The 576,716-nt window shown below is 41.6% G+C and overlaps 1 protein-coding gene and 3 non-coding genes across 7 annotated transcripts; 2 read left to right on the top strand and 2 right to left on the bottom strand.

The window, feature by feature from the left end:
* Nucleotides 1-152,040: 152,040 nt before the first annotated feature.
* On the bottom strand, nucleotides 152,041-152,112 carry TRNAG-GCC (transfer RNA glycine (anticodon GCC)). The gene has a single exon. It is a non-coding gene; the product is annotated as a tRNA-Gly (tRNA).
* A 120,031-nt stretch (nucleotides 152,113-272,143) lies between these two features.
* On the bottom strand, nucleotides 272,144-575,413 carry LOC135320456 (neuroligin-4, X-linked). 4 transcript variants are annotated; one of them, XM_064483594.1, is made up of 10 exons: nucleotides 575,326-575,413; nucleotides 574,522-574,617; nucleotides 572,674-572,953; nucleotides 541,955-542,122; nucleotides 504,044-504,838; nucleotides 398,071-398,130; nucleotides 394,392-394,544; nucleotides 289,391-289,576; nucleotides 285,736-286,525; nucleotides 272,144-275,866 (listed from the first exon to the last, which is right to left on the bottom strand). In XM_064483594.1, exons 5-10 carry the CDS (start codon nucleotides 504,513-504,515, stop codon nucleotides 275,017-275,019), a joined length of 2,511 nt encoding a protein of 836 aa, XP_064339664.1. In that variant the 5' UTR covers nucleotides 504,516-504,838; nucleotides 541,955-542,122; nucleotides 572,674-572,953; nucleotides 574,522-574,617; nucleotides 575,326-575,413; the 3' UTR covers nucleotides 272,144-275,016. The 4 variants fall into 4 exon arrangements, with proteins under 4 accessions (XP_064339664.1, XP_064339665.1, XP_064339666.1 ...); XM_064483595.1 differs by lacking the exons at nucleotides 574,522-574,617; nucleotides 575,326-575,413 and adding an exon at nucleotides 538,922-539,008 and having other exon boundaries at nucleotides 572,674-573,033; XM_064483596.1 differs by lacking the exons at nucleotides 572,674-572,953; nucleotides 574,522-574,617; nucleotides 575,326-575,413 and adding an exon at nucleotides 571,711-572,501.
* Nucleotides 442,840-442,948, top strand: LOC135320463 (U6 spliceosomal RNA). The gene has a single exon (XR_010379616.1). It is a non-coding gene; the product is annotated as a U6 spliceosomal RNA (small nuclear RNA).
* TRNAT-CGU (transfer RNA threonine (anticodon CGU)) lies at nucleotides 458,452-458,525 on the top strand. Its single transcript has one exon. It is a non-coding gene; the product is annotated as a tRNA-Thr (tRNA).
* Nucleotides 575,414-576,716: the final 1,303 nt, after the last annotated feature.

Raw genomic sequence — 576,716 nt, 5'->3', positions numbered from 1 at the left:
TTCATCCAAATTTCAGACAACACATGCTTACAGATTTAAATTCCAAACTGCAGGAGTTTACGTCCACGCTCAAATTCCAAATGAGACCGACTTACTTACCAATTCATGTCTCAATTCCAATCCTGAGATGCAAAAATTTGGGAGTTTGAGATTTGCAAATGTTAGCCACTACATATAAAAAAAATGGATTAGAAAACAAATTTGTGTCTAGCACAGGAAACTAATTCAATATCTTGTAATGACCTGTAATGAAAAAGAATATGAAAATGAATATATGTATGGATATGCATGACTGGGACAGTGTGCTGTGCACCAGAAATGGACACATGGTAACTGACTGTACTTCAATTAAAAAGAAAAAAAAAAAAAAAAAGACAACAGGATATGATGCCCTTAATCACTTCAAATCAAATAACACTGATGTATTTATTCAATCCTATGCCCACGTGCAAAGGGCACCCATCACCACCTCAGCTCTACTTTTAACAGAAATGCCATTTCAATTCCAAAGTGTAAATAAATCTGACCCCAGGCATGGGTACACTGGTTCATTTCAAATTTAAATGAACACTGGTGTGCTTAGTAACTTACATTCTAATTGGAATATCCTTGTAGCCATGATGGCAGTGACACAATGAGTGGCTCAAATGGTAGACAGCATACACCGTCTTGTGACTGCAGATTCCAATTCACTCGCCAAAATCCAAGGCCCGGTGATAACAATTACCGGTCAACGTATTTGTTCTAATTCCGAATACTCCTGGTATCATCGCCAGTCCAAATTCCCATTAAAATTCCTAAATGAATCAGTAACAAATACTGGTGAGCTCTGAACTAATATTATAAATGGCACTGGTGTCCCTAATAATGTAAGTTTTAACTATTTATTTTTCAGCTAGAATTCCGAATTCCAGAAATCTCACATAATAAGCACTGTACTGTTAGGAGTTTAAATTCCTCATGTACCACGTGTTACTGACTCAAATTTCAATATAAATCCCCAAGTCCAAATACATGACTACTCATGACGCACATTTTATGGGTCCCCTAGCAAGTAACGCTGCTGGAATTACCAGTTCAAGTTTCAAATAAAATTCCAATATACAAATTTCTCCAGTAAGAAGCGTCGTTCCATTTATCACTTCAAATCCCAAATAACACTAGTATATAAATATTTAAATTTCAGATAACAGCAGTTGATTTGTTAGATCGAACTCAAAATAACAGCGGTTTGCTTTAGAAATAATTTTGAAAAAAATTTACTAGCCCATTGATTACCTAAAATTAAAAAGGACTACATTCTATTTATTTGCTCAAACTCTAATTCAAGTGCTGCAAACCAAGAAATTAAAAGTAATTATGAAAAAAAAAACAAACCACTGATGCACTTACGAGTTCAAATTCCAAATAACACTGTTTTATGTTAGTCCCAATTCCAATGATACTTTTAAAATCTGAATAAATCTGATGACAATCGCTGTCTGATGCATGTGTTATTTCAAAGTCTAATTAACACTGGTGTAGATTTCCTTGAAATTTAAATTCATATTCCAAAGAGCAATCATCTGAGGTCCACTTTTGCACATTATTTACAAATACTGTTAGTATATTTACTGATTCGATTGTAACGTAAATGTTAAATTCCAGACAACAGTCTGGAAATTCCAATTGAAATTTCCAGCTGAAATTTTAATATCGAAGTAACATTATTAACACGTGCTGGTACACTTGTTAATTCTACATGCAAACAACCCTTGTTAATTATTAGCTCCAATTGCAATTCAAATTCCATTATCCAAAAAAATCTGATAACACACCCTTATTCATTTACTGGCTCAAATTATAAATAACACCCTTAGACTTCCTGCTTGAAACTCAGCCTGAATCAAATGTAAATGCACATTTCTAAATAACACACCAGTACATTCATTTGCTGAATTTCCTAGTTAAAATTCAAAACCTAAGAGTTCAGGCCACAACAAGGATTGGTGCATGAATTAATTCCAATTCCACATAACATGGGTTTGCTTATCAGCTCCTATGTCAAATCAAATTCCAATATTCAAATATCTCTGTTAAAAAACGCTACCACACTGGTTAATTCAAACCCCAAGAAACCGAAGCACTCATTCAAATTAATTGTCAAATAACGATCGTTTCCCTTTGATTCTCATTCTAGACAACACTGCTCTACCATTAATTCAAATTAGAATTCAACTTCCAAAATCCAAATAACTATTATAGCAAATACTGGCATAGAATTATTTCAAATTCTGTGCAAAGCTGTCATTTTTATGTGTTCAAAAATCTGAAACCAAATATCTCAAAATTTCGTAAGTAAACCAATAGCGGTACATTTAACAGCCGGGATTCCAGACTATGGTGGTTTGTTTCCTGATTCAGATTACAACGCACGCTCAGACTTCCAGATAATACCAATGTTTTCTGGCTTGTTTCCCTAAAAACACAAATGCACTTCATTCTCATTTCAATCCAAGTAGAATTTTACTCCTAATATTATGCACAAGTGCTGGGGCATTTAGGTCAAATAAACCTACTGGCCTTACTTGTTCAAATTCAAATTCAAAACTCAAAGTATCTCCATATTTTGCACTTCCTAGTCTCAAATGCTGTAATATTGGTTGGTATATTAAATTAATTTATTAAAATTATTATTTATTTATTATAAATAAATTTATTAAATTAATTAACCATTGGTTAATACACACATTTACATCAGAAAATGTATGTAACTCTGTTAAGAGACAGGTGCGTGCTTGTACGTTCATATTCAAATAACAAAGGTATGATTGTTCATTCAAATTTTCTTTCAAATTTCTACATCTAAAGAACTCTGCAAATGAACACTGGTGTGCTTATTAATTTAAATGTCAAATTTAAAAACTCTACTGAGTGTAAAAAGATCTAAAAAGTTTGTACTTACCAATATTGCAATGTAATGTTATTGTATTATTAATAATTATACTCATTTCCTTCTCAACTCAAATTCCAAACGCCCAATGACTCCAATAATAAATAGGCTTGTACTTACGATTTGAATCCAAATTTCACATGCAGAAGTCTGGATGTATTATCTGTTCATCATTTTTATTCATAGAAGGTGTTTAATATTACCTGAGGGATCTCTCTCCTGAGAGGAAAGAACACTTAGAGTATAACCAAGACCTTACATTAAGGTTATTTTACTTTAACGTTTGTTTTTAATGAAATTCCAGTCACTCCACTCCTAGGTAAATGTCCAGCGAAGACAAAAACACTAATTCAAAAAGTTACCTGCACCCCGATGTTCCAAGAGCACTGCTTGCAATGGCCAAGACATGGAAACCACCCAAGTGCCCATCAGGAGACAAGTGGATTAATAAGACGTGGTGTATATATATTCATACATATTCATAGATCTATTCATATATAGAATGGAATATTAGCCATAAAAAGAGAATGAGATTTTGCCATTTGCAGCAACATGGATGGACCTAGAGAATATTATACTAAGTGAAATAAACAGACAGAGAAAGACAAATACTGTATGATATCACTTACGCGTGGAATCTAAAAAAATGCAACAAAGTAGTGAATACAACCGGAAAGAAACAGACTCACAGATACAGAGAACAAACCAGTGGTGACCAGTGGGGAGAGGGAAGACACAGGGGCAAGTTAGGGGTCTGAACTTGCGATTTCTTAAGGATGACCTGGGAATAAGAGTAACACCTGCGTCCTAAAGTTGTGACGCTTAAATGAACTAACCGGAGAATTCACTAAAATTTGTGGCACCAAGGAACAACACAGTCCATGAGAGCTACTGGAGGAATTCTTTACAAAAACATTATATACAGATTACAGTGTTTGTCTGTGTTCTATTTTCTGGGGCAATAATATGCCTCATTAAAAAAAAAGTTCTTCTGCATTGTTTTATTACACATAATAATGACCATCCCCCTTTGATTGATATCACATAATATCACATAAATATCATTAGTATATGTAACTCCTTAATAATTAAATAGCTATTTAATTTCTAAATAATGGTAGCAAGGTGATCAAAACAATGTGATCTATACTTATATGTTAAAATGTAATTGCTACACTGACACATCTTTGAAAATGTGTTTCTTAAGGATACAATGATTTTTGGAGTGCTTACTGAGAAGAAAAGCAACTAAAAATAAGCTGTTTCAGCAGCAAGAATTTTGTTTCTGTTAAGAAGGCGTATAAAAAACCGAAACTCTATCTGAAAAGATGAGGATTGACTGTAAGCAGAATAAATATTTTATGACAAAACACATCATAGTTGGAGTTCTTATTTCAGTCCCACACAACAGTAAAAGACACCTTTTTTTCTTTTTTCCCCCACTCGAACTTTGCTGAATTCATTATCACACTTTGGGAAATGCTTTCGAGTTACTGTCATCCCACAAAACTATGTTAAACTTGTTCAACGACACGTTTTATCGCTGCAGTCTCACATTTTCTCTTTCGATAATTCAAGGGAAAGTGCTCTGAAAAGTACACAGTACAACATTGTTAACTCTAGGCTCTATGTGGTACAGTACGTCTCCAGAACTTTTGCATTTTGTATAATGTACGAATGACTGAATGGTTACACCTTTGACCAACATCTCCCCTTTCCCCTAAACCCCCAGCCCCTGGAAACCACCATTCTACTCTCAGATTCTGTGAATCTGACTCTTCCACATTCCTCATTCAAGTGGCATTATGCAGTTTTTGTCCTTCTGTATCTGGCTTATTTGAATAAATTGCTAAGACAACAGATCCCGGGTTAATTGTTCTTAACACAATGGACTACTACTCAGCCATAAAAACCGACAACATAATGCCATTTGCAGCAAAATAGTTGCTCCTGGAGAATGTCATTCTAAGCAAAGTAAGCCAGAAAGAGAAAGAAAAATACCATGAGATCGCTCATATGTGGAATCTAAAAAAAAAAAAAAAAAAAAAAAAAAAAAAAAAAACCTAACAAAAAAAACAAACAAAGCATAAATAGAAAACAAATAGACTCACAGACATAGAATACAAACTTGTGGTTGTCAACGGGGCAGGAGGTGGGAAGAGAGAGACTGGGATTTCAAAATTGTAGAATAGATAAACAAGATTATACTGTATAGCAGAGGGAAATATACACAAGATCTTACGGTAGCTCACAGAGAAAAAAAATGAGACAATGAATATATATATGTTCATGTATAACTGAAGAATTGTGCTCTACACTGGAATTTGACACAACATTGTAAAATGATTATAAATCAATAAAAAATGTTAAAAAAAAAAAAAAAGAACTAGAGGTTATTAATAAAGCCATAAACTGGTGCTTTAAAAAGAAAAAAAAGCCAAAAAACAACAAAATAACAACAACAAAATAATAATAATAATGGAAGGAAATTTTGGAAGGGATGGAAATGTTCATGGCAGTAAATTGTGGACGTAGTTTATATGGGTATGTATTTATCTTCCAACTCATTAATGTGCACAGTTTTTTTTTGCATGTTGATAGTCATATCTCAGTAAAGTGGTTTTTAAAAACAATACGAAAGAAATTCCAACATGTTGAACAGACAGGTTTTAAACAGGCAAAAACCTCTAAATGAATTCTAACATTTCACCTTAATTCTTTAATTATTTAAATTTTCTTGCATGGACCTAAAAAAACCCCGATATTGGTAAAAATGCATCATAAATAAAGAAAAAAACCTTCTCTAAAATATGAGAAAGTAACATTTTTCGCACTGTGTAGATCCTGTAATATCTCTACAGACACACATGTTACTTATATATGAATGCATCCACATTCATTTGTTTATTTGTATTTGTATTTAGATACATTCCGTCAAGAAAACAGGTTTATTTGTATTTAGATACATTCCGCCAAGAAAACATTACCCAGATACAACTGTAACATTAAAATATTTCTACATGCAGTTTAAAAGTCAATCTGATTTGAAAGACAGGGGTTATTTCTTTCCGGTAAGGTCATGAGCTCATCTTTTGAGTGGCCGTTTGGGGCTATAATTTTAAAGACCTATTTTAAAAAAAATGCTGAATCTATGTTTGGAAACAACAAAAAATTTGAAAATCATTGTAAAATAAAGTTACATATCATAATTGAGAAACGTTGACGTCTTATTTGAAAGTCAATCTTGGGTATTTGTAAAGAACTGAAGAATCTGGAGGCTAATTTTATTGACATGTATTTCTAATATGTTTTATTTATTTTATTTTTTAATTCAAGTATAGTCAGTTACAATGAATATGTTTTATGTATTTTAATTTTTTTGCGGGGTGGTAATTAGGGTTGATTGATTGATTGATTGATTGATTGAATGGTGGTACCAGGGGTTGAAGCCAGGACCTCGTGCATGCTAAGCACACACTCTACCACTGAGCTACACCCTCCCCAGTAATATGTTTTACACGTTCCCATGTGCTTCCTTTTAATTTCCGTAATAATGCACGCTCATACTGTATTGTCGTTAAGGCAATTCCTTTATATTGATAAGCAAATTAAGCTAATTTAAAACTAAAATACAACGGAGAGGCTTTTCACTTGATTTCAGTGACTAAAATTAGCTGACCTGATGGTTTATGAAATTATTCTATCTGGAACATTTCCGACTGGGAATCCATACAGACATAATTTTCCTAAGACCAGGGACAGAGTGGTTCCAAGCAGATTCAGAATCTGAGTTATTTTCATAAAGGCTATCTATGTATGGCATTCTTTTTTTTTTCTTTTCCGTCTTTTGGGGAGGTTGCTCACTGGGTTATCAGAGTTGAGGGGAACCAGCACGTTCTGGTGTTTTGTTTTTACCCCTAGCAACTGAGCGGCGCCTGGATCTCAGCAGAACCTTTATAAAGAGTTCTCTCCAAATGCTTTCTTATATGTCATATTGCAGTAGAAAAACTGAATTAAACTCAGTCAAGAGTCAGATTTTGGGGAAAAATTCTTTAAAAAAAGAAGAAGACAATAACAGAGTTTGGTGGATTCATGAAAAGCGTAATTTTAGCAGTTATTTTGATTATATTGAGGGATTAAAAAAATCAATACATATTTTAAAATCAAAGACCTCTTTCTCTACAGGTGGCCATTGCACACTTGGTTTTGTTGATTCCCTGATTCAGAGATCACAGATTTTTATTACATTAGGAGACACTCACAGAGAGGAAGTCACTTGAGTGGTGTGGAGATCAGTATTTAGGTTAATTGTTTTTTAGCCACAAATCCACCCTTTCACCTGTACTGTAACCCTTGGATCCTTATTACAAGTATAAAAAGATAAATAACTCCTTTCTTGGAGACATTCATGTCTGTCTGTCTGTCTACCTATCTATCTATCTATCTACCTACCTACCTACCTACTTATCCAACCATCCATCCATCCATCCATCCATCCATCCATCCATCCATCTATTTGTCTGTCTGTCTGTCTATCTGTCTATCTACCTATCTTTCTATCCATCCACCCACCCAACCATCCATCCATCCATCCTTCCATCCATCCATCCACCCATCCTTCCATCCACCCATTCTATCTATCTATTACCTATCTATCCATTATCTATTTATCTATCTTATCTATTATCTATCTATCAATCATCTATCAGCATTAACTGACAAGCTTCTCACTTGATTTAAATTAATAAACACTTTTGGACAAAAACATACATGTTGCAACTCATCTACCAACACCAGGAAGTGGCATTAAAAGCTGGCCCTTGTCACTGTGAAATCATCCGACTGGTGCTGTCATGGTTCTGGAGCTGGGACCAGCTTTCCGACATCCCTGTGCACGGTCCCTGCTCCTGTTTCCACCTCCACGCCCGGGATGATGGTGGGGTTGTTACTCGTCACGTATTCTTGTGCAGGCTTCCCCGAACTGGCTAGATGGACACCCCTCCCTCCCCTCAGTAACTCTCCCCTTCCTTGACCCTCCACTTTTTCCTACTCCCCAAGCCCCCAGATAGCTACATTTCCTTTTTATGTGCTGTCTTTTGAACAGAAAAATGTGTGCATCCATTGAATCTAAATTATACTTTGTGTGCATCATACTATGTGTGGTCATTGTTCCCTGACTAGTACATCATTTTCATTAAAATTAAAGCTTAAACTTGCTCTAGTCTTCTCCTGCGTCTGTCCTTCTCTCTAACACTTTTCTTTGCTTCATTTTTTTAACCAAACACTCGAAAATCCAATGGCCAAGTTGGATTTTGAACTTGACACAGAACTATGACACAGAACTCCTCAAACAATGAAGACGGGCATTTCTTTCTTTCTCAGGCTTCCATTTCCTTTTGACAGCACATTTATGCTTTAGAAATAAAACTGTAGCAATGGTTAGTAATAAGGATATATTAGGAAGGAAAAAAAAGAACTTTTTTTCCTATCATCTTAATGAAACACACCCCCACATACTAGCTGGCCCCCCTAAGAACTTTTAATCTGTGACCATTGGCTGCATCCCTGGGGCATGAGTTCTCTCTGTATCTCTCTGTAAATTCATGGAACTTTGACACATGATAAATTAATCCCAATCAGGATCAACCCTCTTCAAACTAACGGGTCTGTCTGGGAGCTACAAGGTTACCATTCAAAGCCCAGGAATTAAAGTCATTTATAGTTAGCACCCTCTTAAGATTTTTGGATGGTTCACAGTTCTGCTGGTCTGTTCCTAATTTAGCTCAATACCCGGCTATTATGTAAAACCTCTAAGGAGAGAACAGTGGCTGAGAAAACAGTCATGAATTATGTGCATACTCAGGTGAATAATCCTAGCAGAGCACTGATGAATGGGCCCCTTGCCAGTTTCGATTTCCAATGCTCCTTTTCCTTTCCAAAAGGAGAATAAAACATGTCAGCGAACTTCACTAATTGGCATCATTGCTCCCGGCACTCTGATTCCTGTCTGACTTTAAACAGCTACAGAGTGAATACGGAGTGAAGGGAGGGAGCTGGACTTGCTATTAAATTGTCAAAGAATTGCCCACAGAAGCTTCCCAACCTCTTGCTGTTGTGAATGCAGTGTGTTTTCTTAAGCTTTCTTTCACACAATTCATTGCACGCACCACCTCAAAGTTTGACTCAATTTCCCTGCAGCGACAGTCAAAAAAAAAAAAAAGTTGGAAATAAAAACACATTCTTTTCTTTAACCTACTTGAAATGTATTGTCTTGGTGTGGGAAGGAGGGGATAATGATAAACCCCTCATACTGCAAAATGTATAGCGTTCGGTGATACTTTGCAGTGCAGCCAATACAATTAAGATCCAATTGTTTGGGGGGGGGTGGATGACAGCCAGCTTTTGTTCAAAATACAGTTTATATCAGTACAATCAAATAATGAAGGGTCTCTTCTTCATAACCCAGTGATTCATTTATTCAGGGTGATCAGAGAGTTTTTTGATGGGAGAAACAAAATGTGTGTGTGTGTGTGTGTGTGTGTGTGTATTCATTCTGTTTTGTTTTACCTCCAGTGTAAGGAGGGATTATAGCCCACATGGGTGATTAAATCTTAAAGGCTCAGAGATGTTTCGAGTAGGTCCCTGGTAAAGCCAATATAGTCAATTTCAACTACAAGTGTTTGGACTGAAGCAGTTAATCCTTCAGTATTTCTACAGAATGAACTTATGATCTATTGTCTATCCTAGAATATTTGTGACAGAGAAAGAGGGTCTGTTACCTCTTACCCTGAAATAGCAAGTTCAAAACAGACTCTTCCCAGGTCCACGGGACATATGGCTATTCAAGCTTTGGATCTAGATTCTCAATTGTTAGAAGGACATTTGGAGGACAGAAAGGGCAGCATTGGTCTAACTGCAAGAATGATGGATGGATGAATGAACGAAGGCAAAAATGAAGGGAGTGAAAATCAACACAGTTATACATGTGTTAGGAGGTAACGTTCAACATTGTTCCACAAAGAAAATGAACAGCACAGACACAATGTTGGTTCAGCGTGCAAATGTGCTTTTACCCACTCTGTGTTCCGTGTTCTTGTACTTTGTTTCTTTCCGGAGCGCACATATTTCTCCGCTGAGACGTGTCAGTGCCAACGTGTACTTCCTCAGCCCCACCCTTTTGAAATATGTACGTCAGGGGTTAGATTTCCCTACTGATAATTTTATGGCTCTTCTGTGTGACCAATGGAAGCACTGCTATCAACCTATTTGCGATTCCTCTGTACGGAATCTGCTTTTCTTTCTCCGGTTGAAGTTGGGTTTAACTGGGCTCAAAAAACAATACCCACCTGTCTTAGCTCAGGGCATACTGAGAGGACCCGGGGTTGGGGGAGGCGGGGAATCCTACTTGCAAAGAATGGCTCTTCTGTTGAAGACACAGGCTTCTTTACGACAAGGGTGAGAAGACACTGAGGCTGAAATGGGATCCAGATTGACTTCACAGCATCACACATCTCTTCGGCGAACACCATCCTATGTGTTAGAAGATACCAGGATTTCGCACTGGGATGTGGACTGTTAGCCTTTATGCCTTGAAAAAAAAGCCTTCATCGCTTCAGATCCACAAAGAGCTCACAAACAGCCTGAACTGTGCTGGCAAATACAGTTCTCACCTGGAGCTGACATTCTGGGCACAGGGACCACAATATACTGTTCACGTTTATGAACAGAGCATTTCAGAGCTGATCTGTGGGGGTGGATTTGCAGATGGCTAGGAAAAAAAAATTTATTTTCCAGGATGGTCTCTGCATGGAGATGAGTGAATTTTTCAGAGGCGCTGGATTCTAGGTTCTTCCCTGAGCAAAGGGGACCGTTTCTAACCATTCATCAAACCATTTGCATAAACTGTTTAATTTTAGTGAATGTGGAAATAGACTTATGGTAACACAGGTGTTTTCATCATTCCCCGTACAACCTGGGTTTCAAGGTATCGGGCAGAGCTGTACCCTTTGGGTTAAGACACCTGGAAAAGTTGACTTTTTGGAACCATGTAGATACCCGGACACAGGAAACACAAATTTCACAATAACTGGGGAAGGACGAAAGCAGTAAACGTCATTAATGCAAGGCTTGGGGAGAACACGTCAAAAAGAGAAGAGCATTACTGTGAGTTTTCTGATCAGTGAGGGGGTTAAGGATACCATAGGGCTGACGAAGGGAGTTCCTTCTGATCCCTCTTCACTGATCAAATTCTAAGAACGGAGGAGAAGCTTGAGCTGTTTGGGGTCCCCTTGAGGAAGCCGACACTGCCACGTTGGAGCCACGGTTTAGAAGAGTTTAGGAAAGTCTGGTTGGACAATGTGGGTTTAGCAAGAAAAGTAAGGCTGGGTCATTGAGGGTAAAATTCCTGCCAAAGTGATAGCAGACTGGCTTTGGTCTTTCAGAGACTCAGATTCCAGAACTTCTAACAGACACAATAGAGAGTAAACCTAAAAATCAAAAAAACTTTCCTCTCCTTGCAAAGTCATCATGAAACCGAACAAAAGGCATCGTCTCTCATCCCTGGTTGAAAATGGTATCATTTGAAATTCTGCTTTTATCAGAGATGCCTTCTGGATGCTGCCTTTATAAATATAAATAGGTCCTGACTTCAGTCTGAAAAGAACTATTAGCAGGCGGACCCAGGTCCTAAAATAAGCCGGAATGCTGTGTGAATGAAATAATGTAAAAGTGCAGAATGAAAACGTATTATTATTTTTTCTTTCACTTATTTGACTATCATATCTAAAATTTTTTATGCCAAATGAGCTCAGGAAAGAATAGAATGGATTCACACCTGGTATCTCTAGCAACGTATAAGGAGGCAGATCATTGCATGAAACTGACGTTTTACAGAACTGACTTTGCTTAAAAAAATGCACATTTACTAATATATCAGAGGTAAAACTTACCGTTTGACTAATATGGGTGGCGTGACTAGTTATTAACCTTGAGTAAACAACTGAATGAAAGTAGTGGAAATATACTGACACAGCCGTCTTTGTAAGTGTCCATGTGCTGCGTGTTTACAGCCCAGCAAGCAGAGTATCCTATCCATGCAAAAGTTGGGAAAAAAAGAAAAAAGTAAGACATAAGATGATGCTGTGTAATTTGGGGGAATGTGGGTGTATGGGATAAAATCTTCTTGCCCCCTTAGTAAAAATTTCACTGATTGTGCTCCAAAAGAAGCACATGGAAGACTCATTTTTAACTCTTTGTCATTCTTCATTTTATCTACACTCAATTTTCACAGTGAAGCAGAGGAAATGATGTCCTCCAGTAAACAGATTTTTTTTCCCTTCCATTTTTGAGGCTGGTGTTTATCTGTGTTCTGTCACTGACTAAAGGATCTATTGCCACAGCGTGGAAACAGGAGACCAGGACATGACTTTCACTTCATCGAGCGGATGGAAGAATAATATATTACTAATTATACAGACAGCGTATACTTTTAGCATGAAATGGAACCAGAAATTACAGCTTTACCATCCAATTTAATGAAAACCCAAAGGGGAAAAAAAAGACAAAACCAGATGTTGAAAACGACGGCTTTTAAATTTCTATCATTACCCAGTTGCCCCTGCAAACCGTCATTAGCAATGGCCTTTGCCACGTGAGCAGAAAACCTTCTTTCATGAAATAAGCTGAGCTCTCTGGTGACATGAATCCTGTAAGTCAGACACGACCATCACGCTCGAGCGACCTTCTTTTCCTCCTGGTTCACACAAATCTGTTTGGCACCACTGGCTTGCCTTGCATGCTGAATTTGACATTATTGATATTTATGTTCCCAAAGTACACTCTCATCCCACGCTCACTTAGGTAAGGATGAATTAAATGCGGTGAGGCCCCCAGCAACTAGTTACTACATGCTTTTAAGAAACGGTTATTTTCTTGTGTGTGGTTTGGCCAAATTACCTTCTGATCACTCTTAGTTTGAAAACATCTTTACTAATATATTTAATATAATATGGTAAGGCATTAAGTAAAGTATGTAAAAAGTATGTAAATGTAAATGATCTAAGGACCCTCTAAGGCAATAGAGGGTCCTTAGATCATTTCATAATGAGCAAACAACAGCTATGCCAAGAAAGCTGGAAGAATCAGGACTTGCCTTGTTCTGAATGACTCCCAAGAACCAGCTTGCGCGTGTTACACGAGAAAAGTGGAAATATGCTTGTGCGTGAAATGTTTCACTGAGACATAATCACAAAAAGCAACGGTTTCAACCCCGGGGTGATTTTTGTACATTTGGCATGTCTGGAGACATCTGGCTAAGTCTGGAGACAATTTTTTTTCTTTTTTTTAAATTAAAGTAGAGCTGATTTACAATGTTGTGCGAGTTTCAGGTGGACAGCAGAGTGATGCAGTTATACATATACATGTGTGTATCTATATTGGTTTTTAAGTTTCTTCTCCATTAGAGTTTATTACAAGGTATTGAATACAGTTCCCTGTGCTGTACAGTAAATCCTCGGCGTTTATCTGGGAGACATTTTTTGGTCATCATGAAAACGTTTGGTATTGACACCCAGCAGGGAAGAGACAGAGAATGCTGTTGAACATGCCCAGTAAGGCACGCAAGGATTATCCAGCCTCAAACGTCAAAAGAACTGAGGTTGAAAACCAGCTTTCACAGGAGAGACGCTGTGTGTCTCCCAGTCTGTCTGTCTACCCTAGTGGGTCTCAACTGGTGGTTTAGAAACCCCAGTGGGTCTCAGCTGGTGGTTTAGGAGAGAGGCTGACACCCCTGGCAAAGGCGATATAGAGAAAGTATAGTTTTAGGTACACAGTATCCACGTGCAATTCCTGTGGTCACAATGACGTGTTCTCCAAAGTTGTTACATTCCTTTCTGAGGACCGCCGTGACAAAGGGCCATGAGGTAGGGCACTGAAACAACAGACATTGATCCTCTTACAACCGGAGCCCAGAAGTCCAAGATCAAGGGAAGGTGTAGCTCAGGGGTACAGCACGTGCTTAGCACACACGGGGTCCTGCGTTCAATCCCCAGTACCTCCTCTAAAAATAAACAAATGAATAAACCTAATTACTTCTCCCCCCACCCCCTCAAAAAAAAAACTGGAAAAAAAAAGATAATTGGACAAAAAAAAAAAATAAGAACTATGAATGTCTCTTTGTCCGCATGTCCCCTTTTTATAAGGACACCAGTCATGTTGAATCAGGGGCCCAGCCTACCCCAGTGGGACCTCATCTGAACTAATTGCATCTGCAGTGATCTAGTTTCAAACAGGTTCCCGTGACTGTGTGCGCAATTCCATCAAGCATAGGCTGAGAATCCATCAGTGAACTGTCCTGACCTCATGCATTAAAAAAAAAAAAAAAAAAATTACTGGCCTAAGAGTAATCGTGTTATTTCTAGAAGGAGCACAGGTGGCAGTGACATTATCAAATGTACATCCATTGAAAATGCGAGACTAGGAGACAGAGAAGAAAACCCCTGAGTAGACAGAATATTTCCAGCCTTTCTAGTCTTGCCTATAATTTTAATACAATCAACTGATAAAATTCAGTATCTTCATACTAAGTTACATTTTATTCCCAGAAAAATACAGCCTTCCTAATCCTTTTAACTTGCTTCGGAAAAAAGTCCCCTGGCGATCCCAAGAAACAGAATTCAATTTCAAAAGTAGACGAACGAAGGCAAAAGGAATAATTTGGAACCTGCACAGAAAGCAAAAATGCAAATGCCTCAATCTCCTCCCCGTGGGCTTGGAAACACGATTTTGCGTTGACCTGAGAAACCGTAATTTGTAACTGAAAATTTGTACTTTTCTCCAGGAGACTCAAAAGGAAGTTAAAAGTACATTTGTGCGTACTGTGTGCTACGGAAAGGCCAAGAGGTCAACGGTACCAATAAAAAATCAGTGGTTGTTGAATTTGGTGCAGAATAAAACACACCCACATGCTACAGGGAAAGTCCCAAGGGACTGATGGAACTTGGAGATTACGGAGGAAGGAAAATGTTTAGAGATGCACTTTGACAGAATAAATTTCAATTTGCAAACTCATAAACTGATATAGAGAAGTGGAGTTCAAATGCATATTTAACACTAGCTCGTTTCTGCAAATTTATGTCCGTTTTCTCTTGGAACAGATTTCTCCAACTGGTGTTCGTATTGCTAGGAAAAGGGAACTTCTATCCCGGGAAATGGTAAGAAAAGACACAGGTAAGACGACATATTCGATATAATCTGAAGAAAATCACACATGTTCTCTTTTGGTGAAGCAGAACATATTATTTCAGAGCAGAGAACCTGGTCAAGCTACTCCTGGTATGTATTCACAGTCAAGAAAGATCTTGGAATGGATAAACCTGAGGGAAAATAAATATTTTCTACATTTCTATTCACTTGAATTGAATTTTTATAGGTAGGCTATTTTTTTTAATTAAGTCAATTTTTTTTATTTTGAAATAATTGCAGATTCAAATGTGAAAAATAATAGATATCCATGTAGTCTTTGTTCAATTTCCCCCTAATGGTAACATCTCAGAAAACTCAACGGTGATTTCCCAACCTGGATAATGACGTTAGCCGTCAGGATACAGAGCACTTCCATCACGTTGATAACCAACCCACCTCCCTCCCACCTTCCACTAAAGTCTTAACCCTAGGCCAGCACTGATCTGTTCTCCAAGTCTATAATTCTGCCATTCCTATGGAATCACAGAAAATATAGCTTTTGGGGACTGGCTTTTTTTCACTTAGCAGAATTCCCCAGAGATTTATCCAAGTAGTTACATGTGTCAACTGTTTGTTCCCTTTTCATTACTCAGTAGTATTCCACCAGACAGCCGTACCACATTTTGCTTCACCACTAAAATAACTTTTAAAACATGCATAAAGATTTTAAATGGAGCACAGAATTTAAAATACCAATAGCATTTTATTTATTTTTACTAAAGTAGTGGCCCATGAGTTCTTCTTTGTGTACATGAGCATACTAGGTGTATGAAAGTATGTACAATATAGAATTTTGCATATATAATAGAATAATTTGAAAAAGTCATCTCTTTTATGCTATAAGCTTTAGAAAACTTCCTTCAATATTTTTAGATCACATTACGCTTATAAAGTAACATTTACTAAGAATCACACATTGGAAATTTAAAATGATTTTTTGTGTGTTCAATTTTAATATAAATCCTATCATGAAGGCCTTGCTTAAATTATTCCTCTTTAAGCGCATCTGAGCTTTTGCTTCATCATTTCGTTTTTCTTATAACTATCCTGGAATTTTTTTTACCATTAAAAGAAATGAACATTTTATATGTATGTCAACAACAAGGAATTAAAAGTCTTAACGGTAATAGCAAATAGTTATTAATGTCTCAACGTATCACAAGATTACAAAAATAACTTTACGAATATTATGTGAAACACTTCTCATCACCACTTTGAGGTGGGTAATTTTAATGAGCATGTCCCATCACAGAGGATGAAAGGCGGCAGAAAGACACTGAGCGGGAAGGGTGTAGCTCAGGGGGAGAGCGCGTGCTTAGCACGCACGAGGTTCTGGGTTCAGTCCCCAGGACCTGCACACACACACACACACACACACACACACAGAGACGTTGAGTAAATTGCTAAAATCCACAGGAAGCGGTATTCTCGGGTGGGGCGTGGGGTGTGCTTTTAGGCTGGACATCTGCAGTTCGGCACCCTGCCACCAAACCAATTACATTAAAATTTGGGGGGAGATGGGTTTGTTGGTAAGACTGCCCCAAAGTGTTCCCGGACCACCAGAGAGCCCACATTTCCGCTTACTTAACTATATTCTTGTGTGAGGCCAGGTGCAGACCTCCGATGCCTTTAACAGCCTCGCCTGCGGGCTTGTGTGTCCTGCAAATCAGAACGTGCATTGTAGCAGGATCTGCAGGTCATGTCTCTGTGCATTAGACGCCGAGAAGAAACATTATTCCACACTGTAATTCTTAAGTATCCATCTGATTAGCTGACTCAGCCTTCCTTCCAGAGGAAGAGCTGGTCTCTCCCTGGAGTAAAGGAACCGGATTGCCAGGATTGCCTCTCTCCAATCCGAGAGGCGTACATCCGAGGGACGCGCTTTGATTTGGCCCAGGTCCGGTCAGGGTCTTCAGGTAGCAACAAGGAAATTGACATGTGCTGAGTGGGGACTGAGTTAAGCAACCAGTCTTACCAATGGAAAGGTGTCAAAGGTTGAATTGTGTTCCCCACCCAATTCATATGTTGACATCCTGACCCCCAGGACCTCAGAATGGGGCTGTGTTCGGGGATGGGGCCTTTAAAGAGGTAATTAAGGTAAAATGAGGTCACTAGGGTGGGTCCTGATCCCAGAGGACTGGGGTCATTAAAAGAAGAGGCGATGAGGACCCAGACACACACAGAGGACGCCCACGGGAGGACACAGGGAGGAGACGGCCGTCGACACACCAAGGGGAGAGGGCTCAGGAGACACCAGCCCTGCAGACACCCTGAGCTCAGATCCCAGCCTCCAGGATGGTGAGAGAATTTGTTGTTCAAGCCCCACCTCCGCCAAGTCTATGTTATTTCATTATGGCAGCCCTAGCTGACTCATATAGGTAAAAATAAATCAGAATAAGCTAAGAAAATCTATTTTCTATCACATTTCTATTTCTGATAGCAGTGGCAACAATGTATCAGGTGTCTTTAGAGTTACCAAGATGCTAAAAATATATTTACACCTGAGAAATTATGTATCATTATAGAAAAAAAAAACACACACACACATACCAGAAAAAGAATGGTATGAGTGCCCTAAATATACTTTTCCCTTTTTCCAGATAGAGAAGGAAAGTGCCTCATAACAGTCGTGCAGATGAGGGAAAGTAAATCACTTTAAGATCCACCAAGACAGAGTCATATCCTATTTTCTTAATGTAGAATCATGTTTGTACGGAAAGCTGCCGCCTCCAATGATAGTCATTCATTGTGCAGGAGATAACCCCAGCACCCATTTCCAATTTACATCCACAAAGAATTGCACACGCATAAAATTCTAGGTTACAGGCCACGCTTGGAAAAAAAAAAAAAAAGATGATCTAATATACCATTTTAACATTTTAATGCTTTCGGGCCATCAGCAAGCTGTTTGCTTGTTTGCAAACATTACAATTGATGGCTTATTCTTGTTTGAATAAATAGCAGAGCAGCTGGTACTGAAAAACCATGAGAGCAAAGCATTATATACAATCTTATGATGAGGGAAGCCACACAGAGAAGGGGCGGGGATTTGGGTGGCAAGTTAACAAATTTTAAGGTGCTAAACGCCCATCTTGAGGTATGTAATTAGAGAGAAATCTGTTGATACATATGAATAAAAATGTTACCATTGGACAGTTTCTAGCATGGTACCACAATTATAAAGGCCCACAAAAATTGCTGGTCACAGGGGAGACGTTTTTAGAATGTTTATTTGGTCCCAATGGGTATTTGTAACCTAAAAGAATCGCATGGAAAATGAAAATAAGTAGGTACAACGCCAAGGTTTCACCTAGACAGGCTGAAGGATTCTATTTAATGGCATGACTGTTCATTCTGGAAAGAATCGTGGGGGAGGCGATAAATATTTTTGGGCAGGAAGCAGGCCAGCGTTCCCTCTCTGTCCGCGGGGTGTTAGAAGTGAATCACGTCCCTGCTTGACCATCTCTTTGCTTGTGTGGCCACCAACCTGACTGGGGCTGCATTTGTGACGCTTCATCCAAGAATCACGTCTTCCCCAAACCATGAAGGTTCTGATGTCAAAGTCTGTTCTTAACATTGCTAAGAGGGAAGCAGGGAGCTCTTCCCCCAACCTCAGTCAGTGGAATGATAAAACTGGACTTCGGCTTTCTGTGCCATGTCTTGAGAGATTAACAATATGTTTGAGGTGGGGTTTCCTCTCTGAAAGGGGATTTTAACCTGGGCTATATTCCTCTTAAGCAGGGTTTTGCAAGAGCGCACACAGGACTAACACCCGGTAACTGGAGTAGTCCGGAATACACAGAGTGTGAGATGTTATCTTCACGAAGGAGAGTGAGTGATGGGCACAGGACGGCGTGGTACCCGAGGGGCAAGCACGCGTACCCTACTGGGCTCCAGTGGATCCAGGAGCCCTTCCAGGCACATGGCTGCAGCCCCAGAGGGTGTTTCTCTTAATTTTCTTTGCATCACCTCATTCAATGCTTGTCCTTGAGATGAAGCCTTGTGCTTGGCTTTAGATGATGGAGAGTGACTGCACATTTAGCACAAGGCTACAGGAAGACAGTTTAAAAATCTTCTCATTCCATGCAAGTTTTTCGCCCCTTTCCTGCTTGCCCTTTTCTGTCCCCCTCGAATCTCAAAAGGGAATGAGATCAGTAAGCAGTTTTAACTAAAGCTCCTGACTTATCTCTTGAAAGCACACCAACCTGACGATTGTTTTCCTAGATTAAAAGAAGAATGAAGGATTAAACACTTAAAAGAATTATTAGCTCTCTGCTCCTGACAACCCCCTTAGCGATCCTGCAGGCAGATCACAGGCAAGACGGCCTCTGGAGAGAGAGTCAGCCAGTCTGCACCCAACCTCCTGCCTCCATGACTCACTGACATTCCCCCACCACCCGTCTCTGCCTTTCCCTTTGAAAACTGCTCACGGTGGAGCAGAATCTTTGGGGCTGATCTGTGGGCATGAGTTCGACCTCTCCCCACACCGCCGGCTTTTCTGGTTCAAGCACCTTTCCTTTCTGTTGACACCTGCCTCTCGATTATTGGCTTTCAAGTGACGAGCAGTTGAACCCGAGTTTGGTAACACCCCTTTGTGATTCAGTTAAACTCTTATTCAGATTGCAGAAACTGTGTAACATGCAATTCTATCAAGTGTCTGATATTCTAAATACTCCAGAATTCAGTGAAAATAAATAACAATACTGGATTTATATTTACTTGTGTGATGTGAGCGCAGACCAGAGAGGAGATACATTTCACTCTTTCTTGTCCACAAACAATAATACAGTCTGAATTCTTAGTTATTATTCAGGCACGTCTTGAATGATGGTGGGGGCAGGGCTATTTAATTAGTGACACTATATTATTGTTTCCTATAGTGGCTACTCTTTTACCAAATGACACATCTCTGTTTCCTTTCCACATAGACTAGTTTTGTGTTAGGGAAAAACACAAAGGAGAAAGAAATTGAGATAGTCAGTCAGAGACATACAACTTTAATTTGTGCCATGGTCTGAAATATTCAATTCACTGCAACCAAGTTTTTTTTTCTCCCTCTCTTCACCCTCCTGCCCCCGTGACGTGCTTTGTCTTATTTTACAAAGGCAAGCATTTGAATTTAATTCAAGGAACATTATTTGCAATGCGTACTCTGTCTTCATTCATAACCACAAAGTGCAATCAAAGATCTACGTCTGTTTACAGCATCCATTAATAACAATAGTATCAGTTCAAGTGACTCAGACACTCAGTGTGATTTTTCCTCTGCGTATCTGATACACAGTATTTCTACCGTTAAACACATCGTGTCGAGCGTTACAAGAAAAATGAAGAGAAAGGGACTCGGTGCATTTTATCAAAGCATCCATTTTGACAGGTTAGAGTTTCAGCGTTTTTACATGTACAAAAATTAAATGGCATGTTAGCGCTTTTTGGCGTCTTATCAATTACACCCAATCTTTACCGACAGTATTTTATTTCAGCCAAGCATCCAGATGCACGCCAGAATATGTTAAAGTTCACATAACTAAAAAATCTTACAAATCCCCCCCAAAATGAAATATACTTTGTTATAACTTCTTTTCCTCTCTGATTTGCAAACTTTAGCAAACTGATAGTTTTACACACAAGGTGCAGTTCTGCAAAGGGCTTGGTAGAGACATCATGTTATATAACCTGATGTTAGTTGGTAGATAATGTTGGTCTTGTGGGTAATGAAGCAGAATATCAACCTTTTTATGGCAAAAGAAAACCAAACTGGGCTTCGTCTTTCCATCCAGGAATTCAGAATTCTTTCATCACGCTTCCCACAGAGGCAGCACGGCAAAGCTAAACTGAGGTGGCTTAGGCATCGAGTTAAATGAATGAAACACTACTCAGCCATAAAAAAGAATAAAATTATGCCATTCGCAGCAACGTGGATGGACCTGAAGACGGTCATTCAAAGTGAAGTGCGCCGGAAAGAGAAAGAAAAACGCCATAGGACAACATTCATATGAGGAATCTAACAAATAAGAAGAAGAAGAAGAAGGACAGAAATTAACTAATTATTATTTTGATTTCTTGAATATGTGTAAGCACATCGGACTGTCCTTTATGACTGGATTATCGCATTCTGTCGATCCTTATTTTGTGGTTGCCTTTATTCCTTTGATAACTATGCAAGTTTAAAAGGCTAAAGATTGAATCTGCTCTTAGAAACAGTAGTTAGCACTTATATGAAAACTAACAAAAAATGTGCAGTATACTGTGTATATGTATTTACACGCACTATAATGTGTGTGTGCAGTCAAGCTGTAATAATTCTATGTAATAAAACCGGAAAAAAACAATAAATTTTTAAAAAATCAAGTTAAATGGCCATTATGTGTATGGTTTGGGAAATGATTTCAGTGATGTCCTTTAAATAATAGACAAAAAAGAAAATAATGGACACTGATTCAAATGAAAAACTCTAGGCTCCTCCACCCCACACCGCAAGATCTTGAGTTTCCTAGGACACGTGACAGCGTGGTGACACTAGAAAGGTATGTCCATTTCAAATGAACACACGCACCACACTCTCCCTCCCCTTGAGCAGAACACCGTTCAGGGTGAGCACTCTGCCCTCTTTTAATAATAGAGGCAGCTTCTCTTCTGGCCCCTGCCGTCTCCGGAACATGCCCTTGCTCTGTGCTCTGCGTCTCTTTGGCACCAGAACCCAGAAAGCTAGCTCTTTTTGCTAATTTGATGAGCTTGGTTTTAATTCTGGAATGTAAGGAATCTGCGCCCTCCCCCGTCTGCCCCCACCAACGGCCAGCCTTAACAAAAGGCCAGCGTAACCTCTCACCACGGTTTCCAACCCCATGAATATACATTAAGCATTAAGAAATGATCATTGATTAAAACATAGAAATTATCAACCCATCCACGGCTGTCTCAATGAGCGTGTAAAAACTGTCCACCTGCTGAAACCATGTTCTCTTTCTTGTCCCTCCCTCTCCCTCTTAGGATTGAGGAATAGCTAAGAAAAGAGGGCGTGAAAATGAGGAGGACCCTGGAGGGACTTCCCAAATGGAAAAGCCCCTCTTTGCCCTACACTTCTAGTTTGCAGAAAAGGGCTTTAATCTCCTAGGTCTTCCCTGAATTCGTAAAGAGCCGAATCAATCCATTGCTACTGAGAGAAAGTCAGAGAATGCAGAAATGAAAAGCTGTTGAGCAAGAAATCATGGCCTAAAGAAGAGTTCGGTGCTAAAACAGTCTTTGTTCCTCCTCAAAGGACACATTAACAATACGACAGATACCTTTGAATTGTCCTCCAGAAACTTAAGACCCCAGGTGGAGGATGGTGACCACAAGCACACAGACCTCAGACTGACTGGGATCAAAAGGTTGATGATTAAAGTTTCTGAAACTTCACCCCGTTACTTCACCACCAAGCAAGCAGAAGAAAACCATGCCCCCTGCATTCCTCACCCCAAATGGTGACTTTTAAAGCCCTTCCCTGAGAGCCACCAGGGGGCTTCGGTCTTTTTCAGCAGAAGCCGCCCTTCCTCCGTGCTCGCCCCACGTTGGGCGCCTTGCAAATAAATACTGTAATTTCCTTCACGACGAGCAGGTGTCTGTAGACGGGCCTTGCAGTGCAGTGGGCGAGCAGACTCGAATTTGGTTCGGTCACGCGGCCAGTCCCATTGTGCACACCAACAGATGAAGCCTTTGGGAAATCCTGTGATTCATTACGGAACCAGCAGCAGGGTGTACGGGAAGGTACGTGGTTGTGTTGCAAAGTCAGTGCAGGAAGAAAGGATTTGTCATAAGATGAAGGAGGAAGTGGTAGAAAAAGGTTGCAGGGAAGAGGTGAGCAGCCTCAGTTGGGTTTTGAAGGTCATGACCGTTTCAGACGTCAGAGCGGAGGTGACGGTAACCTAGGTGAGGCGACCCTGTGGACCATGCATTTTTGCAGACTATGGAGGATGAAGATGTGAAAGAGAATTCATATTTTATGGCAAGAGAAGAAAAATTTTAACGAAAAAACTCTCCTCTGCCCTTTGGCGTCCTCTCCCTGCACTGTGTGCGGTCGCACGGACCACGTGTGTCTGCGAATGCATGGACCAAACCCCCCACCATTGGCGGGAGCACCTGCTCAACCCTAAAGAACAATATTCTCCCAGTTCAACAAGACAGCTCCTTAAAGAGAACGTTCCTTCTTGAGCTTGGAAGGGGTCACGTGACCCACCAGGATGACGCTTAGACCTGGATTCTGTAAACTGTCAGCACTATGTCATTTGACGCACGGCCCTCTGTCTCGAAAAACTGATATAGGTGAGTCTTGACTTCTGACAGGTGGAACAGTTCTCAGAGTGTTCTGAGATGCTCTTCCTGGGTTATAATCCTCAAATTTGGCTCCAATAAAATGTTCCATTTCTTTCTTAGATCGACAGGTTAACTTTTTGTCAACAAGGACCTGTAATATTGGATTATGAGGGAGGTGGACGCCTTTATTCCTTGGAAGGCATGAAGATTTTAACCAATCCAGGTATGAGATGGGACACTGAAAGTATCTGAGGCAATTATAATAAAGTGCGTTAGATATTTAGCAACGATATCTAAAAACCATTAAATTCGAATGGGTGTTCCCGGAAGCCCTGATGTGTTTTCCGTGTATCATCTCAGTGGGATTTCATCAACAACAACAAGAAAAATATTTGCATTAGGGAGTATTAATATTCCTATTTGTCCAAGATTTTTAGTTTACTAGCACAGGGGATGCTGGTGTTCAGCTAGACTTCAAAGTCCACTTCTGTTCATGTGGGAGCTGGAACAACTGATCACTGTCCTATGTTTCTGTCTGCCCAGCAAAACCTTGTCTTTCAAGGTTCCCTGAACAGAGGGAAAGTGGATTCAGCCATAAGAGAAGGTCTTGTGATAATCCACAAGGGAAAATGGGAAAAGGAGACAGTATTAGTATTGGAAAGGAAGACATGGATATGAACGTTTCCGATGGCTGGGCAAGAATTGGACACTGACTCGATGCAGATAGAAACATCTCTCAGAACAGCATGTAACTGTTCAGCACAGGGAACTGTATTCAATGGCTTATAATAACCCATCATGGAAAAGAATATGAAAAACAATATATATATATATGTACGTTGTACACCAGAGACTAACGCAACATTGTAAATCAACTAGACTTCAATTTAAAAAAAGGAAAAAAAATCTATAAAATATTTAACATTCCACTCTAAGAGGAGAAAAAAAAGTCTCTCAGAGATAACTTGAGTACTGCTTCCCATGTACACTCCCATCTCATAAAAACAGAAATCATATTCAATATTTGAAGGTCACAGGGTTACCGTTAAATGAAGCATATTAAGTGTGAAAATAAAGTCAATAGTTAAGAGACAGCTGTAATTTTTCATCCAACCTGTCAGTGGTGGAAAGCTGGTGAACACTGGTAGCTGAAAATATTTCTATTAAATAAAGTCGAAGAGAGGATATAGCATTCTTTTGAGCTCTGATTTTTACTTTTATGTGTTTCTTGCTGCTCCCTTGGGAAACACCACCAAATGAACATTAAATATGGCGCATGGAATTTCCACATGAGAAGCACATCAATTCGTGGTGTTGTCTCCAGGGAGAAAGAGAGCTTTCCCGGGATGGCTCAGTGACTTACGAAAGAGTAAACGTGAGCATCGTAGGTTCCTCAAGACTACCTCATCCGTCCTACGAAGATAATTATTTCACAAGTTAAATCCGCATCTGGTCATCCTACTTCTCTGAGGTCAACGAAGTAAAAGACAGGAAGTTAACATACGAATGGCTTGCCCTGTGCCAGAAAATTATTTTTACTACTAATGATTCGACTTCTGTAGAATAATGCTAAGCATTTAGTTTTCACACGAGAAGTCTCAAAGTCACACCGGGAAGCTGGGATCTGAGATCAGGGCGTGAGCAGGGCTGGGGTCTCCTGAGCCCTCTCCCCTTGGTGTGTGGACGGCCGTCTCCTCCTTGTGTCCTCCCGTGGGCGTCCCTCTGTGTGTGTCTGGGTCCTCATCTCTTCTTATAAGGACCCCAGTCCTGTGGGATCAGGACCCACACTAACCACCTATCTTATCTTAATTTCCCAAAGACCACATCTCCCAATACAGTCAGATTCTGAGGTCCCGGAGGGTAAGGACTTCAGTATATGAATTTCTGTGTTGGGGAGGTGGGGTGGGGAGGGTAGCACACAGTTCAGCCCCCTAACAGATACCTGGCTCCATTTTGCAAATCAGAGATGGATTAACAAAAACCCAAATGGCTTTTCAGGAACGGCACAAGAGGAAAATTAATATAGGGTTATTAACTGCAGGTCTGTCTATAAGCCAACGTCCCCATTATTTCTACTCTACGTGCTTAGTCATTTAGACAGTTCATTAATGTCACAACGCTGTTTCACATCATCATGTGATCAACAGTTTGAAGGCAAAACCAAATAAAGGATGATGCGCTGAAATTAGTGTGGGAAGGGGATAAATTGACTGCGTCAACCCTTCTTCTCCTTCAAGACACTGAGTCTATGTTCCATGTCTTCAAGTATGTGCATGCAGAACCTCACATGGCTTTCTTTCTGACTGCTTTTGTCCAGTGTCTGCAACAAAGTGACACTAGCTTGACAGAATGTTTTCAGCAGAGGCCCCTCTTCTATAGGATCTTGAATTGGCTGAAATTTTAAGAGCCCTGAATATTTAGTTGGACGTGCCGTTAACCTCATCTGCCTATTCGTTTTCTCTGTGGGCATTTTCAAGTCGGGTTTCACTATTTTAAAAACTTAACATTCTGCGGGTTGGCCCTTTCACTGAGTTTTGGGGATTAAAATGTGTAATTCTAGGCAAATTTGTAATTTTCACCCAAGTGTTCCGAGATACACACAGATATAGAGAGATATAGAGAGATATAGAGAGTTGTTTGACGTTCTTTTATAATGTTCGTTGTGTATGATATTTTTTGTCTTTTCAGTCTTGTATCTCAGTTTATGCTGCCTTTTTTTCCCCTCTCCTGTAACTTGTCTTCTATTTTCTATTCGTTGTTCTTGGCAGAATTTCGTCAGTGTTTTCTAGACTTGACAAAAAATTCTTTGTTGTAACCCAATGGAATACTACTCAGCCATAAAAATGAATGAAATAATCCCATTTGCAGTAACATGGATGCACCTGGAGATTGTCATACTAAGTGAAGTAAGCCAAACAGAGAAAGACAAATCTCATACGATATCACTTCTATGTGGAATTTTAAAAAATGACACCAATGAACTTATTTACAAAACAGAAACAGACTCACAGACAGAGAAAACAAACTTTTGGTCACCAAAGGGGAAAGGGGGCATGAGGGATAAATTGGGAGTTTGAGATTTGCAGATACAAACTAGTGTATAAATATATAAACAAGAAGGTCCTACTGTACAGCACAGGAAATTATATTCAGTATCTTGTAATAGCCTATAAAGAAGAAGAATATGAAAGGAATATATATACATATATAGATGTGTAAGTGAATCACTATGCTGTACACCAGAAACAGTGTAAACCAACTACACCTCAATTTAAAACAAAATTTTAATCTGTTCATATGAGCAAAAAAATAAACAAACAACGAAGGTGAAATTACTCTGATAAATGAGTAATTTGTCTGCAAACTGAGATAGAAGGAAATGATAAAAGATGGAACTCTGGACCCACAGAAAGGCGTGAGAATGACCAGAAATGCCGCTGTTCAGGTAAATGCACACACTATGTAAATAAACACAGACTTCCTTTAGAACCACGACTAAACAAAGTAAAATATGTTGTCGGGTCTATTTCAACAAAAGCACAAAGAATGATTTGAGGAAGGTAAATGGAAGGTTACTGTTGTGGGCTTCTTATCTGGCACAACAAATTATGGAATTTTTTATGGTTAACTAAGAGTCTAAGAAGGCTATTTTAATCATTGGAATAGCTACTCAAAACAATAGAGATGGCTAAAAATAATGAAAAGTTAAAACAAAAGTACCAACTTTATACTCAAACACCAAAGAATGTGGAAAAGAAAGAAGAAGAAAGAACTAATCAAACAAAGAACATAAATGTCTAGTTGACCCACTGATTCAAAACCATATCAAACATTACAGTGTATGAAAATAGACTTCAGGCTCCAGTTAAAAGACAGATTGTCGGGCTGATAAAAAAAAATTTTAAAAAAAGTTTTTAAAAAGCAAGACCCTGGCATGCACTGTTTATTTTAAAATGTATTGAAATGTGAAGACACAGATTGAAAAAAACATAATCCCACGCAACATAAGGAAGTGATTCTTCCAATTCCCTATAAAGTTGATATAAAGACAAGGACCACTGTCAGAGGTGAAGATGGTTCTTGGGGGAGCGGGGAGGAAGGCGAAATGGATGGGCGGGGAGGCAGGATGATTTTATACGTATATGGACCCAGCTACAGAGCATCCAATGATACAGAGCAAAAGTGACTGAATGATAGGGAGGGAGGGAATGAGAATGAGAAAGAGAGGTTGATACACACCTTACTTGGGATTTTAAGATCCCACTGTTAGAAATGGATAAAACAGGTCAACTTTCATGGGAGAGATTATGTTCAATGTTTGTGATACGCTATCTGTCCAGGTGTTTTTGCCATTTATACTCATTCCCTGCATAAAATTCCAAAGTTCTCCTTTTCAGGGTTCTAATACTGTCTAAAAGAGCCACAGGAATAACATTATCTTTGAAGGTTTGGCAGACTTTTTTTTTCCCTGTAAAATCATCTGGGTAAGCTACTTCTTTTGAGTTGTCGTAGTTTTTATGTTGTTGTTGCTTTTGTTTAAAACCATTTTTTTGTGTGTATGCAGTTTAAAAATATACTGTACCAAGAAAAGGAAAAACAGATTATATGTCATTTTGGATTCATTTTAACCAATGGTATTGTCCATAACTGCTATTTCTTGTAAATGCGTCGTTTGCTTGTCACCAAATTCATTATATTTCTGACTGTTTCCGCAGTCCTCATTTCTTAACGTTCACTTGTGGCTTTTTCCTTTCTGTGTACAGAATTTAATGAGAACGTCCATCTTTTCTCCAAAACCCGTGTTTTGATATTTTTGACACGATCAATAGTATCAACCTCGTAGACAAAGTAGACCTCGTACCTAATAGGTTGGGAGTACGTCTAGTTTTTCTTTTCTGTACCATTTCCCCCCTGTTTTTAATCTTTGTTTTCTCCAGAGTTGGTTTGGCTATGATGATTTTGAGTTTCCTTATCAATTCCCTAATTGATAGTTTTTGACTTAAAGGGTTGGAAGTAGAGGAGAGCTTAGGAAAAGGTTGTAGGACGCTGGACACTTCTCTGGAGGGTAAGTCGCAGGTGTACATGTGCTGTTTTCTAGGTTGAGGCCGTTCTCTCTGTGTTAGGAGTCTGACGCTGTGAACACAGCCTCTAAACACTCAGGGTTCCTGCAACTGCTGTCAGAACTTTCAGCTCTGGAAGGATGTCCTATGCAGTCATGGAAAAATGGAAGAGGTTTCAAGCCAGCTGAATAGTCCAGGGTACAGTGGTCCAGAACATAGAACTCCTGACACATAAGAGGAGAATTATTGTTCCCTTAAATAATAACACAAATGGAAGCTAAGGGCTCAACGGTGTCCACTCATGTGAGCTGTGGTGTCAGACATTCCATCTCTTGAGGCTCCTTTCATCCTAAACGCTACATCACCAAACTGCCCATCTGGCAGAGAAGATGGCTTGGCCGCTAACATGGAACCCTAACCAGTCTGCGAGGCAAGCCAAGAGCACCAACCAGCTGCCTAGAATGATCTCTGCTCCAGTGGACCAGGAGGTACCTACAGCTCGAGCAAATGACAGCCCACGCTTCCCCCAACCAATGAGGAATCGAGGAACCCTTTGATACCCACACACTCAGACACGGTGGCAGATTCAGCAAGTTCCCACCAATGTCATAGACGAATCACGAACCTCCAGCCCTAACAGCATCCTGCAACAAGCGATGGCAGAAACCCCAGAAAGCAAACAATCCTATAATTTAGACAGATAAATATATCCGGCAACTATTCCTGCTATAAGAAGAAAACACAGGACAGCTCAGGAAAGAGCTTCTGCTCTAAAAACCTAGCAGATCTGGGAACCACTGAAATTTAGAAGAAGTCACCAGCCCCTCTGAGCAACAGCAACCCCAGAAATGCGCTCCCGACTTGGGTACAACGGAACCTCCCAGCCCCACAACAAACAGGATGGGTATCTGTCAGCATCATACCCACGGTCCACCCCAGAGGGAACTCATCCATCAGACCTGAGAGGTACTGGGCTGACGAAAGAAAGGTTCACATATTGAGATGCAGGGAGGTCATCTGGCTTACCCTGCGTTAACTTCAGCTTTACACTCACTAGAATATCTTGTCTGTGGTCCATCAAACCTACACTGTACGTCTGCTTTAATTGTTAAAGAAAAGGGGTGCATTGACCAGAATTAAAGATTGTCTTTGTCAAAAATAAAGATTAATTGGTGTCCCTTCCTGGGACTCCATGCTGGTCCTCCTTTGAGAATGTCTCCCTTCCCAGGTGCCAAGGACATGCTGACTTGCTGTGTATGTGCTGATTTGTTGGGTTTTTTGTTTTTGTTTTTTGAAACCTTGAAGGAACGTATCCGTGACTTGCTTGATGTTCTTTGTTGTGACAAGACACAAAACGTTGGGGGAAACCTTGCTTCTCCAGAGCAGTTGCTCAGAGCTCCAGAGAGGCTGTCTCCCGGGCTACAGTCCTCAGTTTGGCTCAAGTAAAACCCTTTTTTTATTCCTATTATAGACTGTTCATTGATTATTTTCAATGACAGGAGCATTGGAGAGATGGCACTGTTTGGACACAGTTGGTATTTCAGACAACAGAATATACCAACTCTTGAGATACAGAAAGAGAGAGGTCAGCGGCCCTTTGGAGTAACCCCTCAAGGGTGCCCCTTTTTGTGGTGAGGCTGAGTCTAAGCTGAGTTTCAGGAGACCGAAAAAACTGTCATCTTCTCCTCCTCTTTGTCTTCCTCCTCCTCCTTCTTCTCATTTATTTTTTTAAGGGGGGAGGTAATTAGGTCTCCTTATTTATTTTTGGAGGACGTATTGGGGAGTGAACCCAGGACCTTGCATATGCTAAGCATGCGCTCTACCATTGAGATAGATAGGTTGGTAGGTATGTAGGTAGGTAGGTAGATAGGTAGGTAGGTAGGTAGGTAGATAGATAGATAGATAGATAGATAGATAGATAGATAGATAGACAGACAGACAGACAGACAGATAGATAGATAATAGATAAGATGGGTGGATGGATAGATAGATTGATAAAGATGGATGGATGAATGCACAGGTAGGTAGAATGGATGGATGGATGGATGGATGGATGGAAAGATAGATAGATAGATAGATAGATAGATAGATAGATAGATAGATAGATAGATAGATAGATAGGTAGATAGGTAGATAGATAGATAGATAGATAGATAGATAATCCTCTTCACCCCACCGAGGAAACATCTCTTAAACCATTTCACAGAACTCATCTGTTACAAAAACTCTCATGAGAACAAAAAAGAGCCCCTCACCTGCCATTTGAAAGCTGCCCAAGAAAGCAGGTTCAGGTGCTGATCCCACCGCAAAACTTAACGCCTTGTCCACCAGCTTGCGGGAAGGTCTGAGCGCCTCTCTTGACTTCCAGTTCTTGGGTGGTGTCGTCTGTTCGACACAACCTTGTCAGAAGAGGAGTTCAGATGCAGAGGGATATGAGACAGACTTTCATAGCTCAGCTCTCTGTGTGTCTGTCTTCACTCAACCTTCAGTCACAGCTCCAGCACCCAGCAAAGATGACAAGAAAGCGGGCAGTGGCTGCAGGAGGGGCAAGGATAGGAGAGATCCGGCAGGTGTGCTCATGCAAACTGCGGGTTTCTGATGCCATGAAGGTTGGAGTCCAAGGGCAGCCTTGCAGAGACAAGGAATCAAGGTTTGCAAAGGGACACAGCCTGGGTGGGAGATGGAAGCAAGACTTGAGTTGGAGACATTGGAGGGGAGAAGCCAACGTTTCATGGCTTGCTTCTGTTCCGTTTCCCTTCCACTTGCAGGCAACTGGAGGTCCTGACTGTCCTCCTCATGACCAAGATATAAGCGTATGCAACTGGGTCTGAGCACTGCTGGGGCAGGAAACTGTCTTTGTGGCAGAGGATTCAACCAGGGGTGAACAAGATGCTCATAACCACCCACATGGACCACCACGCAAAACCCACACCCTCACCTCCCAGTCCATCGTAGTGGAAGTAGGATAACTTACACGGGAACCCAAAGCACGCTGAGGAGGTGACATGGACAGCACCTTAAGGAGTTTGTGAATTAACTGAGATTGTAGATCGTAAGCAGCTCAGGTGATTAAAAGGCGTGGGTCGGTCAGTACTTTCCATCATTACAATGATGGAATGGTGCTTACATCTCCACTCCATGATAGACTCAAGGTGAAAACACAAAAGGTCAGACTTGAATGTTGGTGCCAGGAGGTGACACACAACCTCTCTGGGGTGTATCTGCTTTTTTTTTTTTTTTTAATTTTTTATTTTCCTTTTTCTTTTTTTTTACATTTTTTAATTGAGCTATAGTCATTTTGCAATCTTGTGTCAAATTACAGGGTAGAGCACAGTTTTTCAGTTATACATGAACATATATATTCATTGTCACTTTTTTTTTTCTCTGTGAGCTACAACAAGATCTTGTATATATTTCCCTGTGCTATGCAGTATAATCTTGTTTACCTATTCTGCATATGCCTGTCAGTATCTACAAATTTCTAATTCCCAGTCTGTCCCTTCCCACCCCCCGCCCCTTTGGCAACGACGTTTGTATTCTGTCTGAGTCTGTTTCTGTTTGGTATTTATGGTTTTGGTTTTTGTTTGTTTGTTTATTTATTTATTTTTTTAGATTCCACATATGAGCGATCTCAAACAGTATTTTTCTTTCTCTTTCTGGCTTACTTCACTTAGAATGACATTCTCCAGGAGCATCCATGTTGCTGCAAATGGCGTTGTCATTTTTAATGGCTGAGTAGTATCCCATTGTATAAATATACCACCTCTTCTTTATCCAGTCATCTGTCGATGGACATTGAGGCTGTTTCCATGTCTTCGCTATTGTAAATAGTGCTGCTATGAACACTGGGGTGCAGGTGTCATCCTGAAGTAGGGTTCCTTCTGGATATATGCCCAGAAGCGGGATTGCTGGATCATGGGATAAGTCTATTTTTAGTTTTTTGAGGAATCTCCATACTGCTTTCCACAGTGGCTGCACCCTTGTGACCTTATTACCTCCTAAGAGCCCCATCTCCAGATAGGGTCACATTGGAGATTTAGGCTTCAATATACGAATTTTGGATGGGAAACCAACATTCAGTCGATAATAGAGTATTTTTGCAGTTGGTAGGACAAATGAAAGCTAACTGACTGCTGGAAAACACGCTGCTGGGAAACAAGCTGCAGCTAAATTTCCATGAGCTTAAAATATTATATTCACAATTACTTGCTTAAAAATGCTTGCTTTGTTTGAATGTTTTACACACTCAATGACCTGTAAGATGTATTTTGCTAAAGGAAATTTGTGAGGGGCAATCCTGAGATTGACCATAAGTACATGAAGGAAGGCAGCTATTTCCTTAGGGTACAACAATGGACGGTCCTGGAAAGCCAGATCGTCCATTAACAGAACTTGGTTCTGGCATGAAAGCATGCGGTTTAACCCGAGGGAAGTATTTGCTATCTCGAGATGTCCCAGAGGCAGTAACAGGATAGACTTAGAAATTTTGCATCCCCCGAGGAGGGTGACTGTTCCTGGAAGGGATGGGCCTGAAATTAATCAGTTAGCCGGCAAGCAGAACTTCGTGCTTATCCTGTGGAATGTCTAAGGCCCCACCTCTTTGACTGGATTTCTTTCTGAGCTGCGTACTCCTCATAAATATGATGTCGACCAGGCTTTTCGGACTCTGGATGCATGAGATCTTGAGTCCCCTGGTCCCATCTTTGCTCTTTTCTTTGTCTCTTTGTTTCTTAAGTCTTGCGTTGCCCGTCCTCAGACACGGTCCCGAGCTGCGCCGGACGCAGCAATTGACCACAGCGAGTTCCAAGGTATCTATTATTCATGCCATGGACACTGTATTCAAGACGCTTAATACTTGATTATTGGAAACATTTTATCCCACTTTTAATCGCAGACTGAAGTCATTGAACTTCCTTTTGTGATGACAGAAATGACTTGAAGACCTAAGTAGTTTTTATTTACATTGAAACACAAGTATGATATTTCTGACCTTCACTGGAGAAAGTTTCCATAGTCCCAGAGTTTGAGGAATGGGTAGTATTTTTCAGGAAAAAAAAAAAAAAAAAGAGAGAGAGATAGAGAGAGAGACACTGTATAGCGTTGGCATGGGTAATAATGTCAAGGTTGATACTTTGAAATGGATTGAGTTGCTAGGTATTTACAGAAATCTGTTTAGACAAAAAAGACCTTGTGAGGATACAATAGGAAAAAAAAAAAAAGAGGAGAAAACTACAAAATATTCCATTCTAATCAGCATAAAACCTGGCTAAGCCAAGGTCAGAGACAGAGTTGCCAAAACAGCCCAGCTCTGCGTCAGGTACAGAAGATATTTTTGTCTTAACAATGGCAAGCTTTTATGGTAATAGTGACAAAATGAGCCGAATCACATGGCAATGACATCATTAGGAATCAGAGGCTGAGCCAACACGATCTAATATGGGGATGTTCCACTGGAGATTTGGGGGACGCGGTAGAGTAGTACGCACGCACAACGGGTAATCACAAGGGGAGTCACTGGGCACCAGGTAAATGTATAAAAGATACTTGCTAACCTGCTGTCATTTCCCCTCATTCTTCACAAGCGGGGCTTTTTTCATGGAATTCATGGAAGGAGGGCTATAAATCATGGAATTTCAGATCAGTCATGCGCTTCCCGTTCTGAAGCCACCAAGCTTGCCGTGGAAGGGACTTTGCATACGGAGAGAGAAAGAGGAGAGCTCAGTATTTCATGAGCCTAGGCTGAAGGCTGGAGAAGTTATTCAGCCTATTCAATGATGAGTCTCCTTTCCTCTTACTTGGAGGTACCTTGGAGGCTTAAGTCTTACCCAGAGGGCAAAAATATCACTCAAATAAGGTGGAAGGAGTGGATCTTTGTAGACTCGTTTATCTGTACCATGCGTTCTCAACTGGGGAAATATCGCACACAAGGAGACAGTAGTTGGACCTCAGGGGGCATAAGCAACTTACCGTTTCACGTATTAAGCAAAGCACCGTACATAAAAACACAGAGTATGTCTAACATTTCACGGGAGTAGGGGGGAGAAATCAGGAGACAGTATGCGTAAAAATACTCCTCCAGGGAATGAAGATGAAAAACAAACCAACAAACAAAAACCAAGACTGGGATGGACGATGTCGAGAAACGTTTCTACTGAATGAACTGATCACTTGGGTTGGAAGTTCTACATCATGGTCCGTCTCTGTAGCCTGCAGAGAAACATCTGTCTTTCCAAGGGGTTTTAACATCTAAATGGGAAGATGTATGTGAGACACCTAGCAGAGTCACCTATTTGTCATAAGTACTCAAGCAGACGTCCAGGTATGGGTGCTCAGAAGGCTGAGTGCCACGTACCAATGAAAGATTCATGGGACCAGATGAAGACTTCCATGATGGGGCTGACATCAGATTTTATTTTTATTTTTATTTTTAATTTTTACATATACAGATATACATATAGACATATACATACACATACATATATGCACACACACATATATATTTTACCACTGTAAACCCAGTGTCTTAAAAGGTAATGGTGTGCATTAATGACTATTGGTTAAAAGGGTCAAAAAATATTCCGTGAGTGGATAAGGAGCCTCTGCTTAGTCACAGATTCATGGAACCGTGATGCTCAGCCTTCAAACCTCAGCTGTCATGATCCCCACCGAACACTGGAAGACAATCCATTTATGGGGTATTCACACGTCCTTTTCTGTCAACATGAGTCCGAGCCGTCGCTTGGCAATATGCCTGATTTAGACGTCGCGGTGGCCCACGATGAATGAGCTCCAGTCTGTTGGGATTTCCTGAAAGTACGACTATGAAGAAACTCGATGCTGTATTTTGCCCTTTCCTCCTGAATCTGCATGGAGCTGGTTCATACACTCGGGTTATGGTCCACATCTCCTGCTTGACCTGGAGGTGGGGAGCAAAGGTCATTTATGTATCTTTGTGTTCATCATTGGAGAAGTTGATTTTTTTTTTTTGAGGGTAGTCTGTGAATATCCCTCTTACTCAAAATAAATTTGCTTTCCTTGGACTAAGTTTCTCCCTTCCATCTGGTGGCCATGCATCTTCATCCTTGAAGAGGAAAACCACCCATCAGGCAACAGTAGGGACATACGATGAAAAACCTTGGCTGACCTTGACAAGCAGACCACTCTTACCCACAGTGTTATGAATGGGGGGCAAGATTCTCGCATGTTTGGACCATGGCTGGGCTGTCTCTCTTTGTAACGGCAGTTTAGCCTCTATGCAAACTGCTTCAGATCTCCATTATCTATAAAATTTGATCCAATATCCTTAAAAGAGCTTATCATATTCTTAACCAACAATATCCTGCAGCATTTTCAAGCTGTTCCATACATGTTGTCCTGCCAGTAATGTTCAAGTGTCCCACTTGAGCTCCAACCAAAAGCTTTTGAGCGGTTGGGTGTCACGGCCAGTTTCTTACTCTTTCTCTCAGAAACAAGAAAAGCATGTTCCTGGTGGGGTTTGCACCACAGACCGTACCATGTAACACGAATAAACCGTAAGACATCCTTGATTAAGTCCCTCCGTTTTGAGGACTGCTTGTTACTACGCTCTTGTCTAGCAAAATGAATGCACATTACTGAAAATGAAATGAAACGAAATAACACAAAATAATCATTCACGTAGTCCCTCAGGAACGCATCTGCATTTTACTTTTGAATTACATGAGTATCAGCTGAGGACAGATATTTAGAATTTTCCTCTGCTTAGAAAAATGACTGAATTCCTACATGTTTTCCAGAGGCACATGCTGAGGCCAAGACTCTGGGGGCAATGACTTGTCCAGGAAGAACTCCAAGGAGACACAGGAAACTGGGTAGGGGGTGAAGCAGAAGAAGAAAGAGGAAGACACGGTGAAATATTAAATTACAGACAATGTCACAAGGAATCTCTGGCCGTATCCAGGTTTTGTCTATGTTTCTTTTTTCATTTCTTAAATCGAGGTAGAGTCAGTTTACAATGTTGTGTCAATTTCTGGTGCACAGCACAAAGTTTCAGTCATACATGAACATACATATATTCATTTTCATATTCTTTTTCACCAGGAGCTACTACAAGATATTAAATATATTTGCCTGTGCTCTATAGTATAAATCGGTTTATCTATTTTGTATATACCTGTCAGTATCTACAAATCTCCATCTCCCAGTTTATCCCTTCCCACCCCCTTTGCCTCGGCAACCATAAGCTGGTTTACCATGTCTGTGAGTCTGTCTCTGTTTTGTAGATGGGTTCATTTGTATTTTTTTAAGATTCCACATATGAGCGATCTCATATGGCATTTTTCTTTCTTTCTGGCTTACTTCACTTAGAATGACATTCTCCAGGGACATCCTGTTGCTGCAAATGGTGTTATGTTGTTGGTTTTTATGGCTGAATAGTATTCCATTGTATAAATATACGACAGCTTCTTTATCCAGTCAGCTGTCGATGGACATTTAGGCTGTTTCCATGTCTTGGCTATTGTAAATAGTGCCACTATGAACACTGAGGGGCAGGTGTCATTTTGAAGTAGGGCTCCTTCTGGATATATGCCCAGCAGCGGGATTCCTGGGTCATATGGTAAGTCTGTTCCTAGTCTTCTGAGGAATCTCCATACTGTTTTCCACAGTGGCTGCACCAAACTGCATTCCCACCAGCAGTGCAGGAGGGTTCCCTTTTCTCCACAGCCTCTCCAGCATTTGTCGTTTGTGGACTTTTGAATGATGGCCATTCTGGCTGGTGTGAGGTGAAACCTCATTGTACTTTCAGTTTGCGTTTCTCTCCACGTTTCTAACCATTCCATCTACAGACTACATGTGCATAACGAAAAGTGTGAGATGGGAATGCCAAGCAACCCTTGGCTTTTCATTTGTCCTTGGGATTCAGAGACCGGTTGATTCACTGGAAGTCAAGACAATCTGAGAGATGGCGCCTCTCTGGTCCCTGGCTCACTCATGCCCTCTCTGTTCACATCTCATATTGGATGTGGAGGAGAAAGTTTGCAGAATTCTCAGACCACCATCAATGATTTCCTTCCTATCTGTCTCCCACGTGTAATAAGAATTTACAAATTTTCCATTCGAAGTTATGAGAGGATGAATTAGGTTTTGATAACCAGGGACTAATTTGAATCAGAAAATGCAGAAGGTATTTTTGAAGAATATTGTACATTTCATTGCCCTGGATGTCTTTTTTTTTTTTTTTTTCCTAAACACGGTGTGATACTCTTTCAAAAGTGATTCTGATTTCTTTTTGTGAAAGAATAGTTAGCCCAAGTTGATCACAGCACTCTCTGGAATTTTTGTTGATGGATACTGAAGATCTGTCACAATTAAGAGGATTAAACAGATGCAATAAACAGTAATATTTTCACGGGACCCTTTTCCTCAGAGCCGCCAGAAACTCACAACATTGATGTGCTTGAAATTTTGGTAGGTCCTCCGTTGCACAACTTGTAAATGAGAGTCATTTTCCTGTTATGAATTGAATGTCAATGTATTTAAAATGCGTCATTCTGGTTATCAGAATTCATTAATAATGATGCCGCATAAAGCAACAGAAATAGCTGGGTAAGAATTTAGCGTAGCCTTACCCTTGGACTTGAAATCACTGCATCTTGGTTTGCCCAAACTGGTAATGGAAAAAAACAGAAAAGCGTATAATTGCTACAGATGAACAGATTTCCTGTTTCCACAGTTTCTTACAAATATACGACTGACGGTTCTGAATTTAACTTTATGCGTCGGAACATTTGGAAGACTAGGAAATGGAAGCAATTTTCTACCCTCTCTTCCTTATTTTTATAATCAAATTGTCTAAACAGTTCAGAGAACATGTAATCCAGGGTTTAGGGTTATTCACATAATCACATCAATTCTCCAAATTTAAAGGATTGCAAAGACAGTTCCAACTTGAGAGAGAAACAGTTGTGAAATCTTAGGAAAATGAAATAACGAATGAATTGGAAAGCAAAGCACATGGGCTGTGGGTCCGTATTAATCACATCTCTCTCTTTCTAGCAAGACATGTAAACAGTATGCATGAACTCCCCAATCCAGATTACCACGCCGTGTGCGCCTGCATACGTATGTGCGTGCTTCTGCGTGCATGAGCGTTTGTACATAAATCTGGGGAAGAAGGAATGCTTACGAAAATGAGTGTTTGTGTATAAATCAGGGGAAGAAGGAATGCTTACAAAATTACAGAACTGAAAACCATCACTTAAGTAACTTCACTTCATCCAAACAACCAAGCAAGCACCTTAGTCTAACTCAAAGACAATTTCCTTTCTGTTGGTGATTCTTCCTTACAAGTAGTATGTGACACCATCTAGGGATCAATGGAAATCCATTTAAAAGGAAAAAATAAAAACTGTCACATGGGAGGAAACGGGTGTCAGGGTTTCGTGTCGTCTCTTGGGGAGGATGCTGTCTGCATTCCGAAGTTCGTTTTTCCTGAGTGTGATGTCTCAGCGGCGAAGCAAATGGCCCCTGTGTGTGTCCGTCTCACAGGGACGTGGAGATTGTAATCCACATCTCTGCACAGTGTCTTTCAAGTTTACCATCAGGATCCTTGTCCAGGAACCGAATTCTGAGTAAAGAGCTTTTCACGCAAAACTCAAATCGACAAATATTTCTCATTAGTATCTATTTATTCATGCTCTTGTCGCTGTTTTCATGATAAGGTTTCGAACAAAAGGCATGCGCACCTGGTAAGCCTCCACAGGTGGACTGAAACACAGCACCATCATTGCCCGTAGCATTTGAAGGGTTTTTGTAAATGCCTCTGTCGCTTACATAGCTCATAACAGAAATACAGTGTGTCTTCTGCAGGTGAAGTCTGCCTTATTTTGTCCCTGATGGGTTGTCAGAGTGAATCTCATCTGCCACTTGCAACAAATATTCTCGATTTATTGTTTGAATTCCGGAATGTTTCACGTGGACGTTTCTCATTTTGCTTACACATATATGCAAATAAATACATTTATCATTTAGTACATCTATACATCGTATATCTATAGGCACATGCAAATAGACAGGTGTATAGACGCGTGTGCATAACTGGTAATGAACACATATGGTAGTACGAATTGAACGCCCTTTTAGCAAATATTTTAGCATCGTGCCATTGGGTTGTATATAATGAGGCTGTTTCCACGTCTGAACATATGCTTATAGAAGCAGGGTTTAGTTCATGTGATGATAAGAAATTCTATTCACTGCAAAACTTCTCGATAGCAGATGACGCTTGCATGTTTTATCGTTTTAGGTGTCTTCATGCAGAGAATTTTTAAAATCTAGTCATTGCTATACGAGAAGTGGATCTCCTAAGGCGAGCAGTATAAGCTGACAGCTTTGACATGAAGATGCTTCGGTGTTTGGGGGTTTTATTTGGCCATGGGTTGGGGGGATGGGTTTGAGGTCGGACAGAGAAGCAAGTTGTGGGAGGGGCTTAGTGAAGTCAAGAGAAGACAAAGATGAAAAAGGTGAAATTAAAATCACGTGGTTTTTTTAGGCACCCAAACTCTAAACTACACGAAATTAAGACAAAGTAGTCCGCAGCAGTAAATTAGACCTTAGCTAAATGGTTTTGAGTAAAATACTTCAGAAAGAGTATAACTGGAATCATTCCCTTTGGCTTTCTTTGATTCTGACCAATCCATAGTCTTTTTTTTTTTTAAATTGAGTATAGATGATTTACAATGTTGTGTTAGTTTGTGGTGTAGAGCTTACTGACTCAGTTAAACATATATATATATATATGTGTGTGTATATATATATTGCTTTTCAGGTTATTTTTCATTATATGTTATCTTAAGATATTGAATATAGTTCCCTGTGCTAGACAGTAGGACCTTGTTGTTTATCTATTTTGTATACAGTAGTGTGTATCTGTTAATCCCAAACTCCTAATTTATCCCTCTCCTCTTTCCCCTTTGCTGACTACAAGTTGGTTTTCCATCTCTGTGAGTCTGTTTCTGTTTTGTAAATAAGTTCATTTCTATCATTTTCTTTGGATTCCACGTATAACTGATATCATATGATATTCGTCTTTCTCTGTCTGACTTACTTCACTTAGAATGACAATCTCCAGGTCCATCCGTGTTGCTGTAAACAGCATTATTTCATTTTTTATGGCTGAGTAGTATTCCACTGTATAAAGATACTACCTCTTCTTTATTCAGCCATCTGTTGATGGATATTTAGGTCATTTACTCCTCTTTCTCTTCTTCACTCCACCATGACAAGCCCCTAATTCTGTCTCCACTCCTTTATATGGGTACATATATTCAAACTCATACATATATTCATATGGGGTAATTTTACAATATGTGTTTCAAATGAAAAAGACAAGATTCAGAAGCTTGTTCTTTGAGTTACCGCTTGCCAAACACACATACACACATATATAAGCTTTCATTTTTATGATCATGTTGAAATGACTCACAACAGATAAAAACAGGCATTATTTCTGGCACAAAACAGATGGTGGGGACCTTCTGTAGGAGGGGCAATTATTTTTCTGTTGTGCATACTCAAAACCTAACTTTTAAATTTAAGAAATGCAGCTCTGTAACAACTATATATAAAACAGGTAAACAACAAGTTCATACTGTACAGCACAGGGAACTATATTCAATATCCTATAGTACCATACGGTGAAAAAGAACATGAAAACAAATATATGTATGTTCACGTATGACTGAAGCATCACGCTGCACACCAGAAATTGACACAACATTGTAAACTGACTCTACTTCAAAAAAAATTTATATATGTATAAAGAATGCATATCTGCAAAACACTTAAATCATATTTTTCGTGCCGTGATTTTTTTTTTTTTTGGAAATACATCTTTTTCAGTCTTCCTCTAAATGGTAAGCACAGTCACTTGGCATTTCATCTGCCGTGAGCCATTTTAATACTAACATCCTGAACTGTACTTGATATTCAACTCTTATTCCTGATTGCATTATAATTAAGCTTTCCTGCCTGGCACGCTGATGTGATTCACCCACGTGACAAGCCTTTCCTGAAATCAAGAGTCATTACATTAACTTGTTTAGTGAAGCCCTCTCCTGCACCCTTCCTCTTAAAAAAAAGAAAGAAAGAAAGAAAGAAAATAAAGGAGTTGTAAAAGTAATGGAGAAAGGAACATTATCCAGAGTCAATATTGCTTTTTTTTTTTCCCTTCACTGAAATATTGATGCAGTGTTTTGTTTGTAAGCTACAGATGTGTGTCCAGAGAAAATGCCTTGTAATTTTGTATGTCATTGTTGTTTAGAGTCTATGAGGGTTAGATGTAACCATGATGTAACCAAGAGGAGCCAGGGTGAAAATACAGTCAAAGGCTATCCTGTCTTTCAGGAATGAGAAGCTAATTGGCTATGACTTCAATTAAGTAGCCTCCAGTGTCAGTTAAGTCTTTTCTTGTTGGAGAAGAAACATAGTAAAAACTTGTAACACTACAGCTGGCACAAACTGTGAAGATAAGTTCATATAACTTCTTCATTTAACAGAAAAAGGAAACTGTTATTTGAGACCCACAGGATCTTGACAACCAGTTCAAGATCACTTAGCAAATAATTAACTCCAGGAAAATAATCTAAGTGATTCATCTTGTTCTAATGTTTTTTTCTTGCTTCGTGTTGCTTTTGACACAAAGGTGGGACTGATCAGATTATCTGGAGTCATAATAATAATGCCAACCAGTTCTGCTGAGTAATTGCTTCCAGGGCCAAGCCCTGCCCACTGTTTAAGATACTTTATTTTATTTACATTTCTTCAACAATTCTATGAGGCAGATACAATTACTCTCATTTGACAGAAGCAATGACTTGGATAAAGATCAATGATTACCTCCAAAACCCAGAGCTAGAAACTTTTAGAGGATGGAGTAAGGAGAAGATTATTTCATTTGAAAAGTGAGTATTTTTTTTCTGAGCATATATCTGGAAAGACAGAAACTCTAATTTAAAAAGACACATACACCCCAATGTTCACAGCAGCACTATTGACTATAGCCAAGACATGGAAACAACCTAAATGTCCATCGACAGATGACTGGATAAATATGTGGTATCTTTATACAATGGAATACTACTCAGCCATAAAAAAGAATAAAATAATGCCATTTGCACCTACATAGATGGACTTAGAGATTATAACCCTAAGTGAAGTGAGTCAGACAGGCAAAGACAAGTATCATATGAAATCATGTGTATGTGAAATCTAAAATATGACACAAATGAACTTATTTACAAAATGGAAACAGACTCACAGACATAGAAAACAAACCTAGGTTTACCAGGGGTAATGGGGGTGGGCAGGGATAAATTGGGAGTCCAGGATTTGCAGATACCAATTACTATATATAAAGCAGATAAACAACAAGGTCCTACTCTATAGCACAGGGAACTACATTCAAGATCTTATAATAAATACAATGTAAAAGAATCTGAAAAAGAATATATATATGTGTGTATGTGGGTGTGTATAATCACTGCTGTACACAGGAAACACAGCCTTGTAAATCAACTGTACTTCACTTTTTTTTAAAGTGAGTGTTTAATTTTTATGAATTCTATTTTAAAACTTCATAAACTATTCTTCAGATTTTCTGGAGGCAGAAATTTTTTTGTTGTCGCTGTTCTTGTCTTTCCTGCCTAAGAGTTCCCACATTCATCATCCGGCTGTTACTTTTACGCTTCTGCACAAAATAAATGTATGTTATTTTATTCTGGCCCTCAATCTGTTCACTAACGCCTAATGGGATTTTTTTTCCTCCCACTGTAAGTAATTGGTAAATTTTCACATGCATATATACATTCAAGACGCTTGGCTACTGACAAATAATACATCATGATCTTCACACGGGTAAATCTACCATCTCTTCAAAAATTAAAGAGACTCGTTGAACGATCTGACATTTATTCATTCAGAAAATGTTCACAGGGTAATGGCCATACTTCAGTTTGGGACTCTGCAGTGTGGATGGGAAGTATGTTATGATGTAGGCGCGTCCGTGGTTAGTACCACCCTCTTCACGACAGATCTTTATCACCTGACCCTCACGTCTGTAAATAGGGCTTTAAAATCTGACTCATTGTGGACATTTCACTTTCGCAGCCCCCTCCTTAGAGTCCAGTAACAATATTTTTTTTTTCCTCTACGGTTTTAGACATAAGACCAGGGTGCGGTCATCTCAACATTAAGATGCCCATCCAGGTGGGCGGCTTCTCAAGGAGGGCACTGCACATAGATGTGGACTGGGCTCCAGCATGTCACTGGCGGGTAAAAATGAGTCCCTTTGTGAACATGATGTAAGGTTTCACCCTGTCATTTGCCATTAGGAGATCTGACACATTTTTGTGGATGCCTGCCTGGGGCTTTGATGCCGGTGTTCAGAAAGCTGGGTGGCTCCCTTCCCTATCATTTCTTGCTGCCCTGGGGGTACTCAGCCAAAAAGACAGCGTGATCTTTGTTTTCAGCACACAGAGCTGTAGAAAAATGCAGCACTAAAGGATGAAGGGCCGCTGCAATATGAATGCATTCATCTACAGACTTTTCTCGTGTTTCCCTAGGAAGCCAATAACGTTACTTGAAAATCCTGCTGGAACGTACCTTCCCCTGTGCACTGAGCGTTTTCCCCTAACGTCTACTATTATGCCCCTTATTTCAAGGTAAGTGCATCCCTGTGAATAGTTATTACCTCTACCCACAAACCAATTCCTGAATTATTACCTGGAATTACATGCATACAAATTTGTAAGTGAAAGCTACCGAGATTTTTTTTTTTCCACATATAAAAGCTTCACCTCACTGACCACTAAGGGGAATCCAAAAGCTTTCAATGTTATAGATAGTTTTATATTGATTTATAGACAAATCAATTAACACTGTCCACACCTGTAGTTTACTTTTAATACTTTAGTTACAATCAAAGAGATTGAAATGGACTTTGACAGTGTAAGGGTGTTGGCTAAGATGTAAAATGCAGTAGAGGAAGAAATGAGAACTTTGTACACTGAGGGAAGGCAAGGAGCTGGTACACTGAAAAAGAATGACATTCTGCCATTTGCAACAACGCAGATGGAGTTCGAGAATATTATGCTGAGTGAAGTCAGTCAGATAAAGACAGATGCTGTGTGATATCACTTCCATGTGGAATCTAAGAAGTAAAACAAATGAACATGTACAGCAAAACAGAAGCAGACTCACAGATCTAGAGAACAAACCAGTGGGGAGAGGGAAGGGGGAGGGGGAGGACGGGGGAGAGAATGAAGACCTATAAACCATTAGGTACAAACTACATAAGCTACAAGGACACATTGTACAACACACGGAACATAGCCATTGTTTTGGAATAACTTTAAGTGGAGTGTGAGCTATAAAAAATATTGAATTGGGTTGTATTCCTGAAACTAATACTATATTATAAATTATACTTCAATTTAAAAATGAGAGAGCTGACAGTAAAGAGAAGACTGGAATGAGCTTGGGTTCCTGGGGGTTGCAGAAAGAAACCAGCATGTGCGGATGTCCTGATTTTTTGCTATCAGGACCCCGTGTGCTCCTGGCTTCAATACGTAGATGATGGGCATGTGGTCTGAATCTTAAGGTACCCCAGGTGTGTTGTAACTCATGGCTCATCTGCCCTCAGCTTCACCTGGAATCTTAAGACTCTTCCTGTTCCTCATTCTGCCTCAGATGTCTCCGTTCCTCATTTGAGTGTGCTCCGTGCAGCCCTGCTTCCTAGGACTACATCTCAATAGTAAAAGTCACTTTGGATATGGGCGTGATCGCCCATCAGCAAAGAATGTGTTTAAGTGCAAAGACGCTGAGAAGGAGTTGATTAGGAGATTTCTGGAGACTGCAGAGTGGAGTTTTTGTACTTCCTTATTACATTCCATGTTCGTCTGCTCCGAACATTCTTCTTCCATTCTTTGCCTCAGAATCCCACAGACTCCTAGGAAACAGAATTGAATTGACCCACTTCCTTTCAGATGCCCCTGCATGGACCAATGCCTTGAGCTCTTACAAGGAAAAATATGGGTACATATTGTCTGTCATCATCTCATGGGACCCCAAGAGACGACAGGGGGTGGAAAGCAATTTCTAGAAGATGTGGTGAGCACTGTGACCAACTAAAATGCCCCAATCCAACATAGAAGCAAAGGGTTAGGAGATTCAAAGCACATCCTAACTCATCCCAAATGGGAAATGAAGAGATAGGCAGAGCCATATATTACCCATGCATTATTCACCTCATTTAGTCTTCTGAGTGACAGATTTCACACACAAAAAAAATAGAAAGAATGAATGGGTGTGATTCTCACGCTGTTTGCACAGAGACAGCAGTTGTGATCATAACAGGAGAAGTCTGGGTTGCTGAAACACAAAGTTTCCCACTGGGCGTTCCCTTGAGTCACACTAACATCCCCAAAAGGCGTATATTAGCGCACACACGGTTTTCACCTAATGGTGAAGAGTTACGGACTGTCACGTCGACTGCACAATGCGTAAAACAGAACAATGCATCTGGCAGCACTGTCCATGAGAGGAGACAGAACACACCCCCTGGGGCAGCCTCGGTGGTGACGTTTGCAGACATCTTGGCGGCACTGGGACCACAGTGTTATACATCAAGAGCAATTATCTGTGTAAAGTCTGGAGTTCATTTCCTCTTCGTGCTCCCTGGGACCTGGGACCCTGGCAGGTGCAGAGGCATAGAAGAGGGACCCGCCTTAGACCTGAGTCTTCTAGCGATGGGGAGGTTGCCACGGTGATCGTGTAACAGAGGAACAGAGCGCCCTCTGGGATATTTTCACTCTGCCTTTACGTCCTACCTGCATGGGTGTGGAGAGCATGAGCCAATACTTGGCTGCGTCATTAATTGCATAGTTAATGGACCCCTGTCAATCCAGGGCGAGGCATTTTAATATGTACCTTGCAACATGTCTCTCGTAAATGCTAGTTCAACATTTCAGTGTATAAATGAACCCTCTCAACCTCCGTGACGCTGCCTGGCATTTTGTGTTTCTGTCCCCAGAGACGGGGATGCAGTGTGAACATTCAGCTCTTTACCAGGATTTATGTGAATTGCAAGCCTTTATGCCCCCAAACAATACTGTTTATCGTGCACCAGATGATGTTAGAAAGGTACAGTCAACTCATCTTAAAGACACGTGAAACACTGAGCCCTTTTCTGTTTATTTGCTGGGTATAATCTTTCATAATTCAGTCCAAAAACAAATTTCCATAGTAACATAATATTTTTTTAAAGAGGCACTGACCGATCAGGTTGCAGGTTCTCAGTCATAAGCTGGCAGCTGTCTTTGCGGGAAGCTAAAAATAAACCCCACATTTATGCAAAACATCTCAACATATTCCTTTTTTTTTTTTTTTCACAAAATGTGTTTTGAAATAGATGTTTCAATAACGTTCTTATTATTAAGATCCTTGACATTTATCTTCATGTATTTGATGTGGAACAATTTCATCATACCCCAAAGTATCTACATTTCAAACATTTTGTGGCTCTAATTGCAACACTGACCACCACCAATTTCCATTTTCTGCAGCGTGTAGGGTCTGGTCTCAGACCCATCGTGATGACATTAATATTTCTCACTTTCGCTCTCCTCTTTTTAAAAACGCTCCTCCCCTCATCCTCACGTCCTGTTTTCCAGATTCCAGCCAAGACACTGGGAACATTTGATGTCAGTAGAGCTACCCTTTGTTAAGATCATCTCCCTTTCGATAGGCGAATAGTTGACTTTTAAGTTTCAAATTCCTAAACCAACAGTCTCTAAAGGAGACACGTTGAGAATGTTGACTACCTTGTCATGGAGATATTAAGAACTAAGCATTCTACTCAATCAGGTCCTGTCCTCTGAGTACGTCACTGCCCTTGGAATTGCCTGATTTATGGGTTAGGGATTAAAAAAAATAGTCATCCTCAACAAAACAAAATGCTGAAGCCATTATCATCCAATGAATCCCCTATTACATGGTCGATGATCTATTTGATCTGACAGAGGATGGAGTCCAGGAGCCTTTGGGGAGAACACACACCTAGGATTTTCTGAACGGACGCTCATCATTCCTTGCAGGTTATCATCTCCCGTAGAAAACCTCTCCCACGCTCCTTGCAAACTGGTTTATAATCATACGGGCGAGGGTCCTATGGAGCAGCACAGTGTGGACGTTTTATGGACTTTCCTGGGCACCTCAAACCTCCAGCAGGAATGACCTTTTCCACTGGCATCGGTGTGGATTTGACCTCACTCTGGCCTGAGAAATGGTCACTACGTTTATGTATTTACTCATTTCATCAAAGTAAGCTCACCTCCAGGTCCCATGGCAGGGTTCTAAGGAAACCAAGGATGGATGGGCATCGCTGGGACTTGAATGGGAAACTGCCAGCCCCAAAGGTTAGCGGAGGAAAGTATTGGGGGGTCATTGAGTCTGAAGTATTTGGGGAGGACCCTCCAGTCCTTGTTTGATCTACTGAGGCCCACCAGAGATGTGGCTACGGCGTATATGAGTGTTTCTTAGGTGGAAGTACGATGTGGTGTTGTGGACCCCAGTGGACATCTGACGAGGACTGGGGACACTTTGACTTGCGGGAGAACCACAATACATGGTGGCGCGAACCAGAGTTGCCCCTAAAACTCCCACTGTGCACACGGCAGTCCCTACCCACAACAGAGAAGTGTCCTGCCCCAAATATCAGTAGTGTCAAGGCTGAGAAACTTTGCTCCAAACCCACATATTCCTTCCATGGGAAGAGACGGGACTCTGTGCCTTTGAAACCTTGCTCTGGTCTCAAAGACCAAATGTCTTAATTCCAGCCTCCCTTAATTTAAAAAAAAAAAAAACAAAAAAAACCTGCCTTTTTACTGAATATTCTGCCATCTTCCCTGGCACCTTTGATCAAGCTGTTGATTACCATCTATTTTATGAGAATTTACAGAATCTTCCAATTTCACTTTTTTTCCCCCTGTTCCACAAATTTAGTCATAGCTCCCTTGTCTGGTTCCTGGGGAAACATTTAGACTCTAATAAAATGTTGTTCATCCCCTAGTCTTCTGAGTCCCACCCACGTATTCCACAAGTTTCTCCTCTACCCACCAGAACAAAACACTTCACTTTAACTGTTGACACAATTCTTTATATTTTTTAATTATTTTATCTTGGTGAGGTGGGGCGAGGTAAGTAGGTTTATTTATTTTTAGAGGAGGTACTGGGGATGGAACCCAGGACCTCACAGGTGCTAAGCAGGCGCTCTACCCTCCGCCTTGACACAATCCTCTGACTGGGAAGTCCACGCTGCAAAACGATTTTCAAAGGAAGACTGAATGATACCAAACTGTTAATAGTTGTTTGCATTAAAATCAGTGGTAGGCATCACTTTTTATTCTTCTTATGTATACCTTTCTATGGTTCATAAATGTTTCATTACTAACATTTGACATTCCACAATAAATTAGGTACCCAATTCTCAGTTGTCCTAAGCAATATTTTCTATCTGGAAGGCACAACGTATCCTACATTATTCTCAAACTTAGTTTGTGTGAAGACAGTACTTCTTAAAAATGATATTTCAGTAATAATGCATGTTTTTTTTTAAAACAGCATATGACCCCATTTACATTATGTTTGGCTGGCTTTATTAAAAAAAAAACCAGCAAGATTTCCAGCATCACCGTTTACAACTGCGTTTACTGGCTCCATTCCTAGTCTAATTTCTAATACGACCCTATAGTTCACAGAAACGTTAGCTGTTTGGATGTTGCGCTCCGTGTCTTCAATTATGTGAAATCTAAAACCTTTCTGAAAAAATAATCGTTGTGATTGTGTCACTTTGTTTAGTTCCTCGAAGAAACCTGTGAAACCCTAATTAAATGCTCCTCTCTGTAGTTCGTTTCAATGATCAGAAGCAGATAGATCTGGGAACTTAGAGGATTGAAAACCAAAAGATCAGAAAACCGTTTGAGAGACTCATGGCAAACGAGAGAACTCAGACCAAACTTTGCACTGAAAAATAACTAGAAAAACTAGACAAAATAATTTTTTTAAATGCTACAATAGGTATCGGGTCCTTATCCAGGGCACTTAGTGGTGATTCTCTCCTAATTCTTGAAGAGGCATTTGAGAGGCTGCAAAGTTGAGGAAACATTTCAATGGCCTCATAAATTTGAGGGCGGAAATTGAGTGCAGTGCCCACAGGCACTGGTAAACCTCCCATGCCTTGGATTGAAATTCCTAAAAGCTATACCCTCGGAGTAACTGTGAACTAGAACAAGCCTGGCCAGCAGCACCGGTAAAACCCAGTCAGTCCCATAAAACATGTCCCGGTGACCTCGGATTGGCAGTGCCCGCAGCCACCTAGTGGCCGAAACCGCAACTTCTTTTCTGAATGAAGATAAAATCCTTCCGGACCTAAAATTGATTCATGTTTCTCCATGGCTGAGGTCTGCTGCTCAATTCGAAATGCTTTGGTGCTGGATGAGATGAAAATCAAACCACCAAAAACCAAGAGAAAGAATAGTTAGTAACACAGAGGAATGAGGAGTGAGAATGTTCCCCTCTCTGCAACTGAATTAAAAAGGAAATACAGATAAAATATGTGTGTGTGTGTGTGTGTATTTATATATATGATTTTATTGTAAAGAAGTTTTGAAACCCACAGAAACAAAAGTGGCCAACCTAACATACACATAACTTGGCATTTGAAAAATGCCAAATATGTTTTCATGTCAAGGGTGTGCGGAATACTCACAACATGTACCGTGTTTTGGCTATATGGCAAATTTCAGCAAAACTGAAACGATGTGCAAACTCACAGAATAGATTTACTGGCTGTCGGGAGACTCCTAGCCATCAGTGACCAAATATAATAACAAAATTAAGATGCTTGAAAAATAGGAAAGTGTATTTTTAAATGCTATGGGTCGAAAAGAGATTAAAGGGTATTTTAAATAAATGGTAATGAAAATGTGTTACCTACTTAAGAAAGATGCTCAGAGCAGTGCGTAAATACTTTGTTCTTGTTGCTACGTGTGGATATGTGCCCTTATGTCTAAAAATCCCCCTCTCTCTCTGCACTAAAGACGTCTAACACTTTCCCTCGGAGTTGAGAATGAAACAAAGGAGGCTTTTATCACCACTTCTATTCAGCACTACATAAACATGAGAAAAGACAATCAAAAAGAATGAAAGATGTGAAGATGGAAATACAAAACTGTCATTATCTGCAGATGGCTATGTATATTCAAAAAAATCCAAAATAATTTACACAAGGATGATAAGAATAACTTCCATGGGGCTCCTTGATACGATGTCGATCCATAGATTTTATTAATTTTATCTATAGATCAGCAACTGAAATGTAAAACATTGTATCTATGTATCAAAGTACTGAATACATGTATCTGATTCTAACAAAAGGTGTGAAAGATTTCATGATTTCTATGTTGACTTCTTATACAATGTTATTAAGGTAAATTAGGAAGACAGAAATAATGTATACAGTGTGCATGAAACGTAAAACACAATAAAATAAAAATATCAATGTTACTTCAAGTTGATGTATAGGTTAAATATAACTCTATAAAATACTAGCCAATGACCCTAAAATGTGTGTGACTATCCAGATGATCAAGGAAAGGAAATCTATTCTTAAAGTAGGAAACAAAGTTTGCAAAGTTACTCCACGATCGTTCAAGACACTAGTTTTCTACACAAAGACTATATGGAATTGGCGAAAGATAGAAGAAACAGATCGATATCAGAGATTTATGGCCAAGGGGAAATGGCAGAGCTGTGGGAGAAAGAACTACCTTTTCAAGAAATGGTGCTCGTTTCAACGGACCCCCAAAGAGAAGAAAAGGAAACTTGATCCCCATGCCAGCCCATCCAGAAATATCAAACTCATCAAACGCACATTGATCCTGGGTGTACATGTGAACAGTGACTCAGTATATCTTATACGGTAAAATGGAAGAAAATATCTTCATGAAATTGGCACAAGGAAACATTTCTTAAGCAGGACTGCAATAGCACTCACCGTAAAGAAAATGTGATACATTAAACTATGTGAAAATTAAGAATTTCCACTCATCAATGTTATTATTAAGAAAGTAAAAACAGACACAGAAAGCAAACTATGGTTCCTGCGTGACGGAGGTGCTGTGCTGTACACCAGAAATTGACACAACACTGTAAACTGACTGTACTGTAATAAAAATACTTCAAAGCTGAAAAAAACCCCACAAACTATGGTTACCCAAGGGACACTGGTGGGGGGACAGATAAATTAGGAGTTTGGGATTAACAGATACAAACTACTATACATAAAATAGGTAAACAACAAGGTCCGACCTTATAGCACAGGGAACTATATTCAGTGTCTTGTAACGAGCTACAATGAAAAAGAATATGAAAATACGTGTATATACATATGAATATATACATATAACCGAATCACTTTGCTGTACACTTGAAATTAACATTGTAAATCAACTACACTTCAATAAAACAAACAAAAATTTTTTTAAAAAATGGATAAAAGCCAGCCACACAGTTTGAGAAAAGAGACAGCTTGTTTAGTTAGCTATCTGAATGGATGGATGGATGGATGGATTAATGGATGGATGGGCGGGCAGATGGATAGATGGATGGTTGGATGGATGGGTGGATGGATGAATGGAAGATGGATGGATGGATGGACAGATGCACAGATGGACCAATGGATGGATGGATGGATGGAAGGACAGATGGACAGATGGATGGATGGATGAATGAATGGATGGATGGATGGACGGATGGATGGATGGACGGATGGATGGATGGGCAGATGGATGGATAGATGGGTGGATGGATGGATGGATACACAGATGACGTAGGGACAGATAATGATAGATTAGATGATATGCAATAGATGACAGATAAATGTATAGACTGATAGATGAGACAGAAAGATATAGATAAAATGACACATGAGACAGATCTATAGATAGATAGATGCCAGCTGCCAAGGAAGTACATATATGTACGAACTTCTATTATTGGGGAAAGATGATACCCTTAACTGTGGATCATATAATTGCCCCCAAAGTTTGCTTCCTCATAAGTTTCAAAGGAACAATTCACCTAAGAGTATATGAACCATTAACGAACTACTTAAGTACTTTTAAACATATATCGCAAGTGCAGACAATCACAGAAAAAAACATAACAATATCACTCAATTATTAAAAAATAAAAAAACCAAAGAGCCTTGTAACTAACAGCCTAGGTCAAGAAAGTGAACATTTCTCCGAACCCCGAAGTCTATCACGTGCCAGTTCCCACATCCTCTTAGGCGTTGGATTCCTTCTGGTCAGTATCATGTTTGTGAGATTAATCCACGTTGCTGTGCATCCCACTGGTTTCTGCCTTTTCATTGTGGTCTTGAATTACATGGAGTCTATTAATCTATTTCACTGTGGATGGACCTTCTCCCATTTTGGAGTGGCTATGGATAACACTGCAACATGCAATTTAAAAATATCTCCTCAGGTGCATGTATGCAAGTATCTTGGTGGGACACCGAGCCACAGAATTTCTAGATCACGGGATATGGTAGACAGCACAGTGGATCCCCAAAAACGTTCCTGACCTAATTCCAAACACCTGTGAATATGTTTCCTTACACAGCACATCTCGTCTTTGACTCTGACCTCCCTGCCTTCCTCTTAGAAGGACACGGTGATTACACTGGCCCTCCCAGATAATTCAGGATGGAAAAAAGCCTTACGTTCTTAATCAGACTTTAAAATGTTTGCTCCAACCTATCTGCAAATAACTACAGAAAAGCTATGTGTAGTCTATTTATACATCATTGGAGGGAAATAGTCAATTTTTAATTTTTTTTTGACCCAGGCTTTAGGAGTACTGAGTCTGTAACAAAATAAGAAAGACTAGCATTATTCTTCCCACAGTAGCTGAATTCCAAAGTGGCCATCACGCTGTACTCGACGGAAATCAGCTCTGCCCCTCCGTGTTCCGTCAGCATTCTCGGCTTTGAGGACCTCAGCAGACAAGTGGATGTTCCCCTTAATCATGGTCTGGGGAGAGGCAGTGTGATTTTGCAACCACAGGGATGGAGTTCTTTGCAAGCACACTTCAGAAGAGGCTCTTCTAGTAGCTAAAAAACTGAGGATATCTCAACATCATGGTAGACCCGAAATATTTATAAAACGCAACGCATATCTCTGATATGTGTTCTAATTTTTTAAAAGTTTACTTTTTACAATTGGTAAAAGGATGACAACTTCTATTTGTATTTTCATTGTCTCACACTGAAGTCTTGGAGGGGAAAGTCATTCTTGTCTCAAGGAGCCATGAATGCAAACGTCCACCCAAGTGTGGAATTCTTAAAAGACAAAAAAAAAAAAAACTTCAATGGTTTCCAACTGAAATGGCTTATCAAGTTTAATCAAAGTTATTTATTAGTGTTTTAGATGTATCACTTAGAAAGATTTGCATTGACTAACTATATATCATTTCACTATAAAAATTTGCTGTAAGATATTCCTCTCTAACTACTATATATGAAACAGGTAAACAAGTTTATACGGTACAGCACAGGGAACGATATTCAATATCTTGCAATAATTTATGGTGAAACAAAATATGAAAACGAATATATGGACTTTCATATATGACTGAAGTATTACGCTGTACACCAGAAATTGACACAACATTGTAAACTGACTATATGTCAATAAAAATATATTTCAAAAAAAAAGAGTGAATGTAAAAAGTCACTTAATATGCTTATAACTTTAATACGCCCATTCATATTCTGGTATCTAAAAATCCCTGCAAGTTTTAATTTTAACCTTTGCTTATGTTCATCCAGAAAAATTTCTGTGGGTCCCTCTGGGCAAGGCAGAGAGGTAACTCAGAGTTGCATCATATACTTATGAATTAATTACAGGGTCTTTTCTCAAGAATACTTCCTCCTTAGGGAAACGGTTCTGCACTGATGAATTGCCATGAGTTTGAATATTGTACAAAACATGGGATTTCCCACAATATTTATGTTTTTGCCAGGCAGATCTAGAAAATTCCCCCCTTTATAGATCAAGCAGCATCTATGAGGCTATTTTATTTTCTGAGGTCCAATGATCAAGGTGCCCCTGTTAGAGACTGTGAATTTCAACGTACCCTATTATACTGTCCCGCGGTATAGTTTACCCATGATATCAGAAGATTAAGTGTCCACAATACCCTATGCATCCAGGACCCCTTGACTCAAAACTGAGATCAAACACTGAGGATGGCTCTGATCCTTCCAGAGGAAAATCTTAGAAGCAAAATCTGGAATGATCAAACTGTTTTCAAGTCCTGTAACTGTGTCCGAGAACAGAGTTCAAGGTTGTTTATAGAAATGTTTGTAACGGAAGCAAACGAACAAGCAAACGAAAAACAGTCAACCTTAAAATCTATATCAAGCAAAAATACTTTTTGCACTCAAAACATTAGAAAAAATTGTTTTGGACGTTCAAAAATTTGAAGTACTTTATCACAAGCAGACATGTAGTACAAGAAATCTCAGGCAGAAAGAAAATTACACCAGATGGAAATAAGGATCTAATCAAAGGAATTAAGAATTACATGGATAAATGTACAAGGTTATCTTACATAATGTCTTTAATAGATCATTGGATAGTTGAACCAAAATAAAAATGTAGTTTGTGGTTCACAGCAAATGTAAGACGAAAATGATGAGAACATGGCACAAAAATCAGAAAAGAAGAAACTGAAGTTAAGCATTCAAGAGAAGCAAAATTTTCCAAAGTTCTTACATTATTTAGAAATAATATCACCTGAAGGTAAATTGTGACAAGTCAAAGACTTACACTATAAACACTAAATCAATGATCAACATAATGAAACAAAGAATTATAGCTAATATGATGGCAAATGAGACATCATGGAATCAAAAAATTACTCGGCTGTTGCAAAAGAATGAGGGAAATGAGGGAAAACTGAACAAAGAGTTGATGGGTAAACAGAAAGTAAATATAGCGATGACACATTTATTCCTGACCACATAATAATACTAGTTGTAAATGACATAAATACTCCAACTAAAAGGCAGAGATTCTCAGAACATATATAAAGCAGGACCTAATCTTACTCAGGTCACCACAAGCACGTTAAATATATAGACACAAAGGGTAAGAGCCAAGAGCTGAAAGAACACGTCAGAAGCAAACATTAACCAAAATCGTGCTAAAACATCTGTAGTTATTTGAGATAAAATAGGTTTCAGAGCCAACACGATTGCCCTGGATAGAGAAAGTCATTTTATAATAGTAAAGAGCTCAGTTCATCAAGAGAACGTATGATCACTAAATATTTATGCATATAATAAAAGAACTTCAAAATATGTGAAGAGAAAACTGGTAGAATTGCAAAGAATCAGGTATTTCAATATTCCTCTTTATAATTGATAAAATAGCTGGAAAATCAGTAAATCAACAGAAGTAAGTATATGGAAGTTTTGACCAACACCAAAGTCACTGTCATATGTTTTTAGTTTGTTTTTATGGTAAGACCACAATTTCTGAAACAGATTAATTGAGGTTTAATTGGTATGCATGAAACTGCACGTATTTAAAGCATATAATTTGATGTCAAACCCCCAAATTTACCCATGTCCCTTGGTAATTCCTCTTTAAATCCTACTCACCTGCTTCTAAATGACCTGTGATTCAAGGAGACCCTCACAGGAAGACTACAAATTATTTCAAACTGAATGGTAATAATAATGAAAGCATAATATTCATTTTTGGGGGATACAGGTAAGAAATGATTAAAAGAATACGTACATTTCTCTATACTCTTCCTAGAAAAAACAGTTGATTGTGATCTATCCAACTTTCCATCTTATGAAGGTAGTAAAATAAAGAGCTCTTTTTTATTTTTTTTTTCAAACAAGGGGGAAAGAATTAATCAAGAGGGAACTGACTATGTGTTCACTGTCCATTGAGTCTTGGCAAAATATGTCAAGGAAATGCTGATGTGTGTGGCAGGGTGTCTGCTCACTGCTTATAATTACATGGCAGAATTAAGGCAAAAAAAATCTCCCCAATACTTCATACACACATGCTAAAATATTTACATTCTAACTATGGAGTACTATCATTCCAAGTGAGAAAAAATGACTCATGAAAGACGGAATAGATCTATGTTTTGAAAGTCACCAGGAGATGGGAAAATAAGTAAACAAAATTAACAACAACAAAAAAATCTAGATGAATCAGAAGGAAGAAGAGTTTTGGAACATAAACTTCTCTGATTGGTTTCATTATTTTTATTCTGTATAAGGGGCTGCCTGAGGTTGCAAATTCTTACGATTAATGGACACTGGAAAATACTAAAGGATTCAGTGTGTACTTTTCCTCATTTCCAAATCAACCAATTTTAACATCTATAAAACGTTTATTATCATTTAGCAATAGAAACCATACTTTATTTTTCAGGTGAGTTTGTAGCTGAAAAGTAGTGAAATCAGTTTTTAAAAAGGACACATTCCAATGCAGCATTGGAATCCTCTTCTTCATGGAACTGTTCATAAAATACGTGAAGCACGTAAACACATTATACTTTTTAAATTCAGATGTATCCTGTTGGATGCTTGGGTATTTCTTGATGTGCCCAAGAATGTTTACAAATAGTCAACCTATTGCAAGTCTGTATGTCAAGCCTAACAGTGCCGACTCCAATTATTTATATTACGTCGAATTTTAGATGTCACTTCTGAAATTCTGTGCAGGTCCTTTAAATCCCCAGAAAACCCTGAGACCTTAAGATGCTTTACAGATAACTACAGAAAATAAATGTATTTCCCATGTTATCTTTCCCTAATCTCTAGGCACTGAGTAACGCTGTCTCATCTGGTTATTCCATCCTTATCAAAGGGAACTGTGCTGATAACACATTTTGCTTTGAGAATCCTGTGTGATGAGTGGTCTGGAGCAGGTGGTGATTTGGTTGAGGATCTTGAAGCTGCTCATCTGTCACAGTGACAGCTTGGTGGCCACATCCACAGCAAAGCCACTTCTGTCAGGACAAATCTATTCACAGAGAACTGTGTGCAGAGGAAGCCTGACTGCATCTTGGGAACCTATTTCTGGCGGCATTAATGACGACTTTGGCTTCATTGGAAAGGACTGCTGTCTACACGGCACACCATCCAAAATCAGCTTCCCCATCATTTCCTAGATGATAGACGGGGCTTCAACTTCTTTGGTCATTTTCCTTCGACGGCACATTTTGGGAGCTGAGATTTCAATGGGAATAGTGACCGGTAAGGAATTATGTAAAAAAGATCATTCCAAATAGGAAAAAGGAAAAACACAAAAGGATACCCTCCAAATATAAATAAATATAAAAAAAGAAAATAAATATATAATATAAAATGTATTAAATATAATATATAAATAAAAATGTAATATATAAAGGTATAACAAAAATATATTAAATATATAAATAGATATACATATAAATATAAAAAGAAATGAATATAAAAGGGAAAAGAAATAAATATAAATGTAAATACATATAATATAAAAATATGTTAAATATAATATATATAACATGTATAAATATAAACAAATATAAAAAGAAAATAAATATATATGAAATATATAATATAATGTAAAATGAAATCAATATAATATATAAATATACATATGAATAAATATAAAAAAGAAAATATAAATAAATATAAAAAATAAAAACACAAAAGGATACCCTCCAAATATAAATATAAAAAAGAAAATAAATATATATAATATAAAATGTATTGAATATAACATATAAATAAAAATGTAATATATAAAGGTATAACATAAAAATATATTAAATATAATATATAATATATAAGTAGATACACATATAAATATAAAAAGAAATGAATATAAAAGGGAAAAGAAACAAATATAAATATAAATACATATATAACAATATGTTAAATATAACAATATGTTAAATATAACAATATGTTAAATATAACAATATATAAATATAAATAAATATACAAAGAATAAACATAAATATATATGAAATATATATAATATATAAAATAATATATAATACATAAATATAAGTAAATATAAAATGAAAATAAATATAAAAAACAAATATCACAAAGGGATCACCAAATACGACATATTTTGCGCTTTCTTACCATAAAAGTCCTATCTGATGAAGGTATAAAAATGTCATTAAAAACCGACCACCACACGAGGAAAAGCCAAGTCATCCACTGAGCACCCCCCAAAAACATTCCTCCTGCAGCTCCCAGAGGTAAATACTTAATAACGGGTTCTCATCTGTGTACCGAAGAATATTCGTAAATGAGCACCTCTCTGTGTTAACTGAGCGACTTCGCAATGCGTGGTGAGATACTAATTAGGTGGTTCTACTCTGGCTGGTGGGATGTTGAAGGGGTCCAAGTCTCAGTTCTGTTTTCACGTCTCCTCCCCCGGCTGATTTCCTCTGCAACACGTCTTGTCCCGTGCCCGCACCATCTCCCCGCAGTTGGACACTTGAGAACGTCCTTCCAGACTCTGGACTGCCTGCATGCACAGCCCCCTCGCCCACAGAGTCCAGCCACCTGAGGTTCTGAGAAATCAGAGCGGTACCTTCTCCGCTCAGAAGAACCACTATCACTATTCCAAACCAGTAGTTCACCCACTGGGACTTTGCACTCAGGGAGAAAGCCATCTAAAGAAAAACCCCGCTCACAGAGAAAAAAATGTGACCATGAATACACGTATGTTCATGTATAACTGAAAAATTGTGCTCTACACTGGAATTTGACACAACATTGTAAAATGACTATAACTCAATAAAAAGTTTAAAAAAAAAAGAAAAAGAAAAACTCATGGAACTGCCTGTATTCTTAGAGACTGCCATCTTGTGCAATCTGTTGGCGCATGTCACCAAACTGTTGTCCTGTATGTCTTGTCAATTTTATAGTTGTTTATGGAAGAGCAGCCCCTCCATCCTAGTTGAAAATTGATGTTCTAGCAAATCTGTCTGTTCCGCTTCTTAGGGGGGTGAATGGGGAATATGGTCTTCCCTTCTAGAAACACTGTCGAGGACTTTGTTGGTGCAAACATGCAGGTTCCAAACACCTAAAATATAACATTTGCCGCTTATAATCTACGTTGACATACACGTCAGAGAAGGCAGAGAAGTCAAAGAATCCTTGCGGGGCACAAAACCAGTGAGTCCAAGTTGAAATAAGCATTCATGGGGAGGTGCTACATTTGCTATATTTGAGAAATTCATTTTTTAACTGAAATACAGTTGATTTACAATGTCGTGTTAGTCTCCAGTGTGCAGCACAGTGATTGAGTTATACACATATATTATTTTTCATATTTTTTTTATCATTACAGGTTACTACAAGGTGTTGAATATAGTTCCCTGTGCTATATGGTAGGACCTTTTTGTTTATCTGTTTCATACAGAGTAGTGTGTATCTGTTAATCCCAAATTCCCTGAGAGATGTTTTTTGATCCTGCTATGCTACACATGACATTGTATATCGGTCATGCCCTCAATGTCAGTCATAGCCTCAATTTAGCTACATGGCTTCTTCGGTGTCTTACTTAAACCTTCTAGACCTAAGTCTGCTCTCAACTGGAGTGAATGGTCTACAGTTTCATCTTCTACGCGTATTAGAGATATATTGTCACTTCATTTATTTTCATCACCTTTTATGTGTATCATCTACTCACCATGTAGTTTTTTAAATTCATGTCTTGTGTGTGTTGTTCTTAACCCAAGGTAAGACTCTTACGTTTATAAATTATAATGAGATCTGATCAATACACACACAAAGTCTAGGAACTTCTCACTCTTTTGTGAGGGAATTACTAAAGAATATTCTTTTATAGAAATCCTAGCCACGTGCAATTTTGCCAGTTCAATCAGTATCTTAAGAACTAAAATACACCGTATTTTTAGGATATGCGTATTAGTTATACAAAAACATTTCCAAGATCTCCTGTTTGGGGGGAATCTGGAGCTAAATACTGAAAAACAGGCTTCTGTGTAAGCCATGTTAAAATCTGTAATACACTAATAATATTACTTCATGGAACATGTCAAACTTTTTTGGCCAAAATATTGTTTTTGTTTTAATATTTCAGAAATTGCAGGACATTTGGTTACATGCTGATGCCAAAGCATTCAACCCTGTATTTCTGAGTCATCAAATATTATTACTTATATCATTTAGTAAATATTAATAAATACAAATCATTAATTCTGTATTAATTATTAATAATATAAATGAAATCAATAATATAATATAAGGATATGTTATGTTACGTAGTATATAATATATAATTATATATTATATTACATAGTATAATATAGTATATCTTATATAAAATACAGTATAAAGCATACTATACGATATAATATATAATCATGTTTTATATATTATTATATTATATATTATATAATTATATATAATCATTGTGTCATATGATATAATTATATATAATTATACAATCTATTATATAAAAAATTTCATATAATTGAGATAATATATAATTAAATCTATTTTAACCTTCTATATAAAATTAAAGATATAATTATATATTAATAATATAATAATCTAATATAATAATTATATACTTTAATCATTAATAATGAAGAAAACTGTCTTTAGTCTCATTTATCCCGGACTTAGACAGGTTCCAATTCTTGTAACTTTTAGTTGGGTGATATTTTGATACTTTCTAATTTTCTAATGTAAAGGAGTGTAGAGGCTTGTGCTTGAGAACTATTACTATTTTTTCTTATTTTAGTAATTTTTTTTCAAGCCCATGAGAACCGGTGTGCCCTTATTCTGTCAGTAAATCTATCCTACGGTACGTGCAATTCGTACTAACTGCTTCATAAATATTAAACATGCCGTGCAACGCAGCCCTGTATTCTTCTGTTTGTCATCCAAGTTCAGTCGGAGGCCAGGCTGGATTCTTTCTGGGGACTCCAGCACCATGACTCTTTCTGTCCTTGGCAAACAGGTCAACTCTCGTTTCCCTTACCTGGCATTTGTCTTAACACCTAAGATAAGCCCCTGCCAACGCTGTAATTTCCAGCCTGTGCTAGTGCAGAGGAAGGAGGGAAATCATTTCAGCGAAACAAAAGAGCACAGATTTGAATGACGATGAAAATGTCTTTTATCATCTCTTGCGGGGAGACTTGCTTGCTTATGCAGGAACAACGGAAGAACTCTCACGAAAGGGTCTTAGGAGAACCACCACCCATGTTGGTAACTCGTCACCTGTCAAGGGATTCAACTAAACCCAATTCAGGTCAATTCTACTGCTTGTGAGGGAACTGTAAACCAAGGCAGTTTTGAAAGCAGAACAGGTGGTTTCACACTTAGAAGGAAGTCATATATTTCTAGAACTCGTGAGGAATCCAGAGGAATGCACAGGTGGTGGTGATTATTAAGACAGAAGACAGCTGATAAAATGATGACACCCAGGAAGGTTACAGTGGTCACCTTTTATGTGCTGAGGGGGCAGGTTGCACAGAATGCCTTTTTTGCAGGATGCCCTGCAGAGTGCCTGACCGCTTTCAACACTTGGCAATCAGTCAGGCTGGGCAGGAGGATCTCTTTGTGACCCCCACAACCCCACCTTTTTTCCAGTTTGTTTGGCAACTCATTTTTTTAATAGTTACAGTGTGTCAGTTTGTGGTGCCCGGCATCATGTTTCAGCCATACATAGACATACATAGATTCCTTTCCATGTTCTTCTTCATGATAGGTTACTACAAGATATTGAATAGCGTTCCCTGTGCTACACAGTATAAACTTGTTGTTTATCTATTTTATATATAGTGGTTTGTATCTGCAAATCTCAAACTCCCAGTGTATCCCTTCCCACTTGCCTTCCCCGACCCCAGCCAAAAGTTGACTATGTCTGTGAGTCTGTTTCTGTTTTGTAGATCCATTCATTAGTATCTTCTTTTTCATGTCTTTTTTTAGATTCCACATATGACTGATATCTAACGGTATTTTTCTTTATCTTTCTTGCTTAGCTTTGCTCTAAGTATTCACGGAAAACATCAGGTGTCACCGTTTGAATCTCAGCTGATTTCCCCGACCCCAGCCCCCCGGGCCTTCATCGTAAATGAAACGTTTCTTTCTTCCTTCTCTCATCAAGTGTCACCAAATGAAATGTCACGTTTAAAAGTCATGCGTTCTGTCAATGCACAAAATATTTTATTCCTGTGGACCGTTGAAAGGTTGGAAGGGGCACTTGAGTTTACCTGATCGCATGCAACAGCTTCTGAATTTTAAATCAGTTCAGGATGGCTCAAGACAGAGTAGCTCCACGGATCATCTTCACGGCGCCTGGGCGCTGGGGGAAATGAAAGAGGCTACCGATCAACTAGAGATCCGAGTTTGTAAATTCATGACTACGTCTGGAGGTTATGAAGACGCTGACGAGTACACATACTGAAGACGCCGCCAAGTATTTCCAGAGATACCGTCCCAGTCAACAGGCGGCAGCCACGCTTGCAGACTCAGCCTCCATCACTAATGGAACCGAAATGAACTGCAAATCCATGTGCTTTGGGATTTTTTTTCCCTTTTTTTTCCTTTTTTTTTTTTTTTTGGCACTGAAGCTGTTAGAAATCCTTGGAGATCCAGGGCAGAAGAGATACACCGCGTATTACTGCCAAGTGATAAAAATTAAAATGACGTCAAAATAAAAAACAAGTCAAGTTTCGTGTGTGTTTACAACTGTCAGTGCTTGCCAAGTTGAGGAACAATGAATGACTTTGAACTTTTTTGAAACATTATGCCTAAGCCTGTGTTTTAGAAGAAGAATTTAAATCATTTGGGGGGAAGGAGAGAGCATTTTAGGACAACATGCGTCACGTCCATTCTACCACATCTGAAATTTTAACTTGATTTTCTTTGACACCTCGTGAGTTATCAGACACGTTCACGGGGTTTGTCCTTGACTAATTTACTGCATAATCATAAATATTAGTACAGTTGTATGAACTTGAAAAAAAAAATGTAAGTGACTATGTTAAAGACTATTGTCCCTTAAGGGCGAGAAACTACGCAAGAAAAAGAACTAATTCAATTAGATTTAACGATACATTCGGAGCACGTGAGAAACAGAGTTAATTTATAAACGTGTTTGCACCCAACAGCAAAAAGGCTGAATTCCATTTGTTGACATTTAGTTGAGCACCTACTATGCCCCAAACAGCATAGGTTCCAGAAATGAATGAAGCATGTGACAAATTCCTGCGCATGAAAGTTCATGGGTTCGATCACCATCTGCAACTCAAGACGATTCACGGTCCCTGTGAAACACGTTTAATTACTTTCTGACCGCTTCCAAGTGCCATCTGTATAATGATCACCATTTCCCCCCTTCCTTGTTTTACCAACCATACGGATGTCAAATAGCCCATGTGTCTTTGCGTCTTTTATACCTTCACCACCTTGGCTCACTCTGAAGTTTTAGGGCAGCTGGTGTTTTTCAGCAAGTCTTCACTTGTGGAACATGCTCTCTGCTTCCTTCCAGGGGAGTTTTACTAGCCATGATGGGGATGGGGAAGTCGGGGAGGACCTGAGTCCACCTTTTCTCAAGATACCTTGCACCAAGGAAGAAGAAGCAGGCAACAGCATGGCACACATCCCAAGGCGACTGAACAGGTGTTTGTCCTGACAGGTGGCACGGCCATGGGGACTTGGGACATTTTTAAACATCCCAGTGCAATCACTCAGTTAACATTTGAACACGTATCTTAGACATTCCGCCTTATGAGACACCTATAATGGTGGCGATTCTGAAGGTAACACGGTGCATACAAGTATGAATTCACATTTGTGAGTTTTTGCAAGGCTATTTTTATCCAAAGATTTTATATTACTGGGAAACTTCAGCTTCAAGGTACAGCGGTCCCTCTGTATCCACAAGGGGCGTTGGTTTCAGGACCTCCGGCAATAGCAAAACCTGAGGATGCCCAAATGTCATATAAAAAAAATCATGTAGTCTTTGCACATAACCTGTGCACATTTTCCTATAGACGTAAGTCAGCTTCAGACCGTTATAATACCTAATACAATGTAAATTACCATAAACACAATGTAAATGCTTTGCAAACAGGTGCCAGCATCCTGCAAATTCAAGTTTTGCCTTTCGGAATTTTTTTTTCCCCAAATATTTTTGACCTGCAGTTGGTTGGGTCTGAGGTGCTGAACCCGAGCAAGGACACAGAGGATCAACTGTATATACTCTTAGTACAGTGGGTCTACGTCAGGTGCTCCGTGGAGTGGACAGAACGGGGCTGCCAGGTGGCAGAGCAGCCCACGAAGACCAGGAGTCACGCATGAAATTAATAGACATTTACTGTCTCACTGCCGTAGCAAAAGCAGGAGGCTAAACTGGAGACAGTGCTGACTCTCCCTGCTCCATTTTTCCCCACGGAAACATGCTAGGTGAGGGTCAGAGGGACTGGCATGGACGTGGGAGGTCTCGAGAGGTGGCCTGACTGCCCAGGCAGCCCCAAGCAAAGGGCTCCTGTAGTCTTACAGGCCCAGGTAGGTGCGGGGAAGGAGAGGTGAGGGAGTCAGGATGGAAAAGCGCTGATGCTCAGTCAGGATGGGGGAAGGTTCAAGGACCCCTCTTTCCTCCATAAGGGGGTCTCAGCACAGGTGCCCAGCAGAGCCTCCAAGTTCCCCCCATATGGAGGCACCTGGGCCAGTCATGAAGCTAAGCATGAGTTTGCATGAGAGCAGGGCCAGTCAGCGAGCCCGGGCCTTTGACCTCCACCCTTCAAAGACTGCAAGACAGTGGCCGTGCTGGAAGTCTGGTGTAGGGAAGGCAGTTTCCCCGCCAGGCAAAGACTTTGTACTTGCCTACCGCAGGGGCCTGAAAAGTCAGGCCTGGTTTTTTTGGCCAAGAACCAGACTCCTGCGTCAGAACGCGTCGCAAATCGAAAAAAGGAAATGTGGGTGCAGTATTACAAGCGAGATGGAGTTAAGTCATGACGCTGAAGGTGGTCAGAACACACTTAAGAAACCAGGAGTTAAAAAAGAAAAACACAAGTAGGAATGCTGCATTATATAGGGACTGAAGTGACAGCATTTCAACGGTCCTTGCCACTCAACAGGGAACACACAAGAAAGCAGAAAGAGAAGTAACTGAAAAGAGCTCGAAGAGAATGTCCCAAAAGAAACAGGGCAGGCATCTCCTCTGCTGACCCCAGTTCCAGAAAGTCTAGGGGAGCATGCAGACCTCAACACACAGAATGAGAGTATCTTGTGTGAAGCTGTGTCTGTTTCAAGCAACAAGGCGCCAGGGAAAGAGGAAAAAAAATCTGCCTCCGTTGGACTGAAGGAAATACACAAGGTTTCTCTCCACACGGGGCTGCCTACTGCAGGGTTGTTCACTGTCAGGGAAGACCCTGGAAGCATTTTCAAGCATATGCGTGTCCATAAGCAATTTTCACATGGTTCCCTGACTTGAGAAAAGTGACGATTCCAAGTACACAGACTGCCTTTGAGCAAGTTACAACAAGTAAGGTGAATGTCACGTGGGATGTACGTGTTGGAATGATGGGCTGGCCCATGAACTGGGAGTCGATCCACAGATTGCTTCTCTCACTCCCATGTTAGTTCTTTTCATTTTCAACAGATGGTCGTATGTTTCAGAATAGGTCATCTCAAAATTGGAGACTGACACAATGTACCTCCCCTTCGGTGATCAGTATCTCATGCTAGAAAATTGCATCTTTCTCTGGCAAGAATTGGGCTCTGCGCTCCAAGTCTTTTTATTTGGAAAGGAAAATATTGTGAATTGCATTCAAGATGGAATATACAGGTTAAGTGGACACCGAGTGCCGTGTTCTATTCCGACCCATTAAGGTCTGATGAAATAACTTACTATGCTAAGAGGTATTTACATAAAGTGAATGGGACAGAGTGGATGTATAATGAATTGTCACTTTTTATTATCTCCTGGTGGTGAGTCTTTCCTTAGACCTCATGTTTCATTCCCATGTGAATTTGAGTGGCCCTTCGTAGTAAGAACCTTCTCTCTGCTGGATCTGCCTAACAGCTATCTTCCCACAGCCAATCTGTTTCTCAGTTTTCAACTCAACGAACATCCGAGTTGGTTACTGATATTCAAGGCACCCTTTCTAGCCCAGATTGATAGCAGGTCTCTTCAAAAGACAGACGGACCAGGAAGCGTAATGAGACTCATGGAAGGAGGCTGAACTCAATGTGCAGTGTTACCTTATGCCCGACTGACTAATTATCTAAAACCTCACCACCCCCATTGCTGATTCCACCCCCCAAACCCTGCAGCTCCCAGACTCTCTTCTGGAATCTGCCTTTGATCACAGTCGGCATCAAGCTTTATGAGGTGGACCATCCTTTTTAACTATAGCAATTTTGAAGATATTCTTGGGAGATATAATGGTGGCACATCTAATCACTTTCGGCAAGAAGACATTACGGCACAGAGCTGGGCAAAGCCATTGCAAATAATCACCAAATAGGTTTTCATTGGATTTCGTATCAAACCAACAATTTATTTCTATGAAGTTAAAACTTCAATAGATTTAGGTTAAAAATATTTCCCAAAATAGAGGTTAATGGTGAACGGGCTCAAAATGTTCAAAATAATTATGATCCCGTAAAATAAATCATAAGATAGGCTACGTTCTGGTGTGTTTCCTTAAAAAAAAGTTGTCAATTGCCATATATTATTTATCATTTTTCCATAGTCATATTATAGCAACACATATTCAGTAAATGCTCAATCTGCTTCAACGATATACGTTTTTATTTTCTGTGACTATAATATAGCTCTTCAAAATAAAAATGGAAAACAGAGCATGCAACATGGAGACAGCAATTAAAGTGTGCTGATGATTAATTACTTCTAAATAACTGCAAACAGTTCACTCTTGGGGGCATAAATCTATTTGCGACCGTACACAAAAAAATCTGTCAAAATACGTTTAACAAAAGCCAGTGAAAAGACTATGTGCAAAATCCTTGCCGTGCAATCTGAAATAACGTTCAACGTTGTCTTAACCCAGGTGGAAAAGTTTGGGATCTCCCTAAAATCTGTCGAGATGTCTACCAACTTGGCTCCTAACTGCAAATTTGACTGAATATACACATCTAGTACAATCTATGAAATATAGATAATATTTTTCCGCTTAACATAAATCTTTTTGGAATTTTATATATATATATATATATAATTGAAACAGACTTCGAATAAGAGCCTCATATAATTTAAAACTCAAATATCAAAAGTCTTATATTCAGTAGTCTATTAAAAACTTTGACCTTCCCCATTTTTTTAAATTAGGGATATAAAGTGATTTGTAAGTTATTTTATGTTGTTTACGTTCTCCATAAACACTTACATGATTTTCATCTTTGGATCAATTTCAAATAAGGTTAATTATTTTAATATTCCATTTGTCCATGAAAATATACTGATACCTTAACTGAAGGCAGACTATTTTATAATTTGGCAATGTATAAACTTATACTTGTAAAGATTTATCTTATGAAAACATCATGTGGATGTAAACTACATATTTATATTTTAATTTGCTAATTGCATACATTTCTCCTCCCATTTACAATGATATAAACGTATATTTAATTTTATGTCTAAGAACATTTTTCTTATGAGGTGGTATGATGGAAGTGTGATATTAATGGATATGGAATAGAGACCGTGGGAAAAAAAGTAAATTGACTGTCAACTTCCACTTGAAAATATGCTTTCGAAAGCAGATGGATACATCATGCAATGCCAAGAGCATCTTTTAAAAATGTAAGCTGCGTAATGCCCCCGCAATGGGATACCTGCCTGGAAACGTACGTTTGCTGCTCTGTGTTGATTCCACTAAGATAGTGATTAAAAGTAAGACGCTTAGGAGGGTCATGATTTTAAATGGCCTGATGTTTCTGAGGACACTTAATGTCTCTAAATATACTTGGCTTGTGAATCTCAATGAGATGGCATGACTGAGTTCTAGGAGCGTGCTGTACCACAATTTTCTTTGCTTTTAAATATTTTTGTTGTTGTTGTTAACCTCATGATTATAGTGAAATGTTGTACTGCGGACATCAGCGTATTTCCCAATGAAATGCAAACGTTAACATCACCTCTGTGTTACTAGCTTATGAAGAGATTACAGCATGGAGGAAAAAGGATGCACAAACAACATTAAAATTTTCTCCTATTTGACAGGCTACCATCAAGTCCTCTGTGACAGCTAAGGACGCCCTCACAATTTTATCTGTGCCAAAGACCCGCCTTCCAATTTTCTGTGATTCTTATGTGCATGAAATCTTTCCACGAATACTTGAAGACTGTGTGCAGCAATTCTGATCACATTTTAGCCCACAGTCAAGCTGATTAAAAGCCGTTTTATTTTAACCAATTATACTATTCTACATTGCCCTTCTCTGCAGCTAGTCTATAATTGCTGCTCTTTTATGCAAAGATGTGTTTAGGTCACAGAGTAACTTTCTGAAAGGTCTTAAGCTGATGATATATTTAAGCAATTTTATCTCTGTAGTTTTCATTAACTTCCCACATCTTAACTAAAGAAAAAAAGGAGCAAGAAATGGTTTTGAAGATTTTTTTTTTCCCCATTGGGTTACTGGAATATTTTCAATCACAATGAAATATGTCTTCTGTATGCATGTGTCTAATTTTTTTGGGCAAGAAATGGATCTTTTGAAGGCTAAAAATGCTGGGTCGACAAGGTTATCCTAAGTTTGGTGAAAATATTGAAAACATAACACAAATGGGTGCATTAGAAGAAGGAAGATGCCCAAGTGTATTGAATATACGGATAAGCAGATGTTGAAAAGAGTTGAATCAAAAAAAAGAAAGAAAGAAAGAAGAAAAGAAACAGACTCACAGACATAATAAACATACTACTTAGTTACTAGGGCGGCTGTGAAGGGATAAATTAGGACCTCGAGATTTGCAGATACACACTACTATATATAAGACAGATAAACAACAAGGACCTACTGTACAGCACAGGGAACTATATTCAATATCTTGCAATAACCTACAATGAAAAAATATGAAAACAAATATATGTATACGTGTGACTGAAACATTATGCTGTACACCTAAAATTGACACATTATAAACAGACTATACTTCAATTTAAAAAAAATTTAAAAATAAAATAGAATAAAACTAAGGAAAAAAGTTGAATCAAATCTATGATCATCACTGATTACAATTTAAACAGAAATGTGGTGGATATCTGACGCTGAAAATTAGTGCCTGCACGAGAAAGGGAAGACCAACAGAGATTCTACTGATATTTGGTTCAAGGTAGAGGTGGGTAATCCTATCCTGGTCTTCAAAATTGTTAGTTGAGAACAAATTGGAACAGCAGAGGATCTAAGAACAAGAGACAGTGAAGAATTCAGTTTGACCAATCCTTCCTCAAGAAAATTGATAATCAAGAAAATTCTGCCAAACGAGTTGGCTGTTTTTTCTTGAACAGCTGCTGGGAGGGAAGTCTTACAACTTCCAGGGGTAACCTCTCCATCACTGGGTAAGTCTCACTTGCTCTATGAAATAATCTCTTCCCTCTTACTTCCTCCTGCAGGAGATAAAATTGTGAGGGAAACAATTATTTATATGTAAACGTGACCCCAGTATTGGATAACAGAACCCCATGTCCTCATTTCACCAGACCGAATATCTCTACCTCCTTAGAATATTTCACACTTGAAGTGACTCCGTTTCCTTGCTTTTTCACTCATTCAATGTTCTCTGAATACCTGACCCCAACCCTTCTTCAAAGATGGAACTCAGAACTAAAGGCAGTAACCCAGGTGTCTTTTGACCAATGAGAAGGGAAATACGTTTACGCTCAGAGCATTTCTGGAAGGATGTTTTGGCATCTTTCACTCACCAACCCTGTACAAATACAGTCCGTCAAAGCGTTTCTGCATAACATCACCAAGCCAATTATAAATTAAGCTTCCTTCTACAGCTCTGCTAAAGACGTCTGAATCTAAGTGCAGAATCTCAGTATGTAATTTATCTACATAGCTTGAGAGCTTCTTGATTCTGGCAAACCGTATGATGGCTAATTCCTTCAAATTTCGTGTCATTTTTCAGCTTTCATTATATGTGTTAAACAGTCTTTATCCGGGTCAGTAATAAAGGTGTTGAAGAGGACATAGGGAAGGGCTTTACTCATCAAGCTTCTTTCTTCCCAAAAGAGTCGTCTTCGATGACGTGGTTCCATTAATCACATTATTGTACGCCAATGCTCAATCCATCGCAATTTCGTATCACTGTGCCTTTGGCTGTTACAGTAATTCACTACACTCATTTTCAGTATACCATGATAACCACCGATGTTATATTTTGGCTCTTGTCTAAGGATTTCTCTTCCCTTACTGACCTATTAAATATTTTTTTATCCCCCAAGGTTCCATGCTCACTCCACCGGATGAGCTGTTCCAGTTTCGTGGACTGAATACTCCACTTTCTAGAATGTATCTCTCCCCAATATCCCATAGACAATTTTGAATACAGTTTTCTCCAGAGAGACCCCTGTTCCTCTCTGTGCTGATTCCATTAATGGAAATGTTATGCTGAGAAATGATACGTAGCCATTTGGAATTTACACTCACTTATAGCTTTATGCAAGATGATATAAGGTGGTGGTCATTTTCATAGAATTCTAACACTGTTTTTCAGGGTATAGAAGTCACCACATAATGAATGGCATAGCAATACCACTGGGATTTAGAGATATTTAAGGAACAGGTGCCTATGAGTGTGAGAAAAAGATGCATTAATTTTCAATAGTGATAAAAGTTGGCTTCTTTATGTCTTGAATTGACAAACACAATGAGACATTTTTAGAGTTTTAAGTTTATTTAACAGTAAGTTGGAGAAGATCTATATAAAAGGCATAAAGACATCCATGTGTTTTATTTAAGGATGTAAATAGACACCCCATAATCGTTAAATAACCTGAATCTCAATGGGCATGAGGGATGTAAACTATAGTCGTATTCCAAAGTCCTTAAATTACGAAAAGTTTTACAAAGAGTGGTTATAAAAGCACCTATTGTTCATCTTTCTTTGCAACAACTTTTTTTTTTTTTTTTTTTTCAGTATGAGAGAAGAAAATATTCCGGCCGTGGAGGGCCTGCAATGGCCTGTCATTCACATCGTGTCAAATCAACCACAGAACCGTGCTGTGCATGTGAAACCATTTCTAGACTCTGGTTCTAAAGTGACAAAATCTTTGGATGAAAATTCACAGCTGGGGTAACTGCCGCCTCCCTTATAAATTACAGCCACTGAATCCCACAGTCGTGACTGAATCCCCACAACCAGTGTTGACTAGATGTCACTGCCCAGGTGGGAAGGTGCCGTTTTACTGTGTTAGAGAAACCATCACAAAAAAATTGAGAAAAACTTACAGCTTCCTAAACAGAAATCTTCCTCTTCCTCCTCAAAACGTACAATGCTTCCTAACGTGTAATTTCTCATGTTAAAACATATGGCACTTTTATGGTTCAAGAAAAAACTAAGAGAGTGTTGGATGCGTCTCTCCCATGAGGACGTGGACTTTGAATTTAAGTCTGCACACAATTTAGTAAAAGTGCATTTTTAGCAGGTTTTGTTGAACAAGTATGGCACAATGGAAGCATTGTTTATTGCAGATTCAGAGAGGAAATTTAAGTTCATGAAATACAGTGGAATCCGATGACTATCGGTCAAAATCACTGTGTTTCTGGAGGTAGAGCAGTAGGACTTGGGGCTCACCTTTTCCCACAAACACATCAAAAATATATCCAAATGTGGAACAGTTCTCACAGAAAACCAACTGGAAATTGGCAGCTCTCTTACACAACCAAAGCTGCAAGAAAGATCCCCATGGAACTGAACAGGACAGGGAAAAAAAAAAAAAAAAAGCCATCAGCACAGGAGTGGAGCCTTGGGAGGGATCTATGAAGGAAGGAGAGTGCACACTGGCAGGCCCTCGCCCTGCAAAGCTCCCCCCTGCAGGCTGGGAGTAGCCCTGGGTTAGACAGAGGGGCTGAGGAGCCTGGACTCGAGTGCATGCACGCTGGCTGGCTAGCAATCAGGCTGAAGGAGACCAGCCCCCAAATGCCTGAAATGGGGCTGCTCTTACAGGCAATGGCGAGGTTATGAAACTCAGGCCCTGGGAGAGGACCCCGTCTAGCTGTGCAGAGACTGCCCGGAGGGCCTAGGGTGTGGTCTGGCCAACCTTGGAGCCCACTGTCCAGGCTTGCACAGCGGGGCAGGGCTCAGGCAGCGGGTGGACTCCGTGAGCCTGTGCATGGCAGGGGTGGGGCAGACCTCAGGGCCCATTAACAGCACCTGCACAGTGCGGGCCGGCCCAGAGGTGGGTCCCGCAGCAGCGGACTTTGCCGGTGCACACAACAGACAGTGGGGAGCACCACAGAACCCCATGTCTCCAGCAGACAGCCCCTGGGGAGGAGTATGCAGTGGTTTTTTGTGTTTTTTTTCCCTGGTAGGAGCACTCCGGTTCTACCCAGCCTGGAGCTGGATCTGGGAAGGGCAGGTCCTGGGAGACCCCTACCACAGGCAGCCCAGGTCCTAGGCAGCAGCACAATGGCCCGGCCCCCACCACTAGGTCTGGGGCAAACACTAGGGAGAAATGGACATGACCTTGGGGGTGCCACCTGGGCCTCTCTTCTCCACTGCTCACCTCCTTGGGGACAGACACACACTTAAGGGCAGATGCAGCCCCTCATCAAAGCCGACCCTCAGGGCTTCTACTCCAACAATGGGGGAGCAGACCTGGCCCCTCGCAGGGCTGTGACAGCCATGGAGCAAAGAGGAGGCCCCACCCAACACCCAGTGCAGGCTCTGGTCACCACAACACCCATCGCATCCCTTATCAATGGAATAATGGCCGGGAAAATGTGAGGAGAGACGTGGCAGCCATCCTTAACAAAAACAGCCCTTGCAACAAAAATACTGGACACACACGGTCTACATGGGGGTGCTCCCACATTAAAAGCAGCCCTTCAAGACCACAGTACGTAACTACTACTCCTAAATTTATAGAGACAGAGAAAGTAAGATGAAGAATTGCCCACAAGATCGCGCACTGTGAATCAGCTGCCTCTAAGGAAACACAAATGTCACCTAGATTTGAGTGACATGTCAATCAATATGTTAAAAGAGCAAGATAAATCCTCTGAAAGAATAAATAATGAAGGTGACATCACCAGTCTACTAGACCCCGAGTTCAAAAAGGAGGTTGTAAAAATTCTAAAGGAATTAAGATTACGGATAGAAATCCAGATAAATGTAAGAAGGCACTAGAAACAGTAAGGAGGAACCAATCAAAATTATACAACTCAACTGCTGAGATAAAAACCAATCTAGAAGCAATGAATAGCAGACCATAACACAAAGGAACAAATACGTGATCTGGAAGATAGGATAGTGGAAATCACCCAATCAGAACAGCAGACAGAAAGACAAATGAAAAAAAAAAAAAAAAAAGAAACAAAAAAAAAGGAAAACAATGAAAGCAACATATGAGATTTATGGGACAATGTAAAATGTGCCAATGCATAATAGGGATCCCAGAAGGAAAAGAGAATAAAATGGATTGAAAAGCTACTTTGTCTGCTATGAGTGTTGCTAAGGAATCTAAAGACAGCAAGAGAAAAACAAAGTGTCAGATATAAGGGAACCCCCATAAGGCTATCAGTTCATTTCTTGGAACAAATGTTGAATGCCAGAGGGACTGGCAAGATATATGAAAAGTGTTGAAAGGAAAAACCTAGAACATAAGGTACTCTACCCAGAAAGATTACTATCTTAAGATAGTAAAGATAATAAAACAGAGGAGAGAGAAAGAAACTCTCAAACCAGCAAAAACCAAAAGAATACAGCAATACTAAACCTATTCTAAAATAAATATTGAAAGGTCTTGTCTAAATAGAAAAGAAGCAAGAACCTGTAGGAAAGGGGAAAACAAAATAGGAAAGGCAAATATACAAAAAAGACTGAAGATCACTTCAACAACCAGCACATAGATCAAAAAAAAAAATAGATTAAAAAATTGAAAAATTTATAAAACCAATTATAATTACAATTAACAGCAAAAGGACAAACATGAAGATGTCCTATTTTAGATCAAAAATCACAAAATGTGGGAAAGACGAGTAAAAATAAAATTTAGATCTCTTAGAATGTGTTTGAACTTACATGACAGTCGGACCAAAGCAAGCAGATGTTGTTTTGGGTTAATGAAAACCAAGGTAACCACAGGTCAAAAACATAGAACAGATTCACAAAAACCAAAAAAGAAAGGAACTCAAGTATAATACAAAAGAAAATCATCAAACCACAACAGGAAAAACAAAAAAAGAAATGAACAAAACTATAAAATCAGCTGGAAAAAATGGTTTTCAATGGTTTAAAATGACAATAAATACATATATATGTCAATAGGCTGAATGCCATGACCGAAATACTTAAGAGTGGCAAATTGGACTGAAAAAAAAAAAAAGAGAGAACTTACAATATGCTGCCTAGAAGAGTCTCCCTTTAGGGCAAAAGACACACACAGACTGAAAGTGAGGGGATGGAAAAAGGTATTTCATTCAAATGGAAACAAGAATGCAGGAATGGTAACACTCATGTAGACAGAGTAGCTTTTAAAACAAAGTCCATAAAGAAAGATAAAGAACATTATATAATGGTGAAGCCATCAACACAAAAAGAGGATATTACACTTGTTAACATATATGCACCCAGTATATGAGCACCTAAATATAGGAAACAAATACTAACAGACACAAGGTGAGAAATGGACAGGAATGCAATTATAGTCGGTGACTTTAACACACTACTGACCTCAAGGGACAGATCTTTCAAACAGAAAAACAAAAAACCAAAAACCCAACAACAACAACCCAAAACAATAAGGCAACACAGATCCTTAGTGACACAATAGATCAGTTGGACTTAATGGATATAGACAGGACATTACATTAAAAAAAAAAAATACCCATAAAACAACAGAATACACATTCTTTTCAAGTCCATGAAAAATTCTCTAAGATAGATCACATACTAGGAGGAAAACAAGCCTCACATTTCAGAGGCTAGAAATTATTTCAAGGATCTTTTCTGACCACAACAATATAAAACTAGAACTCAACCACAGAAAGAAAAAAAGGGTGGGGGGGGAGAATCACATGGAGATTAAACATCAAACTACTGGGGAAAAAAAAATCAATGGGCCAATGATGAAGTCAAAGAGGAAATCAGAAAGTACCTCAAGACAAACAATGAAAACACAACTTTAAAAAATCTATGGGATGCAGCTGTAAGAGAGAAGTTTACAGCAACACAGGTCTTCTGCAAAAAACAAAATAATCTCAAGTAAACAACCTAACCTATCCCCTAAAAGAATTAGAAAAAGAAAAGATAGAACCCAACATCAGCAGAAGGAAGGAGACAAATATCAGAGAGCAAAAAATAACAGATTAAAAAAATAGAACATATCGATAAAACTGAGAGCTGGTTTTTTGTAACAATAAACACAATCAATAAACCTGTGGCCAGGCTCACCAAGAAGAAAAGAGGACCAAAATAAAATAAGTGAAAGAGGAAAAAACTGCAGAAATATTAATAATTATAATACTGTGAACAGTTTTAAGCCAACAAACTGGACAACCTGGAAGAAGTGGACAAGTTTCTAGAAACATACAGCCTGCCAAGACTGAGTCAAGAGGAAACAGATAATTTGAACAGACCGCTCACTAGAAGTGAAATAGAATCTGTAAATTAAAAAAAAATAAACAAAAAACCTCCCTGCAAACAAAAGCCCAGGATTGGATAGCTTCACTGGGGAGTTCTACCAAACATAAAAAGAAGAATTATACTGATCTTTCTCAAACTCATCCAAAAAATTGAAGAGGAGGGAACACTCCCAAACTCATCCTAAGATACTGAAACCAGACAAAGACAAGAAAGACAAGACAGACAAGACAGACAGAAAGACAGAAAGAAAGAAAATTACAGCCCAGTTACTGCTGATCCTTAATAAAATATTAGCCAATCAAATCCAACAATACACAAAAAGATCATATACCATGATCAAGTTGGATTAACTCCAGAGTCATAAGGATGGTTCCACAAAAAGTCAAGTGATACACCACATTAACAAAAGAAAAGACAAAAATTACGCGATCATCTCAAGAGATGCAGAAGAAGCATTTGGTAAAATTTAACATCTACTCATGCTAAAAACTCTCACCAAAGAGGGTATAGAGGAAACATAATAAAAACCATTTATGACCAACCCACGGCCAACTTATTATTCAACAGTAGTATAGCAATTTATCAGCCTGGAGGGCAGGCTTGTATTCGGTATGGCCAAAGTAAATTAATATCTCTTAGTTATTAACAGCTTCCATTAAAAATTGAAACAATTCTATCAACATGGAATATAAAATTTTGAGATATTAAGCTAGCAGTTTAATTTCATCCAAATATCATCATCATGTGCAAATGAAACAGATGTTCATAGGACAGAAAGCATGAATGAACTTCTAAGGGCTTAAAACATTAAGAATCAGGTCAACCCTTACACCTAAGTTTTCTCTATTCTGCATCTTCCAAAGCGTATAGTGCATTTCAACATTATCCACATGACTTAGGGAAGAGAATTTTATACACAGCAGGCGTTACTAAATTACTTGCAGCTCTTCAAGTGAGTGAACAATATTGTAGGACTGTCGGGAGAATAATATAATAGCATGTAAAATCCAAGATCGGAGCCACAAAACCCCAGATAAAAACACTGCAATTGTCAACCTTGCAAAATACCACTGTGAGCTTGCAAAAAACAACCCAAAAAAACAAGCCAAGGTTTGCACAGTGGAGATCATAGGAGAATTCTGCCTTATACCAATCCAGTTAAAATCCGAAGTACTCTAAAGATAAAACAACTTGAAAAGTAGACCTTCCTGGACACGTGTGAAGAGATTACATTTATGTTGCTTATAACATTGGCATTTATAAATATATTAGTTTATAACTAAGCTAAACATTTTAGTTTATAACTAAACTAAATATTTTAGTTTATAACTAAGCTAAACATCTGAGTTTATAACTAAGCCAAACATCTGAGTTTATAACTAAGCCAAACATCTGAGTTTATAACTTAACGAACACGTCACTATGTTTAAAGTCGGAGATACATTAGCTGTATTCAACCTCCATCCGATTGCATGAAATCATTTTTTTTCCTTTCTGTTAGCACTCACCTACAAAGCCAGCTGCAGTGTTTCTGGATGACCACAAAAGTGAATCATGAAGCCAAGTATCAATATAGCTGTATATATACTATGTTACATTTATTGTATATATGATATATGATCCATCTGTAACATACAACTCATATACTGTACTATCCCATGTGATACAAGCTCTTAGATAATCTCAAACCATAATTTAATTTTAGGTAAAAGCGGAGTTATAGAATCAATTTTGATATTTTCATAGTATCATAATTACTGGAAAAAAAGGAGTTTCACACAGAGATACAGGGCCTATTTGGATGATCTGGTGAAAAAAGTCTTTTGTGCCCTACGTTGCTGCATTCTTCAACTCATTTAAGTAAATGCTTAAAACCTTCCCCATAGCCCTCTTGGAAAGGTTACCCTACCCATTCAATTTTCCTAAAAGAATTGTAAATCTTCTTTTATGTGAGTAACCTTGGGAAATGAGGCACGCGGAGATTAAGAGAGATACTTGTGTGCAGAGGCATGTGCAGACTGCGATCGGAATACCATTAGAATAAATTGTGAGGACTGCCTGCGCTGGATGCTTTGTGATGTGCGCACCCCCTTCCATACCGATGACTTCACAGCGAACTATGAATTGAAGTTACAGTGGCACCTGGAGGAATCCCCCGTTGTAAGAGAAAGGTCGCATCAAGGGACACCTACATGATAAAGTAAGGAAGAGGATTTTACGGGAGAGTTGAGGGTGAAAAACCCTTTATTGGTTTTCAGTGGCCCAGGTCAAGGGACAAAACCTTCTCCCAGGCAACCACAGATAAGAAAGGTACGAAGGTGTGCTTCTAGGCGAATGCCCTGCCATCCTCACATTTGGAAATAACACACCCTGGAGGTTAGGAAGACAAGCTCCATGACTGAATAATGGTTCTACTCCTTTAGAAATTTATCATTTTTTAACAAACAGAATATTCAGCCTCACAAATGTACACCACGTGCGAGGCACCGTGTTGGATGCTGAAGTGTAACAGTATACATGGAAGGGAGAAATGAGTTACCTCTAAACCTTCCTCTACTTATGGGTTTCCAGGATTCTAAATTGTGATCAAATGCAATGGTAAGGACCGGTCCCTTGTAATCCTTGCAATTAACCCCTTGAGGCAAAGGAAGAGAATGGAAGGCATTAAAAAGGGCAAGAATGTTCTGCTTTCCCCTGTGATGAAGACAGAGTGTCCCACCGATGCAAAGAAGCAGAAAAAGCCAACCACACACACACACAAATCATTTTCTTGAGTCCACCAGAGAGCTGTAGACAAACTTGTATGATAGCAGACAGGGAATTTTCCCAATAAATGGAAGTCTCGAGACATAAGTATTAAATTTTTATCACGCCTAAGAAGTTACCTGTATCAGCTTAAAATGATACACGGTTGTTATCTTCCAGCCTCTGTGGTACAGGAGTCTGAGCACATCACACCTGTGTCATGTGCAACACTGCGATCTGCAGGTTGGTCACGGCTGCGTTTTCTTTTGAAGGTTCTTCTGGGGAAGAACCCATTTCTACATACGTTCACTCAGGTTGTTGGAAGAACTCATTTCCTTATAGGTCTAGAACTTGGGAACTTATGGCTGCTTATTTGTTGAAAGCTAGCCACGGACAAAGAGAGAAGGAGAAAGAGAGAGACGGGGGCGGGGGGAGAGAGGGAGAGAGAGGAGGGGGAGAGAGAAGCTAAGAAAATTCTTGATAAGAATGACACTTTTACAATATAATCAATGGAACATGGAAAATGTAAGAGTTTGTGACTCTATTTCTTAGCAGTCAGCTCCACATTCAGGCAGATAAGAAACATAGATGTAATGAACAGAGGGGCGAATTGATTCCGATCACTTGAATAAAATCTCGATAGATGTAAATGATACAGTTGTTCCAACTGAAAAGCAGAAATCATCAGATTGGATTTAAAACTCGACGTGTACCGTCTACAGAGAATGTACATTAAAGACACATAAAGGTTCGTGGTAGGAAAAAAAAAATATGAGAAAATATTGTATCAAGCAAATGCCAAAGCAAAGCTGAATCAGCCATTTGGAAATCAGAAAATGTGCACTTCAGAGCCAGAAATAATGCCAGGGATAAAGAAGGCTATTACGGGACGATAAAAGGATCAGCTCACCCCAAATATAAAAATCCTCACATTTTTATGCATCAAACGACTGTGCTTCTAAGGCATACAGCAAAATCAGACAGATTGGGAAGAAGAAATAAAGAAATCCAAAATTATAATGGGAGTTTTAAAAACACGGCAGTCTCAGAAAAAAAAAAACAGACAAAAATCTCAGTGTTTCTCTGACAGACCTGAACAAGACTCTGAACCAGTATGAGCTAATTATCACGTACAGACACAACGTTCAATGCAAGAACACGCCCTGTTTGGGAGTACAAATATTCACAGATATAATGGATGTGCTAGACCATACAATGGACATCAGTAGATTTAAAAGACCTACAGTCATGCACGTATGTTTTCTGATGCAGGAGTGGGAAATGTTTCCCTTTTTCCTGCTAGGTTTGTTGGCAGGTCTAAGAATTAAGTGAGCGTGAGATAGGTTAACAGGAGAAAAACAAATATAATTATGTATGTACAAGTCGGTCGATTAAGGCTTATATGTTATCCTGAGCTAAGAAATGGGATAGGGGTCTGGGGGCTTCAAAGGGTGGGGAGGGTGACCCACAGGACGGTAAGAACAACAGATGTTTGGTAATTAGAAGTTTGACCTGCCATGCAGGTAGCTCTTTGAGATAAACATTTCTCTCTGGCAAGAGCCCTTTTTTTCTGGGGTAGGTCCCATGTCTAAATTCTTTTAGGCAGTTAAGGGAGAGAGACGTTTTCCCTAAGCCTCTGGGTCTTGACTGCCTTCGGCTCGAAATAATCCACATGCGAACACAGCGGCGTATTTAGAGAGGCACATTCTGCTCCTTTACTGATTACAATGGTATTTAACTGGAATAAAGCTGGAAACAAAATTTAATTAGAAGTTAGAAACAATATGTCTGAAAAAATTCTAATGACTTGGAATGTTAGGCAGCACATTGCAAAGTAACCCAGGAGTCGAAGATGAATTGAAGAGGTGTTTACAACAGAAGCAAAGAGATGTTTTGAGTTGAATGAGAACGAAAACAAAATACACAAAAATCTGAGTCCCACAATAAAGGCGCTAAAAACAACAACAATGAAAAGAACACAGAATTTGTTCAGATCTTGATTTGTGTTCTATTTAGTAAGACTTTAAAGGAAGAAATGATTACAAAGAAATTTGGGGGATGCAGCTGACGCAGTGTCTGGAGGGAAACTCAAAGCACTGAATGTTGACATTGGCCAACAGTGGAGATTATGGATTAACAATGATAACTTCCAGCAAAACAAGAGGAAGATTGAAATAAAGGGAAGGGCAGAAATCGTGCACTCAAAGAAGAGAAAAAATAGGGAAAAGCATTAGAATGCAGAGCTGTTTTGGTGGAATAAACCACTCCTGTAAATCTCTAGTCAGAGATAAACAGAGAGAGGGACACAGAGCACAGAAATTGCTACTAACAAAAATTAACCAGTGGACACCACTAAAAATAACATGCCCTTACGCCATGGGGTGCTGTGTTCAACGTTATGGCAATACGTTAGATAGCTTTGACAAAATTATCCAGCATATAAACCACCAGTACTCAGTCAGGAAGGGAAACATAACATGCATATACTATAATTATGAAAGAAACTGAATTCCTAGTTTAAAAAGTCCGTCTAATAGAGAAGACTCCAGGCCCAGCTCGCTTCCCTGGTGCATTCCATTAAATATCTCACGTTGGAAGATTGCAAAGCTACCACCGACGATGACAAATAAATAGAAAAGGAGGGAATATGTTTCAGGTTATTCTACGAAGTCTAGATGGATGTGGTTATCAAAAGGGCACAGATATCCTAGGAAAACACATGCACACACCAGTATGCCTCCCGACCACAGATACAGAAGTTGCTCACGTATTGGTAACTATAAATCCAGGCGTGCGTATGTGAATACATCATGATTAAAGAAGGTTTATGCCAGGCATGGGAGAATAGCTTGACTTTAAAATTAAAAAAAACCTACTGGGGAGGGTATAGCTCCAGTAGTAGCGCACATGCTTAGCGTACACGAGGTCCTGGGTTCAACCCCCAGTGCCTCCTCGAAAAATAAATCAGTAAACCTAATTACCTCCCCCCTAAAAAATAAAAAATAAATTAATTAAAAAAATTTTTTTAAACCTAAAAAATTACAATCTATAGATAACTGGAGAAGGCATTTGGAAAATGCAACATCCAATCTGGACAAAAATTCTCAAACTAGGAATACAAGGAGCCTTACTCAACCAAGAAAGAATGTCTAAAAAAATTTACAGATATATATATAATTGATGATTGAATGAAAACATTAGAAAACAAACAAGGATAGCTTCTCTAAGTGGATATGTTGGGGGTTTGGTTCCAGACCACTGCAGTAAAGTGAACATCGCAATAAAGTGAGTCATATGAATTTTTTGGTTCCCCAGTGCAATTAAAAGTAATGTGTGCGCGCCACTGTAGTCTAAGTGTGCAACAGAATCATGTCTAAAAAACAACTTACATACCTTAATTTAAAAATTTTAAAATAATAAAATTAAAAAAATAAAATTAAAAAAATTTCATTGCTAATGTTCATTGCTAATATATATATACACCAACATTCATCTGACAACATAGAGTGGTCACAAACCTTCCATTTGTTTTGTTTTGTTTTTAAATACAGTATGTGAAAAGCACAATGAAGTGAGACACACAAAAAAAAGAGGTATTGGAGGTTTTACTCAGTGTCACGAGCAAGGAAACATGAAAGGAATACAGACAGACTGGAAAGGCAGAACCCTACCTGCCTTGCTTTGCAGATATAACATGATTGTCTGCATAGATAAGGCTAACTGAGTTCAATTAAAATCTTCTACAAATGATGAGTTTATCAATTAAATTGGCTCAAAGCTTCGTACATAAAACCCAGTTGCCTTCGAGGGAGGAATGCTTTCTGTCCTCCCAGGTTCCTCGGCTGGTCTAATTAAATGGACTTAAGACAGCATTAACGGGAGAAAAGCAAATTTGATTTTGTATGTCCAGGAGCTCATAAAATTAGGAGACATAGATAAGTAATCAAAGCAAGCAGCTTTTATACCTTTTAGACAGAGAAGCAATCAATCTGTGAGCAACCGACAAGAGAAAGAAACGGGTTTGGGCTTGGGGTTGTAAATTAGTAAAATGTAACGGTGATTGTTTACACAGCCTCCTAGGCTCTGAATTCCCTGTCTTTGGTGATAAGGATGTCTCTCTTTCTCTAGTACAGACAATGCACCTTTCACCTGTGAAATTCATTTCTTAATTTCTGGGGGACAAAAAAGGGGTCAGAGTGTCCATCTTGCACTGACTGTTTCTTAAATAACTTTAATTCAAAATAATCAATAGGCCAAGAAAGTGTATTTTGGGTCGGCTTGCCCCAAACTCATCACATATATATATATTAAGAATGCATGTTTGGAAATTTAAATTTAAATTAAAACACTTAGCAGTAGCACAAAAACACAAACTATTAAGGCCCGGAGCTAACATAGTATAGGTAAGATTTGTTTTCTGAAATCAAAATATTGATGAGAGAAATCAGACAGCAATCCTGGTGACAAGCCGGCTGTCCTCAAATTGATCTCTGAGTTTAACACAATCCCCAACAACTCACAGCAAAGGTTTTGGACAAACTGACAGCTGTTCCTAAAATTTATACGTGAAAGCAGCGAACCTAGAGTCATCAAAACAATTTAGAAAAATAGGAACACAAACGCTGAAAACTCTTACTACCTGACTCCAAGACTTACTTAAAAGTGCAGGACTGAAGAGAATGGAATATTGACACACAGCTTTGTTGGACCAGATTTGAACATTAAGAAATAGACTCACATAGAGAAATTATTTTTGATACAAGGATCAAAGGCATCAAACTAATTCAATACAGACAATCTTTCAACAATTGGTCCTGGAATAATTGCACATCTGTGTGCATAAAAATATCCCCTCTAACACTTCATGCCTTTCTTGAACCATACTATCAACTAACTTCATATGCATTCGATTAAAATGGAAACCTTAAACTGCTGAGAAAAGGAAATTCAGGAGAAAGTTTTTATGACTTGCGGTAATAAGCACACCGTCTTCTCAAACACATACACAGTCATGAATTGTAAAAGACAAAAATGGACATTTCTCAAAAAAATTTAAAGCTTTTTAAATGACACCGTAAATGAAAGGAAAAGAAAAACCACGCACTGGGGGTAACTATTTGCAAAACATAAAGCCGATAAAGGACTCACAGACAGAGCACTGAAAACATTTTCACAATACGATAATAAGAAAGCATACAATTCTCCTCAAAATTGAGCAACATATCTGGACAGACACTGCACCAAGGTTATTTCCATGGTCAATAAGCAAAAGAAATTCAACATTACAGATTTACAAGTTAATACCCTATGAGCTTACAATGCATATCTATTATCTGCAGGGCTGGGGGGAGGGAACAGTGACATTGCCAAGTGTTGGTGAGAATATGGAATATGGACCCCCTGGAATCATCCTTTATTATAAGGACATTTACAAGGGAAATCGCCATTTGTAAGAGTGTTTCCTTCTCTGAACCAGGATGAGAAGGCTGGTTCTAAATCTCTAGAAACTCTTATTAATGGAGAAGGCAGAAATTAAATCTGCATGAAAACCACACCTTTATTTTTGGTGCTTTTCCTGGTTACCTCCCTTACCTGACTCCCCTCCCCTTAATATCTTTCTTTAGTCTTTAGCTGAAGATGGTATTTAAAGTGATGCCTTGAGCCATTTCAGACTTTTTTACTCGGTTTTCCTGAGTATCTCCTATGTATACAGGAGACATACACGTTATTAAACTTCTATTCTTCTCTCGTTAATCTGTCTTTTATTACAAGGGGGTCTCAGCCAAGAACACAGAGAGTTAGAGGGAAAATTATTTGTTTTTCCTACAGAGGTAGATCATTTCTGTCAAACATTCTTCAGTAATATATAGGAACATACTATTAATCTAAAAAATTATGCTAAGTGAAACTGGCTTAAAAAGCAAACATGGTATGACTTCATTTACGTGACATTTTGGAGAAGGCAAAATTCCAGAAGAGAAAATATTACTAATTGCCAGGGGGCTGGGGTAGAAGGTTTGGGTAAGGAAAATATTTGTGACAGTACTGCTGATTATGTGACCACATATATTAAAATTCTTAGGAAGTCTTCCTTAAAATGAGTGACTTTTACAGTATGTATATTATACTTCAATAAATGTGTACTTAAAACATCTCTCTGAGATGCCTCAGGGTTCCTCTGAAATATCCCAAAGTTAACTCAAGGTCAAAACAATTCCAGTTAGAATTTGGTATTTGGCAAGTTGGTCAAAAATAACACAAATGTTTCAAAACACTTGGTCAAACAGAATCACAGATCACTATGACACAAAACTTACTTAATCCAAGTGACAATAAAGTATTTTAAAAGCCAAATACAGATGACTTGAAGGCAAAGAAACTCACACAATGTGTTGCCAAAAGCAGATCAATATTCTAAAACTTTGTTCTCTTAACAGAGAAACCAAATCCAATCTCACACCAGCACACTCTTGACAAAATCCAATTACCTAATTAAATCTAATCTCATCTTAGCCAGTCCTCACCATGTACCAAACTCTTTACTCAGTGTTCCTCTTCCCCGAACCTTCTACAACTTTCTGTATCCATATTATTTTGTCCTTTATTTTCTTTTCCACTCAAGAACAACCAGTTCGAGGACAAAATGATCCCCCTCCCCTTTTTTCTCCCTTTAGCAAAATGCTTTCCCAGATTCCATGAACCTGAAATTCATTCTGGCATTTCTTTTATAATTCTCAGAATTTACATAAGCATTTAATTTCCTTTAAGCCACTTAAATAGAGCTCATTTACAAATTAATTTTGATAATACCACCCAGAATAAAGAGGTAGCTGTAATGCACACAGGTACACATCTATACAGAGGCCTCACGGTTTTCCTGCTTGAGTTGAAAAGTCCTTGTTTCTTTCTTCAGTCTTAGGGATCCCAGTTGAGTTTAGATAAAAGTTCCCGAGAAGCCAGGTAGGTAATTTACATCTCAAAAGGCACAGGGAAAGAAATGCAAGCTCCTCCTTGAAAACCACCTTCCTTTCACTGCATACGCAACAGCATGTCTTAGAAGGTCAAAAAAGTTCCATCTTGGCCATTTTCAGGGCAAGGTTTCCTTCACTTTCAAAAAGAGCCAATTACTTGCCAATCAATAGCATAGTCATAAAAATAATACACAGCCCTCACTCACATTCATATGCCCCATTTCCACAGGGACTTCAAGTCACCAGGACCCTCTGACAAGGACAGAGCAAGAGCAGGATTCTTCTCCAGGTACACTCACCGCACATTAACCAAGATAAAAGCCAGACCAATTCCAAAAGGCTCATTTGGATAAGAAAGCATCACAAATTTAGTAAACAATCTGACCGTTGCAGGGGGTGGAGGGGAAAGCCGGTGGGAAGGGAGAAATTTGGGAGCTTGAGATTTGCAAATGTTAACCACTACATATAAAAATAGATAAAAACAAATTTCTTCTGTAGAGCACAGGGAATTGTAGCCAATATCTTATAACCTTTAACGAAGAAGAATATGGCAACGAATCTATGTATGTATATGCATGGCTGGGACACTGTGCTGTGCACCAGAAGTTCACACATTGTAACTGACGGTACTTAAGTTTAAAACGAAAAGCTTATACATGAGAAAGTGCATGCCATTTCCCTTCCCTTTTATGAAACAGTTCCAGTGGAATGATGGGGTTATAATTTAGCACCATTAAAGGCCATTGTCCTGCAGGTCCCAAGAAGTAGCGAGCCTAAGGAGTGTTACAACAAAATACCATTTTCTTTCACGCACGGGAGCAGACCTGAAGATCTCTCGATTTTGCAAAATACACCCTAGGGGAGTACAAGATGGAAGTGAGCTCGGATCACCCATAAGTATTCACAACAGGTGTCGTCACACAGCGAGCAAACAGCAAAGCGATGCAATGCAAGAAAACGGCCTTTCAGGGTCACAGTTCCCTAGCCCCCAAAAGGGAGATTTCCCAGCCAATGCCCCGCGAGTCAGAGACGGAGCCAAATGAGCAAGCTTGAGGCCAAAGGCGAGAACCCCAGCCAATGTGCCATCAGGGAAGAAGCCAAACGACCAAGCCTTAGTTCAAACGGGAAAAATCCCAACCAGTGCTCCACGGACGGCGAGTCCAACGCAGCAGGGAAGGGTACCCTGGCGTCCACACACGAGACGTCCCGACCAGCGAACGCAGGCACTGAGACACACAGAGAGATGCAGACAACAAACACGGTCACCCAGAAATTAACACAACATTGCAAATCCACTGTAAACACAACACTGTAAATCCACTATACTTCAATTTTTTTTTAAATGTTTGCACAGACATGAGATCAGATGAGGTACAGTTCAAAAATTCCACTGCCACTCCCAGACAGACGCCTCCAAACGCATTGGCACAGCTCCCAAAAGAGGTGCGAGCCAGCGGGGCTCACTTTGCAAAAGAGAAAGAGGTCAGAGTAGACCGTCCCCAGCTTAGGCACGCTGGGGCAACTTACCCCAAAACAAAGCCGGGGCTGGGCCGGAGCTGTCTCTTCACCCCAAACGGCCTCCTGCCATCAGCGAGGGTCCCTCCGACGTCCTCGGATTAAAGTGAGGTCTGGATGTCCTGGGAAGGGGCTGCCCACGGCTGGGGTCCACCTGGCCAGTGTCCCAAGATTGCTGGTGGCCAAGCAAACCGAGAAGTTGGAGTTTGGAGCAGGAGAAAGGTTTATTGCAGGGCCCAGCGCGGAGAACGGGGAACGGGCAAATTGTGGTCAAACAGCCCAACCGCCCTGGTGGTTTTCAGGGAAGGGGCTAACAGGCAAAACAGGAGGGGGAGGGGGAAGGCTGCGGGGTGTGTGAGTGACCTTCCTCCGACTGGCTGGTGGGGAGGTAACGGGGCGGTCTTCCAGGAATCTCACCGTCAGCCTACCGGTTGCACCCGGTCTGGGGCCCAGGTGCTAGTGCCCAGGCTGGCGGGGGCCTTCGTGCAGAAGCGGGCAGAGACCTGCTGTACGTGCGTCCCCTGAGGGGGAACCAGGGCCCGGCTTTAACCCTGCACTCTTGTTTCTTGACTGGTCCTGCTTTGTTTCCGCGTTCCCTCCCTCCCTCCCTCCCCTAATTAACAACTGTTTGAATCTGCCCTTGGGAACTCAGGGAGGGTCTCGGAGGCTGACGCCGCTTTCCTACAAAGGAAAAGGGGCCCACGTTAAGACTTTTGTACCGGGAAGGCCCGCAGGGTCCGGCTCGGGTTCCAGTTGAACACGACAATGAACGTGCTTTTATCTTTGGTTGGTTTTAGCCATGTCATCTATGTTTTCTTCGTGATTTTGGAGCACTGTGTTAATGGAAGCAGAATGTATTTAATTGGCTGTCACCTTTAAAGTGCAAAATAAAAAAAATCTTATATTTGCACACTATCTTACATTTATCCTGGGAGGTCGGTGGTCACTGGGCTGCACCCCAATAACTTGTAGGTGCCCAGTATCAAGATGGAAGAAAGAGCCCAGAAGCATCAATGGTTTAACAGGAGGAAAGTCCTGGAGCGACACCGCACCGCGTCCGGCAGACGGCGAGCAGGACACGGCCACCACCTTCACTGCTCTGGGGCCGAGGCTACCATTTATAGAGGGAACTGGCTTCAGGATGGCTCATCCGTTACCAGGGGAACCAGGGTGCGGGCAGGGGCCCAGCACGTAGGCAGTTCCTAATTAAGCCTCACAATTAAGAGGATTGGAGACTCGTGTGAGTGAGCACAGACTAGTCCACAGGGGTTGGACGAGACAGCAGAGCAAGACGACACGCATCTTGAACGGCCCAACCCTACGCAGTATTTATCACTGTATCACGATGGGAAAACTGAAATGCCAAGGAAGCAGTTTGTTTCCACCCAGAGCTTCCAGTCAAGCTTCAACCATCCCCGGGTAATCTTAACGCGCTGGGTCCCTTCCAGCCCACCATAGATCGCTCATCCTTGGCCTCTCTGAAAAGGCAGCGTGTCACATGGTGGGACAACGCACCTGTGTTTACAGGCAGGACCCACAGGGGACGGCTCTGAGGATGACTGCCCGCCGCGATTTTCTTGGAGGAAGCAAAAGACACTCAACACCAACGACAGGGATTTCCTGAGGATGAGAAACTAACCAGCCGGAGTCTGGCAAACAGCAAGGTGTTCAGTGGTGGTGAAGTTGTGAAGAGCTCAGATCTTCTCGAGACACTAAAAACACGCTGTAGAATATTGAAACGGGACTTGCCATATTCTGAAATGGGACTTGCCATTTTCTGAAATGGGACTTACTTTCTCAGCACCGCTCGGATGCGTTTCTACAACGCGTTACCCTAAATGCACCGAATGGCAACGATTTTTCACGTGAAAGTCACAGAGGCTGTGTGGTTTTCCTGTTAGGAGGAAGGCAGAAGTCTTTGTGTACTCAATTCCATATATTTTACCTGAAGAAATTATTAGAGCAAACAGCCTTCAGGGAACAGAATGAACACAGCTGCATAGCTGTTGCAAGTATTAAGAAAATGCTATAAAAATCAGTGATAAAGAAAAAAGAAAAGAAAAAAAAAGCAATCGGCGAGAAAGAAGATACAAAAGTCATAAGATACAGGACTTTGCAAAGGCTAGAATAAAGCCGAAAACGGCCGACTACCACACATTGCCGTGTTCTCTGCAGGTTTCCGCACTGTGTGTGGATTCCGTCATGGGAGATCTTTATTTTTTTTTCAGTCCCCATGACGTTTGCACGGTAGACATTTCATAACATCGGTAAAGAAATTAGGAAGGAATGAAGGAAGAATGGAAAGAAAGAAGAGAGGGAGGAAGAAACAAAAGGAGGAAGAAAGGACGGTCAGGGGGACAGCTGGCGTTCATTAGGACCCGAAGGGTTAGTGAAGGAGTCTTGCCTGAAGAAACATTTCCTGCACTCTGGCTGCAAATGCCAGCTGATTTGGCGTTTGAGTGGGGAGGGATGGACAAAGGAGTTGGAAATGCATTGATTTTGCAAGAGGAGGCCATGCTATCTGACCTGATTTTGATGGAAAGGAAAATACCCTAACCCGGTGTTGAAGGGAGTGGGTTTCAAAACCCCGGTCCGAGCATTTTGCGGCAATTGGACGTTGCTGATGACAAGCGCGGTCAGAGGAGAACCTTGGGAGAATCGTGGCAGTGTTCAGACTTAGAGCGCTGTGGAGGATGGAGTGGGTTCGGGGAGAGGGGTTGGGAAGGAAGACACATGAGAAGCCCACTGCGCAGTCAGTTCTGGCATCCTTCCTGTGTATGGCTTCTATTCATGGACATGCCAACGAATGTGAAGTTTTCTACTCAACCTGCCTTCTTAGTTATAGAAAACCCTCATGGAAAGAAGTCCGATTAATTATATCCTTTCTGGAGCTCTGTGTCCACAGAATTGAGATGCTTCGGTGGGGAGGGGTGGGTACAGCTCAGTGGCATGGCACTTGCTTAGCATGCATGAGGTCCTTGGTTCAATCCCCAGTACCTCTATTAAAAGAAAAAGGTTTTTTTTTTTTAAAAAAAAAAAAAAGATATTAAAAATTTTTTAAAAAATTGAGACGCTTCAAATAAGATTGCTTCTAAGAGCCATCGCCCCAAAGTCCTCAGTCTCCCAGAAGGAGAACCTGAGATAGAAATGTTCATGCAAAGAATGACTGAAGATGCACTCTCAGGAGAAGCCACTGAGGGAAGCAGGACAGGGTGGGAGAGATTTGAAGCCAAGAGGTAGTGGCACCTGCAGGCAACCTGATCTGTTACCTGTCGCCGTGGGGAGTGGAGCCCTGATGCCCTGCTTCTGCAACTTGAGCAGAATCACCTGGCCGTGTGGTAAAACACAGCTCGCTGGCTCCAACCGCAGAGTTTCTGATCCACGGGATGCTCCTTGCCCACGGTCTCCTCATTGCAAACCACTGCAGTGGAATGTCACTTCCACCATCATGTTAATTCCACCGGAAGGCAACTCAGGGGCAGAGTCTATTCCGTGCGCCATATTTGTGCAACCCTGGGGTGTGATCCCGTTGCGTTGTTTTCTGTAGACCCATTCATTGTATGTTTGCATGCCTGGGGTGCCAGGTGTATGGGAGCCCTCTGGGGTTGAGTAAAATATTCTCTTTCCTGGTGGTTCACGTTGCTGAAGCGATTGTCTTGCTTTGTTTTTTTAACTCATAAAGTCCCTGGCACCCTGAGAGAATCCCTAAAGGTAACAGGTAGTGGACATTCTGCACAGTCAACAGTGTCAGTGTGGACATGGGCACACGCATCCTGGAACGGAGTGTGTGGCATCCTGCCTTCCCACTGTCCGCGCTGTGGTGTGGTTTTTATTTAGGAAGTGGGGACACGGCTTCGCTTTACTAAGTGTCTTTGCCTGTTTTCCCTCTTGACAGCAGTTGCATGAAGCAGGGAAGTGGCCACAGTCTGCATTTTTCCAGTGACGAAGTGGACAGTCTTCAAGAGGGGCACACGGCTCCTAAGATCCGTAAGGGACAGAGTTTAGCAGCACGGCCGACTCTAAGGGATTCACGCAAGAGGACAGAAAGGTTAAACAGGTAACTTCGGGGGAAACTGCAGATGGAAATGCAAAAGCATCTTTTAGAGCTAAAATGGCCCTTTCTTCCTCCATCTCATCGCTTGTGCCGATGGCTTCTGGAAATCGAGGACACTGGATTCTCATTTTTCTCACTATCATAATGGACTGTTTGAGTACCACCAGTGTTTCGTTGGCATTCTCTGTGGCACTTTATTTCCGTGCTGAATTCTCCAGAAGGACTTCTCAGATATCTTAAGGCTACCCTTGCTTCTCTGAGAACCTGTCTCTGGAAAATGAGTATGTCAGTGGGAAAATAGGACGTCAGTTACCGCAACGTTTCAGGACTGTTTCCACTGTGGTTCTGCACCCTCGCTGCGTTTGGAGAAACTGGCCCAAGGTTGCTCCATGGGAGACCCACACTGCAGAAGTTCACGGGAACGTTGTGAATCAGGACCCAGGAACACCCAGGGGGTGGGTGTGTTGTTTTGTAAGGTAAGTCGAGAGAGGGAGAGACAAGGCAACACTGGGTTCACATCCACGTCGGAAGACTTTCTGTGTGTGCAACTTTCCAGCAAACACACAGGTAATCCCAGCGGAGCAGAAAGACGTCATGGTTACAATCTGTGAAAAGGACAAAACCTGAGCCCAGTGCATACCTAAACATAAAATTATTCTACCTACACTTTAAAAATATCACTTTGCAGCTCTATTTACAATAGCCACGACGTGGAAACAACCTAAATGTCCATCGACAGATGACTGGATAAAGAAGCTGTGGTATATTTACACAATGGAATACTAGTCAGCCATAAAAAAGAATCAAATAATGCCATTTGCAGCAACATGGATGAACCTAGAGATCACCATTCTAAGCATGAAGTAAGGCAGACAGAGAAAGACAAATATATAATCAGCACTTGTAAGTCGAATCTAAAAAAATGGCACAAATGAACTTATTTATAAACAGAAACAGACTCATGGACATAGAAAACAAACTTCTGGTTACCAGGGAGGAAGGGGTTGGGAAAGGATAAAATGGGAGTCGGAGATTTGCAGATACTAACTAATATATATATAAAACAATAAACAATAAGTTCATACTGTACAGCACAGGGAACCATGGTCAGTAACTTATGGTGAAAAAGAATATGAAAATGAATATATGGATGTTCATGTATGACTGAAGCACTGTGCTGCTCACCAGAAATTGACACAACACTGTAAACTGACTCTACTGCAATAAAAAATATATATATATGTAATAAAGGTTATATGACAGTTTGGAAAAACAAACAAAATAATACATAAAATATCACTTTACTGAAGGTCGCTGTGATCTTCTCGTCAGTACGAGCCTGCCGTTCCTCTGGTTTACCTGTGAAAGAGGACACCTGTCTAATGGAAGGAAACACGAAACAGAAGCTTGAAAGCAGGGAGTCGAGATGCTAGCTCTTTAGCAGCTTACGCGTGTGGTTGTGGATGCAGTATTCACCTTTTCTTTAGCTTCCGCATCCTGTGAAAGGAGAAGGGAAAGTATGTGGCTGGAAGTGCTCTCTTAAGGGGAGAAGAGGGGTGTTTGTAAGTAGCTGGTTTGGGGGTATTTATAACAAAAGTTTTCCCCCATTTTCTTCCAAGTGGCATCAGGAAGTCCTGGATGATGGGCAAAGGGGTCTTACTGACACTTCCCATTAAGAACGTTAATTCCATTTCTATTTTTTTAATTAAGTATATATGGTTTACAATGTTGTGTTAGTTTCTGGTGTACAGCATAGTGATTCAGTTATACACATATATATTCTTTTTCATATTCTTTTCTATTATATGTTATTACAAGCTATTGAATATAGTTCCCTGTGCTCTACAGTAAGACCCTGTTGTTTGTCTATCCTATATATATTAGTGTGTACCTGCTAATCCCAAACAGCTAATTTATCCCTTCCCACTCGCTTTCCCGTTTGGTAACCACGAGTTTGTTTTCTCTGCCTGTGAGTCTATTTCTGTTTCATAAATAAACTCATTTGTGTGATACTTTAGATTCCACTTATAAGTGATGTCATATGATATTTTTCTTTCTCTGCCTGGCTTACTTCACTTAGAATGACAATCTCCAGGTCCCTCCATGTTGCTGCAAATGGCATTATTTTCTTCTTTTTTACAGCTGAGTAGTACTCCATTGTATAAATACACCTCAGCTTCTTTATCCAGTCATCTGTTGATGGACATTTAGGTTGCTTCCATGTCTTGACTTGTAAATAGTGCATCTCTGAACACTGGGGTGCATGTATCTTTTCAAATTAGAGTTTCCTCCAGATACATGCCCAGGAGCGGGATTGCTGGGTCATATTGTAAGTCTGTTTTTAGTCTTTTGAGGCATCTCCATACTGTTTTCCACAGTGGCTGCACCAAACTGCATTCCCACCAGCAGTGTAGAAGGGTTCCCCTTTCTCCACAGCCTCTCCAGCATTTGTCGTTTGTAGACTTTTGAATGATGGCCATTCTGACTGGTGTGACTTCTGTGTTTTAACCTCTTTCCTCTCCTCTTTCTCTCCTGCTCCCATCTTTCCTTCTCTTTCAAACAGGCTGTGGTTGACGTACTCTCTTGTCAAGGTCAACGCCGCCTACAGGCTGTCGGGGAGAGGGGATTTCCCCTCTGCTCCCCTTGAGGTCTTGTGTCTGGACTGATCATAACACTGACACAAGACAGAGGACCAGGAGAGAAAGAAAAACACTTTAAATGTGCACGCAGAGGTCTCTTAGAAATGGGACCAAAGAAGAGGACAGAGCAGGCAGCGTTTTATACTTCTTGGACAAAAAAAAAATCCAAAAAAACAATACACTTGTGGGAACTGACAGTGCAGAGACACTTAGGTTTGGGGAGCTTAATTAGCGAAAAATTTAAAACAGAGTTTGGGCTTGGGGTAGTCAATTAAAGGAGTTAACAGTGTTTGCTTATAGAGGCTTCTTGGCCCCGAATTTCCCGTCTCTGAGGGCAAGGGTGTCCTTCGAGCTCCAGACGCAGGGGGTGCATGTTTCATACATGAGATTTATTTCCTGCTTCAGGGAGAGAAAGAGGATGGTCAGAGTGTCCCTTTTATTGGCCGTGTCTTGAATAACTCAAATTCAAAATAGTCAGTATGCCATTGAGATGTACTTTGGGGCAGCCCCCCTCATCCGCCCCAAGAGTACCCAGTAATCCCACTCAGTACAGCTCCTGCCAAAAAAAAGTCTTTCTCACAAAAACGATGCTAACATTCCTTGGTCTCCTTTCTTCTCTCTGCGTTGAAGATTCTTCTCACCGAAGGCCTTAAGCCATTTGCAAGGAAGGCAGATCACTAAATCATCATGTTTCGCAATCACCCCCACTGCCTTGGGGCAGCGTCCTCTGAATGTATTTTTGCTCATATGGTCCCTTCTTCATGGCAACCTGTGCAGTCCTGGGGAGAACTCTGGAAACTCTGGAAACAGGACTGGGCATCCCTTCAGGAGGTCAAGGTGGCCCCAGGGCACATCGTGAAAGTAGACACTGGCTGTGGGTAAAACCAAGCACAATCTTTTCCTCTCGTCCTTGGAAAATTTTCCTAAGGTGTTGATTAAAACCCAGAGAACATCAGTGCAGCAATTAACACAGCACCGGAGCCGTTAATTGGCTGCTTTTGGGGCTGATGAGACCTTCTCTGCTCATGTGCCCTGTATTTCTTATGGTTAAATATCTAGACCACTGATGTGTGGAGAACTGACTAGGGAGACAGCACAACTCAGAGTTCTCTCTGTTTTCAATATCAATGCATTCAATGAGGAATTTGAGATGTGCACGGGGTTTGTGGTAGATAGCAGGGGGCTGCGGGGAGATACAATTTCTTATAGGTAGTCCTGTTTCTGTTGGAGGTGGGGGACAGGAGTGAGGGATCAGAAAAGAGAAAGAAAAACACAGAGGTCACAAAGATGAAGTCATCCTAGACTTGGTGTCTTTAGAAATGCAAGTGATTATTCTCCCTGGCTTCTGAGCTCCTGGAAATAAGAACTCTGCATGTCCAGCTTTATATAAACTGTGCGATTTATCTATCCAAGCCAGCACTCAATGCAAGGACTTTACTTATAACATTTAATTCTGGCCAAAGAGTACATACTTCTACACGCTTGAAACAAACAGTAAATTTTCTTCATCATGGGGGAGTTCAATGCTTATATCATTTGAGACTTTGTTTGAACACAAGGAGGTGTTGGGACTGAAAAATTAAAGTTGAAATTGACGTATCTGAAATGTAGAACACATTTCAATCAAAAAATGCATAGCTTTCATATATCCAGAGGGAACCTTAATTCAAACAGATACATTCACCCCAGTGTTCATAGCAGCACTAGCCAAGATGTGGAAACAAACTAAATGTTCATGGACAGATGACTGGATAAAGAAGCTGTGGTATATTTACACAATGGAATACTATTCGGCCATAAAAAAGAATAAAATAATGCCATTTGCAGCAACGTGGATGGACCTAGAGATTGTCATTCTAAGTGAAGTAAGCCAGAAAGAGAAAGAAAAATACCATATGAGATCCCTCATATGTGGAGTCTCAAAAAAAAATTTATTTACAAAACAGAAACAGACTCACAGACATAGAAAACAAACTTATGGTTACCAGAGGGGGAAGGGAGTGGGAAGGGATAAATTGGGAGCTCAAGATCGGCAGATACTAATATACAGAAAATAGATAAACAACAAGTTCATACTGTACAGCACAGGGAACCATAGTCAGTATCTTGTAGTAACTTATGGTGAAAAAGAATATGGAAATGAATATATATGTGTTCATGTATGACTGAAGTATTGTGCTGTACACCAGAAATTGGCACAACATTGTAAACTGACTAGACTTTAATGAAAATATATTTAAAAAAATTTTTTTTAAAAATAAAAAAATTAGGACAAATATATGAATTATCCAAAGAGAAGGGGAAATGTATAGCTTTGTCTCAGTGGTAACAGCCACAGTTCAGTAGTCTTCCTAAAATACAGAAGACCCTGTAACAAACAAGATAATACTTTTGGTAAAAAAATTCCGTGGATACACATGCAAGTACACACACACACACACACATTTAAGTTGCAAAAGGAGAGATATTGGGCCTCAGCAATGAGAAACGAACACACACATTATCATGGAACCAGTAATCGCCGAGTTTGTGGCTCATTCTAATAAAATGTTGTGCATGACTAGGGCGTTTGTAATTTTAGCTGAGCAATAATGGGACATTTCACCTGGAGAACTACGCTTTCTGAAAATCATCCAGGAACATTTTCAAGCACCCAGGCTTTCAGAATCAAGCTGGATTTTGATCCTGTAATTCCTAAAACATCACCCAATATGCACTTGTGAAGGGAACATATTTTCTGGCAACTCTGAGACATGGTGTCACATATGTTTTGCAGCCACTGAAATTTCCGCAAATATGAATGTTTGCTGAGGATGGCGTTTTCTTTATGTAGGTGTTTTTACCCTGAAACATGCTTTGCTCATTACAGGGTGCCCCTGTAAGCATCGACAGGTGTATAATATGTTCATTAACACAACGACAAAATGCATGTCGATTAAATTAGTTCAGATAGAATAAAAATCTATGGGAAAGACATGAAATTTCCACAGGAGATTCACTCGTTTTTTATTTGAGAGCTAAAATACCAAACCCCTGAAATACTGCAAGGGGACAAGATCTTGTTGGGGCCCATGGCGGGTCACCTCAATATATGCCTCAGTGGAGTAGTGAGTATTTTGAGTTAAAATTACTTGAGAAATGGCCAAAAAAAGAGGGCCACTCTGACCATCCTCTCTGTCTCCCTGAAGCATAAAATCAATCTCCCCTGTGGAAGGTTCCCCCCCTCCCCGCATCTGGAGGTAAAAGGACACCCTGATCCTCAGGGATGGGGAATTTGGGGTGAGAAGCCTGTATAAACGAACCTTGTTGTTTCTTTGATTGACTACCCCATCCCAAATTCTATTTAGGTCCTTCACCAACTAAGCACGCAAAACCTAAGTTTTTGTCCTATCAATGCCTCACACATTTCTTTCTTTGTCTGAAAAGCCACCTGCTTCATCCACTTCTAGGAGGCCTCTGTGTGCACGAATCAAAACGTGTTTCTTTTTCTCCAATTTGTCTACCTTGTGTCATTTTTACTGTTAGTCCAGCCCCAAGGAGGGTAGGGGGGAAATTTCCCCCTCCCTGACACTCCTTTTAGATCAAACATTTGGAAACGTCAGGTGATTATATTTGAAAATTTCAGTATTCACCCACGCCACCATCATCATCATTATCACCACTTCATCATTTATTAAAAAAAAAAATGAACACAGTCTGGGTTCTGAAGACACGTCATAGTGTTTACACCATCACATAGATAGATCATTGCAACGTGGACTAACTGTTGTGAAAAACACCTCGGGGAAAGGGGGGTCTCCCTTCAAATTGATTGGATGTACTTCGGGGGATGTTGACAGTAGATTTCCCTTAGAAAGTGACATTAGTGCTGGGATCTACGTGGAATGACTAAGAGTGAACAAGATGAAGAGAGGGGAGAAGGCAATGGTTTGGGGTGTGCTCAAGACCATTCATCTTTGTCCGGGATGTTTTAAACTTCAGAGAAGGGACCCCTAGTTGCAAAGAGCCCAGGCAGAATGTGGTAGAAAGTGTGTGCAGGACTGCTAAACCAGGAGGAAGAAGACAGATCATCTCTTCTACCCGATTACCAGCTCCTGGAGATGGGAAAGCCCTGTGCAGGTATGGAAGGTTCCAGAAGGAGAGCCCTTACATGGCCCAGCAAAGCGGAAGAGGAATTGTTCTCTGCCAAGATCCCCATGGAGCGTGGGAACATGCAGGTTTCCTGAGCAACACAGAGAGTGTTTAGGATGAATATCTAGAGGTGCAGATGGGAAATCTGCACTGTAAGTAACCTCCCAGGTGACGTCTTCACATTCAATTTGAGCCTCTCTAACTCAGCCCCTGAGAGATGGGGACACACATCAGGCTAAGTGAAAAGTCAGGTTCTGTTTCTCTGGAGACCCCTACTACAATGTTCACCCCATTTTAGGTACTGTTTAGGGCTCTTTTAATTTTCCATTTAGAAAACTTTTCATATCTCTAGATACGAATCTACACCATTTCCTTTATTTCCTTTGAGGAATCTAATGGTACAGGTGTGCCGTGGTGGGTGTAATAACTTTCACAGAGATGGACACTTCACCTGCTTAAAATTCCTAGCTGTAACAAGCAACAAAAATAAAATCTGTCTGCAATGACAATAAAAGCTTTTTGCAATAAAATCTGAGTGTATATCCTGTATTCCACCATAGCCCACAGGAACGTACCGTGAGGTCAGGTCAACGTTTCAAGTCGCTTGTGTGAAAAAGAGTGAAAAGGATGGGAGAAGTTGATTTTCAAAGTACACTTGGTTGAACCCAATACGTAGGAAATAGAACATGTAATCCGTGTAAAGCATCATGAATGAGATACAGTCTTTCTTTCCTACTAAGTCTCTGAAACTCGGTGTGTTTTGGATTTAGGTTCAGAGCACATCTGTGTTTGGAGTGGACAGGTCTGCAGTGTGCATAGAGATGTGTGCCCATCGGCTAACTGAGTGCACCTTGCATGGATCCTTAACATGGATACAACTGCATGACCTCTCCCGTCCGGATGTCGGCTAAGCAGCCTGTCAACTTAGGGCTCATGGTATGTCCTGTTAATTCAAACATTCCACGGACCTCGGGTGGAGTCCTTCCAGGGGATAATCTTGGAGAAAGAATATGGCTGGCTGTGATGAGTAAAAACGTTCCCAGACATAGGAACACAGAACCAACCTAGCACTCCCTCGGACACATGGGCGTCTTACGAGGGCCCACGGCTGTGATCAGGTGCGGGATTTACTGTTCCTGTAGGTGCTAATAAATTGGTCATTAAGATGTTACTAAAAATTTTACCAAGAAAGAACATCCCGGGGTCACAGACTCAGAGGAATCCTAAATGTCTACCACCACCCCCGTCCCCAGAGTTTCCTCAGGTCTCCGATGACCTTCAAGTAGTTTATAGTGAGTACGGCACAAGCCTTCGCGGTCACAGGCTATCCCATCTCATTCTCATCCATGAAGGAGAAACCACCCTTCGGGGGTGCTTCTTTATGGGCAGAAATTAAAAGTTCCTTTACCATGAAGCCATCGGACTTCAAAAGAGCAGAACTAATTAGTTCTCTGAAGAGGGCACCAGGAACATCGGAGGGACCTTATAAAAAAAGCCACCCTATTTCACATCTGCAGATAGTGACATGATTTTACTAAAGAGGATGTCGAGGAGGATATTAAATTTCACCGGCGTTGGAAACACGCTTTTCCTAAGAGCAGACACGCTCTACCTGGATCCTTGAGGAAGCAAGGACTCCATTTATCAAAGGCGAGGCTGGCGGCAAAGCACCTGTGGGCAGACCGTCCGTCCTCAAGCACCAACGTGCTGATGGGGCAGTGCAGCTGTGTGTTCAACGTGGCTACTTCCTGCAACGTCTGTGTACCTGTGGGGACGCTATTCCAGTTTACCTCGCCCATGAATAGTCGGCTCATGGCAGGAACTGCAAGGCAGAGACGTGCGACATAAAGAAGGCAGGTTATCCACATAGGTCAGCCATTCTTGGCAGTAAAGAGTGGTTCTTGGGGAACATGCGGATATGTTGAACTGGGCTTGCAGGCGGGAGTGGGGAGGTGAATAGCCCTGTTATATCAGTTTAAAGGGCAAAAAAAAAAAGTGTGAGGGACAGTTCTACAGATTTGGGGACAGGAAGGGATTCGCTGGTGACGAAGGACTTCCACCATCGGGTTTCCTATGCAGATTTGCCTTGTAAAAGGTGAGCCGTCAAGGACACCAAAATCATTTGATGTATTCTTGACTTTTGTAATTGTTTTCGACTTTATAGAGGAATAATCGACAAATCTACTTGTATATGTTTAAAATGTGCAATGTGAGGACCTGATGTACACGTACACTGTGGAATGATTACTGAGATCAAGATAACTAACGCATTCATCACCACACATAGTTAACTTTGATTTTTTTGGAGGAGGGAGATGAGAACAGTTAACGTCTACTCTCAGCCACTTTCAAGGGTAACTTCTGAGGACCGAACGCACAGCATGGTCACTATAGTTCATAGTAAAGGATTATACAGTTAATCATTTGATTTTGTAAGAAAGTGGAATATCTCATAAAATGCCAATGAATATGTTCTGAATATGAAAATAATACTTTGATACCAGAAAAAATAGCCTCCCAAGGACAAGGATGTAAATGTCCAACAGTTAACAAAATATTTTTATAAGCAAATGGGACCTAATTAAGCTTATAAGCTCTTGCACAGCAAAGGAAACTACAAACAAAATAAAAGGACAACCTATGGAATGGGAGAAAATATTTGCAAATAATGCAACTGACAAGGACTTAAATTCCCAAAGTATAGAAACAGCTCATACAACTAGACAGCAAAAAATAAGCAACCCAAGAAAATAAAAAGAAGGACTAGAAGACCTAAACAGACATTTCTCCAGTGAAGACACAGATGGCCAACAGGCACATGAAAAGATGCTCAACATCGCTAATTATCAGAGAAATGCAAATCAAAACTACAATGATGAATCACCTCCCACCAGTCAGAATGGCCATCATCAAAAAATCCACAAACGATAAATGCTAGTGAAGGTGTGGAGAAAAGGGAGCCCTCCCACACTGTTGATGGGAATGCAGTTTGCTGCAGCCACTATGGAAAACAGTAAGGAGATTCCTTAAAAAATTAAAAATAGACTTACCCTATGATCCAGCAATCCCACTGCTGGGCATATATCCAGAGGGAACCTTAATTCAAAAAGACACCTGCACCCCAATGTTCACAGCAGCACTATTTACAACAGCCAAGACATGGAAACAGCCTAAATGTCCATCAACAAATGACTGGATAAAGAAGTGGTGTGTGTGTATGTATGTATATGTATATGTGTATATATACACACATATATATGGTGTGTACACACATGCACACACTCACAATGGAATATTACTCAGTCACAAAAAAGAACGAAATACTGCCATTTGCATCAACATGGATGGACCTAGAAATTATCATCCTAAGTGAAATAAGTCAGACAGAGAAAGACAAATAGCATATGACATCACTTACATGTGGAATCTAAAATATGACACAAATTATCTTATTTACAAAACAGTAACAGACTCACAGACATAGAAAACAGACATATCGTTACCAGTGGGGATAGGAGGGGAGAGATAAATTAGGAGTTTGGGATTAGCAGATACAAACTGCCATGTATAAAACAGAGAACCAACAGTGTCCAACTGTACAGCACAGGGAACTATATTCCATATCTTGTAATGGCCGATAATGGAAAAGAATCTGAGAAAGAATATATACATGTGTGTACAACTGAATCATTATTCTGTACAACTAACACATTGTAAATCAACTGTACTACAATGAAATGATAAAGACAAAAATATTTTTAGCAAAGAAAATGAAAATTAGAAATGCACACGCTTCAAGCACAGAAGAGCGTTATATAGGTTCAGAATCCAGCGTTAACAAAACTGAAGAGTTTTTTAAGAGAAATAAGGAGGAAGTAAGACGGTAGACTTGTCTTCTTTCTCCCAGATAGCTCTAGCAGATTCCTGTGACTTACGAAATAAAAGATGGATTTCTACGTTCAAAAATCAAAACTGGAAAGTCACATCTCAGCTCACTTAAATAAGCCTTGAGCCCCCTAGAAAAACCCCAACATTGGCAAGTCACTCATTCACTGGTCACATCAAGGCCAAGCAAGTGGTGAATTCAGATGCAATCAACGACAAATCGGTAAAAAAAAAAAAAAAAATTAACGAGGATTTAAGCTGATGTTTACACAGTTTATTTATTTACTTTTTTCTTTTTTAAAGCAATTGCTTGAAAAACTAATAAGGCGTTAAGAAGAGTTAAAGATAACAGAAAAAAAAAAACCCATAAATCTCAACGCAGTCTCAAGTCATGACTGGTCCGTGAATATTAAATTATCTTTTACTTTCATAAACTGTTTTCTAAGTGACTCTCCTGAGAAATGCTTTCATTTTCTGCCCCTCGTTACTCTCTGCTCTTGGAAGTAACCAGATAACAAGGAAATTCTTTCTATTTCACAGGTCTTACTAATTTGTAACGTCTTCTCTTTGTAACATCCAGATAACTTAAATTGTGCTGTGTTAAGTCTCCTCACTGTATCTTAAATTTTTTTATAGAGCACAGCTTGTATGTGAGTCAATGACTTATGTAGACTCCAAACACAGTTGCCTTTTTTGAGACGTTGGCATAATCTGAACTGCAGGAGAAATACATGAGATTTTTTTTCTTCTCCCTTTTACACCTTCAGGCTAGCATTTTTAATTACCAATCTAAGTGTGAATGATGCATTTTAAGTCATTTGTCTGGCAGGCTTTAGAAAAAGGAATGACTTAAAATAGATCCCGGCCCCGGTTTTGGACTCCCAGAGTTACACACACCATTTTCTCTTTTGCAAAGGCTGTGTGTGGAATGTTTCCAGCTGAGCCGTGTCAGCGTGTGTCCTGGGATACACTGTGCCTGGGCTGTGATCATCGGAAGGTGTTAAATTTTGGGAGGGGGGAGGAAATCACATAATTTCTGTGAGCTTCGTGTCTTATCTACAGCAGAGCGATCATGGAAAAGCAGGTTGTTTTCTAAGAAGAGCACATGATTCTACTACGCAGACGTGTTCTCAGTCCTCGGCTCTCAGCTCTTAGTGGTAAAAGTGTGCGAATGTTCAGGATGGGTCTGGAGGGCATCATGTGAATCTGCTTAAAGTCTGGGCCGTTTTTACCTTTCGTGCGTGCATGTTCCCTTTGCCCTCTGCTGGGCTGCACCCTGCAAGCCTTGTGGCTGCCCGGCCTGAAGACAAAGGAAGTGTCGGGGTCAGCGACAGGTGGGACCTCACGCACCTTGAAGGAAGGTCCTGGAGGGACCGTGTGCAGCACACAGTGGGCAGAAGGCGGCACCAACCTTAGGTCTTTCAGAGGGGAGGCGGCTACCATTTATAGGAGGAGTGGGCGTCCAAGCTGGCTCACTGGTTACCAGGGAAACCAGCATCCGGGGCCGAGGGCAAGCACGTAGGTGGTTGCTGCTGAAGCCCATCATTAAGGGGACGGGATACGCGTGTGAATGAAGCAGAGGTGGGTCTGGCTGAGCAGGGGATGGACAGAGAGCAGGAGGACGGACAGCCTGAGTGGCCTGACCATTCCCCTTCCCTTCTCAAATGGAAAAATGGGTCAAACTACACGGTTTGAGTTTCCAAGCCTGTACGCAATCAAACTAGATTATTAAGCAACAATGAAGAACAAGTACAGGGAGGGGAGGGTATAGCATGCATGAGGTCCTGGGTTCAATCCTCAGCACCTCCTCCAAAAATAAGTGACCATAATCACCTCTCCCACACCACCAAGATAAAATAAATAAAACGTAAGAAATAAACAAAGCATAAATAAAGAACCAATGCATATATTTAAAATCTTTTTTAGGGGGAAAGTCCTCATTTTAATCTGAGACGACAAATGTCAAGTCCAATTAGCCTTAATTGGCAACTTAACCTCTTTTTATCAGTTTTTTTTGCAAACACAAATAACAGACAAGCTCAATAACTGAACTCTTCTTAATTAGTGGTTAGGGTTCTAGAATGTCCTTCACTTTTTTTTTTTAAAAAAAGATCATTTTCAAACCGAAGCACTAATTTGACAATGTAAAAGCACGGTACAAACATCCAAATGTCAGGTCTGGATTTTGCTAGAGAGAGCCTAAGATTAAGGAACATTATTTTTTCCCCTTTCCAGATAACTTAATACTTGAAAATATGAATAACTGTATTAGGTCCCACTGACTAGCGGAGAAAGAGAGCATTGCATGGATGAAATAGCTCATTCATGTATCTATTGAGACAGAACTAACGTATCGCATTCCATTAGTTTCAGGTGTCCAGCATAATGACTTGATAATGTATATATTCCAAAACGATCCGCAAAATTTATTTACTTAACATCCATCACTGCACATTTTTTTTCCCCTACTGATGAGAACTTTGAAGATTTACTTTCTTAGCAGCTTTCAAATATAAAACAGTGTCATTAATAGTCACCATGCTGACATTACATCCTCATGACTTATTTATTTTATAACTGGAAGCTTTTAGCCTGTGACCCCCCTTCACCCATTTTGCCCACCCCCAACCCCCCACGTCTGGCAACCACCAGTCTGTTCTCTGTATCTATGATATGAATTTTTTTTTTGTTTTTTTGGCTTGTCTTATAGAGTACACATGTAACTGCGATCATACAGTGTTTTTTTCTGCCTTACTCATTTTGCTTAGCTTAATGCCTAAATGTCCACCCATGTTGTTGCAAATGGTAGGATGTCCTTCTGTTTCGTGGAAGAAGAGTATCTCCATTGTGTGTGTGTGTGTGTGTGTGTGTGTGTATTTTGTCTTCTTTATTCATTCATCCACTGACAGACACTTAGATTGCTTCCATGTCTTGGCAGTTGTAAACAAAGCTGCAATGAACATGGGGGTGTAAACAGGATTTCGACACTGATTTCATTTTCTTGCAGATAACTACCCGGAGGAAGGATTGCTGGATCATATGGTAATTCTATTTTTAATCTTTTGAGGAACCTCCACACTGTTTTCCATAGTGAAATAGCTCATTTTAATTGATGTGTTATCTTATAACCAACAGTCAAATCAGAGATTGACATGCATAAATTCACTGAATCCTCATACCGTTCTGTGATAAGACACCGTGATCCCCATTTCATAGACAAGAAATTCAAGGGCGAGACAGGTGGGTGACTAGCTCTCTTAAATGTCACGATCCAGAGCCTCTTCCCTTGAGATCCCTGGGTTTAACCTCTGCAGCGCACTTTCAAAAACAAATGGAAAACAAAGAGTCTTATGCCGAGTGAAAAAGCTCTACCTCCAATGTTAACAGCCTTGCATGGCTCCCTTAAACGACATTCTTGAAATGACAGACTTACCAAGATGAAGAAGACGTGAGTGGTTGTCAGAGGTGGTGGATAGTGGGGGAATGAAAACATAAAAGGGTAGCGACCAGGGAGATCTTTGTAGTGAGGGGGTAGTTCTCTTATCTTTTTAAACGTTGAAGTAGAGTTGATTTATAATACTGCATTATTTTCAGGTGCACAGCATAGTGATTCAGATATATATATTCTTTTTCATTATAGGTTATTATAAGATATCGAACATAGTTCCCTGTGCAATACAGTAGGACCTTGTTGTTTATCTATTTTATATATAGTTGTTTGTATCTGCTAATCCCAAACTTCTAGTTTATCCCTCCTCACCCCCCTTCCCCTTTGGTAACCATAAGTCATACCATATAATATTTCTCTTTCTCTGTCTGACTGACTTCACTTAGTATGATCATCTCTAGGTCCATCCATGTTGCTTCAAATGGCAAATTTTCCTCCTTTTTTCTGGCTGAGTAGTATTCCATTGTATAAATATACTACATCTTTTTTATTCACTCATCTGTTGATGGGCAAGGAGTTTTACATGTTGATGGTGCTGGAAGTTATAAAAAGTTATGCATGTGATAAAAGTACAGAGCATTACACATGTACACAGATGCACACACACACCCCTACATGCATATAAAACTGAGAAAAACAAAATGAGCTTTGTGGATTGTGTCAATGTCCATTTGCTGGTTGGGATGCTGGACTATGGTGGGTAAGACATCAACTTTGGAAGAAAAAAACCAAAAGCGACTTTCAACCTCAATGGGCTTTGTTTTTCTTTTTTTGCAACTTCCTGTGAATCCGTAATTTTTCAAAATGAAAAAAAAAATTTTTTAAGATTCTACAAATTTTGGCTCATATCAACCCTGCAAGGTCCCTGATGGGTTTTAAGCCAAAGGGACTAAGACGAGGGAGGAAATGTGACAGTAAATCTTATCACTTTTGGATGAAAATAACTCAGTCTTTCATTTACATAGTAATACATTGGTGTTGGAAATTAAACATAGTAATGAAAGATTCCTATCCTCATAAAGTCAGAGTCAAGGTGTGAGTGCAAGGCATACGGAATATTTACATTTACTAGCCATGGAAGATGTCAATTTTGTGCAACAGATATAGTTTATCGTTAAGTAATTCAGAACAAAACAGTCACATCACTCTATATTGGCAGTGCGTACAGAAGTCCCTGGGTATCTGTTGAAGATGGGTTCGAGGCACTGCTGCGGATATCAAAATTTGTAGATGCTCAAAAGTCCCATAGTCGGCCCTTTGCATCCACATCCACGGAGTCAACCAACAGCTGGGTGTGCAACACTGTAGCACGTATATACACGTTTTTGGCTTTTTTTTAAAACCTCACATCTTCTCTAGGACTGGAGCGTCCTGTTTCACTCTTGTAAGGGCCACTGTGATGACCTTAGACCTCCCTGGATCACCCAGGATCACGTCCCATCTCTGGATCCTCAGTGTAATTACACCTGCCAAGTCCCTTTGTCCATGTAAGATGATGTTTTCATAAGTTTGAGGCATTAGGGCCTGGGCATATTTGGGGGGAGGGGCATAACTCAGCTCACTGGAGTACAGTCAGATAAGATAGTAGCAGAAACAGTGAACTTGATGTCACCTTGAGTAACAAAAATTATGGATAAGCACGCCAGGGAAGGATGCTGGCCATCGCCGTGTAGTTAGAGCTATAATGACGGGGGTGGGTAGAGATCTCAGTTTTCTCCTGCTCTACAGCTTTCAAAATACACCTGTATCATTCAGCACCGATATAATTTAACCTCCAGAGAAAAAGGGGACTATCAAGCGTCTAATACAGAAAACGGAGCAATGAAATGTGGTCCCTTCTTACAGAGCATCCTTGACTTGACTTGGAAATGGCTTTCCCGGGGCAACTGTATGAAAGTTTATCGGTGCACAGCTTGCCAGCTCGAGGCAGAGCCCCAGGTGTTGAAGCTGACGCTTCCGTGTTAACAGCCTTTCAGGTAAACTTCTGGGCGTATGATGCTGTGTTTTCACGGAGCATGGAGTGACTCAGAAGACATCAGCGATTTTCTTTTTTTTCTTTTTTTTTGCAATGACTAAATAAAATGTGGCTTTTATTCCAATTCAACATATTGTATAGCTCCCCCATCCTGGCAGTTTCCATGCTCAAAAATCGCCTATCCCAGCCTGAGAGGCAGACATCCAAACACATCACCATAATTCAGTGTGAAGATTGAGGCAGATATAATAAATGACAGACATAAAGCCAGGCAGAATAAATATTCAGCGTTGGCAGACCTCATGAGCCACCCTCTCATGCTGAAGAATTATAACCCATTCACTGTCACTGAGTGGAGATTGATTTAGTTGACTATTGACTCCCACCAACACACAGACACACTTTTTTTTTTTCTGTGACTTTGGCTTTGTCTTGTGTTTTATTTTACCTATTTTTTTTTCCCAAGTAGCCGTGGTGACTACTCCTGAGTGTTTGTGATCTGGAGCTGACGTACGCACAGGCTAACAGTGCTTCTCAAATGTCACATGCCCACAGATGGCTGTTGAAATGCAAATTCTGATTCGACAGTTCTGGGGTGGCGTCTCTTTTTACCGTGCTCCTGAGTGACATCTAACTGGCTGCTATGGAGGAGAAGTAGGTGGCTAGTCAAACTGGAAAGAGACACGTTAAAACTGTGATGCAAGATTTCTCCATAAGATTTCGTGGAGAGGCGTTCTAGGAAGGAAATGAATATTCAAATATTCGGACCTCTAGACAGTGGATAACTTAGGATTTTGAGAGTCCTCACACGATTGTAATGTGGATGATATGCAACCATTCCACTATGAGACAAAAGGAAAAATCAAATTGTCTATCTTGTGCACTATCCGTGCATCCATCTAATCATCTATCCATCTCTCTAGTCATCCATCCTTCCATCTACCCAACGATCCAATTATTTATCCATCTATTCATTCATCTAATCATCTATAAATCTATCCAATCATCTATCCTTCCATCCACCCATCCATCCAGTTATTTATCTATCCATCCAACCAACCATCCATCCACGCATCCATCCAGTTATTTATCCATCCATCTTATCTATCTATCTATCTATCTATCTATCTATCTATCTATCTATCTATCATCCATCTATCCATCCTTCCATCTATCCATCCATCCTATCTATCTATCCATCCATCCATCCAGCCATCCACACATCAATATACACACAAGAGGAAGCAATAGCCCATAAATTATATTCTAAAGAAAAAAAATTAATTTTGTCAAAAAAGTTTGAGAGAGAAAAAGGGAAGTAAGATTCAATGACAACAAAGGTTTTGTTAGAGGAAAAACTTTGGTACTTACCACCCCCCCCCCCCCCGCAAAGAAAGTACTCTTATTACAAGCTGAACAGCCCTTCAAAGCCAAAACACACAGGTGCCTCCCCCCTCACCATTCCTAAAAGAAAGTTAGAGAAAGTGGGTGGCTACCCAGGACTGATGGTGATCACCTGTCAGATGGTTAGCCTTGGAGTCTCAACAGGGAAGGGAACTTAGAAATCAAAGTCCACGTGGTTGGTGACCATGCTTCTCCCAAGTGACGTCTCTGAGTCCCTTGTTCCTGGTCCGCACGGAGGTCCCCAGGACTCTCCCCAGGAAATCTCAGTTCTATTTCCCTCCCTACTTGATAGTAACCACCATGCCAAAAAGAAAAAGAAAAAGAGTTCACGGTTCCACAATTTCCATAATCTCATCTTTTACCTCCAAACATCTTCCCTCTGAATTCCTTTCTGTGTTCTCTGAGCCTTTTCCACGTTTCATGTGTGTTATCATTTCAGTCTCAGTTAGAAATCTAAACACTCAAGCTGGAAGTTTGTGCCTGTTACAGACATAAGTTTAAAATAATCCAGATGACACAAATGGCCAAAATTCGTTAGCCAGCACTTCCTGGAAAAAAAATTAAACTGATCTTATATAAAACCTGACTTAGCCTTGTGCTTTGTACAGAAGTGTTTTAAATATAGAAAGCTCTTACAAAATCTAGGCGCCATCCATCTAGATGCATCTTTTATTTTACGCAAAACACACAGTTGGTTTCCTAAATGCTTTCCAGCAGTTATTATAAACATGAATCACGGGGGCCCTCATCCCCAGCGGGTCTCTCGGATGGAACCACAGGGGCCAAATTCCAGGTGAGCAATCATCTCTGTTGCAAACCGATGTTCCCACCTGAAAATGCTGCGGCATATTTTTCAGACATTTATTTAAAACTCAACATTATCACTTTCACCTGCGCCCCAGGATTGTCTGAGTCTTCTTGCCATGTATATTTAAATGTTAGCTCCAACAGTGATCTTTAGTTACCAGTCTTATTTCTAAAGATTTTTTTTTAATTAATTGAGGAAAAGATTTGACTAGGATCTACCTTTGACACTCAAAATACCCTACAAAATATCAAAGAAGAAAAAAAAATCATACATACATTAGAAAATGAAAAAGTACCCAAAAGAGGTTTGACATTTTCCTTGCCCCAAAATACTGAAATACCTCTTATGTGTTTTCTAATAATAAGTAATGAATCGTTTCCTTCCCATTCTTAGAACAGCCAATGTCCTCTGGGTACGTAAGAGTTTTAAAGATTAACGCATGACTTGCAAACATAAGAGGATGTTTAAACAGAGCTTAATTTTTTTTTAACATTTTTTATTGATTTATAGTCATTTTACGATGTTGTGTCAAATTCCAGTGTTGAGCACAATTTTTCAGTTATACACGAACATGCGTATATTCGCTGTCACTTTCTTTTTTCGCTGTGAGCTACCACAAGATCTTGTATATATTTCCCTGTGCTATACAGTATAATCTTGTTTATCTATTCTACAATTTTGAAATCCCAGTCTGTCCCTTGCCACCTCCCGCCCCCTTGGCAACCACAAGTTTGTATTCTATGTCTATGAGTCTGTTTCTGTTTTGTATTTATGTTTTGTTTGTTTTTTTTTTTTACATACTGAAAAGGTTAATGCGTGTCTTACCAGTATTATTTAAATTGTCCTTTATTCATCCATGTCTACATGCTAAATAAATAAGTATGTTCTCAACTCGTGAACGTTTTTTTCTTTTTTTGTCCTTCACACAGATAAATTTTAGTATATGTTGACCTGAGAAACATGAACACATAAGACAAAGCTGAGCCGTATTATTGGCGTAATATCGGATGTTCAAAACCCAAATGGTTTGTTTAGTTGATTCCCATGACTTCTCTTTTTTGATGCAGACAATAACGTTCACGTGCAGAAGAACTGTTTCTCCCAAACTGTCCACGTCCTCTGCCTTCCTGGGAAATGTTTGCATTGATTCTACCTATGAACATTTTTATCCGATGGGATATTATAAATTTAGAAACATGCCCCTGTTGTATGTTTAGTGGACAATGTAATATATTTTTAACGCATATATAATACATTGTAAATATGTTTTCAAATTCTTACGGGGCATTGCGTTTGGGAGAGTCTTGATTTCGATATTAAAAAGAAAGCCTTGTTAACATCTGCCCTAAGGCTATGAGTTCATGGTCCTTCCTCCTACAAGTGTTTTCCAAGACCGATGACTGTGTCTTAAAATCTCCTTAGAACAGAAAAATAGATCAAGAGAAAACAGAATTTTCTGGGTGTTTTTTTTGTTTGTGTGTTTGCGTTACCCAGATGAATAGATTTATTTTCACTTAGCTCACATTGATCTGTTTTTGGTTAAAGTAAACATTATTTCAGAGTTATCAGGGGACAGTCTCTTTTATTAAAAAGTATTCATTCCACCTGTATGCACTGTTTCTTTTAACTAGAGGCTTTTAATCCAATTTTATGCTGTTCTTGTTGGGGTTGCTAGCCTATTATTACCCAGCAGTTTTGTGATCCATTTTTGCCTTAATCATCTTACAAAAGTTCTTTCATCTGTAACACTGAGATAATGAAAGAATATGCAATGTTACAGATCTTCCTGATATACTTTTGAATAGGAATTTTTACCTTTTGAAAAAGGAAACCAAAACAGGAATAATATTTTTTTTTCCCCAGAACAACACATTTACCTATTTTCAAGTGTTAGCAGAAAGTCATTTTGCATCTCAAATACCACAAACACGTACTTAAATTTCTCTTGAGAACCTCTCCCTATTGTCGTTTCAATTTCATTTGATAGCCAGATAGCACTGATTTTTATGAATCTGTATATCGAAGCGTTCTACCGTACAACAGAAGAGAATTTTTCAAGTATGTGTAACCCTGAAATGCTGGAAATGGTGGAGAAAAAAAGGCATTATGTTTTAAAGTGAAATCCCTTGCTTTGAACTCAGTAACACAACATTTCAGTGACACCTATGACTAAGCCACTCATATTTTACCACACTGACATCCCCTCCTGTTTCAAAACTAAGGATTTCAAACCAATCCCGATTTAGAGGGTTGTTGGAGGGTGCGCTTTGGATTTAGCTGTGAGAGCTTGAAACTGTGGGCCGTTCACAGGCTTCTAAAACTGTAGACGTCTTTCCGTCTGCACTCTGTCATACCTACATCCAATCTCATAGGTGGATCCTTTGGCTCAAACCTTTGAAATACACGGAGAATCAGATCCCCACTTTGGACCACACTCAACAGCCGCCTTCTGAAGGCTGAGCTGCCATTTTCTCCCCCAGGAATTTCTGCATCCTTGTCTCCACCATTGGGCACAACTCTAAGACATTTGCCAACACAGTCAAGTGGATGATAACTGCCTTGCTCAGTAGAGCAGCTCCCCAATGTAGTCAGTGTAACAGATGTAAACATCTGTTGTCCCCTCCCACCCGCCATGTCACACAGAGTCCTCCTCATCTTGGCCTCCTCTTGCCCTCCCTTCCTTCCACCCAGAGGCACCTGGGAGCCACCTGCTTAATCCTGCCTTGGGGTCTCCACACTGGTTGCTCCCCAGAGCTGGGTAGCTCCATCGCTCACTTCTTCCACATCTTTCTTCACGTACTGTGAGGTCCACGATGCCTTCCCTTCCTCCTTTAGACCTTAAGTGAAAACCACAGCCCACACCTGCCACGTGCACCACCCAGCCCCGCCTGGTCTACACCGCCAGCTTCTGTAATAGCACGCGCTCTTCTGTTCCAGTCTTCTGAAGCCATGTTTTTCTTTTCCACTATATTCTTTATTGTCCCTTTTACTAAAATAGAAGACCCCCAAGGGTCAGAATTTTTGTTTTGTTCATCACCAAAGTATCCTCAGCGCCCTGCCTGGGACATTTCTTGACCAGAAAACAGACTTTGAATAAGTAAATAAATGGAAACATGGACACGTGAACACAAGCTTGACAATTTCCCTTCAGCTTGACTCAGTGCCGTATAGTACTCGTAACAGTTATCTGCGAAGGTTTTTTTTGTTGTTGTTTGTTTGTTTTGGCATGTCACCTGGAGACTAACATAGTTATTGCCGTGGATTACATCCCTTGGCTCCATTTTCTTTTTTTCCTCCCCCTTGTTCAGTTTTATCAGGCAGAACTGTTACAGTGTGACTGCTCATGTACATGATGTTGCAAGTAAATACACGTGCACAACATACTGCACATTTTTTTAGTTTACATATATGTACTGTTCATTGTTTCTAAGAACAGATTAGAGCCTTAGCTTTATAAACTTACATATTTGTCAACGGAATAAAGCCAACCACAAAATAAGAATCAACAGAATGCAGTCATCCAATCCTAAGGGACAGTCAAATGCGTCTGCATCAGTTTCTATTCTTATGGAAGAGTTTGGGGCAATTACTCCAGAAGACGGTTTCTGGGGGGGGGGGGGGTCAAGTGACTGAGTCAGATGAATGCATTTTATGAAAGCAACATATTGCTGCAAAGATGGAAGCCTACCAGGAGTTAGGGAAAGGCATCAAACCAAACACTGAAATAACACCCCAAACTGAGTGTTCATTTGAAAGTATCTTTAAAAAAAATCTGCCCAAAATAATTTTTATAAGTTAAATGTAGATGAAAAAAAAAAACAACAACAGTTTTGTGTTTCAGGAAAGATGCAATAAAAACCATCAGGGTTACTCACACCTTGATTATTTACTGAGCACCTACTTCATAGCTGTGTCCTAGGCATAGTGAATTTAAACAGGTATGCATCCCTGTGCATTTTTCTTAAACATCCTTGACGTGGAACACCACCACACCAGGAGCTCGGAAACACTTCTCTGTCTTTGCTGCCCAAGTATTTGCAGCCTTTAATCTGATACTGTTTGCAGAGCACAGAGGCACTCAACAAAGCAGAAGGAAAAATGACACACAATGTAGCACTTGATAAAAATCTGTCAGTGCAGCAAGTGCACGAAGATTTGGAGGAAGGGAACAACTTCTTTGAGATTGTTTCTTCATTATTATTGTTTTGTTCTCTCCCTCTCTCTCTGTTGAGATAGTTTTATGTTTCCAGTTTCAGTTAGTACTGGAATCCACTATACCTCAGGCATATCTTGTATATTCAGGGGTCAGAATTTAAACCATCTGGACATAAGATGGTGTGGAGGAGTGTGATGATACAAACACAGTATAATTGGAATATAAGGCAACTCTGGGAACATCTTCTTTTATCATTTTTATAATTTTTTATAACTCAAAAAATGAGTTTGTTATTTATTTTAGGTAAATGCTCAGATCATTAACTCTCTTGCAATACATGTGTGAACAATATGATCTGTAAAGAAATTAACAGCACAAACTACCTCTCTTACAACAAATTCATGTATCCCCTTTATGCTATGGACCCTAGGATGCTAATTTCCACTGGTGTCACTAACTTAAAATAATAATCAAGATTACAAAAAAGAGGTCAATACAGACTGGATGGATGGTTGTGAAATCAACTGTAGAAAACTCTGAATGTTAACAGGAATAAACCAGAAATATATAACAGCGGCACAAAAATGAGTAAAGGAAGCAGAGACAAAGTTTTAAAGTGGAGATTATTTAAAGAAAAAAGATAATTATTTGAATTGGAGCAATGTTACACTAGATAAAGGTGATATTAGAAACTTAAAATACTATGCTTTTAGTTGATTTTCGAGGTTTGGTATAATTAGGACAATTACTTATAATTTAGTATTTATCATCTATTTTATGCTTTAATATATCTGTATATTATTCTTTACTAATAGTCATACTGGATTAAAAATACTGTATGATATTACAGAAAATGTGTTGTAATAAAAGGCATTCACCTTTGTTCTTAATTTCTTTAAAAAAAATGCAGATTTACAGCCAGTCATTGATTTAATTCTAAGTTGAATAAACCAAAGATAAGATGCATTTTGGAGGCAATAAAAGAAATTCAACTGGGTATTAGATATGAAAGAATTGTTCATAATTATTTACTTTTGGAAATAAGACTAGAAATTACACATTGTTTAGGAAGGATAGTGAAATATTTCGCTATAGAAAACCATTTCATCTTTCATTTGACATCTTCTACCAAAGAGGCATAAGTAAAGCAAATTCAGCAAAATATTAAAAAATTTTAAACCCAGGGAAAGAGCATTTAGTGGTATCACACACTATGCTCTCCATTTCTGTGCATTTGAATGTTTTGAAATTTTTTTAAGTCAAGAAAAGAAATAGTGCAATTAGACAAGAATTCATCATTTAATGTGCATTTAATAAAATGTGCAATCTTTTGTTTACTCATGTTTAACTTTAACTAAAACACATCTTGTCTAAAATGTGTAGTCATGGTTCAAGACCCTTGACCAAATCAAAAGAATTGGTTGTCCTGCTCAAAGGGCTTTGTTGACTTATCTTCACGGGAGAGAAAAGAATCAGACAAGGGCATTAATGCTTGCCCTGGCACAGCTAAGCCTCCGATGTGAACTTCTGGAGTTGCATTTTCAGGGGCTGGTGCCAGTGGGGAAGTGAAAGCACAGACTAACACAACACTGATTCTAGTGAATTTGTCCTTTTACTCTCTAATGCGCACATTAGGGGTGACAAGGAGAAAGTCTTCACTCACTGAGAAGCCAAACCATGAATCCATTCCAGAGGGAAGCATTTCGGTTTAGCGTAGATTCATTACTTTGTCCATTACATGTTCCAAAAAAAATCAGATAGCCCAAAATATGTTCATGTTTGAAAAATACACTGGTTGGATAACATATGCTCTTGAGTTTCTAATACAATAAACAGTCCACAACAGAGCCAGAATGTGGCTTACCAGGTAGATAAGGAAACAGACATTTTCTATCTGATTTTGTGTCATATAGACATTAAATGTGGTTGAAATTCAACAAAGCCAACGACTAGAAAGCATTCTTACTTTTTAAATTATGCCATCAGATTATTTTCAGCTTTGTGATTAATGTCTTTACAGGAAAAAAAAATCAGAAGTGTTCAAAGCATATAATCATACACTTAATAGAAGAAATAATTATCACATACAGAATCATTGATTTTTCCTCATTGGGTGTCTACAAATAGTTTCTATTTATTCAAAGTATAATGACAAATTTACAAGGCTCAATTCCACCATGATATAGAGGTGCTGACTATAAATAAGAAAATAAAATAATTTTCTTAGTTTTGAGAAACTGGGATCTTACCATGAAATGTTATTCAGTGAAGTTTTTGTGAAGCCAAGAATTCCCTTAGGTGAAATGCTGTTTTTAGTGTTGAAAAACCACAGGTGTCTGACATAAAACAGGCGTGATTTTGACAAACCCAGTTCATTTTGAAATACTGTCAGGTCGTATAACTTTTGGAAATGTTAAAAAAAAAAAAAAGCAGAATCACTTTTGAAGTAGATACAGAGAGCATAGGCATCTATTTCTATGACCTTTTAAATACACCAAAGATAGTAACATTTGTATACTGGCTATTCTGTATTGTGGCAACACAGAAGTAGGTACAAATTTAAAGTAGCTGATGTATGCATATAAAAATAACACAAGACCTTTGACGTCCATTGGTATTGATACTGCTATGTTATGTTTAAAATAAAACATGGTGCTTTTGCATTTCTCTACAAAAATGATATTCTTATCCAAATTCATTTAGAAGCTGAGGAGGTGGGAACCATAAATAGATTTCCGTGTTCAAGAACTATACATTCAGAGTGGAAAAAAGTATTATCATATCCACAGATGTAGGAAAAGCAGTTGACAAAAATGCAACACAAAGTCATGATAAAAGCTCTTAGTAAACTAGGAATAAAAGGGAACGTTCTCAATTTGATAAAGACTGCCTATGAAAAACACAGCTAAGTTTTCTCTCTAAGAATACGTCCAAAGCCAGAACGTCCACTCTCACCACTTCTTTCCAACACTGTACTAGAATTCCTTGCTAATGCAATAAGGCAAGAAAAGGAAATAAGAGTTACACAGATTGTGAAGGAAGACATCAAACTGTCTCTGTATGATATTATGTCTCTGATGACATTATGATCACCTATTTAGAAAATCTAAAATAATTGATTAAAAAACCTCCTGCAACTAATAGGTGATTATGGCAAAGTTGTAGGATACAAGATTAATGTACAAAAGTCAATTACTTGTCTACATATCAACAACGAACAAGTGGAATTTGAAATAAATAAAACGCCATTATATTAGCACCCCTCAAAACAAAATACCTTGATATAAATCTATCAAAATATGCACAAGGTCTACATGATGAAAACTACAAAACTCTGACGTGTGAAATCAAAGAAAAACTAAATAAATGAGATAGAGTCCATGGTAACAGCTAGGAAGAATGAATACTGTCAAGGTAGCAGTTCTTCTCAATTTTGCTTACAGATTCAGTGCAATGCCAATCACAGTTCTAGCAAGTTATTTTTTATACAAATAGACAAACTGATTCTAAAGTTTATAGGGAGACGCAAAAGACCCAGAATAGCAAACACAATGTTGAAGGAGAATAAAATTGAAGGACTTAATGCTATCTGACTTCAAGATATATTGTAAAGCTACAGTAATCAAGACAGTGTGGTATTGGCAAAAGAACAGACAAACAGATCAATGGAACAGAATAGAGAGCCCAGTAACAGACACTATAAACACAGTCAACTGATCTTTGGCAAAAAAAAAAAAAAAAAAAAAAAAAAGGCAATACAATGGAACAAAGACAGTCTCTTCAACAAGCTGTGCTGGGACCATTGGACATCCACTTGCAAAAAAAATATAATAAATTTAGATACACACCTGATACCCTTCACAAAAATTACCTCAAAGTGCATAACAGACATAAATGCCAAATGCAAAACTATAAAACTCCTAGGCGATAACAAGGGAGAAAAAACCCAGATGACCTCGGGTAAAGTGATGTCTTTTTAGATACAAGATCAAAGACAAAATTCATGAAAGAAATAAGTGACAAGCTGGACATCATAGAATTAAATAAAAACTTCTACTCTGTGAAAGACAATGTGAAGATGATGAGAAGATAGATCAAAGACTCAGAGAAAATATTTGCAGAAGACACACCGTCTAAAGGACTGTTATCAGAAATATACCAAGGAGTCTTAAAACTCAACAATAAGAAAGCAAACAACCTGATTAAAAAAGGAGCCACAGACCTTCACAGGCATCTCACCAGGGAATATTTAAAGATGGCAATAAAAATATGCACGGATGCTCCAGACCATATGTCATCAGGGAAATGCAAATTAAAATAAAAATAAGAGAACTTGACACATCTGTTGAGAATGGCCAAAATCCAGAAAACTGACAGAATCAAATGTTGGCAAAGATTTGGAGTAACAGAAGGTCTCATAAATTGCTGGTTGGAATAAAACATGGTACGGCCACTTTGGGACACAGTTTGGTGGTTTTCCTATAAATCTAAACATACTCTTACCATAAGATGCAACGATCACACTCCTTGGTGTGTAACCACAGGAGTTGATCACTTATGTACACACAGAAACTTATGCACATGGGTATTTACAGCAGCTTTATTCATAATTGCCAAAACTTGGGGAAAGCCAGGAAGCCCCTTAGTAAGTTATTGGATAAATGAACTGTGCTAGATTCAGCCAATGGAATACTATTTAGTACTCAAAAGAAATGAGCCATAAAAAGACATGGAGGAATCTTAAATGCATATAACTCAGTGAAAGAAGCCTGTCCGAAAAGGCTCCATAATGCAGGATTCCCACTATACGACATGCTGGAGAATGCACAATGATGGACACAGTAAAAAGATCAGTGGTTTCCAGAGGTTCGGAGGGAGGGATAAATTTGCAGGGCACAGAGTTTTTTGTTTTTGTTTTTTTTTAGGACAGTGAACATATTCTGAATGACACTGCAATGATGGATACATATTATGCATGGTCTAAACCCATGGAAGTTACACCACCAGGAGTGATTCCTAAGATAAACTGTGGATTTTGGGTGACGATGATGCATCAGTGTAGGTTCATTCTTGGCAAGAATGCACCACTCTGGTCTGTGATGTTGTTATCAGGGGAGGCTTGAGGTATATGGGAAACCTCTTGTCTCTCTCTCAAATTTTTTTGTAAATCTAAAACTGCTCTAAAAAATAAAGTCTTAAAAAAAAAGAGAAAACTATTCTAGATCAGTAGCAAATGCTGTTTTACTATAAGCATTGCTATAATTTTTGTTTTTATATTTTACATAAAGGTTTGTCAACCTAAAAGCCACTGTCTAAGCCTCTGTCATTATCAATGTACTCTTAGAATCAGAAGGACAATTTTTAAAGCAAATGTAGTATTTAATCTACTCTACCGATTTATAAGAGCCTGCTTTCTCCTATAAGCCCTCCCAGGACCTGAATACACAGTGGTGTGGGAAATAAACATGACTGTCCCTTTGAGAAACTAGCGTATTTGATTAATCACGTAAATGATGTGCCATCTAATGCCAGATTCTAGAAAGTTCTATAATGGACGGAAAGACAGAGTATGAACGTTTCCTTGGTTTTGGTTGATGGTCACAACGTCCTGTAACAGTTCTGGAGGGTGTTCCACACACATGCGCATACACACACATGGTTGGAAGCTGTCTGGACAAGAGGAGAAGGCAAAATCTTGGGGAAATAAGTGAAAAAAGTGATTGGAAGTGATCCTGCACCCTCTCCTGCTTCCTTAGTCTGCCACATGGATGCCACATGCAGTAGTTTGAAGCTTGTTCTTGACTGTAACAGAAAAGCATTGAGGGGGTTTAAACAGAAGAGATCCTCAGATGTTCTGCAGAGAAGAGATCATAGGAGTCAAAATGCAAGACGTATGGATGAGTAAGAAGGCTCTGAGGACGTCCAGGCAGGTTCTGGTGGTCGTGATAGACATGGAATTCAAGGAAGGTTTGCTTTCCACATAGACAGGACACAGTGAGTTAATGTAGTTATTGTGACGTGAGACACCATGAGTCTAAGTATGGACACCTCCGTTTCAGCGACACCTCCCAAAGCTAAGATCTGTCACACGTAAACACAAGCGGTGAGTGGCCTTCAATGTTTCTCGGTTACCATGAATGCAATGGTCTGAACCCAGTGGTGGTTTGCATATCCAAATACAACACATCACATTCTCTCTCCAAGGTCAGAAAAGAACACACAGATTCCTTATTTAATACACACATTTCTTATTCTCCCCCAAGGACAATGTTGAGTCCTGACTTCTGTGTACTTATCAGCTCAAATTCCACATCCTTCCTGCTGACCATAAGCTCACAGAACACAGGAGACTCCTGGTATCTCCAACCTGGCCCCCTATGTGGGTGTCTGAGATTTGTTTGTTGGGCTTCATAGGCGGGGAGTGCAATTCTGTATTGCCTTGATTACCCCTACTTTCCCTCCATAGTCGATGATAAGACTTGCTCCTTCCAGTCAACAGGTAGCTTTTCTGGAAAACCCACATGGCATTTTGAAAACCCACACTGTGTTTCTTAAGCTCTGTCTACCTTTCTACCTAATCCATCACATGCATAAAACATTCTGTCTTCACATCTTGTCTCTGCCACTAGAAATAAACCTCCGTTAAAGCAGTCTCAAAATTTAAATTTATCTTTATGCTCTCAGAACGTTCTGTATTCTCTGGCCCACCCGGGGGAGGTGGAGCTATCCATGAGTAACCTCGATCCTGAATACAGGGAGATATTTAATCTTTCTAATGAGGGAAGCTTAAAAATAAATTTGTGCCATTTGAATATATAAATATTTAGGGAATTAGATGAAATGATCAAATCCTTAATTAAGTAGCATGCATTTGAATGTAATATGAAACAATATCTTAATTTAGAAACACTGCATTCTCTCCTCTATACTTTGTGACATGATTTTATGCACTTTTCAGTGCATTTTCAGAACAAGATCTCCTTCAGCACAAGGATAGCCAAATACCGCACTTCATAAGACACCAAATTCATTTCCTTCTAAGGAATACTTGAGGTCAAGCAGATTTTGCACGATGCCATGATTGGAAGTTTTATTGTAAGGCACGTGTGCCCATTTTTATACCATTAGGACTTCATTTTTCCATTCTATTGATACATGCAGAATCAATCCTACAAATAATGCATTTACTATATGGGTTTTAAAATGGATTTAGAATGTTTAAAAGTCACTTGGATATTTTCATGCCCACAGGAAAAAATGTTAGATTAGTTTATATATATATATATATATGCACACACATATTGATATATATTACTATAAAGTGTTACATTACTACAGAGTGTTCATATACATATACAGTTATGTATTACTATATATTATTAGTATGTATATATTCATTATTAGTAATAACATATGACTATATAAAATTATGTACAGTATACATCCATTAGAAATAACTAATATACATTAATTAGTAATACATACAACTACACACATTAGTAATATATACATATGATATATACTTATATATAACTATATATTAGTAATATATTAGTTATTAGTAATAATGATATATAAAACTATACAATTATACATATTATATACAACTATAAATAATTGGTAATAACTAAAACTTATGAGTTATTAGTACATATTTGAGGCTTATGTGCCTTCTTTAGAGATTGTATGAGTATTCGAAATGAAGTTATTAGGAGATGGTTAATCTATAATAAAGTTGTTAAGAGGTGGTTGTATTAGTTCGCTATTGCTGTGTAACAAATTGGCCCTTTTTCCTTTTCTAGGGGAACCCTGAAAACAATCAGCGAATTACTGAACATCCGTGTGCTGATGCTCCAATTTGTGGATCAAAGACCCATCCCAGGCCAGTTTAGAAAATGACGCTTCTGCCCCGTCCAATCCATCACTGCTCCCCAGAGACCAACTGTTAACTTGACCAGCTCTCTCCCCATTTCATCCCCGTCTGCAACACTTGGTGCAGGAGAGAGAAACCAGGACATGCAAGGTGGTTGTGTTTCCTTTCCCTTGAGTCCCTTCTCCCTTGCTTTAATGGTCTCTCCTCTGGGGAAAACACCCTTCGGCAGCCAAGCCTGCAGCACAGTGAAATCTTCCCTTCGCTGTTGATATCCTTATCGACTTCGGTGCATAGGGATTTTTTTATTCCTCTTATGGAGGCTCACTGTAGAGGCAGTCTGTCTGATGGATTAGTGTTTCACTGACATGGATGCCCCCTCGTATTGGCTTTGGATGTGGAAAAGGTTTGGAACAGGCAGGTCCCACCAGCAGGTGCATGGGAAGTGCGTGGGTGAGTGATGGAACAAAAAAATAGAGGTTCTCTGCTCCTTCAAAAGCAAACACTCCAGTGACTCCACAGTTTTGCTTTAAAGTGATTTTTCTGAATATTGAGACAAACCACGCATTAACTCAAGAAGGAGAACCAGGTACATGGTCTTGTAGTATCTATGCACGGTGACCTACTACCTCAGATGCTTATGACCTTGCCACTGTAGCCTCAGAACCTTCCTTCCTTTGATTTTCCTCCAAAGAGATCTTGTCCATTGTGTTTCAGAGAATCTTTTTTCCCATAAAATCTCCTGTGGTACCACCACGCAGTGGCTCAAAGATGGCCATGTCACATGATGTGAGCCTTTGAAATTTAGACAGAATGGAAGCAAGGGAAACCCAATATTTCTAGACTCTAAATTTCAGTGCCCTTCTTTGTTTGAAGGAAGGATTCATGATATGAATGCCTCAAAGTGTATAAAGAGTCTAAACTTGGGAGCAATCAAGGTGCACAGAGAAGATGGATGGATAAATAAACTGCGGTCCACCCAGACAATGGAATATTGTTCAATCCTTAAGAGAGATGGGCTATCCAGTCATGAAAAGACATGGCGGAACCTTCAATGCATATGACTAACTGAAAGAAGCCAATTTGGAAAGGCTACATGTGGTGTGATTTCAACTCTGTGACATCCTGGGAAAGTTACAATTATGGAGACGTTAAAAAGATCAGGATGGATATATACCATTATACTTGTGTCCAAACTCGCAGCACGTACACCACCGGGAGGGAACCCTCATGGAAGGTAAGGGCTCTGGGTGAGGACGGCGAGTCCATGTCGGTTATCAGTTGTAACAAATATACCACCCTGGGGACGGGGGAGCAGTGGAGAATGGGGGAAGCTATAAATGCACCCCAGGTGGGAATGTATGGGGCATCTCTGTACGTTGCCTTGAATTTTGCTGTGAATCTAAAAGCTGCCCTAAAAGTATGAAGTTCTTTGGGGGGGAAAAAATAGGAGTCTAGGTGGTTCACAACTTTGATCTGAACAGTGTGATATTTGACCATCTTTTCCAGGTCATTCTGCAAGCTAGTGCCACGGGCGATATGTGAATGTGCAGCACTTGAGTGCTGCTCTGAGTCTTGCCGCCAGCGTGGGAATTCGGGGACCTCTGGGTACAAGCTCACTCTGCTGGCCCCTCAGTGGCGGCCAAGCAAAGGTGCCCTAGAGCATCCCCCCATCCAGAGGCAGCCTCCAAGCCCAGGGAGACAGGACGAGATTCGTGCCAGAAGCCAGCACAGCTCCTCATAACATGCACGACATCTCTGGGCGAAGTCAATCAGCAACACTGTCACCCCAGCTACCAATTCCTGTGATTTCTGTCAATCACAGGCTTTGAACACCAATTTAGGCTCAGAGGCAGTAGTTTATAATTAAGTCAAGACCCTAATTTTTTTTTTCACAATTCTCCTTCTCCAACTTAAGAAAACTAGCACATGAAAATGCAAGAGTGTTTGTTTTGTTTTTAGGGTGATTACCTTGACCTTGCTCTGATTGTAGGGGGAAAAAGGTGGACAGGTTGATTCTAGTTAATTATTGAAAAAAAATCTCAAAATTGTTTGCAACATAGGAGGCTTTCCAACCTGGGTTTGAAAACCCAGAAACCAGTAATTTCAAGTAAGAATTCTTGGACAGCATGGCACAGATGTTGTAGGTCAGAAAGAGCTTGCGTGTACAAATATTTGAGGGGGAAATGATGGCAAACTTTGCTGGAATGAAGCTTACATCTTTCTTATCTGAGGATTTTTTCACCAGCTTATATAGATGACATTTATTGTCTCCTGTAGGAAATGTACGTATAATATTCAGCTCTCCTGATTAACCATCTCATAGGACAGTTTTATGTTTTCTGTCCCTGATGCTCTGAGAGTGGCTAACAGTGGTCTATATTCCTCTTTTGATGAAGCCATTAAGATGTAGGAAAAGGGAGATGTTACAGGGTCTTCAGTTTCATTTTGTGGAAAACGCGGAGCCTTGGATACGAGGCTTACTTCTGTGGAGTCTGCTGCCTCAAGATGCCTGGAGACCGTCTCAAAGGGGCACCTGCTCCACATCTGTTAAAACTGGGTCGATAATACTTAGCTTTCTAGGTCAAATGCCTGTGTAAGCTCTGATCCATTTTTTCTGTGTGTCACCTACATAATCTATCAATGGGTCGAGAGGAGAAAGATGTGGGCACTGTGTACACTAATATTAATTTTACCGATTTGGAAGCAAACATGGGAGAACACCGAGAAAGCATTTTGATGGATGAAAGCAGAATGTGATGCACTGTATTGTTTCAGTGATCTCCCCGCCCCTACCCTACGGCACACAGGTGTATTTTCAACCACATTGTTATAAACCGCACCTTGCATTTCTGCTCAAGCCGCCTGGCAGCACTAACAGTGAAACTGGGAGATGCCTTTTTTATATCCAGACTCAGTTCACCTTCCACTCTTGTGACTGGGGGGCTCAACAAGAAGGCTTCTCAGTGATGTAACTTTTGGATGGTAAGTGTTTACAAAGTTACAGTAGCAAGCATCAGGGTACTTACAGTTACACTGAAGAAGCCGTGTCATATGTCACCAACACGTTCTTTCCACTACAGTAACCGCACCATCCTCCACCGGCGGGCGGGTGTGGAAAATTACTTTGAATAAGTCATAAGGTCACATTGCCCACGAGCCTGTGGACATTTAAATTTTGGATATGAAATCCAAAGGAGGAATTTTGGAAAGTGAAGGAAAAAAAAAAAAGAAAACAACTCTTATGTGGTTTTGTGTTCTTGTATGCAGTCTAGTCTTGTAGAATGACGTTGATACGTTCATGCTGACTGTTTCAGTTTACTTCTTTCCGTTGAATTTCAGGTATGCGTTTACGCAGGTCTGATGAAAATTAGATGTAACTGAGGCACCGAGGCAGATACAACAAAATAGAATATGTATGAAATAAGATACGACTGGACACGTTTTCATATGAAAAACATATCTTGTAATCACAATGTGCTAATGATTGCCAAGGTAATCTTTCCCCCGAAATGCAGAGTTACATGGACAATGGCTTCGTGTCATAACTCACTTTAAAGGCATTTCAAAATTATAGTCATCGCATTACTTGTATAAACCTGCCTCTCTTCCTCTCAGAATACGTCACCATCATCCAAATGATCAGACGGAAAAGCGTGTCACCCGAGACTCCTTTCTTTGCTCTGCTGCCACACCGACCCTCCACGGGTCCCCGGTCTATAACATGGGCTCAATTAAAGGTCTGCCGAAGGAACGTGTGTGCCGGTGCGAGCGAAACAGCAGACCCCACGTGCTCTCCCAACCCAGTGACGTGGGGTCGGCGTGACAAATGCTTTGAGGAACGGCCAAGGCTGTAATCACAGGATGGAGAAGCCACAGGACCAAAGGCACAAGAAGAAACAACACAAAGAATTCACAGAAGGAGTCAGGAAGCCCTGGCCACAAGCCTCGTGCACACGGGGATTCCAAACCACGCTGGCTATTTTCTGTCACATTCTATTTGTATTTTTTTTTTAATTGTTCTATCAGTGTCTTTAAATGGAGAATCACCTTTCCAAAAGTTCCAACAGACGTCAAGAGTAGGAACAAAAGAAATCATTCTAAAGGTTAAAAATCAACACACACAGAAATTGTCTAGAGCTCATGGGAGATCTTCAAAAAATAGAAAATTCTTCAGTTGGCTCTTATAATACCCAACACGCGATTCTCGGTTCTGAGTGCGAATCCCGGACACGCCTCTGTGTGTGAACAGAACGCTGTCATCTGTGATTTACCAGGACCCATCCTCTCAAGTTGTTTGATCTTAGCAACTCTAGCAAACAGCTCAGATAGAGCCAGCAGTAGCAATAACACTATTGTTCGTGTCATAACTCACTTCACAGGCATTTCAAAGTTTCCTGCTGAGGATAATCAGATGAGCAAACCCAGTTAAGTAGCTCCAGTCCGTACTGGCCGCCAGGAGGAAAACGACCCCTGAGTCGACCGCACAGGCGCCCTGTGGGATCACAGACACCCTGCTGACTATGGCTTAACCCCCCCGCCCCGTGTCCAATGCGTCGTGGGTTGCCATCAGATACTGACCCAGCCCCAATGTTTGCAAACAAAGCAGGAAAATGCATAAACTTGAGATGATTTGAAGCATCCCTGGTTAGCACATTAATCACCTGTTTTACAATTTTTTGAATACAACATGGCGAAGGTCTATTCCCTCGTAAATTCTGTGTCAAGTCAGCGTCCAAAGTGTTTTCATCGTAAAGGCTTTTCTCTCCTTTCTGTGACCTACGAAAGCATCCCTGATGGACAAAAAAACCACAAAACGGTCCCAAAGAGCAATGTTTTGCCAAAGACACAGTATCCCCTTTAGGACAGAGGTGTCAACGCTTTATGTAATGTGATCAGAGTCACTCCTTTTTGTCCTAAATCCACAGCATCCTAAAAATAAATTACAAACTAGGCTGTCGTATTGAGGCCAAATTCTTTGTTTCCTTTTGGACTGAATATTTGCCTTGGCTACTTGCCTCAGGGCTGGGGTGGGGGTGGGGGACCGGTATTCACAAAGCCAGTGAAGATCTGACACCATTATGTCAAAAGTGAGGGTCGAGAAATTACTTCCTTCTGCCTGCCTGCTTTCCGCTTTTCAACATTTACTTAATTAACATGATTAATCATATTACTTATAAATGATATGCCTGTAATTAATTAGATTTGAATGACCCAGGATGTAAGTGAGCGAGTCATGATGCTTGTGTAGACGTAAGGACGGTTAAGTGTGCACTGCACAGAACTCGAGGGTAAATTTATCCTCAAGGTGTTTTCTCGGTGTCTTAATGCAGGAACAGCACCGTGCATTTGTAGAGGGCTGGAGCTGACCAACTGTGGTTACTGAGTGCCACACCCACCTCTGATGTGGGCAGACCAGTGATCTCTGCACCCAAGAGCCACAGCCTGCCAGCAGGGATTTGGCTAATAACACAGAATGGGACAGACATATTTGAACTCTGGTCCTCAAGTTTCCACTCTTCCAAGCTGGCTTCTGTTTTTTTTTTTTTTAAATAAACTTTCAGTTTTGGAATAATTTTCATATTTGCAGAACAGGTACCGGGCCAGTACAGGGAGTTCCCATTTAGAACCTCCAACCAGCTCCCCCAGTGTTAACATCTGGTAATAACCGTGGTTCTTTGGTCAAAGCTAAGACCCGAAGCTTGGGACCGCACCATGCATGAGACTCCAGTTTTACTGGACTCATGTTTTCTTAAACATTTAACGATGCACCAGGCACCTAGGATATGCCAGGTTGCTACTTGAGGTGTGTTTTCTAGATAAATCGTCAGTTAATCGTCCCAGCATTGGGTGGCTTGCAATTAAGACCCAGGATCCAAAGAAGAGAGGACCATCCAATCAGAAGGATGTATGAACCCTGTATCCCTGGGGTGCTGACAGTTTTAATTGTGAGCAAAATATGTTTGCTGCTGGATCTGTTCCCTTTTCATTCTTGCTCTGACAGAAGCAGATTAGAGATTATATTTAGACCCTCAACCACCAGTAAAGAAACTCACGTACCAAAACTCTCAGCTTCGAGCTGGTTGGATTATTACAGCAAGAAACTAGTACGTGATGTTCATGTGTCCAACTGAAACAAGAATACTTCCTGGGCAATCCCGCTCCTGGGCATATATCCAGAAGGAAGTCTAATTTCAAAAGACACCTGCACCCCAATGTTCATAGCAGCACTATTTACAATAGCCAAAACATGGAAACAGCCTAAATGTCCAATGACAGATGACTGGATAAAGAAGAGGTGGTATATTTATGCAATGGAATACTACTCAGCCATAAAATGACAACATGACGCCATTTGCAGCTACATGGATGCTCCTGGAGAATGTCATTCTAAGTGAAGTAAGCCAGAAAGAGAAAGAAAAATAACATATGAGATCGGTCATATGAGGAATCTAAAAAAAAAAAAAAAAAAAAAAAAAAAGAACATAAAAACAAAACAGAAACAGACTCATAGACATAGAATACAAACTTGTGGTTGCCAAGGGCACGGAGGATGGGATGGGACAGATTGGATTTTCAAAATGTGGAATATGTAAAGAAGATTATACTGTAGAGCACAGGGAAATATGTACAAAATCTTGTGGTAGCTCAAGGCAAAAAAAATGTGACAACGAATATATGTGTGTTCATGTATAACTGAAAAACTGTGCTCTATACTGGAATTTGACACAACATTGTGAAATGACTATTACTCAATAAAAAAATGTTAATAAATAAATAAACCCCTCCACCCAAAAAAGAATACTTTCTGGGTAAACTTTAAGAGACGGTAGAGAGTGACTGAAATCACGGAACAGTTGAAACCATGTCTTTAGACTCTGAACACCTTAGCATAAATAAACACCCACTCAAAGGCTCCCTGGGTAAACCTAACGTAGATGTGGACAGCCATGCTTGGAAGTTGTGTTATAATGAGCAGGGACAGGTTTCGTGAGGGAGTTTTTGTAAATCCTAAACACACCACAAAGATAGCATTCACCGATTACCTCTTCATAGAAAAAAAATCTATTTTATTGAGCTGTATTTTTAAAAGGTGATGTTTCCCGAGGGTTAACAGTTCCACATTTCAAAGACAATGCTGTTTGTTGCTATCCATATGACTTCTCTTCTAACCAGTCTGAGTGGACACTCGTCACAACTCAGGAAGGCAGGCTTTCTGAAGGTCACTGGACAATGTACGCATGGAAATCTATTTAGGGGTAAATCTGTGCACCAGCTCCTAAAATCAACCATTACCGAACCACCAGAAGTGCTGTATTAAATCCCAAGAACGAGCGATTGGTTTAAACTTTAAAATTCATCGTTTTCAGAGTATCAACTTGATCTCTGATGTAACACCATTCCCTAGTTCAGGATTATACATTCAAAACTTCATCTCTTTTTAAGATAGAACAGGATTTGCTCCTCCAATACTTTGTCCACTGCATTAATGTGCTGGGAAAGACTTTGGTTAAAAATATCAGAAGTCTTCTGGAGATGGATTAAGGAAAGCGGAAATGAATGTATTTTAAGGATACACACCCCCCCACAAAACCTGTGATGAAATAGCTGTATTGGTGATTGTTCTTTTCAGTATAAAAGGTTACAAACCAACAAAAGGACCCCTAACATAAAGTTATTTGACAAACAGCTGGACAGCTTTACAGATCTCACCTTAATCCCATTGCCGAAACCAAAGGCTGCGTTTTAACTGTCATTTACTTGGTTTTTGAGTCAGGTCCTAATGCTTTTGCTCTTTTTTTCAAATTTATTATGTTTTTAAAATTATATCGTAGTCCCAGGAGGAACGTTCAATAATGCTTAACGCAGACAAACAACCCAATCCGTGTGACTCAAATATTGGCTTTCATTAACAGCTTTCGAAAGGCTGTGAAAACCGCAACTAAAAAAAAAAATCTGATGTGGCCGTTTATTTTTACCCAGGTAAAATCTTGATTTTTTCTCTTTTTCTTTTTCTTTTTTTTTTTTTTTTTTTTTTTTTTTTTTGCACGTTTATGCATGCTGCTAGCTCCTGGGAAAGGATGACCGCTTTGTAACTCCTAGAGGACAGAGGAGAGAGGAGAGAGATTTTTCTTACTTCCTTGCTGTCACACATTATGGAGAAAAAAGGGCCTTTGCTGGTAACATGCCTGCCTACCTGGGATATCCGCTCTGGTTGATTTTCTCAGTAAATACCCTCCCCCAATGCAACCACAGTTATTTCTTGTTGTCAAAACGCTCCTAAAATACCTCACGCGTTGTCAGCCGCCACTGCAGAGGACTGACGCGTTTTGACAAGCACCTATTTGTTGATTTCAAAATTTACTTTGTGCGTGACAAATACACGTTAAGATATTAGGTCTTCCTGTTCTTTCACTCAGCTCTTCCTCTTTTCCATACGTGTTAATTTTCTGGCTCACGCCAGGGAGCCAGATTGTGGCTTAGTCCCCACGAGAAGTTATGGGTCACATACAGAATCCCATGAGTGGGCAGGAGGCAAAGGCTGGGGTTTCTATCCACTTTCATAGGTGGAAAACCACATCCCACGGGCAGACAAGATACATACAGATATGCAGATCCATGGATACCACACATTTTGAGTGCTCATTAGAATCTGTAAGAAATGACTTTATCATAGACAAGCCTAGATCATCCTGGTTGCAAGAGACTTAGAAAATTTCTCTCCACACATTGTTATTTTCATTAAAAAAATAAAATTGTGCAGTGCCATGATTCATTAACGAGTTGCCTCTGTCATCAAGAAAAATCAGTCAAATTGTCCAGGGACTGGATTTAAACATGATTCAACAGTGGACGAGGGTGGTATAGCTTAGTGGGAGAGTGTGTGCTTAGCATGCACGTGGTCCTAGCTTCAATCCCCAGTACCTCTATTAAATAAATAGATAAATGAATAAATAAACCTAATTACCAAGCCCTTCCAAAAATAAAAAACAAAAAAATTTTTAAAACTAATTCATGTCCAACAGAACCATGAGCTCAGTGGTAGAGCACATGCTTAGCATGCATGAGGTCCTGGGTTCAATCCCCAGTATCTCCATTAAAAAAAAATAATTAAAAAAATAAAATTAATAAACATGATCCAAAAGAACAAACTTCCAATTATAAGATAAATAAATCCTGGGGATGTAATGTGCAGCATGTTGACTGTAGTTAATAATACTGTATTGCACATTGAAAAGTTACTAAGAAAGTAGAACTTGAAAGTTCTCATCACAAGAAAAAAAATTGTAGCTATACGTGGTGATGGATGTTAACTAGACTTACTGTGGTGATCTTTCAGCAATATATACAGCCATGGAATCATGTTGTACACTTGAAACTAATACAATGTTACACGTCAATTATAGCTCAATACCTATAAATAATACGCTAAAAACAGGACAACCTATGTATCCATTTAGTTCATTATTAATTAGAAAAATTGGATGTGTGTAACCACATTATTAAGGCATGGTTTTTTAGTTTATGAAAAATACTCATGAGAAGGTTAAAGGGTTTTTGTTTTAGAAATTTTACTATAGAAGGTACATGAACTGTTACAAAATCAAGCTCAGATTCCAGGGGAAATAAGTGATTCAGGAATACAAAATTACTTCAAATAGTTTAAACAATAGAACCAACTGATATTGCTAATTAACAACTAAGCAGTGTTTAATCAATAGTTTGTTTTCAAATGGATGTATGAACGTGAAAAAAATCAAAATGAAAATTGGGGAAAGTATTATTAGTTTGAATTAAATGCCTTTGGAGGGAAGATGAAAGATGTCTCCTTGGTTTTTTTTTCCCCTTTATAAAAAAGTTTCTCTCTCCACTTGTGATAATTAATCACAAGTGCTTATTATCTGCAATCCACCCTCCCCGACCTACAGCCTCTTTCAAGTTTTTCTCACATTTGGAAATGAATTTTTTTAGGGCTTTTAAGGAGGATGAGTTGTTTAAACATTGCTTTTCTAGTTTTTAAAATTGAAAGGAAAAAATCACTAGTCAAGAATTTCATCACATTCTCTCCTGAGCCAAGATTCCAATTGTATTTCTTGCTTTGGCGTCAACAGCTGAATATTATAAGAAGGGAACTCACAGTGACTCAATGTACTTTATTGGGTAAAAGCAAGGCTGGGATGGTTCGATTTAAAGTTGGTAAGTGAAAACACCAACTGTTTGTCATTGAAGATCTGGTTGGATTAGTAATTAGACGTGAGTGTAGAGTAACGGGTCCAGTTGGCTTTATAAGTTCCAAAGGATCTTAGATGTCTCCATCAAAGAGACATTGGCTCTAAAACATCTATTTATGATCAAAACTCTCCAGAAAGTGTGCATAGAGGGACCATACTTCAATATAACAAAGATCATATATAACAAACCCGCAGTTAACATCATACTCAAGGGTGAAAATCTGAAAGCATCTCCTCTAAGGTCAGGAACGAGACAAGGATACCGACTCACAGCACTTTCATTCAACATAGTTTTGAAAGCCCCAGCCACAGCAATCAGATAAGAAAAAGAAATATAAAAGAAATACAAATTAGAAAAGGCATAAACTGTCACTGTGTGCAGATGACATGATACTGTACACAAAAATATCCTAAAAAGGCCACCAGAAAACTACTAGACCTCATCAATGAATTTGGTAAAGTCGCAGAAGACAAAATTAATATACAGAAACCTGCTGCATTTTTATATGCTAACAACAAAGTGTGAGAAAGAAATTAAAGAAACAATCCCATTTATCATCACATTGAAAAGAATAAAATACCTAGGAATAAGCCTACCTAAGAAGACAAAGGACCTGCACTTCAAAAACTATAAGATACCGATGAAAGAAACTGAAGATGACAGAAACAGATGGAAATATATACCACGTTCTTGGATTGGAAGAATCTACACTGTTAAAATAGCCATGCTACCCAAGACCATCTACAGGTTTAACGCACTATCAAAATACCAATGGCATTTTTCACAGAACTAGAACAAATACTTTTAGGTTTTTTATGGAAATAGAAAATGCCCCAAACAGTGAAAACAATTGTGAGAAAGAATAACAGAGCTATAGGAATCATTTTCCTTAACTTAGACTATACTACAAAGCTAAAGTCATCAAAACAGTATGGTATGGGCACAAAAAACAGACACATAGATCAATGGAACAGGATAGAGACCCCAGAAATAAACCCATGCACTTCTGATCAGTTGATATATGATAAAGGAGGCAAGAATATACAATGGAGAAAAGACTGTCTCTTCAGTAAGTGGTGCTGGGAAAACTGGACAGCTGCATGTGAAAGGATACTGGACAGTTACCTGTAAAAGAATAAAATTAGAACATTCTCTAACACTATGTACAAAAGTAAACTCAAAATGAATTAAAGACCTAAATGTAAGACCGAGTACCATAAACTCCTAGAGGAAAACATAGGCAGAACACTCTTTGACCTAAATCGTAGCACTATTGTTTTTGGATCCCTCTCCTAAAGTAAATAAAAGCAAAAGTAAACAAATAGGAACTAATTAAAACTTAAAGGATTTTGCACAGCAAAGGAAACCGTTGACAGAATGAACAACCTACTGAATGGGAGAAAAAATTAGCAAATGATATGACAGATAAGGGAGTGTATCCAACATATATGAAGAGCTCAGACAATTCAACATAAAAAAATAACCCAATTAAAAATGGGCAGAAGAACTGGATAGACATTTCTGCAAAGAAGAAATGCAGATGGCCAACAGGCACACGAAAAGATGCTCTACATCACTAATCATCATGGAAATGCAAATCAAAAACACACTGAGATATCACCTCACACCTGTCAGAATGACTATAATCAAAGAGACAAGGGGGGAGGGTACAGCTCCTTCCCAGTTGGCAGAGTGCTTGCTTCACATGCACGAGGTCTGGAGTTCAATCACCAGTACCTCCTTTAAAATAATAAGTAAATAAATAAGAACCTAATTACTTCCCCCCAAAATTAATTTGAGGGGATATAGCTCAGTGGTAGAGTGCACGCTTAGGATGCACAAGGTCCTGGATTCAATCCCCAGTACCTCCATTAAAATAAATAAACCTCATTACCTCCCCCTCCAAAAAAACGAAAAAGACAACAAGAAGTACAAATGTTGATGAGAATGTGGAGGAAAGGGAACACTCGTACACTGCTGGTGGGACTGTAAATTGGTGCAGCCACTGCGGAAAATAGAATAGAGATTCCCCCCCCCCCAAAAAAAATAGAACTACCATTTGACCCAGAAATTCCACTCCTGGGTATATATCCAAAAACCCAGAAACTCCGATTTAAAAAGACACATACACCCCAATGTTCTTAGCAGCAGTATTATTTACAATAGCTCAGGCATGGAAGCAACTTGAGTGTCCACCAACAGATGAATGGATAAAGAAAATGTCACACACACACACACACACAGGAATATTACTCAGCCATAAAAAAGAATGAAGTTTTGCGATTTCCAGCAACATAAATGGACTTGGAGGGCATTATGCTAAGTGAAATAAGTCAGAGAAAGACAAATACTGTGTGATCTCACATGTAGAATCTTAAAAAACACAACAAACTAGTGAATGCAAGAAAAAAGAAGCAGACACACAGATCTAGAGAACAAATTAGTGGCTACCAGTGGGGAGAGTGTGGGGGAGGAGGTAATATAAGGCTAGGGGATTAAGGCGTCCAAATTATTAGGTATAAAATAGGCTACAAGAAGGAGGTAATTAAGGTAAAATGAGGTCATAAAATGAGGAAAGGCCACATGAGGACACAGCGAGAAGATGGCCACCTGCAAGCGAAGGTGAGAAGCCTCACCAGAAAGCAACGCTGTCCTCACCATGGTCTGAAATTTCTAGTCCCTGGAAGTGTGAGAAGATCAGTTTCTGTTATTTAAGCCACCTGCTTTGTGGTGCTTTGTTACGGCAGCCTAGCAGACTGATGTGGTTCTGTTATCTTGCTACGTTATGCTACGTTCTACGGTGTGTGCTCTGTTACACTATGTGCTGTAATGCAACGCCCGCCACTTTGCCAACACAGCAACTGAAGTTCAGAGAGATTGAATGATTCCCCTGGAGCCACACAGCTACTAAGCGTTAGTGTGGAAATTCAACTCTAAGCCGTCTAAGGGCAGGTCTGTCCTCTACACACTCTGTCCTGTGGACTTTATCACTTTGGGAAAAATGTTTTAACATCTTAGAGCCGGAATCCCTTTTTATCAGCAAATGAGGGCTCTTATGTAGGGTTAGAGCCCTTTGGCCTATGGTAGATATTTCATAACTGACTAGGGTTATGAGGATATAATAATAGTTATAATAATATGTATACCATAGTTATTATTACATTGTCTTCCAAAGACAATATTTAGGGTCCTATAAAGAGCTGACTGGCACTGAGGGAAACCACCACATCTGTTCCTCTTGGGAACATACTTGGTGAGGTTTTACCGCATGAGACGTTAATCCTTATCTGCTCAGCTTTGGGGTCAGGATAAGCCATGTTCTTCTGAATTAAGCATGGGGTCACAGTCTGAGTCCAACATCTTGTCTTTTACTCCCTGTTCTGAGATGAATGGCATTGTCATCCTTGGTCTACCCTGTTCCACGTCAAAGGAGAGGAAAGTCAGACCATCTTTGGTGACCTCTTCGAATTTTGTAATTATGGCAACTGTCCCGGAAAACCAAGCACACTTACTAGTGTAGACCCAAACTGAAAAGTTTTGTGGTCAGTCAGTCTCTTCTCCCTTTTTTTCATGCCTTGCCTAAATCCAGCCACTGGAAGTCTAAGCCACTGACCATGAACAACACAAACCGACAAAAGAACATGAGCCAAAATACCTCTAAAGCTGTGTTAAATGGAGGTGAGGGAGTTCACTGAGTGTGAGTTGATGTGTACACAGAAAACGTGATGCTCTGGGGAAAGGGTGTCAAATATAAAATGGTGTCATTTTGGTTCACGAATGGAATTCGAGGATCAGGCTTTTCTTAAAAAAAAATACAATTTTTAAATAACTTTAGATAAATATTGTGTGCCCAGAGATCTGTGTAAGGAGTGAAAACTCCCTAAACACTTCAACAATTTCTATTTTAGAGTATGAGTGATGTTCATCCCCATTGACACATGTGACATGTATGATTTTTTGCCACGAACTATATATATGCACGTGTATATAATGTCATGATTTTTCCTTTGATCTGCAGCTATCAATGTCTGCTAATGTGTCTTCTTCTGCAGAGGTCACAACTTGCCTCAATAGTGAGATTTCAGAAAAACTGGGGAAAGAACCAATCACCAAGTGCGCCCACAGAATGAGCAGTCCATTCCATTGCAAGTTACGTGTCCACCATTGTTTCACTCTTGTGGGAATTAAGAGCAGTGTGGACATGGTGATCTGGTTTAACCACTTAGTACGTCATCCATTGAATCTTAGGTCACACATGCAAAAACAGGTGCTTTAGAATGTGACTTCCTGATGAGACAAGGTAAGAAGGAGAGAAAATAGTTCATGACCAATGAAATGGAAAACACTGGACAAATACAACTACGGGCAAATGTTTGGTAGTAGCTGGTTCATTTGGAAAAAACTGAGTTATTAATTATGCTTGCTAAGGAAAAGAAAGTTGGTGCAACCTTTCTCTCTCACCCAAATCAAAGACACATCAGCCAGAATGATGGACCTAGAGTCCTCATGGGTGTTATGGGAATAGTGGCAATGTTTTGTAGGTTACAGCTGGGAAACCCAGGTCCCTGGGATCAAGGTCTTTCTGTGGCATAAAAGTGGTGGGTCCGACCGTTGAGGAATATTAAGCCAATCCCAACAGCATCACGGGACTGCCTTTGCATCCTCAGCAGCGTGAGGCAGAAGCCACTCAGCAGCCTTCCAGCCTCCACAGACGTACGTGCTTGTATTAAACGTCAGTCCCCACGGAGCTTGTCCGTCTCCTCGAACGGTTGGGACTTGATGTTGCCGGTAATGCAACATGACAAGGTCGTGACCTGCCAGAACGAATCAAATCAAATCAAAACATGAAAGATGGTGTTTTATAAACCTGTTTGGGAAAAAAAGACACGCGTCTCTTGAGGAACTCACGGCATGGGGTGTTAATGTTTTTGAGACAGATTTGGAATAAAAAACTAAAAATCATATATGTATATATTGAAGTAGTTTAGTAATATATATTAAATCTATTGTTTAATATATAGTATATATATTACTAAATCTCTCCATATAATCTCTTGCTATATATATTATCTCTATATAAGTAAATCTCTATTATATATATATATATATATATATATATATATATTAAAAAAACTGAATTTCTCTACATAGGGAGAGAGATAAAGAGAAAGAGAGGAAGAAAGTAATTTCTCAACTGCACAAACATATATATATGACCCTTGTTTCATTATTAGGATTCCCGGTTGTAACCCCAAAAGACTTTATAACTTCCAGGACAGAAAGATAGAGGGAAGAAAGAACGCACAGATTAATAAATTAAGAATACACACATGTTAACACATGTGCATATGTGTGTATATATTGTAGGTATATTTGTCACAAATGTGTAGAACAGAATTAAAGATACCAATACACAAATATGTTCGAATGTCTAATACAGTGTTTAAAAACAGAATTGGAAGTTGTGGTTTTCTCCATCCTTAGGAAGGATTTGAAAGGTAGCTCCTTCAATGGGTTACAAGTTCTTATAAGAACCATGACGAATATAGCCAAAACTTGTTTCTGGACACTAAAACCCAGTATCTCTTCAATAGTGCACTTACTGGTTCCCTCCCCCAAAGTCCATATATATTTCAAGTCCTTTTAAAAATTCTACGTTAGGAAATTCTCTTGTAATAAGTAGTGTACCATACAGGGATGTCAGAAACAACAACTAGCCCTAGAGAGTGAATTATGGAGTGTTCTGCGGAGTCATGGTAAATCCTGTGGCCATCAATACACTAGTGCCATCAATACACCACACACACGAAAACAGGAACTCTCCTGGCTGACATAATAAACAATCTATTTGAGCAGCCTTCTCGTCTACCTGGCTCAAGAACCTCTGATCATTCCCCACCTTCCACTTTATTTGGGGCCACCTGAGGTAAAACACCACCAACTATTGACAGCATGCAAGCAAGCACGTTAAGAATTATCCGTGTGAACAGAAAACAAACACTTAAACTGTTTTTTTTTTTTTTTTCATGAGCTGCCCATCCTCTGAAGATTTTAGAATCGTGGGTATTACTGTTTTGCTACCCAAGACATCTACAAGCCGTCGCATGGGCTGCAGATCACAGGCGGTTAATGATGGCTTTAAAAATGTATGTTTGTTAAATGCCGTATGTTACCACTTACACATGGAATCTAAAAATAAAATGAGTCAATGTCACAAAGCAGAAGGAGACTGACAGATACAGAGAGCCCAGTAGTGGTTACCAGTGGGGAGAGGGAAGGGGGCGGGGGAAGGACAGTATAAGTAAGAAGTTCACGTTACTAAGTATAAAATAAACAAGTGGCAAGGATATATTGCACAGCACAGGGAATATAGCCATTCTTTTATAATGGCTTTAAGTTGAGTATCGTCTATAAAAGTATTGAATCACTATGCTGTACACCTGGTACCTCAACTACACTTCAAAAGTGGGCAGTTGTTTGTGCTGAGTCACCGAAATGCAGTGAGAAGGAGGCAGGGGAACAGCAAAAATGGGTGACTTCAAACTAAATTATCTGGTAAGAGCACATTTTCTAGAAGCTACTGCAATTCGAAAGTAGTTTGCAGAAAGAGGCTACCGCTCAGTGTTTGAAAAAGAGCCCGAAAGGACAAATGTATCGCTTGCTGAGCAGGAGGGAGGACGGCTAATAGGTTAAAGCGGGTATGAAGGCAGCAACCTGACGCTCTTCTCCTGTATTTGGGAACTTCTGGCAAACTTTCAACATGGAATCTTTATGGGGTGATTGATGGACACATGGTTTCTGGTGAGAGGCTGGTCACTGGTGGGTTTGCTTTCAGAAGCCCAGGGTTCCATGATTGGGTGGGTGGGTTTCAGAGGTGTCATTCCTGATGCATGGTTAACATGGATGGACTGGGTCACTTTGAAACCGGAGCTGGTGTTTTGTGTGGCTGTGGACAGGGAATAGTCAGTCTTTCTTCCCCCCACTGGATTTGGAATGTTGGACCTCTGCATCCTCAGACAGTTCCCGCGCATGGCTCGCTATGCTCTCACCTGCCTCCTTTCCGCCTCACGTGTTCATCCATCGTCTGCCTTCTTTGTCTACCTAACATTTCCCGTTCATTGTCTGCCTACCTGTAGTTTGATCTTCACAGTTCAATTGGACCTGTGTCATTCCGCTTTCAAATTTTCTCAAAGCACACCAGTTTCCTTCACAAGAATTTCCTGGTCTTCTGCCGACCATTCCAAAGGTAATCATCACACGGTCCTCTACATGAGAATGTAGAGATGTCATAACTGAGAAATACTGTCCAGACTCTTTCTGTGCACGGCTAACCACTTTCCTCTCTAGAAAATGTTTCCCTTGTAATTTGAAGATTATCTGTAGGTTCAAGTGTTCATGGTGTTGCTCAGATGTGAATTTTAATGAGCCTTTTCTTGTCCCCCCAAATCATAGTCATTGGTACCTTTTCAGACCTCAGTTCTTTTGATGGATGTGGATAAAAATCAATGTTTGGGGATAAAACTTTTAAAAGAGGAAGACAAAACTACTTTTAGATACCGACTTTCATTAGGAACAAGACAGATTCCTATGTTTTTCATATTTATTGTCTGTTATGACTCAAGGGAAGCTTGCGGTTTCCCATGTAGAAAACAAATAAAAAAATACATTCAATCCTAAAGCAGAGATGGATAGCTTTTCCCCAATATCCATTCCACTCTTCCTCTTTGGTTAATTAACCACGGCCTCTGTCCAGCCATTGTTACTAGGAGCATAGACTGCCTTGTCCCGGCTCTCCTGGGATTGGGTGTGTCTGTGAGACCACATTCTGGACCACTGGATGCAAAAATGAGTTGTCTGAACAAAATGTAGGAAGCCTTCCTAAAGCAGAGAGCTGTGCCCTTTGCACTAGCCGTTCCTTTTCTAACAGGAGGTTAAACATCTATCTTAGATAATGAAAAGACTTTGGACCTGGGACAAGGCAGAAAAAAAATCTTGATTTCCAATGCTTTCAATGGTCATTCAGATCCCGAGCAATTATCTCCAGGCTGCTGAAACATGATAGACTCTGTTCTTGGATGTTTAAGCCACTCAGTATGTAAGATTTTCTTTTGTTTTTCACTACCAGTCCAAACCCTAAGCAATCCAAATCTACTTTTAAATACAGTTTCTATCTTACTGTGGTAAAACGAATTCTCCTGTGTATTTCTCTTATAAGGGGATTTATTACAGCCTGTGTTCCTATGGTTACACTTGAATAAAACTGGATTGATTAAGACGTAGTCTTCAACATCCACGCAATACCCACATCGCATGATAGAACAAACATAATGCAGATTTACGAAAACAGCATCTTTAGGATGTTTTGGAATCTGAATGTTCCATTATGGGTGATGTATTCTGACAAACAAATTCAGATGAGGCATTTTTCTATCTTCAGAAGCAAAATTCAAACTGTAGGCACACTTTGTAACTTCCTGCTTCTGTAATTGACATTGACTACGACAACTGTTTCAAGTATTTGTCCGCAACGGGTAGGCAAATGTTTGGGATTCCATGCCAGCATCGAATGAGGTATATGCAGTGAGATTTTTGTAAAAAAAAAAAAAAAAAAAAAAAGTCATGGATGCAGTGTTAATCTTATATATATTATGATGATTTCCTTGCATATTCAAGAAGGTTTTTTTTCTAATATATATAAAATAGATAAACAACAAGTTTATACTGTACAGCACAGGGAACTCTATTTAATATCTTATAGTAACTTATGGTGAAAAAGAATATGAAAACAAATATATGTATGTTTCTGTATGAATGAAGCATTGTGCCTTACACTAGAAGTTGACACAATACTGTAAACTGACTAGATTTCAATAAAAATATGTATTAAAAAAATAAAGAATGTTGCTTTTCTCCTGTTGGGTTCAATAATTTAAATCCTATAGATCAACTTGATTTAAGAGTCAGGTTAAAATAAGGACATGTATTTGAGGTCCTTCAACAGATTCTGGGGAAGCTTGAAATGTCTACAGCCCTTTCTCAGAGGCCAGCAGGTGGACACAAACAATACCCAACGTCACAAAGTTTCAGTTAGTGGGGAGAATGCAGTAGCCGCGGAACACAGCACTCCGTAGTGTCTGTGTGGCTTCAGAGAGAGGGTGGAACACAACCACGTCCACAGGAACGAGTCTGCCTCTGTCCAGCACTGAACTTCTCCAGCCAGCTCTTTGTCGTCCAACTGCTGACCACCAGCTACTCTCATCCAAGTCCTTACTGACGCCAACCCAACAGTTCTCATTCCTCCCTTGGTGTTTTGTTCGTTTGTTCACGGAGGATAAGGAATGGGCACCCCCAGGAAAGGGAGGAGAAAGAAAGAGAAAGAAGGACAGATATGGGCGTCGGGGAGTGGGTGCTCAGTGCATAGTCATAGAGTGAATGACTTTGTTAATTAATCAATGATGCAAGGACTGGGTGGCCAATACCCCCTTGATGCTCAATCAGGGGCTACTTTAAGGCATGACCAATGGATTAAAAGTGAGTGTCATTGCAGACGCCTAGTGCAACTTATCAAACTGTACACTGTTTTCCTCCATAAGCTCACCAGGAGGACTCAAGAAAAGCATACATAAGAGGCAAAAATGCCTGTGAAATAGGGCAGATGACCGTACCTTGAAGACTTCAGCAAATTAATGTGTTGGAAATGACATGGATAAATCCCACCTCCTCCAGATGAGGCTAAAGGGGGTAAGGCCAGGAAACAGGACAAGTCCTGGCCCCAAAGAGCAGAAATGTTAGTATTTGGCAGTAGAAGAGACGTCTGAAGGTGGGGTACCAGGTGGGGATCAAGCAGGACTTCCTTGGAAACCTCAGTCTCCCAACCCCCATATTCCATCCCACATGGCTAGAAAAGTCACCCGCTACAGGACATGATCACTGACCCACTGAAAATCATTTCTTTCTGGCGGCAGTGGGCTCCATCCTTCCAAACACCAATGATGGCTAGTGGGCGGGGGTGGAGTTCTACAGAAAACACGGGAATTCAGGGCAAGTCAGTGCACCGAATGCTGAGGAGCTCAGCCCACTCTCCACAGTGGATTCTAAAATTGCTACCAGCAGGGATTAAAACATTTCTCTCTAGGAGAACAGGGAAAATCAAGAGAAAACAGACGCAGATACCAACATTGATGTGTCGCCTTTAAAGACACCTGCCCCCCCAATTTAAGGGTGAGCCCCCGTGTTGGCAAAACCTGTGCAAGCACACAGCTTTCATTTAGCGTTCGTGCCTCCTGTAAATACGTAAGGTCAGTGGAAGACCATCCAGCATCCGAGGTGAATTCGAGGCAGACAGAGGGAACTCTGAGCAGTGGTTCTCAAAGGGTGGTCCGGGCACACCTGGGGGTGAACAAGGTCAAAGGTCTTTTTATGATACTAGGACTTGATTTACTGTTTCCATCTTTTGGTTTTCAGGCGTATACAGTGATGTTTGCTACATGTTACATAGCTTTAGGTACCCGCACACAGTAAACCCAGTGGAGACAGGAGACCCCAGCTGGGTTTGACAAAGCTCGACAGTCAACATACCTATAAGAAAGCAAGACACTTCCTCTCTTCTCCCTACTGTTTTGAAAACATAATTACTTTCAAAGTTATACCTTTTTTTAAAAAAAAAAATAATGCACTTGTTATTTTAAATGGGATGAAGAATTTTTTTTAAAGAATTGCTTTAAAGAATTCTTCATTCTGACTTCTAATGTAGCCAATACCAGTAGTTACAACCCACCTATAAAAAGTAATGTGTGATGCAGGTCGTCAAACACCTGGATGGGAAAGGCGAACTGGCTTCACAGGTGGCTGTTCACATTCACCTCGTCTTGGCTTTTGCATCCTTCCATCTTGTAGGGACACGAAATTTCTCCTACCTGGTAGGGAAGGTGTTGTAAGAGGCTGCCCTTACCTTCAGTCATTTCCTCTGTGTGCGTGTGTGTGTGTGTGTGTGTGTATGTGTGTGTGTGTGTGTGTGTGTATTCACAAGTATATATCCGTATACATACCATATGTATGTTGTATATGGAGATGTATGCATGGGCCCATGGAGAGAGAAGATACATGGATAGATTATAGACTGATGTAGACGAATGAGAGCGTCAGGCCGCCCCCCGCAGGTCTACAAGCCCTGCAGCTGCCCAGCCTCAGGGCCGAGGAAGGACCCGGAGACAGGGACAGAGACATCAATGGTTGAGTGGAAGGAATACCTTAAGCAAGAGGTGCTGGAGGGACCCCCACCGCTTACAGCAATGACAGGCAGGACACGGCCACACTCTTCCCTCCCTGGGGGGAGAAGGAGGCTACCATTTACAGGGGGAGCTGATGTCAGGTTGGCTCACTGGTTACCAGGGAAACCAGCATCCGGGGCAGAGGGCAAGCATGCAGGCGGTCACTGTTGAAGCCCCATCATTAAGAGGACTGGATAGTCGTGGGACAGAAGTAGGGACTGGCCCAGCAGGGGGTGGACAGAGAGCAAGAGGACAGCCACGCTGGGCAGCCTGACCATATGCTCCACCCTACCGACCCTGCACGACCCTTACAGTGTTGGTCCGCCTCTCTCTCGTGGTATCCCTGCGGTTGGGTACGCTGAGCTGGGCTGCAACCAAATACCACAGATGCAACACGGACACTGGCAGGTGAAGAGAATGAAGACCAAGCCGAGTGCTTCTCGGGTCCATCTTTCACTGACGTCCAGGGGATGGAGACAACAGTATCTCGCTGTAGACCCAACAATCAAGCTGGTGTTCCATGGAGGCTACCTGTGTCCCCAACCCTGTCCGTGAACAGATTCCCTCTGCTCAGACTGGGCATGAAATGTGGCATGTTTACCAGGCACAGCCCAGCGAAGCTCAGGACCGTTAAGCAGAACACAAGCCGTAGCAGCATTCTGAGACAGCCCCTCCCCTGCCTGGGCTTTCTGTCCTGGCCTGCAGCACCACGCCCCCCGTCCGCCCTCAGTCCCCACGGCTGGTGCTGGGTGCTGGCGAGGCATCCCCGGGCACCCAGATGCAGCACCAGGACCGAGCGGCCACTTTTAAACTGGACACAGAAGGGGAGGGCATGGCTCAAATCGAAGAGCGCGTGCTTAGCACGCACGAGGTCCCGGGTTCAATCCCCAGTGCCTCCTCTAAAAATAAATAAACCTAATTACTTCCCTCCCCACCAAATATACTAAAATAAAAAATGAATTGCTCATGGTGGTCAGCTGCTGCAGGACCCCACAAGCTAGGGGATGGCCACCCCGGAATCACCCCCGCAACTTTCTGTTCCCCGCCTTTATTTTCTGATGTCATGGGAGTTTCCTTGGCCCCCTGGCTGGCTCATACATTACTGGGCTGCACCCCGCAGGCCTGCAAGGCTTGGAGTTGCCCAGCCTCAAAGCCAGTGAGAGAGCCCAGAGTCAGTGACCGAAGCATCAGTGGTTTAACAGACGGGGAAATTTACATGTCTGAGGCAAGGTCCTGGAGCAGCACCTCACGCACCGCGTGCGGCAGACAGTGACCAGGACGTGGCAACAGTCTTCTCTACTCGGGGGGAGAAGGAGGCTACCATTTATAAGGGGGAGTTGACATCATGTTGGCTCATTCGTTGCCAGGGGGACCCGCAGCTGGGGCAGGGGGCAAGCAGGTAGGCAGTTACTAATTAGTCCCCATCATTAAGAGGATTGGGTAGTCATGTGAGTGATCAGAACTGGTCAAGCAGGGGACGGACAGACAGCAGAACAAGAGGACACCCAACTGGAATGGCCTGACCCTATAGATAGATAGATAAATAGATAGATAGATAGATGATAGATAGATAGATAGATTGATAGATAGATAGATTGATTAGATGAGTGGATGGGTAGATGCATAGATAGATATGACGGATGGATGGATAGATAGGTAGGTAGTAGGTAGTAGGTAGATATATAGATAGATTAGATGAATGGATGGATGGATAGGTAGGTAGGTAGGTAGGTAGGTAGATAGATAGATAGATAGATAGATAGATAGATAGGATGGATGGATAGATAGGTAGGTAGGTAGGCAGGTAGATTGATTAGATGGATGGTTGGATAGATGGATAGATAGATAGCTAGATAGATAGATAGGATGGATAGATAGATAGATTGGATGGATGGATGGGTAGATAGGTAGATAGACAGATGGATGGATGGACGGACAGAGATTAAATATATGATGTGTATTATTCCCAACAGATCCTGTCTTCTCCTCAAAAACTTCTAGATACTTTGGTCCAAATGAATGTATTATAAAAATAACATAGTATGTTTTACAGACCCCCCCACCCCCCACAAAGTGTCTCCCGCATCACCTCATTGGAACCACCGGCTAATTTCTCTTTAACCTGTGACCTGGCTACTGGGGTTCTGATCCCTCACATTTGGAGAAACAGTGGTGAGAATCTAAATTAAACCAGCGTCTCTGTGTCTGAAAGCAGCACGTGGAGGTGACGTGTTCGCTGTCACAGAAGAAATGAACGTTAGCTCGCAATATTGGAGAGTTTCCACTGCCTCAGAGCTCATCAAAACCTTTGTTTTCAAGTGATCTCTTTCGGTATTTCGAAACCCAGTCCTTTGAATCAAACAATGAGTTACCTCCCCGCTTCACCCCGCTCCCTGCCACCGTTTTCCTTACCTTAATTTTTTCCTCTCCAGCTCCCTGAAGGTGAATTCAGATGAGGAAGTAAACACGTTTTCGAGTCAGAAGGCACAAGGTAATTTGAAACGTAGAATGCAGCAGATTCCAAGACGAAGAAATGAATGCCCACACCCAAAGGCACAAAGTAATTATTTTCCAAAGAGTGTGTCTGCTAATCCGTAACTGCCAGATGCACGGGGCTTTAATAAGACAGGTGACCGAGAAGGAATATTAAACAATTCTTTGTACCAACTAAATCGGGCTCGAGCCGACCGCCACACAAGGCGGTGTTCTGCAAACACCACGTAAACAGCTCTTCCCCAGAGCAGAGCCAGGTGGCCTCAACTGGGTGCTAACTCAGTAACACACTTACTGCTTCGCCTGTGTGCCACGGTGCTGCCTGTTTACCTCCAGGGGGGTGGATGAAAGCTGTGAACCGCTGCGAGGAGTCAGGGGCAGACACCCCACAAAGGAGACGAGGGAAAAACAGCCCTCGTGGGGTTGATGGGAAGATAGACAGGAGCAGGGACTGCTGCCTCCTTCTGCCATCTCGTCTCAGAGCAGGACCCTACGAAGCCGTCCCAGGACAGAACCACGCCCCTGCCATGTCCTCCCCACCACGGCCTCTTATCTGTAGAAAAACATTAGCTAAAGAAGAAATGGAATTTGCAGACGTGAGAAGACGCGGAAGCAAAGGAAAGCAGGCAAACGAGACAAAATCATCATAGTCTGGTTATTCAACAAAGTCAGGCAACTTAGTTCCTCCATAAAGGTTACAGATCATATTGTGAGCCACATCCTTTGAGCCGTTTTGCAGACACTGAAAGCCCCAGCAGGTGGAAGATGTCACCTGCATGACCAGGATGTAGACGTGATGTAAGTGCGTAGGTGTTCTAAGCGTGAAGCGAGACTCACGAACTATTTTTAAAACTTTGATAGATTTGGCAACGTGGAACCATACATTTCTGGGTTCCGATATAGCATCTGATGAAGGATGCCACGAATATAGTAAAGCCGAGTTATAAATCCTTGAAAGATGCTGTTAGTATCATAATGTATGTGTAACCCTATTGAAATCATATCAGTTTTAGAGGTCATTCTTATTATCTTGAGAAACAAAACAAGTCATTTTATGATGAAATTTAGACTGCAACCCCATTTCCCCACATAGTTGGTTGAAATTTTTAATTAATTTAAAAACCTTTGTCAATATAAAGTACCCAAAAAAACCCATTTCACATTTATTTTGTGCTTTTTTTTTTTGATTCCTAGTGTCACTGACCATTTGTCGTAAGTTGTTGAGCCATTTACAGTTTTTTCCATGAATACCTTTTTTTTCATATTTTAAAATTAATCTAGCAGTCTGATTGAAATAGTTCAAGTGGTCTGACCCTTCTATTAACTTTTCTTACTCATTGGAAGGACTCTTTCTTCAAATATTGAAATTGGACAATCACCCCTCCTACGTGTTGAAATGATAGAAAAGACCACCATTTCAGTTTGCGTTGTTTTGTTTGCTTATCGTTTCTGGCTTCCGTACGCGCAATCTAGAATTTGACATGTGGACTGGGATATTTGATGTCATGGGTTTTTTTTTTTAAATTGAAGAACATAGTTGATTTGCAAAGTTGTGTTACTTCTGTGCATACAGCAAAGTGATTCAGTTATACACACATGTATAAATCTATTCTTTTCCATTAAAAGTTACTACAAGAAATTGAATAGCGTTCCTTGCGCTCTACAGCAGGACTTGGTTATCTGTTTTATACACAGTAGTGTGTATCTGCTAATCTCGAACTCCAAATTTATCCCTCCTTGCTTCCCCAGTGGTAACCATAGGTTTGTTTTCTATGTCTGTGAGTCTGTTTCTGGTTTGTCAATAAGTTTATTTGTATCATTTTTTAGATTCCACATGTAAATGACAATTATCACGGTTTTATCATTCTCTGTTCTTATGGAAATTTTAGGAAGATTGTTCCACTGTCAAATCTGCAAAATATTAGCCTTCTTTTCTCCTAATAATATTTGTTTTTGTTTTGCTTCTTTTCAGGTTTTTAAGACTTTTAAAATCTTGTGTGTGTAGGTAGTGATCTATGTTTAGTATCACTTAGGCAGCCAAATATCCTAACAAGATTTATGCAAATAACTCATTGATTTAATATAATCTTCTAATGTATGATAAATGCCTTCTTCTCCTGGATCTGCTTTAGATTTAAATTTTTGTTTCTTAGTGCTATATTTTTTCTCTGTGATTTTATCTACTGTTTCTATTACAGTGGTAGAGAAGGACCTCTTAAAGCTGGGGAAGCAGTATTTCCCCCTTATATCTATTTCTCAAACATTTTTTCCTAATTAGCATAGCATAGTTCTCAACCCAAAAATGTGAAACTGACTCTGGTAAATTATGCCAAAATGCCTGTCCATTGGATTGAACCAGATCGCATTCATAGATTAATTCAAGATGGATGGGTATCTTACGCATAGCATTTCAAAGTCGTAAGGAAAAAATAAAGTATCAATTTGAAATACTAGTCCAAAAGCACGTGGTAAGAGTACCTTATTTACACACCCAACATATGATTCCCGGGACCGTGCTGTTTTCTTGAATTATTCTTAAGCCACGGAAGCCATAGAATATTCTGATTAATACACGGTCTCATAAGGGAAGCCAGATTTTGCATGGGCTGGCTCACATCAGACCTAAACCCGTAAGATTTAGTAACAGATCTTGCAAGAAAAGAGCGCTATGCCTTAACTGACTTCTGCAGGCGTTTCATTTCACTTTTCAGTTGAAAACAGCTGGTGTAGCAGGTGGCTGAGTAGGACGCATGCAACGGTGGAAAATATCAACTTTAATTTTTCCTAAATAAAACAAATAATAGGAGATATGACAGATCCCAGCTTCCGTGGTGTAGAGAAACCACTTAAAATGATTGAAAAAGGCATGCTATAATGTAATTCCTTGGCTTTAGAAAGCTGATTTTGTCTTGTTAACAGAATCTGATTCAAAATTAATCAGTATTATTTTTCTCTCCACAACTAAACAAAACTCCATTAATGGCTCATACAGCTTAATAAGTAAAAAACAAATAATCCAATATAAAATGGGCAGAAGACCTAAACAAGCAGTTCTCCAAGGAAGACATACAAATGACCAATAGGCACGTGAAAAAATGCTCAATATCACTAATTATCAGAGAACTGCAAATCAAAACTACGATGAGGTATCACCTCACACCAGTCAGAATGGCCATCATTCAAAAGTCCACAAGTGACAAATGCCGGAGAGGCTGTGGAGAAAAGGGAACCCTCCTACACTGCTGGTGGGAATGCAGTTTGGTGCAGCCACTGTGGAAAACAGTATGGAGATTCCTCAAAAGACTAGGAATAGACTCACCATATGACCCAGGGATTTCACTCCTGGGCTTGTATCCAGAAGGAACCCTACTTCAAAAATCCACCTGCACCCAATGTTCATAGCAGCACTATTTACAATAGCCAAGACATGGAAACAGCCTAAATGCCCATCAACAGATGACTGGATAAAGAAAAGGTGGTATATTTATGCAATGGAATACTATTCAGCCATAAAAATAATAGAATAATGCCATTTGCAGCCACATGGATGGACCTGGAGATTGTTATTCTAAGTGAAGTAAGCCAGGAAGAGAAGGAAAAATACCATATGATATTGCTTATATGTGGAATCTAAAAATAAAAAGGACAAATGAACTTATTTACAAAAGAGAAACAGACTCACAGACATAGAAAACAAACTTATGCTTACCAGGCAGGGAAGGTGGTGGGAGGGGATAAATTGGGAGCTTGAGATTTGCAGATACTAACTACTATATATAAAATAGACAAACAACAAGTTTATAGTGTACAGCACAGGGAACTATATTCAATATCATGTAGCAACTTATGGTTAAAAAATATGAAAACGAATATATGTATGTTCCTATATGACTGAAGTATTTGTGCTGTACAGCAGAAATTGACACAAGATTGTAAACTTCAATTAAAATATATCGGAAAAAACTCCATTAATGGAATAGTATATGTCGAAAGCATGAATGATTTTATTTTATGTGTGGCTGAGAACTAGGTATCCAGATGTTTTTCCTAATCTGCTGCAATTTTATACCCCCGGGAAACAAAAAAGGGTGTGTGTGGGGTAGAGGGGATAAATAATTAAATAGAACTAACACATTTAGGCAATGGTGTGGTTTTCATCTCAAGCAAGGGCTTCATCAATTCCCAGAAAGATACTCGATTTGGTGAGTTTCAAGAGGTAATTTCTTCTGGTCCCCACATTACAAAAATATTTATTTAAAGTCCACACTCACACACACACACTCTCTCTCTCTCTCTCTCTCTCACACACACGAGAAGGAAGCTCACAATTACACTGGGAGTCTTCCAAAATGAGTCTTTCTAGATTGACTATTTCATTTTCAGGTAAATAATATATTATCAATTATTAAGCCTCATTGTGATACAAAGATGGTTAATGAGTATCTTCTGTTTGCTTTTTTTGCTGAAGCATGTGTTTCCTGATGTCGAATTAAAGAAAGTTGGGAGACAGGAAACTCAGTTGGTGGATAATTTTAGAATATACCGTAGCAAAATTTCAGCAAAAGTTAACTTCTTGGCTCAACCCCCTCGTAACTTCTAAAGACCCCCGCATGATAAAGGAACATGTATTTCTGTGCTCAGGTCACTGAGGTCAGAGGGAGTCCAGGGGACCACAGAGCGGGTCTGTTCTTGAGTATTCTGTATCTCTAAGCATTTCAGCATCAGATGCACACTAATATCTCCAGGTCACTTGCCTGCTTGCCATCCGCATAGTTCCCCTCTTGGGGAACCCAGCCCAAGTGTGCTTTCTGTCAACCAACGGGAACGATGGGCTTGGTCTTGGTCTACTGTCAAGGCAACAGTGGTGCCATATGCCGCTGTCTCAGCATCCCGATAAATCTCTTTCCCCTTCCCTTTCTGTTTTGCTCACTCTCATTTCTCTCTTTCTCTCAAAACCCATATTGTCTCTGGATGCTGAGTTTTTTTTTTTTTTTTTTTTTGTCTCCACTTCTCCACCTTTTCTTTGGTCATCGGTCCCTCTGTCCTTTTTTCCACCCCCTTTCCTGGGTCAGCAATGTCATGGCTTTGTGAAGTGCTATTTGTAAAGACGACAAAGATAAATTGAGAAAGATAATACACACATTTATTGTGAAGTCGTCTCCTGGGCCGGGGACGTACAGAAGTCCCATAACGCGTGTAGGGATGCAACCGAATGCTAAAAAGTATTAAGTCAGTTCATTCAGTTGGAAAAACAAGACTGTAACTTCTTACTGACAATGTTGAGAACATACGTCCTTCATTTTCCGACCGACATGTTCTTCACAAGCAAACGCCTTCCTTAAGCTAAGACTGTATCTTTGACGTTTAGTTTTAATGTTTTTGCTTTGTTTTGTATTGGAGGGCGTGGGACGATCTCAGGCAAGAAACTCAGTGACGCTGAAGTGTAAATGTGAACCATTTTAATGGAAACTTCCATACTCTCGTCGCGAAAATTACTGCTTTACCAGATGTAAAGTCTTTTTTTCCAGTAATTATCCATCACACTGACAACTTTCTGAATAAATGCAAGAATGGATTTATAAAATCTCTCTTTGTAATTTTTGTTCTGTTTACAGCGCCCCCGGCACTGATTGGGACCCATCTCAAGGGCACTTCCTCCACGTCTCCCATCCTAGCTCTGTTGTTTTGTGGTTATTTTTGAAACGGTCGCTTTGCTGTTAAACTAGACGATACACTTGTGAGTTACTGATATGACACTTACTGACATCTCGTCTTAGCCTCTTAGGCTTGGCGAGTTTTTAGCGACATCACTGATACGGTTTTGAATACTGGTAAAACTGACAATATATGTGAACCACTGTAGAGAAATACAGAATGACTTCTTATGGATTAGTTTAAAGGCAATATTTTATTTTATTTTATTTTTGTAGGGGGAGGTAATTAGGTTTATTCATTTATATTTAGAGGAAGGAACTGGGGATTGAACCCAGGACCTCGTGCATGGCAGGCATGCACTCTACCACTGAGCTATACCCTCCCCTCAAAGGTTTTTTTTTTTTTTTAAACTCATTTATTTATCTTTGGAGGAGGGACTGGGGATTGAACCCGGGACCTCTTGCACGCTAAGCATGCGCCCTACCACTTGAGCTATACCCTCCCCAAAGGCAATGTTTTAAAGAAAATTATTTTATCCTCCCTGCTGGGTCATAAGGCATGGGTATTCTGTGTGTCTGCCTTCTCTTAGGCCTTTTCAGCTGATGGGGAAGAGTCTTTGTGACAATGACCCAGATGTAAATATTCCTGACCCCTGTCACCAATACCTACCCTACTTTTCATTCCTCTCTCTTGTCTTTTGTGCCAGAGTCACTGGGATATTTTAGGATTATATTAAATTGTGGATGCAAAGCATTAAACATTTTTACACTAATTATCACATATGGCTACTGGAGAAAAGTTACTAGGCAAAAATACACAAAACGACACATACTATAAAAATCACCTTGAATGAGGTGTGGATAACCACTCCTACGGAGCTGTTGTTGGATCTTCTTACATTTCCTGTAACTTTAAACATTCAAGCAAAAATGGGACGTGCCATGCATGTCGTGAGAGTAATTTTTGCTTTCCCTTCAGTGTTGCAAGCTGGGCTGTCCTCTGTTCCCTGACATCATCGTTTTTAATGGCCAAGTTAATCCTGGGTTTGGCGTCCAGGATGTTTCCACCATGTCCTAATGGTTGTACTCAAGGTTGCTACCCAAGTGGTAAACGGACCACTCCTACTGGCTACTCTCTGTGACACCACATAGCTGGAAATCAGAATGCCCTGTAATGCTCACGGGAACACGTGATTTATGAAATCCTCAGCAGAGGAAGCACGAAAGAAGCAGATTAAAGAAGGAATCAAAATCCAAGGTGCGGGATCTGAATTCTGCATCAAGTCCAAACACTACCAAATGATATTTGATTCCCTCAACAATTACGTTCCTAGAAGATTCAATCTCAAGTACACAGTCATCCCTCAGTATTGGTGGAGGATTGGTTCCAGAATCCTCCTCTCAAATGCCAAAATCAGGAGATGTTCAAGTCCCACAGTGGGCTCTCTAAATCCATGGTTCCACATATGTGGATTCAACCAACCACGGATCCTGTACCACTGTGGTATATATTGAAAAAAATCTGAGTGTAAGTGGATTCCTGCATATCAAACCTCTGTTGTTCATGGGTCACCTGTCTGTCTGTCTGTCTATCTAACTGTCTATCTATGTATCTATCTATCTATACACGTATATACACACAAATACATATACGTATTTATAAGTTTTTATGTATATAGTCGTATAAAATATATACGCACTTATATATCTAAATTCTTCTGTATATATTGTATTTAATGTCACCCCAGCCCGAAAAGTCAGAGTGACAATAGGGAACAGTATTTCCTCAACAGCCAAGTTGATATAGTTATTATCTATTACCCTTTTACTATGTGCCAGGCATTTTCTTCCTACGGTAAATAATTTCATTGTCTTTGAGAAGTCACCAAGGTGCCATATTATCATCATTCCTCCTTTTAGAGTCAAGGAGACGGAGGTTGGATCAAAGATACATTTGCCCAGGGCTAGCTGAGTTGCTGATAGCTCGTAATCTGATTTCCAAACCAGCGTTCCTCAGCACAGTCTTGACATTGCGAAAGAAAGAAACACAAGGAAGTAGAGATGCCTTGGAAGTTTCCATTCAATTAAAGTTGCCTCTAAACATTTTTTCACCCTGTGCCACGGTGGCTGATGTACAGCGGCAATCCGCAGTCGAAATGTATCATCAAATGACGTTCTTTACGATATAGAAATAACATACGTAGGATCATTTTATCAGGCAGGTTCCATGAAAGTCACGTGTATTTTGCCTTCCAGGGTACCTACAGGTCATGTTTGGAGATGGTAACCTTCATTTTATTCTCTAGATTTTTTTTTTTTTTTTTTTTTTGCATACGTGACCTGATTTAGGTCAACCTAAATCAAGAGATTCTCTCAAATAATTAGGACTGGCATGCTTTTATTTAAGAATAAATTTTGGATTCATTAAATGACAGGGCAGAGAAAACCACTTTGCTAACTGAACACATGATTCCATGCAAACACATCTGAAATCAAAGGAGATGAAATAGTGTGCAAGGAGAGGAAGTGGCCTCCTTTCTCCAGAACTGTTTTAGAAAGTGTATGAGTTGCACTCTGCAGGAACGCCTGCAGTGAAGCCTTCCTGCCGCCTGGCCGGCCGTCTGCTCCCACTCCCCTGGACTCCCGCCAGTCCTCATCCTGGGCTGTGAATCCGTCCCCCGGCCCCCTCCCCACGGGGCCAGGACAGCTGCGGCAGAGAAAGAACGCTCATCTGTGAAGCCCTTCTGCAGATAAACACTCTTCATTTATGAACGATTTAATTCTTTGATAAAAGCTCACTTTGTTAAGTGGCTTGGCTTTCCAAAAAAACAGCCCACACGGATATTTGCATGAGTCCTTTAAAGACTATCAGACGACATGGGATGGCTATAAAAATATTGTGTCGGGCTTCTGGTAAACCTACGCCCTAACTATTCCTACCGGGGATGGGAAAAGATGGCCCAGCTCTGGGGGTTGAATTAGCTGTGCGGATACGTAAGTCTTCCATGTGGATCCATTTGAATGCAATGTGCATGATGGCATTATTATTATTTCACAACTCGTCAACATGAAGGTTCTTTTCCATTGAAACTAGGAGACTAGTAAGAATGGGTACGCAAAATAGGAACAGTCTAACCCATACACCGAATGGGGTCACTGGAACACGATTTCACTGGAAATGGAGGCTCTGCTGTCTCCTTGTTGCAGTAAGGCAGTTAATATGAAGCCCCGCACGGATCGTGTGCGACCATCTCGTTGGCACCGCATTTACAGTGCCTGTGGGTCTTTTAAGCCTCAGTGATGGCGCTAAGAGCTTCGATATTTCAGTGTAGTGCACGTGCTATGCCAAAGACGAGCGTTCTTGCTCATTGTGTATCTGGAGAGAAAGGGAGGGGGGAGATTGCTAGGAAATGCCAAAGTGATTTTTCCAGTTAAAAGAGAATTCACACCTGATGAGCTGGTTTTTTCTTTTCTTTGGGGAATTGCAAGAGACCAGCAGCAACATAGACCTTAAAATGCAACCAGACATGAAGCAAAATGGGAACGTAAAAAAAAACTAAGAGAGGTCATGAAACAATCACATTCAAAATACACAAAAATGAATCTTTCCAGATCCTCTTTATAACGATACATAGAAAGATGGGACTCCTGTAGAAAACCAGCATGTTTTAAATTAAAAGTAAGAGGTTAAGGGGCAAGATGTGACAGAATCACTGGCCAAAATGAACCAAGATGAGGGGCCTTCTGGAACGGAAGAAAAGACAGCTTTCAAGGAAGTGGATATCGGGAAACAGACAACAGTGATCATGCACAGATGCCAGACAAGCCATTTGAGACCGACTACTTCCCAAGCTTATTGTGTTGAGAATGTTTTCCAGCCATTAGCCAGGGAAAGAGAATCCAGGAAGAGCCCAGAAAGCTTCTCTGAATCTCAGGAGACCAAGGCAGGTAGGGTTCTCGGGAGAGACAACCAGAAAAGAGGTGGTTTCCCGCAGAGAGAAGAATGGAGGTCTGCAGAGAATCCCCCCACATTGTCAGCTGAGTAAATAGCAGTGCTTGTCTGTGAGGAAGCAGCTACTCAAGAGTCTCAAGAATCTCAGAAAAGACATTTTCCCCCTCACCTTTTGTGTTTTATTTTTTTTTTACTAAATATTGCAGTGTATTTTTAAAAAATGAGGCCAAGAGAAATACCAGAAGAGAAGATGAGAAGGAATATTTCCCAGAGATCACCCAGGACTGGGACTGGTTTCTGCTCCAACCTGGAAAAAACCTCGTGGGATACTGGATATGATGCCCAGAAGGGTTCTGCCTCATTAAGTCATAATTAGCCTTTACCTGACAACCACTCTAGTGCAGTCTAACAAATCTTAACAGCAAGAGGTAAAAAAAAAAATCAAACTGTGTCTGCATGATTTAAGTGGGTGTCCCAGAACAAACACCAGTGGTATCTATAGGAATCCAAAAATATTCAGCGTCCAACAAGGTCAAATGCACAGTGTCCAGCATCCAATCGAAAATATTTCATAAGACGTAATCAGTAGACAGAAACCAAGTGTGTTTCTTATATGCTGTCTACAGAGACCAAATCCAGAATGCAGTTTATAAAAAAAAAAATACCTTTGACCATTGCATCAAAAATACAGACTACATAGGGCCAAATTTAACAAAAGATTTTAAAGACCTGTGCATTGTCAACTGAAAAAAAATTCCTGAGAAATATACAATGTTAAGAGTCAGTATTGTTAAGATATTATCTTCAGATCCACCTATATATTCAATGAAGTATCCGTCAAATTCCCATCAGGATTTTGGGTAAAAGAATGATAAGTTGAATTTGAGATGCCTTTGGAGATACAAGAACCTAGCTTGGTTGTGATGACTTTGGAAAAAAAAAAAGAATAAAGTTGAAGAACACACTTGACCTGGTTTCCAGCCGTATTTTAAAGCTACCATAATCAAGACAGGATGCTGTCGCCAACAACACAGACAAATAAATCAGCGGAACAGAACACAGCATCCAGAAATGCACACACACGTATGAACAACTGATTTCTGAAAAGTTGTTCAAAGACTATTGAGTGGGAAAGGACAGTATTTTAAGCAAATGATATTGGAGCAGATATGCAAAAAAAAAAAAAACCCTCAAAATAAAAAAAACCCACATTAATATATGCCTTGCATTAAAAAGTTAACCGAAAATGAACCATAAGCTTGAATTTAAATTTAGATTTGAAGTCTAAATTGACATAGGAAGAACAAATGTGACCGATGGTTAGCCAATGATTTAGACATGACACCAGAATCACACTCCATAAATACATTATAATAGTACCTGGCGTTCAAAAGACACCATTAACAAAATGACACCACAAGACAGGCTGAGAGAAACCATATATATGATAAAGAATTGTAATCAGAATACATAGGGAATTCTCAAAACTGATTAATAGGACACAACCTGAATTTTTTTTAAATGGGCAAAGATTTAAACAGACACTTCAGCAAAGAAGATGATATATGGATAGTAAATAAGCACACGAAAATGTGCCCAATATAGTAGTCATTTGGGGAGTGTGGTTAAAACTAATATGTGATTCCACTACACATCTATTAGAATTGCAAAAATTTTTAAAAATCCTGCCCACAGCAGGTTGGCTGCAGCAACGGGAAGGTTGGCTAAACCAAGCATCATTCGTTGCTGATGGAAATATTCAAGCATGCCACTAACTTGGAAGACACTTTGGCAGTTTCTTATGAAGTTAAACACACCTGTCATATGACCTAGTCTTTTACGTCCGGTATTGACTGTCAGAGAAATCAAAGCACTTGTGCCTACAAACGCTTGCATGTAGATGTTCATAGCTTCGTTATTTGTAGTCATCGGTAACTGGAAACAAGTCAAATCTCTACCGAGGTAAATTCATAAACAAGCTGTTGCAGGCAATGAACTGCTACAGATCATTGTTTGTCTGGGGATGGCTGGGGACTGGGGGCTGGGTTTGGGGGGGGCATAAGGAAGATCTTGAGGGTGATAGTAATGTTGATAATTTTGGTCATAGTGATGATTTCATATATATATACACACATACACACATATATATGAATTTCAACATTATATATATGATGTCCAACATTATATATATTTAGCATTCAACATTATATATATATTCAACTATATGTATATGAATTTCAACATTATATATATGACGTTCAACATTATATATATATTCAGCACTCAACATTATATATATAAAACTATATATATGAATTTCAACATTATATATATGATGTTCAACATTTTATATATTTAGCATTCAACATTATATATATTCAACTATATGTATATGAATTTCAACATTATATATATGATGTCCAACATTATATATATTTAGCATTCAACATTATATATATATTCAACTATATGTATATGAATTTCAACATTATATATATGACGTTCAACATTATATATATATTCAACATTCAACATTATATATATAAAACTATATATATGAATTTCAACATTATATATATGATGTTCAACATTATATATATATTCAACATTCAACATTATATATATTTAGCATTCAACATTATATATATATTCAACTATATGTATATGAATTTCAACATTATATATATGATGTTCAACATTATATATATATATTCAACATTCAACATTATATATAGCCAACACTCACCATTATATATATTAAACTATATATATGAATTTAAACATTATATATATGATGTTCAACATTATATATATTTAACATTCAACATTTTATATATATATTCAACTATATATATGAATTTTAACACTATATATGTGATGTTAAACATTATATATAAAACTTTCAACACTGTATATATACATATTCAACTCTATATATATATGTGAATTTCAACATTAACCAGTTAGTAGACTTTATATACTTGCCTTTATGTCAATTATATCTCAATAAATCTTTCAATATATTGAAGGGCTGGTTGAACTGCATTGAGTTTTGAAGGCTAAATAAACTTTACATTGTAGGATACAATCTACCATGTTGCCGTGTGCTGTATTTTCACCCTACCTCCTCAATATTTCTTTAATTTCTTTACTTCTTTTTAACGGTGTATTCTTCAGATAATAGATCAACCATATTTTTTTGCTCTTTTCTTTTAAGTATTTCTTAAATCTGTAACGATCTGGAAATATCAAATCTGCAAATATTGCTTTTTTTTTTAAGGCGGATCTGAAATAACTATGGGTTAAGGTATTAATAGCTGTTTATATGGGTGCCTGGGTTTTAGGCATTGAAATATTTCATAATTCATGCAGAAGGGAAATAGAAAAATGAATAGTAAAAACGGTTAGGAAGAACACTAGAAACGGGTCTGTTACAACATTATCCTCTGAAAAGCATGTTGAAATTCTGCTGGGAGAAGATACTAAGATATGAAGACCGCACCAAGTACAGTACATGGACAAAATCGTTCAGCAAATTGACCTTCCCTGAGTCTACAGGAGAAAAACAATCCAGTCTTGCTAATAATAAACAGAATCAATTTTTAAAACATGTCACCACACCCCTTCAATTAACTTTATAAAGATTACATTATCTATAGTAACTGCTGTATTTAAAACAGATAAGCACATTTCTTCTGCAGAGCACAGAGAACTATGCCCAGTATCTTGTAGTAACCTCTAATAAAAAAGAATAGGAAAGCGAATATATGTATGTGTATGTATGACGGCAACACGATGCTGTGCACCAGAAATGGGCACGTTGTAAACTGACTGTACCTCAATTTAAAAAAAAAAAAAGATAAAAAATTTTTTAAAAAAGGTTGTATGTCAATTACACCTTAAACAAACGAACAAACAAATAAGATTACATTATCCCTGCCTGGTGTGAGTATTGAGCAATTCTTTCCACCATACTTATGAAATTATAAAGGAGTGTAGATTTGGGGCAAGCAGTGTGTCAGTCTGAATGGGAAGCCAGGACCCTGTTTACGCACTAATCTGGCAGTTCGTTTACTGAGAAGACATACTGAGTACTTCCTCCAAAACACTGAACAACCTGTACGAACATGTTTACGATAGTCCTCACCACGTCAAAGTGTTGCAAATAGCCTAATTCCTGCATGCTCTCACAACAACATATGGGCTAGCAACTGAAACCAAGAAGGGGGATGTTGACAACAGCATGGGGGCCTTACGTACCGTGCTGAGTGAAACCTAAGCGCAGAAAAGTAGACGTGGAAGACAGCAGAACATACTCCAGTCATACAGAGGTTTCTTAAAAAGCTAAAAACAGAGTTATCATATGACCCAGCAATCCCATACCTGGGCATATATCTGGAGAAAACTCCAATCCAAAAAGACACCAGCACCCCAATGTTCACAGCAGCACTATTTACAACAGCCAAGACATGGAAGCAAACTAAGTGTCCACTGATGGATGACTGGATAAAGAAGAGGTGGTATATTTATAGAATGGAATACTACTCAGCCATAAAAAGGAATCAAATAATGCCATTTGCAGCAACATGGATGGACCTACAGATTGTCATTCTAAGCGAAGAAACCCAGAAAGAGAAAGACAAATATTACATGGTATCACTTGTGTGTGGAATCTAAAAAAAAAAAATAGCAGAAACGAACTTATTTACAAAACAGAAACAGACTCACTCAAAGACATAGAAAGCAAACTTGTGGTTACCAAAGGGGAAGGGAGGAAGGGATAAATTGTGAGTTTGGGATTAACAGATACACACTACCATATATAAAATAGATAAACAATAAGGTCCTACTGTATAGCACAAGGAACTATATGCAATATTTTGCAATAACCTATAATGGAAAATAATCTGAAAAATAACTTATATACATATAACTGAATCACTTTGCTGTACACCTGAAACTAACACAGTACTGTAAATCAACCATAGTTCATTTTTAAAAAGCCAAAAAAGAAATATATATACATAAAATGGGTATCAATACATTTATTTTTAAATTTTCTATTATGAGGTTATACTATTTTTTTTACCATGAAAATGAACATATACAAGCAAACATCTTCAAAACCACTGGACAAGGAAATAAACAAAATAGAAGCTAACTCACTGACTGTGTCTTACGGAGGCAAATTGTGCTTCAAAGAGATGCGGAATTACGAGGAAATGGAACCAAATGAACAGGATCAATATTTCCTATGAGAAATATCCATTTTTGAGAAATGACAACCAGACTGTTTTTCTGGATGACTTCAACAAATGAGGCTAAGTTATACCTATCCTGGAAGGAAATACTCAGATCTGAAGCTATTCTCACAGATGATATTGTGCATGGATGTGTTCATGAGGCAGTGACTAACTTCTATATTGCACTGGAGAGAAAGAAAGAGAGAGGAAGGAGGGCTAGAGGGATGAAGGGATGGAGGGAGGGAAGGGAAGGAAGGAAGGGATGGAGGGAGGGAAGGGAAGGAAGGAAGGGATGGAGGGAAGGAAGGAGGTAAGGAAGGGAACGAAGGAAGGAAGGGAAGAAAGGAGGGAAAGAAAGGAAAGAAGGGAAGGAAGGGAGGAAGGAAGGGAAGGGAGGAAGGGAGGAAGGAAGGAATGAAGGAAGGGAAGGAAGGAAGGAAAGAAGGGAAGAAGGAAGGGAAGGGAGGGAGGGACGGAAAGGGAGGAAGGAAGGAAAAAAGGGAAGGAAGGAAGAGAAGGAAGGGAAGGGAGGAAGGAAGGAAGGGAAGCGAGGAAGGAAGGGAAGCAAAGAAGGAAGGGAGGAAGGAAGAAAGGAAAGGAAGGGAAGGGAGGAAGGGGAAGGGAAGGAAGGAAGAGAGATATGAAAGTATAATCTGGGTTTCCACATTTTGAGTCTGCAGGTTCTCAGCTTTGGATTGTATGGTTCATGGAAGCAAAGCAGTGGCTGATAAATCCACAGATGAGACAGTGTCTGTGGAGGCGTGTGTGTGTGTGCGTGTGTGTGCGTGTGTGTGCGTGTGTGTGTGTGTGCGTGTGTGTAGGAGTGAGGGCTGTGGGTGGAGGGGACAGGTGAGGAGGAACATTGGTCATGGAGATTCTGCATCTCAGTTGAAAACAGTGTCCAGAAATCCCATTAAAAACAAAAAGACCCCTCGTCTTCCTCTTATGTCTGTCCTTTGTCAAACCCGTTGAGATCTCAGGTTTGTGTCCCCAAACCCCTCTGCTAAGTTTCTTGAAAATGTCATTTCCAGTATCTCAACAGCCACCATTTCCAGCAACTGTCGTCAGGAACCTGAGCAAGTCACATGGACGGAGGTCAGTATTTTTGAAGACTATGGACGTGAAAGAGACAAGGAGCATGAGAAACACGGAAGACAAAGATGGGCTGATACGCAATTACATTGTAACATCTCATCAATTATCATGCAATTAAAATTCTGGATCAACAGCTTTTCAAAAAAAAAAAGAATATTTAACTAAAACGATGGTAGATAAAAATTCTAAATGGTTGATAATGACTGCTGGGCTAATACACGAAACACATGACAAATTAATTACACATATGACAGCCCCAAAAGCAACCACGCCGTATGCCCAGAAAATCTCCAACGGACCAAGGAGAATATTAAAGGGGAACAAGGTGAGAGGTTTTAAAAAGCGGTTTTGCTAAAAGCATTTCATAATGCCATACATATTTCAACAAGCTATAAACTTCAATGTAAATGTATTAAAAAACATGTCTTGAAAATAATCTTCATTTTGAGTAATATTATAATAATTCATAATATTTGCGGGAACAAGAGGTTCTTTATAGAATTAACTCAATGATTTAACTGAAAGGGGATTTCTAGGGGTACATGGATATTGTCTCTCAGAGTAATTTGTAATTATTTTTTTCTAAATTTTTGTCTCCTTCCTTATTCCCATCTTGCCTGATGGAAAGGCAGTTAAACTTTGTTTGAAAGACTCCCCTTTGTGAATACGTGAAGAGTTGGTTTCTAGGAAAAATAAATGAATTGGGGGCGGGGTAGGGAAGAAAGGATTTCATTCTCAAGGGATGTTAAGAACACGTCAGGAATCTGCCCGTGACTCACTGAGTCTACCCGCCTCGATCTCGAAGGAGTTTGTTGGCTTTTAGATGACTAGCAACTCATCTGAGATGCATGAGAAATGGCCGTTTACCTCTGAAAGATGTCTCCCCTTCTTTGTATGAGATGTGGCAACTTTCCTCGAAAACCAAGTCCACGGAACACACAAATTAAGTTAGTTATGAAATACGAAGTTAGAGCCTAGAAACCAATAACCAGGCTGCTGACCGCCCCAGCTCCCTGCTTTATGGAGGTTTAATAAACGCCTTCCAGGGCCCACTTAATAACACTTTATTGAATTTTACGGGGGAAAAAAAGATAGCCACCGTTTTTCACTCTGCGTTAAACTGACGGAAACAGAAATAATAAGACTTACAATATGATCACGCCACCGCATTTAACTTATCTTGCAAGAAAACGATATCTTTTGAGCGTTTATTTTTGCTGGATTCAAATGACGTCTCTAGAGGTACAGGATGGAGATTTCAAAATTGACTACGGAAAAAACAAACAAAACCTCCAAGGGTGTCCTTTCTCACATAAAGCAAATCTTGCTCTTGGTTTAACTGTGTTCCCCGCTATCTGTTATAAATTGTCGTAATTCTTTAAACATCCCTAGAGAGTAGAATTTGGAAGATGCATTAGAAAATAGGTGTTTTTAACATTAGAAAAGATGTCACAATATTGAAAATTGTGAATGATTTTCCTTTTAGAAACAGAACTCAGCCTCCTTCTCGCTCTTAAAGAGGTACTTTCCGGCGGAAGTGTCTGTAGTGATGGAAATGGTCTGTATCTCAGCCATGCAACATGCCTACCAGCAGCCATCCTTGGTTACCCATGATCAGGGTCTACATTTGTTAGAGAAGAATTAGTTTTCAAAGCATCAGTTCCACACGTGAAATCCCACACATTTCATAGACGCACGTGCGTCTCCATATGCACTGCAAGAAATTCCATGAACGCAGGAGAGTCTTTCTTGAGCTCTCTTTGGTCATAATTTTGAAAGTTTTGGATCTCACCTCAACCACGCCACTTTTAAACAGAATGTGCTCTTCCATTATAAAATATCCAGAGAAAGGATTTCGTGTACATTGTGTGTGTGTGTCTGGCTGTGCATACGTCCCTTACAAGTTAATGAATGCCAGACCTTCATTTGCCAAATATTCATGGGCAACCAACCTGCAGTAGCCTCTGAATTCAGTAAAAGGTCCTCTGTTCTTACATATTTTGTTAAAATTAGTGAGACTTCTTTTTTTTTCACATAAAGACTACCGTTCCATGATGGTCATACTGATGGTCATTAGATCCACCGTTTGGAAGTGAAAGAAAAAAACAAAGATTACTACACAGGACATTCAAAAGAACTATCAAATGACACCACATACCTCGGTGACTTCGCGGGAGTGAGTGGTCTTCGTGTTCTGAGTTGCTTTGGAGAACCAAGGGACCCAGAAAATGGCGCTGATGCTCCACAAGGGTTTGCGACAGCAGCCTCTGGTCACGGGAGAATGAAGCACCAGCGAGTGATGGAGTCAGGAAGAGGCTGGTTGCATCTCACACCCGGGAAAGAGGTCTTGAAGGTCCACCTGTGCAGACAGCCATGCGTCGCATTTTCAGAAGTCATTCCCGTAAATGCGTTTTCCCTTATCTTGAGCCTTTCACTGCCCCTCTGTGCATACATGCTACTGTGCATGTATATTTTCTTATCTTAGATAAAACTGAATCTCCCCAAATAAGCATTATCCTTTATGGATTCTCAGTTCCATGGGACCTCCGAGCTTTTAAATTGAATCGTCTTGTCAACTGACACTAAAAACAATAGCTTTAAACTTTAATGCTCAGAAAGGCTTTATCCCAGGTTATAATGCTGCTGTCGCCACCTGTGTTTGCTATTTTTGTTTGTTTGTTTGTTTGTTTTATTTTGTTTTGCGGGGGTCATTAGGTTTATTCATTTATTTGCTTTTTTAACGGAGGTGCTGGGGATGGAACCCAAGACCTCACACATGCTAAGCACGTGCTCTACCCCTGAGCTACACCCTCCCCCCACATTTGTTCTTTTTGTTAGTCCATTTCTGCTCTTTCCTGCATATTTTCAATGAGATTCTCCAATGAGATAAGCCTCTGGGTTTGACATCGTGTCTGGACACGTATACAGCTTTGTATGAACGGGGAACAAAACAAAGCAGCTTATTTGAAACCTGGGCCAAACAGAGTCTTTATAACAAGGTCTATCGACCCAGAGAAAGAAAGGAATATTATTCTGATCTCATGAGGCCAAAGAAAATGACAAGAAACTTTTCTTCATAAGTTCAGCTTATTGGAATAATGTTACACCTAAGGATAAATTTCCGTATCTTCATCATGGAGGACCCTGTTACCATCTGCTTTGCAAGTGTCCCCCGGAGTCCATGCCAGTGTCTTAGACTCTCTGAGTGGGAGGACAGTCATGGCCATGATTTGGACAATGCTGTGGTATGTTCATAGAAATCTGCCCTGAAATTGAGAGGCTCTAGGATGGAAAAGCAGCTTAGTGAGACATCAGACTAGGCGCAAGGACAGGAGAATAATTTTCAAGCCTATGAATGAACGGGCGTTGGGCGGCAGTAGGAAGATGCTAAGCATGTGTGCGTATCCAAAGTGAAACTTTTATACTGGTTTAAAGACAGATGCATAGACATCGGAAAAATATATACATGCATTAATTGTACACGGCCAGTATAAACGTATACATCAGTGCCGACAGTTCATGATGCTTTTGTGATGTGTTTTCTCGGAGATTACCCATGCAATCACCGCAGCACGGAAGTGAGGCGGGGGATGAATGTGGTTCCTGACGTCTGAGCCACGTGAAGACCAAAAACCACAGGGCTCTGAAGCCCTGATCCAAGCTCTTTCTGCTGGCCCGTGTTGATCGTCTCGCCAGTTAAGGGGTAAGTTGGGGAAAGAAATCAGAGATGGGAAAAGAAAACAAGCTAGACAGGTGGTAAATCAGAGAGGGGAAACTCAAGACAGAGGCTCAACCGCGAGACACAGAGACATGGGAGAAGACAGTGAAAGAGGGAGACATTAAGACGTAGACACAACGGAGGAAACCTAAAAGACATGTTACTAAATGAAAGGAGCCAGTCTGAAAAGGCTAAAAACTGTACGATTCCAACCAAAAGACATTCTGGAAAAGGCACAGCTAGAGAAACAATAAAAAGATCTTGGTTTTCATGGGTCTGGGGAGAGGCAGGGAGGGAGGAATGAACAGATGGAGGACAAGGGATTTTTAGGGCAGTGAAATTATTCTGTATCACACTATAGGGGTGGTTAGATGTCATTATGCATTTGTCAAAGCCCATAGAATGTACAACACCAAGAGTGAACCCTAACATAAACTATGGACTTTGGCTGATAATAATGTGCCCATGTTGGTTCATCGATTGTACCAAATATGCCACACTGATGAGGGAGGCTGAGGGGTAGGGGAGTGTATACGTGTGGGTGGGGAGGGCCATGTGTGAACTCTGTATTTTCTGCTCAATTCTGCTGAGAACCTGCAACTGCTCTGAAAAATAAAAGTCTATTAATCAGAAAAGACATAGACATAAAAACAGACTGTATCAGTTTCCTGTGGCTGCTGTAACAAAGGTTCGCCCACGGGGTAGCTGACGTCGGTGGAAATTTACCGTCTCATGGTTGTGGAGCTGAAGTCTGAAATGCCGGCGCCCACAGGGCCGTGCTCCCTCTCAGAAGCTGGATGGAATCTTTCTTCTCCTCTCGTGTAGCAGCTTTTGGCGTTCCTTGGCTGGCTGCTGCTCACTCTCATCTCTGCCTGCGGCCTCACACCAATTTCGCATCACCAATGTCTGTTTTTTTCTGCATAGAATTCTCCTCTCTGTGCATGTCTATTTCTGTTTCTTCATTTCTCATAAAGACATCCATTATCCAGGGTTAAGAGCCCACTCTAGTCCTGGATGACCTCATCTGAACTTACACCTATGTTTAGTTTTTTTGCAGGAGGGAGGTAACTAGGTTTCCTTATTTATTTATTTGACTGATGGAGGGACTGGGGATTGAACCCAGGACCTCGTGTGTGCTAGGCACGTGCTCTACCACTGAGCTATTACCCTCCGCCTTCAACTTACATCTTAATTACGTCGGCAAAGACTGTATTCCCAAGCAAGTTTACAGCAAAAGGTACCAGTGTGGAGGACACCAACTGTGGTGGTGGTGGTGGTGGTGGTGGTGGTGGTGGTGGTGGAGGGAACAATTCAACAGACAACAGAGACAACACTTTTTTTTTTTTAAGTTTTAGAGATTACGAGAAAGACATACGTGAAGACCCAAGTTTTCTTCACATAGTTAGAACGTAGAAATTCGCACCCACGTTGGAAAGTTGGTGGGGAAAACTCGTAAATCAAATAGAAACAACATCAAACCAAAAAGAAGTACCCTTCTTTCTACTTTGATGGTGAACATTCTTCGTGAAATCATCTTTTAATCTGAGCTACTAGAAGATTTTAAATGATGTGGGTTTCTCTGCATCCCAGTTGTCCCCCTTGGTCTCTCCCATGGGGTATGTCAAGTTAAATGGAGGGCCACCTTCCTACACAAGGCAAGGTGCCTCGCCCACTATCCCCTCCACCCTAGTCCACCTGAAACTGTGATTTTGCACACTTGCCACTGGATAGACAGAAACTTTCCTGCCAGCATTTCGATATCCCATCCATCCAGCTCGGAAATAATATTTACACTCGTCTCCAGCTTACCATGACCACGTCCAAGAAGGCAGAAATTTTACTTTTATGCCCCCAGCCCTTAGGAGGATGATAAATTTAGAATTTATCCCAGCGTAAGATGCGAGGTAAGTGTGGGCAAAAAACAGGGTCTGTGGGCACCCTTGTTAACTTCAAGGATGTAAAAAAAAAGTGAGTCCAGTTAGCGAGAGGTTGTGGATTTTTATTTTTATTTGAAGATCTGAGAAAAGAAGCAAAACACATAAACTAATGAATTTTGCTCAGAAAAAAGTGAAGAAGCAGAAATAATTTTTTAAACATTTTTTATTGAGTTATAGTCATTTTACAATGTTGTGTCAAATTCCCAGAAATAATTTTTTAAAAATCTAAAAAAATATTAAAAAATTTTTTTTAATCTTGAAAAAATGCTCACACTTTTGGGAAAGTTTCTCTCTGCTTTCTAAGGCTTCAAGCACAAGAAGCTAGCTAGATCTTTCTCTCTCCACGTCTGAGGGATTTTGTTTGTATTTTTTTAAAGTAGCGTGACGCCGGCAAAGACAGCGTGACAGTCGCAACAGCGGTTGGTGCTCAAGTGTCCCCGCTCCGTCCCATCCACTCTCATAATCTCTTCTCTGAGGACACTTCACTAACTTTCTGTATTGATCGCTTCTTGAAAATTTCCACTTCAGCAACCACTCCACCAGCAGCAGAACTGATAAGACATTGGAGGGAGAATCAGTTCTGATGACATAAAAACACTCGCCGTACCCAAATCCTTATCTCCTTCTCAATGACAACTTGTGAATGTATGAAGTCTCCCCATAAAAATGCACGGTAGGTCCAGTTCTCAGATAAGCAAACCAAAATGCAGCAGAGAGAAAAGGGGCGGGGGAGGAATGTCAGAAGGCTGACTAAACCACCTGCTCCTGTGGAAACTGAAGTTGAATTTGATACGGAAGAAAGCGAGTGATGTTTGGGACAGTGTTCTCCAACAAGTCCAACAAAGAAAGAAGCAGTATTCTCTTTCTAAGGCATAATCTCGTGTGTAATCATCATTTTATATTGTAGCATTTTGTTTTCTGGATTTCTTCTTGAAGGAAAGGAGGGGAAGGAGGTAACTCATAAAGTTGAGGAAGGAAGGAAGGAAGGGTGAACAATTTTAGAGACGGAAACTAGGGTGGTTTTGTGGAAGTTACTATCATGACAGGGAAGACAGATCTAGAATCTGAAATTAGGTTTTATGTTTGTTTACGCTGCCCAAGTCAAAATTTGGTAAATCAGCAGTAACATTGGGCAAGGGGAAGGGGATACAATCAGAGTTTGGGATTAACGTAAAAACACTACTGTACATAAAACAGATAAACAACAAGGAACTACTGTAGAGCACAGGGAACGATAATCAAAATCTTGTAAAACCTATAATGGAAAAGAATCTGAAAAAGAATATATGTATGTATACATTTATAAGTGAATTACTTTGCTGTACACCTGAAACTAGCACATTGAAAATCAACTCTATGTTGATTTAAAAAATTAAAAATTAAAAAAAGAACAAAAACATTGGGCTACATTAGCCACTGGAAGATGTTCCAAAGAACTCAAAGGAAGTTTAGAAAACTGTTGCTTTTCAAACAATCACTACAGGGGAAAAAAAAAAATGACAGACTGAAATTTACATCCCAGTATATGTTTAACATCCTAAATTTCACAGAGTCACCCATCCTACTGCAGTTTGTCTATTTTAACAAGAATATAAATCAAATGGCAAATATTTGCCAGTGTGTAGATATCACTAACCAAGCACCATCAAAAAGAAAAGCAGGGGGAGGGTGTAGCTCAGTGGTAGAGTGTGTACTTAGCATGCCCGAAGTCCTGGGTTCAACCCCCAGTACCTCCATTAAATCAATCAATCAATCAATAAACCTAATTGCCTCCCTCCAGAAAACTTTTAAAAAGACAAAAAAAAAAAAAAAAAAGGAAAAGCACTGATTCAAAACGTCAAATTCAAGAAGAATGAAAAAGAAAAGTTTTAAACAATGTTTTTATCTTTTGGAAATCAGTCAGTTTTTCATAATTTGAATCTGTGGTGTATAAGACAGGGGAGGTAGCCTCAAAGAACCACCACATGCAAATTCCAAATGGACGCTTTGTCCTTGACAACAAAGAATTTTAAAAACGTATTAAATAAAATGAAAACAAAAGTCACTTCTCCATAAATGAGTTGGGAGCGGTTTTACAGATCAGGATGTTTTTGACATTAATAACGTTTTGTGAGCTGCAGTCCATGACGAGTCTTAAAGATACTAAGTTGCTCACTGGTATCGACCCTTGGGGTGCATCAAATGATTTCAGGTGATTAATCCTCAGCAGTTCAAGGTAGTATGTATTCTCACCTCGTTTAAATCTCCAAGTACAGGTGTGCCCCGCGTCCCGCACGGCAAGGCTGAGTTCAGCAAGAAAGCACGGCCAGAGCCAGGATCATGACAGTTGGGTCACCGTCAGAGTTCTACTGAATCAATCATCCTACAGAACGCCTTTCGCACAAAAGTCCATCTTGTGCACTTCTATTCAAGACGGAGCTCGAAAGTCCTACAGGCGACTCGTTGTCCAATTCTCAGTCAGGAAAGAAGAATCTGATGTTTTTTACTATCAGAATTTATGTCCGGCAGAAAGAGGCAGACCGCCCTTTAAAGGAAGGACAACCTTATTTGAGCTTTTAAGTGAAGACGCAAAACGATCGGTTAGTAATAACCACCTTTCGTCCTTATCATGCGGTGGAATTTACATAATGCTTCCTATGCACTTTCTTTTCCTCTTTCTTAAAAATGTATTTTTATTGCAGTACAGTCAGTTTACAATGTGGTGTCAGTTACTGGTGTGCAGCACAGTGCTTCAGTCTCATAGAACATGCATACATTCATTCTCACATTCTTCTTCACTATAGGTCACTACAAGTACTGAATATGGTTCCCTGTGCTGTACAGTATACACTTTGTTGTTCATCTATTTTATATATATTAGTTAGTATTCTTTCAGTGAAAAAAAGTAAGAGGGTAAGTGTTATGAGTTCAGTTTTATAGAGAAGGAAATACAGCCCCGAACCATTACGCGCCTTGTACAACACCCACCAGCTGGAAACCAGTCAACACAACTAGACCCCGGGTTTTCTTAAATAGTTTTTTTTTTCTACTAACATTTGGCCCTACTAATAAAACAAATTCTCAGGTGTATCTCCCACTTTGCACTAACGTTGTAGGCAGCAGTTCTGGATTTCAGCTCCTGCTTGCTGACCTGCTGGATGACGTTGGGTGAATGTTTCCACTGGCAAGAATTTGTAACTTTGGGATGGTGCCAGGCAGCTGCTGGAAAATGGAGACGTTTGTACTGGCGTGTGAGAACAGGATGTGAATGAGCACTGGAGACAGAACGTATATCCTGGTTTATGGTTTTTCCCCCTCTCTCAAATCATCGCTACCTCTTGGATCCCCCCAAGAACAACAAGTGTGTGGACTGAAAATATTAACAGTATGAGAAAATCACCACGACTGAAAAGGATGGAGAAATGACTTGTGTTCTGGAAGATGTGGGTTTACGACTTCAGGACTTTTCAAAGCATTGAAATAATGAATGTTCTAACCTTAGGAGCTGAAGGTGAGAACTCAAGAAGTTGTAACTATGATCGCCCAACTCATTGCACCATGGGCTGGTGCTCCCAACAGCTTTTTCTAGGAGAGGAATCTCTCTTGCAGAACCGTGGATGAGTTTCATAATGAACTGAGGAAGTTTTCAAGGTCCACACACCTGCATAGCCCCGTTTTCCCATCTGAGGGTGTGTCAGGAGGGTGGCACAGAAGTAACCACACGGGGGAAGAGAAATTGGTGCACTTGAAAAAAAAATACCCAATCCACCCAATTTTTCTTCTTTTTCCCTCAGACTGTGTAAGAATGCCCTCTTGTACTGACTGACCTCACTCCATGCGTGTCCTTTTACAAGAGGACAAACCTCAGAGCCACGTCCCTGAAGGTGAGGGGCTTGAGATATTTATGGGATGAAGCACGGTGGTCTTAGGCAAGAGGAAAGGTGATTGGCGGTACGGGAAAGGTGAGGTCATTGGCGTTCTGCACAGATGTATCTGAATTACATGCTTCTTTGTAGGATGCATGTTTAAAAAAAATGGAGGCATTTAGCATAATCCTCTGACACCAAAAGGTCACTTGTGGGCACGTGCACAGGTCCAGTTTTTGGGTCATTAGTCCCAACCAGTCTTAACTGACTTGAGCTGGAACTGGACACAGCTGACCCCAAGTTCCTAAAAACAACTTGGGCAAACATCGTCATTTTTTGAGCTACGTGCTGCTTGAAGGTCATGCAAGTTGTTGTAGCAACAGTTCAAGTGAGCTGAAACAGTGAAGTCAGGTTACACGCAGATGGGATTTTAAACAAGCTGTAAGACAAACTCAAGAATTTCTGTTAGTTATCCGTTTCCATTAACTCTCTGGGGGCGTGGTTTCAGAGGGGTCCCGAAAATATGTCCTGGAAGTAATTTAAAATACTGTAGAGAAACTAGAAATGCAAAGTTGGCAGGTCATTAATACGAGTGATCGTTTGCAGCCTTGAGAATTGAGGTGTCCAGTAAGGGAGACGGAGTGGAACGGGGTATTAAAAGTAGGGGGAGGCAGAGGTCTACCAAGGAGAGATTGTTTGAGCCACTGGAAGGAAGGAAGGCAGGCTTTACAAACGCAGTCCTAACCAAGGAAGCCATGATATTTCATGGGAGATGGTCAATCATATCAAAAGTCCAAGCGGGAGTGGAGGGGACAAAGATCAAAGGACGTGGCCAGGAAAAAAAAAAAGGAAATCATTGCAGGACTTGAAGAATGCATTTTCGGGAGATAGTAAAAAGAGAGTCTAGGTTGCAACGTTCAAAAATGAGAACGTGATAATGAAGACATGATATCGTGCAAGCTAGGGAAGGACCAGGGCAGCCTGAGATGCAAACGGTATATTCCAAGAGGACAACCTGGTCGCACATGAACCCCAGAGGAGAGACAGAGTGGAGAACACGGAGGTGGATTCCATCCAGTGTCCCAGTGGGGTCGGATAGGACCACAAGGACAAGTTTTGTTGACTTTAGGAGGAAGAACACTTCCCTTTCTCCTTTTCTTTCTTTTTCATGTGTCTTCATTACGATTGCTTTTGAGCAAGGTCACTGGCTCTTTAGATAATGCTTGTGAAGTAACTACTTATTTTGTAACAAATGAAATGTCTTTGACCATAAAAGGAAGAGTCGGTTGCCTAAAATTCTAAATAATGATCTTCAATGTATGAGCCGCCTTATTCTTTGTCTTCTTCGTTTCCTCTCTCTCTGACTAGCAAGCAAGATCTATGCAAGCTGATTTACAGTTTGCCTTGGACCACAATATAGGAATAGTTTTCTTAGAAACAAAGGCCATAGAACAATAGTAATATCAGGGTTTCATTCCCTTACTGTTTGAAAACGCAGTCGCGTCCCAAAGACCTATTCTTTTCCTATTCTTCCTTTTGTTTTGCTCTGACAGTCTCTTGGCCATTTTTCTATTTATTAACACTTCCATCAGAAGGGAGGAAAAGGAGACGAAATTCAAACGTGTCAGTTTGAGACACAGAGTTTCATATTGGGCTCATCACCACCCTAGAGTGCCTAGACAATTCCCGCTCCCCTGGCAGTGTTCAAAGCTGCCAGCCCTACAAAATCTCTGTGTCCCTACAAAACAGCAGAGAATTTCAGCATATGTGCCCCACTCTTCTTATTTTTCTGTCTGATTACTGCATTACACACTTTCTCCAAACAGAGGCTATGAGACAATTGTACCAGGTGGGTTAGACATCAAGGTATTACAGACCATTACTCGCTAACATGAAAACTCCCTTAAGAATATTAAGAAAACACCCTGATTTATTTCAAAGGCTTTAAACTTGAACATTAAGTAATCGTGTAGTCATCTCTCTTTCTTTTGGCCAATAGTGACTGAAAATTCTAAATGGAACAATTAATATAAGCCAGGATAAATGGGTTCTTGCTTTGGATGACCCGTGTTGATTTGATAGCCATTTTATTCCCTACTGAGTTAAAATGTTCAAGAATCCTACACATGTCAGATTTTACAGTCCACCTAGAATTACCCCAACTTAAAACTGACATCTAATATGTGGTCAATTAATATTTGACAACAGAGCCAAGACTACTCAATGGGGAAATGAGAGTCCTTTCAATAAAAGATGTTGAAGAAACTGGATAACCACGTGCAAAAGAGTGACACCACTCAGAAAAATTAACTTGAAATAGGTTAAAACTTAGACGAAAGACCTGAAACCATAAATCTCCTAGAAGAAAACATACGGGAAAAAATTCCTTGACATTTTCTTGGCGATGATTTTTCTGCGTATGACATTAAAAACTTAAGCAACAAAATACAAAATGAACAAGTGGGACTAAACCAAAGTACAGAGCTTCTGCACAGCAAAAGAAATGATCAACACAATGAAAAGACAACCTATGGAATGGCTGATGTCCAAAATATATAAGAAACTCACATAACTCAATAGCAAAAACAAATCATCTGATTAAAAAAATGGGCCAAGGACCTGGTTAGACGTTTTCCCAAAGATATGCAAATAGCCAACAGATACACGCAAGGATGCTGGACCTCATTAACCATCAGGCAAACACAAATCAAAACCACAGTGAGATATCACCTCACACCTTTTAGAATGGCCATCATCAAAAAGATGGGGGATAACATGCTGGCAAGGACGTGGAGAAAAGGGAACCTTTGGGGGGAGGGTACAGCTCAAGTGGTAGAGCACACGCTCAGCATGCACAGGGTCCTGGGTTCAATCCCCAGCACCTCCCCCAAAAGTAAATAAATAAATCGATAAATAATTACCTCCCTCCCCCCACCAAAATAAATAAATAAAAATACAAATAAATACACAAAAATTAAAAAAAGAAAAGGGAACCTTTACGTATTCTTGGTTGGAATATAAGCTGGTACAACCATTATGGAAAACAGAATGGCGGGTCCTCAAAAAGTTAAAAATAGAATTACCTATGGTAGCTCACAGAGAAAACAATGTGACAATGAATATATATGTTCATATGTAACTGAAAAATTGTGCTCTACACTGGAATTTGACACAACATCGTAAAATGATTATAAATCAATAAAAAATTTTAAAAAAAATTGAATTACCATATAATGCAGCAATATCACTTCTGGGCATATAGGCAAAGGATATGAAATCAAGCACTGTCTTGAAGAGATACCTGTATTCCCATGTTTACTGCAGCATTATTTACAATAGCTGATATATATATATATATATATATATATATATAAAACGTTTCATGAATATTAGTCGAAAAGAAAGAATTCATACCTTTCACAAACATGGATGGAACTTGAGGGTATTATGCTAAGTGAAATAAGTCAGACAGAGCAAGACAAATGTTGTATGATCTCACTTATAAGTGGACTCCGAAAAAACAACAAAAACTCATAGAACCAAAGAGTAGAAAGGTGATTTTCACGTGCCAAAAGGTAAAAGAAATGAGGGAGAGCTTGGTCAAAGGGTACAAACTTCCAGTTATAAGAAGAAGAAGGTCCTGAGATCTAATGTAGAGCATGGTTACATACAAACCCAAGGAACATACAGTTTAACGACACTCTATTGAATGGAATACTACTCAGCCATAAAAAGAATAAAATAATGCCTTTTGCAGCAGCATGGATGGACCTAGAGATTGTCATTCTAGGTGAAGTAAGCAAAAAAGAGAAAGAAAAATACCATATGATATCACACACATGTGGAACCTTAAAAAAAAAAAAAAGAACAGAACACTATGAACTCATCTACCAGAATAGAAACAGACTCGCAGACACAGTAAACAATCTTATGGTTACCAGGGAAAGGGGGTGGGAAGGGATACATTTGGGAATTTGAGATTTACAAATGCTAGCCCTTATATATAAAAATACATTTTAAAAAAAGTTTCTTCTATATAGTACAGGGAACCATGTTCAATATCTTGTAATAGCCTTTAATGAAAAAAAATGAAAATGAACATATGTATGTATATGCATGACTGGGACATTGTGCTGTACACCAGAAATGGACACATTGTAACTGGCTGTACTTCAATTTAAAAAAAGCAAACAATACTCTATTGTATACTGGAAAGTTGCTAAGAGTAGATTTTTAAAGTTCTCACCACAAAAAAGGTAATTATGTGATATAAAAGATGTGTATTTAAGCTTATTGTGGTAATCATTTCACAATATGCACACATATCAAATCATCACGTTGTACACCTTAAATGTGCACAATGTTATAACTCAATTGTATCCCAATAAAGTTGGAAAAGATAAAAATGAAATGTCATGAAAATTTAAAGCAGGCATCCAATGCTCTTGTCTGAAATTTTGTTGTGACCCAAATGTGGGATCTCTTAGAGTAGTTAATAAATGGATAAAGCTCAATTTCAAGAATCCTTGCTGTGAATAAGAGTTAAAGTAAAGGGTTTGCTTTCAACCAGTTTATTTTTATACGTTCTTGTTAAATAACAAAGTACAATTGTGCTAAAATTCTGAAAAGCAAACAATTTCCTGAGGGCACCACCTCAATCCCCAGTGCCAGTTAAGTTCCAAGACACTCAGCTGCACCTTTATTGAAAATGCTTTGGCTTGGAGACATTTTCCATTAGTGCTAATATAGGGAATCACACTTCTTCGGTGCAAAGTATTTTCTACAGACATTGTGAAATAGCTGAAGGTTGCTATCTTCCTGGAAACCCACCTTATAAGTGGCCAAATTTATAACTGAGTTTGTCAGAAAAAAAAAGAAAAAGAAAAAGCCGGGTGGCAATACCAAAACGCTTGGCTCAAACAGACAATTTGGATTCATGGAATGAACTATTTCTACTTCAGATTGAACCTCCTCCAAAGAGCTGTATTTGAAACACTCTTGTGTTGTTCTTATAACTGTGTCTATGGTTGGAAACCCCCGTCTAAATCAAATACTGAGTAACTCAAACCTGGAAGAAGAAAGGAAAATGTAACTTCTGGGAAGAGATGGTGTGAGCTCAGCAGAAGAAATAACACGTTAGAACTTGTTATCAAATAGGGCGCTGTTGGTGGGGAAACTTTAAAATCTCGGTTACGCTTTCCACTAAATATCCCTGGCTCCCTCACATTTTTGGAAAACAATACTGTGCCTCGATTCCAAAAATATACACCAGTTCCACCGGTGCAGTTGCTGGCAGAAACCCGGCAATGCTATTCCCCCATACTCAGTTTGCGATACGCCCTACACCTAGTGGGCATGAAATTCTAAGTGGTAACACTTCAGAGACCTCTGGAACCATCAAGAGTTACAGTGAGTCATTTAGTTATTTAATGCAAAAGCCAGTTAATCCTGCCAAGTGCTGGAGATGCTCTGAGAAAGCATTCTAACTACACATCGCATTTTCCAAGCAGAATCCAAAATACAACAGCGGCCACAAATACGTGCACACCGCCTGAGTCAGAGAGGAATTCACAAAGATTAAAATTTTAAAAAGGTAAGTGAGAATAAAAGTTAATAAAAATTCCTAGGGTTGGCTCTTTGGTATAGAAAAAAATACGACAGACAAACCATTCAATAGGATAATTTGAAAAATAGCGAGGTTCAAACGTATAATGTAAGAAATGATCAGAGGAAATCGTAGCTATGAAGGAGGTCAGGGAATCAAATCAACTTGTTTGGTGCAGCCCTTGTAAATGCATTTGAAAATCTGGCTGCAATGAAGGCTTTTTTCCACCTAGAAGAAATAGGAACTGGAGACTGACTAATCACATAATCCCAGAAAGACTCAACTTCATTCCCTGCCTCGCCCACTTTCCCGCACAAAGACATCATTTCCAGATGGCTTCCCAATTTTCTTCTCTGAAAATGAGATTTCCTTGCTACTATTTACCCTGGTTTGGAACATAGAAGAAGGGAAGTAATTCCGAATGTTATTAAGGAGCCAGGAGACAATTGACAAAAATCCAAGAAATAGCAAAACAAGCAACAACCAATTAGTAGAAATATTTTAACCTGGAAAAGAGAATCCAGCTGATATTTAAAGAAAAATTCACTGTGATGACTTGAGATTCATTTCAAGGACAAATACAAATTCGGGTATCAGTCAATTTATTAAACGTATTAATACAACCACAATATATGCGTGATTGCTAAAACTGATGAAAGGCGTTGAATAAAAGTCAACACTCAGTCCCTCTGTTGAAAAGAAAAAAATCCAACACAACACTGTGAATCGACTATCTTTCAATAAAAAAAGAAGAAAAAAACCCCAAATAGAAATAGCTGTATAATATATATAAGGCGTGTATATACAGAATGTTGAGACATATACCATGTTAATACACGTATTATGTGTGGGAGGGACATTGGTTCATTGTACACGCCACCTACACACCTGTTTTCCTGTAATGCCCATATTTTGGCTTAGAATACAGAATGAACTGTAAAGGGAACCAAACTTTGTAAATTTTACATTTTTCTAAGTCTCCAGTCTACTTAAGGAGTTTGGAGTTAAAGTCAAGACGATAATAAATGTGCTGAAGGTTAACACTGCTGCTTCTAAAACTGTGTGGATGAAAAAGTGTGTCATCTGTTATTTACTTTGGAAAGAAGGACCCCATGTTTATGATGGAAATCGCGGACACCACATTATTTCAAACGTTCTGTCTTAAAGATGGACAATGTGTCCCCATTTCCTCCAGTGCCTCTTGATGTACAGAACCACGGGTGATGGTTTTTCTTCTCACCCTCTGGGGCTTGTCACCATGTGTCCTCGAAAGGCAGCGAGGAAGAAAAGCATTAATTAATACCATAGGGAAGTGCTCGCCCCTGCTCAGTAAACTGCAGTAGCCTAGAAAAATGCATCTTTCCGGCAAGACAGTTCCCAATTAAGATGGAACTTTTGTGACCCACCCCCACCCCAAAGTGAAATAGGAATTATAAGGCCAATTATGGTTTAATACCATTGACTCTGAGCCCGTATGAATTCACTGCCACAGAGGTAAAATGACCAGAATTGGATTTGCAACAGAAAAAAAAAAATGGAGTTTACTTTTTGTAGGAGCGAAACACACAACGGAAATATAAACAGAGACATTAACAAGCAAGTGATGGATACGTTTCATCATTGCCCACACTCCCCTATTTTACAAAATGTTCAAAGATGTCAAATGCACACACACACAAAAAAAACAATTCTAAAGACTGAATAATACACCTGGTTCACAGTGATCTATGTTCCTGTCCTAGAATTCCATTATAAAATATTAAGAGATTTTCCATGTAAGGTATAAAATAAGAAATGGAAGCCTGAACAATTTCACGGGGAGGGGAATCAAACTTTCATATAAAGACATGATTCTGAATAAAATATGAATGAAATACATCAGCTTAGATCTCTGCGAGATAAACTCAGCCTTTCACTGAGAAAGGATAAGGCAATATACAACATAAGGAAAAGCTTCTGTACAGTTCTCAAAAACTCAGTTCGATGACTTTTCTCATAGTTTGGCTGAAATGATTAGGAAAAAAATTACAAAGAGGCCCATATCTTAGGAGCTCCCTTTCTTCACAGCTATGCACGTAAAGGAAAGATTTTCGATTTAAAACTAAAAACAGGCAAAGACTTATCAGTTCAGGTCATTCCTGATTTTTTTGCCTACGTTTTAGGGGAAAAAAAAATACGGGTGGGACACCACCGATACGTTATTTATGAAATGAATTGCGTGGACGTACATATTTCAGAGGAACTGAAGGTGTCTCAAACTGACCTCATTTTGAGAGGAATAAAGAACAAAAGAATAAAGTAGGCTTTTTCTCCTTCATATTTTTCTTGGCGGGATCGCGGACTTATTTTGTGGTCATAGAAATGGATATGATAGAATTAACTAAAAGCAATAAAGGCGGCTGGTGAGGCTGAGATGGGTTTTTTTTTTAAAAGAAGAAATTGTAAAATGCATGATGGAAAACAGAAATGAGTTCATTTTGAACCCACTGTGCCTTACCTGGCTATCTTATTATTCAGGAGACTTTCCCACTTACCCAACTGCCCCTTGAATATACTTATATTATTCAATTTATTTAAGAGGATCATGAGGTCATAGGGCGTTCTGAAGGCTATTTTTCCCGAGGTCTATTGGACTCCTGTGAAATCATGTTACTGAAATAACAGTTCTACGAAATTCTCCTGATTTGGGGAGGGGGAGACTGGTCATGTGGGGATGAGATTGACAGAGTCTGTGCATTTGGTCAGAGAGCGCACTGGCCTAATTTGAATAAATTTGACTCAAATAAGAGATGGGCAGGACCACTGACGTGCAGCCTTCACACACAGGTGAGCCTCTGCAGTGCGGTCAGTCTCAACAATCCAGCTCCACAAGGTTCTCTGCCACGTAAATTCTAGAAACAAGTCTGTCCAGCACTGGAAGTGCGGCTTTGAGATAATGGACTTGATTTTTAGCTAATGTGTTAACCCTTGTTTCCTTGCCATCCATCCTGATGGAGTAAAAAGTGGCTCGAGGTTTTCTGGGTTATTGTTTTGAATTGTCAACTTTCTTACTATAAAAATTCATCCTCACTTCCCTTTTGTCCCCCTCTCCCTCTTCTTCACTCCTTCTTTCTCCCTCTGCATAAAGCAGCTATGAGGTAACACCTTCTAACTTACGGTGTTTGACCTCCTGACTGCAGGATGGTCTACTTCTTAGGTTCCGGTCCAGCTCATCCTGCGGGAACTCTTCCTGTATGCCGTGGTTAAAACCCAACAGAGGGACCACAGAGACAGTCCAGTTTGATGTGGCAGCTAGGGGCACGTCACATTATCCAGGGGAAGGAATGGCCAAGAGGTTGAGATACAAGTGTGTCAGATGGGTCTGGAAAAGTCAACCAAGGATATATGACGAAGGTCTTTCTATCTCAAATATTTGTGTTTATTTTTCTTTTGAGCAAGAGAAGAGGAAAAGTTCTATGGAAGGAAGTTCTATGGAAAATGGTTCTATGGAAGGATGAGGTAATCCTGTGCAATGTATGGGGATGCTGTTCAGAAGTGGAGACACTGATGGTGACAAAACCACCTCCTAGACGGTTACCTGCATCCAGGCAAGCGGCTGCAAGGGTTGATGGTAGACTACAGAGACATCTGGTCCAACTGGGAAGGGCCCACTCGTGGTGTGAACTCCCACTCCCCCTCCCCAACTGCTGGCACGATGCAATTTTTGAAGTAAAGAAGGACATGCAATAAACACAATTCTGTGTAGCACACAGAATGGGAAATCACCAAGAGATGAGAAATCACATAAACTTCAGGAAGATGGGACACAGATGGGAGCACACGGAACACTTTAGTAACGCAGGGAAGGTGAGCTCAGAGGATGTCAGGAAGAGGTGGCAGGAGTAGTTGGCGGGGAGGAGGGTGTAGCTCAGCAGTAGAGCGTGTGCTCAGCATGCAAGAGGTCCCGGGTTCAATCCCCAGTACCTCCATCAAAAAAGTAAATGAAACCTCAGGACCTCCAACTCTCCACCCCCCCAAAACCCTCACTAAACTAATAATTTAAAAAACATAAAGAATACGTATATAAAAAAAAAGAAGTAGTTAGGTCATGAGTCTTTTACGAGGCTATCAATGAATTTCTGTTTTGCTGAACCAAATATAACATTTTATGTAAAAATCTCTCTTTTGTAAAATGAATGCTACCATCTAACAATATAAACATTGTAATTTCTATTTAAAAACTGTCCCTTAGAACCCTTCCACATGGTTGGTGAGAATGTAAATTAGTACAGCCACTATGAAAACAGTATGGAGGGCCCCTCAAAAAACTAAAGATAGAGTTATCATATGATCCAGCAATCCCACTCCTGGGCGTGTATCAAGAGAAAACTCTAATTTGGAAAGGCTCACTCACCCCAGTGTTCATAGCAGCACTATTTACTATAGTCAAGACACGGAAGCAACCTAAGTGTCCATTGATAGATGACTGGATAAAGAAGATGTGGTATGTTTACACGATGGAATACTACTCAGCCATGAAAAAGAATAAAATAATGCCATTTGCAGCAACATGAATGGACCTAGATATTATCATACTGTGTGAAGTACATCAGACAAAGTCAGATATCATACAATATCACTTACATGTGGAACCTAAAAAAATCATACAAATAAACTTATTTATAAAAGAGAAACAGTCTCACAGACGTAGAAAACAAACTTCTGGTTCCCGGGAGAAAGGGGGTGGGAAGGGATAAATTGAGAGTTTGGGATTAGCAGGTACTAATATATATAAAATAAATAAGAAATTCATACTCTATAGCACACGGAACTATATTCAATATCTTGCAATAACCTATAATGAAAAAGAATATATATATGGATGTATAACTGCATCACTTTGCTGTACACCTGAAACTAACAGAATATTGTAAATCAACTACACTTCAAATTTTTGTTACCGGGGGGAAAGCAGGGGGTAGAGGAATAAATCAGGAGTTTGAGATTAACAGATACAAACGACTGTACGTAAAATAGATAAACAAGTTTCTACTGTACAGCACAGAACTATATTCAGTATCTTGTAATAACCTATAATGAAAACGAATATGAAAAAGAATATACATGTGTATAACTGAATCACTATGCTGTACACCAGAAGTTCACACAACTTTGTAAACCAACTATACTTCAATAAAAATAAACAGATAAATTGTCCCTTCATGTGCCTAAAGCAGCACAGAATATACTATATTGACGGCCAATTGAAGACAATACTCACGCGTTTTCCTCTCATTCTGACAATTTTTTCCCCACATTTGTTGAGTTTTGCTGCGTATCAATTTGTCCTGCTTGGACTGCTAGAATTTTATTACTATAAATGTGTTAGTTTATATTAATGATTTGTATATAATTCACTTATTCATATAAATAAAATTCCAATATAGAGAATTTTATTTATTTACCTTGTTTTCATAAATGTTATATTTTTGTCATTGGTGGCGTTTGATTATTTTTGTTTTTCATTGTATGAGTTTCTGACACACCCACTTTTTATTTTTTGCTTTATTTTATTTTTTAAAATTTTATTTTATTGAGTTGTAGTCAGTTTACAATGTTGTGTCAATTTCCAGTGTAGAGCACAATGTTTCAGTTATACATGAACATACATACATTCATCCACTCTTTTCACAAATCAAAGGAAATCATTTGAGTTTCAACTAATACGTACACCTGTGTAATCCACCAGGTAAAGGGTATTTGCATCCCCTCGGATCCTTCAAGACAGAGATAAGGTGTGCTATGCTTTCCATCTCACTTAATCCAAAATATCTTCAGCTTCCCCTGTGATTCCTTGTTTGACCCATGGAGAATTCAAAATGGTGTACACCACCATCAAACACCAAGAGATGTTAACAGCTTGTTCATATTTTCACACTCACCACATCCTGAAATATTGTAATATTCTGGGCATATCGCATTGTGTGAAATATAGCCTTGAAATTTATTTCTCCCATTTCCATTCCCTTTTTGAATGATGGCGGCTGGTACAATATTTAAAATTACACGTGTGGCTCAGAGGTCTGGCTCATTTCACACTTCTCTTGAAACAGTCCAGGAAGACGCCATTTACTTTAACACAATTATTAACTACTGTAAGAAAGCTACACCTACCATCTTGCTGTTTGTTTTCAATGTAGCCCCACTGTTTCTTTTACTCTTTGGATTGGGTCTGTTTTAGTATTTTGTTTTCGCTCCATTATTGGCTTTTTTTCTGACTCTTTGCTTATTGATTTAGTTGTTTTTCCTTGATTTACAATATTTTAACTTACCTTTCAAATAAGTTAAGCCATTTAATATATAATGTAAGAACCTCAAATTTTACACACCCAAATTGTCCTCTGTTTTCTTCCTTTCTTTTATTATTATTATATTTTTTTAGGTATAGTCAGTTTACAATGTTGTGCCAATTTCTGGTGTGCAGCACAATGCTTTAGTCATACACGAATATACATATATTCGTTTTCATATTCTTTTCCAACAATAAGCTACTACATGAGATTGAATATAGTCCCCTGTGCTGTACAGTATAAACTTGTTTATCTATTCTGTATACACTTGCCAGTATCTGCAAATTTCGAACTGCCAGTCTGTCCCTTCCCACCGCCCTCACCCCGGCAACCACAAGTTTGTTTTCTATGTCTGAGAGTCTGTTTCTGATATAGCCCTCTTTTTATGTGTACTATTTTTGGCTCAGACTTTCCTCATGTGTATTATATAACAGAATATATTTTTACACTGCTCTGCTTTACACAATAAATTAGATTTAATGAATTGAAAGAGATAAACTTATATCTACCTGTATAATTACCATTTCTAGCGGTCTTCATTCCCTGTGTGGGTGTGTTTCCACTGGTTTTACTTCCCTTCAAGAAAATAGCACCTTCATTAGGATTTCTTGTCACTTACTTTTGCCGAGCTATGAATTTACTCAGCTTTTATGTACCCCCAAATTTTAAATTTGTCTTTGAAGTAACATTTTTTACACATCTAGTCATCTTTTCCATTTCCTCCTTCGTCAGTTTTGGCAGTCTGTGTACTTCTAGGAGTTGGCCCACTTCACGTATGTGATGTAAAGTTTGGCATACAGTTGTTCCTAGTGTTCTCCGGTAATCCGTTTCATTTCTGTAAGTGTGGTAGCAATGCCCACACTTTCAAGTCTGACTTTAGTAATTTGACTCCTCTTTTTTTTTCTTGATCGGTCTAAGTAAACATTTGTTAATTCTGTTGATCTTTTCAAAGAACCAGCTCTTGGGTTCCTCCATTCTGTGTTCTGGTTTTCAATTCTCTATTTTGTTTTCCTCCACTCCAGTTTTTATGATTTCCTTCCGAAGCCCATTTTTAGTAAATATATAATTCTAGATAGACAGGCATGTTATTTTTTTTCCCTTTGAAGACGTTCAGTCCTAAGATAATAAGCAAGAAATGGTTGTGATTTTATACACCATGTTGGAGAATTCCAACGTGCTACTGAAGACACAGTGCTTAGAGTAAACTCAACAACTGCATATGCAGAAAGAAATAATTTTCTGATCTTTAGCTTAAGGACCAATTCCATAGAAGCAACATCCCAGAGTTTGCCACCCTGAGACCAGAATAGCAAGGGACACCCAGAAAAGGCTTAGCAGATCTTAGACGATGCAGGAGAAAGTCTTGATTGATAAAACAAAGCATGATCTGCTTTTTCTGCTGACAATGAATCGGGGAATTGTATCAATTCCTTAAGAGTTAGTTGTAAATAGGATTCTTTTTTTTTTTTTTTTTTTTTTTTTTTTTGGGTCAGAAACATAACTTCGAGTCTGTCCCTTTGGCAGTATGTTACAAAGCTCTATTCAAATTGCCTAGACAATAAAATCTGTACTACTGTTTAAAACAACTTTATTGTTACAATTTACAAAGCTTAAAATCCATCCCATTTTAAGGCTATATGTTTCAATGAGTTTTGGTAAATTTACAGAACTGTGATCATTTACCTGTTTCAAACGAATTCTTTTTATAGCCATCGTAAAGTTCCTTCCAAAAAAAGCCTTCCCAGATTTTTCCAACCACCGGTCCCTTATATAGGGCCGGCTTTGTAAAATAGAGCACACCTGTTGTTGATATTCAACATGGATGAACTAATTAAGTAGTTTTACTACAAGTAGCAGTGGAATAATTGGATTTTTTTTTTCAAGGAACAAGATGAAAACATAAAAGGAATGCAGTATACAGTGATCATGTGATAGCAGACATTTATGGAAGACTTCTTTTGGGGGAGCACGGTCTCACGAGCTGAGAAGGGTGATACTGTAGCTACCAGGCGTCTGCTCTCTTGGAAGGATGGGACAGAGAAACAGGACGGGACCGAGACAGGAAAAGTAGAGAGGGCCCAGGAGAGGCAAAGGGACAAAGGGTGGGGGGAACCGTTGCCTGAATGAGGATACCAAGACCCTCCCTTGGGGGGACGAAGGCACACTTACCAAACACGATGATGCCCAAACAAGAGGTTCAGGTGGCCGCTTCTCATCCACGGGGAAGCTGCATTCAGTGGTCCAGCGGGGGGCCTGGATTCTCTGTCCGGGGTCAGGGCAAAAGGCTCCCGGGGCAGAGTCGCCACAAGAAACATCACCAGCCAGGGTCCCTGGACTCTTTAGTAAGTAGAAACTGATCAGAGGCCAGATGAGAAACTCAGTCAAGGCTTTACCGGGACTCATGCTGCAGCAGGAGGAGCGAGAACAAGAAACAGGTGCCCTCGCTCACTCCCCTGGGAGGGTGGGGCTGGTCCCTTAAATAGGGCAGGGGTGGGGGCGGGCCCAGGGGGCGGGCAGGAGGTGTGGCTTAGGTGGTCTGCCCGCCCCCTTGGTGGTGCGTGTGCAGGGGTGTACGTGGCACCTGCTTTTGCTCCCGGAACCTCAGAAGTGGCAGTTGGGTTTTAGCCTTTTTGCATCTTATTGTTCATAAGATGCAAAAAGGCCAGATGAGAAACTCAGTCAAGGCTTTACTGGGACTCATGCTGGCCTCATTGGCCTCATTCTCATATGGCCTCACTGTTCCTGCCCCAGTTGTGCATGCAGGAAGTTATTTTTAGTCCCTTATAGTTTCTTTGTATCTGTTGCTCAAGGAGACGTTTGCCCAGGTGCAAACACTGCAGCGAAAGGTCCCAGGCCCCAGCCTGTTTCACCTTGTGCTCATTTCTCCCATTTAATCCTCAAAGCGGTAGGATGCTGTAGGAATCTGCCTGTCTTCTCTATCCCCCAGTAACAACAGCTCTGGAAACAGCATCAAGGACTTACAAACTGCAACCTAAAAAAGCTTTAAACAATGAGTTCCCTGCTAATTCCGGGTTCAAAGAATTTTACATCTGGGGGGTGAGGACAAAAATAAACGGGGGGGGGGTGTTTTTGAGTTGCTAGGCTTCTGTACAAGAATGCTGAATTATTACTATTATAAGATCTACCGAATATTATGGGTGTGTCAGTATTTCAGAAAAATGGGCACTTCCCTAAACTTCATGTTTACATGATGTATCATACGGGGCTCACAATGCAACAAAATTTTAGGAATTAAACGCAATGTCTCATGTGTGTAATTTTTGTTTTCCAAACGTGTCATGCGTAAGGTTTGAACGTTAACCAAAAAAAAAAAAAAAAAAAAAGGTGGGGATCACTATGTATTGAATTAAAGGATGCTGTTTTGTCGCAAGCATGTGAGATGCATCAAAAATATCCAAATGGAATAAAATGAAGGTGAAGGGATGGAAGAAGACAAGAGAGAGAGGATATTGCGGTTCTCCTTGGATTGACCTTAGGAGAAGATGGGTGACGCGCACTGCATTGCACAGAAGCTGGGCACGTCACTCCCAAACGTGCATAAAAGTATCCTTCTGTCTTGTGCCCTTCACAGAGGCCACGACTGCAGAAGTCCTTAGGAATCCAGGCGGGGGAAGACACCGCTTGGCATAGCCAAAGGGTTCAGCTAAAAACCCTCAGTGTATTGTAGCCCCCACCCCGCTTCACGGCAAAGTGACACTGCTGCTGAGCGTTTTCAGATTGGGCGGCAGTTCCTCCACTCAAGAAAACTGTTAATAATGACTTTGGTTTCCTAGGTACCTAAGAGTAGAAAAAAGAGGGAGAAGGGTGGACAGGTCATAACCACATTTTCAGGAGCCTAAGGTCGGTGCTTGCGTGGCTCGGTCCAAGAAGGAGTGACCCCCGTTCGGAATGTGTCTCCGGCATCATCTACCAGGAACACTTGCACATCCTGGGCGAGAAGCCCCAACGCGAAGGAACACGTACAGATGCACAGTTATCCCTGGATCCCAACCTCTCGGCCACCCCTCACACTGCGAGCAGGGACCACACTGCTTTGAAGATGCCACTCTTGAAAAATGTGCTCTCGGGCCCTGGTCTGGGGACCAGCTGGGAAGTTAAACCGCACAGTTGTGTACACGTACTAAGCGTCAGATTTCTCACCTGTGCAGTCAGGAGGCATCTGGTGTTGATTTATAAATGAAGGCATGGGCCTCATGTATGCAACTTTTCCTTTTATTTATTTATTTATTTTTTTTTTGGTGGATTTCTGCTCAAGCGTAACCTAAACCTTCGATGTCATTTCCTGGAGTTCACATTCATTGCTTTCCTTGGATCCAACCTGAGATCCTACATGCTGTGAATAGATGAGCATGTCTTAGCTCCCATCTTCTGGAGTATCTCTGCTTCCTCTTGTCCCAAAGAAGACATATATCTACAACACTTCAAACATACATAAATTGTAGCATGCTCCTTAAAAGAATTCATTATCCACAGACTGTATCAGAATTCATTTTCCCGGTTAACCTTAATCCTTATCAACACATCACAGGGATTGGTTCATACTGAAGACCCAATGCAACAATACCATTAAAACTTAATGACAGGACTTTCAAATCATCTTTTTTGGGGAGGAGGGTATAGCACAGTGGTAGTGTTCTCAGCACGCACGAGGTCCTGGGTTCAATCCCCAGTCCCTCCATTATAAAAATAAATAAATAAATAAACCTAATTACCTTCCCCACCCAAAATAAAATAAAAACAAAATCATCTTTTGTAAAACTGTACAATGAAAACATCTCATTTTAATAAGTACAGGAGTTTCATAATCACATTCATAATAGGCATGAATATTGATATCAGAAATTCAAACATAAGTGAAATATATTTTGCACACAAGAAGGCACATTTTGGCTGATTTTTTTAAAGATCATTTATTTTTTTCCGGCCAAGGGTTTTAAAACCTCGTTCCCACCACGTGTCTATGTTTGACGCATTAAAAAGCACCGGGTGACTGTCAAAGAAGCTATTTGTGGTGGCATTGGAAGGGCAGTGGAGAGCAGAAAACTTAAAACGTGAGATGTGACCATGTGGAGGTCTTCCCGGCCCGAGGCATCAGGTTCTCCTCATCACAGGTCTAAGTCAGTATCTTTATGAAATCCAGTCTGCCTGGGAGGACAGGGTCAATTAATGACATACAAGAACTTCACTACTCTGTTCAGATAGCTCAGGCCCACTGATTAATCACTCCTGTCCGGAGCATCCACTGGCTTTGAGGTTGTGCGGGAAAGGGAATGAAAGGAACGAGTCTGGTACGTCTCTACCTGCCGGATCCCAAACGGAGCTGCTTACCTGGGAAGGTGAGATGCAGGTTCATGGACGAAGCAGATGGAAATAAACCTTGGCTCCAAATGCTCTGGCATCGTGAGTTAGTTGCATCCAGCCCCGAGGCAGGCAAGTCTCCTCACCCTGGTTGTCAAATCTCACGTCAGCCTGGCCGAGTTCAGTAAGGCGTTCTGGGGCGTCCAGAGCTGGGAAGGCAGTCAGGGTACCTCCCACTCGATTGTATGCGTTGAATCCCAGGCTGCATCCTTACCAAACACATGCTGACTTGCAGATCTAGCATGGGGTTTGGTTGGGGGTGGGGGCGCTAAGAATGACATAGATCCATTTTCAGTGCCACATTCTACCCAGGACACAGAATACTCCAAACAGCTCCTGGGAAAGCAAGTTCCTCTGTCTGATATTTTCTTTCACGGCTTTCTTGTGTTCTTGTGCTCGTGTATCCATGGTGACATATTAAGTCGCGTGTGACTTTTGGGTTGTTTGCCTTTATATCTGATATAAACCTGAGCAGCTCCTCTCCACCCAAGCTGTCCTGTGCAATTACACAGAATGGGCTGAACTGGACTGGCCTCCAACGTGGGGTTCTGTCCTGATGGGTGCTTCTCGTTAAGACCGTTCTGCAAAGCCAAACTGGATCCTTATCCAAAGAAACCAAGTGTAAGCAAGGCAGTTTTTGGGTGAACATCAGAGAGAAATCTGGATATGAGCAAGTGTTGGATGGCATTAAGAAATGATTGTGAATTTTGTTAGGTGCTGTTTTGGTCTCCTAGGCAAGGCTGTACAAATTCAAACACTCTGCGTGGCTTAAAAAGACAGAAATGTGTTCCCGCACCGTCTGGTGGCCGGAAGTGTGAGGTCACGGTGTTTGCAGGGTCGGTTTCCTCCGGGGATGCTGAAGGGGTACTGGTCGCAGGCCTCTCCCCTAGATTCCCGGCGGCTGCTGGAAAGTCTTGGAGGCCCTTGGCTCCTGGCTTCATCACTCCAATCTCCACCTCTGTCTTCAAAACTTCTGTTCTTGTTTCTCTGGACTCTTTTTTCTGTCTCTCAGAAGGAAGGACACTTTGTCATTGGGCATCCTTACCTATGCTATGGATTTTTAATTTATTTTCTCTTATTTCAGGTACATTACGTTCTTTGGTGACAGTGTAGGACGGATCGGTATAAAAAATGTATCTTTGGTTAAATAATTACAATTTGTTAACTTAAAAAAAACTTGCCAATCCAGGACTATCTCATCTCAAGATCCTTAACTTAATCACCCCTGCAAAGACTCTTTTCCCAAAGAAGTTCACATTTATGGGTTCCAGGTGGACATATCTCTGGAGGACACTATTGTGACAAGTCCAGATGTGACAGGAGCATCATGTTCATTTATAAACTTCCTGTCCGTCAGAGCTGAGTGTTAAAGGGGTGACAGGACAGGACAGGTGCTGTCTGGATCTCGATGGAACAGACTTTGATCAAAGACAAACAAATAAAACAGAAGTAGGGGAATACATAAAGAAGGTTGGCAAATATTTAGTATGGGACATCCAGGATAAGTATGCAGAGATTCATTCTTTTCCCTCCATGTGTTTGAGAGTTTCTATTATAAAAACATTCATATGAAAGCCATCATGAAAAAGTCTACAAATAATAAATGCTGGAGAGGGTGTGGAGAAAAAGGAACCCTTCTACCTTGTTGGTGGGAATGTAAATTGGTGCAGCCATTATGGAAAACAGGATGGAGATTCCTTATAAAACTAAAAGGAGACTTACAATATGATCCAGCAGTCCCGCTCCTGGGATTATATCTGGAGAAAACTCTACTTTGAAAAGATGCATGCACCCCAATGTTCATAGCAGCGCTATTTACCATAGCCAAGACATGGAAACAACCTAAATGTTCATTGACAGATGACTGGATAAAGAAGTTGTGGTGTATTTATACAATGGAATGCTACTCAGCCATAAAAAGGAATAGTTAATGCCATTTGCAGCTACATGGATGGACCTAGAGATCATCATTCTAAGTGAAGTAAGCCAGAAAGAGATAGAATCATACCATAAGATATCACTTATATGTAGAATATTGGGAAAAAAAGACAAATGAACTTATATATAAAACAGAAACAGACCCACAGACATAGAATACAGACTTGTGGATGCATGCACCGCAGTGTTCATGGCAGCACTATTTATAATAGACAAGACATGCAACCAACCTGTATGTCCATCAACACATGACTGGATAAAGAAACTGCAGTATATTTATACAATGGAATACTACTCAGCCATAAAAAAAAGAATAAAATAATGCCATTTGCAGGAACATGGATGGACCTGGAGATCAGCATTCTAAGTGAAGTCAGACAGAGAAAGACAAATATCACATAATATCACTCATATGTGGAATCTAAAAAGAAAGACACAAATGAACTCATTTATAAAACAGAAACCAACTCACAGACACAAAAAACAAACTTATGTTTACCAGGGGGGTAAAAGGTTTGGAAGAGATAAATTGGGAGTTCAAGATTTGCAGATACACACTACTATGTAGAAAATAAATAAACAACATTTTCTACTGTCTAGCACTGGGAACTATATTCCATACCTTGACATAACCTATAATGAAAAAGAATGTGAAAATGAATCTATGCGTGTTCATGTGTGACTGAAGCACTGTGCTGTGCACCAGAAACTGACACAGCGTTGTAAACTGACTAGACTTCAATTTAAAAAAAAAAGTATTAAAGAGTGAGTCAGTTTTCCCAGCTCTGTCCCATGTATACGTGTTATTAAACTTGGTTTGATCTTCTCCTGTTCAAGAAAAAGAACACATAGTAAGGACAAAAATGGTATTAACTGTTCTCACAACCAGCCATGCAAGGATAAAACAAGATAAGTGGAATGATTTGCCTTTATTCCTATGTGACCATATGATATTACACACACCACACACACACGCACACACACATACTTCAGGGCCTGGGGGAGGTATCGTGGGGGAGAGACTACCTAAGGGACACAGGGCTCCCTTTGAGGATGATGAAGACATTTTGGACGTGGCCACTGGTGATGGGGCAAGACGTTATGAACAGACCACATGCCACTGCACTGTACACGCTAAAACGGTAACAGTAATGCCTCACTTTTATGTTGTCTGAATTCACTAAAACCACCTCAGTTTCAGCAGGTAAAGCATGGTAGCATACTTCACTTCCCAACCAGCCCACCCCAAACTTGTCTACCTTTATTCTGTTTCTATTGTCTTTGTGGGTAGAATGCAAGAGCTTTCCTAAAAATTTCCAGTGTGCTCACACACACGCGCATCCCCCGTGAGCTGCAGTGAAAGATATGCGGGCTCAATATACCGCTGAAACCGCAGAGAACGCGGCACCTCCCCATCTCCCCGCCCTGGCCCGCCGCTGACGTGGCCCCGCTCCGAGCGCACCTGCAGGTTTTTATGAGGCAAACTACATCGTGGAGGTGATTACACAAAGCTTCCTTAAAAACCAGGTGTTCTCTCGGCCGCAGGGTGTAAGGACTTCATAACAAGGAGCATATTTCTTCCTACTTCCTACCTAGTGGGTTCAAAAGGAATCAAAGAAAGAAAAAAAAAAAACAGACACTGATAATCTAAATCCTGTTTTGTCTTGCCTCCACCAACTAAAGTTGGGCTGAGACGGGGAGACAAGTGGAGAAAAGTGAAGAAAAGCAAGTATAATTTTTAAAAATTGTGAATCGCTACATTGCATACCTGTAACATACAATACAGTACATCAACTCTACTTCAATTTTAAAATTATGATATTGTAAAATAAATACATAAATAAAAACTAATAAAAGTTATTACACTAGGGGAAAAAAGAATAATACAAGGCACTTCCATAGTCCCTTGGAGGGGGGAAAAACAGGTATCATTGCCAACTGGGTCTTTTTACAGACCGTCGGGGCTGCAGGCTGCAGCCGCTGTCCCAATGTCTTGTCTTTCTGTCTTTACACTTCCTTTTTTCTTTTGTTTTCAAGACAAATACCTTTTTTATTGAAGCGGAGTTGATTTATAATGTTGCGTTAGCTTCAGGTCTACAGCAAAGTGACTCAGTTATGCGTACACTGGTAGCAGTGTGGATGGACCTAGAGATGACCATGCTAAGTGAAGTCAGTCAGACAGAGACAAACAAATATCCTATGATATCACTTACATGTGGACTCTTAAAAAATGATACAAAAGAAGTTACTTACACTCCCTTTCATCTCGTGTGTCAAGGACAGGGTGGTGGCTGACATCCAAGGTTATGGGTAGACTATGACCAGATTGGTATCTGCCCCCCCGTGATGTGGAAGTTGATGGGACATTGGGACTACAATGTTGTCCCAGATGAAGGATGAACATGCATGTTGAGGGCCATGGAAGGCGCATGAGGCTGAGAGTCTTCCATTCACACGGGGAGACACGCCGCCCTCACCTTGCTGCCTGCCTAGAGAGGGCGAGCTGTCTGGCTTCCATCGGTCGGGCTCCTGACTCTTTGGTCTTTCTTGGATTTGGCCAATGGGGAGTCCGGCCAGGAGATCAGAGTGTGGGATGAAGGGAACATGACTGGAGGGTATTCACTCTCCTGGCTTTCTCCCTGTGATGCTTCTGAGGATGGCAGAGTCCCTCATCCTAAAGGCAATTCTTAGCATGATGTTCCCTTCCCCAGAGGACCACCTCCTTTGGGTTCTGGTAATCTCCTTCCCCTTCTCCGGACGGACTTCTGGACAATAAGGTCTCCAGTATTACGAATTCTCACTGCTTCTTTGAAAGTTCCCCTGTAACCAAGCCACTCTTTTTTATATACATTTTTATCTATGTAATTTTTTAAATTAATTAATTTTTAAAATGGAGGTACTGGGGATTGAACCCCGGGCCTCCTGCACGCGAAGCATGTGCTCTACCGCTGAGCTGTACCCTCCTCCCAACCAAGCCACTCTTTTGTATGGAGTCCCAGTGTATAATCAGCGGCATATGGACCCCCCAAAAACGTCACGTTCTAGCCCTAGAACCTGTGAATATGTTATGTTACATTGTGAAATAAACCTTGATGATGCGACTAAAGTTCTGGGTCTTATAACAGGGAGATTTTAATCACAAAAGCCCTTACAAGAGGGAGGTGGGAGGATTAGGGTCAGAGGGGGGAAGGAAAGGTAAAGGAAGAGGTCACAGAATTCCAGGTTTTGAAGACGGAGGAAGGGGCTACCCGCTGGGAATGTGGACAGCGTCTAGAAGCTGGGAGAGAAAAGGGAATGGATTCTTCCTTAGAGCCTGCAAAACCAACACAGCCTTGCCTAAAACTTGACGTTAGCCCACAAAATTCCACTTCTGATTTCTGACCTCCAGGACGGCCACTTCTGACTGTAAGATAATACATTTGTGGATTTCAAGCCACCAAGACTGTGGTCATTTGTTACAGCAGCCAGAGGAAACTCATACACTGTGTAAATACCTCTTTTAAATGATCCTACTTCGAGTGTCAACCATCCTGAGTTGGGACCCTGTACTGACCAGTCACTAATGGATGAAACTAGATGAGACAGAAAGAAAGGGATTCATTTTCCCCCTCACCGCTAGAATGCCGCCATAGGCAGTAAATCATGGAGAACCCCCTTATCTAATGTTCGCTCTTTGCCCTGCAAATTCATCATCCTGTGAGCTGATGGGCACCGTTATGACAGCGTGCACGGCAGAGCCATGGTTGCACGTTGGGCTGTTACTAAGGAGATGCTGACATGGAGGCTGGAGGGGAGTATTTTGGGGTTAAGGCAGAGGGAGTGAGACTCAAGGGAAGGAAAAGGGAAACAGAAGATAGTCTGACAAAGCGTCAGCCAACTCAGCTGGGCTCCGGGGCGTCTGAGACCCTGTGGAGGGGTCTTGGCGGGGAGCGGTGCTGGGACGGTCTGAAGGAGCGTACCTTCTGGGGTTACTGTGTGCGGCTGAGCCAACCATGGAGCTGTTGACAGTGGCAGACAGTAAACAGCACAGAAACACAGTATGTCCCTAAAAAGGGTATCTAAGTGTTGCCACCACAGCCTCTGAAAAAAGACAGTGGCCCTCCAAACTGAATCTACAGCCGTAGCATAATAATGGAGATCATCAAAATGGCAAATGCTCCTACAGCCCTCACTCTATGCGGGGCAATTACTCCAGCTCGAGGAGGTGGATATAACCAGATCCTTCATTTTTACAGATAAGGAAGTGGAGGCCGATAGGTGCTGAATAATGTTTCCAAGATCACAGAGCTAGTGAGACACTCAGGAGAGCTGATTCTAGAGTCAATGGGCTTGACCATTCTGCCCTTCTGTCTCTGGGCTGGAGATCTTTTCGCTCCATCGACAAACCCAAGGGAGGTGTCTTCACGTCATCCCCTTGGCTTTATCTCTTCCAAATATCGGATGGTTCCAGACAAGCAGTAGAGTGGTCAAGGTCTCCATCTCGGGAACCTACTCTTGGCCCTACTTTCTTTTCCCTTCCTTCCTTAAATCTCTCCTTGGTTAATTGCACTCATTCTCAAGACTCCAAAGGGACCAATATTCTGATGATGCCCCGAAATGTCAATGCCTGAAAAAGAAATTTCCACCACCTCCTCGAAGCTGGTCCTCCAGAACTGCCTTATCCACGGAGAGTGGCCCCGCCGGGCACACGGGTGCTCACTTGCCACGATGGATTATTATGGACTTTTCTTTCCCCATCTTCTTACATTCAGATGACCATCAAGTCTCATCAAACCAACTTTCTGCTCCCTTGTATTTTGAGTCTCTTGGCTCATTTCCACCCCTGTGGCTTTGAGGCAGGTTCTCATTAGTCCACCCTGCCTCCCTGGATACTCTTCCTAAACGTGTTCTCTTGCTCAGTGTTTAATCCGCTGAAGTCTTCCCCAAAGCAGCCACACGAACTCAAAAGCCAACTCTGATCATGGGACTCACATGATGGCAAGTACTTCAGCGACCCACCCCCCCCCCCAAAAAATAAATCTTTAACAAGATGCTGTTTCAAGATTTGTCCCCTCCTTTCTTTGTAATCTTGTTCTCTCGTCATTTCTGCCATGTATTTCTTGTACAACCTCACACACATGGCAACCATACCAAACAGTCTGCATATCTTAGAACGAGACCTGTTCTATCTTACCTTGTGCCCGTGCAGGGACGGTGCATAGGAAACACTTGGGGGTCTTGATAAAATGCAGATTCTGACTTGAGAGGTCTGGCATAGATTTGGGACATCTGATTTCTAAGGACCTCCTGAGTGATGCTGACGCTGTGTGCAGGTGGGTTGAACCGTTTCCCCAGAAGAGATGAGCTGAAGTCCCAGCTTTAGTGAATGTGCCCTTATTTGGAAATACGGTCTTGGCACATGTAATCAAGTTAAAGGAGGTTATATTGGGGTAGGGTGGGTCCCATATCCGATGACTAGAGTCCTTCCAAGAAGGGGAAAATTTGGACACAGAAACAGAGACGGAAGGAGGCCATGTGGGGATGAGGGCAGAGATTGGCATGCGGTGTCTGTAAGACACGGAATGCCAAGGGTGCCTGAAATTAGTCGTGGCTAGTGTGGGCAGCTAAGGGTTCTTTCCTAGAGCCTTTGGAGGTGCTTGGCTCTGCCCACACCTTGATTTCAGACTTCTGTTCTCCTGAAAGGCAAGACAATACACGTCTACTGTCTTAAGACACCCAGTTTGTGGGAATTTGTTACCGGAGCCCTAGGGCACGGATGCGAAACTGGCCCCTTGGCCATCCTTTGAGTATCAAGAGTGTACACTTTTCCACCAAGAAGCTGGACTGAGCTTTTTCCTTTAAACCCTCCGCATCTGTGCCCTGGCTCACGGGACGCACCTGAGTGCTGCTTCCAGGAAGGAAAGCACACGCCAGGAAGTGTGTCCAGAGACGCTCGCGGTGATGGCTTTCACGACACTCGGTGCACAGCTTAGCAACTGTCTGCGTACTTCTGGGGTTCACCAGGAGCCTCTTGAAGTCACTGTCCCAGATACTTCCATCTTTAAAAAAATTTTTTTTTTTTAACTGAAGTATAGTTGATTTACAATGTCGTGTGAACTTCTGGTGTACAGCACAGTGATTCAGTTATACACATATATATTCCTTTTCAGATTCTTTTTCCTTCTAGGATGTTACAAGGTCCTGAATACAGTTCCCTGTGTGAAACGTTTCTAGATATTTCCACCTTTTCCCGCACTGTTCCTAGGCCTTCTCACTTAATCAGCTCCCCGAGCCCTTCTGAATAAATGTGTCTAGATCCTCAGGAACAAGCAGGGTTGATTCCCACAAGTACGGAATCGTGCAACTCTTTTCTCTTTTTGCCCTGAAATGGTTAAAGAATCAGGAGGAAAAAAAAAACGTACTGATAAATTATGAAGTCATTGGAGGTCACAGTGTTTTGAATAGCCCGCAAATTACGGGCTTTTAAAACACATTCGAACCCTCTTCTTCCTGCAAGGGTGTGAAAATAGTCCTTGGAGGTTGATCGATACGGCTTTGTTATTTCTAAGAATTCATCAAGCAGTTAGCGAGGTATTTACAAATATATTGCATCACAGGACCCTTACTGCGTACAATAAGTGAGATATCCATTTTCCATGCCTGCAGAGCAGAATGACCATTTGTGAAAGCTACTGCCCTTTGAATATGGCTTCTAATAATCACGTCCATCAATCAGATATGTTTTTTTTAACCTTAATTCATCCATACAGCATTTTAAATGCAAATAAAAAATCACCTTTCCAGTATCTGTGAAAATTCAATCTCATCACGAATGAAAATTTACAGCCGTGGCTCACATTCGTTCATAGAGCAATATCCCCGATGGGTAAACCTCTCCAGCACAGTTAGATGAAGTTCAGCGAGAGCTCTCATCTGCTGTTTTAGGTCAGCCTTGCCGTACTGACCGCTCTTACTCTGGGTGTAGACGGAGGACCACCAGGGGCCTCCCTTGGCCACCACTTACATAGTCTGAGCTCCTGCGGCAGACAAAATAACCTTACTCAGCGGAAGGGACTCTGCAGAGGCGATGAAGGACTTTTGAGAAGGGGAGAGGACCCCGGACCACCTGGGTGGACCCAATGCCATCACAAGCATCTTTATAAGAAGGAAGCAGGGAGGTCAGAGTCACGGAAGGAGCTCTGATGACAAAGCAGATGTCAGGGTGTTGTGCTCTGACGATGAAGTGGGGCCAGGAGCCAAGGATGCGGGCGCCTCCAGAAGCTGGACAAGGTTAAGAACATGGATTCTCCCCGAAAGCCTCCAGGAGGAATGCAGTTCTCTGGACACCTAGATTCTCGCCCAGGGAGGACCCCCCCCCACCCCCATTTCGGACTTCTGGCCTCTTGAATGACAACATGACAAATTCGCGTTGTCTCACCAAGCTGCCTTGTTGGTGGCAATTTCTTAAAAGCAGCCAGAGGAAACTCAGGCAGACCAAACCCCAGGTTGCCTTCGTCTGGACCGTTTCGCTCTCCAGCGCAGGTGCAGAGGGGGACTCAGACGGCGGTGGCATGCACCCCTCCTGAGGTGATACAAGAACATGAAAGAAAACTGTGAACATTGAATTGTACCCTCTGCCTTGCACTCCTGTCTCTCTACGTGGACTCAAAACCCCATCACGGGTGGCTGGGACAACGTGGAGCCGAATTACCGGGCAAAGAAAAACAGACAAACAACACACACGCACAAAGCACGAGACAAGGGCAAGACCGTTCGCTGTATGCTTCTCCCCGGATCTGAAGCCTCAAGCAAGGCGAGGTCCCCTCTTGTCTGATGCCCACTTGGCAGGCATCCTCTTGCGATGGGGAGACGGAGGTCAATTTGTGCCTGTGTCCTGGGTCAGGCGTTTGCAGCAGGTGGCATGAAGACGGATACCCCTTCATTTTAACCCCAGCGGCGTAAGCGCAGCTTGACGCCCGGTCACGCCACCTAAGCCTCTGCCCTACGGCCCCCCTGCACCCCAAGGCCATTCAGTCCCCGGCCCGCGTGCTTGGGTGTAATTACAGCCTTGATGAAGATACAGTATGTTTGGGTCTTTGCTACTGAACGCGATATCATTATCCAGCCACAGAGGGACCACTCTCCCGAGAGCCGGAGGTCAGCGAGCCTCGTGAGTGACTGATCTCCACCCGGCGGGCTGCAGGCGGATATTAAATATCTATGAACCTCCTTGTCGCCAGTGGGTGCTTTCTCATCGCAGGGGGGTTCTGGCTGAGGCTAACGCGCAGGTGGAAACAGCACAGAGGCTGGTTTTCTGCGTGCACACCAAAATAATTTGCAGCAGGGGAAAGTCTTTGTCAGAGATTACCTAGCTCTGCAAAACATATTTTTTTTTTTTAATGAGAAACGATAAATTCTTATAGTCACAGTGTCGACGCATTGCTCCCTTCAGGAAAGTCTGTCCATGGAAAGAAGGCATTGCAGTCAAGTTAGACAGCTTAACAGCCAATCATGGTTCTAAATGATAGGGTCAAATGTTCAGTAGGCAGCGTCCTTTTCTTTTCCCTAAAAGGCTAAACCATCTAAAAAATAATGTGATTCTAAAAATGGGAAGCCTGTATGATAAAGCCTACCTATGAAATAAAATATCTTTTTGGTGTTTTTTTTTTTTTTTTTTTAAATCGCCAAAGGATTTATAGACCACCCTAAAGGAGGGAGGCTGGGGGAAGGAAAACCCGATTTTTATTATGAACTTGGTGTCAGGTCGTTGCACTATCCTGGGCATGTCAACTCCTCCCAAACATATCCTCAATTCTACAATTCTAGTATTCTCATTTTTAAAACAATGGGTTTGAAGTTAACATTGAAGAGTTCTCTTTATGCAGAACTCAATGGGTCCCACACCCCGGACTGAGAAATACATATATTGTGTGGATATATTATATATGGACACGCATATTTATATAACACAGTTTTACATATGATACACACGTGTTTATTTACATGTGAATAATGTATGCATGTCCATGTGTATTATATAAAAGCATAGTCATATATTAAAATTGCATAAATTATTCTCTAATGTCATTGGATCCTTATACCCATGCAAAGTGTAGTCATTCTGTTTTCCCATTTCATGGGTGAGGAAACTGAGGCCCAGAGAGTTGGGTGAACTTTCCAGTGAGACGGAATTGGACGGGACAGGACAGGGATACACACGTAAGATGGCATGGGAGCCGTGTCCTGGTCAGTCAACCTGACCCGCTCTTAGTCTCAGTCCAGAGCTACAGATTCAGACTACGGGGCGGGGCCGGGGTCTACATTTTAGTGCATTTTTACGAGTCATTCCTTACGTGTCCAAAAATCTGAGAATCGCTGCCTTCCCAGTGAACTTGGTTTCAAAGCCACTTACCGCCTACGTTCTAAGGACTTCAGATGTTCAGTGACAATTTTGCGACGATATTCGCAGATCTTTTGGCTAATGACACACGACATTTTTCACATTTAAAAAGTGTGACTCTTAAATCCTCTTAAAATCACCACAGGGAAGATAAACGATAAGAAGCGCATCACAGATTTGCCTTAATCTAGACACAGGGAAGGACATCATTTAACTTCTGTGTCAATTTAGAGTGGAGAACTGATTTTTCATAGATGCAAAGTCACCTGGCATTCCATAGACCCAATATGTCATCAGTAACTGTGTTCCTAGGACTGCCTTAACAAAGTATTATCTACGAGGTGGTGAAAAGAAAGAAAAGAAAACAAAACAAAAGCAAATTTAAAACCCTGGTGTGGGTAGAGCATAGCCCAGTGACAGAGTGCATACTTAGCATGCATGAGGTCCTGTCCAATCCCCAGGACCTCTGTTAAAATTTAAAAAAAAAAAAAAATCCTCATTCCCCTCCCCCAACTAAAAAAAAAAAATGCAAAATCATTTAAAAATAAATTTAAAAAAATAAATTAATTTTAAAACCCCTGAAATAGCGTCTCACAGTTCTGGAGACCAGAAGTCCCAGATCACGGTGCGGGAAGGAAGGCATTCCGTCCAGCAGCTCTAAGGCAAAGACCCTCCTTTGCCTCTTGCGGCTCCTGATGGTACGTGGTAATGCCTGGCACCCCTGGGCTTGCTGCCACATCACCCCAATCTCTGCCTGCACCTTCACATGGCCGTCCTCCCTCTGGGTGACCCCAGCCGAATTTCTCTCCCCTCCTAAGGACACCAGTGACTGGCTGGGGTCCACCCTGCTCCAGGATGGCCTCGCTTATCTCAACTTGACGACCTCCACAAAGACCCTCTTTGCACAGAAGGTCACCTTCACAGGTTCTGGGTGAGCATGAGCTGGGGGAGACACTCTTCAACCCAACAGGTGGACCTTCAAGATGAAAAAGAATACAGAACTTTTGCATAATTTGTACACAGGTTTGGAAAAGAAAAAAAAAAAAAAAAAAGGAGGGTGGCACGTACTTTTGTAGAGGTGAGCATTTGAGAAAACATTGTCCCTGGTTCTAGAGACCTGCTATGTGGTTAACAATAATGTCGCGTACGCTGAAAAAGTTGTCGAGAGAGTCGATCTGCAGCTAAGTGTTCTGATTACAAAAAAAGTCAGGGGATGGGCAGGAGGAGATATTTGGAGATGATGAATGTATACTGCCTTGATTGTGGTAGTGGCTTCCCAGGTCCATGAATATGCCAAAACTTGTCTAATTGTGTATATCACCTATGTGTCTTTTCGGATGCCAGCTACAACCCAATAAAGCCGTTTAAAGCGGAGGGTGTAGCTCAGTGGTAGAGTGCATGCTTAGCATGCACGAGGTCCTGGCTTCCATCCCCACTACCTTCATTAAAAAATAAATCACAAATAATTAAATTTTTAAAAATTAAAAAAAAAACCGCTATTTTTCAAAAAGCAAGAAGAAAATACATGTCCACACAGGTCAGGGTAAATCTAGGATGGATGAGTTAGGAACAAGGGTCACGTGTGTGTGACAGCATCCCTTCAAACAAGCACAAACCACGAACGCGTTTCACGGCCGACTCACTTAGCTGAATGCTTCTTACGTAACCAGGTCTACTGAAGTTTGATAATTCTGCCAGTCGACACAGTTCACTGAAGGAGGATTGAAGAATAGAGCTACATATTCCTGCTTATTGCTTAGTGTCCCTTTGCAAAGCTTTGGAACCTTCCACCTAAATAGATTCGGTGCAATTTGTTTTAACACGGTACCCAGATGCACACTGCCCCAACTGTCTACCTCACAAACGGACTCTCTTAAGTGTGAAATGAAAATGTTCCGTGAACGTCAACCATCGTTCAGGCTCACGACACCTTGTGACGGATGCGACCCTCCCACCGCGAAGCCCGGATTCCTCCCTCATACTGACAATAGAATCATTAATGATTCACTTCTAAGGATGGCTGATAACATCGCTCCCAGTTTTCCAGGAGAAAACGAATTCGACCTAAAGTTAAGTCTATCTGTCATGTGTGACAGTGCTATTTCATTTTGAACCAGGATTCTGTGCGCAGATGTAGTCCTCTGGGATCATGTATTTCCCCCTGATGGGAGCAGGGGACCGTTGTACATGTTGATGGGAGACCTGCAAGTCCATGAAAAAGTGACCAGGAGAACGGTCTGTAACACTGGACACCCCACATCTCTGTCTGGCCCCATACACGTACATCCCTGAGCTGAACTCCGCAGGGATGAGCAGCTTGCATAGGAGATTAGGATCAAAAAGTATCTCCAACTGCAGGTCTGTGAATATTACATGCGCTCCAGAGGCTTCATCCTGGTCAGCTGTTTCAGCAAAGAATGCTTTTGCTCCTAAAGAGGACTGGGCAGATGACTCAATGCCTGAAAGTCAACTGGGAGCCACTGGGAGATGTTCCGAGTCGACACTGGCAGAGACTTGGTAAGGACTCCGTGTGCAGTACACACGCCCACTTCTACAGAAAGAAGGCAGCATCGTGGGGAGAGACCACAGGCTTCTGAAGGCTCACGACCCCGAGGGCAGCCAGTTTCTTAAAAAGAAGTTATAGAATAATTTAGACTCTATGCATTAATCTTACATAATCATGTCTACATTGGCAATGATGCAGGCCTATCGAATGCACTGACCAATGTTGTGAAATAACTTTGTGGTGACTTAAGAGCAAAGGAGATGGCACGTCACCCACTAGGTTTTCCGTCTGCACTCTTCTGCTGACCTCCCTCGTGACTTCGGACAATTTAATTTTTCTGTGCCTCAATTTCCTCACAAATGAAAGGGGGAAGGATGGTTGAACTTTTCTTAGGAGGGCAAATAAATGGTGTCATATATTCTGAATACTTCAAATCACGCCTGCCGTATTTTTAAACGCGTGCACATTCTTGCTTATTATTTTTTTTAAAGAGGAAACTGTCCTGGTGGTAGGTTCCATCATTGGTCAGTTCTTCTCAGGGACAAAAGAAAGTTTGCGTGGAACGGTTAGTTTTTCTCCAGTGGAGTCTCAGAGAATAGCTTTGAGATGTCTAAAGGCAGATAAAAGAGACGGCATTGAACCCAACTGAATGACACCCGTTAGCAATGACTGTTCTCGGATGACACATTTGGAGTCCCTGCTATGATCGAGTAATGGAAACACTTTTCATCATTAAATTTTCATTATGGATCTAGTTCTCCCAAAGGGGGAAGAAAATACCATTACAGAAGAAGAATGCATTATCATTTAGTTATAAAATAAACATCTAAAGACATGATTTGGCGATAAGCTTACAGCAGTTATTAAACATTAAAATTGAAATTAAACAATCAGTTTCTAAATAATGACTATTTCCAAAGAATAGGTTTTTGGTTTGGTTTTTTTCTTTATAATTGTTCTTTTGAGAGAATGATTCAATGGACTCATATTCAATACTTTGTAATGTTTCACTAAGCAAAATAGAACTTCCCCAATGGGTACTTCTGGGACTAAGTTGTTTTGTTTGTCCTCAACACGTTTTTACGAAGGAAAGATATGTCCCGCTTCACTTCCTATTTCAATAACCCTTGAATTTCTATTGCAAATCACATTATACTGAATTTATTCTGGTATTCAGATTTTTGCACACACACACACACAGGTACCCACGAACAAACACTGGCTGTTAAGTTAATTTTTAAACTATATTTGACTTTTACTTTAAATATCCTTTCACTGTTGGCTCTGAAGCGTCTTCAGTGCCCCCTTTCTCTCATCCCCAGAGGGAGCAATCCCGTCACTTGAAACATTTAGCAAAGCGGAAAGAGACAAGGTACCAAAGTTACATAGTTACTTCTGTGGTCTAGGATAGTGCAGATTTTTTATTTCCCTTTGTACATTCCCTGTATTTTAAAAGTATTTCCCCTTTAGCTTAACTTATAAAATTAAAGATACGTTTTTTTCTCCTACAAGCTCTTTCTCCTAATCTGGTAGATACAAGATTTTCGCCCTGTGATGATCATCAGACATTGATTATTTCCCCCACCCCCCCGAATACTTTACAATATTAACTCATACTTCCACAAACAATTGAGAGTGGGTTTTGAGTTAATGATAGGATATCCTGTATCAATTAAAACACTTTAATTTTAGGCGGATCCCCACAATCTGTGCATTTTTTTTTTACCTAAATTCTTCTTTGTCACTCGTTCCATGGCATTTTGCAAAATGTCCTCTCTCTTGCTTTTCCTAGCATGTACCCAGGAATGCCTAACGTGGATACGAGCCATCGTACCAGGAAATGACAAGTCTTAATTAAGCGAAAAATGTCGGTAACGCATACAGCCTTCATTCAGGATACAGCTCCCCGACAGGCATCGCAAAGACTATCTCCTGGAGGTTTATACCGTGAAGTTTCGAGAGAGGGGGAGAGAGAGGGGAGGCGGGGAGGCGTCAGTCACAGTTACAAATACACGGTATATGGTGCTGACATATCTCGGAAGAATTCAGAATATACAGCAAAACAAATTCTTGTGTGGGGAAGAAACAAAACCAAACCTGAGAAAATCAACACAAGTTTTTGCTCACCGCAAACCCCAGCTTCATTTCATGATGTAGGAGCAGGATGACCCCCTATTTCTGCCCGGGGACAGAGAGTGCTTTGGGTTCTGGGGGGCCCCGGGAATCAGCTCTGATTGGAGAAGACAGGATCAGACACTGGCCTCATGCAAACCCTTGGGTGTACCTGGGTTCCAGCAAAGCTTTACAGAAACGGGTCTCGGGGCCACGTGTGGAGTTTCTCAAACTCTGCCCTCGACTCCACCTAAAGAGTGCAAATGTGCTTCTCAGCATTTACGGAACGCCAAGGCTTAAATTAAAAACAAAAAAAAGACAAAGCGCGAAACACGAAATGTGCGACACTTTTCCAGCCCTCCAGGCAGACCCAGACTACCCCCCACCCCTTTCTGCTTCTCCTGCCCGACGTCCGGGGAGAGGGTGCGGGTTCCAGGAGGCTCTGTGCACGAGGGCGCGGAAAGCCATCGTGGCACAGTGGGTCCCGACAGAGAGAACTGGACTCCAAAAAGGAGGCTGTAAGTGCAGGCACAGAAAGAGAAGCCTGGTAGTCATGCCTGCTCTGAATCTGGGAGCAGCTTTAAAAAAAAAAAAAAGTATTAACTTCAGCTCAGAAACGCAGGGAGACTGATCAAGGGAGTTCAAGGATGATGCACCAGCCCAAGAAAACCAGCCCAAGGCCTGAGACTGTCCTTGTTGGCTGCCCCCTGTGGAGCCGCTGTGAAGCCCTGAGGCTCAGGCACCCCTCTTCCTGCAGCCGGTTGACAGCTATCAGCTGATCCAAGGTGAGTGAGGGAAAAGCACAAACATGCAATTACGGAACAGACGAATGACGACCACCCCCAGGGCGTGCCGTCCAGGAACGTACATCCGAAACAGCCCACCCCATCAGAAATCGCCAATAAATAAGTAAGGAAATAAAAGGAAAACCCACAAAAGATGCATTTGAATTGGGATTTCGTACACTGAAATCCGCAATATGGACAATACAACTGGACACCGTTACTTTATGCAATGTCCCGTTGGCAACATCCACTTGGTGCTGCTTTACGACCGGCTGTTCCCCAGGCTCAGGGAAGGCACCACTGCTGAGGAGGTACCCCCAACACTGCAGCGGGGTGGGGGGCGTCCCGTCTAGCAAGGGAAGCAAGGACAGAGGACATGGGTGCAGTCCAGGGTTCTAAGGGAGCAGCCAGATGGGGGAGATGAAGGGAGATTTCGCCGGGGGGGATAAAAAGCCTTTGCTGAGACTTGCCGGCTAACGTCAGAGGAAGAACAAGGGGCAACCAGAGGGTTTCTCAGTGCGAGGGCTCCAATCACGGGGAATGTGACATGAACACAGTGACCAGGCTTGCTTGGCCAAATGGAGATGATAATGAAGAAATGCAAAAGGAGCCATGCCATCAGATTTTGGAGGTTCATCAAAGGTGTTGAAAGCCAGGGTTGAAGGTACAGCATACTGAGCATCAGCGATCGCCCCTAGATAAGAGTCCATGACCTTCTGGGGCATGGTCCATGAGCACCAGAAATACTAAATGGTAAAGACCGAAATCCGTGTACAGTCTGATAATTAAATTCCTCGGTGTGCACTGGAAAATGTCTATGGGACACACCTTAGAAACTTTTTTTTTTTTAAATTGTGTCACGCAACTGTGTAAGTTGCAAAGCCTGGCCTGGATAAGTAGCATGTTTTCAATACTGTTATGCAGTAGAAATGAGTCTACTTCTTAATTACCCAGACAGCAGCTCCCTCCCCGTGGGACCCAGCCCCAAGGTGTGTTAGTGCTAAGGGAGCCTGTGTCATAGGAAGTGGGAGGAAAGAAATCCTAGAAATAGGTCAGGTTTTAAAAATTAAACTTTATCCTATGGTTTAAGGGAAGCTAGACCAGCAAAAAATGAGATCCTAGCCAAAAAAAAAAAAAAAAAAAAAAGAATTGGAAAATGAAGTTTTAGCCTCAGGGGAAATATCACAAAATGACTAATGTAATGGGGGAAAAAAAAACCACACAGAGCTCAGACTGAGAGTGTGAAAAAAGAAGACAAGGAATGGAAATCACGAATCAAAAATGCATGGCGTAGTCTTCAATCATGAATGATCTATAAACACGAAATATGTGAACTGTGTACACGGTTGTTTGGAAAAAAAAGAAAGAAGGAAGAAAAGTCAGGAAGGGGAGGAGGAAATAGGGTGTGCAGGAGAGGCGACTGCATTTGTCAAGACGATTGACAATGGTGGGACCACCATGGATATTTTGGTGGGTCAAGGGAAGGTTTCTTTGATCATCGATGGAAAAGGGCAGTTGCCTCGTGGGGCTTCTGTCAAATGGTTCTGTTAACTGTGATTAAAGATGGTCTTTCCCTTAAGAGCACTGGTCTCAACAAGGAGCACATACATCTCCTTCCCTTTAGAACTGCCTCGTTGTCCCCGCTGAAAACAGTCCAGGTGTATCTGGGAAACGGGATCTTTGGAAGACAGTGTTGCTAAGACAGCATAAACCCAGGCAGAGTGTGGGCGGCTTTGGTCAAGGACAGCCAGAATCTCCTTTGTCTTGTCCATGCTCCTGGTGAATGCGCGGGATGTTGTGCATTCTTCAGCTAACCAGGTGGGAAACATTTGGGAAAACTCGTCCAGGGGTTAGGGCTAAGCCTTCCCACAGCCCGGGGAGGGGGGGGTTAGGAAGACCTGTAAATGATTAATTCCGATGATCAAGTTTTGTGTTTTAAAAATAAGATCCACAGTTTTTCCTTCCAAAAGATCGCTATGGCTTACTTTCCGATTTATCATCTCCGTTTAATTCTGCCTTCTTTTTAATCTTTTTTTTTTTTTTTTTGGATGAGCCTAAAATATTTTTAGCAATTAATCATCATAATTATAGTAGTGATCATTACCCGGTGTTACAGAATAAGGGTACCTGATTACACCAATAAGGATCTTGTACAAATTTCACTCTGCTCTGATTCTGCACCCCAGGCATAAACTATGATTGCAAGTTGTGTGTGTGCGATTTTTAATTTTAGTGTTTGATGCCTTGGGTTGACGCTTATCTTAGACTAGAATCTCTTTGCTCCATTTTCTATTGAAATCTTCATTCTACTTTTCCAATAAAATGCCCACATTCCTAAGAATCTACACTCAGATCCTTTTTTTTTCTTTTTGTGTATCTAGTGTAGAATGTCTATTTTTTATCACTGATTTTTTTTTCAACACATCGTTTTGTATATGTCACCATTATTACACACCAACCCGTCCGGGGCAGGAACCATGCAGAGGCGTGCTCCACTTGCCTGATAACTCAGAACGTTTCACCCAGTAGCTACTTTAACGTTAGATGAACCGAATGGTAACGAATGTAAATTCATCTTGAAAATGTTCATGCATAATCTTAATCTGAGACGATTTTAACGTTTTGGGTCGGAATAGGAAAGAAAACAAAAAGAACACTTTTTTTGAGAGAGAAATGTAACTATTTCCTCATCTAAATGCATAAAGCAAAGATTTAATTATACATTTTTGGAAATACTCATGGGGCAGAGACAAAGCTGGAACTTCCTCAAAAATCACAACAGGGTGGAAATTGACACAACATTGTAAACTGACTGTAACTTCATAAAATAAAATTTTAAAAAAATTACAAGAAGAAAAGGTGGTAAATCAAAGGTATGAATAGAAAAATCATTATTTCATGAAATGAATTCATTTCAAGAACCCTCCCCCCAAAAAACCCCACCTATGTCAGAATTTTTAACACTTTACTCCCTCCTCACTTTATCCGACAGGATTGCCAGCAATGTGGGTTTTCAACAATGGCAGTTTTATTTAGGAATAAGTACCACATTGTGCCAAAAGACAAAATGCACATGATAGAAATAAAAGCAAAAATTAACAAATGGGACCTAATCAAACTCATAAGCTTCTGCACAGCAACAGAAACTATAAACAAAACAAAGAGACAACCTACGGACTGGGAGAAAGTATTTGCAAACGGTGCAACCGACAAGGAGTTAATTTCCAGAATATACCAGCAGCTCATACAACTCAATATCAAAACAACAAATAATCCAATCAAAAAATGAGCAGAAGACCTAAACAGACATTTCTCCAAAGAAGACATACAGATGGCCAACAGGCACATGGAAAGATGCTCAACATGGCTAATTATCAGACAAATGAAAATCAAAACTACAATGAGGTACAACCTCACACCAGTCAGAACGGCCATCATTCAAAAGTCCACAAATGACAAATGCTGGAGAGGCTGTGGAGAAAAGGGAGCCCTCCTGCACTGCTGGTGGGAATGCAGTTTGGTGCAGCCACTGTGGAAAACAGTGCTGAGTTTCCTTAAAAAACTAAAAGTAAACTTACCCTATGATCCAGCAATCCCACTCCTGGGTATATATCCAGAAAAGATGAAAACTGTAATTTGGAAAGACACACGTACCCCAATGTTCATAGCAGCACTGTTTACAACAGCCAAGACATGGGAGCAACCTAAGTGTCCACTGGCAGATGACTGGATAAAGATGTGGTATCTTTATATGATGGAATACTACTCAGCCATAAAAAAGAATGAAATAATGCCATTTGCAGCAACATGGATGGACCTAGAGGGGGTATTATGCTAAGTGAAATAAATCAGACAGAGAAAGACAAATACCGTATGATGTCACTTATATGTGGAATCTAAAAAAAAGACAACTGAACTTATTTACAAAACAGAAACAGACTCACAGACATAGAAAACAAACTTATGGTTACCAAAGGGGAAATTGGAAGGGGAGGGATAAATTAGGAGCTTGGAATTTGCAGATGTGAACTACTGTATATAAAAGAGATAAACAACAAGGTCCTACTGTACAGCACAGGGAACCATATTCAATATCTTAGTAACAACCCTTAATGGAAAAGAATTATATATACATATCAGTTTGCTGTATGCCTGAAACTACCACAGAATTGTAAATCAGCCAAACTTCAATTTAAAACAAGGACAGCAAGAAGGGTGCAGGGAATGAATATCTTTCAAGCCCAATCGAATTTAGTTTCCAAAACAAAAGGGGAGTATCGTAAAGGACTAAAACTTAGCTGGCAATCCTTGAAAGGCACATACTCTTCTAGACGCCCTGAAGACACCCCCTTGAATCTACACATGAAATTTGAGAGAGAAGGATCATTTTCTTCCACTGACTGTCGAATCACTGGGAGAAAAAGATACCCAGCCATTGCCCCAATCCCCCGATCACACAACTAGTAAAGGACTGAGCTTCTGCAAAAAATCCAAGTCTTCTCCCATAGACTCCACTCCCCCGGTCATGCCGAGGTCTAACGAAAGACCTGCCTCAGGCATTGCACTGCTCCGGAGTGATGACGCACAGCGTTGTAATCATGAGACGTAAAACACTTGGTTTCGGTTCATCCCCTCTCCGTGATTTCTCCCTCCCTTCCACCCTTCTTTCCTTTCAGGTTCCCTACTCATGGCTGAGTCACACGTCCCAGTTCCCGATTGCTAACAGAGGATTCATGCCTCAAGTATCTTCACCATGATCCATTTTTTTTTAAAAAACAGCAGAAAATATTTTCTCTCAAGACACACAAATATTATGTAAGCTGTGTCTTCAAGAAATAGCAGGGTTTGTTTTGTTTTTTTTTTTTTCAGGAATGACACAAAATCTTTTTTTTTCCTGGAAAGACACAATTAGATTGAAATCTCCCAGTATGACTTTCTTATCATGGTTCATTCTGAATAAATAAATAGATATGTGTGTGTGTCCTTTTATAGAGAAATATGCTTTTATAAAGATAGATATGACAGATAAAATGTGCTTAAGTTCTAGAATATTGGGATGGTCCACACACAGACACACGGCACATATAAATTCTTCTTGTCGGTGAAATGAACTGAAAAATAAAGATGTAAGAATATGGAGACATATGGGCTGCTTTTCTCAGGCAGATGCAGCAGATTTTCCCTGAACACCATCAAACTCATCGCCGTTGGGGGCAGAGTGGCAGCGGGACGCTCTGTGACTCACTCAGGATGCTCTGTTACTCCGTCTCCCTAATTTCATATCCCACGTCATCATTTACTTACGTACAAAGTGTCTAATTGTCACTAGACGATCTTCATGCGTCAGCGTGTAAATATTGATGACAGAATTCAAAGCAGGCTTTTCTTGTACAGAACTGAGTTTTAGAGATACTTAGTCCCCTCCTCCCGCCACCAATCTTAAATATACGTTCCTTTCGTTCATTATAACAGGTCCTTGCATTTCAAGGGCAGAAGATGGCATTTGAACACATCAGGGAGGGAAAAAAGCGGTGTCTGGCTTGATTCCTGTGCTTTCTGTGTTCATTTACGATGTTTTAGGACAAAGATCTCCTAAATGGGTGTTGGTGGAAATTTAAGGTCTTCCCGCGTGCACGGCCGGGGAATGAACGGAAAAATGGGCTCAAGAGACAGAGGGTGTTATCTGCCTCCTCTAAACATCGATTTAAGACGATCGTTTAAAAAATAATCGAAAACTGATAAATAGCGCGCGGCTAAGGGAGATTTATAATGCTGCACACACTTCATCTTTAAGCCTCCGTCTGAGGGTCCAGGGAGATCAGATAAGGTTTGCGTTCTTCGAGGAATATAAATCGTTTCATGGTTGGCCATTCCCCGGGAATTTCTTAGTCACTGTCAGGGCTCCGCGGTAAGGCCCGGGGTCTGCAGCTAAACATGAGGGAAATGTGCCCTGTGGGTGACAGTCAGAGTGCCCTTCCGATACTAATGACCCCATCCAACAGCGCGTGGATACACATAGCTTCGCCGGCTCTTTGGAATCAAACAACTTCACTTTGCTCAGAGGGAAGTGATTATCCTGTCTGACCTTCCTTCCAAGACGGGGCCGGGCTTCTGGATATTATGCGGCAAGCTGTTCCTCGGGGCCCTTGGGGGCTGCCCTTCAATACATCTCCTGGAAACAGCAGCGATTTTCTAAAAAAAAATTTTTTTTTAGGGTTCCACTTCAGAAGCCTGACATCACGGACCACTCAGACCAGGGCAAAGGAAAGGAAACTCTCCATCTTTTTCATGCGTCTTCTGTTTCTAGGATTTGTAATAGGCCCGGCTTTCAGGAGAAAATTGATAGTGAGCAGTGATTTTGCTCACCAGTAACTTGTGCAAATTTGATTGAAAATGAGATGACGCGTAAGAGAGCGTTGTTACCTGTGGCCCACTCTGGTTCACAGCATCCTTTCCTAACCAAGCCGGAGTATTTGGGAAGATGCTGGCACATCCCTCCTAAGGAGTTATTCACCAAGTTTCCTGAGGATTTGCCCTCGTTCCCCTGAGTCCTACGGAAATATTTCCTCTTGTTCTATTTTTATGTTTTCTGACCCAGCCAATATTAGCATTCCTTAACATGGATGATGGTGGTCTCTGGAGAATTCTGCAACTGCTTGAGAACAGATACAGATTTATATGTGCAGATACAAATATTAGGCAACGCACACATCTGGGGTTAACCACCCACCGTCCATTGCAAACACTGACCGCCTTGTCTGCATCCGTGGTCTCAACTCCCGTGCCCCCAGCCATCCCCCTGGATACAAACATGCCCACATCACTTACCTGAGGCAGAATCACCTCCTCTTCGCCTTTTGCTTCACTAAACCAGGTGTCCTTTCTCAGGCTCAAGAACACACATTCCACGTGGGGCCAGGGTGATGGGTATGGGGCGCAGGGGGTTGCCGAGAGCAATAGCACTGGATTCCGTGAGCTCATATAATTAATCCTCACCCCTCAGAGGACAGGGGAGGAAGTTACAGTCAGGGAGGGTTCCCTAATTTTTCCAGAGTTGCAGGGTTCATGCTGCTCGTAAGAGGGCCAAATCGTGATGCAGGACACCTGCAATTAACATAATGTAATGTGTCAATGATTGCGCAATTACACCAAAAAAAAAAAAAAGCAAAAAAACCCAGGTCCTGAAATCTCATTCCTAGCCTTCCATCTCTGTCTCCATTCAGAGAAATCCTACTGAGCTTCTCACGTGTGCGAGGTATTTAGCCGAGCGCCAGGGAAGAAGAGATGAATCAAACGGAAACTGTCCCTTTACTAAGAGCATCTGGGGAGACAGAAAGTAAGTGACAAATTAAAATGCGGGTTAAGATCTATGGGAGTAGGGGAAACACTGGTTTCAGAGAGGGCGCCCTACTCCTGTACTGCCTTTGTGGACCGGAGGGGGAATTATAATTCATGCCAGCCTACATTTATTGTGATCAGGGCTGTAATCTCATCATGAGGACCCCCCCATCCCACCCTCCTGACTGCACTTAAATGTAATCACCTCCCGACCTCCAAGTATCATCACATGGCGGGGCGGGTGGAGCCTCAACATATGAATTTGGGGCAGACAGAGACATACAGTCCATACCATGCATATAATGTAGGTCTAGATACACTGAATGTATTGATACACAGAAATATAACTATTTTATTCATAATATGTATTTTATACTTAATAAAATAGAAAAATCGGTATTTTATTTATGCACATTAAGTATGCATTTATATGCAACACCTGTGGGTTTACACAGGCATACTCATTGTGTTAAACATGTCTGCATACATTGTATAACGTATATACTTGCATGTGTGCAACGATGAATCGCACTTCATGGTTGCATAGCGCCCCCTGGAATGCAGCTTTCTGGATGAGACAATTCCTTCGTCCCCCTGTATGCTGACGGTTTCCATCCCGCCAAAAGCTGTCAGCCAGAAAGATAAAAAGAGTATTTTTTGCTGGTGCCTGACTTGTTCACAGTCTGCGGCGCAGAAAAGAGCCTTTTCTGCGTTGCCTGGATAGGCGCACGGGTGGACTTCTGGTAGGAAAGGGATGCATGAGGTTAGAGACTGGGACAGACCCGAAATGCGCACTTAAAATAAACCAAGATTTATTTAGGAAGGGCCTGCTGGGTGCCAAGGGATTCCCGTGTTTCACCTTCTTCTATAGATTTTGTACTCTTGGAGATGTTAGTATCCCGGTTGCACGGGTAAGGGAACCGCAGCACAACAGAACTGACGTCAAGCTGGAACTCAAGCATTGAAAAAAGAAAAATAAAAAGACACTAATGAACTTATTTACAAAACAGAAACAGAGTCACAGACATAGAAGACAAACTCAGGGCAGGGGGGAAGTGGGTGGGGAGGGATAAATTGGGAGCTGGAGGTTTGCAAATATTAACTATTATATATGAAATAGATACAAAAACAAATTTCTCCTGTATAGACCTTGGCAGTTGGAGATTCGTAAATAGGAACTACCATATATAAAATAGATTAAAACGTTTCTTCTGTGCAGCACAGGGAACCACATTCACTCTCTTGCAGTAACCCATAGCGGAAACATGAAAAGGAATATATGCATGTGTGTGCATGACTGAAACACAACACTATGCACCAGAAGGCAACACACTGTAACTGACTAGACCTCAATTTAAAAAAACAAAAAAAGAATTAGTTCGTCCAGGCATTACCTGAACGCAGCGTTGCTCGCCACCAACGGACACCACCTTCCCTCCACCTGTGGTTTCCAGCCCGTCTTCCTGAGAGCCTTGAGAGTGCACGGAGGAGGGAGCCCCAGGGACCGGGCAGAACGCCTCTGAATTTCCTGCTGTATGCATTTGGCTTGGTGTACGATTCGGTTGAGAGGAAACGCCCCTGCTACATTACAGTTTGCATCTGGGCTCCACTTCACTGCACCATATTAACATATCAGGGGCACATCCCACATCCACCTGCACGCCGGGTTTCCGTGTCCTTCTAGACTTGTTTGATCTAGGCTCTGTGTCTAATCCAACGGCCTATTTTGCAACTCATGACACTGTTTCCGATCATTAATGTCCCCATTCCATGATTCGTGATCGGTCAATCAAGATATACGGGTCTCCCTTCATTAGGAAAATTAAGGCAGGTTCCCAACTTAAACCATCCAAGGGAAAAGATGCATAGGAAACATTTAACCAAAGAACAAATCTGCCATGAAGGGTTCTGGGGATGTCATATGCTGTTTGTAACTGTCAGAGAGAGACTCGCCGCTAGCCTGCCCTCTCCTTAGAGGGTCTGCTTCCTGAAGTCATGTCTCCAAGCCCTGCTGTCAACGGAAAGGCATCACTGATTTGCTTCTCGTTCTAAAGCAGAAAGTCCTCCTGGGGGTGGCAGGAGAGAAGACACTACGTTTTTTCCGTCTTAATGATGTATTTATTCAGCTCGACTGTAAGAATAATAGTTTAAACACTCTTCCTCGTTTTCCCTAGCCAAGCGGTGTCATGTTAACAAGAAATACTAAATCTAGTGGACGGCTGATTTCCGAGACGCGTCTCTCTCAAAACCGCTAGATAAAAACAACCTTTTCCTCCTTTATAAAAATTCAGTGGTGTTTCCACCACTTCAGCCCTGTGCCCCACCCCCCACTCTGGAAATATTAACGACTTAAAATCCTCCAAAGCAACTATCAACATGTGCACCATGGGGATCAAGATGGATTCTGTGGATAATTGCATTGGAATTGTTGGCTAATTGGACCTCTCTGACGGATTTTCGTTTTATAGAAAAGAGATAGTGCACATTTCTGCAGATCTGTGCTGTCTCATATGAGGTAGGTTTAGAACCCTGGTTTTATTATTGCATACACGTCCTTAAAAGAATTGTTGACACAAAATACAATCCATTCCCACCTTCCCCAACAGCACGTTAAAAAAAAAAAAAAACCAGGAACGCGAACATGACACTTATTAAAACGAAGCAAAGAAAAATGGACTTTTTCCATTAAAAAGAATTTAACAGGAATAATTCAGTTTTACAGTCTTCCGCGAAAGGATTATCGAAATCCTCCCACCGAAATGGAGCTTGAATTGACTGCGGAAAATGTGCACGCTTCGCTCACCGCGAAGTGTATGGATTTAGCACGCGGGCAAATTCGCTCTGTCTTCCTTCTCCCCTCCTTACTGTGATCACCATGCAAGAATGATCAAAGTGTCTCCGAATCGTCACGTTTTGTTAGCCCGTGGACAGAGGTAGGTGGTGTAAGTCACGGTCCCACCTTTTTTTTTTTCCTAGGAGAGTAAGAGGAAGGAAGGGAAGGGGGAAAAAGAGAGACAGAGAAGAGGCAGAAGAAAAGAGGTTAAGAGAGGAAAGAAGGAAAGTCTCCAGAAAAACAGATTTGCAGAGACGCAAACTAGATACACCTGCCCCTTGCTGGCCAGACGTGGCACGATTCGTGTGCCCTGGTTTTGTAAATGAGCTTCTGAGATGCGCTGAACGGTTGACGTGGTACCTACCACTGACTCCACACGCCTAACTCACCTGCCCCTGGAGAAGGGATTTCTTCTGTGTCTGGAAAGCCACATAAGGATACCTTTTTTTAAAAATATATTTCTATTGATGTACAGTCAGTTTACAACACTGTGTCAATTTCTGGTGCACAGCACAATGTTTCAGTCATACATGAACATACATATAATTGCTTTCATATTCTTTTTCACCATAAGTTACTATAAGACATTGAATAGAGTTCCCTGTGCTCTACAGTATAAGCTTGCTGTTTATTTTATATATATTACTTAGTATCTGCAAATCTCAAACTCCCAATTTATCCCTTCCCACTCCTTCCCCCCCTGGTAACCATAAGTTTCTTTTCTATGTCTGTGAATCTGTTTCTGTTTTGTTAATAAGTTCATTTGCTTTTTTTTTTTTTTTTTTTTTTAGATTCCACATATGAGCGATCTCATATGGTGTTTTTCTTTCTCCTTCTGGCTTACTTCACTTAGAAGGACATTCTCCAGGTCCGTCCATGTCACCTAAGGCTATCTTAAAAAAAAAAAAAAAAAAAAAAAAAACCACCTAAAAGCTTTTTGTTGCATAAAGTTCAACTGAACTGCCTTTGCAATCTGGATGGACATGGAAACAGCAATCCGCCTTCCGACTGCGAGAAATGTGCCTGTTTTAAGACGCTCTGGGCAGAGAAAACCAGCCAGGGGCCTCCCCCGCATCGCAAGGTCTCACCGGGGAATCAGCTCTGATTGGCAGCCACCGGTGACCGAGCTGGCTCCCTCTCCATCCCCGCCGTGCACAGGCCTCAGGGAAAGGAGCAGCTGGATCTATCTACGAGGCGATGCTAAATGGTTCTCCCAGGCAACAGGAGCACGGCCCACGATTCAGTAAATAAGATGCAATCTTTCCAGGCTGATGCCCACCTGGAGGCCAGCAGAGTTCTATCCAATTCGGACCATGAGGAATTCTGTTCCTGAGGAGATGATTTTGAACCGAGGACACCTAACTCCCGAAATAACGGCGTGGATTACAATAGTCTATGTTGTGACTCCATCTCCCATTGTTAGAAATGAAATCTCTTTCCCCCAAAATAAAGACACAGCGGTATCAGATCAAACGTGGCAGAGAAAAGGCAGAAATATGGTGGTCGGGGGACAGTGACAAATGAGCGCAGGAGGTTGCTGGGAATTTAGGTGTATGAAGACCTTGCTTGCCGCAGACGTTTCGCGAGGCAGGAGCTGCAGGTGCTGCATGGCTCTTGAAGTAGGAGGTGGCCCTGCATATGAAAGCATGAATGGAAGTGACTTCAGCCTTCATTTACTTTCCTGTTTAAGAGAGATGACTTCTGCCTCGGTGAACTGCATTAGGGGGCTGGGAGCCCACAAGTTAAGGATGCGTTCTGTACCCCGAGACTTCTAAGGCACAATCAAAGCAAAGAAAGGGCTCGGCTCAGACTCTAACACTGATTCCTGGGCGGTCTCTCTGCAAAACCACCGCCCTGGAGTTTTTGAATGGGAAAAAAAACGGGCATGGATTTCAGACCTGTGGATACTCATACGTTCTGAGGTGCGACCATATGCCTCTTGCTGGGGTTTTCAACCCATTTTATGAGAACGCGCACGCACACACACACACACACAGACCTGGTAGTGCATCTATTATATAATATTTGCTCCAATGAATTCTCCTTCTGTCCTGAGACAGACATGTGTCTTTAGAAACAATCTTTGCATACTATTTGAATCCAAGTGGGAAGCGATGCTTAAGGTTGTTACTTATTTGTGGGCAATACTGTGTGTCATTCAGTGTTAGCTGAATCTGTTCTGTGGTCAAGTAGCAAAATTGACAGCTTACGGGCAGGATGTTTTAGAGTCTGCATGGCCCTTGAGCGGTGCGTATGTGCAGAATTATTTTTCAAGCATAGATCGAAGGCACCTCCTCTGTGTCATGAATCAGCCACGAGGCCCTGGGCAAGTTTCTCGAGTCCTTCTAAGTCCCTTATTCTACTGTCCAGGGAAGCTAGGCAGAGAAGAACTAACATGTGTGACATATGTGATGGACTATCTGGCGATAGCGACAATTAAGAAGCAGACGAGGCGGAGGAATATGAAGATATTGAAATGCATCGTTCTCTTGGGCAGAATTTCCTAGAGGCAGCACCTGAGGTCAGTGACTTATTCATAAAGAAAAAAAAAGCTTGTATGGAAGCAACTCATGGGAGCAAGACAGGGCAGGGGAAGAAGCGAAGCAAAATCGTAGCTTCACGTGGACTTGACGTTCATCTTGACCCTACAAGGAGCTTTGGGATGTGAAGGTCCATGTCCTACAAGGCAGAGAACAGCCCCCATAACCAGGAATGACCCAGTCTCCAACGTCAGTAGCTCCAAAGTTGGGAAACCCTGGAAGGACGTTTTTCTGGAGAAGAATGACGTCACGTGATTAGCAGGCGACACTCATGGCAGCTGGTGATTATGCGCAACGACCCATTAAGGAGGCTTTAGATGGGGTGACCACAGAATCCACTAGCGTTCCGGGCAACTGTTCCAGAAGGGGAGCCCTGCTTTCCACTAGCTTCAAATAAATCTCAAGATTGCAATTCCTTCATAGTCATGCACTTAGGTTCTTGCTCCAAGAACAGCTCCCAAAGATTGAAAGTAAACTCATGCTAACCCAGGGTAACCGGAAACTTCGTCTGGCCAAGGACTTGGTCCCGACGGCAAAATTAATGGGAGCGCTGCTGGGAAATTCTGAAGGAGCTGACAGGCCATCAGGAAGTGGCGCCAGCTCACCGGTGGGAGGACGTTTGTTTGCAAGGACTGGATGTTTTGATTCCCCTAGGGGTTCCATTAACATAATTGGAGGCAGAATTTATTCTGTTCTGGTTAAGTGGAATTCAAGGGACTCATGAGATGCTGCCATTCATGGGACATTAATCTTGGAATTCCCAAGAGCCGCGAGGGGACAGGCTTCAATACTCTACAGCACACACTTCTCCAGTGCTCTTGAGGAGAGGGGTCGTGGCTTCCGTCCCTCTGGATGAGGAATGAATCCACAATGTATTTATATGCCTTCAAGTAGTGAGACTGTTCCCCGTTTTTCTTCATGATTGATAAATCAGAACCATGAAAAAATGCAGCAAAGAGTAGCCCTCTGGGAGACACGTTGACAGTGATTTGCCGGAATGCCGTGATGCCTTGGCTCTTTCTTATGTGACTTGGAACATACATAACAGAATGCAGACTAGTACTTTTTTTTTAACATTAAGTTGCGTTCAGGTCCGTTCTCCCTAATAATGTGTCATTTCATTCGTTTCTAAGCCAACACGCTAATTTAAGTAACATAGGTATTAAATACGTAAGGTAAAATATATTAATAAAATACAAAAAAGAATAAAATAATGCCATTTACAGCAACGTGGATGAACCTGAGAGAATCATATTAAGTGAAGGAAGCCAGAAAGAGAAACACAAATACCATATGATATCACTTACATATAGAATCTTAAAAAGAAAATGACACAAATGAAATTATTTAATAAACAGAAACAGACTCACAGACACAGAAAGCAAACTTATGGTTACCAGGGGGAAAGAGGGTGGGGAGAGGGATAAATTGGGAGTTTGGGATTTGCAGACACTAACTACTATATATAAAATCGATAAACAGCAAGGTCCTACTGTAGAGCACAGGGAACTGGATTCAATACATTGTAATAGCCTATAATAAAAAAGAATATGAAACGGAATATATATAGACACATACAAATGAATCACTATGCTGTACATCAGAAATTAACACAACATTGTATATCAACCGTACTTCAATTTTTAAAAAACTAAAAATATACATGAAAGCTAAATTTCCCCCTGCTTCTTAAAAGGAAACATTTTTGCAGAAATCCATCCGTTTTTTTTGAGCAACTAAAATGGGAACTATTCTTGACTCTTGTTCAAGAGGAACAAAGAAATAACTCAGCAGCAGATAGCATAGCCAGCGAGCGGTAGACTCTTCTTATAAACGTATCAATGCAAACCAAGAAAAAAAAATTGCCTCCAATTTTATCATTTTTGAAATGATAAGAATCAGGTGGCTTGTGTCTCTACCCGGATGACCTGGCTTTTCTGAGAAGTCTAGCTGTAACACGTCAAATTATGGTCTGCCATGGCTGCAATCAGCTACCCTGGAGAAATTTCAAAGCAGCAGGGATGCACAAAATGTGATGTCACGGGGTTGCAAAAAAATAATAAGTTAGGAGAATGGGAAGGAGAAGGATCAGGTGTACGTGAAGTTGAAAGACGTGTGTTGAGTACGGGTGAAATTCTGTGAGAAGAACTGAAAAATAAAGCAGGGAATGAGTTGCTAAAGTATTAAGTCTTCCTGGGACAATCAGGATTTTAACAGGTGAATTTTAACTACCTAGCAGCTGAAAATGACTTGTGTTCTCCACTCAAGTTTTGACGTAATCGTATTTCTGGATGGACGTCGGACTTCAGAGGTGTTATTCGGCGTGGCTGGCATTTCAGGGAACACATCAGTGAAGTAAGTAAATGGTCATCCTACCTTTGGTGATGGATCTGGGTCCTGAGTCCCCAGTGACGGGTCTAGAGCTCTGAGACACCAGCACCATAATTAAACCCCTACATCCAAGGGCAACTGTATGCACGTCCTATGAATCTTCCCGGTCTTCAGAATCAGTATGGCGTTAAAACAGTCACCACACCTGTGTATAAAGAGAATAAAATCAGAACAAGAGGCGTCAGTGGGACTCCCTCCTGGCTGGGTGCTGAGCACACCTTCACATGCCGCCGTGCGCCGTCTTGGAATCCCACAGGCACCCCAAACCCCCTGCTGGCTCGTACAGTGCAAAGCTAGCTCTTTTGTGTTTCTCTCTGGCTAAAAATACGCCGTCATAAAATGTACGCATTTGTCATGCATCTCTATGTTGAGTCAGCAGGCTTAAATTTTGTTCTATAAATGTGTCAATAAGTGAATGAATGGTTAAAACAACATACGCGGTGGAGGACCCTTTAAAAAGCTAGGCTCAGGGATGCATTTTCAGATCCTTGCCAGCCCCACGCCTCGGCCACCGACTCACAGCTACCCTTTATGGAACAGCAATCCTGTGCCAAATATGTTGGCTTCATTAGCTCTAATTCTCACAACAGCTCAAAAAAAAAAAAAAAAAAAAAAAAGAGTGTTTAGTCCACTGGGCAAGAATACACAGCTAAGTGCCAGCGTTGGACGTTGAACCCAAGACTATCTGGCTGTTAAACACAGGGGGTTATCATTCATATGCGATTCTCGGGGGAGACAGGGAAAAGCATTGCTATAAAAATATATTGGAGACTCAAATCACCCTCTCCAAAGAGGACGAAACAGCCAGCCAAACGGAAGGAGTCAACGGGCTTTTCCTTTTCTTGCAGCTGCAGCATCTGTTTTCATCAACGTTTCTGTGCCTTATCAGTATGGGTCACACTTTGTGTGGCAAGACTGAAGGACTGTTTAAACGTACAGGTGCGCAAAGCTCCAAATCTCTTTTCTCAACGGCGAAAAGTCATGCCTCCCACGACAACAGTGACAATCAGCTTCCTTCGCCTGTGTTTGTGAAATACTTTGTGCTTCTGCCTCCTAATTTTTTTTTTTTCCCTTCAGTGTATTTCCAGTACAGAGCAGGAAAAAAAAAATTGATAAAGTCTGGGAACACTGCCTGGACTGTTATTAAATTAGCCTTGTCTTGTTCATTGATTTACAACCTGTGGGACTTCAGACTTCCAGAGCATTTGTGTTGAAGTAATAGTCCCAAACTTCCACTCCTGTGTCTGTTTTAAAAAATGCCATCATATTAAAGTGAGATTTCTTTCTGTATTACACATGCTGTAATCACCATGATGGCTCATTTTGCCTCTAAGTAAATTGAAGAATGAACACAGTCCATAATAAACGAAGTTGGAAGTTAAAACCGTGATACCTGAAATGATTCCATTTGTATTTTAAGAGGGTGGTTGTAATTTATTTGCTATTTACCTAATTTTGTCGTAATTCATTTGACTCTCTCATCTCCCCCTTATTTTGTTGGACTTCATTTATCGCCTATTAGAGACACTGGAATCATTAGTAAGTAATTTGCGCCACAGGTAATGATGAGACGTTCATATGCTCCAATAAATTATCTTTATTTCTTCTGAAGTTATACTCAAAGATATATATTATGTGCCAGCAGCCAACAAAGTAAGGAAAAATGCTTTCCTCCAGGAACTCAAAACACAGCTTAGACTGTCTATTGGAGTTTCATGGTAAAAAAACCAACAGCTCAATGGGTTCCGTACCATTTTATTTTTATTTTATTTTATTTATTTTATTTCATTAATTTTATTTTATTTTGTTTATTTTATTTTATTTATATTTTATTTTATTTTATTTTATTTTATTTATTTTATTTCATTAATTTTATTTTATTTTGTTTATTTTATTTATTTTATTTTATTTTATTTATATTTTATTTTATTTTATTTATTTTTTGGTTCCATACCATTGTTAAAGTGTACCATAGTTGTTTTGGTTTTTTCTGACTCATTTTCTTTTTTCTCATTTCTCATTGTACTCTGAGTCCATTAGATTAACATAAATTATACATGTGGTTTAGAGATTTATATAGGACACTGGAGATCTATGTTTATATAATATATATCCTGGAGAGATTCAATACATTTAAAAAAAAATTAAAATTCCATTGATGAATCTGAGTTAGTCTTTATATGCTTGTTTTATTCCCCTTGATTTCCTAGTTTGCAAAGTCACAATCTGGTTCATGATTATTTTGTAAAAATGATCAGCGTGCCTATTTTTAGCGCTGCTGTGAACCCATACATGTGATAAAATTTTAATACACGTAAATTATTACCCTTACTCATCGTTAGCCAGTGGGAACCTACTCAAGTTGGTTCTTGAATTCTTCTGACACCAGCCCAGAAGTCTCGGACAGTTTTGCTTTCCACTAACCACACAACTGATGAAGGGCATTCTTCTTTAGAGATGACTTCCAAGTGAGAAGCTAAGAAAGATGGGCCTGAGGAAACTGTCATCACTTTTCAGCCCCCTTTTGAATGAATGGATCTCGACAATGAGCATCCAGGTCTTCTGAGATCTCCTGAGAGAGAGACAGCCACGCCTTTGGTAGAGCACGGTGGGGAGAACTCAACACCATTAGTGAAGCCTCCTGGCTCAATTCAAGCTAGTTTTAACTCTGATCAAAATCGCAGATCTGGGCACACAGTTCCACCTGATGGGACGCTCTGGGGCCAGCACGGCGTCTCCGACTTCTCCCAAATCGGCTCTCCCCACGCCAACCCATCAGGGGTCAAGGTCCACCACTTGGTGGGGAGTACAACCTTGGGGGTAGACGGTGTTCTGCCATCTCGAGCAGTTCTCAGGAAGGGGTGAAGCTAAGAGCCAACCGCGGTCAACACGTCCAGCGGAGAGGGGCGAGCTTGCCTCTCGGAAGACGTGATCCGTTCATCTGTTCATCCGTTCCACCCATTCCATTCTACCGTTCCGTGCCCAGCCCCGCCAACTCTTTGAGTCTTGTCCTTCATAAAGGTCATTAAATTAAGCTGTTCAAAACAGTGGCCGTATACAATTCTAAATACATATTTTTAAGGCAACTTCACTATTTCATTATATAAACATAGACATTGTCCCCCTCCAAAAAATCTGTATTACATTAAAAAAACCCAAAGGGAAAAGAAAATAATCTTTCTTTATCTACTATCTAGAGATAATGATTCTTTTTTTGTTGTTTTTTTAATAAAATAAATCTCTTTATTTATTTCCTATTGCTTGCTTCGCTGGAGAAGCTTGGTACACAGTCTGTGGTCTCCTTTCTTTCACAGGGACCATTTGTAGCAATGAACGTGTCACCTTCACCTGCGAGATAATGATTCTTTTTTTTTTTTTTTTCATTTTCTACAGTATTTATTAATTTAAATCCTGTAAATAAATTTGTGGAGTTTATCTATTTCTGGTCCTTTCCGAACATATTCTACACATTTTTGAAATGAGCATTTTTTTTTCAATTAATGATATACACAATTTCCCCTTTGCTATTAAATATTATTCTTCATTATCATAACAATTGATGGAATATTTGGATACGATATGATCTATCTAGCTATATCCATGGCTGCATGTTTTTTTTGTTCATTTTTTGTTTTGGTGGGGGGAGATAATTAGGTTTATTTATTTAATAACTTTTTTAATGGAGGTGCTGGGGATTGAACCCAGGACCTCATGCATGCTAAGCATGTGCTCTACCGCTTGAGCTACACCGTCCCTCCTCTTCCTGTCTGTTTAGAAAGCTGAAGTATCCATTTTATAAGCTACGTGGTAGTAAACATTCTCACTGAGAACCTTCACCCTACCTGCATCATTTCCTAAAGAAAAGTCCTAAAATAAATATATCAACTATTTTTTTTTTAAAGGAAAAAAAGTCATGTTGATATTTCTCCCAGAAAGGGCAAGCAACCAAAAAAATTGCAATTCAGCAAATCTCAGCAAACCTGAACTGGGATACATGACACTTGTCTTGAGTCCTACGAAAACAGAAACTTGAAAAATTGTGGTGCTTTAGCAGAGGCACCAAATTTTGATTCTTTTGCATGAAAGCAATATCTATTATTTTATCTTCTTTTCTCATTTCATGGAAGTTGCGAGAAGATTAATCTGTAAAAATGGATGGAAGGTGTTGGCAATCTAACTTTCCTGTGAACATTTAAAAGGTTAAAAACCACTTGCTATGTATGAGTTTGTCTGTAACAGGAAATTAACTGCTCGCGCAATTAAGGGCACCACTTAGAGTTCTCTGCCCGACTTTGAAGTGCTAATAAGACAAAATTACTCAGATCCGGGAAAGAAATTAAGAAATGTAAAATGTTAATTAAATTCAGAAATAAAGGACTCGTAGGAAAACCAATGTGCAGTGGAAATTAAACAAGGGGAAATATATATATATCTCTGTTTAGATAGCAAGGGCAAAGAACCCAAGTGAACTACAGAATTAAAAATATGTCTTTAAAGCTGTTTCGGGTGATTCTGCCCACTTTTAATAATAAATTCAGTGACGGCTTCTGAGAAAATAAAGAAGGCTCCAATTACAATAATTTTGTGGACGTTTCCTTCACAAAACCTAAGTCCTGTCATTGGACCTAATTGAAATGGAAAATCAATTTATTGTAAGATGTCATTGTGGTGCCTCTTTTGGGGGATGGAACTGGGTACTAGGATTGCTGAATAATTCTTGAATTCCTTTCCACAAAGGAGAATCATCATTCAAATTAAACACAAGTTACAGAGACAAACTCTGCTGGATTATCATCTCAAGGAAATGGAACCCATGGGAACAACTCCATACATTTTCCAGGCCAATTTGGGTTTTGGCAAAAATTCAAGGGATTCGGGATCCTCCCAATTTGTCAGCGGGCATCGCAGTGAAATGGCATTTACTGAAGGCTTCTGATAATCACCTGGCCACTCTGTTCTCTTCTAAATCAAACCTGTTTTTAAAGTTCCAGCTGGTTGTTCTTTTTTTTTTTTTTTTCATTAGTGCTTTTAACACATGGTGAGCAGGAAGAGACTGCAGTTACATTTTCCTGCTGCCATATATTTCTGTCAAAAAAAAAACATTATTGAAGAGGAGGTTGGATTATGTTTTTATTTTATTTTTAGCATTTAATAGCGGGGAGGGTCTAGCTCAGGGTTAGAGCGCGTGCCTAGATGCATGAGGTCCTGGGTTCCATCCCCAGAGCCTCCATTAAATAAATAAGTAAATAAACCTAATTGCCTCTCCCCTCCAACAAAAAAGAATTAAAAAAAAATTTAATAAATCTACCAGGATGCACCCCAGCAATGAAGGAGGTGTGTCAACATATATTGGTTAAGCGTTGAGCCTTTTCAGTACACACTCGTTTTGATTTTTACCTCGATGTCATACGTGTTGACGGCCGATTACTATTTAAGTGTTTGTGTGTATCAGGAAATCGTATTTAAAGAAAAAGTACAAAATTTTGTTGTTTCACCTCTTCTTTCCTTCAAGGTCATCAGATAACGTGCACCTGACGACTGAGTCATCCCGCCTCAAGCATTTGTGTTCCTCGTTTATCTCGTCCTGTATTTTCTCCCCCCTCCTTTTTCTTTGCGATGCCAAGCACAGGTATCAGGATGGCTCCGTAGGTAACGGTATGTTCAGCACACCTAGTAATCAAAGCGGAAAAGGATGGTGGTTAATGAGATAGATGGAGCCGGGTCCAAGAAAATATTTCAGGAAAAAAAAAAAAAAGAAAAGAAAAGAGATTTAGGGACTCAATGCTACAAACCTAAGACTCTTATCTTTTATTTCTTTCTCTCTTTCTTTTTTTTTTTTTTTTTTTGGTGCATCTGAGTAACTCTATATCCTGAACACAAATTTGACATCCCAGATGAGTGGGAGGGAAGTGGCAGATTCAGATACATATACAACAAATATATATATATATAATATTTCATGTGTGTTATATTTAATATATACAGCAATAGCAATGTCATCTATATATAACAATCATATCTATATCTATAGCAATACATACACACATATGTTATATGTGTATACATAATATAAACTTATATGTATGTTTGTATATATGTGTGTATAGATTTCATCATGACATCATGATGTGTTTCTTCAGGGAACTATAAATATATAAGCATAATCCTTTTTTAAAAAATTCTCAAATGGTATACCTGCCTTTTCCTATTGAATATCCATTCTATGTTTCCTTTCGTATCTATTTCACAAGGAGCAGCATTTTAAAAATTAAGCATTAAGCATACCTGAGAAAATTAAATTCTCTTCCGAAACAGGTGTATGAGTTCATAGTGAACTCTCTGACGTGACTTCATTTAGTTTAGGAATACCCTGTCTTCTTAAGGATCATGCAGAGATCTGTCAGAGGCAGAAATGGGATGTAGACTGAAGATATTTCCTGTGGATTCATCGGGGCGGACCATCCCGGGACAAACTCTGGAGGGGCAAAGATAATGTGGGCTCATGAAAGCTGTCACTCAGATCATGATGCAGAAACAGAATATTGTATTCTTATTAATTTTTATTGTTTTTTAAAGTGTGTCGTTACTCAAAACATTCATCTAAGGGGATTTTCTGAGAGGAAAAGGTGGAGGTAGGTTCCGGGGTCAAATAAGATTTTCAGATTTGCAATATACATTAGAATATTAAAAATCTTCTGAAATATGCTGCACGGATGGTCCTGGTTTACCTGCAATTTCCACACTTATTGAAATGGAATTTTCTCCTCTGTACTAAATATGCACATACCTGTTCCAGAAATACAGTTAGAAAATGGAAAAATTGCCGAAGTGAGAGTCAAAATAAAGCAGCGTCTTTGTCCTCAGCTTTCACATGTAGATTTATTAAGTCGGCTGGATAAAAGAGTTTCTAAGATTCTTTTCATATTTGAAGATGTATATGTGATGACATTAATTACCTGATTTGACTCAATTACTTTTTTTTTCTTGGAACATAACAATCTCTTCTCCCACTTTATTTATTTTCCATTAGGCAGATTTATTTTTGATAATAGGACATGTTACCTGAAAATAGATGAATATTTCCATATGGCCTTACTTTTCTCCATCTCGGTAAGAACACGATGAAATGCATCCTGGAAAACCCCTTCAGCTGAATTTTGAAATAGATCCATGACTGCCTATTTTTCCAGCTGCAATTTATACATCATGAACACATACATATAGTGTTGAAAAGATGCAACACTTTGAAATCTCCCACCCCTCTGGAAGTTGCCGACATAACGTTATCTTTAGTTTTGAATTTGCTTCTGTTCAGGTAAAAGAAAAATCCTGAGACACTGAAACAGTCTATTTAACTCTCGGGTTTGTAGGAGATTGTGTGAAATTTAAAAAAAAAAAAAAAGTGAGAGGTGGCACTTTTCTGTCCTCATTTATAACATGTCCTGTCAGCCACACGCAAGGTCAGTCATTTCTAAATATCTCACCTGGAAAATGTACATCGGCTGTCACAAACGTAGGCAATGATGCTCAATTTCAAAGTCATCTTAAATGGAAGGAGCGGATGAAGTTGGAATTGCTTCTTACAAAAATGCAGAAAACAAATGGTCTTACCACGTTGTTTATTCCACGGCAAGCAGCTTGATTTAGGTTGGTGACAATAAACATTTTGTAACATGCAACTGAACTGCAAAGCAAGCTAACAATTGTAGTGTTTCTAAAAGGTTTGGGCAAACATTCCAGGACATATATCAGAGGCAGCGCCGCAGTGCAGGAAAGTGTGGATATCGCAGCTCTGCCTGCAAGTGCTCTGCCACCCCATCTAGCAAGACTGACAATCTGATCCCAACGGGTTAAGAGGAGTGGTGATGAAACCAGGATCTCAAAGAGACATCTGCACTCCCATGTCCGTTGCAGCATTATTCACAACAACCAGGATACAGAAACAACCTACGTGTCCATGCATGGATGAATGGATAAAGAAAATGTGAGACAGATAGATGGGTAGGTAGATAGATAGATAGATAGATAGATAGATAGATAGATAGATAGATAATAGAGATGGATGGATGGATAGATAGATGGCTAGATAGATGATAGATAGATAGATAGATAGACAGATAGATAGATAGATAGACAGACAGATAGATAGATGGATAGATAGATGGATAAATGGATAAATGGATGGATGGATGGATAGATGATAGATAGATAGATAGATAGATAGATAGGCAGACAGACAGATAGATGGATAGATAGATGGATAAATGGATAAATGGATGGATAGATGATACATAGATAGATAGATAGATAGATAGATAGGCAGACAGATAGATGGATAGATAGACGGATAAATGGATAAATGGATGGATGGATGGATAGATGATAGATAGATAGATAGATAGATAGATAGATAGATAGACAGATAGACAGATAGGCAGACACTTCAAAGAGAAGTAAATCTTGCTCTTTGTGACAAAGTTGGATCCAGAACTTTAAAAAACACCTGAAATAACACAACATTGTAAATCAACTATACTTCCATTAAAAGAAAAATAAATACATAAAATATGAGCCATTAAAAAAACCAGATTTGACTTAGAAGAGGAAAAAGCGGCAATGTAATTATCAGGAAACCCTCATTCTAAATCATATGTTAACCTCAAGGACATCGGCATCACTAGTGACAGGACTGTCCTTGAAATGGAAACTTGCAAACCACAGAATCGTCTCTGGGGACTAGGCGGGATGTACACTCCATACCAGGGAGACGTCAGAATAAGCCGGGACATCTGGGACGAACGAGGGCATGGAAATGAGGCCGGCAGGGGGACACGCGGAGGGTGTGAATCAGTCAGGAAGGTCGGCTGGTCTGAGGGCGGGCATGGAGCCTGCTAGGTTGCTAGCAATCCGGGCCATGCTTTCTTACCGTTCTCTGTATCCATGCCCTTCTAATAACACATTCTTCCTCTAAGGATGTGGAGTCTGTTGCCTTGTCTCCATCTTAAATCTGCATTACTCCTCGTCACCTCATCGCCCCACAGTCAAGATGTTCATGTGCCGCCATTCTAGACCAGGAATCTCTCAGCCACCCCTCAGCCAGCCTCCAGGAGAAGGGCAGCTGGCCGATGTGCGCCGGCCAAAGCCAGGAGGCCGCCCAGCCCAGCCTAGACCAGAAGCACTAGGCAGGTGAGGCCATTGTAAATGGACAACTCAAATGAGGGCCAACAGAAGGATAATGGTTGATTTTCAACAGCAGTAGGTGAAGAAACAGCACAGACAGGTGTCCGGCCAGGCATGTTTCATCAAACAAGGAATGGTGTTAGGCCATGTCTGGGTTAAAACAAAAGTCTGAAGTATCTGGAATTCAGTGACGAATGGCGGGAGATAGGAGACTGCACCTTACAAGGGACCTCAGTTCGATGTCTGGTCTTGGGGAAAATGACTTTTTCACTTTCACTGTGTCTCAGCCAGGAACATATGGTTTCTATCTGTCCCTAAATAGAGAGGAACAGAGGTACTATAATTCCCAAAAGAGTCTTCTTCAATGGAAAATGCCTAAGACCTTTTATCTTCATTCTACAGTGCATCCTTCAATTTACAAAGTGAAACATGCCACCCGCTGTGGTTATAAAAATGTAATTATTTGAATAATTTAATATGTGAGGTGACAAAGGGATGAATGCTTTCCTAAGGTAGGAACTTTGAATAAAAACTATTAATGCAACTTTATAAGAGACTTGAATAAGCAGGGATTCCAGAGTGGTCTGTGAAATTGAAGTGTCTATTGTGAGAAACTTTAGCCTTTTTCTTCTGCATTGCTACGTCATATAATACGGAGTACAGATAAAAAGATTTCCATCACTGCCTTCCATTGTCAACCCTACATAATGAAATAAATACAAAACACTTCACAGCAGATTCACAGGTATGAAATTATGCATAACTATGTAATCATATATGTGGGTGTCCCACAAAGGGACTCAAAATTTCCCACTAACTCTTTTTATTGAAGTACAGTCAGTTACCACGTGTCCATTTCTGGTGCACAGCACAGTGTCCCAGTCGTGCACATACATACATATATTTGTTTTCATATCCTTTTTCATTAAAGGTTATTACACGATATTGAACATAGTTCCCTGTGCTATACAGAAGAAAGTTTTTAAAAGATCTATTTATACATATATAGTGGCTAATATTTGTAAATCTCAAACTCCCAAATTGATCCCTTCCCACCCGCTTTCCCCGGTAACCATGGATTGTTTACTATGTCTGTGAGTCTGTGTCTTCCCAGTAATTCTTAATATCGGGTCTTAGCTGCACGTGCGTGTCTGGGGCAGGGCAAGAGATTGCTGCATATCCGCAAAGGGGTATTCACAGGACTCACCCGAGTACTACGCAGCCATACTCCAAAGGCAGGAGGATGGGATGCGACCTGAGTCCTCCACTGCATGCCTGGTCCTTATACACCGTGAAGCACCTGCCCTCTGAAGTCTGTCGGAAGAGCCTCAGTCCAGAGAGCGGTCTCTCAGACACAGAAATAGAAAAGCAGGATGAGAGAACAGAGGGACAATCCTTAGCAAACCTGAAAGCAGGGTGCTAGGCAGTAAACAAGAGAGACTTAGAAACAAACAAGCAAACACGAAAGACATGGAATGAAATCAGCCAATGCTCAGATGTCACTGATGCAGAAAAGAAAGCCTGGAGCATGCTCTCAAAATGCTTCAAGCCATCAGAAAATTAAATCCTACCAAAGCTGCTAAACGTTGACGTCATACTGACATAGCCCCACACGCTAGTGGCTTAAAAGGAAGAAAAAAAAAAGGATGGTTTTCCCCCTCCCAAGTAAAAGGTTATATATTTCACATTCTACTAGTCTTTTATATAAAATAAATGATAGGCAAACTAAAGATTATGAGATATGCAAAAAATGAAAAATATGTAACCTATGCTTAAAAGAGAAAATAGTCAATAAAAGCAGACCCACAGATGGTACAGATAGTACAGTTATCAGACAGGCTATTTAAAATAACTAAGATATACAGACAGAAGAACAAAGAGAGAGGTGGGGGGAGATGGTAGGTAGGTAGGTAGGTAGGTAGATAGATAGATAGATAGACAGACAGACAGAATGGATGGATGGATGGATGGATGGATGATTGGATGGATAGATAGATAGATAGATAGATAGATAGATAGATAGATAGATACACACACAGACAGATAGACAGATAAATTGTAGGAACTAATGTAGAAGATGACCAATGAATGAAGTGTCGATACTTTGAGCAAAAATAAACAAATGGGACCTAATTAAACTTGCAAGGTTTTGCACAGCAGTGGAAACCATACTAAAACAAGAAGACAACCTACAGACTACGAGAAGATATTTGCAAACAAGGTGACTGACAAGGGCTTCATTTCCAAAATATACAAACAGCTCATACAGCTCAAAAAAAAAAAAAAAAAAAGCCTATCCAAAAAATACGGACAGGAGACCTAAACAGACGTTTTTCCAAAGAAGCCATACAGGTAATCAACAGACACATGAAAAGATCCTCAATATTGCTAATTATCAAATAAATCAAAACCGCAAGGAGGTATCACCTCACACTGGTCAGAACGGCCATGATTAAAAAGTCAACAAATGATAAATGCTGGACAGGGTGTGGAGAAAAGGCAACCCTCCTACACTGTTGGTGGGAACGTAATTTGGGAGTGTAGCTACTATGGAAAACAGTACAGAACGTCCGTAAAAATAGCCTTACCATATGATCCAGCAATCCCACTCTTGGGCATGTATCTGGAGGGAACTCTAATTCAAAAAGATACATGTACTCCAATATTCATAGCAACACTACTTACAATAGTCAAGACATAGAAGCAACTTAAATGCACACTGACAAATGAATAAGGAAGATGTGGTGTGTATATACAGTGGAATATTACTCAGCCATAAAAAAGAATAAAATAATGACATTTACAGCGATGTGAATGGACGTAGAGATTATTATATGAAGTGAAGTAAGTCAGACAGAGAAAGACGAATATCATATATCACTTATATGTGGAATCTAAAAATATGATACAAATAAACTTATTTACAAGATAGAAACAGACCAACAGACATAGGAGACAAACTTATGGTTACCAGAGGGGAAAGAAGGGGAGGGATAAATTAGGAGTTTGGGATTAGCAGATACAAAGTACCATATATGAAACAGATAAACAACTAGGACCTACTGTGTAGCACAAGGAACTGTATTCAATATTTTGCAATAACCTACAATGGAAAAGAGCCTGAAAAAGTGTGTGTATATATATACACACACACAGACAGACACATATATCTGAATCACCTTTCTGTACACCTGAAACTAATACACTGTTGTAAATAAAACAGACTTCAATAAAAAAGAGTGGGTATTTTGGTAAAGAGATGGAAACTATAAAAAGGCACTAAAAAGAAATACTGGAAATTAAAAACAATAGTATGAAAAATGACCTATTCACTGGAGTCACAACACAGGAGACTGGAATAGCAAAAGAAAACATATATGTACCTTTGCCATAGGCAAGAAGTGTCCAAACTGATCCACAAAAATTTTAAATAAAAGAGTGGAGAAAATACCCAATAGAGCATCTGACATCCGACAGGCAATATCAAGTGTTACAACATACAAGTAATTGGAATTTCAGGAAGGGATGAGGCATGAAAAGGGGCAGATAAACATCTGAAGGTGAAATGGCCGAAAATATTCTAAAGTTGATTAAAAAAAAAAATACATGACCTAAATGAAGCAAGACGCATGACAATCACCAAGCAGAGTAAATACGTAGAAAACTGCACTGGCTACAGCGTAGTCAATTTGATGGAATCAAAGTAAAGATAAAGTGTCAATAAAGACTCATCATACTCTCTTACGGGAAGGATGAAATGGAACATTCCTCCATATACAGGGAAGCCTGGAAGACATGGGAATAAAAACCGCAAATTGCTGAAAGAATTGTTCTCCTGCAGACTTGCAATACAGGAGATGTTAATGATGCAGCTTTAAAATGTAGGAAATATTGCCGTACTCAAAAGGAAAAAAAAAAAAAGGAAAAAATTCATTCACATTTAGTGGCATGGAACAAACAAATATTCAGTAAAAATATGGAAGGCTTGAATGACATGATTGGTAACATTTACCTAAATGACATTTATGTGACAGCATGCCCGGGAATTTAAAAATAATATATTGATTTTCAAGTGCATGTGGATGTTTGCTAAGATTATGTGCTACACTTTAATATAAACCTCAAAAACCATTAAAGGGTTGCAATTGTATTAAGTCTATCCACTGATGAAAAGGATATTAAGTTATATTTCATTAGCAATTAAACAGGTGGGAAATCTCCAAAGCACTCTAACGAAGCCAGAGGTATGTGTGTGTGTTTTGTGTGTGCAGGAGCTAGCAGCATTACCTTGACACCAAAACCTGATAAACACAAAGAGACAGAGAGAAACACAGAATTCAGATATTTGGAAATTAGGAACATAGCTTTTAAAAACCAGAGAATGGCTAAAAAATTATAGAAAATATTAGCATTTGAAGAGGAAACAAACACATATCAACATATGTGTGATACAGCTAAGCTGTGCTTAGGTGAAGGAAAAGTATAAAACCAGAAAACCACAATTCAACATTAAAAAGCTAAAAAAAAAAAGGGCAAAGTAAGTGGAAGAAATCTAATGATCAAACAAATGTAGAAATTAATATTTTAGAAAACATGCAAAATAGAGATATTAACATTGTTAAATGTTGGTTTTTTTCCTGAAAATTTCGTAAAATTGATAAACATCTATGAACGTGATCATAGAAAAAGACAGGAAACACAAATTACTAATGCCAGGAATGGCAAAGGGATAACAGATGTTAAAATGATGATTAGGGCACACCACAAATAACTTTATGGTAATGAATGCAAAAACTTAGATAAAAAGAAACATTTCTTTTAAAAGAACACAACTTACCAAAACTGACATGAGAGAAATAAAATTCAAATAGATATATAACTATCAAATTAGTTTGATACACAGTAATTTAAAAATACCATAAAAAACCCCTTTCAGGCCAGTAGATTGGTAAGTTCTGTAAAATATTTAAAGAAGTTGTTATTCCAATGCTGCATAAACACTTTTGAAAAATAAGAGAAACACTTTCCAGCTTGTCCTAAAATCCAGCATTACCTTGATACCAAAACCTGACAAACACGTTACTAGGTTGGAACAAGACAGAAGAATCAGTTCATAAATACAGAGGCAAGAATGCCCAACAAAATTTTAGGCAATTGAATCCAGCAAAGTAGAAAAAGGTTGTTATATTATGACTTTGAAAAACGAGGAAAAAAAGGAGGATTTACACCATCTGATGTCAAGACGTTCTAGAATATTATTATCAGCATGGTGACACTGTGGTAGTAAGAAAGATAGTATACCACAGGAAAAATAAACCCAAGCATATAAAAAACTTCTTTCAATAAATGATGTTAGAAAAACTGGTAAATTGGAAAAAAGTGAGAACCTGGATTTCTATCTCACAACAGCTAATATTTAACTCTAGATGTGATATATACCTACATTTAAAAGAAATACTCTGTCTCCAGACAGTATGGAGATTCCTCAAAAAACTAAAAATAGATTTACCCTATGATCCAGCAATCCCACTCCTGGACATATATCCAGAGGGAACTCTAATTTGAAAAGATACATGCATCCCAATGTTTACAGCATCACTATTTACAATAGACAAGACATGGAAGCACCTAAATGTCCATCAACAGACGACTGGATAAAGAAGATGTGGTATATTTATACAATGGAATACTACTCAGCCCTAAAAATGAATAGTTAATGGCATTTGCAGCAACATGGATGGACCTAGAGATCATCATTCTAAGTGAAGTAAGCCAGAAAGAGAAAGACAAATACCATATGAGATCTCTTATATGTGGAGTCTTAAAAAAAAAAAGAAAAAGACACTATGAATCCATATATAAAACAGAAGCAGACTCACTCATATAGTAAACAATCTTATGGTTACCAGGGAAAGTGGGTGGGAAGGGATAAATTTGGGAGATTCAGATTTGAAAATGTTAGCCACTATACATAAAAATAGAGTAAAAAAAACAAGTTCTGTATAGCACTGGGAACTATATTCAATATCTTGTAATAACATTTCATGAAAAAGAATATGAAAACAAATATATGTATTTATATGCATGACTGGGACATTGTGCTGTACGCCAGAAATTGACACATTGTAACCGACTGTACTTCAATTTAAAAAAAAAAAAGTAAAGACACCAATGTTCAGGGCAGCACTATTTACAACAGCCAAGACATGGAAACAGCCTAAATGTCCATCGACAGATGACTGGATAAAGAAGATGTGCTATATTTATACAATGGAATACTGCTCAGCCACAAAAAAGAATGAAATAATGCCATTTGGAGCAACATGGATGGACCTGGAGATTGTCATACGAAGTGGAGTAAGTCAGAAAGAGAAAGAAAAATGCCATGTGATATTACTTATATGTAGAATTAACAAAAAAAAAAGGACAGAAATGAACTTATTTACAAAACAGAAACAGACTTACAGACATAGAGAACAAACTATAGTTATCACAGGAATAAAGGGGATGGGAAGGGATAAATTGGGAGTTTGAGATTTGCACCTGCTAGGAAGTGATGGGGATGTTAGTATCTTGATTGTGGTGGTGGTTTCATGGGTTATACATCTATCAAAATTAATCAAATTGTACATCTGAAATATGTGTAATTTACTGTACAAGAATCATAGCACAATACAGGTGTTAAAATATAAAAAAAATAAAAGAAAGATTCTGGAAGAGGATACAGAAGCATTTCACTTTAAACATAGGGTAGCAAGATTTCTTGGACAGGAAAACCACCAACCATAAAAGAACAAATGGAAAAATTATACATCAAACAAAATTAATCATTTCCACTTATCAAAGATACCACTGTGAAAATATTTAGGCTAACCATAGATGAATAAAAATTTTTTATATATACACACACACACACACACACATATACACACACATAAATATATATTTTTATACATATAGATTTATGTATATATGTATACATATAGACTCATGTCCACAATATATAAACATCCCCTGCAAACAAGCAATAAAGGATGAAAAATGCAATTTAATGAGTGAAAGGCTAAAATGTATAATTCACAACTCAATACATAAAATTCCCAATAGCCACATGAAAAATTTCAGCAGTAATTTGCTCAACATTAAATTCAAACCGTATCTACCAGAATAGTCTACATTATAAAGACTGACAGTTTCAAATATTAGTGAAGACTGAGAGTAAGTGGATTTTTCGCACTTGAGGAAGTGCGAAACTGGACAATCTCTTGGGAAAACTATTCAGTAATTTCTTACCAAGTTAAAAGTATATCAAGTCTACAACTGCGCAAGTCCCTAAACATGAAGGACTATATCCACGCAGAGACATGGACACAAACATTTAGAGAGCGTCTAATTGTAACAGCCAAAACCTGGAAACAGTCTAACTGTCCAACATCTGGAGACAAGAGAAACAAAGTTTCTACTTGTTCAAGCCAGCGCTGACATCAAGTAAAAATGATCTATTGACATCCTGTAACACCATGGTAAATCTCAGAAATGTTACACTGAGTTTAAAAAAATAACAAAGTATAGAATGTTACCTAATTAATAATAATAAAAAAAATACAGGGACAACTTTTCCAGGGCAGCAGAAACTGGACAATGGCTGTCTCTGGTGAGGAGTTAATGGATGGAGAATGAACATAAATGGGGACTTTCCAGAGTAATGGAGATGTTCTGTGCACACATCAGGTGGCTGTTACATGAATATATAAGCTGACAAAAAGCATCAAGCAGTACTTAAAAGCGGTGCGTTTCCTTGGCGTTGAAAGATCTCTCAATTAAAATGTGTTTTTTAATCCAGCATTCAATATCTTATAATGAAACATGAAAGAAAATCACCTCTCTCAAACACAAGGGATTGAAAGGCAAAAGAGCAAAAACACTGAAGCAAATGACTTGACAGCGAGGACAAATTCTGTTTAAGAACTAAATGTAAATCGGGCGCAACTCCTATGATGCATCCGAGATTTCAGAATGAGAAGCAGCCCACAGACAGAAAAAAAAAAATCCTGAACCCTACCAATATCTTTGGGGAAGTTTCCATTCTTCATTGGATTCTATTTTTCTTCCAATGATTCATAAAACATACTTTTTAAAATAGGAAAAGGAACACACACACACACACACACACACTTATACACACACACACACACACACACACACACGACCAGAAGAACATCATGCTGTACACCAGAAACTGACACATTGTAACTGACTGTACTTCAATAAAAAAAGATTTATTTTTTAAAAAAGTAATGAAAAGACAAAAAACATACTTTTAAAAAATGGCAATACTTTATTTTTTTAATTTTTTTTTAAATTGAAGTACAGTTAGTTTAGAATGTTGTCTCATACTGTTTCAGTCATACGTACACCAATATTCAAAAATACACTTTTTTTAAATCTATTGGCATGATTTCCTGGGTTTTAGGATTAAGGAACAAAAGAAGGTGATTATGGTCTGTATGGATGGAATTAGTGGGATCGGGTGGGGAAAAAGTTTAGCTCCAGATTCAAGTTCTATTAAACTATATCCCACATTCATTCAAGCAAACTCAGCTTCGTATATCTCATTGTATTCTAATTTGATGCTAAAACAAACTGCAGAATTTCAACGGCTGCCTCAATTTGCAATGACAGCTCTGATGATGTTACTAATCGTTTCTGAGTAAGCTGGGCATTTAGACTCCAGGGAGAATGCAACCCTGACCTGTCTCCAAGCGTAGGCTGTGGCTGATATAAATAACAGACCTGTTTACCAGCGGCAGACAAAAATGGGAACTGCAGCCCCAGTTACAAACGTCAGAGGAAAAGCTACTGAGACAAGAGGCAGGCGGCAACGCACAGATCATTAAGTTAAAAGGGTCTGTCACAATTCTCATCGCACGTGGCTTTGCCGAGGATCTGCAGCCAAGCACTTTAGTCTCATTTAGGAGCCTTGAAAGGTTTCAGATTTAGCATGTATGGACAATTTAAGGAGGGGAAAAAAAAAAAAAAAGAAATCCACCTTCATGCATTTTCATGAAATGAGGAGGCTGAAAAATGAACTGCCACAGATTTAACCCATCGTATCACAGAATTTCACAAATTTAAAATGCACTTGGGAGACCCACAATGTTACATGGTTTCTAAGGAGTTGAAAGCTTTATGACTTTCTGCCAAAGTAATTACAATTATGTAAGATGCCCACCAAATGGAAAGATAATTTCTTTCCCCTAGGCTCTCTCTTGTAGGTGTGGACAAAGAATGGCGCCTAGCCGTATCAGTAAACAAAGGATGTTCCAGCCATCACGCCCTCAGCCACCGCAGCCCACCCCAACTCTGCCCCCCGAGGGCATTCAGGATGGAGAAAAACAGGATCCTGGCCTTAGGCAGCGCAGATGCACATGAAAGGATTGATTTCTATAAGCCCACTCTTGCATCCTCCCATACATAGAAAAGTGCTAAATTCATTAACTTGAGAGGTCTGGTTTTTCTTTAAATAACAGTAATCGTCTGATGTTCTGACTACCCGGTTTTTGTTGCAAGAACTCCTGTATCTCCTGGCTCCTCCTTTACCTCTTCAGCCTGGGTCCCCAGAGCGATCTGAGAGGCCGTTTCTCGGGCTTAAGCCCTTGGTATGACCTGCTAATAAAACATCATTCTCAACTTTTAGACGGTGCATTTTTTTTTCTGTCGACACAGGCAAGATATTCAAATTAGATTGTCCGTTGACCCATGTTGTACATTTCAGTATGTATGACACACTATATGACATTTCATGACATCATGATACATTTCTTGGGTCCCTCTAAAGCATTCATAGCTCACCTCTAACTGTGCCTGAGTACGTGATGTCCTGAACGATTTTTAAGAGAGAAAAAGAAAAATATTTTTGCAGCATCATTAAGAAAATAAACCACCAGATTTTTAAATGCCAGCCTAGTATGTATATATATATATCCTGTCAAATTAGTGGATGAAGCAAACAAAGGAATTTTGATCTGTTCTATTTTCACTGAGATTGACGTTAAGAATGAGCTTTATGCTTCAAATAGTAACATTTAAAATCTTTTCTCCATCTCTCTGCAGGAAGGAATTTATTCATCAATGAACTGTTTCCCCGAAGCCAGTTTTCCAAAATCTAACCATGTTGAAGGCAAACACTTCTATAAAAACTGGGTTAAAATTTAATATCATCTCTAAATATGCCAAGACATTCAAAGAGCTATTTAAAGGAGACTTTCCTAAATTGCGTTGTCAGGCACACTAATCCCACAGGGTTTTGTTTTTTGGGTTTTTTTTTTTTTTTTGATAATGAAATATATGGCATAACACCTGTGAATGAAAAAATGTTGCCTGCCAGAGCCGTAAGCAAAGGCTGTTGTGGCCATTAACACCTCAGCTGCTACCGCAGCTCCCACAGGTGAGCCCTGAGGGGACTCAGGACGGGGACAATCAGGCTGCCTGATGCCAAGATCTTAGCCCCTGAGGCCACCCCCCAAAAGGTGCCCCTGAGGGGACTCAGGACTGGAAAGAACAGGACAGTGGCCCTAGAGAGCTAAGGTGCAGATCAAAGAAAGGACTTCGGGGAGTCCAGATTGTTGCACATTCCCAGACCCAGAAAACCGCTAAATTCACCAACATGAGGTGTCTGCTTTGCTTTAATTAACAGTCACCTTCTGGTGTTACCACTACCTGGTTTTTGTTCCCCAAACTCCTATATATGCTGGCTCCTCCACTGCCTCTTTGGCACAGGCCCTCAGAGCGATCTGAGAGGATGCTTCCCCAGGGCTCAAAGTCCTCAGAACGCCTGCCAAATAATACATGATTCTCAACTTCTAGGTTGTACATTTTTTTTTCAGTCGACACACCTATCAGAGCCCTGTGGAATTGCTGCTTCCACAGATACATTTCAGCAGATGTTAATTTAATGCATTATCTTTTAAAAAATGGGAATCTCGGTAAGATACAATGTTTGCACAAGAGAAGGCACACATCTGAAGTACGCAGCTTCGTGAATTTCGGCAAATATGCGTTCGTGGAAGCATCGAGCAGAGCAAGATAACAAAGCATTTCCATCACCCCAGGAAGGCTCCTCATGTCCACTTTCAAAAAAAAAAAAATTCATCTCTCAACGTAATCGTGGGTGAGTCTCACCTGATCTTGAACTTCCTATCAGTGGAATCACGGTGCAGGCACCCTTTCGTGTCTGGCTTCTTTCATGGCCCAAAATGATGTTGATGGGCATTTAGACTTTCTTCTGGTTTAACGTCACTTATTCTTCGTAACTCAGTGTCACCACCATGGAGATCATCTTTGGTACAGTGTGCTGCTCAGCTCTGAGAGGAATCCATGTGGTTGTCGCCTTTGGACCATCCTGCTAATCCAACCAATTGAAACTGAGTTGCCTGCTCGTATTTGGTTGCAATACTGTGAGAGGTTAGAACGTGGAACCACTCAAGGAAGCAGACACGGCTCCAACGTGGCCCACAGTAAAGTAGAATCCTGCTAACACGACTTAACAACATACGTCTTATCTGCTGGTTGAAGATTCTTCAACGGAACTTGGTGGAGGGTCTAAAATCCCACATCAGCACAAGAAAAGACAGGCTGTCACTCTGGTGCCCAAGAGGAACTGACTGAAGACTCCATCACTGTTGGATCCCACCTAAGATTTCTGCCTAAGAAACATCCAGCTTTAGACATTTTTGTCCTAGCATTCAGAATTGCATATTATTCTTACAACATCTTCATGAACACTAAGGTCATGGAAAATTCTTTCTCCTGGAAATCATTTTCTTTAATGCACAGGCATTGCAGGAAATGCTGGTAACATATCATTCTCACCGTGAATCTTCGCTGGTAGTTCTCTCTTAAGTTCTATTTTTTTTTTCTCCTAAGTTAAGAAAGGCAGCTTGTTCCTCGGAGGATAATTTACTTTTTGAAGGAGGCGTTTTTTAACCTCTGATCCATATAGATGGGCTGAAAATCCCCCAAACTGTGTTATGTGCAAAGGCACCTCTGACCACTTTTCTGCTCAAGGTCAGTCATTTTTGACAGATGCTCATAGGTGTTTGTGGCTCAAAGGATGTTAATAATGGCTGCTTAAATAATATTTCGAGGGGAGGGTGTAGCTCAAGTGGCAGAGCGCATGATTAGCATGCCTGTGGTCCTGGGTTCAATCCCCAGTATCTCCTCCAAAAAATACATAAATAAGTATACCTAATTATCTCCCCCCAAAAAATGTTTTTTAAAAATGATATTTCGTCTAACCTTGCTAATTTCTCAAGAAATGTCAGAAAAAAATAATTTCTTTTAATTTCTTATAACTTAGGGAACCCATTTCCCAGTTCTTAAAATAAAGACCAGTGATTCCTGCTTTCACATGATAGCAGAGATTTTTGCAAAATCAATCTGATAAACCCTTTCAAGGTTCAGACTGTTCCAACAGGAAGTAAAAAATACACAGAAAACAAGAACGTTTGCCCTTTGAACCCATGTAATTGTGCAACCACAGTTTCAGACTTTCTAATTGCGAAGAAGACGTACAAAGTGTGCTCACAATGTAACTTTGTATCGGGACAGGTTAGAAAAAGTCTATTCATAAATATCCTTTTAGGAAAATACAGAATGGTTTCATTAACATTATAATTTTATACTTGGCAAGAGGGGATTAAAATACTTTTCAATTTGATTTTATTCCTGAGAGCTGGTTTACTTTGTCAGTCCACTGATTTAGGATGAAGATGGTTAAATTTCAATCTGGTCTTTGCGAAAATAACAAGTCGGGACATTTGGGGTTGCAAATCTTATTTGGAGAACTGCATCGCTTGAAGCAGAAGTTAAACATGTGAATGTGAATGAATTTATTTTACACAAGTGAAACTTGCACAAAGAATTTCGTATTAACATATGTACAAGCAATTTGCTCTTATTGATCTTGAAGGCTTTATCGACTCTCAAATGTTGAATCACTTATTGGACACATACACACAGATTCTTTTTAAGTAAAAAAAAGTGTAAGAAGTCTTTGATTAAATTCAATCTGGGGTGAAAGATGACAATATTAAAATTGTATTTTTTAATTTCCGGGCAAGAAAAAAAAATGATCTGCAAACAGGTATAATAACCCCAACTTCTTCTGTCACATTAAGTCCCAGGGGAAAAATAGTGAGTTGCTTTAGCTAAAATAAACAGTCCTCACATAGATGTTCCGAAGCATCCCAAATTCTTAAGAAACCTCCTGTAACATTTACTTGGGAGGCGCCAGCTCTCATTTACAACCAAGAGTGAGGAAAAAAAGGATAAGGCATCCCATGTGGGGATAAGGAGCTCCTTCTGATGGAGCTTGAGTCTGTAGCCTGAACCAGCTCCCTTCTTGCACAAACAACTTACGTCTCAGCCATGCCTAACTCCATTCTTGGAAAGAAGTCATTCCCACGGGCTCTTTTTTCCTGGTTAATTCACTGCTCTTCTTCAAAACGCATCGTAGGCTTACATTCTCCATGAGCCATCCCTGAGCCTCTCCACTACCTGACTCCAAGCTTGGTTGGATGACGTTTCTTTGTACTCCCAGAACACCCCAGCTATACCTAAAATTCAGTACTTTCTATCTCATGTTTCAGCTGTTGGTTGGCTCCAAATGTTTCCATGGTGATGACTTGAAGGCAGCCCTGTGTTTTGCATCCTTAGTGCCCAACACAATGGCCATACGCTTAATGTTTTCCACCATGAGTTAAAAGAAAAAAAAGACGAACACTCACATAACTGATATCTTGCTTCACTGAGCGTACTTAATTTCTTTGGAATTTATTTTGTTTTTGGAAAAGCTGTTACTGATCATCAAATCCATATTGATTGACGGTTTGAATTTTACTTGCATCAGTCACTCTTGAAATAAAATGACCCTAATCTGAATTTTTCTTTTGTTACTCAAATTTGATCATTTGAGTTGCAACAAAATCTGAATTGTAGATTAAATGATTTCTTAAAAAAAATACATTAAGCCTTAAAAAGATGCGTGCACCCCAGGGTTCATGGCAGCATTATTTATAATAGACAAGACAAGGAACCAACCTAAATGTCCATCAACAGGTGACTGGATAAAGAAGCTGTGGTATATTTATACAATGGAATACTACTCAGCCATAAAAAAGAATAAAATAATGCCATTTGGAGCAACATGGATGTACCTGAAGATCGTCAATCTAACTGAAGTAAGCCAGAAAGAGAAAGAAAAATACCATACGATGTCACTTATATGTGGAATCTAAAAATAAGAAAACAAACAAACATTTACAAAACAGAAACAGACTCACAGACAGAGAAAATAAACTTATGGTTACTGGGTTGGGGAGGGGATGGGAAGGGATAAATTGGCAGTTCAGGATTTGCAGATACCAACTAGTATATATAAAACAGATAAACAACAAGGTCCTACTGCAGAGCACAGGGAACTATATTCAATATCTTGTAGTAACTTATGTTGAAAAAGAATATGAAAACAAATATATGTATGTTCATGTATGACTGAAGCATTATGCTGTACGCCAGAAAGGATACAACATTGTAAACTAACTGTACTTCAATTAAAAAATGCACAAAAAATATATATTAAGCCTTTAAATTGCTTTCAGGAAAGATCTAACTGTGAATGAATTTTTTTTTTTAAAAAAACAAAAGATTTGAATCAATATTTCACCAAAGAAGATACACAATGTCTCAATTTCTGGTGTACAGCACAATGTGCCAGTCATGCATGTAAATGATCTTTTAAAAACTTATTTTTCTTTCTTTCTTTGCTCTTGGCCCACTCAGTGTGTCTTGTGGTTTCTCATTTTTAAATGAATTTCTCCCTTTGCCTTACTTTCCATTTCATAGACTTGCGTCCTCTGTCAGGTGCTTGGCACTTGAGTTTTCAATTATTGCAAAAATGCTTTCGCTGATCTCTCTGCACTGTGCCTCACTCTCCTTTAGTCCATCTCACAATATACACTCCCTTCTATGTGACATTCCAATGTCTTCATTATAAAATTCCTTCCATTCAAGACTTCCAACTCTCTGGGCTCCACAACATTGTCTCAACTTACAACTCAGATGACATGCAACGCCATTAACGGAGCCCCTACAGACTGGAGTGCCTTTGGCTGAAACAAACATGGCCAATTCAAAAAAGGCTTTGACAGTTAGAACAATGTGTATTATCTCACAAACCATTAGATGTCAAATCAGGGGAGGTCCCAGGCTGACAAATCCAACAACGCTTGCTGAGTCACACACTCCTTCCATCCTTCCGTTCTTCCGTTTGGTCCTCAAGCCAGCTTCTTCCCTTCCCCAAGATGGCAGCCCCGGTCCTTCACGTCATACCACACGTCACAGAAGGCCACGATCCATACACCATACACACAGTCATGTTCAGGAGAGAGGCTATCTCCTCCAGCCTTTACCCAGAAGCCCCCCAGTACAAGTAATTCAACTGTTCACTGGTGGGAACTGGGCACTTTCTCACTCCCCAGGGCATCTCCAGAAAGAGCGGTGGGAACTCTGAATATAGGTCACACCAAGAATAATGATCCTTGGATCAAAGGACAGGGTCTCACGAATGTCTGAGACATGTTAGGGTTGGGTTCATCTCTGAGAAATACCAAAAGTATGACAAATATCTTTCACTTGCCTGTTCAGACCCATTGTCTATTCTGCTCTCTCGCTTCTGGCTAAATTGTATGGATAACATCACGGGTCTCCTGTGAGAGGTGGAAGCCAGGAGGTCATTCCAGTGGAATTCGTGATTCTAAAATGGGTGAGGTGGGCTAGCAATGGTTTTTCAGAAGCTCACATCACAGCTCCGCCGAGCCAGCTCACAACCTTGCTGTTTATTTCTTTCTTTCTCTGGGCTTAGAGATACTGACAGCTCCGCCACTGCTGGCCCCGGGGTTCCTCCACTGACATTTGTGGTTTCACTACCTCCTATAATGTTTTGAAAAGAAATCTCCTAGGACTGTTCCACAAAGAGAAAGGAGACTTCACGACATGATGGAGAACCGACAGTACCCTTCAATTTCCATCTTTAATTAAAGTTTCTTGATCTCAGGTTTTGTGCCATTCCTATTAGACTGTCGAACCAAAACTCTATCTGAAAGCCATGAGTGTGCACATTTTTTAGATGTATGTGCATTTGGGCATTTTTCTAAAAGGCCACCTACTTTTGGTTAAGGAATAACCCTAGAGATAAATATGCTGATTAAGCTCTTAGCCATAGATGGAGTTTGCATATTGTTTCTGAATGTCGAGTACCACGCATGATAAATATTTTAAACTTGTGTACATGTGTTACATAGACTTGACAACTGGGTTGGAGTCAGCTTTACTTAGAAATACTTATTTTTAAAATATTCCTGCTTTGTTGCCTTTAAACGTGAATGAATGTCTTGGTTCTGTATCTCTGAACGTAATTCAGTTTCATTACCCGATTACTTACTATCGCTATACATTTATAAGAAGACTGTTAAAAAGAATTAAGAGCCTCTACTCAGTACAATTAACATTCAATATAAAATACCCATTAGGACACAAAGATTAGAACAAATGTGACAAGAAATAAATGAAAGGTAATAATTGTGCTAGGGTAATTTTCCAGTCAAATAAATTAAGCTGCAATGCTCCGCTTAGGAAACTTAAAAATGCGGACAACTTTCTTTCGTGAGTAAATGAAGATTAACTTTAAGGATTGCTGTAATTAAAAAAAAGACACCAAGTGTATACAATGCAGATTTAAACGTACAACAAAATCTGAATACTACCATTAAGGGAAATCTTATCAAAATGTAGCCAAACAAATGACTTTTGAGGCTTCAGCTACTGTAAACTAACATGCGCATATAACCAGAACATGACTACTTTTTGGACCAAAAAGATCCGAGAACATTTATACAGTTTAAATACTGTCTAAGGACGTGAGTGATGAGTGATTCAGGAGGGCTTGGGGAAAAATCAGGTTTTGAGGGCAAAGGCATGAGGAGTGATTTCAAGGATCTGTTTTGCTCTTTCCTGTATTTTTTACAACATTTTAGGGGACAGCTGAACTGCCGTATTTGACCCAGCTGCGGTTAGACTTGCCGACAGACGTCATGTGACCACTCGGAACTACTTCCACGGTCATTGAATTCTGGGTTCATCGGATGATTATGAAATGGGGTCTTTGAGTCGCTGTTGTGTTGTGTTTAAGTAAAACTTAACTCTTCCCTTTCTCAAGGTAATGTCTGAAATTCTGAGTTCCAGAAAAAAAAGACTCCGGATAAATTAATTTATTAATTTTTCAAGCCTTTGTCCCTCAGACCAAAATTCTGTTGGAGCAGGAAGTACTAGCATCATTTTGGACCGTAGCATTTGGCCAACGCTGCTGAAAGCAAAACACTGGCACTGCCTTCATCTGAACAGCAATTATTCCCCCCACTGGTTAGGTAGTAAATATTTTTGGCTTTATGTGCAAACTACTCAGCTCTGCCATCTTAGCTATGTAAACTGATAAAACTTTATTTGTAAAAGCAGTTGGTAGAGTGGATGTTAGTCTGCATAACCCTTCCCTACTCCTCCTCCAGAGGATGTTAAAAACAATTTTATAATCTCACCATCACTTGTCTTTATAAGGTCTGAAGGTGGAAAGGAGATTGCTCTGTTGATTACAGAGGCTTGAGTCGTACTGACCAGCAAAATGAGTGCAAAGCGTTTCAAAGGAAGTTTTAGAATTTTCTTCCCTGTCCAGGTGGTCTATGCAGACTCTCTCTAATTTCTAAAAAAAGAAAAAAAAAAAAAACCAAAACACAAACAGACACACACAAAAGCAACTCTTTTCAATTCTCACTAAGCTGCATTACAAAATCATTAAGACTTACTTGGAATTCCATTTGGAAAAGCTCCAAGGATGAGTTGCAGAGTCTCAGCGATGAGTAAGAAAAGTTAAGGTTAGTTTACGTACCAGAAAATGTTTCTTTTTCTACCTGGAATCACCTGCCCACCCTTTGGAATTCCTCTCGCTTTTATCTGCTTAACATGTTTAATTACGAATCCTTTTCCCCTTCTCACTAAGGGTTGAGCCAATGACCTGGCTAAGTCGCAGATTAATCAGTCCATCTCGCACCCATCAAATAGGGCTGAACAGGGCGGCAGAGCTGGGACTGACTTAAGTCCACCCCCCAAAGCCAAGCAAACTGGGAGACGCCTGTGAGCTGCAGCTCTGGCAGTAAGCAGTTCAGGGCTCCACTCGAATGCCTTTCGCAGGAGCACAATTGAGATTGCCTGGAGGGAAAAAAAAGGGGCTGTTACTAAAAGCACGCGAGAGATGATTCCAACTTCCACTGAAGTTAGACAGTCCCGTTTTATATGAATTTGAGGGAAAATCAAAGCCTTCACGGGTGCTAGCTTTCCTGAATCAAGCCCTGCCTGTGTCTCCTGGCCATCGATTCATCCACAAGGCATGTCTGGAATGTAAGATTACCCCTATGGGATATTTTTCTCAAGAGTCTATGCATCAAGGTTTGCACATACTAACTACTATATATAAAAGAGATAAACAACAAGGACCTACTGCACAGTACAGGGAACTCTATTCAATATCTTGTAGTAACCTACCATGACACAGAGTATGAAAAGGGATATATGTGTGTTCATGTATGACTGAAGCACGCTGCTGTACACCAGATATTGACACAACACTGTAAACTGACTGTACTTCAATAAAAAAAGGAGTTCTTGTAACCACCAGGAAAATAAAGTTTATTCATCTTTTATATTATGGCCTTTTGAACATAGGAAAAGAAAGGTCTGTTTTTATCCCTTAAAGAATCCCATTTTCTTTGCAGACGATGGTGATAATGATGGTGATGATTATAGTAATAGTGATGGTGAGGATGGTGGTGATAATGATGATGGTGATGATGGTCATGGTGATGATAGTGATGGTGATGATTATGATGGTGATGATGATGGTGATTATAATAACAGTGATGGTGACGATGATGGTGGTGACGATGATGATGGTGATGGTGAGGATGGTGGTGATAATGATGATGATGGTGTTGATAATGATGGTGATGGTGAGGATGGTGGTGATAATGATGATGGTGGTGGTGATAATGATGATGGTGGTGACGATGATGATGGTGATGGTGAGGATGGTGGTGATAATGATGATGATGGTGTTGATAATGATGGTGATGGTGAGGATGGTGGTGATAATGATGATGGTGGTGTTGATAATGATGGTGATGGTGAGGATGGTGGTGATAATGATGATGGTGGTGATGGTGATGATAATGATGGTGATGGTGAGGATAGTGGTGATAATAATGATGGTGGTGTTGATAATGATGGTGATGGTGAGGATGGTGGTGATAATGATGATGGTGGTGATGGTGATGATAATGATGGTGATGGTGATGATTATAGTAATAGTGATGGTGAGGACGGTGGTGATAATGATGATGGTGATGATGGTCATGGTGATGATAGTGATGGTGATGATTATGATGGTGATGATGATGGTGATTATAGTAACAGTGATGGTGAGGATGATGGTGATAATGATGATGGTGGTGACGATGATGATGGTGATGGTGAGGATAGTGGTGATAATGATGATGGTGGTGTTGATAATGATGGTGATGGTGAGGATGGTGGTGATAATGATGATGGTGGTGATGATGGTGGTGATGGTGATGATGATGATGGTGATGATTATAGTAATAGTGATGGTGAGGATGGTGGTGATAATGATGATGGTGGTGAAGATGGTGGTGATGATGATGATTTGGCATGGGAATGTCCATATCTAAGAAGTGGGAGATGAGATAATATGAGTAATAAGTAAAAACCAAAAAAACAAAAAAAACAAAAAAACAACCAAACCCAAGATAATTTAGAAGAAAAGGATTATAATCAATGAAGGAGGGTCCCACACTATTAAATTGCCTGGCGCCCAGGAAAGAGCACTATTTAGAGGGTGACAAAATGAACTGTGCTCTTAATGTGCCTTTTCCTGTGTGTTTGGGCTTCTTGTCTTTCTCAGTGTCATTTACAATCCCCAGATGTGAAAGTCTGTGAACATTTGTATTCCAACCTCAAAACCTTTCTGCTGAGCACGTTTCCATGTGTTCTCAAGCAAACCGCTCATCTGAAGTACAGAATCTCACAGTATTCCTTGAGTGAGTTACCAAGAACTTGAAGAAATTCTCTCTCCCCACCATGTCGATTATCCTCAGGGTTTTGGGTAAGTTGCTTCTCTCTGAGTGGACACTGGGATTGTAACGTCGACTTGAGGACCTAAGAGGACATTAAGCTAGAGTTGAGTTAAATATTTACATTGATAGACACATGCGTGAGGTGAATAGGTTCAAATGACCCCCACTATCTTAGTCCATTCAGGCTGCTGTCACTAAATATCACATTCTAATTGGCTTAAAAACAATATAAACTTATTTCTCCCAGCCTGGAGGCTGGAAGTCCAAGATTAAGGTGCCAGCAGATTTTGTGTCTAGTGAAGACCCTCCTTTCTCCCTGGTTCATAGACAGTCATCTTCTCCCTGTGTCTCCACATGGTGAGAGAGACGAGGGAGTTCCTTGGGGGTCTCCTTCATAAGGGCACTAATCCCATTTATGAGGGCTCCACCCTCATGACCTCATGACCTCTCAGAGGCACCGCCTCCTAAGATCTTTCACACTGGGGTTTTTATCGTGAATTTTGGTGGAACACAAACGTTCAATCAATAGCACCTAAAGCGCAGCCTCATTCCTAGTATTGTAGTCATTTCATTGTACATCAAACGTGGGCCTAATACCCTCTTTGGCAAGGAGGAGGGACATCTGTATAACCTAAGCTGCGAATATGTCCGAAGAAATTGCTTCTTTCTCTGAGAAGGACAATTTCCCTGGACTTTGAGCTGTTCATTTGATGCCTGTTGTATTTTTCAGCATAAGTATCTGATAAGAAAGCAAAATTCTCAGTCACTGGGTTTTTTGATGCCTGGATCAACACCGACTATTTCTTTGTCTAGCTAAAGAGAAAAGTTTCAAGTTTGTCATTTAATCTTCTGTAACTCGCAAGCTTCTACTGAAATTGCTCTAATTCATAGCTATCTTATAATTATGGATTCTATGGTATGTGTTATTTCTGGTTACTTCTCGTTGTTATAAAAATACTTCTGGATTTTTTTTTTTAGAAATCTGCCATAACTTAAGATTAGTGACAATGGCATTAAGGTGATATTAGATATTAAGATGGTATTAAGGTTAATCACTGGATCTAGCTTCTAGGTTCCAACTCAGCCTTTGCATACATATGGAAACTCTTTGGTTGCCATTTCATCATTGGGAAACAAAGGACATTTAAGTCACTCTAAATTCTGGTATTTGAATTAATATTCATCATAGATTTGAATGCAATTTTTCTCCACGGAACTCAAAATGTACTCGTCATGATCATTCATCTTCTTTACACTTTGAAGCCAGAAGCAATAACTAAGTAATGAGAAAACAAATGACCACAGTGAACAGAGCAACAATTTTGGGGTGCTGCCGATGTGAGTATCAATCTCAAATTGGTCATATAACTTTAACGTAGGACGTAGGTCATCTCTCTTAGTACCTATGATCTCAGAAGAATGAAAAAGTTAATAATAGCAGCATGTTAACATTATGAGGATGAGATGTGAAACAGAAGGAATGTTTCTGGCACGTCATCTGTGCCTGTTAAGAAGCTTTTCTTCTTATTACCGAGAGGCTGAAACATTGACCTCATCATGACTCTCCAGTTTACTCTAGTGGAATTTCAGACTTGAAACAAAAATGCACAGCATCACTGTAAACATTTTTTTTTTTAATGTGAAGGAATTTAAGGGTTTTGGAGGACGTCATGGCATCAGTGGTTCCTTGAGTCTGTTTGCTAGAAATATAAACAAAAACCGATTCACTCATTGAAAATCATGAGGAGAAGTTACCGATAATAATTCTTTTTTTTTTTTTCCCTCAACGTGTTGAAGAAAGAATGTTGCATTTCCCTGACTGGTATCTCGTTACACGTGGACTGCGGACAAGTTAGATTATATCATTACACAATCATCAAACCTCCGACCAGACGGTAACAATCGTGGGAAACACTTACTCATCCAGTACATTTCTTTTCCCTGGCAGATGCTTCTGGTCAGTTCAACAGAAGAAGAGTCTACCCTGGGCCAGGCTGGGTAAGGCACTGGGACGAGACATTGTACATGGTGCAACCGAACTCCTAGACAACCAGATAGAGCATTTAGAGCAGAATTGCAACTCACTGGTCATCTCTCATAACCCAGTAGACTTCTTTTACACTTCATTAAAAAAAATGTGGAAACAGTCTACAGGAAAAAAAAACCCACCCCCCTCAGTTTTCTGTGGATGCACCTCAGCTCCCGTGCTCCTGCACAACAATAAGCCACTTTGGATGCTGACATAGAAGAGGACATGTATCGTCTCATTCTCCCCTGCTGAGAGGCACTCTTCATTACATGACTTAGTACAGATGTCCCCTTCTTTTTTTAATTAAAATTTTTTTTTATTGAGTTATAGTCAGTTTACAATGTTGTGTCAATTTCTGGTGTACAGCACAATTTTTAGTCATACATGAACATACATACATTCATTTTCACATTTTTTTTCGCTGTGAGCCACCACAAGATCTTGTATATATCTCCCTGTGCTACACAGTATAATCTTGTTTATCTAGTCTACATGTGCCCGTCAGTATCTGCAAATCTCGAACTCCCAGTCTCTCCCTTCCCACTCCCCTCCCCCTGGCAACCACAAGTTTGTATTCTATGTCTGTGAGTCTGTTTCTGTTTTATATATAAGTTCATTTGCCTTATTATTATTATTCTTTAGATTCCAAATATAAGTAATGTCACATAGGATTTTTCTTTCTCTTTCTAGCTTTCTTCACTTAGAATGACATTTTCCAGGGACATCCATGTTGCTGCAAATGGCATTATTTTATTCTTTTTTATGGCCAAGTAGTATTCCATTGTACAAATATTACCACATCTTCTTTATCCAGTCATCTGTTGATGAACATCTAAGTTATTTCCATGTCTTGGCTATTGCAAATAGTGCTGCTATGAACACTGGGGTGCAGGTGTCTTTTTGAATTAAGGTTCCTTCTGGATATATGCCCAGGAGCAGGATTCCTGGGTCATAAGGTAAGTCTATTCCTAGTCTTTTGAGGAACCTCCACACTGTTTTCCACAGTGGCTGCACCAAACTGCATTCCCACCAGCAGTGTAGGAGGGTTCCCTTTTCTCCACAGCCTCTCCAGCATTTGTCATTTGTGGACTTTTGAATGATGGCCATTCTGGCTGGTGTGTGGTGATGCCTCATGGTAGTTTTGATTTGCATTTCTCTGATAATGAGTGATATTGAGCATTTTTTTTCACGTGCCTATTGATCGTTCATATTTCTTCATTGGTGAATTGCTTGTTTAGGTCTTCTGCCCATTTTTGGATTGGTCGTTGGTTTTTTGAGATGACCCCTTCTAAATAGACGTTTTTAAACTTTAACATTTAAGCAGACTCCAAGTAACTGTACGTGGGCAAGACAGAATGATGCTCATGTTCACTATGTAGGAACGCAGAAGTGGTAACGGGATGCTTACATGGCTATAACTGTTGTGAAATGTTCTCTAATTAAAAGGATGAATGATCACTCTAATAAAATAGCTAAGAAAAGATGTGCCAGGGAATAATGGTGGGACGAGGATTTGAGACAAAGTGTCACCCTAGTACTTATTTTAAAATCACTCAAATTATCTCAGAATTGGGGCATCTGGTTATATTCTTGTTATGGACTCAAACTTCACTGGGAATTTTCCATGGAGAAGAATAAGCAATGTTTCTTTCAAGAGTAGACAGTGGGAAAGTAACACTTCACATTTTCTTGTAGCAATTTGTAAATGTTTTCCTACCCAAATTCACGTAGGCATTCTCTCCTGCATCTTTAGTCATCGTTAAAAATTGGAGGACTTCTTTGTGCTGGCATTATGAATAGTACATCTCATAAAGTGCTGAGTATTTTGAAACAATCACAGTTTATCTGGAAAGGGCAAAGGGCAGAGTCAATCAGTTACTACCTTTCACAGATCGGATTTTGGGTTGTGGCGAGGAGTTTAAAGGAATCGGGCTGATGCTGTAATTCCTGCAGCATTTTTTTTTTTTTTTATGGGGGCCTGGTTAACAGTCTTCAGACTCTGAATTACACGTATGTAGTTTGGAACCCATCATTCTTATACGCTCTTTGATTATATTTTTGGCTTGTGGAGATAGTCTCATAGCAGATACGAGGCTAACAGAAATGAACTGTGGGCATCTTTTGACTCTGTTCACAGCCAGATATTTGATGCCAGAGGGCCGGGGGCAAGCTCCCCGGGGAAGCGCCGTTCTGCAGGAGGCCCTGCTGGTCTCCAAGTATGGGCATTCGCCACTTTGTGTAACGCTGCCTCGTCAAGTGTTGGCTGTTCCAGGGACAGAATGCCACTTTCGGGATTAGCTCATAAAAGACTCTGACTTCTGTCCTGCTGGACCTCTCTCTGTCACCTTCTTGACTTACACACTTTGATGAAAAACACAGCCATACTGGAGATGTTCATGGGGTAAGGAAATTAGGGTGGCCTCTGGCCAATTGTTATGGGCTGAATGTTTGTGTCTCCCCCAGATTCATATATTGAAGCCCTAACTCCCAAAGTGAAGGTATTTGAGGTGGAGCCTTTGGGAAATAATTAGGTTTAGATGAGGCTGGGGCCACCATGATGCGTTACCATCCTTAGAAGAGAGACCAAAGCATTCTCTTTATCTCTCCCCCTCCCTCTCCCCACCTCCTTTCTCTTCCCCTCCCCCTCTCTCCCTCCCCTCCTTCTCTCCCCCTCCATCCCTCTCCCCATCCCCCTCTCTCCCTTCCTCTCCCTCCCTCTCTCCTCCTCCCTCTCCCCCTCTCTCCCCCTCCCTCTCTCCCCCTCCCTTTCTCCCATCCCTCTGTCTGTCCCCCTCCCTCTCTTCCTCCCTCTCCCCCTCCCTCCCCCTCCCCCTCCCTCCTGCTTTCTCTTCCCCTCTCTCTCTCCCCCCCATATCCTCCTCTCTCCCTCCCCCTCCCTCCCCCTCCCTCCCTCTCTCCCCACTCTCCACCAATGCACACAAAGAAGAGGTCATGGAGGCACACCGGGAGATGGCAGCCACCTGCTTGTCAAGACAAGAGGACTGAGAATAAAACCCTACCTTGATGACACCTGAACCTTGGGTTTCCCAGTCTTCAGAACAGTGACAAAAAAGGGCCTGCTCTTTAAGCCCCCACCCCACCCCCATCTATAGGATTTTGTTATGGCAGCCCGAGAAGCCTGTGACACCAGTTGAGACCCTCAGTCCGACAACTCACGAGGAACTGAATTCTGCCTACAGCTTGACTGAGCTTGGCGGTGGCTCCTTCCCCAGTCAAACCTTCAGATGAGGCCTCAGTTACGGCCGCCACTGTGACGTCAGTCTCCCGAGGGACCCCGAGACCGGTGACCCAGCTGAGGCACGCCTGGATTCCCAACTCCCAGAAACTGTGAGATAATAAGTGTGCTGCCTTAAGTCACACATTGGTTGTTATTTGTGACACAGCAAGAGGTGACAACTCACACGGATGCACAGGAGCAGGTGGAGTCCTAGGTTCCAGGGGGGAGGATGAGAGTCACAGATGTTTCGGAAAAACACAGTCTGTCGGAGAATCATCCCAGGCGGTCAGTCAGAACTGGGGAATGGGTTGCAAGAACCAAAACACCTGTGTCATCACTGGCACAACCATTTGAGTTGCCTGTCACTTTCTATTTGATTTCTGTGTCCCTTGGCTCATTATCCACACTCCTGGCAGAAGTGAACCCCTGAGTGGAAGGTACCTTGTTTGCAAAGGCAGCCCTGATGAGGTCCAGTAGTCGCTTGGGTCATTCCCTAGAATCTTTGGTTCTGCTGTTCTTTTTCAAATGTTAGGGGAGAAATCAAGAGAGTTTTGGTGCTGGAAAAAAGTCAATTGGGTCTTTACCACTGGATGTGGAAGACAGGTCACACAGAGGAAGGGGCTAGATGGGGCTGGGTTGGTGTACCTGTCATGATTCCTGGGAAGGACCTACTGTGGAGTGCGAATCAATAATTCACAGTCTTCACTCGATAACATGATTGTTCATTAGGTCTTCTCGACCAACAAGAGGAGTCATTCATTTGCGAGGCTATGAATCAATTCTGGAACCAACTTATGCAAATTGTGATTCTTTTTTTTTTTTTTTTTTTTGCTCCTTTAATCAAAACGTACTCTGGTCGGTGATCAGCACTAAATAAAACATTACATGTCTTCTTCCCTTCCTTTGATGTTCTGAGTCTCTTGTTCATTATCCCAATGACAAGCTCAAAGCAAACTAACTATATGAAAATCGTACAGAACTGAATTTTGACTATAAGTAGGCTTAACTTGGTGTAGCCCGTGAAATGGCAAGGGACACTCTGTTCTCATTTATATTTCAGTGGATCTTTCTGTGGGGACCACAAATGTCATCGCTCGTATTTCACAGGAGGATAAGAAGAAAGGTGAAGGGGGAAAAAGGGCATTTCCTTTCAGCTGTTGCAAAAGGCAGAATGAGGAAAGTTGGTCTTCAGTGTCAGCTCAAATTAGTTAAGCTGGATTTTGTTAAAAAATTGGCATGCAGAAATGTGGTCAAGCTCTAGAACTGTTTGTACCCTTTTGCTATAAAACTACTAGAGGAAAACATAGGCAGAACATTCTATGATATAAATCACATCAATAATTTATTTTTTGGATCCGTCTCCTTAAGCAACAAGGAGTTTTATAGTATCTGGTCTTACATTCAGGTCTTTAATCCAGTTTGAATTTATTTTTGTACATGGTGCTCGAGAATGACCTAACTTCATTCTTTTCCTTGTAGCGGTCTGGTTTTCCCAACACCACTTCTAGAAGAGACTGTCTTTTCTCTACTGTCTATTCTTACCTCCTTTGTCATAGATTACACGACTATCAGTGCACAGGTTTCTTAGGGAGGGAGGACACGACTCCAGAGAAGAAATTAAAATCAGAACAGACATTTGATTTCTTCTCTGGAGCCCTTTCCTCCCTTCATATTGGTAAAAATGCATACTCAGTTTTTTTTTTCCAATGAGTAGACTTATGACTTATTTCATAAGTCCCTCACCCACCCAAGGGCAGGCCCAGGAGTGTCTATGCTCACAACCGAACAGAAGCCATCTTTTGACTGGATAAAGAAGTTGTGGTATATTTATACAGTGGAATACTACTCAGCCACGAAAAAGAATCAAATAATGCCATTTGCAGCAGCATGGATGGACCTGGAGATTCTCATTCCAAGTGAAGTAAGCCAGAAAGAGAAAGAAAAATGCCTTATGAGATCACTTATATGTGGAATCTAAAAAAAAAAAAAAAAGACAAAAAAGACACTATGAACTCATCTACAAAAGAGAAACAGACTCGCAGACATAGTGAACAATCTTATGGTACCAGGGGAAAAGGGGTGGGAGGGGATACATTTGGGAGTTTGACATTTGCAAATGTTAGCCACTATATATAAAAATAGATTTAACAAAAGTTTTCTTTGTATAGCACAGGGAACTATGTTCAATATCTTTAATGAAAGATATATATCGATATATACATATATATATATATATTATCATTATCAATAAACTTTAATGAAAAAGAATTTGAAAACGAATATATGTATACATATGCATGACTGGGACACTGTGCTGTACACCAGAGATTGACACATTGTAACTGACTGTACTTCAATTAAAAATAAAAAAAGAAGCCATCTTTTCTCTTCTATATTATTTCAAGCGAGCCGCTTCCCCTCCCCCAGGGACTACTGCCTTTTTGGCTTTAAACTGATGTCTTCCCAGCCTGCCTTACCCTCCCCACTCACCTTCTGCCCTGTGCCAAGCTTGATGGAGCTTTTTTGATCAAAGCCTCATGTCACCATTCGGTTTAACCTGATAATTTCCCTGTGATTTGACAGAAAGCGATCAATCTCTCCCAGATCCACAAGGTCATAGATCTGGCTTCACCTTTCAATCCACCTACTTCGTCTGCATTCCGGTGGTCCTCCCGGGCTCCCTTCAGTTCTCAGAAAAGTCCTGACCTGCCGGTGACTGCCCTCCTGTCTACACACTTTGTGCCCCCCGCCTCTAAACATTAGCACGATGGGCTCTTCAGCGCCCTGCAGGATTCAGCTCTGATCGGCCGGTCACTGTTTCCTGGGCAGCTCCTGGCCAAGGTGCACCCCCGTGCACCCATTTTATTCCATCGTCCGATCCTGCACCGTGCAAAACACAGTTTGAAACTGCATCTGCTTCCTGGCTCCTGCTGTTTGCTTTCTCAGACCAACGGTAAGCTGTCTTCTGTGTGAGTGCATCCCAGAAGCCAGCAGGAAAGCAGATCCGTAAAAATCACTAAACAAATACCCCTTGGGTACCCCAATTTTAAGAGAGAGAGAGAGGTTTTGGATCCAAATCACTTAGCGATTCAGGATGTGAGTCTCTTCAGCTGTAAAAATAAGGGACCATGAGTGTCAAGCTATTCTGACACAGTAGACAATACTTTCATGGTGCCAGGCAAAAAGCTCAACAGTAAAACATAATTTCCAATGAATTTTGCGATGAAAAATGTTATAGAAACAAGGCTTTAGAGCTAGGACAGAACATGGTCTTCCATATGATGCAAAACCCCTATGTCCCATTGGACGGTTTCACATCACATAATTCACTTCTTTCAAGAACCATTTGACAATGAGATATTTGTGTACATTCCTCTGCTCATCGTTTTGGAATAATTGTCATCTTTTCCTAGAGCCGACTTTATAAGAACCAAATACAATAATAATTCTCCAGTGAGATGTCTCAAATTCCCACTGTAATATTTGGGAGATTGAAAAAAAAAAAAGAAATTCAGAGGCTGTACTGGGAATCCAAGGATATTAAGAAAATCGATGTTCATATCTTCTTGTCAAAAGTTCTATTTTTGCCATTCATGGAGAGTGAAATCTAGGTTGGGTTTTTGCTTCTGTTTCCTCTGGGAGATGGAACAACAACAAAAAAGGGGGGCTTCTTGAGCTGGAAGGGATTCTGCAAAACCCAGAGAATCTTCTTCTTTGAAATAAATTTAAGTGCCATGAGGCTCCGTAGGCAGGATGGTGATGAGCGCCTTACTGGAACGTTTGGGAAGACTGACGGGGACTTCGTCCCCAGGGTTGACTTTCCTGTCGACACAGCCCTGCCTGTATCACACCGGGTACCATCCATCCCTCCCTTTCTCTCCCACCTCACGTTTGCCGTCTCTCCTGACACAGCGCGCCACCTGCTGGACCACCCGCGCGGGTTCACGGAACACCCAGCGTTTATCTGTCATTTCTTTCCCTCTGTTAAAACATTTATTTCTCAGAAAAATGCTGTATGATGTCACTGATATGAGGAATCCAAAAAAAAAAAAAAAAAAAAAGGGACACAAATGAACTATTTTTTATTGATCAGTTAAATGACTGACTTCTTGAGTATGTGTTAAGCCCATTTGACTGTCCTTTATGACTGGATTACCGCGTTCTGTCGATTCTTATTTTGGGGTTGGCTTTATTCCTTTGATAACTATGTCAGTTTAAAAAGTTAAAGCTCTAATCTGTTCTTAGAAACAATGAACGTATATGCAAACTAAGAAAATATGTGCAGTATGTTGTGTATGTGTATTTACATGCAATATAATGTGTATGTGCAAACTGTAATAATTCTACTTAATAAAACTGAGAAAGGAAAAAGAGAAAGAAAAATAAACCTTTACTTCTTTCCTGATTATACTCTCATTACACACACAGGAGAAAAATGGGGTCACCGCAAGATATTTATAATATTCCTCTATTTCTATGACATGATGTATATTATGATGCTGAAGCTGGAGGAGACTCTGAGTCACGCATCTAAGGTCAAATAACAGTGAGTCAGTGTGGGAGCTGGAAACTGGAATCATTGTGGTTTGAGACTGAAGGTTTCTCACCTGCCACAAAATATGTTGTCTCAATAAAGGAAGATGCTCACGGATGAGAGAAACATTGTCTAACGTTCTTCTAAGGACACCTGTCCAAAGGACGCTGGTCAACTTCATAGAAAGAACTTTTCATGGCTCAGCAAAACATTATATGTATAATTTATATTTATAAATATTCGATACTTTATTAATATTTACACATTGACATATATACAACGCCATATTCTTATACATTGACCACCTAAAGTATATATTTTGCTCACACACACACATCCCAGAGTGTGTCTTTGTGTCCATCCTTAGCCAGTTTCTAAATAGTTTCTAAAGCAAGAAGCAGAAGTTGGCCTCTGGTCTTCCCCCAGAGATGGTATAGATGAATACACCCAGCTGGATTGAGAAAAAGTGGCCTCAGTACTATGAACTTTGCATATTTGCGTACGGAATGACTTCTCTGTTGCTGGGACGATGTCGTGGGTCACAGGCATTTGCCCCAGGTGGGTGTCGACTTCCGCCTAACGTGGCACCTGTTCTGTGTCTGACGGACGCCTAACAACATTGTCTCCACTGCTGGTGTCCATGCAACGCTAATGGTAAAAGACCAGCCACGTGGCCCAAGAACCCTCTCTCGTCTCACACGTGCAGGTTTACATCACTTTGAAATGAATGAAGCAGACTGTATGGATCTAAACATCACTCAAGATTTGCAGGTACTCAGTCTTATATATAAAACAGAAAGCCACAGAACTTCCACTGGTTTCAAAAAAAAAAAAAGAAACAGATGCTAAATTAAAAAAAAAAATAAAATGCCTAAAATTCAAAAAAAAAAAAAGATAAACAAGTTCATACTGTAGAGCACAGGGAACTCTATCCAATATCGTGTTGTAACTTTTGGTGAAAAAGAATATGAATGTGAATATACATATGTCCACGTATGGCTGAAGCCTTGTGCCGCACACCGGCAATTGACACAACCTTGGAAACTGACTCCTTCAACATAAATAAATAAATCATTTAATTAATTGAAAAAATTAAAAAAATAAAAATAATTGCAAGAAAAGTAAAGATTTATGTTCAAATCCTGGGTGGAGGTTTTAGAAGACAAAATTGAAAAAAAAAAATACATGATTGGTGTGTTTCAAAACAAAAGTTTGTATGCCCCGGAGATCTTTTGTTCCTCCATCAGCAGTTATGTGTGTGTATATATATATAATATATATATACACACTGCAGATACGTGTGTATGCAAGATACATAGTCTACACTATGTATTATATATATATTTTTAACAGCCTTTATAATATTAGGATAAATATATACATGCATGTGTATATATGTTTTTCATGTCTCAAAATATTGTCTCACAATAGGAGAAGTGAATGTATATAAATTATAAGTGTCTAATATATATTATACTTATTACTACAGATGGATTTATATTAAGACTTCCTAATGATCAAGAAACTTAAGGAAAATTAGTAACTTTTTGTTCCCCAGATTGCCCCAAATCATACATGTCTCAGTACCATCACTTCTCTTTAGCCACCCGTCTCGCGCCCACCCCAGGACATGATGAGGGCTTAAGCATCGTAACAGAGTAAGTGTGTGAGTACGTGCGTGGGGTTTATCCTTGGGGAGGAAATTTTAGTGTCTTCTCTGTACCAAGCACATCTCCTGCCCCTTTAAGATCAGAAGCGGCGTGTCCGAGACACCCCTCACCAGCAAAAAATACCTTTCTCTTTGTTTTATCTCCTCTGGTAAACATCGCTGAGTATTATTTTATAAATCCTCTCTTTTTCCTTTGCCGTGTCTGCACCGTCCCCTAAGGAAGATGAACAAAACATGCTCCTTTATTTCTCATGCACCCCCCCCCACCAGGTCTCAGTCCTGTGCCAGCTGCAAATATGCCTGACAAAAAGGGGACAAAACAAAACACGCATGATGCCCGGTTGTTAAGCAGAGTTCCTAGAAGACGGCACAATGGAGTGACAGCTTTCTTCAGATATTGCCGGGGAACGCATTGGAAAGAGACTCCAATGACCCAGGACCCTTTGAGATTTCAGTGCATTTATCAGAAATTCTCAAATCTGCCATTTCTGCTGCATCTTTTACTGTACCCCGAGATGCAAACACTGTCCCTCCTTAGCAGATAAACATATGGGAATTACGTGACCCGTCCAAGGTCACTTGACCTTCATTTGGCCGGTGGAGGACAAACGTCCAGCCCCCCCTGATTTTGGTCCCTGGGTTCTGGGAGCTTCCCTCTTTTTTTTTTTTTTTTTTAACTAAGTAATAGTCAGTTTACAATGTTGTGTCAATCTCTGGTGTACAGCACAGTTTGTCAGTCATGTACGAACACACATATATCCATTTTCATATTCTTTTTCATTGTACGTTACTACAAGGTATGCAAAGAAGCACGTTGCTTATTTGCTTTGTATATAGTAGTGTGTATCTGCAAATCTGGATCTCCCAGTGTATCTCTTCCCGCCCCCTTCCCCTCTGGTAACCGTGGGTTTATTTTCTATGTCTGTGGGTCTGTTTCATTTTTGTAAATAAGTTCATTTGTCTTTTTTTCCCCCAATATTCCACATATAAGTGATATTATATGGTATTTTTCTTTCTCTTCCCGGCTGCCTTCACGCACTGTGACATGCTCCAGGCTGCTTCCCTCTTACTAGCCACATGCCTTGCAGGTTAACGTAAAGGGCTTCCTTAGCACAAAGCTCTGAGTCTTTCCCTTGGGAGGCTGAGTGTGGATTCCTCCCAGTGGTGATACAGGAAGACGGCTTTTTAAAACAATTTATTTATTTATGTATTATTGTATTATTGTATTATTTAATTATTTTATTGTGGTGGCGAGGGGGACGTAATTCAGTTTATTTATTTTTAGAGGAGGTACAGGGGATTGAACCCAGGACCTCGTGCATGCTAAGCATGCGCTCTACCCCTTGAGCTATACCCTCCCCCCAGGAAGACGGCTTTTGATTTTCTTGTTGATGCATCCCTTGTGATGGCGCACTGATCATAAAAAAAATTGCACGCCCTCAAATTGCTGCCTTTCTTTAGAGTCCTGCCAGGAAGCGTCTGGCCGTGGACTTTTTTCTGCACGTCTGTCTTAACGAAGACAGATGAGACCACGGCCAGGGTGACCACCCAGCCCAAGCAAGAAACACAGCATCTGAGGTCCTCATCTTAGGCGGGAAGGTCGTTCCCCCGATAGCTGAAGGCTCACTAAGACAGCAGTGAGGAGCTGCTGGGAAGGGCCTTTCTTTCCTCTTTTTTCCCCCCGTGTTGGTTCACCACAGATCACACCGTCCCCACCATCCATACGGAAGGGGAGAGGCTAGCCGCTGGTTTAGACTGAAAACACCTGCCGTAAAAAGAGACATTTCTGCACAACCAGATTCTACGGAGAAAACTTATTTCATATCATTTCAACACCCAACCATAACTACTGTATCTTCTTTGTAATAGGCTGGCAACAATACATGTTTCTTTTCTTTTTTTTTCCTAATTAAAGTCTAAGAGATGTTTCTTCTGATCACAAAGTACGTTCCCTTTTCCCTTCCACACACTTCTTTTCGTAAGGCTGTTGACACAAGATGAGCCCCATAAGTTAAAGGTCGTTTCCAATCTGACTCATCCGGCTGGCAGAAGTGGCCTCGCCAGTGCAAACTGGACTTGTTGTTGTAAAGAAGAGTGGGCAGAGCTACCCTCCTTCCCTGTCATTTCGACGCACCCCTGGTCTTACGGACCAGTCATTACAAATTTAGCATAACAGAGAATAGGGTTCGTGACCAACGTAGGCATGTGCCGCACCTAAAACTCCCCCCTGAGGCGGTTCTGTTATGACAGCTCAGAAGGAAGTGCAAAGGTGGATGCTATGTGAAATCGGATGTTGTAGGATGAAGGGAAGGGATGGGAAACAGAGCAGAAACGTAGGTTTAGCTTTTACGAAAATGGAATATTCAGCCAGAAGAATCCTTTTAAGATACTCTAAGGGAAAGAGTGGTACCTGACTTGAAAGGGAAAAGGACCACTGTTGGCCACTTATTTCTGATTTCCACTCTCCCCGCAAGCAGCGTCAGAACTCACGGTAACCCTAGCAAGGCCCTTGGCCATCACGCGACAGGGAGACAGGGCTGCAGGTGAGGGAGGGGTCGGGGAGTCTACGAACACCGAAAACGGTGTCTGAGTCATGAGGAACGTTTGTGCATCTATCTTTGACTCGTGATGTTATAGCAAGGATGGGAGACCCATCAGAATGAGACGCAACCGATGAGGATTGTCATAAAGGAAAACAGACAGCACCTGGAACGGGAAGGTTCAGTCAGCAGTGCTCCCTTTGCAGAACCCCTCCTCTCTCCGCTTTGCCCCATAGCTTCCTCCCTGGCTCACTAGTCTTCCCCCAAATCTTGCACTTGACTTTCTTGCTACTGCCATGGTCCTAGCGCAACATCGTTCAGTCTCTTTGCCCTCATGTATTTCAAACATGCTCACTCTGGGTTCCTTTTCTGCTTTTCTTTTTTAAAATTTTCTTTATTCATTTATTTTTTGATGGGAGGGTAATTAGGTCTATTTATTTATTTTTAGAGGAGGTCCTGGGGATTAAACCCATGTGTGGGGGTGGGGGGAAGGGAGGAATAAACATTTAAAAAGTTTGACTCTCTATTAAGGGAAATAAGATAAATAACTTAAGTCATGCATGGAATTGAATGGTTGTCCCAAATTTTACTGAGCCCGAGACAGTTGCTACAGCGTACAGCTGTATGGACACGTAGCGAGGGGTTGCCCGCCCCCCGCCCCCACCCCCCACCCCCGGGTGAAGAACGGTACCGTGGGCTCCGATCACACACTGTTTATTTGCCACAGGGCTTACCGTGGCCTTTGCTTATATTAACTGTAGGCGGAGTTATATAGTGAAAGTCAATTTCTGATGCTTATTTGTAGAAACATTGCATTTATGTGGCTCCAACATTTCCCTCAACGTAAATGAGCAATAAAGTACATTATGGTATATGAGATGGCAAAATATAAGGTGCCCTGTGACTTTTTGTTATAAACAAGTATTCACACATTTTAGCAATCTTGGCTCCCAAGTGGACACTCCTTCTGTTAAATTATTTTTGCCATAAATGCAAGGGTTCAAAACTCCTTTGAGGACAAAGGTCCACGTGAGATTTAATTTTCATGGACCACAACTGAAGGTCACATTTCCTCCAATTTTGGACACTCAGCACCCGTAAAGATGGCATAATTTGGGGACCATTTCTTCCACATCAGATCAGAGAAGTCAAAATTCTCCACTTCTCTCATTAGCATCCTACTGCAATAATGCTTCCAGGGGCTATTTTGAACAATAAGAGTCATCTACTCTTTTTTTTTTTTTTTTTTAACAGAGGGCATTTTAGTGTGTTTTTCTAGCACACACAGATCCTCCAACCCTCACATGTTTTTGCATACTCTTTGCAAACATGATATAAATTATTTTTATCCTGATCATCCTGATAATGAATTCAAAATATAAAACATTAGCTCCCCACCTTGCATAATTTATTTTATATATATATATATATATAATATATAAAAAATACATATATGCCTGGAAACTAACAAAGAGACATACTTGAAAAGTTACTGCATGCCTTCTTTCTGCTGGTATGTAGGACACACTTAAATGTGATTGAAAAAGTCCATCGACAGATGACTGGATAAAGAAGTTATGGTATATTTATACAATGGAATACTACTCAGCCATAAAAAGGAATAAAATAATGCCAATTGCAGCAACATGGATGGACCTAGAGATTGTTATTCTAAGTGAAGTAAGTCAGAAGGGGAAAGAAAAATACCATATAATGTCACTCATATGCAGAATCTAAAAAAGAAAAAAAAGAGGACATTAATGAACTCATCTACAAAACAGAAACAGATTCGCAGACATAGTGAACAATCTTATGCTTACTGGGGAAAGGAGGTGGGAAGGGATAAATTTGGGAGTTTGAGATTTGCAAATGTTAGCCACTATATACAAAAATACATTAAAAAACAAATTTCTTCAGGGAACTATACTCAATGTCTTGTAATAACCTTTAATGAAGAAGAATATGAAAACGAATATATGTATGTATACGCATGACTGGGACATTGTGCTGTACACCAGAAGTGGACACACTGTAACTGACTGTATTTCAATTAAAAAAAATAAACGTGATTGAAAACAATTTGGAAGAATAGGGTGAAATCTTGTTATGTGATGGTTACTTTCAGGTCTAGAATAAAAAGGTGGCTCAAGGTTGTGAAAGGCGACCACAGATCCTTACAATTTTTTTCTCTTAGAATTGTGCCTGCTCATAGAAATGTGAGTTTCAGATGTAGGGAGAGGCAGAGTGGAAAATATCACACAGCAATAGATGAAAGCTATTCGAGGTGAAATTACACTTCCTAAATGACAAATTCAACAATCAACAAAAGTAGGTTGTTTTGTTTTGTTTTGTTTTGTTTTTAGGACCTGGGATCTGGTTTCAGCCAGGATCTGCATCCTTTTCCAATGGCCAGAGGATGGAAGGAACTTCTAAAACGGATGTGTGGGATTGGTGACGGCATCGCAATCAGATAACAAAGGGTTCTGGGTTTTTTGTTTGTTTGTTTGTTTGTTTTGACATTGCATACATCTAGGGTGTGGGGTTCCTCCTGCAGTGCACGGGGATAGCTCGGGGGGCACTGGGGCTCATGGGGTTATTATAATAGCCACCGACTTTACAAAGTGCGTGCTGAGGCCACACAGGTAGGGGCCAGGCACATGGAATCCTGAGGCTGTGAACAGGATTCTCTCTGCTCTCCCATCATTCAAATGCCATGTCTTTCAAAAGCTGGGTTTTATAAGGCATTTGGTAAGCCTTCCTCTCGCGTGTTATAAATTATTTACAATGTTTCCTCGTGTAACACTACCTCCTTAAGACTCTCCAGTCTCCTTCACTTGCTCTGTATTCAAGTTTCATGCTCTGTATTCACCCACTCAGGTCAGACGTAGGCGTTGTCGGCGTCTTGAAATGTTATTTCAGCAAAAATGAGATAACGAATGTTTAACGACCCAAAACGAGCCTTAACATTGTAAATAAAACAATAGGTTAAAATGATACAATGTGTTTTTAAATAAACGGGCGCTCTGCAAAATCCGATATGCATGTCGCATGGCATCGGAGTGTGAGTACCAGGTGGCTGAGGTTACGTTTCCATGGAAAGAATTAAAAATTTTAAAGCTATCAGTTTTCTCAAAGTGATGGTGACATTTTTTTTTTTCTTTTAGATTTTTCAAAATCCGTCTAGGGGGCTTTTTTTTTTTTTTTTTCTCTCTACTAAACAGGGATAATAGAGAATAGGTGATTCACATTCAAGAGCGAAATGACCGGGTTGCAAACCCTGATTATTTCATTTCCTGAATGCAACTTTGACGGATTCTTTGACTCATCTGTACTTGCGTCCCCATCAGTCAAATGAAAATATGGACACTAGGAGGGTGGTATAAAGATGACATGACTTCATACATCTAACTGACTTAGAACACTGCATTTTGATTACTGTTCGAAAGGTTTAAAATTCAGGTACAGATATCCTTCGAAGAGACAGTGGGTTCAGCTTCAGACGACCGCAATGAAGTGAGTATCACAGCAAAGCAAGTCACATGAATTACTTGGTGTCCCAGTGCATGTAACTGTAGTCTACTGCAGTAGCATTGCAACTAAAAGCACGATGTATATACATTAAATTTAAGCTATTGCTAAAAAAAATGCTAGCCCTCATCTGAGCCTTCAGCGCGTCCCAGCAGTGACGCCAGAGGTCACTCATCACAGATACCGTGAGAACTATGATCATCATAAAAGAGTTTGAAATATTCTGAGAATGACCAAAATGTGACCCGGAGACACGAAGCGGGTAAATGTTGTTGGAAAAACAATGCAAACAGACTTGCCCGACACGGTGTTGCCACAAACCCTCTATTTGTGCAGGAGAACAAGGTACACCTGTAAACGGTCTTTAAATGGTTGACCCAACACTTAAAAACAAAACAAAAAAAACTCTAAGCACTTGTTCTAAGAGTTTCTCTGCAAGGAATGCATATCCTCATCCAATGTTACATATTTTTGCCGTCATTATCATTCGAGAAAAGTAATTTCAGTGTTACCTACACAGTAGCTAAAATCATCCCTAAAACCCAATAATATGGAAAGCCCGAAGATATTTGCTTGAAAGCTGTGTTAATAAATTAATAATGATAATAATGATAATAATATTGGACTGACCTTATCAGTGAAGCACAATGATGCTTATATTTGAAACGAGGCACCATCTGAACTCCTGGTTTTTTTAGGGGACATTTTTTAGGGTTGTGTTTTGGGGTTCCTGAAATGCACCTCCCCACTTGCCTCCTATATCCAGCTCTGTTCTGTGTTGGTCTTCGGGGTGAGGGGTTTAGAATAATTTTCCTCTGGAGCTTTCTCGCAGCGGAGAGCACTGGACATTTTTCTCAGCTTCCAGGAGCTCCCATGTGCTCACGGTCACTTTGCGGGAAGGTAGATAGTAAAAGACCTTCCTCCCTATACCCATTTCTTTAGCAGAAAAACCTTCACGTTTACTCCCTTAGCAGAACCTAGTTTGTTGTTTTGTTTTGTTTTGTTTTTTCTTTTCCTCTCTAATCAGGCACCCCAGAAGGCAGGAGGTGATGAATATGTTTGGAGGAAGTTCTGAGAAAGAAAGAAAGAAAGAAAGAAAGAAAGAAAGAAAGAAAGAAAGAAAGAAAGAAAGAAAGAAAGAAAGAAAGAAAGAAAGAAAGAAAGAAAGAAAGAAAGAAAGAAAGAAAGAAAGAAAGAAAGAAAGAAAGAAAGGAAGAAAGAAAGAAGGAAGGAAGGAAGGAAGGAAGGAAGGAAGGAAGGAAGAAAGGAAGAAAGAAAGAAAGAAAGAAAGAAAGAAAGAAAGAAAGAAAGAAAGAAAGAAAGAAAGAAAGAAAGAAAGAAAGAACAATTCTGCCATGTGACTGCTAGGAACTAGCCTGATAATGGCTAAGCAGGGTGGACACTGCATAAAAATAATTCAAGATAACATCCGATGAAGGCCGTCCTTCAAACAGCTTGGGATAAGGAATAAGGCAGGTCTGCAGTCCCTCAAAACGATTCCACACTCTCTTCACTTCCATGGTTTACTTGCCCACAGCAACTCCAGCCGTGCCCTGCTGCCCTCACTTCCTGGCTAAAAGTTACTGACGTTGATTTATCCCGAGAGCCACCCATCCAGAACAACGTCTTGCTCTGTTCAGCCCTCCTAAAGCCACCCAGTTTAACCCCAAAGTCTTGGCTACTCCGTCTGAACTCCTCACCCAGAGGGCTCACCGTTCTTGCCTGTAAATTACTAAACTCCACCAAGATGTGCTTGCTTATCTCTGATGGTTGCACTTTATGGGTTCTGAAACATGCAGCTGTAAAACTTGTTTCTCCTTTCCTCTCCCTTCGTCTCTCGATGGATTGATCTATCATTTTTTTTCTATCTATCTATCCATCCATCTTTCCATCCATCCATCCATCCATTCAATCTACCTATCAATCGATCCATCCATCCATCCATCCATGCTACCTATCCATCCATCCTATCTATTTATCTATCTATCCATCCTATCTACCGATTTACCTAATCCGTCTCTCTGTCCATCCATCTAATCTATCTATCTATCTATCTATCTATCTATCTATCTATCTATCTATCTATCTATCTATCATCTATCCATCTTTCCATGCATCATCCATCCATCCAATCTGTCTATGTATGTATGTATCCATCCATCCACCCACCCATCTTGTCTGTCTGTCTGTCTATCTATCTATCTTTTTGAATTTATTCCCTCACTCCTATCTCTGTCCCCACCACTGCTGAAAAGATGATAGGAATTAATTTCTCAAGCAGATCACTCTACCTGCCTTCTCAGCTGCTTTCACTGCACCCAGCCCCTCGACCCCACTTCACATCATCCCCACATCTGCTTCTGGAGTGAAGGCTCTGGAATCTGGCTCCCCAAAACCGTCAAGGGGAGTTGGGAACCAGCAAGGTGGGCACCACTGTGCAGACTCCCTCCCACAGCGCGCCTGCCGTGGCAGCGTCTGCCCTGTAGCCCAGGGTCCAGCGCGTTCTTGGAACAGCAACACTCGAGAAGGATGGGTCGCAACCACAAACGTGCTCACACCGCTTTTGTGCCACGTTTCAGCGCCCGCTGCTTGAATTCAGGACAAGCATTGACTTGAGGCATTTTATCCTCAGATGCTGTTCCCCTCATTCCTCACACTGTTTCCTAGTGACACCTTCTATTTTTCAGCCAGGACACACACACACACGCACACAAAAGTCTCGGTCCCCCCAACTTCCTAGGTCTTCTCACTTCAAAGGTGTGGAGTTCTGCCCTCCCCCAAGCATCCACCACCAGTGATTCGTCAGCATGGATCCCCGCCACATACTTGGAGAAACATGGGGTGGGGTAGCATCCTGCAGAGCGCTGCCCCCTCCTGGCGGGTGAGGTTAAAGGGGTGTGTCTACTCCTACGGCACTGGGGGGGGGGGGGCCTCTCCAGCACCTACTGCTGCTTCCCTGGCTGTAATGCCTACTTGCACCTGGGGTTCTGGTCTGGAAAGAGGTTCCTCCTCTTTCATTTCTAACAGCAGCTCCAGGACTTGGTTAACATTCTCATGACTGAACGCACGAGTGTGTACAATCTTCTCAGTCCTTGCGTTATTCAGAAAGGCCAAGAATACATAAAAGAGTGAAAAAAACAGTGACCCACTTCCCTCTACCTAAAATTGAGCCAATTTTAAATCCATGAAAATGGCATTTTCATTAAATAGATATATCTATTTATATACTTATGAGATGTTACTTACATATTTAGTTATTTAAATATCTACATATATATGTAATACACATTTTGTATGCGATACCATGTATGCATGAGAATATATAATAGATAACAATGTTATAAATACATACATATGTGTAATATGTTTATAAATAAATATACAAAATATATATTACATAGTAGATCACATATATGGTATATTATCTATATATTATTTTATATATAAGTGTATATAAATGTTTCACATGGTGAGATAAAAATAGTGTATTATATATTCACATTATCTATATAATTATAAATTCTTGTACTTTATATATTTGAACATCTATTATAATAAAATTATGAATATATAACATATATTTATTAATCTTTATTATTTATATGTAATGTGTATTCTTTATATAGATAGATAGATTATATATATATCCTGTGTGCCTCACATTCAGAAAATGACCTGACTCCAACATGTAAAAAAAATTCAGAGTTCAAATACAGCAGACAGTCACAGTATTGGCTGCTTCCTTTTATCTGACCATTAGCTCATATTGTCATGGCATCCCTGAACTTGAGTTAGACATTTTCACTGCACCCCTTGTGGGCAAAGAGCTTGGGTCCTGAACACGCTATCTTCCTCTGAATCTCAGTTCTGCTGCTGCCCAGCTACTTAACACTTCTGATTCTCAAACTTGTTCAGTTTTAAAACAGAAACCACACAGGTGCCTGCCCCTTGGGGCTGCTGTGAATGTTCTGTGAGATTAGGAAGGACCAGATGCAGGCGAGGACTGGACAGATTAGCCCTCCACGGCACGGCACTAATTCTCCGCCTCTCGAGTCTTACTCAAATAAATGCCTTGCTGTCGAAGATCTACCCAGATAAGGCTCTCTGTTGGAAAGCCGTAAGGCACGAAAACAAACGCAACTCATAACCCAGCAACAACAACAACAAAAAGCATTTGTAGGAGCAATAAACTTAAGGGTTCCATTTTAGGGAACGTCCCCTTGTCACGAATTATACCACGAAAGACACCCTTCTCCCAGGTCAGGCCGGTTGAACATCCCTAACAGTGGCACAAAAACGGTTCACCAGGACACACCATGAGAAACAGATCCATCACCCACTGCATTTCCCCTTCATCACCTACATCAAGGCATCGTTTAGCTTTTAAAACCAAAGAGACGTCTGCAAAACGAAACACAAAGAAAGAAAATCGGCCACCTCCAAAATAAAGAATGGACGCGTAATTATTTGCACAAAGCATTAGAAAATACTGTGATATTTTATTATTAAAAATGCTGCTGAAAAGTTTATACATATGTGTCCAGCCATATATATCTTCTATCATTACTTAAGGCAAAATCAAAAACAAAATCGCAAAATAATAATCCAAGAAACCATTAAACCCTGCGTGCCTGTGAAGGTCAAGAAAAAAAGCCTAGGAAAGATTTTTTTTTGTTTTTTAAACTTATTTTTTTCTCATTTTTTTCCTTTTTTTTTTTTTAATAGATAGCAAGTATATTTTATTCTCATAGAACTCTATGAAGATTCTATAACTTCTTTCCATGTAGAAATAAGATACCATTTAAGGTGTATTAAATTGCTTTTTATCACAATCATCTGTGAAAGCTAAAGTTATTCACTTAACAAGAACTCTTTTTTTTTTCCTTATCCAAATGTCACAAGCCTGATACATTAACTGTGCATATTGCTAGCAGAAGACAATTGGAAATACTAAACAAATACTAGAATTCACATTACAAACATACCAGACCCACACGGGTGCCAAGCATGACTTCCTTTGCAGTTCCATGAGAGCCTGTTTGTCGTAGCTCAGCTGGGGTAACGCAGAGCTTGCGGAAATGGCCTGACAAGAGCTTTAAAAAAAGGGTGAGCAGAAGTCTTACCCGTGACACCGCTAGCTGCAGGAAAAGAAACTGTTGCGTCGCTGTGTGCGAAGTTGGGGCCGTCATGTTTCACCTATGTACAGACAGAGAACCACTCTCCAACTTAAACCAAGATGAGCAACAGAATTGACTGTGTGCATTTGCAAGAACTGTCTTTTCCTAAGGGGCATTTTTCAAACACTCCGATAGATTCCGCTACGGTTTTAGGTTACGGGTTCATGAATCCAAGATCGAACAAAGGGACAAGGAAGTTGGACCATTTTTGTGGAGAATGCCCACCCTGGAAATTTAAGACTGGGTTCTTATGATCCACACCCTCACGCCCAGAGACATTATCTTCAAATATCTTTGGATACCTCCTGGTGTTGCAAAAATTTTTCAAAGACAAAATATAAAGGGACTATCATTATAATTTTCCCTTCCACTTTAGGACACTTTCAAAATAGTCCTTAAGGAAAATTAAAAGGACAATGAGAAAATGACAAAGTGTCAGAGGGACAGACAGATCTCTAGTCCCCATCTCACCAATTTTGAGTGGGCAAATATTTCCGTGTGTCATCTTGACAGTGAAGCTGTCCCTAGCTCCCCGGGAAACCGATGCAAAGCACTTTTCACGTTCTGTCCTTCTGGTCTGTTTTCTGTCTGTCCTACGTATGGATCGGTGACTGACACACAAACCCACAAAAGGTAATAGTTTCAGACAAGCATATGTTTTATCCCATAAATGATAGAAAGAATTAAAAAAAACCCCAAAAAACAAAAACTTCTGCTTACTGATAAATAAGGGGACTTCCTGCTTCAACAGAAAGGAAAGACACATGCCTTCCTTCAGTCTGATTAGCTAAACTGAGCAGGTCCTTCAGCTGCCAAACCCTCCTGCAGCTGCCGGGGAGGACAGAGCTGCATTGACGCAACAGAGCGTGGCACCACCAAACACAAGGTTTCTTTCGCTTTTTTTGGCAGGACCCTGGAGCGGGAAGAAGCAACTCTTCCTAAACCGATTCAAAGAACCAGAACCACAGAACGAGATTTGTATTCTGGGTTTTTTGTTTGTTTGTTTGTTTTTTTCCTGCTGTCACTCTGGATGTGCGTGTTTCTAATTCAACAAGCTTTAAATACGTTCCACATAGGGGATCCACCTTGGGGTTGCAACTTCATGAAGCCTTAACACACACACACACACACAGACAAAATAAAAGTTTTCCTGAAAAAAAAAAAAAACCACAACGGTCTCCTAAGAACGCCGTAGCATGCATTTGTTCGGCCCGTGAGGGGAGACGGCCCAGTGGCACAGACGGTCTGGGTCCGCTGTGGGAAAGCCACCTTCTCCTACAAATGAAACGCAGCAGAAAACCCCAAGTCTTTTTTTTTGAGCACAAGTAATTAAGAAGAAAAATCCTCCTTTGTCCTGGAGGAAACAGAGGCGATATGACTAATGTGTATATATATATATATATTTATGTACATACAGACCACAATGGAAAGCACAAGCTTGCTAACAGCTCTTTCAAAGTGAAAAACACCGATAAAAGCTTTTTGTGTGTTTGTTTGTTTGTTTTCTTCCTCTGTGTGTGTGGGTTTGTTTAAACTCACAGCTATATACATTTTTTTTTTAAATTTTTACAAAGTTTCTTAAATATAGTTCAGGCTGGCAAACCAACTCTTTGCACAGAACTCTATGTATGTAAGTGCATAGTCAGTTCCTTTATTTTAATAATAAAATTCTACTTTTCCTTCTCTCTCGATTACAGCTCCGTATGCTGGGTAAAAGCCCACAGACTCTTTCTTCGCTTAAGTAGAGCCATTCGTTCTATGGCACGTAAAGAACGTTTATTTATTTGTTTTTCGATTGTAATTAAAAAAAAAAAAAAAAACAAAACCCAAAACCGAAACAGTGTGTCCTTGGCTGAGTTACAGAAGTGTCAGCTTCTACGGTCACATTGGAAAGATCCACGTCCTTGAAATGGTGATGTCGTAGTCACACTAACGTTTGCTGGAGTGGCGGCGATCTTAAAGCAGTATTGTAACAGCAATGTATACGTTTCACATTTTGTAGGGTCAGTAGTTGATCTCGTTGTACTGGGATATGTGGATGGGGAGGGTTTTTGCAAGGACATGAGATGCCCTTTTGCCTTTTTTTTTTTGTCCTAAGCCAGTGGCATGAAACACATTCTTTGCTGGGACATGTTGCTACCCTCTTTCCTTCTCTCTTCAATGTTGTTGAGGGGGGGAGCCCGGGGCGGAGGGGAAGGAGACAGCAAAGCTATACTCTAGTGGTCGAATGTCCGTGGGGTAAATTTGTACTGTTTTGCCCTCCACTGAAGGTGTTGAACGTGTGCAAAGGCTGCATCCCCGTCAGGGTGTTGGGAATCATGGTGATGGTGTTTGGTGTCATCAGTGGGATGTCATCCGGGGACCTGCGCAGCGTGAGGGTGTAGTCCGGCGGGCAGGTGAGCCTCAGCGTGTCGTGAGCCTGCAGGGACTCGCACTCGTGGTCATGCTCCAGCTGCTTCATCTGCAGGGACATGATCTCCTCGTTCTGGATGTGGGCGATGTCGTTCGTCGTGTTCCTCTGGGGACTGTTGCGCCTGTGCGTCTCGTGGCGCCTCTTGTCCTTCTTGTAGTAGAGCGCCGCGAAGGCCAAGATGTTGAGGAAAAGCAAGGACGCCCCCACGGCGATGGTGACGCTCAGTTCAGTGGAATAATCCCGTTTGGTTTCGATGAGGACGGTTGTGTCCTCGGGCCCCGTTTTGTGAGGGTCCTTGGAGTGCTTGGGGTTGTTGGCGGGCGTGATTGCTGGGCGTTTGGTCGTGGGCCATATCTTGGCAGGGGACCGCCGAGTTCCATAGGGGAAGGACGTCATGTCCGGAGGAGGAACCTTTGTGGTTGTGGAGACGTACTGGAATATCTCATTCAAGTTGTGCAAGTGTGGCACGAGTTCCAACCAGAAGGCCACTTTCGTGGCTCGGTAGTGGTCCCTCACTCTGGGTTTCAGGCCGATATGCAGATACAGCTGGTCTTTGGGGTTATACTTGGACCAGGCCACTTCCTCAAAGCGATTGGGTTTTGTGTGAATGAACTTGGTGTCCTGAGGAACAGGCTGATTGGGGTCACTGGGGACAGAAGGGAGAAAGAGAAAGAGAAAGGTCACACTCTTCCACATTTCGCAGGTAAATTTTAATAACGTAATATGAAATCACAATCCGTTCCTTTCACACGTTTACCGATATGCACAAAGGGGTGACGAGCTACAAATACATTGTTTTCATCCCAGCGTAGCTACCATTTTGTCATTTCTTTAAAGTCTCCTCTTATCTTTATTTAAAAAAATAACTCCTGATGGCAACATTGCAGCATTTTCATAACATTGCTATATATATATATTTTTTAATGCATCAAATTATCTTCCACCATAAAGAAGGAAAATAAATTGTGTCTTGGAAAATTTTCAGGATTTCAATTTTAACTCCTTTTGAGTCATAAATCTCATCCGGGGGTGATATGCCCACAACGGGGCATCTGGAAATGTCTGGAGATGTTTTTGTTTATTATAGATGAAGGGTGGTGCTAAGAATGGTAGAGTCTAGGGTCCATGCTAAATGTTCTCCAGTGCACAGGACAGCCCCCACTGCACAGCAAAGAAGTATCTGGTCACACATGTCAACAGCACTGGGTTTGAGCAATTCTGATGTAGAGGCTATGGTTCAAAATCTGAGCATTCTCTTTCTTGCTTGGGAATATGTTCTTTGGTAAATAAACAGATATTATGGCTAATAACAACTAAACTACATGTTAAAAATCAAATAAAAACTGGCTTTTGTAATGACTAAATGTTAACCAGTGGAAATAGGCATCACTTGTTTGTATTCTTAAAACGCCTGTATACTTGAAAACCTTTTGAAGACTGAATCTCATAAAGATCAATCCACAGTCTATTAATTGAAGAGGTTTGCTAAGGTAGTGCTTTCCAATAGGCTGAAGTTACGGTCGTTAGAAGAACCACAAAAGAGGCAAGAAATCGAGGGTTTTTATAGATGTCAAGTGTGCTTGGCACGTAAGAATTTCTCCTGATTTACATAAGTGGGCACAGGCAGGGTGAGAACCATCAAAATTGGATATTCTCCATAAAACATGGTACTTGAAACATCTTTGTCTCCAACTCTTTTAAGATAACAAACCACCTCCCCAAAGATACCATATTCTCATTTCTTCTTTTTTTTTAGGCTTGGTAACATGAGGCGTAAGAGAGAGTTCATTGTAAGGTTTCTTTGTTTTGGAAAATTTCAGATTGTGCATGATAAAATGTCACTGAGTGGACAGCACTAAACCCTGAGACATGATGTGCAGACTCGGCTTGCTCAGATTTATTGCTCTGGATGCTCTAACTTCCACCTTGCAGGTAACAACTTCTTGGCAGCATGTTTATGAACCTGCCTCCAGCCACTGCCTGTTTGCTCATATGCCAGATGGCTGGGGGACCGGGAGGTCCTACCGGAAGACCTTAAGTCTACAGACGTCCCCAGACATTGTACAGGAGGCAAACAGCATCCTTGACCAACAGGTGTAACATCTGCTTACAGGAAGGACTTTAGCCCTCAGTCTGAGGCTGTCAGAATCATCTCTGTACCCTGGGCTCTGTACCTCTCCTTGACAGCTGTGAAATCTTGAGCAAATTCTTAAGCCTTTCTTAGTCTAATCTTCGTCATCTATAAAATGGGTAAGAATCATGTGATTAGAAGTAAGTGATGGATTTCAAAACTGTAGAATGGATAAACAAGATTATACTGTACAGCACAGGGAAATATACACAAGATCTTACGGTAGCTCACAGAGAAAAAATGTGACAATGAATATATGTATGTTCATGTATAATTGAAAAATTGTGCTCTACACTGGAATTTGACACAACATTGTAAAATGATTATAAATCAATAAAAATGTTTAAAAAAAAGAAAAGAAGTAAGTGATGAAGCTTAAATAATAACGACAATATTCCTGGCATGTAGTAAGAGCTCAATAAATGGTATTCCTTTCTGCAATGCACAAATTAGAATGCTTAAAAATGGCTAGGGATTGAGGTATGACTGGAAAATTGTCCTGTACACCAGAAATTGACACAACGTTGTAAACTGACTGTAACTCAACTAAGGAAAATAAATTAATTTTAAAAAATGGCTAGGATTTCAAAATGTAGAATAGATAAACACGATTGTACTGTGTAGCACAGGGAAGTATATACAGGATCTTGTGGTGGCTCACAGCGAAAGAGAATGTGACAGTGAATGTATGTATGTGCATGTATAACTGAAACATTGTGCTCTACACTGGAATTTGACACAACATTGTAAAATGACTATAACTCAGTAAAAAAAGTTAAAAAACATAAAAATTAAAAAATAAAAAAATGGCTAGGGAGAGAGGACTACAAATAATATATTGTTTATAGCCACAGTATCTGCCGAATGCTATATATTTTATATAGTATATACTGTAAAATGTGTACTATATACCAGGATATGTTTTACTATATATAGTATATGCTGCATAATAATACACCATATACCACAGTACATACAGTACACTGTACACTATATATAATCTATGCTTCATAACAATATACTACATGCCACAGTATATACAGTGCACTATATACTATACATGGTCTATGCTGCCTGACAACATACTGCATACCACAGTGTATCAGGTACACTGTATACTACACATGGTCTATGTTGCATAATAATATACTGTATACCACAGAATATATGGTATACTATATACTATACATGGTCTATGCTGTATGACAATATACCATATACCACAGTACATACGGTACACTATATACCACACATGGTCTATTTTGCATAATAATACACAGTATACCACAGTATATATGGTACAGTATATACTACACATGGTCTATGTTGTATGACAATATATTGTATACCATAGCATATACAGTACCATATATAATGTATATAGTATATGCTGTATATAAGTACACCATATACCACAGTATATATGGTACACTATATACTACATATGATCTACATTGCATGAAAATTTACTGTATACCACAGTATATATGGTACACTATATACCACACATGGTCTTCGTTGCATGACAATATACTGTATACCACAGTATATACGGTATACTATATACTATATATAGCATATGTGGTAAAAACGTATACTGTGTATACCATAGCATATACAGTACACTATATAATGTATATAGTATATGCTGTATACAAGTACACTGTATACCACAGTATATATGGTACACTATGTACCACACATGGTCTATGCTGCATGACAATATACTGTATGCCACAGTATATATGGTATACTATATACTATACATAGCATATGTGGTAAAAACATATAGTGTGTATACCACAGCATGTATGGTACACTCTATACTGTGTATAGTAAATACTGTATAAAATGTTTTGCATAGTAGAGGACATACTGCATACTATATACTGTATACGTAGAGATGGCTAGATGTGTAATATATAGATATGATGATATAGGTGGGATACCAGACAATGAAATCTTACCATGTAACCAAATACACACTAACTGCTGTGGTTTCAATAAGGAGTGGAAAAAGATTTCAAAAAATATTTTTTTTATTGATTTATAATCATTTTACAATGTTGTGTCAAATTCCAGTGTAGAGCATAATTTTTCAGTTATACATGAACATATAAATTTTTATTCATATTAAAGATATTTTAAAATTTTACTAATATTGAAAATACTTCTAAAAATTTAAAAATATTTGAAAAAGTATATGTCCTGATGCTATGTCTTCATTTATAAACAATAATATTAATAATATACTATCTATAAATATTAAATATTTAATACTTTAAAATAATCTGCGCTTAATTTATTTTTATATTCTTATATGTTTCAGAAAAATGTTGGATTCAATACAGCACCTCATGCTTCTTTTCAGTCTTTGTCATACCTTGTTGAAAAATTCCTATTTAATTGGAAATCTGCCACAGAAAATTCCGTCGTCAATTTTTATTGTTCTAAAAGCAATGAAAGGTAGTGAGGATTCCTACTATTTTCGCAGTGATCTGATTTCACTGAATTGGGTCTTTTAAATGTGTTGACCTTTTATTAAGGAGAAGGCATCTGGGAGAGAGAGTGTCTCTTTGTGTTGGATACGAGGCTTTTTGTGATGGAATGTGGTGTACGTTTGAAAGGTAAGGAAACACATTTATGTTGTTCTCGAAGAACAGAGCAGAGGATTTGGAAAATACAGATAAGTAAGTGTTAGCCTGGTACAGTCTGTCTGTTAAAGTTCTTGGAGATGCACAGATGCACAGTCAGAAGTCGTAAACCAAGACAAACTCACAGAGTTTTTAGCACAGCTCATTTTCCCTTGTCAAAGACCCCAAAGACACTAAGATCTCAGAGGACATCAGTGTCTTGTGTTTTACGCTTTCCTTCGGCGTACGGCGTGTCTCAATTCCCGTGAGTAAAATTAAAGATGATAATGATTAAACAGAATGAAACAGACACATCTTCATTCCCTAGCAAAGGCCTTAATGTATATCTGTATCCATATTTCCCAACACCTAACACACACGTTTTCACCTGGGACATCACCTTGGCAGGGGACAGGTAAATGCATTCCCGAGGCCCCATGGTTCATTCATTTGCAAGAGATACATAACACGACTTCTTTAAAAATACCTCTGCCGTACTCCTTCTGATGGTTGAAGGTTTTCCTCACCCATAAAACAACTTCCCGGTTGCTTAGAGCCGCTAGACCTCTAAGAAGAGACGCACCCATGCACCCAGAATTATGTATTCAGTCCCTCCCATGCAACAGGTAGAGATGTTCATTCACTGAGCTCAAAACACTTCTGGGCAATAAAAGTCACTTTTAAAACCAGAGTTATGCCGTGACTCTTTGTAAGCCATCTTCCCTGTCTGTTTCCTGACTTTTGAAAAGATTTAGCAAAAGCTGAATATACAGTAATTATAGGATACTAGCCAAGACATGGAAGCAGCCTACATGTCCATCAACAGATGACTGGATAAAGAAGATGTGGTATATTTATACAATGGAATACTATTCAGCCATGAAAACCAACAACATAACGCCTTTTGCAACAACATGGATGCTCCTGGAGAATGTCATTCTAAGTGAAGTAAGCCAGAAAGAGAAAGAAAAATACCATATGCGATTGCTCATATGTGGAATCTAAACAAACAAACAAACAAACAAACAAGGCATAAATACAGAATAGAAATAGACTCATAGACATAGAATACAGACTTGTGGTTGCCAAGGGGGTGGGGGGTGGGAAGAGATAGACTGGGATTTCAAAATTGTAGAATAGATAAACAAGATTACACTGTATAGCACAGGGAAATATATACAAGATCTTATGGTAGCTCACAGAGAAAAAAATGTGACAATGAGTGTGTATATGTCCATGAGTGACTGAAAAATTGTGCTGAACACTGGAATTTGACACAACATTGTAAAATGATCATAAATCAATAAAAAAAGTTTAAAAAAAAGGATACTAGCAAAATCAAAAGTCAACATGGCATCTGAAAGCGACCCTACCTACACTGGTATATTTCAACATATTGAGATATACGTTTCTTTTATCACATAATATAAGTTGGCTTATTGGCCAACTGCGCTCCCGTCTCTGAATTCAATAGCTTCTAAAGTCTTTGATCTATAATGCTTATAAACTACTGTTCACTGCCAGATCTTCTGTAGAGACCCTCTTTCTGCACATTTCATCCGCCTCTCCCCACACGGAAACCAAACTGAAATGGTCCTTGATGGATGAGCACCTGATTTCTACTGCCTGCTCAGGACCAACTCCTTCCTGCCCTAGTCCCACAGAGGTTCCATGAGATAAAGAGTTTAAAGCTTTATAATCATTGGTAAACCTTGGAATTAGTTTAAAATTTTTCCCTGACATTACTTCTCATTTATCAAAATTCTCTAAGTAGCCTTATTTGCATCCAGCTACTTAGTATTTTGGCCTTCATTGCTCTTTTGCAGCACCATTTTGGTTTCGTCTGCTCAGCTGGATCATTGAAACAGTCTCCTAGTGACAAAAGCATCTTCCTTTGTTCGCCTTCCCTCCTTCTTTCTTTCCTTCTTTCTTTTCTTCCCTTCCTTCCCTTCTTTCCTCCTTCCTTCCTTCCTTCCTCTTCTTCCCTTCCTTCCCTTCTTTCCTCCTTCCTTCCTTCCTTCCTCCCCTTCATGCCTACCACATGCACCATCCCCACATTACTTTTCTGTGCTCAAAAAAAAAAAAGAAAACCCAAAATTATTTGGCATACCAGATATATATTTAAGCCCAGACGTAATGTTGGAACTCTAAGCTTTGGGTTGTACGAAAAGAAGCCTCAGGGTGCACGCTTCCCTAGCAACATGTCTGGACAATCAGGACCATCAGGGCGCTGTTCACGAGGTGAAGCAGATTTGAATTTCCACCCAGGGGGCACGGAAAATTATGTTCTGTCGCAACGTCATCCTCTCCTCCCAGCCAGATGTCGTGATACACGTACGCAAGATCGTCTTAACAACCAGCCTCCCCTCTCCCTAGTGCTTCCAGGGAGCAGTTGAAGGCACTCAAACACATTCCATCATACTCTGTGGGTCACTGCCTGAGAATGTGTTCTGGAGAACAGAGTCAAGCATCTCACTTCACTCAGTGACATCAGAGACGGTTTATCCTCTGCTGTTCCCTCCCTGGTACCATATTGCCTCACTCTCCTCAGCTGGGGCACCTTAGCAGCCCTCGTAGGGACAAAGAAATCCTCCCCGACACAGGGCTGATCATGTTTAAAAGAAATAGCTTGCAACCATCATCAGCTCAATCTGCTTCCTTGTTTCACTGGATGCCACTGAAATCTGACCTTCCACTCACCGACATTTGAAGTTGCCCTTTGCAACGTATGTTAGAGGGGAAGGGCTGGGTAACTTCCTTGAAGGATGACTTGAGTCATTGCAACGACCTTTCTGATGAGCGGAGAAAACGCACTGCGTTAGTACCCCTGACAGCGATCCCAGCTAGGCTCCACATGGAGCGTGGAAACAAAAATAGCTCCTGCTTGGACCAAGTCCAGGTTCTTCAGTCTGACATCCAAGGTCCTCCCATCAGGGATATCCTGAGATCTCCACCTGCAGTTTTGACTCCAGTTCAGATGACAGCTATACTTCCAAGTCAGTCCTGTTCCTTTCCCATCTGCACTAGTTACTTCAGCATCTTTACGAAATCCTGAAGTATCCTGAACACGTACCCCTGATGGCCACGTGAGTATACTGGGCCAGTGCTTAAGCCCAGGTTATCTTATATCTCCATGTCTAAGTTCCCGCAATGAGGGGTGTGAACCACAGGCAGTAGCAAAGAGATTTTAGGAAACAGAGTTATGGCATTAAAAAGCACTCAACATTGTCAACATTTTCAGTCCTCAGTTAGTCTCCAATAGGTCCTGGGAAATGTATCCATTTAATGCTAGCACCTCCGAACCATCTCATGACATTCATTGATTTCCTGTATCTTTTTCTTTCTCTTGTTTTAAATGATGGGAGAGGCTAGGTCTCGGAGCCTTTGGCAGGAAGAACAGCTAATGAGAATTTAATGGCTTTATTTGGATTTCACAGTTTTTTTCCCCCCCTCAATGGTTCAGTTACATTCATGATGAATGATCCCAGTTTTCCATTTAAGGAAAGCATATAAAGTTGATTTCCAAAACGCACAAGAGAAAAAGAAAGTAGGTGGCTTTAAGCAAAGTGCAGCAACGATGTTGTGTTTTGATGTTAGGGAAAGAAGTTTGGATGGGAATGTGCTGAATGGACATGGCCCTTGTTTGGGGGTATGCCCGTGGGGGTCTTTTTTTAAAAATTTTTTTGATCTTTTTGTGGGGAGGGGTAATTAGGGTTACTTATTTACTTTTGATGGAGGTACTGGGGATTGAACCCAGGACCTTGTGCATGCTAAGCATGCGCTCTACCACTGAGCTACACCCTCCTCCCCCATGGGGGTCTTTTTGCTTGAAGAGAATGCACAGATTTGCAACGGCAGTTCTAGGACACACTGGGCACTGGTCCCACCTTTAAAAGAGGTTATGGGTTGAACTGTTTCTCCCTCAAATTAAGATACGCCGAAGTCCCAATCTCCTAGGACCTCATGGCTTGATCTTACTGGACATAGGGTCATTGGAGATGCAGTCGGTCAAGTTGAGATGAGGTCACACTGCAGTAGGAAAGACTCCTACAGCAATGTGATTGGTGTCCTTATAAGAAGGTGGCCATATCAGGACAGAGATGTGCTGGGAGACCTCCATGAGAGGACAGACGCACAGCTCGGAGAGCTGCCCCTGCAGATCGGGCGAAGCCAAGCACTGCCAGCAAGCCACCAGAAGTTAGGCAGCAGTGGGGAAACATTCCCCTACAGGTTTTAGAGGGAATTCACCTCTACCAACACCTTCATTTCAAACTTCTAGCCTCCAGAAACGGAGAAAGAATTCGTTTCTGTTGTGTTAAGCCGTGTTGTTTTTGATGCTTAGTTACAGTAATGCTAGGAATCTAATAAACCAGGGTACTCAGAAATACTTGCCGTTGCGACCTCGATCACCTTGTCAGAGAAAGAACCTGTGGTGCAAGACAAGCATCTCTCCCGAACGGTGCACGTTCTCCGTCTCCCGCTGCCTTTCTCAGGTAAAACTTGCCAAATCTGACCGTTTTAAATGGTATCCATGCAACAAGCCACGCTTTTCCTAAGACTGCAAAGCTGTGAAACCACTTCCCACCAAGGACTACTGGGAATCGTTGAAAAGAATGATACGTGCTAACCCCCGAAACATGCCCTGTATCCCCACATCCCCACAGCGGAGCCACACAAGGCTGGAGGAACTGCAGGGCCACCGCGGTGTGCGAGCCTGGTTCCACGACCCAGCCACCTACAGAAAGATTTACCATCGCTTCCCGGAGCCCGGGCATCTTCATTTTCAATTCAGTACAAGAAGTTCAAGGTTAATGACAGAAGCACACGCAGGTAGAACAGAATGATACCTCATTAGTTTCCACCATTAGGTTACGAGACATGAGGAAATGAAAAGGATGCTCTGATATTTGGAGCTCTTTAAGATTTTGGGAAGCCTTTTCTCTTACTGTTTGCAGAGAATCTGTGCTGTACAATATCAGTGGACCCTGTTGTATGCATAACTCTTGTATATTTTGTACCACATCAGCCAAAGAGCTTTCTATACATGTATAGGTATACATAAATATATTCCCATGTATAAAATTTACATTTATTAATGAAATAAATTTGCAGAAATAGCTATATCTAAATGAAATAAACATATTTATAAGTATGTTTGTATATGAAATAAATCTCATAACTATAGAGAAATGCTTTATATATATTTTATATATACACACATACATAGGATTTCTCTATAGTTATGAGAAGATGAGTTCTGTGCATACACATATACAGTGTATATATTATACACACAGATAGTATTTCTCTATATTTATTATGAGATTTATTTCATTTCTTGGCTGTGCAGTAAACACAATTTGCCACATAGCACATACATTTTGATAACCCTATTACTTACCAAATGAGACAGGGTCCTATTTAGATTTGAAACTCTGGGATCAACTTTCAGTAGAACAGTGAAACAGATCTGAATCCTACCCCCAGATGGTAGGAAGCAGTCTTTAATATGCATCTAGCACCTTAGTAAAAATCTGGTTTGACAGAAAACAACTTAGGGCTAAGGGGGGAAAAATGAGGTCTCTCTAGACCTGGAGGGAAAAAGACTGTTCTTGTTATTGTGTGTGCAGGTGTGTGCATGTGTGCGTGTGGCTCTGTACTGTGATCTAGCCAGCCGTGCACACAACACTTACATGGAAGAACCAGACGTGCTAGGAGGTGGGCAATAATCTGATGAGGAGAAGAACATACCCGGTTTTGGCGAAGTTCGTCCAGTAGGTCATGACCACCGCACTCAGCATGACGTCGTTCTTGGAGAAGTTGCAGCTGAAGAGCTCCGTAGGGCCAATCATGGGGATCCCGAAGACATAGGGCACTTCGTCGCCGTGGGCTGAGTCCGCCCAGCTGGGCTTCATTTCGCTTTGGCAGTGGTGGTAGAAGGCGTAGAAATAGGTGGGAGAGCCGTACTGGGCGTGCAGGTCCGCGGTGGCCACGGCGGGGGCCACCCACTGGTGGTCTGTAAACAGAGCCACCAGGGTTTTCCTCCGTGTCTCAGGGTTTTCCTTATCTGCCCAGTCCGTGTACATGAACTTGATGGTTTCCCGCAACGTGTCTTTCCCCTCGGGGTAGCCGTAAAGGTTGTCCACAAAGTTGGACACCGAGAAGTCAAAGTCGTTGGGGGTCACGCCGTCTTCGTTGTCCACGATGCCGTCCACGAACTTCAGTCCTTCCCCCTGGTTGACACCCAGCATGATGTCGTAGTTCAGGAACTCCCCCTGTTCCATCAGGATCTGAGGGTCGTCCGGGATGACATCCCCGTCGATCACGGGGCCGAAGGAGATGTGGTACGTGGCCGGGGTGATGGTCTGCTGAATGAGCTCTTTGTATTTCTTGTTCCGAAGGCATTCCACCATGTCCGTGGTATCTAGCATGTTGCAGCCGACTTTATCTGCCAATATCCGAGTGTACTTGGCAGGCTGATAGTTGACCGCCCAGCTGGACAGGGCGGTCCCGCTCTGGATGATGGCCTTCTGGAACAGACCTGCAGGTGCAAAATTGTGGACATGCAAATGAAAAGCCGAAAGAGAGAAAAGCAGCTTTGACTCAGCAAAGAAGGCTCTGATTGTCCCTCGGGCATGTGAATTTCTCGATACAGGAGCATTCAGCCTTCAGCACCTCTTTTTCTCATTTTCGTCTCATTCTCCCTCTCCGCCCCCCACTGGACACCGGTTTTATGGGATGTTCTTACACTACACACACACGCGCACACACAGAGTTTTAAAAAGTGAAACAGCATTTATAGTTTAGCTGAGGAGGTAAAAACATGCGATTGCTTTATCTTTCCTCGATTTAGTGTGATGTTAGCATCTCCATCCCCAGATGTTATAAATAAAACATCTCAGGGCAATCACATCCCCCATTCCCTAAAAATATGCTTCACAGCCGTAAGAGGTCAAAAGCCATTTTGTCTCCCTGGCAAAACCAGGTGCCACTTTCTGATGAGGAAAAAATTAATCACTGAAATCACTTTAGAATATAAAATCCAGAATTTATTTTTTATTTCCACCCTCTCTGTTTTGAAGGTATTAAAATGTGCAATTAAAATAAACTAAATTAGCTATTCCTAAAGAAGTCATCATTTGAATGTCCCACTGAAACTTTTTTTTTTTTAATTAACTTCAACATTGCATCCGCTCAAAGCCCAAGACTTTTGTACAATTTATTTTGCCACATTTTAAACATGTCTCTTTGGTGAGAAAGGTGAAAACTCTGGGGCCGTTTTAGGAGTAAAAATTTAGGAGTAAAATTCTGTGTAGCTTAAAATTTTTCTGTCAGATCAGTCTAGTAGATGGATGTCTGGAAGTAAATAAAAGTCAGATTTTAACTACCCCGGGACAAGACATGATGGCTAGAAAATCGTAGCATCCTCTTCCTTGTCCCTTCCCACCACTTCCTTGAACTCAAGCTTCGGTGCCTCCCGAGTAGCTGGGAGAACCAAGCAGTGAGCTGGAAGTCCAGAAGTTCATGCCCTGTCGACTTCAAGCAATCAAGGATGAAGAGAACTCGACTGCCATCAGGAAGACGTGATTCTAACGAGCAGAGGATTGCCCAAAGGTACACCCGAGATCGAGACTTTACATTCACCTGGCTATGCCCACCACATCATCAAACTCATGTGGGGGCCAATTTCTCAATGTTTCGGATTCTGCTGGAAACACGCAAGTATTGACCTGTGCGTCTGGCTCTAAAGACGACTGTTTCAAAGCAGCTGAAGGAAACAATGTCAGTATTTGATCTATTGAAGACCTTCATAAAATAAAACAATCAGAATTAGAAACATGCTGCTAGAAGTTACATATTTTTTTTCTCTCTCTCTCTCTCTCTCTAACAACAATTTGCCATGATGGAGGTAGCAGTGTATGTGTGTGTGTGTGTATATATATGCTTGTTAGGGAAGGAATATAACTTGTGATAAAATTCAAAAAATTAAAGGAAAAAAATCACCTACAATTCATACTAGAAGAGTTACCTTAATAGTTTAGTATCATTCTTTCCTTGGTTCTCTTTCTCCTATGGGTCTGAGTCATGTAACAGTGGCCAGTATCTGCACATTATACTGATTTCATAATTAAGGAACTCCCCCTGTTTCCTCAGGATCGGAGAGTCGTCTGGAATAGCATCCTTGTCCATGAAAGGACCAGAGGGAATGTGGTACCCGGCCAGGGTGATGGTCTGCTGGGTAAACTGTTTACACTCTGTCTCCCAGGCTCACGCGTACCTTAAGCACAATTCTTAAAATTAACTGTTGTTCCTTTGAGTAAATGCACGTGCCTCTTATAACGGTCTTGTCTTTTTTAGCCTTTTAGCTTTTCATTTCCTTCTTTGCTATGAGAATGCTGCGGTGAACGTCTCCATGAAAACATCTTTTTTTCCCCATGTGTATGTTGACTCCATTAACCTCTGTTGCTCGAAGTGCCATTCCTAAGGCCAACGGTCTGGACTATGTTTGCAATTCTTGATTCTATTGCTAGGTTGCTTTGCAAGAACTTCTCTTTAGAAATGAATTCATATGCAAGGCATTGTCCCACAGCGGAGTCATTTCTGATCTATTGATTTAAGTAATTCACATCCTTCCCCCACTTAGCTGGGGCTGACAGGTGTTCGATCACTCCTGAAGGTGGTCCTGACTGCTTTGTTAATCGACAAACACGACTATATCCACGGAGATGTGGGAACGTCTAGGTATTTCCTGAAATGCTATAGGCATCAATATTACCACAATGATCTGATTTTCTCACTTTTCCCTTTCCTTAAAATAAAGGATGAATACAAACATAAGCCCTGCATTCTGCCTCTCCTCACCCTTACTATGACATCAAGAATCAAGAAGTTCCAAAGACTTGAAGATCATCGTATCTTGCTAACGGAGAATTCAAGGTGCAGAAGGAGTCAGCGACTTCCCCACCATAGTGCAGGAAGCGAGAAAAATAAAATAAGGTGCTGTCACTCGGCATGATTATACTCCCTCCCCCCCCCCTTTTTTTTAGCATGTTTATAGCACTTTAAAGAAAGATACTACAAGACTCTTTAAAGAAAAACAATTGAAACTAAATGGTGAGGAATGTTAACGAGACTGACCCTGGTGACTGTTTGGCAACATACACGTATATCAAATTGTTACGCCTGGAACTAACATAATGTCCCTTGTCAATTATACCTCAGTTTTAAACGTTAGGAAGAAAGCTGACTTATGAGATGAGAACATGGGTACGTGTCATTTGGGGTTTTCTGCAGGGGTTTCCAGAGAGACTTAGGGCAACCCTGATGCACCTTGGGTAAGAACTCCATACGGGTTCATCTCTTGGTCCCAGGGCTTGCCCGCCGACCGTGGGGGTGCTTGTATTACCTTCTGAGTAGTGGGACAAGGTCAAGAGACTAACGCAAGAGGCACCCGCGCCGGAGCCGAAGATGGTGACTCTCTTGGGATCCCCGCCGAAGGCCCCCACGTTCTCCTCAATCCAGCGCAGCGCCTGGATCTGATCCAGGAGCCCGTAGTTCCCTTTGGCCGCCTGGTCACCGGTACTTAAAAACCCTGCAAAAGAGCACAGGATATTTGGGGTTGTCAACTCCAAAAAAGCTCATCAACATTGCTGCTATTTGAAAAGATACTTTGTGGTTGACTTCGTTCATGCTTTCCTTTTTCTCCCGAAGCAACAGTGTAGCAGGTTTTCTGTGGCAGAAAGAATTACGTTGTTTAAATAACAGTTACCACGTTCTTGTTTCTGTGGACGCTATGATGACACGTCTCATCTGTGGGTTCGTATGGGGCTAACGTACAAGGCGAAATGGATCTAAAATATCTACAGTAGGTGATGATACCAGGGACTTACAAATTTTACTAGATTCAACTCATCATTCCTGCGTACGTGTCGGTTCTCCTTGGCAAGATGAAAGACACTCTTACAAGAAGCTTTTCAGGGGAAAAAATGTCTGTGTTGGCATCTGTGCATAAGACTGTGTACAGTGTTTACAAGAACACTATAGATTTTTCCCACTGAGTTCCTTATGCATATTTTAATTTAACTCCTTTTAATGCTTAAATTTCAAAGTGAATTACAGCCATCATGACCTTCCACTCTTAGTTTAGTATGCATCTCTTTTTCTGCATGGAAAAAAATATTACAGTTACATGCAAAAAAAAAAACAAACTTATAATTCTTTAATCTCAGCCAAAAGCCAATGCATATTCAAATCTCCCCAACCGTCCCCAAAATAGCATGAGCTGCTACACTTTATTTTAAAAAGGAGGAGGATTCCGTAAGTTAAGGAATTAGATTGCACTCCAGGCGTCAAATTCTAAATTCCTCCTTCAAAGCTGCAAGTAAGGCCATACGGGTACCTACTTGTAGCAAAGTGCTCAGGTGCAGAGATCTCCCTCCCTGCCTGCTCCGCTCACTCTGCAGGAAGATCTTGACCTGGAAACACCGCTTTCCTCTCACGTTTCAAGTCATTTTGTGGAAGAGACATTCTCGCCGTCAAGAGTCAAAACTATGAATATGTTATAAAGCGTCCTCCAAACTTAAATCATTGTGCAAACTTTCATCCAACTTTATGTCCAAATCTGTCTTGAGTAAGTCTTTTGCTCTCATCTCCAAAATCCCCAGTTAGGATATTTTTGCTTTCGGTACCATTTCTTTATTCCAAAACGTTAGGACGTACACCCATTTCAATGAATGCTTATTAAATAGCCGTGGCCGCCTGCAGCAGCGTTTATACGAAGGCAGAATAAAGCCCCCAAAATCACAGAAATCAGAATGGACGTCTTCACACACATCCCTAACCAAAGGTGACAGCCCTCCCAGGAGCTCTTGGGGAACCAGCTTCTCAAACCTGAAACAAAATCCTAACGGAAAGGGTCTCACATCCGTTAAGGGAACAGGGCTTCCCAGAACTTCACCAAGCACCTGTGGAAAGTGGAATACGGGAGCCAAAGGGGATTAGGAACGAATGGCCTAGTTCAAAGGAAAGCAGCAGGACGGGGTGGTTGTTTGTCATTGTGGTTGCCGTACTGCAGTCATTAGGGCTCACAGCCCTGCAGCCTGAGATGCAACATGACAAGGTTGCACGTTCGGGGCTCATCCCACAAATCGCACCCCGTCTCAAGCTCATGGGGGCGGACGTGAGCTTGGCTGTGACGAGAGGGCAGGTTCAGACATTACCAGGCGCTCCCTTTTTTAATTAGCAATTACTAATTAGTGCTTCATGCCCGGGAAATGTTCCGTGTCCCCTGCATTCATCCCTCTGCGTTCTACACGCTTTTCTGGTAAAATGAATCGCGGCCTGCTTGGGAGAAAAGCCTCTTTCACGCGGCTTTGTGCAGGAAAACGGGCGGATAATGGCCGTTTGGGTGCCGGGTAATCACCCCAAGACAAGCCTCTCTCCCCTCATTAAGGAAAAGAGGTGATTAACGTCTGCAGGCTGCAGGCCCTTTCCGGCGGCGTTTGCTCCGGCCGCCTCCCTCCCTGAGTCTGCTCCCCTGCAGGCGTCTATCAGCCCATCGTTTGCTGCGCAGAAAGGCCTGAGCATTTGCAACGTGTGCTAAATCCACCAGCTTCTATTCAACCAGCGCCCCTCCCTCCCCACAGAAACCTGACTGTCGTCACCTCCCCAAGGGCAGTCTTACTAACATTCGGTGCCCTGGCAAGTCCCACTTCTTGAAAAGATCACACCACTGGAAGGTTTGGTCTTTGGGATTCTGACCTCTTTCCAAAAGTCCCGAGGGAAACAACTCCCCAGGCGCGTCTCTGAAGTTGAGCAAATGAACCTGTTTGGGGTTGTTTTTGAAGCTGGGGTTTCCATAGCATCTGCCCTGGCGTCTTCATGTACTCAAACATCCAGGGGTTATTTCATTTTGTTTTCCTGTTTTTTTTTTTTTTTTTTTAATTTAAATGATCAAGGGCTCCAAGTCCCCATCGCAGGTACAGAAGGAGTGCAAGGCACTGGATTTATTTTCTCTATGAGAGCAAATTCCTTTTCTCTTCTGATGGTCAAAATACAGTGCTTGAGATAATGGAGACATGGGACACATGTGGGGTTTCCCAGCATGGACTGTCGGATCGACATGTGAGCAGCTGATCGATTTGCAGACAGCCACACACTTGTGACCAAAGACAGAGACATCCCTAGAAGTCAGTTTCTCAGATGAGTATATGAGGTTCTTTACATGCCTTAGACGAATTCGTGGAAGCGGCCCCTTGCCTGGCTGACACCAGAGATTTTTCAACAAATGGCTCCTTTCATGGACAGGCATTCTCGGCTCCAAAATCCTCTGAGCATTTCAGCTGATGAAACATTGGTTTTTGAGATTTACTGTCTCTGAAGCGAAGCTTGTAAATCAGTAAGCCTCTGGCCCCCACCCCCAACAATTGAACAATGAAAGACGGACACAAAAGAGAACATTTGAATTCAGACAGATTAGTGACCAGATGGATGCTGGGTTCATTCAAAGCAGTGGAGGGAACAAGACACACACACAAACACACAAACACACTATTTTTGAACATGGTTCATGGAAAAGATGCTGGAAAAACCCAAATCCCATTTCCCCGCCTACATGTTAAATGAAATGAGTATCGTGAACTTTATGTTTGCTCTTCCTATCGCTGTGGAATAGAATGTGGCAGGCTTTTAGGAGACGTAATCATGACCTAAACGCTCCTCGTTGTTTTGCACTACAAGAGCTCAGGCGCACGGCTCCGGGTCACGTGGCTTTGCATCCACTTCAAGGCAACGGCAGGGAATGCAGTGGGCTCACACGTCTTTAATGCCCCAAATGACTGCCCTTCTTTTAGGGGATAATTCATTCCATAAGCACAATGGGCATTTTGGGGGGGGGGTTACCATTAACCAGAAGACAATTACTAAGTGAATATATATATATATATATAAATATCTTTTACATGTTCAGGCTGTGTATGTAGCAGAAACTGGCAGAATTAACTTACGGTTTCAACTGTGTTTCTGAAAGAACTGTACATACGTGTACCTATATCTCCATACGTTTACTTTTGCAGAATGACCTACTTTTTACAAATTTTGTTTCTTCGGGGTGGCGTGAGGATTCGCAACAGATAGCAAATCCCAGCCTTTATTACATCAGAACCCCTCCCTCTTACCTGTATATACATACACGTATCTGTGCACGAGTGTGCGTACGCACGATGTTTAAATTTAATGGAGTAAAAGCAAAAAGGAGATGTTTCAATAAAAATTTGTTCCAGTGAGAAGAGACAGACTTGACTTGAGGTCACACGCATGCAGCCCAGACAGAAATCTGCGTGATGACAATCAGGGCAGAGGTAGAAATACGAAAAGCAGTCAAAAGGGTGGGAGGGACAGAAAACTCTATATTATATTAATGATGGGACTCCCTGCATTATTGTCATTATGGTTTCTTGCAGGATGTTGAATGTCGCTCCCTTTACTACACAGTAGGACCTTGTTGTTTATCTGTTTTGTATATAGTGGTGTGTATCTGCTAATCCCAAAGTCCTAATTTTTCCTTCCCCACCCCCAGCATTTAAAAAAATTTTTAAAATATCTGTTATTTCCTTCTAATTTATAGACTTTTTTTTTTTTTTTTTTTTTTTTTTAGCAATCACACACAGACACACACACACAATATACCAAGTCTCTTTTAAAGTCAGATGCATTTGTGGGACTTCTACGACCCCGTGACCCCACCTTCACATCTCTGGACACGCCCTGCCCGCATCCTTCAGCCGGTGAGTCTACCCCATTGCACATAACTGCCCTGGGGTGTGCCTTGCGTTTCTATATTTTGTTGCCTTTTTATATGCGGTCCCCTCCAGCCAGGATGCCGTACACAGGGCTGCCACGGTCCTGTCATCTGCCTTCCGCCTGTACGTATGGCCTCACGCCAGACCACACTGTTTGTCCGTGGTCCAGCCCCTTAGGCAGGAATCGCCGGCAGACACAGACACAGGCGCCCTGCCCTTCCAGCTCTCGCCCGCTACCCACGCGGGTCCCTTTCCCAGTCGGTCCTCATGCTCTCAGTTCTCTCACGACAGTAAACCGCTCTAAGTGACTTTCTGTTACAGACCTTACCGCCCTATGTGAAGGCTGTCTGCTCGGAGGTCAGCAGCAGGGTGACTGGCTTCTTTGGATTCAGAGTCCGTCAGCCTCGGATGTGAATCCACGGCAAAGGCTCGGGCATGTGACACCAGAGGGCAAAGCCCCACTTTTTGTCAACTGTGGGACTGAGAAGAGTAGGGGTCCCGCAACATAGCTTGCGGAACTAATTGTACAAACACACACAGAAGCACTGTGTTCAAAAACGCTCACCGACCAGAATGACTTCCTTGCAATCAGAAACACTGCTATTGATTTCTGTGTCTTCTGCACCTAGCGAGGAAGGACAGGTGTCCTTCATCAACGGGTCCACAAAGGAACTTGACTCCTGGTCTCTACTTAGAATCTGTCATTTAAAACGATACAGATGATAAAGAAAGTGTGTATGCTCTGTAAGTGCAGAGGGGGTGGTGAATAACTTTGCATGAAGGTGGAACATATTTATTTATTCAGTTTGTTTATTAAGTGTTGACTACTTGCTTAGAGTCTAAACAGAAAGGCAGGACAAAAATACATCACACTTTCAACCACGCTGGGAAAATTAAGGACTTGCTTCTTCATCCAATATTTACTACGTACACACACTGACCCAAGTAATGTGCTCAAAGCTGAGGGACAATGATGCATTATTTGACTGGATTTCTGTAGACATTTTGAAAACCTACATGAAACTTTTTTTTTAAATTATTTGTTGGCTGCAATTTGTCTTCAGTAAGAATACTGTAAAACTTACTAGGATCAAAACTCATACAGTTTGCCATCAAAGTTTACTTATAGGGCATACAGAAGATATAAATTTTGTCCCTCTGTGGTGTTCAGGTCACGATGAATTGCATGTAAGAAAAGCGATGACTTTTACAACTCGATGTTACAAATGATGAAACATAATTTTTCTAATTCCTTTTAAAAGGGGCACACATTCAAAACATGCTGCTCTGTTTAGATACACTCACCTACCCTCAACTGCAAAACTAGAGTGATGGTGGTGGTGTTTCCTGAGACTTACTGTAAGATACTCTCCGTGGGCAGACAACAATTAACCTGGTTTGTTTTAATTTTTCCGTGAGATGATCAGAAACAACACAATCCAAAAATGTGCAGAAGACCTAAACAAGCAATTCTCCAAGAAAGAAATACAAATGATCAATAGGCACATGAAAAAAATGCTCAATATCACTAATTATCAGAGAAATGCAAACCAAAACTATGATGAGGTATCATCTCACATCAGTCAGAATGGCCATCATTCAAAAGTCCAAAAATGACAAATGCTGGAGAGGCCGTGGAGAAAAGGGAACCCTCCTACACTGCTGGTGGGAACATAAATTGGTGCAGCCATTATGGAAAACAGAATGGAGATTCCTCAAAAGACTAGGAATAGACTTACCATATGACCCAGGAATCCCACTCCTGGGCTTGTATCCAGAAGGAACCCTACTTGAAAATGACACCTGCACCCTAGTGTTCACAGCAGCACTATTTACAATAGCCAAGACATGGAAACAGCCTAAATGTCCATCAACAGATGACTGGATAGAGAAGAGGTGGTATATTTATACAACGGAATACTATTCAGCCATAAAAATGATAACATAATGCCATTTGCAGCAACATGGATGTCCCTGGAGAATGTCATTCTAAGTGAAGTAAGCCAGAAAAAGAACGAAAAATACCATATGAGTTCATTCTTACGTGGAATTAAAAAAAAAAAGAACATAAATACAAAACAGAAACAGACTCATAGACATAGAATACAAACTTGTGGTTGCCACGGGGGAGGCGGGTGGGAAGGGACAGACTGGGAGTTCAAAATTTGTAGATACTGACAGGCATATGCAGAATAGACAAACAAGATTATACTGTATAGCACAGGAAAATATATACAAGATCTTGTGGTAGCTCACAGCGAAAAAAAATGTGACAATGAATATATGTATGTTCATGTATAACTGAAAAAGTGTGCTCTACACTGGAATTTGACACCACATTGTAAAATGACTATAACTCAATAAAAAATGTTTAAAAAAAAAGAACAACTGAATGTAATAAAAACCACACATTCTTTTTCAACTCTATCAAAATCCAGGGACGTCTACCAGCTCACATAATCTTTTTTTGTACTCAGAAATAGTCCCGAGCTTTCCAACACTGGTTTTTCTCTGGGAAACTTGCAACATAATTAAGAAGACTGTTTTAATTACAACAAACACTGGGAAGATCTTCTAGGAGATAACACACAGATTAGCAACAAGTGAATGGGGTGATCTGCAAATGAGTGAAAATCCGAAGAGGATGGCTTCAGAACTAGAAAAGGTTACTGAAGAAAGAAGATGGTATTTTCCAGCACTGAGTGTGAGCAAACTGGAAATATATCTTCTGTGCATCACACAGTAAATCTGTCCCTTTGGGTGAATGCTTTGACCAGGCTCCCTGTCTCATCCAGTTCTCAATTATTAAATGGGACGTGTATAATTGTTCTCAGACCAGTGTTTTTGTAAAGTTTTTGCTATTTTTCCTTCCAAAGATGTCAGGGTCCTATGCCCATTGCTCTCGAGTCCCTGTCATCCTCAACCATAATGCATCCTTGGGTTGGATTTTCATTAAAATCATTTTTCTTCTTACAAGACCCCGAATGGTAGCTGATTTCAAAACCCGATGGAAGACACTGGAAGAGGATTCCACCAAGTGCGGGAGATGAGATCGCTGCAAGTCTGTGTTCGCGCAACAGGAGACACACCTGGCTTGTGATCTGTCATAAAATCCCCTTGTCTCCCTCACTGTGCTAAGGTGTATTGTTAGAACCGGCATTGTCATTTTTGTTAACTGTGTCCTCGTGACAGGTGAAGATACAGGCGAGACTTTACTGAGAAATTAGAAGGGCAGGAATTAACGATTCCTCTCTGAGTATAGGGAGGGTGTAGCTCAAGTGGTAGAGCGCATGCTTAGCACACACAAGGTCCTGGGTTCGATCCCCAGTGCCCCCTCTAAAAATAAACAAGTAAACCTAATTACCTCCCCGCCAAAAATTAAAGAATTAATAAAAAAATAAAAGATTCCTCTCTGAAAAAAAAATTAATGTAACAACAAAAAAATTAAATGCATCACATACCAAAACAGTTAAGGGCAAATTCATCCCCCCAAAGAAGATAAGTCTCTGTTTTTAAAGATTAGACATTAATCAACTCTAATTGTGCCAATTCTCTTTTTAAAAAAAATTTGGGGGGGGGGAAGGTAATTAGCTTTGTCTGTTTATCTATCTATCTGTTTATCTGTCTATATGTCTAATCTATGTATATTTCTATCTATCTATCTATCTATCTATCTATCTATCTATCTATGTACCTACCTACCTACCTTTTCATCCACCCAACCACACATCCATCCATCCATCTATCCGTCAGTCCGTCCGTCCATCCATCCATCTAATCAATCTATCAATCTATCTACCTACCTACCTACCTATCCATCCAATCACCCATCTTTATCTATCTATCTATCTATCTATCTATCTATCTATCTATCTATCTATCTATCTATGTACCTACCTACCTACCTTTTCATCCACCCAACCACACATCCATCCATCCATCTATCCGTCAGTCCGTCCGTCCATCCATCCATCTAATCAATCTATCAATCTATCTACCTACCTACCTACCTATCCATCCAATCACCCATCTTTATCTATCTATCTATCTATCTATCTATCTATCTATCTATCTATCTATCTATCTATCTATCTATCAACCTACCTACCTACCTATCTATCTATCTATCTATCATGTATCTATGTTAATGGAGGGACTGGCGATTGAGCCCAGGACCTCGTGCATGCTAAGCACACACTTTACCACCGAGGTATACCTTCCCTCCCCACTAATTGTACCAATTCTCCATGTAACAACTTATATCTCACAAACTTTTGCTTAAACAAAGCAATTCTCCAGAGTCAAAAACGTCTAGTCTCCCATACCCAGACAGCGTGTGGAACACCTCTGGTCCGTTCCGTTTCGGGCATTACCCTTGTGTTAAATTATCGTTAACTTTGCAATGGCCAAAAAGCAAAAGCCAAACAGTCGTTGGAGTCCACTGTGGGGGAAAAGTACCGATTTTAAAATAATGACAATGTAATAAAGATAAAATATTAACAAACACATGGAGTTAGCTGATGGCTCATTCAACAGATCCTTTATGGACATCTGGAATATTCCAGGCACTGGTTGTCCTTACAGTGAAGAGAAAGCCATGAATGGATACACTAGATCTCTGACTGCCTGAACCTTCTATCCTACTGTGTGTAGACTGACAATACACACACAAAAACCAAGTACTGCATGTACTATGAGTTTCCTATTGCTGCTGTAAGAAATTAGCCCCAACCTAGTGGCTTCATACACACCTATTTCTTTTTTTTAATTGAGTTGTAGTCAGTTTACAATGTTGTCTCAATTTCTGGTATACAGCACAACGCTTCAGTCATACATGAATATACATATTTTTCACCATGAGTTACTATAACATCTTGAATATATTTCCCTGTGCTAGACAGTATAAACTTGTTTATCTACTGTATATATACCTGTCAGTATCTGCAAATCTCAGACTCCCAGTCTGTCCCTTCCCACCCCTCTCCCCAATAGCAACCATAACTCTCTATTCTGTCTCTGTGAGTTTGCTTCTGTTTTTTATGTAAGTTCATTTGTCTTCTTTTTTTTTTTTAATTCTACAAATGAGTGATATCATATAGTATTTTTCTTTGTCTTTCTGGCTTACTTCACTTAGAATGACATTTTCCAGGGACATCCATGTTGCTGCAAATGGCATTATGTTGTCATTTTTTATGGCTGAATAGTATTCCATCACACACCTATTTCTTATCTTACAGTTTTGGACATCAGAAGTCTAAAACACTTCTAAAGGGATGTTTCCTTTCTGAACCTTAGTGGAGAACATTTTGTTTGCCTTTCCCAGCTTCTACGAGCCATGGAGACTCCTTGTCTCCTGGACTCACTTCCATCTACCATGCCAGTAGCACAGCATCTTCTCTCCTTCTGAATTCTGCTTTCAACTTCAGCTCCTCTCTGGGTCTGACCCTCCAGCCTCCTTCCTAGGATTTTTTAATTATTACATTGGGCTGACCTGAACACCTGAGGACGCTCTCCCCAACTCAAGATCCTTATCTTTTTTTCATATGAAAAAATATTTACTTATGTTTAGTAAGTCCTCTAAAGACAAAAATACACAATTCCAACACTTACTGAACCATTAATATGGAGCTAGCACTATGATAAGAAGTTTATCCTCAGAAACATCCCACGAAAGATGTATTATTATCTTGATTACTACAAATGAGGACACTAAGATGTAAAGAGGGCCCTAAGTAAGCGACGTTGCTGGAATGTAAGTCTGGCTCTACCAACACCAAATTCTATGTGTTTATCCATTATGTTTTGCTGAGTACAGCAGTTCTGTTTGTAAGGATTTACAGGTTTATTCATTTGAGTTTGGTAGTATGAAGAAAGCTACTCCCTTTGGTTCATGGAATTATATATATATATTTTATCAGACAATAAGACTGTATAACACTTGTTTTGCCGTGTTTCCTTACAAAGGCAAAACCAAGTTTTGGTAACTGCGTTTAGCCTGTTCCCAATTTCCCCTGTAAGACCCTCATCTTAATACATTGCAAAATCCCTCTTCCCGTGTATGGTTGACCAGGAAACCCCTCTTATTAATACACGCCCCCCAGGTTCTGGGGATTAGGATGGGGACATACGTAGGGGACTGTTATTCTGTCTACCCCAGGCTGCGATCCTGGTTGAGTTGGGTACATCATCAACAGTCCTCTGACTACGGCAAACTGAATCCAACCCAGGTGGTTTCTTTGTTTTATTTTTTTTTTTAACTCTGAATGGTGGGCTTCTCCCATTCGACCATCATGCAAGGAAAAGGTCAGTGAAAATCCTTCAGTCAATGACACAAAATAAGGATGCATATGAAAGCACGTCTGTGTTACAAAGCTCCACGTAAGCGTGAGAAGCTATTGTCATCTCTCTGCTGCAAAATACTTGTTAAGGGCTTGGGGGTGATGATGATTACAAATAAAAAGCCAATAGTATATCCTGTTTAATTTACCTTCAGTCAAAGGCACAATCACTACTTTTAAAGCAGGGAGAATTTACCTGAGGGCTGTTGTCTACAAGAGGTGCTTCAAACCATACATAGTAAATTAAAAAGATCTTCTAGTTAAAAAAAGAAATATATATATATATATATATATATAATATATATAATGATTTTAAAAATTTCATTATGTTGCCATTTTTATGGCTGAGTAGTATTCCATTGTATAAATATACCACTACTTCTTTATCCAGTCATCTGTCGATGGACATTTAGGCTGTTTCCATGTCTTGGCTGTTGTGAATAGTGCTGCTGTGAACATTGGGGTGCAGGTGTCATTTTCAAGTAGGGTTCCTTCTGGATACAAGCCCAGGAGTGGGATTCCTGGGTCATATGGTAAGTCTATTCCTAGTCTTTTGAGGAATCTCCATTCTGTTTTCCATAATGGCTGCACCAATTTATGTTCCCACCAGCAGTGTAGGAGGGTTCCCTTTTGTTCACAGCCCTTCCAGCATTTGTCATTTGTGGCCTTTTGAATAATGGCCTTTCTGACTGGTGTGAGGTGATACCTCATTGTAGTTTTCATTTGCATTTCTCAGATAATTAGTGATATTGAGCATTTTTTCATGGGCCTATTGATCATTTGTATTTCTTCCTTGGAGAATTGTTTGTTTAGGTCTTCTGCCCATTTTTTGGATTGTGTTGTTTGTTTTTTCTTATCAAGTCATATGAGCTGTTTATATATTCTGGAGATCAAGCCCAAGATGGATGTCCCTGGAGAATGTCATTCTAAGTGAAGTAAACCAGAAATAGAAAGAAAAATACCATATGATTATCACTCATATGTGGAATCTAAAAAAAAAAAAAAGACAAATGAACTTATATATATAACAGAAACAGACTCACAGACATAGAATACAGACTTGTGGTTGCCAGTTGGGAGGAGGGTGGGAAGGGACAGACTGGAAGTTTGAGATTTGTAGATACTGTCAGGTATATATATAGAATAGATAAACAAGTTTATACTGTATAGCACAGGGAAATATATTCAAGATCTTGTAGTAGTGAAAAAGAATTTGAAAATGAATATATGTACATTCATGTGTGACTGAAGCATTGTGCTGTACACCAGAAACTGACACAACATTGTAAACTGACTATAACTCAATAAAAAAAACCCTCAAAACCAAAAAATAATTTCAAAAGATAATACATAGCATAGAATTATTTCATTATCATCCCATCCATTTCAAAGTTGCCACACCTGACAGCCAAGGGCAGAAAATGCTAAAAATAGGAATTCAGTGGGAACCGTGTTCAGTCCTCTTCCCCGTCTCCTGACCTGGAGGTGCAGCTCAGATCTGACTCTGCTACGTTGCAAAGGAACCCGGGAGGGAGGTGCCACTGAGTTCCTTCAGGTGCAGATTCTCTTTGTCTCCTCAGCACATTTAGCAAAGGCAGCTCTACCCAGGGGAGCTTGGACCATCCTCTCTCAGCTTACACGATGCTTCGAGTCGGGGAGGGTGGGGCCATCTCAGAACGTGGGTCAGGGATACCCCTGCACAATCCTGAGTTCTCAAAGCAAAAATGGCAATGGGTGCACTCCATCCCAGACCACAGGATCAGAATCGGATGCTCCAATCCAGGGGTAGATGGGAAAATCCAAAAGGGGTCCCCAGTTGGAGGGGTGCTGCTCTCCACGGTGGCACTGGGCATCTGCAGCTCTCCTGGGGTTGGTCTTTTAAGAATCAACTTAGCACCACCAAGGTAGGATTCTTCCAGGTTCAAGAGTGTCCACAGTCATAACCTGAGGGGCAGAGTCTCTGCTCAGGGAGGTCATTGCCGACTTTGGTATATGATTCTTTTTTTTTCCCCCTGGTGCTTAGTGGCAGTTTGTTTGTTTGTTTATTCATTCATTCATTCATTCCTTTTTTTATTGCGTTATAGTCAGTTTACAATGTTGTGTCAATTTCTGGTGTACAGCACAGTGCTTAAGTCATGCATGAGCATACATAGATTTGTTTTCACATTCTTTTTCACTCTATGGTACTACAAGATCTTGAATATAGTTCCCTGTGCTCTACACTGTAACTTGTTTATCTAGTTTATATATACCAGTCAATATCTGCAAATCTCAAACTCGCAGTATATTCCTTCCCACCCCCATACTCCCTGGTATCCCTAAGTTTGTTTTCTATGTCTGTGAGTCTGTTGCTGTTTTGTAAATAATTTTACTTGCATCTTCTTTTTATATTCCACATATAAGTGATATCATAGAGTATTTGTCTTTCTCTAATTAACTTCACTTAGTAGGATAATCTCTAGTTCCATCCATGTTGCTGCAAATGGCATTATTTTATTCTTTTTTATGGCTGAGTAGTATTCCATTGTATAAATATACCACCTCTTCTTTATCCAGTCATCTGTTGATGGACATTTAGGCTGCTTCCATGTCTTGGCTGTTGTAAATAGTGCTGCTATGAACATTGGAGTGCAGGTATCTTATTCAATTTGAGTTTTCTCTGGATATATGCCCAGGAGTGGGACCGCTGGATCATAAGGTAAGTCTATTCCTAGTCTTTTGAGGAATCTCCATACTGTTTTCCACAGTGGCTGCACCAAATTACATTCCATCGGCGGTGCAGGAGGGTTCCCTTTTCTCCACAGCCTCTCCAGCATTTATTGTGTGTGGACTTTTTGAATGATGATTCTTAATGTCATCAGTGAATCTTCAAGCCACTGCAGAAAAAAAGAGCACGGAACCTCCCTTCACCCACGCTCTTTTATCGCCAACCCCATAACTGCTCTTTATAAAGACGCAGAAGGAAAAGGGGGAAGCTCTCTCTTGCCAGACATAAAAATCCTGGAACCAAATGTGTTTCTCTCTCTCTGTCTCTCTCCCTTCTGCTTCAAGTGTCAGAAATTGTGACCAAATTCATGCTCAACTCAAGTACCTGAAAATCTCTGCCGTTTTTACTTCTCTGAGATAGAACCTGGCCTCTTTTTTAGGGAAAAATGTAGGGGTGCTGCCATCTGATGCTTCCTCAGCCTGTCCTTACATTGAACAAAACTGAAACAATCACTTGAAGATACAGATTTAAGTGTATTCTATGCATCTTGCTGTATTGGTCATTGCTAAGTGTACAATTCAACAGGATTAATGACGTTCATGACGTGCAACCATCACCACTGTCTTTTTGCAAAACTTCTTCATCATCCCAAAGGGAACGTCCGTAATGATGAGGCAGTAAGTCCCACTGAATTGTGGAGTTCAGGAGATGTGTTATCTACACGCTGGGCTGAACCTGCTGACTGAGCTATGACACCTGTATTTCATGGCCAGAGCCATTCCTCCTACCGTTCCTCCTTGCAATGGACTGAATCTTTCTGCTCAGATTCCAAGTGTTGAAATCTTGACTCCCAGTGTGATGGTACTAGGAGGCGGGGCCGTGGAGGGGGTGATAAGGCTGTGAGGAGGGAGCCCTCACGAGTGGGATGCATGACCTTTCTAAGAAGACACCCTGGAGAACTAGCCATATGAGGACACGCCTTCAAGGGGTCGGCAGTCTGCAACATCCAAGAGGTCCTGCCCGGAACATGGCCATTCTGGAACCGTCATCTTCCAGCCTCCAGGATGGTGAGGAATAAATGGCTGGTTCTTATCAGTCACCCAGTCTGTGGGATTATTCCAGCAGCACCATCAGTCGGGGACACTTGGACTGTGTGAAACTGAGCAGGATGCTGTGCGCCTTCCCAGGGGCAGACGCCTCCCCCCCGCCCCTGCCTGTTAGGTCCCCCACCTCTTGTAGAAAAGCTTCAGCCTCCCAGGGCCTCCCTGACTTCCAAAGAGATGTCATCACAGAGGTGAAGCAAGACAGAAACAGAGGGAAGCAGTCAAGCAAGACAAAAATACTCATAGTTTAGCCATGAAACAAAGTCAAGGACCTTTAGTTCCTCCTCAAGGGTTACAGAGAATATTCTGAGCCACGTCCTTCGAGCTGTTTTGCAGATACTAAAATCCCCACCAGGTGGAGGAAGTCACCTGAACACTGACCACCGGCACATAGAGCCCAGACCAGCTGGAACCAGAAGGCCGATGACTGCCATTCCTGAAACATCACCCTGCGACCCCGCCACCAAGCAACCCGAGAACTGTGCACGAGCTGATCGCGTGCTCGGCAGCCCACACCCCTAATGCTGCCTTGAAAAACCCTTCTCTGAAAGCCACCAGGGAGCTCAGGTCTTTTGCGCATGAGCCGCCCATTCTCCTTGCGTGGAGCCCTGCAATAAACGCTGCACTTTCCTTCGCCACCACCTGCTGTCAGCAGACTGGCTTTGCTGTGTGTGTCGGGGGAGCAGACCCAGAAGTTCGCTTCAGTAACAGGCCCTTGCTGGCCAGGAGATCTGAACAGCCATTTCTCCAACTGAAAGTAAAGGTCGTTTACTGAAGCATTATGCCGTGCACCAGAAATTCACACAACTCTGTAAACTAACTATACTTCAATCAAAAAAAAAAAATATATATATACACACACAAAAAAGAAAAGATCTTTTAAAACGTCTGCCGTAACTCAGCTTGGAAGATCCCTTCACATGACTTTATTGGAGTTGTGAGTGTGGTTTTGTAATCTTTATCTAAGTTGAGCAACTGTGAAACATGTTTACCTTAACTGGGGAGATAGATACCGTTGATGGGAAATAGGACACATTTTGTCTAATTGTCCACTGGTTTAAAATTGAACTAATATTCTGCAACCTAGCGAGGCCTGAGGTCAGCCAAGATGCTTCTACGTCCACGGCAATTTGCTGAATGTGGAAGCATGGCTCATTTTTTCAAGGAGAGGACTCTGAAATGTGACATAATGTCCAGTTTCCAAGGAAGATCCCCTTATATTGATGCCATGACATTTTTTTCCATAGCTCAATTCTACACTGTTACACATTTAAATGCTTTCAAGGCAAGGAATAAAATGGAAGAAAATTTTTAACAGACCATCTTATTTAAATAGAAACCTCAAGTAACAGCTGATTTTTTTTTTTTTTAGCACAAAACACCTTATAATGAACAAAGCACACCTTTATTTTTACACCTTATTTTATTTGTGCTGCTGAAAATGAGCTTCCTTTCAGCTACCCGTATTTCTGGCTTCTTGACAGGTGGATGGTGGTATCTCGTTGATGTCGTAATTTGCATTTTTCCGATGACATACGATCTAACACATCTCTTCATGTGCTTATTTCCCACCTGTATCTCTTCTTTGGTGATGTGTCTGCTAAGCTCTCTGTTTCTTTCTTTTGTTATTTAATGGTTTTCTTACTGTTGAGTTTTAAGAGTTCATTGTAAGCAATGAGCTTTTATATTGAGTGTCATGATGAAAATGTGGATGGTTATATATTCATCATGTTACAACTGAGCACACTGGTTACTCTTGTGAATGTTCAAATTGCCTCATTGTTGCTAATCAGGGTCCTTCCAGTTGACTTTTGGGGTCTCTGTGTTTCTCTTGTTTTCTTCGTACACTCATACACATAGACACATGCATATATACATATACATACAAATAAATTACTAATAATGATTTTACATGTTAAAATAATTTTCTTCTTTGTGCCCTTTGACATCTTAAACTTATACAGCATTCAACATGCATTGTTATCCAGCAACGAGATGACTAGAGAAATATAAAATGAAGGACAAGAAGGTGCCACCATCTGAAATGGAATTCAGGCTGACAGTTCCCACCTGGTGTTTCATGGTCTTAGAAGAGTTTTGGGAATCACCAACAATGCACTCAAATGACCGCCGATGGGTTTCCGCAGCCAGCTTTTGATCAACGGCTCTGGAGCCACTGTGGGAGCGAACGGAGGAGCGGAAGCATGTGTCAACAAACTTTAAGGGGAAAAAAACCACCAAGTCTTAAGTGTGGAACTCAGCCGAAAGCAAATATTTCTAGCAGATGGAGAGCACAGGTGGATCAATATTTTTTTCACCTGCAGCCTCATAAATGTACCAAGGGGAGCATAAAAGTGGATAGAAGAGGATTCACAAAAATTCTTGCAGCTGGAGAGTGAATCTTTTCAATAAGGCAGTGCAACAACGTGACCGCGTGAGCTCAGCAGGACGCGCATGTCCCACGCTCCCGCCACCAGCCGTCTGATGACAATTCCAGCCGAAAATTTGAAGGAATCCCATGGGCTCCAGTTTCAAACCTCCCCACGCATCGCGGAGTTTTTGCACTCAGACGTCCTACGTTCCCGTAAACGGTGTCCCACGTGGAGCCGGACGTCTTTATTTCTCACACGCCAGTCTTCTTTCTTACTTTCTGTGTCCCCATCAAAACCATGTGCCCAGATGTATAGGTGGAAACATTTGAATTCTTACTTTTGCCATGGCTTTCCCTTTCAAAAATCTCAGTCTTTGGTGAACACGGGAGCCGAGCTGATTTTTCCCTCTCACAACGTTTATTGCCTCCATCTTTTTTCATTTCGACACCCATCTCCAACTCCAGAGCAAAGACCTTTATTCAGACCTACTCAGTGATTCACAGACCCCCCCCCCCCCATTCTAAACGTTTCTCAACTCCCAGACATTGTTTACTTTCCTCACACTAATTCTGGCTGAAAACATATTTTCCCCAGAATTCTTTAATACTTGCCCTGAATAAATAAGATGAGGCTTCCGGTCTTGTCTTTTGAAGCGAGACACACAATGGTGTCATCTAATATTTACTGTCCCTTCTGCGTTCAGCCAGGTTATTGCTATAAACAAAATGTTCTCACATTCACGTTACACCCATTTGATGCCCTCATTACATGAATGTTGAATGGATAAATAAATGTCCTCTTAACAGGTGACAGGTGGCCATTTCTCCCTTCCAAACAATCAGGTTTCCAGGATCGGGGTGATCTGAGCAGAAGAAGAGGACGGGGGTTGATGGATAGGAAGACAGAGGTGATTAAACTGGCAACGGTGCACCCATATTTTGGACCGTTTGCTTGCCAGAGTCATCTGTTTTCCACAGACGACACAGAGCAGACCTTTACAAATGTGATTCATGGACTGTGCAATTACGTATTTCACAAGAATGGGTGACATGCCTCTATGGCAGTGATTTGCAGCTGAAAATGCTGTGTCTAGTCTTTGCAGAAGCCCCCGGGAGCCCCGCCTTCTGTGGGCAATGAGACACTAGGGGTAGAGCTGGCTACATTGAAAGGAGAAGGCCCTTTCAAAAACATCACCCGAGTGTTGTCACAAAGTTGCCTCCTTTTTTTTTTTTTTATCAACCTTGAGCTACGATGTAATCTATTGTATGGAAAATGCAAAGCTTGGCTTTGTTTCAGAGATACAAGTGTGTCCATTTTGAAACAAAATGTATACGAGTTTTGTCAATAAACGACAGTGGCCGTAACTATCATTGTGTACCACCTGTAGCTACATGATCAGGGCAATAACCCAATGGAAGATTTGGGTAAATGTATTAAAAAGACACTTGATGGACCCACTCGTTGACTAGAGTTCTACAAATGAGATAAGACATGAGTGTGACTAACGTACATAAAATAGAGAAACAACCAGTTCATACTGTACAGCACAGGGAACCCTATTCAATATCTCGTAGTAACTTATGGTGAAAAAGAACACGAAAATGAATCTATGTATGTTCCTGAATGACTGAAGCATTGTGCTGGAAACCAGAAGTTGACACAACACTGCAAACTAACTATGCTTCAATAAAAATATATAAAACATAAAATAAAATAAAACCAACTTGAAAAAAGAACATGAGTGTGAGAATGTGTTCCAATGTATGAATGCATGTGATGGCTGTGTCCAGTGCCACTGGGGAAGCAGGGCCGCTCCCTCCTCCAGGTGTATTAACTGCACCTGACATGTGTATGAGGTCTACAGGAGTGAGTGATGAGACAGCCGCCTTCATGAAGAAGACATACTCAGCAATGTTTCACCTCCATGGCAGAATAGAAAGAATTTGCTCCAAACCTACTGGTTCCCTTGTCAAGTTCCCTGCCTCCTCCTTCACGGTGCTTTATTGTGCATTCCGAGGTTCTTGGTCCTAAGGCTTTACATCTTCCTCTTGGCCAACCTTGTTCAAACTTCCAGCTCAGTGACCCACCCATCACGAGAGACTCTACACCCACTGCACTAAGTGTTCCATCACTCCAATCCAAAAATCAAGGAATGTTATATATATATTGCCCTATCTTATGGAAGGAGGTAACATATTCTCCTACAAATCAATAGTTTCCTATAGTTGTTATTTTTTTTGGAGGAGGGGAGACTGGGGAAGGGAGACAAAATGGGGCAAATATGCCTTCTGCAGGTCATCACAAGTCTTTTGTTAAAAAAAAAATCATATGGCCTTATGCTAAGTGAAGTAAGTCAGACAGAGAAAGACAAATACTGTACGATACCCCTTATATGTGGAATCTACAAAATGCAACCAACTAGTGAATATAACAAAAAAGAAGCAAATTAACAGATACAGAGAACAAACTAGTGGTGACCAGTGGGGAGACAGAGAAAGGTTAGGGCCATATGTGTATATATACAGCACTGTTCCCACTATGCACAATATCTTACAATAGCCTATGATGAAAAAGAATATGAAAGTATGTGTATATATGTCTGAACCACCTTGCTGTACATCAGAAGCTACTACAACATTGCAAATCAACTCTACCTCCACAACTGTAAAAAAAAAAAATAAGCTACAAGGATATATTGCACAGCATGGGAAATATAGCCAATATTTTACAATAACTATAAATGGAACATAATCTTTACTGTACACTTGCCACATAAAATGTTGTACAGCAGTAATTACACTTTAATAAAGAACAATCATAAGGCAATCAAAAGCGTAACAAGTGATTTGAACACACGTAACCTTTATTGTCCCAACTGCAAAACTGTCATTGTGAACACATAAACAGGTTGGTATCCAGTCATCGGTAAGACACAGGATGATGAATGTGCAATTCTAATCCTGAGCATTTGGAAACTGTCCCTGGGTTTCTGTACTTGGGGTTCCTTTCAGAAACAGATCAAAGCCCTTTAGAAAGTTTTTAGCAAATGAATAAATCATCAGGATGTACATTTGATGGTCTGGGTAATCTTCCTCACTGATGCATTAAGTCACTACGACCCATTAAGTCTGGGCTGGGATGAAAGAAACTAGCAGACAAACATTTCACCACGTTTCACTCCACTCTACTCAAAACTCTGTGGGGAGAAGGGTAAGGATTTGTTTGGACGGTTTTCACCCTTTCCTTCCATAGGAAATATACACAAGACAGGAAACATAAGGACCAAGCAAGACGCGATTTCTCCTCTTTGTGAGATGTTGAATTTTATGGAACGATGCCTTCTGCCCAAAATGAGCAATGACAGGAGTTAAGACAAAGCATCAATTTGCTGAAAGAGGAATACAGTAACGGCAAAGTCTGCCATCTCTAAGCCACCCTGGAGAGAACGGAGGTGGCGATGTCCCGTATACGGCAGGCGGGAGTGGCTGCAAGTTCAGGCAGACAGCACCCACCCACCGTAGCAAGAAGACGCCAGGCGGGAGGAGCGTCTGAGGTTGGCTCTTGTCTCTCCCCATCGATGGTGTGACTTAATCACTGTCAACCCTTCCTCTCTCCTGCATCCCACACTATGCACAAATCTCGAAGAGCAGCCAGGTGGTGGGACCCTCAGAGGTCAGAGGAAAGCTTGGCTGGACTGAGGTGCTGATTGAAAATCACGAAGAGACACCAGCCACTTACGGGCAGTGAAGAGGATTTCCTATTTTACCCACTACCTGTCCACACTCCCAGGGCTGGTGAAGACCCAGCGAAGGAACATGCCTTTTCCCAACACAGCTTTTCCCAAGGAGCTGAAAGCTAAATGTTGAATGAGAAGCTTTTTCCAACAGGTTTTCAGGTCAGCAAGGGCATCAAGCCATCATTTGTTGTCTGTTGACCTCTTACAAGAAACGCACAGACTTGGACCTGACCCCAGGGGACAGCAAATCCACCTGCAGGGGTAGCTGGGTTCATCCCCTTAAAGGGAACTTAATCTCAAAGGTGAAATAGTGACTATAAACAGTAATTATAAACTATAAACTCAAACAGCTACCACACACACACACACAAATCATCTAAACAGAAAAAGGTCTTGTACATGAGACATAACTATTGGAACAGACCAATGTAGAAATTTCAGTACATAAAACAGATATGTTTGCTTATTATTTACTACATTAAAGGTTAAAGAGATAAACAAAGATCATCTTAAGAGGTGAAGAAAAATGCTTCAGCAGAACAGATTTATGAATTTATAAACATCAGATTAAGAAACGGAAATAAAACATTTCTTAATCTGGAAAAAGGTCACTGACCCATAGCCTACTCCAAATATTATACATCATGATACAATGTTAGACGCTTTTCCTCTAAAGGAACAATGCAAGGAAACCCAGTCTCATTTTTATTCGACATAATATTCAGATACTCTAATTACCTCTGTAAGAAAAACAACGAAAACAGTGTGACAGAAAATGAGAATTCCCTGAAGTGTCACAACACTATAGAGACATCATATTCCACAGTACATACGAAACCCAATCATTTAAAAATTATTAAAACTAATGGTAACATATATCAATATACCTAACAGAATCAACATATGAAAGCCAATATTCTTCTTATATAACAGCAACACAGTTCAGGAGGGGAAATATTATTATTTTTCTTTATTTTGTTTCATTTATTTATTTAAAAAAATTTTTTTGGAAGAGGGGAGGTAATTAGGTTTATTTATTTGGTTTGTCAATGGAGGCACTGGGGTTGAAGCCAGGACCTCATGCATGCTAAGCATGCGCTCTACCACCTGAGTTATACCCTCCCTCCTATTTTTCTTTATTTTAAATACCCTACTCCTAATATTTGCCCCTCTCCCCTCCCCTCTCCACACTGGACAGCACTAGTTTGTTCTCAATGCCTGTGAGTCTGCTTCCTTTTTGTTTAATTCACTGGTTTGTTCTACTATTGGGATCCCACATATAACTGATCTCCTACAGTATTTGTCTTTCCCTGTGTGACTTGTTTCATTTAGCATAATGCCCTCCAAGTGTAAGAAGTCATTTACGAAAGTAAGAAAATACAACCTGCACCCCAGTGTTCACAGCAGCACTATTTACAATAACCAAGGCATGGAAGCAACCTAAATGTCCATCCACAGATGACTGGATAAAGAAGGCGTGGTATATTTATACTATGGAATACTACTCAGCCATAAAAAATGACAACATAACGCCATTTGCAGCAACATGGATGCTCCTGGAGAATGTCATTCTAAGTGAAGTAAGCCAGAAAGAGAAAGAAAAATACCATATGAGATCGCTCATATGTGAAATCTAAAAAAAAACCAAAAAGACAAATGAACTTAAATATAAAACAGAAACAGACTCACAGACATAGAATACAAACTTGTGGTTGCCAGTGGGGAGAGGCGTGTTAAGGGACAGACTGGGAGTTTGAAATTTGCAGATTCTGACAGGCATATGTAGAGCAGATAAACAAGATTATACTGTACAGCACAGGGAAATATATACAAGATCTTGTGGTAGCTCACGGTGAAGGACAATGTGACAATGAATATATGTATATTCATGTATGACTGAAAAATTGTGCTGTGCACCAGAAATGGACACAACATTGTAAAGTGACTATAACTGAATAAAATAAAAAAGAAAACATAAATGAAACTAGACAGGGTGCAAGCTCTAAATGGAAAAAGTATAAAACTACTTGTTAAAATTTTTTTGTGGTCAAAAAATTGTCCAAAAATTTTTAAAGCTCACGGAAATGTACACTCAAAATTGGTGGGTTTTGTATGCAAATTACATCTTTAAAAAGATACAGAAGTTTACAGTCATGAGATTAAAAAAAATTAAATTTAAACAGCATTAGTCTCATGCAGATAAAGAACAGTGGAAAATCATATCCTGTTCTCGGGAGGACAGATGTGCCCAAGTACGGAAAAGGCTTTGACGTTCAAAATATGCATATAAAAAAAACAAGAAAAAAGAAGACGCTGATGAACTCATCTACAAACAGAAACAGACTCACAGACATAGCAAACAGTCATATGGTTCCTGGCAGGGGAAGGAGGCAGGAAGGGATAAACTGGAAGTTGGAGATTTGCAAATATTAACCACTATGCATAAAATAGATGAACAATAAATTTCATGTAAACACGTAAACATTTAAATGGGGGGGTTACCACAAATATTTCCAATAGGGATATTGTGAAAAATGTGAACACTGGGATGGGGCACACATGCACACACACGCGTGCACACACACACACAGATATCTCTGTAGCTCCCAATGGGCTGGTCAAACAAGAGGCTCAATTCGCTTTTAGTTACAAATAGGTCACAATATCCATGTTCCATCAAGTAAATTGGCCAAATCATTATATTTATAGAGCATTCTTTCTCTGATATCTCTTGTACACCAAAAATGGACCACAACAACAACAAAAACTAAAAAATAATCTTTCCCTCTCATGCCTAATTATGCCAGGGTTGATGTGTTTCAAGATTTTCATAAAAATACACACTGGTGATGAAGGGTTTCCTCTTTCCACGTGTTTTTTTTTTTTTTTCTAATTACGATTTTCAATCATAGTAATGCAAGTGGTAAGTATCCGCTGTGGTGTTCTCAGTTCCCAGTGATGTCCCGAAATTAAAATAACACAAGGAGAAAAATGTCAGGGAGAAACACCTACAACAGTTGGGTTCACTTAGCAACGAGAACCACAGAGAATCAGCAAGCTCTCTTATTTTTAAGTACCTGGAGGCTACTTCTGCTTAGACGTTAATTTTTACAGTCCTCCCTGGACACCTGCCTTTGCTGCCCAGCTCAGAGAGCCCTGAAATACAGACGGAAGCCCAGAGTCACCTGACGATGGGCAAGGGTGTGTAGAAAAATCCAAAATGTCATCTCATCACTTCTCCTCCCTGAGCTCAAGGTTAAATATGCCAAAACACACTGCTTCGCATGCCTTTCTTCTATTACGGACTGCATTTCATTTAGGGGGAAAAATTAAAGAAAAAGAAAAGAAACCCTTCTGTCTATCACTCATTTATAAAAATGAAGTCATACTTTGGGAATCAATCAGTGCCTGTAAGTTTATTTTAAATGTATTCAACTCTCTTATACCAGTGGCGGATTAAAGAAAAGTCACGTCCGTATCTTGGAACCACAGTTTTTATTACAATTCCTATTTGAGGCTAATTCTTAATTGAACTGTGATTTAAGAGAGGATTTCTGAGGGCTAAATAGGTGGGTCAAACCTTTTCTTACAGCGTGTCTTCAATTCGCTGTCTTATAAGAAGCTAATTTTGTTGCCTGTAGAAAAACGGCTTAATAGCTATTGTGCTGTTAATAAACGGGAAGAGATGGCAGAATCCAGTTTTTTTTTGGGTGAGGATTCAGTGCTTCAGAGTATTTCCATTAATGTTCAACAGACTTGGTTCTATCTTCTAGGAAAAACAATTCTTTTTTTTTTTTCTAGCTGAGCAAAATGGGATTTGCAGTCAGAAATGACTTTAAACGACCTTTCTTCCACGACTCTGTTGTAAGCTTCCGTGGCCCTGGAGAAGCTGTTTTCAACATCAGGACTTCGACGTGTACGTCAACAAAGCCAGGCTGCTGCTGCGAAAGCCTGCGTGAGGCGTCCCGGGGCAGCAGACACCTCAGGCAGATACAAAGATGAAATGTTCGTCTGGATATGATGCTGACATTTTATTATTGTTGTGGTGGTGGGGAGAGGCAAAGAAAGACCATTTTTGTGTCCCAAGCCCTGTTTCCTGAGAAATTGCAGTGAAGGTACCAGAATCACCTAGGCGGGAACCCAAACCGGCCAGTGAATATACAGAAAAGGTAACATCAGAAGATGTCAGCAGGTCAGATGGAATTTTGCAATTGGCTGTGCTTGGAGAGCTGCCTTGAACTGCAAAATGACTTGGAACAAAACGGGTAAGGACACAGATGGGAGATAAAAGGGCACTGACTCGGAATTTCACTGAGGAAACGTGGTAAATATGAACAGTTTGGACATCTGGGGCAGAGCAGGGGAGAAAAACGCAGAGGCGGTTTCTTCCTAAGAACAGAAGACTCCCAACGCACAGAGTGACCTCCCAAGGTCTTGCCTTGTTCTTTGATGGGACCGCAAGCTGCTTAAAAATGCAAAGGCTGCCAAACAGCTGACTTACGGAAACGCGTCCACCTCTGGCGTCATTGCTGACATTGATGGAGGGGAAGATGTAACCTGTGATGACCCAGTGGGACAGAGGGAACAAGCAGGGAATTCAAGGACACTGAGTGACCAAGTCCCCTTTAAGGTGAGCTGAAAATCACACCCTAAACAGAAATATGTAAATCATCACCGCCGTGTCACTCGAGCAGGTTGATTTCAGGGTGCAGAATTTTGAGAAGAGAGTAAACAGACAACAAAGTCAAGGGGTGAAAGGATGTATTTTGAGTCTTTTAAATAAGAAGGCAGATGTAATTGGGGTGGTGGGCCAGCCATGTCAGAAAAGCATGGAGAACTTAATTGTCCCAGATTACAGGCAGTGCCACCTGAGGATTGTTATCTGGAAGGGGTCAGGGCATGAACACAAGAGAATCTTCCTTATCTTCCAAATTAGCAATCTCATATGGTATTTTTCTTTCTCCTTCTGGCTGACTTCACTTAGAATGACGTTCTCTAGGGGCACCCATGTTGCTGCAAATGGCGTTATGCTGTCATTTTTTATGGCTGAGTAGTATTCCACTGTATAAACATACTAGTGTCTCCCTGGTTATTCAATCCAACATGAGTCTAAGGGCTGTCGCGAAGGGACTTTGCAAATGGGATTAAGGGAGTTAGGCAGCTGACCGGAAGGTAAGCCAAGTACCCTGGAATATCTAAGTGGGTGCAAAATACATGGGTCTTTAAGAGCTGAAGATACAGACAGAACCATCAGTCGGAGATGCCAGGGAAGATGGGCAGAGACAGAAGAGGTACCAGGGCTGTCAGAGGGACTGGAACTATGAGGAACCACCATTGTGGCTTCGGAAAAAGAGAGGAAAGGGGCCAGCAGGGAAGAGATGCTGAGGTCTTCAAGACACTGAGAATGACCCTCGGCCAAAAGCCATCGAGGAGATGAGAATCGTAACCACCACATGGAACTGAATTCAGCCAATGAACCCAATGTTCTTGGATGTTCAGTGTGTCCCTAGAACATCCTTGGATGTCTCAAGTAAAGAACACAGTTCGGCACACACACACGCACTGATTTCAGCTTTGTGAGGCTTAACGTCAAGAAACCACCCAGACAGCTCAGATGTATGCTGTACAGAGCTGTAAGAAGACACACTAATGTTGTCTGAAGCCAGGAAGTGTGTGGTTCTTTGGTATAAGCAGATATAAATTCAGGGAAATATAGGTTGTGATGACCTTGAAGTTGCAAAGACGGGTTTTGGAGAAATACAGGTTGAAATGTTCAGAAGAATATTTCCATGGACTCTGAGACTCTCCAGACCCACTGGGTGGTGAATTTTCCTTCAAAGGTAGAGAATTTAAATACATAGAGTCACCAATTCTTCCTAAGTCATCATGCCTTCCCAACGAGACATCCATCTGGATGTCAAAATGACATGAATCTCGGCAGTTTGCCGTCACTGTTGCGGGACGGAAATGTCTCATTACTGCCTGCCTCACTGACAATCCCCAGATAAGATCCAGGGACTGGAAAAGATCAGGGGGGATTGGAGGGGAGGCGCCAGCTCTGACCATAAAGGTTACAAATGCATTCTTTATCTTGACTTGACGGAGGTGACCCAGAAGTTCAATGAAGAAACCCACCGAATTTGGGGGCACCCTAACTTCAACAACCAACCCCCAACGTTGAGTGAACGAGAGCAGCTCAGATCACCTGGCTCGTCCCTGAAATTTGTGCTTTGTTCCAATGCAAAGAGTCACTGCCAGCCTAGCCCAGAGCGGAAGCTTCCCTCGCTTCTGTAGGAAGGTTCAGAGAGTCACGTCCGGAAAGCACACAGGCGAGCTGCTTTATTCTCTTGTCCTGCAGCTGACCCCGCCCTCGCCCCCGCCATGCATCAGAGCCCCGAAGGAGACCTTCGCCATCAGTTCACAACAAGACACAAATGAACAGAGCATTCGAACCCACCCCTGTTAGGCAGAACATCCCACCGGTGGGCCACTCCAACCTTGGAAACCCCTCTTGCCTACAAGAAGAAATTGGCCCAAAGAGGTTGGACCCTTGGAGCGCCGTTGAAGTGTCATTTTTACTAGGAGGACAGCCAATCACATGGAAAGGACAGTCAGTTTGGGGCCAGAAGATAGATTTCAGATGCCCAGTGTTGCTGACCCCCAGGTGGAGAACTCCTGGCAGATTATGAAACATTCTCTTGTCATATCAAAGATGACGGTAATAATAATTAATACCTTCACGTGGAGGGAATGCAGAGGGAACGGATAAGAAGACAGCAATGTGGAGCATGAGCCAAAATGGGACAAATACTCGTGTCCCATTATAAATGTCGGAGGTGTAATAAGCATTTCGGAAAATTGTGCAGAATGAAGGTGATGTTAATAATATGGGGAACGTTCGATGTGGTCTGAGAGAGCTGAGCTTAGAGGCACATCTACGTAACTACCGGACATCTCTCCTCACCGTCCGACACACGAGGGTCACAATAAGTAACGACACGTGCCAAGCAGAGGGAAAAGCCATTAAAAGCCTGGCCGTGCAGACAGAAGACCAGGGCAGCAGGCAGCGGTTCACCGCAAAGGCTGCAGGCCGTGGCGAAATGGATGGGCTGGGTCAGGAAGCATCCTTGTAAGAAACCGCTCTGAGGAAGCACTGCTCGTGAACTCAAGGGAAAACACTAAAAGAGATGTGCGGCGCGAGTCCAACTCCAGGAATAAAACAAAGTGGCGTATGCGACGGGAAGGAGGAGGGACGCGGGATTCATCTCGCCCGCGGGCCCAGCAGAAGGAAGGAGGCTGCCTGACCGCTCCGCTGGTCCGCCTGGAGCGAGCTCAGCTGCAGGCGAGTTTGGAGAGGGTTAAAAGAGGAAATTTTTTCACCGTTTACCATTTCAGGGTCATGGTCCCAAAGGCGTGGAGTCACGAAACACGTGTCCCCGGGGAATTTCACAGGCACCATGTTGTTATCAACATGGAAGATTCTGGAAGGCGCCCTGAGCGATATTCACCTCTCTGCTCCAAAGAGCAACCTCCTAGGCACACGGGCAAAATGTTAGTCTTGAATTCCATGTAACCAAGGATTTATTTCCTCCCATAATTGTTTTTTAAAATCAGGCATAAACCATGCAAGGAAAAAGCACTGCAAAGGTGTACCTTGTCCTCAGCTGAACCATCCTAGACCACTGATCCTCCGAATTGCCACCAGCGACATCTGGAGATGGATACCTCCTTGTCGAGGTGGGGGCTTGGCGGGGACCGTCCTGGGCAACGTAGGATGTTTACCCGCATCTCTGGCCTCTGCCCTCTAGACGTCACCATCACCCGCTTTCCCGTCTACCTGGGGCAATCGGCAGTGTCTCCAGATGTCGACACACTTCCCTGGTTGGGAACCACTGCTTACACAACTAGACATCTATTTACCGTCTTTTGTTCTTTTAAATTATTTTTCAAAAATGTACTTAATCTTTTTTGTAAGTGCCGAATAACGTTAGATATCCCAAATATATATATATTTTTACAGTCTTTGTGCATGCCCTGAAATAAAAGAGAGCCTGGCAGTACTGTAGAGACAGAATTAAATTCGTAAGTAGTGATTCTGTGGCTTATAGAGAATTCAGTGGGGCCAAGAAGCATAGCAAAGCAGGAAGGAGTGAAGGCACAGAGAAACTGAGTGCCTTATAAGCATGGAGAAAAACTCATTTTTGAAATTTAGGAGAGTGTCTCTAATGCTCAACAAAAGTATATTAATATCGTGGATAAAGATACATCATTCAGGATGAGGTGAGGATTCAGAGGGATAAGGGAGAGATTCCAGAGTGTTCCAGGTCCGAGGTACAAAAATGCATGAAAATTCATGAAAAGCTTGAAAAAAGGAAATGGGAAGTTCTTTACAGAAAGAGAAGTAGCTTCAAGTGACTGTTAGACTGAGGGGCCGGCTTGATACTGGGGACAGAGGATCTGTCTTTCCAAGCCTGGGAAGAATCTGTATTCGGTGGCTATAATGACATTTAGATGGAGCAGTCATTTTTCAGAAGTTACAGGTATCTCACACACATAGGTACGTATATATACACATACACACAAATGTGTATAAAATATCTCATATATATCCTTTACAAATACACGCGTGTATCTGTTTGAGGTTGTCAAATGGGAAAGTTATACATGTTTATGAAAAGACATAAACATTCTGCAAAGCGCAAAGGATACAGACGTCCTTTCTTTATGCTTGTCTTCTCCGTAGAATGTGTGTGTGGACATCTTTGAGCCTGAAAATGGAAATGTGTATCTGTACGTAGACAACGAAATAAATATGTAACTTGAATACTTGCTAGGCAGAGAGAGACCGAAAAGAACTTGAAGGAAATGTTTCCAGCTTTATAGGAACATTCAGGGATAGGTGAGAAGGAACTGAATCAGAGTAAGTAGAAGCAATTTAATAGACATGAAGGGAAACTAGTTGAAAATTCACTTTGAAAGCAAAGATAGCTACAACCTGCGTGTTTTGTAAACTTATTTTCTGTGGGACTATAATTTGCAAGTTCATAAGGTAAAAAAATCAATCTTGATATGACTCCAACAATGGGAAAGGCATGGACTGTAAGACAAAACAAAAATGGTGTTGACAGTTCACACGGAAGCAGGGTGAAAAGGAATAAAAAGGAATCTTAGTATAATCGCATCTCTGACCTTTGGCTATACAATGGAAATTATCTTAGACTAAGGTTATAAGTAATAAACACCTCTGAAATTCACGTTAACTGTTACATTCTTTAGTGACTATTAATGACAAATAAGTTCATTGGGACGCCACCTTTCTATTTCACAAGACAATACAAGTCATTGTGAAATTGTGCAGCACTAAAATCTATTTTTTTTCCTGTAAGCGTCTGAGTAAGTCAGTCTTTCAAGGAGTTCATTTGATTCATCCAATTTTGACAGCCTCCAATTCGCTCTTCTGTCCTTCAAGGCCATAACCCTCTTCCCATGACCAGCTTCCATCAACCATCTGGTCCCAAAACAACACCATCTATTTCGGGTTTTTGTTACGACAGCATCTCACTTCTGCTTTCAATTTCTCTTCTGCTTTAGCTAATGCTGTGTAACAAATGAGCCCTAAATGTGAGGCTCTTAACAACAGTCTGTGATTCTCTCACATGATTCTGTGGATTGACTGGGTTCAACTAGCAAGTTCTCTCTTGACATCTCTTGGGTTCAGCTCAGCTAGATATTAGGGATGGAACCATTTGAGGGCTCAAGCAGGTGGGCTGCCCCGGGTGGTGCACTTCCATGGTTGGCAGTGAATGCTGCTGTCCACAGTGTGCAGCCGAGGTTACTGAAGGGAGCAAGACACCTGGCCTCCCCGATTTGGTGTCTGGGTTCCAGGAGGGATGGTCCCAAGAGCCAGGGTTCCTAGTGGTCTGAACAGAAACCTCATGGCTTCTTATAATCCAGCCCTGGAAGTCCTGGCACCTTGCTTCAAGAAACTTCTACTAGTCAAGAAAGCCACCCAGCCCAGCACTAGATCCAAACAGACTTCACCTCCAGGTTGGAAAAACAGCCTGGTAGGAATGGTTTTTTTTGCCAATTTCTATCTATCTCACCTAGCATGTGACATCTGCTTAACCCCATGTGATGACCCCAATAGGTGGGTAATAGGGGCTATGAGCAGAAGAGTTCATCTCCTGACTTGGATAAATGCTGCAATAAATTAGGGATGTCTGCCAGGAAGAAGAAGGAAGAGTCTGTCCACTGAAGACTCTGATTTATTCTGAGGTTCTCCCTTATCGGGAGTTCAGGACTTGCAAATACTAACTACGATATAAAACATAAATCAACAACAAGGTCCTACTGTACAGCACAGGGAACCATATTCAATATCTTGTAATAGCCTACAATGATAAAAGAATATAAAAAGAATATACACACATACACATAGAACTGAATCACTTTGTTGTACACCAGAAACTAACACAACATTGTAAATGAGCAACACTTCAATTAAAAAGAATAAAAATAAATAACGTCATGTCTTTACACACAGGAACCTTGACACTTGGCACAGATGAGTGAGTGTCTGGCCCTCACACTGCCCAAAGTCATACATTACCCATCAAAGCACACACAGATCATCAAACGAAACAGAACTCAGGCTTCCATCAAGTAATCATGTGTGTTCCAACTGATCACACTAACCAGAAAGTTCAACCACATTGCTGTTGAAATACCACAGATTAATTTCTACAGTAGCAATAAGGATATAGATGACATTTGACAAAAGTTCATGGGTGTTTGTTTTTTTTTTAATTACAGGCAGCCGTATACACTTGTATCTTCCGTGACACTTGCAGGTGTAATTTTTGAAATATGAATTCAGCACAGGTGATGGAGTATTGTATCTGTTACGTTTGGGGCACCCTTCTAGGCATGATGGTTGCCTGGATCATGAAAAGGGGAGGCACAGGGCTTGTTACCGTGAAACTTAACAACCAAGAACAGAAGCCAGATACATACCAGAGACCAAAAGCAGCATGGTAGATGTGAGGTTGACGTACAGGGTAGTGGAGGCTTACTTCAGGAAACCTAGAGTACACAGAAAGAAGGGGTAATGGTCTGGGACATGGCAAAATGGCTTAGCAAGGAAGAGACCATTCTGAGTCTTGAAAACCACGTGGAGTTATGACCACGCTATTGTAAAGGTGGATTCCAAGATGAGTTTCCATCATGCATTGGGTAAAATGTTACGTGGTCTTTCTAGAAGTCAACTGATTTGTTGGGGCAGGAGTGGATGTCTAGAAACCAATCAGGAGTGCGTGCCTGATGTGCAAGAGAGAAAGCGTGATAGATAATGGTGGAAACGTCCAGACTCTAGTACCACGCTTTCCAAGATGGTAGCCATCACCAGAGCTGGCTATTGAACCCTTGAAATGTGGTCTGTTCAAATCTGGATGCATTGCGCATGTAAAATACACACCAGATAGCATGTATTTAGCAAAAAAAAAAAAAAAATGCAAACTATCTCATTCATAGTTTTGTCTCTATTACATGTTGAGTGGATAATATTTTGGAAATACAGGGATAAACTAAATGTAGCATTAAAATTAATCCTTTTTTTTTTTTTGCACTCTCTTTGATGCATTTACTAGAAAACTTGAAACTTATGACATGTCTGTGGGACACTGCTTCTCCAGAGAAAATGTGTGGTTCTTAGATGTCTTGGTTTGCACACAGTGTAGACATCCCGGGTACTGGAGTGAACCATGAACCATGAACCATGGAAGTACGTGGGATGTGTTCTGACCTGACTTCCTTCTCAGAAGGGAGGATGGACAAAGAACAGTCCCTCCCAAGGTGAGTGTTGAGGCTCACATTCTTCTTAAGGCTCAGATTGAGTGTGGTTTTCCTACTTTCTCTCGCTTGCGTTTCTGTCGCTGCAAATCAGAATGAACTCTGAGAGTCATAATTAACCTCTAATAACCAGCATTGCCTATGTCCAAGGTAATATGTTTCTTTCTTTCTTGACAATGAGTGTTGCAATGACTCACAGTGTTCTGCACAAATCATTCCTTTACAGAAGATGCTCTCTCACTCCGTAGGAGGACTACCTGCCCCAAATTCTCAGGCACCAGGGATGCTATATTTATTTACAGATCAATAAAACAAGAACTTCCTCCTGGTCCAAGATTGAGCCAGAATCTGGCCCTTTTCTTTTTACTACTCAAAAATCCCAAAGTGTCATGCGATTTGTTTTTCTGACATTTGAGCAATTGGACACTTGATCAGATGGACCAAGAGAATTAGAAACAGAAAGCAGATGGTCTGTTCCACCTGGTAGACAGAAAGGCACTGAATGTAGACACACGAAGCCCTTCCCTTCCTAGTCTCTCTGATAGGAGAACAGTGTGTAAGCAGCACCTGATTCCGGGTGTTTATAGAATCCATCCCTTCCCATTAATTCTGCAGACAAGTCCAACCTCACTGCTGTCCCAAATGCTTCAAAAGGATTTCTGAAGTCCTCCCAGAGCACAGCGGTTGGAGCCCAAGGGTTAATTTTGGCAAGAGGAGCGTAACAGACTGGTGAGGGATATATACAGATTTGAGTGGATTCAAGAGAGGACAGGAGGAGAGGAACTGAGACAGTGACGGGGGAGAACTCTTCCAAGAGACATATGCTACAGGAACAAAGACAGGTGACCAAAGTGTGGTTAGCTATTTGCAAACAGGATCCATAAGAGAGTGTCTGCATATCCTCCTTGCCAGAATATCCCGTGGATACAAAGGAATAGGAGATTTAGGATTGGGGGAGGATGGTGGAGGCAAAGTTCTTGAGTGGGTGTGAGAAGGATGGGGTTTCCAACATAAGATCGTCTATGGGTTAGGTCTCCGTGCCTTTATCTACTGTATTTTATATGGTATTGCTGTTACATCTCTGTATGAGTCGACGGGTGCATTTGTAACACATACACACCAGACAATGAGTTATATTTTAGGGTAAGTTACTCCAAGTTCTCTGAAAACCGTAAAATAAGAGTGGGTACCAAGGTTCATCCAAGTTCTCTGTGAGATGTATCAACCTGTATTAGTTAAGTTGATTAAAAACATCTATTTTAAGGAAATGGCTTCTGCAATGGAGGGGGTTGACCGGTGTGAAATGTGTAGGACAGGCTGGCAGGCTGCAAATTCAGGCAGGAGTCGATGCTGTACACTTGAGGCAGAATTCCTTCTTTTTGGGGAGACCTCAGATTTTGTAATTAGAGCCTCAACTGATTGGATGAGGCCCACCCACCTAATGGAGGGTGAGTTGCTTTATTGAAGTCAACTAATTTTATTTTAATTTATTTTTAAAAAATTTTTATTGAAGTATAGTTGATTTACCATGTTGTGTTAGTTGCTGGTGTACAGCACAGTGATTCAGTTATATATATATATATATATATATATATATTCTTTTCCATATTCTTTTTCATTATAGGTTATTAAAAACTATTGAATATAGTTCCCTGTGCTGTATAGTAGGACCTTGTTGTTTATCTATTTTATATACAGTAGTGTGTATCTGCAAATCCCAAACTCCTATTTTATCCTTCCCCACCCCCCACTTCCCCTTTGGTAACCATAAGTTTGTTTTCTATGTCTGTGAGTCTCTTTCTGTGCTAAGTGCTATCATATGGTATTTTTTTTTTGGTCTGGCTTACTTCACTTAGTATGATAATCTCTAGGTCCATCCATGTTGCTGCAAATGGCATTAATTCATTCCTTTTTAATGGCTGAATAGTATTCCATTGAAATCAATGGATTTTGACTTCAGATATTAACCACATCTACAATATGACCTACCCAGCAACACGTAGATTACTAGCTGATGAAATAACCAGGTACTACCGTCTAAACAAGGTGTCACATACAACTGAGCATCACACAGGGTAGAAATGAAAATTCCATTATCACAGGTGAGCTGTGCAACCTTGGATGCCACTGATAAATTACTAACCATATTACACGAAGGAATGCCTGCTGTTTGTCACCTTACCGTTTGCCGTGCTGTACCACATGGGCAGGAAATAAGACCATGCCACACTTTACCCCTGAAGAAAATTTGTATCTGCCGCACACTCTATGTTCAATTTACATTGCTCTAATATTAAGCAACATGCCTATTTTTTCCTGCCTGTGAGTTAACAGAGCAACAGAAGTAACCTTGGTGTATTTGCGTAGATCATATAAAGTCCCACCTGATAGATACCAGCTCAGGTTTGTGCTATTTTGAGAGATCATCTGGGTTCCTCTTTCAGCACCAGATTTGAAAGCTCAGTTGCTGGGGATGGGGAGAGGGTGCGATCAGAAACTCAAGTCAAAGACATCACTGTGTTTATCGGAAGAGCAAACTTCTAGAATTTAAAAGTGGGAGCTCTCTGTTTTAGATCGGAGCTACCGAATTCCAACGAATAGGCTGGAAGACGGCTCTTCTCTCTTCCTACTTTGGAAATGCAATGCTGCGAGTCGTTTTTATCCTGGGGGCAAAAGGGTGTTGGAACAGTGGGTGCGTGTTTACACCATGGTGCTATCGCTCATGACAGTACTGGGGGCCTCAACCTCCCTTTCGTGGGGTGGGAATCTCAATCAAAGGGAAGATGCTGTTTCTGCCAACGAGCTGGGCTGCGGAAAGTCTCTAGTGGATTCCGGCTATACGTGCTCAGCCTGATAAAGTTTTAATTTATGCCCACGCCCCAGAGCCCAGAGAAGAGGGAAGCCCTGGCGTTTTGCAAGGCAATGAAGACAGCTGTTGGGAAAACCCAAATTCTGAGCTCTCGGTCCCATTATTTATCTGGGAAATTTAGAGGGGAAAAAATAAAATCAATGTTAGGAATTAATTAGGAATCAAAGTTTAGGAAGATCGTGAGGTATTTGGGAGAACAGAAACAAGAGGAGAACCAGCCCTCAGTGGGGTGGTGATAGCTCAGTGGTAGACCGCACACTTAGCATGCAGGAGGTCCTGGGTTCAATCCCCAGTACCATCATTAAAGAAATTAAAAAAAGAAAAAAAAAAATCAGCCCACAGCATTGGCGATTCCCAGCTAAAATCCCGCCTCCCTCTACCATTGTCCCCAAACGGTAGTGCGATTTTAAAAGACGTATCAGCTGTCTGGGTCTAACTTAGCATTTGCCACTTCAAAGAGCCTTGAGGATCATTTGTGACCTCCCCTTTGTCCCTTCTGTTCTGTTTTTCATTTTTGAGTTTGACAAGCGCTTATCATTATCACCAGGAGAGACTCAGCTTCAAACAACATTGTAACTAGTATCATCAAGTCTCCGTCACCAGTTGGCCCTTCTGTTCATCAGATATGTTGCCAGTGACTGTTCTGAACCGTTAAAATGCACGACCATGAAATATGTCATAGGTGCTCACGAAATTGATGATAGTACCGATCAATTAAGTCAGATCCTTTGAAAAATATAAACTTATTCTAAAACAAAGTTTATAAGCTTGCAAAGGTGCCCTGGACTTTGCATCTCAAAGACCCCATAGACCCTACAATTATCAGCTTATAACGCAAATCCTTATCAACCACGAACACCTCGGGGTGTAGCTCAAACTAACTAGCTTGTGGTCCAACCATCCACTTAGCACCGAAAGACAGCCCTTCATTTATCTGTCAGTCACTGATGCAGGAATGCTTCACTGATTTTAGCAAAAACTGGTGCGCCAGGTAAGAAAATCAATGAATCCATCACCAATGAGAATTTAAAAACCTCATCTTGTACAGATGGATATTTATTTAGTTTCATCCAAAACGTATCCAAATCACAAAAAGAAATATGCATCCTTTAAGAAGTTAAGTATCAGCTGAACCAGTGGGGGAAAAATGGTCATTTCTACGCACATAGGGAAGAAAAGAAAAATTTAGTCTCGGACAAAACAAGTGTCCAGTTAAATAAAAACCAGTTCCCAGGGCTGGAATCAAAAGGTTCTGAAATAATAATATAATACAAAATAGGCAAATAGTTCCAGAAACTTATTTAATCAGATGTTTAAGAAATTTTGAAAGCACTGATTTTTTTTCCAGAAATGCATGTTATGACAAACATAGTCCTGGCAAAGAAAACGCTCCCAGTGAGAGCAGCCTTAAAAATGTGAAGTATTTCAATATTCATTTAATTAAATACAAAAAGGACAGATACAAAATAAAATAAGAGAGAGAGAGACAGAGACAAAGAGAGACAGAGACTGAGAGAGAGACAAAAGAGAGACAGACATCAATCATTTGTAAGCGACATCTCACAACTACCTTATACCTCCCCAAGCATGCCTCTAGAACCCTGGTTTTTAACCAAGGCCAGTTACTGATTTAAAATGCAGTCCAGTCTATAACCACCTGCCTTTGAATGTGCAAATAAATAAGATACTAACACGTGCTTTAGGACACCCTCTGTCTGGAGTGGAGTCTGCTTTCAAGTGTTGCTTCTGATTGCCATTTTTAGCACCGTACTTGCAGGGAGAAACCGCAGGGAAGAGGAAGTCCCAGATTCGGGACTTATGGGATTTTGCACACAAGTATGGTTCACTCATTCTTATATTTGACATACATCAGATGAGGACATCACCTTTCGGTTGATACAGTCAGGATCAAAGCCCTTTAAGAAGTCAAGTATTGGCTGAACCAGTGGAAAAGAACGGTAATTTCTATGCACAAACAGAGGAAAGAAAATTTTAGGCTCTGGCTTCATATCTTGGAGGAAAAAAGAGTTAATAATATCTATCTATCTATCTGTCTATCTGTCTGTCTATCTATCTATCTATCTATCTATCTATCTATCTATCTATCTATCTATCTATCTATATCCATCCATCCATCCAACCATCCATCTTATCTATCCACCCATCCAACCATCCACTCTATCTATCCATCCATCCATCTCTATCCATCCATCCATCCATCCATCTATCCATCCATCTGCCTATCAAGAAAATGTGTCATGATGTGGAATATTCATTCAAACATCCTTAATTCCACACCGTCATCCCCCACCCCTGGCTTAGCACCTCCCATGTACATACCCAAGCAGCCATTGGTCAAATGTGTCTAATTCCCCAATCCTGTTCATGGACCGAACAACAGAGCAAGGTCCGGGTGAAGTAAATGCACAGATCTTGCAAAGATTTTGGGATTTTATGAATTTCGTGGAATCACCTGCTGAGCTACTAACAAACAGAGACGTGGCTGGGTCATGAGTCACATCCGAAAAACAATCCACGTCAGTGACAGTGCTCAAATACCACCAGTCACCCTCTGTTGTCTGAGTTTTCACATCGTTTCACGTGTAACAACTTTTCTTAAACATGAGGTGAGCTTAATTCCATAATGTCACCATTCAAAAAGCATTTTAGACAACCTTTTTCTCCATGTTGGAGAGAAATAAAATGTTGGTTCTTTCTTACTTTCTTTTTCTTTCTTTTAAGTGAGTTACTTATAAATGGTCTTTTCCTGGCTTTTATTACCCTTGGTTCATGAGAATGATTTGATACATTTAACATAACAACACGTTTTGCCTTCTCTGCCGCAAGGAAAAGCTTCTATTGAACCAGTCTTGTAGACTACACCTGAGGGACATGTGAAGTGCAGTTGAATGATAATGACCGAGAAAGGCCCTAAAATCCAGGCTCTATCAGCAGTGGAGGTTGCAGAGCAGCAAGGGGAAAAAGCTGAACATTTCTATGAGAAGAGCATACATGTATTTGACAAGGGTAACAGTAATTCCAGATCTTTTACAGACTTCTGCATGGAAGAGTACAACTTTAAATACATGACAGTGAGTTTAAATGGATATTAGTTCCATAAACCAGTGTTATGAACTATTTGTTTACCCATCTAGCCACCTACCCACTGATCCGCACATCCATCCATCTATTCGTTCTTCCATCCACCCATCCACACGTCCATCCATCTATGTACCCACCTATCTACCCATCCACACATCCATCCACCCACCCATCCATCTACCCATGCACCTAACCATCATCCACGCACCCACCCATCCATCCATCCATCAATCCATCCACCCACATGTCCATCCACCCATCCACCCACCCATCCATCCATGTACCCACCTACCCACCCATCCACACATTCATCCATTCATCCATCCATCCACTCATCCACCCACTGACCCAACCATCATCCACCCACCCACTCATCCATCCATCCATCAATCCATCCACACATCCATCCATCCATTCACCCACCCACCCACCCATGCACCCACCCATCATCCACCCATCCATCCATCCACCCACGTACTCTCCCATCATCCACCCATCCACCCACCCATCCACCCAACCATCCATCCACCCATACACCCACCCATCCATGTACCCACCTACCCATCCATCCACACATCCATCCATCCACCCACCCACCCATCCACCCACGCACCCAATCATCATCCACCCACCCACCCATCCATCCGTCCATCAATCCATCCACACAACCATCCATCCACCCATGCAGCCATCCACACATCCATCCATCCATTCACCCACACACCCACCCGTCATCCACTCATCCATCCATCCACTCACATACTCACCCATCATCCATCCATCTACCCATCCACCAACCCATACACCCAACCATCATCCACCCACACACCCATCCACCAATCCATCCATCCACCTACCCATGCACCCATGCACCATCCCGTCATCCATCCATACACCCACCCATCCATGTACCCACCTACCCACCCATCCATGTACCCACTTACCCATCCATCCACACACCCATCCATCCATTCACCCACCCACCCACCCACGCACCCACCCGTCATCCACTCATCCATCCATCCACCCATCCACCAACCCATACACCCAACCATCATCCACCCACACACCCATCCATCCATCCATCCATCCACCCACCCACGCACCCATGCACCCACTCGTCATCCATCCATCCACCCACCCATACACCCACCCATCCATGCACCCACCTACCCATCCATCCACACATCCACCCATCCATCCATCCACCCATGCACCCAACCATCATCCACCCACCCACCCATCCATCCACCCATCCATCAATCCATCCACCCAACCATCCATCCACCCGTCCATCAATCCATCCACCCAACCATCCATCCACCCGCCCACCCATCCACACATCAACCCACCCACCCACCCACGTACCCACCCATCATCCATCCACCCACCCATCCACACATCCATCCATCCACCCGCCCACCCATCCACCCACCCACCCACGTACCCACCCATTATCAATCCATCCACCCACCCATACGCCCACATGTCTATCCACTGAACCATCCATCCACCCACGCACCCATCCACACATCCATCCACCCACCCACACACCCACCCATCATCCATCCACCCACCCATCCACACATCCATCCATCCACCAACCCATCCACCCAACCATCCATCCACACGTCCACCCACCCACTCACTCATTCACACATCCATCCATCTATCCATCCACCTACCCACACATCCACTCATCTACTTACCCATCCCTCTCTATTTCTTTCTTTCAGTCTATTATTAAATGGAGGCAGTAGAGATTGAGGAAGAAAATGCACAATGACCAGAGCTGCAGAATGATGAACACTGCATTTTCACAGCCACCTGCTTAAGTATCATGAAGTGGTTAAAAGTTTTTTTTTTCCTTTTCTTTTAAACTTTTTTTCTGCTATGTAGGGTCCAAGGAGCTGTGCTAAGAGCAAGAAGTCCATGGCTTTTGCAGATCACACTGAATGCCTGACATATCATTAGCACAACCTTAAACACGGTTTTCTAAAATAATTAGGTCTCCTAAATTTGTAATGGAACATGAGTATCTGTACCATTCTGGCTCATATTCAACACAGCTGTCTTAGCTGTTCCTTAAACTATCCCTCCACATAATTTTATTCCGCCTCTCACTCTGTCATGATTTATTTAAGATTCGCCTGCAGCCAATGCGGGCAGCATTTCCCGATCTAGAAAGGAGACAGTGGAAAGCCAAGATGTAGAGTACAGTGCAATTTTATGTCAGCTGGCTGAGTTTCATTCTGTGTAGCCCCTGGGACAGCCCCGGGTCAAACTGTGAACTCAGTGATGCAAAGCTCCCTAAGCAAATTTGTTTATGCATAATTCCTAGGTTCATTTTAGTTTGTAACAGGAGCTCCCCAAATGAAGGAGGTGATGGAAAGCTAATTCTCCCTTTCCTATCCATCTTGAACCCAAATCTGTCCCACATACAGATAGATGCCCATAGCAGACACAAAAACCAGTCGATGTGAAATGCCTTACAAACTTTTAAGACATCCAAGCTCTACCCTGTACCTCGTCTAACTCTCACCTCTCTGAGGACAGCCCCAAAGAGTGGTCTTACTTTACAGTAAGCATCAGGGAAAGAGGAATTCTCCTTCATCAGTGAATCTGCTCAACAGTAGTGGGGCTTCAAGTCATTTGCATGGGACCATGTCAAAAATACAGACAGCTCTGGATTTGTACACCTTGACCACGCAAGTGGAGAGACTGTCCATGAAATATTTCAGCCAATCGATCTATCTTGAGTATCTTTAATCTCACCATTGAGAGTGATCTGCACACCCATACAGTTATCCTGACTTCACAAGTAATTCATTTCACGAATGCAGTGCGTCTCTGACATGCTAATTACACGCAGCTTAGCTGACTGCCAGGTGGATAGCTGAAACACTACAGTGTGAGTGTTTTGATGTAGGGCTATCTGATCACTCCTGGAGAGTGGATATGCCATTAAAGCAATTGCATCCTCCTTATCATAACTAGCACATGCATAACATCATACTGTCTATGCTGTTCTTTTAAATTACCTCATCTTCCCTTTCAGTCATAGAGATACCTCGAGCTTCTCATCATAGAAACTTCAAGACATAAGGCAAGGGTAGAAAAAGAAATCTGCCAGATCCTCTTTTAAAACTGAAATATGAAATATTTTAGGGGTTTGGGGCTCAAGACCCCTAAGTAATGTTTTTTTGGCTTTTAGTTTTTATTTTTAGTTTTGATTGATTGATTGAAGATTGTTGATTTACAACATTGTGTTAGTTTCCAGTGTACAGAAAAGTGATTCACCCACTGCTGGACATATATCCAGAAGGAACCCTAATTCAAAAAGACACCTGTACCCCAATGTTCATAGCAGCACTATTTACAATAATCAAGACATGGAAACAACCTAAATGTCCATCGGCAGATGACTGGATAAAGAAGTTGTGGTATGTTTGTACAATGGAATACTACTCAGCCATAAAAATGGTAAAATAAGGCCATTTCCAGCAACATGGATGGATCTAGAAATTATCATTCTAAGTGAAGTAAGCCAGAAAGAAAAAGAAAAATACTATATGATTTCACTCATATGTGTAATCTAAAAAAAAAAAAAAGACAAATGAACTTATGTATAAAACAGAAACACACTCACAGACATAGAGACAGACTTGTGGTTGCCAGGTGGGGAGTGGGGTGGGAAGGGATAAACTGGGAGTTCAAGATTTGCAGATACTGACTGGTATATACAAAATAGATAAACAAGTTTATACTGTAGAGCACAGGGAAATATATTCAATATCTTGTAATAGCTCATGGTGAAAAAGAATATGAAAATGAACATATGTATGTTCATGTATGACTGAAGCGTTGTGCTGTACACCAGAAACTGACACAACATTGTAAACTGACTATACCTCAATTTAAAAAAGGAAAAGTGATTCAGATACACACACACACACACACACACACACACATACATTCTTTTACAGGTTCTTTTCTGTTATAGGTTATTATAAGATACTAAATACAGTTTCCTGTGCTAAATAGTAGGACCTTGTTTATCTATTTTATGTATAGTAGTTTGTATCTGTTAATCTCAAAACTCCTAAATTATCCCTCCCTTCCCTTCCCCTTTGGTAACTGCAAGTTTGTTTTCTGTGTCTGTGAGTCTTTTCTGTTTCATAAATATGTTCATTTGTGCCATTTTTTTTTAGATTCCACATATAATTGACATCATATGATATTTGTCTTTGTCTGACTTACTTCACTTAGTATGGTAATCTCTAGGTCCATCTATGTTGCTACAAGTGGCATTGTTTTATTCTTTTTTATGGCTGAGTACTATTCCATCGTATGTATACACCACATCTTCCTTATCTGGTCATCTGTCAGTGGACACTTAGGCTATTGTAAATAAGGGAATGTTTTTGCTATTTTTTCGGTAGTGATGCCATTTGCTTATTTTGTTGTGATTTATATTCCTACTCCAAGAACTGCCAACCTTGCATGAGGAAGATCAGTCTACATTTTATTGGTAACAAAAAAAGTTACCTATGGAGACCTGAGCAAACTGACAGTGTATGTCCAGTTTATTCCAGTGACATGATAATGTGTCACCAAGACTGTGAGAGGACTGAGTCCTTAATCACTTCCAATTATTTATGGAGTTATCATAAAGTGAAAAAGTATACAAGGTGGAGTTTCATTGCAACAATGTACACAAATGCCCCCACACAAGGGTTAAAACAAGATGTTAAGAAAAAAAAGACAACGGGTCCAGAATGGAGTCACTTATGTTAAGGTCCAGGTCACCAAGCCAACACTCAGTTACAGTCTAGACTCTCCCAGAAATAGAATGTTAAAACCATTCAATCAACACTAGTTAGGCAATCTGCCTGATAGATCCTGCCACCCATTAAAAGCAACTAACTTTGCAATAACCAACCTGCTTTTTCGCCCAGTAGAACTTCTTTGCTTTGCTCCTGCTGGATATGAGAGTGTTTTCTTCCATACATCCCCTCAGAGTTCCTATCTATCTGTTAGATTAGATGCTGCCCAATTTAAATCCACTTTTTGCTCAAATAAACTCTTGGAATTTTTATACACCTCAGTTTATCTCTTAACACAGGGGAGCAGTTAAATAAATTACAAAACATTAGCTTGAGTAGTATGCAGTTGTTTAAAAATGATTGACTTCTGTAGCCTTCCATAATGAGAAATAGATTTTAGCGAATAGAGCACGTTGCAGAATAGTATGAATAAAATGATCTCAGTTTTATGAAAAGACACTAAAGAAACAAACCTGTGTGTGTGGTGTGTGGTGTGGCTGTCAAACAGCTGTATGTGATTCAAGGAAGAACTGGAAATATATCCAGAAAATACTGATGGAAGAATTTCACTGTGTATGCTACACATTTCCTTATTGTTTGAACATGCCTACAAATTAATATATTTTAAAGGGACATTTTAAAGAACATAACCAGATAATACCACAATGGAAGTCAGAAATAATGAGCTATGGGAATGCCAAAGGATGCCTCATTTTGACTGAGAACAAAGAATTTATCTTGATTATGCTGTTGTCTTTAAAACATTGTCATAAAATAACATAAACCATGGGTGAGAGGCTTAATTTACTATCTCTTCTATGTAGCACATTAATCAGCAGCCTTCCAAAGACAGGATTCCTTAAAACAAAATAATGACAAAATTGAGGGGAATTTCAGATAAAGTAGCCTCTCAGGAGGGGAGGCTTTTGGAAAGTAAGTGTATGTTCCTTGCAGAAAAAATTTATATATATATATATACATATATATATATATATGTATATATATATGTATGTGTGTGTGTGTATATATATATATAATTTATATGTGTGTATATATATATTTTTTCCTTATCCTCTCTAGCCAGGATGTCAACTGAGACAGATCATAGGGTCCAACAATTAGTTCATAATTAGTGAAAATGTTCTATCAAGTTGGTGGAATTTATACTCTCCTGTGAATATTTTCCATTACTGTGAATATTTTCCATAACTTATGATATCATTTCAAAATTACTTTCTTCTGAAAATGCTTAACATTTTCATATTGGTAATAAACTTTAGACTTCAGGAGGCAGATTTTATTGTATAGAAATGCACAAGAACACTGGAGAATCTTCTTTGCAAAAATAAGTTAAATTTTTGAATAATGATTTCTTTTAAACAAGAGGTTGGCTTTCAGAGTCTAACCGATATTTTGGTAGCCTTGTAACAGCGGTCAATGAAAACCTTCTGAAGCTGTCAGTAGAAACCTATTCTTACACCATTGGCAGTCTTTGACTTTGAAAGCAGTTCTTATTCAAGAAAATTATAATAATTCCTTCAGAATTTCAAGTTTGTTCTCAATCGGGATAGATACGCCTTCATGGGCATGCTAAATTCCTCACTTTGAAATCCGCAAGCGTAGAAAACCTAGCACAGTCTGGATGGTTGTCAACATCTATATTTTAACACCATACCCCTTTAAGATCTAAAAATGAGAATGTTAACTTGTTTTATATTAGGTTCCGTGACATTTTCTGGAATCTTCAATTCCATAAAAGTCAGCACAGCCATTTACATAAGACATGGGAGTTTAAACAGAAAAAGCTAATTCTGATTTACTAAAATGTCAATGTCAATTTGAAATCCTATTAAGGTTGAGAAAGACGTCCTTTGCCATGGATACTGGAAAATGTGAGTCATTTCAAACTTTAAAACGTTTTTACATCTTTGTGAACCTCTGAGGTATCTTGAGGAGGATTTATCACCTGAATGTCTTACAACATAAAATAGTACATGGTGTTGAACCGCGCAGAGGTGGTATTTAAGGATGGGCTTATTTCAACTACAGCCTCAGAAGTAGGCATGCATCGCCTCTCCAAGGCATGGGATAAGCCGAACGGAGAGAAACTTGGAAGATTCATGCTCATTTTACCCCCATGCCACCTTTTACCTGCTTCCCCTTCTGTTCAACATCAGGTGTCTCTGTCTCTTCATGTCGATGTGAATCCAAAACTCATTTTATCTTAAGCTCCCAGGAGGAGGGGTTTCAAAGCAATACGCTGGAAAGAAAATGTGCTTCTCCAAATCGGCCAATAAAATAATCCATACCATGTGACGTTAAGTATTTATATATGTTTCCAGAGAAAAAGGAAGCAGAGAGTCAGATGAATCATAATAAGGCTGAATGCTGGGGCACCAGCATTCTCTACTCAAAGATCCGCATACTAGACACATTATTCCATGCATCACCTCACAAGGTGGGTAGGACCAGGGTCACTGCACTTGAAAAGTTGCAGAACAAGCCACCCTGAAATGTGCGTTTGGGTGTATGGATTATTTAGAGCTGATTATTTTGAGAAACAGGAGACACTGAAGCTCTGAACACAGAGCAGAAGTTACTCTTATGTAAGAGATAATTACAAGAGAAATCCTCATTTGTAAGAGTGTTTCCCCCTCTGTACCAGGAAGAGAAGTATGTCTCTGTATAACCAAGAAACTCATCCCTGAGAAAGTCACTTTAATCTGCTTCACAACTTTACTCTGATTCAATTTATTTTGCTTGGTCATCTCCCCAGAACTGGCCTCCCTCAGCTTCTGCCTTTTGCTGAAGATGGTGTGTGAGCCTCAATTCTAAGCCACCTCTTGCAGACTTACTCATTTTCCCTGAGTTATCTCCCACATACACATGAGGCACACATGTTCCAAAACTTCTGGTTGATTTTTCCCCCGTTATCTTGTCTTTGGTTTACAGGGGCCCCAGCCAAGAACCTAGAAAAACAGAGGAAATTTTTTCTCTATGCATTCATTTTAAGAATCCAGAGACCAAGTTCTCAAGATACTGGGTAACTTCCCCATGATCACATAAACTCAGAAGTGAGAATTCCAGAGAATCAAAAGCCACACTTTGGCCAATACATTATAAGATAATTATGGATCACTACATACATTTATTTTCTGAATAAAGATTAACATAGCTCAAGTAAAAGGTATAGAACCAAAAACACACTTGAGTGCATTTTAATTTAAAAAAGCACAGAATTTACAGAATTCCATACCTTCCTTATAACATCTCCTTAGCTTTATAGTATCTTAAAAGTGAAGATAAGATGAATTTTATCTTAAGACCGATACAAAGAAGTTCCTTTAATAGAGTGTGCAGGGAATGCCATGCATAGTGGCAGAGGTGGGCAGAGAACTCACTTCTGAATAACTTGCCAACCATGCAAAAATAAATGAGAGGAAATCCATTCCATGGAGGAATTCTTGATCTAGAGGGCTGCTAGCACATTTTGGTGATAGACATGTCCAACATAAATCATTTAAATATAATGCAAAGTTACTAAAATAAGTCATTATACTGGACACACGGAATGGTATCATTTATTCTAGTCCTAGGTGTTCTAAAAGGATTACAACTCAAAATAAGAATGGGCTGCCACCCAAAGTGTGACAGAGGATAAAAGGAAAGCAGGGTTGAATTGGCAAATTAATTTCTCTGGAGAAGAACACAGTCTGGCCACTGTTTTTCATTTCAGAAGTAGTTCTTTTCTACTAAAATGTAACATGGCGCATGTAGATACACTAATGCTATGCAACTTCAAAAAGAAGACAGAGTTGTCTAGATAAGGCTTCCCATCTAACAATAGTTAAAATTTATTTCAAAATGAGAATTTCCCAGTATCTATATGAAATGACATATATAAAACATCAAATAGGTCTAAATTATAGGCCACTATGTTACATGGACCAGGAGGGTAATACAGATGCTGAGTTGAAGCAAGAGCTAACTGGACACTAGTTGAAATGCCTTCTGACAACAACCTATGTAATTGCCATAGACTGAATGTCTGTGTCTCCCTCCCAAATTCGTATATCAAAGTCTATTCCTCTGAGAGAGAGTAGAGGATGTGACCCCCAACATGTGCTGCTTTGCCATGTAGATTATTTGGAGGTGAAAACAATCAAGCCCCAACAGACTCAGGAGGAAGAGCTGTTTACCTTCCCCTTAAGTGCCTAAAAGAATTTAGAGAGGGGGCCTGTACCCGGAGAGAGCTATTACCAGAGGTAACATTTTACATCAGAAAGACTTGTCTGCATGGCTCAGCATAGACTTGTTTACCAAACATTTACTCTTCTCATCTTCCTGTGAGTTGCCTTTCTCCCCTTTGAAGCTCCAGACCCCTTCCCCCTTCTTCTTAGCTCAGAATGGCGTAGAAGCCTCAATGACCTATTTTGGGGTCTCATGTCTTTGGGGGTTTTGTATGCACAAAATGTTCCTCATGTTCATCTGTCTTATGTCAGTATAATTATTAGACCAGCCAAAGAACCTAGAAGGAAACAATTTTCCTTTCCTACACCACTAATGTGACAGTATCAGGAAGTGAGGGAGGTCTCTGGGAGGTCATGAAGGTGGAGCCCTCATGAATGGGGTCAGTGCCCTTCTAAAAGAGACCCCGGAGAGCTCCCTTGTCTGTTCCACCAGCAAGAACAAGGAAGTGGGTCCTCGGGAGACAGCAAATCTGCCACCACCTTGATCTTAGACTTCCAGCCTCCAGAGCCGGTGGGAAATAAATCTGTGTTGTTCATAAGCCACCCAGTCTGTGGCACTGTTTATAAGAGGCTGCACAGACTAAGACAGTAACTGGGTGGTTTATCAGAGTGAGCAAAAGAGGAATCAGAACAGTGTTGGACAAACTTGACAATGAGAACTCATCCTTGGGCAAGACCATGCAAGCATCATGGTCAAACTTCTGACCTCTACATCCAACCTGAAATGAGACAAGATGGATGTAGAGGTTAGAAAAAAGCACCACATGAGAAAATCACCAGGGTGCAGGTCGTTTATTTAGATGGGGGAAAGTCCATTAAGAGAGCGTGTATGAATGCATTTCTGATGTGGCCACCTGGAGCTCAATTCCTCCGGAAAACCTCTTAGGAACGCCTCAGAACACACCTGAGAACTGTCCCCCTGAGGCTGAGTGAGGCATGCCCTGACCTGAGCCACCTCCCAACCCCACTGGTATTATTTCAGCTGCATTTCTGGGCTGTGCCCCCGAGAGGTGGAGGGTGGGGTGGGGTGACGATGAACGGTAGTCTTTGGAACTGTCCGCTGGGACAGTGCTGAAATCAGGGCGGAAGGAGACGGGTGGAGGACAACCACGCTTGCTGGCCTCATCCCTTCCCTGAGAGGGAAACCTGCATTAGGTAAGTGGGGAAATCTTATTTCAAAGCAAACATTCTACAACTCCACGTAACGATCACCCTCACTAAGCAAACGTATATTTGATGGCTTACATTTTACAGTGCCACTCAGCTTGAATGACAGGGAAAATTCCTTAAGCGTGAGACAAATCCCATAAAAAAAAAAAAATCCAAGAAGCAACTTTTAGTACCACTATCACTAGACCAGTTTTAACATCTTTTTCAGTTAATAAAATTTAATGCCTCGTTGGCCGTAAGGAGCCCTGGGGGCAATGTGTCACAGTCTAAAGAAAAACAAGCCACCGCATGCCGGGACTCCTGCAAATGTTATCGATCACCGATCAACCTCTCCAGAGAAACTGAAAAGGTATGGCTTTGAAATTTTTTTCGTTGTGGTTTTAAAAAAAACAAAAACCCAAAGCATTCAGCAACATTTGCTCGTGGGAGTTCTCAAAAGGGTAAAAATGTGGTGTATCTTTCATTGCTCTTTTAATAGACTGACACACAATACTACCGGCAGCTGGGGAGGGAAAGGAGCAGATTTGAGTGTGGGTAAGACGTTGAGTCAAGCATCAGCGTACCTTCAACATTAATAAAACACTTAGTAAGTTAATCTTTTTGATTTTCCACTCATATGGCTTAATGTTTCATGGCACAGTTTGGGGCTTGTTTACAAAGCTGTCTAGGCTGTTCCTATGCCTCACAGGCCATGAAAAGTCAAGCAGAGAGTATGATTTGCATGACAAATGTGTACAGAAGGTGTTCAGAGCAGAAGGGGGAAGGTCGGTGAGGACTCTATACTTTAGAGCACGGAAAAGGGGTGATTGTCCAAATACCACGCGGGTCAGTTATTGTGAATAAATAAATACAGTTAACAGCAAATAAATACAGCCAAATGTCTACAGGATTAATACCACATTCAAGTATACTCTGCAAAGATGTTTCTGTGTGACGTCCAAGGAGAGGAAAGCATGATCATTATATTTAAAATTTTAATTTTGAAATGACCTCTTTAAGATGGAGTTTCAGTGGCTAACGTAGGAGATCCGTCATTTAGTAAAAACGCCACGGTTGCCCTGAATGGCCGCGATGCCAATTAAAGCCATTTGGGAAACGTGCCATGGCCCAAACTGGAAATGAGGGAAGACCGTGGTGGTGAAACTTGATTAATTAAAACTTGGGGTGGGGGGGAAGTCACCGCCTAATAAAACCGACACCTGCAACTGGATGAAAAATCCTAGGACCATTTCCATTTTTACTATTTCCATAAAACACGGGATTGCTGCCCATTTCTCATCGTAACCCTAGATTCGGCAGTCTGACGGCCGCGAAGGCGATAAAGATTCCTATCACATGGGGGATAAATTCAGTCTGCTGTAGGAGAAGAAGTTCGAGAGGACTTCAGCTGACAGAATGGGGCTGCTCCGTCCCGGGGGAGAGAGAGTAGACACCGCTGAAGTAGGCTAACTTGGATGCAAATGGGGTCACACATCTTTCCCTCTCTAGCTCCTTGATCTACGAAGATATACGTTTTATAGCAAAATGCATTGATTTGTTTTAAAATATGACCAAAGGGGTGACTGCCAGAAGAACGGTTATAAACTATTCATTGCTCATTTCATTAAAAAAAAAAAAATCAACTCTCTGAAAACACAAACGTGCTTCATAATGGAAGTCCCCGGTCGGGGTGGGAGAGAAGGATGAAACATGGGTCTTTTCTGTCCGCATCCCAGTCCCTGTCTGGGTCTTGGTGTATTTGTTCCCACAGCAGCCCACGAGAGGTCCCTGATAAAACCCGGGGACTTAAGGTACGGAAGACTCAAGAATTCAGAAAAAAAAAAAAAAAATGGAAAGATGGAGCTTTTCTGCCTCCGTTCTCCTTCTGGGCAGGAAATCCCCCTGCCCCTCAGTTTTCCTCTCGGGAGTTGCATCTGGGTGTCTGAGAAACCGGTTCTAAGAAAAGGTGACACTTCATCTGCATCAGCAAAGCCGTCTCTGGGGGGCACGCCTGGGAGAGAAGCAGACCCAGGCTGGCTGTCCCTCCTGGAAGCCTCGGAAACACTCCAAGCCAAGCTCGTGGAGGACACACAGGAAAGACGATGGCCTGTAACCTTTTTTTTTTTTTTTTTTTTTCACCCGTGAGCACGTCCGAGCAAGGTTCACCTATATCTTCCTGCTCCCCAGGGACTAAAGGAGCTGTGATTTGCTAATAATTCAAGTCCACCGCCATCACACACACAGCATCCGTCCCCTCTTTTTTATCTATTTAGCTCCTAGAAGTCTTCACATTTGCAGCCTTGAAACCTGACTTCCCATCTGGCTTGGAAGTCAAGCAGTGTTTCATCCCATGCTCACCGCCGACTACAAAAAAAAAAAAAATCCATCTATCGATTCGCGTTCCCGTCCGTCTGTGACTTGAACCTTTGGGAGGAGACGTGGCAAGCTAAGCGGCTGATCACTCCATGTAACTTTTTTTACCCCCCATGCAGGAATCAATGAACGCTGCTAAAAGGAAACTGGAAGAGCCCCCGTGCGGTAGTTTTATTCCGACTCTCCGCTCCCCGCGCCCTGCTGCTCTGGACCTGTCACTCTTCCCTGAAAGGGACCAGGATGCGGATGGACACTCTACGTGGACGTCAGGATTGAAAGAAGCTTAGAGGGAAGTTGATCCTTCTGCCCACTTCCTCCGTCAACGTGCGTGCTTTTAAAGTGCCCCTGTGTGTTCTCAACTTGCCCCTCTGTTCCTGTTCATCTCTTTGTCTCGTCTGCACCAATGGGATCTGGTAGCGTCATCTTGGGGTGTGATGGGGCTCAGGACATGGCACCCCCAGATACGGCACCTCTGCTCAGTGAGTATGTTAAGGTGAGAGAATTTGAGAAAACGGCAGAGGCAGGAAGGTCACTTGGACCTCCCCCTTCTCCCCTGCAATACATAAGACCCTCGGGGGAGAGGTACCCTCTCTGGACCAGGACGAACAACCATCCTTGTCTCCAAGACAAGAGGACATGAGAAGAACCGTAACAAATAGGTCTTGCTGAGTTTCCCCCAGTTCACTATGCTGACCTCACACTCCTTAACCTCTCACCTGCCCCCACGACCATCCACTCTTCATCAAACCTGACACTGAATCCTTAGGTCCATCTCTCTGAGTCTTCTTTTCTTTACGAAGGCTCCCACGTCGCCTAAAACTGCTAGATAAATCTGCATGCTTCCCTCTTTTCCATCTGTCTCTGTCCGTTTAAGTTTCAGACCAGATATCAAGCAAAACTTTTTCCGACGACCCTGAGTATTCCTGCGTATATATACACTCTATCTAAAATTTCAATTTATTTGAAAAGAAAATCAACTCACATGGATGAATTCATGCATTTGAGTCACCAGAGTCATCCAGAAGAGTTTATGAAATCGGGGTTCCAGAAATGCAACAAACAATGGTTTGTGTCTTTTTTTTTTTTTTTAAAGGTGCGTTTTTAATGGATAAGTTTTCTGGACCTTTTAGGATCCAGCCCCTGAGATTTGGAGGCACTGAGAGGACACACAGCAAGTACCATTTATGATGTAGAAGGGCCACCCCCAAGGAGCTGTTCCAGGAGCTGCCTCATGCATTCAACCCCCAGAGCCGTCCAAGCTTTCACGGACTTCTCCCCTCCATCCACGTCTGCCCTCCAGAACCAGGGGGGTCACTGATGTCACCTCAGTGCAGACGCGGACTGTTCCCAATGATTAGAGTGACGGAGGAAAAAAAAAAAAATCTGCCTTGAAGTCCTTTCCAGGTAACAGTAACTAAATCCGAGGAGAAGCTGGACTTAGATGATCAACAGGCAACTTCTTACATCCTTCAAGCCATTTATAAAAATCCTGTCTCTTCTCTACATATTTCTTCTCCTTTTTCTGGACCGAAGAGGAAGACTCCTTCAGCTCTACCTTAGGAAACACACTCTTCTTACCTTCCAAGTGTAAGTAATTGGAGTGACATATTCACGTCCAACAATGTGAGTCTCTCACCCCCCCCCCGACGCCTCTGCTTTCAAAGGTGACGTTTCATACCTGAATGCAATTTTCAATCATTAAAACTGGCAATGATTAGAACCATGATGATGAGGGAGTTTTGGGTATTAAGGGACTCGACTTTTAAGAATGTTAGCATGGCAGCAAGCCACAGACCTCATTCAATTCAAATCTTCTTCCAAAAGGAAGACTCCTCTTTGCTCCAAGTTGGCTACTGTCTGGCCAGCTGCTGTTCAAATACCTGCAGTGATAAGGAATTCACTGTGTTCTGGGGAAATCCCATCCACGGCTGGTGAGCTCCAGTTAAGAAGTGACTGAGAAACCATGAATAATTATTGGAAGCCAAATTATCCTTAGAAATAAAATTTCTCTTATTAGAAATAATTATGGTGAACAGCACAGTGTCCCAGTCACGCATATGAATACATATATTCATTTTCATATTCTTCTTCATTAAAGGTTATCACAAGATATTGAACATAGTTCCCTCTGCTCTACAGAAGAAACTTGTTTCTTAAATCTATTTATATATATAGTAGCGAATATTTGCAAATCTCAAAGTCCCAAATTTATCCCTTCCCACCCGCTTTCCTGCAGCGACCATAAGATTGTTTACTATGTCTGCAAGTCTTTTTCTGTTTTGTAGATGAGTTCCTTAGTGTCTCTTTTTTAAGATTGTACACGTGAGTGATAACATATGGTTTTTTACTGTTACTGACTGTACTTTAATAAAAAGTTTTTTAGAAAGAAAGAAATAATTATGGGAGACCCTGTAGGGAGGCCAGGTAGAGGCTTTGTTTAAGGGCTGCAGACCACCCCTCATTCTGCCTCTCAGGTGGTCCCCCAGATCACCAGCATATAGACGTTTCCACCGTATCGGTTGCCAGATCAGAGCTTCTCAGCAGAGCAGCACCACCCTTTTCCAGATGAACAATTCCAGCCCCTTTTTCCCAGGCCCTCTCCATGGGACCAGCCCCAAGACGATCCTCTAACTCAGACGCCCCCATCTCTGCCTCGTTCCAGGCTTGGCAGACGAGCAGCCGAGGTTCTGCAGAGGTTTTGGGAGCCAGCCTGGGAAAAAATGATGAGTCCTGTCCGCTGAGTCTTAAGGAAAGCCGTGCAGTTGTGTTGGCCACGATCCGCAAAGATTTTCACCGGTTCCCGCTGACACCAGCTATGAGAAACCTGGAGTCATGGGTGTGAATCATCACCTCCTCTGTAACTTTGAAACAGCGCCCAGCAGAAGGATCAAGTCAGTCACAACGGATCCGAGGATGATGCCACGGTAACTAGTGCTTCCCAGAAATGCTTTTCGGGGGGTAGACCGTCATTCAGCAAAGAAGAAGGGCACGGGGGTGATGTCAACCTTCGATCCCCAGAAGTCACCATCACTTCCTCAGTGACACTCTCCTCTCTGCAAGGGGATGACACACTTCTTGAATCAGCTTCATCTCGGCTGCCTGTATCCTTTGGGCATGACTCGCACAGTAACAGAGATAATGGGTTTTGGCGAAATGATGTGAGACAGAATTGGGATTTAAATGCAGCCTCCCCGCCCCCCAACCCCCCCGCCGTGCTCTCCCGGTATCTTCTGTCTTGGGTAAAGGAGGTGAAATGATTGATTGGATCATAACGTGTGTCCTGAAAGCAAAGATCATTCTTGGTAGGTGGGGGAAAAAAAAAAAAAGTTAAGTAGGATATGACTTCAAGAGGGCAACTTTACTATTATTTTTCAAAATTTATCTTAATGCTCATCTTTCTGGACAAATGCAAGCACCCCCTTAAAGGTAATGAATTGATTTCTGCTGTGAGAGCAATTTGAAAACATCTTTAAGATAATGGTAATTTATAGCATCGTACTGTCTCCATGAACACTATCTGATGAATGGTAGATGTGTTTAATATACAGGAGTAATGGAAAAGTTCACACCCCAGACCCAGATTGGGGTGTGCATGTGTGTGCACGTGCGTGTGCACGTGTGTGCACATGTGCAGCTGTGTCCACACTGTCTCACCCCATTTACGTGACTCACTACAAAGGCTTCAGACTTGGCATACAAACACAAACTGCCAAACTAGGAATACATAACTTGGAACACGTTACTACATTAATTTAACTTAGGAAAGCAATTCCCCAAATCTAGTTAATCTGCGCCTTCCTAAAGTCCTTCTCTACTTTGGCGTTTACTCTTGAAAAACTGGCATTTGGAGACTAATTCCTTACTGCTGTCCGTCTTATAGTAAGAAACAAAGGATTTGCCACTAGAAGTCCCCAACCCAAAAAACAACACCCCGAGAAAAGCGCGTACCGCATACCTAAACAGTGATCCTTTACCAACATACATACAAAAACCTCAATAAAGTATTAAAATTAATGTAAAATTAATAGTTGATGTAGTTAGTCAACTGTATCTACTGCCTATCCTGGGAAAATCTAAATACATGATTCTTGTCAATTGCGAAGTCTAGGAGATTCCTTAAAAAACTAAAAATACACTTGTTACCCTGGGATCCAAAAATCCCACTCCTGGGTATATATCTGGAGGAAACTCCAATTCAAAAAGACACATGCACCCCAATGTTCATAACAGCACTATTTACAACAGCCAAGACATGTAAACAGCCTAAATGTCCATCAACAGATGACTGGATAAAGAAGATGTGGTATATTGATACAGTGGAATACTACTCAGCCATGAAAAAGAATGAATTAATGCCATTTGCAGCAACATGGATGGACCTGGACATGGTCATACTAAGTGAAGTAAGTCAGACAGAGAAAGAGAAATACCAGATAATATCACTTATATGTGGAATCTAGAAAAAAAGATGAAGCAAATGAACTTATTTACAAAACATAACATGGAAAACAAACTTGCAGTTTCCAAAGGGGAAAGAAAGGGGATAAATTAGGAATCTGGGATTAACAAATACAAACTACTATATATTAAATAGGTAAATAACAGGGTCCTACTGCACAGCACAGGGAAGTGTATTCAATATCCTATAATAGCCTATAATGGAAAAGACCATGAAAAATTAACTCAATCAGTGCGCCGAAAACCAGAAGCTAACACAACACTGTAAATCAACCCTACTTCAAAAAGAAAGTATATATGTATGTGTATATATATATATATATACATACACATACACACACACACACACACATGAATGAATGGGTTTTGTACCAGACAGAGATGGAAGGCACCTGAAAGGAACCCTCAGGCTGTGTGGGTGGTAACATCCCCGGCTGCCTGCCCCGAGGTGATGGTGAGAAATGTAGACGATGTCGCTTCTGTGTGGAGAGTGCTGTCCTACCTCTGCCTTGGGGAACCCTGTCAACAGGTGTTTCTCAATCCATGGCACTCCTGATGTCACTGTGCATCTACTGTCACCACCCCACTGTGACGTCACACAGGAGGAAAGAGAAGCAGAGGAAAGGAAAACTCTGGCGGAAGGGAAGACATTCTAAGAGAACGGGAGAGCTGATGAGTGGGCTTGGGAAGAAGAGGGGCAGGTGCAGGGCTGTGTCTTCTTCCCTGCATGCAGATCGGCGGTGATGGCAGGGGCGGAGGATGCATGGTAAAAGGTGTATTTTAATCCCCACGGCGCCTGGCAGTGAAGGTGGGGGGCACAAGGAGTGACTGGAACCTATAACTGAAGTCCACACATGTGTGATGGTCTCAGTGACAATGCTTATAACCGATAATCTTGCTCAGGTGATTAAATTCTTTGCAATGTCAGTTTGGTCCTCTGTAAAGTGAGAATGTATCTCTAAGTAAGATGATGAGGATCCCATAAAAAGGCTGTTGGTTGAGGGGGAGGGTGCAGCTTCAGTGGCAGAGCACCTGCTTAGCATGCATGAGTTCCTGGGTTCAATCCCCAGCACCTCCTCTAAAAAGATATAAGTAAACCTAATTAATTACCTCCCATACCAAAAAATTAAAAAATAAAGCACTGTTGGTTGAAAATCCTTAGCAATTTATAACAGTGGACACCAGTATGAGGTGCAGTTGTCTATAAGAGTAAATGCTACACACCAGAGAGACATGATTTCTACCCAGTTCTACATAAAACAGGAATTTGTAGGAAAGCCACCTGTTAAAACACCTGGGACAACAGATCATCACATCTGCAGGATACACAAGCATGCTTGGGTTTCAAATATATAAACAGCTCTCACAAAGCAATCAGAGAAAGTTCAGTTACATTATGGGAAACGGGCAAAGGGTACAGATCGTTAACAGAAAGGGATGGATTTTAAACGCATGGGCAGATGCTCACATTATCCCACTAAGTTAAGTCACACAGAGAAAGACAAATATCGTATGATGCCAGTTACACGTGGAATCTAAAAAAAAGGACAAAATGAATTTACTTACCAAGCAGGAAGAGACTCACAGACGTAGAAAACAGACTTATGGTTACCAAAGGGGAAAGGGGGGAGGGAGGGATAAATTAGGAGTTTGGGATTAGCAGGTACAAACTACTACATATAAAATAGATAAACAACAAGGTTTTATTGTAGAGCACAGCGAACTGTATTCAAAGTCTTGTAATAACCTTTAATGGAAAAGAATCTGAAAAAGATTTATATTCTAATGTAAACATTACTCTGATATGCACTGGGAACCCCCCCCCCCAAATTCACATGACTTGCTTTACTGCAGTCTGAAGCCCCGTTATCTCCAAGATGCGCCGGCGTTTCCCTGAATGCCTTTTGCTTCACTGGATTTTTAACCACGGGTACAATGAAATTTCCAGAAACAAAAACAAATGCCTCGTGGGCTGAGATGACAAGGAATTCCGATGTGGATTTGTGGACCACATTGGCGGATGCAGTGGAAGGAGCGAGCTTGAGAAACAGTCCGAAAAAAGAAAGATCACTCAGGGTTCCATCTGACGTCATGACAAGAATGACGTGAGGAGATGTCACTGCTGGGGAGGCTGAAGAGAAAGGAGGAAAGGGGCAGGGAGAACATCTAAAGAGGAAAATGAACACACGGGTCTTCCTTTCGCCAAACCATATGGACTGATACCGCGACAAATTAAAAATTCTTCTGCAGGGTATGGTGGACCAAGGGTCTAAATGATGAAGTGCAGTGGGTGCCAATTCAAATTCACTGGAGGAGATAAGGTGTTTGCTTGTGGACAACACCAACCAGGCATCTAAATCCCTTGAAATATTGCAAGGATTCTGTACAAGGGGGACTTAATGACAACTGAATAAAAAGTGGAGACAAAATTTGGGTCACTCTACCTGGGCGATCTGGGGAAGACGTCACGTTATAAAATTGTTCAGTGCAGAGAGGATAGCTCAGTGGTGGAGAGCATGCCTAGAACGCACAAGGTCCTGGGTTCCATCCCCAGAACATCATTGAAAAATTTAATTAATTAATAGAACGTAATTTCCTCCACCCAAAATAAAACAACAAATAAAAATTTAAAAATTGTTCAGAAAGACTAAGTATCATGTAAATTGCCTGATAAAAGATAAAGCTTGCTGTGTGTTAAAAGAAAAAGCCTGCTAGTTTTATTTCTTAACTGAATCTTCATAATTTTTTAATTATAATGTAGTGGATTTACAACGTTGTATTAGTTTCTGGTGTACAGCATAGTGATTCAATTATACGTATGTTAATGTTCTTTTTCATTATAGGTTATTACAAGCTATTGACTATAGTTCCCTGTGCTATACAGTAGGTCCTTGTTGTTTCTCTATTTTACATATAGTAGTTTGGACCTGTTAATCCCAAACTCCTAATTTATCCCTCCCTTCCCCTTTCCCCTTTGGTAACCATGTTTGTTTCCTATGTCTTGAATCTGTTTCTGTTTTGTAAATAAGTTCACGTGTATCATATTTTATTTTTTAATTTTTTTTAACATTTTTTATTGATTTATGATCATTTTACAATGTTGTGTCAAATTCCAGTGTTCAGCACAATTTTTCAGTCACTCATGGACATATACACACTCATTGTCACATTTTTTTCTCTGTGAGTTATCATAACATTTTGCGTATATTTCCCTGTGCTATACAGTGTAATCTTGTTTATCTGTTCTACAATTTTGAAATCCCAGTCTATCCCTTCCCACCCTCCACCCCCCTGGCAACCACAAGTCTGTATTCTCTGTCTATGAGTCTATTTCTGTCCTGTATTTACACTTTGTTTTTGTTTGTTTGTTTGTTTTTGTTTTTGTTTTTTAGATTCCACATATAAGCGATCTCATATGGTATTTTTCTTTCTCTTTCTGGCTTACTTCACTTAGAATGACATTCTCCAGGAGCATCCATGTTGCTGCAAATGGCATTATGTTGTCAGTTTTTATGGCTGAGTAGTATTCCATTGTATAAATATACCACCTCTTCTTTATCCAGTCATCTGTCGATGGACATTTAGGCTATTTCCATGTTTTGGCTATTGTAAATAGTGCTGCTATGAACATGGGGTGCAGGTGTCATCCTGAAGTAGGGTTCCTTCTGGATACAAGCCCAGGAGTGGGATTCCTGGGTCATAAGGTAAGTCTATTCCTAGTCTTTTGAGGAATCTCCATACTGTTTTCCACGGTGGCTGCACCAAACTGCCTTCCCACCAGCAGTGTAGGAGGGTTCCCCTCTCTCCACAGCCTCTCCAGCATTTGTCATTTGTGGATTTTTGAATGACGGCCATTCTGACTGGTGTGAGGTGATACCTCATTGTAGTTTTGATTTGCATTTCTCTGATAATTAGTGATATTGAGCATTTTTTCATGTGCCTTTTGATCATTTGTATGTCTTCCTTGGAGAACTGCTTATTTAGGTCTTCTGCCCATTTTTGGATTGGGTTGTTTATTTTTTTCTTATTGAGTCGTATGAGCTGCTTATATATTCTGGAGATCAAGCCTTTGTCGGTTTCACTTGCAAAAATGTTCTCCCATTCCGTAGGTTTTCTTCTTGTTTTATTTCTGGTTTCCTTTGCTGTGCAGAAGCTTGTAAGTTTCATGAGGTCCCATTTGTTTATTCTTGCTTTTATTTCTTCTAGGAGAAAATGTTTGAAATGTATGTCAGATAATGTTTTGCCTATGTTTTCCTCTAGGAGGTTTATTGTATCTTGTCTTATGTTTGAGTCTTTGATCCATTTTGAGTTGATTTTTGTATATGGTGTAAGGGAGTGTTCTAGCTTCATTGTTTTACATGCTGCTGTCCAGTTTTCCCAACACCATTTGCTGAAGAGACTGTCTTTATTCCAATGTATATTCTTGCCTCCTTTGTCAAAGATGAGTTGACCAAAAGTTTGTGGGTTCATTTCTGGGCTCTCTATTCTGTTCCATTGGTCTATATGTCTGTTTTTGTACCAGTACCATGCTGTCTTGATGACTGTAGCTCTATAGTATTGTCTGAAGTCTGGGAGAGTTATTCCTCCAGCCTCTTTCCTTTTCCTTCAGTAATGCTTTGGCAATTCTAGGTCTTTGATGGCTCCATATAAATTTTATTATGATTTGTTGTAGTTCTGTGAAATATGTCCTGGGTAATTGGATAGGGATTGCATTAAATCTGTAGATTGCCTTGGGCAGTGTGACCATTTTAACAATATTGATTCTTCCAATCCAAGAGCATGGAATATCTTTCCATTTTTTAAGTCTTCTTTAATTTCCTTCATCAATGGTTTATAGTTTTCTGTGTATAATTCTTTCACCTCCTTGGTTAGATTTATTCCCAGATATTTTATTACTTTGGGTGCTATTTTAAAGGGGATTGTTTCTTTACTTTCTTTTTCTGTTGATTCATCGTTAGTGTAAAGAAATGCAACTGATTTTTGAACGTTAATTTTGTAACCTGCTATCTGCTGAATTCTTCAATCAGCTCTAGTAGCTTTTGTGTGGACCTTTTAGGGTTTTCTATATATAGTAACATGTCCTCAGCATATAGTGACAATTTTACCTCTTCTTTTCCAATTTGGATCCCTTTTATTTCTTTCTCTTGCCTGATTGTTGTGGCTAGGACTCCCAAGACTATGTTGAATAGGAGTGGTGATAGTGGGCATCCTTGTCTTGTCCCAGATTTTAGTGGGAAGCTTTTGAGTTTTTCACTGTTGAGTACTATGCTGGCTGTAGGTTTGTCATATATAGCTTTTATTATGTTGAGATATGTTCCCTCTATACCCACTTTGGCAAGAGTTTTTATCATAAATGGGTGTTGAATTTTATCAAATGCTTTTTCTGCATTGATTGAGATGATCATGTGGCTTTTGTCCTTTCTCTTGTTGATATGAAGCCACCATCACCCTGATACCAAAACCAGGCAAAGACACTACAAAAAAAGAGAAATATAGGCCAATATCACTGATGAACATAGACGCCAAAATCCTCACCAAAATTTTTAGCAAACAGAATCCAACAACACATAAAAAAGATTACACATCATGACCAAGTGGGGTTCATCCCAGGGACACAAGGCTGGTTCAACATACACAAGCCAATCAATGTAATACATCACATCAACACGTGTATCATATTTTAGATTCCACATGTGAGTGATCTCATATGGTATTTTTCTTTCTCTTTCTGGCTTACTTCACTTAGAATGACATTCTCCAAGTCCATCCATGTTGCTGCAAATGGCATTATGTTGTCGGTTTTTATGACTGACTAGTATTCCATTGTATAAATATACCACCTCTTCTCTATCCAGTCATCTGTTGATGGACATTTAGGCTGTTACCATGTCTTGGCTACTGTAAATAGTGCTGCTATGAACATTGGGGTGCAGGTGTCTTTTTGAAGTAGGGTTCCCTCTGGATATATGCCCAGGAGCAGGAATCCTGGGTCATATGGTAAGTCTATTTCTAGCCTTTTGAGGAATCTTCATACTGTTTTCCACAGTGGCTGCACCAAACTGCATTCTCACAAGCAGCATAGGAGGGTTCCCCTCTCTCCACAGCCTCTCCAGTATTTATCGTTCATGGACTTTTGAATGATGACCATTCTGATTGGTGTGCGGTGATACCTCATTGTGGATTTGATTTGCATTTCTCTGAGAATTTTCATATTTTTATCTCATTCCTCTATATTAGAATAAGACTCAAACTGAAGCAACAAGGGCCCCCTAGCTGCAGACACCCTGCCTCCAGTCCCCCTCCTCCTCCTCCTGGCCACACCACCCATCCACCAAGACATCTCCAGCCATTCTTTATCGACCTCACAACTGAAAAGTCCCTTTTGGGAAGGTCTGTTGACCAAGGAAAGGGGGATTGGCAATTGAAAACTCCGATAAGCAGAAAGGAATGTCTATGGTTACCACGGGATTTCAAAGCAGGAGCGTCTTCCCATCGGTATCCTCGCTGAATTCATAGTCAAAATGTTTCCAACAAACACAGAGTCTATTTTGGGGATACTGCATTTTAAATTGCAAACACTTGAGCACATCCCTTGGGTAGACACACACGGGCATGATCTTGCCTGGTAACCAAAGGCCGCCACACTGAGAGTAGAAGATGAAAAGTCTGAAGACTGAGATACAGATCTTCTGGCAAAAGGAGTGCATGCAAGAAAAATACAAAGGTGAGGACTTTTCATGCTTCTCATGAGAAAGCTCACGTGGTAACTGAAGGGACTTCCTATTACACACAGGCTTCTTTCCTGCTCTGAAATCACTCCTTTTGGGAGAGGAAGTAATAGACACTGAAGAGTCTTCCCCTTTGGTTAATGTGTTTCTCTGCTTTTGTATTGCTCTCAAGGAAAGAAAATGAACGGTCCCCTGCCACGGCTCCTCTGCTTAGATTAGAGCACTGGAAAGTGAACAGAGAACTTCCAGCTCAACTGTCTTTCCTCTGGACCCCACGCATGACTGTGCTTTGGGAGATCTCCATGTTAGGGTGTTTAAGGCACTTCATTTTAAGTCTCCAAAGCCTTGTTGGAAAGATAAAGAGTAAAATCTGTCTCTGTCTCCTGGCTCTCGGCTTCCAGAGAAACAGGTCCGATGGAGGAACATTCCGATTATGAGTTTCCCTCATGAGGATAAAAGAAAGACGAACGATTTCATAAAACTTCTGAAGGGGTCCTATGTGCCTGTGGTATTGAAATATTTTTTTAAAAGTGTCCAATAGTGCTGTGCTCATACATTCGAAGAATATTAATAAACACATATTTAGTGTAGGTCATTTTCTCAAAGGTGGTCTCGCGGAGGGGAACGTCAAATTCCCATTAACGTAGACTATTTAAAGAGAAAGGTCCAACGTATCTCCATAAATCCGTTTCTGTTCCAGTCCCCAACAGAAGTAGCGAAGCAAAACTGCCTTTTATAAGGTAAATGATTACACAATTTATTTTCTTTCATAGATGAGACAGAAGAGAATGGGATGAAACTAAAATTGCTTCACTAGTCATAATTTTCTAGATACGCCAGGCTTCATAGCAAGAGTAAGGGTCAGGGAGAAATAAAGATACATCGGCCAAGTTTATGCCTCCATAAAGCTGAAGGAAAAAAAAAGAAATATTGGCAGAGATAAAAATATGTATCCACTACATATTGGTAAAATATTTCAGTAAGAAAGTCCTGAAATATGTAACAAATATTCCTGGATAAATAAATAAATAATTTAAAAATAATCTAGACGCTCTCAAATTGACAAGCACCTGGTAGCAGATTCCTGACAGTCACTTGCTTTGTGGCACATGTTTACCCTTCAAAGGTTTCAAAGTATTAAAACTTCTGAACCCATCTCACTTAAAACATCTTCCAATGAACACCTGCAACTGGATTTCTTTTTTTTTTCCCCTTTTATCCTGATTTTTTTTTTAACTAATAGACTTTACCTTTTAGAGCAGTTTCAGGTTCACAGCGGAATTGAGCAGAAAATACAGAGTTTGCACACAGCCCTCCCCACCCACAGCAACTGGATTTCAAAACAAGATTTAATAAACAAATCATAGGATCAAGCATACTATCAACATCGCTATATTTTAATTTTCTGCATGATTAAAAATGCTAATAAAACAGAAAATTTACAGGCAAAAAATTAACTGCATTTTTGGGTGCAAACCAGATTTACTATTTAAAGTATATACCTAGATTTAAACAGACTCTCTTTGGCTGTGGAGAAAGGGGAACCCTCCTACACTGCTGGTGGGAATGCAGGTTGGTGCAGCCACTGCGGAAAACAGTATGGAGATTCCTCAAAAGACTAAAAATAGACTTACCATATGACCCAGGAATCCTGCTCCTGGCCATATATCCAGAGGGAACTCTAATTCAAAAAGACACTTGCACCCCAATGTTCATAGCAGCACTATATACAATAGCCAACACATAGAAATGACCTAAACGTCCATTGACAAATGACTAGATAAAGAAGTTGTGGTATATTTATACAATGGAATACTACTCAGCCATAAAAAGGAGTAAAATAATGCCATTTGCAGCAACATGGATGGACCTGGAGATCCTCATTCTAACTGAAGTAAGTCAGACAGACAAAGAAAAATGCCATGTGACATTACTTATATATGGAATCTAAAGAAAAAAAAAAGAACATAAATACAAAACAGAAACAGGCTCACAGACATAGAATACAGACTTGTGGTTGCCAGGGGGGAGGGGGGTGGGAAGGGACAGACTGGGAGCTCAAGATCTGTAGATACTGACAGGCATCTGTAGAATAGATAAACAAGATTATACTGTATAGCACAGGGAAATATATACAAGATCTTGTGGTAGCTCACAGCAAAAAAAATGTGGCAATGAATATATGTATGTTCACGTATAACTGAAACATTGTGCTCTACACTGGAAATTGACACAACATTGTAAACTGACTATAACTCAATAAAAAATTTAAAAAATAGACTCTCTTTATGTTATTTTAATAGTTCATAGTATATGATTTTAAGGTGTAAATACCCACTCCTGCAAAAGTTTCTCCCTGCACTGACCTGGCATATACGTTGTCAGATTTTTCACTATTCAGTTTACATATTCATGTATCAAATTACCTTTCTGCGATGGATTGGAAATACAAGACAAACAACCAAAAACCCCCCAAAACAAAAACAAAAACTCATTATCCATGACAGAGTGGAAGCATTGTGCTATGAGATTTTCTTGAGAAAGAGGAACCTTTTGCAATTTTCCCCATTTCCAAAGTATCTGTGCACGTCCTGATAACATTTTAGCTTATTCTTCTTTCTGCTTGTTATTGAACACCTGGTAAAAGGGTCAACTCCTGCTCCCCTGAGCTCGTGAATGAATGTTACGATTTGTGCAGTTGGTGTGGGTCCACTGAGTGAGTGTCTCACCCACGTGAACTGAAATTCCCTGCTACTGAAACACGGTCAATGCTGCAGGATTTGAAAGTCGATTTGCATTTCAAGTCGGGCAACTCAGTTGTGACAGGTTCCCAAGCAGGGCCAGATCTTCAAAAGGATCGATACAAAAGCCTAATCTGCATTCCTTGGAAAATGCGTTTTTGTTCCTTTACCAATAAATTTTACTTTGGGCATAAAATACACCATTATTCTTTTTCTCCTGCGCCTGGATTTCAAACATAATTGCACTGCTATAGGACAGATCGTAGATCTACGGTGACAATACCGTTATTTATGGATTATTTAATATAGATGACGAAGCCGGCTAAGTCCAAGGAAAGGCACGGTGTTGTGTATCCCTCATAGTCACTCTGCAAATTAGCTACTGTTAAATCAGTTAACTCACATACAGCAGCTGGTGGTAACTGTGCCATAAATCTTTGAGGTCAACGATCTTACATAAAATTATGCAAATATGAAGGAGGGCATTTTGATGGGGAAAATTTAAATACCTGAATTTTAAATGAAACCCTGGCTCTAGTAATTTCTACTTAAAACACCCATGAGTGTATTACTAAAATGGCTCTTCACCATGCATTTTAAAAGATGAAACACTCTCAAATAAAGCTACAGCCAAACTCTGATTTCCCAGGAAACACTCCAATATTGATTGAAAAGTAGAAAGAGACTTGTGAAAAACCAAGAGTATGACTCAGTGTTTCACAGAGAAATGTTAATGAAAATATCTTCTCATCCATAACTCCAGCAGTAACATAAATCCTAATTAAAATCCAACTAGCATGTGCTGTCTTGTTAAATGATGATGAACTGTCTGAGATTTCTTTGAAGATTGAGTTGCTAGGAATAAGACTGCCTATTTAATGCCTGGAAAATAAAGTAGTTATTCTCTGAATTCTAAACTACTCTAAAGAGACCACAGCTCTAATACAATATTCTGCATTATCACTATCAACTGGTGTCTCCTGTCTTCTTATTCGTGTTAAGATCAGAATAAATCAGACATCGATAGTGTGTGGGAACAGACTTGGGTATTCAAACCCCCTTTTTGAGAACAAGTTAAAATTTGCATGATCCAAAACATCTTAAAAATCCAGAGTTGAAATCACACTCAGTGATTACAGTATCAACACTGATGAGAAAGTGATGAGAAAGGTAGGTAGACCAGTAGGACACTCAGCACACAAAGCAGCTTTGCCCCAAAGAACTCTCCATTCAGGAAGAAAATGTTGCAGAAGGGGACAGGTGCCAAAGCCCACTCTCTGTTGAAAGTATGCCATCTAATAAGTTCCCCCTCCTATTTCCCTCCCTCCACGGGCTTCACCCTCAGGGCAAGTGGGAAACACGTGCAAATTCAGGCTTCCTAGGGGCTTGAAGGTGACCTCCACCATATCTAAAAAAAAAAATCAGAGAATAGCAAGTCTGGATGGATGAAGGAAACTGGAGTTTTAATACCCATAGGTCATCTGCCCTGGAGTGAGAAACCATTAATCCAATTATCAATTTTATGACTATTAATGTTCTATTTTTCAAGGGAACCCTCCTACACTGCTGGTGGGAATGCAGTTTGGTGCAGCCACTGTGGAAAACAGTATGGAGATTCCTCAAAAGACTAGGAATAGACTTACCATATGATCCGACAATCCCACTCCTGGGCATATATCTGGAGTGAATTCTAATTTGAAAACATACATGCACCTCAGTGTTCACAGCAGTACTATTTACAGTAGCCAAGACATGGAAACAAGCTAAATGTCTATCGACAGATGACTTGATAAAGAATAAAGAAGATGTGGTATATTTATACAATGGAATACTACTCAGCCATAAAAAAGAACAAAATAATGCCATTTGCAGCAACATGCATAGACCTGGAGATCATCATTCTAAGTGAAGTAAGCCAGAAAGAGATAGAAAAATACCATATGATATCACTTATATGTGGAATCTAAAAAAAAAAAAAGGAAAAAAGGACACTATGAACTCCTTTACAAAACAGAAACAGACTCACAGACATAGTAAACAATCTTATGGTTATCAGGGAAAGGGGGTGGGAAGACATAAATTTGGGAGTTTGAGATTTGTAAAGGTTAATCACTATATATAAAAATAGATTAAAAAAACAACAAAAAATGTTTTCAAATACAATGACCAGTTCACAAAGATGACCAAGCATGTAAAGAAAGAAACAAGAAGCCACAGATAAGAAGTAACAGAAATAAGTCACTAAAAAAGGATGCCCTGTGCAAGTAAGAGTGCATGATAACCCAGTTTTTTATGGAAAAAAAAATTTCAAAGAATTTCAAGAACTCTTCAGGGAGTGAAAAACAATTCCAAAAGAGGGTAAAAGATACCTTAAAAGATCAAGTGGAAATTCTGGATGACAGTATCCAAAGAAAAGCAAATTCAGCACAGTGGGTCAGCTTCAGACAAGATGAGAAAAAGCTGAAGAAAAAAATGAGTGAATTTATGGAAAGGTGAGAAGAAATGACCCAGAATGTGTCATGGAAAGATTTTTTTTTTTTTTAAGATAGAGAATATAGAAAGGAGAGTTAGAAATAGGGAAAACAGAATGAGAATTTCAGAGAGATGCATAGTCAGAATACTTGGCCCATGAAGATATCAGACAGTGAGGTCAACAACCAAGAAAGAGAAACAGAACCAGGGTGACTGAGACGCAGGAAATCTGTGAAGTGGTATTTAAGGTAACTGGGGAGAACGTACTCAAAAAAGACAAAATGGGAGAATTCCAAAAATGTGGAAATTATATGTAGCAACAAAAATTAATTCTAGAAGGGTAAAAAAAGACGTTAACAGAATTAGGAATTTGGTGCACTGGTTGAACCACACGTTACATACAGAAGGAAAGAGAATTAGCGAAATGAACTATAGGTCCAGAGGGAAAAAACAGCACTGAGTGAAGTTCAAAAATAAAATTGGATGAAAATACAAAAGAAAGGGTAAAAATGGAGTCCCAGAGAGAAAGTCTGGGAGGTGTGCAATTAGATTACCAATAGGAGAGCAGAAAAAAAAAAACCCAGCAGTGATACTTGAAGAAGGGAGGACTGAGAATTCTCAGAACCTCAAAAAAGCAATACTACAGACGTTCAGATGATTGAGGAATTCTAATTGGAGAAATTAAAAGAATGCCATAACTAGTTGCATTACAGTAAAACTGCAGAGACTCAAACACAAACAACCTTTGAAACACCCATGGGATATAGACTTGAGCGAAGGAATCATTTTCCAAGGAGTAAATATTGCTCTATAGTAGCAATAAAGTCCAGAGACTAGGAGAATGGTTTCCTTGACGGCCGAAAGGAAAGAATTGCCAAATAAAATTCAGCGAGGACAGCTGGTCAAGAAGAGGGCATCACAGGATACTTTCAGAGCAAGCTGAGGTTTCTCAACAGCTCACGAGCACTAAAAAACATTTTAGATCATTAGATTTTGTGAAGAGAATTCTCACAGATGAAGTCAGAGGCTCAAGAGGTAATAAAAAATAAACAAAATGATGTTAACTCGGGGGAAATTAAAATTAATGTTGAGTAAATTAAATAAACACGTGGTTCCGGTGAGACTCCTAAAACACACACATGGAAAATCAAAAGGCAGTTATAACAGGTAAGCCAGATGGATGAACATGGAGTGAAAATATATTTAATATGTAGCATTTTCATAGACGTGGCAGTTGTATTAATTAAAATTCATGATTCTGTTTAGGATCCATGTTGTAATTTGCAACGTTCTCCACTGAAAGAAAACAGGCAGAGTGTTTTAACTCTCTGCATAGTGGGGAAGGCAGGGAGCAAGAGAACAGAATGATTAAAAAGAAAAAAAAACAATTTAAGGAGAGGAAAAAGGAAAGGGAAAAACCAAAGTATGGTAGCAAAAGCACACATTTAGGACAGAAGGTTTAACACAAAGATACCAAAAATTAAAAGCAAATATTGGTGGATCTACAGGTAAAAAGCAAAGATCAGCAGACCCTGATATACACCACCTACAAAAGACACAATTAAAACATGAGCTATGAAAAAGGCCAGAAGTAAAAAACATGGAAACGTTATATTCAACGGGATTAGTAACAAAAATATGACAGTATTCCTACGAAGCTGAACAGACATGAAGGCCCAAAGCTGTAACAGACGTAAAGAGGAGCCGTGCATGACGGTAAGAATTCCAAACAGCCACCGAGCGCTACAAATTCCAGGCACTAAATTGATAAGCACATAATACACACAAAATAAAGGTTCATAAAAACATAGAGACGGGAAAATCCATCCCATCACGGGAAAACGTAACAGGCTTATCTTAGTAACTGATAGAGCTTGGAAATTATCAGTAAAATCACAGAATATGTGCACAAGATAACAGCTTGCGTTATTAGATGGAAACACACCATTCCAAATCGTTACTACAAAATACTCTCCTCACGCAGGCAAAACACATCGACAAGGACTCAAAAGTTTAAAATGTAACTTAGAAAAACATCTGTTTGGAAAGCAAAGAATCCTCTCTGAAAAAAAAAAAATTTCACAAGTCAAAGGAAAACTCAGAGTAGGAATTACAAAATGTTTTATCAGAAGGAGCAAATCTCACTCACCCCATCTGTAAGGGTTAAAGAACCGGTCACTGGCTAAGTGCGTTTCCTGAGCCAAGTTCATGGGTATACAGTCAGATTTCAGAAATGAGGATATTTGAAAATTAATAAAATACACTTATATTTCAGGAAGATAATAAAGCAATAATAAGATCAATGAGGAGGAAAAATTAAGGATAGGGATTAATGAAATTAAATCAACATATAGTAAAGAAAAGGAACACAAGTCGGTTCACTGGTGAGTGTAATCAAAGAGCCAAAAGGATGAGTTATACCAATAAAGCAAGAGGGCATACATATTTGGGGAATAAGAAAAGCTAACAGAATATCAAGATATGCCTACAGCCATTAAAAGATAAAAAGAAGAATTATTAATTTCTGTATTTTGCTAACTTTGAAAATTTAAAAGAAATGGAAAAACTTCTAAGAAATACAGCCTACCTAACACCACTGACCCAGAAATAAACAGAAAACCTGAAGGGTCCCATAATCACCGAGGATTTCAAATTAGGTGTCAGAACTCATGACATTCTATGCAGAAATGGCTACACGCATCGGTTCTGGGAAATATTAAGGGAGACATATTCTCAGCCTTAAGCAAACTGAACTGTCTCTTAATTTGTTCTCTGATAGTATAACATGCACTCCAAACCCAGCAGCGAACAGGACTAAGAAATGATAAATCAAGTCACGTGTGACCAATATTTAGTAACATACGAAAAGTGTTAAGAATTTATTGCTACCAATTTCGGTTTAACTCCAGCACACAAAGTTGTATTCATATTAGAATACATAAACATTCTCATTATATTCTAATATAATATAACACGTGTTACAATATATCTAAATGGTGTGCACATATATATCAAAGAAAATCAATACATTAACAAAATTAAGAAAAAAAGATGACCAACTGAACACATTTACAAATATATGATGATAAAATGTAACAGCCGTGTGCAAAGATTTTAGCCAACTAAGAATAGAAGGGAACTGCTCTATGTGATACAAATTCTCAAGTAAAAGCCTTTGGTGGAAGTCATCCCAGCTGGTTAAATGCCGGAAACACTGCCTTTGAAGCCGGACATTAAAAAAAGAAACACTGACATCCTTGTTTCTATTTGAGATTGACTGCACTTAGGTCTTATTTACTGCAGTAAAGGGAGATAAATAAACATGTATAAAGATTGAAAGAGGAAGTGTTAAATTTGATTTTAGTCACAGATGAGACATGTGCATGTAGAAAATCCCAAACAATAAGAATGTAATATATTCGCTGAGTATAAAGTCAATATTAAACAAAGATAATATATTTTATATTGCAGCAACAGCAGGAAAATGGAGCCTTTTTCAAAAAGATGATCTGAAAACATCAATTCCTAGAAATCAATTAAGCAAAATGTGTACCAGACCTCTATTTAGAATTCTGTAAAACAGTTCTGAGAAAAAAAATAAACATACTTAAATTAGTATTAAGGATATACTATATTCATGAATTGGTCTATTCAATATTGAAAGGTGTCCAATAAGCCGGATCTGACCAAGATGAATTAAATACTTACTTGAAAATCAGGTGTTGGTTTGTTTCTTTTCCCAAGGAGAGATTCTAAAGTTTATGCAAAATTTCAAAAATAGCTAATACTCACTGACAAAACAAGGGGAGAAAGCTTGCTATGTGCTATATTGTGAATTATTATAAAATACAATATTTAAGAAACAAAATATCAACACAGAGGTAGACAAAGAAACGAAAAGAACTTTGGGTATAGTGGAGAAATGCTTTTCTTTTTGATAAATGTTACTGTGATGTTTAATTATCTGAATGGAAAAATAAATTGTACCCGTTACCCAGACAACACAAACATATCTACTCCACTGGAACTGTAATATCAAAGACAAAAGTAAGCTTTTTAGGACAACATAGAAAGATACGCTCACATCTTTGGGTGGGAAAAGTTATTTTAAACAAATTTGCAAATGCATTAATCCTAAAGTTATTTTAAACAAATTTGCAAATGCATTAATCCTAAAGTTATTTTAAACAAATTTGCAAATGCATTAATCCAAAATGGTTGTAAAGTCAATTAACTAATTTTAAGAACTTCCAGTTCACGAAAAGAAATCTTTAAAGAGGGCAAAAGGCGATCTAGAGGATATGAGACATTTGCAATTCATGTAATTGTTGAAGCGCACTCATCAAAATGCATCAAGAAGAAAAAGACAGACAAGCCCACGGAAAAACCGATAAAAGGACCCTTCACCAGACAGGAAATAAAATGGCCCGTAGGGATATGGAAATGCTTCAACCTCAGGAAACCATAAATTACAAACGCTGTAAACGTCCATCTACGCCCACTAGAGTATAAAAAGAAAACAAAATTCTGAAAGCCCAAATTTGCTGGTGCAGATTTCATGCTGCTGGTGAAAACATTTATTCCCATGTTGGTGAACAGTTCATTCTTGTCTACGCTCGTTAGAAATGAAGATATATTTCAAAGAACTGTTACAACATTAAGGATTGTAACAGCCAAGGCTGTAATAATACATGTGTCTGTGAGCAATACAATGGTCAAATGGATTCTCAGACAGTCATGGGATGGAATACTATACAGGAATGAACACGAATGGGGTAGATCTGCATAAAACAACACATACGGACTTTTAAAGACACGATCATGCATGAAAAGAATGCAGCAGAAAAGAAGGCAAGGCTCCATTCATTTAAAGTCCCCAAACACATAGAATTTAATTTCTGTGATTTGGGTTTGCTTATATTGGTGGGAAACTACACAGACAACACAGAAGTCATCTGCATAAAAGTCAGAATAACAGTTACCACCTGGGTGGGAACAGAGTTGTAACAGGAAAAGAGCAGGTGCTGTTGTGAGAACGTACACATTTTATTTCTTGACAGGGTGGGTGGCCACGGGAATATTTGCTTCAAGCTTTTACATTGCACCGAATATGGAAGCTGTCGGAACTTCTCTGGGTGTTGTATTTCAGGGGTGACGTGTTGTTAAATTAGTGTAAATCTAATTGCAGCATCAATGTGGAGTAAATTACCTTCTCTGTGTGTTCCTCTGTCATTTGTAGCTTCTGATGGGTGCCTCTAAACTGTCCATCTTGCCATGGAATAAAATCCCACGTTACTGGAGAGACACTAGGGACAATGCGAAGGGGCAACTCTGTCCTGCTTTTCCAGGCAACCAGGAGAAGTGTGGGGGGAAGCCCCACTGAGCCTCCCGGCCCTGAAGGGATGCCAGCCTTCAGGCTCCCCTAAGTTTGCACCTTTCCCTACAAGACCAGCGGCCGGCTGAGAGCCCAGAGTCCACTCATTCCCAGATGGCAAACTCTAACCCAAAACGGAGCGGTCTCCACAAACACTCCACGCATATGCTCACGTCTACAGCGTCGTCTGAAGCTTACAGGACACTTTTTTTTTTCTGGGTGCCTGGGTGCATGTGTGATAATTTGTTGCCGCACTCCAAAAAATCTACAGCAATTGCTACTGTATCTTTAGCAATTGATCAAGCCACATGAGATATTCAGAGTTAGTTCTATGGAAATGATATTATGAAATTTTTAATGATTCATAATATCATTTTGGGGGGAAAAATGACCTCATGCCACAGAAAGCACATTACCTAGGTTTTAGCATCGAGGGTTATAGATGACTGTGCAACTGGCCAAAATTAGGTTGAAGATACGCGACACAGCGAGGAATCATTTCATTAAACAGACTTTTAAAAGGTGAGGCTGCAAAATGAGCTTTCCAAAAAAAAGCATGGTGCCAGAAAGAGAAAGAAAAATATTTTATGATATCACTTATATGTGGAATTAAAAAAAGAGAGAGAGATAAATGAGCTTATTTATAAAACAGAAACAGACTCAGACATAGAAAACAAACTTGTGGTTCCCAGGGGGTAAAGGGGAAGAGGGGGATAAATTAGGAATTTGGGATTTGCAGACACACACTACTGTATATAAAATAGATAAACAACAAGGACCTACTGTAGAGCACAGGGAACTGTATTCAATACCTTGTAATAGTCTAGAATGAAAAAGGACATGAAAAGGAATATATACATATATGTATGTATAACTGAATCACTGTGCTGTACCCCAGAAACCAACACAACACTGTAAACCAGCTACACTTCAATTAATTTTTTAAAAGCATGGTGCAAATCATAGCTCCCAAGGAATGCCATCCCTCAGAATAGTCAATTTGGAGAAGCGTACAGGTGGCACTTAGGTGCCTCAGAGTGTTTCGATTTTCTCTTTTCAATGTGCCTTAAGAGCTAGCTGGATCAAGCTAACATTTATTTATAGCTGTACCTTGTTTTCCATTTAAAATTGCATTATGCAACGTGGTTACTGACCGTGCTTAACAGAACCTTGGCTGTTTCCAAATATAAACGCCTCCTTCAGGATTAAGGGCTGCCTCAGAGCAAGATATTGCAAATAAATTACCGAGGGCTTTCAAGCAATTTAAAATGAGCAGAAATCCAAGAGGTTCCAGCAGTCTTATTTTACTGCAGTTAAGAGTCTTGCTTCTGAAGGGACTCACCTGTATGTGATCGCGCCCCTTTGGGGTACAGAATGTCTGATACGCTCGCTAAATTGTATCAGCCTAATTATGTAACGGCCAGCACTTACGTATCTTCAATGTTTCATGGGTATTTATTCAAATGTTTCCCAACTCACACCATCTTCAGGAGGTAAGTCGATACGCAAACCTTGGTCCACGTAGACAATGGAATATTACTGAGCGCTAAAAAGGAATGAGCTCCCGAGCCATGAACGACATGGAGGAACCTTAAATGCATTTGATGGAGCAAAACAAGCCCATCTGAAAAGCGTACAGACTGCATGATTCTGAGTTTATGACCTTCTGGAAGAGGCAAGACGATGGAGAAAGTGGACAGATCAACGGTTGTCAAGGTTCACGGGATGGAGAGGCAGGAACTAGGGGAGCACAGAGGGTTTTTGGGGCAGTGAGACTACACTGAAGGACACTGCAATGATGGACACGTTGCCCAAACCCCCAGAATGTACGCCGCCAAGAGTGCGTGCTGACGTTGGCCACGGGCTTCCGGTGGTGCGGCATCCATGCGGGTTCATCCTGGGTCAGAGGCGTGCTGCTCTGGCGGGACACATGGGTGACGGTGGCGGCGAGGGGCTGGGGCTTTACGGCAGAGCTCTGGACCTTTCTCTCAGCTCTGTTCTAAACCTAAAACTGCTCTTAATAAAGTCCTTAAAAAAACCCAAAAAACTCACAACTGAAGGCCAGACTTTGGAGGAAATGGAGATTGTAATAATTTCTGAAAAAATATTGACTCTTATGAGAATAAGAGAAAACGGTCCTTCTAGAAACAGTGATGCGACAAAAAAACCCCCAAAAACAAACAAAACCCTAAAATAGTTTTTAAAATTTCTTAAGTACAAGAAATAAAATTTTATTTTATTTAAAAATTTTATAATTTTTTTAAGTTAAAAAATAGATATATATACACACACTTGCTGGAATTAAAAATTAAGCAGAAAATGAATTTCCTAGAAAGTCATATAAAAAAGATGACACACTATGTGACATATATATATATATATATAAATACATATTTATTTATACATATTATATTATACATATATATATGTATACATAATTAAATGGTTTAAATGACAAATTTGGGAGACTTCCCAAATTTGGGAAATTTTTCAAAGGCGAGAGTATGAAAAACCGATGGGAAGAAATTGCCAAGAAAAAAAAATAATTAACCAGACTGTTCCTTCTGCCACAGGAAGTGAGTCTCCCAATGGCATAAGTAATCTTAAACGTTAGGCTTGGCACACTGAAATTTCTCTGTTGGGACTGAGTGCCTCGTACCGGCTTCCCCTCACGGTTTGATCAGTACTGTCACGGTGGAATCTTCCATCTCCGAGGCCAGGAAATACAGGGAGGGCGGAGAACTTTCTTCCCACCTCGGGGACCCTCGTCGTTTCGAAAAGGAGAGGCAGACTGGCATTCGCACGCCTGGGGCTTCCCTGGGCCGCTGTGTCCTCCACGAACAAGTCAGGAATAGGTCAGGAGTGGAAGCACGCCGAGGAAGTAAGGTTTCGTCAGGACGCAGCATTCACAGGGAGACGTGGAGATGCTATCCGTCCACGCCAATAGCAGGAAACAGGTGTGCGCGATGACCGCTGGCGAGCACACGTCCTGAGAAGGCAGGGGACGTCGCCTGTGGCTAGGTAAAGCCAATGAGGAATGACTGCCACTGGGGATAAAGACCCTGAGAACGCCACGTCCAGCATGAAGGCAGGCTTCTGCCTGCACGGGCGTCTGCTGTTTGCTTGTCTTCCGTGCTAGACCTCGGGGGGGCAAAGGGAAACAAAGGTTTTCGAGGCACAGAAAGATTAAGGAACGTGTCCAAGATCGCAGCCAGAGCTGGAAGTACCCAAGCGAGGATTTGTATCCAGGGACTTAAAAAATGGCTTCAAAAAATCTCTCCTCCTGGCTCCTGAATGTCCAGTGTCCTAGGAACAGCCTAATGCGGGGCCATCCACATGTCCAGGTTCCTCAGCACCAGCCACACCACGGAGGGCTGACCGCCTATCGCTGGGGGCTGTTCTGTGAACTGAGGGATGCTGAGCAGTATGGCTTGGTCCCCACCCTCTAGATGTGACAACCTCAAGTGTGACAAGCAGAGAGATCTCCAGACACAGCCAATGTCCCCCTGGAGGCAAATGTGTCCCCAGGGAGAGCTGGCTGGCTAAAGTGATTGTCTCATAAGTGACGAAGGCAACGCTTTGGGTCAGCAGGTGTTGGCGCTGTTGAATTCTGGAAGCAGGTGACTCTTCATGTGGGGTGGTCCCATGTGTTGCAGGGCACTTATGACCATCCCTGAGATGCCAGAACCCCTCTCTGTTCTCACAGTGACAACCAGAAAGGTTTGCCGACACCGCTCGCCAGTGAACGAGGGGCACTGTCGTCCGTGGAGGGGAGCCACGGTTCCCCACCAAGGACGCAGTCCAAAGATGCTAAAAGACTCTGCCATCATGAGCCCACCAGCCTCACTCATGACCTGCCAGGCAGAGAAGCAAATACGGTGGAGGCTGAGGATGGTGGAGGGTTCCTGGAGAGAGGGCTCTGTGAGCTGCGATCTGGTGGACATCCTAGAAACAAGTGTTCTGTGGTCACCTAGAAAGACACCGTCCTCAAGAGAACCACTTCTAGAAAGCAGGTGAGTTGCAAGAGAAGAAATCCATGTGAAGCCAGACACAGATGGGAGACTCCAAGACAAGTGATTCAACTCAAGTCTGACCAACCGCGGTTGGGAGGACCCCGTGCAGGACCCTGGAAACCAGATGTCCAGCTTTGGACACCGGCCACGCCCAGGAGTGAGTGGCATCAGATTTCCCCGCCACTGCTCGTGTAAGAGTCTGCTTTTTCCTCTCGTGTCTTGTCTCCTCTTGATGAGAAAAGGGGCCGACATGACCCTCCTTTCCTATCGAATGGTTCTCCTGCTCTGGGGTTGACCCAAGAAAGCAGAGGGGAGACGCTCTCTGCAGGAGAAACTGCAGTAAAGGGGAGTGAGTGATGACCCTCTGTGAGTGGCCGCTTGCCAGGTGTTCCACACGAAGGTCGGAAAGAAGGAGCAGGAGTGGGCTGAGGGGTGAGCTGCCGAGGGAGTGACACTGCTTCCCGCTGGGGCTGTACCTCGTACCCGGGGTCTGCTCCTCGTTTAGGGGACAGGAGGCTGCAGGGCTGATGGACACCTAATGGGGTATTTTATCCCAGACACTTCCCCAGCTTTGAGGACTGGAATAACGCAAGCCACCGGGTCCCCTGAATATCTTGTTTTTAACTGCCTGCACGACTGTAGTAAGTGATACATCCCCCAACCAAAATCAAGTCGGCAAATGCCTTCTGTCTTTTGCCATGGAGAGCCTCATCACCAGGTGACCCCTGAGACCGAACAGTATAAAGATGATGTCATATCTGCTGTGTCCCTTCGCCGAATGCCCGGCAGGTCGCCCGGGACCACGAGAGTGTCCACTCAGTGGGAAAAGCCTCTGACCCCCTGAGCGTGCCTCGCAGTGGCCCCAAAGGGGACTTGGAGACAGTTCTGACCGATGTGAGCATGAAAACCACAGCGAGGGAGCTTGGGATGTCCTGACGCCGGCCACCCCCAACGTCCGTGGTGTCTTAGCAGTACTTGTGATAACCCTTTGTGATGTGAGTCCTTTGTCCCCGTGCCTCCAATGAACAGTCAAACGTGTTTTAATAATCCTTCTCAATTCCGTGACGTTTTTACAGGACTTTGTCCACCTCCCGGGGTAAAGTGTAGGAAACCCCTCGGTGAAGCACACGAATCCCAGGGAACAGAAAGGAATGTTAGCACGGAGGTACTGCTCTCTTCTCTGCGCGAGGAACCCCGAATAAGACATTGCTTCTGTGTCCAGAAGGCAGCTCAGCCCTGTTAAAGAAGAGGGCGGCGTTGGGACACACATGTGCATCAGAGGGAAACCGGAGGGGTGGAACGTTTGGGTAGCAACATCTGGAAGAGTTTCACGCAGAGCACGCTGCTTCCATCTGACTTATTTTTCACCAACATGCAAAAAGCAAACAAACAAACAAACAAAAAAGGAATGCAACAGCTAACACATTTTGCAAAGTGGGGGCTGAGTTCTGCAGCGAGCAGCTGGAGACATCGGACCTTATTCTGGCCAGATGTTGGCCAACAGTAAGACTTGGCTGGACTTTAGCAACTATGAGTGTGCTGGGCTTTACCCAATGGTTACATGCAGGCTTAGCAGCTGGACGGCAAAAGATGTGACGTTGGAGACAAGGCAGGGACAAAAATTTTAGTGGCCATGACGGTAGACTTCTTAGGAGCTCCACGTGAATCCCCTGAGGCTCGACTTCAAAGCAGCTCTGTTTGAGGGACCATCGAGGAAGCGCTTTATTGAACAGGGGGTAGCATCAGGCAGGGTGAGGGCGTCGGGTGGTGCTGAATAAAAATAAAACATTGTGTTCCTTCAAGAGCAAAAGCCCTTCTGAGTTCCCCCTGACACCTGTAGCAATGCCCCTCCTCACTGCTTCAGTTCTGAGAGCTTGGAGCCCTGCCCTTCACTGGGCACCAGCTGTATACACGAATCCAGGCAGGCAGTACCATTTCTATGACTGTATTTCTGCAAAGGAACCCTCTGTCCTGCATTCAAACGTCTTCTACGCCTGGAACGCATTTCTCTATTACATGTCAGAAACCGAGAGGTGTCTTGTCACACACAAAAACCAGTTATGCCACCAAAGCGATGCCGGAGACACTTCAGAAAGGATTCCCTCGAAAGGCAGACTCTCTTTAGTCCTTCAAGACAGCAGCGCCTCCGCTGACAGAAAGATAAGAATGAAATCAGCAAAGTATCTGATGGCCAAAGGTGATCCTGGACCTGAGCTGTGAAGCCTCAACTTCAGGTGAGCGCTCTCAAGATAAGAGTCTGACTGCGACACCGGTGACCACGACCTCCCTTCCGCCCTTGCCTCTGGGGTGTTTTTTGCCGCCGAGCTGGATCCAGTCCTCTCTCTGCCCGCCTGGGTCACTGAAGTGCTGGAGGAGAAGAGAGGGCGAGAGGTCCGTGTCCAGCAGAGCCCGTGGGCTGCGGGAGGCGACAGGGGAGATCACGAGCAGCCGTCGCTTTGACGTGTGTCTGTGGGATGCTCGCTTGCGCAGGTGCGCGGCTCAAGGGATCGCGCCGTCTGGACCCGCCTCAGACATGATGGTGAGCATCCACGTCCTTTTATTCTTTTTTAGTGGAAAGAGAGGCAGTAGCATGGAAGGGCACAGATAAGGAAGACAGTGCCCCCTTAAATACATGTTGTGTCTATAGAAAAAGCCCGAAACAGAATACCGAGCAATAAGATACTGTGGTTACTATCAGTCCAGGTTGTTGCTGCTGTGTAAGGTGCACAGGACTTGAAATTCCCTTTCTTTTAGTGCCCACCTTTTTTGGGGGGAGCGTGGGGGGAAAGGATTGCATTAACATAACAGAGTTAGAGTCTGAGAAAATTATATATGTTGTATATGCAATATATAAAATATAAATGCATAGATATATATGTACTGTTATATATTTTTTATATAAATAAAATTTATATTTATATGCACTGTAACATTAATACATTATATTAATATGTATCATATTCTATGTACAATACATAATATGTTTATATATTAATGTATATTAATACATATATTAATACGAAATGTATGTATAGATATATTACATATAAGTGCATACTTTTTTTGTCACATAAGATGTGATATATAAATTATATATACACATATATAAGAAGGCTGGGGAATTTTGTATATATATTTATATATAAGTAAGAAAAAGATACACATGCATGTATATGATGTATACTTACATATACACATACATGTACATGTATGTATATTTACTATATATGTGTTAATATAGCATATCTATAGCACATATGTACACATGCACACATTTTAATGTTTATGTATATATATTTATGTATATATATGTATGTGTGTCTATGTATTCATAAGTGTGTGTGTATATGTGTGTTTATGTGTATACATAAGTGTGTGTATGTGTATATATGTGTGTATTTGCATGTGTGTATGTGTATGTGTGTGTATATGTGCGTGTATGTGTATGTGTGTGTATATGTGTATATATGTGAGTGTGTATATTTGTGTGTGTATATATATTTGTGTGTATATGTATTTGTATGTGTATATATGTGTGCGTATGTGTATGTATATATATGTGCGTGCATACGTATACATGTGTATATTTATGTATACATGTGTATATGTGTATATATGTGTGTATGTATGTGTGTATATATGTATATGTGTGTATATATGTGTGTGTATGTGTATACATGTGTGTGTATATGTATATGTGTGTATGTGTATGTAAGTTTCCATCTTCAGCCTGGGCAACTGTTTCGTCCACAGTCTCCTCAGAGCCCTTAGCACCTGCTGCCTACTCTTTATTAACCAAAAGGACGACCCTGCAGAGCACACTCATTGTCTCCTGCCGGCAGCCAGGTCTTGGGAGTTCTGACATGCAGCGGGGAGGTGCGAAGCCAGCCTCCGGGAAGAGGAGAGCCAGGACGGGCTTCGGGCTGCGGTCAGGTGGGGCTGTGACTGCGTTGTTCCGCCAGCCCAGGGTTGCTCCGCCAGCCCAGGGGAGAAAGACAAGAGAGGGATGCATTCGGAGATGAAAATGAAGCCGGCTAGTAGGACGCTGGGCCTGGACCGAGAGTGGGGAGGTGCACCAGGGAACGGGGGCAGAGAGGGGCGGGCAGGGCAGGGACGGGGAAGGACTACATGAACACCCAGCCCAGTATCTGCACACTTGGACGTTTTCTCCCAAAGGGCACGTGTAGATTTTTAAAAAATTATTGTATTGTTCGAATTACACAGAATTTGCAAGAAGGATAAAAGCAGAGTCTTCAGTCTTACCTTGAAATATTACTGTGACTATATGGCTATTGAGTTTACAGGCTTTTTACACATTTATGCTATTTAAAACTGTGAAAGTGAGATCATATTGTACACACTGCTCGTCATTTTGACTTTTTAAAATTTGGAAGCATATTTTGAAAGTTTTCTTTTGCTTTTCTGCTTTCGAAGTCTCTCCCCCAAACTAAACACTGATGGAAATTCCCTTCAACTTCTAGGAAAATATAAGTGAACCAAATGAAATCAAGAGAAAGGAGAACCACGTGAAATTGTACGGGGGTCGGGGGGAGAAAGTGGGATTCAAAAAAAAGTTATCACGGAATTACCTAGAATAAAGCCTTTTAAATCTAGACCAGTTGCGACAGGTGACCTCTTTCAAAGTGTACAACAAGAAATGACGTCCAAGCCGTAGGGTCTGCCTCAGAGCACCGGGAGAAAGGGGAGCTTCAACCACACATGAACTTTCATTCCATTTGACAATTACTAGCACCTGACAATTCACTCATGGAAAATGAAAGGAGTTCTCTGATTACCTCCACTTTATAGATGAGAAAGTGAGGACCAGAGAGGTTAAGTCAACTGCTCCGTGTCACACAGCTCAGGAGGCCATAACATGGTACTAACTTCATCACAGGCAAAGGCATAAAGCTGGAGAGACGCACCTTCCAGCGGCCCTAACCTGTCTTTGCTGAATGCCAAACCTTCAAGTTCTATGCTTTTCTTCTGATATTTCACAAACACTCTCTTGCTCAGGAAACTCAACATATGAAACTGGATTGTGCGTCTTCTCATGTCCCCCCCAGTTCCTACCAAGAACAGTAAAACAAAATAGAGCTACCATATGATCCAGCAATCCCACTCCTGGGCATGTATCTGGAGGAAACTCTAATTTGAAAAGATACATGCGCCCCAGTGTTCACAGCAGCACTATTTACAATAGCCAAGACATGGAAACAACCTAAATGTCCATTGACAGATGACTGGATAAAGAAGCTGTGGTATATGTATACACTGGAATACTACTCAGCCATAAAAAAGAATGAAATAATGCCATTTGAAGCAACATGAATGGACATAGAGATTATCATACTAATTGAAGTAAATCAGAGAAAGAGAAATACCATATGATATTACTTACATGTAGAATCTAAAATATGATACAAATGAATTTACTCACAAAACAGAAAGGGACTCACAGAGAAGGGGAGGGTCTAGCTCACTGGTAGACTGCATACTTAGCGTGCACGAGATCCTGAGTTCAATATCCAGTACCTCCTCTAAAAATAAAGAAATCTAATTACTCCTCCCCCCAAAATAAAAAAATAATAGTTAAAATAAGCCAATTATAAATTAAATTAAAAAACAGAAACAGACTCACAGACATAGAAAACAAAGTTATGGTTACCAAAGGGGAAATGGGGGGGGGGATAAATTAGGAGTTTGGGATTAACAGATACAAACTACTATATGTAAAACAGATAAACAACAAGGTCCTACTGTACAGCACAGGGAACTATATTTAGTATCCTGTAATCACCTACAGTGAAAAAGAATATTAAATAGAATATGTATATATATATGTATGTACAACTGAATGACTGGGCTGACACCAGAAACGAATATAACATTGTAAATCAACTGCACTTCAACATAAAAATTTTTACAAATTTAAAGATAAGAAGAGTTCTACTCAGACACGTTTCTCAATACTAGCACCATTTTGTAAAGATCTCCTGGCTGACACGATCCCAAGATACGGGAGTGATTTTGTATCACGTTTGTATCATGTTTTGTATCATGCGTCACCAACACGAGGAAATGAATTTTGTATCAAACATATGCTATGATGTCTGGAGAAGATGGTGAAATATTTATTATTATCTGCAGAATCCGGGCATACAGTGAATGCACATCGGGTCTCTCTCCCAACAGCTAAAATGGCACATTTTAAATTGCCGTCGTCTCATCTTAAGAAAGTGCAAGTACATATCTTGCGTGTGAAGTAGATTCTTTTGAAAACTGTGCAGTTTGCCTCCTTGGCGCTGTAGAAATGACCGCGTCTCTCTGCCCTCTATTCACGAACACCCTCCCTTGCTGTGGGGAGGTGTCTTGGCAGTAGCTCTTTCTAACACTGAGCTTGAAAGCAAACCAGACTCCCAACAGGCACCAAGACGGTGTTGACTCAGCCGTGACTTTTCCCGTCCATCGTTCCTGGTTAATTAGGAGCAGCTCGTTCTGCATATATATGGATGTATTTCCTCCTCCTCTCTGCTCACAACTGCTCTCCGCCTGCTAGCCTGGCTGGCAGCGTGAACACCCCTGTGCTGTCCTAAACGCTCCCAGCTGTGGTTTAAAAGCCACCGGATTAATTAATTAATTAATTAACCTAAAGAAACCTGAGTACAGAGTTCTGTATCAAAAAATCTTCAAGCAGTCCATCGGCTTCTTTCCTAACCTGCTCCTCTTAAAATCTTTAAATAATCCAGGAATTCTACTCCTGAGCATCTATCTGGGAAAAAAACCCAAAACCTTGAAAATTCTAATTTGAAAAGACACCTGCACCCCAGTGTTCACAGCAGCACTATTAACAACAGCCAAGACATGGAAACAGCCTAAATGTCCATCCACAGATGACTGGATAAAGAAGCTGTGGTATATTTATACAATGGAATACTATTCAGCCATGAAAAAGAATAAAAGACTGCCACTTGCAGCAACATGGATGGACCTGGAGATGATCATTCTAAGTGAAGTAAGTCAGAAAGAGAAAGAAAAAGACCATAAGATATCACTTAAATGTAGAATCTAAAAAAAAATGGGAAAAAATGTTACAATAGCCAAGACATGGAAGCAATCTAAATGTCCATCCACAGATGACTGGATAAAGAAGAAAAGTGGTGTGTGTATATATATAATATACATATATTGCTTGGACTTAAGGGAAACTTTTAGTCTTCTGAAAGCAACCTAGTTTAAAAACAAGTTGAGGGTAATAGAGAAGAAAAAAACAGAGTGAGACACACAGAGACAGGTGGGGCGGCCAGGTACAGATCAGTATATAAACAGCACATCTTCTTTACTAATTTATTTGTTAGATATTCCATCATATATATATATGATGGAATATTATTTCATCCATAAAAAATGAAATTCCACAATTTGCAACAACGTGGATGGACCTGGAGAATATTATGCTGAGTGAAATAGGTCAGAGAAAGACAAATACTGTATGTTATCACTTAGAATGTGGAATCTAAACAGTAATTCAAATGAATGAATATGCAAAAACAGAAACAAGACCGGTGGTTACCAGTGGGGAGGGACGGAGGGGGGAGGTGGGATGGGGTGTAGGGAACTGAGAGGTGCAGCCTACTGTGTATGCAATGGACAGGCTGCAGCGATGGGGTGCACAGCACAGAGAAACGTAGGCAGTGCTGTGGGGTGACCTTAAACGTAAAAGTGTTGAGTGGCTACATTGTGCACCTGCAACTAACATGATGTTGCAAATCAATTATACCTCAATTTTAAAAGAATAATAAGCAAGCAAAGAAACAACATAGTTTTGGTAACCTACACTGCTATTTCTAAAATAAGTAGGGTATGATCGCCTTTCTCAAAACCTCATCAAAAAAGAGCCGTGATCGCTCATCAGAAACAAGAGAACATAGGCTCCATTTGTTACACAAATAAAAGTTTCTTTTGTATACATTCCTTGATCTCAAAAACTAGAACCAGAGGGGGAGGTTGTAGCTCAGTGGCAGAGTGTGTGCTTAGCATGCACGAGGTCCTGGGTTCAATCCCCAGTCCCTCCACTAAAAAATAATCATAATAAAAATTAAAAAAAAAAACTAGAATGAAATACATTGGAAAACTAAGGCTGTATTTGTGAGAATTCATGGCTTTACAACTGCAAATAAACTACAGGGTGTCTTTGGTGTATATCTGCCTTCTTCATTTCATCTCGTTCTTCAAACCCAAGAAGCAATGCAGCTGAATGAACGCTCCCCTTGGGGGTTTAGCTCCATCAGAGTCTCTTCATGTTGCATTATGTTGCATTCATGTTGCCAGCTCTAAATTTCAGACGCTTGTCCCCAGTGTGGCTCACAAGTTGTAGCTGCTCTTGGACGGAAAGAAGAAATGGGAGTAATAATTTGTTCTACGGAATTCTGCTACAGCAAAGAAAGCCACCATTCTGCCGTTAACCATTGACCCCAATGGCCAAAATCAGAGGGAAAAAAATGGTTCAGTGTGGATGGGTTTTTTTCTTTAATTGAAGTACAGTCAATTACAATGTGTCAGTTCCTGGTGCACAGCACACTGTCCCAGTCATGCACATACATACATATATTTGTTTTCATATTTTTCTCATTAAAGGTTATTACAAGATATTGAACATAGTTCCCTGTGCTACATAAAAGAAACTTTTTTAAAATCTATTTTTATATATAGTGGCTAACATTTGTAAATCTCAAACTCCCAGATTTTTCCCCTCCCACCCCCTTTTCCTGGTAACCATAAGACTGTTTACTAAGTCTGCAAGTCTGTCTCTGTTTTGCAGATGAGTTCATAGTGTCCATTTTTGTTGCTGTGGTTAAGATTCCACATATGAGTGACATCATGTGGTATTTTTCTTTCTCTTTCCGGCTTCCTTCACTTCAGTGTGGATGGGTTTTAATCAGCCACAGAAAATAGAACGAATTACCAAAATCAGAGAAAAACGTGGTTCAGCCTGGATGGGTTGTTAACCAGCCACAGAAAATGGAACAATTAAAGTAAAATTCAAAGACACTGGTTGTGACTACCTCCATCCAAGCGAGGTCCACGGGAGAGGTTGTCCGGGCTGTGCACGGCCCTCTCCCGTCCTCAACATCCCCTCCTCCCTAGAACAGAGGTGGCACTGGCTGACCAGACATGGAGATCAGACCCCTGCAAGGAAGGGACACAGCTCCTCCTTTTCCCAGCTTCCTCAAATTCTGAAGGAGAGTCCAGTTAAGATTAGATCCCACTAACTGTATGGGAGGTCTCCTTTCTGCAACAAATACAACATTGGCGTTCAGATTCCTAAACAAAAGCTGAAGGTTAATAGTTGAGAGTACACCAGTCAGTCCTTGTTGAGACTTCAGCATTGCTTCCTTTATCTTTCAGTTTATTTCATTCTCAGTCACCTGCCACAGAACAAAGCAGCCCCTGACCTCATAAAAGCACCTCCACTTCCTAACAGTGTCCACTCAAAGCCACGTCCGGCGTCCTTCTGAAGAGAATCACTTCACACGCGTCCACATCCTCTGAGTCCTCGCGAACCCTCCCTGACTCAATATCCCCTACGGTTTGCGTTCTCCCCTTTTGCAACGTCGATGAACCTGGTTTTGCTCAGGGAGAGGGCTATCGAGGGTGTATTTGTTTGAAGAGCACAAATGCCACCTGGGGAAAATACACTAGTGATGACCTCATAGGATCTTTGTAAGAACGAAATAGGATAATCCATGCAAAAGTTGGGGAAAGTTCTTGGAAGGTTCACGGCAGGTGATGAGTATGGTGTTAACCTAATATGTCACCGGAGACGTGTGTTCGCCAGTGTGTGCATCTGTAAGTCCAGCCAACCGTATCCTGGGGACAAGAAAACAATTCCTGGTCTGCAGAGCCCGAGGATTTTCACAAATCGTCGTAGCCTCACCCAAAATCATGCAACTTGGGGAAGACATCTCAGACATCAGGCTTGCTCCTGAAATCTGGACACTGAGTTGAATCAGAACAAGTGACGGAGAGAACTCAGAGCGTCACCACGGACGCTGCAGAAAATGCTACATTATTGTTAAGATTCACGCACCTCGGGGCAGCTTCCACATATTTTAGGAGTCCCTGTGGTTTTAAGTCAAAAGGTCTGACTACTTAGAAAAGGGATATAAAAGCCCTGAAGTTATGTAAATTTTTTTTTTAACCTCATAAAGGTCTGGATTGAGACAAACACATCTTAACGGTTCTCCGTGTAGGTCTGGAGTGGGATGGCGCTCAACCCCTCCCCACCTTGGCGCACTGCTCGGTAGAGGAAAGAAAGGAGCATGTTTCCTTCACTTTGGTCTTTGGGGACGGAACGGGGCATCGCAAGCAAAAATCTTTGCAACAGGGACGGCTAAAAAAAGCAGAAGGCATCATAAAAACATCATTACTCTTGTGTCCTATGACGAAATACCCCAGGCAGTAAGGAGGTCTCCCCACTCAGGTTTAACCACGTATCAGAACCTTCAAGAAGGCAGAAAATACCAAAAATTAAAAAAAAGAAAAACTCTGTTTCCTAAATACTTGAAGCATGAAAGCAAGCAAGAGTCTTTGTAAAGAGGCTGGTTTCACTTGGCTGTTGTAAATTTTAACCCTCTGATGTACTGATTTTTGAATATACATAAAATATTTAAACTAACACATTCTAATAAGCAATTCTAAGACCAAGCATGAACTGGACTTTGGGGCACAGCTTGGTAACTTACAGGTCCCTACAGGGGTGATCTACAAGCTTACGTGATGAACGGGGCGGACGGATAGAGAGCCAACGGGCAGACCTTGGCAGGCACTGAGCGTCTATTAAATACTGAGCGCTGACTCAGGTCCTGCCTGAGAGGAGCTCTGATCTAGGGAAATGCGCCACAGCATGCCAGGAATCTTACCTACGAAATGACTTCCACAAGGGTCCCCTTACTTCTGAGCTGGAAAACTAGGTTCTAAAGCCCAATATTGATACGTGCAGTGATATTGAGCGAAATAAACACGAGCCTTTTAAAATGACATTTTTACTTCCAGACTACTGAAACATTTTTTTAAGTTTTTTTTTTTTTGAATAATTACTTTGGAAAAATTATACTGGAAACTCCAAGAAGAAGGTCTGATGGAGACCCTGTGGACACGCATATACCTGGATTCTCTCAGGATGTGAGGTACTAGTGTGTCTCACCTGCAACTAAAATCAGTTTTTCTACACCCCCTCCCCCAAATGGACAGGTACATTTCTCAGGCCTGTAAGATCACAACAGGTGGCCGAGGTCACAATGCACACCTGTTACGTGAGTGCCCAGGGTTCTAGGTATTATAAAGACATTTGAGATGGTGACGCAACTCTAGAGAGTGCTCCGTGTCTTCCCAAACAAGGCACCGTTTAGGCTGTGACCTGGAGCCCCCGTCCCACGGCTCACCCCTTGGTGAACGAGTCCCGGCCAGTTCTTCTGGGAAAGGTCCTTGCAAGGTTCTCAAGCCCGGAGGTTATCCAGAATAAGAAAATAAAGGATTTAAGGGATGAGAATTGGGTCACCCTTTGGTCTCCCTGGAGTGTGGGGAAAGAAAAGTGAAGAAGATTTCCAGGGCTTGGGAAGCAAGAGAAAAACGAAGATTAAAAAAAAATTCCAAGCACCATCTCTAAATGCCCAGTTACAATCCTAGTAATGACAGTCATCTATTCACCAAGAGTCCCAAAGCTGATTATAACCCAATCAAAAGCAAGTATTGGCTCAAAGCCTGAATAATTTGGGGGTCGTGAAGAAGACGCTAACCAATGGTAGAAAATCCACACCAAAATGGGATCTCAAATGACTTGATCATTTTGCAAACACCTTTACCTGGACAAATGGATTGTCCTCGAATCCCGTGCTACTTTATTTTATACACTTCCTTCAACCTGGGGTTTAGGTGCGGCTTTGTAATGAGAAATTACACAGCATTAATAAATAACTAGCATATTTCATTTCCCTTCTCTTTGTTAAAAATCATGATTTTAGCAGGTTACAATACAAACAGAAATGAATGACCATTCAAAAGTGAGTACCCCAAAAAATGAGTTGAAAGACTTTCTCTTAAAGAATATTGCTTATTTTAAAATAATCCGTTAGGAATGTATGTATGTATATGTATGACTGAGACATGATGCTGGAGACCAGAAATTGACACAACTTTGTAAACTGACTATACGCCCATTTTTAAAAAAATCATAAAAAAAAGTAAATAAGTAACCATTTAGGAAACCACTGCCTCTTTTCTGCAGAAACAGCAATAAGTATTCCATTGGTACATATTAGTAAATATTTAAAATCACTTAAATTAAATTGAAATCATTTCAGGTCATTTACACATTGCAACTTAAGTTGACAATGAGTTGGTTTTGTTATTTCTGACAGAATTAAAGTAGGGGGTGAACAATGTTAAATTAAAACCATAAACGGTTAATTAATTTTTCCTCAAACGCTGAATGGTCTACACTTAGGACATTTGATAATTACATACAGTAAAACAATACTTGCTAACCAAACAGAGGAGAAAAATGCAAACTAAACTGGGCAGGTGGGGACCCAGGGCCTTGTAAGCGGCATGCTTATAGCATGTCATTGCTGAATGGATGCATACAAATTCTCTGTTTCCTCCAAGCTTGAGTTTGCAGTTTTAAGGAAATTTTAAAACATTTTAGGCCTTTGGTTAAACTGAAGTTTGCTCTGGGTTTGCTCTGAGTTCACACGGAGACACTGGGGTTGTAAAAAGTCAAGTTCAGCCCTCAGGGAAGTGTGATGTGCGCTGACAGGTTCTGTTTGTACGCTGTTCAGTTTATTTATATATTCCTTCTAAGAAGTGGCCTCAAACCGGGCTCCTTTTATACAACTGTGAAGAGGGGAGCTCAGTGAGGCACGTGCCAGCTTCCAATTTTATTTTTCTGGTATTGAGGTGAAACTGACATAACACAACATTAACTGTTTTAGAGCGTACGATGCTGGGCTACACCAGAGGTCCCATCTCAGCCAGACTCAGCCCTGACCTCTGTACACAGAACAGACACCTCTGAATCCTACCCCTTCATCTGTCTTTTTCTTCTATCGCGTCTCTCCTCACATTTCAAGCTCCACGGGCATTTGAACTTGAGACTCAAATTCCATACCTAGTTTTTCCAACAGAACAGAGAATCAAGAAGTAGAGCCAGGGCGGTATTGCAAAACAGTGGAGAAGGAAGGGCCATTTCAGGCCCTGGTTCAGGAAGGTGAATCCATGAGCGCGAACGCCAGGTGGAACCCCAGGCAGGTGTAGTCCTACCTGTTATGAACAGGTGAGTGACTGCAGGACCGGCCCTCACCCAGCGCTGACTGCTAACACCAGGAAGTAGTTCTCCGCTGGCTGGTGCATGCTGGTGCCTGGAGCTCTGAGGCATGTTTCCTTCTAGCTGCCCCTCCTCAAAGACCTCCCCCCGTCTCCTCCAGGATCCAGCAACCCAGAATGTTCATTCCTGGGCTCAGTGAGCCTCCAGAACTCTGATGCCAGAGCCTACCATCTGCAAAAATTGGTTGATGGGTCAGGGGGTTGAGGAGTCTCCTGTCTCCTGCATTCAACAGTTTGATCATACTTTTTGGATACCATGCGTATCACAGACCTTTTCTTCTACGTCGGTTTAGAGCGTGCTCATTTTGAGTTGCTATCATCTCTGCTTCCCACAGAAGAATAGGGAAGTCCCCAGATTTGAACTTCAAATGAACAGCCTTGGGACAAATAATGAAAGGCTTGCATCACTCACTCAGCACCATGGACAGCTTCAAAAGTTAATACACGTGGAAATCCCACTGCAGATTCAAGAAATACTAAATTCCAACCACAAATAATAGACAATATGTGTGCAGTTCCATTCCTATCTTAAAGGGTTTTTTTTTTAATTCAAGTAGAGTTGATCTACAGTATTGTATTAGTTTCTGATATACAGCATAGTGATTCAGGTATAGATATATAGCGGAATATATATATTCTTTTTCAGATTCTTTATCACTATAGGTTATTACAAGATATTGGATATAGTTCCCCATGCTTAAAATGTTTACTAGCCTCTAAATCTACACATGTGCCGAGACTTGTATTTCCCAAGAGTAGATCTTAAAAGTTCTCATCAGAATAAAAAAAAAATATAACTATATGAGGTGATGGACGTCAACTAAATTGATTGTATTAATCATTTTGCAACATTGACAAGTATCAAGTTGGCTTGTTACATGCTTAAAAGTGATATGATGTTATGTGTCAAGTCTATCTCAATAAAACTGGAGATTAACTCAGAGTAAAGATACTCTCCATGTAAATTAATGAAGGAAGAGTAGTGAATTGGGCCACTAATAACAGAAACTTCTACTTGGCTTCCCCACGGTCCCCCTTATATTGAAACCAATCATTTGGCCAATCTTGGGGAAAGGAGAGCATGACCGTTGGCCAAAAGGGAAGCAAGTCTATTTCCATTGAGATAAATCTCTATCCACAACCACCATCCCCAATTCTGTCTGTCTGCCTGCCTGCCTATCTATCTATCTATCCATCCATCCATCCATCCATGTATGTGTCTACCTACCTACCTATCTTTGCTTCAGAACTAGGATTCTCTGGAATTATTCCAGGATTTTTTTTTTAATCTAAAGAATTTTCTTATAATGGACTCCTTTATTTCACTGGCTCAACTCTCTGCTGGTAGACCAACAAGATGATGTCATCTTTCAGGAAAAAAATCACCCCCATGTGAGCAGTGAACTAAGATCTCATGGGGATGAGGTGTTTTTGTCCCCCATCTTGTCCTGTTGTCCATCCTCTAAGCTGGAGCTCATGGGAGCTTAGGTCCCACCTCTAGGAAGGGCCATGCTGGCATCCTTGAAACAAGGGCACCATCTTCTTTAACACCACCTGGCCAACTCTCTGCCCAAGAAATGCAATCATCACTCAACCATGTAAAACCAGAAAAGATTGTTCCATGATGCCTTGGCAGCGACGTGGGGCAAGACTGAAAACAAAAAGTAACCAAGGACACCACATCCCAAATTTTTGAGTCCAGCGAACCCAAGCCACTCTAAAGGCGGCGTGCGAAAACAATTGAGTTTGAAAAGTAGTGGCAAGGCATTCGAAGAAGGCCATTCATTGTTTGAAAAGTCCACGAGTCACTTTAAAACTTGAGTTGGATTTGAACAAGTCCCTTCTTTTAAAAACCCACACTGATCTCGAATGTAGATTTTTAGGAACCCCCTACCCTCCACTCAACTTTGGGATGGCACGTGTGTCCAATGTGCAATTTCCAGAGAGGGCATTCAGGAGCATTTGTAATTGGATTTTATAAAAGGTGGAGAGAAGATAGCCAAGTGACAGTTTTGGCTTTATATTTACAGCTTTGTAATTTAAGAAGACAACGTGCGTTGCTGGAGCAAAGGCATGCATTTTGCATCCAATGGGGGGAAATGCTTTTGTTGCTTTTAAGCCAGTGAGGATGTTTTAAAGGTTCAGAGTGATCCTAATTGTTAGAAACACTTTTGCAAAGAGTTGAAGAAATAAAATCTACATTATAGAACTCTACTTTTTTTTTTAAATAACTCTCAAAATCTGATAGAACTATAAAGACATGCAGATTTAAAATATACATTTTTAAAACCTTGGGCTTTACTTCAAGGTAGGACGCATGCTACCAAACAAAGCTGTCTGCATCCCAGCAAACCTACACGCAGCGAAGATGAAATCCCCAGTGGATGATTCCGACATAAGTTGATGTTTCGAGGAAAATGAAACCTTCAACGCTTGCGAAAAAGCAACAGCTGCTGAGTGGAAGACGTGCAAATAAACACAATTTCCATAAAAGTAGGCAATCGTGGATTTTGACAACCAGGAGTTCACACATACAGCAATAAAAAAAAAAATCCTCAAATAAATTCAGTGTCTGCTCTGTGAATGAGCTTTCATCTTGCAACCTGAAGTCCAAACCTTGGCCAAGACGAATCCCGCCAGAAGGTGTTTATTATCTGGTGAACACTCAGAGGACAAAGGCAAGGAGCGCTGTGACCCCAGCCCTGAAGGAGCTTAGAAACCGGAGACAGGAAGTGGACACTGTCCACGCGAAGAAATAAAGCCACACACATCTGCGTGTGGATGTTTCGGCACAGACGAGGGTGCCGCGGGGCCCCTCCGTCCTCAGAGAAGGGACACACGAAGAAAGGAAGTGGGTCTCAACCAGGTGGAGGCTTCCCAGCCCGTCCCCACCAGGAGGTGCTGGGCACAGGCTGGGACACATGTGTTTGTCATGATCGGTGGCTGGGAGGTGTGACTGGCATGCAGGGGGCAGAGGTTGGAGACGGTGCGTAACATCCTACAATGCTCAACACAGACCCCCGCAAAAGAGAACCATTTGTTCCAAATGTCAGTGGTGCAGAGGTCCAGAAACCATGAAATTGATAATATCCTGAGAATAAGAGGTCATTTCCTCCCCTAGAACTGGAGGTTAAATGGGAAAAAAAAATTCCTGAAGACATAACTAGCAAACCAAGCTCACCAGCACATAAAGAGGATTATACACCGTGACCCAGTGGGGGTTTTATTCCAGGATACAAGGTCCGTTTAACATTCAAAAATGGATTAATGTACTGTATTGACAGAAAAAAAAAAAAAAAGAACAAAGACCACATGATAATATTTTCTGAAAAATTAACTCCCAATGGAATCAGGTCTAAAACCACATCTAAAATAGTCTAACTCTTAAAAATATATATATAAGAATAAATCAGTATGACCTTGGGTTCGGTAAAGACGTCTTCTTACAGGCAGAAAATGCAAGCGTAGAAAAAGAAGAAAGAGTTAAGCTGAACTTTATCAAAATCAAAAACATGTGTGTTTCAACAGGCACCATGAAAAAAGTGGGGAAGAAACAAAATTAAAGTAAATATTTGCAAGTTGTACTATCTGATAAGGAACAAGTACACAGAACATGTTATTTTAAAAAACAAACAAAGTCTTAACTCAATACTAAAAAATATGCAAATACCCCAATTAAAAAAGGGCAAAGGATCTAAATAGACGTTTCTCTAGGAATACAGGATATACAAATGGCTAACATCCACATGGAAGGAAAGTCAGCATCACTAGGTGTCAGGGAAACGACATTAAAAACGTCACCACTTTATACCCATTAGAATGGCTACGCTCAAAAAGACACAGGGCAACAAGCAGTGGTGAGCGAGTGGAGAAATTAGAAAGCTTTTGCTGGTGGGAATGCAAAATAGTGCATTTATAGGAAACGCCCAGAAAACGGAGAGAAGAGATTCGTGGTCCGCTATGTCTTCAGGGATTGGAAAGAGCAGATATTGGGTTGTCTCCTCGGGGTGATGAACGTATTCAAAAATTAGACGGTGTTTGTTGATGGCGGTGCAACGCCATCACTATCCTAAAGGCCGTGGAACTGTTCCCTTCAAATGTGCACGTGGCTTAGAAACTGTTTCAAAGAAGGGACGCAGACAATGAAAGGTGGGACTGGAGACAACCCCCCATGGGTCATTTCCAGGAAGATTAAGAAAGATGAAGGTGCAGGAAAGGCCATTAAAGGAAGCTGGAGAAAGTGCTTACGATGTACGAGGGGCCTGCAAGGGAACAGTTTTGATGAACTATGACTAAGACGCAGGAAGTTGGTTAATCAGACCTAAGAGGGGAAGAAATGGATAAATAGAACTAAAAAAGTGAATACCCAGGGGAGTGGAGTGGGGGGGTGGGGTGTGGGGAAGAGATGGAGAAATTGTTGAGGCCATTTGCACAAGATTCGTTTTTGTAAAGACATGAAACATGCATGGTTTTAAAAAGAAGCAGTCTAGGAAAAGATGGCTGGTATTTCTGAATGATACTACAGGTTCATGTTTAGAAGGGAGAAGAGGTTGGAAAGGAGGGGAACAGATGCTGAGAGGTTCACAAATGTACTGAAAGAGGAACATGGGTGGGGTATCCTCATGTGTTCAAAATGCATAAGATGGAGTTAAAAAATAATATATATATATATATTATATATATATATATTCCAATCTATATATCTATCTCTAACTCTGTATCTATTTACCTGTTTGTCTACCTATCTTTCCATCTACCCATGCACATATCCAACCACCCATCCACCCAACCACCCCCTTTCTTTCTTTCTTTCTTTCTTTCTTTCTTTCTTTCTTTCTTTCGTTCCTTCTTTTCTTTTCTTTCTATCCATCCATCCATTTGTATGTATTTCCATCCACCCAGCCACACATCCATCCATTCATCCTTCTTTTCTATCCATCCATCTCATCTCATCTCATCTATCTACCTATCTATCTACCTACCTACCTACCTATCCATCCAATCTATCTACCCATCCATCCAACCATCCATCCAAGTCTCTATCCATCCATCCATCTATCCATTCATCTATCCATCCATCCAACCATCCATCCACCCACTCACCTATTTATCTATCCATCCATCTTATCTATCTATCTATCTACCTATCTGTCTATCTACCTACCTACCTATCTTATCTACCCATCCATCTAAATATCCATCCACCCATCCATCGAACTATCTAATCTGTCAGTCAATCAATCTGTCAATCAATCAATCTATCTATCTACCCACCCACCCACCCACCCATCCACCCATCCTACCTAGCTAGCTGTGTATCAGATGGCTAAGAAAAAGTACCACAGAGCCATCTAAACTATCACTAGGATATTTTAGCAAACTCTCAGCAGTCACTTTGAATGACAGAAAACATTTCTCAATCCAAACTGGAAACATTTCGTCATTGTAAAATTGTTCTCTGAACCCCAGTACAGATCTGAGTCATCTCGATGTAACTGATAGTGCTTTGCTGGGAGATCCTGTCCTACCTATGTCTGTATGAAGTGTGCATCTTTATAAGAATGCATTTGTCCTACCCACTGGTTTCATAGGACATGGCCTTTTGTCCCGGAATATCGGAACCTAGAATAAAAGCTGTTGTACTGAATGCAGTGAAAATCAGTGCCTGCAATCTCAAATAATGAATGGAACCAGGAGAGCTTTGCGACTGGCTTACTGGCATGAAGACCCCAGCTCATGCACGTATAATGAGTGTTCCATCAGAGGAATGCTGCATTTACCATTCTAAAATATCTCTGATTCTTTGATACTGAGAATTGCACACTTCTTTGAAAACAGCTTTTTTTTTTTTTTTTTTTTTTTTTGCAATCAAAGGAAAAACTGCCCTGCCCTACCCATTAGGTGGGACTTACCCAATCGCATCTGTAACCGTGTCATTTTATTTGAAAAATACATTGATGTTGCTAAATCTGCCATTTCCAGATTACATTCTGATCCCTTTGAACCTGTGCCTTATGTCCCTCTGGGGTTTATTTCATAAAGTCAGTGACGGACTGATGTGCGATGGAGCAAAGCCAGGGGAGTTAAGCTAGAACAGAACATGCACCCGGAGGTATCACTGCTGTGGGTGTGTGTGCGTGTGTGTGTGTGTGTGTGTGTACACGCATGCACATGTGTGTGGACATTTGCATATTCATTCTGTGCTTCTTGTAAAACGTGCAATTCAGGCTTTCAGGCAAATGTGAGGGAAAAGAAAAAAAGAAAGGAAAAATGATCTGCAGAAAGTGTGTAGCCCCAGAGTATTTCAGCCCTGCAGTCTTCGCAGTGCCCGCTCCGACCGCCTTGTGGAGATTTTTCAATTATCTGACTTGGAAGGACTAATTCCTTGCATGTAGCAATACAGGGAGGCAGGTATGGACTTTTTAGGCAATGTTTATAAAGCATTTCTCGGATGCAATGGTTGCCTGAATCCTCGTTTCCAGCTCACCCAATCAAGCTAATGTGTTTCAGCTCCCAGATTCAGGGCTCCTCCTGTCGGAACGTCCCAGCATCCCCCTGAGCTGAAATGCCTCCATCACACCTTCCTTTTCATGCACAATGGTGCGCAGGCCTCTCTTTCCCCATGATGACATAGACTACTTTCTCCTAATCAACATAAAGGGATCAACCCTTCATATATCGCTTGGGAAACAAAATGAAGAAAACAGGCAAAGTAGAGAAAACAGTTTCTTTCCTTCAGAATGAAGCATCTTAAGAGAGTCTGTTTTGGATGCAAACATTTCCATGGAAGAGCATTTTTAAAAAGTTTTTTATAATATTTTGTTATTTTATTATCATTATTATTCTCTAGAGGTTTTTCACTCAACATTGTAAAATGATTATAACTCAATAAACAAATGTTAAAAAAAAAAAAAAAAGGAAGAGTATTTTTTTGAAAACGTACACCCTGTGCGATTATTCCAAGGTGTCGTGACGTTCTGGGACCGACTAACTGGAAAGGAGGTACTTATACAATACATTCTTCATTCAAGTGTGTCTGAAGCTTGTGATTTCCAAAAATGGCTCTGGGTGCGAAGGTACCAGTCCAACTTCCTTGAGAAATTCTGATTCAGGAGCGGCCAAGACGGCGGAGCAGAAGGACACTCTTAGCTCACCGTCTCCCACGGACACCAAGGGAGACACCCGTGGGCCCACCCATTCCCTAGGAAATTCTGATGCCTTCCTAAAGAGAGCGAGGAAGTTGTCCATTGTGCGACGCATGCTAGTCCATCATTTTGTGCATTGGAGGTTGGGAAATAAAAGGTCTTTTCTACCTTCCCATCACCCCCACAATCCTTTCACATCCCTCATTGCCTGTGTTTTCTGCAGAGTTAGTGTGCTTTCCCCCTTGGCCCCCTGTCACGTGAGAACAGGCATCTCTTTGTTTCATTTTTCATACCAACCTTTCCAGAAAAGGCATCTGTCCCATTATAGCATCTTTTCCAAAAAGACTTTTTTAAATTGAAGTACAGTCAATGACAATGTGTCCATTTCTGGTGTGCAGCACAGTGTCCCAGTCATGCATACACATATGTATATTCATTTTCATATTCTTTTTCATTAAAGGTTATTACAAGATATTGAATATAGTTCCCTGTGCTGTACAGAAGAAACTGTTTTTAAAAGTCTATTTTTATATATAGTGGCTAACATTTGTAAATCTCAAACTCCCAAATTTGTCCCTTCCCACCCCCTTTCCCCAGTAACCATAAGATTGTTCACTATGTCTGTGAGTCTGTTTCTGTTTTGTAGATGAGTTCATATTGTCCCCCCCTTTTTTTTTCATTATAGCATGTTTATCCTGCTGCAATGGTTTCTACATCTACTCCCACGTGCTTCTGAAGTCCCAGGGACGGAACCTTCATCCCCAAAGTCCCAGAGAGAGAGTCCTCACCGTCAGTGAAACAGCTTCCTCATTTGCTGAACTAATCAAATTCATGCAGTGGGAACTTCTAGCCACCAGGAGGCAGAAGAGGAGAACCCAAGGAGATAAATCATTGAGAAACAAAAGCTGAACGGTGGGTGATATTGTCCAGACGTCTTCTGGTTCTTAATCAACACGCCAGCAACCACAAAGACTGGCTTACGGGGTTTCCGAGTCAGTACGAGATGCACAGAGAGCTGCTGATGGAGATAGTGAAAGGCACTGAGTTGGTGTTGGGGGTGGGGGTGGGCGAGCACCTGGGTTTCTTCTTCTTTTTTGCATAAGTTTTCGATCAGGGAAGCAATGCCCACCCTCCCTTCCCCAGTCCAGCGTGTCCACCCTATAATGTGTTATTTGGAGGGTAAACCTCCCTCCCTACCCCCGTCCAGCCGAAGTAGAACCATGTCAGGAAGCACTGGAGAAATGAGACCAGGAGTCTGTTCCCAGACTGGCCGATCCCCTCCACCACCCACCACAGAGGGTCTTATTCGAAGGGTTTTCATGGCTTCCTTCCACCCTCGTTCCGTTTCAGGGTTCTGTGTGGTCCTTCACAAAGGGTCCAGCCTCTGCTCCCACTGCTTCACGCTTCTCCCAAACCTCCTTCACTTCTCCATCTTTTTTTTTTTCTCTTTTCCCCTCAGCGCAAGGCTTCATCTCCCCTCTCAACCCCTTGAACTCCTCACAGCATTCTTCCGTCCCTCAGGAACGCACATGACAATGGAGAAAGGAAAGAGTTCCCGTTGGGCATCTCATCAGGGGCAATCTGAGAGGAGAGGGAATACAGAGGACACAGGAGGGGGCGGCACGGAGATCCTTGAAGGCAGAGATGCTGTTTTTTTTCCTTTATATACACATTTAGGAACTTTGGATTTGATAGGGAAGATGTGTTCCATTCGTAACTGAAACAAAAATTCTTAGTAAAAGATAAAAGCAAAGAAATGAGAGAGAGAGAGAGAGAGAAAAAAAGACTCGGGGAAAAAAAAGGCCCAAGTACCAAAGAGGAAACAGTATTTTAACTCCCAAATGAAAGGGAAACGTAAGACCATCTATCTATATGGGAGGCTGACTGCTTTCAGCAGAGGTGTGGCAGGCATGTGACAGGGAGCCACTAAAATACCCGTGATGCAAACTGCTTGTGCGCACGTGGAACTCAGGTCATAGCTCTTTGCAGTGCACGTGAAGCCTCTCCTCCAGTGATGCCCAGATTCATTTTTTGCAGGGAGTCCGACATGGTCTCCAGTATATCCAAGAGATTATAGCCAAACTGCTCTGGCTGAGGTCAAAGGACGGCCTCCAAATGCCAGCCCACCCCCCTTCCATTTCAGATGGAAACGAAGACCCTACAAAGGAGACCAGGAGGCTAGGCGGTCACATTTTCAGGTGGTCACACCGTGACACCATGCTCAAAGTCATGTGCATTTTAATACAAATGCTCTTCCTGTTCTGCCTGTATTTCAAACCAATTCTGTCTTCCATTTTAAAGTTATGATGTCAGTCAATTCAGGTAAATAGTTTTGGGCAATTAATGAGCTTAAAGAGAAAGGCAACTTCAGAGCACCATAACACAACCCTCCCTGAGATGAGAACTGTCAGGAGAGCTACAATCCTTGAAAAAGGAGCAGGTGTTCCTCATGGGTTTTTTTTTCAATCTTTGAAAAAAATCAGTTATATAAACCTACAAGGGTAACATTTCTTAAGACCCCAAAGATACCTGTCAGGTGTGAAATTCACTGAAGTCATCATCTGGGGCAATGGTCTTAATTCCATTTATGGGCAACAGACAAGAAGGTAATGGAACGGGCATTAGAGGTCAGACACGCAGCTGGCTGGTAAAGCGTGAGCTCTACTGCATCCAAGAGTTTTTATGGGACAAATGTCGTCCCTGGGGCTGATACCACACCACCTTGGACCGCTGTGGACCATCTGTGATGCTTTGATGAAAAAGTGCATCAGGTATCAAGGACCTGCTTTGAGGAACATTAAAGATACACTGTAAACACCGAATCACAATTTTGTATCTAGATCGACCACAGTTTGACACTGGGGGGATTCTGGAAGCTGAATCTGATGTGAGCATGGCATTCCGTTCCCTAAGCCATGTTATAGTGCCTGTAATTCATACTCGTAGACCAGGGTTCCAGTCCCGACTCGAATCCCCATAAGCGATGTCCCTGGGAGTCAACACCATCACCTCCGAGCCTCTGTTTCCTCCAAGGTAAGAGAAGTCATCCTTCTTATGAGGATTCAGTGGAGGAACCCCCGTGGAAGGCACTGCTGAACATAACGCAGGCTCTCCACGAGTCTGGCCCTAAAAGCATGTAGATGAAGACTCTTTTGAAGCAAAATAATTAAAGCCTGCCGGAGGCATCAGATCACAGGAAAACCAGAAAGGGTACACACCTTGTGAGCGACACTCAGATGGACATTTGGACGGAGGCAGCATTCACCTGCTGAAGATGGAAAGGCATGCAAATTGCAGACAAGTGAAGGTAAGACCCACCTACAGATAAATCCCTTCCATAACCCTCAGCGAGGAGGTCTCTCTTTCACAGCAAAGGTCTTTGAACGATCATTATGAAGAGGAACAGAGGCCGATTTGATAGAACTCAAGTTTTGCCTCTATACACTTTTTTTTAATTGATAAAGGTATGTAGCAGAATACAAAGGAAATATGCTTTTAAAAGAGCATCTCCTTTGAAACTAAACACCTGTTAATTCATTGGCCCTTACGTGGGTATAAATAATTGCTTTATTGTTATGACGGTACAGCCCAGTCTTCTTGGGACAATCCTAGTTTATTTATGGCTTATTAACGATCCTCAAGGGGTCCTGTATGAGGCAATACGTTATATGCTAGTAAGGCTGTGTGACCCAGTTCCGGTTAAAGAACATGTTCATAGACCAAAAAGCAAGTGTGAAGACCGCGCCCCTGACCTCATACTATGAGCATCTTATTATTTTTGTTGAGTTCGGGTGGTTCCGTTTAGACAGTGGTATTGGAAAGAGATTCCATGATGTTTTGGGCCGGATGCAAAGTTTTCCAGTGGCTCCACAGTGATGTTAATAAGATACCCAAGTGATTTACATCACAACAGAGATGTTAAAGCGACTGGGTTTACTGGTTCCTAGTGCTGGGCGCTGAAACTTCACTTACGGACACAAATCCCATGGGTGTTTACAGTGTAGGGACAACAACCTTGCAGGGGGAGAGACTAGAAGCACCATTTATAGACACTCAGAAGAAGGGAGCTGACTTTTTCGGTGTCACACCCCAGACGCGGGGTAGGGGGAAGGTTCCAGCTCATGTTTATCTCATTCTAAAATCTGTGCCCTTCCCACGCCAGCCTCCTCCAGCCTCTCTTCCCGCCGTCATTCATCGTTCCCAGCCTCTCTTTTGGGTGGGAAAATAGCATATGTTCCTCTGTTAAAAAAAAAAAAAATAGTGCTAACCTGCAACGACGCTTTTCCACTCCTGAGGCAGAAAAATAGCACCTAGGCATGTCTTACTTTCAGAAGGAAAAACTCAAACAACTATGTGTGCATGTGTAAATATACAGAATGGGATTTCTTACTGCTCAGCCGTAAGAAAGAATGAAATTATGCCATTCGCAGGAGCATGGATGGACCTAGAGATGATCATACTAAGTGAAGTTAGCCAGACAAAGACAAATGCCATATGATATCACTTATACGTGGAATCTAAAATATGATACAGATGAACTTATTTACAAAACAGAAACAGACTCACAGACATACAAGAGACTTACGGTTATCAAAATTGGGAAGGAGGAGGGATAAATTAGGAGTTTGGGATTAACAGACACACACTACTATATATAAAATAGATAAACAGGAAGGTTCTAGTGTAGAGCACAGGGAACTGTATTTAATATCTTGTAATAACCTATGATGAAAAAAGTGTGTGTGTGTGTGTGTGGGTATATATATACACACACAAGTAAGTCAAGTAAACTTCAATTTAAAAAAAAGTTGTGTGATTATTTATACAGTGGAATACTACTCGGCCATAAAAAAGAATAAAAGAATGCCATTTGCAGCAACATGGATGGACCTGGAGATCATTATTCTAAGTGAAGTAAGCCAGAAAGAGAAATAAAAATACTATATGGTATCACTCATATGTCACTAAAAAAAAGAAAAAAGGGGACATTCATAAACTCATCTACAAAACAGAAACAGACTCACAGATGTAGTAAACAATCTTATGGTTACTAGGGGACAAGGGGTCGGAAGGGATAAATTTGGGAGTTTGCAACTTACAAATGTTAGCCACTACATGTAAAAATATATTGAAAAAAACAAGTTTCTTCTGTAGAGCACAAGAAACTATATTCAATATCTTGTCATAACCTATAATGAAAAAGAATACAAAAATGAATATATGTATGTACTTGCACGGCTGGGTCATTGAACTGTACCCCAGAAACTGACACATTGTAACTGACTGTACAACAATTAAAAAAAAAAAAAAACCTGGATGCCAATGGTTTGAAAATATTTTGAGAGTGATCATAGTGATTTCCCGCAAGCAAAAAGAAAGTGCCCCCTGGCAGTTTGCAAGATCCCTGATGAAGATAAATGTCAAGTCACATTTGAGAAGTCTCTGAGTTCCAGCATGGTCAGCAGAGTTGGCAGACTTTGCTCCCTCCGATGAAAGGGGGTCTGTGGGCTTCACAGTCGCTTACTGGCGGAATGTTAATAGACCGGCATGGAGATGCTAAATTGCTTCTTTATATTTCACAGTCCTGCCTCTCACAGCCCTCTCTGATCTCACCAACAGTTTTTTTTTTTTTTAACTCTCAGCAGCAAAAGGTAAACTTAAAATTTTTCAATGAGACCTGTTCTAAAAGCAAGCTTTCTTCTTTTTTCTTAAAAACAAAACAAAACAGAAATGGAAGGTGTGTCTAATCACCCCAGTACCTTCCCAGATTCACAAAGGGCCCAACAGATAAGAGATCACCCGGTAAAGCTGGTTTCATACCGTTTGGCCTTAGAGGGAGCGAGAGATCAATTTCTTTTGAAATCCAACCTTTCAAGCCACGCCATCACGGCGTGCATTTTGTTATTCCACCGAAGCCAGAACTTGCTCAAAGCCCGTGGCCTCCTGCAGACAGCAGCGCCCAGAGCAGGTGCCGGTACCGGGGTCCCCACACCGCCCTCTCTGAAAGGGCTGCGAGCAGCAAGCCCCGGTACGCGGCTCCCTCTCCCCACCTCTGCCTCAGAATGGACCTTTTATAAAAGATCAAGAAACACCATTTCCTGTTGCAAACACCAGTCCCCAAAGCAACTAGCCAGAGGCTTCTGAAAAACAGTCAGCGAGGCACGCAGCCATCGCTACGGGAAACAAACTGAAGTCATTCTGCAAATATCTGGCTCGTAGCACCGACGAGAAAAAAGGGGAAAAAAGGGCTAAAAATCACGCAACAAGAAGGCTCCGGATTCTAGGCTCTGTTGCTGTGTTTCATGCTGAAAACCAACAGGGAATTTCAGGTACATTATCGATGCTCCAAGAGGCACAAGTTTGTAAACATCTGTGGGTGATTTGCATTTCAAAGTTAGAAAGTGCGTTTCTGCAACTCACCTCCTGCCAGGTCTTCTATGGGCGAAGGTTCCCACAAGTGAAAGGAAAGATGCTCGAAAAAAAATCAAAATGTCAAGTTGGACATAAAATATTCTTGGTGACATTTGCCTATTTGAAGACAACATTCTCAACCGTATTTGTTGTTTCACACAGGGCTGTTAAGCAACTCCATCTTATTTAATTTTTCTTTTTTTTTTTTTTTTACCGTAACCACCTTGTAACAGACACATCTTGCTGTCATACACACACTGTTAAAAACCCATTTTCCTGCACCTTCTCAATGGATTTTTGCCTTGAAAAACGACATTGCTACAGAGGCTCGAGTATTTTTCACGAACTGCCCGACAACCGGCAAGATCACAAAAGAAGGTAAGCCTTAAAGTATTACCCTCAAAATATATTATTTTTTCCCAACCATCCTCCATTGGGGGAAAATGAATTTAACACCAAGACAACAGAGAGCCCCTCTTGAATTTGTATGCACTTAGCCAAGTGCATCACACAATTTAAATAATAAAGTTCATCGTAAATCATACACTTTGAAAAATAAGTATTTAAATAGTATCATTTAAATGAAACGAAAAATCATAAAGTTACAAAATTCAAATAAGCGTTCAGTTCCACCACATGCAAATATAATATCCACGTTAACCACTGAGCACCTTTTCAAGACACAACAAACACACAAAAAAAACCATTCGGGGCATTAAGTCAAAGATTTTCCGAAAGGCGATTAACTAATGAACACACCTACAAATCCACAAAAGAAGGCGAGTTATCTGCGGTCATTATCGACTGGGACCACGTGACCCATCACCCATGATCACACGTGTTATCTCACACGTCACCGACACTGTGTTCCTTCCACAGGCTGACGCTGACTAATCCACGCGTTCATTCAGCCCGCAGGGAGAGAAAAGGGCTTTCAATAAAATTCCACTTTCATTGGGTGACCTTGGAGGCTGCTGTGTTTGTCCAAGAAGAGATCGGGGGTCCAGGAAACGAAATTCCTGGATTCAAAATGGCAAACTTCAAAAAAAAAAAAAAAAAAAAAAGCCAAGGAAAACAGACCGTGCTGCATGGAAGTGAAGGAAGAATCACGTCCAGCACCATGACGTGAGGAGCTGGAGAAACACAGTTTGAACCCACGAGCGCCCAGAAAATCAAACGCCCGGACCGAGGAGACGGGCGCGGTCACTCACCCAGGATTCCCAGCCGGTAGTTCATCGTGATCACGATGACGTTCCCGTAGCTGGCCAGGATGCTGCCGTCGATCATGTTGCCGGTGCCTTCCATGTAAGACCCGCCGTGGATGTACACCATCACCGGCTTCTTACTGTTCTGATTGTGGATGTCTGGAAAACAGGGCCAAGTGAGGAAACACCATAAAGCAATCACACTGGTGGGCGGATGCTTAAATCAAGGGCGAAGGACATGGGTGACTCTCCCAAGTTTCAACTGCAATCCACCGTGTGTCCCTTACTGAAGGATGGACACCCTGGTAAGCCTGCCTAAGGAACATGGTCAATGTTGTGATATCTTCTGCTCATGGGAATGCTGTTTTGGGAAGTGTGCAGACGTTGGAAGAAATGTGTATGCAGATGTATGTTTCTGCGTGTGCCTGCAACACTAAAAATGGAAGGATTTGGATGAAATGCTTACTTCCTCAAGCCCTAGGTGGTGATCTGAATTGAACAATCACACGCTACCTACCACAAAATGCATTTGCATCTTCTAAGTAAGTGTGAAATCCACTTCAGAATGATCATTTGTTTTCCCTCTGACTGCCGTCCTCCGTCAAAGGTGGGACTACAGATTCGTTTTCAAAGGGTCAATGAGAACATAAAAGTGCTAGGGAAACCATAAGCTCTCAGTACAGGACACATGGCGACAAAAAAAAAAAAAAAAAAAAAGAATAAATGGTTTAAAATGATCAACAGAACAGGAACGTGCAAAACAAAAACAAAACCAGACAACGACATCCAAGCAAGTGTCTTTAATTTACGTGCAGTACCATCCCACCTCAATGCCAAAAAAAAAAAAAAGAAAAAAGAAAGAAAAAGAGATGTAATAAAAATGACACGAGATTCCAACCTCAAGATGACATTATTGAAATGCTACATAGTTTTACAGGGAATATAAACTCCCACTGTGATTTGCAACCAGTGAGTACCCTCAGTAATTATTATTTTATTTAACAGTGATGTAAAAGTCATTATTTTGCGATGGCCTGTGACAACAGAAATTTCGAGACTGTGTGTCCATTTGCAGACCCTGCTTTCTGAAAAGTTGTGATTAAATGATGTGTTTCATGCTAGCCATCCTTCAGGCTTACATTTAATGTTTAAGAACCCTTACTTCAGTTATGATTGTGTCTGGGTATGTAGGTACGTGTATACATATTTATGTGCACGTGTGTGTAATTTAAACGTCTGTGTGTTAGCAAAACAAAAACCAAATATATCCGTGTACATTTATTTATTCTCATGTTTTTCTTAAATAAAAACTCTTTTCCCCTTAATTCATGGAGATACTTTGGGACATATCAGAAAGTAATTTTAAGGAAATAACCCCCCCCATTTGGATGGTGGGTAGTAATAAAATGAATTAGTATCACCGTCTCCAAACGGGCTCCTGGTGGGGGGGGGGGGTCACTATCCAGCATCCCTAAGAGATCACAGTCAAGTACAGAAAAAAGTGTCAAACTGCCCATGTGTCTGCAGACATTTAATCCAAAGCAGAAGAATCTGGACTATTGTCTCATATAAAAACTCAAACAGAGTCAAAATCCCTTAGTAAGCCTTTATTCATCCTATGCTCAGTGCAATTTTCAAATAAACTCCTTGTCCCTATAGTGTGTATAGAGTGTGGTATTTTGCACCATCCAGCACTGTGATCTGCAATTTTAGCCTTTTTTTTTTTTTTTTTTGAGGTGTGTAATTAGGTTTACTTACTGAATTACTTTTTTAATGGAGGCACTGGGGATGGAACCCAGGACCTCGTGCATGTCAAGTCTGCGCTCTACCACTGAGCTCCCCCCTCTCCCCCAGCTCTTCTTTATTTTATCATTCTTGGCTGCTGGCTCCTCCTGGGCAGGCCAGGAAAAAAGTCGAGACCTTGAGGGCTGCTCCAGGGGCTTCCTGAGAGAAAATGTGAGGTTGACACACCTCTTTCCTTCTGAGACAGCCAGGACAAGGTTCTCGTGGACACGAGGAGGAAGTAACCAGATGCCGTCTGAGTTCAAAGTTAAAAAAAAAGAATCATCCCCATCACTGGTTCTTGGGATGGAAGGAAACGTAGGCAGCATTCTGACGGTAGTCAAGGTGCATGGCGAGCATTGTGAAGACAGATCGCAGTGATCAGAAGGGGAGGCACTGAAATGTCAGAGCAGAGTCAGGTGCGCATGACATCTGCAGATGGTGTAAGGGAGCAGAGGGGAGGCGTGTGTGGGGATGGATGCTGGAATACTGGCACAAGGGCAGGTGTGCCATGGTCCTTGCGGAAGGAGGGGCTCGCTGATGCCACAGGGGCAGGGAGGAGAGCCCTCCTTTAAGGGGCTATCAGAGGGAGGGCGGACCCTATGAATGCAAAAAAAAAAATTAATCAGTCAATAAACAATCACGTTGACAGAAGACCAGGCGTGAAAGCAATGCTGGTAAAACTTGCTTTCCTGGAGAGCTGCTGATTTGCAAAAGAAATCAGAGAGGGCAGGGAAATGAAGGGAGGGTTAAAGCGGCACTTTTGGGACGTTTTGCTGTCCAGCAAGGATCGCTCACCCCCATTTGAAACTGCCTTTCAGCCAGAGGAGAGGACCCTTGTCCTGGGAAGGTGACTACACGGAGCGCCACGCCTTCTGCAGCTCCGATGGGGAAAGCGTGCTTTCCACGCACACGGCCGGCAGAGCCTCCCCGGGCGGCCACGGCTGATTTTAAGACTTTTTATTTTCGTTTCTTCGAAACCATTAATTCTGGTGAAGGAAATGGATACAATGTGCTAGTGGTGGCTTTCACGCCACGTTATCTTCCATCTCCAAAAAAAAAAAAAAAAAATCACCCTGCTTCTGGTGGATAATCTGTCAAACCATTTGGGATCTTTCAACAAGAAAGGTTCCATAGCAACTAAACATTTTGGGGGTAAAAAAACCATTTTTTAAAGCAGCTGTGGTGTGAAAACAAAGACGCATGGATCTAGCTTTCTGATCTTTTTCAATTCTTTGCTAATAATCTCTTTTTGAAATTAAATGTTGCTAAAAGGCAGTTCTGAAAGACACAAAAACATGTCATTAAAACATTTTTTCATGTATTTCACTGTGAGCCAGAGAGGATTCTTAGAAAAAATCCTACTTTGGAATCAGTACGTTTGGGGAAAAAATAAAATGAAAAACAAACAAAACCAGAAATGCCAGCCCCTCAAAAAAGTTCTCCTGAGGTGCCTCACCATCCACCGAAGAAATTAAGAAGACCAAAGCTCCAAAAGACAATATTAAATTACAAAATAACATTTGGGGGAAAGAAAAGAAAGCACACATGCATGTTTTAAAATTTCATTTTTTCTTCTTGTGACCGAAAAAAAAAAAAGAAAAAAAAGAAAAACAAAAAGGTGAGCTTCCTTGTAAATGACATTTCGTTATTCAGTTGATGTTTAAAAACATTTATATAGGTTCCCCCAGGTGATCTGCAGTCATCTACATGGACATAGGGATTAAAAATGACAGTGGTTTCCAAACAACAATAAAATAAAGAGGCACACCAAAGTGTACTCACTTCAGGTAACAGGAGGAAAAACAGGTTGAAATGAAAAAGAAAAAAAAAAAAAAAAAAGAAGAGAGAGAGATACAAAATCATGCATCAAAGTCGAGCTTGGAAAAAAGCCAAAAAATACCTTCATCTTCACCACGGTCATGACTGCTTATATCATCAGCGTTTTTCTTTGTGTTGGCTCCTGGGGTCATATTGAGAAAGAAAATAAAGGGGGAAAAAAAAGAGAATTCAAAAACAACAGGTTTGCAAAAAAATCAGAGGAGAGATACTACCCAGTAAAAGAAAAAAAAATGCCATACAAAAAGTTGAAATCGATTACGTTTGGATTTCAAAAACATGAATTTGGGAGATGCAAAATGTGTATAAACATAAATATGTCAAGAAGGACTAATTCAAAATGTTACTTGCAAAAAATATTAGGTGTCTGTGAAAATGCAGTTTGGAGGTTAACATGACACTACTGTCAACAAAAAACGTTAATGTGAGTTGGAAAAAAAAAAAGAAAATTAAATTATTAAAAAGGGGTTTCCCACATTTTAAAAAGAAATTCATATGAAGCATCCAAATGTTCCTGTAAGTTTAACATATTATAATCTAGATACATTTTTGATATGTCAGCGACACACTTTGGTTAGGAAATTCCATGATGTAAGAAGAAACACATTTAAAGAATCAACATGAAACCACTTCAAGCAAAATATTTAAAATTGACATTCATTTCATGCATAAGAACTTAAAAGCAACCCATTTCAAATAAAATTCAGAAATACCAGTAATTTAAAGATTCACTTGTCACCAGTGGCTAAAGAACTATTGCACATTATTTGTTTCTGTTGCCTATTATAAAAAAAAAAAAAAAGACCACTTTCAATAAATATTTCTCAAGTCAAGATAAAACATTATAAATCATGTTTTCCTGTGCTTGAAACACTTATTAAATATTACTTGAATGTTACTGCTACTTCTAAAAGTAAGTAAATAAATGGAGTCACCTACCTGAATGACCTGAAACATAACCCACTTTGAAATTTCCACGTAGGCAAAGTGTATGGCGGGTCCCTTCACCAATACCACCGTCAGCAAACTCCCCATGCTCTCTCTACGCGACGCGCCATTTTGGTTTTTGTATTTTGCAGATACGAGAGGCCAAAACATTCACTACCTCTTGAACTGTTTAGTTAAGGAGCTCCATTGCCTTCTTGCTACAGACAGACACAGCCCACAGGGATGGATATCCCAGGGGTGGATAACTTGAATTGTGGCCATCAATCAAAACGGGTCTCTGCCTGCCTCTGTGATGCTCAGACACATGGGTTAGACAGAGAGGGAATCTGGTCACTGTCAGTCACAACACCTATATCTGGAAAACATCCTTTAGTCCACATCTGTCAAAAAGGTTTAATATGTTTTCACACCAGGTTTGAAGTGGCTCAGTCAAGGGTCGAATACTGTCATTTTCACATGCTTCAGGCAGCAATCCTGGTAGGGTGGAGGGGTTGGAAGCCCGATTCCTTGACCTGGTTGACATTGGGGGATTTAAATATTTGAAATTAAATACTGAAGTTGTAGACAATTTCAAGCTGCCCACATAACGTCGCTGAAAACAGCTTGGAAAAGACGTATCCAGGAAAATTCCAGCAATACTACTAGTTTGACCTCATCTACCTGAAGGGAGAATTGGGGTCTCCCAGGAGACCACCTTCTCTCCTTCCAACATGTTCACGTGCAATCTTTTAGAAAGTACCATGACGTGGATGTGTCAATCTGTTACGTTTACTAGCACCATACGGAAATCGGTTCACGTCCAAGAAGTCCATAGCACTGAAAGATCTTGAAACAAACTTAACCCCTATCAAGTTAGCTCCACTGTCTTTCGGTTGTTTGGGTCAGGGTTTATTAATATAATGCCTCTTTCAAAGCTGTGTTGTGGGACGAACTGATGGCTAAATTGTGTTAAGAAATCTAAAAGAAACGCCTTTCTTAGAGAACCGGGCTACAGATGATAGAACTAAAGTGCTTGTGTTAAAAACAAGTCCTCATTTCTGAAAAAAAAAAAATTCAAATTTTTTTGGAGGATTTTCTAAGTTCCTATAGAAACAGGTCACCTCTTTCATTATGAAAAAAGAAATGATGCTAGAAAAATAAAAGTGCAGTCAAAAGACATGGAATGGATTATGGGAGAGAGAGTGTCTCTCTGATTAAGCTGATTCCGCCCCAGAAACCGTGCCCCTTTCCGGTTGGACTACCTCTCCCTCCCGAAAACATTGAGGGAAGGTCTTTAATGAGGACCCCATACCTGCACGCTGCCTTTCCCGTGAGGCTGTCCTCATATCCCTGCCTCCTTTGGAATTTTCTTCTTGTAAAAATCGTTTGTCTTCCATGCTGTGGCTGGAAGCCCACGAGCATGACGCTGGTCGGGCTCAAGCCCAAACAAGGGATATTTGCAAGGTCTGGGCTGAGTTCAATGCCAGAGCTCTTTCCTCAAGACCCAGTTCTCAATGCCTTCAGGCTCACCATCAGTGCATGAGAGTTGAGTAATCCGGAATCCTTCCAGGGGCAGGGTGAGAGGCAGTGTTCAGGGAACTGTCCCCCCCAACAAAGACGGAAGAAAAGGTTCTAAGGATGTACAATCCTTTAACAATTTGCAGAACCCAGCTAAAGTGGAAATCCAGGGTCACCTCTTTGATTCTTCACCAAATTCCTTTGTCCACCAAACTGTGATGTTTAAGAGCTCTACTGAGGTACAATTTAAAAATCACAAAATCAACTCACCAAGGTATGGAATTAGAGGATTTTTTTTTTTTTAAAGTCAATCTATGGAGTTGCCTAACCATCTGCTTTTAGAACAATTCAATCACCCCCAGAAGACTGCTTGCATCCAACTGCAGGTATCTGACGTTCCTACCTTCTATCCTAACTCAGTCAACTTTCTTTCCAGATTTGCCATTTCTGAGCATTTCCTATAAACGAGTTCATATAATATGTGATTATTTTGTGTCTTGCTTCTTTCACTTAGTGCAATGTTTTCAAAGCACACCCATGTTGTAGCAAGTGTCAGCATTTCATTCTTGTTATTCATATGGACGGATGATCGTCTCCAATGCGGATAAAGCATACCGTGTTAATCCACTCATCGGCTGCCCGCCATTTGTACTGCTTCCAGTTGGTGTCCGTGTACATTCATGTGCAGTATTTTTTATGGACAGATATTTTCATTTCTTGGGGAGATAGCTGGGAGTGTGATGGCTATGTCATGTGGCCAATTTATGTTCAGTAGTTTAAGAAACTGCCAGACTGTTTTCCCAATCGGCTGCCTCACCGTGCATCCTCATATCAGCCGTGTATGTGGGTTCCAATTTCTACTCCTCCTCCCCAACACCTGTCATTATCTCTTCGGTGACAGGCATCCTAATGGGTGTGAGATGCTGCCTTACTGTGGCTTTAATTTTCATTTAGCTAATGACTTAATCCTGTCAATGATCTCCATGAATTATCTCCTTTGGCATGAAGTCTATTCAAATATTTTGCCCGTTTTAAAAATTAGCTTATTTTTTTCCTTATTATTGAATGGTAAGAGTCCTTTGTATTTTCAAGAGACAGGTCTTTTACCAGAAAGATGATGTGCAAATCTTTTCTCCGCATCTGTGTCTTCTCTTTTGATTTTCTCAGTGGTGTCTTTTGAAGTGCAAAGGGTTTTAATTTCATGCTTATCCAGCGGTGTCAGCACCATCTATTGACAACACTAGCCTTTCCTCAGTGAACTGTTACGACACTATTCTTGGGAGTCCGTTGCCCATAAATGGGAGGGTTGATTTCTGGGCTCTTTAAGTATATGCCGTCTGCATTTCTATCCACATGAGTGCCCTACTCTCCGAGCCTCCTAGCACGTTTTGAAAGAGGGAAAGGTAAGCGCTCTAATCTGCTTCTGATTTTTCAAGGTAGTTTGGCCATTTTAGATCCTCTGCCTTTCCATGTTAGTGATCGACTGATACCGTCAACTGAAGCAAAAAAAACAAAACAAAACAAAACAAACAAACAAACAAACAAAAAAACCCGCCGAGACTCTGATGGAAATTACTTGCTGCACCACAATTTTAAATTAATTTTATATAGCCAACTCTGACCCAGAAACATAATTAGACATCGCCTTTCATGTTCTATGTATATTTAATTTTCTACCCCTTTGTTCTTTTTCCATAAGCTACTGCAATATTTGCTCTCTCAGACATAACTAACTAAATGGCCTAAAAACCAACCACGTTCTCTCCAGTACCTAATTTAGTCACAATCAGAGCTATGTAAATACAGGTATTAGAGGACAGGGGAAAAGATCCTGCTGGAATTCATTTCAGAGTCAACCCATCCCATGGCTGCAAAAAGGCACCTCAAAGTCCAGACAGGCCCCGAGTTTTTCTCCTGGTCCCCGAAAGGCCATAATAATATTCCTTTACATGGAATAATTAGCATCTCCAGTAAACCTCCAAGGGAAAATGGCTTTAAATATTGAAGGGAATATTTAAATAACTTCAAACAAACGTATAGCCATTCCATGATTAAAATTTAAACATGATTTTATAAGTAAAATATCTCAACGTCCCTAGTCCTGCAGGATGTCCATCCTTTTTTTTTTTTTTTTTACACCCTTTCTTCTGATGTTCCCATTTGTTATTTATCAAAGTTGTCTTCACAAGTCAAACTGTTTATAGTAGTACTTTGTATCACAAATGTAACAGGAACCCAACCCTTTGAAGAGAACTCACAAAAGGTAGACCAACCACAGTCAATGAGGGAGTAATCATCTATGGAAAGCTTCTAGGCGCCGCAGTTAACCTTCTGGGGCAGGAAGGTAATTTTGTATCTGTTGTTTTTAATATATGTTATGTTGCCATCAAGGTATGGAAATCATCAAATAAAGTCATCAGATGGTGTTACGTGATCACATTATTGCATAAGACATAAAGAAATGATAGAATCCCCTAAACCTTCCAAATTATTGCTCTGAACGTGACATTTACTGGTTCACGTAAATTTTATCTTTGTTATCTCTTAAGAGGGCAAATTCCAAGTCCTACTCAGTCTTGTTATCTTAAGTAAATATCTTACCAAGTGCAGCTCTGGGCTAAACGTCGCATGTTACTTGCAGAAGAAGTCGTGTGATGAGTTATGCGGAAAATAGATGCTCCCTTGGCCATCGCCGATAATGACGTGAGGGATGAACTGGTCCCGAGTCAACAGAGGAGTGCTTCTTGAATCGAATCAATACTGGGAGGGGAGCAGCAAGCACTTAAGACACTCCGGGCTCACGTGGTAATGAGCTGGATGGGGACTTTCCCAACAAAGGGTCCGTGCCTCATTAGCTTATGCACAGGTACCCCCATCCCCCCCATTCCTTCTCCAAACAGGTTCTGACACTTTAAATCTGCTGGCCCTGGCTAGGCGAGGAGGAGGTGTCCCCAAGGAGGGTACATCTATTCTGAAGGAGGTCACTCCTATGTGAGACAGGCTCGTCAAGGGATGAGGCAGACGGGGCCAAAAATGTCTTCATCCATTTACAGCCCTCTCCGGGCGGGAAGTCATCTGTGACGCGCTTGCTTGCCGAGGAAGGGGCAGGTGGCAGTAAGAAAGCATAGGGTGAGGACTCACTTCCTATTAGCTAAGGAGGGGGGCTGCTCTGAGGGGGAGGGGAAAGGAGGCAGGCGAGACCCCCAGGAGGGGGGAATAGGGGGCAGGAAGCCAACAGGGGTACCTCTTCAGTCACCCCGCACCTTGACAATTGGCTGTAACAAGGATAAACCCCTGCAGATGAGAAGTGTGGCCAGCTGTATCATCAGTAAACAAAGGATGCTGTGGCCAGCAAGCCATCATACACTGCAGCCCCCGGCGGGGATCCAGGATGGAGAAAAGGAGGAGAGTTAAAGTGCACATCAAAGGAATGATTTCAATGAGCCCAGACTCTTGCATCTTCCCGTACGTAGAAAAGCCACTAAATTCACTAACTCGACATGCCTGCTTTTCTTTAATTTACAGTAATCTTTTGATGTTCCGATTACCTGGCGTTTGTTGCAAAAACTACTATACATCCTGGCTCCTCCCCTACCTCTCCGGAACAGTCCCTCAGAGCTACGGGAGAGGCTCCCTTCTGGGCTTAACTCTTCAGTTTTGTCTGCTAAATAAAACCTAATTCTCAGCTTTTAAGTTGTGCATTATTATTTTTTTTCCCATCAACACACTCCACACATAAATCACAAGAAGTATTCCGACCTCCACTGAAACATTGCTTAGCACAGAGAGTCTCAAACATAACATGGACCATTTTATTTGTGGGTCTAGCAATGTACGTGCCCCTTAAAAAACTGGTGACCTATAAACAAGTTCAATTTCTGCATTTGAAGGAATCAGCATTGCAGACCTGCTCCTTCATTTCTGTTTCCTCTCGACATCGGAGCATCTTATCAAGATCAAGTTTCATGACTAACAAAAAAATGTGTACATCTGTGAATCCCGTCTAGTGGAAACTTCAACCAAGAGGCTTGCTCCAGACCAGGATTTGCAATAATCTCTTTCCTTTTACATACATGCCAGGGCAATGCAGGACGGAAACACTTGGCATCAGTTGTGAAGACCCCTCTTTTACAATACGGGGAGGAGGGGTTTTGGTGACCAGAAAGCCTTAGGAAAGAGCACATTTACGAGTGGGGTGTACAGAAATTTACTGCCCTAAAGACATCAGCAGAGCTATCCTCTGAAAAAAATATTTTGGAAAGGTCTCTCCTAGTTTGAAGACCTCTGCTCCAGGATAGATAGGCAAGGAATTGCTGAATTACAGGATGTGGCTGATGGACTGGAACCAGGTCCCCGTTTGTACAGTCCTTGTGCTTCTGTGAGTGTGTGTCCCTACCATGTGGACCTTGAAAGGCTTTATGATTTGTTCTTCCAACAGAAAACAAAGTGATGATGGGTTAGTTCCAAGACTGGGACCCCATGTTCCCCATGCCTGCCGGGTTCCATGACCCAGGTATGCCAGTGGAGCCCAGACAGGCATCCTTGTTGAGAAAGACCTTGTCCAGTGAGCACCCAGATGACCTGGAAGCTGACCCCAGATGAAAGAACCTGTCCGCTGAGGACAGTCGAGATCTGCAAACCAAAGAATCATGTGCAAAGGATGATTTAAAATGCTCCGATTTGGGATGGTTTCTTACACGGCAAAAGCTAACTAATACACCAGCATGAACTTGGATTAACTGCTCAGATAATCACATCTCCCTGGGACTTTTGGATACTCCACTTCTCCATCTTTCTTCAAAATTGCTTCCCATATCCCACCCTTGACTCTACCCCTCACCCCATTCTCCTGGCTCACCTCTCTTTAGGCTTCAACTTTAATTCCTTTCCCTCAGAAAGAGAGTCCCTGATCATCCCAACTTTCCATTCGTAAATGCACAGGCGTCTCTTTTATTCACCTTAGTATGCAATTTTCTTCAAAACTCTATTATAATTCATAATATGATGTGTTTAATAACTCTCTCCTCATTTGATTCTTAGCTCCCAGAGCAAAAAGACATTGCCTTTTTTTTCTTTTAATACTATATTCCCAAACTTGCAGTGACTACCAAACTATTCAGCATGTGTAAGGCACACGATAAATATCTCTGGGGTGAATTCAGGATTTGTGACCTCAGGCCCACAGCTGTTACACAGCAAGGACATTTGTCACACCACCGACGAGGAACAATCATAAATACTGGCGAGGGAAACACAGGTTCTCCTATGTAGTGTGCATAACTCATTCAAATACAGAAATGAAAGGTTGAGCTCTCTTATTTGCTTTTTAGAATGTTATTGGATTGTTATTTACCGTTACTTGGCCGTAGAAAGGCTTTTGTTTTGTTGATTAGTTTAGAGTTTTGTTCTTTGTGTTTTGTTTTGTTTTCATTTTTTACTTATAGTATGTAAGAATTCTGCCACTTAGATATCTGCCAGAGATGAAAACTCTAATTCAAAATATCTATGCACCCCAGTGTTCACAGCAGCACCATTCAGAATAGCCAAGACATGGAAATAATCCAAGTGTCCATCAACAGATGACTGGATAAAGAAGACGATGTATATATACACAATGGAATACTACTCGGCCATAAAAAAGAATGAAATAATGCCATCTGCAGCAACATGGCTGGCCATAGAGAATATTATACTAAGTGAAGTAAATCAGACAGAGAAAGACAAATATTATGTGATATCACTTACCTGTGGAATCTAAAGTAATAACACAAATGAATCTGTATACAAAACAAAAACAGACTCACAGACACAGAAAACAAGCCTATGGTTACCAAAGGGGAAAGGGAAAGGGGAGGGATAAATTAAGAGTTTGGGAGTAAGAGATAGAAACTATTATACATGAAATAGATAAGCAACAAGGATTAGCTGCATAACACACGGAACTGTATCTAATATCTTAAAATAACTTGTAATGCAAACATATATACATATATGTATATGAATCACTTTGCTGTACACCTGAAACTAGCACAATGTTGTAAATCAGCTCTACTTGAATTTTAAAAAGAAAACTAAAAGAATTCAGTTAATTTATCTTGGGTTGTTATTTCAGGAAAATTAGAGGCGTTATGTTTGTGATTACAGTAAACACAGGTCTAATTCTCTCTAACGTTCTAGACTTTCAAAACGCCTCATTGCAATAACGCAAATGATAAGAGTGATTTTTTTTTTTTTTGCAGGAGGGGTATGTGTGTTTTCTTTTCCTGTGACTGGCTTTGGAAAACAGACTAAGATAAAAATGTGAACAACAATTTTCTGGTTTTTCTGGAATTCGGAGGAACTGATTTCATACTTTCTCTGGGAAAAATCAAAATAAATCTAACATTTTACTGTTCTCCGAAATACATCTATGCTTCTTATTAACATCTCAGGGCACCGCATAGACTTACATTAGCATTTGTTTGTTACAAATTGTGTTATTAAAATATTTCTGTTCACAGGAATCATAGGTACATCCTATTAGATTTACATGCATCTGTCCCATTTTTATTAGAACTCACAGCTCATAGAATATATTACCTCCCTGAGCAACCTCCCTGAGCTCCAGATTAAATGATAGTGTATTTAAAAACTGGAATTAATTTAATATGGAATTATGCTAGATCTTTTTTCTGCATCTTTATTTGGAAAACTCATGTTGCATGGGCTTTGATTTGCCCTGAAACATCTCTTGAACTGTTGTATTAAAAGAAAAAACAATAAATAGAAAAACAATGTATACTTGTGTGTAGATATGTATATATTAAAACATATATATTAAACATATTATTTATACATATACACATATTTGCACACACACATTCATATATTCTCTGCCAAGACTCTGGAAGATTTGGGGTTCTGTTTCCTGGTGTTAACCGTGACCAAAAGCTTCCTTATGGAGTTAGAACATATATACCACTGACCAATGGGACTGTCTGGCATGTGGGACAAGAATTATGGGGAGCCAGAGCCGCTGGGTTACTCTCCTTTTGCTGTCTATAAAACAGAATAAACGGTCTGCATCTCAAAGTGGCTTGTCCAGCTTTGCAGTGGAATCAGCCACGCTACCTTGGGTTTTCCCCATCCGTGTGTCTGACCCAGGGCTCCAGCAGGAAATCACGTCCTCCAGAGAAAATTAAGTGTCAAAGTGTCAGTTTATACTAAATCAGCTCACTCTCCAGGGCCTGAGCCTGTCATGCGGGAAGAAGAGGCAAATCAAATGACCTGAGTTAAAGGTCCTAAAAAAAAAATACATTTTTTCTTTTTCTTTTTTTTTTAAGAATCACAAGGTCACTCAAGTCTTCGGAGCGCAGGGTCATTCTTACTGCAGATAAGGACTTTTGCTGATTTGTCTGCTTTTGAACTTAGCGGACGGCCCCCTAGAGAGCTGTTCCTTGTCCCGTTCAGTGAGAAACTAAAAGGATATAATCATCAAAGATGGCAACCAGAAAACAAACTTGAGGGAAGTAGCTCTCAACCCGGTTTTTCCAGCTGGATTATATTCATTCAACACATTCTGTATAAAGAGCTCTATTATTTCCACCATATATATTTTTTCCCCCACTACCACCAGACCAGCATGGCTTGGATGGGGATGACCCCTTCAAGCCTTGGTCTTGGAAAGAAGAGGGTGTAGACAACATTCAGTCACACCAAAACTGACACAAACTTCATGAAAGAGAAAGAATCTTTCGTTGTTGCAAGCTGCTGAAATTTCACAGTCTTTTGTTACAGCAGCACAACTTAGCCTAAGCTGACTGTTACATCTCTTTGCTTCTCTCCAGTAGGAAGACACACACACACACACACACACATTCAGCCACATGGACACTCAGACTGGTACATGGCCCCTCCTAACATTCCAAACATTCCAATGTACAGCTCCATCATCAAAGAGGTCATTTTTGATCAGAAATGTGTCTGCTTCCCGAGCACGCTTAATATTTGTAAACCAAAGCCAATGTGAGTTTTCCCGTAAGAGTGCCTGCCTCATTTTTCTAGTAGCACCACGGTTTTCCTCACCTGTTACAGAAAATTAGTACTTCTGTACTTGGGACTAACTAGCATATTATAACTTGTGGAGTGAAAACTTGGGACTGTTGGCATAAAGTACCCACGTATTCGTGCTGACCAAGCAAAATACTGTCGTGATGGCATTCTAAAATAATGGAGACTAGGAAAAGATCACACTGTCTCCTTTAACCCAGTCATCGGGAACTTTCTGAAGGAGGAGCTTAAATTGCCCATGTTTGCTTCACACATGCAGGGTACTGTTCCATATACTCTGTAACCACCTGAAATCTTGTCAGGAACTATTTTTGCCCTCCACTGTACAGATGAGACAACTGTAGCAAACCCCCCCCCCCCCAAAAAAAACAAATAAGTAACTTGGTCGAGGAGTACAACCTGCCACAGTTTGGAGATTCAAACCCAGAACCCAAACCCAGCCTGGCAAGCAGATGTCACCATTTGGCAAATAGTGAAAACCATTTTATGCAAGGTGGCAGGTTAGTCTCTGGCCAAGGGATTTTGTTTTTGCTCCCCCAAATAATTTATAAATCATAGATGAATAAGCCATAGATGGGGTCCTAGGAGCATTGGGCTAGTAAAGAAAATGAAAAATACCTAAATAATTAAGTAGATGAAGGACAATTTTTGTTCAGGAAAAGCCAAGTACTGGGAGTCGGAAATCATGTTTCAAAGGAACGGTGAGGAGACAAAGAATAAATACAAAGAGACCCCTTTGGCTGGAGGTGGGTATCAATCATCAGATTATTATTTATCAAGTAAAGTCCATTCTTTGGGCAAGACTGTGGCAGTGAACTTGAAAAAGACACCTGTATTTTGAACACAGTCCTAGGTGCCAACCATAAAGAAATTCTTAAGCTATTCAAAGCCACTGGCCCCAAGGACTCAGAATCCTTCTGTAATGCTGCGATCAGAAAATATAAGCCAACTTTAGTGAACACATCCTGATAATCTGTCATTTACCTCCGTTTTCATATTCTCACATATTTACATTAGCATTCTATTGCTTCAGAAAATAACACCCGGTGGTGATTGTTCCAGCGGATTTTCTTTAATACAGACGTTTAATCCCATAGGCTTAATGACGTTAAGCCAATCAATCCATTCTATGCTAAATCCATAAAGTGTTTGCTTCAGGCCAAGATGTAAGCTTAATATCCCTCTAGGTGTTTACAGATTTATGCTAAATGAGTTCCATTTTTGAAAGCATGTTATTTTGAGAGCCACAGACAAAGCCATGGCTAGCTTAAGGATTTCATTTCTTTGGTAATTATATGCAACTTCAGGTATTTATGAAAATCTCTCCACGTTACGGATTTGGGTTATTATGGGCATTACTTTCAGTTGACAGAACTGGGAATGAGTAAATCCAGCTCAAAACATGTCACAGAATAGAGAAGAGTTAATAAGAAGAGGGTAAAGAGTATCCTGAGATACTCAATGGCCAGTCCTTCACCTAGAAAACCCAGGCTCACTCTCGTACTTACATCTGCTTGCTTGCCAGCATCCTGACCAGCTTTTGAGATTTGGATGAAACTTCTTCCCTGCAGGGACTTCTGGGTTTTTTTTATTTTTTTTACTTTTTAATTTTTTATTGAAGTATAGTTGATTTACAATGTTGTGTTAATTTCTGGTGTACAGCAAAGTGATTCAGATATATATATATTATTTTTCAGATTATTTACACTATAGTTTATTACAAGGTATCGACTGTAGTTCCCTGTTCTATACATTAGGACCTTGTTGTTTATCTCTTTTATGTGCAGTAGTGCATATCTGCTAATCGCAAACACCTAATTTATCCCTCTCCGTCCCCTGAAGGGACCTCTCTTAAGAAGTGACTTCCCACTATGGTGTCCAGGTAGCATCTCTGATGTAAATTTCTGAACTAAAACTAACGAAAACAAATAAACAGATGTGAAAGTCTGAGGCAACCCAGAACAGCTGAAAATCGAAGGCCACAGCTGGCGGGTTTCTATGAACCTCACTCACGAAGCTGAAGAGAATTCAGTGTATTCAGAGGTCCTCCAATGGCATTCCCGCCCTGGGAGTTGCTCTGTAAGCCTCACGGGAAAGGAATTAGGGAATAACTGGGAATGTCCCTTCTCCCTGCATTCAGCCACCTGTCACAAAGAACGGCGTCTGTCTGTACAAACTAAGACGTGTTCCTACCTTGTGGTGGTGTGGGCGGTGCCTGGACATTCGTTCAGGAAACCTCCTGACTCCAACATTTCTATGTACACCTTCAAATTAAAAATGTCTTAAACCAACCAAAACAAACATGGAAATAGCCAGTCATTAATTGCTGCCGCAGGGTTGGACGAGTCAGGAAACGTCTTAAAAATCCAATGAAGTTTTTCCACACACTCAGCACGTACAAGGTCTCTGAGCACTCACTCATACTTCAACTGTCTTTTAGTAATGGGTCGTGCTGACTGGAGCCGAGTATCTCATTACAAACTGAGTTTGAGAAGGTGTTGACTAGATCGACAATTGAAAAGGGTCTCCATTTCTAAGGAGCCCCAGGTATGTGAGCAGGTGGTCTGGGACCACCCCGCTGAGTAATGACAACCTGATGGAACGCTAGCAAAGGCAAGGACCTCTGACATATATATGCCTTCTGTTGCCAGACACCCGATGGAGTGAGGAAGTAGAAAATGGAAAGCCAGCATGTGTTTTATGGGGAATAAACACAGCACAGGACAAAAGAAACCCACAGGCTTTGGAAGACTCCACAGGAACATTCAGATAACCATGTGCCATTTTTCAGGGAGCAAAATAAGATTTAGTTTCCTTTGTTCAGAGGCACAGAAAGGGATCAGCCTGAGTAAAGTCTGAGGTGCTGAAGGCTGATGGGAAGAAACAGCAACTTTAGAGAAGGGATTAAAATCCACACTCTTTGAGAGGAAACAAAAATGCATAAACAAATCTGTACCTTAGATCAGAAAACAGGGAAACGGACATTGATAGACAATATAAGACAAAGAAGTAAGTCTTTAAGGGGACACTCAGTACGCACTGCATTGATACATTTGAAAAAATCTTGCTGCAAAAGTACTTTGCAAGGGAACGACCATAAGGAGGTGGGACTCGAATGGAAGAAAAATCTGTAAAGTCAAGTCCTAGCTATTTCCTCAGGTATAAAGACCTACAAAGACTCCAAACGCAGAAAATCGCACTGTGTGTTTTCTTCTCCACCCAAATGCAGTTCACGTAGCAGCACCAAATGGTGAAGGTTCAGTTAAGAATAATCCCAACATGTTCCGGGGTCTGCTCTGCTGGGCCACTTGGATAAATAACACAAAATGTTACATTAAAAAAAAAAAAAGATTTGTCGTGATCTAATAAAGAATTGGGTTTGTGCAAAGAGTGTTGACAATGATTGAACAGGAAGAATGTAATATTTTGCTTGGTCTCAACAGTGGAATGAAGAAAGTCAAATGACAGCCAAGAGAAATATCAGAGGAGAAAAAAACCATCCCAAAGATGGCAAATAGCATGTGATACAATACACATATTTAATTAAGGAGTTACAGTATCGGCAGTATATATCCTGACAGGGGCCCTTTAACCCTTTAATTCTGTCAATGGAAAGCTGACATATCATCGCAGGGAACAGGCTTTGGGGAAAGGTTGTAATGTGTGAATTTCCCCTAACAGGATAAGCAATGAAATGATGTCCATCACTTTTCAAGATGTTTCTGCAAGTTCTAGCCAACGTGTTAAACATTAAGAAGGAATGAGAACTGAAAACGTGAGAAAGGAGTAGCAATTTCCTGCAAATGATTATCTAACCAGGGGAAAACAATTTAGAACACCGACGAAATCAGTTAGAATGGAAGACTTATTGGTTCTAATTGTATGAACACAACACGCAAAATCAACTTTCATACACAGAGGAACATATTTAGAAAGAAATGTTTTTCGTATTAGTAAATGCTCTAGGAACAACCTCAAGAAGTGTAAAACCCACACTGTATAAAATCTATCAAATTATAACAGACATAAAAGATGAACCGTATTTATTTGGAAGCATTCAGTGGTAGAAATCGTGTGCAACATTATTAATGCATTTTTAAATGAATTCATTGGTAATCAGATTGTCTGACAACTGAACAAAATTATTATAACATCAATTCTGAAAAACATATGCAAGTATGAATAATTTTGGCTCAAAGAAGGTTAAAGGAGGTTTTTCTGCCCTCATTACATTTTTCATAGTATTACTAATAATTGCAGAATGAGCATGATAAAGTCTTTCCTTCTAAAAAGTACCATTAACTAAACATTTGGAAAGAGAGAAATATAAAAACATCATCTTGGTATAAAATTAATTCTAGATTCATTAAATATTTATTATTTCAAAAAAACAATAAGCGTATCTGTGAGACTATTGCATTTAGGTTGATAGTGTTTTTAAATTTAACTTAATTTGATTTTGGGTTTTTTTGTGTGGGAGATTAGGCAATTAGGTTTATTTACTTATTTATCTTTAATGGAGGCGCTGGGGATTGAACCCAGGACCTCGTGCATGCTAGGCATGCACTCTACCACTAAGCTACACCCTCCCCTCTAGGTCAATATTCTGAGCTGAAATATATTTATTAATAAAGAAAGGTAGCATTGATTAATGAAGATGATGGCATTCTGGTTTTATATACAGGCACATAAATGATTGTATAGTCAGCTTCTACAGGGATGTTTTCCGAATGCCGCCCTGAGTGTACACACACACACACACACACACACACTTATATAATGTACACACACGTTGATCATTTATGAGAAACTACACAGGAAGACCTCGCTTTGCTGTGCTTCACCTGACTGTGCCTCGCATGTATTGCATTTTTCACAGATTGAAGGCTGGCGGCAACCTTGCCTCGGGCACGCCCACTGGTGCCCTTTTCCCAGCAGCACTGGCTCACTTCGTGTCTCTAAGTCACATTTCGGTAATTCTCACAATATTTCCGACTTTGTCTTCCTGACTATATTGGTTATGGTGACCTGCCATCAGTGGTCTTTGATGTTCCTATGGTCACTGCCATTTCTTCGGCATCCTTTAGCAATGAAGTATTTGAAGTTAGAGTATGTACATTGTTTTGTTAGACGTAATGTGACCGCACACTTGACACACTGCAGGCTAGTGTGCACACAGCTTCTGTGTGTCCCGGGAAAACAAAAAATTCAAGTGTCTCTCTTTATTGCAATATTTGCTTTACTGTGGTGGTCTGGGACCCAACCCGAAATATCTCTGAGGGGTGCCTGTATATTTATATGCATATAAACATCTAAATGCGTATATAAATACATATAATTTTAAAATAATAAAACCAAATGTGCATAAAATGTATACACATATTAAAAATAATTGAATCACTCACAAAATATGTCTATATACATACATATTTGTGCACACACAAATGTATACATATATTTAATAAAGATTAGCATCACTCAGAAAATATTTATTTTATATGTACTTTAACATATATTTCACATATATTTATATATGCTTGAATATATATTTCATGTTTATATAAATTTATATATATTTAAATATATATGAAGTATATAAAAATAATATATGAAATATATATAAAATTTACATATGTGAAATATATTTTTAATGTTTAAATATACTTTTAAAAATTTAAAAATAAGTATATATTTATATACATGAAAAATAAATTTAAATATATATTTTATATACATTTATTTAAATTAAAATATGTATATTTACAAAAAATTTGTGTACACACATACATATATACATATATATTTAGTGAAGATTAGCTTCACTTACAAAATACTTATATTTATATATTTAAATAAATTATATATATATATAGTCAGAAACAGAAAGGACTCAGAGAGGAAATGATATTGGGTGTCAAAAGTAAGGAAAAGAGAAAAAGAGAATCAACCAATAAAGAACATACAACATAAGAGGGCTGGTGCAGAAGGAAGCAGAGATAATTGTGCAGAATCCGGATAAAGACTGAAGACCATATTTCTGAGGGTAACAGCCCTGTCGTTTCCAGAATAATACGTGAAAAGAGCTGAACTCGGAGACGCAGCCGGGTGACTTGCTTTAAAATCAGTGAAGCATATTCTTTTTCATTAAAGGTGATTACAAGGGAAAAGAATATGATGGCGAATATATATATATGTCTATACATGACTGGGACATGATGCTGTACCCCAGAAATGGACACACTGTAACTGACTGCACTTCAATTAAAAAAAAAAATCAGTGATGCAAAGAAAAGCAAACAGAATGACAGGCGTCCGAGAAGAAACCAGGAGAACCTCCCTGCAGGAGCGGGCATCTCTGGAGGCATCCTTCAGGACTGGACATCAGCCCAACCCCAGACGAGGGGGCCACTGTCAAAGGCTCTGTGGGCTCTCCCCACCCGGCTCCCACCCCACCATGTTCCTGGCTGTGATCTAAAGGTCAGCTGTGTAGACATCCCAGGACACCCCTTTTCCCAAAGGAGCCAAAGGAGTCGGCCAGCAGAAATGTTCCCAAAGTCCTTTGGGTACCAGGTGACAGGAAGAAGCGTCAGACTATGGACAGGCAAAGAGCACTCCACGTGGCAGTGGTGTTCCATCCATCTCCATCCCAGGTGCTGGTGTTCCATCCATCCCTGGTTCTTGGTCCCATGGGGTTCCACATGTATCCCGCCCTGTGCTCCAACAGGTTTCTACATTCTTTGTACAATCTGTGTTCTACCTGTCACTTTGCTTGTGATTCGCTCCCTAAAACGTCGTCAGGACCATTATAAACACAAAATCTCTCTCACTTTAGAATTCTCTGGACTAGTTCATGGGGCAGGATCTGTTATATTTTGGTGGAAAACCCCTGCCAATCTGTCCTTTGAGAAAATATTTTCTGAGATGCACATACCAAGAAACTATATGCTCCCTGATGGCTCTTGAAAAGTTAATATGAAGAAATGCTCCCGTCATGTAACATGTTGAGGAGAATGAAACTCCATTAAGCTCAAGAATTCAAGGAGCATGAAGTCAGAATTAAGGTGAAGGATGGGGAAATTATGTCATAGAAGGACTGAAAATTATACACAGAATAATCACCATTTCAAATTTCTTGTTAAACAAAATGAGATGTCAGATAAATATGATTTGAAAAAAAAGTATTTTAGCTAATAATATGGGACTATGTATAAAATCACCTGTGACGTTAAAAAAAAAAAAAAAGAAAACACCATAACCTGCCAATTTCAGGCAGTTAACAGGAAAAAGTAAAGATACAATGGGAAAGTCCCAAATTGTCCTACCAAGCTACTCAACTGGAGAAATTTGTGACAAATGATTTTTTGAAATCTAGAAATAGTCAGCGGTAGAATTTAGGGTATGACACTGTCACTGTACTTTATGTCTAAAGATACGTCCGGGACACTTTTGTTCTCTGCTTCATTTACCTCAGTGCCTGTGGCACCTTCATCAGAGACGTTATTTTAGTCTGTTCATGCTGCTGTAACAAAAACAAATATTTTATATGCAGATATATACACACACGTATGTGTGTGCAACAAAATGTATATATCTACATAACAAAACGTTATTTATAAGCCACACACTGGGTGGCTTCTAAGTGACAGAAATGTACTTCTCACAGTTCGATAGGCTGTTAAACACAAAATGGCCAATCAGCACATGAAAAAATGCTCAGTGTCACTAACGATCAGAGAAACGCAAAGCAGAACAATTCTGACGAGAGTGAGCTGTGAAGGGATACATTGGGGAGTTTGAGATCTGCAGATACTAACTACTAAATATAGGGTAGGTAAGCAAGAAGTTTATGCTGTGTAGCGCGGGGAACTATATTCAATATGGTGTAGTAACGTATAGTGAAAAAGAATATGAAGAAGGATATATGGATGACCGAAACACGATGCGGTACACCAGAAATTGACACAACATTGTCACAACACAAATAGACACAACAATTGTGAATTGACTATACTTCAATTAAAAAAAAAAAAAAAAAGGCTGACCATAACTCAGGAAAAAAAGAAAAAGAAAAGAAAAAAGAGTCTGACCATAACTCGGTAAAAAAAAAAAGAAAAGAAAAGAAAAGAAAAGAAAAGAAAAGAAAAGAAAAGAAAAGAAAAGAAAAGAAAAGAAAAGAAAAGAAAAGAAAAGAAAAGAAAAGAAAAAGAGAGACGATAACTCAGTAAAAAAAAAAAAAAAAAAAGAAAAGAAAAAGAAAAAAAAAAGAGGCTGTTAAGATTGAGATCCAAGTGAAGGCAGATTTAGCGTCTGGTGAGGACCTGCCCTTTGCTTCGCAGATACTCATCTCTTTGCTGTGTCCTCCTGCCTGCCTTGGTGGAAGGGGAAAGGGACCCCTCTGGGGTTTCTTTCACAAGGCCACTCATCCTGCTCCTAAGGGCTCCAACCTCATGACCTGATCACACCCCAAAGACCCCACCTCCTGACACATCAGTCTTCGAGTTGGGGTTTCAACACATGAAATCTGGGAGGGGACACATTTGGATCACACTTAGAAAATAGTTCTGTGCAGGAATCCAATTCGTACCACGGATCATTCCAGCCTTCAACGGCTAAAATGCCCAGGTCGGAAGCACAGCATGGAGGCAGGGCCCCTGGTTAAAAAGGAGTGTCAGAGAATCTGCATTCATCCCCTCTTAGAGCCAGAGAATGCTTCCAGTAGGAAGGCAACGTGGGGTAACCTGCCGTCCATTTATTTCAAAGTGCTACGGCTGGGGGTAATGGTCATAAGGAGATTCTGTCTTTGCCCTTATGAAGCCCACAGTCTCCTGGAATACGTGACAGTTAATTCGAGAATCACACCACATTTTAAAAATCCCTACTGTGAAAACGTGATGTGTGGACATGCAAATAAATATGGGACACGTAGACATCCCGGGGACCCTGTCTCGTCTGGTGGTCAGGAAAATCTCTCCGAAGGAATAAGGGAGCTGTGAGCTGAACGGGGAGTTAAGAAGACCAAAAGCAGAAGGGGAAAACACTTCAGAGCTGGATGCAAGAGGAGACAGGGCAGGCTGGGCAGTGCCAGACCACAGGCCAAGCTTGGCGGACTGCCGCGGGACAACTCCCGTCCTCCCAGAACGCAGAGGGTGACCTGATGGGAGACAGAGTCTTTGCAGATGTAATGCATGATGGATCTGGGGGTGAGATCACCCTGGATTTGCAGGGGGCGCTAACTCCAGTGACTGGGGTCCTTATCAGAAGAGAAGAGGCCAATGGGAGACACACAGAGAGGAAGACGGTGTGCAAATGAAGGCAGACACTGAAGCGAGGCAGCCACAAGCCGAGGAGCTTCAGGAATCACCGGCAGCCCCCAGAAGCTACGAGAGCGACCTGGAGCACATTCTGCCTCACAGCCTCCAGCGGGAACCAAGCCTTGCCGACACCTTGATGTTGGACTTATGGCCAATATCCAAAGAGCAAGTTTCTGGTATCTTAAGCCACCATGTTTGTGCAAATTTTTATAGAAAAAGCTCCAGGAAACTAAGACGCTGGGCATTGAAGAATACTGTGGTGACCATCCCCTAAAGCAAGCCCTAATGAGCCATGCCCCGGTGACCCCGGATAACTGGTGTGAGCTGGACCTGCACAGATGGTGGAAGACACACCCCCGCTGACATCGCGTTGTCTGGGAAACGGGATGGGGGTGCCACTCCCCTGATTAGGGTGTGCTATACAGGATTTCTTCTCGGCCAGCTGGAATAGGAGATTGCCCCGCTGGCCTTGAAGAAGCAAGCTGCCATGTGGGGACGGAGCTTCCAGCAGCCCTCAGGGAGAGCCAGCACCAAAGGGGGACCTGAGTCCTACAACCGCAAAGAACTGAATCCTTCCAATGTTTACGTGAGCTTGGGAGGACAGCCCGGGCTCCAGAAAGGAGGGCGACCCAGCTGGCCCCTTGACTGCATCTCCCCGGGACCCTGGGCAGAGAAGCCGGCTGAGATGTGCCCAGATTCCCTCACTGGCAGGAACTGTGTCAGTGGTGACTTGTTGCGCAGCAACGGAACACAAAGATGCAAAACACCCCAAAGGCAGCCTTGGTCTCTTCTTCCATCAGTTTGCCCTCCGACCGCCTGTGTCAAGTTGGTTTAGCCAACCCCACAAATTGCCTCAAACTGCAGGGAGTGGGGATTCTGTGAGAGACCCCAAGGAAGGCAGGATGTGCAGGAGGCCCCGGGAGCTCCAGAGAGCCATCTGGAGTCTAGCCGTGGGCACGGGCGTCGGGGCGGCCTGTCAGCTGCCCTCCTGCGGCCCGGTCAGTATCACCATCTGTCCCACGCGCACCCCGTGGGCCACCTCCGGGCCCACGGGCCAGAGTGTGCGATGCCGTAGCCAAGCCGTAAAGGCCATCAGAGCCACTGACGCATCAAATGATAACGCCGCTGAGAAATGCAAGCAGTCACTGGCTTGTGGCCGACGTGCCCTGGGTGCTCTGAAAACCTTCTGTGGCGGCCTTGGCTCTCTCACCCTGCCTCTGTCCCTTTTTCATTCACTGCCTTTCACCGACATCGACTCTAAGAGTCTCCCCCGCCCTCACGGAGGCGCCGTCCTCAACCCAGATGGACACCTGCCGGAGTCCACATGAGGTAAAGGCTGGGAAGTCCGGGACTGAGGTCGCTAAAGGAAAGGCATCCCCCACGAGATGGCACGTCGTCTCGTCTGCCAAGCCCGACTCTGCCTTTTCGGTGCACAAAAAACAAAAATCTGGACTCAGGCAGGGAGGCGGCAACGATCTCCATCCTCTGATGACACGGACACACGGCCATAACCCGGGGAGGGCCGAGCACTGCCCCGACAGGATGGGTCCCAAGGGGGCATCCTGTGAGCAATTTGGGAGCACCGTGTGTGTCCACTCGCCGCTCACGCAGCAGACGGGGTGCCCGCCGGCTCGGGGCCCCGCAGAGCCGCGGCCGGGCCCCCCCCCCCCGGGCACGCCCAAGCGGATGCTGGCCGGCGGGTTTCCCGCCGCGCACACGGCACACACTCAGCACGCCCACGAGGAGGGGAAGGGGCATTTTTTAAAGGTCAGATCCCTGAATTCCCAGGCATAGGAAGCTCCGTTTCTATCCATCAAGAGAGAGGTGGCAACGCTACCCACCCCCTACCCCATATACACCGCAATTTCATTGCTATGAAGATCGTTTGGAAACCACCACCAAATTTTCTAACAGCATCCAGTAAACCAAGTCCAAATGAACTCTGGCTCCTCGCGAGAGACTCTCTGAGGGCCTGGCACCGGGCGTTACCGAGGGAGCCTTCGAAAAGGAGCGAGGAAGTGGGCCATTTAAAGCAGAGGTGCTGTCTTTCAGCTGGACGCCTTCACTGCCGTGAAAGACGGGCGTCAGGAAGACATGTACGTTTTACACCCCCCCCGGAGCGCTGCCCTGTCTTGGCTGCTTTGTCTGCGATGGACCGCCTTTGTATTCCAGCGCAGTTTGCCAAGGGGAGAATGACCTGTATTAAGGGAAGCACAGAAGGGACTGAAAATCAGTGGAGCTCACAAACTGTTAGCATTCGTTAGGAGGTAGGGAACGATTAGGTCCAAATAAAATGTTTTTGGGTGCAGTTAAAAATTGAAGTTACTGTGTGTGTGAACGCTGTCTGTGTTATCACACACAGCCATCTTCATGTTCGTCCTGCAATTTAAAAACCTCACACGGTTTTTGGGGGGCTGGGGGGAAGCACAAGGTTAAGTTGCATTCTAAATTTCATCCCATTTAACCCTAGACCGAGAAGCATGTGTTGCATTTCACCCTATCCTTCCAGCCATGCTTTTAGAATTCCCGGGTGGGGACAAAGGTACAAATCTGAAACCAGCAGTAAATCAGGCGCTGCGTTTTGAGCATGCCCCTCTGCAGTGATCTCCACGCTGGTTGGAATCTCCGTGCTTTGTCTTTGTCTGCAGACTTCTGTGGTTCTTCCATGGGATCAATAGAACCATTTCCAGTTTCCCAACAGTCATGAGCCCACATCACTCGGTCTGAGGAGCGTCGGCCACTCTGCCGTGAAGGAAGGCTGGGGGCCAACAGCTACATTCCTCACGGGGCAGGAGAAAACTGGTGTTGAGCACCTGCCCTTTGGTCTTCCTCCTGCTGCCATCTTGGAGTCCAAATCCAGCCATCTACCCACTTAATTCTTCAAGTCTTCTTGACGAAAGGACAGACCCTCTCGAGGCAAAGAGCCAGGCGAGTGTTAAACTTCTTAAATGCCAGCAACATCCCATGGCGGATGGAGTCCTCTTGTTATTTATAACCTATTTCTGTTTCATTGAACCCACACGAAGGGTTTCCATGCCATCAGTGAGGAGCTATCATTTCCCCTGGACAAGTTCACGCTGTGGGAAGATGGACAAGTGTGATGTGAAGTGAACCTTAGCCTAAGAGATTGCAAAAGAAGCAAAGCTCAGTGTCATGCAAGGGCTTTTTTGTTTGTTTTGTTTTTGTTTTGTTTCTGGTTTGTTTTGTTTGGGCTGAAGGAAGAAGGGTCAACCTCCGTATTAGACCGGCCAGGGGGAGCACGGGTTAACTGGACAGGGAAATGATGGCGTGCAACGTGACCTATTGCTTTGAAAACGAGCAATTAGGCAGAGAGGAAGGGACCCAGGCCAACAATGCATTACCATCTTTTAGCTGGACATTATGAGTTGACAGGCTGAGCAACATGGAGCAGATTGGGACCAGCCCGGTGTGACGAGAAAATATTTCGCAGGTCACCAAGAAAAGGAGGCTACTGGCAAACGCCAGTGGAAAGAGACAGACAACTCCTAAATCCAAGCCAGTGTCAGCGGTGATCGGATCGGCCTGAAGAACAGCACCTTCCTCCGCTATCGGGCAGTGTCTCCAGAGATGCTATGGATATTGCTAACGATGTGGAGCTGCGTAGGAAAACCAAGACAACAGGACGAGACACTTACGGGAGCAGGGGTGCTGATCTAAAGCGTTCAGGTGGTGAGAATAAACAGGTCGTGTCATCACAGGATCATGGCAGAAAACAAAGCATGCCGAAAAAGGCAGCTGCGTGATGTTGACGGAGTGACCCGCCACGTGCCGTGGGTTTTTGCCTGCACCGAGCAGCAGTGTTTTCCCAACGTCGGAAAAGCGGCTCCGGGAACCTGGTCGTAGGAAAACGGATTTGGTTGGCTGTTGAGAGGTAGTGCGATTCTGCAGAATCAGGTTCGAGGAGCGAGGACCACGCTGGGGGTCGTGGGACCCGCCAACAATTCTCAAGTATACGAAGGCTGAGACGCCTAGACGGACACCCAGAAGAGGAGCAGAGTCGTGGTGGAAACCATTAAGAGGCTCAAAATTATTCAGAATAAGGATTAGTGAATAACATAGTAACCGTTTATCAAAGAGATTAAATTACAAAGTGTCTTGATAGAATGATGGATTGATAGATGGATAGAGTTAGACAGAATGATAGATTGATAGACAGACAGACAGACAAATAAAATGGTTGATAGACAGACAGACAGGTGGAGATATATTTTTCATATTTAAACATCATTAAAATGCACAGGTATCTGGGTACAGATCAGAGACTTCATGAACACGGAACTGCAGACCGGCCGGCTAATTTAACTTCATTCATATCCATGCAGGCTCAAGGTTCTAATTTGAATACAACGTACTTAACTTTTTTTTCTGTAATTAATTACATGATGTGACCCACGGGGAGATGGATACATAAACTGACAGGACTGTTAACCAGGACAACAGCAAAGAAGATTCTACTTCCAAATTAGTAGCGTGAACAGTGGAAGTCAATAAACGAAAAAAATGCCACCAGGGGACCCAAAAGTAACTCAGCGAAACACTCAGCGTAGGATGTTAGCCAGCTGCAATCAAGTTCCCGTCTAAAAAGTGCACCTAAAACTCATCAGCACGAGATAAGATTTGGAGACATGGGGTAATGCACATTTCAAATTTTCAAGTATCAGTCCCAACAAGATGTTGCAGACACACGGAAAGTGTCCAAAAGGACACAGACGCCTGGTGTTCCGGGCAGAATTTCAGGTGTCAACGGTCACAAAGAAGAGAAAAAGAGGTTTTCCATTCACGGAAGGTGGACTCTCGTGTTATAACACACGTACAATTTGAAGCACCGACGGCTCGGATGCGTGACTCGTTACAGTCTAAGATAGTTTTGTAACAGCTGCCATTTGCTGTAGACAAATTGGAAATCTACGCACACAAAACATGATGTAATATGTTCCAGGTATTCAGCTGTCAGGCTGAAGAAAACGAATACCCGTTTGCCTCAATTCACTACACAGAGAGGATTCAAAACTGCATAAAAATTAATTATCTGATCCAAAAAATGAAAGCAAACAAATATGGAAGCAGTTATTTTGTTAAAAGTCTGCTATTGAAATACTGACTCGCGTATTTTGCAGGTGTATGAAAATGACCCACCTGTTAGGGATTTTTATGTTTAGTGTTTGACAGACAAAGGGAGTATTATGGGTTTTTTTTTAAGGAAAAGACGTATTACATTAACAGTTATTTAAGAAATAAGGGACTCAAACTGCATGACTGATACAAGATTTTACTTGTAATTAGAGTCATAAAACATGATTTTAAACACAAGGTGTATGAAAATGAACATATATATATTCATGTATGACTGAAAAATTGTGCTGTGCACCAGAAATGGACACAGCACTGTAAACTGACTATAACTCAATTAAAAAAACATAACATAGTTAAACACAAGGTGGATTCTGGGCACAACACTTGTACGTCTTATACGTGGTCTGTGTACACAATCTACCTCACTTGTCTATGCCACCTGTATAACCTGCTTAAAATAACAAAAGACAACCGTGCTATGGATTTAACAAGACGGATGTGTTTACCTCTAGTACAGGATGAATCACTGAAGATTAATACAAGTGTCATCCCAAATTACCTGACCTATGGTCTACTGAAAGATGAACCACGGAGATGTTTGATTGTGAAGGCAAGACACGGAAGCCACATGAGGCTACTGATCAAAGTGAATTAGGTTCTAGAATTAGCTCACAAAACACACGCAGCGGACCCCATGGACTTACACGCGTACGTGGGCAGATTTCGGAAAGGCGGTCAATGTGATTCGGTTTCACTGGTAGCTCCCCTCTGCCTACCAGTGGAATGGAAATTCAAGGTCACTGTGTATCTGTGAATGAACCTCTCCGTCTACGGGGTGAAGCAATTCTCTGAGAAAGTAAGAGATGCTCCGAAAAAGCTACCATTCACAGGAAGAGCATCGAACTCAAAGAACACGGGTGAGAGGGGAACAACACAAGAGAAACCCAAAGCACTCCCTGACGAGTTCAGCCCACGTGGGTGGTGTTCCCCTCCATCCTCCGTTATTGTCTAAAACCTACCCTCAGCACCTTCAGACATCTGTGTCGCCTTCTCCTCTAATTATGCACCGCCCCGCCCCGACCCCGCAACACGCTGGCAGTTAATTACACATTCTCTTAATCCCTAATTACAGTCTGGGTGGTTTTCCCAACAAGATGTGAAGCTTGTTGGGAACCCGTGTTCCTTTTGCAGCATCTGCCTTCCTGCAGCGCGTGGTGTGTTGTCAACAAATGCTTTCTGCTTAAAGGATAAGCACATGTCACAGCACGCCACGTGGTGAAGGCTGACTTCAGCCGAGACTCCAGGATAAGATCTGGACCCAAAATGATGAGAATTTAAGCCAGCCACTTATTTACTGAGAAGACACTTTTTTTTTTTTTTTGCCACTTTCTGTCTGCACGATATATAGCATCGCTCTCCTATCTTGTCTATGTTCATGATACCAAGTCTTTTTTTCTTTTTTCTTCAAGATGGCACAAGGACTCTTCCCTGAGACAAGACACTTCAAGAAAACATCGGATAGGTTTATGCATCACCAAGCTGATCATACAGCTGACTTCATCTCACTACTCTTGGGCATAAACTGAACACATGACAAATTTCTTCCGCTTCAAATGCCTTCCTACTCATAAGCAGCTGAGGCACCCACTTTAATTACGGAAAACACAAAAATGTATCTTCACTCCTTTCTCTTATTTACTGCTTTCGTTTCAAGAATCTACTGTACAGCATGGGAAATATATTCAACAGCTTGCAATAGCTTATAATGAAAAAGAATATGAAAAGGAATATATATATATGTTGACTCCTGCGTTCACCTTCTAACGTGTCCCCTGATTTCTGCTCTTGCCCCGTGGCCTCGTCTTGACAAGGCAGCTGAAGTGAACTCACCACCCCTTATTCTTCTAATTGTTCTCCTTTTGTTCTCACAATTAAAGTCAAAGCTCTTCATGGTCTCATCCCACTTTGATCCCTTTCACTCTTACTGGTTAATGCAGCTGTAAGCCCTCCCACTCCAGGGCCTTTGTGCTGGCTGCACCTTCCGCCTGGGACGCCTTTCAGGCGAGGCTTCCTTCCTCACCTCCTTCAATTCTTTCCTCACATTCTCACTTCTCAGTGAGGTGCATGTTGACCACCCTACTTAGAACTGCACTTTCCACGGCAGTCCTAATCTACTTTATCCTCTTCTGTTTTTTCCATAGCGCTCATCGCTTCCCCCAAATAACACAGAACATATCTAATTCTTAAGTTTATTTTCCATCCCCTGCATAGAATATAAATTTCATGAGGCAGGAAATTTTCTCCATTGTGTTGACAAGGATGCAGTCTACAATGCCTGGAACAATACCGAACACACATTGAGCACTAAGATACTGGTTGGAAGAATCAATAGTAAAAATCAATTATTAAAAGATACTATGATGTGAATGTTGTTTTGGGGGGAAATTATACACACTGCTATACTGATGCATAAAGCATAAAAAATGAATGTTTAAAAATGTTAGAGACTCGTTTACTTGAAAAGTCGAATCTTCAGGTTAGGGGAAGTGATGATCAACAAAGGACAAGTCGAGAAACTGTACAGAAGGAGTTTCACCAAATACAGAAATACTTGAGACGTCCTTCCAAGGTTACCGAGGCATGGCTCAGACGGCTGCTTCCAGTGCTGCAGGTGGCTTCACCTTAATTTGCTCCTTTGGCTTCCTGCTTTTTATCACCGGTGAACTGATATTTCAGTTCCTTTTATTTCTTCCCTATTTTTGTCCTATATATATATATATTTTTTTTTTAATTGAAGTATAGTCAGTTTACAACATTGTGTCAGTTTCTGGTGTGCAGCACAATGCTTCAGTCAGACATGAACATACGTATCTTCACTTTCGCTGTCCTATTTTGAGATGTCACCAATGAGTCTATAGCCCTTCTGCACAGACATGTAACAATTTGATGAACTGCATATATTCTCTGGTTTTCAAAGGGTTGTGCTTTTATTTCTGTCACCTCCACCCCATTCTGTGCCTACCTCCTCCCAGCTCTTTTCTCATGAAGTCTTAAGAGTCCTAAAAGAATCTTCAAAAGCAGGGTTCGCCTGTGTCACGATTTTATCAACATTTTCTCTGCTTTACAGCAGATGGGTAATGAAGCTGCACATCTGGGAATAGCTTCTGGAGGATGATGAAGCCAGCCTCCGTCTTTCACAGGAGGACCAAAGGCTACCTTGCCTCTGAAAACCCGTGAACCTCTGCTGTTCCTCAGAGAAGAGGTTTCCCTTCCAGAAGAGATGTGCCGACCTTCTCCTGGGTGCCATTCCATTTCCAGGAAACACGTGTATGATTATCTCACCTTAGAACCAGGTAGGCAGGTGCATGCTGAGATCTACATAGAGAGCATGATCAGGGAGAGGAAGGCACAGAGCAGCAGTCTCTTTGGTGAAGTGTGTGTGTGTGTGTGTGTGTGTGTGTGCGTGCGCACAGGGAATGTAAGTGGAAACAGAAACATACAGTGGAGTCAACAACAGAATAGAGTTTGTGCAGTGGAATGAAGCAGAAATGCACAGGAGATCAAGAGGGTGTGGAAACTACTAAGACGCAAATGGACTGACAAAGAAAAAAAGTCATCACTGCTTATGATTAGAAGGTCCTACATGTTCAATTCCGAACTTCAGGAAAATACAGAAAAGTAAAAAAAAAAAAAAAAAAAAAAAAAAAAAGAATAAGAAACAAAGGACAACAGAGAATTGAACTACACACAATGATCACTTTTAATCATATTTTATCACCCAAGCTTTTTTCAAGGGAGGATGAGATAGTTGGGAGTTAAGTAACTGAATACTTGAATAGGATGTCTACCATACAGCCAGGGCTTCCTCTTCAAAGCTGATTTCAATATAGACGTTCTGGAAATTTTGCTTTAGTGCACCAAAATGGAATCTGCTCTTTGCAAAAAAAAAAAAAAAAAAAAAAAAAATTCTCCATCCAACTCACGTAGGATGGGTCAGAAAACATGGCCTCAATTTTTTTGGTGCCTAAAATTTTCTCTTATGCTTCTTGACTCACTAAGGTTATTTGTTTGGTTTTTTAAGGCTGCTTTTCCAAGTAATTAAATTCCTCATTTAAAAATGCCAACAACAACAAAAACAACAAAATAAAACATGCCAAATATGTTTTTAACAATTCTACATTCAGCTAGGAAACAGAATAGATGGTTCCAACAAATTATACTTAAGATTGATTTTTAAGTATAATACTCATTTTTTAATTTTTTAAAACTTTTTCCTTTGCAGGGGTATAAAGCTTATTTTTCAACAGCACTCTCTGTACCAGTTTTAGTGTTTAGTGCTCAGATATATCAGCAAAGGTTTGAGTCAGGTATCTATGTTTTAACACAGTGGTGAATCAGATGTGATGTTTGCCACTCCCATCCGGGGTTGTTCTACTCGGATATGTAACATGATTCCATGTGTTCTTCTTCCTCAGTGATTACCTTTCCTTACAAATGTCCTCTACTTTTCAGATGTTCAGTGTCCTATCATTTCTGTCCTCTGCAATTCTTCTGTAGAAAGAGAAGTCCATTTTCTGGCCATGCACTTTCATGTTGGTCTCAGAGCCTATCTATTTATCTTCCACTTTCTTCTCTGCATGCCCTCTTCAGACCCTTGGTATTTTTTTTTTCCACATGGCTTTACCCAGTTGACATTCCCTTTCACTGTTTAAATGCCACTCAAGACAATAAACAAGCAAATGCAGACAATCTGGATTAAGAAAAGTCTCAGGAGGCATGCAAGTTGACAACCGTCCCTCATCCGCCCACGACTGCCATTCTCAGTGTTCATCCACAAACAGACGTGGGTCGCTGGTGAGTTTTGGCTTCTTTCTTATAAGTACACTGCGTGCGATGATCCTGAGGTCCTCCTATCCTCCAGAGATGCCAATTCTCCTTCCTACCTTCTCTTTCTTCTCATCTTTTTCTTCTTGCTTGGATCGTTCCTTCTCTTATCTTTCTGCCACTGTTATTTTCATAGCAGTGGTTACTCTGGCACCTTAACCCCAGAGGACGGATGGACAGACACACACACACACACATGCTTATAATAAAAGTTTTGTCTTTTAGTCTACTTCATTCCTGTATTAGAGTTGGATTGTGGTCACTGGAGTCTACTTCCATGACCATGCTGTGTTACAATCCAGGTACACACCAGGTCCTGGCACATCTCCAAGCACTTGCCTGGGTAGGCGAGCTCTCCATAATCCAGTTACCCCATATCACAGATCTCCTCTCACAGGGGGAATGCCTAGGGGATTTGGGATGATCTGCATTTCATGTTATTATTTTTATGACTTACACACATTTCTAATCGTTACTCTGTTTGCCAAAAAAATTGAAACAGATGGATACAAGTGGCATGCAGGCTCACGCTGGAATCACTCATTTATATGAACACTGTAGTGATAATCCTCTTCTCAGGTCTACGAGATTCTGTTCCTCTCTAAAGCAAAAGAGAGGAGAATTTGTCTTTTGGCGCCATTTCTTTTGCTTCAAAACTGAAACAAAAGAAATACCCCTTTTCAAATCCCCAATAATCCATCCATGTATCTTCACGGCATTTTCTGCTGTGTAGGATCTGTATTTTCAAATCCAGTCTCGCTGTGTTTACCATACAGTTTTATGGTAGCGCACGACATCTTATCTCTGATTAAAGCCCACAATCGTAGTTAAGGAGTATCCGGCAGTGTGTACTGGAAAGCCTAAATTGGGAACTTTATGAAAGAAGAAGAAGATATTTTTAACCTGACAGTTAGAAAGCCAGTGATAGATGCTTGTGGCTCAGCTTGTCAATGATGCCCACAGGAGCCCAGGTCATCTCTTTCCATCTCACGACCCTGCCAGGGTTGGCACTCAGTTTCTACTTCGTCCTCAGGTTTGCAGCTCCTGACATGAGATCACGTCACCCCCATCCAGGTGAACGGAAGGGAAGTAGTTGGCGAAAAATGTACGGGCCCCTTTTATTACCAGAAAGGAAGCTTCCTCTGAAAGAGTCCCTGTATGAGTCCTCAGGTGTCTTCCTGGCCCCATTCATCTCTGATGCCCCCTGACTACAGGCAGGTTGGGAAAGTGTATTGAAAGCTGACCAAGGTGCATCCAGTTCAAAGGACAGGTTTGCTCTGAAGAGGTAATTCCATTTTAATGCCTGAATGTCACTGAACCAAGCTTAGATCACTTTTGTAATTCATTACACCCTTCATCTGAGAGCAACAGCATAGGTGAACATTCCACCACAAGGAATCCAGCCAAATTACCGAGATTTATCTAACCTCCAGTAGTGAGCGGTATCCAGCTTAAGTGCAAGGGAGACAGAAAAGAATTCGACACAGTTCTGGTGCAAGCATTGAAGGGATAAGACTTATGGGAACAAAGTTGAATAAAAATTTAATAACAAGGAAGATCCGGATCAGAAAATAGTATTATGAAAGTAACAACTTTGTCAAAAGTAATTGCTCAGTGGTAGAGCACATGCGTAGCATGCACAAGATCTCGGGTTCAATCCCCGGTACCTCCATTAAAAAAATACGTAAATAAACAAAACCTAATTACCTCCCTTCTGCCCGCAAAAAGACAAAAGTAACTGTCAATTGCTGTTATGAAAGAAGGTGAAGGATCACTGATTAATATCAGTCATTTATTTTCTTGTGGATTTCAAATCTCAGAAGATTATCTTACAGAAAGTCAAACTTAAATTTAACAGTTTAAAAAACATCACTTGGAAATACATCTCATGATCCAGTAGCTTATTCAGAAACAGAATCCGTAAACCATGTTTAATCATTTTAGAGAAGATCCCATCAGTTACACTGATGTTATTTGTCATCATAACAAGATCCGCCCTTTGCTGAGGTGAGAAGCCTTACTGTGAACATTTCTAATAATTTTATTCATCCTGAAATGCAAAATGGAGGAAGACTATCTGGATACCTGATGTACTGAGATAATGAAGTAGAATTCTAGTTTCTAGATGGAAAATAATGATGTGGGAGTGAAACACGCATGAATGTAATACAACAGAAAGCCACTACAATCATCGACTAACTCATACTTAATATTCATGAAGTTTTTTTCCCCCTCTAGGTGCCTGACACCACACCACCTGTTAAATAAGACAACACCCTATTCTTGAGAGGTTTCCACCGTAGCAGGACAGGTGAACAGCAAAAACAAGACCTCCATCAACAAACAAACAAAAATGTATATAACCCTTAAAACAAGAATATGAAGATGTTAGAAACACAACTTTAACTACTAAAACTGCTGGCTTTACTGAAAACTCAGTTATTTCTCAAATGTCAATACAATATATTTTAACGGTATTGGTTTTTTTCACTCAATACAGATTTCCCATAAGCTTGGACAGAGAAACTCTCTCTTTGTTGGAAAACCTTAAAATGTATTCATATGAAACCCAAGTCTTATCTTAGCTCATATGAAATCTTTGCCTGAGAGAGTAAGAAACCATTTGGGACCAAAGGCACCATATTTTCATGACAATTAAGAAGTTAATCATTGTAGCCAAGAGATGGTATATTCATGGTGGCGGGAGCCAAAAATGTGTCCATTTAAGATTAGTTTAAACTTAAAGTTAAAGCCTTTATAACAATAGTAAAATGTGCTTCTGGAACGAAATCTAAAAGCAGTGAAGCAAAAGACTAATAGAGAACTGTTCTTACCGCAAGGAAGGCAGATCCTGAAGAGTCAGGCATGTTACAGGTTTGCAGGTTTGTGCTTCTTGCCATTGTGATTGGGAGGGAAGCCCTAATCAGACTGATGTCATCCCAGTGCTGAACACAGGCAGCTGCTCTGCACCTTGTTGTACAGCATAACATCACGGACACATACACTGTGCGCTGCATGAGGCTGGAGGGATATCTGGATGTGCGTTGAAATCCTGGCCTCACTCTGCCATGAGCAGGATTTGAATTTTAACAGGGCCAGCAGGGTCTCCCACCCATCATTAATGAAGATGCTTGGGGAGACTGCTTTATAGACAATAGCCTGGCTGCGTGAAATTGAAGTAGCACCCAATGAGCCTTTGGAGAAGTCCAGGGATCTGGCTCGTCAATGTGACACCACCACTACAAATTCAGCACCACGGACAGCTGAAGACTACCCAAAGACTACAGAAACATCCTTGGCAAACTCATGTTCTTTTTCCCCCTTTTTTCCCCCCATGAGCTGAGATAGGTACTGGTCCACAGGATAGCGTGGAGGGTGTATGCGTCCTCTTACTCTCGGGGACTGCAAGAGAAAGCTGGAGACGGATTTCCCTGGGGTTTGAGGGAGGTTTTGCTGCCTGAATAATCTACCTGTCAGGGACATTTTTCTCCACCTTGTCTTTCTCTTTTCCCTGCAAAACAAATGGAACTACTGAAGACCACAGGTGTGAGTTTCTGAGCGGGGACTAACAGCCCTCCAACGGCACTATTTCTAAGGAATTCCTCCATTTTTCTAGTCATCAGGTAAGCTTTCCAATATACTTTGAGTTATCTGTGAATCCCAGAGCCTCCTTTTGATGTGTATTTTAAAAGCCAGTCAAAACAAAACCTTTTTATGACTTCCTTCCTTGTGCTACAATCTAAACAGCATTAAGCCTCCTCTTTATCCACACAGCACAAGTCCAGAATCATCCCCCTGCCTTGTCTGAAAGTTAACGTCATCCATATTTTATTTCTCTTACTCTAGAAATTGGGGGGTTTTTTGCCCCCATTTTTTCCCAATAGCAGTTATGACTCTGCTTTGTTCAGATAAGGAACTTGATAAATATTTGCTGTTGGAATGAACTAATGAATCATACAGACTGACAGCAATGGCGCCAAGCTCATATATTTTAAAATTAGGATAACATACACACAGTTGGACTTGAGATTTACGATCTATTCTAGCATTGTCCCCGATGGTCAAATTTTCACCAGAGGACCTATGCCACCTTTGCCAAATTTGTGTCACTGTGCGCCAACAGAACAGAAGAGAGGCTCACGAAAGAAAATTTATTGTGCCATTGTGGTATTTTATGCTTTGAAGAAGGAAGATGAGTAAGGCATGGTCTCTACCCTCAGGGAGTGCATGATGCAGGCGAGGGTGAAATACGCAAGGGTGGTGACTGGAGGGGCAGTCATCAGACAATATATAAGAAACTGCATCATCAACTAGGAAAGGGTGAAATGAGGAGACACAGGTAGAAAAAACTTTTAAAGTGTGGGGTGAGAGATCAAGAAAGACTACTGCAAGATGTAAAGGCTGAGCTGGGTCTGAGAAGTGATGACTAAGTTAGAACTAAAGGGCTTTCCAAGCAGGGAAGAGGTATCAGAGAGGAAACGGGTTGCTGAGCCAGCACTCTGCTCGGTGTTAATGCCCAGTGGGGGGGGTCTTCCTAGGTCCAACTGAACATGCATGGTCAGGAGACCATCCAAGGTCAGCAGGGCGCCAGCCAACTCAGAAGGACAGAGGACAGGGAGCTGGAGCTTGTCAGCAGGGCTGCAGCAGGCATCTGGGAGCTATTGACTCCACAGGTGGCCACTCAGATGCCACGAGACAAGATCTCTACGAGGTCCACACACATGGGGGTTAGCTTCTCCCTGGTGTAGGAACTCCTGGCTTCACAGGAGCCAACATTGCCTACAAACACCCCAGAAGCAGAGCTCCCAGGATCCCCAGAGTGAACATGGCAGTTACCCAAGACATTGCCCTCAGGGAAGCCAAGGTTGTAACATCGCCTGTGGAATTCTTGTAGTTCTTCATGGTTCTACCCAGTCCCAGATGCACTTTCCTGCAATGGTGACCCCTGTATGGTAAGGCAAGTGACCACGATCATTACTGCCCTGCCCTTCAACTGGTTGAAAGGTGAACAGAGCCAGACAGTCAAACAAAGGTCAGATTCTCATGCAAGGGAGTGAAGGTCTTGTCACTATGTTACCTGCCGATACTGTTAAAGTCTGACCCCATTCAAATCATCTTAGCAACAGCAGACAGCACGGCCGCCTAACAGGATTATACCAATGAAGAGACGGAGAAGCAGAGACAGCCAATTAGCAGCCCTTGACCAGGCAGGAGAAGGGAGTGAAATCAGGAAGGAAGAATGAAACCGAAGTCTGTATGACTGCACGTCTGTAATTCAGACTGACTCACGGAGAACCGACGGTCACGGTACAGAGGAAAGGTGCTCAGGAAAACGTGTGCGAGCAGAGGGAGCTCTGGTAGCTACACCATCACTTCTGGAGAGCTTGCTGCAGGCCAGGTACTGGGCTGGTGCGCCCAGCAGCCCACACGTGTACGGGCAAGACCGCTGCCACGGAAGCAAGAGACGTAAGATAAATCAGAGCCTTTGGAAGTTACCGAGAAGGGCACGCTGGAGGGGACGTAGTTACCCCGTGAGCAGCGCGGAGACAGAAAGCTTCACGGAGAAGGTTGAGTGTGTTAGGAATCGAATGGAAGGGGTACCAGGTCTGCTGAGACTCTGATCTGGTCTTCCTGGACTTGATGGGCAGGGGTGGAGACGAAACTCGTAAAGAGCAGGGAACGTCTAAAGCATTTCCAGCAGGAAAGAAAGGTGACCACATCGGTATTTCAATTTAATGTCTTTTTTTTTCAATTTTTTGTTTTTTGTTTTTTTGGGTTTTGTGGGGGACAGATAATTAGGTTGGTTTGTTTGTTTATTTAGATGGAGCTACTGGGGATGGAACCCTAGACGTCACGCATGCTAAGCACATGCTGTACCACTGAGCTGTGCCCTCCACTTACCCACGTCTGTATTTTTACAGATAACTCTAGACACGTCACTGAAGATGGAGGTTCCTGAGAGGGAGAGTGACCATCATGTAGATGCAAGACAGTGGGGACCTAAAAGGAGGTGGGAGGAGAACACGGGGAGGACAGACAAGAACTGAGGTCATCTCAGGAGCAATCTCTTACGGTTTCCATTCCCTCGTGGACTGGCCCCCACAGCCAGAAACATGAACTCTGCCCTGATGTAGCACCTTCTTTCCCTCCCAATTCCTCATCATTAAAGTCAGTCTCCAAGACATACCAGCAAAATCTCTGCGTAACTCTAATCCCAAGAGGATGCCGTGATCTCTGCACTGCAGACTGACATTAGAGGGTCTAGGGGAGGGTAGAACCGACCTCACTTACAACACGGCAAAGGGGAATGAACGTTTAGCATCACAGGTCTCTTAACACGTGAATGCAGGGCAACAAAAAACAGCGTCATAAACAGCCGCATAAACCGGTCTTACCTGGACCGTATCAGAATCACCCACAGCAGCAACAGCTTACAACACAGACGTGACCACGCAGTAGATTAAGAGGGTCTGAGGCATTATCATTTAGGAATAGAGAGCTTCTGGTGGAATCTGGCTTTTTTCTTTTTTTTTCTTCCTAGTGGTTCTGATGCACTGTTTGAGAGTTTCATGGCAGCAAACATCTTACAAAGGTACAATGGTCTAGCCTTGATCGTCTCTTAGGACCCACATTGGAGGAAACGCTCTGCAGTCAGAGTTGGGACCCTCTCTGCATCGGCTCCCAGACAAACTCCAGGGGAAACTTGATCCTCTCCAATGCCCCGTACCGGCCACCATGTGATGTGCCGAAAGCTGCAGGTGGAAATGCTGGATGTACTCAACCACACTCATTACTGCGTCACTGAAATAAAAATACCAATTAAGCAGACTAACCCTATGGGTCTTTCTTATTTCCTCGGCAGAGGAAAATGAGGGGTTACAAGGTTCATCTGACTGATAGCGTGCGCTATGGTTCTCAGTGTTCAGCGCTCATTTCAAATGGATGCCAATTAACGCTTGAGGGGCTGTTTTTTAGCATCATCGGTGATTTTCTGAGCCTAAAAGAACAAAGCCCCTACTTCCAACATGTTCTTTCATTAAAATTCCAAACCATACATTTTTTTTAAAATCTTTCTTCTTTCACTCCCACATACATTTTAAATATAAGAAGTCATGTACAACCTGCCAAGCCTAATATGGTCACAGGTTGTGTGTTTGAAAATGTTTGTGTTCCAATTTTGGTAACTAATCCATAGGGAGGAATTTATATCGTGGGGTGCAAACATATTTTTATGTGATCTTATCTCACAATTTGCCTTAGCATCAGTAATATTACATTCTGAAATTCTACACTTTTATACACCAGTATTGTCTCATTTCTCCTCAAATTTTTTTCCTCTAGCTTTAATAGGAATTGCCCCCTTTTTTTTCCTCTCATCTCTTCTCTATATGAGAAGCACCAAGCTAATTATCCAACCACTGACCAATTGAACCAAAAGGGAAATTAATACAGAAGTCTGGCTTACAGCATATGATATCACGCATATGTGGAATCTAAAAAAGTAAAAAAAGGGAGACAAATAAACTTAAATATAAAACAGAAACAGACTCACAGACATAGAAAACAAACTTGTGGTTGCCAGCGGGGAGGGGGGGGAAGGGACAGACTGGGAGTTTGAGGTTTGTAGATACTGACAGGTATATATAGAATAGATGAACAAGTTTATACTGTAGAGCACAGGGAGATATATACAAGATCTTGTAGTAGATCACGGTGAAAAACAATTTGAAAATGAATATATGTATATTCAAGTACGACTGGAAAATTGTGCTGTGCACCAGAAAGAGATACAACACTGTAAACTGACTATAACTCAATAAAATAAAATAAAAAAAAAGAAGAAGTCAGGCTTATGAAAAGGCAAGAATTTGTAGGAAGACACTTCTTTGCCAGGTTCAGTGCATTTTTGTTTGCTTGGCAAATGACATTTCTTCGGTTTGGTCGGTCACCAGTTTTGGAAACTGCACATGGGATTTACAGCAATGCGCCTTGTCTGATCCCTCTGGCCCCACAGAAAGTTGGGTTCCTTGCAGCATGACCCTGAACTCCTACTGTCAAGTTTATTACATTTCAGCAAACTTGCAAGGCTATTTCACAGGGTGAGAAGCCCAAAGTGTACCCCAGAATATTTCTCTGGGATAAAATTGTTCTATTCTTTGCATTTCTATATTTTTCCCCCTGTCTTTCCCCTAGCACCCTGAATTCCTAATGCTCATGGAGACCTTCCTTGGCTGTGCAGGCTTAAGTGTCCCCATCATACACTTAAAGTTACTCTCACAGTTCTTATCACAGTCTGAAATTCTGTTCTTCATGGATTTGTTTACTGGGTTATCATCTTCCTCCCCCACTACGGAGAGAAAGACATTTGTGTAAACTGTTTACTAGTGTGGCCTCAGGGTCAAGAACAAGGGTTCATCAGTATTCACAGAACAGAAAAGAAAGGAAGGAAAGAGAGGAAGGAAGGAAGGAAGGAACGACAGAAGGAAAGGAGGAAAGGAAAAGAAAGAAAGGAAAGGAAAGAAGGAAGAAGAAAGAAAGGAAGGAAGGAAGAAAAGAAAGGAAGAACGAACGAAAGAACGAAAGAACGAAAGAAAGAAAGAAAGAAAGAAAGAAAGAAAGAAAAGAAAAGAAAAGAAAAGAAAAGAAAAGAAAAGAAAAGAAAAGAGAAAAAGAAGGAGGGGAAGGGAAGACAGAGGTTCAGGCAGTGGAGTGGCCTCCGAAAGGTTCACCTCCCCTGCGGCCATGCATCCATGTTGTCTCTGCTCTAAGTCCCTCTCCTCCTGGTCCTTCTCCACTAACTTCTGATCTCTTCTGACTTGTCGCGTCTCACTACTGAGTATGCCCATCCTGGCCAAGCTGGTTGTGATGGGGGATGAAGGGACAGGATTGTTTCCATGACAACTAAGCAGAGCAACTCTAATTATACGCTCCCAACAATGTACCCAAAACCCGATGTCCACCGGGTTACCCAGTGACCCCAGCCACTGTGACAAGAGTCACCATTTTCTAATTCACCACAGATCACAAGTACCGTACTGCGAGTTTCTAGATCACGTGGAAACCACTCAGGACTGGCTCCCCGTCGCTCCCTGAGTCACGGTCCGGGGGCATCTGAACGAGGTAATAAAAGGAGGGGCATGCCCTCGTAAAGAGAACTGAGAGGTGCCCTCTGTCCTTCGTCACGGTTGTCGCGATGATGTTAACAGTCTGTGCGCAGTGGCCAGAGAGTCTAGCTGGAAAGGCTGCTAGCCCCGCGCCTCATCTGAAGACTGCGAGTCATCTCCTCGCCCTAATGCTCCGTGTCCACGTCTATAAAATCACGTTCATAAGTAATGTCACTTTCTGGCCCTACTCGGAAAATTCAGATAAGGTTTACGTCCACTGTCTACTCGAATGCCGCCCAGAAGAGACGCGCGTCCTAACCTCCTTCCTTAATCTGCGTCCTCCTCAAGCACCGCCCACCGCCATCCTACTTTAATGACCACAGTGACCGACTTTATAATCCTGAGCCCGTCTCTGCGCGTTCACCTCCCCCCGCCGGAAGGTGCAGCCACGACAGCAGGGGGCCCCGGGGCCAGCTACGGCTCGCTCTTCAGTGTCGGGCACACAGTAGGAATTAAATAAACGCTCGATTCGTATGAGAATAAATACCCTAAAGCAGACAGTTGTATCCGGCACACAGTAAACACTCCACCGATGTGAGTGGCGTTTGTGTGTTTAAAACACTAAGGAGGACCTTGGCGTTGTCCTCTGTGTCATTTTTGTCACCCAAAGGGAAAGGGGCTTTTGTTTACTGCAAAGTTCATAACTTCAAAGACTGTATCACAATCCTACGAGGTCGTATTACCAGTTTTGCAGAGAGCCGCACACTTTCACCCCGGATCACACAGGTGAGGTTTCACACAAGAGCCATCAAACTCAAAGCGACGCTTTCTTCAGGGTGAACATCCTCTGTCCCAGCCATTTTCTCTAACAAGAGGTCCGTGGGGACAGGAAGCAAATGTATTCTGCCTTTTGGAGGCGTTTACTATCTATTTAGGAGGAGAAGTAACGTGAATGTATGCAAAGTACAATAGGAGTCCTATGGACGTGACAATACTTGACAGTTTTAGGTCCAAGCTAACGTCAATTCCATGTGGTTCCGACGGAATCTGACATACACAAAGAAGAAGATCTGATGTTCCAAGTGAGTGATCCTGACACTCAGAACCCAAATCAGGGAGCCTTCCTCCTTTCTGGGTCACACACTTCTTTGAGGGGGCGTTCCTTCCATTGGAAAATACATTCTAACTAACAGAAGTGCCATAAAGGTTAGGGGGGTATCTTGGATCACCTGGGTTCACGGCGGTCAGCTGAAAACAGCTAGTTTCAAGGATGCAAAATTATCTTCAGTATGCACGAAAGGGGATATAGGCAAGGTCCACAGCGTCAGAATTTCAGGACTAAGTAGAAATTTGAAATTTAAATGAAAGGATTAGGAGGTTACAAACGACCAGTTACAAAGATAAATAAATCACAGGGATGTCATGACTAGCAGAGGAAACACAGTCAATAACACAGGGGGAACTTGGGAAGGTGTGGAATTTATGAAAAACATCAAATCACCACGTTGTCCATCTGAAACTACTATCATATTGTAGCTCAACTGTACTCCCATAAATAAAGAAAGAAAACATAATAGTGGCGCATCTCTCTTAGCTGATCTAAATGTCTTCTCCAGGGATTGGCGTGTTTTACTGACAGCCGCAGACGCCGTAGGGACTAAAAGCAAACTCCCTATTATTTGGGAGGAATTTATTTAGCTTGGAAACTCTCCCTGGGCCAAAAGCAACAAGGGTGCCTTTCTTTGGAAAACAAATTGACCCAGTGGAGACAAGATAATAGTATTTAAAGTAATAGTCAAATCTTGATCAACAATTGCCCAGGCGTCCCCAAGCTCATGGCAGAGACGGCGGCTGTGAGGCAGGCAGTCAGGCGGGAGGATGCTGGCCAGCGATTTCAGACCGGAGCTTTGTCCCTGTTCCTTCCCTTGCCGGCTACCATCTCCTCATTTGCCTACAGGTCAGATCCACACCTTTATACGGTTGAGGCCACATGACCTGCAGGGCTGGCTGCAAACCACAGCCCGCAGTTAGAGGTGCGGCCACGTGCATCACTTTTGGGGTAACTTTCCAGAACAAGTGCACACAGAGCTGCAGAAGCCAATCCTGGTTATTTTTTCCTCTCCTTGTCCAGTACAAAAGTATCCTCTCCTCCAAACCCTCACGGCCCCTGGAAGGACACCCTCAGTGCCCCCAGTACACGTCAGTCCTCGTCCACAGGGAGGGAGGGGAGTAGCACCATGCAGAAGGGCGTGTGGGTTCTCTCACGCACCTGCGTGTAGTGGCCCAGATGGACATGCACGTGTGTGCTGAGTGTGTCTCTCCAGGTACCTACCTCACTTAATGGGCATCCTCGGTCGACCAAAATCAACTCGTCAGAAAGTACGTAAGGGCCACCACCAAAGCAGAAAGTCATCTGACGTTATGGTATGGAATAACGAAAAGTTACGAATGTAACGGTAACTCTATCTGAGATGTCCACAAGCACACATACGTTGCCTGCAAATTCTTTACCTTCTTTTTTCCCCGAGGTTACCTTTGTTTTCACAGCATTTATTGAAATGCAACTTGGTGTGCATTGAGTCTAAAGAAAACGTTCAGCTTCTTAAAATAAAAAGCCATCTGATAAACTAAAATAAAAATACACTGTCATCAGTTAGATAAGGTAAATATACTGTGCGCTTAGATTGTTGGAATAAAAACTTTTTAACCTTTATTGTTTGCACAATTCTACTTACACAGCGTGGATATCAAGTTTTCACATAAGCCTTTTCTTTGCTATAAGAGAAACAAAATACAAGGTGGGCAGGGCAGCAAGCAAGACAGCTGGTCTACGTCGCTGGGGGGACGGCTCAAGTTGCCGCCAAACCCCAGGGTCACTTGATAGTGTTGCCTGCGGTGAAGGTTCCGGAATTGTACTAGAGGACAACAAATCTGACTCCATATCAGATCTGTTCCTTTGGCCTGAACCCCGTGCCCTGTTTTCTAGGCTTTGTCTCGCTAGCTCTGCACTCACGTAAACGTAACAAGTTGCACAACAGAGAATAACATTTGTTTCGTTGGAGGTTTTGCAGGAGCACCATGAGCTGGCCCATGTGGACAGCTGCAGGAACAAAGGATTCCTGCACCAAGAAGTCTGCAACAACCAACCACGCCCCCTCCCCTGGTTTTGTTTTGTTTTGTTTTGTTTTGTTTTGTTTTGTTTTGTTTGTATAAAAGGAGCCTGCATTCTGACCAGAGCAGGATGGCTCTCAAGACATTAGTCTGCCACCCTCTCGGTCTGCCGGCTTTCCGAATTAAGTCGCTATTCCTTGCCCCAACACCTCATCTCCCGATTTATTGGCCTGTCACGTGGGAGGCAGAACGAGTTTGGACTCGGCAACAGAATCACTCCAGGTTGGTAAAAGCCAAGCATCAGAGTGAGAAGGTGTGTCTGGGCAAGACCGTCTTCCCACTCGGTTGATCTGCTGGACAATGTGGCCCCGACAAGAGGAAAGGGTTTGCCTCCCTGGGGACAGAGGCTGGGAGACGTTCCAGAGGCAAACCACTCAAGGAAAAGCATGATCTCAAGGACACAAAAGGACACTGGGTCTGGAAGGCATGACATTACACCATCTCACTGCTGCAAGTGTTTCCCTTCCGTCCGAACGCCATCCCCTGGCCCATGCTCGAGAAACAAGAAACCAAAACTCTGGAACCGGAAACCCAAGAGGAGTCAAATGCCAGACGAGGCAGAGAAATGAAGGAATAAATGATCCCATTTTCCAACAGCAGGATTACACCACCCACGTCGAGCTGCAGGAACCTTCTCACCAAAGATGTAGACAAAAAACTGAGAGACGTCCCCATGTTTCTTCAAGTGTGCTATGATGCATGAAGGCTTGGGCGATTCATGTCATGTCAAATAAATATTTTTAATAATTCACTGAATAATTTTCCAATATAAAATAATTACCCTCCACCCACCTTTTCATGACCTGAACTCACCCAAGGAGATCCTATGTTTCTAATAGCCTGTAATTTGGGTAAAAGTCATCTCTCTAGTGCATTTGTCAATAGAGATTATTTGCAAAGTATTTGAGAGATAGTAGGTCATGGGAACGCCATCTACAGCGTAGAGACTACAGTGAACGATGCTGTGTCGCATATTTGAAAGTTGCTAAGAGAGCAGATCTTACAAGACTTCAAAATTCTGTAACTATGTGTGGGGAGGAATGTTAACCAGACTTATTACAGTGATCACTTTGCAGTAGACACAAATATTCTATCATTATGTTGTACACCTGAAACTATTATAACGTGCGTGAATTATAACTTAATGTAAAAGAAGAATGAATATATGTATGTCTATGCGTGACTGGGACATGGTGCTGTGCACCAGAAATTGACACCTTGTAACTGACTACTTCAAGTGAAAAAAAAAATGTCGGTTGTTTAAAACCCCCAGTGAGTGGCATTTTTGTTACAGGAGCTTGAATGAACTAAGGCCACGAGTATGTAACATACATTCCTGGGACAGAATTGCTGGAGAGAAAATTAGAGTCTCTTTTGGAATTTGAATCTTTAATACCGAGTCTTCCAAAAGCTTCCATCCATTCATCCACCCACTAGCAAAGTGTGAGAAGGCTCCTTTGACCATGCCCACAGATAAATGCATTTAGCTTTGCCACTAAGCTAGGCAAAGTATAATAAAATCAAGGAAAATAAAATAACATTGATTTGCCTTTCAATAAACATCAGTGGGTTTTGGCATTTCTGTTGATGAGTTTTAGACAGTTTACATCCTCAACTATAAGCTTCCTAACAGTTCTGACAGTCATTTACAAGACTCCCCTCTATATTTTGGGGTGCTGCTTAATTTCTCAACTTTATTCTCTATTCAGCGTTCTCCTGGGCACAGAGTTTCCATCTCTGACTCACAGCACTTCCCTCCCTGCCTGCAGTTCACGGTGGGGCAGGCATTTCGCACCAGGTGAGATTTGCAAATCCACGAGACGGGGGAGAGAGGTGCACACCGGGACCCTATGGAAACTCGCCAAAAGTGCCAGCTCAAGCAGTTTCATTTTCTACGTGACATTTGTCACGCGGCACGCACGGCCTACTTTAAATTGCACATCTGACCTTTTTCACAATAGCAGCGAATGCCAAGAGGAAATGCAACGGCCTTCACTTTGTCTCCTAAGCCTCTGGAGAAGCTATTTTTCACGGTCCGTGGCTAGAGATCTATGGTGAGATGGTCAAAGTGCCTGAAAACCAGCCATCAATATCCAGGCAGTTTTCCATCCGGGGGGACGTCAGACACATGTGTGGCCCTGTCTGGGGGGGGGGGGGAGCTGGTTTTCCTGTGCTTTGGTTCAGGAATGGCGCTGCGGGATGCCACCAGGGTTGAACCGCAATACAAAGGAAATCCACTCTTAATATGGCATTTATACAGGGTAAGCCAAGCAAATCCCCCTACCGCCCATTTTAAGGACAAAATTAGTTTACACTGTGGGGTCACTAAAGAGACGTTGTGTAAGTCTGTCATCAAACACTCTTAGGGACTAACGCTGGAAAGGTAAAAACTAAACTTCCCCTTTCTCCATCCAAGTACCCTAACTACGATTTTCCATTTAGCTTTTTAACTGAAGTAACAATAGATGCTGGTGAGTTTTGAATATGTTTGATGATAATATAATATATACATATATATATTATATATATGTATATATTATTTTATATATATAAATAGTGCTGAGTTCACATACATAATTATTTTAAATTAAGGAACACATCTCTTGACAAATACAAGGCAGCAGAATTCACATCATTCAATAAAGAAAAAAATTATATATATACATCCACAGTCATTTATATTTGGATATGTTTAATGAAAGAAAAATAATTTAACTTTAAAAGCCGTTCTGATTTAAGAATTAATGAACTAAAACGAAGTGTTAAGTCCTTCTGATGCTCACTTCGGCAGCACAAATTCTAAAATTGGAGCGACACCGAGAAGATTAGCGCGGCCCCTTAGAGCAAGGATGACATGCAAATTCGTGAAGTGTTCCATATTTTTAGGGATGAATTTGGGAGTTTGAGATTCGCAAATGCTAGCCACTGTATATAAAAATAGATAATTAAAAAAAACGAATTTCTTCTGTATAGCATAGAGAACTATATTCAGTATCTTGTAAAAACCTTTAGTAAAAAAAGAATAAGAAAATGAATATATGTATGGATATGCATGACTGGGACATTGTGCTGTACACCAGAAATGGACACATTGTAACTGACCATACTTCAATTAAAAAAAAAAAAAAGTACCTCTCAATTGTTTGAACTATTTCTTCTTTAAGGATAATAGATTTCTGGTTCTATGTATTTGGCGTGACAATAATTTAACTATTCTTCCAAAATCTTGAAAACATAAAATAGCAAGGATATGAGATCTCAACTGCGAATATTCATGGGATGTTAAGGAAAACACAACTATTTAAAATTTTAAGTTCTCTTGGAAAACGTATCTCGGCAATCCCCCCCCCCACCTCAAAATGTGTATTCAGTATTTCTTTTGTCCATTTTGACTTTCCATTCATGAAGCTACAGCATCCATGGAGGCACTGAGATTGTGATTTACTATAAACTGACCGAGAAATGCAACCATCATGATCATTACAACAATTACTGCAACATGAAGAATCCCACGGATGGAAATGCTCAAAGATAATCATTATTCAGTGTCAAGAAATAAGTCATTTTTCTGATAACCGGGAGGACAGTGCCCTAAGGCCTCTTCGGATGCTTTATCATCACCAATCAAGTTAAAGGTTTCAGTGATTTTCATTCCACGAGGAATCAAATGAACAGATATCACCTTACAAAATTAAAGCACGTAGCACGTAACACCACAGGTTCTTCAAATAAACAGGAGCCTCTCTTATGATAGCAACGAATCCCCTGTCAGTCCAGGAAACATTCATTTTAAATCTAAAAGGGTTTAAAGCTCATTTACTTCCTCAGTTCCCAGAGGAAGTAGATCTCATCTGTCTATGACATTCAAGGGCACACATCATGCTGCCCAATTGTGGACCCACCATTCCTCCCCTAGCCCAGGACCATGTACTACATGGTTTTGCTCACAGCCACCGTAAGAACTGCCCTCCAGCCCCATTTGTCTGCATGTCTCTGTTTTTCCCACTGGACTCTCTTCCCACGGGCTCACCTAAACATGATTCAGGCATCAGATCTGAGAACATACCATATGTAGCCTCCTGTCTGTCCCCACAACTCTTATCTGGCAGATTCACCACACAATTTATAACACAGTATTTCTTATCAGGCTCTCTGCTTCAGGAGTGCCTTGGTCCGGTTTACGACCAAACTCCCTGCTCCACCCCGTGTCTGGTACCTAGAAAGAGATGCATAAATGTCTTTTGCCTTGGCTTTGTTTTATCACAGGAATGAGACAGGAGATTTAAAGGACAATAAAAATACCAAACCGTCTTCCGGTTATGATCAAAAAGCTTTGCTTATGTAGGTAGAAAGTCAATAAACGACTTTCTCCAAGAATAAAACTGAGGGTACTGCTCCTTCCTGAAATGTTCACTGCGTGACAATGTTTACGTCACACGGCATCGGGGTCCAGTCCCACTGGAGACGGTGATGTAACCCATGGCAACGCCATGCACACATCTCAGGGCGTTAGTGATGGAGAGGAAAGGCTGTCTGGCTTTATCATCCGATCAGTGCAGTGGATCACTCCCGTATCGATGGAAAATTTGCTGTAACTCCTTTATCTCTCTCTCTCATTTTTTTTTTTGACATGTAGGTAATTGACAATGTTCTGGTAGTTTCTGGTGTACAGTATAGTGAGTGATTCAGTGATATATGTTATGTATACTTTTTCATATTCTTTATCCTATTTCTGATTTCAGTTTCAAAGCTTGCATTTAGTTGTTTTTTTCATTGTATCCTCAAAAATACAGCAGCACTCAGGTAAAACTGAGACAACCTAAACCATGCCAGGTTCTGTACTATGTTTGGTAATTTTCTGTTAAACAATGTTACCTCTGTAAAATAGTGTAAGTGATTATCACTGTTTATCATTCATATCATAATTTACTACATAACATGCATAAATTACATAGTTAATTATCTGCTATACATGCTAGGGTTATTGTTGATATTACCCTCCTTAAAATATTTCTGTGGAGTGATATTTTTCAATCCGATGATGCCTGTCATGAAAGGAAACAGTATTCAACATTTTATCATCATGAAAGTTGGCCAAGGTCCCTCAATCATGACCACTTCTCTGATTTTCCTTTCAAATATGTATCTTGGGAAATGCACCCTATGAGCATTGATTATGTAAGATTTATATTACATATTTATTTTATTTGCCAGACATACATTAGTCACTGATGAAATCATCTTTAAATCACTATTCCTTGAGTAATATTTTGCACGAAGTATTACTCTCAGAGGACGCTTGCCCGACAGGCAATAGCTTCCGAAATCATACATCATGAAGTTGTATGTATCTAGTAACAGACAATGCTCTTCAAGTCTTTGTTTAGACGAGGATTTAGAAATGGAACCCCTCTTTATGGGAACCTCTACTTGAGTCTCTTGTAATGGTCCGTTGTTTTCCATCTTAAGTGTTTTCCATCTTATGAGCTTCCCACGCAAGGAGGTGATCTAGACAGAAACTAAGTGGAGATTCAACATAACTTTCCATTCTCTTTTCCAGAGTCTAAGTGTAATAGAAAAGAATAAATCTGACTCCATATGAAATCTGTTTCTTTTCCTTTAACCCTGTGCCCTGTTTTCTGGGCTTAGTCTCGCTAGCTCTGCACCTTTTGTAAAAGAATGTTGCCTCGAGCCTGAAATAGACAGGAGAGCCCGTTCTCAAGGCTCTGACCTTTACAGATATTAACACTGTTGCACTTATATAAAGATAACAAATTGCAGAATGGAAAATAAGGATTGCTTTGTTGGAGGTTTACAGGGACACTGTGATCTGACCACACGGACAGCTGCAAGAACAAAGGATTCCAAGAACAAAGAATTCCTAACCCAAGAAGTTTGCAACAACCGACCACACCCCCTCCCCTTTTTAGTATCAAAGGAGCCTGAATTCTGACTTGAGTAGGATGGTTCTCCAAGACATTAGTCTGCCATCCTCCCGGTCTGCTGGCTTTCTGAATAAAGTCATTAATCCTTGCCCCAACACCTCAGAGTCTCCCGATTTACTGGCCTGTCGTGCAGCGAGCAGAACGAGTTTGGACTCGGTAACATAAATACATCATTAACCCCTCTCTGATTTCCCTCCCAAGTATCTCTTAAATGGTTCCATCCACCTCTCTTCATCTTGGCCGTACTGGTCGGGGCTACCAGCCTCTCTCTGGATAACAGAGTGATGTGCTGATTCAATGCCCACCCGCTCTTCCTGTGGCTCCCAACTCTGAGGAATCCATCAAAACCACAGCACTGACCCGGACACACCCCTGCGTAAAGTTCTCCAACAGGGACCTGGATGACTTGGTCACTTTATGTTGTCACCCTCATCTTACGTTCCTCTTTATTTTTCTGCAATGAAAACGTGCCAGCCCCAAACCCAGGGACAGGAGACCCTCACACTTATTCTTCAGCTCCTCGACTGTAGGGCACTGCCACCTGCCTCAGCTCAAAAGCCACTCGGTCCTCTTCTGACTGATGACACTGGTTTGCTGGTTCGTGACCACGACACTCTACCTTTCCTCCATGGGGTTGACCATGGCGTGTCATTATAAATTCCATTGGCTATTTTTTTTTTACAATTATTATTGGTTGTGCTTGTACTTCTACTGTAAGTTCCTTGAGGAACAAAGACAGAGCATCCTTCTCTTGACCATCTTCCCCTCAGACACTGACATTTCACTTCACACGGAGTAGCTGCGTATAAATGTTTGTAAAACCTATGAATGGAATAAAAATTATCTGTACCCAACGAGAGGAAAACATGACATATGAAAATATGACATATGAAGTTAGCACCTCGGATAATCACAAGTGAATTCCTTACAAAAATTCCTAATTTGGAAACCACTTAATTTCAACCACAAGATAACAGTTTTCCATAATGGTAAGAGAAATATGACCACAGCATTAAAGTTGTAATAAAGACCATAACAGAGAGAACTCTAATGAGAAAAGGTACATGCACCCCAGTGTTCACAGCAGCACTATTTACAATAGCCAAGACTTGGAAGCAGCCTAAATGTCCATCGACAGATGACTGGATAAAGAAGCTGTGGTGTATTTATACAATGGAATACTACTCAGCTACAAAAAAGAATAAAATAATGCCATTTGCAGCCACATGGATGGACCTGGAGATCATCATTCTAAGTGAAGTAAGCCAGAAAGAGAAAGAAAAATACCATATGAGATCTCTCATACATGGAATCCTAAAAAAAAGAGGGAAAAAAAGGACACTATGAACTCATCTACAAAACAGAAACAGACTTGCAGACATTGTAAACAATCTTATGGTTACCGGGGAAAATGTGTGGGAGGGGACAGATTTGGGAGTGTGAGATTTACAAATGTTGGCCACTGAGTATAAAAAATGATTTTTTAATAAGTTTCTTTTGAACAGCACAGGGAACTATGTTCAATATCTTGTAATAACGTTTAATGGAAAAAAATAGGAAAACGAATATATGTAGGTATATGCTTGACTGGGACACGGGGCTGTACACCAGAGATGGACACGTTGCAATTGACCGTACTTCAGCTTTTAAAAAAAAAAATGACTACATATAAAATCCAATGTAATGTATTAGAAATGACAGTGAATGGCTTTTGGGTAATGTTCAATCAATGTAAGTAACGATGAGCAAATGTGAATGCTTACTGAGCTAAACACAGCTGAATGACTTCCGATTCCTTACATCCTGAGACTAATTCCCCTTCCATCCTGTGTTGTCCACTAGGAGTTTAATGCTCAGCTATGTTGCCTGGGTGAAAAGGAGAGCTTGCTAGTATCTCTACAAGCTTTCATATTATCCCTGAATTATTCCATAGAGCACAAGGAGACAACAGGTGTTCAATGAATCACTGCTAAATTGAAAGATACGGGAATTGAGGGACATTTTTATTTAAACTGAAGTCGCCTACCAATGGTAACAGATGTCACATGTCTACAAGAAGCATGTAATTAATTTCTGCTTTTGTTTGCCTGCCCATGTATTCACCCCAGGGGTATAAGAAAGAGAAAAGTGGGTGAAGTGTGGGAAACAGGGCTACCCACCCCCATCCAAAAATAAAAGGGTTGGTGGGGCGGTGGGGGTAGGTTGAACAGCATGGGAAACCACCCACACCAACATTTTGGTAAATGAAAGCAGCAAAGAAGCAGTGATGTCAAAGAGCATCCTTTAGAAAGAGTCCAACATGGCAAAGTCGGACATGCTTGCCGGGAGACTGCGGAGGAGACAGAGAAAATGCCTTGGCTTCAGACGTCAGCAAGCAGGAGGCTGACCTCACCTGGCCACTTAACCACCGCGCGCCCCAAGCTCCTTTTCTGTAAAAGGAAGATAATTAATGAGACCGTGGTGGTCCGTATCAGGCACCATGGGCTTGCAAGTTGGTGAACCGCGCTGACGAAAGATCTGAGAATAATCTGAGCAGGACACAGTAATATTCCCCCAGCCCTACACTAAGATCAGCTCTCCTGGAGCCATGAAGCCGGAATGTGTTCTGCTGACCTAATTTTAGTCTTTGCTTTGTAAGTATTTCTAATAATCTTAGGGATGAGCTAAACTTTTAGTGTTTGGTCTTCCCATATTCCACTATTACTATTAATATATGATTATACATTCCACTCAATGTATTTAGATCAAAGCTAAATAAAATTATTTTCATCTTAAGAATTCCAGTAGGGTACCAGGAATAATGGAGTATAAGGTCATTATCACATACCTGAGATGGGAAATCAGCCAATAATTATAATGCCGTATCTTTATCTTTCAACTTCTTTTTGTCCCCTTATTTTGATTTTCCCTTATCACGGCCTCATTTTTAGACACTTAAAAGCTGTTGATACAATTCGATGAAGGTGCATACTTGTTCCCATAAAACACCAAGTTTATGCTGATATTCGAGGGGATATAAAAATAACAATATAATCTTTTTTTTCCATCAATGGGGGTGAAGATTTTAAGAGTCAATCCAAGAGCATCTTTAGGAACTTTGTAAACAAACACCAGCATCTTATAACCTTATAACCTTGAAGTGAGTGAAAGATTTAAAGCAGGGTTTTCACAATAGATGGTGCATTTTCGAGCAGGGGCTCTCAAACGGGGATGACGTTGACCCACAGAGGAGATGTGACAATATGTGGAGACGTTACTGGTTTTCAAAACTCGAGGTGGGGGTTCTACTGGGATCTAGTGGGTAGAAGGCAAGGATGGTGATAAAGATTTTCCAATCCACAAGTCATACCCAGGCTTACATGTCACTAGTGCCAAGGCTGAGAGATCCAGTCATAAAGGGAAGAGAGAGAGGAGGGAAGGAAGGGAGGGAGGAAGGAAGGAAAGAGGGAGGAAAGAAAAGCAGCTTGGTATGATGATAGTCTGATATATGTAAAAAGACAGATCATTTATTCCTAAAAGTAACTCTGGGAACTAGACATTTTTGTCTCCATTTTACTGCAGGGGCATTAACAATACCTTCAGAGGTTAATGACTTGCCCCAAATATCACAGGTTCCAAGATTCTACCACGGGGAAGCCTTCTGTTTACATAAGGCGAGAATAAGGGGGCAGTGACTGGACGTTCTCAGCTTCCCAAGGTCCCCGCTTACGTCCCCTGTCTTCTGTGCCACAAAACGGAACCCTCGTGAAAGGAATACACATTTTCATACATCAACATAGCAGGATCTGGTTCTTAAAAATGCCCGTTCCTTACAGAACATTAAAGGGGATTCTGTTCCTGGTCAGGAAGCTGCTCCCAGAAGTTGGGCGTGACTCCACATCAATACTGGATGAGTGTCACCCACACACACGCAAAAATGAAGTTACCATTTGAATGCTGGTTTTCTTCTCATCCTCCTGTTTAGGATTAGTACGCACCATTACAACGTGCAGCTCTAGTCCTGTCAACTGCATAATGCTGTCAAATCCCTTTTCATGAAACCCATTCTCTCGTGGACCTGTGTTACAGAGTGAGAGAGAGTCTAATTCTCTCTGGGAAAAAAAAAATGCAATTGGCTTGTAGGAAACAGTATACGGGACTGGATTTCACAACCAGATAGGATAAACATCACTATTTCCTCCGTTCCTTCCCTATCTCTTTCCTTCCTTCCTTCCTTCCCTCTGTCCCTCTCTTTGTTTCTCCTTCTCTTTCTTTCTTGATATGGTGAAACTTTCTGAAAGGAAAAGCTTCCACTTACACCAGCAGCAGATAAAGCAGCCCTCTGAGAGACTGCCTCTCTATAGTACAGTTGCATCTGGATTAAGACATATTGGTGGTGAGTTTCCAGGCTTACCCACCTAAGGGAAATAGCCCAGGTGGATGCTCCCCCACCAGCGTGAGCTAAAGGATACCTGAGTGTCCTCAGTAATGAGAAAACTGGGAAAGGGGATTTGCCATGAGAGAGGAGGTCCATGGTTGCAGTCATGTCAGGGCATGAGAGGAGACACCTGAGGGTAACCAATCAGCAAGACAGGGGACAATGTAGCAAAGTGGAGACGTTGGACCCCCACGTGGGCTCAAATCTCACACTCCAGTCAGGAGTACGAGCAAACCTGTTTGGGGAAAGGATCCCCAACACCGAATCCTGAAAGTTCCCACAGATTAAGATCAAGCAAACATGAGCTCACAATCAGAGATCACTGAGCACCAGAGCATGGAGCTTTTTAAAGTACTGTCTATAAAATGTAAACAGCCATGTAAGAAATGTTGAAAGAGATAAAGGATGGAAGATAAACAGGGAAGCGAGATACAGGAAATTGCTGGGAAAGACAAAGAACATTTGAAAAATGGCCATGTAGGAATTAAACAAGGGGAAATGACAATTGTTGGCATAAACAGCAATCAGTAGGCTAGTCAAAGAGAAGAGCAGACACAGTAGAAAAGAGAGCGAATGGAAGATACAGCTTAGAAAGCTTTACAAAACACAGCAGAGACACAAAATGAACAATAGGAAAGTGAAATTTGGGGACATTATGTGTGAAAATGAGAATGTGTAAGATGTATCTATTAGAGTCCCATGAAGAGAAAATGAAATGGAGAAGACACATATTTGAACATTTCCTCAACACCTAGGTAAATATTTAGAGAGTTCTGGTAAATATATATACATATATAATGATATTAATAATATTTCATATATTATATACAAAATACACACGTGCACATGTATTTAATAACTTGCATAAATTGAACTACATTTCCCAAAGTAGATACTTTCTATTATTTATTTATACAGACAAATCCTAGCACTGAAAGGAATTATGTTACTGTATTTTATAATTCTTAAATAATGGAAACACACTATTGAGAAAATAACGCCAGTCATGAAAGAATAAAGTACTTTTTTTAAAATCACCATCCACTTTTTCACCCTAGTCATAAATAACTATGAAACACACTCCAACGTCCTGATTTGAAAGTTACCAAAGTTTATCATTCTAGTTTCAATCAATCAGTATTCTAATGATGTGCCCCACACACAGGGATTTATTCAGTCCTCATTCAGTGTCAGGATGACCGTCAGAGAAGATGGGTTTGTCTTCCCATTTTACAAACAGCACCACTGAGACACCAAGAGGTGAAAACCATTTTTCTAGAGCCACGGGACGTGTAAGTTTTATTTTTCTCAACATTCCATCCTAAAGTGTTAGGCACGAAGCAGAGCACCGAAGTCAAGTGACTTGAAAGTCACTGCCGAATTTCGGACACCAAATTTGGGTGGACCATGTGTAAAGGTTTAGAGTGTCCATGAAAAAAAAGTTCACCACATAAAACAAAAAGAACAGGCGACGATTTCAAATTTTCATTAGAGCGTTATTTTCTAGGATACAATTGCTCTACTAGAGCACTCAAGATGGCACCCTGGGTAGAGGTCTGCGTTGATGAGATTTAGTTGTTACATTCTATTAAAAGGTAGCTAAGGCTTTAAGAATGTGTGTGTGTGTAATTATGGTGACGTTGACAAGTGCATTAACATGGGCCCTGAGAGCCCGCTTTTGGTATCTTGTGCTCAGCAGACACACACTCCAGTGAGCATGTTGTATCCTGGAGGACACACGTCACTCTCTTGCGGACGGAGGGTTTTAAAGGAACATCAGGATAACAACGCCACGCAAATGTTACAGGTTCAATACGGCGATGCCTGAATGCCATGCATAAATCTGTGCTTGTTAAACTCTTAAACTGCACCTCACCTTCCAAGCAACGGCCACCTTGAAGACGTAGCCTTGTCACAATGCTCATCGCCTAAAGACTAAAAGAGTTTTGAGGGGTTTTTTGGGTTTTTTTTTAATATGCAGTCACGCTGGTTTCTGTAAAGAGGGGATTTAACCTTTTGAGATGATATCATATAATTGCAACGGCTACAAATAATTACCAACGAAATTCATGTTCATGCCGTGTTTTAGACAAATGTTCCCCATGTGGGCTGAGGAGTCATCACAGAATTGAATGGATGAGGGCATGGGGGCTCAGTGCGTCAGAGGACAAGCGACGCCCTCTGAGCTGACAGCCGGCCAAGTCTGGAGACACTCCTGGTTGCCACAACTCGCTCTTGTGTGTAGCGGTCATGGATGCTGTGAAACATCGTGCAATGACAACAGTGCCCATGGCGACAAGCCCTGGGTCTGAGGAAGAAACAGGTGGAAAAACCCGAATGGCCCCTGGCCTGACTCCGTGCATCCCCTGTATGTAGCATCTCCATCTGACCACGGAAGCCCCAGCGTTCAATGGTTTGGAATTTCAGCTGAAACGTTTCCTCACCATCAAGCACACTGTTAATTATGCCAGTGGAGGGTACTCACCATGAAACAGAACTGTCTGTCTACACAAGGGAAGAACCATTTCACGTCCTGCAGCCCAGGAAGAAGGTACATTTCACACACAAATCCTGATGCCACGGGACAGGTCTAGTTGACTCCAAACGGGGAGCCCCTCCTGACTCAAGCTCACCCTAGTGACCATTTGCACAGCGGAGAGGACGACCAGCCACTAATCGAACACATTCAAAGCCTGTCTCAGGGCAGGTCCTTCAATCTCCCCACCCTCTTTTTTTGTGGATTGTCACGGTCAATTAACATTGGTCCTTCCCATTCTGAACCAGCCCCACTTCCTGCCTGTAACACACAGCCTCTCCCAGAGATCAGCGGCCACGCTGGAGTTGGAAAAACGGAAACAATCATCTCATTATTTGAAATCACTGGCATCGGACATCCAGTGTGCAATGTGCCCTGATTAACTGTGAACTTTTAGCATCTTCTGCTCAGAATTAACCTTTGGAATACGCATCTTTAAAAGAAATATTAATGATGGTAACAAACGTCCCAGAACAATGATGGAATTTACAATGCAATTGGTTTTCTGTTTTCAAAAGGAAGGCTCGTGTGTCCCTAGACTCCCCAAATGCCTCTTGTAGAAGAATGGACAGTGTTAAGTCATTACGTGAGGAATTTAAGGTCAAAGATGTTAATGTGCTGAGAGCCTCTGGCCACTTGATATGAAAATCTCATAGACAGAAGCCAGCACATACGGACATGAGTGTGTCGTCGGACCAAAAACAAAACATTTCAGAAACGTTTTGGCTAAAACCAACCATTTCTGCTCCAGCAAAAGCAAGTTTCCAAATCAAGTTATTTAAAAAAATTAATCTCTAAAATCACATGTTTGACTACTTATGTAAATACATCACAGTGAAAAAGAATGTGACAATGACTATGTATATATTCATGAATAACTGAAAAATTGTGCGCTACCCTAGAAATTGACAAAACATTGTAAACTGATTATAACTCAGTAAAATAAAATTAGAAAACAGAAAAAGAAAAAAAAACCAAAAAACCCCCACAATTTCTAGTGAAAACTAAGAAGTACGCAATTATGAATTGTCTTTCATATTAGCATTTTGTAGATTGGCAAACATAAATACCAACAAATTCTAAAAACCATGTGCTTTCTTATACTTATTAATAGTCCTGAATACCTTTAATTTCTCTGTAAAAGGAAGCCAATGTTTATCAATTAATGGTTTAGTATTTTATTATCTCATTGGCATTTGATTTATTAGAAGAATTTTTATGATACCAAGCTATTTTTTGCTGACAAATTTGTAACAGATATAACAAAATTTTATTGATTTTGATTAAACCTAGGTATAACAAGGGGAGAAAAAGGCTGAAATTAAAAACAAAAATAAAGTAAATACATCTCAAGGACGCTTCATTGTCCCCAAGCAGCTGGATTCCTACAAGGGAGGGAAAGACTCTCAACACTGGGGTCTGAGCTGTAAGTGCATTAACTAGACCTCGAATGGCTCACTCATCTCTCACACACGGTTATCATCTATTAATGATGGATTAATGGCATCCATCTCACAGGACGCGAGTCATACCACTGAAACATCTACGGGGCATTTGGGACATTGCAAAGTCCTATAAACATGTGAGCAAAGATGATATAAGTAAATAAATGTATAAAACACTGATTGTAAGGCATTTGTGCTTTGAGTCACTGAAGCTGCGTAACACAGGACCTTGGAAAATTATCTCAGTTGGTTGCAGAAGGAAAAAATGCTGGCTTTACAATATGGTGGACGCTGGATGTAGACCCATGAGCGACAGACAACAAAGGAGAGCGTGGATTTTAAGATACACTTTTTTCTTCCATTGAGAAAGGATTGTGTTGTCTACAAAGAGCCTTCCTCGCTGCTGAAGGTGCTGATAACAAGCTAAAACTACAGGACAGTGTAAACAGAGGTGGTGAGCAGACCGTGTACACATGCTCTCCAGGCTACGTTGCACACCTTCTGTCCACGTGACCACTGACCACTGAGATCCCGCACAATCTGGTCCCACAGGTCCACCATTAGTGATTTGAAACCCTTGAGAAGGAACATGCTTTGGGGGAAGGAAGGGAACTGAGAATTTCTCTATTTTTTTACGTACATCATGCAACAGCCCTTGAAGAACCCAGGACATCGTTCCACAATCAAATTCAGTGATAACGTGTAAGAGCGTTCTTACACAGGATGAATCTGGGAAGGTAGTGGATAGAAATGGTTCAACATGAAAAAGAAGGAAATCTACACCAACGGGGGAGTACTGAATGTGGCCACTTTGTCATAAACGCCAAAAGAAGATTTGAAAGACAAGGCTTCAACGAGAATTATGAAATATTGAATAAATAAACACTAATTGGGTATGGATATTTCAGAAGAGACAGATTCAGTAATAATATTAGGACGCTGGTTCATCCAATTTGGTCGTGTCATTTTCAGATATTATAAAATTTAAGATGCATTACTAGTTTAATTTCATTATCATCAGCGAGATTATGTCTGAGAATTGCAGTCTTAGTATATGCTCACAGTTTTAGATAGGAATAAAAATGTACTAAAAATGAGCAAGATTTCTACACGGAAAATGACAAAAATTGCCCCTCCTAAAATGAAGAAGATTCATATAAACAGAGAGCTAAATCATGTTCATGGATTGGATAACTCAACAGTCTAAAGTTGTCAAATTGTTTATACATTCATCACCAATTTAATTAAAAATCCCCAAATCCCATTTCTTTGTTAAAAATAATACACGTTCTCTCAACCTGTATGGTCTTACAAACACTTTACTAAACGCATTTCTAATATTTTAAACTTAAGTTGGCTATGATTGATCGTGTTATTGTAAATTTCATTTTTCTAACGTGTTGAGTAGAGAAGTGAAACATTTGTGTCTCTCTTTAATCCTGGGACCTTGCTAAAATCACTTGGGTGTTTTAGCAGTTTGTAAAATGCCTGAGGAGTCTGCGTATAACAAAAGCATGTCATCTGCACATAAAGACAGTTCTTTCCAAATACATATTCTTAATTCTTTTTTTTTTTTAACCTCCCTGCCCTGGTGAAGACATCCAGTTAATTCACTGCTAAAGACACATAGGGAGAGTGGACCTCCTTCTTTTGTTCCAGATTTTAAGATAAAACCAATGAAGAGTCTGGCTGTTCTTTTGAAAATGCTCATAGTAGCATGATAAAATGTGAGGAATACAACAACTTAAATCTAATAAAACAGTCTTAAATGATGCTGCTGTGGTTGTAAAAACAGAATTCCGGACAGTCCCTCACCCTAACCCTAGCCAGCTAGCCTCTCTATGGGACCCCGGAGCAAATTTACACAACCCGCAAAACGAGTTTAAAATGGTTTAACAAGCGGAGGGAGAAATAGTGAAAGACTGAAAAAAAAGAAAAGAAAAACACTGTATACTCTCAGCTCCTGTGGCAAACAGGTACCATGACTGACGATACTCTAAAAGACGCCTTTAGCACATGTACTGTCCACTTGAATAATAATTAAAAAAAAAAAGATGTGCATCACCCTTCAGTTCGGAGCGCTCCCCCCCCCCCCCCCCCGCCACCCGCACGATAGCTTAGAATCACGAACAACTCAAATCAATTCAACCGCAGGCTTAAAACAAATGACCAAAGTCCTTAAATCAGAACTCTTCACGAGCGCTTCTGGAAGAGTCAACACACAGCATCTCAAATCTGTGAGTGACAAGCTTTGATTGTTTGCAGTCTGACTTTGGGAAGAGAAAAACAAGAAAGAGAAAAAAAAGAGAAGGAGAGAAGGAGAGAAGGAGAGAAGGAGAGGAGAGAAGGAGAGAGAGAGAGAAACAAAAAGAAAAAGAAAGAAAGAAAGAAAGAAAGAAAGAAAGAAAGAAAGAAAGAAAGAAAGAAAGAAAGAAAGAAAGAAAGAAAGAAAGAAAGAAAGAAAGAAAGAAAGAAAGAAAGAAAGAAAGAAAGAGAAAGGAAGGAAGGAAGGAAGGAAGGAAGGAAGGAAGGAAGGAAGGAAGAAAGGAAAGAAGGAAGGAAGAGAGAAAGAAAGAGGAGAGAAAGAAAGAGGAGAGAGAAAGAAAGAGGAGAGAGAGAAAGAAAGAAAGGAAGGAAGGAAGGAAGGAAGGAAGGAAGGAAGGGAAAAGAAAAGAAGAAAAGAAAAGAAAAATAAAGAAGGAAGAAAGAAAGACAGAGCTCAACAGAACAGTGAGGACTCAGTAACTCTAACCTAAAATGTGGGAAGAAAAGAAGCCAGTGTGAAACTGGAAAAGCACGAGGAACTAGGAGAAGAGGACATGCATCTGAGAATCACAAATGGAGCCCAGCAAAGTTCTTCTGATGGAGAATACAAACTCCCTAAGACAAGGACCACTTTGTATTCATCTCTCCATCCCCAAAGTCTATCATTGGGTTAGACGGGTGTGGACAACAACAATTAAAAAAAAAAAGTGATTCAGAGATTGGATATTATTACAGAAAAGAGGACAGGAGTCCACAGAATCACACTTGTGGGGCAGAATGAAAAGCGCATACTGCACGGCACACTTCACAGACCTTCCCCCATCTGCGTTTCCATTTTTCCCTCTTGTCTATCCCCTCTTTGCCCTTCAGCCAGACCTGTATCCTCAGATCTTGGATTATGCCAGCCCCCCCCCCGCCACCTCAACCCCAGGGCCTTTGCACATGCCAGTCCTGCTACCAGCAGGATCTTCTTGCCCTAATAAGCAACCCCCACCCTTTCGTTTCCCTTTTCTTTTCATTGTTATCAGGGATCCTGCTGACCAGATCCCTGAAATGACCCCACCAGCAATGAAGACTTATTATAGTTTGCAATTATCCTTAAGGGTACGTAGTTGGTCATTTTTCCTCCACCGTTAGACAAGAGTTTCTCAACCTCGTTGGGCACTGTTGACATTCTGGGTCAGGTGACTGTTTCTCGTGGGGGCAGTCTGGTGTGCTGAAGGACGTTCACGAGCTTCTCCAGGTTCTACCCACGAGCGGGAAGCCCCAGTCATGACAGTCCAAACTGTCTCAAGACGTTGACACATGTCCCCTGGGGGGCAAAATCGCCCCTGATTGAGAATCGCTGATCTAGGGTGCAAGCTCCACTAACTTACAAACGATGTCTGTTTTGCCCAAAGTTCTGTTTTAAGAGTGTCGTTCCGTGGGGAACACGCAGGAGGTGCTCAAGGCACTTTGGTGGACACATGAACCCACCAGCAGTAACTGTGGGTTAATTTCCGACCGGGTTACAGCTGGTGGAATATTCTGGGAGCGACAATTCAGATCAGCAAGTCTTACTCATCCGTTTGTATCGAGGTCTGAGCACGAAAGTGGCTCCGAAGTGCATCCAACAACGCCTCACTTGCGTCCTCTCACGACCTTTTTGTTGTCACCGTCATTCTGTCCTTCCTTCCTCTCTTTCTGAAGGCAAGACCCGTTTCTTCATTCTCTGGAGGGCTTCTCTCCACAGGCATCCACCTTTCAAAACCTGATTGGGATAAGAAGCCTGCTGCCGGGGGCAGGGTGTAGCTCAGTGGTAGAGTGCGTGCCTCGTATGCACGAGGTCCTGGGTTCAATTCCCAGCACTGACATTAAAAAAAAATTAAATAAAAATTTAATTAACTACCCCTACAAGAAAAAAAAAAAAAAAGAAAGAAAGAAAGCTGCTGCCCGTCGCTACATCACTGAGAACTACTTACATCACAATGCCTTTGGCGAAGCAACAGCTCAATACATTTTGTGCTGCTGGGCTGGACTGCATCCAACAGCAGCGTTGAACACACGCACACGGAGGAAGCACAGGATGCCGGGAAAACGGTCTGATGACCCTGTGATGCGGTTGATCTGAAGTCAAGGCACCCGCCTTTGCCTACTTGTTGGGAATAAAATCCAGCATAATCATCTTTTCTGGGCTTTTTCTTTCCCTACTGAATAAGGTGAGTGCATGTCCCCACCTCGTTCAACCACCGTCGGACAAAATGAGAGGCTGCCTGTGATCGGCCAAGTGAAAAGTATATTGTTTTGGTTTTCTGAAAACAAAGCCAGCAGGGTTTTCACTTCCATCAGGTTCTACCACCTGGGAGGGCTGAGTGTCAAAAACTGCATTGCAGCGTAATGTACGGATGCAGGTAAAGGTTCAGTGGGAGTTCATTGGGGGAATTTATTCCTAACCAGGACCGGTTGGCAATGGAATCTCATCTTATCTATCTATCTACTCAATAAGGGAAGAAAAGCCAAAAAGAGAAACAGTACTTTCAAACTATAAGGTTGATGTGCTTGTCAGACTGCACCCCCCCATGAAATTCGTCAGAAATGTAAGCTTATTTTAAAAGCCAGTATTCAAGAATTAGATAGATACACAGATGGATGGACAGATGGGTGGATGGATGGATGGATGGCTGGATGGATGGATAGATACATGGAAGGAAGAGGGATAGATGGATGGATAGACGGATGGAAAGACAGATAGATGGATAGATTAGATGGGAGGGTGGATGGATGGATGGATGGATAGATAAATAGATAGGTGGGTGGGTGGATGGATGGATGGATGGATGGATAGATGGAAAGATAGATAGATAGATAGATAGATAGATAGATAGATAGATAGATAGATAGATAGATAGATAGATAGATAGATAGATAGTTGGATGGATGGATGGATAAATAGGTAGGTAGGTAGGTAGGTAGATGGATGGATGGATGGGTAGATAGATAGGTAGATAGATAGATGGGTGGATGGATAGATAGATGATTCATAGATAGATGGATGTTTGGACAGATAAATAGGTGGGTGGATGGATAGATAGGATGGACAGATGGATGGATAGATACATAGATAGATAAATAGATAGATGGATGGATGGGTAGGTAGATAGATGGGTGGATGTATGGATAGAAAGAATAGCTAAATGATAGACAGACAGATGATAGACAGATATAGACAGATAGATAAAATACTATTAATGACAATTAATGAGGCGAATGGAGAATTTAATCCCTGAGGGAGAATTTTAATTCTGTCGAAGGAATGGTAATGCAGGCATAGCATCATTTATCGATTAATTTCAAACAATTAGATTGCACGTACACATCCTCACAGTGTCCTCTAAGCTATGTGGCTTTTGACTGAAATGTACCAAAGAGAAATAGATATGACAGACATCTCCCTATATAGACATGTAGATGGATGGATAGACGACAGAGAGGTAGAAATAGACACACACACACGTGTGCATGTGTTTGTAGGTCAGATTATATATATGCAAATATGTAGAAACTTTTGCGCATATATGCATACATATAAGTATATATATATATATAGGATTGTATGTTTGTCTGTGTACAGTGTAACTCACTTACTTAACCAAGACCTGCAACTCTTTGGGTTCTGTAAATGTAAAATACACTCATCCAAGTGTAGCCAGGCTGCTTATTACAGAGGGAGGGCCAGGATATTTAGCCATATCTGCTCATAAGAACTTTGATCATCAACAAATCAGTCCGTTAACAGCACACAAGGGTCTGACTGTCTTCACGAGGAAGCTGCCCGGGAAAGTCAAGGACCTCCTGTTTTCGGAAATGATGAAGGCTTGGAAAAGACAGCAGTGGGGAAGTGTATGCTGACTTCCACCGGGGCCGCTCAGAGGGTAAGAGTAGAGTCCGGGTGAGGGGAGGGACTGAGGGCCTTGCTTCAGGGAGAGGCCATCCGGAGAGACCAGCGTTCCCACCGACCTCCCTGCTCTACGCGTTTCCCGGGGACCCACGCAGCGATTGGCAGGTGGACCCCGGGACTCACCTGCAGGGGGAGGAGAGGTACAAAAACAGCGTGTATGGGGACAGAGGCACGAAAAAGACCCTCGCACACGGACCCAGCTGAATGGAGCTCCTGGGTGGACGGACAACGGTCGGGATGGAAGCACCGCGGTTAGACGTCCGTGCTGTTTAAACCACCGTGATACTTCCTATGTGGGAGCAGCAACTGCGTGCACAAAACCAAATTATTTTAGTCTCTTTCATCAATGTGATTCTATAAAACCTGCAAGCGTCTCTCTCCTTTTTGTGGGACCTTCACGCGTAGTCTCGGATGGGTGTGTATCGATGTGTACAACCTACAACATGGAATGAAATGTCTCAACGGGTGTCACTTACTGAAGTCAAACCAAAAAATGTGCCTCAAAAGAGTCTTGCCTTAAACCTGTAGATTAGCCTCTTTCAAATAGAAACATTGTAAGTGAACGAAGGTAAGTGCGTTCAATACTTTCCGGTATTAGAAAGTGTCGCCTCACCTGCTTTAATAAGTAAATTATGTATTTTCTTAATGAATGTTATAATGGGGAAATTATCATCTTGCTCTAATGGCCATGGGTTTCCAGAACCATGCCTTGGAAATCCATCTCGATAATTAAGCCGGGAGTTTAACTGACAAACAGGGCTCACGTCAAGACTCATCCTTCACCTCCTTTCAACACAAAGAAATGTCATTATTTTGATGGGAGCCAGTTTTTTTTTTTTTTTCCAGCTTTCATAATCTTCTATCAGTCTTTAGAGGTAAGGGAGGGAGGCAGTTAGATTGTCTGCTGTCTCTTGGAAATCAGTAAATATGACTAAAATTACTGTGGGCCCTGGGTGCATCCCAGGCTACGTTGCACACCTTCTGTCCACGTAACCACTGACCACCGAGATCCCGCACAATCTGGTCCCGCAGGTCCACCATTAGTGATTTGAAACCCTTGAGAAGGAACATGCTTTGGGAGAAGGAAGGGAACTGAGAATTTCTCTATTTTTTTACGTACATAACGCAACAGCCCTTGAAGAATCCAGGACATCGTTCCACAATCAAATTCACTGATAACGTTCACAGCAAGATATCTAAATGTGGGAAAATAAAGACCATCAACTGCCACTTGTCAGGTCAGGTTTTGCCCCAGATGAGTTGTAAAATCATTCCCATACTTTGAACTCGAATTGTCCATAAGGGGCTCTGGATGGGCGTACCTTCTGATCTCCTCCAGCCAGTCCTAAGACCGCATGCACAGCAGGGAAGCCAGGACATCCCATCTCGAGAAAGGGTTTCAGGTTGCGTGCATCGCGGCGGGTTAACACTTTGACAGTGGAAAGCCAGGCACCCTGGATGGGATCCGTGAAGATGAACATGAACAGTTCCTGAGACCATGTGAACCTTCTCCACTCACGCCGTCAGTGCACGCGGCGGTCAGGGCCACAGGAATCCCGGCTCGACCACTTCCTGCATCTGAGTCTCCGAACTGAACACAGAAGCATTCTGAACCTCAACTCTCGGTCCTAATGGACAACACAGGCTTACCAGGGGACGCCACACCCACGGCTTATTCACTCAGATAGATGGAACAAGGAACCGTCCTTTCAGCAGGCTCTGAGTGCGCTGGTCACAGGGAGCACGGGGCAATGGTAGCTGGTACCATTACTGTTATCCTCACGTTGACAGTGTTATTTGTTGTTAAGTTTTAGCAGCGTCCACAAAACTACATGGAGACTCAGAAGCCCAGGGCTTAGAATAAATGCAGAAGAGGGTGTGGAGAAAAGGGAACCCTCCTACACTGTTTGGAGGAATGTAAATTGGTGCAACCACTATGGAGAACAGGATGGAGGTTCCTTAAAAAACTAAAAAGTAGACTTATCCTATGACCCAGCAATCCCACTCCTGGGTTTATATCCAGAGAAAACTCTAATTCGAAAAGTTACGTGCACTCCACTGTGCATAGCAGCGCTATTTACAGTGGCCAAGACGTGGAAACAGCCTAAATGTCCATCCACATGTGACTGGATGGAGAAGTTATGGTCTATTTATACAATGGAATACTACTCAGCCATAAAAAGGCGTGAAATAATGCCATCTGTCTGCAGCAACATGGATGGACTTGGAGGCCGTTATGCCAAGTCAAATAACTCACACAGAGAAAGAGAAATACTGTGTAGTATCACTTTTATGCGGACTCTAAAAAATACAACAAAATAGAGAATAAAAGAAAGAAGCAGCAGACTGACAGAATGAGTGGTTCCAAGTGGGCAGATGGGATGGGGAGGGGCATTAAGGGGTAGGAGTAAGAAAAGAGTGATTATGGGATTATATGAAATCATGTGTGTAAAACTTTAAAAAATTGTAAAGCACTGCAGAATTTAAAGAATCTTTCATTCAATAAGAAAAAAAAAAGAGACCAAAAAAATGAATTAAAATAAAGAACGAAGGAAACATAATGCTTAGTTGGAGAAATCCCTTTTCTGTACAATCAGGAGCACTGGCTGAAGAATTTAATGTGTGAGTTTTACTGACTGACTGTCCCTCCCTTTTCATCTCTCAGGTTTGGGCCAAAATTGTGCCCCCTCCAGGAAGCCCTGCAGGCTTTCTCCAAGATCCGATCAGATCCTGCTACGAGCTTCTCCCAAGCACACTGTGGTTTCAAGCAGCATGAGACGAACCACATTTTGAACTAGTATTTATTCATTATCCGTCTTCCCTTTTAACAAGAGCTCTCATGCCTCGTGTATCACACCCACCCATGTTATAAACCTTCAGAAATGAAGTAACACCTGGCTGTATACTGCACATGGGGTCAGACCCCTGAATCACATAAAATACGGGGTGACGGTACGGGGAGACCAGTAGGAGGAAAGGAAGACAGACACACACACACACACGGAGGGTGGGCTTCAGCATGACATGAGTCAACTTTCATTATTATGGGAAACGCGGACAGCTCTTACTCTATTACTTGACGCCCTGATCCTAATTAACCCCCAGCACAACAAAATGTACGCACTGATTCATCGATTCATCCATCTTTTAGATTTCCAATCTCCAACTTTTTGGCCCATCAAGGATAAACCCGGACTTTCAAAGGCGGCCAACGTGCTTGGATGCACGTGCACGTTGGGTTTGTTCTGTGAGCAGTCTGGGTGAAAAACAACAAAACGTAGAATGCCCAAACGCTGTAGCTGAATCGTACTATTTCTCATTTTTATTTTGTGGCTGCAAACCTTTTCCAGATCCATGAGTTACAGGTCTCCCGATGCCAGCAATGACGCCCCAAAGGGGGAGGCTTCAGAAATCAGCCAGGTAAGTAGGTGCGGACTCCAGCATCCCCTGCTGGGTACCCACGTCTTGGAGCTTGACAGATGCACTTCTGATGCACCAAAGGAAAAATCACACAGTTTCCCTGCATCCGATGCAGGGCCGTGGCTGCCCGTCCCCTCTTGCCTCTCCCGCCCAGCCTCGGGGAAAAGTAAAGAGGCAGCCCCGGGGAGGAGACTGAAAGCCGTTGGAGAATTACACTCACAGCTCTATTGGCAGACAGATTTGTTCCTGAGATTTCTGGCGCGGTCGGAAGCTCTGTTTACGGGCGCAGAGCACGTCCTGGAAGAGCGAGCTGGAAGGATGGAGGGCAGACGCAGTTTCCGGAGTCCCAGGGCAGCCGCAGGGCTCTCCCTGCGCGCCCAAGCCCGTGTGCCATCACAGCCCAGGCACAGGGGCACCCCGCCACGAACAGACAGGGCTTGCAGGAGGGCAGCTGGGTGCCCCCCCACCCCGTGCACAGAGCTGAGCCATCAGAGCCCTGGCTGTCCGGGAGGTCCCCTGTACCACTCACTGGCAGGGACCCCCAGCAGGTGGGGACTTCCTCGTGTGCTGCTCTGGCCACGGGCAGATTCGTTCTGAGCGAAGTTTAATGGTGGAGGACCACGGGAAGCACGCAGCCTTGCACAGCATCGTCTTCAAAGCTGCGGGTCTCCCGAGGCAGGAAACCTCAGGAATACCAGTCTCACTGGGAACAGTGCACTGGGGCTAAAACCCTGAAAATCTAGAACGAAAGAAATGCATTCAATCCTGAAGATGCTTGTGACATCCATCCGAGAGAACTGCATGCCTTTGGGAGTCATGGTCCCGGAATCGTGGATTGTGTCCCGGGGTGTGATTCCGAATACAGGCTTTGTGGGGCGGGGGGAGGCTGCAGCTCAGTGGTAGCCTGTCTGCTTAGCATGCACAAGGTGGGAGGGAGGGAGGGAGAAGGAAGGGAGGGAGGAAGGAAGGAAGCTAATTACCCCCAAAACATTTTTTAAATTTTTAAATATAAATAAATAAAAAATAAAATAGAAAAACATCACTCATTAAAAAAAAAAAAAAGACTTTGCAGGGATTGGGAATGATGATGAAAGGCAATGACAGAGAATGGTTAGATCTGAACCTCTACATCGGCCACCCCTGAGTCTGTGCAGAGGGAGGCCCTGTGGTGTGACTCAGAAGACGCACGTGCACCACTGAAGGTCTCATCCCCCCAGGGCTGTGCTGGGGGGAAATGCAGGTCTCCCCCACCCTCCAAAAGTACAGTGCTCCACTGAAACCTCCCCTAAGCAGAAATGGTGTAGAACAAAGATGCAAGTGCCTTAGGGCACATCTTGCTCAGGGATGCACATAATAAACTGAAATAAAGCGCAGGTGCTCACATACACCATGTGAAGGAGACCAGGGCAGCGGGACCCTGAGATGCGGGGCTGTGGTTCCCTGGGAATGTGCTCGGGGGCGCCCCCCAGCTGCTGGGGTGCCCGTGGCCCCTATGCTCCCTGCAAAACACGCTGGATGCCATTTTTGCTTTTCAACTTTTTTCTTAAGAGTGCGAATCTGCTCAACATCACTAATTATCAGAGAGATGCAAATCAGAACTACCATGAGGTGTCACCTCACACCAGTCAGAATGGCCATCATTCAAAAATCCACAAACGACAAATGCTGGAGAGGCTGTGGAGAAAGGGGAACCCTCGTACACTGCTGGTGGGAATGCAGTTTGGTGCAGCCATTATGGAAAACAGTATGCAGATTCCTCAAAAGACTAGGAACACACTTACCATATGACCTAGGAATCCCGCTTCTGGGCATATATCCAGAAGGAACCCTACTTCAAAAAGACCCCTGCACCCCAATATTCATAGCAGCACTATTTACAATAGCCAAGACATGGAAACAGCCTAAATGTCCATCAACAGATGACTGGATAAAGAAGTTGTGGTATATTTACACAATGGAATACTACTCAGCCATAAAAAATGATAAAATAATGCCATTGGCAGCAACATGGATGGACCTAGAGATCATCATACTAAGTGAAGTAAGTCAGATAGAGAAAGACGAATGCCACTTGATATCACTTATATGTGGAATCAGAAAAAATGATGCAAATGAACTTACTTACAAAACAGAAATAGATTCACAGATGTAGAACACCAACTTATGGTTACCAAAGGGGAAAGGGGAGGAGGGATAAATTAGGAGTTTGGGATCAGCAGATACACACTAGTATATATAAAATTGATAAATAATAAGATCCTACTGTACAGCACAGGACACTATATTCAGTAGCTTGGAATAACCTATAATGGAAAAGAATCTGAAAATATATATATATATATATACATGTATAACTGAATCACTATGTTGTACACCAGAAACTAACACAGCATTGTAAATCCACTATGCTTCAATTAAAAAAAAAAAAAAAAAAGAGGGGGGAGGGTGTAGCTCAAGGGGTAGAGCACATGCTTAGCAAGCATGACGTCCTGGGTTCAATCCCCAGCACCTCCTCTAATAGTAAATAAGTAAGGAAACCTAATTACCTCCCCCAACCAAAAAATGAATGAGTGAATGAAATTCTTAAAAAAAAAAAAGTGAAAATGCCCCTTGGATTTCTTTCATTAGCAAAAACAGTTTCCAGTATGGGTCTTTGGCAAAGGTGAGGTGGTGTAAATTGAATTTTTGAAAGTGGAGGGACGGGGGGCGTCCCTGGACCTGTCCCAGTTGACAAAGCCAAGCCCATCACGAAAACCACAAGAGACAGGAAGCCCTAAAAAGCTCACGATGCCCCTCCCTGGGCCGTTCCCAACCGTTACTTTATGATTCATAAAGTGTCCTTCATTTCTTCATTCAGTTTAGTTTCAGGAAAAGCAGGAATATGTGAATGAGCTTCCTGTAGGGTCCCTAAAGTCCAAAACACCCCTCATCTAACACAGGCCGTTAGATCTCACATTCAGCATAGGTCAAACAGTGCACTCTGGGGGTTTGTAGAAATCTAACCACAGCCGTTAGGAGAAAGAGTGGTGCGAATATTTGTTTAAAAATATTCAGGGTAAAAAAAAAAATTCAGGGTAACAACATGGCCCTTAGATTTAGGGGAGGAATTTTAACGAAGCAAGCAAGAGTCCCGAGTGAACGCATAAAAAATCCGGTTTCTAGGACACCAAGGTGAATTAGGAAACACTGACGTCCTAAAATGTGACCTAGAATTGTGTTTTTCTGACCTACCTCCCAGACCAGATCCTGGCAATTTAACGCTCAAAAATAAACGTGTTCCTATTTCTAGATTATTTGCTAAGACATGCTGCAGATATGTTACCCAATATTGGAGTCTAATTCCAAGTATAAAATAGAGCCCACGTTGACAGAAGTAAATGATTAAATAAACAAATGGGGGGGGGTAAAAAATGGACAAATCTCTCACGCACAATAAGGTCAGATGATTTATGGAGCTAGTCTGCCCTCAAGGAGAGAGAGCGTTTCCTGTCCGGAGCCATGACCGCCGTCCAGCATTGTGAAGACCGTCACACAAGTTGAGGGACCCTCTACGAGGTACCTGCAGCCCTCCTCAAAACAGGCAAGGGCACAGAAGGCAAGGTGAGGAGAGATCGTCACAGCCAGGAGGTGCCTAAGGAGCTGTAAAGACTAAATGTCGTTATCATGAGATCCTGGAAGAGAACCACACAAATGCCGAGCAGGGACAACCTTCGAAATGTGTGGACTTCAGGCGACAGTACTGCGTAGATATGGGCTCATTAATTGCACATTTATTACTAATGTATATTCATAATGCAAGATGTCACTAGCGAAGGAAACCAGGGGTAGAGAAATTCCACATCTTCCCAACGTTTCCGTCAATCTCAAACTTCAAGCGAAAGTTTATTTTAAGAACAACCCGAGATAATATTTTCTCAGGAGTGTCATTCTTACGAATTGCTTTCTCAGGAGAGTAATTCACGTGTGTATGAAATTAAAAGAAATACGCTTAAAATTTATATTTCAGTGTACACATAATAGTTCTTTACATTTTGAACGTGAATAATTTAGCAAAAAGGAAAAATCTAAAAGGAGCAAGTAGTGAAAAGAGGGTTTATAAAGGAAATCGGTCGTTCAAGTTTTTAAAATTACTGGGTGTGACAGGAGGGAAAAAAACACTGCAGGAATTTACAACTTTGCAATAAATCTCAAATTCTTAAAGAATTAAAAGAGGCCTCAATTTACTACATCTAGCATCATTGGGTTCCTTTGAAACACTGCGGCTCTGAGCAGGATACTACGGGGTAATTCAGGTTGGGACATGCTTGGTTCTCCAAGAACATCTATAAACGATACAAGAGTCACAGATGACTTGAAGAACCCACCCATATCTGAGTCATGGTGGAGTTTTGCAGAACTGGAGCAGCTTTTGTTAAACCGATGCATCTTAAACTTAGTCTGCATCGTCATCTTCCCTGGGTGTCTTGTCCGCCCTTACATAATCACAGACTGAAGGCTCCGGGGACATTCGGTGGCTTCTGGCAAGACGCACTTGGGAAAGAAGTGTCTTACTAGGATAGTCAAGGATATTCGTCAGCTTCGTTTATTTATTGAACGTACATTTACTGATGGGATTTGTTGAGACCAATCACAACACTCAGCTCCTGCTTATAAGCGGAGACAAAAAAGCATCCTGTTGACACATTTCCGTCTGGACCACGACAAGGTGCTGCTGACTTTTAAGCCACATCCTCCCAATTTCCCCGACATATGCCATCAACGTTACAACCCACTTAAAGCTTGAATGGAACGGAAAGGTCTTAAGAAGAACCAGCCTCTGTAAAATCTCTTCCCGTCGAACTGGCAGACACACACATACACACGCACACTCCAACATCTGGTAACAGACCATGATGGCACTGAAGGCACTGGGCGCAGTTGTCCGTGAGGACGCAGGTGGACAACTTATTTGTGAATCTGCGAATTACGTATCTCATAGAAAGTTCAGTCAACATCCTTGCCCACTTTCTAAAGGTCTGCCGTCTCAGAAAGCAGGACCCTTCATCCTGGAAACCGCCCAAACCCTGCTGATAAGCAGCTACACGTTTGGTTCTGTCTTTCATTAACTCCAGAGTAACAATCTCGAACAGGAATAAATGCCAGTCACCCTGTTGTCACTGGTTGCCATCTATAAGCTATTTTTAAAAAAGCAAACCTACTTTCTAAAGTGGGTCTTCATCTCCAAGCGGCTTCTGGGAAGAAAAAAAAAAAAAAACTGAGGGATAATGATGTGGTGAGGAAACACCTTGTGTTTTTATGAGCAAGCAGCTCAGGGGACCGTTGAATAATTCGGCGTCAGGTGTTCCAGGGCACACGGGTACTAGGAGCGGAGGAGGGGCTGGGAGCAGAATAGATACATTTTCCATGAGCAGAGCAGTGCACACAGGACCAAAATCACGGCACGCCAGCTCTTGAAAATAGAGGCTACCGCATGCGTCCTCTTGACAAAAAGCTGAAAAGGAAATCTGCGTCGGTGCAAGCATTTCTCACCAGAGTTTATAGGACATTCGTGCTATTTTGGGTGCAGCTGGGTGAAAATATGGCTAGGGTTTTGAGTCTCCTTGGGGAAAGAGACAAGTCAACCCAAAATCTGGCATCCCCAATGACGAAGGAGGAGTCGGAACCGTAAAAAACTGGGACGAAGCCTCCCAGGCTTAGGGACCCGCAGGGACAAGAACTGTATGCATATATACGATAAAACAAAAGCAGACTCTCAGGGAACAAACCAGTGGTCGCCAGTGGGGAGGGGACTGAGACGGGAGGGACCAGAAGGGCGAAGGGGCTTATAAGGTACACATGGCCATGTGCGAAGTAAGTAAGGTGCAGGATGTATTATACAGAGCAGGGAACACAGGCTCTGTTTTATAGTAACTTCAAATGGAGCATCAGCTACAAAAATTTTGAATCATTATGCTGTACACCTGAAGCTAATAAAGTACTGTCGATCAACTACACTCCAATAAAAATAAGAAAATAAATGCAGAAATTAGCACTATGAAGAGACTAACCCTACCCGTTGCTCTCTGCTACCTGCCTCAAGCCTGCCCACAGCTTGGCTGGGTTTCAGGACCCAGCTTTCTGGCCGCTTGGGCACTCCCACGGCGTCACCCGTTGCCGGTGTCACACCGCTCCTGCCCCAGCCCCAGTCCCACCCATCGCCGTTCCTGAGCAGGAGGTCAGGGCTGGAGGGAGACCTCGTTCCAGGACGTGCCCCACAGCCCGTCAGGGTGGGGTCTATGCATCCATCTCCCGGACGACTAGTCTACGCCGTCCGTCCCCAGCCTGACGCTCAGCTGCAGACCCAGGAAAGCAGAAGCAGCCGGAAGAACGTTCCCCAGTCTCCACCAGCCCAGGGCAACCAAGGGTCTCTGTCGTCCTGCATCTCAGCCAGGGGACCGGACCCCGTCATCCCACCCTTCCTGGGCACACACAAGAAAGGTCCATTCTTCCCAAGCCCGCACTCCCTGGGGGCGCCCACCCCTCAAACCCGGCGACGGTGCCCTGCAGTTTGTCCGTCTCAACAGTATCTCAACTCCCCCTCTTTCCTTGATCGCACAGACCCACTCTAACCCTCTGCAGCTTTGAGAATCTCCCCTCCAACCCACCTGCCCTACGGCCATGGGCCGCCCCACCCTTCGGCTGCCATTTACAGCACAATCCCTGAAAAGCATTGCCTTTGGCTTCTGTTCTGCACTCTTTGGAGCGCCCTCCCCCCGACTCAAACAAGCTTTCACCCACCATGACCTTCAAGCAAAAGGCTCAGCGGTCAGTCATTTGTGACCCCCACATGACTATACTCAGCACCACCATTTCGCACAGTCAACCCTTTATTTTTTCTTTCCTGAAATGCTGCACACATGCCTGCGGGGACCTAATTTGCTGTTCCATTGTCCATCACCACCCACAGCCATGGTCTTTGTGGCGCATCCCCAGAGGAGCGGGGCGTGGTCTGAGCAATCCAACGTGAGTGGATTGGCACAGTCCAAAGACGAGCAGAAGCCTGAAGGACCCCTGCGCATTTCCCCCTACCCCTGCCATGAGCCCAGTCTTCTGGGCTCCCCCAGCTTGGATTCCAGCATGAGGAAGACACAGAACTGGGCTGACACCACCCCATCATGGGGGTGCATCACTGGAAAAAAACTAAGCCACTCATGCTGTGGATAACTGAGATGATGGTTTTGGGTTAATGCAGTTGGACTCCAAGTGTGTCTCCCTCTTTCTCTCTCCCTCCTCCTCTCCTTCCTTTCTTCTCTCCCTCCCCCTTTCCCTTCGACCACACCTGCTTCTCTACCTACATTCATTTCTCCTGAAAATCCACTTTGGTCTCATAACTTTCAAACCCGTCTACTTTCTGACTTCTCCTCAATGAGTATCTCCAGGCTAGACCTGTCCCTTTCACAATGGCACTCCTGTCCCCAGCTATCCACCAGACATCTCTTGTTGGTTGTCCTTAATCTGAACAAAATCAATCTCCTTGTTTCTAAACGACACCACCTACCATCTCCCTGTGCTCAGGAAATGCCAACTCCAGACTTCTGGTTACTCTGGACAAAAGAACCATTGTCAAGTCTGGAGCTGTCTCCACCCATCCTGGGATGGGGCAACAGATGGATGACGGATGGGATGATGGATTTAATTCATATCCAATGCATCATCCTTCTGTTGGCCCTTCCTTTGAAATAGTCCCAGACTCCGAACCCTTCTCGCCCGTCATTCCCCTACCACCACCATCTCTTGACTACATAATGATGAAGGCTACTTAAGTCGTCTCCCTTCTTACAGCTCATTTTCCAACCAAAAAAGTCTGCCGTGGCTTCCCATCCCCACCCGTGGAAAGCGGAAGCCCTCTCAATGGCCTGAAGGTCTTGCATGGTGTGATGTCCGGCATCGCTGCATTCTCATCTTCACGACTGGGCCCTCATTCTGCATCTCCAGCCACAATGGTCTCCTTGTAAGTCCCTTTCCAGAGTCTGTGCACATGCAGTTCCCTGCATCCAGAAAACTCTTCCCTCACTGCCTTTAGACCCCTCGTGGTGGCTTCCAACGACCCCTGCACTTAAAACAACCATGTGCCAGCCCATTCCTGTTACGTCCTATCTACTTGAATCTGCATGGTTTTCCGCCACAGCATGAATCACAATCGAAAAACTAGATATTCAAGTATTCATTCATTTTAATTCCCTAAGGGGAAAGACGCTGTCTACTGTGGTCTGTTATTTAACTGTGTGGAAAAGTGGCTGGCTCCTAGTAGGTGCTCAGTAAATAGTTGTTGAATGAATAACCGAATGTCTACGCTTAGGAATAAAGTGGCTGACAGACAGAAGATTTAGAAAGATGCAAATCTTAACCATATTCAGTATCTACTTGGATAACTGCACACATACTGTAGGTGTCGATGAAAATGCCAACAGAAACATTTCCTAAGTACTCAGAGAGATGAGCAGGAAGGTATGAAAAGTTTTGAGTCAATACTTGGTGTTGAATTATTGATTTTTTTCTTCAAAAGTACAAAACCACCGTGTGACACAAACAACAATTCAAATACATTTTCAGGAAAAAAAATACAAACGTCAGCAAAGAATGAAGAAGAAAAAAAATCAGTCAACATACTTTCAACCTGAGTGTTGGGGGAGACATGAGGGAGGGGTGTGGAGTGTGGCCAAGCGGCCGAGTGAATGCTGTCTCTGAAGGAAACGCCTACTCCTCAACCACTGGCTCAGGGCTGCCAAATCCTACACATTTTCTGGAGATATTATAAACATGGGGGGTTGTTTAGCCAAAAATTTCCAGCATCTCTGTATGGCCAAACATTTTAACTGAGTACGAGACTTTTTTCAGAGCCTGCAAAGTCAAGAGAGGGTGACTATCAGGGCACCATTATACAGACCTGCCTCCAACTCCGAGAGGATGATGTCCCAATAAACCCGTCTAACTTAAACGTGCTCAGAACACAGAGTTGCTACCGAAACCTCGCTACACAGAACAGAGGCAAGAATCATGATTTACAGTGAAACAGGCATCTCCGAGCAAGACAGAGAAAGGCCAGTCCCTGAAAAAAGGATGAGTGTTTAGGATGAAAACACTGTTTTAGCTGTCAGTGTACTCTCAGCACCCAACACCACGTCTGGCAATTATTTGGAGCAAAAGAAAAATTAAAAACAATTGGAAGTCATTCGAATGAAAGAATGGCATGGGAGTGGGTGTGGCCGTTACTCACTCAGTCAAGTCACTCTAAGGTAATAAAATTAGTAACTTCTGGCGTGAATTAAGGACCTCCCGCGAGTCAGGCGCTGAGCTAGGAAGCTGCATAAATCATCTCCGTCCTTACAACAGGCCTGTGCGGGGGGCGTCGTTTTTAGCGTCAGTTTACCACCAGAGAAGAGAGGTTTTTCCACCAGACAAGTGAGGTTTTCAGCAGGTAAGTCAGCTGTGGGGTGTCGTGCCTCAGAAAAGCAAGGGAGAGGATTCAAAGTGTGGCCCCCTCGGCGCGCTGCCCCTGCGCGGAAAAATACAAAGCTTTCTTTATTCTGTTTCCAGCAGGGCTCTGGGGAGACTGGCCACCAGATTTGGGGGCACAGGTCACACGGCGAAGAGAAGAGAGCAGTGAGCACTTGCGGGAAAGGAGAAAGAAAAGAAATACAAAGGAGGAATGAGAATGAAAAACTGTGCAGTTGGTGGATGCTATGGAACACAAGCCTGAAAAGCTTTAGAGAAACGGCTGGTCCGGCACGCATCCCCCACGGGAAGTAATGCTGACAAACCTTAGCCAATGAGCGGGGGTCCTACAGCCTGCTGCTTCTAAAGAAGCATGAATTTATCTTTAAATGAATTACAAAGACCTTCATCCAAAGTCCTTACATCCCAGGCAAAATCCTATTCAAGGGCGAAAAGCTCTAAAAAAAAAAAAAATCTAATTGAAATTAAAAAGTGCATTACCCTAAGGTTTTCAGGTAGGAGAAATCTTACTGTCTACCACAGCCTGCGTTTCGACATACAATATTCTAGAATATTCAGAATGCTCTCTGGGGTGACTAACCTACAACTAAAATCCACTGCACTGTTCTGTCTAAATGAAAAGAGCTCCCGGGGGAGGGGAGAGCTGAGTGGCGGAGCGCGTGCTGAGCATGCACGAGGTCCTGGGTTCAATCCCCACTGCCTCCATTAAAAATAAAATTTAAAAAACAGCTTCGCAAGTTCAAGTGATGTCTTTGAGCTGCTCCTTATGTCTTTAAGGGCAGGATATATGGAAACCAATAGAGGAGGCGATGGTCAAAATAAACAGACATGAGACAGATAGGTCGGCTTCTAATGCAATGAAAACCATTGCCAATCAAAAAGCCTCAGACTTAAAGAAAAAAAAAAAAATCCCCAAAGCCGCAAATTGCTGCGGCTTTGTTGGTCCACAAGTTAACAATAACACATGGAGAGGCAATAAGATGTTGCAAGAGAATGTTCTCGGAGCCAGATTCTTTTTTTTTTTTCTTTAAGACATCTGGAAATGGCTTTTTATTTACAGAAACAGGAATACTTCAAAACCACTTCAGCCGCAGAATTTTCCACTCCGTTTTCTGAACACGCCGCCTACATTTGTGTCCCTGTTTCTCTGAGCCGACCCTTTCCCTATTCTGAAATCACGACCGAAGTCGAGGAACAGTTGCTCTCCATGGTGAGGCGAAGGGGGTCCCCGCAGCGGAGCCACCCAGGGGAGGAAGGCGCAGCCGGCGTATCCATCACTCCTGCTCACCGAGCCGGGGGGTCACGGCTCCCCCCCCCCCGGCATCAGGGCTCTGAGTCGGCAAGTGCACGGTGCATGCCTTGGAACAAGCAAAGTCCTGAGCTTTCCGGAAACTCCGTAGACGTCTGGTTTCCCACTGCAGTGGGGATTTTAGGGCAATAAAAAAGTCGAGCTGGTGAAGCCCTGTGTGTGGCATTCCATCCTGGTGACCTACACGCGGCAGGCTGTGTATTTACAACTCAACTTGGTGCATTTCCCAGACAAGAGCCTGCCTGTGCATGGGACAGGGGTGAAGACAGGAAGTCGGGTCCAGTCCTCGGTTCAGGAGCCAGAAGGAGAGGGGCTTCTAAAGGGGGGCTCGCCTCCCCCTCCAGTAGACCCGGAGGCATTAAATCAAGGCAGGGCTCTTGACTGGACACTGGACAAAAATTACCTGCCAAAGTATCTGCCGGCCCCAAGGAAATCCATGATAAACTTATAAGAAATACTTAGCAGTCAGCCAGGAGCACAAACACTAAAAACGAATAGGACCATCTATTTACTAGAAAGACGGATGGGTTAGATGAACAAACAGAAGGCATTCCGTGTAAGTCTATGAAATATCCCCCAGTGGATGGAAGGAGAAGACTGGAACAATTATGAAGGGAGCAAGAGAGATATCAGGGCAAGACAAATAAAATAACCGAACCGAAAGTTTCAAAGGATGGGCTGAAATCTGAGAATTCAGCCAAAGAACGCACGCGGGGGCCAAAAGATAGTCATTTTCCGAAAAGGCATCGGGAGAGAGAAACAGGGGGAAAAAATCCCCTAGGTGCCAAAATTCGGAAGACAAATCCACCCATCTTCTAAGAGGGGACGTCTGAAAAGAGACCAACAAAGATGGAAAGGCTGAGAGGAATTCTGCTCAAAGTAACAGCTCTTTCCCAGGAGTAAAGAAAAGTGTAAGGCTCACAGCTGAAAACTCACAAAGTAAAGAACAAGCTTATTTTAAAAAAAAATACGGAAATTAAACTTCTGGACCAATTACCATGACTTTTAGGAACATAAGGTACACGCAACACGTGCTGAAGGCTTTCAGTGAGGAAATAAAAAGCAGATGCTACGCCAGTTTTAGGGGAAATTTAGCTCAGGTGGACTCTTTCCCACCAACACAAGAGAGCAAAAGCAACACCGGATACAAGTGGAGTATTATGCACTACTTAAAGGAAGAGGAAGAAATGCTCGGATTTTATATGCAGTGAAACTACGCTTTAAATGAAAAGGAAAATAAAATTTGCAAAAGTCTTATAAAATGCACTGCATGTTAAAGCCCTCTTGAAAATACTCTTGGAATGATTTGATTATTTCTGCAGGGAGAGACTTGGATCCAGAACAAGGTAATATGTATGACAAAGGTAGGCAGACAGCGTTGGTAGGCTCAGAAAACAGTAATCTGAAAGAAATTGAAAAAAATTAACCTAGACTCAAAATTCCCTTCGAATCCAGCCTGGTCGGGGGTGGGTGAGGAGAGAGAGATATTCAAAGAGCATATTAAGTTCATGTCTTGTTCTGGGGGAAATTATGCATATTGGAAAGTTTAATAGGTAGCACTAAGAACAGGTATGGGTCTTATGTTAAAAATATAATTTCAGAATATAACTTTCAAGCAAGGAGAGGAAAACCTGACGAATCCAACCTAGAAGAAGGCAGAAGAAGACAAAACAGAGGGAAAAAAAATGTAAGACAATGACATTAGCCACAGAAACTCAAGAGCTGTATACAATGGGCATTAGGAAAAGCAAAGACAATAAGCAAAAATCCAGCAAGCGTGGTCAGCAGAATATACAAAAAAAAAAAAAAAAGACAGAGATTATACGCTCTAAAAGAACTGTAGTTGCAAAAATACAAATGGCATAAACGGATCCATTTGGATTACAGTTTTTATCAACATATCGGTGGCAGGAGATACATTTAAAACCCAAGGCTACATGATTCTCAAATAAAAGCAACAGAAAAGATAAAGTATAAAGTAAGTTTAATGAAAAACTATATGGGATGCGAATTTAATATCAGATAAAAAAAACTTAACCATCATGATGGCATATTAAATATTGGGAAAGGAACAGAAGAGAGAAAATGATTCATTTATGTAGACCCCTCAGACTTAAGCCTGAAAGGATGTAAAAAGAGAAAAATGTATATTACAATGTGTACATGAAGTATATATATTGTGTGTTAATAGGACCATATTTTTCATGTATTTATATTATATAAATTTATATTATATTCATTAAATAATTTATATATATTTATATTATATTATATACTATATATAAATATATTTATAATACTGTAACTATGTTATACATTGTATATTTTATTTATGTAATATATCATCTATATTTATAGATGACATAATACATAGTTAAAAATTATATTTATAAATATTACATTTAATACTGTATTATTATAATATTGATACATAATATAGCTAATGTTTATGCTGAAAGAAATGTAAGAAAAAATAAAACACTCTAAGAAATTAAAATAGCGCCTTCTTCCAACGGCTCAACTTAGGAGACAAAAAGTACTCAAAGATAGAACATTTGAGTAAGTGTGATCTAAGAGACATACTGGGAAATCTACGCCTCACAAAACACATACACATATTTGTAAAAACGTATATGCATTTGTATACGTGTGTGTACGTCCGTATAGCTTTCAAGCACACGCACTGTTTACAAAATGTACCGTTCGTAAGTGGTGCTTTAAAGAACCAGCATCACACACCAGTACAGTCTTTGACCATAAATCAACAGACTTAGAAACCAACAGTTTCAAACATCCCACAGAAGTGTCAGAACACTTAAATATGTCTGCGTGTATGCGTGTATACCTTTAAGCTAAAGGAAAGATACAAAATACTTGGAATTCAGTGATAATCTAGGCGTCACATGTACAGATTTGATGGGCTCAAAGAAATGTTTACATGGATAATTAAAACTTCAGATACACTTAAAAGATAATGAGAAAGACTGGAAATAAATGAGCCACGGAGGCAAACAAACAAAAAAAAACCTCGAATAATAGAAACAGAATAAACCCAAGTAAATAACGAAATAATGTAAGACAGAGATAAGAGTAGAAGTCTGTGAAATAGGGAACAAGGAAACGGTTGAGCTAATTAGCAAAATGAATGCTGGTTTACTGAAAAGCTCAGTATTATAAGCAAACATCTGGTGAGACTGTTCAAGCAAAATCAAGAAATAATGAAAATAAATGAAATAAGAGCAAAATCAGTTCAAGTAATCCTAAATAAAATAACAATATGAAAATATAAAGTAAAACTTTAATGATACAAGCACTGATGCTAGAAAAACCTAAATTTGAATAAATACTTGAGAAAATAATAATAAAGCTTGAACACAAATAAATAGATTTAAATAAATTAGCTAAACATTATTAATATTATGAAATAAATAGTCTCCCACATGAAAACTCACCAGCCAAGATCATTTTCAGGCAATTTCTAGTAACCCTTTGTATTGACATTTTATTCAGAAAATATATCATGAAAGGCAACAGCCAAACTACTTTTGTAAGATTAGTTTACTAAGACAACAAAAGCAAATAAGGACTTGCATGATGAGAAAACCAAATCTAGAAATCAAATCTGATTCAAATTCATATAAAATTATAAATCAAGTCCACTTACGAATGTAAAGGCAGACATCCCACATGAAATATTAACATACCTAATCTAACAGAGCACGGGCAATTTTTGGAAAGTTCACGTTATGATCAAAACAGAGTTGTCTCCAAAATGCACTAACAGAAAAAAAGCTATTAGGTTATTAAACCACATGAACAGAAGAAAAAAGAGAAAAATCATTTAGTCAGCCGCAGAAATGCCAAATAGTTTTTAGAGTATTCAGTACCTATTTATAATTTTAAAAAATTTTAAACATGGAAGAAAGCTGGAAACTGAAGGTAATTTCCTTTATCTGATAATAGCCATGTGCCAAAAATGTCTAGCCAACATCACACTTATTAAAGACTGTCAGACGCCTTTCCTATAAGATCATGAACAAGGGTGTAAGTTTGCACTAATACAGTTCAATACAGTGTGCTGAGTCAATGCAACAACGCAAGGAATAAAGGCGATGAAAAGTATAAATATTCAAAGAGAAGGGAGAAAATGGTCCCTGTATGTAGACGTAGACAGTGTGATCATTGTTGTGCAAACCATGCACGTAGAGAAGATAATAGATAAGGTACTAGAAATAATCGATACTCCAGAATGATTGCTCAATACATAATCCATGTACCAAAAGTCAAGACAGTCTTTTATACCGGCAGTAGGAAATGATGTACGAAAAAAGATAATATTTACCGAAAGAGCAAGTTACTTAACATATTATTTAACAGCGCTAAAAGGAGGTCTGAGTAACTGGTGAACTATGCCAGTTTACGGCAGGGGCAACATGAATTTGGAAAGGTATCCGTTCTTCCTACACTCATCTTTCTATTCAGCACAGCTCCCAACAAAGACAGTAGGTTTTTGCAGAATTTGACAAGTTGATTCTCAATTGTATGTGAAGGAATAAATATCGTCTACAAAGAGGAAAGAGAACACTGAAGAAGAAAAACACATTATGTGTTGTATGGGATTCACGTTTTGCTCTCCTGCAGGAGCAGAGCAGGAGGTGGACAGGACCAGACAGAGAAGCCGTAGGTTTTCCTCTGTGTACGTGGTGGACGTCCGGTGTTTTGACTGGCTTGTTCTCTGGCAGGCTATTTTTTCAGCTTTAATCTCTCAGAGTTCCACACTGCTCTCTGCCCTGAACCCACAGGGAGTCGGTCTTGCCCACGGCTTCCCTTGGGTTTCAGCCAAGTGAGGTACCAGCAGGAAATCTGGATGGCAGAAGGAGGGAGTGGCCTGCATGGACAAACCTCCAGCTCTCGCTGGCAGGTACGCCCAGTACAACTTCAGTAGCTATCCGTAACTTCACATCAGGGCTCCCTGACAAGGTAACTGCATTGCCCTGGGCTGGTTTCCCTATATCCTGCCCCTATTTTTTTAATTATACTCCTTTTTTTAAAAAATTGAAGTCTAGTCAGTTACAATGTGTCCATTTCTGGTGTACAGCATAACGTTCCAGTCATGCATATAAATACATATACTCATTTTCATATTCTTTTTCACCATAGGTTACTATAAGATATTGAATAGAGTTCCCTGTGCTCTGCAGTATAAACTTGTTGCTTATCTATTTTACATACAGTAGTTAGTACCTGCAAATCTCAAACTCCCAATTTATCCCTTCCCACCCTCTTCCCCTTCTGGTAAACATAAGTTTGTTTTCTATGTCTGTGAGTTTGTTTCTTTGTAACAAGTTCATTTGTCATTTTTTTTTTAATTCCACATATAAGTGATATCATATGGTATTTTTCTTTCTCTTTCTGGCTTACTTCACTTAGGATGACAATCTCCAGGTCCATCCATGTTGCTGCAAATGGCATTATTTTATCCTTTTTTATGGCTGAGTAGTATTCCATTGTATAAATATACCACAACTTCTTTATCCAGTCACCTGTTGATGGACACTTAGGTTGTTTCTATGTCTTGGCTACTGTAAATAGTGCTGCCTTGAACATTGGGGTGCATGAATCTTTTCAATTAGAAGTTCCCTCTGGATATATGCCCAGGAGCTGGATCGCTGGATCATGTGGTAAGTCTATTTTAAGTCTTTTGAGGAATCTCCATACTGTTCTCAATAGTGCCAACTGTTTTCCACAATAGCTGCACCAAACTGCATTCCCACCAGCAGTGTAGAAGGGTTCCCTTTTCTCCACACCCTCTCCAGCATTTATCATGTGTAATACACTCCCTTTTGTGTGTGTTACCTTTCCCTATCAGAACCCTGGCCGCCACCACAAATCACTGGGAAAGGATATATTGTGTATCTTATATGTTGAAACACTGGTTCACCATTTGGAGGAAAATAACATGAGATTCCCTACCTCACACCATATTAAAAAAAAATAAAATCTGCATAGGTTTGAAAACCATGTCTGAGCTCTAACAATGCTAAAAAAATACATGCAGGAGAACAATTTTGTCATCTTGAGGTCAGCTGGGATTTTTTTCAATATGTCCCACTTAGAGAAAGATGTAAGGGAGGGAAAAAATGTTCAGGGATCCTTGCTAGATCAAAACTATTCATTTTTGTTTCAACAAAGGGCATCAGAAATGGTGGTGATGGATGGGAGAGAATTGGGACAAAGTGAGAAGGTATTTGTAATGTATAAAATGATCAATGGTTGAGCTTTTAACCAGCGCACACTCACCTGTGTGCCCGGCACCATGTGTGTCTTAGGTGGAGAATCACGACACGGGGTCATGAAGGCTGGGGCAGCCTGAAGGAGACACAGCCGCCTGGCAGGCTCCTCCCGACACGGGCAGCGTCTTCTGTTTACACCACTGTAAATATTCTCAATATGTAACGTGCCAACCACTCATCGCCTTCTCTTCCTGTCATAATAGGAAATAAAACTGAGACCTGGAGTAGATCGTAAAAGGGAGCCTAAAAAGACTGCAAGTCCAATGGAAGATAATATGATTAAGATGCTTTTGCTGAACAATATGTTCTGAGTATTTCCCCGTATCATTAAATATTATCCTATAATACAATTGTAATGGCTGGTATTCCATGCTTGTACCATAGCTCAAATTACCTAACACAGGCCAGCCTGTTAAACACTGTTGGAGCCTTTTTTTTTTTTTCCCTGCTATCACAAGCGCTCGGCAATGAGAATCCATATACCTGCATCCTTCTGCACATGTCCAAGTATTTTCCTGAGGATAAAATTCTATGATGGGAAATGCCTCTCTGGCACACAGTCCGAGCAGTTGCCCCCTAGTGCCATGTTCTCTCCCAGGAAGGTGAGGACAATCTGCAGATTTGCGAACCCTCCAGCACTGTGTGGCTGGGTGGGCGTTTAACCCCGTCCATAGGTACTGGGGTTTTATGAGACGGCAGAGGGGCTGATCCCGCAAAGCACAACAGCTGTAGAGGAAACTCACGTCCTCCTTCCAAAGAGAACAAGAAGATGTGAGTTTAGTGTTTATGCTAAAATGTATGTAGATTTAAGGGGTAATTAGCATCAGCTGTGTTTGCATGCCTCGGTCTTCTGCAACGTCGAACCAGGGTTCACAGGGACGAGCACAAGTCTTGCCTGTCCCTGCAGTCCTCCTTGTGGTGGAAATAGAAAGGCAGCATGTCACCTAATGACAGGGAACCTCCCCCACAGACAGGGAGGACCTTCAAGGTCAGAGGGACAGAGAAGACATATAAGCAATGAGCTTCGGTGAACTCATTTACTGATGCGTGGTGGTGCCCGTCTACAGGTACAAGTTGGAGGACTGGGTGTGGCCAGTCCTCCAACACAGTAGCTTCACAGACGCCTGCCTGCTTTTCAGCAAGGTCTTGATTTTGCCCTTATCTTTTGCCATACGCGAGAGAACATTACAGGATAAGTGATGGCAGGTGGAGGGCTCGCATCCCTGCCGGAAAGAGCTCCACTCACTTCACGGGTCTCAAACAAGGGCGGCGGAGAGGTGAAGAAATCTGTCCATGAGGAGTTCCCCTTGGCAGAAATGCATCTTACTCTTCCAAGATCCATTGAAAGGATTACCCCCCCACAACACACACAAAAACCACAAAGCAAATACAACACAAAATCATGCACAAATACCCAAGATGGACAACTGTTTGGTATTAAAATGTTTAAAAAAAAAAACCTATTTGGACAAGCAACCTAAATATCCATCAGCAGATGACTGGATAAAGAAGATGTGGTATATTTATACAATGGAATACTACTCAGCCATAAAAAAGAATGAACCACTGCCATTAGCAGCAACACAGATGGACCTAGAGATTATCCTACTGTGGGAAGTAAGTCAGACAGAGAAAGACAAATATTATATGACATTATTTATATCTGGAATCTAAAAAATAATATAAACAAGTGAATTTATATCCAAACCAGAAACAGACTCACAGACATAGAAGATAAATTTATGGTTACCAAAGGGGGAGGAATAAATGAGGGGTAAAGGATTAACAAATAAAACTACTATACATAAAATAGATAAGGAACAATGATTTACTGTAGAGCTCTGGGAACTATATTCAATATCTTGTAATAACCTATAAAGGGAGATGAATGTAGAAAAATATATACACGTACAGCTGAATCACTTTGCTGTACACCTGAAGCTAACACGCTGTTGTAAATCAGCTCCACTTCAATTTTTTAAAAAACCCATGTGGCTGTTGTTGAATGCATGGCTTTCAATTTCTATAGCAATTGTGATAAGAGGTTCTTAAAATATCCCCTATGTATTTCGTTCTAGAAATGTTCACCTTGTAACTGGATTTTGCCTCGGTCCCTCATTTAACAGTGTTGTCTTATTTTTGCCATACCGAAATGCCACAAGAAACCTTCTCAAACGGACCAGAGTCCTCACTGTGAATACGTTATTGTTGCTGTTAAAAAAAAAAAAAGAAGAGTGTCCACTGAAGCCAGATGCTTACCTAAAGCTGACATGCTTTTGAAACCAAGCTTTCTTTGCGTTTCTATGATTTTGTGCTTCAGCCTGGTCTCATTCAACTCTGTGGCTGGTGGCATTAATTCTGTCTCCCGCAGTCCTAATAAATCAGCGCGACTCCGCTCTCCCAGCTCTGTCTGTAAATCTGGCAACAATGATGCTAATTGTGCATGAAAAATATATTAAAACTGTAAATCATCTCTGTTTTCCAGCAGGATGGGAGAAACCAATGTGAAGCAACGAATCAGACGTGCTTCTCTTTGGCCGTAGTTGGCCAGGGGCCATGGTATTAAAAGCACAAAATTACAGCCTGTTTTTCATCAATTAGGCCTTATTGTTCGCTTCTGGAATCTAATCAAGAACATATAAAATGCATCAGCCATCCCACGGTAGGGCCCATGGACTAATGGTGGTGGAAGAATCGTCTGCGTGGTGGCCTTCAGAGTCTGCTGCGATGTGGGTGTTTCTGTACCGGTTGTACGTAAAAGGGCCACAGTCTTTCTTTCTTGATGTTTTCTTCCGGCTGTAATCACGGCTTGCAGAAGAAGGCCTTGGGGAACTGTCTGTCACCTCCTCATGGCGACTGCTACATTCTGCTTCAGAGTCCATGCAATTGTAAATAGATTATTTCTTCTACCAAGGATGAAGGATTCATCGTTTATTTTTAAATGTAGCTGCATTTATTTTTCAATGTAGCTTTTATGCTTAAATGTAGCTACTTTGCTCCATTTGAGAAGGTTTCTCGCGGCATTTCAGCATGGCAAAATACAACAACACTGTTACCTGAGGGACTGAGGTCATGCTTCCTTATATTCTTGCTCTCCCTCCCCTATTTCAGACAACAGCAGTAGACACCATTTTATAACCCAGCTTGTCCCACTCTCCCCTCTTAATGCTCCATTTCTTGATAAACAAGCCGGGTCAAGCTAATCGTCAGATAAACTAACCCACTGGTCATCTTGTTTGAAGGATGACCTGTCACTTCCGTGATGATCTTTGGAAATGAGCTGCCACAATCGAAACAAATATGTCTTTAGTGGTCAGAAATTCAGGCAGCGGGCCAAGAGAAGTGTAGGGGCAGATTACCTCTCTACAGAATAAATCAAATTACACCACTGAGATGTCGGCTGGGGCCAAGCCCAGCAAGGGAACAAAGAGTGGGCAGTCTGCCTAATTCATGTCCAGATGCAAATCACAGCTTGTCATCTGACTGCTTAAAAAAACGTTCCTTTCTGGGACTCGGGCTGTCAACAAGATCATTCCCAAACAGCATAAATGAGCTCACACACGCAAACCACCTGCTGGGCTCTGTCTCTGCCTCCCTGTCCCGTTGGAGAGCTGCTGCACTTTGGTTCCAACCTGCCTCCGCAGGACCTTGTCCCCATCGGTCACACCGTTCTGGACCTGCAGGGTTTCCCCAGCCCTCCGGCACGTGGGGACCAGGAAGACCACCGAACGTGTACCCTGCATGGGACAGCCCCTCTCAACGGAGGATGCCGGAAGTGCTGAGGTCCACAAACGTCATCAGAGGGAGAAACAGTGAACGACAGAGATTAGAAACGCTCTGACTTCACGAACGTTTTAGGAACATGCGTGTTCATCCATGAGGAACGCTGACTTGTTGAGAATATTAGACCTACCCATATGCTCTGCACATCTAGGGCTCTTTGGCGCTGGTGTGCACTGTTGTGCCATAAAGTGACATTAAGAATTAGATGATGGACAAGCATGTGTTCCAGAAATTGCTGAGTGAAGCGGGGAGGGGTATGGCTCAGCGGCAGAGCATGCACTTAGCATGCACGAGGTGCTGGGTTCAACCCCCAGGACTTCCACTAAAAAAATAACGGAAGTACAAACCTAATTACCTCCCTCCCCCCAGTAAAATAAAATAATTTTTTTTTAAAAAAAGAGAGAAGTTGTTGAGTGAGGTCAAGCTCCTATTCCAAGCCTTCCATTAGTGATCCAGCCCCCGTGCAGAGGGCTGTAGACAAAATGGGGTATGTATATTTGTACGGTCAGATCTCACGTGCACCACACGTTGACCCAGGTATGGACGATGCTGACGTCTCTAAACTGTGAAAGAGTAGTGCCACTAAAAATCTCACTATCCTCACAGCAACCCTGCATCCCAGCCCTGCGTGCACCCCTGACGCTGCGTGTCCATGCCTGACATACACTATTTAATAATCTAATCATTTCGAACCTAGAGGCAATATATCACCGACTGAGTGAAGGATTACACGTGTCTGACAGGATCTCGGAGGTGGTGGGAAAATGAGGGAACGTGTAGGGAATTTGTCCACGGGGTGTCACAGGACACCCGACCACCAAAGCCTGGGGCAGGATCTGAACACAGACCTCGGCGCCTTGGTTCCCTCATGGTCAAGGAGTTTTAAGGAGGACTGAGTGTGCCCCCAGCTACCATCTCTCATTTCCCGCACCTCCAATCCATCATCTGCCGTTCAAATAAAAGAATCCAATTTCTGGATTTGCCAGTAGCAGCGAGAGCATCAGATGGTTATGCTCCGTTACTGGACAGGCTAGCGTCACAGAAGGGCCCTGACTGGCCGCAAACAGAGCCACACTACAGAAGGCAGAGGCGGCGCCCTGTGGTCCGACAGGGAGAAACCAAGGCAGGCTCTCTGCCCTCAACGCTGGTCACAGCAAACTTGCCCCTGAGCGTTGGGCATTATTTGCAGGCATGCAGTAAATGCATGCAGGCTACACAGCTCTTCATCCCACTAATATACCCTAACTTACCTCCCATCTGTTCTTATATTTCTTTTATTTCCTCTATCATGAATGCAAATGCTTAGCCCCCCAAAACCTCTAGGATCAAATTTAAAACTTATTTTGTTAACATGGCTTGCTTGAGGTTGAGCCATTTGTTCAAAAGTTATGCACATTTTAAAAAATTCTTTTCATATATACTGCTATGTTACTTTTCAAAAACCCCATGCTTTTCCATGTCTCTATTTACAAAAACATCTACCAAGAAAAGTCACTCATGCACCATAAAACTCCTACAAAAGAACACGGGCCAAACATTCTCTGACATAAATTGTAGCAATATTTTCTTAGATCAGTCTCCCAAGGCAAAATAAACAAAAGCAAAAATAAACAAATGGGACCTAACCAAAGTTAAAAGTTTTTACACAGCATAGAAAACCATCAAAAAACAAACGAACAAACAAACAAAAAAAGACAACCTACAGAATGGGAGAAAATATTTGTAAATGATGCAACCGACAAGGGGTTAATATCCAAAATATACAAATAGCTCATAAAACTCAATATCAAAAACAAACAAACCAACCCAATTAAGAAAAAATGGGCAGAAGACCTAAATAGACATTTCTCTAAAGAAGACATACAGATAGCAACAGGCCCACGAAAAAAATGCTCAGCATCTCTAATTACTAGAGAAATGCAAATCAAAACTACCATGAGGTATCACCTCACACCGGTCAGAATGGCCATCATCAAAAAGTCCACAAATGATAGATGCTGGAGAAGATGTGGAGAAAAGTGAACCCTCCTGCACTGCTGGTGACAATGTAAATTGGTGCAGCCACTGTGGAGGACAGTATGGACGTTCCTTAAAAAAACTGAAAGACAAATTTTTAAGAAAAGAAAAAAACCCTAAAGATAGATCTATCATATGATCCAAAAATCCCACTCCTGGGCATATATCTAGAGAGACAAAAACTCTAATTTAAAAAGATACATGCCCCCGCCCCAGTATTCACGGCTGCACTACTTACAATAGCCAAAACATGGAAGTGACCTAAGTGTCCCATCAACAGACAACTGGTTTAACAATATGTGGTGTATATACATTTATACAATGGAATACTACTCGGCCATCAAAAAAGAATGAAATATTGCCATTTCCTGCAACATAGATGGACCTGGAGAATATCACACGAAGTGAAGTTAAGTCAGAGAAAGACAAATCTTATATGATATCATTTATATGTGGAATCTAAAAAATGATACAAGTGAATCTATAAACAAACCAGAAACAGATAGCTACAGAAAACAAATTTATGATTACTAAAGGAGAAAGGGATAAATAGAGGAGGGATAAATTAGGACTATGGGACTAACAGATACAAACTACTATATATAAAATAGATAAACAATTTAGATCTACCATACGGCACATGGAATTATATTCAGTATCTTTTGATAATCTGTAATGGAAAATAATCTAAAAACATACATATATATGTATGTGGGTATACACACACACATAGAACTGAATCACTTTGCTATGCATCTGAAACACAAGATTGTAAATCAACTGTACTTCAATTAAAAAAAACCATGAATGCACATTGCTTGGCACTGAATATTGTTTTACTAAGCCTTTGCTAACACTATAGGTGAAATGGTTTTTTCTTTTATTAAATCACATTTAATTACTCTTAATAGAATGACACAGAGTCAGAAAGAGTTAGATCTGAATTCTGGTTTTCCCTTTTACAAACTGCATGATTTAAATAAAGGATGAAGCACTCCTGGCTTCACTCTCCCCATTTGTGACATGGTATTTTGGAGTGCTATGAGGTGTACTCATGGATAGAAGATTCCCAAGCTTTAGTGCAATGCATGTGCTATAAAAACTCCCTCACTGGATGCCACTTAATATCATCCTCATGATCATCGCCATCAGCATCAACATCCTCACCTCTGTCACTATCATGATCGTTGTTACCATCATCACAGTCATTTTCACCATGACCAGAACAACAGTTATCATCACCAAAATCATCATCTTCATTGATACCATCATCACCACCACCATCATCACCACCATCACCCAATCATCACCTTCTCCATCATCACCACCATCATCATCATCACCATGACCACCATCACCACCATTATCACCACCACCACTATCATCACTATCATCAACACCATCATCATCACCACAATCATTATCATCACCATCATTGCTAACATTATCACCACCACCATCACTATCATCACCACCACCATCATCATTGCCATTGTTATCATCACCACCGTTATCATCACCACCATCATCACCACCACCATTATCACCACCACCATCACCACCATCATCATCTTCGTTGTTATGACCACACCAACACCATTATCAGTATCGTCAAAATTATCATCATGATCACCATCACCACCATCATCATCACCACCATCATCATCGCCACCATCATCATTGCCATCATCATCACCATCATCATCACCATTATCACCGCCACCATCATTATCATCACCATCATCACCATCAGCATCATCACCACCATCACAATTATCACCACCACCACAATTATCACCACCACCACCATCACCACCACCACCACTACTATGACCACCATCACCATCATCACCACCATCATCATCTTCATTGTTATGACCACACCAACACCATTATCAGTATTGTCAAAATTATCATCATGATCAGCATCACCACCATCATCATCACCACCATCATCACTGTTAACCATCATCATCTTCATCTTCTTCATTGCTGTCTTCACCATCATCACCACCATCATCACCATCTTTTTTTGTATCAACACCATCTTCAAAATCTACTGCTATCTCTATTCATCTATGGGTTGGTTGTGAATTTTGCCACGGGGATGTTAGTGTTTTGTTTAAACTGATTTGATTTTAAAGATCAGTTTAATAATCCCTTGTTGTTTGTCCATTAATGAAATCGCCAACAGATCCAATTCATAACTAGATCACCTTGGAGGTCACTCTGAAAAGCCACCCTGGGTGTACGCTCTATGGATCATGGATTCTTTAATGATTTCATCATTTTTCCTATTTTTTCCCCCTAATGGCAAAAAGGAATATTTGTTTACACTTGGTTTAAAAATATTTCAGGTCTAAAATTAGTCATATCACAAAATCTATGGTCCATATAGTCATATAATATGACAATCATTAATATATATTAACACATCTTTTTATGATGATATTATACAAAAGGTCTTTGTCAGCATCACCTTCAGGGTCATTAAAATGCTGATTCTTGGGGCCCATCCACCAAATTAGTGAGCCAGGGAGGGGCCTGGATGGAGCCTGGGAATGTGCATATGAGCAAGTTCCTGGTCAGTTTGGGAACAATTGCTATGCAGCATGTAAGTCTGGACTCCGTCATTCATGTGTGTGTGTTAACGAAAAGATTCCCCAATGACCTCATGAAGGTAGCCTTTTACATCAAGGGTCGGCAGACTTTTTCCACCAAGGACAAGATAATACACAGTTTAGATTTTGAAGCCATGTGGCCTCTTTTGCAGCCATTCACCTCTGCCACTGTCGTGTGAGCGCAGCCACTGAAAACAGGCAAATGAATTGGCGTGGCTGTGTCCTGGGAACGTTTTTCACAAGACGAGCAGCAAGACGGATTCAGCCTCTGAGTTACAGCATTCACTCCTGCTTCACATCTCTACAAGGAAGGGAGGTCCTGTTTTAGTCCAACACTTGTCCTTGTGGGGCTTCTCAATTTTCCTAGGAACACATCGGTCAATAGTCTCTGTAGCTCAGCCGATGATCGGAGCACGTTGCCATGCCATTAACTGACCCCAGTGGCTGCACTTTGGATGCTTGGCTGAGCAAAGATTTCAGATGCACTCACTTGGTCTCTTAAACGATGCTCAGCTAAGAGAACCAATATTAACATCAGCCTCCAGGCTCCATCCTTGAACCTGTGATTCACTCTCCCCTCAGCAATACCTCTTCCCACAGCAACTTGGTCAATTATTTGCCCTTAAAATTTCTCCTTAGCGTATTCTGACCCCGTGAGCCTGGAGCCTGCGTCACTCCAGGTATCCCCGAATCTCCCCAACGTGCGGCATCATAGCATCGACTGCACCAAATGGTGATTCCAGTTAGTCTTCCCCCATGTGGTTGCAAGAGAGGGGATGGGACCGCTTTCAACAAAGTGGCCTGACAATGAGAACCAGCTAAGTAGTCCCTGAATGCATGAGCACAAGTGAAAAAAAAAAAAAACAAAACTAAGAAACATGCTTTTGTTCATGTCAGGGCCCATTTCCAGCAGGAAATCTTAACCAACAAGCCAAAGAAAGTCAATTAAGTAAAGCCACGTGGATTTACAGAGCTGCACAAAACCGAAGGCCACCTCAAACTCTCACAGAAAAAGCCCAGTGAGCAGAAAGAAGCCATCCAGTTGTGACCTCCTGTGCTTGCCGACTCCCCCGACAGAGAAGGGGAGCACTGGAACTTGCCAGCCCTCAGTGCCCCTCAGCGCAACTCTTCCCACGCCTTCCCCCTGCTAAAGGCTTAGGCTGAAAGTTGTTCAAATGCAATTTCCCTTCCCCCAGATCAACTCTCTAAACGGGCTGATCCTTTAGTAACCCTAACCCTTTAGCTGGAACTCTTCAAAGAAATTGTGGGCACAGCAGGTAACGCCCTGAGCTACACCATCTCACCCGTATTAGGCCAAGTTGTCCATCTGGAGTTACAGTCTCTGTTACTCCTGTTTGCCATCAGCTGACATCTTCCAGACCCAGAACTCCCTCTGGAGTGGGATACCCAATGTGGCACTTCCTGGATGATGTCCCAGTATAAATTTCCTGATCTGCTAGGTGTGGCCGGTCACTTTATCACTACATGTCACCGAGACATCCAGATGCTTACAAAACAAGAGTAACACCTCATAAGCAAGGTTTCTCATTTTCAAATCACTAGGTTCTTCTTTTGGCCAAAAAAGAAATAATAGTCTAGGTAAGGTTCTACCACGATCACCTCTTGTGCCATGAAGCCCCACCATTCCTTCTTGTCCGGTTACTATCCCTAATGTGAGGGATGGCAATGGACATCGGTGGTTTTCTCTTGCCTAGCATTCAATTTCCCTTCAGGGAACTGCCTTTTCTGAATCTGCCCTAAGCTAGTTCCTAGTGGACTCATCCATCCGTCTCCCCACCCAGAAATGTGTACCTAACCCAGGCCGTGGCAATCCAAGGCACTCTTCCCTCTAGATACGGAAACTGGTTCAAAGTTAGCCTGTAACCCAAACCAGGCCAATTAAAAAAAAAAAATCATCTCCAGGCCAACGTGCTTCTCTGAGCTCAGTGATGATGTCACAGGGAAATGCTGGTGACCTTTTATTTTTGCCACCACATGAACACAGCCACTCTGAGAAGAAACTCAACATAAAAAGATGGCCCCAACGTGCCAGGTTCCTAAACGTAATGATTCAGGTCCGAGAACCTCATTTCTGAAGCCACGTCCATGGCTAGAACTCTCAGTGCGTTGAGCCCATGAATGCATTTTTCCCCTTAAGCGAACTGAAGCTGAATTTACTTCACCGGCCATCAAAACATTTCTACGTAAGAAACAGATTCATGAGTCTCAAAATACATATCCCTCCAACCAGAGACATGATATCTAAGCAGGACTGGAGTTATAATTTGGCCAATTTTTGAAGTTCATTAATTTTACATATCACATTATCACACTGCATTAGTTACTGAATGCTTCGTAACAAGTTACCACCAGCCTAATGGCTCACAACAATGTATTTATTTTATCATAGTTTCTGTGTATCAGGGATCCAGGCACAGCTTAACTGGGTTCTGCTTCAGTATCTCCCATGAGGCTTCAGTGAAGACATCGGCCATAGCTGGGGTCTCTTCTGAAATCTGACCAGGCAAGATTGGACCCCAAGCTCACTTGGTTCTTGGTAGGATTCAGTTCCTTGTAGCCTGTTGACCTGAATGCCTCAGTTCTTTGCTGGCTCTTCGTCAAAGGCAGCTTTCATGGAAATCTTTCCAACATGGAAGTTTGTTCCAACAAAGCATGGAAACCACCAGGGCAACAGAGAGCGCCTGCTTGGAAGACACAAGTTCCAAGCCAATGCAATGTAACCATGGAAAGCGACACCCCCCCAACCCGTTCACATCCCATTGGTTAGAAGGAAGCGCCATGTCCTGCCCGCACTCAAGTAGACGGAATTCCACAAGAGCACGACTACCAGGATGCCAGGGTCACAGAGGCCTTGCTGGACTCAGTCGACCGGACACCACCTACACCAGTACTAGCGGTGCCAGTGCCCTGAATTTTCCAGGGAAAGACAATGAGAATCTTCATGGCCTGCCAGATGTGGATTCAGATGGAACAGCTGGGCCTCCTGCACGGACTCAAGGGGATTCTCAAAAAAAAGAAAGAAGTGTAGGAATGGCCAGTCCTTCCTCAGGAACAAGACTTCAGGAGAAGGATATTACATTCATTTTCTAGCTCATTCATGCACAGACTCTTCCAGCTGGAAAACCACCGTCTTAGGGGCTGCAAAGCCGAGAAGACCTTATTCTCTAGTGAGCAGAGGGAGAGAAGACAGCCAGGAGACCAGGAGACTGTCGGATGGGCTTCCTTAGGGAGAGAGCAGTGGGCACTGATGGAGGGTTTCAGAAACCACGGTGCAGAGAGAAAACATTACAATCCAGGTTGTCGTAGGATTCCCAGCGCTATTGCATCAACTGACCCCACAGTGGGTGGCTTCAAGCAACAGGAGTTTAAATGTCTCCCTGCTCTGCAGAGAGACCCCCAGTATTAAGGAGTCCACAGAGCTGGTTCCTCCTGTAGGCTCTGAGGGAAACTCGGTTCCGTGTCTCTCTCTCTCAGCTCTGAGTTTTTGGCGTGTTTCATCAATCCTCAGCGTTCTCTGGCTTGTAGATGCATGTCTTCAGTCTCTGCCTCCATCTCCACCTGGTCTTCTCCCTGTGAACCTCTGCTTTCGTCATCTTCTCCTTCTCCTCCTTATGCTGTAAGCATTCAACACACATTAAACTCATGGCCTGGTAACAGTGTAGGTGGGAGCACTTGTGCTGAGATTCCAAGATTCCGTGTCTGAGTTTCAAGAGCCTTCTGCCCAATAGAGACAGGAAGGACAAGGTGTTCTCGGTGACCTGTTTGACCACTTTCCTTCATATTTGTTTCTTTCTTACATGTTGAAGAAAACATCCACTTCTCTTCACAGAGAAGATATGGCTTCCCCAATTTTTTTTTTTAATGGAGTCCTAGAAATGAAAGAAGTGAAACTTATATGATTCTTTTATTTTTCCCCCTATTCCTGATCTCCACCTCTGGTAACTGTCAATCTATTTTCTGTATCTATGAGCTTGGGGGTTCTTTGGTTTTTGGTTTTCATTTTTAGATTCCACTTATAAGTGAAATCATACAGTATTTGTGTTTCTCTGACTCATTTCACTGAGCATAATTCCCTCGAGATCCATCCGTGTTGTTGCAGATGGCGGGGCTTCCGTTTCCTGCAGCTGAATAACATTCCATTATATGTATGTGTATATGTGTATATGTATATACACACCACACCTTCTTTATCCATTTATCCTTCAGTGGACACTTAGACTATTTCCATATATTGGCTGTTGTAAATAACGCTGCAGTGAACATGTGGGCGCAGATCCCTTTCTAAGTTAGTATTTTTGTTTTCTTTAGATAAATACCCACAAGTGGACTCGCTGGCTCATAGGATCGTTTATTTTATATTTTTGAGGGACCTCCATACTGGTTTTCCAGAGTGGCGGCAGCAATTTGCACTCCCACCAACAGTGCACGAGGGGTCCCTTCATGCCATTTCCTTGCTCACACTTGATTTCTTGTCCTTTTGATGACAAGTCACCCCAGCAGGCATGCAGCGGCATCTCACTGTAGCTCTCACTTGCATTTGTGTGATGATTAATGATGTCGCGCGTCCCTTCGTGCACCTGTTGGCCACCCGCACATCTTCTTTGAAAAAAATGTCTATTCAGATCTTGCGCCCATTTTTAAATCGGATTGTTGGGGTATTTTTGAAAAAAATATTGTGTCTCTTCTTCTGAGGACCCCGGGTAGGATAGATTCAGGGTCCTGGCTAGTACAGGGTGACCTCATGTTACCTTGATTACATTTGTAAAAGCCTTATTTCCAAACTGGGTGCCGTTCAGAGGTATTGGGGGCTAGAACTTCAACACATCTTTTTTGGGGGGGGCCACATAATTCAACCCCTAACACAGGTCAACTCAGAACCTGTGACAAGAGAAAAATTTGAAGGATTTAATCCCCATGGCATGGTCTGTAAAAGTCTTTCAAAGATTCCAACTGATATTCTGTGGTCTTAGAATAACAATTTTGTATCTCACAGACCCCAAATTCCTGCAAGCTAGCACCTCATGGTACCTCCTCATAGCTTCTCTAATTTAAATCATGACCGTAGTAAGAATAATAATAAACAATAGTAATAAGTTAGAACAACTACAGAATCTTAATTTGAAGAAAACGCTGGAGAAAGCTCATTTTCCCCTAAGTCTAGAAAAAGCCTTCTACGACGCGGAGCTCAACTCTTTTGCAACCTGTGAACTTTAATTAATTTCTTGGAAATGATTCCGCCTCCATTAAGTCAAATTACAGTCGATCACATTCAAAACCAGGCACCCCACTGCCTTCTCAAAACTACAAACCAATTAGTGTCTTGGCCGTCCTGTCCCAATTTTATGCTTCCTTCCTTCGTAACACCTCAGGGGCCTGGTATTTCGGGGAAACGTGCAGCCAACAGATTCTGGCCACGCTGCGACTGGTAATTGTCGTGCAGGCGACGTCCCGGGGGGCACCTGAGCCACAGCTGCAAGCTGCTTTGCCCTGGTGTATGAGGACAGCTTGCAGTAAAAAGCAGAGGGATCATATTTCCCTTGAGTTTCTAACTCATACTGTAAAATATGATGTGACTTCTAAAACATTATGAAAACATGTGGTTTCAGGTTCAATATACGTAAGCCAAGAGCTGAAGGCGTTCGCCAAAAAGGGGGGAAAAAACCGTAACATAAACTCTGAGTGTTTACAATGCATATTGTGATGAATGAGAACAAACGCATGCCTACTGGCTGACATCAGCAATGACTGTTGCTACCAGGACAGCCACATAAAAATAAGATAATCGGCTGAGAGCCTACCCACAGCAGGCTACAGAGGAGGAGGAGAGGGTCTTGAAGCCATGTGCAGGAGGAAATTGAGCCTGCAAAATACGTCTGTGGAAGAAACAAAATTTCTTGTCTTCAAAGATTTCCAGAGCAATAGGCTGGGCGAGGCAGGAATCCATTCAAAAGTGCTTTTTGGCTCAGTGGGTAAGAGATTTCCCATGTATGGATTGCCGGTCCTTTCAAACAGTGAAAGGGACTCCCTTACAAAGCTGCAAATGTCTTTATTGGCCAGGTTCAAAGACGGCTGCGTGCCCGGGGACTGTCCACGCATTCATTTGCTTCATGCATTCAAGCAGACGATGCATTCATGAAATGCACAAATGCACCCTGCTTTCAAAGGGTGCACAGTCGGCCAGGGGCGCAGACTTGTAAAATGGTGATCAGAGTGAGACTCTGGGGACACAGAGGGGGCCATTTCATCTCTGCTTAGGGCTTCAGAGGGTTGATGAAGATGGAAATACCGCATTGGGAAAGAGTTTGGGTGAAACAGCCCCTCAAGCTCCTTCAACATGGAAGATCTTAGAATTGTGTGACTGAAGTCTTAGCTGAGTTCATCTCTTACCCCCAGGTAATATGGTGATTGCACAGTATGATAGTCAACCTACCAAAGTCCCTTTCTTTGAGAAAAAAAAAAAACGCATGAAATGCAAACATCCTTGTACAGCGCGCTTTCGTGGAATCTGACCTCATTATTACCGGATCCTTCAAAACTCAAAAGGAAATATCTACTCTAAGCTTGTATGCTTTTATCAGTCTAATTTTCCTAGAGTAGAAACAGTTTTTAAGGTTTATGACTCTATTTTTAAATCTGTTTTTTAAAACACACAAAATTAATATTATAGTGATATCCGATTAGTTATCTGGATGCACATGTTATAAAATAGAGAGTTCTGAGAGAATTTCATGGCATAAAAACTGGGGGGAGCAGTCAGACTTTTCATGTATTTTTTAAAATTCCAGGCAATTAAGTACATTTGAATTTGATAAGAGAGGAACCGTGAGTTCTTTGATTTAACCTTAGTACATCATCTGTTGAGAGGAAACCTCTGCATTAGCATTCCTTTGGTTGGAATTGTATTTACGAATCCTCCAACGTCAAAAATATAACAATGCAAAGAATACCTAAGTGAGGACCTTGCATGACAAATTATACCGTCAATGCACCTTCCTATAGTTCTGGCATGGTTTTATCTCTTTCCTCCTTCCCCGTTTTGTCTTGGTCCATTTGGAGGCGCAACAGACAAGCTGAGTTTCAGAGAACCGAGAAAGCACATCTTCACCACACAACGTAGGAGTATTGTCTTGGAAACTCATCTCAAGATGGGTGGAGACGGGGAGGGTACAGCTCAGTGGTAGAGCGCATGCTTAGCATGCACAAGGTCCTGGGTTCAATCCCCAGTATCCCCTGTAAAAATAAATAAATCCAATTACCTCCTCCATCCCCCCCTCAAAATAAAATAACTAAAAAAAAAAAAAAGATGGGCAGAAAGCTTTCCATCATGGGTTGCCAATGGAGAACACCAACTTTCAGATTCTTTCCCTTTTTTCCCCTGAAAGCTGAAAGGACTCCCTGCTTGAATCTGATGTGCACACTGACCCCTTTCGAAAACTTGAGCTTTGCTGGGGTCGCTTTGTCCTTTTCCATCAAAGGGCTCACGTCTCTTTCCATTACCCCTTGGACTTGCCCAAAGCTTTGCACAAGGTAACTGCAAACAGCAACTTGTTGATCAACGATTTTTAAATACATCAGCTGAAAAGAGCTCTCAAGAGAATAAAGAATGGAGGAGAGAGGAAAATACACAGAGAATCAGAGCTGGGATCCAGAGGTCAATAGGTTATCTGGCTTGAGCCAGAACTACAGGAATGCGTAGCAGGCAGATGGGTGTCAGGTGAACCTCGGTCCAGTTTTTAATGGAATGATGGATTGTGTCTTGTCATAAAGCTGATGGAGCAGAACACAGCTCAAAGCATCAGTGTGAAGGAAAGGGACAGGAGTGTTTTGGAAGGACGGTTTTCCCATCTTGTCGAAAACCACGCTACAAAAGGTCCTCAATACGTTCAGGGTTCCTCCCTTTCCGATGGGAACGCACGCCCCCAACCAGGGCAGAACTGACTGTTGTGCCCACAGCCCCATTCCCAGCAGACAAGAGGGTGTCCTGACTAAGGGAGACGTCAGAGTGCTTGGGAATTCGGACAAGAAAGCGCAGTAGACTAAGTTCCGTGTTCGTTTCACCTTGGATTTTTCCAGAAAACCAGAACACATTAGATTTTAAGGGAATTCTGGATATTTCTCTCTTGGGGTTTCCTACACACACACACACACACACATACACACACACACACAGCACAGACTATACACCAATGCCCACCTTCCCCGAGATAATCAGACATGTGAAATCTAACAGGAAAGTTTTTTGTCCCCAATTTTGTTTTTGCATCTGCTTCCAATGTGTGGAAACAGACTTCTCTAAGTACACAATATTTGACGGAATTGCTAACACAGAGACCGCAGTGTCTGATCCTCATTTCCGGTTAACAAGGGGTCTGTACATGAAGGACCACACTTGGCTCAGGCGCCCCCGCCGGCGCCGGTGCCTGTGCGTTCACCGGGTGACGGGCAGCTCTGACCTCCCCCTGGACGGCCTCTTCCCTGCATCTCACGCACCCTCCGTGGTCCTCAGACCCGCAGCTGCGCGATTCCCAGCTGCTCTTTGCCTCCCCTGCGGTTTGGACATTATTGCACCCGGAAGAAGGATTCAGAACCAAGGAGAAAATATGAAATATTTCCCTTTGGAAACAGCCAGGGTTAGGAGAACCAAACAACGGAATTTATTTTATAGTTGTTTCTTACACAGTAGCTTACTCCAAAAATCACTATAATCCTTAAAAAAAAAAAAAATCAGAGGAGCTGTAATACTATTACTATGTAACCGAGGTCACTAAATATTGAAAAGGCTGAAGGTTGGACCAAGAGGACGTGGAAGATAAACACCCTGTCCAAACCAGCAGCATCTCTGGCAATAAATGAAGCTGTTCCATGTCCTGGGGGCAAGATCTTGCACAAGTAAATAATGAGCACGTTGTTGGGAACGGACAAATATTCCGGCAGACTAACTGCACCTGAAGTTTCTATCTTGAACAGTTTTTTGGGGGTAATATTGCTCATGATCTGCACGTACAGCAAAGTTGGTTTTTAATACATTCCAAGGCATTTGGACTTTTTCTGATTGAGGAAAAGCATCCTGAATTGCAAATGCAATTCAGTTAAAATTCACATCCTGGAAGATGACAAGGTGTAAGGGCAAATTCTCAGTTTTTCTAAATTATCCAAACAGGTCTAAGTCATCGTAACCAAATGGTATTATTCCAAATCTGTACAATTTCTAAACCCCCCACAGGATTATTTCCCTAAGGGTGAACCTTTCAAAAGCTGGGAACACAGACAGACACGTGTTATCGAGAATCCACTCCTGCTCAACCATGTTCACAAAATACTGGATTCTTTTCAATTAATCCCAGTCAGGGAGATGTTTATTTAATCATCTTTCAAAATTATCTTCACTTACAAGCTACATGCACACAACATCAAACGTCCAACTGACAGACGAAAATGGACATTATTTTGCTATTTTCTCAGAGCTGCAGGCTGATGCTGGTCGGATAAAGCGTCGGTCTCACTGCCTCTACCCACTTAACTTTTAGTCCCTCGCCTGGACTCTGCCACTCTCTGCAGACAACTGAACTATTTGCAACTGTCAAGAAGAGAAAGGAATTAGTTTCCCTTTATCTCATGTTAAAGAAAAAAAAAGAGTGCATGAATTTTAATGCTCTCTTGATGCTTAATTTCTGTACATCACACAGGAGGCTAAAAACCCATTTGACACCTCAGGCTGAAGAAGACAAACCTTAGGAATTAAGCAGAACGAGATAATCCCCTGCTCTTCCAAAACAAACAAACAAAAAAGCCATTCCTCAACATTCCCTTTTCTGAAAGCCACGCTAGGAACCGTCAGAAGTGATGGTCCCTTAACTGTTATCTTCATTTCTTAAGCTGACCCCTTCCAGGACCACAGGAAGTAGTGACGTTACGGACAATGCACATGAGTTATGTATGAGATTTATATGCATATCTATATGTGCGTTTATATTTGCATATAGTTATGTGTGCATCTATATATTATTTGCATATATTTATATATGCACTTACATATTATCAATATATGTGCACATAATAGACATGCAACTTTTTAATTTTTTATTACATATACAAATATATTTTATATATATTACATATTTATTTATATATACAAATATATTTTATTTATTGTATATTTATTATATATACAAATATTTTTATATAACATATATATTAAAAAAAAACACCAATATGCACATGCAATTTAGCTGAAAAGTTCTGGTTCGGTTTTCTACTATGAATTATGTTGCATTCACATCAGACTATTGGTGGTTATATGTGCAACATATATGTGCACTTTCTATGAATTAATTATCTTTTATCTCCCAGCATGCCTCTACTTACACACGAGGAAACTGAGGTACACAGTACCTGAGTACCGTGCCCACATTACTCAACTGGTAAGGGGACAAGCTGGCACTGGAAGCCTGGCAGGCACGTTCTCGACCAATCCTCCAAGCTGAGCTGAAGGAGTGAACCACATTTGCATTCAAAAGGGTACAGAAAAGATGATCTGAACCCCCACGTTCATAGAAGCATTATTCTCAACAGCCGAGATATGGAAACATCCTAAGTGTCCACCGAATGGATAAAGGAGCTGTGGTGGATCCACAATGGAATATTACTCAGCCATAAAAAAGCAAATTCCTGCCATCTGTGACCGTGTGGATGGGCCTCTAGGGCATGATGCTAAGTGACATTAGTCAGAAAAAGACAAACAGTGTATTTACTTACACGTGAAATCTAAACAAACAAACAAAAAAACAAACAAAACCACCAAACTAGGAAAAAAAGAGGTCAGATTTGTTGCAGCCAGAGGTAGGGGGGTGTAGAGGGCTGGGGAATTGGATGGAGGTGACCCCAAGGTACCAACTCCCAGCTCTAAGATAAATAAGTACTAGGGGATAACATGCAATAAGATGATCACAGTTCCCACTGCCCTACGAGATATGGGCAAGTTGTCAAGACAGTAAATCCTAAGAGTTCTCACCACAGGAAAAAAAAAAATCTGTTTTGCTTCCTTTATGTTTATCATACTTGTATGAGAAGACGGATGTGGGGTGAACCTCTTGCAGTCATCATTTCACAATATATGTATGTTTTGTTTCTGCAAACGTGCAGGCATGTAGCTTCTCTCACCAGCAAAATTCCATTAGTTACATATTGCAGTGAGATCGATTTTTACCTATGCAGCCCCTATGAGATTTCTGATTCTCTTGTCAGCATGGTACGAGGTATTGCCTGTGATAATGTCCACTGACAGACGACTGGATAAAGAAGCTGTGTTATATTTATACAATGGAATACTACTCAGCCATGAAAAAGAATGGAATAATGCCTTTTGCAGCAACATGGATGGACCTGGACATTGTCATACTAAGTGAAGTGAGTCAGACAGAGAAAGACAAATATCATATGATATCAATTATACGTGGAATCTAAAAAAAAAAAAATGATACAAATGAACTTATTTACAAACCAGAAATAGACTTACATACATAAAAAACAAACTTATGGTCACCAAAAGGGAAGGGTGGCAGGGAGGGATTAATTAGGAGTTTAGGATTAACAGATACACACTACTATATACAAAATAGATACATAACAAGGATCTACTGTACAGTACAGGGAACTGTATTCAATATCTTGTAATAAACTATAAGGAAACAGAATATGAAAAGGAATATATATATATATATATTTGTATGTATAACTGAATCACTATGCTGTGCACCAGAAACTAACACGACATTGTAAATCATATATACTTCAATTAAAAAACAGTGCCCTAAAAACCCCAGAGAGTAAACATGTTGCACTGAATTTATTTTTAAATTTAGACTGCTTTTCTATTAGGCAGCATTTGTCACATGTTTCTATTCCCAAATTCCTATTCCATACGGAAGCACAAAGAAAGGGCCAAATTGTTTATGGTTCCAGTCCACACAACTGCACATCAGTGAGTCTGGATTCAAGGACACTTTCTTAGTAAACAATCTCATGGTGGCCGGGGGGAAAGGGCGTGAGAAGCGATACACTTGGGAGTTTGAGATTTGCAAATGTTAGCCACTATACATAAAAATGTTTAAAAAAAAAAGTTTCTTCTGTAGAGCACAGGGAACTCTATTCAATATCTCACAACGAAAAAGAATATGAAAATGAATATATGTATGTATATGCAAGATTGGGACCCTGTGTTGTACACCAGAAACTGACACAATGTAACTGACTATATTTCAAATAAAAAAAAATAAAAATTCAAAAAAAAGGGGACACTTGCTGTTTCTTCATGGATAATCCACTTGGGTCCCACCTCTCCCAAGAAGGCATTCCATCTGAAGTGAATTCCTCGTTCGAAAGCTTAACGCAATCAAGTCACCGGGTCCCAGACGCCAGCATGACAAAATGTATTCTGAAAGCAAGTTTAATCCTGTACCCTGTTCTGTTTTCTTTCCCCGTCTCTGTCTTTCTTTCTTTACATTCCTCTATTTGAATGGCTCATTAGGAGGAAGATGGAGACCCAGGTGGCTCCTGCAGTGAGAACTCTGATTGGTTTTGGGGCGGGGACACCCACACACAATCTCACATCAGCACCACGCAGCCCAGCGCCCAGCATGGATGTGCTGTGTCCAAACGCCAGGTTAACTCCTCCAATCCCACGCAGACCGCGACGGGTAACTGTGTGACCTGTCGTCGTGACGACAGAGGCCACGTGCCAGAAGCTATGATGAAACGGAGTTCGGTCCTGTCATTTCTTTCCCTCGGGTTTTTTTGTCATCTCCCTAACAGACACTCCAGCCTGGCTTCTCATGAAAGGCACTCAGACCACCTTTCAGCCTCCCCACAGAGGAGGAACGGTACGGCAGACACACTTTGGAGATCACTGAATAATGTGACGGTTGATGGCAGACTTGCAGCCAAATTACATGGAGAAACTTTTCGAAAGAAAGGAAGAAAGGAAGAAAGGAAGAAAGGAAGGAAGGAAGGAAGGAAGGAAAGAAAGGAAAGAAAGGAAAGAAAGGAAAGAAAGGAAAGAAAGGAAAGAAAGAAAGAAAGAAAGAAAGAAAGAAAGAAAGAAAGAAAGAAGGAAAGAAGGAAAGAAGGAAGGAAAGAAGGAAAGAAGGAAAGAAAGAAAGAAGGAAAGAAAGGAAAGAAAGAAAGAAGGAAAGAAAGAAAGAAAGAAAGAAAGAAAGAAAGGAAAGAAAGGAAGAAAGGAAAGAAAGAAAGAAAGAAAGAAAGAAAGAAAGAAAGAAAGAAAGAAAGAAAGAAAGAAAGAAAGAAAGAAAGAAAGAAAGAAAAGAAAGAAAGGAAGGAAGGAAGGAAGGAAGGAAGAAAGGAAGAAAGAAAGAAAGGAAGGAAGAAAGAAAGAAAGAAAGAAAGAAAGAAAGAAAGAAAGAAAGAAAAGAAAGAAAAGAAAGAAAAGAAAGAAAGAAAGAAAGAAATACCGCCATAGAAGTTACGAAGGACAAGGATGCACTTCACTTCCTATAGTCAGTAGTAGTGATGGATATGATTCCTCTGAAGGACTCTTTTAAACTCAAGGAAGATTTCGTTCTACGCTTTTCTTTCTCCTTGCATAAAAACAGCATATGCAAATAAGAAACGGGGTATCACTGTGGCACCCCTTCAGTCCGGTTAGCCTTTATAAAGCATTTTAATTTGACCTCTACATCAACAAGGAGGGAGCCAAGTTTTACTAGCCCTGCACTGAGTCAATACACGGAACAGGGTGGTTTTGTTTGTTTGTTTGTTTGTTTGTTTACAGATTTTTTCACTGCTATGATATCACCAAGAAAAGGGGGGCGTTCTGTTCAGACAAGCACATTGTCTTCCAGCAGAGCTAGAATCCCCAATGATACACATTTGCCGTTTGATGGCAGCGACTATCGGAAGGAAATAAAGTCCGCATTTATGTCAACAACGTGGATTCTAAACAAGAAAGTCCAATCGTTTTATGCAACATCCCTTACTTGTGTATTTAAAAGTATCAGCGGTTCCTTTTTAAGACTCAAAAAACGGGGGTGCTAACATCTAAAGCTGTCAAAGCACAAGGAACCACTCCTTACATAATTTTCAGTTTGCCCAGTTGACCATGATCGTGCTCTTAATTCTATTATTCTGTCTAGATTCCTTCCTTTACAGACGATTCAGGATATAACGTGTACCACTCTCCGCTTCCGCTTGTGATCACCTGCAAATAAACACTGCAGCAAGGCTAGAGAGGGAGCCCAGGGCAAGAATCAAGTCGTTTGTGACGGTGTTGTCCACCTACTAGACGCTGTGTGAATGTTTGAGTGGAACAAATGACAAGTTATGGAAATAGCAACATTCAGAACGTGGTGGGGGAAAATGGGTTCCAGAAAATCCCATGCACGGGACTTTATAAAACCCTCCTGGCCAATGGCTCCGGCACCGAGTGGGAGCGAGGTGCCTGCTGTTCAGGTCGGGTACTTACCGTCCTCCGTGGGCACGTAGATGTTCAAGTACAGGCAGTCCTCGTTCTGGTCTTGCACGTAGGTCATTAAAGTATCCAGATTGGCAGTGAACCAGATGGGCAGCATGTCGTGCAACAGAGACCGCTCGTCCAGGTGCTGGGGGCACACCGCCGCAAACTGGGTGGCGTTCCGAACGCCGGTCCACGAGGACGGGGGCTCCGGGGGCTGGAACCGCCTTTCTCCAGTGGGCGGTGAGGCGTAGGGGACCCCCAAGTACTGCTCCACGGGACCCAAAATCTCATTGGGCAATGGTGTTCTTAAGCCCCGGATTTTGCCGTAGTTGGTGTTGACCACGGGGTACTGGGCCTGGCTGCCGGTGAGTGTCAACTTGACGGCGAGGGCGGTTATGCACAGGAGGACGTTGGCGTTCCACATGGCGCAGACCGGGGTGAAGAACAGTGGGAGCCATAACAGTCCGCTGGGTCTCGACATGGTTCAGCCACACATCCGCAGGCGTCCGTGGGGTACAGCTCCGAGCAGGCGAGGCCGGGAGAGAGCGGGCTTTGCGGGCAGCAAGACCCAAGAGATGCGAAGGGCTGGTTAGGAAGCCCCTCCGATGGGTGATGGGTCATAGACAGAGCCCAAGGTTAAGAGCAAGCCCGGAGGTTTTCTCGGCAGCCCATGGCCAGACAGCCACCCTCCTTCAGTCCTGGATCTGAATCCCAGCGAGGGCCAGGCTCCGAGGAAGCAGGGACCATCCAACACCTCCCGAAGGCAACAGTTCCTCACAAAAACGCCAAGGCAGAGCGGTCAGCCTAATGGGAGAAAGAAAAAGCAGAGAAGGATAATGAGGTCAAGACACTGGCCACTTTCAGCGTCTGCTGGGTCTTCCGTGCAACGGTCAACATCACGCAAGGAAATTCTGATTCACTGAGGAACAGCATCTCTAAGCAGCAGAGTCTGGCAAGACCGTCACTTGGCTCACGTTGTGCAGTGAGCCCCAGGTGTGAGCCCCAGCCCCTGGGACAAGGCCAGGATTTGGGAAACACGCAAGTCTTTGGTGAACAAACACACCAGTCGCCCAAAGTTATACTCATTACACGGTTAACTACCGACATCTCCCAATCTCATTATGTTTCAAGATGAGCCCATCAGTGAAAAGGGACTCCCAAAACACTGTTTCTCGGATGTTTAAGAAAACTGTCGTGTCCCCTCAAGGTGATAAGAGTGGACCTCAAAAAGTTGTCCAAGACGGGGAAAAGGGAACTGTGCATTCAGACCAAACTGATCAGCTAACACAAAGGGAGCATCACCTAAGGGAAAGGGTGTAGATGCTGGACACTAATCCTCTTTGGGCTACTCAACAGCACACGTCATCGGTGGGCTACATCCACCATCACCCTGAATCTCAGCTTCCTTGTGAGGAAAACGGAACAAGATGGTGCATTTCAAGTACGTGCCGTAGTGCTTGTCACATCAAGACATCATTCATCATTTAAAAAGTGTGGCTACAGCTATCCTGATTTCCACGTAAAGCACTGCATGCCTTGCAGGGTAAACCCTGCAGCCCTATTTGAGAAGCAAATGGTCCATTTCAGGGATCTCCCTGTTGAGTCTGGGAGGAGTCACCTTCCAAGGAGCGACCCCCTCGATGTGTCTCAGGGTGGATCATATGACAGTTCCACCTAGACCAACCGCTGCTCGCATGGCATTACAGAACGCCCTGCAAGAGTGCAGAGCATTGCAGATAATGCACCGGGGATAGAAAATACGGCATGCGGTGTTGCAAGGACTATACGTTTAAATACAGCATTCTTCAACCTCACCCAAATTAGACCAATGTGTCTGTAAGGACACTGTGGGTTATTCACAGCATTGCTGGACCTGAATATGATCATGCACTTCATTTAAGTCAACAATTGAGCAGACTAAGTCATTCAGATAATTTTTTTCTTAAATGAAACCTATCTAAGCTGGCTCTCTTGAGGTATAATGTCTCTGGGGAAATTTCCGAAATCCCTGACATTCTGGGCCACGTTCACCAGAGCGGAATGAAAATGCACTGAAAATCTGGATGGGAGCATTGAAAGTAGAAATTAGCATCACACCCCACGGCTCATTTATGTTTTGCTTCTTTCTTTGAATTCGACTGTAGACAACATTTGGATTCCCGCCACGCCGCGATCCAATTCCTGGATAACTTACAGACGAGACAAGAACACAAACGAGGTGATGACACGTTTGCAATCCTCCGTTTTCCTGAAAGCCCTTCTCAAGCCTTCCTCATGGTAAGAGGAGATGCCAGTGATCTCTGATTCTCACGAACCTCGGTCCCTCAGCGCTCCATCTGTGGGCTGAGGGGACCGAGGTGACCTCCCTGGGCTTTCAATCAATGCCCCATCATGCCATCTTCATGGGGCTGTGGAGAGTCAGGAGTGAGGCAATATGAGAAGGGGTAGGGCGGAGCAAATGCCTACTCAACACATGCGCGATGCTGGGATTTTGAACACAGACCTGCTCACAAGACCCCCAGGGAACAGAGACAAAAATGCACTGAAGTCAGCCCCGCACCGGCATCGAGCAGGCATGGTGCAGGGCATTTAAATTCTTTGAGCCTCCCCTCTTCACTGATGAGTTTCTCTTTGGGGATTCCCTGAGTTCGTCCACCCAAGGCATCACACAGTCCCCGGAATGAAGAGTCCCATAAAGGTAGAATGAATCTGTCCCAGGACTCGACAGTGTCAACTTCTTGGGGACATCTGGCCCACAGCATCCTTTCTCCAGCTCCACAGGGATGAGAGCTCCTGCCTGTCCCCTGTGCGTTACGACTGAGCAAGTGGGGTCACACCCAGACTTCATGCTCCAGGTGTATGATCAACTCTCTCTGTCTAAACCGACCTGTCCACAAGGTTCTGAGGGCCAGAGAGAGAGCAGGAAGCAGCTGGACCTAAGAGGAGGAGGTCAGCTGGGCACTCGCTATGTTCAGGTTAGGCATTCAAAAGAATCATACCTTCTGGGCCATCTGAATTATTTCCATTTTTGGAATTTGGCAGTTTGCACAAATGGAATACAACCACCTTCCATCATGGTTTGTCACAGTCAGCACTGTTGACACTGGGGACACACAGTTCTCTGTGGTGGGGCCGTGCTGAACCCTGTAGGGCGGTTAGCATCACCGTGGGCTCTACCCACTAGTGGCCAGTAGCATCCCCCGTCTCGGTTGTAACAATGTCTCCAGACACTGCTAAATGACTCTTGGGGGCAAAATCATCTCAAGGAAAGAAACACTGGTCTAAATCTTCAAATACGGGAATATGGCGGCCATATAAACAATGAACCGTCAGTAGGTCCATTTGAAAACTACGATCAGAGGCATTAAATATGTATTTGTGTGTGTGAATATAGTGGATGTGTGTGTCCCATATTTGGCAACTTTAAAGGTTTTAGCTCTACAAGCAATCAAGATTTTTGAAATAAACCTATTAAACACACATCATCATCGTCATTTAAAAATCACGGTAAATTTAACCAACCAATAAATGTGGGACAAAAAGATAAAAGAGCTTCAAGGTAAACTTCACATACTGAAAAAGATTTCACAAGGAGTGAAATGCTGTTATATCTACACATAGTATGTAGATATGTAATATATATGATACATTATACATATAGGTATATGTTATATATTTTTCCATAATATGAATATATGTATTTTAAATTTTTTCCCCAAATAAAAAGGAGATACTGAAAAGGGAATTCATTGAATACACACAATTGGGGACTTAGGAAGGACTTCATAGCATGTTTTTTTTTTCTGCAGAAGTTATACTAATAGTAATATCTCAGAGTGCCATTTCAACTTGATTTATACCTTGACTGGGTATCTTAGAATGATTCCCTGCAAGACAGTCATTCTTGGACCCTACATTGGCCAGAGAAGTAAAGCCTGTCTGTCCCCTTAGTCATAGGTGCATCCAGATGGCCAATAGGCACATGAAAGGATGCTCAACATTGCTCATTATCAGAGAAATGCAAATCAAAACTACCATGAGGTATCACCTCACACCAGTCAGAATGGCCGTCATTCAAAAATCCACAAATGACAAATGCTGGAGAGGCTGTGGAGAAAAGGGAGCCCTCCTACACTGCCGGTGGGAATGCAGTTTGGTGCAGCTATTATGGAAAACTGTGAAGGTTTCTTAAAAAGCTAAAATGAGAGCTACCACATAATCCAGCAGTCCCACTCCTGGCCATATATCTGGACAAAACCCTAATTCAAAAAGACACCTGCACCCCAATGTTCATAGCAGCACTAGTTACAATAGCCAAGTCATGGAAACAACCTAAATGTCCATTGACAGTTGACAGGATAAAGAAGATGTGGTATACTTATACAATGGAATACTACTCAGCCATAAAAAAGAGTAAGACCATGCCATTTGCAGCAACATGGATGGACTTGGAGATGGTCATACTGAGTGAACTAAGTCAGACAGAGAAAGATAAATCTTACATAATATCACTTATATGTGGAATCTAAAAAAATAATAAAAAATGAACTTATTTACAAAGCAGTTACAGACTCACAGACATAGAAAACAAACTTATGGTTACCAAAAGGGAAGTAGGGGGAGGGATAAATTAAGAGTATGGGATAAGCAGATCCACACTACTAGATATAAAATAGATAAAGTCCTATAGTAATATAGTACAGGGAACTGTAAACAATATCTTGCAATAACCTATAATGGAAAAGAATCTGAAAAATAGTATCTATATCTGAATATGTGTATATATACCTGAATCATTTTGCTGTACAGCAAAAACTAACGCAACACTGTAAATCAGCTATACTTCAATTAAAAAAACTTTGTCACAGGTCACAAAGATCACTATTCTAGGATATGGGGACATGGTTGGAGAAGACACAGTTTCTGCTCATAGGAGATTACACGCTCATGAAAGTATCCCCTGGGGGGGAAAAAAAACAAAACGAAAGGGATCTTTCGCAAGAAAGTACAAAGAAACAGGGGAGAGTGAATAAATAAGTAAAAAGTAGTTTTATGAACTAAAAAATAACAGAGATTGTGAGCCATCACAGGCTAAATGTCTGTGAACACTTGAGTCATTTCTGAGCACAGTACTTAATGTAGTGGGTAAATGATACCCTCTATGCTTTAAGAAAACACAATAATGTAGTGAATTCTCATAAACAATGCCATTCAGGAAAAAGAAAAGTAACCCCGAGAGTGGTGCTTTTCACCTTTTTCATCACGTGCAGATCCAAAGCAAGCACAAGGATTGGCATGTATGAAAAAGCTCATTAAATGCTGGATTTTCTGTGTCTAAGTAAACTGTTACCAAATGTGATCTCCAAATCTACATCAAACGACTTGCAAATACCTCCAGGGTTTGTGCGGACCTCTCTCAGCAAACTCAGCCACAGATCATCACGGTCACGCTGCCACATCTTCAAGACGTCTTGTGACGCTCTGAAAAATCTCATTTCTGAGCTCCTCAAACCACCTCCATCCATATGTCTGTTCAATATCTCAACCACGGGTGAGCATCATTTATCTAATTATTGGGGCTAGATTCAAAGCCATCTTTGGTGGCTCCCCTTCCAAGATCCCACATACAGTTAAGTCCTCAAATCTGCCGGGGGTCTTCACACAGGGACAAGAGACGTGACCTCACCGGTTATCAGTGAAACAGAGGAGAGATCACAAGGGGTCAGCGAAAATACTGAAGACCGATGGCAGAAAGTGTCAAGCAAGGATGTGGAAGAGTTCCCATGCCACGCTGGTGAGAATTAGGGGCACCTCACGGGAGAAAAAAATGTGTGTTCTGTAGGAAAGTTGACATGCAAAAGACTTCAGTGTGCCCACACACACAATATATATATATATAGTCTTTATCTTTCCTACAGACCTTCTTGAATATTCGTGTCAGGAGACATGCACAGAAATTTCCATTTGCAGCCATGGTCTTAATCGCAAAATAATTGGAATAACCCAGACGTCCACTAAGAGGTGAAGTGTTGGCTAGTAAAACAGAACATTACATACCCGTGAAAAATGAATAAAACACCAGATACGAGCTAAAATGGATAAATCCCCCAAATCAAAAGCCAGTCACAGAAGAATACATAGGGTGTGATGCTACTTGCGTAAGACTACATAAAACCAAACAATCCAGTGCTTAGCGCTGCACTGGTGCTCAAATATAAAAGTAGCGAGGGCATTGTTAAAACCAAGTTCTTGGATCGAGAACTACTATCCCATAGTCACTCACATGGATGTACAAAGATATTGGTAATGTTGTTTCATAGTCCAGCAGTAGGTGTATTTGCTTAATTTATATACCTATATATGTATTTAGATGTTTATCCATATAGTGAATGTTTTCTGAAGATGATTACCTTACAGTGCCAATTTTAGTCAAGAGATGCTTGTCTGCATAGGTTGTCTTCCACAATTTTATCTTCCCAAGCACTTTAAAAATATAGCCAAGTTGAAATGACAATCTCCAGGTCCATCCATGTTGCTGCAAGTGGTTTTGTTTTATTCTTTCTTATGGCTGCGTAGTTTTCCACTGTATGTGTGTATGTATGTGTGTATATATACCACAACTAATTCGTTGTCATACTAAGTGAAGCCAGCCAGAAAGAGGAAGAAAAACACTATATGACATCACTAATATGTGGAACCTAAAAAAATGAGACAAAATGAACTTATTTACAAAACAGAAACAGACTCACAGACACAGAAACAAACTTGTTGTTACCAGAGGGAAACGGTAGGAGGGGGTGGAGGGATAAATTCGGAGTTTGGGATTTGCAGATACGAACTATATAAATATACAGAATAAATAAACAGCAAGGGCCTACTGTAGAGCACAGGGAACTATATTCAATATCTTGTCTATATTGAAAAAGAATATGAAAAGGAATGTATGTCTGTGTATAACTGAGCCACAACGCTGTACACCAGAAATTAACACATTTAAACCAAAGATACTTCAATAAAAAAAGAACTTTTAAGTAAAAAAAAAAACTATCTTAAATTCTAAATTAAAATGCTTTGAATTTCAAAAGTGAAGGAAAAATGATAAACGCCAAGGTTCCATCACAAGCCTACGCAGTGGACCATCCGCCCGCGCCATCCATAAAAAGCAGCACTTGCCCACAGCATCGCTAAAACAGAGTCTCGTCACCTATGAGCACTGCTCCCTCGGTCACCAATTAGCCAGGCGACCTTCGGCACATCACTTAGCGCCCAGAGCGTCCACTCCTTGGTCCGCACCACGAAGGTGCAGATGAAGTGACCTCTTCAGCTGCCTTCAGCAGAAGGATCCTCTGGAACCACAGGTTGTTACCCTCAAAACTGAGGGTGCATGAAACACAGAAGCGGGTGGAACGGCCGGTTGTCCAGGGAAGCGGGAAGCCACGACACCGACACCAAGGGACGCGGCCAGACTTGCGGTATCAGAAGCAGATGAAACAGGCTTCCAGCCCTCTTCTTAAAAAATGCATTTCTCAGCACCACAGAACGTCTATTAGCAAGATAAGACTGTCACCAGATGTTCATTCAACTCAATCCTACACCAAGACTCGGAACGAGTATTCCTTCTCTTCTCCCCAATATTCATGAATTCCCTGTACTCAGTGTACGTATCTGGGAGGCAGCGTGGGGCGGTGGTTAGGAGCACGCCTTCCGGACGTGGGCTCCTAGATTTAAACCCTGGCTGTAACTTTAACGACACAGGCAACCACAGTGAAGGGTGTGAACCATCGATGCCTCCCTACCCTTCACTATCAGATGCGCACAGTATAGGATGCAACTCACGAACATCATTGCGGGTAGACGCGTGGGGCTGTACACGTTTGCGTGAATGTATACACAGAAAGGTTTATACGTCTGTAAACACACATAGGCATACGTGTGGCTGTATAAACATGTACCTAAAAATTTACAGCAAGAAGTGTTCCCCAAAGAAATGACAGCTAATTACAACTCCTTACTGAAGCCCTACTCAGCGCTTCCGCTGTGAGGGCCACTTTGAGAAACAAGAAGATACACCAATCCAGCTCCCATCTGAATAGAGCATGCATGACACTCGAAGAGAGAAAGCTTCTATTTAAATTACTATAATCAAGCAAGTGCGGGCTCCGTTTGTGCCCATCCCTTCCTCTGGTGGGACTGCGGGACCGACCTGGGGCTCACGCAGGATGGAACTTGGGATGGAAATGTCCAAGAGAGGCGTTTAAAACATGAGAGATCTAGAGAGAGCTGGGCCAGGGAGGTTCTGTAAGGCAGCCCCGGAGGAGTTAAGCAGTGAAATTCAAGACGGTGAACGCAAGCCGACCAAGATTTACAGGGAAATACGGCACCGGGAGGAACGCACATGATGTCAGAGTGAATGCCTCCACGTTCAAATTCACCGCGAGACTCTGAGCAATCTAAGGGCAGGGATCAGAGATGATTAAGACTTGGGAAAGACAGGGAGCTCAGCAAAGAGTCATTCAATTAAAAGGAAGAGACAAGGCGCAGAAGGAAGCCTGAAGGACCCTGGGACAAGAAAGGCAGAGAAACGCCAAGGTCGGGTTTCACCACGCCGTCCTTAGCTCACCGCCTGTGGGGACCCCAGCAGCAACTGCATTCATATTCCCAACTGGATCAGGACCCAGCCCCCGTGATTTCATAATAAACAGAACGTGTCTTGGGTTTGCTCTATGACACAGAAATACAAAGTGTTCACGGCTTTGGCATCTTACCAGTTTCAGCCAATTTCAACAAAACCTAAGTGTTTTTTAAAAGGGTTCAGATCCAGTTCTGACGATTCATCTGAAAGTAAAGGAAGGAACCCCCGGTGCCAGGCAGCCTTATCACTCGTCACTATCAAAGGCTTTCCCAGAGCTGGAAAACTTACGTAGGAATAATCCTGATCCCAAAAGGACATATTTTAAGACAGAGGAAGTTGAGTGAGTTCTCCCGCCAAGAACTACCACCTTGAGTCAAACAGGAGGAGGTCCATTGCTAAACACCACGGTTTGACCTGGAGTGAGTACGTTAGAGGTGGCGGGACCTCCCCCAGTCTGAGGGTGGGTCTGCAGATCGACGGCCAAACACTCGGACACTCTGGGGGTTAACGTGCACAAGAAGAGCCGAGTTCGCCCAAAGGAGAGGTGAGAGTCAAGCACCATCGTGAAGGATGATGATTAAGTGCATCTCTGTGGGTCTTGAGGAAGCGGCGTTGAAACGGCTGTTCACGGCCTGTCCTGATGAACTGGACAATGTCCCCAGATGGAGAGTGTGCTCAAGACATTTCTGGGGACACCGCCGGTGACTCAAGGACCGGCCCCGCTTCACACAGCCCCAGCTGCAGTGCCCCACGTTCTCCCTGAAGTGTGTATCCTGTTTGCCTAAAGGACACTTCATCCTGCAGGGAAGGCTGTTCCAACTCAGAGGGAAGATGCTGTGTGTGTGAAACGTCTATTTTCAGGGCGACAGTCGCTCGGGCAGTCCCAGCTCTTTCCTCCTGTGTGTCTGACGGTGTAGACGCGCTTGAAGCGGGGAGGGATGTGCCTATGCGTGGCAGGCCTCCGGGTGACTCAATGATCCTTTTCCTCCACATTGGACTCGCTGAGCAGGACTGCGTCCACGCACCCGGAAAAGGCAGGAACTGCCTTCAGACTTGGCCGCCACCATCTCCACCCAATTCCCCAGAACCTCTCCTCTGCGCTCCTCAAACAGGAACATGTAACATGTGAAAACTGTCTCTTTCGCAGGGGCTGAGACCCTCCAGAGAGGCTTCCCATCTTCGGATCGGACATTACCTTGAGTTGAGACCTTCCGTCTCCAGGACTTGCCCGGGTCTTCCAAGATGTGGAACACACGCATGAACACCTTGGTGTCTCACGTTGGCGTGGGAACGGAGAAGAGGCAGCAAGAAAAGAGGTGCAGGGGAAGGTAAGGCTCATGAAAGAAGGAAGAAAAAGACGCTTGGAGTCAAGAGACGGAGTCAGGGTTAAGACAAGACTCAAAGGCACCTTCATGTCAATCTACGTCCGAAGTCTTGCAACCATTGTAACCAACTAAAATTCATTTAAGAGAAATGCAAACACCGTAAATAACATTGAACACTAATTGTTCCTGACACGTTCACATTTTTTAAACAAAAGTGGCAGGGAGATTCTAACCTACCAGAGTCCTCACTTTTTTTTTTTTTTTTTTTTTGGACACACACACACCAAGGTTCTCACACACCACCCGCTCTGCTGGAAACGAATCACTCTCCCATCCCCCACCTCTGGCAAAATTCCCAACTACACCCCCCAGGTTTTAAAAAGAAAAGCCAGAGGAAATAAATGTTAAAATCCTTTCCTCCACCCAGTTCCAAATGCAGGGTTTCTCGACCCAGGGTCCGCGATCCGGACTCCCACCCAGGTGCCCTGGAATGGGAACCACGGGTTTATAAACTGGAAGAAACAAGAGAAATCGCGCGTTTGTTTTGTGCACTGAAATGTAGTGTTTGCTTCAGTTATGAATGTAGGTGTAACACACACACACACCAAGTATGTGTGGTTAAGATCCCTTTTATTGCCAAAGTATTGACCCCACCAGCATCTCCACCTGCCCTGACCTGTTGGATTGAGCAAAAGTTATAGAGATAATTTAAGGCTTATATAGGCTTCCTGCTGGTGGATGTGGTGCACGGGGCCGAGTGAACAAAGACAACGTATTTCACTATGTTGTAACAAAGCTTTTCGGGCTCTTCTGTCCTCTCTTTGGGAGACCTGCCCTCGGCGATAAGCGCTCCGTGCGAATGACTGACACTCAGGCGCCTCCATCCTGGGGAGGTCTTACTTTGCCCCGGTCATTTCCCCCCAGGTCTGGCAAGTCTCCCTGGACATCCCTCCCCACTCACCTTTGGGGGAAACTGCCATCAGCCCAGCGTGGCTTCTCTAGCGGCCAAATGTATGCCCACCACACGTGACTAATGGGAACACCGAAGCCAGGAATTAAGCCTGTCTACACCACGTGCATGTGCATGTGCGTAGGGATAAACTCCAGGGCCAGGGCACCCCCCCCCCCCCCACCAACCTCTGGAATGATTCCAGCCAAGACATGGTCCTTCTCTCTCGGAACCAAAGCCACTTAAATTTAAAACGTCAGACTTGAACAGAGAGGAACAGTGAACGCTGCCGTGTCTTTCTAATCACAGATGGGATGTGAATTTCCACTTGAAGCACCGCAAAGGGACGGAGGGAGGCCAAGTCGGGAGGAGGAACGTTAGTTAAGTCGCCGTCGGATGCTCTGCACCCGGACAGAGTGTCTGCTGGTGAAAGCCACAGAGAATGGCAGGCACGAACAGACTGGACGGAGGCTTGCCTAACCCCACCGTCTCGCCACTCCTGTCCCTGCCCGGTCTCCACGCTCCTTGTCTAAGACAAAGGATGAAGAGAGGCTCAGTGAGACCCAAGCTCCAGCGCGTTTCCGAACAAATGCCAAACCCCCGAAACCCTAAACAGTCAAGGTTGTCTCTTCTGACCCATCACCTGTACAACCTGCCTTCTGCGTCTCGAAACTCCCTCTTGCTTCCCTCAAATACACAGGAGTGAAGTTTTCTGTCTCCCAGTCCTTCTCTCCTCCTGGACAGAGAAGGATATAAAAACGCTGATCTTTTCTTTCCTACCACAGCAATCAGATGCCACCCGGTTTTTCTGCGATTCCTGCGTTCCTTGGCTATTTCCGGGCCTCCTATTAAGAGCCATTCTTTCATCCTGGCCTATCGCTCGGAAGCCAATTAAATCCAATTAAATCGTCTGCCATGGCGGTTCTATTTCCCCCACGTTTAATTACGCTCTAACAAATCTGTTTGTTAGAACTGCATGTTCCTTTCCACCGGCTCACCCCTGACGGCGTCAGTGAGAGGACGTGATACACGCTTATATAAAATCTTGATGTGAAATTGTCATCTGGCAAATTCCCCTTAGTGGAAATGTACCGACTGGGGAGGGGGTTGCGGAGGTGGGTGCCACTGGAAGGCAGAGTTCCTATTCCAGCTTCAAATATGGGAACACCGCAGGCTGACGGCGTCAAAGAGGGTTTAAAACAACCCTGTGGAAAACAGTTTGCCTCTGTTCAGCATGTCCCTTGAATCAATCACGTCATTAGAAAAACACACCTAACTCGGGGCAGCCCAGGTAACTGTCTTCAATGTGTCTTCACAAATAAACTTCAGGTGTGTCGGTGGTGGGGCTGCCTGTGGCAGCTTCCCCGAGACTTTTGCGGACTAGATTAAAATTAGAAGCCTCCTTCCACGGAGGCCCGTTGTGATGTTTAATTTTATTTCACAAATTAAGGAGCTTTTAAAAACACGCTAAAGAACATCGGAAAGGCATTCGCTTTGAGGCTGTTCCAAGAGCAGCATAAGGAAGTCGACACTTTTAAAAAAAAAAGTAAAGACAAATCAGAACACGTGTCGTGAGAGGAGCCCTTTCTCCTGGAAACGGGCTGGTTTTGCAGACGTAGGAAAGGACCTCGAGGCAGGACAGAACACAGGGGAAAAACAGGAGTGAGTTTCAGCGACATCAATCATTTGAGGGAGAGACCCAAGGATCAGATCGTGTCGTAAAGCCAGCCCTGCACGCCAGCTAATGAGTGTGCTTTGCAGAGGATGAAAGCAAGTCTTCAGAAATACACACTCTGGCTTCCCGTCTAATCACACCCAATCTGATGTTTACTGGGTACAAAATGTACAGGAGACACGCAGCCTCCACTGGCTGCAAAAGAGGAAGCTCCCTGTTGAGAACCACTCCGTAATTTACTGTTGAGACAGGCTCAGCCTTCCTCCCCGCAGAAGCTTGAGAAAGGCAAGACTACGGTGAAAGAAAACTTGGCGTCAACACAAGAATCCTTGGCCCCTGGCGAAACCTCGAGAGGCCGGTAATGATGTCCCGGGCCCTTGAGTCCGAGGACCGCACGGAAGGAGCCCTGCAGAATGCACAGAACTCCTCCACTTAAGAGTGCCGCCAGGAAGTGCCAACGGGGAAAATCATACTTAAAGTCAACTTCACATGCGGTTGCAGGAACTGGGGAATGTGGGACAATGAGATCAGAAGGGGCCACCGCTGAACGTGCCCAGTGGGCTTCCCGGAGGTTGGACAAAGGACCGCACAGCCAGAACATTCAGTGACTTCGGTCTCAAACCAACAAACGACAACAGAAACCAGAAAACGGAAAGCTCTTTGAGAGACACAGGAGGTCATTTTTTTACGCCATGACTGCCTTTGTACAAAGAACATCTCAGGTAAGAGAGGAACTTTAAGAAAACAGCTGAGTGATGAGGTTTGCTCAGAGCACATCCTCGTTTTTATCTTTTAAAGGAAAAGCTCCTTACCAAGGTGACGGGGACGCTGGATGCCGTTTTAAAATAAGCAGGAATCTGTGTTCCTGCAGACCCGAGGTTCAGAAAGTCCGCTGGGTGTCGGAGTCCTGGGGGAGAACTGAAAAACAGCCCTGCCCAGGCCGCTCTCCAGACCAAGGCAGCCTGAATCGCGGGGCGAATGAGGCACAACTGCTGCTCCTGATTAAACCCCCCAGGTGCCTCCAACGGGCGGGCAAGTCGGCCGCACGTCGTCACGTGCACACGCCGTCAGATCTGGGAACCCATCTTTTTTTTTTTTTTTCCTTTTACAGAAAAATCCATTTCAACAAAAGAAGACTCACACGGAGTCTTAAAAGCTAAACAACATGGATTACTTAATTGTATTAAATTCCTGCCCCAACGTGCACGCCCCCACCCTGCCGGGACCATGCCTCAGGACACAGACATTTCCAGGTGCCTCAGCTTTGCTTCTCAAAATAGGCTCCATCATAGTTCTAAAAAGTATTTATTTTTTGCTACTTTTTCTGGATAAATCATTTTTAGCTCTTATCTAGAGACAAGCCATGCTATTTACCGCTTCCCTCCGAATCTCCCCAGTGTCGTTACCACACTATTTTGCTTATATCATTTTCCAATACAAACGTTATGGGACCCGTGCAATTAATGATCACTCTTTTTAAAAACTTTTATTCATTTATTTTCAAGTTTTTTGGAGGGGGTAATTAGGTTTGTCTTTTTTTATTTCAGTGGAGGTACTGGGGATTGAACCCAGGACCTTGTGCATGCTAAGTACACACTCTACCACTGAGCTGTACCCTTCACACACAGTGCTCACTCTTTTTTTTTTTTTCAAGTTTTTTTTGGGGGGGGGTAGGTAATTAGGTTTATTTATTTTTCTTTATTTTAATGGAGGTGCTGGGGACTGAACCCAGGACCTCGTGGATTTTAAGCATGGGCTGTACCACTGAGCTATACCCTCCTCCCCCAGAACTAAAGCTCATCTCCAGGATGATGCCCATGGGGCCAAACACTTCATTTCCTTTGCGCTTAATTTTTTTTTTCCCTTGCTCTCTCCCTCCAGCATCCTTCCCGTCCCAGCCTCCTCCCAGAATTCCTCGGGGACCCAGCTCCTCTGCCTCTCTTCTGTTCAGTCCCTTCTTTTCCTGGAAGCGACGCCTTCCCCCTCATCACGTATTGTGCCACTTATAGGAACACACCACCGCACAGCTCTCGCAGAAAGCAAGCCTGAAAAATACACCTTTGCTGCAGAGCACAGGGAACTATGCTCAATATCTTGTAATGCCCTTTACTGAGACAAATATGAAAATGAATATATGTATCTATGCATGGCTGGGACACTGTGGTGCACACCAGAGACAGACACATGGTAACTGATGGTCCTTCAATTATAAGAAATTTAAATAAAATAAAATAATAAAATACAGCATTTAGCACAATTGAAAAATAAATACATCTTTGGAGACCGTGCATGAGTTTAAAAGCTCTGGATTCTGACCTTACGTGGATACTTTGGTTCAGGATGGGGTTCTAGGTTGGAAATCAGTTTCATTCACAATTTTAAAAGTTTTTCTTTGCCTTTGAATCTTTGGGAAAGATGATGAAGGCCGCCCCCCCACCCCCGTGGTATTCTAAGTCTTGATTATTTGAGCCTTTTCTCTTATTTTAAATTTGCCCTTCCAACCGCCCTGAGGGTCCCAAGCCCTTAGAATCTTCTCCACGCAGCTCTGTCGTGAAACTTCACAGCCGTGTGCTTAGGGGAGTGACTTTCGTTTCTTTCAGATGCTGGCCATCCAATGTGCCACTTACGTCTGGAAGCTGAGAGCTTCAAACGAAGGGAAGAAATTAAAATTATTTATGAGTCTTTCATGCTTCTTGTATTTCACATCATCCTTTGCTGAAACTACTGTGTGGACGATGAATTCCTAGATTGAGACTTAAGGTTAGTTCTTCCCCTCCCCCCACCACCATCTGTCTCTCACCAGGTTTTCTCCGTAGGAAATTTCCTCCTATTTATGTTCTGATCCAATTGTTTAAAAAACATGGCTATTAAGTTCCTTTTTCATAGTATTTTTCACTTTTTAAAAGGATGATTATTTTAGCATATCTCCCACAAATTTGAGTTGGGTTTTTTTTCTTTTCTTTCATGGTTCTAGTAAGTGCTCTGTTGTTTCCTCCAGATAACATTTCTAAATTGTTTGTTTTTTAAGACTCTCTTATGGGAGGCGATCTGAGAATATTGAGGATGGAAAGCTCTCTTTTCTCCTTTAAGAATAAGCTCTGTGTCCAGTCGGCAGTGGCCCTCAGCAGGTGGACTTCTGTGCAGTGAAAAAAACTAACTGATGCAAATGGCTTTCAAATGCTGTTTGTGGAATTCAGTGCTCGTGTTCAGTCTCCCTGTACACAGGAGCCTCCGGTCCCTCTCTACAAGTCTAGTGGCTTCCATGTTGGAGGGAGGGAGGGGCCAGTGGGAGCCCAGTTGCCGTGCGTAATCCCCTCCTTTTCCAGCCTGGACACTCAGTCCTCTCTCCACCCATCCTGAAGCCCCTGGGTCCTGCCCTCCTGCATGAAATTCCTTCCAAAATCAACATCTTCTATTTCCTGGGGAGTAGACGGAAAAGACAGTACTTTGCCACAAAGGATGGAAATCTATGGTCTAACAGACGTTCAACTGAGCTTAGAGTTTTAAAAGAAGTAAAAAAAAAAAAAAAAATAGGGTATTCAGTCCAACCTGGACAAAGACAGATAATCAAATTCTCCCCCATCAAGGAAATATGTTTATTTTTCTTACTCTGAGAAAAATATCACTGCATGTAAAAGGAAGACCTGCATTTAAAATAAATTGCATGTAAATGGCAGGGTGGCAAAGAATTAGGTAGTATTAACAAACCTGTGGATCTAACAACAGAAGCAGACTTGTAGGTACAGAGAACAAATTAGTGGTGACCAGTAGGAGAGATGGGAGGGGGAGGGGAGAGATGGGGGAGGGGATGAAGAGGTCCAAACTCTCAGGTATAAAATGAGATACCAGGATGTACTGCACAACACGGAAAATACAGCCAATATTTTACAGTAACCATAAATGGAATAAAAGCTTTAAAAAATGGGAGTCACTGCACTGTACACCCATGACTGATACAATATCGGACAGCAACAATACTTCAATAAAAAAGAATTAGGTAGAGTTACACCCCCTTGAAGCAGGGTAAATGCGATCCACGAAATAGACCTTCCATCACATGGATTTAAATGCTTCCCAAGTCTTTAATAAATTGCTTCATCTGATATTTTTCATGTACTGTTTCATTGTTTCATTCCACAGATCAAATCCTAAAGCATTTATTTCTGTTTTCTTCATTTTTTTTTACCTGGCAAAGATGCCTCTAATACAGGACAAAAGCAAATTTTAAATAAGTAAGAAAGAGGACTAAAAACAAGGTCCTACTGTCCAGCACAGGGAACTATATTCAATAGCTTGTAATAACCTATAATGGAAAAGAATATATATGTGTATAACTGAATCCCTATGCTGTGCACCAGAAACTAACACAGCATTGTCATCAATTCTACTTCAAAAAAGAAAAAGGAAAAAAAAAAAAGAAAAAAAAAAGAAAAAAGAAAAAAAGAAATAGGACTAAAAGTGAAAACTTATAAGATGGAACGAGGAATGAGGGTCACGTACACTGAATGCATGACAAAATACATTGGCCAACCTTGAGCTCTAAACTCTCCTCCATTAATTTTCTTTCTTCCATCTTTGTCATCCAATCAATTCTAGATCACAAGCTGTGTCTTCTGATGTCCATTATATTCCTAAAGGGCTCATAATGGCCACGAGTGTTTTTTGAGCCAACCCAGGTGTCTTAAATCAAAACTGGAGTAAAAACCTCATTGACACCCAACACCCAATGGAACCGACTATGCTGGGTCTCCCAACGCACTCTACTTAAAGTCAATGAACATAGTCATACGGTAACTGGGGTGATAACCTAGATGTATGCTCTCCCCAAAATTCAATGCAAATAAAAAAAAAAAGGCATGGCCACCACCGTCCGCTGGTGTTTCCTGCACCCCCAAGTCATCTTATGGGAGGTGTTGGTGAAACTAAAATTAACCCTAGGGGCAAAACAGTAACACACAGCCAACCAGTTTCACACTGCGCATCCAGCTTTCCGGGACTGGAGGCTCCTTTGTACAGGGTAAGAAATACAAAGACGACTTTGAAAAGCCCAGGAGAGAAACAAGTAAACACAGTTGCCCACCAAAACAGAACGCCTTTGGTTACCCAAGGGGAAAGGGCAGGGGAGGGATAAATTAGGAGTTTGGGATTAACAGATACACACGACTATCTGTAAAATAGATTTGGGGGACGAGGGTAGAGTTCAGGGGTAGAGCGCGTGTTTAGCGTGCATGAGGTTGTTGGTTCAATCCCCAGCACTTCCACTAAATAAATAAACATATAAACCTAATTACCGCCTCAAAAAAGAAGTATAAAAATTAAAAAAATAGATTAAAAACAAGGTCCTACTGTACAGCACAGGGAACTATATTCAATATCTTGTAATAACTCGTATTGGGAAATAATATGAAAAAGCGTATGTATATACGTGGGTATAACTGAACCCCTTTGCTGTACACCTGAGACTAACACATTGTAAATCAACTTCACTTCAAGAAAAAATTAAATTAAAAAAAAAACAAACAGAACACATTACAGCTATTTTGCAGTCACCCCAGATGCTACAGTTAATCAGAATTACATTCCCACGCCCTTAATTTTTTTAGGCAAAAATGCATCCGCATCGTATGCCAATTTCCATATCCTCGAATTTGCAAATGGAAACGCAAGAGCTTATCTATAAACAGTCCCGTGGGATTAACTTTCCAATTTTCGGATTAGATATCGAGAAAATCAAATCCCATACATTTCCCGCAGAAGAGAGGCGTAGGCAGGGAAAGGTGGCGAAGATGTGGAAAACATTTGCATTGAGAGGAAACAAAAAACAGAGAGAGAGGACAGGGGATCAGATTTGATTTTCTGCAACATCAATCATGTATTAGATTTGCCCAGTTCTTTTAAGTTTTCCCAGGTAGACATTTGCTGGGGACGCACGTGTGTTTCATGAAGGTCGATGTCAATCAATTAGGGTTGCCTCCGACACCAGCCTCACCCAAAGAGCTGATGGCAGGTGGCTGGTCTGCAGACAAGTGGGCACTTCCAAAGGCCTCCTCCCATTTCTTGTTTTCCATGCTAGAAAAGCCGTCCTAAAAATAGGTCTCATTAATCCCTTTGGCAAACACGTGGGCACTGTATTTGGAAGAATAATTTTGCTAATGCACCCTCATTCCCCATGCACATAACTGTTTTTTTCTTCATTTTATTTTATTGAGTTGTAGTCAGTTTACAATGTTGTGTCAATTTCCAGTGTAGAGCACAATGTTTCAGTTACACATGAACACACATATATTCATTGTCGCACTCTTTTTCGCCTTGAGCTACCACAAGATCTTGTATATATTTCCCTGGGCTATACGGTATAATCTTGTTTATCTATTCTATGTATGCCTGTCGGTATCTACCAATTTCGAACTCCCAGTCTGTCCCTTCCCACCGCCCTCTCCCTCCTTGGCAACCACAAGTTTGTATTCTATGTCTGTGAGTCTGTTTCTGTTTTGCATTTATGTTCATTTGTCTTTTTCTTTCCTTTTTTTTTTTTTTTTTTTAGATTCCACATATGAGTGATCTCATCATGGTATTTTTCTTAGAATTCAAGAAAAAAGGAGCCTCTTCCGTTTCACAGGTCAGGACGAATCGGGTGTACCCCAGCCACCACGCCCCTTGGCATTTACCCAAAGGAGTTGAAAAAGGTGCATTCACCCCCAGAGGCTGCACACAGATGTTGACAGCAGCTGTGTCTACCACCGCCCAGGCAACCAAGATGCCCTTCAGCAGGTGCAGGGATACATACACTGGGGTCCCTCCAATGGAATGTTCCTCAGTGTTACAAAGAAATGAGCTATCAAGCCATAAAAAGACAAGAAGGAACTTTAAATGCACGCATATTACTAAGTGAAAAGAAGGCAGTTTGAAAAGGCTGTGTACTGTTGGGAGTCCAACTCTGACATTCTAGAGAAGACAAAGTTATGGAGAGAATGAACGGATGAGTGGTTGCCAGGGTTTAGGATGGAGGGGTGGCGGTGTGCGAAGGATGACTCAGCAGAACACAGAGGAAATTTAGGGCACGGAGAATATTCTTTATGATTCTGTAATGATGGTGAGACCTGTCATTAATCCATGTGTCCAAACCCCTGGAATGGACAACACCAGGAAAGAACCTAATGCTAACAGTGAGTTTTGGAAGATTATGATTTGTCAATATAAGATCTTCCCTTGTTAAAAAAAAAGAAAAAAAAATATATATATGGCACTGTGGGGGTGGGGGATGTTCATAACCATGGGGTCTGGGCAGAAGCAGGCACAGGGGCATAGGAGAACTCTCTGTACGTTCCTCTCAATTTTGCTGTGAACTTAAACCTGCTCTGAAAATAAAATCTTCCTTTCAAAGAACAGTCAGAGCTGTTTCAGGCATCTCGGAGCCCGTGCGGGCTGGGAGCAGGACGTCTGAAAGGAGAGAGCTCTCTGGGAGGCTGGGGCCCGAGGCCATCTTTGCTGGCGCCAAGCGGGATCTCCAGAACCAGAGGGGAGATTGAAGGTTGTTTGCACTCGAGATGAAACTGAATTCTGCGTAGGCAAGAGATGAGCGTACGGGTACAAAGCAAAGACCTGCTCCTGGTGGGGAGCCCAACAAAACCAGAGTAGTCTGGGGAAAGGTAACTTGGGTTTATGGGAGCAGCGGTGTGGTTTGGGCCAAATTCCGAAGCAACCTTCCCGCTGAGGCCATTGGTCACAGAATCCATGTGATGATGTAGCCCTCTTGGAGTTAAACAGATTTACATCAGAAATGGACACAACCTTGTAAACGGACTATACTTCAGTTTAAAAAAAAATAAAAAGCAGCAAGAAGTTAGACAACGGAGGAAATTATTTAGAAAGAAAGCCTCAAAAAATAAACTTATTTAAAAGTAAATAAAGCGTGGATTTATTTGTAAAAAGATAACCAAAAAGTCATGTAATCACAACAAAAGTGTTTTGAAATAAAGTATTTCTGTCCTCCAGAAGTCATCATTATTTCAGAGGCATTCACTGCAAGCCAACAGAGTTCCAGGACTTTCCACTTACCCTGCAGACACATCCCCTCAGAGACACTCTACCCATTTCACAGAGGAGAAAACAGACGCTCTAAGAAGTTGAAACCCATCCAAGCAGACAGAGTCAGTCTTCACACCATTTTTTTTCCTCCCCAAAGCCTGTGCTCTGAACCAAGAGGAAAGACAGTCTCTCCAGTATGATTATATACTACACGGTGGGGCTCAAAAAATTTAACAATAAAAGCCCCATCGGTGTTCATTGCACTGTAACTTTTCCTGTGCCCCTTACTTAACTCTCTTTGAAGTAAAAGATATTTGGCAGCATTCATAGAAAAAGGGGGCTGACTTTAAAGCGACCCCTCGTAGTTTGAGTTCTTCAACTGCATCAGCAAAATTCAAAATTTTAAATAAAGCTGTGATCTTCAAAATGAAACACAGGACTGAGAAAGTTACCATTTGCTTTGTGGGAGGGTTTTTCACAAGTCTCTGTAACCAAGAAATTCATTTCTGATACTGCGATCAAAGTGTTTGCAGAGATGAAAGGACTCTGATAAATCTGGACCGCCCTGGTCTGTGTACATCCTGAGTTTGGATAATCATTAGATGTCTTTCCCTTCTGATAATTCATGTAAAATTTCTATGTCATTTAGGGAATAAAGAGCACCCTCTACTAAAAATAGATTTACCAATTGATCCAGCAATCCCCCTCCTGGGCACATATCCAGAAGGAACCCTACTTCAAAAAGACACCTGCACCCCAATGTTCTTAGCAGCACTATTTACAATAGCTAGGACATGAAAATAGCCTAAATGTCCACCCACAGATGACTGGATAAAGAAGATGTGGTATATTTATACAATGGAATACTACTCAGCCATGAAAAAGAATAAAATAATGCCATTTGCTGCAACATGGATGGACCTGGAGATCGTCATTCTAAGTAAAGTAAGCCAGAAAGACAAAGAAAAATACCATATGATATCACTTATACGTGGACTCTAGAAAAGAAGATGAATTTATTCACAAAACAGAAACAGACTCACAGACATAGAAAACAAACTTATGGTTACCAGGGGGGACGGGGGTGGGAAGGGATAAATTGGGAGTTTGAGGTTTGCAGACACTAACTACTATATATAAAATAGGTAAACAACAAGTCTATACTGTAGAGCACAGGGAACTGTATTCAATATCTTGTAGTAATTTATGTTGAAAAAGAACATGAAAACAAATCTATGTATGTTCATGTTTGACTGAAGCACTGTACACCAGAAATTGACACATTGTAAACTGACTATACTTCAATAAAAATATATATTAAAAAATAAATTAAAAAGGAGCACCCTCTAAACTCAGATTCTGAGGAAGTTGGTGCCTGTTCTTTCCACACATACACACACACACACAAAAAACTATGACTCCAAAATTGTTTCCATTGGCTTCACATTTTGGCACAATGTTGTTTCACTGTCCCTGTTAAATTTCATTGTGTTCTCCCCCACTATTTCCACCCGATTTCTGTGCACCTGCTCCTCCATCCTGAAGGTCAATAGGCACCTAGTGATTCTGGATTCACAGGGATCAGAGACAAGTATCTGGACCTGCCCCCTGGCCCAGTGCAAAGCCCCTCAACACTGCAGTCCTGGCTTCGCTGCACCAGCCCCTCCTCCACCACGTCAGAGTCCTACCCTCGAGGAAGTTGTTTCCCATGCAGCCTTCAGTGTCCTCAGCTGTCAAGCGAAGATAATAATCATTTGGTGGGAGGAGTAATGGTCCCCCAAAGATGCCCTGGGTTTGACCCCCAGAACCTGTGAATTTTACACAGAAAAGGAGGAACCACGGTTGAAGATGGAATTACAGTTGCTAATCAGTGGATCTTGGCATGTGAGACGATCACTCTGGACTATTCAGATGCACCCAATGGAATCCTTGTAAGTGAAGAGGGGGCCAGAGAGCGTGAGGAGGGCTCAAGCCGCCGGCTCTGAACACAGAGGCAGGCAGCCTCTGGAGGCGGGGAAACAAGAGTCTCCCCTGGAAACAAGAAGAAGCGCAGCCCTGCCGACATGTTGGTTTTCAGACTCATTCTGGACTTCTGGTCTCCAGCGCTGCAAGATAATACATCTACATCCGTAGTAATTAGCTGCAGCAGCAATAGGAAGCTAAGGCTGATGATAAGTACTCAGTCCAGTGGCTGAGATGGCTGAGTTAGTAAATACAAAGCACTCGGAACAGGTGCTCGCCCAGAGAGCAGCAGGCTCTGTTACGAGCGATGTTATGAGTGATGACCCAAAGAGATAAGGCTGAATTCCAGCGGCGGAACGCTATGTTGGCAAAGTGAACAGGGAGACGGTGGTATCTGGAGGCACAAAACTCCCATTAACAGACTATCAATATTGCCAGTGAGACCCTATTCTGCTTACCATCATCTGGACGACGCAAGCATTATACCCTGAGGCGTGCTGATTTCCTACAGGAGGATGGTCAAGATTTATGCATCATTCTAGTCGGTGGTTCAAATGCAACAGACCAGTCACGCAGAATCACGTCCTCTGAGCGTGAAAAATGTTGCCTGTGGATAGAAAGAGCTCTAGGACTTTTTAAAGAACACCAGGAGACATCTTCTAACGTTGATCAACCCAGCCTTTCAAAGGCGGGAAGATGACATGGGGGAGGACAGGATTCAGATGACTTCCTGGAGCTAGGGAGGCAGGTCTTGGTGTGTTCTCGGAGGTTCCTTGGCTTCCGTGACTGCCTGAGATAAAACACGGATGCCCATCTTTCGGTCACACAAACGCACAAAACTTGGGACTCAGAAACAAGGCACTGGACACAGGGGACGACACATGACCAGAGTCCCATGTTGAAAAATCACCGTAAGAAGGGTCGTTAGCCCACCTTGCCACCATGACATCACTTAGCGCCACTGAATGCCATCTCGTTCACTCACTGAGCTCTGATACTTGACTACATATCTCAGTGTGCTTCGCTATAAGTCAAAGTGGATTCCTCTCTGCGTTCGTATACCAGTTTTGTTACTCTACACTCCCTGCGGGAAGGCACCACCTTCTAGGATCCTTCTGTACGCAACGGACAAGACCATCACTGAAAAGGAGTCGCGGTGAAGTTTCTTCTTCCAGCAACCACGTCATGTCCTCGCACCTCGGTATGTACCCCCGGAAAATGGACAGGGTAGGTCAGCCTAAGCTGTTGGCAGAATCCAATATAACCCCGGCTCTGAAGGGAAGTTTGCAAAGCGTAAAGCAACACATGAATGAACGAGCATTCTGGTGGCCACTGACTCATGCGTTTGTTTAAAATCTAGTATTGCAATGCCGTGGTGGCCACCACGGGAACCATGGTGGGAATGGTTCCACGTCATGCTTGGAGTCTGAGAGCATGAGAGAAATACCTCCTTCAATGACTTATCCCAAAAAAGGTGTAAAATATGGAAATGCTAAAGCATGTATTGACCTTCGTCGGTGTGCGTGTGCACACACGTGTGCCAAGATAGCTTAATAGCTCAGGTACAATGGCAGAAACGTATATCCCATGGGCTTGGCAAAGACAGAACGTCAGCTGAACCTTTTGAAGTCCTGAGCTGACAAAGGTCCTGTACACTTATAACTAAAAAGCACCAACCCACTGATTATGGCATGACCTTCGCTGACCAAGGGAAAAGGCTGATTTTGTCCAGCAAGGTTATGGAATAGCAACATATTCAAGGCTTTAGACCATGTCATCTTAGCATTACGATCATGCAAGACAGACACACGGGACTGAAATATCCTGCATATCGACCATCTCCTGTGAATGTCAAGGGCTCTGAGTAAGTCATTTAAAAAAAACAAAAATGACAGTAGGCTAAAATTTAGAATAGGGCTACTTACGTAAATTTGATGGCATACCTAAGAGAAAAGACATCTCGTGGGGTGCACGTGGGTCTGATAACTGGGTGGGGGTAAGCTGACGCTGATGTCCCACTCTGATCAGTTTGGGGTTCACACCGTCTTGCAGGGCTGTCCCTGACTGCACATCTCTCAGTAGTGACCACTGGGCACTTGAAGCCTGACCTCCTGGAGCCATCCGCTGGAAGGGGCGAACGCTCCTCCCTCAGGATTAGAAGGCAACTACAAATCGCAGAGACGCCAGCAAAGTTTGGGCTTATATCACGGGCACAAAGAAGATGGAAGAGGAAGTGGGTTATTCCTCCCTTGCAGGGCTGTGATGTGGGCTCCCTGACCCTCTCCTCCTTCCCAAAGACGTCTCCTTGTCACTCCCCGTCATCTAACAGTCATGATGCTGAAGGCAACTACCTTTTTAGAGCACGGAGGAAAAGATCGAGAAGTTGATGTCCTGACACTAAGAGCCCTTCAAGATTTAAGTAAATTTAGCTCCTTTTGTCTTAGAGAATTTAATGCGCAGCTTCAGGAAATTTGTTCAATTCAGAAATTAACACAAGAGATCTTCAAGAGAATAAAAAGTCCTAAGTGAATTTTCAAGTGGGAGAACCCTTATGAAACTACACCAACCTAAATGTCCATCAACAGATGACTGGATAAAGAAGCTGTGGTATATTTATACAATGGACTACTATTCGGCCATGAAAAAGAATGAAATAATGCCATTTGCAGCAACATGGATGGACCTAGAGATGATCATACTAAGTGAAGTAAGTCAGACAGAGAAAGACAAATACCATATGATATCACTTACATGTGGAATCTAAAAAAAGACAAATGGATTTGTTTACAAAACAGAAACAGACTCAGACATAGGGAGTAAATTTATGGTTACCGGGTTGTGGGGGGGGTGTAAATTAGGAGTTTGGTATTTGCAGATACAAAGTACTATATATAAAATAAATAAACTACAAGGTCCTACTGTACAGCTCAGGGAACTATATTCAATATCTTATAATAAAATATAATGGAAAAGAATCTGAAAAAGAGTATATATGTATGCATATATACACACGCACACTCATATGTATAACTGAGTCACTATGCTGTACACCAGAAACTAACACAACATTGTTCATCAACAGTACTTCAATTAAAAAAAATACAAATTAAGATGGAAGTGTTCCAATGTAATGTTGGACGTGTCCGTTTACTGCACATAATTAACATCAGACATGCCTGTTGACTGTTTATAAGCATAGAAAGTATCAGAAAAAAAATCTTTGGCTAAGCCATTCCTCAAAAAAAAAAATGAGATCAGAGTTGCAATAACTCTAGTTAAGCCATTCTCCATCCACATGACCTTCAGAAGGTCTAAACTGCTGAGAGCATTTTTTTTTTTTAATGTTCGCTTTCATTTCTCGATGTTATTTGGAAAACATTACTCTTTAGTATCTTCCCTGGAGCAGAGTCCTATCCACCAGCACAAGGTTATCAGTTCATTTCCACCACCCCGGCCAATGTTTTTCCTTAAGTAAAGTGAAGACAGCACATTCTTGGAGGAAAACAATATTGCATTAGGAGACAGCACTATTTTGCCTTTCCCCCTCGAAGGGACAGCGACAATAATTCTCCGTGCTCAAGATGGAACTTAATTCTCACTTTTCTTGGTGCATCGACAGCTCTCAGGAACATCAGGAAGGGGCCTGTGTACAAGGAGGATGGTTCGGCTTATTTGGAACATTTGCCCTCTTTTGACAACTCTGTATGGATTTAACCCATTTTAGCGGGTGGCCTGAAGAAATCTCAAGAGATGCATGACTTCCTCAGCCATCCATTATAATTGACCTAGACACGAAGGTACACAGACTAGAGAACTAATACAAATGAGTAAAAGTCTAAGAGAGTGACTGCAAATTAGTGAAATGACCTCGAAATACACTCGTAGTCACTGCCATTTCACTACAATATGAATTTGATCAACCATTTTTGACTGTGTATGTGTGGGGGGGGGCACCGTGTCAGATGGGACGGTGGTGACAGCAGTACGAAATAGTTCCCATAGTCAAGGAGCTTTCGGTCTGGGAGAGAAGTCAGACGTTTAAGTAAACAGGCAGTAGAAGGCTTATAATGGAGGTGCTGTTCAACAGGTGATTTTAGAGGACAAGAAAGGCTTCCTTGAGAAGTGATGTCCAGGTGGAAATGGAGTCGGAAGGCTGAACAGGATTGGATTTTCTTCTGCTCCAAGAAAGGTCAGCTAAGGGAGGAAGTCAGGGGCTGGGGGTCAGCCCTACAAGAGACATGGAGGTCTGATACCGAACACAGCTGGTTCTGGAAGGTTCTGAATGGTTTGACGTGCCTGGGACAGAGCGTCTGTGGCAGGATGTCACCATCGGGGTAGAGTGGGGAGCCTGGGGCCAAGTCACCAAAAGCCCCCAGTCTTTCTTCACATGTGGAATGGTCTTCTACATACACTGTCCATCAAGTATGGAGGGTGAGATTCCAAAGGGATGGGAGCACAGAACGAAGAAGGGGCGTGGGGAAGAAGGGAAGTGCAGAGGACTCTAGGGAGGAGTCTGAGAGGTGACCACTGGGGAGAGAAAGGAGAAACAAGAATGTTGTCAGAGTGATGGAGGAGAGAGAGTTCCAAGGAAGGGGACGGACATAGTAGAGATCATTGAAGATGACGGCGAGACGCATTCATGGCGTCCTAAGTGAGGTGGGTTGACTAATGTCCCCGCAACATCACCCACTTGTGAATTCTCAGAATCCTCGAGAACATATAATCTTCCACGGTAAAGAACCTTACCTAGATGTTGTCAATGTGATTAAATTAAGGGTCTTGAAAAGCGGAGGTGATTCTGGGTGATCTGGGTGAGCCCAATGGAATTACAAGGTCTTTAAAGAAGAAGGTGGGGAGCGGTCAGAGAGTCACAGAAGGAGATGTGACACCTGACACAGAGAAAGAAGGTCATGTGATGTGGGACCACGAGCCAAGGAACCGTAGAAGTGGGAGAAGGCAAAGAAACGGATCCTCCCCTAGAGTTTCCAGAAGGAACCAACGCTGCCAAAACCGGTTTTTGTCCCAGACACCTGGCCTCCAGAACTGCGTTTCTTACTGTGTCCTGTTCAAACCATTAAGTCTGTGAGCATCTGTGACAACAGCAAGGTAACTACTACACCACAAAGAGACTGAGAAATAACAGAAAACGCATTTTGACTGCTCCTTCAAGAAGACTGGCTAAGCAACACACAGCAGATGTAATGGTGATGCTTCAAGAGAGAGCCTTTCAGATGTGAAAGAAGGGTACTGCCTTTCCAACCAGAGGGGCCCTGAGAAAGAAATCCATTGGAGAGATTGTCAACCAGCAGCTGGCAGAAATCATTACTGAGAAAGCATACATGGTCAGACCTAGAGTTTTCTCTCGAAGCCCCGAAAAGGCAAATCACTTGGAAATGTCTTCCCAAAGCAGCTTAGCCACTTCAGTACAAAAAGAACCATCCCAGTGTATGTGGAAGATTTGAGATCCATTCAGCCGCGCAGAAACAAGGTGGCGGCACCGTGGGAATGGACTGCCAATGTTGACTCTTAACGTTCAAAGGCAATGAGATTAAACTGACTTGCTCCTTAAATCGGTTCCATTCTGGTCAGATATCCCTGAATGCCAACGCATTCATTCAGTGGTACTTGACTCCTTTTTTAAAAAAAAAAAAAAAAAAAAAAAAAAGTTTTAAATGGTTCCTGTCCCATCATTTCAGAGACCGGTTCTTAGACATCATCACTGAAATGATGATTTTAAAATACAGGGAAGGTTAAACAACAGTAAACAATGGTCACTCCTAGGATGGCACACTTTCAGTAAAATGCTCCCACGATCAAAATGATTCCACGCTCAGCTCCATTTTCATTAACTGATTTTTGAGCAAACACTGGGTTTCACTATTTTTTTTAAAAAAATACAACTTACAATATTAAAGGAATTAAATTAGTGGAGATTTTTAATTGACGATTGATTATAAAAGGCTCCACGCAAAGACCAACAACAAAAGAGACCCAAAGAACACCCGTCATGAAATTTAAACTCCGTGAAAAGCTGAGGTGTTTCCCTTTTTCAGGTCTACTTTCGTCAGGAAGCTGTAACTTTGGGAAGGTGAGAAATTAATGAGGCCGCATATCCAGGACGTCAAGAGCTCTTCATGCATATGATGCTATTTGCCAGATTTTATTTAAGCTTCTTCCCAGAACAGCATCATTTGAAGAAGCCAATCAATTACCATTAAAAGGACTAGTGAAATAGAAGGCATTCCCCAGGGAAGGCTTAAATTTTCTAAGTAATTGGGAAGAAAATATAGCAGTGGAAAGGGTAGTAGTCCCTTTAGAAGACTTAATTACAGACATGTCAGTGGTAAGTAATTTACATTCTTCGTGCATATATACCAGACCGGAACAAATTACCAGGGGGAAAAATCTCTAGGATCGACCCTCCATTGCTTCCAAGCTGATGTCACCTATAGAAAAATGCGGTGAGACACTGCATGTATTTTCTTCTCCATCCAGATTCACAAAATGCAAAGGATAAAATAATACTGATTCACTGCTGGGTGAAAAAACAAGATGTCTGGTTTCCTGAACCAGAACTAGCATGGGCCAGAATGACTTTGCTTTCTCCTCCTGGTATTAAAGGATCGTCCAGGGATTTTCTGCATGATGCAGAAGAGTGGGGTCCACTCACAGGTTGGTCAGCTCTGGACCAGCATGCAGGGAAGCTTCCGGCTTGTGACGGACGGCACCTTCCATCCAGAGTTGGACAAAAGTGACGTCACCCAGGCTGATGCCTCCACGTGTGAGCTCCAGGGGCGGGAGGAAAGAGGGGGACTTGTCCAACGTGACTAGCCCCCTTGGGCTCCTCAGCCAGGCTACTGGCTTCCACGAAGTCCGGCTTCCACTTCCTGCTAACCCACCGAGGTAAGCACGCGGATTTGCGTTCATCCGGGGCTTACCGCGAATCTTCCACACGCCTTGTGCTGTGACAGGCATGGGGGAGACACACAGATCTCTACTGAAATTTCCGACCACCTCAAAGAAGGACCCCGGGAAGGGAACGATGGCATTCCCGTGTCCCTGCCGTGCACTAAGGGTTTTCACACAGCTTCTGTTCCCTTCTGCCTCGTGCAGGTCCTGCGTGCTCCGTTCCCCACCACCCCACGTCCTGCTTCAGCGAATTCGTATTGAGGAACACGGTGGGAAATCCTGTGTCTGCAGCCACTGCGGAACTGGAAGGACGCCGGGCATAGGAAGCGCGTAATTTTCGACCAAAGAGCCTTCATCATTTATAACAAAAATACGTTTTGTGACTATTTACTCCGGGTCCACAAGCCCGCCAAGTGTGACATCCAACAAGCCGGCAGAGGAAGCCAGAACAACCCCACTCGCCTGGGTATTAATCATGCACTTCAGGGAAGCGTGCTGACTCCAACCCTCTCTCTCACACACACAGCAGAAATGGCGTCAATGAACTCTCTGGTTTTAACTGTACAGAATGCACTTCATTAGAAAGTTCAGTGGAGCAGAATTAAAAAAGCACATTAATTGCTTTTGCTTCATCTTCTAGATGGCGAAGCCAATGGACCAGGGCAGGGGCAAAACCAGTCAACAGGGTGCCCCAGGCTCCATCGGCTTAATCGGGAACCTTGCCCTTAACCATCAGAGAGCCATGGGAAGTGGCTGCCAGAGCCGCCCCACGCTCACGAGGACAGGTAAGCTGCATCGCCTAGGCTGTGTTGTGACAACCATCGATCGAATCTCCCCCTGGTGCATATCAGTTTCACAGGTAAAATTCCAGGGAGCGCCCAGACCCCACGGAGGCGTGCACCCCAGACTGCAGATCACAGACACCTGCTGCATGGTTGGTTACCAGATTGTAGTGGGACCATCAGTAGAATTCGTAACATACAAGCATTTCCCTGTAGTATTGATCATTTGCTATATGTTCACATCTGTTAGTAATCTGTGCAACCCAGATAATTACCATGATTTGCACCCCCACCCCACCTCCCCAACAAATCATGCCATGGCCCTAAGTATGGATAAGCAAACTGACTTAATAATAATAAAATTTGCAGGGTCAAATAATATATGTTTTAGGCTTTCCAGGGCATGCAGTTTCCATTGCAATCATTCAATCCCGGCACTGCAGTATAAAAGACGTTACTAAAAAAAAAATAAAATAAATACACAAAAATAAATAAATAAAAGGCATTACTTATAAAACCAGGTGGACTCACCTACAGGCTATGGGTGGGTCATCTTCTGCTAGGTCATGTACCACGGTCACTTCCTCAAAGTTGAGTTTATCTACGGCCTCCAGAGAGCAAACCAAACCAGCTTATGCATAAAAAAGCTGATAGTGTAGGATGATGTATTTAACTAGATACGTTTGCCCATTTTTTCCCCCCAGTCTGATATATATATCTTTTTGGCAGAAAAGAACTCATTCCACTCAGGAAAAAAAAATAAAAATAAGCAGTGTAGTATTTGGTACGAGGAAATATTACGAGCTTGGGAGACAGTTGAGAAGAAAAGGGTCAAGGGGACCCAAGAATGCATTCTTTATATTTACACGATTTTATTACTGTATTATATTCTATAACATGTTATAGAGAATATGTATATTACAGGTATGTGTTTACATTATTTAGTATTACTATATATTATATTTCTGCATTTATGTTTTTTGATTTTTTCACATCTGTATTGAGGCAGTTGACGCGCGATGTTATGTTAGTTTCACAGACGCTACAAAAATGACGTGGTATCTGCATACATTATGAAATGGTCACCCTGACAAGCCTAGTCACCGTCTGTTCCCATACAAAAGTGATCACAGGAATCTTAAGCATTTTTCTTATTGCTACCTCTCTGTGCCTTTTCATCATTATTTAAATCTCTACGCCACGTGCTATACCAAAGTGATCTACGTAACGCCTCCCTCTGTGTCCCTGTCAATCACAAAATGCTTCAGTAAGAGGTGCATTTCGATAACGGGTGATCGGGACCAATCAGAGTAAAAAGAAGCCCACATTTCTTACCCCTGGGGTAACCCTAGTACCAGGATCTCCAACAGCCACAAATTCAGTGCGTGCATAGAACACTAAACTCCCTAATTCTAGTCCAACTCTTGATCCGCTCACTGAGAGATGAAAACTAGTCTTTCAGGGTTGCGGTGAAAGGAATTGTTCCTGGTCGTCAGTTTTGAACTGAACTAAGCCATCTTTGGGGAAAAATAGATAAATAAGTAAAGGAATGTCAGAGATCGGTTCACACAGAACGTCCCAGACAACTATGAAAATCCACGGCAAAGACTTTCCTTTCACAGGATGACAAACCCAGAAAGTGTTCAGTCGACAGTCTAGGGAAAATTGCATTAAACTGGCCTGACTTGAAATTTTCCAGTATTCAACAGGCTTCATGAATTATTTGCACATCCTGGACAAATGGTTTTCTTCATTTATAATCAGATTCTTCACAGTGAAAAGGGAATAAATACACGTCTATTGTTTAAACACGTCAGAAGCCTGACCATCAGAAACCAGCTAATTAGCAGCAGACTTCCATGACTGCAGACAACAGAGATGCCCTGATCCATGGGTCTGTATGCGCCCCCGGACCCCTCCCTCATAGGCGACAATTGCTCTGTAAAATCTAAAGAAAAGAAAAGAAAAAAGAGGAACTAATGAACTCATCTACAAAACAGAAACAGACTCGCAGACAAAGTAAACAATCTTATGGTTACTGGGAAAAGGGGGTGGGAAGGGATAAATTTGGGAGTTTGAGATTTGCAAAGGTTAACCACTATATATGTAAAAATAGACTAAAAAACAAATTTCTTCTGTAGAGCACAGGGAACTTTATCCAATACCGTGTAATAACCTTTAATGAAAAAACTATGAAAATGAATATATGTATGTTTATGCATGACTGGAGATGGACACACTGTAACAGACTATACTTCAATTAAAACTTTTTTTTTAATTTAAAAAAATTTAAAGAAAAAGTGACAGAGCTTTTCCATGTCACTTAGGGTCTGGAGGATGCTGGGAAAAGAAAGCGGTTTTGCCATTAGTTTTTCAGCCAAGCCATCCTCATGAGACAATACAGGACATTCCACCACCAGACCACCACGCATCCACACTGCAAAGTGTCCGCCTTATCGGAGACTCTAAGCACGAACACATGGATCAATACCCAGGGGTTCCAAAGACCGATGGAACGGAAGTGCGTATGGGAAAACGGTAAGAAGTGCTTCCCCGTCCCCGGACGGTGCACGTCACAGAACGTCCCCGTTGGGTTTCCCGTGTGAGCTGCCACACGACCAGCTGTGCCGTCTGCCACACTGAGTGTGAGGCCACACCCGCGAGGACCACGTCGCCTCGGAACCAGGGCAGCCGGATTCTGTGACACCAAGTGCTCCCTGCCTGCAGCTCCTGAAATGATGGCAACCCGAAGCCGCAGGCGGGCTGCTGTTCCAAAGGGCTGCTGGTGGTGACGGGGCAGACGGAGCCTTGGGACACTTCACGCCTCGGTGGTAATATTAATGCTCCTCCAGATTTGGGGGGGGGGGCGGGGGGAAGGAAATGAACATGCAGTTTTTTTTAAAAAAGTGTTTTGAAAATGGGAAGACAAAGGGATTTACGTCTCGTACGGCTGCTGATGGCTGAGCTGGATGTGCTGACGAGAAATGTGTGTATACGCTGAGCCCCCTTGATGAAACAGGTACCTCCGTGCGCAATAAAGACAGACAACTGACCGTCTGTTTTCTCATCCACGAGCATCTTCCACATTTGCATGTTAACAGCACAAAGGGGGCCAGCACTCATCTTTCTTTATTAATCACAAATTATCTATGATGGGGGACGGTGGCAGAGCATGTGCTTAGCGTGCACGAGGTCCTGGGTTCAATCCCCAGTACCTCCTCTAAAACCAAATTGTCCCACAAAAAATGATTACTAATTACTTCTCCCACAAAAACTAAAAAAAAAAGGGAAAAAAAAGAAATTTAAAATTAATTAATTAATTAATCAACCTGATTACCTCCCCCCAAAATATTTTTTTTTTTAAAAAAAGAGTGAAAAAGGGGGTGGAGGGCTACCTCAAGTGATAGAGTGCAAGCTTAGCATACGTGAGGTCCTGGGTTCGATCCCCAGCATCTTCATTAAAAAAAATAAATACATAAATAAAAAACCTAATTATCTCCCCCCCTCCAAAAAAATAAATTTTTTAAAAATTAAAAAAAAAAGATAAGGATAAAAACAGAAAAAAAGTTTAAAAAATATTTGAAAAAAAAAACTAGCATTTCTTTCTCCAGCAGGGAACAAGAAGAGGAGTTTGGAAATCTGGTGTGTTGGAAAAAGGAGTTGGATGAAGGGTGAGACCTTGAGAATCTTCTAGAATGCAGGAAAGTTACAGAAGCGTGTTACAGGGTGCAGATAAGGATATTAGGTGGTTAACTGTAAACAGACACCCAAAAGCTACTTAGGGTCTAAACTTTGAAAAATGTTTGGAAGCTATGGCGCTCAAATCGACAAGAAAGTCGGTAAACAGCCACTATTGTATCCATAAAATCATGAATACTGTCCCGACAGGGCTTGAATTGACAGCGAAGCCTTGAAAAGTCTTCACCCTTTACTTGAAATGTATCAAAACACATTCTTGCTGAAACTTAAACATGGTGGGAAAGAGTCCCAGTTTTGAGTTTTACAGAACCTCACACCCATAGACGATCGAAACATTCCACCCATTTTCCCTTCCTTCAGCTGTGCTCTGTATCCGGCTTTCTGATGAAGAGAATGATCCCGTGGTCTCAGTGGGCCCTCAGGTTGCACTAGAAGCACACCTGACACTTCGTATCGCACTCTCCAGGGGCTGCACCCAAGAACAATAATATGAAATGCTGGGGTGGTTCAGATGCCCCCGTAGCTTGAGGTGCTTACACAGAATAGAGTGGATTCCCCGCGGCCAGAGGGGATGAGGGCAAATTCCAGGAGGATTTACACAACGTGAGTCAGAGGGCTGACTCTCCTGTCTATGTAATGAGATATACTCTGCATTGTGGCTATTTGGAGAAACATACAATTATTACGGAATCCCAAATTCTCAAAGCGTGCCATTATGAGCACTCCAAGCCAGCCTGAAACCACTGCTTTGCACTTGGGTGAATTTCAAACAGATCTTTTAAAACAAACCAAAACAAAACAAAACGACTTTCACCAGCAACGTAATCTGAAACTCCGGCTAGATTTGAATCAACCAGGCTGTAAATGCGTCAACCAGATAAGCTAGATTATGGAGATTACTGGTGGTTTTTTGGGGGGATACTTACCACTACCTTGTCCTTCTAAGAAGATGCCTTTAAGAATGCCTCCACAGAAACCTACTTGATTTCTTTTCCATCTCAGCACACTTTTCCCTATTAAAATGAGAGAGACAGAGAGATTTCTCCACTCAGTAAAAGAGATGGCGCTATGCTTCCAATCCAATGCTACATTCCTTCTAAGCTTTCTTTTGGGTAGTTTACAAGAATGAGGTGGTAACGGCATAAGGTAACTCTTAACTGATTCCTAACATACACGGTTATGGCAAAATGTCGATTCTATGTCCAAACACTGAAGTCCACATGCAATTTGAGAATCTAGAATACATTGAGACAGTTGGCGGTTACCAATATACTTCTCATCTGCCTTCATCTGGGCACCATTAAATTCTCCTTGGAGATCGCTCATCCATGCAGTCCCACATCTATGTTAAACCTAGCTTATTTTAAGCTAAGAATTTAAAATCCTTTGGGAGTTTGAGATTTGTGGAACGTTAGCCACTATCTATAAAAATTGTTAAAACAAACAAACAAACAAATTTCTTCTGGGGAGCACAGGGAACTATATTCAATACCTTGTCATAATCTTTAATGAAAAAGAATATATGTATGTATACGCATGACTGGGACACTGTCCTGTACACCAGAAATGGACACATTGTAACTGACTGTACTTCAGTTAAAAATCAATAAATAAAAATAAATAAATAACAACACAAATATAAAGTTAAAAAAAAGAATTTAAAATCCTTGCAAATAAAAATAAAAATTAAATAAAATCCTTGCAAAATTTAATTTGTGAAAGCCATCAATGTAACCTGTTAGAAGTCATCTATTTGTAAGAACGAATCTTCAGCCTGCAGAGATTTTTCTATTCCTCCAGCAGTGGGTCAGAGGGACAGAATCCAAGCCTGCCCCACTCTCTGGGCCATCCCAAGAGACAAAACCAGTCACCATTTTATCAGTTATCATCTCCGGATCATTTGGCACTTTTCTTGTCATCTCACTATGGAATCTTCTCTCTAAAGGATGCCTTTCAAGCAAGCCTCCTCTTTCTACTAACACCGAGCATATTTAGTTATTATCTCGTAAACACCGTTGATTAAAATACCTTGGTGAAAATGAACTTCTAGGTAACGACAATCATAAGTGCATTCACTGACAGCTGACCCTGCCACAGACAGGCGGAATAGGGACCATCACCTAGACTTCCCATTTAGGCACACCGATGCTCCGAGGTCAAGTCCCGCAACGCGTAAGCTGTTCGGCAGAGTCAGACGTAACTCTGGCTTGATTTCAAAGACCACTCACTCATCACAGCACCAAGCTCCCTCCCCAACCCAATATAACAGTAATTGTTATCACAAGAAACCTGTCTACGGTGGGTCAGCCTTTCACACGTTATTTTATACGCAGACTCTTTGTGTCGTAATGAGCACAAGAGGTAACATTACGTCCAGTAGTGGAAATGCCAAAGTCAGGGAGGTGTCGGCGAACTCGCCCAAGATCACGGAGCCGGGATGGGTGCAGTGGGGCTCAAAGAGGGGAGTCTGTCTTCCATCGACACCGCGACATTATCGCAGGTGCAGGAGTTCACGTCATGTCTCTTGCCCGTCCTCAGTCCCCACTCTGTGAGGAATCTGCATCCGAAACAGGTTTCATCAGCGACAGAAAGGTTACTTGGTGTCAGTCGCAAAGACACCCTCAGCGAGCGATGCACCGAGCAAACGCTGACGCAGTATTAGCTGTTCTCACCCTGTACGAATAATGTCACAACTTAGAAACTGGCTCTGTTTCACTTGATCGGAGATCGTATCTTGGCTTGCAGCCACAGGCAAGCGTTAAATTCACAATCGCAACGTGAACGCTGCAGGTGTGTGTCAGGAAAGGTCCTACCAAAACGAGCGAGTCATGTCTGATGGACCGTGCTTGTAAGGTGGTCAAGGAAAACATTCTTTGACTTAGGATTTTGGGTTTGAGTTTTTGTCTGTTTCTTGGCTTGCTTGATTCCGCTGAGATGGTTTTTAGGGGGCACGAGTGAGATGGAAATATTAAGGAATTAGTACTGGCATGAGTTTCCTTTATTTTCAAATCGGGTGCTCCTAAAATCTGACGGAAGAAAATATTCACATCCTCTAGTGTTTCACTCACATGGCAGGAATGTTGCCACCCACCCCGGTGCCGTCTTCACCGTCCTTAGCTCCGTTACTGGGCCCTGCTAAGTACGATCAACACAGATTGGACTATGTTTCCTGTGCAAGGGGAAATTCATTCCAAATATTTTTGTAACTTCTTCTCAAAGGATAGCCCTACGTGTGTCAGTTCACAGCCTAACATCCTCTCAGACTGCTTTTTGTATCAAAAACCTCCAAACACCCCAAAAAGCCAGAAAGAAGGCAGTGCCCCCCCTCTTTTTTTTTTAACCCGCTGAGATTTTGGTGTTAACTATTGATATCAAGGTGGAATGCTAATTGTGGACATTCCTATATTCAAATAATCGTTCTTTCATTTTTCTCATCTGTTTTCTGCTACCGGGCTCCGTGGGGGGCCGGCCATGAGGTCGTAAGCTTTACTTCATGTATTTGAAACTACCATCCTAAGACAGAGATATGTGGCTAAGATATTTCAGAGATGAAAGAATAAATTTCCTGGATTAAAACACGGATGGATGATTCTGTGAAAGTTGGGTTGCAACAACCTGTTGCAGAAGTCCTGAACGCAGGCAAATAGGACATCAAGTAGCTGATTATTTTGAAATGAGTAAGAAATTACGCTTTATAATTTGCTTTCATGCAAAACTATACGGCACCATATACAGATCACTTGTAAAGGCTTACACGATCCCTAATAAGCTACTGATTCGTCTGTAAAAGCTTCCTTTAAACACGAGGATCACTCATGTGTGATGCTTGATATTAACTGGTCAAGGCAAACCCAACATTTACAAATCACAGATATATAAGCAAACGTCACCATAAAAACCCGACGCCATGTGATCGGCATTTTAGCACACGGAGAATACACGAGTCAAAGCGCACAGACCTTTGGCGGAAGATCAGACGCAGACGCCGAGCTGGTCTATTCCATGCTACGACAGCGCGTCCAGTAAGACTCGCCACAGAATTTCATCTTCACAGCTGAAGACCTGGGGCTTCGCAGAGACGTTGACAGCCATTCCCATTCGCCCTGGGGAGCAGGTCAAAAAGACACCTGGAACATAAGGGAAAAGGATCGAAAATACTTTCATAAAAGATGCTGCCGACGTTGCTCTGACTTAAAGTTGGTTCGAGCATGATTTTAGTCTCTTGTCCCTAAAAAATGTACAATAAACACTGTCTGGAAATCCAAGGTTATTTCATTCCACGAATATCTGTCGAGCACAGCAGGCTTTGAATGGGAAAAGAGGACAGGAAAAGGAATTCCAAAGAGGCACGTGGCCCTCGAGGACGTGGGGTCTCTTGGTGGGGAGGGGCAGGGGTGCATCGTTAAAGCAAAAGCATTTAGAGAGAATTGCAACAGCATGTGCATCACTGATCAAGGAACAGAGCGCCGTGGGCAGAAGATGTAACAGCTCTGGGAAGCCCTCAGCAGGTGGCATTGCAGACGGCTTCGAAGGAAGACCGTATTTGTCACCGGAACCGTGAGACGGAAACCACATGGGACTGTCCAAGGTCCTGAAGGAGTCTGTGCCAAGGTCACAGCTAAGGACTCCCAAGAATCTGACCTCACTTATCACCAACGTCTACATCTAGTTGCACACCAACAGGAAACTATTAAACTTATTTTTAAAGCCCAAAGCTATTCCAGACACATTTAAATTAAGAAGAAAAAGAACTTGCACCAGCCACCATGTATTAAGTTTTCCTCTGAGTCACAATGACGTGCTAACATTCTAAAAGAAAAATGGGAGGGACACGTTTAATTTTGATGGACTTTTGCGAGTGGCTACAAATAAAAATGCCCGCTCAGATGAAAAGAAAAGGGAAGTTATCTCTAAGTTTTAGCAGCGTCACCGTGGATATTTCTAGATGTGTATTTAAATGTTCAAATTAACATAAATCACCTTAATTTGCACCCTAATTTCTCCAACCCAGATTTTATCTCCTTTCTCTCAAACAGAACAATCTTCCAAACTACATTCGTTTTTGAAAAGATGCATATTTAATAAAACGTATGTTTCTGTCTTGGATTTACTCCCAATTTTCTGGATTGTTTAATTTTTAGCATGATGAAAATCCAAGAGAAAAAAGAAATGAAGAGAAAAAATTTTCTTTAGAATTTAATACAAGTAACCTAAAATACAGGTAATCGATTTTACACAATCCTTCTCGTCCCAAAGCCTCCCAGAATTCTGATGAACTCCCAAGAAATTCCTTTCTTGTCTGCATTGCTAATTTTGACCCAAATATTTACAGTAAAATGAAAAAGAACCACAGCCGTCCATCCAGTGAACAGTTCAAAAAAGCAGCGATGCAACATAGGTTTATGGGTTTCATGTAAGACTTTAAATGATTAAGCTCCAAAAATCCTTAATGTTCCTAAAACGTAGCCCTCTAAATTTTCTAGGCGTGGACTAGAATGAGAAATCGGACACAAGATTTTCTGTGATACTGTCTTTAAAAAAATACAGAAGAAAAATTTGTAAAAACTCTAGGGATGTGAATACAGGCAAAGATTTTAAAACATGCGCAGGCATTTAGAAATAAATCACGTCTCACTCACACACACACACATACAGACAAAACGCTAAGAATGCTTTCAAGTTTGGGTGAGAACTGAGAAGGAAGGAGAAACAGCAGAGATCTGAAACAGCAGAGCAGCGTGCAGCCCACTTCAAGCGGGGAGAGGGCAGGACGGTCCGTCCGGGCACGGGGAGTGGCACGCGCTGTGCCCTCACTTGCCGAGTTGGGTCACAAAACCCAAAGGCAACTGGTACACCAGCACTGCCATCATCAGAGAACGAGATGGGCTGGAACTGGGGGGTAGAAAAGACGCTCCTTCTGTAAAGCCAAAGAGGGGGTCACCGAAAGGAATTTGGGGGGCGTAGCCCAAGTGTAATATGAAGCCACGCTTTGTAAAATATTTTAGGCAAAGAAGGAGGAACACAAGGTCAAAGACAGACACTAGGAAGACGCAAGCGCCAGTGCTTGTTCCGTGCCTAGAGGTTAAGGTCCTTTAGAAGCTCCACTGACTTATTTACTTTGTGAACGTCGCTAGAGGTAAGAACTCTCTTCATAACCCTCGTAACAGGGGAGAAAACTGAAACGTGGGAAGTCAGCGACTACAGTCCACACAGTTGGAAGTATCCGGCGGCCGGGGTCCTCCGGTGGAAGCGGATTGTCACCAAAGACGATCGCCAGTGATGCACATCCAAGGGGGAGGAAGGCGTGGGCGGAAGGCAACCTTGGCCCCACGTGATGCACAAAGTATGTCTTTGAGTGAAATAATGGAAAATGCATATATAGGTGCCTGCCCCGGTTCCTGCCATGGGGCTCCTAGGTCCCCTCGAATTTCCCAGGCAATGAGAGCGCCGGGAGCATCTCTCATTACAATATTTTGACCTTGGAACCTGCTTCCTAACTCAGAGTCCCAAATCCCCTGGAATGCCCTGGGTGTGTTTCGTTCTAATGAGATGACTCTGGGTGGACTCCTGAATGGCTTCAGGACAGTGGCTGATCACCAGAAACACCAGGCCATAGTTAGAACGTTGGGACTTTCAGCCTCACCACCCCCCGGCCCGCCCCACCCCCCAATCCTCTAGAAAAGGGGGAGGGGCTGCGGATTGAGCTCACGACTGCTAAAGCCTACATGACGAGGCTGCCATAAAAATCCCCGAAGCACAGAGCTCAGGGTGCTTCCAGACTTCACCCTCTGTATCTCTTCATCTTACAGTTCATCTGTCTCCTGTATCATGTTCTTTATTGTCAAATAAACTGGAAACCATTACAGAAGTGTTTCCCTGGCTTCTATGAACTGTTCTAGCAGATGATGGAATCATGGGAACCTCCGATTGGTAGCCAAGTTGTGAATAATCTGGGGGGACCTGCTGTTGGCAGTTGGCGTCTGAAGTAGGGGCAGGGGAGCAGTCTTAAGTCTGAGTCCCTAACCTGTAGGGTCTTCACCAACTCCAGTTATTGTCAAATGGGACTGAATCGTAGGACACCCAGCTGGTGTCCTGGAGAATGGCTTGGTGTGGCGGGGAAAAAAAAATCCTACATGTGTTTTCAGTAGTATGGTTGAGCGTGTAAAGGAGAAATAAAGGAGTGTTTTTCCCAAATAATACGGGAGAGGGGAATATAAGTGTATCTCAGGTCGAAAGAAAGTGTGAGAAGAATTAAGAGAGAGCAAAAAAAAAAAAAAAAAAAAAAAACCAAGTGCAGGGCCTCCCAGCCATGCTCGGTTTAGATGCACCAGGAAGTACGCAGACGGATGCTTGTGGGCGGTTCCTGAATAGGATAGCTGTTTTATGCAACCTATTGTTTAAGATGTTAGAACAGGGAATAGATTTGAAAAATAGATCGAAGAGTGTGAAAGGCTAGACAGGACGTTATGAAAAATCATTAAAAATAAAATAAAAGATAAAGTGAAAGATGATCAAGGAAAGTGGAGGAGGTACCTCTGCTGGGGAAATCGTTAAGACCTGGAAATTGATACTGGGGACAAAATGAGGACAGGAGATTCAGAGAGCAAGGGGAGGGACTGTGTAGGGAAGATGCCATTCATGGGGAAACAGAATGCAGAGAACAGAGCAAGCTTGGTGAGAAAGAGAGTGAATCGACTTTGGACAAGTTTTTGGCAGAGAACACGGGAGACGTTTGTCCAAAACGCAACGGGAAAGGCTGGGTGGAGCTTGAGAGAGAATTCAGGGCAGGAAGTAGAGACACGTGGGTCTCCTGGGTGGAAGGGAGGCGATCCAAAGTGATGTGGGATAGTCTCGAAGCTGGAATTTAGGGAGCAGCACATAATTGAAGACGCAGAAGAGTCACAAAGAGTTAACTGAAAGAACAGAAAGGCTAGAGAGGAGAGTTCTGGAATTCAAGGAGGGCAAAAGCCCCATCAGACAGACAATGAACATGTCGGAGGCTACGGACACAATCCAAGGAGGATGTGGGCTCTGTTGAGGGATTGGCCGCTCCCGCGGAGAGCTGGACCACCAGTGGGGGCCGGGGGTGCTGCCCAACAGAAAGCAGGAGAGGGGGAGAGAGTAAATAAATGTTTCGTATGAAGAGTTCCTTCAGGGCTTATGGGTTAGGGCCTAAATAGGTTTTTTTGGAAAGACGATGAGAATGCTTGAGAAGGTCTTGATAATGAAGATGTGAGACCAGTTTCAGGAAGGAAAACAGTAACAGTAAGAGAGTAGGTGGGGTGAACAACGGATCATCTTTTGAAGTCTGTCCATTTCCTGAACATCAGCGAAAAAGGAACAGGTTCCCTGTCCATCTCCCAGATCTGACAGTGTTTTATCGGACAACGCTGACCTGCCTGCTCAACTTCTGAACCTTCCCTCTCCCCGTCATTAAAGTGACCCCCAAAATATAACCCCAACTTCTGGGGGCTCCTTCCGTGGCTTGTTCTGTGCCCAACAGGATGCCAGGTCCTGCCACTGCCATATTCCCAGGGCCTCCGGGGCGCGTCAAAGCAGCTGCCTTTCCTCAGCCTCCACCATCACGCGATCTTAAATAACAATGCAATTAGCCTCGTGCCGTCACCGTGCACCGTCACTGCTCCCTGCCTCCGTCACGCTTGTCACCGCAAAGCTGACATTCCGCAAACACCTCCTTTCTGCGCTCTCCGCTGCCCCCAGCATCATATCAACTGGCTTTCAGCTAAAATGCTCCAGCTTCAATTTAATTCGCCACACGCAGCAGCACGGACTCAGCCCACGCCTTCCCCCAACACTTGCTGACCCCTGTATTTACTCCCTCTCCCCTTCTGAGACAAAATCCTGTCCGTCCTCTGAGACACAGCGCACCAGCCACCTCCTGTGGAAACGCTTGGGTGGCAGAGCAGCTTCCAAGAAGCACGAGCACCCTGCCGTGGTCCCCTTCCTTCCCCAGGGCAGCAGGCTCGGACTGTGTGACCCGTGGCGCACAGCAGAAGTGCCCTCACACCTCCATCGAACTGCGTCTCCCCGTTTACAGCTGGACGGCACCAGCGACGCAGTTGGAAAGTGACCTCACTGGATCAGGGGTTGCACCTCGTCTATGTTTCTATGTCCTGCAGTATCTAGCAAGGTGACCTTCTCAAAATAAGATGTGAGCACATGGTGATCAAAGAATCAAGTGAATGAATGAACGAATGATGCTCTGCTCAGGGGTTTCTCATCCTCTGAAGCAGGAGGAGCTCTGTGCAGCCTGGAACAACCAGCCCTTTGTCTGGTCCAAGCGCCCTTGGGTCCCTTGGATTTTATGGTGGTTGTTGCCAATCTTCACATCCCTCCGTGTAGAGCACATGGTCCAAGCGCAATAAACATGCACTGGCCTGAATGGACCGGGAACCTGCACACACGAAGATGACTCGTAAACCAGCAGAGCGAGACAGGACGTCGAAAGCGGACGATGCGACCCGGAGGTGTTGACACCACCCTCCGAACAGGAAAGGCCAACATAGGACATCGAAGCCGAAAATGAAACAGGTCGTCTGTGGAAAGACAACCTGAAAAGGGGGTGAAAGCAGGGGTCCTCAGACGATGACCCCCAGACCACGAGCAGCAAGCAGGTTCACGTGCGAAGGTATCGGGTCCCGTGCTGGATCCACTGACTCAGAAACTCTGATGGGTGGACCCCAGGGGTCTTGGTTTAACAAGATGCTCTGTGTGGAGGAACAGTGCCCTCAATGACCTCCTTCAAAAGCAGTGAAGATCTGGGACTTAACACTTTTTTTTCCAGGAACCAACTCCCCAACAGTATTATTCTGAGGAGGTCAGAAATAAAACGGACGGGAATTTAGCCCCGAAGCCACGGATGGAAAATCTCAGCAAGAAGACGGGAACCAGCTCTCTCATTCGCTCATCTTCCTGTGCGCCCAGCTCCATAAACTGTGACTCTGCCACCTTCATTAAAGTAAGGATGTCACAGGCACTTGGGTCATGTCTGAGATGTGCCTCCGTCCTCCCCGGGGACCACAGACCCCACCACGGAGCTGGTGTCTCTTCCTCATCCACCCGCCAAGGGCCGCCCAGCGCCCGCCAGGCAAGAGGCACTCAGAGTGTTAAACACACAATTGTGCTTCTCAAGGGGCTGACATTCACGCCGCCTGGGAGATTTAAAAAGCTCCTATTCATCCACTTGATAAAGGTCAAGGAACCGCTCCTAGGGGGACGGAGGAGAGAAGGCATGACTAACGGGACAGGACGTCCCCTCTCGTGCCCACAAACAGGAGAAAGGCTCAGCATCTGCACCCTGGCTTCCGTTTCCCACCCAGGAGAAGCTCTCAGTGCAAAGCATCCTGCAGAAAAACCAGCGGTGCCCCTCACTTTTCCTCACCACCAGACACCACAGGAAAAGGGAGAGGGAAAGACAAAACCTGGCGACCTAATTTTAGTGCAGTTTTGATTTTCATCCCGGGAATGCCACCCTGTGGTTCGTGATCTGGACTTTCGACAGGTTAGATGCCCTTTGGCAGGTCGATCCGCCCAGAATTGGTTTTAAATGACACAATTCCGAGTGCCAACCGCCCCCTCTTTCCAACGTGCCCCCCACGATGCACCGAGTCCCTGTGACGTTCATTCAGAAAAACCCACGGAGCACGTGGCATCACTAATCACGCTTCAAAACGAACGGTATTCACATCAAGAGTCTTAATTACCATGATCACAGCTCTCCAATCAGGCAGAATGAGACTTGGAGGAAAGGGCCTGGAGATGGGTCCAACCCACTCATTTTACCCTCGAGGGGTAAACGAAGCTGTTTCCGTTCCAAAGACTGTGATTAAAAAGGGGATCCCACCTCCACCCCCAGAACGCGTGGCATCCTTACAATCACGATGCAACGGAGCCGCTCGTGGAAGACCAGCGTCCCCCAGATGCAGGAATGTGTCGGAGAAACAGGGCAAGGCTGAGAATGTGCACAGAGCTGGGGCGGGCGGTGGGGAGTCTGCACTTCACCCAGCTCGACCCCAGACTGGCTGTTGCCATTTGGCTAATCCTAGAGTGATCTGCGCATTTTGCAGTAGGAGAGCTCCAGAGCTGCTGGAACTAAGGACCAGTTGAAAAGAACAGGAATGTATTCTGGATGCCAGAAGTCCTAAAGCAAGGTGCTGCAGGTCCTCGCTCCGTCTGAAGCCTCTTGTGCAGGGGGCGGCATCCTTCTGGGGTCTTCTAGGTCTGGGAGGCTTGCTGGTGATCAACGGTGGTCCGCTCCTTGTAACCGCACCCCTCCAGTCTCTGCGTCCGCGGTCACACTGTCCTGCCCTCGGCTGTCCCTCTGCCTTCGCCAGGTGTCCCGCTGCGCACGTCTGCGTCTTCACGGGGCGTCTTCCTCTCTTCAGAGGACACCAGTCCCATGGGCTCAGAGCCCACCTTAATGACCTGATTTTAACTGCGTCTGCAGAAGACCCTGCTTTCAAACAAGCCATGTTTGGAGGTCCTGGGGGCTGTTAGGACTGGAGGACACGTTTTCAAGAAACATAATTCAACCCCCCTTGCTGGGTTTAGTCGTAAAATGGGATGGCAGGGTCACGAATTGTTGGCTTTTGTTTTTAGTGTTAGACTGAAACAGAACAAGAAAACTGGTCTAGACCAGTCAATCAATCTCTCTCTCTCTCTCTCTCTATCACACACACATGCATTTGGATGGGAATTCTGGAACCGGAAGATTCTGAAGACTGGCTGGATGTGTTTACTTTCAACCGGGTATTTTGTTCATCATACAAAGACCGCCTTCTGCACACCTGCATCAGGACGAAGAAGGAGGGCTGGTGTATGCTGCCTGCAGAACTCACACTCACACACGCATCCACCAGAAACCTGGGGACAACAGCAACCGAACTGTACGTGGGGGCGATTTGCACACACGTCCCCAAAGCTGTTTGCAGTAACTGCATAATAAAAACTGCCCTTTCCATTCGTGCTGGAGCCTAGCGTCTGTGTGGAGCAAACACTTAGGACCATTTTAATTCAATAAAAATTTTAAATTTATTGTAAAATTATTAAAATTATCCTTTAACGCTGAAAACAAATTAAAAATTATCACTGGAACGTTTTAGACACGGCATCCGCGTTTCAAAAATACGACCAAGCCTTAAACATGTAGACAAGAAAAAGTAAAACGTTTGTATGTCTGAATTACGACGCGAAAACAATGAAATACGATTCTTTGTAGCAAACATAAATACTGAAGGCGGGTGTATAGAGAAAGAACAGCCTGCATGTTTATGATCCAACTGCACAGAATCAAAATCCTAATAATTCGCTGGTGTGAGTCATGCAGACTTTCAGGAACAATTTCGGAGCTGATGTCAGCACTTTAAATGAAACACAGGAATGTACTGCTGTTTTATTACCATCTGAATAAAAATCACTGTTTTTGCATAATCCTTTTATCATAAAAAACGTAAAAGGTGCCCATTTATTACAGAAATTAAAGACAATAATACAAAGTGACCTATTCTGCAGTCACTTCTGACAAATCTTAAACTGCATTCATTCTGGGTGAATGATACTATTTTTGAGTCGCCGAGGTTAACAGTACCTCTGTGAAAAACACACTTTTCCCCCATATAAATCCATCTTGTATTCACTCATAGACTGTTAAGACTTGCTATTTTGCTGAAGGACCTAATTTTAATCAATCCAGGGAACAGTTCAGAAAATACAACACAGGCTTAAATCCTCCGAGCAGCCCGTTCGTGCCGTTCCCAGCGATGCTGGTAACTTCTGAGTTACAGGCAGCTCTCGCCAACTTGTGCTCGTCTGCAGAAGTGAAAAGCACGTCCTGTGCATCTGATTGTTCACATCCTGTCTTCCCACCCAGCGAGCTCTCAATCGCAGTGCGGTTCTGCCCCATTTCAGATAAGCTCGCTGCGTTTCGCCCGGCACTTTGTTCTGAAAGATACTTATCGGGGATTTTTCTGTTCTCGTTTCTCTTTTTAAACTTTCTCTAAAGCTCCCCCTTAACACAGATCGATGCCTTCTTCCTTTGCGATGACGGGCAATGATCATGACCGTCCCCAAACATCCTCGTCATTCACATTTACAACCGATACAATTCATAACGCCGAGTCTTTGCAGAAGAACGTCTGAAATGATACAGTTACGACTTCTCATTGCATATCGTTTGCCCAATTTTCCTGGTCTTGCCTGTCATGCATCACGGACTAACAGAACCCTAAAGACAGTGAAATCCCCTGCGTAAGGCCTGCCCTGGCTGGCCCTCATTTTATAACAGAGGTCCTGCTCTCACGGGATGGATTTTGCCTCCATGGGATGGAAGGGCCATAGGCATCCAGACGTTTGAATCCAGGGATTCGCTAAACAGCTGACAGCCAGCTCCCGAAAAGCTGCACCAGCCCCCACACCAGGAGTGTGAAGGCGAACACATCTTGTTTTTAACAAAGATGTAATCCCACCACACACCTGAGTAAATCAAATCACATTTTCCAATCTTCTTCAGCACTTACTAGATTGCAAAATTCTCTATCGCACAGTTCCGTATTAAATTCCAATGATCTGCTACCAATTAGTTTAACATCACTAATCTATGTTATAGACGTTGGGTTTATCAAGGATGCACAGACACGTATAAGTAGGGCACATCTTGCTGTTCCTAGCAAGACTCTTTTTTTTTGAGAGGTTGATACGTTGTTTCTTTCATTCTGCTCTACAAGGTAAATATCTTATAAGTATCTTTTTTTTTTTTCTCAAATAGGCAGTCATGTACCCCAAGGCTGGATGCTATTGTGCTGAAGGATGAAATAAACTTAGAAACGGAGAATATTAATGGTGGTGGCCAGGGGCTGGGGAGTGGAGGAAAAGGGGGAGATGTTAGGTAAAGGGCACAGACTTCCAGTTAGAAGATGAGTAAATTCTGGGGTCTAATGGACAGCATGGTAACTGCAGTTAACAGGAGTGTCTCATAGACGTGAAAATTGCTGAGAGCACATCTTCAACATCCTCACCACGGAAAAGAAATGGTGACCACGTGTCATGATGGAGGTGTTAGGAAGGAGATGGTGGTAACTGATTTGCAACATATAAATGTATCAAATCATCACATTGTACACCTTACACTCACAATGTTATAGGTCCATTAAATCTCAATAAAACTGTTCAGGAGGGAGTAGAGAACAAACCAAGAGTTTGGTCTGTATTTTTGTAAACAGAATCCACAGCCCAGACTTCAACCCAACTGATGCAATTCGGTTTAGTATGAGTTGGCAAAGGGGAAAAACTTGCAGCTTTTGTGTGTGCAATGATGGAAAAGAGGTTACCTTCCAACTCTCCCCATCTCTCCCTCTCGTCAGCACTGTGGGTACCAGGTAAAACGAGATCCAGTAATCCCAGAGGGCACCCCCACACACAAACACACACACACACACACACACACACAAACACACGGCCGTATGAAACAGCTCTGCCCCAGGTAAGTGCTTCCTCCCTAAGGAGCTGGTGCGCTGAGCCTGAGTGCTATGGAAAACACTCACGTTCTTTTAAAAATAACTTGAGTACTGCATTTTGCTGATGCCACAACCTACTTTTCTATAGGATGAAAAAGAAATAGTCGTTTCTGCAATAAGAATCTGTATGAGAAAGATGGAGAGGGAGACAGGCCCAGGAAAAGAAGCTCCAAAGACACATCAACCTCCTGCAACACACAGACCTTGCGAGAGCTGGAAAACCATTCACAAAAATATGAAAACGAATGTATACATGTATATGCATGACTGGGACATTGTGCTGTACGCCAGAGACGGACACATTGTAACTGTATTCTAATTTTTAAAAAATACATAAGATTAAATTAAATTTTAATTAAAAAAATTCATCTTTGACTTTTATAACTTGAGAGTTGATGACACTGAGGAATTGTGGGTAAGTAAAGATACAGTGGTTACATGGGAAATTCTCATATTTTAAAGCAATACACTGACATATTGTTAGATGCATTACAAGTGGCCACAGTGACAACGGGAGAAAAAGATCAGGTTAATATATATTTTTTTTATTTATTTGTTTTGGGGGGGAGGTAATTAGGTTTGTTTATTTAATTTTAGAGGAGGCATTGGGGATTGAACCCAGGACTTCGTGCACGCTAAGCACGCGCTCTACCACTGAGCTATTCCTTCTCCCTGGATGAGGTTAAATAGGAAAGATTACACTTTAGGGTGTGCGTTCTCAGCTGCGGAGTCTGAGTGATGCGTACTTGGGGGTGCCTTATTCCATTTTCTTTCCTCTTTTTATTCTTGCAAGTACTTGAAATTTTCAATAGTAAAATATCCCATAGATTCCAAGCACAACACAAAATTAAAAAAGAAAAATTAAGTTTACAAATCAAAATAGTACACAAAAATCTACAAAACTAAATAAATAAAGCCTCTTAGATGAAGAATGTGGGATTTACATACACAGGATTTGAAAATAAAATATAAGTGTAAAGCTATAGAAACACTCTACATGTCAAAAAAAATAAAGAAATTGTATGTAAATCAATGAAGTTAGAATGCTCCCTCACACCATATAGAAAAATAAACTCAAAATGGGTTAAAGACTTAAATGTAAGACATGACACTATGAAACTCCTAGAAGAGAACACAGGCAAAACGTTCTCTGACATAAATTGTAGCAATATTTTCTTAGGTCAGTCTCCTTAAGGCAAAGGAAATAAAAGAAAAAATAAACAAATGCAACATAATCAAACTTGTTTAATTTTTACACAGCAAAGGAAATCATCAACAAAACAAAAAGACAACCTATGGAGTGGGAGAACATCTTTGCAAACAATGCAACTAACAAAAGCTCAATTTCCAAAATACACAAACAGCTCCTACAGTTCAATATCAAAAAAACAAACAAACAACCCAATCAGGAAATGGACAGAGGATATAAACAGACATCTTTCCAAAGAAGGCATACAGATGGCCAACGGGCACATGAAAAGATACTCAATATTGCTAATTATCAGAGGAATGCTAATCAGAACTACAATGAGGTAACACCTTATACCAGTCAGAATGGTCATCATCTAAATGACTACAAATAATAAACGCTAGAGAGGGTGTGGAGGAAAAGGAACCCCTCTACACTGCTGGTGGGAACACAAATTGGTGCAGCCACTATGGAGAACAGTAAGGAGGTTCTTTAAAAAGTGAAAAATAGACTTACTCTCTGATCCAGCAATCTCACTCCTGGGTACATATCTGGAAGAAACTCTTAATTTGAAAAGACACCTGCACCCCAGTGTTCACAGCAGCACTATTTACAGTAGCCAAGACATGGAAACAACCTGAATGTCCATCAACCCAGATGACTGGATAAAAAAGTTGTGGTATATTTATGCAATGGAATACTACTCAGCCATAAAAAAGAATGAAATAATGCCATTTGCAGCAACATGGGTGGACTTGGAGATTGTCACTCTAAGTGAAGTCAGAGAAAGACAAATATCACATGAGTGGAATCTGAAAAATAGTACAAATAAACTTATTTACAAGACAGAAACAGACTCACAGGCATAGAAAACAAATTGATGGTTACCAAAGGGGAAGAGTGGGAAGCAATAAACTAGGAGTCTGGGATTAAGAGATACAAACTACTATATATAAAATAGGTAGACAACAAGGTCCTAATATATAGAACAGGGAACTATATTCAATGTTTTGTAATAACCTAGAATGGAAAAAATACTAAATAAATGATTACATAATGTAAGACATAACCTCCTTGAAAAAATTAATTATGAAAAATAATGCTTATAAGGATTTGTAATAATCCTAAATTTTGTTACAATATTAGGGAAAATGTTAAGTTCTAAGTGGCATGGGTACAGACAGATCTTATATAAGAGGTACATAAAGAAAGATATGGTTATAGATAAAATATAAATATGGAAATAATTCAGACATGCATATAGGTAGGAATAATATGATATAGGTTTAGTTATAGATGTGGTTACAATATAGATGGTACAGATAATACAGATACAAGTGGAATATGCATATAGTTTTATATATATGTATTCACACACACATATACAGATAAAGATGTAGATAAATAACTAAAATATTGAGATAATTAAAACATTCAGTAAATTCTGACAGAAATTATACAAATTGCTTAACCACTGGCTTATGGAACAAAAATTGTTGTTTACATTTTTTTTCCTCAAAACTTCTATATTCCTGTAACACTCCTCGGTCCTTCTTTGTAAAGAAAAACACACTGTCCCTAAAATCTCCTTGAAAAGGCTGCAGTGTGCGTCTATGACTTATTCATTAAATGGATCCCATTACCAGAATTCAAAAAGGAACACTTCTTCTTAAGAAACACTTAAGTGATAACCACGGTGTGCATATTAAAATTTTATATTAAAACCCACAGGGTAATGTTAAGAGGATGAAATTACTTTTTCAAATATTGATCATGATGAAAACATGGCCATGGTCATGGAGATCTGAAAACTGGACAGGGTGCCAGGGAGAAGTCTCTGGTCAGTAAAACTTCCCTGAACTTTGTGCCTCTTTATAGAAAAATATTCCGATGAGGTGTGGGAAGGAGTGAGTGCCATGCCAACCTCAAGCTGCAAGATGGGCATTCTGTTTCCTGCACTTACACACACACACAAAGCTACAGATGAATGCAATGAGAGACCGTGAAGAACACTGTGAGCTCTGCCCGTCCACTGAGACTTCCTGATGGAAACTGGCAGGTTGTAAGGTAAACACCCTGGAGACAGCGGGGTGAGCAGAGCTGACAGACACAAGCAAGAGTCTGAGTGAAACAGCAGAGTCACATCTGGTGTTTCCAAGAATAGACTCCTCCTCCCTGGTCCAAACCCTGGATGGAAGTTTTCCTCTAGTGGTTCTACCAGGTAGGGTTCTCTGCTTTTCCAGTTATCAAAAGGCAAAGATGTCTATGTGTCCAAACTGTAGCCACAAAGTACAATAAATAACAAAGCAACAGCAGGGCAGGTTTGGACTGTGGTACGTCAAGTACAAACTAAATATCCATGACTCTGTACAGACATAAAGGAACAACTGAATGAATCAGTAAATAAAGGGTGGCAGGAAGGATAGATCTTCCTCAGAGGGGAAATTCTAAAAAAAATAAATAAAAAACTGATGCCAATATTCCATCATTGGATGCTCCCCGCCTTGAGGGCACTTTTAAGTGACTCGCTTCCAAAGAACAGACTGTGAAAAGGTGAAGGTGGGGTGTGACGGCGCAAAAACCCAGCAGACGCTGCCCCTCAACCTGGTAATCACGGTCAACATCAACATGGTGATAGGACGTGCCCTGGACAGGATGAGGAAGGTCATTTATATTCATGGCTCTCCTCCCCCAAACACAGACCCCAGTCGAAAACATCAGACAGACCAGACCCCAACTAGGGGACTTTCTACATAATAACATGAAGGTATTAAACTCATGGAAAACAAGGTCACAGACTAGACAGAAAAAGAAACATCAGAGCTAAATGCAATGTGGGGAACAAAGTCTGCTGGATTGAAAAATAATAATAATAAATGCAATGTAATATACTGGATGGGAACCTAGGACCGAAAAAAAAAAAAAAACAAAAAAAGCATCATTAGGTTAAAAAAATCAGTGAAATCCACACAGAGTGTACGGTTTAGTTAACAGGATTGTGCCAGTCTCATGGCTCGGTTTCAGCAGCTGTCTCGTAGTCCTATCAGACAGTGACTGGATGTCGGGACAACAGACACTCTCTGGACTATCTTTACGATGTTTTTGGTAAATCTAGAACTATTTTCAATCAAAGTGCGTTTTTTAAAAATAAAAGCGGTACAGGCATACCCTCGGAGATACGGCAGCTTTGCTTCCAGACCATTTGTGTGAAGCCGGTCACGCGAATTTTTTGGCTTGCCAATGGATATAGAAGTTATGTTTACACTAGACCGGAGTCTTTTAAGCTGTGTAATAGCATTGTGTCTTAAAAAAACATGTTCAGACCTTCATTAAAAAATACTTTATTGCTAAAAGTTACTGACCATTCTCTGAGCCTTCAGCATAGCACAGACATCACATCCAGGATCACCGATCACAGGTCACCGTAACAAATATAACCATAATGACAAAGGTTGAAACGCTGAGAGAATTACTACCATGTGACACAGACATGAAGTGAGCAAACGCTGTCGGAAAAATGATGCAGACAGACTCTTGGTCCCCAGGGGGTTACCACAAACCTTCAATTTGTATATATACATATTTAAAAAAAAAATGCACTTTCTGTAAAGTGCAATAAAACCAAGTCTGCCTGTATTGCAAAAGTGCCCTCAAGAAAAAAGGTTTCTATTTTGTAAAACTAACATGTACGAATCAGGGTCAGCCTTATAATCCCAGGGAGGCAGGGCTGCCACCGTCCCACTCTGAAACGTTCCATCCCACAGAAGCATGAGCTCCTGGCTTGAATCTCGTGGTACCAAAGCCCCACGTAGAAAAAGCAGCAACAGCCAAGTTGAACATTTTAAACGCTTCTCCCCAAAATAAGAAGGGATACATTTCAAGGGCATTCACTATAACACATCATGGAAAATGGAGGTGTTGGGGGTGGGGGTGGTCTCAGACACAAAGAGATCTTCACCCCCGTCTCCGTGCTCAAGTCTTTCAGTGGCTTAGAGTAAAAAGCATTAAACAGCCGTGATGGAGCAGAGCATCTCGATAAAAGCTGTGACCCGATTAACACTCCAGGCTCCTCAGATGCACGTGACAACAGACCATTATCCAAAAATACAGGGGTCAGGAGTGGACTCTGTTGATGCACAGGACAGATCGTTCAGCTCATAGTAAGTCAGCAACACCTTATCCTCACTTCTGTGTCCTTCTGGATTCAGCCCTCAGATGCAAGTGAATCACCGTTAAAATACAGCTTTCCCCAAGTCGGCTTCTCTACTGGAGAGTCCCCAGTGGCCGTGGAAAGCCCTCAATGTGACCGGACACTCACAGACCAGCCCCTGTGAACTGACTGACCTTGCTGCTCTGCCTTCGCCCCCTCTGCACAGATGAAGACCCCTGTGTTCACCAGAAAGAGGAACCACCCCGCCACCCCTCTGGTGGTCTTTAAAATTTAAGGGATGGTGGTTATTTCTTTCCTCAGGATTCTATCTCCCAGGACTGGAAAGACACGGATGGAGAAGTAAAATCCACTCGTGTTTGCGGAGACAGCAGATACAAAGGTCCCACCTTGAACGAAATCCTGTCTGGAGAGGGGAGACAGCATGCCTGAAAAAGTTGCACCCCCTCCTAGGAACGGGCGAAGCACGGCCAGGTGGGATACGCAAGTGCAATTAAGTAACGTTGCAAAAAAAAATGCAGAGGCGCCCGGTTCTCACAGATACTGATTAAGCATCAAGAGAAAAGGAAGACCAGAAGCAGGTCAGTTGATTTCAAAGTAAGTCAGAAAAAAAATTTTTTTTTGATTTCCAAGTAACAAGTTTTGCTTTCAGTTTTGGAATTTCGCCCCCCACCCCACCCCAGTTCTCTCCCCGAGTTCTTTTTGTCAGAACGACGTGATCTTTTGAAATCTCTGCTGTGCCAAAGAAAGAAAAGTAGGTTTTGAAAATGAAATCACTCGCTTTGTTTTAGTAACTTGTTTGAGGACGCCTCGGGTTTCTTAAGCTTCTCATAAACTGGCCAAAACAGAGCGAGCAAACCCTGAAATGACAGGTGTTCGGTCTTCATTTCAAGAACGGTGTTTTGAAAGTCCCGACCAGCTGCGCAGTCGGGGATAAATCACTGCATCTCTGCGTGACTCAGTTTCTTTGTGTGTGAACAAGGGGATACAAACAGTGAGTCAGTTTCTTCCAAGTCCTCACAACCTGCAGTTCTAAATTATTTTCTTATTTTATCACACATACTTCAACCAACTATGCTTTACGCTTACTAGGGGTGATTCAGGAATGGTTTAAGCTCATTTTCATATTCCTGGAATTAAAAGCGGACAAAAACACATGCTTTCCTGGAATCATGGCATCCTCTCCCTGACCCCATAAAGTGAAATATTAAAAAAAAAATTGTGTATAGTATGTATTTGAATACTGTTCTTAATTGAAAGAGAGGATTTGCTTCCCTGTCGAGGAAGTTTGGAGGACTGTCCGACTCGAAGAGGAAAAACAGCTGTGTTCCACTCGGACCCCCTCTGGTGGGACCTCCAGGACCCACGAGACCCAGAGGGAGCCACCTGCCGCCCCCATCAGTGGCTGCCTAGGACGTCCTTAGGGACAAGTGCTGCCGGGAAATCCCCGCCAGTAAGAGGACACTTCCTGGCATCCTCAGGAGAAACTGGAAGACGCATCGACCGTTACGTGGGAAGACATAGTCGTCTCAACAACAGCAACGCCCCCCCAATCTTGTGAAATGAATACACATGCTTGTTTATATGACTTCACATACTTTTGATACATTTTAATAGCTGATTCTTGTTATGCATCACAGGGAGACTTTCCAATCGATAAAATTATCACACAGATTCATGGACATTAAGTTGATCTGTGAAATCACTTTAGCAGAATCAGCGCAGCACAAGTTCTAAGCCAAGCGATGTGTGAAGCACACGCTGATTCCCCTAACACGCTGCTGACTGATTTCTGCGATGAGCCCAGAATGTCAGGAGATGGGAGCCGAGACAGTGTTTTTCCCAGGATAGGAAATATGATGCTCCTTCCTCGTCCTGTTTTTTTTTTTTTTTTTTTTTTCATGTGTTGCATCGTTCACAGCTCAGCCACCAATCACCCTTTCACTGAGGCTGGCTGGCTGACGCTAACAAATTCAGATTTCTCCACCTTTCTGTTTGGCCATCCTGGTATCTCTGCATGATCCGTCCTTTGTCCACACCTTGAGCTGCTGTTTGACTCCATGTAAGTGTGACGGTCCCTCCTGGGTCTGCATGACCTTAGACCCCAGCGAGGGATGCGTTCCCCTGACCCGCCTGCTGAGGGATCCTGCAGCCCTCAGCTCTGTGCTGCGAGGCAAAGGTCAGTCCACAAATCAGGGTTCTGCCTTGTGTTTTACATTTGTTTTTTTTATCCTCAGAGTGTCTTCGACTTGCCCAGGGTTCTGATTCTCTAACAACACCAGCTCCAAATCATTCTCGTACAGTGATCTGAACTGTTCCAGGGCTGGGCACCGCGGAAGCGTGGCATGTGGGTAAATTTAGACGCACGTGGATGTGTTTGCTGGTCCTGCTGCAGCAGAGAGACCCAGCCTGCTGGCTTAAAACTGGGACACGGTGACATCCCTGGCAGCCTCGAGGGCAGGTAGCCTTCCTTTCCCCAAGGCTCCTGGCTAACTCCCCCATCCTTTATCAGATCATCTCTTTGCTTACTAACTCTAATAGCCTGTGCTGTTGGAAGAGGCCAAAATTTAAGTCCATCATCTCCATCTGAAAATCATAAAGTAACCTGACTTCTAACAGTTCATCTATATGCCCCAATGACCCGCCTTTATTTTTAAAAGACTCATGAATGTCCAATTAAGCTGTTATTTTCCTTCACATTGGACCTAGGACATGAGAAATTAAACACAGAAGCAAGCTGCTTCTTTGTGCTTTTTTTTTGGGGGGGGGGTGATTAGGTTTACTTATTTATTTTTAGAGGAGGGACTGGGGATTGAACCCAGGACCTCATGCATGCTACGCATGTGCTCTACCACTTTGAGAATGGTCCATGCTCTGCTGTGCGCACCCAGCTCTCACACATCATTTTTTTGGGGGGGGTGGGGTTCTGTCCTGTGGATAATACAGCCTCAGGAAATGTTCAATAAATGAAATAGGAAAAAAAAAAAGCAACAAGTCCATTTCTCTAGATTACCTAGGGAATTTAAACACTTTCCAGTTACCCATAGACCCTTTCCCCCTCTCCTTCCACTCTGTCAATAAAACACCATAGAAGCTTTGTACGTGACTGCAGTCGGGGAATCTGCCTCGCACTGGTGACAAAGAATCTCGATTTACGCTACGTCTCCTGAATCCATTAGTGCCGGGCGTCTCAAGTCACTCATGTGTCTGTTTTCAGTGTAAAATTCAAGACGCGGGTATGACATCTGAGGTTTTCCAAAATTATTTGATCTGGGAGCCTCTTTTTAGAAGAGAATCTGGGGTGGGGGGGTATAGCTCAGAGGTAGAGCGCATGCCTCGCATGCATGAAGTCCTGGGTTCCATCCCCAGCACCTACACTAAATAAATCAATAAACCTAATTGCCTCTCCCCCTCAACAACAAAAAAAAAAAAAAAAAAAAAAAAGACAAAGAGAGAGACAGAATTCCAATATGGGAGGTCTTGGCAAAGACCTTAAATGGTCGAAAAGTGGATTCTACGAGGCGGTCCTGGAGTTTGAGACAATTATCTGTGATTTGACAATCTCTGAGATTCAGGAACATGAGAATGTATGGTCAGGCCTGCAAAAATGCTGAAGTATCTACCTCCTGCTTGGTGATCTGTATAATGACCACCAGATAGGCCATTAATTAATGAGGCTGAATTCATTATGTTATGTTAAAAAAAAAACAATATTCCATGGGCCCTCAGTACTTTACTGAATCAAAGCAATCTGTCTTAACATAGAAAATAAATTTCTGGTTACCGAAGAGGAAAGGGGGTGGGGAGGGATAAATTAGGAGTTTGGGATTAGCAGATACTAACTGTTATATATAAAACAGATAAACAACAAGGTCCTACTGTACAGCATAGGGAACTATATTCAATATATTGTAATAACTTATGATTAAAAAATATAGAAAGGAATATATGCATGTTCATGTATCACTGAATCACTTTGCTGCACACCAGAAATTGACACAACACTGTAAATCAGTTATCCTTCAACTAAAAAAATAGATAAGGAAAAAAGTCATGTGTTTTATGTATGCATTCACTCACATGATTTACTAAAATGAAAATCATTTTAGGAACAGAGGGTTTGACAACTTTTAAAAGTAGAAGCAGTTACACAAAGGGGTGTGTGAAGCATTTCTATTAAATTCTCAAGGAAACTGTTTTTGGACATTTCCTGTTGCTGGTCTTCCATGACTAATTCATCCATCCATTCCTCTGTCTAGTTACCTTCATTCACTCCTTTAGTCCTTTAAGGACCTCTGAGCTCTCATCACTCAACACCAGGAGAAGAAAGGGAGGGAGGGGAATAGGGAGGAGGGAGGGAGAATTAAAAGAAGTTAAGAATCCACAATGCATAGCAGAAAATGGGAAGGGGTGACGTACACATGAACTCAATGCCTTAGCAACTTTCTTATGACATTCACACCCAGGCAAGGATTTTGAGGCAGTACATGCCTAATCTATGACTATATTACCAAGACTAAATTGACTTCCAATCCTGCAAGTGGGACACACTCGAGAAAAGTGATGAGTGCCACAAAAACAAATGCTGGACAGGGTGTGGAAAAAAGGCAAGCCTCGTGCACTGTTGGTGGGAATGTAAACTGGTGCAGACGTTATGGAAAACGTTATGGAGACTGCTAAAAAACCTTAAACATAGATTTACCATATGATCCAGCAGTCCCACTCCTGGATATATATCCAGAGGGAACTCTGATTTGAAAAGATACATGCACCCCAATGTTCACAGCAGCACTATTTACAATAGCCAAGACATGGAAACAGCCTAAATGTCCATTGACAGATGACTGGATAAAGAAGATGTGGTATATTTATACAATGGAATACTACTCAGTCATGAAAAAGAATGAAGTAATGCCATTTGCAGCAACATGGATGGACCTAGAGATGACTATACTAAGTGAACTAAGTCAGAAAGAGAAAGACAGATACTATATGACATCACTTAAACGTGGAATCTAAAAAAATTATACAAATGAACTTGTTTACAAAACAGAAACAGACTCACAGACATAGAAAACAAACTTATGGTTACCTGGGGGGAAAGAAGGGTGGCAGGGATAAATCAGGAGTTTGGAATTAGCAGATACTAACTACTATATATAAAATATATGAACAACAAGGTCCTACTCCAGAGCACAGGGAACTATATTCAATATCTTGTAATAACCTATAACGGAAAAGAATCAGAAAAAAAAATGTATGTGTGTGTGTGTGTGTGTATATATATATATATATATATATATATATATGTATATATATAACTGAATCACTATGCTGTACACCAGAAACTAACACAACATTGTAAATCAACTACATTTCAATTTTAAAAACGTGATGAATGAAAGAAGAAACTGGAGTCAGAAGCTCGTTTCCAGAAAAAGACACATGTCACTGAGTCACCGAATTTCTTTCTTGCCAATGCTAAGGAGCGCCATTCCTGAGCCTACCATGTTGACTGAAGGTCACGCAAGAGACCTGACCAACAGCACGCAGCCCACAGGGGAGAAAGAGATGCTCAGATGGAGAGCCACTGCCCGCACCCACCACTCCCTTGCCCATCGCAGGCAGCACTGATCTGCCACGGCTTCTGTCCTGCTGAGATAGACCCTCCGTCCTGTCTATCCATCCAGGCAGGAAGGAGACATGGCTTGACGTACGTCCCCACTGGTGCAAGGCTCCTCAACTGGCTCAAAGAAGCACGCTAAGTGTCAGTTTCTCATGTTTCAGTGAGTGCTGCAACATGCTTGTTACCACGGTAACATGAATAGCTCCTTCCACTGTCACTAGAACTTGAAGACATCATTGTTGTGGACCATTAAATGCAGAGTCTGAGGACCAGCCTGCAAGTCCACTTGCCATGTATGAAGTGGTTTCTTCTGGAAAATGTACATCAGACTGTCTATCTACCCATTTACCTTCATCTCTATCTGCACTGCATATTTATGTATTAATTTATTGTATATGATAAATATTTACACACATTATATAATATGCAATTGTATTTATATAATACATTCCGGAGCTAAATGAATTTTATTCATTATCTATGTAAAGGCTTTCCAACGAATTTTGAAATAAAGCATCTTGAGATGATAGAGTATATAAACTGTCTATAAAGACAATTATATGAATGCATAGTATATAAATATAATTACATCAATATAGAAACACAGTAATAGAGCAATCATCATAAACATATATATTCAAATGAAATTCAGCTGGTTTAGATGGTGAAGGCTTTCTAGACATGACTGGCCAATAAAAGGATTTTATGCAAGAAACAGCTTGGTTCTGCTGTGGCTGTCACCGTCCCGAGACCGCTCGCGCCCACACGCAAGCACACCGACATGTCAGGGACCCACGTCTGTTTGCGGTCTACCTGGAAAGCTATTTCCAAAGAACCTGCGCACGGTGGCGAAGTGACAGCCCGGGACGGGAAGTCCTCGGGCATTAATTCACCTCGGCGGTGGCTCTTCTGCGGGCTGGGATTTGCCCCTGTGTGTCCGTGGGTGCACTGCGAATGTGTGGTCCACGCCAAACTGGAAAGAAGAGGAACTTGGCAAGAAGCAGGGACCCAAGACCACAAAGAGACTAGTATGAGTTTCTGCACTTTGGGGACTTGGAGCGTCTCCTGTTTATTGAACGTGAACCCCGGGGTCTGTCTGCCGTGCTGACCCGAGTCGCCAATCACTGTGCCAGACATTTGCAAGGACAGCAGTCCCTCAGCAGAGTTCTCGGGACGCTGAGAGAAATAAAGGCGTGCATGTCCCACGAGGCAGATAAAAGGGTTATTTAGCTGCGCCTTTTGAAAACAGAGTGTCCAGTTTGATCCCTGCCAAAATTGTCCATTTCTCCACCCCAGTATGCCACCTGGAGCTCCGTAACTCGTTAGCAATTATGACTCAAACCAGAAGAGAAAGCTTGAAGGAGAGTTAGAGAAAAGGGAGCCTTGTCCCTAAGCAGACTCTATCAAATTATTTAAGTCTCTGTATTTCTTTTTCATTGAAGTACTGTCAGTTGCAATGTGTCAATTTCTGGTGTACAACACAATGTCCCAGCCGTGTGTATATATATATATACACACACACATTTGTTTTCGTATTTTTTCCATTAAAGGTTATTATAAGGTATTGAACATAGTTCCCTTTGCTATACAAAAAAACTTTTTAAAAATCTATTTTTATATATAGTGGTTGACATTTGTAAATCTTAAAACTCCCAAATTTATCTCCTCCCATCCCCTTTCGCCCCTGGTAACCGTAAGATTGTTTACTAATTCTGCAAGTCTGTTTCTGTTTTGTTGATGAGTTCATAGTATCCTTTTTTTTTTTTTTTTCAGATTCCACATATGAGTGATATCATATGGTATTTTTCTTTCTCATTCTGGCTTTTAAGTCTCAGTATTAATGAATGTCTTCACCGTCCAAGGAGGCGTAGTCAGAAGTTCCCCCGCAGGTCACTGATATTGTGAAATTCTTTTTACCATCAGTTACGTTTGGTGAAAGATGGAGCAAAGACACGGAGAATGACCAAGGCAGAAGCACACTCTTCGTTCTGGTATTTTGTTTTTGTTTGCTTTGCTCTAATGTGTTGCAATGGGTGAGAAGAACATTCGACGGGAGGCATGGCTCCCGGTTGCACTGGGGCATATGGGCACACCTAAGTTTATAAACAGACTCAGACACACTTCAGCTCTTACCACACGCCTTTTGGCCACGAGGGAATATCTGACTGGCTGAGAAAAGCAGTTAACAGTGACACAGTTTATTTGTTTAAAAGACGTGTCTCCTCAGACTCACAGATCTAGAGAACAAACTAGTGGTTATTACCAGCGCGGAGAGGGAAGCGGGGAGAGGTGACGTCAGGACAGAGGATTCAGGGACACAAAGTACCAGATACAAGATAAATAAACTACAAAAATACCTTGTACAGTGCAGAGAATATAGCCAATATTTTTCCATCACTTTTAATGGAGTGTAGCCTATAAAAATACTGAATCACTATGCTGTAATGAAACCCAAAACTAACGAGGTAAACCCAACTAGCCTTCAATCAATTTTTTACTGTGTTTATTTTTACGTTTTCCCACCTCGCCCATCCACAGAGTGATACTCAAAGGAGTAAAAAAAAAAAAAAAATCTGAAAACATGACAGGCATTCCACCCCAATGGGCTCTGGTCCCCACACCCCCTTCCCCACTGGCTGTTTTCTCAGACCACAGTTGGATGCTGCAGACTGAGTGGCAGAAGCCAGTGGACCCCCTCCGAGGTAACATGATCCATGTCCCTGTCACAGTTCTGAACCAAGCACAGGCGACGCTGATACATGAAACACCATGTGCAAAGCCCATCACAGCTCTAGGAGCACAGCCCAAGACACGTTTTCCGCGCTCTGCAAAAATAAACTCGCGCCCACCCTAACACCTCTCACCACTGCCAATCACGCTTTCTTTCACTCTCGTGCTTTTTTTTTTTTTAAGAGGATCCAAAACCTTCACCAAGATTCTTTCCATCTTCACGTAGAAAAATCGGAAGCCAAGTTTCGCGATGGAAAGACGTGCACTTTGTAAAACATGTGTTCTTTCCTCCCCAGCCCGCCAACCGCAAAAGAGAAAAACAAACAAACAAAAATGAACAAGGGGACTGGAGGAGGGGCTGATGCCTGCAGATACCTAAGAGAAGCAAATTCATAGGATGAAAGAGTGGAAGGGGGTTGCCAGGGAAAAAAAATCACAGTAACTTCAAGTATATGTTAAGCATAAGGAGTGAGTTACGTTCTTAGAGGCGGTCACCACTCTCAACACACCCAGCCCAAGAAGGTGCAATGGGAAGCCAGACCCTCATGCTCTGCTCCTGGGGCAAATCACTGTTTCCAGCACACACATTTTAAATAAAAACACCCCGACAAAACTCGGGGTTCCTTCTCCTCATTTCCAAAGAGCTGGGAAAGCCCTTGTCATGTAATTAACACCATCTCCTTAAGATGCATCCAGCGAGGCCCTGCAGGGTTTCTTCTCCCTCACATCCTCCCTAAGACAATTGCACTTTTCCCCTCTGGGATCAATCCCATAAGATCTCACCTTGTTAAACTGACTACACTTCAGTTTTTAAAAATTCCATGTCAAGAAGCTCACCTTACCGAATATTTTATGTTTACTGGGGTTCAACCACTTACAGGAGGAGGAAGGTGGGTTGGGTCAGAGGAAATGATCATTCTGGAAACTGGTCAATTTCCACAGGCAGGTGGAGCCCGGGGGTTCAGCGCACACACCTGGGACAGGTGATGTCAACTGTCAACGTCTGACGTTTGAAGCCAGATCCCTAAATGGACGGGCTGTTCTCCGCTCAGGCGCTGGTTTCATACGCCTTTTATTTCACGGTTGGGTTATGTAACCACCACAGAGAGAAATGGCCCTTCCAAGCCTCAGTGGCCAAGTTCAAACTTGTAGGCAAGGCCCCTTGCTTTCTCCTCCCTTCTTCATTTGTGCTACTCTGCACCCCCCTCCTGCCCACCACGAAGGAATAGGGCGGGCGTCTCATGGGGCCATTCACGAAGCAAAGAACAGAAGAGGCTTTGAAAGGCCCAATGTAGGTCGTTTAGAGAAAAATGACAAAACTGGAAAATATTCATGGGGTGAACAGCCCATGAATGGTCACCACCCACAACAGATGACCTAATGGCCTAGGAAGACGTGGGCTCAATTTTCAAGATTCTCACTGTCTCTTGATGGAACTGGGCAAAAGCAGGCTGTTTGGTTTCATACTGGGAGCTGACAAGTTTAAGACATCAGTTGTTTGGGACTAATCAGAAGGGCAGAGTCTGTCTCAGAATTCTTGAACGTAATTAAGTAGAAGACGAAGGGTCTCCTCGGAAAAGATACAGTATTCAGAATTTTTTTTTTAAACTGGGCAACTGATTTAAACTAAACCCTGAACATATTTTTTCTCATTGGGGAATAAAATATATACACTGTGAAGGGTGGAGACCATTACAGAAAGAATACAGTTCTTGTTTTTGCACTAAAAAAAAAGAAAAAATCTGTTTCTTACCCTTAATTTTCAAATGCAAAAAAAAAAAAAAAATCAGCTGTCACCAAATTTGGAAATTTAAGTATGTTTTTAAGCAGAGAAGCCTGTCTTCAGAGTGAGGGCATTCAAGGACTTTAAATATCTTCCTATGGTTGCTTTATCTGAACAACTCAAGTTTTGTGCATGAGTTGCATTGTTGAGGATGCTGTGTGATAAAGATTTAAGACAGGGAGCACCAATTAAAACGGAGGAACCGTAAACCCAGCCAGTCCCCATGCACTTGAACATTTACTTTTGTGGGAACCCTCTCTGGGTTTTGCGTGTATGTGTGTGTGTGTGTGTGTGTGTGTGTGTGTGGTGGTGGTCATGGTTGTGGTCCAGGCATAAAAGCACAATATTCTGAAGACTTTCTAAAGAGACTTTTGCACATTCTGAAAGCAAGGTGATGTATAGAGAGGAGACACACTCATCTTTGTAGAGACCAGACGCTTTCCACAAATTAGCACAAAGGAAAAAAAAAAAAAAAAAAAAGAAAAGGCCGAGTTCAGAAATAAAGAATCCCCCCCCCATATATATACTTATTGTCAGTCTATATTCCAGGCGCCCCCACCCAAGGAAAATGAACTTTGGAATTGTCCACATCTGTTCAACTGTAAATTAAATAGCACGGATGTATCTGCCTTTATCCACTTCCTGTAACAACTGGTCCCTGAGCAAGTATCTTCTCTATTCTTACATTTGAGTAAAAATTAGCTGGAGACCTGGTTTAAGGCCAACTGTAAGTTTAGCATTACTTTATTTAGCAAAAAAAATAAAAATAAAAATAAATAAACAGACAAATCAAGCACAAAGGAAAGCCACAATTCTTCCACCAAAGGAAAGTAGATGCAAGCACCTTGAAAACAGCATCTAAGCATAGCCATCATCATGAGAATGCAATTATCATTCCATCCCTGCTCGAAATCATTCTGGTTTCCAAAAAAATTAAACCTGTCATTTGAATCCAGTGATTTAAAACTGATGAAGTCGTTTTCCAGTTGCTACTACTAGCCTGGATTGCTCACTTACATGTCAAGGAAAATACTCTTTAAAATTGCTATATATATATATTTCCAAAGACATTTCCTTCCGTAATGGAATACGGAACTTCTAATCTGGCAAGAAAATAAATATTTGCAGAGGCTTCCATGAACATTCTTACATTCCTAATTTGGAGATCCATTTTTGAAATTCGAATTTTTTTTCTTTAAATCTGGAAATAAGGGATGGATGCAGCCATGGGCCATACGCGCGCCCCACTCCACCCCTGCCACAGACAAACACACCCACCCACACAGACCTTCCCCTCCATCTACACAGAGAAATCCAGCCTGAGGACTTTCAGGATTGCGGTCCAACCCTTCCCACAGCCAAGGAAAGGCAGGGAATCATTGCCCACTCCTCAGATCTGCCCCTACAAAAACATGCAGATTTCTCAGCCATCGGATCGCTTCTCCACGATCTGCCGCCCTCTAGGAGAATCGCTGAGCCTCTCCATTCAAACGGCGCAGCTGTCTTCACAGCTGAGGCTGGCTTTGTTCTGGTGGGAAGTCAGGTCTGCACGCCCTGGTCATTTCTCGCGCAGCAAGGCACTCACCCCCCATGTGTTCGGCACGCACTCCTGGGTTGCCCGCAGAACTCCTACACAACCTGCAAATGCTGCCTCGTCAGGATAACTAAGTCTCCCCAAACTTTCTTTTTTTTTTTTTTTCCTTTCTCTCTCTCTCTTTTTTCCCTCTGCGCCCGGTCCCTCAAATCCGGCTGCGTCCCGAGTCTGAAAAGGGAGGTAGCTTGCACCGCCTCCAGTTAGAGAACAGTTCGATGCACCGCGCGCCCTGGATGTGCCCGCCCGGCCAACGGCGGATCCCTTCCCAAAAAAAAAAAAAAAAAAAAAAAAAGCACAGGATATGGGCACAGAAAGCCGTTTCTCCCAACTGACCAAATAGAAGGGAGAAAAAAAAAAAAAACCAAATCCAATCAAATCAAACCAAAATCAAAGGAAGAGTCCACACTACCACCTTGTGGATTCTGTTCGCAAAAACAGCACCTGCTTAGTTCGATAACCCGCACCCGACAACCCTCACCCCAAATTTCTGAAGTTGGGTCCAAATGACAGATGGGGGTCCGCGGTGCCGGCTCACCCCAGACTCGCCCAGGCTCTCAGCTTAATTCATTCCGCGCGCACCCAGCGCGGGCGCAGGCGGCCAGCCGCCGCGCAGGGCGGGAGCCACCCCACCGCCACCCCCTGGACCCCCGACGCTGCCTCCTGCACCCTCCTCCCCCGCTAGCCCCGAAATGGCAGCCTAGTGGCTCCAAAAATAAATAAAAAGAAACCACACCTGCTGGTGGGTTCAGAGGAAGGAGTCGGAGAACAGGAAACCCGCAGCCAAAAAAAAAAATTTTTTTTTTAATAAAAAATTTAAAAAGCCTCTGGGAAAGGGGCAGAAGGGATGCAGAGGACGTCCTCCGGGTGCCCCTCGCCCTCCGAGGAGGACATCCGTTCCCAGGGTGGTCCAGGCCAGGCCGCGGGGATGCGGGGGTTGGAGTGACCCCCGGCTCCCGCCCCCGCCGCTCCGGGAAGAAAGGGGGCTGTGTCTGGCGGCGAGCAGGCGCCGGAATGGTGCGCCCGGGCCCAGGGCTGCGCGGGGCCCGGGCCCGGATCCGGGGGCGCAAAGCCCGGGGGGCCGGCCCGGAAGACCCGTGCGGGGCAACGGAGCCTAGTGGTTCTCCGGGGGCCGAAAGATCGGGGACAGGTTGCGGCGCGGACGGGGGAAGAGCGGGCATCTGGGAGACAGAGAGGCGGAGGGCGTTCTGGCGAGCGGGAGGGGGAGGTAGCAGTCGTGGGGTGGGGGGTGCAGGCGGGGGCCTCAGCCTGTGCTCCCACCGCAAGCCCCCGACCCCCGCACCATTTCCAGCTGAGCGACACATCCCTGCATCCCATCGCACCCCGCCCGCGTGTCCGCAGGTCAGGGCACGCGAGTGCGGGCGCAGGCCAGGGGCGCCTCCGCCGCGGCCTTGAGGAGGGGGCGCGACTCAAGTTCACTTGCTTTTACAATCCTCTCAGAGCCCCTCACCCACCTCCGGCGCCCCCCCCCCGCCCCCGCCCCCAGGCTGCGGGCTCGGCGGATCTTGGCCACCAGTTCGGCCCCCTGGAGTAGGAGGGGGTCAGGCCGAGCCGCGCGGGAATGGCTGGGGAATGGTGGGGGGTTGGGAGGGGGGAGAGGTCGGGATGAAGTCTGCTGGGAAGGCGTGGGGGGAGGGCGGGATCTGAAGCGCGGGATGCCGGAGAGCTCTGGGATGGGGGTTGTCTGTTACCGTGCCCAAGATTATGGGGGTGGTGCGCAAATTAGAACCGACTCCCCAGAGCCCCGGTCTCACCTCGGACAAGAGGACCGGCGGGCCATGCGCCCCGCGGGCTCTACCCCAGGGGACCCGGGTTCTCTGTGGGCGCCAATGGGGTCTGCATCCCTTGAGACCCCGGCTAGGGCGCCCAGCGCCTGTCCCCGCGGCTACCAACTTTTGTGGTCCTCCAGAAAAGCGGGCAGCTCGGGGACCGTGCTCGGGCGGCAGCTGCGTGCCCCTCGCCGAGGTCCAGGCCAGACCCAAAGGCCCCCGAAGAAGCAAAACCACCAGCTGCCCCCCCCACCCCCCCACCCACACACCCCCACACCCCCGCCACCTTCCCCCAAGCCACACGCACGGGAAAAGGAGGGGGGGCAGGTAGCCCGCTCCCAGCTTTGCAGAAAGAGCGCTGAGCCACCGTCATTTCGTCTTCACCGCGGGTCTCCAGCGCGCCCGGGTCGCTCCCCAGCAAAGCCCAGCCAGGTCTTAATCAATCACGTGCGCTATTTCGTGCATCACACACGCCGTCATCTTATCCAAGGCCAGCAGAGGAAGGAGGAAAAAAAAATCGCTTCATGCAAACCCAGCTAAGCCTGTTTTCCCTTTTTTTTACTCTCTGGTTAACCACCCCCCCCCCCAAATTGCACCCCGGGAGGTGGTACCTGACAGTTTCCTTAAAGGAGGAGGAGGAAAGAAAGCCCTTGGTTGCTCACAGTTTCCAGAAAGAAGTCCTCCTGCCTCCAGCTCCAGCCTCGGTTTGCAGAGAACTGGGGCTTCGCTCTTTCTCGCCCTGTATTGCAGATATATTTTTTTTCCTCCTCTCCCCGCCACACTCCTCTGTTTATTTCTATGTAACACAGCGCTACTTTGTAAACACATCACACACGGCCCGGAGCCGTTCTAATAGCTGATTGCAGCAAAATGCTTCCAGACCACGATGGTCCCAATTTTTTTTTTTCTTGAAGTCAAAAGGGAGAAACAAACAAACAAAAAACCATGTAATGTTTCTGTCGAGATATGCATGAAGCGTTCACAGGACACGCCGAACATATATGTCCACACTCCCACCCACACCTAAGAAATGGAGCGACAGATGGAAGAACGTCCTATCCAAATTTTCAAAAAAAAATTTTTTTTTTAATTTTTTTTTAATGTCGGATAAAGGGAAGCGCAAACGTTTGCAGTCAGGCTGATTATCTTTTGCTGGGGAGCACAGACAAGCCAAAATGTGAAAAAGGCTTAAAAAAATAATAATAACCCAGAGACACATCTTTAAAAAAAAAAAAAAAAAAAGAACGAACAACCAAAAAAGGGCACCTACCTTAGCCGGGGGAGAGCAGCATGGGCTGGAAGTGTTATTTTTATACATCCAGATTTTTCTAGGGAGCCCTGGCCGAGGGTATGATTCAGGACGTGTCAAGTCCAGGCGCCTTGGCTCTCTCCAGGGCCAGCTACAGTGGCTCCCCCGAAGGAATGTGAGGACCACCGGCACCGCCGTTTGGAGGAAATTCGTTGTTTCTGCCGTAAATAGTCTTCGGGGGAGGAAGACACAGCACACAGTCGGAGCAGGAAGGGCAGCGGGAAGGGTCTGAATAAGAGCTCTGTATGGAAAGACAGAAACCGGTCTGCAAGAAAGAGAGAGATTGAAGCGAGAGGTCCCGATGGCTCCCAGCTCCCCCTCTGCTATTGGACCAAACTGAATGAAATTTACAAAGCCAGCAGCCAATGGCTCTCCGCAGTCGGCCCCGTCACTACAGAAACCACAGCCACAGCCACAAGCCGATGCGAAGAGCCGCTAATCCCAGCGCAGACCAGCTGGAGCAGAGCGCTGCCCGGTGCCGCGGCGGCGGGACAGGTGAGCCTGCCGCACTGGGCCGCCGCGCCACACACACACGCACGGGAGGGCCTCCTCTCTGCTTTCCCTGCCCTGCTCAGAGGCCCTGCAGAGAACCCCAAACACCGATACTTGCAAACATCTTTAACTCTTTAAGGTCATGCTCTCCCAGCGAGAGTGCCAGCCAGCAGTGTGAGCTATTCCCCGGGGTCAGGGTGCGGAATGCGTTACTGTTTCTGGACGTTATCATGGTGGTTGCATTGGGAAGCGCACACATACACACACACACATCAATGACATACACACAGACAGCAAAATTAGAATGCAGATCCGCAAAGGACCGAACCTCTTCTATGCCCAGGTGATGGGTTAATGCCTTTTGGGATTTGTTCGTTTGTTTCCTTCTTTATACAGTAATGATATTGATGAATAAAACATTGAGTAACTGTATTTTTATATCTGAAATGTGTGAAGAGAGTAGATCTTAGAGGTTCTCATCACAAGAAAAAAAATGTGTAAGTATATGAGGTGATCACTAAGTTTATGGTGGCAATCATTTTGCAATATACACATAGACCAAATTATATTGTACACCTAAAACTGATACAATGTTCGGTGCCAAGTATATCTCCATACAACTAGGGGGAAATGTTTTTAATAAATAATAAAAAAAAAATTGGAGATGCTGCGAGGATCTGCCAGTGATATATTTAATTTTTTTCACTTCTGGGATCCAGGAGTTAATCTTTTCCAGCCAATTTCAAGCTTGGTAATATGACCTGCTGTTTACCATTGGGTTAGAGGGAGTTGGCTGTAAATTGGGGCAATGTCTGAAGGGCCTCACTGATAAATCTGTAAAACACGACATAGCGTTGTGGCAATATGAATGCAGATTCTCAAGCCATATTGGGTTCAAGTTACATACGACCTTAGATGTGCATTCAAATGCTTTGTCTGGCTTTCTGTCTCTGGAAGATGCAGAAGATAAAAGAAACGACCTCGTAATATCACTGTGAGATGCTAGGTAATACGGACTAGGCATGGAAGAAGCTCTAAATAAATGTTTCCTTTTCTTAACGTTATTTCACAAGTCTATGAGTTTATTTATTGAACGACAAAGATAATGTCCTCGATCCACAGGGTCTCCTCACAACTGCTTTCACATTAAGGCAGCAAACTTAGGCATCCAACCGGCTGTCATTATTTGGTGGGATGGCATAATTAGGGATTCCTCACAAGTTTTAGGAGAAGGACTCTCAGGGAGGGGGCATGGCCAGCAGTCGGGAAGATAATGAACGTTGCGTTGGGAACCTAGTTTCAAATCACATGTCTTACCTCTGCTCGCTTTGACCTGTTGGAAAGTTTGTGAGGTTCTATGAATCTTGGGGAATATATCTGTGAAACAGTGATTAAAATAGCTCTCCTGTGGATCTAAAAAAAAAAAAAATGACACAAATGAACTTATTTACAAAACAGAAAGAGACTCACAGACAAAGAAAACAAACCTAGGGTTACCAAAGGGGGACAGTAGGGGAGGGGTAAATTAGGAGTTTGGGATCAGCAGATACACACTAGGATATACAGAAGAGATAAACAACAAGGTCCTGCCATATAGCACAGGGAACTACACTCAGTATTTTGTGATAACTTATAATGAAAAAGAATATGAAAAAAATATATGTGTAACTGAATCACTTTGCTGTACACCAGAAACTAACACAACACTGTAAGTCAACTATACCTCAATTTAAAATAAAAGCTTTCCTGTGGGTTCCTAGGGATGACTAAATGACATAATATGCATGAAAATATCCTTTACCAAAGGCTATGTATATATACGTCATGTCTATATTATACACATAGATATATAGAGAGCTATTTATAATCACTTATATACATATATACATAGGTATATTTAAGAAGAAACATACATATGTCTTATGTAAGTATGTATTTTGCTATTATTGAATAGATAGTTAAGATGTAGTAACATAATAGTATTGCTAATAAGTATAGCTTTTCCCTCAAATTAGTAACACCATTATCTATAAATACAAAAATATAAGTATGGACACAGACATATACACTTCCCAGAGTAGAGCCTAGAAGCACAGCCTCAAATTGAACATGACAACTTACAGCAGTTCAGAAGGTCACTGGCTTTGCCACGAAAGCGTGAATTGATTGACTGATTTACAATTTCATCAAGTATCTTTTGAGCACAGGCATGGTCCTAAGCACTAAAAATGAATCTGTGAGTAGCACACGTCCCTTTGTTTTTGAAGAAGCATACAGTCTAGTGGATAACGGAGACAATGGCCTAAGGGGGAAAAAATAAAGAAAGATTACCAGGAGGTTATGAATTTCTAGGGATCCTCGGGGTGGAAATGGTGGAGTGAGGGTCTTCAGAGAAAGAGAGCTCTCAGCTGGGAAGGCATTGTAACAGAGAACAGCTACCTTGACTCCATACGGGACCTATTCCTCTAGTTCTCATCTCTGTGCTCTGGGACCCGTGCTTAGGCATGCCCGCTCTGCAACTTTGTAAAGGAATGTTGCCTGTACCCTGAAATATACAGGAGAGCCCACTGTCAAGTCGCTGCCTCGGGGCTTGCCCTTTAAAGGTATAATAAAAAGTTGCAGGACAGAAAGTAACAATTGTCTTGCTGCAGGTCTACAGGAACATTATGACCAGAACGACCACGGACAGCTGCAAGAACAAAAGGCACCACGAAGTCTGCAACACCCCCTCCCCTTTTAGTATCAAAGAAGCCTAAATCCTAACTCTGGGAAGATGGTTCTTTGGGACACCTATTCCTCCATCTTCCCGGTCCGCTGGCTCTCCAAATAAAGTCCTTAGCCTTTGCCCCAGCGCTTCTCAATTTATTGGCCTGTTGTGCAGTGAGCAGTAACAGGATGGTGAATAGACATTGATCAGGTGCAGAAGTCAAGGGGAAAAAAAAAAAAATCCATGGAAACAGCATGGATCAATGCAGAGCAGCCACAACTTGTAGGTGGGGATTTGAGGTGCACGGGGTTTGGTGCGGGCAGGGTATAGGGTGTGAAAAGAAGAGAGGTAAGACAAGGGGGTGGAGAATTCTCCTGAGACCTGCTTTTGGAGGATCTCAAATCCCATGCTCAATAGGTGGGATTTATCCAACAGGAAGCGGGCACCAAGAACATATATTCAGTAGCTGGTAGGGGAGGAAGAATCAGATTTGTATTTTAGGACCGTTGCTTTGGTGCAATAGGAAAAATGAGGCAGAGGAGGACAGGCCTGAAAGGAAAGACATGTTTTCTGAGACTGTTGCAAGGAGGGATGTCCTAGAGGAATGAAGTCCTAAATAAGACGGGGAATGAGGGAGGGAGAGCGGAAGGAAGGAAAGAAAAGAAAAGGAAAGAAAGGAAGAAAGAAAATAGCTGTTAGTATTGGTAGAAGAGGTCATTTCTAAACACATTAAGGCAGCGTGTAAAAAAAAATAAAGTGAACTTGGTGACAGAGTTCGGATTAGCGGGTTAAATTTTCCTGTTTG

This window comes from Camelus dromedarius, chromosome Y (genome assembly GCF_036321535.1).
Source record: "Camelus dromedarius isolate mCamDro1 chromosome Y, mCamDro1.pat, whole genome shotgun sequence".
NCBI lineage: Eukaryota > Metazoa > Chordata > Mammalia > Artiodactyla > Camelidae > Camelus > Camelus dromedarius.
The sequence above is the reverse complement of the archived record's forward strand: the minus strand, read 5'-3'. Positions and strand labels throughout refer to the sequence as shown.

Bases quoted from the DNA above. Each gene is read 5' to 3' on its own strand.
- LOC135320456 (XM_064483594.1), bottom strand. From the start codon at position 504,515: ATGTCGAGACCCAGCGGACTGTTATGGCTCCCACTGTTCTTCACCCCG. The intron at 398,131-504,043 runs GTAAGTACCCGA...ATATGACCCCAG, and splicing joins CTACGTGCCCACGGAGGACG to GAGCCAACACAAAGAAAAAC. The intron at 289,577-394,391 runs GTGAGTGACCGC...GCTCTTTTGCAG, and splicing joins CTACCGGCTGGGAATCCTGG to GGTTTTTAAGTACCGGTGAC.